This window comes from Taudactylus pleione, unplaced genomic scaffold, assembly GCF_031769625.1.
Source record: "Taudactylus pleione unplaced genomic scaffold, aTauple2 ptg000314l, whole genome shotgun sequence".
Lineage (NCBI taxonomy): Eukaryota > Metazoa > Chordata > Amphibia > Anura > Myobatrachidae > Taudactylus > Taudactylus pleione.
In genome coordinates, this window is record NW_028284715.1 from 12,556,900 (window position 1) to 13,133,615 (window position 576,716).

Genomic DNA, 576,716 nt, shown 5'->3' on the forward strand with positions numbered 1-576,716 from the left:
GTATCTGGGCCCAGAGCGCGCGCGTATGTAACTACTGCACCTTGGGTCTGTATGATTTATTTGCACTAATTGTCTTTAGATCACAGCGTGTAACCATCTGTTTTCATGTTGAATAATAACTTTTTGTGCTTTGGAAACACAATCAAAGTCTGAAGGCATTTATTTGCTTATTTACGCTAAATTGCGACAATTCTAGAAGGTATAGGCAGGATCTAGAAGGTATAGGCAGGATTTAGAAGGTATAGGCAGGATCGTATAGAGGTTTAAGCAAAACAATGTCTTGCCTAGGGCCCCGTGAGGTCTAAATCCGGCTCTGCGTCACTGACAATGTGGCAGGCAGCAGTTGATATGATGAATTCTATTGGACATTTAAAACGCGACAAGCGCCAATGTGTGAAGCATTTTTCAGGCATCCGATGCTGTCTCAAATCCAAGATGGCCCTGGAAAGGCGCTCTATACGCAGCACTGGAGGAGGGTCTACTGTGGAGGTGGATTATAATGAGTATGAGGAACAGGTCAAGGGACTTATGCCACTGGAACTGGTGTCAGGAGTTATCGTGCATGCCACAGTGCACCACATGCTTGTGTCTCCTTTTGTAGGCATCATAATTAAGTTCCTACCAATAGAATGGTGTTTAGAAGATACACATCACCTGTTTTTTAATAGTCTATTAATTTGACGATTTGTCTGTCAAATTTGTAATCGATATTAAGTTGATTTTCAATAAGACTATTAGTAAATGAGGGAAATCTGCAATAGTCTATGTAAAAGTATCGATGTTTGGTCGATAGTCAATTTTGATTTTGGTCAGGATTCGGTTTTATCATCTATTTTAATTTTATAGTCGATTTGCCTTTAGTAAATCCCCGATTTGCAAATCACACAGAAAATCACCTATAAATACACCAAAAAGCCAAAATTGACCTTTAGTGAACATACCCCATATACACAGTAGGGTTATATTTTCTGTCAGCAGCCAATTAACTTACAAGTATATTTTTAAATTGTGGAAAGAAACCAGAGCACCCAGAAGAAACACAGGTAAATGACGAGAACATGCAAACTCCACACAGATTAGCCATACCTTGGAATTGAACTCAAGACCTCAGCGTTGTGAGGTAATGAATGATAAGCATATCGCTATGGGCGGAGGAAGCATGAAAAAGATAGGTTAAAAGGTTACAAAAAAACTCAGCTGGCAGGTTTCATTCAGGGGCGTCTTAACAAAGGAGGGGGCATGTCTGCAATCTCTGTGCCCCACCTTGTAAGAAACTATGGACCTCATTCAGTCGGTCGAAGCGGCCGCACGGTCGTACGGGAAAAGGGGCCGGATATGCAAATGATTCCCTCGCAAGTTGCGTCCCTAAGTTCGGATCGGTAGCTGGCCAACCAAGGGGAGGAAGCGGCCGGATTTAAAAAAATACGCCCCCTTCTCGTACGCATTGCACGTCATCTCCGGGCATATAAAGATTAATCGAGACCATCGGGAACCATCGGAACTGGTCGTAGAGCTTAAGGTTGACCATACCCTCTCTTAAGCTCTACGATCATGTCAGTGTAAAAACCTTCCATGTCACATGTGCCATGACGCTACTTTGCTAATTATGCACTCCCATAAACCGTATACACTCCCATAAAACGCTATTCGCATCATTAGGCACGCCTGCGTTCGGATCTCCACTCCCCCGTTTTCAAGCACCTTCCCCTGTTACCACCCACAAACGCCTCTATATGTCACTCAAACTACCGACCTGGCTGTGTTCAAGGAGAGAGAAATTTCTGATCGTAGCGGCTAGTTTGCGCACGCGCATTGTGAACTTTGCTCATGCGCAGTATAGCGAACATCGGTGGCATACGACCGTGCAGCCGCTTCGACCAACTCTGAATGAGGTCCTATGTGCTTCAGTCACCTTCATTGTGCCAAAGTCAACCAAACAACTGCAATACTTCTGAAAAAGAGGCTCTGGCGACATTTTCCAGTGACTTCTGCAGAAATATTGTGCCGGTGTCATATTTATCTAGTATGTGCACAACTTACTAACCCATTACAGATGCGCTATTGGTTTAATCTGCGCCTGGAAAAAGGGTAAAATGCATGAACACAATAGGCAACGTTGACATATTTTAGGGATGCTTTTTCCATATGCTTTTCATGTGTGCACTATTACCTATGCAATATATTACATTTGTAATGTGCATTAACACATGAGAAATAAGCTTAAAAGCACGTTAGAACTCTTTAGGACTTTTGTAACGTGGCACAATTTCAGAGGGTCTGCGTGTGTGTCTGGGTTGGTTTTGCATTATAAATGATTGATGTTTAAATTTAAGGGCCAGACTTCCCGGAATTGCATCCGAACCTCCATCTCACAGGCTATTACCTAAGCCCCAGTGATGGAAACAATTCATCCTATTCAGGGCTGGCGCTACCATTAGGCAGCTGCCTAGGGCGCCGGCACCTGAGGGGATGGCACTCGGGCTGCCAGTACAGTAATAAAGATGTTTCTGAAATAGACAACCTTATTGTATTTAATACTGGCGGTGGCCACGGTTTGCATAAACCGCGGCTGCTGCCCCTGCACTTACCAGCTGTTGCCTGGCCATGACTGCAGACATGTTGCAGTCTGACATGTCAGCTGCAGCGCAGCCAGTGGCTGACGCCCGCCCCTTTCCCTCTATGAATGGTGGGCTCTCCCCCCCTCCCCCCAGGACCAGCCACCAATGTGCTACTGTCCCTTCTCCTTCTCCTGTCCCAACAATTTCTGACAAGTCTACTGTCACTGCATATGATACTGTCCTCAAAGCAGCAGCGACAAGCGTGCGTCTGTCTGTTAAAGGGTGTTGTAACCGTCAAAGTGCACTCCACAAACAATAAAAAATTCATCTTTTTTTTACTGTCTTTGTGAAATGTGTGGGCTGTAGCCGCACCTGCATCCTTAAAGCAGCAGCGACAAGCGTGCGTCTGTCTGTTAAAGGGTGGTGTAACCCTCAAAGTGCGCTCCACAAACAATAAAAATATTCTTTTTTTTTCTGTCTTTGTGAATTGTGTGGGCTGTAGCCGCACCTGCATCCTCAAAGCAGCAGCGACAAGCGTGCGTCTGTCTGTTAAAGGGTGGTGTAAACCTCAAAGTGCGCTCCACAAACAATTAAAAAATTCTTATTTTTTTTTCTGTCTTTGTGAAATGTGTGGGCTGTAGCCGCACCTGCATCCTTAAAGCAGCAGCGACAAGCATGCGTCTGTCTGTTAAAGGGTGGTGTAACCCTCAAAGTGCGCTCCACAAACAATAAAAATATTCTTCTTTTTTTTCTGTCTTTGTGAATTGTGTGGGCTGTAGCCGCACTTGCATCCTCAAAGTAGCAGCGACAAGCGTGAGTCTGTCTGTTAAAGGGTGGTGTAACCCTCAAAGTGTGCTCCACAAACAATAAAAATATTCTTTTTTTTTCTGTCTTTGTGAAATGTGTGGGCTGTAGCCGCACCTGCATCCTTAAAGCAGCAGCGACAAGCGTGCGTCTGTCTGTTAAAGGGTGGTGTAACCCTCAAAGTGCGCTCCACAAACAATAAAAATATTCTTCTTTTTTTTTCTGTCTTTGTGAATTGTGTGGGCTGTAGCCGCACTTGCAACCTCAAAGCAGCAGCGACAAGCGTGCATCTGTCTGTTAAAGGGTGGTGTAACCCTCAAAGTGCTCCAAAAAATAAAAAATATTTTTTATTTTATGTGTTTGTGACTTGTGTGCGATGTAGCTGCACGTGCAGCAACACAGTAGCAGCGCAAGCGTGTGCCTGTGTCATAAGTCAAGGGCCGGTTTGGACATCTGGTCCGGACTGAAGGACGTGCCAACAATTTCTGACAAGTCTACTGTCACTGCATATGATACTGTCCTCAAAGCAGCAGCGACAAGCGTTCGTCTGTCTGTTAAAGGGTGGTGTAACCCTCAAAGTGCGCTCCACAAACCATTAAAAAATTCTTATTTTTTTTTCTGTCTTTGTGAAATGTGTGGGCTGTAGCCGCACCTGCATCCTTAAAGCAGCAGCAACAAGCGTGCGTCTGTCTGTTAAAGGGTGGTGTAACCCTCAAAGTGCGCTCCACAAACAATAAAAATATTCTTTTTTTCTGTCTTTGTGAATTGTGTGGGCTGTAGCCACACTTGCATCCTCAAAGCAGCAGCGACAAGCATGCGTCTGTCTGTTAAAGGGTGGTGTAACCCTCAAAGTGTGCTCCACAAACAATAAAAATATTCTTTTTTTTTCTGTCTTTGTGAAATGTGTGGGCTGTAGCCGCACCCGCATCCTTAAAGCAGCAGCGACAAGCGTGCGTCTGTCTGTTAAAGGGTGGTGTAACCCTCAAAGTGCGCTCCACAAACAATTAAAAAATTCTTCTTTTTTTTTCTGTCTTTGTGAAATGTGTGGGCTGTAGCCGCACCTGCATCCTTAAAGCAGCAGCGACAAGCGTGCGTCTGTCTGTTAAAGGGTGGTGTAACCCTCAAAGTGCGCTCCACAAACAATAAAAATATTCTTTTTTTTTCTGTCTTTGTGAAATGTGTGGGCTGTAGCCGCACCTGCATCCTTAAAGCAGCAGCGACAAGCGTGCGTCTGTCTGTTAAAGGGTGGTGTAACCCTCAAAGTGCGCTCCACAAACAATAAAAAAATTCTTTTTTTTTCTGTCTTTGTGAAATGTGTGGGCTGTAGCCGCACCTGCATCCTTAAAGCAGCAGCGACAAGCGTGCATCTGTCTGTTAAAGGATTACATCGGTGACAGCATCCAAGTAGGCATGTCAGACAGTCCGTACCTGTACTGGCAGGAAAAAGAAGCAATTTGGAGGTCCCTGTACAAACTGGCTCTATTTTACCTGAGTTGTTCCCCCTCCAGTGTGTACTCCGAAAGAGTGTTTAGTGCAGCCCGGAACCTTGTCAGCAAAAGGCGTAGGAGGTTGCTTCCACAAAATGTGGAGAAGATGATGTTCATAAAATGAATTATCAACTCTTCCAGGGAGACCAGCCTCCAGAACGTACAGAGGGACCTGTGGTTGTGGATTCCAGCGGGGACGAATTAATACTCTGTGAGGATGAGGATGTACACAACACTGAAGAGGGTGAGGAATCGGAGGATCAGGACGACATCTTGCCTCTGTAGAGCCAGTTTGTGCAGGGACAGATTAATTGCCAGCTTGTTTTGTTGGGGCCCAAACGAACCAATCATTTCAGCCACAGTCGTGTGGCAGACCCTGGCGCTGAAATGTTTGGTTTGTTAAAGTGTGCATGTCCTGTTTATACAACATAAGGGTGGGTGGGAGGACAATTCCATCTTGCACCTCTTTTTTTTATTTGAATTATGTACTGTTTGGGGCCTAGTTTTTCAAACTGCCATCCTGTCTGCCACTGCAGTGTCACTCCTGGATGGACCACGTGTTTGTGCCGCCCACTCGTATCTCTTAGCATAGTCATCCAGCTACCTCGGTGCAACCTTTTGGATATAAAAACACTATTGTGAGGTGTGAGGTGTTCAGAATAGACTGGAAATGAGTGGAAATTAAGGTTATTGAGGTTAATAATAGCATAGGAGCAGAAAAACACACAAATTCTGTGATTTTAGCTGTTTTTATGCTTTTTTAAAAAAAAATACAGATCCAAAACACAAAACCCAGAACCCAAAACATGGAAGGGTGGTTTTGGCAAAACCAATCCAGATCCAAAACACGAAGAAAGATCCAGATCCAAAACCAAAACACAAAACACGAAAAGTGGCCGGTGCACACCCCTAAAGCAGAGGTGAGTTACTGTGGGTGTATTTGTTTTTAGTGTTATCAGGGGGTTGTGGTGCACAGTAATATTATTTTTGGTAGTATTAATATAATCTGGGGAGCTGGGGAAGTGGTTATTGTAGTATTATGTGTGCAAAATAAAAACAATTTTTTGTGTGTGCGTGTTAGCCACACCACCAGTGAAAAAATAAAAACAATTTTTTGTGTGTACACCACCAGTGTGAAAATAAAAAAACTATTATTATTTTTTGGTGTGTGCATGTTAGCCTGCCACACCACCAATGTGAAAATAAAATAAAAATTTGTGTATACGTGTGGCTGTTAGCCACACCACTAGTGACAAAATAAAAACAATTTTTTTGTGTGTGCGTGTGGCTGTTAGCCACACCAATGAAAAAATAAAAACAATTTATTGTGTGGGCGTGTTACGCACACCACCAGTGAAAAAATAAAAACAATTTTTTGGTGTGTGCATGTTAGCCTTCCACACCACCAGTGTGAAAATAAAAAGTATGGAGGTCAGTCACATACCAGTCTTGTAGCTGCTGGCAGCAGTCATGATGACGATGCAAGGCCGTCAATGTAATCTATGAAGGCCGATGTACCAGGGCTTAGGTCAGCCCAAAAAGTCAGGCTAAAAAAAATCAACTTTTACCCTGTTAAAGAAAAAAAAATCTAAAGCTAAGTCAGCTTTAGAGAAACAAAAAATTGGCAATATGCCATTCACTAAACACAAAGTGGCAAGGAAAGGATAAGGCCTTGGCCTTTATTATTTATGACTGGTGGTTCTAGTGATGATTTAAGCCCCTCTGCTTGTAGGAGAGGTACAGAGAGGTAAGACGAGTAAGACACCGGAACCAACTGTGTGCTCTGAAAATCGTAAATCCCAGAGGAGAGTCCAAGTGTGTCCACGGTTGCCATGTGTGAGCCTGACCTTTCTAATACTGTACTTGAAGAGGATCCTCCTTCCACCATCTGTGTGCCCTCTGCAAATGTGGGGATGAGCAGCACAAGTCAACATGCTGATGTAGAAATCGAGGCTGCTTCTGTGGAATTGCACCAGAAGTATGATGAGGATATTTATGTAGTTGGCGATAGCAACAAGGATGATGAGGATGTTGATGATGAGTATGTTGATGATGTTGCTACGGAGGATGTTTGTGTAAAAACTGTGAATCAGGCAACAGTTGTTGCCCAAGGCGGGAAAAATCCCATTGTTGCCATGCCTGGGCAAAGGACCAAAAAGTCCACTTCCATTGTGTGGAATTATTTCCACCCAAATCCAGACAACCTTTGCCAAGCTATTTGTAACCATTGCCAAGTAACAGTGAGTAGAGGTAAGGACCTTAACCATCTTGAAACCTCCTCCCTGTTACGTCACTTGCAGTGCATTCTTCAAATTGGTAAAGGGTATTTCAAATTCTAAAACTTTGGGGACAAAAAAACGAACAACAATCAGTCCCGTTACCTAGCTGCTCCCTTTTATCTGGATCCAAGCGCCTGCAATCTCCACCACCACCTGCATCATCATCAACATCCTCATTCGTGATCGAAAGTAGTCCTACTGCATCCAATTTCATAAGCATGACTGACTCCTCTCCTATCTGTGATTCCTCAGAAGGATCCCTCTGAGAGCAGCAGCTGCGGGAAGATTCTCTTCCTGCAGCCGCCCTCATGTTTATCTGTCTGGACGAAATTTTACGTCCAGTACAGATAAAGAACTGCCTGGTGTGGACAGAAATTACGTCCATGCCAGGCAAGTGGTTAATGTTAATAATACTTTAGGAACAAAAATAGGCCCAAATGATGTGGTTTTAGCTGTTTATATAATTTTTTGGAAAAAATCCAAATCCAAAACCAAAACATAAAAACAAAACACCAAGGAAAAAGATCCAAAACCAGATCCAGATTGAAAACCAGGGGAGATACAGATCCAAAACCAAAACATGAGGGTCGGCGCACATCTCTACTTTGATTGGATGATTGCATATCAATCACTCTCACTTATGATCACACTCTAGCAAAATTAGTGCTGCAATATATTTGCACGATGACATTGATATTTGCAATCTGTCCACAGCAATAAAGAGGCTTCCATTAAATTTTTTAAAAGGGGTGCAAGAGGTGTTTATTGATTTGGACACTTCAGTTTTGTCTCTGTATCCAGGGGCGCCAAGAGAGGGGGGGGGGCGGGTATGCTGTAGGGGCCCGGCGCCACCCCCTCCTTCCTCTTACTTCACAGCTGCCCAGCATACGCTGCTGTGCTGGGCTGCAGTGAGAGACTGCTAGCGGCTGCTGAGCGTGGTCACGCCTTCCACGGTTAGGCCACGCCCCTTGGGCCCGGCACAGCTCTCTACGCTCCTGTTCGCATCTTGTTCTAATTTATTTTAACATAGTAAATACAACTTATTAAATACTGTCTGAACATGTACTGTATTGTGTATGAATTGTGTCATTTTATCAATTATTATTACTAACACGATGAAGCCGCATATACTATTGTTTTCTCCAGGAGTAATTCAGGCACATATACTACTGCCCTCTTCTGGTGTAACCCAGGCGCATATACTACTGTTCTCTCCAGGAGTAACCCAGGCACATATACTACTGTTCTCTCCTGGTGTAAACCAGGCGCATATACTACTGTTCTCTCCAGGAGTAACCAAGGCACATATACTACTGTTCTCTCCTGGTGTAACCCAGGCACATATACTACTGTTCTCTCCTGGTGTAACCCAGGCACATACACTACTGTTCCCTCTTGGTGTAACCCAGGCACATATCCTACTGTTCTCTCCTGGTGTAACCCAGGCACATATACTACTCTTCTATCCTGGTGTGAAACATGCACTTTTGCTACTGTTCATTTAGTTTTCCATTTTAAATTATTGCTGCTTTAAAGCATATGGGCTAACTCGCTGGAATCAAGCTCGTGCCCACATGGAAACTACATACCCATGACATTCCCATGACTCTCCCACAAAATGCAGCTGTTCCATGCATCCGAATAGTAGTTGCCACCAAGAAAAGTCTACTGTATTTCACGTGAGACAACACACTGTAAAATTAGGCAGGCAATTTATGGGTCTCCAAATACCATGCAACTACAAATCCCAGCATGTGATGCCATGGAATACTGAGACATATCGCTACAACTTGAGAACGATAAGCATGCCATGCCAGCAGGGGCACTGATAGGGGGGGAGCTGGTCAGAGCCGGATTTAGATCTCATGGGGCCCTAGGCAAGATACCAGTTTTGGGGCCCCCCTCCCTCAAACATTCCATAGCCCTATATTTTAATTTCTGATTCATTCCCCTGTACAGCACCCTTAAGAAGAGGTCCGCTGCGGCCTTGAAACATTGGCTATGTATGTATGTATGTATGGGTTGGGTACAGGATGCCGGCACTCAGGATCCAGATGCCAGCATCCCGACAAGGTTAGGATACCGATACCTGCCGGTAAGTATCCTAACCCTACCCCTAACCCACCGTGCAGCCTAAACCCAACTCTTCCCCTGACATCACAGCCCCCTTCCTCCCCTCACAGCACAGACCCGCTCTTTCACTGACCCCCCTCCCCTCATGCAATGCCCCTGTACTAGTGCCCCTTATGCAATGCCCCCTGTAGCAGTGCCCTTTATGCAATGCCCATTATGCAATGCCCCCTGTAGTACTGCTCATTATGCAAAGCCCCCTGTAGCAGTGCCCATTAAGCAGGGCCCTTTATGCAATGCCCCCTGTAGAAGTGCCCATTATGTAATGCCCCCTGTAGCAGCGCCCCTTATGCAGGGCCCCCTGTAGTTGTGCCCATATGCAGTGCCCCCTGTAGTTGATCCCATATGTATTGCCCCCTGTAGTTGTACCCATATGCAGTGTCCCTGTAGTGGTGCCCATATGCAGTGCCCCTTAAAGTAGTGCCCCTGTAGTAGTAGTAGTGCCCCTGTAGTTGTGCCACCGTAGTAGTAGTAGTAGTGCCCCTGTAGTAGTAGTACTGCCCCTCTAGTGGTAGTAGTGCCCCTGTAGTATTATTAGTGCCCCTGTAGTAGTAGTACTGCCCCTGTAGTGGTAGTACTGCCCTTGTAGTATTAGTGCACCTGTAGTAATAGTACTGCCCCTGTAGTATTAGTGCCCCTGTAGTAATATATAGTAATAGTAGTGCCCCTGTAGTGGTAGTACTGCCCCTGTAGTAGTACTGCCCCTGTGTAGTTCCCCTGTAGTAGTACTGCCCCTGTAGTATTAGTGCCCCTGTAGTACGTCACCCACGCAGTGCACGCAGTGCATCTCTGGGAACGCTGGCTCTGAAGCGATCGGAGGCGTTCACTGGCCCTGTACCGAAATGCCACCTCCTCCTTCCCTGTCCTGGTAGGAGCAGGGCTCTGGATATGATGCTGCTGCTGGCACCAGCCAGTGAGAGGAGACACAGCAGCAGCACGTCCAGAGCCCTGCTCCTACCAGGACAGGGAAGGAGGAGGTGGAGTTAAAATTCAGGCTTAAAATTCAGGCTTTCTCCAGGGCCGGATTCCGGGGGGGCCTAGGATGCCTAGCGGTAAATCCGGCCCTGGAGCTGGTACTAATTACATGGGCCCGGGCTTGCTGGAGGGGCCTTGGTGCCGCCCCCCCCTCCCTCGTACATCACAGCATCCCAGCACACGCTGCTGTGTGCTCAGCTGCACTGGGAGGCTGCTCGTGTTTGCTAAGCAGCAGCAGCCTCCTATGCCTGTGGGGGGTAGCGATCACACTGATCACGCCCCCCACTGGCTATGTGAAGGGCTGAGGGGCTTATAGTGCCCCCCTCCCCAGCACACAGCACTGCTGCAAAAATGTTTTTTTTCCCCTAAGGGAACGTGACCACGCCTTCTGAGATTAGGCCACACCCTGTTCATCCCGGCTTGGCATGACTGTCAGTGTGCCTGCATGCCAGTTATGTTTATATGCACACACCCATAGCATACTACTATATGATTAGTGCCAGTGGCGGCACTTGGGTCGGTGACACCCAGGGGTCTAATTACTAAGCAGTGTTAGGAGACAGAGTGAAAAGTGATAAGGTACCAGCCAATCAGCTCCCAACTGTCATTTTTCAAACACAGCATATGAGATGGCAGTTAGGAGCTGATTGGCTGGCACCTTATCACTTTTCATTCTGTCTCCTAACACTGCTTAGTAAATAGACCCCTATACCATTTGGAATTTTTTTCACACAGTCCATTCCAATTATAAAAAATAAACAATTAGCTAAGATGACTTGTACACAAACTCCCAATCATAGCATACGCACTGTGAGGAAGATGTCAAAAACCTTGGAGAGCGATAATATGAAGAGCGATAAAATGGAGAGCGATAAAATGGATAGCAATAAAATGGATAGCGGCCAATCAGCTTCTAACTATCCTTTCATAGACTGTGCTACTAAAATGACAGAAGCTGATTTGTTCCATTGGACAACTCTAGATTTTATCTCTCTCCAAGTGGTATATTTACTAAAGGTTGGTTTGGGTTTTTTGGGGCGTTTTTCTGCAGATTTTATCAACCCGTCCATTTACTAACATGAAAAACTTACCAAATTACCAACTTTAGAACACATTAGAAGATCGGCTCACTATCGAATTAAGTTAAATTAATAGAAACTCTGGATCTAATATGCGTCGGGTTTAGAAGGTTTTGAAAAATAGAGGGGAAAAACAGAACAAAGAAACTCCAAAAAAAAAAAACAGCAAAAACTTGTCGTATGTGTTGGAGTTTTATTTTTTGTTTTCTAGAGTTCTAACATAAAATAGATCACAACATTGTGGTTTTTTTTGTGCGTGTAGACCTGATATATATTTGGTCTATGCTATTTTATTATTGAGTTTACCACTGTTTTGGTCTCTGTTGTTTATTGTGATCTGCTCAATAAAACTTTATTTAAAAAAAAAAAAAACACAGCAAAAACTATAACATTAGGCTGAACCAGCTGGGGCAGCTGACATTATAGTAGGGAGACGCACAGTGTGGTTCTCTCCTGCCATAATGGCAACTAGCCCCAAAGTGGTCAGGATTCCCTAGGAAAGTGGGGACCACACAAAAAAAGGGGGGAGGGGGTCCACACAAAAAAAGAAGGTTCCCCCCTCCTGAAGGACAAACAGCCCTAGACTGAAAGGCCAGGGCTCTTCTACGCATCCCCAGGGCTTTGGATGCAGAGGTAATAGTAAAAGTAAATAGTTAAATAATATTGTTTTTAACAGGTGGACTTCAGGTCCCAGCAAGTATGCCCCAGCATGATGGTCGGATGTCAAGGGCCTGCTGGCAACTGTACTCCATGTGTAAAAAAATATTAAACAAAAGACAGCAGACAAACACCGAATGTGGAAGTATTTGACTAAATACATCCCCGCACATCCCTCATTTACCAATTTAGTACACACAAGATGAAGAGGTCACGTCCTCTTTGGTCCACATAGCATCCTGAGTCTTGGCAACACAAAAAAACAATGCTACTGCTCCTCAGGGAGTCCCTTTGTAAATAATAGGTCACTTGGGAACACTCTCCATAGGAATGAATAGGAATGTGCTGATTGGTTAGTTTGCAGCAGTTCCCATGCTCTGTTCCAGATATGCATCAAACTCCTCTCCTATATGACGTATCATCACATTAATGTTAGTTTTGCACTAACAAACCACAAAAAAATGGTATACTTACATGTGAAAAAGTTAAGTATTTGCCTAAGGTGCCTTCCACTGTGCCCAGAGAGTTGACTGATGGTAACAAGAACCCTACCTCCTCACTGTCTATTGCATAATCTGGTGGTGGAAGTTGATGTAATGCCAGGTTATGGAGTAGACAGCAGCAGAGCACAATATCGGACACCTTGCTTGGATGATATAACAAAATTCCACCAGATTTATCAAGACACCTGAACCTAGATTTTAACAGTCCAAAAGTGAGTTCTATCAAAGATCAAGTGGATATATGTGCCTCAATGTACTTACTCTCAGCGGAAGTGACAATGGAGTCAGAAGTCAGGAGCAACAGCCATAACCACAATCTCCTGTGTGAATATAAAAAAAAAGAGTGTTATCAAATATTTTTTCCAGGGCTTCCATGACCTGGCAGAGATGGCAGCTGAAAGTTTGTTGTAATAAGCCCATCACTTTAGAGGTGTCTGACTGGAAGGAACCAGTGACAAATATATGCAATGCTCACAGCAGCTGGTGCAGGCCCTAAACAGCACGTTACTGTGCAGTGTTCAGTTCAAGCTGATCCTAGACAAGGTCATACAGGTTTATTAAGTTGACACTGCATTGAGGTTTAACTGCCCACGGAAGAACTTAGGCCCTGATTCAGGCCCACTCGTAAGCGGCTGTCCGCTCGCAAGTGGGTCGATGGTCTGCACTGCGCATGCGCACGACGGAGGGAGCTCCGTCGTGCGCATGCGCGAGACGTGACGAGCGAAGGACTTTCCTTTGCTGATCAAAGGGGGCGTGCTGTCGATGTTGATTGACAGCACGCCCCCTTTGGTGGGCGTGCCGGGGGCGTGCCTGCCAGACGGAGCCAAGGGAACGCCTACCGTCAGAAGCCGGCCCCACTGACATCACTAGTGATGTCAGTGGGAGTGATTTTGGCTCTGATAGAGCCAAAATCACTCCTGGCCTTGTGGTTGAGGAACTCAACCGCAGGCTTCTGCTCGCAGTGGCGATGGTCGCGATGGTCAAGACCATCGCGACCATCATCCTGCACGCTCGTATATGCTGTGGGTGGTGACCCACAGCTATACGAGCGTCCAGGAGGACGCTCCATATTTATGGAGGTGGGCCCTGATTCAGAGCGAGCGCTCTGGTCAGAGCGTCCGGCTCTGAATCAGGGCCTTAGGCCATACTTGCCTACCCTCCCAATTTGGTCGGGAGCCTCCTGAAAATCGGGTGCCGCTCCCGATCTCCCGGGAAGGCAGGCAATTCCCGCCCCGCCCTCAAGTGATGTCACCCATCCGGCCACTCCCCCTTGTCCCGGCCATGCCCCCCCCATCCTGCCGATCTGGCTGCTCCCTCTCGGAAGGAGCAGCCAGAAAGTCGGCAGGTATGACTTAGGCCTGCGTATGTTCTAAGGTATCTCATGAAGCTGCTGATGGCAATTTGTTTCTGCCTTCTGGCTCCTCTCAGTCAGGTGGTGGCAGGTTCTGGCTGGCAACTTTCAGCCTGGGGAGCAAACACTTGCAAGTGGCCTTGGCATTTCTACCAGCAAACACAATGAAAAATTGGATGTGACAAAAACTCTTCAGGCTTCTTTGAGTTTAAGTATGATGGTTATGTCAAATAACTATTAATAAATACAACACTTACTAGCTGACAAAGCAGATACTATTCTAGTGACCATATACAATACAAGGAACATTCTAGTGACTGCTATACTATACAGAGATCATTCTAATAACTGATATACAAGGGTGGTTCAATAAGTAAAATAACAAGACCTCTCACGTGTTTAATGTTCTTTATTTCATTCTAATTTCCCACCAAACAAGGGCAGGTAGACCACTGTGTCCCCTCATGGCCATTAGACTGCACCTCATATCAGCCATACTGTCCCAACATCAGAAAATGGCGGGGCTGGCGGACACATGATAAAACATTGAGGTGCATAGAGTGATCAGATTTCTGTGTCTAAAGGGCACATCAGCAGCTGAAATTCATCGCCAACTTGTTAAGGTGTACCATGTACAGTTAAAAGGTCGACAATGTCAAGATAGGCACCAGATGCAGTCAATAGGTCAACAGGGACAAAAGGTCGACACACTAAGGGCGGAATTCAATTGTTTTCGCGGCCCGCATCTCCCATCTAAAGTGACAGGAGATCGCGGGCCGCTATTCAATTGTGCCAGCGTTTCATGCTGATCACACCCAAAGTGGTCGGGTTTAGCCGCATAAAACGGCTAACTCCGACCAAAGTGCTGGGCGCGATCGCGAAAAGTGATGTTTGGGCGCCCAAACAAGTCACTTTTTGCGCATTTCAGCTCTCATCCCCCAGGGGCTGCGAGCTGAAATGTAGCGCTTGGCAGCTGATCGCGCCCAACAGGAGCAAGAATAGAATAGCTCCGTCGGGCGCGATAGGGGATGAAAAGAATTGAATTCCACCCTAAATGTGAACATGGAATAATGTTCACATGTACAAATGGTTGCCATGTAAATGGTCAACACACAAATGGTCAACGCATTGTTTTTTCTAACCCTAATGTTCACCCTAAACCTCCCCTTGGTGCATAACCCTCCCTCCCGGTGCCTGACCCTAACTGTCCCTTCTAGTGCCTAACCCTAACCCTCCGGTAAGTGCCTAACCCTCCCTCCTGGTGCCTAACCCTAACTGTCAGGGTAAATGCCTAATCCTAACCATCCAATAAGTGCCTAACCCTAACATCCAGTGAGTGTCTAACCCTAAACCAAACCCTAACCCTAAAATAAAAGAGAAGTGTCGACCATTTGACCCTGTCTACCATTTGTATTATTTGTACCTGTCGACATTCTGCCATGCCGACCTTTTGTCCCTGTCAACCTATTGTCTGTCTAACATCTGGTGTCTATCTAGACGTTGTTGACCTTTTAACTGTCTATCTGTAGTTCCTTTTTAACATGTTCTAAGGGCCTAATTCAGCAGCGAACTCAATGCAGATGTTTATGCAGTTCGAGCGATTCTTTGCCGCTGCGCATGTGTGTAAGGCGCACTGCGCAGGCGCAGCGAGTACATTGCGGTTATGCACGCACAGAGTACCCACTCGCAAAGTGAGTGACAGGTAGTCAGCGTTTGGTGGAGGTATCGGGGGGTGGTTAGAAAAACGCAGGCGTATCTGGTCATTCCAACGCCGTTTCATGGGCGTGCATAAATTAGTCATTGCAATCTCTTTAGCAGCACAAGAGCTCACTGCGTGTCAGGAAAGCTGCCGAATCTGCAGCTAGTCAGACCTGCTGCATGGCTGCCAACTGTGCGACGATGCCCGTCGTCGTGCAGATATGAGAAGGCAGCAGTGGGCGTCCCTATGCTCGGATGTGTTTAGGAAAGCATTAGTAAGTTACAAACAAGCACGATAATCACTTTTCCACACATTTTGGCTTTGCTGACTGTCACCGTATGGTTTTTTTTATCAGCATGAACAGTCTCCACACCGGCGCTGCCCTTCTCTCCTCTGATCTTTGTCAGCAGCTGTCATTTTGCGATCGTTCCTGCACATGAAATAAAGCCGCCTCCATCGCAGAATACTCAGAGTTTGTAATGAATGCAGTTCTGAGCAAGTGAGGGTTGTGTTAGTATAGCTGTGCCTAGTGCAGAGTATTGAGCACCTCTACTGCGCAGACAGCAACCCGGGGAGTATTGAACGTGTGGGGCATGATGATAATAGAAATGAGTGATTTCTTGCTGCTGCTATGGCTAATGCATTACACTGTGGACCTCATTCAGAGTCGGTCGAAGCGGCCGCACGGTCGTACGGAAAAAGGGGCCGGATATGCAAATGATTCCCTCGCAAGTTGCGTCCCTAAGTTCGGATCGGTAGTTGACCGACCAAGGGGAGGAAGCGGTCGGAAGACAAAAAAATACGCCCCCTTCTCGCACGCATTGCACATCATCTCTGGGCATATAAGGATTAATCGAGACCATCGGAACTGGTCGTAGAGTTTAAGGTTGACCATACCCTCTCTTAAGCTCTACGATCATGTCAGTGTAAAAACCTCCCAGGTCACATGTGCCATGACGCTACTTTGTTAATTATGCACTCCCATAAACCGTATGCACTCCCATAAAACGCCGTTCGCATAATTAGGCACGCCTGCGTTCGGATCTCCACTCCCCCGTTTTCAAGCACCTTCCCCTGTTACCACCCACAAATGCCTCATTCTGTCACTCAAACTACCGACCTGGCTGTGTTCAGGGAGAGAGAAATTTCTGATCGTAGCGGCTAGTTTGCGCACGCGCACTGCGAACTTTACGTATGCGCAGTATAGCGAACATTGGTGGCGTACGACCGTGCGGCTGCAACGACCGAATCTGAATGAGGTCCCGTGTGTGTACGGACAAAGACGGTGTTGCAAATAAAACGTACAGTATCAGTGATATTTTAGAAAAGTGCTGGGCGTTCCTGTGAGGTGGCTAAGCAGACACATGGAGGTGGTCTGTATTATGGGCGTTTTATGTCGCTGAAGTCATTGCATACACAGATGGTTAATTGTTCACTTTGGAGGCCACACTCAGACAGACGGGTCTATTTACTAAGCTGTGTTAGGAGATAAAGTGAACGAAGGTAAGGTACCAGCCAATCAGCTCCTAACTGCCATCTCACAAGCTGTGTTTGAAAAATAGCAGTTAGGAGCTGGGTGGCTGGTACCTTATTACCGTTCACTTTATCTCCTAACACAGCTTAGTAAATAGACCACAGAGAGTCTATAAGATGGCATGCTTGCCATCTTATAAGTTCTCCTCCCTGGGAGAAGCCTGGTGAGGAGAAGAAGGTGGGCGTAGTTTGTGGTAGGCAGGGTTGGGTCGCATCTTTGCTCCAGCCCCTCACAGGAATTCATCACGAATGGCGAATATGTAAAATAGAGGCGGGGCTAAATTATGTGATTCTCATAGAATTGCATCATTAGGCCCCTCCCCCAATGCATGGACCCGTCGATCCCTGGTAATATTCTCCCCACTTCACTAGGAAGTGGGCAGAATGTGGGAGAAGTGCCTATCCTTCCGGGGGTGCGGGGGGTTAATTGAAAAATCGTGAGCTTCCCGCGACTTCCGGGAGTGCAGGTAAGTATGCCATAGGCTGGTGCAATTAGGGACGGTTCTAGATATTGTGGAGCTCAGGGCGAAAGTTCCCAGTTGCGCCCACCCTCCCTTCCCCCCCCAAAAAAACTCTTTTTTTTAATGGTTTTCCTCTGCGCGTGCTGAAAGCGCGAGTGTTTCTGGAAAGGGGGCGTGTCCTTGCGGAACACCCCCAATTCATCACACTGTGGGGCGTGCCCAGCACTTACGGAGGTGCTGGGCTTCCCCCAAGCTCTCCCCACGTGGCGAATAATTGCCATGTGCAGTAATGCACCTTACACAGTATGTCTTGCACAGTAATGCCCTTTATAACACATTATGCCATACGCAGTAATGCCCTGTATAACACATTATGCCACATGCAGTAATGCCCTTTATAACACATTATGCCACATGCAGTAATGCCCTGTATAACACATTATGCCACACGTAGTAATGCCCTGTATAACACATTATGCCACATGTAGTAATGCCCTGTATAACACATTATGCCACACGCAGTAATGCCCTGTATAACACATTATGCCACATGCAGTAATGCCCTTTATAACACATTATGCCACACGCAGTAATGCCCTTTATAACACATTATGCCACATGTAGTAATGCCCTGTATAACACATTATGCCACATGCAGTAATGCCCTGTATAACACATTATGCCACACGCAGTAATGCCCTGTATAACACATTATGCCACATGCAGTAATGCCCTGTATAACACATTATGCCACACGCAGTAATGCCCTGTATAATACATTATGCCACACGCAGTAATGTCCTGTATAATACTTTTTGTGCCACACACAGTAATTCCTTTTATAATACATTATCCCCAATTAGAATTACGCCACACAAAAGTCCCTTATTCATGTTATGACACACAGTGGTGCCCCTTTTACACAATGCCCAAATTAGTGCCTCTTATACACAGTAGTAGTGCCCCTAATACAATGCCCACAGTAGTAGTGCCCCTTACACAATGACCTCAGGGGTGGGGCCCCCATGCAGTGCCCTCAGTGGTAATGCCCACAGTGTTAATGCCCCCATTGGTAATGTCCCCTATAGTAGTGCCCCCCCTATAGATGTGCCTCCAGTAGTAATGCCCCCTGTTTTAATGCCCCCAAAAGTAATGTCCCCCAGTAGTAATGCCCCCCTATATCCATGCCCCCAGTAGTAATGCCCTCTATAGCCATGCCCCCAGTAGTAATGACCCCCCTATAGCAATGCCCCCAGTAGTAGTGCCCCCTATAGCCATTTCCCTCAGTAGTAATGCCCCCTATAGCCATGCCCCCAGTAGTAATGGCCCCTATAGCTATGCCCCCAGTAGTAATGCCCCTTATAGCCAGGCCCCCTTATAGCCATGACCCCAGTAGTAATGCCCCTTATAGCCATGACCCCAGTAGTAATGCCCCTTATAGCCATGCCCCCCTATAGCCATGCCCCCAGTAGTAATGCCCCTTATATCCATGCCCCAGTAGTAATACCCCCCTATAGCCATGCCCCCAGTAGTAGTGCCCCCCTATAGCCATGCCCCCTGTAACCATGCCCCTTATAGCCATGCCCCCAGTAGTAATGCCCCTTATAGCCATTCCCCCAGTAGTAATGCCCCCCTATAGCCATGCCCCCAGTAGTAATGCCCCTTATAGCCATGCCCCCAGTAGTAATACCCCCCTATAGCCATGCCCCCAGTAGCCATGCCCCCAGTAGTGATGCCCATAGTAGTAAAGCCCCCCTATAGCCATGCCCCCTATAGCCATGGCCCCTATAGCCATGCCCACAGTAGTAAAGCCCCCCTATAGCCATGCCCCCTATAGCCATGCCCCCAGTGCTGGTGCTTCTGAAAAAAAAACAAACAATTAAAATACAAACACAATACATACCTTAAGCCCCGATCCTGCGTCCGCTGCTGTCCGGTCCTACTGCGGCTCCACCACGTATCTATGGGATAGACATCATTACATCATGACGTCCCCCCCATAGTGCTCTCTACAGGAGCAGGAGCTCAGGAGTGAGCTCCGGCTCCTCGCATCTATGGGAGAGACGTCATGATCTCATGACGTCCCTCCCATAGTGCTCTCTGCCGGAAGCCGGAGCTCAGGAGTGAGCTCTGGCTTTCGGCTGCCGCTGCAGGGAGTGAGCCGGGTGCCTGCCGATAACAAATATCAGCGGGCGCCCGGCAAATGCAGCCTCCCTGCGGCGGCTAGAGGGGCGGAAAGCAGCAATGTTTTTTTTTCTTTTGCCTCTCTCCTGGGGACTCAGTGGCGCCCTCTAGGGGCCGGAGCTCCGGGCGACGGCCCTGTTAGCCCGCCCCTAGGTGCAATTTCAATGCTGTAACCGATGTTGGCGTCTAAAGACGCACCAGGCGGTAATACAGCGTCTACAGATGATGACAGTGGGTATCTCCATCATTCAGATGCTGGGATGTACACTAGGGAAGGACAAGTAAGAATTTTTCTATACTGGGCATGAAGCCACACAGCCAGCCAGTAAATGTGTATGTCTATTGTACAATGCGCAGTTTCCTCTCTGATGGCCATTAATCGCTCATCTGCGTAAATATCTGCATTGCCTCCATCTCTGAATAAGGCACTGAGACCCAGTTAATCTTGTAACACGTACTGTGATTGGATAATGTGTTCTGACCAGGACAGAATGAAGCTGATTGGAGAAACCAATGTTCCTGTCCAATCGGTTTCAATGAATAAACTGACTGTCTGGTCAGATTAAAAAATCCCATGCCATTCTGGCCAGAGAATACATTGATTGCTGCTTCCGGGAGGGAAGCTTGTGTTTATGTCATGGACAGTGGTCAAAAATAAGGGGTATATTTACTAAAGTTAGAGTTTTTAGAAATGGAGATGTTACCCATAGCAACCAATCAGATTCTAGCTATTATCTTCTAGAAGGTGCTAGTTAAATGTTAAGTAAAATCTGATTGGTCGCTATGGGCAACATCTTCACTTCTAAAAACTCTCACTTTAGTAAATATACCCCTAAAGCTACATACACACACAACGATTTTGTTACCAACAATTTTATGAACGATTTTCTGTCAGATTAACTGTCAGATTATCTGTCAGATTTTTTAAAGTGTAATGAACGATTTTTTTGAACTACAAACGATTTTTGCATATTCCCCTCATGAAAATCGTTGAAAATAACAGCATTGTGAAGAGGGGGCGGAGTCACGATGACGCGATCGTGTGTCCCCACCCCGCCCCCGCCCCCAGTGTGCTACCAAATGGCCGCCCCCACCCCCAGCTCCGCCCCCAAAGGCCAGCCCCGCCCCCTGCTATTAGCCGACAATCAGCTCCCTCCCGGAAGGCTGGAGCTGATTGTCGGCAAGTATGGCGTCAACAGACCGCAAAGAGCGAGCGCTCAATTTAAATAGCCGGCCCCTTTTTCTGAACGACCGTTTGCAAATAGCGTCCGGCTATGAATCAGGCCCAGACTTCCCTGTAGACTCCCTTGGAGGGAGCTGTTCCCACAGAGATGTGGGCAATTCAGGTGAGATACCAGCCCTCTTGCCACAATAAATATAAATGTATATATATATATATATATATATACAGTATATATATTATATATACTGTATATACTAATATACATTTGGATGTAAGTCACTTTTAAGACACGCCTCTTAGGTGGAGCAGTACACTTTGGTGCTCATAGGTATTGTTTTCACAATCTCCCGGAAATGCATTTTCAAAAGTAGGCAAGTGTGGGCTGATGCAAGCCCAAACAAGGCTGCACTATGCATTCAGTACCCCTCCCCCCACTGTGCTTGCCAATAAAATTAGAGTGGGGAAGGGGGCTCTGTAGCTTATGGTCTTGGATGACTGAGCCTCTCTTGCCTCCGCCTTTCTATAGTCCCTCCACCCTCTGAAACGGCAATAGTTCTGCTACTGCAAATGTTGCATAATAATATAATGAAAAAACAAACTTAAGTGTGATTTATTTATTTACTAGTTATTTATATAGCGCACACATATTCCGCAGCGCTTTACAGAGAATATTTGGCCATTCACATCAGTCCCTGTCCCAGTGGAGTTTATAACACACACACACACACACACACACACACACACTTTTTGTTGGGAACCAAATTGCCTACCAGTATATTTTTGGAGTGCGGGAGGAAACTAGAGCACCTGGGGAAAAACAACGCAAGCACAGGGAGAATATACAAACTCCTCACAGGGCCGTAGTGGGAATCGAACCCACAACCTCGGTGCTGTGTGGCAGTAACGCTAACCATTATACCGTCTGTGTGATGAGAGCCTTGCTCACAACAGCTTACAGTCAGAGTGAACTAGATGTTTTCCTGAAATTATATATTAATATATAAGTTTTCTGTTATCTGACAATGATTATTATTATAATGGATTTAGAAAAAAATGTGTCCTCCGCTTTGTGAATTTTAATAAATGCTTTCCCCTTTATGTTGTTCATATAATGTGATTTATGGTGTGTTTCATATCATTTCATATATTTCCAGAGAAAAATCTACAAAACATGGCTGCCCCTATTAGTCAAGGATATTGTAGAGATAGAGACATTATATGGCAAATGTTTGCTTGCAGACAGCGGGCCTGATTCATTGCCGATCGCAACTGCGATTATGTACGCAATCGGCCGAATTTTGTGTTCTGCGCATGCATATGCATCGCAATGCGCATGCATGAAGGTCTCACTGCGAATGGACTGCGATTTCAATGTCTACGCAGACCCATGGCAGAGTCATTGACAGGAAGTGACCATTTGGGGCTGTGACGGGGGGGTGGTCGGCAAAACGCAAGCGTGCCAGTGCGTTTGAACGCCGTTACAGGGGTGTGCAGAAATTAGCCACTGAGATGCCATACGCAGCTCGGGCTTTCACTGCGTGCGATGAGGTTAGCAATTTCTGAGTAAAGGGCCCCATACATCTGCGATGGATTGCCGCGATCCCGCGATACTGCAACCCGGCATTGCAGGATCGCAGAAATCCAACATGTTGAATTTTCCTGATTTGACGATCGCGATAAAAAAATTATCATGATTGTCTAATCAGGGACAATTAACATGTCAAAATTCAGCACTCTTCTGACGGATCGCTGAACATCGATGGAGGGCGGTCGTCGCTTCCACCCGGAAACGCCGGCATTTCCCACTGCATCACCGGATCGCGACAATCAGTCGCTGATGTATGGGCAGCTTAAGGTCAGACCTTGTGTTGCAATGGTAATCGATGTTAACGATGGTTTCGCAGACTTGCAAAGTATTACGGATGTGTGCAAGGTAAAGTGGACGTTCTTATTTTTGGCTGCGACGGAATAGCGATTGCAATCGTTAGCATATTTTGGCAGTGAGACTGCTTGCGTAATCACTGTTGTAATCGCAATAGCGATCCGTACTGAATCAGCCGCAGTGACTGATACAGCTTACAGAACAACAATAGAACAGTATATACAGTATAATAGAGATATAATACAGATATTTATTGGTTGTTCAAAAACAAATATTTTAAAAATCCGAGTGTCTTCGAATGAGAGGAACAAAACTCTGTTATGTTTTACATTCCCGTTAGCCTCTTGGTAGATATTCTCTTTTGAGGTTTTGCATAGCAGGTTAAGCCCAGTCTTGACATCTTATCAGCATTCTGCCAGCTTCCTCCACCTCACGCTTACACCACCAAGACACAAACCTTTAAAGAAGTTATTTCAGTATTATAGACAAACAGCAAACATATTTCCGCCTGTTCAATGGAATAATATCTGCTTCCACAGAGACATCCATTAGATCTGGCCTGACCAACCTGTGGCTGTTGTGAAACTATAAGTCAAAGCATGCTTTACCTGCTAATCGGTAGGGTGGTATGCTGGGCCTTGTAGCTTCACAATAGCTGTAAAGCCACAGGTTGGCCAGGTCTGATTTAGATGAAGGAGTAAGGGGGAGATGTATCAAACATTCTAAAGAGTGGAATAGTTGTCCATAGCAACCAATCAGATTCTACCTATAATTTTATATATTGTACTAGATAAATGATAGCTAGAAGCCGATTGGTTGCTATGGGCAACTTCTTCACTCTTTAGAAGGCTTGATACATCTCCCCCTAAAATAAACCTTTTTACACAGCCTTCCTGATGCTCGGTTGGATGTACCGTTGTTTGCGGAACATATCTTGCATCAGAGCCTGATTCAGAGATGGACGCTATTGCACAGCTGCTACGAATTTGTACGGAGCAGCTACGTGCTAGCATGATAATGTTGCAGGTGGCGTCTTGTGTACCAGCTTCTGTGATTTGCTGATGCATCTGAGGACGCAGCATCTGACCATCAGCATCTGAGGACGCAGCATCTGACCATCAGTCATCTGATTAAACTTCAGGTTACTCAGGATGGCCGATATTTTCACGCAGCTAAGGCTAATGAAGCCATGTACAAGGACGCAGCCACTGGCTTCAGCATGCCCCCCATTTGCTGGGACACTGTCTGACACCGCCCCCAAACTGCCGCAGCCTGTCGATCAGACTGTGGCATCTGGGCACTGCGAGCGAGCAGAAGGAGATCTGGATCTGCATGTGCACATTACAGATCCTGTGCATGCGCAAATCTCCAAACATTGGAGTTGTATGCAAACCATCGGGTATTATGAGGGGAGGGGGCCGTGTTCACTCCCCGTCCGCAGCCCCCTCCTCTCTCTCTGGCGGCTAACACGCACTGACAGCCTCAGTAGACTCCGGGCACTAGTCTGTGTCCGGAGTCTACTGCACACTCGCAGGTCAGCGAGAAAATGGCATGGCAGCCATCATCCCTACTGCACATATGCAGAACACCGGGAAAGTGGACGTTGCGGCCATTTTCCAGGTATTTTGTGTAGCATCTCTCCAGCCGACGTGGGACTTCGGAGAGGTAAGTATTAAAAAGTATGGGTGCAGGGTGTATGGTGTGGGCCCCCCTTACACTCATTATGTGTTTTTGCATCTATTGTAATAGGATAGTGTGAAAAAAAGGGCGCATTCATTACAATAGCCACGAAAATATTGCACAAAAAGTACTCTATCTCTCTGCATTAGGGCCCTCATTCAGAGCCGTATGCTCTGAGCAGAGCGCACGCTCTGAATGAGGGCCGGCCTCCATGAAAATGGAGCGTCCTTCTGGACGCTCGTATAGCTGTGGGTCACCACCCACAGGCTATACGAGCGTGCATTTTGATGGCCGCGATGGTCGAGACCATCGCGACCATCGAAATTGCGAGCCGGAGCCTGCGGTTGAGGTTTTCAACCGCAAGCTCCGGAGTGATTTTGGCTCTATCAGAGCCAAAATCACTCCCACTGACATCACTAGTGATGTCAGTGGGCCGGCTTTTGACGGGAGGCGTTCCCGTGGGAACGCCCCCGTCAGGGAGGCACGCCCCCGGCACGCCTACCAAAGGGGGCGTGCTGTCAATCAACATTGACAGCACGCCCCCTTTGATCGGACACAACGAGCGAAGGACTTTCCTTCGCTCGTCGCGTCTGGCGCATGCGCACGACGGAGCTCCCTCCGTCGTGCGCATGCTCAGTCCAGAACATCGACCCACTTGCGAGCGGACAGCCGCTCGCGAGTGGGTCTGAATCAGGCCCTAGATCCATAGCATTTGCATCAATCTCTGAATCAGGCCCTCTGTGTGAACTAGGGGGCTGATTCAGCATTGCACGATTATCGGGAATCTGTTTGTGTGCAGTACCCGTTCTGAGCATGTGCAGAACAGATCCTGTGTGATTGCACGCAGCCCCTGCTATGCCTCTGATTGACAGGCAGAGGCATTTGCAGAGGCATTTACGGGGCAGGGGCGGCCGGTGTGGGCGCATCGTTCTCGTTTTCTGGGAGTGTCAAGGCCAGGATCTGCGTCCACAGATGCAGTTTCCTGGCCTCGCATGCCGGCCAGCCTGCTCATAAACTGATGCTTACTCAGCTGGCCACCGCCATCCACCTTTGTGACCTCGGTCGCAGTGCTGGGATCGCAGATGCAGCAGGAGGAGTCAGACACCTCCTGCTGCATTTGCATATTAGCAAAGACGGAATTGCAAAGATGCTTGTGTGCGGCTTTGCAATTTCCGTCCTTTGCTGAATCACCCCCATAGCAGAATTCATATGTGATGCGATGATGCGTCTGACTCCGAATCAGGTCCACAACGTTTGAGAATCACTGATTTTCCAGCAGCAGCAGCAGCAGCAGCAGACGGCTATTCCCATCAGCAATGTGATCCTGGAAATTGAAGTTAAATTCTTGGCAAATATGAATTTTATAAATAATGGGTGGCAATGGGCAGGAAAATATTCGTAAATTAGGTAGGGTTTAATTTAAATTAGTAGCTTAAAAAGAAACAAAAAAAGCTTTGGTTGCCAGCAGGATTTGGTGTATTTTTATTAATAATTCATTACACGTTCCCTTTAATTTCCCTTTTTCATTAGATAGCATCACCTTCATTGAAACAAATACTTATAAAAGTTTCATAAAAATATCCAGAACCTCATAAGGACCCTACTTTCTAAATTTGAATTTCTTAAACAATTATACCACACACCACTTGAAAAGGAATATTACAGGCAATTAACTCACACTTGTTTTATGAGAATTTCACATTTTAAATGTTCTTGCCTCATGTAGCTCATTTCTCCATAAATATTCCAGGACAGGTGTTAGATTTCATTTGGGTTAGAACAAGAACTCCAGACCATGAGCAAAATGGACAGATCTTTGAAACACGTACCTTGAATACGTCTATCCAGAGCCGGCCCTAGGCATAGGCAAACTAGGCAAATGCCTAGGGGCATGCATTCCAAGCCTAGGGACAGCTCAGCTTGACAGCGGGCAATGGCGGGACTGGGACGGGGGATGGCGCCTCTGCTCATGCTGTCCTACCGCGAAAGTAGCTCAGCTCTGATCGGTCAGCAGCTCATACAGCTGACAGCAGCGGCAGCATGGAACAGAGCCAGTGGGGAGCAGAAATTGCTGCTGAAGGAGGGCTGCTGGGCATGCCCAGCCGCAGCAGCTCCTCCTCCCAGGGACCTTTGCGGGGTCCAGCAGGCTGGTCTTGTCTGCAGGGAGACATACAGGGGCGTGGGGGCGCCAATGCATCTGGCACAGAGCACCAAAATGTCTAGTTACAGCTCTGTGGATGAGTATTGCAATGGTTGAGGGGTGATGGATGTTGCTGGCTGATGCTGTGATTTGTACTGCTGGTTGATGGGTGCTGTGCTGGGAGAGGGGTGCTGGTTCAGGGGCGAAACTAGCAATGGTGCTAGGGTGCACCACACAAAATCTTGCCTAGGGCAACAAACTGGTTAGGGCCGACTCTGAGTCTATCTATGTTACCCAGATCCTATGCTGATTGGGAAAAGCCTGTAAATGTCACGCTGTTATTTAACTATTGATTTATAGTGCTGGCCCCACCCCAATCCCGTGACACTGGGGTCCCCGTGGATCACTTGTGCAGACCCACTTGCTCAGAACTGCAGGAAGAGACTGTAGATATATGTCCATAACGATCCTTTTCCACAACCTGTGTCCTTGTTAAGGTGCGTACACACAGAGCGATAAAACTGAACAATATCGTTCATATCATTCATTTTTATGTACTTACCAACCTGTCAACGACCAAGGATGCGCGTTCCTGTATGGACGATAAAGATATCTTTCATCGTCCATGCATGCAGGCCAACTTGGATGATATCGTCAACTTTGCCTGTTCAGAGATGTGGCAGGATAACTTCACTGAAAGATATCTTTAAAGTTGTTGGTGGTACAGATCGTACCATGTGTATGCACAATTAGAGTCTCTGGTTGTAGCCACTTCTTGGTGAGATGAATGAGGTCATGCATTTGAGAGCAGGGAGGCTTATCCACTAGGTATCCACAGTGATGACCTTATGCTCAAACAGACATAGTGACACCCAAAATGGTTAAAATCTGTTTTGCATTTGTCATAGTCCATGGCATCAGTAGGTCAAAATATGCCTTTTGCGGTTTTCCTGACAGAAAGGTCCTGTCCACTGATTTTTAGGGCAACTTTCTCTCTCCGCTGTTCTTTGGAAGTTTTTGAAAAGGCTTTAATATCACCACTCGTTATCATCTTTTGCACAAAAATAGAGACAGACAGTGCTGCAAGGAGTATGACCTAAAAATGGAACCCGGAGGGGTGCGCTGCAGGATATAACAAAGATGAACAATAGGACAATAAAATAGGACAATAATTATATATGGGACAATAATTGCAAGGAGCACCAACTTTTTCAAGGCTTTGCGGTCTTGGAGCTGCTGCCTTAGGGTTTCCTCAGTATCCATTTGTTGTTGCTCTGGAATTCCTTGATATCCAATTGTTGTCGCCTCCTGGCCTCCTCAATGGCTAATTGCTGCAACCTGGTAACTTGCTGCTGAGCTGCCTTAGCCTGTAGCAGCACCTTGCCTATATCTTCCATGGTATTTCGTGGTGTAGGTGTGAAGCAGAATCTGGCTGCCCTAAGCATCTGATGATAACACCACAAGGAATTTCACAACATAACAGCCTTTCCCCAACTGATAAAAATTTGAGTGACTGTCACTTTAAATTTTTCACATAAATATTTGTTGGCTGTAATTTAGGTGCAAAGCTTGCATACTCCGCCATGTGTAGCAAAATCAGGGTAAGGGTGCCGTCTCCTTGGGTAAATGGTTGCACCTATCATGCAGTAGCCATGTAGTAGTATACCAGACTAGGGCCTTGGAACAAGTATCTACAGCTAGTTTTATTAGTAGTCCAAAAATCAACAAACCATACAAAAAAAAATCCTGGGCTGTTTAGCTCTAACTGAACAAAACGATTCTCTAATCTGCCTCTCACAAAACAGAACTATTTAGAACAGCACTTACAGTACATTCAGTAATCACAGTGTCTCTCAACGGGCCTCTGACCTGTTCTCCAGACAGTGAGAGGTTGACTACTTAGACTAACACACCCTTTATCAGCCTCTCATAGGTGGTCTGCCAATCAAGGCTGATAATCAGTTTCTGTCTACCACTCACAAGCTGAAAACCTGGGGCATATATATCTTCTCCCCTAGACAAACTTTCAAGTGTTTTTATCACAGTATATATACGAGGGCTGATTGAAAAGTAATGAGACTGATTTGTTTATTCAGAATCAAATGACTCCACAGGATCTGAACAATTTTAAAAGTAAAAGTAATGAAACTGATTTGTGATATCACTTTTAGTGTTGCAGCTGTGGCATTTTTTGACTTCATCATCTGATGAGAACGTCTTTCCACGCACTTGTTTTTTTCAGGATTGGGAATGCCCAGAAATCACAGGGTGCTAAGTGCGGGCTATATGGAAGGTGTTTCAGTGCTGTCCCATTATTTTCAGTCAGTGCTGCCAATGCAACAGCAGCGACATGTGATCGGGCATTGTCTTGGAGCAAAAATTTGTGTTTCTTCAGCAAATGTGGTCTTTTCTTCCTCATGGCTCCATGCAAATGGGTTTTATAACTTTTGAATAGTAGTCACCATTAATTGTCTGTCTATGGGGAACCCAGTAGGACCTCTAGTGTCTGTCTCCTCCTTGGTGGCGGCCATTTTCCGCAGAGTCCATGTGGACGGCTAGTCTGCATGGAATCTGCTGAAAATGACCATCCAAAATGGCCGCCACCAAGAAGGAGACAGACACTAGAGGTCCAGTAAGGACCTCTAGCACCTGTCTCCTCCTTGGCGGCGGCCATTTTTGGATGGCCGTTTTCTGACTCTGCAGCCCCCAAGCCACCGTGAGTCATCCCTTTTTCACCCTCTGCATTCCGGCACCCGGTGCACGTACACCTCTAGCCCCCCCCTAGTTGTGGCCCTGGCATGGCTATTTGTTTCTCCACTGTATGCTTGCCGTAATATTTCAGGAGTTTAATTTCCGCTTTTTACAAGTTTAACACAATATTCAATCAAAGATCTCTGACATAATCTCACAGACACATCTTCCTCACTCGCCATGACGAAACGTACGAAGATCCTCCACTAGCTGTGACCAAACAAAGAATACTACGGCAGTCCAACCGCAGGTTCAGATACATCAATGTATGAGCTTCACAATAGCCAGCATAGCGTTGCCACGTCTACCTATGGGACAGAAAAACAGGCAGTCTCATTACTTTTCAATCAGCCCTTGTGGGGATGGTTTGGTAAAATTCTACAATTGGTGTCATAACCCCCTAGGACTACAGGAGCCTGGTGGTGTCGGCACAGTAGTGTGATTGCATAATGGGTTTTTCTGACATTTTCACCTCCTCTATTTTATTAAATTCCTTGGCCATATAAACTCCATACTGGTGTACGGTTTGCTTACTAGATGAAGGAATAGGATGGCATATTAGAGGTGAGAGGGGCACACATGTCATATATGTCATATATGCAGGTCTTACTGATCTCCCTGCTACATTGTTCACTCTATGTCAGTGAGTTTAAAGTGTGAACAATGCCTCAGCACAAAGATCAGGGCTCTGTGGATGGCATCGACTCTGCCCCATGATATCTGCATCTGGCTAGCAGGGTGCCTGCAGCCAGTATCAATGCTGCAGCGTCACCAGGGCGTCCTTAACGTCACGCGTTCAGGGGGTGTGGCCAGCACACAGCGCTGTAAAGCCCTGTCACGGCGCAGGAGAGCAGTAAGTAGACTGGGAGCCTCAGGGCTTGATTCGGAGATGACTGCAATACCTGTTATCTCAAAGGTGCAGAATATAAGTCCAAAAATATAAATGTTACAGTGATGTGCCACTTATTTCACGTCATATTTCACCTCTCTCTCCCTTTTCTTCTGCTGAAATAAGTCTCCTTGCTGGAGCTGTGTGCGTAATGACAGTGCCACTGGAGTGGTGGCCTTGGTGCAAGCAGCACTGTCATTATGCACACAGTTGTATTTATTTTGGGGATTAGTGGCCTTTGTGGTCTTAGCTGCGCCATCTATGATAGCACAAAAGCAGGGCCGGCTGGAGCACCCTGTGCCGGCCCCCTCCAGAGCGACTGAAAATGGGGACGTGACCTAATTACCATAGGCCACACCCCCTACAGGCGTGTCCACCTCCAAATAGAGTCAGGCTGGGGGGGAGCCTCACTAGCTGGCTTCCCCCAGCCCTGTTCCGTCACTGAATGGATGTTGCACGAATGCGCGCAGCATCCATTCAGGGTCTCCGGCGGTCCCCAACCTCCCGGTTTAAAGACCCGCGGGCCACTTCGGCCCATGGGTGGAACAGCGGGACAGTAATGTCCCACTGAAATCGGGATGTTGGGGAGGGGTGCGCCCTCTATGGGCGGCGCCCCTGTGCAACCGCTCAGGTCGAACACCCCTAGAGGCGGCCCTGCGTAGGAAGGCTACATATTGTTCTAGCGAGTGAAAGCGCAGTAGGTTCAGAATGACAGGGATTGTACTTTGCATTTACACATCATCAGGGACAGATCTGCAAAACTATGACTCTCCATGGGAGTAGTTTTATCCAATCCTGACACTTGGGGGTGATGTATCAAATCTTCTAAGGAGGACAGGTGGAGGTGTTGTCCAGAGCAACCAATCAGCTCCCTAGCTAACATTGATATAGTACACTCTATAGAATGACAGCTACAAGGTGATTAGTTACTATGGGCAACTTAGAAGGTAGCCAGCCGGCACCGGTAACAGGCGAGAGGATCCCGGAGTGGGCGGAGCTCTGAACACTGGCCCCTCCTCTTTCCCCATCATGCTCCGGTGCGTCACTGCAGCTTCCTGCTCCCTGGCTGTGCGGCGATAACACAGAAGAATCTTGCTAGCTGGACCGTCACGCAGCGTGACATGGGAATCATCCAATCGGAAGACGAGATGACGGCCAGAGCGGCCAATCGGAGGGTGAGGAGAGCCTAGGGGCGGTGCTTGCCGCGGCTGCAGGCTGGGTTGACGTGCGGAGGAGGAGATTTGTGTCTGTGAGGGACAGGTCCAGGATGGAAGTTGCCCGGAGTTAGTGGATTCTCCGTTACGGGCTGTTTGTTTTTACTGCGGCGGGTGTCAGAGAGGAGGTACCCAACATGGAGCACCCGGCGCCGAAGAGGTGAGGGTCATGGGCGTACATCCCCCCAGGTGGAAGGGAGATCAGAGTTAGAACCAGAGCCAGGTCCAGGCCTTAGTCGTGCTGTCAGAGTTCCCTGTCAACACTCTCACACAGGGGGACCAATTATTATTATCATCATCATCATTTCCCATTCATGTTCTGTTACTGCACTGTTGACATCTTGTAATGTGACCTAATAGCTTCTGTACTACACATCACTAACCGGCTTAATCCATTATGATATACTTAACCCCCCCTGTGTCCCGGCGTACCTAACCCCCCCCCCCTGCGCCCCGGCGTACCTAACCCCCCCCCTGCGCCCCGGCGTACCTAACCCCCCCCCTGCGTCCCGGCATACCTAACCCCCCCCCCCCCTCCCTGCGTCCCGGCGTACCTAACCCCCCCCTGCGTCCCGGCGTACCTAACCCCCCCCCTGCGTCCCGGCGTACCTAACCCCCCCCCTGCGTCCCGGCGTACCTAACCCCCCCCTGCGTCCCGGCGTACCTAACCCCCCCCCTGCGTCCCGGCGTACCTAACCCCCCCCTGCGTCCCGGCGTACCTAACCCCCCCCCTGCGTCCCGGCGTACCTAACCCCCCCCCCCCTGCGTCCCGGCGTACCTAACCCCCCCCCGCGTCCCGGCGTACCTAACCCCCCCCCCTGCGTCCCGGCGTACCTAACCCCCCCCCCTGCGTCCCGGCGTACCTAACCCCCCCCCCCTGCGTCCCGGCGTACCTAACCCCCCCCCCTGCGTCCCGGCGTACCTAACCCCCCCCCTGCGTCCCGGCGTACCTAACCCCCCCCTGCGTCCCGGCGTACCTAACCCCCCCCCAGCGTCCCGGCGTACCTAACCCCCCCCCAGCGTCCCGGCATACCTAACCCCCCCCTGCGTCCCGGCGTACCTAACCCCCCCCCTGCGTCCCGATGTACCTAACCCCCCCCTGCGTCCCGGCGTACCTAACCCCCCCCGGCATACCTAACCACCCCCCCTGCGTCCCGGCGTACCTAACCCCCCCCTGCGTCCCTATGTGTACCTAAAACCCCCCCCTGCGTCCCGGCCCACCCCTTTCCCCCCCTTGCGTCCCTATGTGTACCTAACCCCCCCCCTCTCCTGTGTCCTGGCGTACCTAACCCCCCACTGGCATCCCTAACCTCCCCCCCTGCGTCCCGGCGTCCCTAACCCCCCCCTGCGTCCCTATGTGTACCTAACCCCCCCTTTCCAGCGTCCTGGCGTACCTAACCCCCCCCCTCACCAGCGTCCTGGCGTACCTAACCCCCCCCCTCACCAGCGTCCTGGCGCACCTAACCCCCCCCCTCACCAGCGTCCTGGCGTACCTAACCCCCCCCCCTCACCAGCGTCCTGGCGTACCTAACCCCCCCCCCTCACCAGCGTCCTGGCGTACCTAACCCCCCCTCACCAGCGTCCTGGCGTACCTAACCCCCCCTCACCAGCGTCCTGGCGTACCTAACCCCTCCTGCGTCCCGGCGTACCTAACCCCTCCTGCGTCCCGGCGTACCTAACCCCTCCTGCGTCCCGGCGTACCTAACCCCTCCTGCGTCCCGGCGTACCTAACCCCTCCTGCGTCCCGGCGTACCTAACCCCTTCTGCGTCCCGGCGTACCTTTCCTCCCGGTGTGCCAACCCCCCCCCTAGCGTACCAAACCCCCTCCCGGCGTACCAAACCCTCCCCCCGCGTCCCGGCGTAGCAAACCCCCCCTGGCGTCCCAGCGTACCTAACCCTGGCGTACCTTACACCCTACATCACACACCTTACGCTGTCACATCATCCCTCATTACATACCTTACTCTGTACCCACACAACTTCATTGTGAATACACCCCTTACGCTGTATCACAGACCTTACACTGGTTCAGTACCTCTTCATTATCATTACGTACTATATCAGCTGTTTGAAAAAATGACAGTTGGCAACTGATTGGCTGGAGCACCGTTATCATATGCAATGAGTTTTACAACTCGTTGCGTATGATTAATGGGTCCCAAGGGGTATGGGTACCAGTATCAGTTTAGTGATCACTGTTGACAATTGCGAACACAAAAAGAGGTCATGCATCATGAAAAATAATATATTTTGCACTTCTCATTGGTGTTGAACTGTGTTAAGTAGTGATTCCTGTCCTTTTAAATTTTCTGCTAATTGAAAGGAAGATTGCTATACCCCTATTGTTAAAATGTCATGTTTGTAAGTGTTTGCATCCCTCTGGTGAACAATCATGTCACTTGGTCAGTGATGTGCTGTCCTTGCATATTGTAATCTGTGTTTCACTTCAGTTATTCCTTATTTTGACATTTTATAGCCATTAGAGGTATGCATAAGGACACTAGGTGACCATACATTTCCCAATATGTGTAATTAATGTATAAAATTGAAAGAATCCCATTCAACCTATCAGCTTTGATTCATCCAGTGCATGTTACACAATTAAAGAAAATGTTTGGTTGGTATGGTTTACGTGGCAGCACAGTCATTTGCACTAGTGCCACACAATCCTGGGGTTATGGGTATGATTCCAAGTAGGGGCCTTCATGTGTGCGGAGTTTGTATGTTTTTCCTGAGGTTGTTGGATTTCATCCAGGTGTAAGGTTTCCTGCCACACTTTCGGCCCTCCAGCTGCAGTGAAACTACACTTCCCACCATGGACTGCCACAGTTTTGCTATTAGGACATGCTAAAACTGTGGCAGGGCATGCTGGGATATGTAGTCCAATAGCAGCTGGATGGCCACGAGTTTGACACCCCTGGTCTAAAACCATACCAGTAGGCTAATGGACAGTAGAGAGTGTGTGGTTTAGGAAAAATAAACTGTAAGCTACAATGACTGCAAATACTGAGGTCAATAATTAAATATTCTACAGCGCTATATAAATCATAATTTGCACTTTGGAAGTAAAATATGGCAAATATTTAATGTATCCCATGTCTGTGTTTCTTTAACATTTGGTAGACTGCTGCCATTCTTTGAGGCGTGATTTAGAGAAAAGGGGTGTATAGATTATAGTGCCTAAACGGGGTATCCAAGTCTTCAGCACAAAGAAGGGTTTTACCCAACAAAAACCTAACATAAGATTAAACATAAAATGGTACTTTGCCGCTGACTAGTGAATCCTAGGATACAGTAATGCGGATTCACAGATAATAATTAAATTTAGCCTGATTATCACAGGCGTCACAGAATGTCCACCCCAGAGTTCAGTTAAAATTGAATTTGTTGATAGAACCAATATGGGCACGAACCCCCAAGTAGCGTACAGTCAGCAGAGACTCCAGTGTGAGATAACAAAATGTATTTTGTTTTAATGCTTTATTTTTATTTTCAAAGAATGTTTTTGTATGTTTAGCCAAAAATGTTTTCTCTTGTTTCAAAAGCCTGCTTTATTAGATACTGTGATACTTTTTTATTGTCTATTATTGTGACAAAGAATATTACTGTATACTATTTGGGGAAGCATACCCTCATAGCTATATTTAGCTCAGTGTGTAGTTTTTTTTTTCCAGTGGGATTGGGAGGTCAAGTATCTCAATTTTTAAGCAGCTCATAACATGCGACCTCCCGATCCGACCGTTGCAGGAGCGTTTGAAGCCATTTATCGGTTAACGCTCCTGCATACACACTTATGAAATTATTATGGGGTCGATCAGCGATCCAACACGAATCAAGCCCTTAGTTTCTACAGTAATGCTAGTCTGCTTTCAGATCTAATCACTCAGAAGGGACATTTATGTGTACTCTTTGGGGGGAATTGCTGTTGTTTGCATCGGCGGCTGTTAGTGATGGGTGCTCGACTGAGCAATTCGGGTGTAATAGGTATTACCGCCGGACGCACGTTCGGAGGTTCAAATCCCGATAGCGGCTGCCCGGGTGAAAATCCCGATCATCCCTAAGGTAAGTATGCCTAAACCTAACCCCCCTTCCCGCCGCCTAAACCTAAGTCCCCCGGGGGGGGGTGCCTAACCCTAACCTCCCCCCGGGGGTGCCTAACCCTAACCTCCCCACGGGGGTGCCTAACCCTAACCCCCCTTCCCCTAGCCTAACCCTAACCTCCCTGGAGGGTGCCTATCCCTAAGTCCCCCAGGGAGCCCTAAACCTAACCCCCCACCCCCGCGGCTGTCCACGCCCGGCATCACTTCGATCGGTTTTCCGGCGTCTGGTTAATGACAGGCGTCTAGATTTAGATGCCTGTCATTGGTACCACGCCGGGATTAGAACGTCTGGAAGACGGCGGTCGGGATTTAGACTGTCTGCTTCCAAACTACATCCCAAGCAATTCAATTGTTGCTCTGTTTAGGCACAAATGTCACGGCAGCACACATTTCTGTGCGCAGTCTCCTTAGGTGTCGAGCAGAAATGTGCAAAAAGTCCCTGGTTTGGGGGCCCTAATGGATGGGTTTAGCTGCTATATGTGGCTAAACCCTGTCTATTTGTTTGAGCGCTATAGTTAATTGGCGCCCAGGGCAATTGGTTTCCCTCCCTTTTTGTCTATATAATCACATTACCTCCTATCAGTCTGATGCTGGGCATGCAGCCCATATAATGGCCAATCTTGCGTTCCGCGATAGATCGCAATGAGCATCGTATAGCGTATACCCTCAGTTCACCATTTGATGAATTGTCTGGTCGCGTCTTACCATGTGATGTCAGATGAGACGATGCGACATACGATGCATTGCGGCAACATCTCCCCTAACGCGATATACCATTTCATTGCATGGCGGATCGTGCAGTGTGTACGTGGGCATGATATTTTGTTACATCGTACTGGACTGTCGCTAGATTGACGCATCGTTCAGGGGATGGGTATGGAATGCTGGCGCTCGGGCTCCTGGCGGTCACAATCCCGACAGCTGCATCCCAACAGTGTTAGGATACTGACACCTGTCGGTATGCTAACCCTCCCCCTCTCCCTAACCCTCCCTCCCCGGTGCTTGGACCTAACCTACAACACTTGTGCCTAAACCTAACCTCCACTTCCCCGCACCTTAAACCTAACCACCTAGTGCCTAACCCTCCCCCTAGTGCCTAACCCTCTTTCTAACCCCGCTACTTACCTTCGTAGTTCTGGCGGTCGGGATGCAGGTACTGGGATTCCGGCACCAGCATTTTGACCGCCGGAATCCCCGCAGTTGGGATATTGACAGCATCCCATCGTTCAGACGTGTACCCAGCTTTATGCTGGCCATACACTAGACCAACTTTCATCCAAAAGTAGGGGTAAAAATTACATGGGGACCCCCCTTATTTTGCGGTAACCAGCACTGGTCATTGTCAGTCGGGGTTGCTTGAACCATAGAGGTGGTCCCCGCACTGTGTGGGTTCCACTACCACGATTCCAGGCGGCAGCAGGGCTGGCTTTACTAGGGGTGTCGGGCCCGGAAAAATGGAGGTTGGTACAGGGATAATAATGTATTCAGATAGTGTAAAAATGCAGTTTGTCTTTGGCAAACTAAAGGTTCCAGCATGGCCTGTCACAGCCGACGGGCACTTGTAGAACCACAAGTACAAGCTTGGTCTGGCACCAGCACCAGCTGGCATCAGTAGTTCACCAAAGAAAAGAGCAAATTAGACACACACAGTTTAATGTAAAAACATTTTAATAATTTGATTCATGCTCACCGCTTTGGGGTAATTTAGCTTATCCAGAACTTCGGAGGCTGAAGGGTAGCTTGGCTTGACGGTCATATGAGGTGGTTGCTATTGGCCAATTGTATCAAGATTGGGTTCTTCATTCATTTAAGTATTTGATCTCTATTCATGGTCTTCCAGACCATTTTTTCCATAGATATCTTTAACTCAGATATGATCTCTGTGCATCGGAGGGGGCGGGTATTAATCCTAGTTTCTCTGAAGCATCGGGCCTCTACTGGTGCTTACTTTACCTTCTAGGAGATCTATTTCCATAGCTTACTCCACACGCCTGTCGTCCAATAGAGCGGAGGGCTTGAATAAGCTTAGATCTCAATGGGTTCACAATCTGGGTACTTTATCTGATGATGACTGGAAGGTTCTTATATGTTCTCTTCTGGATGCCATGGCTTATGCCAGGTTTCAGCAGATTCAATTATATATTTTGCATAGGGTCTATTGGACACCACTTAAGCTTTTTGAGTTTGGTGGATCAACTAAGGACTCTTGTCCCAAATGTACTGCCCCTTCTGATGATTTCTGGCATCTCGTTTGGTCCTGTCCTCAGGTAGCTCCTTTTTTTTTGGACTAGAGTGGTTGATTGTGTACCGAATACGGGTCTCCGTGTTCCTTTTTTGACCCCACTTATTTGCTTATTTGGTTTGGATTTAGAAGAGGTCCTTTCTGTTCCCCTTCGAATATATGTTAATAATCTCTTAGGGTGTGCATTGCTCGCACATGGATGGCCTCTGATTCTCCTACCTTTTTGTTTTTTCCTGGGTGACTCTACTCGATTTAACAATTTCTCATGAATGTTATATGTATCAGAAGAGAAAATGTCCAAATAAATTCGATAAGGTCTGGGCCCTATGGCAGGACAGCCATTATGCCCTTCTCGACCCTTAACATCTCTGGTCCTTTTATTGTTTTTGTAACTCCGCCAGCCAGTATGTATTGTATTTCATTCTCAAAATCAGCATTGTTAATTGTGTGCATTATTTCTCCGAATTGTCTTAATTTATGTTTTGAATATCCAATAATAGTACTACTAATTACCATTTGGTTCATTTTGACGCTTATTTTGATATTTTATTATGGCACATTGCTCATATTTATATATGCATGTATTTGAAAAGTTATTTCTAAAAAAACTTGATAAAAAAAAAAAGACAAAACACAGTTTAATTTTAGCCTTTTATATTTTATACTTACCGGGTCTCATTGGGGGTGATTCAATTCAGCTGGAGTTGAATAGCATCGGGAATTTGGCACCAGAGCTATTCAATTCTGCGCACTGTTAGCTTGACTTAATGATCTCTTCTTGTACGCTCCTGAGAAATCCGTCCAAAGTTCCGGCCGCGAGGCTGTTTTCCGGCTTATCGTGGCGCTAACAGCTTCGCCGCCCGCACTTTAGTCGGAAGATGCATTCTCTGACTTAACTTGTAAGTGTCGGACTAAACAGCGCGCTTAATTGAATAGCTCCGTGACCAACTCTCAGGGCTATTCCACTCCCACTGAATTGAAGCACCCCCAGTGTCCATTTCACCTTTTACTAGGGTACCTGTTTGAAAAAAAAATAAAACTCCTCCCAAAAACATGGCTGCTGCAGTGACTAAAATAGGAGAAATAGTTCCTGCCGGGAGCAGGTTCTACAAGTGCCAGGCCATTCTGGGACCTGTAGCTCACCAAAGGCAAATTGCATTTTTGCATTGTTTAACGATTTGATTACCCTGTACCTACTGCCCTGGGTTACGGGGAAGAGCCCTGGTTCAATTTGCACTAGGGCTGGTTACAAATAGGTGGAGGGACGGGGTGCACACACTTTTGCAGGCCTGACTCCCTTGGGGAGAGTGAGCCCCGGTGCCAACCTGCCTGAGGCTGTCTGAAATCATGGTGGGGGAACCCCCAATCTCCAGTGACCTCTCCTATGGTCCCTGCAAACCAGACTGGCAATGGCCAGTGCAGGTTACCCAAAATCAGGGGGGACCACACTTAATTTGTCTCTGTGATTTGGTGGTAACCAGTACTGGGGTAGAACCACCAGAGCTGGTTTCAAATTGAAAATAAACAATTTTTTTTTTAAGTTATTTATTTTAGTTGCAGAAGAAGGCGGGCAGTGTCTGCAATCTTCCGACAGGCTGGTTGTTCAGTTGGGGTGGAAAGCTTCCAAATTTCCACCTACACTGAACGATAGTTGTCCAACTAGTTGTGAGAAAACAAATGTGTAAGTTGGACAGAACGCTTTCTGCAGTTTTTCAGCGTCTGAGAGCAAACAAACCATTATCCTTTGCTCCCACCCATTGCCTGATTCTCACGTTCCAAGTAACCAACTAGTTGGCTCATTGGAACAATATCGTTCTGGAGTATGGTCAGCTTTTAGTGAATTGTGATCATACTCTCACAGTTGCCTGTACATTCTCATAATAACATGCAATGCTGTATATTGCTTCTAGAAGACATGTACAGTATAATAATTCAATGGCCTGAACTGTCTCCAGACAGGATCCGTGCTGTGCAGTCCATACAGGACAATACTGCAATAATAAGTGCTAATGATAGAAGAGGTTTTTCTCAACACATTTGAAGGTTATGTATTTGTATTGTTAAAATTATATGAAATTAGCTATTTTTACCGTGTTTCCCCGATAATAAGACCTACCCTGAAAATAAGCCCTACCCTTACTTTTGTAGCCCGGTCTAAAATAAGCCCTACCCCGAAAATAAGACCTACCTTTTTTCTTTTTGAGCTGGATACGCTGCAAAGATCAGCGTTCCCAGTCATGCAGTGCGCGGGTGACGTCATGACGTCACCCGCGCGCTGAGGATCCTGTACGGCCGCGCCTGCTGGATCATATTAGTTCCAGTCAGCGCGCAAGTGAGAGGGACATCCCGGACGGCGGTGACTCAAGTAAGTACCGTACTTGCATTGCAATGAGGGGGCCTGCATAAAGGACACTGCTACGGGGGGGGGGGGGGGGGGGCCTGCATAAAGGACACTGCTACAGGGGGGGGGGGGGCCTGCATAAGGGGCACTGTTACACAAGGGAGACTGCATAAGGGGCACTGCTACAGGGGGGGCCTGCATAAGGGGCACTGCTACAGGGGGGGGCCTGCATAAGGGGCACTGCATAAGGGGGGCCTGCATAAGGGGCACTGCATAAGGGGGGCCTGCATAAGGGGCACTGCTTTCAATGTTATTTAAAATAAGACCTACCCCGAAAATAAGCCCTATGGTGTTTTTTGGAACCAAAAAAAAATAAGACAGTGTCTTATTATTGGGGAAACACTGTATATAATTCAATTTGCTATTGCTTTGCATGTATTGGGGTGTGCACTGTCCATTACAAACAGTTCTCGTAGTTTTTCTTTTTGCTTCTCTGCCTAATATAATATATCTCCATACTTCTGCCATGCCTCAATTCAAACTCTGTTTTATCCCAAATTAGTGAATGCTTTTTACTTGTTTTGTGCCCGTTTTCCCCATGTGTGCCTGTTATTTATTTTATCATTGTCCTATTTTTTGTGTTGCCGTTTCATGTTTGTTTCCTTCCGGCCTTTCCTCTTTGGGGGCAGTTAAATTGAACGCAATGTGAATAAGGCCGGGAAGGAGTTCCTGGAGCTATTCAATTGTTTCCCCCGCACCCAGCACTTAGTTGGGAGATGCTGGTTGGCAAGCCTTAAGCCAGATGTTTAGACGCGCTAACCAGCATTTTTCCGACTGCGATGTGGTCAGCGCCGTGCTAAGCTGAAACACAGATTTGCGGCCATCACTTTAGTCTGATTTCAGTGCTGTGAATTCCTTCCGGGGGCTGTAAAGCATTGCGCTGAATTGAATCACCCCCTTTTGTGCCTTCCATCTGGCCCTGGTTAGCTTGTTTTATCAACTTCTTGTCTGTACACTTTGCACTTTCCGTTATGCCTTTTTGTTTTACACTCATTTTGTGGGGGAATTCTGTTGTTTACGCCGCCCGCAGCAGTATTGCGCGCCTGATGGCAGGTATTCAATTGTTCCTACCGACTGGCACGATGGCATGATTTCAGCCTGCACCATCCTGAGGTGGCGAGCAGAAATCGTCAAAAAGTCATAGTTTTGGGTTCCCAAACTGCTCTTTAGGTTCGATAACCAGGACTTTAGACTGGTTTATCTGCTTTATGCGACTAAACCCGGATAAATGGGCACGACATGCACAATAAAATACTCCAATCACCCCGTCAGTTTAGATGGCGGATAAGGCGCGATTAGGCATACAAAAGCAATTGAATTACCCCCTGTGTGTCTACTTTGTAGCTTGTGTTTATTGTTTTCCCTTTGCCAACTGGACTAAAGATGCCCATTCTGTGATTAGATGTGCATCTGGACCTACCTCACACAGTACATATGAGGGTCATTCCATGGCAAATCATCACAGCTTCCAACCTGACCGTCTCAGATTTTCATGAAATTTGGTAGGATGATAGATGGCATAAAGTAACTTTTATATGTAAAATTTTAACCCTCAGTAAGACACTGTGTTCATGCTACAGGGTTGCAAACATGACAAAAAAATGTAAAATTTATGCTTGTTAGGTCAACTAAAACGAATCATAACTTTGCTTCTAATTGTGGTAGAACTTTCATGTTAGTCTTGTATTGAAGCTAATGGTCCATAGTTTTCATAAAAAAATTGTTTTATATTTAAATATTGACTCTTACGTTTCAAGGTCACATGATGTGACCTTTGACCTTGAATATTTAAAGTATGTTTAATTTTTTGGTACCTAAAGTATGTTTATATATTTAAATACAATCTCTCTTTGGCCTGATTCAGAGCCGGACCCTCTTTAAGAGCGCTCGTTCTGAATCAGGGCTCTTCTTTTTTTTTTTTTTTCTCTGGCCGCTCGCTAAGCTGTGGGTGACCACCCACAGCTTTTGCGAGCGGCCAGGTGATGGTCGCGATGAGACCCTTGTGGTAGGTTCTTGTCCGTCGCAAGCCCCAGAGAGCTTCCTGCTCTAACACAGCAGGAAGCTTTCCACTGACATCACTGGTGATTTCAGTGGTGCCTACCACAAACGGCAGGCGTTCCTTCCGGAACGCCTCCGTTTGTGTAGCCACCCCCCGTCCCCGCCTACAAAACGGGGCGAGCTGTCGATCGACATCGACAGCCTCCCCGTTTGTAGTGAGTCCCGGGGCTTGCACATGCGTGCGTGCAGTACCCCACCATCGACCCACTTGCGAGCGGGTCTGATCAGGCCCTGTGTTCTAGGGACGGTCATCGGTGGTTTTCCATTGATGGTCAGCATCGATGGCACCATCAGTAATAACAATCTGTGGTGAATCATCGATGGTTTGCACCACTCTGGTCACCACTGCCGGGTGTCTGGCAAGCCGTGAGCTAATTAAGAAAAAAAAAAAAAAAGGGAGGCATGGCTTAGCAGATGGCGAGGGGGCGGGACTAAGCTCTGTGTCATGAGCAGAAAAAAAGCCCCAACGGGTTCCACTTTGCCATCGATGGCAGATAAGATTTGGCTCTTTGCCATTGGTAGTAAACTATCGACATTTGTACACTATTGATGGTCGATGGCCATCTCTACTGTATTCTTCTCAGTCTGGCTGCAGGTTCTGCATTGAGAACTAGTGATACAATGGACTAAGGGCCTGATTAATTACGGATCGCAAGTGTGATCGCGGCTGCGATAACGAACGCAGATCTGTTGTGAAAGTATGCTGTTGACAATCACAATGCTGTCGAAGCTTAATATACAATCGCCCACTTCCCATGTCTCACATCTATAATACCTTGCAATCCTGCAAAAACATCAGTAACATCGAGTACCATTACAGCAGGTCAGACCTTACTCAGAAATTGCTAACTTTCCTGCACGCAGTGAGACCTCAAGCTGCATATGCTGTTGCAGGCACTCCCCCCGTCACCATCCCCGAAACGGTCACTTCCTGTCAATCACACTGCGATGACTCTGCATGGTGTGTGCGATCGCAGTGTTGCATTCGCACACGCGCTTTGCGATTCATTCACATGCGCAGAAAGCAACAACTGGCCGGCTGCGTGAGTAATTGCAATTGCGATCCCTGATGAATCAGACCCTACGGTAGTTTAACTAATACAGTTAATCAGTGAATATTGGTAGTTTGATCAAGAGCGTGACAAATCGATAAAAAGTCCATTAAGACTCAGTGCAGCAAAACCATTTAATATTAAAGGATACAGCAGCAGTATAAAATTATCAGACACAGGTTCCTCAGCTGGAATATAGTATGTATCCTTTTTTATAACTTTTGCAATTTTTGCAGCTTTCCTTTTGCAATAGTTTTGTTCTTTCATTATTTTCCTGTTGATAACTTTCATTTAGCGACTGCAAAGCTGATTCAGTCCTGCATGTTGCTACTTCTGCGTCACTTTTCTCCTCAATTGATATGTTTGGTCCTTCCTCAGCAGTTAAAGAATCCCTTTTAATATGTTTCCTACAGATATCACAAATCATTTGATCACTATTGACATGTGGCTGTATATTAATCATCCATGGTAGCATCTTCCTTAATTGTTTTCTGTTGCTGCTATGTCCTTTTATATCAAATGGTTTGCAGCACTAAGTCCTAATGTACTTCTTATCCATTTGTCACACTCTTGATCAAATTACCACTATTCACTGATAAACTGTATAGGTTTCCAAACGGGGTCCTCCAGACACCCCAACAGTTTAAGTTTTAGAAATATTCATGGTTGAGCACCCAAAAAGCACATCCACTGTCCTACACCATAGACACCCTAACCTGCAGAAATCCTTGACACAATAAAAGCCTAGTAAGCAGTCATTACTACACGTTTCCTTGTGTTTGCCAGATACAGTATAAGGGTCATTCCATGCCAAATCATCAGAGCTTCCAACCCGACAGTCGATGACGTGATTCACGCTGAATCACATCATCATGGGCTCACACCCTGCTTCACAATGCTGTAATCTCGGCATTGTGTAAAGGTGGCTGGGCCATAATGACGCGAACGCCTAGTCATGCCCCCCCTGATCCGCTTCTAATGCCTGGTAATTTCCCCAGCCATGCTCCCTATGCTGCATCACTACGCCCCAGCTATGCCGACCTGGCTGCCCCCTCCCTGAGGCAATCATGTATCACTAATTCCCAAAGCAGAAGCTGCAGCCAGACTGAGTGGTGCAAACCATCAATGGTTCACCATAGATTGTTATTGTACCATTAATGGTTATCACTGATTGTGCCATCGATGGAAAACCACCAATGGCCATGCCTATAACACAGAGAGAAACGCTACAAGACAAGTATGAACTTGCCAGTTGCATGTTAGTGCAAGAAGGGTTCAACTGCCATACTTAATATTTTTTTTTTACTCCTGTTCCCAAAGGCTTCCCAAAGTGAAACTTATACCAAAGAGAGATTGTATTTAGGCGTATGACACATACTTTATGAAAAAATAATAATTAAACGTTTACTTTTTTAGATATTCAAGGTCAAAGGTCACCTCATGGGACCTCGAAATGTAAAAGTCAATACTTAAATATAAAGCTATTTTTTATGAAAACTGTGGTTCCTTAGCTTTAAAACAAGACCAACATGAAAGTTCTACCACAATAAGAAGCAAAGTTATGATTCGTTTTATTTGACCTGGCAAGCATAAATTTAAATTTTTTTGTCATGTTTGCAACACTGTTGCCTGAACTCCGTGTATTACTGAGGGCTAAAATTTTACATATGAAAGTTACTTTATGCCGTCTACCATACTACCAATTTTCACGAAAATCTGAGATGGTCGGGTTGAAAAGTTACTTTATCTTGTGATGATTTGGCATGGAATGACCCATTAGTGAAATCACTATGACATGGTGCATGGTCAGTGACAAGCTTTGCTTTGCCATTTGACCTTTTTGTCCTATATTCGTGTTGAAGAGCTTTGGGAATGGCTGTTTGCTGTACCTATATGAAGGACCGTATATGCTTTGAACTTTACTATTTAATACCATGACAGTGTTTAGTCAATGTACATTTTGCATTTATATTAAAGAAATATGGTTGGAGTTACTTTGTGTATTAAATATTTCTGCTGTTTATGTAGGCAGTTTAGTTTTATTTAACATCAGTGTAAGAACAAATGATAGTGTATTTCTTCTGTTGTATCATTGCCTAGGGAAGTTATATTCCATTACTGTGTCTCCTCTATTTATATACATTTATTTTACTCAACATTTCAGTATTTATTGTTTTGTAAAGTTTGTATAAAAGGCATTTTCTTTCATTTTGATTACTTTTGCAGTGTTTTTAATTGCGATACGTAGCAATGGCGTATAATATTAAAAAGCCGAACGTGGATGAGTCCCTGGCGGCCTCGGATATAATTGCATTATTGTTCTGGGGGTTTATTTACTAAAGTTCAATTTTGTTTCTGTTCGATTTTTCCGTTCGATTTTGGTTTGATTTTCCTAGAGGGGATTACTAAAGCCCAAATCGAACAAAAAAATAAATTTTGTTCAAAATCGATTTTCTGAAAAACATATATTTTTTTTCCCATAGAAGAATATAGGATACCTTCATTTATTAACATTCAGTTTCTTTATTTAAACATTTCTTTACAGGTGAACTATAGGTACCAGCGGGTACTTAATGCCCCGCATGCTGCTAGTTGTGGTTCTCCAAGTACCAGCATACGGGGGAGGCTTGCTGGGACCTGTAGTTCTACTGTTAAAGACAATTTTTACACTTATATTTTTACACTCAATTTTACACAATCAACCTGGCACCCACCGCCCAGGGGTCCCTGGGATAGCCTCGGGCTATCAGCCTAGGCCTGGGGTGCCCTGGAGAGGGGGATCCCTAACTCCCCAAGTATCCCCGGCCTGGGCTGACTAGCGTTCAGGGATAATGCTTTGGCCAGGGAGCCCGGTGATGGTTTCCCTGGCTGTGGCATTACCTGCTCGCTAGAAATAGCCAGGTGAAATTACAGGGGAACCATACGCATTTTTCCACTGTATTTACACAACCAGAACTGGCTATGAAAAGTCCCGGGCTGCTTGTGCTTTTAGGGGGGGGGGGATTTTTTTTTTTTTTTAAATGAACATTTAACAAGCTTTTTACACTAAGTTACATGCATGCATCTCACTGCTGTATGCATGCATCTGTGTCAAATAGAACTGCTCATGCTAAAAAGGAAAGCATGAGGCACTTCTATACATTTGGGGATTTGAAGTTCGATTTGGAGTGGGGTTTTGGTGTTTGATTTGTACATGAACATGCAAAATCGTACATCAAATCCCTTCCTAAACTGAAACAAAATTGAATTTGATTTGAAAATCGAATGCTTAATAGAATCTTGGTAAATTAGAGATTTGCTAAGGGATTTTGCAGTTCGATTTCAGTTGATTTAAGAGATTCATAAAAATGAATCCCAAATCGAACTTTAGTAAATTTACCCCCTGGAGTCCATTTCCAGTTCATCTGCATGTGATAATGGGTCAGATGCGCTGTTACTCCAATTGCAGACGGATGACAGACAAACGCTTGTGAGAGGGTAATTCCCTGCGGGGCTGTCACATTATTCAGGGCAATCGCACGATCTCATTGGTAATTTTGCATCATTAGCTCTCTTACTTGGCTAATATATTTCAGTAGGTGGAAACTGTGCATTATTTATAAGTATGACTAATTTATGTGGGCAATTCCCAATTAAGGACTACATAATATGCCTCCGAAGACAAGTTTAATTAAATATTAATAAAGTAGCAACACAGATATCATGAGGTAGTTGGAAGCCAACTTAACTTGCACCTGCCAAGCATGCTTACACTGCATATACTGTATTTTCACTGTTCTATGTCCCTGTCCTGCATTCTAGACTTGTCTGCTCCTGTGCTTCCTGCATCGCAGATGTTATGAATAGAATTTAGAGGTTAAGATGTCAGTTTCATAGAAATAATTTTTGTGCATAGATGTGCATTACTTATTTTATGTTTCTTTTGTGGGTTATGGAAGTGCTTAAAATGTTACTGCATTTCATACAGCAATTTCATTGTATGTCCCATTGCTGAATGCTCTATGTAATTCCCACTTGCAATCTTATCCTCAGCTCAGTTTACCAAATACCAAAAGAACAATAGGAAAGTTTGAGCCCAGAGTTCCTGTCGGTAGCTGAAAGACAGGTGCAGTTTTAGAGGATTTATGGGGGTGGATTATTTAGACTTCTATGTAGAGCTACCGCACACAGCAGCTGTGTACAACCAGCAACCCCTAATATAAAGCATATCGCCTAATAGTGTATATTCCTTGTCATCAACCTCTACTGTATCTGTGTAATGGCTCTTTACAAAATGATGCAAAAATGTTTACAATATGTGATTCAATATTAACTCGTATGATGCACTCTGTTGTAGATACTGTATTTGCTAAATCTGTCGTACCGAGCTGCCAAGATCACAATGTAATGGTTCCCGCGTGGTGGAAGTAATGTTTCAGGTTAATGTTGGGTACACATTTAGAGGTTGGATCAGTCAGTAGACCGATCTGCCATCAGAGTGGCCAATTGGTAAGCTGTACACACTCACCAATCGGCCGCTCGGTATGTCTGAGCTGACGTCACAAGTGGGAGGGCATTTAAATTTGCACGCACAGTTGAGATGTCAGTGTCGGCGGTCCCTGCAGCAAGTGTGTACAGGAGGACGGCCGTACGCCTGTACACACATGGAGATGCACCGCTGTTTCTTTCAGATATATCCGCATTGGCTGTGCTGCAGGGCCAACCTGATATGTCTGTGAATGACGTTGCTCACCGACATATCTGGTGCACCCACCCGCCAATGCACACTCGATATCACACGCCGATAGAACGAATGAGATTTCTCTAAGTGTGTACCCAGCATTACTATATATTATATATGTGTATATATATATATATATATATATATATTCACAGTACATTTACTTTATATGCACGTCTGCATAATTGCGCAAAAGTAGTAATACTATAGCAGCCAGACGTACGCAGTGAACGTTTGGGTTACATACCTGCTGCACCATGTCATACTTTATCAAATACAATTGGAACACCATGGGGGCAATTCAATTGAGCGCAATGTAAATAGCACTGGGAAGGTGTTCCCGGAGCTATTCAGTATATACTAGTGGATTTCTTTTCGCACACACTTCGGGGCAAGCAGAAATCCGACTAAGGTGCCGGCCGCGATGCTGTTTTTCAGCTTAGCGCTAACATTTTTGCGGCTGGCACTTAAGTTGGCAAATGCCGGTTGGCACGCCTAAACACACCTTCTAAATGCGTGCTAACCGGCATCTCCAGACTAAGTGACCGAACGCGGGGGAAACTATTTCATAGCTCCGGGAACTCCTTCCTGGCGCTGTTCACATTGCGTTAAATTGGATTGCTCCCCATTGGCGGTTAAACGCATTGTGCGATTTATGCGAACTGCATGAATGAGTAGGGAAATCATCCTGAACCCCAAAAAAGTGTTACATAACATTGTATGTGGCTGTAAGTACAGTATAGGAGGCTTTCGTAGGGCTGATTTTATAACTTTTATTAATGAATTAAAAATGATATCCAACATGATATATTAAGAAAAAAATACTATCTGCAAGATAAAAAAAAAAAAAAAACTTTTTTCATCAGCACATTACGTCCATATTAATGTCCCACTACATTTTCAGAGAAAGTGAATATTTTCTTTTCCATATTTTACTGCTTAACCACTTAAATGACAAATGTTTTGTACCAAAAACACTACTGAAATAGTCATTTAAAAAAAAATAAAGATATGTAATGTTTTATAATATAACCACCCGCCCCCTCACCTTATAGCAGAGGGGAAGAGGAACTGATTGTCAGTCCCTTCTGCTACAGCTGATCACTGCACACGCAGAGATCAGCATATTTGTGCTCTGAGCACTTTTCGTTTAGGTGCATGCGCCCCAGAGTTCCGTTTGCACTTCATCATGGCGTGAGATTTTGTTTGTGATGTCAGTGGTCACGGACCACGACATCACTCCTAGGAGGCCTAAACAGGAGGAGGAAATCTGTTCTGCACATGTGCAGAATGAATTTCCTCCATTACAGACTGGGGATTCGGAGAGACAGCGCTAATGCGTGAGATGCAACCTTGTCAGATAACGCACTCCTGGCCGTGGTCGCGTTTCATGCGTTAGTACCAGACAAGTGGTTAAACACCTTTTTTAATACATTATTATTCCTTAAGGGTCTACCATTTTGACTTTAGGTTAAGAAATTTCTAAAAAGTAATTAACTTTGGAGCTGTGGACTAGTAGCTGCGTTGTCCTTGTGAATTTCTAATTGAACAGCCACGGAATAAAATACCTAATTTACGGCTAATTAAGTCATACCATTGCATCGGTGTGTTCTGGGATTTAGCAATATTTGAACGACTGACACATTGTTTGTTATATCGTATAATGTGTACTCGGCTTCACTCGCGGGCCTTGCCCACAATTGAATAGACCCCCTTCATGTTCTAACCGACTTGCTCTCCAGTTTTTCATTGCATTTACTTTTCAAAGTTGGCTTCTAACAATATTAATTATAGTGTATGTTTATGTGGTAGGCAATATAGATTTATAAGCTTCACTGGGTGGGGAGGGACTGATGTCAATGATTGAATATGCTATTTAAGCCCTATGCTATACATAGCCGCTATAGAATATGTAGGTGCTGTTTAGGTGTAGGTTAATAAATCACAGAGGAAACCTAGATTTACGATATAATCCATGGGTATGTGGAAGCTATTGCTTCATGACAAGTTCTGCATGCTTCATTGCTTGAGCACGTACTTGACAACAGGAGAGTATCTCTGGCTCCGAGAACTTTATAGATGAAATTTTCATTGTGACACTTTTTCTATGTAATATGTGCACGATTCTATTCAACGCAAAGTGAATAGCGCCGGGAATCGGCTCCCGGAGCTATTCAATTCATTTGCGCTGTTAAGCTTGACTAAGGATTTCTTCTCGCATCCCTCCGGGGATGCGAGCAGAAATCTGACAAAAGTCCAGACACGATGCTGTTTTCTGCCCTTAGCGCCAGGAACACAGCATCGTGCCGGGAAGTTTAGTCAGAGAATCGCCGTTCTCGCGCCTAAACACCCTGTTTAAGGCGCGAGAACGAGCCTTCCCCGACCTAACTTCACGCAGCATTGAATGGCTCCGGGAGCTTATTCTCGGCGCTATTCACTTCACGTTTAATTGAATCGTGCCCTTAGAGTCCCTTACTCTCCATAAATGGGAGCCAAGCATTCCTTAGGCAGAGTCATTCAACACTGCCCGAGGAAGCAGCCAGGTGCTGTGAAACGCATTGCCGTTTTAAGTGAGCATTTAATTAAATTTTTTTATGCCAGATTTTTAACTTGCGATACTGTGTTTTTAAATTATCTTTTATGTTATTTGTATTTTTAATTGCTCTTCTAATCATTGTTGCTTACAACGGTGAAAACTTTTTTATTTTTTTTTATTTTAAAATTTTGTTTTTCGATGACAACGGTGAATTGTATTAAGATGTTATTAATTTTATTTAATAACATCATTTGCTTATTTGTTATCATTTTTTAGTTGTGCAGTCCAGATGTCTTGTTTGGATAAGAGGGTGTTTGATCACTTATATTAAGTACTGACACTACCTTTAACAGTCCAATATTGCTTTGCTCCCATTTATGGAGAGTAAGGGGCTCGTGTTACATAGCTGGAGTGTCACAACACAGTTTTGATCTAGAACGTACCCTTTATTGCTGGAGACACTCTCCTGTTGTCAATTCTATTTCCTTTGTGATACCCACTAGCTCTCCTAAGGTCGCAGAGATTGGGCACCCGTTGGTGCTGCCCTTACATTCATGTTTACATTAAACACATTTTTGGTAAGGTTCATGAGTGCCTCTTGCATGTCTTATGACCCATTAAAGCCTATGTACAGGAACACGTTGTGTTAGTTGTGACCCGTTTACAAGCAACAATTGCACAGCATTGCACAAAGGAAGTAATACAACAATGACCACATTTTAACTATTACACAAGTATTCCAAAATAGGGAGGGAACCCTGGTTACACAGTGAAGGATACACATTTGCCCATCCACACTCACGGGGGAATTCAGTTCTGCACGATGCCGTACGGTGCACATATCGTCCAGTTACGGCAGTCCCGACATCGCAGGATTAACTTGCACTATGGACGGTATGAGAGGGAACCTGCGATGTGCCATTCCATAACGCCACATTGCACCGATGACGAGGAATTGAATTCCCCAATAGTCTCATTGCTAAATTTGGTTTGCCTTCCTTATAAGCTTAGCCGGTATCAATGCATTAAATCCTAAGGGCTATGACCGTCCTCGCTTCTCTCTCATGCTTCTTCCTATGTGCATTTATCCCGCGGTTTACGGTTCATGTGATGTGTTGACCTCATGTCTGTTGTTTTTTTTTTTTTTTTTCATCAGCAAACTTAAAAAGCTGAGTGAAGACAGCTTGACGAAACAGCCAGAAGAAGTCTTTGATGTTTTAGAAAAGCTTGGCGAAGGGTAAGTGTAAAATGTAATATTCTTTTTATCACTTGTGCTGGGAATCCGGGATAAAATGCGGTCTGTTAGCTTTGCTTTTTAAAGCGCGGTTGTATAATGTTTTATTAGACCTTTTTATAATGCATACATTGAAATGTTCTGGGAGATCTCACTTCTATTTACGTACAGGAACACTCTAATATTGAAAAATATTAAAAATGATCAATGCCAAAATCTTTACATAAAAACACTCAGGGTTTTCATTCCACTTTTGTTGTCTGGTACTTCAATACCTACGAGCAGAGTTTTCTGTAAAAGTTAATATGTTGATTTGGATTTTATTATACACAATAGAGGGGGTTTCCGTTAGGACAATTCATTTCCCCTAGCTCTGTTTTTGTTTTTTAATCTTTTTATTCGTAACGTTTCTTGAGTGTCCCTGTCCAATATATGGTATTAGTGAGATGTTTTATAGACTTTATTGAAAACCATATAAAAAGTTTGTTATATCACAATTTAGTTATAATTCTTTATATCATGAAGACATTTTGGCACATGTTTTAATTCTGTATATAAAGAAAATAAATGTTTGGTCTGTACAGTAACGCTATAGTACGTTCTCAGTCTCCTGTTTTGTCTTTGTTTGGGCAGAATTAATATTTTGTAGCTGTTTTTCGATTCTTGCATTCACGTGACGACTATTAAGTGCAAAAGGTAATTGTAAAGCAAACAGTAGTAAAGTCAGTAGCAGATTCAAGCTCTGAGCAGTTACCTGCTTTAAGGTTTTGTTAGCAGAGAGGGTAGTTGTGCAATATTAAGGCTCAGTAACCATAGAGGGGAATAAGCACTCTATATTAAATTATTATTTATAGGCCGCCACAAGGATTTCACAGCGCTGAACAGCGATGAACTTTAATAGATACATAAATATTGCAAAAATACACTGGATAACCATAAATGCAAAAAGCAAAGACGGTAAGGGGGGTTAGGGGAGGAGATGGTAAGATAGAGAGACTGACTTGTAAAAGAAAGCAATGGTGGGTTATACAGGGGAAGGGGGGGCAGTGTGGTGTAAACAATTATCAATGAGCCTGGCCAGACAGTCGGGGTCAGAGTCTCAGTTGGTAGAAGTACAGACAGGGGAACGATAATAATGTTATTAATATAGCACTTTTTGACTTAGAGGACTCATAGTGCTTTACATTTGCCTTTACAGCACAAAATACAAAACAAGTGTAACAAGGCACATTAGTGAAATGCTTGGGTGAACAGGTGAGTCTTAGTTTATATTTGAAGGATTCTAGAGTGGAGGCTTCTCGAACTGTGCGGGGAAGTGAGTTTCATATAGTGGGAGTCACAAAGCTGAAAGCTCGACAACCAAATGAACTCCGGGAGATTCTAGGTACTGTTAATAGTCCTTCGTCAACGGATCGCAATAATCGAGTGGGACAGTAAGGAATCAGAAGCTGCTTCAGGTTCCTCTGGCCCTAGTCATGTAGGAATTTACAGGGAGCCAGTGAAGGGAGTAGAGAATGGGTGTTATGTGGCTCGAACGGGGCTTGATGGTTAATAGCCTGGCAGCTGCATTTTGTACCATCTTCAAGCGGTGCAATTCTTTTGCTGGGAGACCCAGGTAGAGGGCATTACAGTATTGAAGGCATGATGATATAAATGCTTGTTGTGACTTTAGGCAGATCTTCTGGGGGAATTTAGTGTTTGATTCTGGCTATGTTCCTCAGATGAAAGAATGAGGATTTGATTGTGGCTGATACCTGATGTTTAATTTTCAAGCCACTATCCAGGCAACACCAAGATTCCGCACATGTTCAGTGTTTTGTAATTCTGAACCCCCAAGCGTAAGTCCTGTTGGTTGGCTATGCTGCAGCCTTGTCCTCTGACCTATCATAAGGACCTCTGTTTTATCAGGGTTCAGTCACAGCCAACTGGCACTCATCCACTTGTGGAGCTCAGCTAGGCAGCTATTTAGGGCTGGTATTGGGTTCTCAGTACCTGGAGCAAAGGACAAATACAGTTGAGTATCATCTGCATAGCAGTTGTAGACCAGGCCATGATGTCTGATTTTCACCCAGTGGCAGCATGTATACTGCAAAAAGTGGAGATAGTATAGAAACCTGTGGGATACCACATGCCAGTGGCACTGGTGATGAGTATACTCCAGTGGAAGGTCTCTGTGACCTGGCGGTGAGAAAATTATTTGAGCCAGCTAAAGACTCTGCCATCCAGTCCACAGAAATATTTCAGGCGCTCAATTAGAATCTCATGGTCCACGGTATAAAATGCTGCAGAGAGATCTAGAAGGTTTAAGATTGAACAGTCACCTCTGTCTCTTGCACACTAGTGACAGGGATAGTGCTAGGACGGGAGAACGAGGGAGGAGGGCCCTGCCTGTGATGGCTTACAGTCTATAAGGGTGGGGTGAACTGGGAGAAAGGATAGGTATGTGGTAAGAGGTGCTTAGTGGAGAATTATGATGGCTGATGGTTTGTATGCAGTAGTGTGATTTGAGGGCTCCTATGAGGGTGAGTAGAATGGGCGAAAATTAAAATTCCACACAGGCTGTCAGTTTTTATTATTTGTTAGATCATTTCTTAGCAGAATATATTGTTACCTGCATCCTCACAGTGAAGGCATTACATGCAACCCTCATATCCTCCACACCAACATCATATCTAGAGGATAATAATGCAGAATGCACAGATTGCTGTTTTTGCTACTGATTTCAAACCTAAACACATCAAATTAGGTAACTGCATGTGATTCCTATCACTAAAGGGAGGTCCTTTAGATATAGGTAGTGTTAGATATAGGTGTATCTATCCAGAATTGACAGGAAATCACTGATATTCACAAAAGTTACTGTGTGTGCGCCTATTTATCTATTAAAAAAGAAGTATTGCCATCAGAATACAACATGAAGTCTTTTTTCCTGGCCTAGCTGTAAAACTGGTGGTGTGTAAGTGGGTGAACTAATCTGAAACTGCAATCCATCACCCCCTCCATTCAGAAACCGCAATCTATCGCCCCCTTCCCCTTCACTGCCATTTTGGAATGGCAAAAAGAAATGGCTTGCAGTTAGGTAGTAAATGCAGCTTTACAATTAATAATATATATTTAAAAAAGAAAAAAGTAAACTTTTCAGGAAGATCAACATAACTTTTGATCTGTAGATTTCAGTTTAAACGATCGTCAAACCAATAAAAATCTCGTTGTGTGGAAATTGTGATCCATTTCTTACAGCAGGGCTTGACAAATTTTTCTAAAATCTAGGAGCCAGGATGAAATTGTAGGAGCCAGACCACCGTCCCCCCCCCCCCCCCCCAAAAAAAAAAAATTACAGGAGTGAGTGAGGAGCACAGCTCTGTGTTATACACACTATACTAGTCCACAAAATGGTCGTAGTTGAATGGATACAGTAAAATGGAGGCTCCCTCACTGCTCTGCACAGCTCCCCTGCTCCACCCCCCACCCTCCAGTAATAACGGACCACATTTCACATAAAACAATGGTGCCAGAAAGTACAACAAAACCCCCCTCCCCTCGTGGTCACGCCACTATCCCTCTGAAGCTGCTCCGCAATCCCTGGCCATGCATAGACCCTTCTACCGGGGAGCTCTATGCAGCTGGAGATAGGAGACAGTAGACAGCCGGGACGTACAGGAGGATCAGCGTAGACTGGGACAGACAGCAGGGATCAGAGCAGACCAGGATGGAGAGGAGTCGTCAGCGCAGGCCAGGACGGACAGAGGCACAGCAGTCACCGCAGGTGACGCTCAGCACATGCACTCCTGTGCATGATATGAACACCGCAATACTGTAGACAGGAGTCTCCGCCAGAGCTGATGAGGATCTGCTTCCTCCCTCACTGCAAAATCTAGTAGCCAGGCAGCAAAATCTGGTAGCCATGGCGACCTGGCCTCTGCGATTTGTCGAGCCCTGTCCTAAAGGGACTTTATTGCTTATACATTATTTGCATTACTGTAACCAGCAGCTCCAGACAGACATGATGTCGCTTTACTGCCTTATCACTTAGGGCCTATTATTATTTTTACGGCACCACAAGGGGTCCGCAGCACCTAACATGGAACATAGACAGAAACAGTATGAACAAAACAAGAGCAAAGTCACTTAATGTACAGAACGTTGCAGGATATGGACAATGGTTTTTTTTTTAACATTGTTGCATCAGCAGTCATAATACCCAAAGGATTGGTGACGTTGTAGGCAGTGGGGATGAGATGATGGTATAAGTGAGTTAAGGCAAAGCACGTGAGGGAAAAGGGCCCTGCTTGTGAGGGCTTATATTCTATGTTCTCACTATGTGCTATGTAGTCAGCAACCCTCTCATACAAAAAAAATGGAATTTCCCACTTACTTGAACTAAAAGTACTGTAACCCTACAGGTCAAATGTTATAGCTTTGTGAGATTTCGGCAAGCGAGCAGTAAAATTTAAAGCTGCAATTTTTAGTAAGGCTAAACCAACCTCAGTACTTACAGAATCCCACACCCTATTACATTTGGGCCTATATGTTTTACGTTCCGTTAATGAAAACTATTGAAATACTCTTGCTATAGAACTTTATGTAGTCTCTGTGATGGTGCGAGGCTGGTGCCCATTTGTTGTGTTTTTTTTTTTTTTTCCCATAACCCCTCGAGTATTTCCCCAGATCTCTGCTGGCATCATCTGGTAGTGTGATATTCCTCTGAGTACAGTAGTTTTGCGGCACGCCCATTGTGGTCCTGACCCGGCCCGGAAAGTACTTGCAATTCACTGTGCTAGTTACAATGAAATATAATGTTTTGCGTTAATTGTCCCAGCCCGTCTGTATGTGCTATGCAGGGGAGAAGAGGCCATGTGTGGTGGATTTAATGCTTGCTTCAAGGTGAACAGGACCCAGGGGGTCTCTGTATTTTGTTATTGCTGCTAACTAGTGCACAAGTCACTATATTGTAAATCAATAAAGTGATACAGGAGGACCCAGTGACAGGTCCCCTTTAATGATAGCTGAGTTGCACATCTGTGCCTGGCCAAGTACGCCCCTGCCAAATATCTAATGAAGCTGAGCGTAATGCTGCAGAACAGTTCACTATCTTTATGAATGTTTTACAAAACTGGAATGCTTTGCCCACAATGACCATTAGTTCTGTGAGATCCTGGTAGCAGTAACCAGTAACATAGTAATAAAGAATGTAATAATCCACTATACATGTATAAAGAATATAATCCACTATAAATATATAAAAAATGTAATAACCCACTATAAATATATAAGGAATGTAATAACCCACTATACTTATATAAATAATATATTAACCCACTATACTTGTATAAAGAATGTAATAACCCACTATACGTATATAAAGAATGTAATAATAACCCACTATACGTATATAAAGAATGTAATAATAACCCATTATACATATATAAAGAATGTAATAATAACCCACTATACATAAAGAATGTAGTAACCCATTATACATATATAAAGAATGCAATAATAACCCACTATACATATATAAAGAATGTAATAAAATTCTGATAACTGAATACATGGATAGTTAAGTATTCCTTAAAACGGATATACTGCAAAAGGCGCTTTAAAACCTGAAAACCAAAAAGTTAATAAAAAATATATATATTTAATATAATACACATAAACAAAACTGAATGCTCCCGGGAGTGAATAAATGATAACAAATGACAATCAATAATCTCAATAATATGAGAGCTTGATGCCTGGTAATAACTGGTAGCAAAAAAGCCTAAATTGAAACCTCAGTAATGCTGATTGCAAAACCGGATAGTAAATAGCAGTCTCAAATAGAAATGAAGTATCCAGTTCTAGTTGTAGCAAAAAGGTATAGTGTAAATGTATCTTCCACATGTATTTGAATAGAGCGCAGATGTACACATTACCCTTGAAGAAGTTTGTGGAACGGACGAAACGCATTGGGAAACTCCATACCTGCCTTTCATGAACTTGCCTGAAAGATCAATAAGGGTGGAATTCAATTGTTTTTTCGCGGCCCGCATCTCTCGTCTAAAGTGACAGGAGATCGTGGGCCGCTATACAATTGTCCAAGATTTTTGTGCTGATCGCGCCCATAGAGGTCAGGTTTAGCTGCATAAAGCAGCTAAACCCGACCAAAGTGCTGGGCGCGATCGCGAAAAGTGATGTTTGGGCGCCCAAACTAGTCACTTTTCGCACATCTCAGCTTTCATCCACCAGGGGCTGCGAGCTGAAATGTAGCGCTGGCAGCTCATCGTGCCCGACAAGAGCAAGAATTGAATAGCTCCGTCGGGCGCGATAGGGGCTGGAAAGAATTGAATCCCGCCCTAAATGAGATAAGCACTTGGAACTTTTTGCCACATACTCACTTTTATTTATACTTTACATCAGAAATGGTCTTTGTTTACTATGAGATTGTTCTTTTAAACATAGACTTCCTGCTATATGTATACTTTTACTCTCTCATATTTTCTCTCATTTTTTAAATATTGCTTTTTGTGTATTTTTAGATTATCAATTGTTATAATAATTATTGGAAATATTTTTATGAAATATTTGTCTTTTTAAACGAGGTATATTCTTTTTTCTAAGAGCGATTTTAGAGATTCACAATTTTGTCATTTTTATATAGAAGTTTTATTCATAAGGGTTTTTTTTTTTTTTTTTTAATTAATTTTCACACACACATTTGTATTTTATATAGGTATTCAGTGATCTTCCCATAGGGATACACCTATTTCACTGACACTTTATATATTTATATATCTATTCTTAAACCTATATATTAGGACTACGCATATTTATTGTTTTACCTATTAGTGATCTATTATATTACTCATACTTGAGCACCGTTGTCGCTATAGATCAAATTTATTCCAATAATATTTTTTCTTTATAATAGCAGAGTACCACTGCTATCTATACCTCTTGTGTTATTTTACACCTACAACCTGGTGGGATAGTATGATTAGGTACACTATTATTATTATTTTATATCTCAACGATTGCATAAATATAATCCAGGTGGCGCTGATCTATTCTATACTTTTTCGTATATCATCTCTTAGTTAACAAAAATATGCACCACAGGCTGCCTCATAACTTTGCTGCCTTACAGTACCTTCGGTTATAGGTTTGATTTTCACATTACTTTCTGTGTGAAGTTTGTATGTTCTCCTTTTGAGTGAGTTTCCTTCCACAATCAAAAACAACCCTCCAGTAGGCTAATTAACAAAAGAACATGAACCCTAAAATGTATCTTTGTGTAGGGAAAATAGACTGTAAGCTCCACTGTAAAGCCCTGTGTAATATATGAGCGCTATATATATATATATATATATATATATATATATATATATATATATAAAAAACTTTATTTACTATTGTGGCACCAGACTGGCCAAGGCCTTGGTACATGGGATATCCTAGTTGGTGTGATGGTCGTGGCGTATTGCTTCAGATCGGTAACTTTAGGCACTGTTATTGCCCGTGGTTAGTGCATGTGGCTTTAATGGTTTGGCTTTGGAAACCATGCCCCTTAAGTAAAAGGGCTTCTCCTACAGAGTGGGTGAGCTCATTCTCTGAGCTAGAAAGACCATTGTAGCAAAGAATCATCATATAGTGTGTTAGACTTTAATGTTGCAAGAAGAGGAAGTATCTTCTACTTAGCCTGCTTATTTCTGTTTTTAGGGGATGGTTTGGTTAATGGGTTAAAACTGATTTGCTTTAAGGTCCAGATATCTGCACTATGTTCTCTTCAAGAAGAGGATGGAACCTTTTCCTGAAGGGGATGTAGTTAGCACTCCAGCGGTTGGGATGCTGGAGCTCAGAATGCCAGCATCACAACGGTAAGTATTCGGGTTAGGGGGGAGAGTTAGGCACTAGCAGGAGTGAATAAGGTTAAGCTGCGGGGGAGGGTTAGGCTGTGGGAGGGGGGGGTTGGGTTGGGTCAGGTTGCAGGGGTGGAATGTTAGGGTTAGGCTTGTGGGTTTTAGGGGTATGGTTAGGGTACTTACCCAGCTGGGTCAGGAATCTGACTGTCGAGATGCTGGCATCCCGTGCCCTGAAGTGCAGGTCTTTGTGTAGGGTGTGACACCTGAGGCGCCCACATTAGTTCCTCTGGATGTGAATTGACTGCAACACAACAAACTTGTTTTGAATCACAGTCGATGTGAAGTGTGAAAACGTTTTTCTCCTGGCTAGTTCCACGGCCAGCAAGTGTCTGAGTTAGGCGCTCTGACTGGTGCTTAAACAAATGATGGTTCACTTCTTTGATCTGCCATGGTTTACATTAGGGCAGGTATATCTGTTCTGTACAAATGTGAGGGCACATTCTACAGCACTAATGAGCGGCACTTTGATGGCTAGGCACGGGTTGGGTATAAAATTCCGTCTGTCGGGATGCCGCTGGTCAGAATACCGGCAGCTGCATCCCGATGGCCAGAATCCCGATACCCATAGGAAGCGAAGGTGAGTATTTTTCTATCTCCTACCCTAATCTCCCCCCTTACTGCCTAAACCTAACCTCCTCCTCCCTGCACCCTAAACCTAGCACTCCCTACCAAGTGGCTAACCCTAACCCTCCCCCTAATGCCTATCCCTAACCCCGCTACCTAACCTCCCCCCTAACACCCTGATACTTACCTTCGGGATGCCGGTGGTTGGGATACTGGTGCCGGGATCCCAACCTGTTGGGATTTCGGCGCCGGTATTCTGACCATTGCTATCCCGCACGCCGGGATGCCGGCTACATCCCATTTTGCTGCCATGATCTAGGTAAGGCACAGGTTCTCAAACTTGGTCCTCAGGACCCCAAACAGTGCATGTTTTCCAGGTCTCCTTACAGAATCGCAATTGAAATAACTCCACCTGTAGATCTTTAGAATGTGTCAGTGACTAATGACTACACCTGTGCATCTGCTGGGTGACCTGCAAAATGTGAACTGTGTGGGATCCTGAGGACAGAGTTTGAGAACCACTGAGGTAAGGTAATACAACCTTTACCCATTTGCACTAGTTTTCTTAAGTGTGGCTGTTTTCCTGAATATATAATGACTTATAAAAAAAATGAGCACTGGTAATAGTGCTTTGAAGAATCATAATTTACAAGAACACATCCATGAATGCTATAATACTGCCATTTGTATTGTTCCTCTATTCCATACATCTGCCTTGGTGTCTCTATCAAAAGGTTTCTATTTAATACAAGAAACATCTGTTCATGTTGTCTAGTTTTTGATTATATTAGCTTTCTATTTCTGCTGTATTGTGATGCAGGATCTCATCTAAGGGAACATCTGTTATTATGACAGTGACTGGTTTACTCAGCAAAGCCTTACAGTACAACAATTCCAATTTTTAGACTTCCGTTAAAACATGGAGGGAGGGGGGCGGGGAAAGGTTGGTCATTGTAGGGTATGTAAGCACCTATAGGACTTTGGCACTTTAAAATAATCTATATACAATACCTCCTCCACCATAATTCTCTTCACACAGAACTAAAACAGCTAAAAAACCGTGAAGGCAATGGGAGATTATATTGTAGTGCCAAGGAGTCATAAGGACACGTTTATTAGGATCTACTAGGATACAAGAAGCGTCCAGCAGCTGGGCCCATCTCTCTTCCTCCATTGGTGATCTTCGCTGTCTCCTTTGTGACAACAGCTGCACCAAACATGGGAAACAACTATCCAGGCTCTGTTTTCAGTACAGAAAAGAAAAACACCAGGCAGATAGCTACTTCTAGCTGGATAACCACTGCAACTTGCTTTTCCCTCCTCTGTAGCCATTCCTGCAGGGAGCTCTGTGTTTTTTCCAGCTGGGCCCCAAAGGACAGAACCATACACAAAACCAAGAGAGAAATAACACCCTTAATAACATTTAGCTTTATAAATGTTCCCTCAATATATTCAGATATATATTTTTTTTTTTCACAGAATGTATACAAATCCCATTTTCTTTTGTCATCCTCTTGGCTGGAAAATGTACCATGAGAACGTGCCAAAGCTGCCTCCCCCCTGCCAGAACCTTTCAGCCGACCTGGTGTCCTTAGCTGATACAGCATTAATTCTGCAAACTTTTGCAAGACTGAGCACGAAGTGGCTGCCCGAAAGAGCTGTTCAGAAGAGGCACTGTACCTAGGGGAAGCAGTCGGGAAGCCGACGGACGTAATCCCGTCCACCGGCTTCCCGACTGCTTAATCCTGGCAAGGCACTAATGACAGGCGTCGAAATCCTGACGCCTGTCATTAGACCTACGCCGGGAGCCCGACACCCGGCTTACTGATCGAAGGTTAGCCGAGCGCGGACAGCTGTGGGGGGGGTTAGGTTAGGGGCTCCCGAGGGGGATTTAGGGTCAGGCACCCCCATGGGAGGTTAGGTTCAGGATAGGGAAAGGGGGGGGGAGGTTAGGGTTAGGCACCCCCCCGGGGGGAGGTTAGGGTTAGGCACCCCCCCGGGGGGAGGTTAGGGTTAGGCACCCCCCCGGGGGGAGGTTAGGGTTAGGCACCCCCCCGGGGGGAGGTTAGGGTTAGGCACCCCCCCGGGGGGAGGTTAGGGTTAGGCACCCCCCCGGGGGGAGGTTAGGGTTAGGCACCCCCCCGGGGGGAGGTTAGGGTTAGGCACCCCCCCGTGGGGAGGTTAGGGTTAGGCACCCCCCCGGGGGAGGTTAGGGTTGGGTACCCACCTGGGGGGAGGCTAGGGTTAGGCAACCCCCCGGGGGACTTGGGTGTAGGCAGCGGGGAAGGGGGGATTAGGGTTAGGCACTTAGAGGGGGGGATTAGGGTTAGGCACTTAGAGGGGGGGATTAGGGTTAGGCACTAAGAAGGGGGATTAGGGTTAGGCACTTAGAGGGGGGGATTAGGGTTATGCACTTAGAGGGGGGGGATTAGGGTTATGCACTTGGGGGTTAGGCACCCCTAAGGGAGGGTTGGGGGGGGGGAAATTAGGTTAGTTAGTACTTACCTTAGGACGATCGGGATTTCCTCCTCTGTCGGGATGCCTCTTTCGGGATTTGAACTGCCGGCTGCATGGTAAATCATACTGATTCCAGGTGCAAGGTGTCCGGCTTCTATGGTGCCCGAGCTGCCTCTGTGGTCTGCCACTCCCCTGCTCCCAGTCACGCACACAATGTGGGCTGGTCCTGCCAGGACCGCTGAGGGGGGCCCGGGTGTCGGCAATTGATTTGGGGCTGGTCTGCCAGCTGATTACTGCTGCTGCAGCGGCAGGCAGACATGGAGAGACAGAAGCGCCAGTCACGAAGAAATCAGAGCTGGCAGACCGGCAGCTAGTCAGCAGTGGCAACTCCTGATTGGCTGCCTGTCAGCGAGCTCCGATTGCCTCACGACCGTCAGATTCAAGTTGCGCCGCCACTGTTTATCCATATCTGCCGCTGCCTGCCAGTGCGAAAGCTGTAATTAGTTGGTGGCCCAGCCCTAAATCCACACCTGCTGGCTGCTGATGGCACACAGGGGGAGGCGAGAGACTGCTGGAGGGACACGAGGAGGTGAGTTGTTGGGGGGGAGGCATAATAAGCACAGCGTGAACGCTATAGTGACTTTTTACCACAAAACCACCACACCACGAACTTAGAGTCTGCAGTATAGTGGTAGTACTTATTTAATTGTTTCAGCTTTTGTAATTACATTACTTATTGGGATTACAATATATATATATATATTTATATTAGGGATGTGCAGGCTCGGTTCTACTCGGTTCCGTTCGGTTCTTTTTACCGGATCTTATTGGGTTTCAGCTGTCACGAGTTTTGGATAGCCAATAAGATTCAGTAAAAAGAACCGAACGGAACCGAGTAGAACCGAGCCTGCACATCCCTAATTTATATATATATTTATATATATATATATATATATGATGATCATTGTATGTTTATGCTTACTTATGCATTTTTTTTTTTTATTATGCATAAAAATATCTTTTAACTGATTAATAGTCCTACACATATTACTGATAAGTGCGCTGAATATTACATTAATTGATTTTCATATTAAGTGTAGGAAGGACTTTTTTATTTTTTATATCCAAAGGCAGCACTAAACAATTAGCAACACAAGGGAGTAGCGCAAACGGAACCTATGTAAAAAACTTAATGCTGGTCAAACTACACCACCCTGCCATATTTGGTGGAGCCAGGTCCAAAACTCTGGCTGTGCATAAAAGACAGACAGACAGACACACACGCTTTCTCGCTTATTATATAGATTAAAGAAAACTTCAATCCGCTAAGGGCAACATCACCGTTTTAACCGAGCTGGAATAAAGGCACCTCACAATATCAACCGCAGTGGCTTGCCCCCTTCAGTACTTTATTACAATAAAGTAAGAACTGGTCATAGCCCTTTGAAGTCACATCATTTCCAAAAGACACATTTATGTCCTGCCAAGATACACCATCCTCATACAGTTTGTGCCGATTAGTCTTATTAACAGCTCTTCTATAGTGCCACCATATTATACAGGGCTTTAGGGTGACTGCCCTTACACTTTGGACCTCTAGATCCTCTATTGCGATTAATGGATTTATAAAATCAATAGATCAGATCGTGATCATTACAATGTGCTAAGTTTATGCATAAGAGTGGATAGATAGTGATGGTGCTCATAGTTAATGATGAAATTTTCGATACATGAAGCTGATCTTCCAGAGATAAAAGCATGGTATATGTGTATAGGTATATGTGGTTCTAATTACCATCCCTGCATTATTAGCAGCAGCAAACCTGAAGATGCAGGCTGAGGCTAGAGTGTAGCTGAATGCCAGTTACTGCGATCTGGTCAGGCTCCTTATGCAGATGCATCTGGTCTGTACACGCCTCCTCCTTCCTAGGAAACGGTGCACGACTGAGCCTGTGTGTTGTGGGATAGCTGAGGATTAGGGGAGTTAGTGTATCAGGACGGCGAAGCTGTGATCGCAATGGTGTTAACCTGCTGGTACACAACAAAAATGTCATGATTGATCTTGTCTTCATCTGTCCTATGAGACCATATCGGTATCAAATTAAATAAATGAATATTCCTAATCTCTGGGTGTAATGATAATATAGAACAGTAAATTCAATTTACAGTGTACCAAAATGGTGTGTTGTATATACAATACAGCACTGCCTTGCTCCATCCAGCAATGCTTGATGGGGTTATTAGATCCATACTGGTAATCAAGGACTTGATATACAGATGTGTCCTTGCTCATCAGTGCGATATACCTGGCGTGAGTAAGCTGCCAGGTCCCAACGTTGCTAGCATCGGGCATTTTTTTGGGGGGTGAAAATGCATCTGCTTTGTGACTAGGATGCTCCAAGAGCGCTTTACAGACTCACACAGATACACAAGTGTCGCATCAAATTAATCCGCACAGTCTCCTGGTGCATCCTAGTCATATCGCATTGCGACTCATTTTTCGGCAAATGAAAAACCAAACGCCCTGCTAGCAGAGTCTCACGGGACCAGGAGCGCCAAGAGGGGCTGGTTGGCGCGACTGCAGCAAAGACAAGTGAGGACACATCTGTATTGATGACACCCCACCCCTGCCCAGCTCCTAGTGTGGTACTCGGCAGTTTGGTTAGCTATGTGAAGTGGCCCACCAGCTGAAATAATTCTGACCCTCTTGTGGCTATGGACACGTCCCCTGTCCATGCCCCCTGTGGTAACCCTAATAAGAACAGGTTGGTGCGAAGTGAAACAGACCAGCTCTTGCTGAATAATAACCATTAGAATTCTTTGTACAGAAGCTGGTTGAGGGATCTGCTTCAGATTACATACTGCTCGAATGCTAAAACTGCAAAACCTTATCTTACTGATCTGCCTCGGAGCCTGCTGGTTTCCTCCTGTAAGCCATGGCACTCGTACATTAACATTGTGGCCAATCACAGGTGTGTTCTGCTACTTTAAAGTTTTTTGAAATGACTCCCGATCTTACATGAGACACATGGCTTAAGCTGGGTAAACGCGACGCTGCGATGTGATGACACATCGCGTATGGAGTACACTGCACGATCCGGCATACGATGGCACAGTGTGTCGTTGCATGTAATTGCACAGTGTCATTCAATGCATTATCCCATCTGCTGTGCGGAACAGCACAGGGGACAATGTGACGAATGACCGACGGAATGATGGATCGGGCGTACACACTATATGATGTGTCCGATCAATCGCTCTGATTCGTGCCGTATCAATATATTGTAAGATATAGTATAGTGTGTATCCAGCTTTAGTTTTTAGCTAGCCAGTAGCTGTTTGGCACTTAAAGGGGAAGTGTAAAACTGGCTTTTCAAAAACTAGTTTTTATACATGCACAGGGATCAAATCGCTTGCTCTGACACATTCACGTGAATGGAAAATATGTAGCATCTTGCGAACTTTATTGCTTCAGTGTGACAGCAGAAGAGCATTGTCCACACAATTAAATGCATCACTACAAAATCATACAAGTGGTAGGAAAATTTTATAAAAGTGTAACTTAGGAGAGGATGAACCCTTGCTGACCCTCTTGTTTCCTCATTATTATTATTTATACACAAGGGGTCCGCAGCGCCTTACAGAGTACATAAGCCGAAATGGGTCAATCCAATTAGGTGCGAGTTGACATTTTCTCAGCAAAATCGTATTGCGAATTCACTTTGACTGGTTCAATGAGAGTTTCTAATTGGATTACAGAGTAAAGGCGCATTTTTCCTGTCGCACCTGCCTGTGGGTGAGAGACGGTAGGGAAAATCACGAATACGCAGATTGCTTCGCAACAGGCAAATATCCGTTCTAGTAGCCATGCAGGTCCTGGGGTCGATGGTGGCCACCTTCAGGATGGTGGAATATGCTCAATTCCACTCCAGACCACTGCAGCAATTCATTCTGTCTCGCTGGAACAAGGATCATCGCACTATCAGGTCCCAGCTGCTGCATCTCTCTCCAGAGGTACGGTTGTCCCTGACCTGGTGGTTGCAGACAAAGCATCTCAGGCAGGGTCGCCCCTATTGGGTGTCGGATTGGACATTAGTCAAAACCGACGCCAGTCTTCAAGGTTGGGGGGCGATGACGGGGTCACACACTTTCCAAGGAAAGTGGTCAGTGACGGAAAGCCGGCTACCGATAAATATCCTGGAACTAAGAGCTATATTCAAAGCTTTAGTGCAGGCTCAGGAAATCTTAAAGGGCAGGTCGGTGCAGATAAAGTCGGACAAACGCACCGCTGTCGCCTACCTAAATCATCAAGGGGGCACGAGGAGTCGGGCTGCCTTGGCAGAGGTATCAAAGATCCTGGTATGGGCAGAGACTCATATGCCCACGATATTTGCCGTGTTCATTCCAGGAATCCTGAATTGGGAGGCCGATTTTCTCAGTCGGCAAGAGATAAATGCAGGGGAATGGGCCCTACATCCACAGGTTTTTCGGAACCTTGTGGACAGGTGGGGTCTACCAGAATAGATCTGATGGCATCAAGAAGGAACAACAAGGTTCCCAGGTACGGATCCTGGACAAGAGATCCGAGAGCCGAGTTTGTAGACGCACTGACAGTAAAGTGGCGTTACAAGCTGGTATATCTGTTTCCCCTGTTTGCTCTTCTGCCCAGAGTGGTCAGAAAGATCAAACAAGAGGGCAGCACCGTCATATTAATAGCTCCAGCGTGGCCGAGACGGCACTGGTTCACAGATCCACGGTCTCTCTCCATAGACACTCCATGGCCTCTGCCATTGAGACCGGATCTGTTGCTACAGGGTCCCTGCTGGTACCCGGATCTTCATCGGCTATCTTTGATGGCATGGCTCTTGAGGCCTCCGTCTTGAGGGAAAAGGGGTTTTCCGAGTCTGTTATACGGACGATGCTGAAGGCACGGAAACCATCCTCAGCCCATATATTTTATAGGGTTTGGCATACTTTCAGTGGTGTGAACTGAAAGGGTATGATCCACATAAATTCCTGATATCCAGAGTGCTGGATTTTCTTCAAGCGGTCTGGAAAAAGGGCTCCGCCTGGCCTCTTTAAGGGTACAGGTGTCAGCTCTTTCAGTCTGGTTCCAACATAAAATTGCTCTGAGACCGGATATAAAGACCTTTTTTCAGGGGGTGTTGAGGATTCAGCCTCCCTTCGTTTCCCCGGTTGTTCCGTGGGACTTGACTCTAGTTCTGAAAGTTTTCAGGCTCCTCCGTTCGAGCCTTTAAATTCAATAGACATCAAGTGGCTAACAGCAAAGACGGTATTCCTCCTTGCTATGGCATCTGCACGTAGAGTGTCGGATTTAGCTGCGCTTTCCTTCCGGGAGCCATTCTTGATATTTCATCAAGATAGAGCAGTACTATGTACTAGGGAGGGTTACCTTCCGAAAGTGGAGTCTAAATTTCATATTAATGAAGAAATAGTAGTTCCAGCATTTCAGGGCACAAGTCTCTCACAAGGTGAGGCTTCCCTGGATGTGGTCCGTGCGTTGAGAATTTATGTTAAACGCACGAGCAAATGGAGGAAGTCCGATTCACTTTTTGTGCTTTATGGTTGTCATAAGCGTGGCTGTCCAGCCAATAAACAGACACTGGCCAGGTGGATTCGCATGGCAATTTCATTCTGGTATGCGTGTGCCGGATTCAGTGACGGCACATTCTACTAGGGCGGTGGGTCCATCATGGGCGGCCTGCCGGGGTGCTTCTCCTGAGCAATTATGTAAAGCAGCCACATGGTCTTCCATCCATACTTTTGTCAAATTTTATGCCTTTGACACTTTTGCCTCTCAGGATGCGTAGGATTCTCCTCTCTTTCGAGAGTCAGGAGCGTCCCCGCCCGTAGGGTTAGTGCTTTGGGATATCCCCAACGTAATGGCTGTGGACCCCATGGACCCCGAAGAAGAAAATAAGAGTTATGGTATAACATACCTTTTAACTCTTTTTTTTTTTTTTTTTTTTCTTCGAGGTCCATGGGGTCCACAGGACACCCACCCAGACGCACCTGTAGTTCTGGGGGAGGTTTTCCGTAGTTTCTTCTCTTGAGAGTCTGGACTCGTAAGTATGGGTCTTTTCTTTCTTACCCTTTGTTTGTCTCTGCCTGCTTGAACTTGGTAACGAACTGGCTACCTGAGGCAGGAGGTGGGGTATATGAGGAGGAAACCTGGTGCATCCTGGGAGCAGAGAGCTCATTTGTATTAACTGTTTGGTGACCGGGATTCATACCCCAACGTAATGGCTGTGGACCCCATGGACCTCGAAGAAAAAGAGTTAACAAAGGTATGTTATACCATAACTCTTATTTTTTTTCTGCTGGGTGCATACTTTGAAATCGGCCAGGGCGCGATGCCCCACTAAAACAGCTTAGCGGGAGCGCTATAGCACATGGACCAGAGGTTCCCAAAGTCTGCCATTACAGTCCAGATTTTAAGGATATCCATATCTGGTTAAATCAAATTGACTGAGGTGCTACTTAAGTCACCTGTGCTCAAGCATGGATTTGCTTTAAAACCTGGATTGTAATGGTGGCGTTTGGGGAAAATCTGCTACAGACAATTCCCCCCCCCCCCCCCCCCCCCCCCTACTTCCATGGGTTCATAGAAAAACATTTAACTGTGTGTGAGTGTTAGTAAGTAACACATACTAATAATATTGGTACAGTACAGGCCAGGGATAGTTGAGAAGTACTGTACTAATTTTTGAACAGCAGGGTTAATTTAGCTTTCTGCATTAGTTACAGGAGAAAACATGACTGTGAAATCGTGTATTGCATTTATCTAATTACCCTACTGTCATATACTCTACAGTAACTAATAAAGTAAATCAATTACTTATTGGCAAATGTGGTCACTCTATTTTTGGGAAATTCATTTATTCCTCTCGACATTTTAAGAACGATTTCTGTCCAAGGAAGAGTATGGCAAAATAATACCCCATTGCCCACGACTAGACTGCGATAAATACTTCATGCTGCTAACATCCACTACATTACAATAGGTACCACATGCAGCCACATTGTACTGCGATATAATTAACCCATCCTGCCGTCATAGTTTACATGTATTCTTCTACTATCTCATGATCTAAACTACTATTTGACCCTTACTGAAATCACGTATTGTACATATTTAAGTACACCAAGGTTCACACTGTAGTCTAGATAGAATGCTTGTAAAATATGCATTTGCCAGTTATGAAGTCTGACAGTAGAAAAATAGAGGAGTCGAAGGTTTGGCGTTCCGACATCAACTCTGGTTCTATGTAATTTTATCAATTCTTCTGATGTCCATAATCTATGCCGACATGTATAGTGATGTTAGCAGTATTCAGATGAATTTCAGCCCTGTGTGTATCCAAAGAAAACGTATTTGTTCCCACTTCCGCTTCATGACACATATGTTTTGTTGGACTGCGGCCTGTTTGACGGATGAGTAAAATAATATGAAAGCTTACATCTCTGCTTTTATGAACTCGTGTTTCTGTTTAACGAATCTAAGGGGATATTGCTTTGGTACGGTCTCCTGTCAATAAACATCAGCAAAAAGCTTTCATTCACCAGCATAGCTGTTACTCCCGCTGCCCAGGACTTCAAATACTTTATGTACTGGGCTGTTTTTGTTGAAACACACTTTAGAAATAAAAAGCATCATGGTGGATTTCTTTAATATCTTCCTGGATGTTTCATAAAACATGATACCTGGCTTTGAACAATATAATAGATCATTTTCTCGTTCATAAAAAATGAGTGTTATCGGAGTTTTCTTTGAAATGTCAGAGATCTAAACAGAAGTTTTTTTTTATATCCCCCCTCTCCAACACCCCTCCCCCATTCCTCACCGTACACAGTTTACCAGGTGTGCTGTAGTGCGTTTGATATCCGTATGTAACATCCAAACTTTGATCTGGTGGTCTGGCATAATGTAGGCCAGAGATCAAGTCAAGAAGAGGGGTCCTTCTCTGCCAATGCTTGTATGTTGATGTGTTATCTAGTATAATGCCTAGATTAGTTACTTTTTTATTACTGTGTTTTTAGATTTTATTATTTTTTTTAATGAAGTTCTTTTGTTTGTTTCAGCCGTACTTTTTACTTTCTCTTTTTTCCCCCTCCTCTATAGCTCATATGGCAGCGTCTTTAAAGCCATTCACAAGGAGTCCGGGCAGGTTGTTGCAATCAAACAAGTTCCTGTGGAATCAGATCTTCAAGAAATCATTAAGGAGATCTCTATAATGCAGCAATGTGACAGGTAAGCAGATCACATATTGGTGCATTCCCAGATATTATTGCAACTGGTTGTGTTCACGTTATCTGCTGTGTTGGCTTCCTCAATGCAGACGTCACAGCTATTGCCCTGCGAGGTGCTTCGCTTTGCAGTTTTAAAACCACTGCAGCTTGTCAAGCTCTGTGCACTGTGGTCAGCTCCCATATGAATGATGCTGAACTTTGCAGTTTTCCTCGTACTAAAGCAAATCATCTCATGTTTTAGCTATTGTGAAAAGTAAATGGAAGAGTTGAATAACTGTTTGCTGATGATGTCAGTCAGCACATGTATAATACAGGCTAGGTCAGCAGTTCTTACAGTAAGAGGCATGCCATCATTTTAGGGAATGCACACCTAGACATATGCAGGCTATAGGGGAAATTAAATATATAGGAGATGCAATAAATATTCTGAGGACAATAAAGGAAAAAGGAGAGTAATCATTTTATTTATATAGCACTGAAAACAGACTCAAGTCGCTTTACAGAAATTGTGAACATAAAGTCCGTTATTGCAGCTGCTCAGCGTTGATGTCATACAGACTTTTTTTGTGAGGAGATTTACAAAAGAAATTAATGAGGGGAGGGGGTAATTTCTTGTGCGCACATAAATAAACTTGATAACTGACTGCCACCGCCTCATCAAACCTCTACTGCACAAAGAAATCGGGAAGGGAATTCCATACTCTCATAAGATGATCGCTAAGTACTTCACCCTAAAGTCCCAGTAAGAAGCTCTGCTAGGAGGGGAATGTCATACCCAATATGATCACTGAGCCCTTCCTCTTACAGTCCCTGTGAGGAGCTCTGCTACACAAAGTAATGAGGGGAATGTCATACCCAATATGATCACTGAGTGCTTCCTCTTACAGTTTCTGTGAGGAGCTCTGCTATACAAAGTAATGAGGAGGGGAATGTCATACCCAATATGATCACTGAGTGCTTCCTCTTACAGTCCCTGTGAGGAGCTCTGCTACACAAAGTAATGAGGAGGGGAATGTCATACCCAATATGATCACTGAGTGCTTCCTCTTACAGTCCCTGTTAGGAGCTCTGCTATACAAAGTAATGAGGAGGGGAATGTCGTACTCTCATAAGATGATCGCTAAGTACTTCACCCTAAAGTCCCAGTAAGAAGCTCTGCTAGGAGGGGAATGTCATACCCAATATGATCACTGAGCGCTTCCTCTTACAGTCCCTGTGAGGAGCTCTGCTATACAAAGTAATGAGGAGGGGAATGTCGTACCCAATATGATCACTGAGTGCTTCCTCTTACAGTCCCTGTGAGGAGCTCTGCTACACAAAGTAATGAGGAGGGGAATGTCATACCCAATATGATCACTGAGTGCTTCCTCTTACAGTCCCTGTTAGGAGCTCTGCTATACAAAGTAATGAGGAGGGGAATGTCATACCAAATATGATCACTGAGTGCTTCCTCTTACAGTCCCTGTGAGGAGCTCTGCTATACAAAGTATTGAGGAGGGGAATGTCATACCCAATATGATCACTGAGCCCTTCCTCTTAGTCCCTGTGAGGAGCTCTGCTATACAAAGTAATGAGGAGGGGAATGTCATACCCAATATGATCACTGAGCGCTTCCTCTTACAGTCCCTGTGAGGAGCTCTGCTATACAAAGTATTGAGGAGGGGAATGTCATACCCAATATGATCACTGAGCCCTTCCTCTTACAGTCCCTGTGAGGAGCTCTGCTATACAAAGTAATGAGGAGGGGAATGTCATACCCAATATGATCACTGAGCGCTTCCTCTTACAGTCCCTGTGAGGAGCACTGCTATACAAAGTAATGAGGAGGGGAATGTCATACCCAATATGATCACTGTCCCTGTGAGGATTACTGTCACATAGTAGTAGTGTGGAGCCCTCAGTGCTGTAGAATTCTTTAGGTTACGCAACACATGCACTCTTCCATTTATCGAGCACAGGGCTCTGTAGTTTATTACCTGTGCTCACTACAACAATGAACTCTCAGACGTGATTTGCTAGATGCAATGATCAGTTTTTGCACTACATCCCAACTATGATATGATATCCTGAGAAGTTGTCGTTGGATTATCTATATTAAAAGTGACTGCTGGCGCACAGGAAAACATTACAGTCCATTGACTTGCAGTTCTGTTGCTTTTTTTGGGCCTTGTACTTCATATTAGAGTACAAATCCCTAATTATACCTTCTGTTGTCCAGGGCAGGCTGTCATTTCTATACATGGCTCTAATTATGCTGGAATGTTTATGCGTAATAAACTCATTAGTCACCTGTGTGGATATCATTGCATTTCAATAGGAGTCTCTCAGCGAGCCAGATGTTTACATTTTTTGTGCACTACCAGTAGAAGACGATGTTGCGAAAAAATGCAGCCCTTCTGGCCTGCTGCATATATAGGCCTCAGGCTTTATCATTACCATCTATTATATTATCATCTGCTCATTCTAGTTGTGTATAGAAGCCAGACTCTGTACTAAAGATAGGTGTCTAAATACCGACGGTTATCTTTAGCCAGATGCCGAAATCCTGAATTAAGGTAAGCAGGGACTGTTAGCTGTTAGCCATGGGGGGGGGTTAGTTTTAGGCACCCCCAGGGGGACTTAGGGTTAGGCACCCCCAGGGGAGGGTTAGGATTAGGCTAGGGGATGGGGGGGGTTAGGGTTAGGCGCCACTGGGGGGCTGTTTAGGGGTAGGCATCCACCCGGGAGGGTTAGGTTTTAGGGTGCGAGAAGGGGGGCGGTTAGGGTTAGGCATCACCGGGGTAGGTTGGGGTTAGGCACCAACAGGGAGAGGTTAGGGTCTGGCACCACTAAGGGAGGGTTAGGGGGGTGAGAGGCGAGGGTTAGGGTACTTACCAGCCCTAGTCGGGATCCTGACTGTTTGGGATTCCAGCATCTGCATTTAGCCTGCCGGCAAAACATACATTACATACTGATTCCCGTGTTACAATACTGCTACTACACTTCTCAGAATTAGTTTTTTTTTTTTTTTTTTTTTTTACTTGCACATAAACACTTTTTCCAAAACTTAGATGTGACACCAACTTAGCTATGTATAAAATTGGCAAAACGCCAATAGATATTAGGGGAAATAGAGGTATAGTCTAACCTAGCCAAACCAACTAGGTTAGAATATACCTCTTTTCCTTAATATCTAAACTGACGTGTAATGTTGTTTGATGGTGAATTATTGTGAGATCAATACAGATGTGTCCTCATACAGCTAGCATCAATACATCGTGCGTTGCAAGACAGCTGGCGCCAGTCAGGTCTCGAGGGCCTCTGCTTGCTCCGAGAGTCACTTTTTTTTGCACCTCTTTCGCTTCACAAGTCTGCAATAATTAATTTGATATGCGACACTTTTGTATATCTGTGTGCGGCTTGTTCTTTATACGAAGCACAATGGAGCTTGGCGTGGGAAAAACACTTCATATACAGACTCAGACTCTGTATCGTATATCAAATTAATCAGGGCAGTCTCGTGAAGCGGTTTGTCGCATCCGATTGCACCTAAGATGCATTTCTGGGTGAAAAAGAGCAAAAGTCGCAAGGCACGATCCGAGTTGCATGGGACCTGGCCCGCCGAGGAGGGCTGATTGGCACGACGGCAGCAATAGTGTGTGAGGAGCCATCTGTACATGGTATGAAGAGCAGTACAGTGCTCATGGTTACTGTTTTATGAATAGTTTTATCAAAAGTTAGCAAAATGATTTATTCTGTGCATGGAAATATTAAATCTTTATTTTTCCACTTTGTTTAGCCACTATGTAGTGAAGTATTATGGCAGCTACTTCAAAAACACTGACCTATGGATTGTCATGGAGTACTGTGGTGCTGGGTCTGTCTCTGACATCATCCGATTACGGAATAAAACAGTGAGTATATTAATGCGACCATTTAATAAAATGTCACTGACGTGTACAATTTATGCTTTTGACCTGTCTCTGTACTTGCTGGTCCCCTTCTCAGTCGACAAAGCCAGACATCTCCTTTTACCCCAGTTACTTTCTATGTTTGATGCAATTATAAATATCTGATTTTATATACTGTATATGGTAAAAGGTATTAAATGAGATGTGTTTAAAAAGCAAAGTAATTGTAAAGAAGATGCAATACAAAACGTCATGTTTCATGTGGGGAGTGTACATTGTGTTAATTGCACCATGCTTTGTTACGACTAGGTTAGAATATACCGCTTTCCCTTAATATTAAACTGACCCTGGATCTGTTTTACTGTCCCTGGAAACGAATGAAATGCCAGTCACGATGCAAAGGTTAAGCTGGGTATATACACTATACAATATATCGTGCAACCTTGGTACTTTTGACCAACCTGCATGACCTTCGTACAGTGTGTGCATCCAGTCTGTCGTTTACATGCGCCGCACAACGCATGTTCGCCGTACATCGCATGGTCCCATCCGATGTGCCGCACGTCAGGACGATGCGATTAAATGATGTGGTGCACACCACGCATAGTGTACAGAAGAAACAACTGATTGGATACAATCCCCCTGCACTATATATTGTGCTGTCGTTCAGGAGATTGCATAGGGTGTACGCTCTATATAGTGTGTTCTGGGGTTAGTGAAATTAGAAGGACTGTTGCATCCTTAGTTACATTGTTCAAATGTGTACCTAGCTGTCAGCTTACGACGGTGCGACCCGACGATGCGTATGTCGCCATACACACTACGCTATCCGCTGTACAAATGCATGATAACGTTACACATGTGACCGCACCGCGTCGGCCGTGGAAGTGTCCCATTTGATAGGCAGCACAGCAGATGGGTAGATTCAATGAACGATTGCCTAACACGACGGGCATACACACACACACTATACAATGTATATGATATATCCTTGCGATCCGAGTAGAGTAAAATTAAGGCCACAGTTATTTCCAGTTCAGGCTCATGAGCGCCTTAATTTACAAACATATGTCAGCTAAAATCATCTTCATGCCAGGCAGTAAAGTTACATTGGATAATCTCTAATTACTTTACTTTGTAAATTGCCTTCTGCTCTGTCCCTACTAAACGTGGAGGAACATTTAAGAAATTTATTCGACTACTCTTTATTGGACATATCACTGAGTAGTAGTAATGTGTATGCCACAGTTGGAATCAGTGTCTTATTAGGATATGTGTGCACTTGCATCATTCGAGAAAGGGGCAGGTTACCAATGAGGCGGATAGTACTTCAGTCCCAGGCCCCCACATAAAGGTGTTCCTATTGTCCTGACATCATGAATATGACCAGCTGGCCACACTGTTGCTCATAAATCATAATGATTAAAATTGTATTTCTATTTTCCTCATAAAATGCAATTGACATATTTAGAGATACATTGTGGCTTGTGGTGTAGGGGTGTACACGCCCATAAGGCACTGGCCACACCCACTCTGCACTGGCCACACCTCCTCCGCTTCTCACAATAGGCCCTTTGATAGTTTTCAGCCCCAGGCCTATATGTACCTTAATCTGACCCTGCATTCGTAGGAGGCACCTGTTTTTTTTATAAATGGGGCTGTTGTAACCTCTTTTTAATGGAGATGTCATAACACCAATGTTCAAATAATTTATCCTTATATGTGTAACATATATTGTTGCTAAATTTATTTTTGCCATAGTTTCTATTTGTTAATAGATTGCCTGGGTTGGGGTGCGCCTGCATCGATTCCATGTTTGCCATAGAAATAGTTTTCCCTGACGGTGGTTACTAATCTGTTCTGCTGTAATGTGCATTAGCAAATGTTTTCAGGAATATTGCAAAGGATTCATGCTCAGGTATGACATATGTGTTACAAGCATTTTAAAGACTAATAAAATGCATGAAACGTTGTGTGTAGCATCACAATACCCACTATCACTGTTACTAGAGTTACTAGCATTACAGTACTGTTCCGTTTTTTGTTTTCTAACTTGCATGTTATTGTAGTTAATTCTAAGGGGGCAAATCAATTGTTTATCGCTCCCATAGACCCTCTCTATACTGACAGGGAGCTGTTCAATGGCTGACCGCATTATCGCACCCTAATGCACAGGATTAGTCGCATTAAGCGGCTTCTCCCGTGCTAAGTGCCAGGCACGCTGCAGTTACGGCACAAACGGCACTTGTTACTATCCCCAAAGCCCTATTTTATGTGGATTTCTGCTCACACATCAGGATGGTGCGAGCAGAAATCTGCTATGAGTGCAGTCTCTGGGCTTGTCGCCCAAAACAATTTAATCCACTCCCGGCCACTTTAGATGGGAGCGAAAAACAATTTAATCACCCCTCCTCCCTCGCAAATGTATATTATTATTATTATTATTATTCCCCATGCGTTCACCAACCTTAGGCTCCGAATGAATTTGACTTGTGTTCTAATTAGGTTGTAAAAATATTAAAATTGACACTAGTGGTTTCCCTGGCCCAAGAAAGGCCGGGGGGTCCTGTGACCATTAGCTAATACGCCGTGCCTATCAGTACCATGGACAGTGGCAAGACGTAGGAGTGTTTACTCTAGAGCGATAAATTACTGCAAGTTTCTCCTCATGTATGTATTAAATGTCATAACATAGAAGGAAATAAGCTTTAAAAATCATACATGAACTTTTTGTTTGGAATATATAGGAAAATAGTTTCCCTGCCTTCCACATAACAAACTCTTTGGCGGCGTCTATAGGCGATGTGCAGTCAGAGTGCAAATGTGGCTGGTTTTTATTTTATTTGTTGACCCGATCCAGTGAAAGGAGAGAGCGCTGAGAAAGTTTTGCAGTGGAAACTTTTCTAATAAGTTCCATAATTGTTTAACATCTAAATTGCTCAAAAATAGAAACTACTGGAAAATTACAAATTATGTGTGGTGACCATAAACAAGGGAAAGTAAATGCAGCCTGAGAAAGGAATGTTAATGGATTCAGGCTAAATACATTTCTCTATCCATACTCCTTCAATCTCGTGAGCATTAAACCAACCACCTCAACTTCCCAAATCTGTTTTCAGAACTGCACGAAGCTTCCCCTCTGACCATACAGCCTGTAGCGCTAGCAGCCTCGCTGACGTGAGCGCTTTTGGTTTTGTTTGCCTGTGTGCTTCTGTCTCCTTTAATCTGTAGGTGAAGTGGCCTTTATTTTAACATGGCCGGATCTGCAATCATGTAAAACCTCAGAAACGTCCCTGTTTGCTGATCACAGTAGATAAGACGGATTGTACATTTTCCAGCTGCTTGGGGGGGAAAAACATCTGCAGTTACCACAGAGCATGATATTGCATTCTGCAATTGCTGGCCAACCCCAAATGGGGCTTTGAAGTGGGAAGAGAGCATTTAACCTTATGCATATAGGCAAAATAGGTTTTCCTTTTTCAGGAGCTCACTGCTCCCTCTAGAGGAGAGTCCTTGCATCGCTCTGCAAGGCTCATATAAAATCCTGGAGTTTTGTGGTCACTGTACAGTGATTAGTATATTAATACTCCTGATAATACTCCGTGAATCAATGACGTCTTATGCTACTGATCAATCTGGACTATTTCTCTTAAGGTGTGTTCAAAGACTTGGATTTGTTTAACAGGTTTACTATGCAGACAGAAATGTATAGTGTCGAACCATTTTTATTTAAATTGTGGTAAATAATGTACATATTTCTAATTTTATTCATGTAGGCCTATGATGCTTTTTACATTTTCTTTATTGAAGAGCCAAACATACATAGAACATACAAACAAGTACAAAGGTCACTGTCCTAAACAATTGCTCCAGGCAATGCAACTGAACATGCATAAAACAAAAATAAAAGGCCGTGGTGTAATGAGCCACAGATCCTTAGGGGTGAATTTAATAAGATGGGAGTTCTATTAAGAAGTGATGTTGCCCATAGCAACCAATCAGATTCCAGGTATCTTCAAGAAGACCCACTACTTCATCAATGCTTTCCAGCTCTCATCCCAACTTGCTACTACATGCTCCCTCCTCCCTGTCTTCCCCATCTGTATCATGCCCGTCTGTCTGCCCCTCTCCTTGAGAATGTAAGCTCTTGCGAGCATGGCCCTCTACCCTCTTGTGCTTCGCCTTACTTTATGTTCATCTACTTTTTACTCACCACTAGGACACCTAACACTTGGTGCCTATGCTTTGTTGCTTAATTGGGTGTTATGGCCACCTATGTATCAATGTATATTATCCATGTCCTTGTCCTTCATTGTATTGTATTTTACTGTAAGTCACTTTTTGGTTATGTACCTTGTAAGGTGCTGCGGAAGACTTTTGGCGCCATATAAATAAACGATGATGATGGTAATAATAATAATAGAAGGTGCTAGATAAATGAGTAGAATCTGATTGGTTGCTATGGGCAACATCACTTCATAAATAGAACTCCCATCTTAGTAAATTTACCCCTTAGCGTCGGATCAGGTTTTCACATTTGCTTATTTTTAAGCAAGAAAATGTGAGAAATAAAAGAATGAAGGGGAATGGGGTGTCGGCCCCAAAGGTATATTATGTGTGGCTTTTATTATATATAAATTCAATGATCATGCGGTGTCCATATGAATTAAGAAAATATATATATTAATTTAGAGCAACTTTTTCTATGATTTGTTAGATGTCTCCTTTTACCAATTAAATCTCAAGGTGCGTACACACCAGACTATTTTTTTTGCACAATTTGGGCGATTTTAATGCATCAGAACGACAAATCGTGCAGTGTGTACAAACGATGCCGATGCGCGTTCCCGTTGCTCACATCCTCGGATCTTCCCTGCATGCAGGAAGTTCTGGTAATCTCGTTAACGACCCTATATCCGTAACGACCTAGGTCGTTGGTCAGATTGCACAGCGTGTATGCACGATATCGTTTGCCCGGGAACTACAGGGAGTTCAAGGGAAATCTTTGACGACATGGCATCTGTGTAGGTCGTCTAATGTGTAAGGGGCCTTTAAAAGCCTGTTTCAAAAGTTAATTGTATATGCAAATAAGCCCCACCCATTTCTCAGAAGGTATAAAGTATTGCGCAGGAATATTGCATACATATTGCTCATGCAACCGTTACTGGCCACTTGACTTTTGCTGAACTTCTTTGTCTTAATTAAATACAGCAGTTAATTGAGATGAGAAAAGCCATCTCTTATTTTCACTGTTTCAATAAAAAAATTAAGCACGTGTTTATTTTTCTTTCAGTTAACCGAGGATGAGATTGCTACAATACTTAAATCCACGTTAAAAGGGCTTGAATACTTACACTTTATGAGGAAAATACATAGAGACATCAAAGCTGGGAATATCCTTCTTAACACAGAAGGTCATGCCAAGCTGGCAGATTTTGGGGTGGCTGGCCAGCTCACGGTAAGTGCCCTCTCAAGTGTTATCATCCAGTGAGAAAAAAGAGAAAGTAGTGTCCACTAATTGCGACAAATGGCGGCTTAGATGGAATACCCTAAGGGGAAGGTATCCAACTTCCCCAACGGTAAATCAAGAGCACAGAAATTTAAGGTATAACACCCTAGCGCCAATAATAGTGTCAAAGTGATACTACTAATATATTTAAGATAAGTATTTTCTTTTAATCCTTTAGTCTTGAAGGATTGGTATGATGTGATAGATCAGAACATGTAAAAAAGAGAATACAATCTAGTGCAGATGGTCAACAAAATTTACATAGCTATGATAAAACGAGTAGGTAGTCATCCAGGTTTACACAATAATGATAGAACGAGTAAGTGAATATTATTCACTTAACAGGGCAGATATTAAAGAGCATGCCTTCCAGAATAAAATAGGCTATTATATACTAAACATCCGCATATAACACATTTATTATACAAAACAAACAATAATTAAAAAAAAACAGACTGTTAATCCACTCCAAGGGGACAGAAAATACCCAAGTGTGCAATTTGGGCTTCTTTAAGCAAACAGGTACTACATCACAGGTGAAGTTGGACTCCTACCAGAATCCGGTCAAATAGATGCATACAATGGCTGAGGAGATATTTATAACCCAGGGGGAAATCTCAACTACTGATACTCATCAGTCTCACACCGGCTCTGGAGAAAGTTCTTGTGATCTCCCTCTACCGCCAACGCGTTTCAACCAGTTCAAGGTCTTTATCAAAGCTACCTGTGATGTTGTACCTGTTTGCATAAAGAAGCCCAAATTGCACACTTGGGTATTTTCTGTCCCCTTGGAGTGGATTAACAGTCTGTTTTTTTTTAATTATTGTTTGTTTTGTATAATAAATGTGTTATATGCGGATGTTTGGTATATAACAGCCTATTTTATTCTTGAAGGCATGCTCTTCAATATCTGCCCTGTTAAGTGAATAATATTCACTTACTCGTTCTATCATTATTGCGTAAACCTGGATGACTACCTACTCGTTTTATCATAGCTATGTAAATTTTGTTGACCATCTGCACTAGATTGTATTCTCTTTTTTACATGTTCTGATCTATCACATCATACCAATCCTTCAAGACTAAAGGATTAAAAGAAATACTACTATCCTCCAGTGAGTCTGTTAAGCGTCACTCTATAGATTCCTCTCTTTGTTGTTTCCTAGGATACTATGGCGAAACGCAACACCGTAATAGGAACCCCTTTCTGGATGGCTCCGGAAGTGATACAAGAAATCGGGTATAACTGTGTTGCGGATATTTGGTCTCTGGGGATTACTTCTATAGAAATGGCAGAAGGCAAACCTCCATATGCAGACATACACCCAATGAGGGTGAGTTTTTTTTTTTTTCCAGTTCCTATTTTGGTCTTGGAAATGTCTTGTTGCCATTAGGATTGAACACTAGGAATTTATATCAAAACTATGATTCATTTAATTTTGAAAATTATGTTTTGTGGCACTTATCTTGCGGAATAGAATAAGTGTATTGCCAGGTCTTAAGGAATGCTACATAGTATATTCAAGTAAAGACTTTGATATTGTTCAGATGCATTTCATCAGTCAGTCGTTTTTGGTTATCTATTGGGCTGGAATAGATCAGTACTGTATGTAGCTGAGCAGACCATCAACATGTTTACAGCAGCACAGAATATTACAGAAGTATCCTATAGCAGAGGTTCCCAAACTTTGTCCTCAAGGCACCCTAACGGTCCAGGTTTTTAAGGATAACCATGCTTGGGCGCAGGTGACTTAATTAGCACTTCAGTTTTATGATTTAACCATCTGTGCTAAACCATGGATATCCTTAAAAACTGTACCGTTAGGGTACCTCTAGGACCGGGTTTGTGAATCTTTGGCATGCAAATTGGGTAAAATTTTTATCAGTGATAATAGGAGAGGAATATGTGCATGCAGACAGTCACTATTGCTTAATATTTTATTGCACTCGCAAATACAAAACATTTGTAAAAACTATTCTGATGACAAAATTTTTCACCCTATAAAAATCAGGAATCTTTTAAATATCCATAATTCTGTTAATGTGTAGTCCAGGACTGGTGTTGGCACCCTAGTAGTCTCTTACTTGGTAACAGTAGAGGGGTGCGGAGCTGCAACATCATTGCCTAATGCTGAACTCCAGCCCGTCACTAACGTGTAGCATCCGGTAGCGTCGCAGGTTAGAAGCTCTTGCATAGTAGCGTCGGCCGACATTCTGTAATTGCCAGTAATTACAGAGCAATTAAAATAGCTCATAGTGTCATAAAAGGGAACAAAAAACTAATCAATTCACATTAATGATTATTTTGACGTTAATGTGCATAGATGAAATGTCACACGTTTATTAATGTGTAACATTAATATTAGAGTTAGATTTGGCAATAGATGGATGATCACCCATACAAGTTTGTGTCACATACAGTGATCTGTTTATTTTAAGAATTCGGCAAAAATACAGACAACCGTATAATCAACATACATAAGTAAGGTACCTGGTTGATGTGTTGCTTATCTCACTGTGCTCAAGTCCTGATGAGTTCAGTCCTTTGTTGTGTGATTTACAGGCTGTCTGGTTTAGCAAAGCAAAGCCACTGGATAATTACTGCACAACCACCTCTATTAAACGTGACCCGACGCAATTCGCCATCATGTTTTTAAAAAAAAAAAAAAAAAAAAATGTACAAACCGCCTGTAGTTGCACAAACTGCAGAAAGACCTGGCAAAGAAAATGATTGGGGGGGGGTTACAGTCGACAGGGCTATAAATGAGAAATAATAAGAATAATTATCTCACAAACCACAGCGTTCTTGCCTATTTATTAAAACTTACCCCTTATTCCCTATCCAGAGCAGCCCATGCTATTTTGCACCAGTTCCGTTCCTCTAATATGTCTGGGTCCTGAGGTTATAGCTATGGTAGGTGCAGAGAGTGCGGCTGCTATGTGGCCCAGGCTTCCTCAGGGGCCCAGCCTTCTCTCCTGCACCGAGTTACTTTGCCATCTCCTGAGCCCCGGCTTTCCTATTCTCACCAGAGTGCTGTTGCAGGGCAGCTGGGTGCAGAGCCTCCTTGCGCGTTAAACAGCCCTTCCAGTCGCGGCATGACACGGCAGTGCTGAGCGTCTTTTCGTGCCACATTTTCCCTTAAAATGTGTCTTATTCTCAAAGCGATGTGAATGACGCACAAGCAGCTTATGCTGATTATAATGATATGTGGCATGTGGGTACAGTATACCGGGACGGGATGTCAGCGCTTAGAATAACGGTGCTGGAAACCCGACACCTGTCAGAATCCTGGTGCCGGCATCTTGGGCGTAAGTAGCGGGGGTAAGGTTAGGTAATAAGGGGTGAGGTTTAGGGTGCAAGGAGTGGAAGGTTAGGTTTAGGCACTAGGGGGAGGTTAGGTTTAGGCATCGGGGAGGGTTAGAGGTAGGGAGAGGGGGAGGGTTGGGATACCTACCGACAGGTATCTGTATCCTAAACCTGTCTGGATGCCAGTGTCTGGATTTTGACCGCCGGGATCCCAAGCATCGGCATCCCGTACCCAACCCATGCCTATATTTGGTGTGAGACTGCGGCTGTATCTGCATGTGAAATGTTGCGTCCGTGTCACAGCCGCTGACATTGCAACATTGCATTTCGCACACAGATGTAACTGTACAAAAAAAACTCTTGGCGCTACAGAGTCGCACAGTGCTCACGCGTTGTGTATTGTGACTTGTAGTGCTTGGCGGATAGATGTTTGTAGAAACCTCTGTAAGCCACAGCCGTCTCTAGCTGCTGCCTGCATGCATTGTGATGTCAGTTTTTGTTTATTTCGAAACCATGGATAAATCTAATTATTAATCTGATTTGATACTACATGATTTAAGATGGGCACACACTTGTCCATTCTTCCTGGAATCCAACTCCAGATCCAACTGTTGACACAATCCTACTGGAGACCTGGACGCAGATTCAACAACCAATCTATGCCTCCACAGCTGTCCAATTTGGCAGCAGATCTCAGATTGGGATCAGCTGAAACAATCTACTGAAAGGATTGTGTCACTGTACAAACTATTACAATTTTTTTGTAGACCTGCTGCCAATCACAGGCCTGGACATAGCTACAGTAGGTGCAGAGAATGGGGCTGCTACGGGGCCCAGGCCGCCTCTGGGGCATGGTCCTTTCCCTGCCATCTCCTGAGCCCAGGAACTGGCCCAGTTGTTATACTACGTTATAACATAAACATTTAGGATTAGGGAGACCATATAAATATTTTAGAAAAGATATTTTTTTCCTTTGTAATAATTACTATATGCTAATCATCATTCATTTCATCCTGCACATCAGCTAAGCAGGCAATGGCAGAGTGCAAATAGTAGACGATTTATAATCAAAATGGATAAACATAATTTGCACAGGGGGGGGCCTGTGGAAATGTTGCTATTGGTCCCCTATAGGTACTGCTGGGCCCCCACATCTTTTGAGTTCTGGGCCAGTGGTAAGTAGCATTGGCTCCTCCTAATAACCCTGGCCAGTGGGTAACCGGGATAAAGAATTGGAATGCCCTCCACCCCCCCACTTGGCATGGCGGTGGTTTTCCATGAACTGCAAGTCATTTCGGTGTTTCAAATCGCCATATGCATTACTGAGTTTTAACCCTACAAACTGCTGGATAATCTGGCGATTTGTAGGGCAAAGTTGCTGCTGTTGTGCTGTGATATGCAACGATTTCAAGCCCACTGTGAAAACATGCATTTAATAAATGCCCCCCCACTAGTGTCTAATATAAACATTTTAAATATAACAAGCAGATAATCTGCTAACACAGCAGAGACCTCCTGGTGTAGACAGTGCTAATGTACTGAGCACAGTGTGTTAATCTCTATGGCCTGATATTGCATTATTGTTGTTCGTAGGCAACATTGATTCAACCTAATATATCGTGACTTTTTTTCCTGTTGGTGTAATATTAGCAAATATATATCCTAAAAAGCCTGATTTAAATTGTTGAACTTCTTAAAACAACAAAAAAAAATGCAAACACTGATGTGAACTGCAGTGCTAATGTTGATATGATTTAAACATGCTTTGCTATGGTGGTAATTGTTTTTCTGCTTATATGAGCAAAGCAGGAGCAAGCTTAACACAGACACGGATGCTTAAGTTAGCATGCAGGCATCTTTGCAATTGCGATCCTTGCAATATTTCAAATACAGCAGGAGGTGTATGACACCCCCTTTGCTGCTTGTTCCCATTAAAGAACATTATTACAGGGTTTTCCAAGCTGCTGCCTTTTGTCTAAGGGACATTTTGGTAACCCATTGCCAATCCTAACTAAAGAGTGTCCTCTATTGTTTTTTCCACCCAGTGGGTCATTTTTTGACATAAACTCGTGACAATGGAACGCCTTTCGGTTTCGGGGGTAGATTTACTAAAGCTTCTATAAATGAAAATTGGTGGTGTTGACCATAGCAACCAATTTAGCTTCTAGCTATCCTTTCTCTATTGCATCCAAGAAAATGGACAGAACCTGGTTGCTGTGGCAACACCTCAACTTCGTTTTGTCTTATGTGACCCATTCAACTGTACAGGGAAAACTCAAATTCGCTTGCATCGTATCATAGTGGTATTGCATCCCCCCTTTCTCTATGTCTCCTTCTCTTTTTCTTGTAATAGTTATTTAAAAAAATTAAATAAAAAATACTTTGTGTGCTTGTATTGGTGCAGTAGCTTTCAGGAAAGCAGTGGTCAAATGTTTGTATGATTTATAAAGCTTTCCAATTTGCGTAGTTTTATGTTTCCCCATAAATCAGCGACAGATTGTTCATTTCCTCGATTCCCGGATGCCTGGGTCTGAGCACGTTGGATTTTCCTGATTTGCGGATCCCAACCACGAAATAATCGCATTCGGCAAATTGGGGATTTTTAGCATGTCGAATTTCCCAGATTTTCCCGACAGGTCATTGATGCCTGCTGATCGGCTGTTTTGATCAGTGGATCGTGTAATTTCCGCGATCCGTCGATGATATGTGGGGGCCTTTTAAATGCGTCTTCCCTTTCAGAATACCGGTAGCTATAATGTAATGTCCAACATCCTGATGCTTAATTCCGCCAAATGAAAGCAGACAGGCACTTCACTTCCAAGGTTGTATTATCAATATAATGGTACTTTAGGTATGTTTATGTCAATATGGAACCATTTTATTTTGCTTAAATTGTTACATTTTCTTCCTTGTAAATGTTTGGGATGTGTTTTACCTTTCACTCTGCTGTATTTAAAGTTACGTTGTAGTTTTGCATTGTGATAATTCCTTGAAGAAAGCTTAAATACAGCACCACAGCCCACATGCAGGAAAGTGTACTACAGTACAGTGATATGATAGGCTTCCCAGTGAGCTCCTGCCCACTGATAGCACCATGTAATATGGTTTCTAACACCCATTTAGAATTCTTTGTGCTACTATATTGCAATGTGGAACAGGGTACAGTTCCAAACTTTGCTTTAGGGTTCTGAAAGCAAGAGACTATTATTTCACATTGCTGAAATGTGCGCTAAATTCTTCGTCATAGTCTAATGTACACTAGATGATTAGAAGTCAGTAAGCGAATGACTTATGGGTTACTGCTTATTTACATCTCTGGTATATGGTTGTGGATGAAATGCGTCCGGTTGGTGGATGGTCCTCGCCTACTGATGAAGTACAGGTTCTTAGGGTTATCCGGTATATCCACATATTGCACTGTCTCAGTCTCCTGCCTTGTTCCCACTGCTTTGATGCTGAGTTCAGAAGGTTAAGCACTTTAGAAGAGAGCGGTTTTAGCATGTTCACATCTGAGCAGCAGGAAATAATATGCTCGGGATAAAAATATATCAGTGCTGAATAAAAATAGACATTTGGGTGGGGGGGCGCCTTCATTCCCCATAATCAGTAAAAAATGTAACTATGAAACGGAAAATCTGTTCAGAGAGGGCTGTATTGATTACAGATTAATTATTTGATTGCCCTAGCTTGATTTCAGCATAATATTTTGGAGCTTAATGTAATCATCTACTGCACAGCTGGAATCACTCAAACGTCTTAATTTCATTTAACTGCACCAGTTACCAAAAGGTAAGGGGTAATTTTCTAACATGAGTTTTAGGAGGTAATGACAAAAACGCAGGAGATTAGAGACCTTGTAATGCTGATAATCAGATAAGCCAGGGTTAGGCCTGAGCCTCTCCAATTAAACTGCTCCCCAGTAATACGCTGTGCTCCGGAGTGTGGGGAAGAGAGGTACGACATACTTTTACAAAGGATCTGTACATGAGGAACATTTTACTATTGAGACAACAATAAAGTATATTCATTTGCAAGGAAAAATATTGTTGTTGTGTTTTAAATTACATTTTCTTTTTATTTATTTTTTTGCACGCAAGACCTTTTTATATCTATCCCACACCTATAGATGGTGAGAGCAGCCCTAAGGGAGTCCTAGGTGGTGTGCCTCCGTCTTTGGGAATGGACCCCCACTCTCCACTATTTCTTACCTTAGCAGATGGGAAGTGGGAACTGTATTGCGTGCTCTACAATCTGGGATTGTGGCACAGTTCTGTGACATAACCAAGCATTACCAGGGCCGAAACTAGGATATCTGTCACCCGGTGCAAGGCAGCAATTTTGCGCCCCCTCCCTTCCTGTACCTGGAGTTTGTCCTTGCTTCTCCATAAAGCAGGGCACTACTCAGACGTCCCTGGTATAGTGACTTACATTATTCCATACACCATAATGCCCATTACACATTATGCCACACACTGTAATGCCTATTATCAAAGTGCCACTTACATATTTGCCCGACACCATTTTATGCCCCACAGTAATGCTTCTAATTACTTTAAAATTACCTGCTCATTGCCACGGGGTTTATGCTCGTTGCCATGGGGTTTCATGCTCGTTGCCAGGGAATTTGAAGGGAGTAGATGCAGCTCTCAGCATCTTCTCCCTTCAGCGCCAGCGTTCCCGGCACTTCCGGGAACGCTGTGTGCATTGCGCTCTGCTAACAGATACTTGAGGTCCAGTAGGACCTCTAGCATCTGTCTCTTCCTTGGCGGCGGCCTTTTTTGGATGGCCGTTTTCAGCAGAGTCCATGCCTACGGCTAGTCCGCACGGAATCTGCTGAAAACGGCCATCCAAAAATGGCCGCCGCCAAGGAAGAGACAGACACTAGAGGTCCAGTAAGCACCTCTAGCATTAGTCTCCTCTTTGGCGGCGGGCATTTTCAGATGGCCGAGTCAGCTTTTTCACCCCCCTGCAATCCCCACCCGGTGCACGTGCATCTCTAGCCCCCCCCTAGTTGCGGCCCTGGCATTACGCTCCCAGTCACAGACATGGCGAAGAAGTAGCTTCTTCTCCATGTTAGCGGCCAGCGCTCCGTGTGGAGGCGCCACAGGTGTATTGACAACACTGGATAAAGGACATTATGTTACTAATTGACTGTTTTCACTGTCCTGTAACCATTGGTGTCAGTGTTCTCCCCAGCATCTCTTCCTGGGTTGCATTGTCCAACGTTATCTACATACCGCCCAGCACTTTGATGCAGACAATAGGTCATGTTGTGCTGACGTTTTTTGCGCCGGTCTGACATTTTAACTAATTAGCAAAGAAATATCGGCATCGCGTCATAGTGCCCGACAGTGTCAGACCTGGCACAGCAGCAGTAGAAAGCCCTCCGGTAAAAGATCCCTTCCTCTGTACGGCCGGAGCAATCAGTGTAGGTATGAGAGGAGATTCAATTGTCTCAAAGGGGATGGGTACGGGATGCCGGTGCTCGGGTGCTGGTGGTCAGAATCCCAATGCTGGCATCCCGATACGGATACTTGTCTGTTGGCATTTTAACTCTATCCCTACCCTGACCCTCCCTCCTCGGTGCCAAACTCCCCCCCCCCCCCCCCCCCTAGTGCCTAAACCTAACCTCACCCACGGTCGGGATATTAACCACATGAGGGTCTCAATGTTACTGTTACTGCATCATCTCAGCATTCAGAAGTCAAACCTGCTACTGTCCTTCCAGCAAGTCACTTACTATGTCCAGGAAACCTTGTACAAATAATCTCTGCCCAGCCAGCAAGTGCCACTGGGCAGTATCTGTTCTATTAAAAATAATATCTGTCCAGCCAGCAAGTGGGCAGCATCTGCGCTATAAAAAATTATATTTCCAACCGACAAGTGGGCAGTATCCGGCAAGGTATAAAACATCTTATCTGTGTCCAGTCAGCTCTCACCTCCCCTACCCAGATTATACTTAATGCCACCCAACTCGCAATTTTTTTGGGGGAAGAACACTGGGTGCCCTGTGCAATGGCCTAAACTCGCCTAGTGGTGTCCCCGGAACAGTACTCCCTTGTGTTAAGATCCTTATGGGAAATGATGGCTGGCAGAACTCTTTAAACAAAACATCTCTGACATGACTATAAAGCTGGGTACACATTAGACGACTTGCAAACGATGCGATGTCGTCAACGGTTTTGCCGGAACTCCTGGACTAACGATATAGTGCATACACACTCTGCAATTTTAGGAACGACGAAACGATTTCCAAATTGTTAGATCATTAACGATATATGGATTGCTGTACCAAACACCTGACGACCATCTTAAAGATTTCTGCCCAGTAATGGGCTGTACTATGACCAAAAAACGTGAGTTCCCCAGCCCCCCCCCTCCCCTAAAAGCACAACCAGCCCCAGACTTTTCAGAGCCAGTCCGGGAGACAAAAGATGTAGGGGTCCCCTGTATTTAGCATAACCAGCACTGAGCTCTGCAAGCCGGTCATGGTTTTGGAAATACAGGGGACAAAATGAGTAGGGGTCCTCAGCAATCTGGTGCTGGTTATGGAAAATACAGGGGACCCCTACTCCATTTTATTTTTTATTTTACACTTTAAAAAGTTTTTACATAGATGCATGCACGGATCTCGCTGTGTCAGCAGGTATGGGAGGGGAGTTGGACTGGCTGTCAAGTGATGGCCACATCATGCAGGTCTGAACGACATATCGTTCGTCGTTTGGTAGTGCGTACACTCTGAACGATCTGCGGCAAATCGTTTAACGAGATTGACAGATCTTCCTGCATGTACAAAAGAACTGAAGAGAAGACCAACTACGGTCGGGATTGCACATCGTGATCGTGATAGAGCGTACAAACTGGCCGATATGAGTGATTTATCATCTCGATGCTAAATGGAATCGTCCAAATCGCTCGTTTTATCATCTAGTGTGTAGGGGCCTTTAAGGTACTGTAACTAATTGGGTTCTGTAATTTTTCTTTTTTTTAGATTAGTATAGAAAATGAGAGCAATTCATTGTTTGCAGCGGATTTCAGAACCTTTAATTCACTGCAGTTATTGCTTACGTTATCATGGATGTAAATTAGCTATCATTTTTGTGCGTCACAATACAGTCGTATACAATTCCATAGTTACTGTTAGTAAACATTTTCAGTCACAATAAGCGTATAGCTTATTTGGCTACTTTAGTGGCAGTGCATTCAAGATAACATACTGTAGCGCTCTCCTGCCCTCGGAGATAAGCATTTATTATGTAATCGGTAAGAGCAATATAAATATATTTGTCACCATTAGCCAAGTATATGGAAGAATGTTTATGATGTAACAATCTCTTGGCCTTGATTGAAAAATGTACTAGTTGCCATTTATTTTCCATTTATCCTAATAATATATATCATTAAGCTGCTTCTCTGAACCCAGCAGAATAAACCAGCGATAAAGGAAATGATTTTGTTCCCAAATAATGGGAATTTTATTGATCTGACCGAAGTGCAGCATGCATATTTGCAAACAGGTGTACGTTAGTTTATAGAATGAGGCGCACAATTCTGCCCTGCTAAGATTTTCCTTTTTGTGTGTTTTAGCCCTGGGCTTACGGCTGCTTCTAGGAAGAAAAAAAAACGCTAAAGGGATCTTTAGAAACTCTTTTTTATTTTCTTTCTATTATAGCATTATTGGTAACACTTAAAGTTTATTTTTGCTGGCACACGGTGCCGCTAAGGTAGACGGCCTGATTGGTAGTCGCATGCACGGCCGATGTTTACATAGTTCAGCGATTTATTTGTTACTCTGCATGCACGAAAATTTCTGAAAACCCCAATGGCACATGCATTACACCAAGGTGGCGATTCAGTTGTTTTGTGGGCGGCGATAATTAATGGGCGCCCAGTGTTGCAATTAAATTGTTCTTGGCGCCCAATAATTATCCCGGTCATCATGTAAAATGGCTAAACCCTTTCTAAAGTCCTGGTTAGGGCACCCAAACTACTGATTGGGTGATCTAACCACGGGTTTTCTCGCACATTTTTGCTCGCACCTTCCTGTTGCGCCTGAACGGAGCAACAATTGAATTCCTCCGTTGGGCACCCAAACTAAATAGCCTCCTTTTAAATACAATTAAGTCACCCCCAGAGTGTACAAAGGTGCTGTGGCGATCGAATCAGATGGAATTAGGTGGCGTAAAAATGATGGGCGTTCCTGGGCTGTGGTTGGGAGGTGGCTAGTAGTGCATGCAAAAATGGTCCATTCAGTGGGTGTATTACGGGACTGTGGCGGGTGTGTGAATGTATTACGGGACTGTGGCGGGTGTGTGAATGTATTACGGGACTGTGGCGGGTGTGTGAATGTATTACGGGACTGTGGCCGGCCTGCTAGCGGCAGCGTTCCCAGATGTACGGCCGGACGCATAGAAGTGTGTGGTCAGGCGGATATACTGCGTCTGCCATAAGGCTGGAGCAAGCTTCATTTGGTGCGGTTGATGGCGTCTCAGTCCTTGCACATTCGGCCGTAGCGATGTACACAAGGGAAGGAGTTTTGTTGCGGCATTTGCATAAACTTGCAGACGAGTGCAACTCAGAATGGGGCTCAGAATGTCTGAGCGCAGTACTGCCGTGGCGGGCTTTGGGTTACTGCAGTTCCCATCATATCATGTTTAGCGAATTTTATTATGTTTGCATTATAAAGATTAACTTTTAAAAGCAAAGGAATAAGACCAGATCAATAGCAGCTGATCAATACTTACAAATACGGACATCTCGTAAGAAGCTGGGACTGTTATTGATAAGGGACCGTTGGTAACAGTGATAATAGCACCTTTCACCTTATCACATGATAATGTAATGTTGATATTTATAAGCCAGAGAGCACGTCATGCTAACACCGACTGAAAAAGCAATCTGATTTATTTTTGTTCTAGTCATTCAGAATAACTGATTCAGTCAGGATTCAGGGCCTGATTCAGAGGCACTCGCTATTTGCGACCGCACGCTCTGAATCAGGGCGGGGAGGAATTTTTTTTTTTTTTTCCTGTCCGCTCGCAAAGCTGTGGGTGCCCACCCACAGCTAGTGCGAGCGGGCGGGAAATGGTCGCGATTATCATGACCATCGGGTTTGCGAGGAGACCCTGTAGTAGGGTCGCGGGTTTCGCAAGCCAGAGTTTACCTCCTGGTCCAATAGAGCAGGAAGTCCACTACTGACATCACGAGTGGTCAGTAGGGCCGCCCACAAACGGCAGGCGTTCCTTCGGGAACGCCTCTATTTGTTCAGCCACCCCCCCTCCCCGCCTACAAAAAGGGGCGAGGGGTTGATCAACATCGACAGCCGCCCCGTTTTGTTGCGAGCCCTGGAGCGAGTGATTTCTCACTTGCTACGGGGCTTGCGCACTGGGCCACCATCGACCCACTTGTGAGCGGGTCTGAATCAGGTCCTCAGTCTGTGTATTTTACCAGGAAAAAGTGGTGATGAATACGCTCACAGCTGACTTTGCTGTATATGTGATGAACAGACATGGGGGACAATGGGTTAGCAATGGGGATAGTAGCTGGTTCTAAAGCTGGGGTACACACTATACAGTATATTGACCAACCTTGCGATCTGTGATGGATTAAAACGACCATCGTATTGTGTGTACCCCTAGTTCATCATTTGATGAATTGTCTGGTCGCATCTTCCCATCTGATTTTCGGCACATCAGATGAGACGATGCAGCGTGCAATACAGTACCCTTGTGACTATATATCGTGCCATTTACGGCGGATCTGGTAGCGTGTTCGCAGACGCGATATATGTTACATCATATTTTACAGTCGCTAGATCGGCACGTCATTCAGGTGTGTACCCAGCTTAAGTCCCTAGTATGCCATGCCGGTTTCCGGGCTGTTTGGTTGTTTCCTTCTTTTTGCAGAAGCACCAGTTCTACCTCCTTTATTAGGAGTCTCTGGCCCTAATTCAGAGCCGGACGCGCTCTGTGAGCGCTCGCTCTGATTCTGGGCGGCCTGGGTTTTTTTTAATTTTTGGACGGCCTCCAGGCCGCTCGCTTTTGCGAGCGGCCAGGTGATGGTCGCAACAATCGGTCTTGCGACGAGACCCTTGTGGTAGGGTCTCGTTCCCGCAAGCTCCAGTGAGCTTCCTGCTCTAATAGAGCAGGAAGCTCACTACTGACATCACGGATGATGTCCGTAGGGCCGCCCCCAAACGGCAGGCGTTCCTTCAGGAATGCCTCCGTTTGACCAGCCACCCGCCCTCCCCGCCTACAAAACGGGGTGAGCTGTCGATAAACATTGACAGCCACCCCGTTTGTAGTGAGCCCTGGAGCAAGTGAATTTCTAACTTGCTCCGGGGCTTGTGCACGCGCATTGCGCATGCCGCGTGTGCGCAGTGCCAAACCATCGACCCGCTTGCGAGCGGGTCTGAATGAAGCCCTCTGTTATTAGAGAACCATGTAATGCCATCGCTGTACAGTGCTCCTACCAGCATTTACAGCTAAAATCTCTCCATTATCTCCTAAACCGCTTTCACAGGTGCCCTGCCTTCTGTGTGCCCGGTTCAGATTTTCCACCAGGCAACAAGTTCCTTTATCCATGTCAATACATGGGGAGCATCAAGCAATATGTCAACCTGCTCTCGCCATCGTCATGTCCTATTCTCATTTCTCGAACACTCTGAATAAAACACAAGGTTTTACATTCATCATCTGTTTGATAATTAATGACACCTCACACACACACTTTCTGAGACCAACTAGCCCACACACTTGACAGGCAGCAGAGTGGGTACAAAGTAACCTTCACCATGTTGCCATGTGAAAGCCGAAGATATCATGGTTACGGTTTATGTAGTAGTTCCTGTGCACAGTTGGTGAAGCTTCATGCTATCTACTGCACTTCTTGATGATCTGAAACTGAATAGACCAGTGGTTCCCAAACTGGATGCTGTGGCACCTTGGGGTGCTGCAGGGCAGTTGCATAAGGCCAGGGCACATTCTGCACTTTTGAAATAGGGCAGGGCTTGGTGCCCCGCTAAAACAGTCTAGCAGGAACGCTAATCCCCATAGCCACATAATCGAACCTAAAGATGGCAGGTAAGCACAATTTACTTTTGCTGAGTATCACTTTTCGCCTTGCCATGAAAAATATGCTGATACTTTATGGTGCTGCAATTCAAGAAAGTTTGGGAAACAATGGAATAGACATTTGCTTTATCTTATGAATCTTAGAGCAGCAGAGAGACTCACCCAGAGAAGAAACTATATCATAAAGCAGATGTTTTCTGGGACACATTCTGAAGCTTTTCTAATCCAGTGGTTCCCAAACTGGGTGCTGTGCCACTGGGCACTTGCACGGGTGCCACGGGTTGGTGGGCCAGTACCAAATCACATTTTTTTTTTATGGTTAGTGTGATAGGCAAAACCAGAGGTGGTGGCTGCCAATCATAATTTAGGTGGACCAGCAGAATTGCTACCCTGCCCACCACCACATAACTAAACCTAAGGATGACCTATAAGCCCAATTTACTTTTAATAATTTTTGCAAAATTTCTCAATTAGAAACTTTTGCTGATGCTCTAGGGTGCCGTGATTAAAAAAAAAAAAAAAAAAAATTAGGAACCACTAGAGTAATCCATGGTCCACTCATTCCTGCTCCCTATTCTGCCAGCAACTTCCAGGGGTATATTTACTAAAGCAAGAGGTTTTAGAAGATGGGTGGAGATATTGCCCATAGCAACCAATCAAAATCTAGCTATTCTCTTCTAGAAGGTACTAGTTAAATGTTAAGTAGATTCTGATTGGTTGCTATGGTCAACATCTCTATTTTGTAAACCTTTAGTAAATATACCCCACAGCCTCTTAAACCCCATGTGTAGTCCCTTCCTATGCAACTAGGACTTTTTCCTGGATGATCACAACTGTGTATTATTTTGTAATAAAGAAACGCCTAAATAAACGTTTGTCTTATTTTAATAGTACTTGCTTTTCAATTATTTAATATTAAAATAATTTAGTCTAGAAAAAGGAGTGGGATTGTTCTACTACTATTAATTTGTTACAAATTAAAGTTATGAATGTTTGGTACAGGTTGTCGATAATCCAATAATGCTCAGGTTATTTGTAAAATCTAGGGGCAGCTCCACAAGTGGAAAACCCAAGGCTGAGTAACGCACATATAGGTACCTTTAGGGATCCAGTTAAGATGCTGGTGGATGGGATGCCGGACGTTGGGATACCGACGCAGGAATCGCATCGCTGGAATGTAGACGCCGGCACCCTGAAGGGATCAAGATACAGACGTCTGCATCCCGACTGCTGCCACCCCGAAGGAAAGTATGCGGGTTAGTGTTAGGCCGGGGATGGGAGTGTTGGGTTTAGGGACCTGCCGGGGTGGGTTAGGGTTAGGCACCGACTGGGGAGGGTTAGGTTTACGGTGTGGAAAGGGGGGATTAGGGTTAGGCACCTCCGGGGGGAGGTTAGGGTTGGGGTGGGGGGGAGAGGGAAGAGGGTGTGAGAGCAGGAATTTCTGTAGCTGGATGGGAAGTGGGATCTCCGCAGTCTCTCCTGCTCATGCCTGCACGAGCACTTTCTCTTCACCGTGGCAGTGTCGTAGCTGTAGGTAGCTTCTCCCCCTGCCACTGCTTCTCCCTCCCCTGCTGCTGCTTCTCACTGTCCTCTGGCTCCTTTCTTCCCAGACCAAGGGAAGGGAAAAGGGGAAGTGTAGTTCGAGCACAGGATCTAATTTATGATTAATCAGACATTCATAATTTCATCCACAATTATTATGGTAATCTCTCAGTATGGGTCATAAAAAATAACATTGGTGGAGGTGCTCCCCTTGAGAGTATAATTATAGATGTAGACAAAAAGAAGAAAGAAACCTCTCTTTTTAGGGGCACTCTTGCAGATTATAACTATTACAGTTCCATAAAAAGTAACTTTTATTAATTATACATTAAAATAACATGTGCAGGTATAGGCCTACTCAGACCCAAAAATTATTAAACTGCCAAGGGGCAGAAACAGTACTGATATATACGTAGAAGACAGGGAGTGAACAAACACTAATACATATAGACGATACAAAAAAACACACAAAACATGAAGCTAATTATAATATCTTAAATATTATGAAGTCAGGTGAAATATTGCAGAAAGTATATAGTTTATCAGTGGTGATAAAATTATCACCCTTGGGTCAAATGACCTGGACTACCTTATAATGGCACAGTGGCTGTTCTAAAAATTATACAGCAGACATCACTAGTATTGTGAAGGCTCTTGATCAGCAAGTGTATATGTATATGTAGACCATAGAAATAAGAAATAATATAAAATATAAATGTGGATCGCAATGAAGGTCCTATATACAGTGATCAGTTAGGGATATTGGCCCCATCCAAGAATATATTCATATGTTTAATAGATGGCTAAGGTCTGTATAGAGATCCTGCCACAGCTTTCCTCAAGATTAGCCCCAGGTACTGGCAGACAGTGCAGTAAAGACAAAGTATAAAATATTAGACTACTCCCTGATATGGATACTGTCTAATCAGCAGCTGCAGCATGTCATTATTAATAATGGTATATCAGTGAATGACATGTGAGCGTGCTGTATAGCTATCCCAGGGATGTGAATAAGTGTAATGAGTATCTGCTTTTGGATCTGACTCAAAAGACGGTCCTGATGTGCATACGTATATACATAGTGCAGGAGCCTCCTAGGGCCAGACTCCAATGAGAGTGCCCATAGAAAATAGATAGATAGTTATATTTGATGCCTGAAATAGCAGAGCACAAAATCGGGTTAGATGCTGCTGCCAGTCACATATCATGCGATAGTGGTGACTGGTGAGAAACATAAACCACATATGCAATGATAAGAAATCACAAGATAAGATAAAGCGAAGGTGGGATTAATACAGGGTGAGCGGCGCTCTGTTACCCAACGTTGCTATACAGCACGCTCACATGTCATTCACTGATATACCATTATTAATAATGACATGCTGCAGCTGCTGATTAGACAGTATCCATATCAGGGAGTAGTCTAATATTTTATACTTTGTCTTTACTGCACTGTCTGCCAGTACCTGGGGCTAATCTTGAGGAAAGCTGTGGCAGGATCTCTATACAGACCTTAGCCATCTATTAAACATATGAATATATTCTTGGATGGGGCCAATATCCCTAACTGATCACTGTATATAGGACCTTCATTGCGATCCACATTTATATTTTATATTATTTCTTATTTCTATGGTCTACATATACATATACACTTGCTGATCAAGAGCCTTCACAATACTAGTGATGTCTGCTGTATAATTTTTAGAACAGCCACTGTGCCATTATAAGGTAGTCCAGGTCATTTGACCCAAGGGTGATAATTTTATCACCACTGATAAACTATATACTTTCTGCAATATTTCACCTGACTTCATAATATTTAAGATATTATAATTAGCTTCATGTTTTGTGTGTTTTTTTGTATCGTCTATATGTATTAGTGTTTGTTCACTCCCTGTCTTCTACGTATATATCAGTACTGTTTCTGCCCCTTGGCAGTTTAATAATTTTTGGGTCTGAGTAGGCCTATACCTGCACATGTTATTTTAATGTATAATTAATAAAAGTTACTTTTTATGGAACTGTAATAGTTATAATCTGCAAGAGTGCCCCTAAAAAGAGAGTTTTCTTTCTTCTTTTTGTCTACATCCTTTCTTCCCAGCCCAGCCTCTCCCCACTGGCTGGCGGTTGCAGGGCTCATAGTACTCTCCCAAGGACAGAGACAGGGCCCGGGGCTGGGGGGCACCGGCATATTGAATTTGGTGTCGGCCGCAAGTTCATTGGAGCTCGCAGACCGGGAGCCAATCAAGAGCTGCCGGTCCGCAAGCTACGATTGGTTCGCATCCGGCGCCGCTTTCCAAATGCGTCCTGCGCTTTATTCACTCCAGCTTCTGAATGGGCCCCCTTTCTGTCCGGGCCTGGGACTCTAGTACTGGCAGTCCCGGCCCTGCCCCGAACTATATTTAAATCCTCTGATTTCTGACTTCCCCTATCCCCTGGAAACAGTGCTGCGTTCATAGGTGACGCCATATGCAGAAATGATGCGCTCCGTGCAGGTGCAAGTGGTGTTCTGTCACTAATGTGCAAGTTCTGCTCCAGTTCCTTCAAGGCAATTGGGCTTTAAAACTTATGTTGTGATTTTTCAATAAAAAATCTCTAATTTAGACTCCACTTTAGAAAACACACATACTTTTTATATTGAGTCTCTAGGTTGCATCGTAGCACTTCGTGTATAGTTTCAGACTCATTTGCACAAGTGCAAGTGTTGCATATCAGAGTAATCAGTGCAGTCTTGGTTAAGCTGTTTTGACGCACTGCGACGACACATTTTCGGCCTGTAAAAGGCATGCACAAGACATAAGCAGTGTCGCATAGGACCTCTGGCACGCCGGGATGGGCCTACGGCAATAGTATATGAGTACACTTCTTTATATGTAAATGAATCTCATTGTAGGGGAGATGTATACAGTAAAGCGTTGGAGAGAGAGAGAAAGTGAAGTAGTTGCCCAAAAACAAGCAATCAGCTTTTGTCATTTCAAGACTGTGCTAGATAAATGACAGAAGCTGATTTGGTGGCTTTTGGCAACTTATCCACTTTAACTCTCTCCAAGGCTTTGCTACATCTCCTCGCGTAGCACAACTGTACTTTTCAAAGAAGACATTCTGTCCCATTTGGGGCAACGCAGCTATGCGCAATTTATGCCTGCTTGTATAAAATGTTTTTGAAAAAAATTTAATCTTGTGAAAAAAAAATGGATTAAGCAATAACCTCAAGTCTTGGGTACCACAGCGTTTTAAATACGATTGTGTTACCGGCATTTTGCAAATGCTAATTGTTAAAAAGATTAACAGTGCAGAACTTCATATTTTATGTATGTTGAAAGACCTTTCTTATGTCCTTTTTCCTTGAAATTAATGTTAATTGTTGATAAGTCTAGGTAAGTAGCAGCAGTATTCACGATATTACCTTTGCGTGATTGCTAAATGCTCCAAAAAGTAAAAAAAAAAATTAAATGGTAATAATAAAATAAAAAATAAATAAATAAATAATAATAAAAAAAAAATAAAAAAAAAAAATATATATATATATATATATATATATATATATATATATATAAAAAATAGATGGGATCAGCGCCAGTAATTAATATATCCCCAATATCCGTATGAATTTTGAATAAATCAACTGCACATCAGCCTACTCAGTATAGGCGTCAGCTCTATGTCAATAAATAATAAGTAATGGTAATTTTACTAACAGTGTAAATAGTTGTACATGGATATTGACTGAGGAGCGACTAGCTAGTTGATTATAAATATAAATAAATCAGGCGACTAAAACACGTGTGTGTATAAAATTACAATATGTTACAAAGTGCACGTGCTATATGTGCAAAGACTCTGCAAAAACTTATATATATATATATATATATATATATATACACACCAATATTTCAATAGAGTGCAAGTGCTATATGTGCAAAAACTCTGCAAATACTTAACGCATGTATATATGCCAATATTTCAATGAGGTGCAAACAAATGGTTAAGGGTATGTGAGCTAGTTAAAATGTAGATATTTCATGAATAATCAACCCAATGTATCGCATCTAAAATAATTAAAGTGCAATCAGTGAAAAATTAAAACACAGATTTTAATAACAATTTGAAATAAACACAAGGTAATTGATAAACATACAGATAAAAAAATAAGATAAAAAGGCAATTTATGTATATAGGCAAGGTAGTTTATCTGAGGTGGCGATATAAGAGTTCATGTAGCAGGTAAGGATACTGAATTAAAACTTCTATGCGCTCCTGTCTATACCTTCTGATATTGACGCTATTTGCGTACGCAGTCATACAGTAAAATAAAGACTTTAGACCTTCAACATGTGTTTCCAAAGCACAGAGTATTATTCAAGTGAAGTACAGTCAGTTACACTCTGTGATCTAAGTAAAATTTAGCGCAAAGACATTATACCGACTCAAGATACAGTTATACATACGCACGCGCTCTGGACCAGATACCGGCATCAGCAAGAAACCTCTGTCACTCAGCAATCAGCAAGAAGACTCCAGACTGGGGTCACAACACACACATTTATACCCTTACAGAAACAGACAACACAATAGAGAGGTTCGTTGCGATCCCATTGGTTCTCCATCACGGTGCATTTGTTACAAGACATTTAACAGGTTGATTCAAATGGACACAGAACAGCCTCTAACAGCTTGTTGCCTCCTTTTTCCCGCCTCATGCAAATCTAGGCTGTTGGTTTTACAAAGTACATTTTGGTGCTTTAAGTCTCTATGGTCCATAAGTTGAGAATGCATGTTGCGATCTTCACACCAATGATACCAGAAAGCTGTTGAGAAAGTGCAGATCAGTATAACACCAAACACGGCTTACTTATCACGTATTAAACCTTAGATGCAGTAAACGGTCATTTCTTTACACGCTGGCATTGTGAATGAATCATGTAATAATAACCCTTTTGCGCTACGGAACTATTGCTTTAAGTGTATGTATGCAAGGGAGAACGACACTAAATAGCGTTGTGCATCTGGGGGGTCTGTGGGGTACTTAACGAGCAGCACTAAGCTGGAAAGGTATATCTGAGTGTATGGGTATTGGTTGTGTAGGGATTGTTAAAAAGCTGAACGTCCTAATAATTAGCTATTTTGTGTTGTGCACTGTTTAACATTGCGTGTATGTGTTAATGTGAATGCAGGGAAAACACCACTAATTTGCTACTATTTTGGACTGTTCATTATTTAAGTTCATGGTGATTTTAATGTGTTGGAGAGTCATTTTTATGTATGTTAAACACCGTCGGTATGTGTTTGGGGAAGATTGTTAAAAAGCTGGCTGTGCTACTTATTAGCAATTTAGCGTTGTGTTTTGTGCACTATGGTTTTGACAAATTGCTATTTATTAGCAATTTAGCGTTGTGTTTTGTGTACTATGTAGTTTGGACAAAATGGCGCTGTGTGACCTATTTCTAAGATGGAGTCTTGTTGCCATTCGCAAGATGGCGTCGTGCAGATACTTATTCTTAAGATGAAGTCTGGTTGCCATTCGCAAGATGGCGTCGCTCCAAGCTAATTTTACACTGATTCTGTCTAAGCCACTAAACCAGCTTCGACACAGGCATAGAAACGACAGGCTCCAATGCGTTTCGTCAGTTTCAGACTTCTTCAACGGAAGTCTGGAACTGACTGAATGCGTTGGGCCTGCAGTTTCTATGCCTTCTACATGAACTCTTGTATCGCTACCTCAGATAAGCTACTTTGCCTATATACATAAATTGCCTTTTTATCTTATTTTTTTATCTGTATGTTTATCAATTATCTTGTTTTTATTTCAAATGGTTATTAAAATCTGTGTTTTAATTTTTCACTGATTGCACTTTAATTATTTTAGATGAAATACATTGGGTTGATTATGAATGAAATATCTACATTGTAACTAGCTCACATACCCTTAACCCGGACAGAGCGCTTTTTGCCTTCCAGAAAGAGGGCAGGGCGCCGCGCCCCGCTAAAACAGCCTAGCGGGAACGCTATATATGTGTGTATATATACATAAACACACACACACATGTGGCAAAAATTGCGGACACTTTTTGAAATTTTAATGTTTTTCAACTTCGAATGCTTATAAAAACTGTTACACTTCATGCAGTGCAATGATTTAATGCTGAATTCAACACAATAAACAGAGGTCAAATATTTGCATTACAAGAGAAGTTATGCAGTGAAAACAACACTTAGGCTGAAAATCCCTGTGTACTTATGATGTTACTGTCCTATCAGTATTTCGTTGGGTATCCTTTTATTTTTCAAAACAGCAGCACAGCGACGTGGCATTGAGCCAACTGGTGTTTGGAGCTCATCCTTATTATGTGGTGCCATAAGACAATTATAGCCTCAATTAATTGTCTTTTATTGGATGGACGTCTCAGATGTACCAGTTTTTTCAAACAGTACCACAAATGTTCTATGGGGTTCAGGTCTGGGCTGTTTCCTGGCCATCCCAGCACCTGTATGTCATTCTCCGTGAACCACTGTTTGCATATCCATGCAGTGTGGCAGGGAGCTGAATCCTGATGGGAAAAAAATGGGGCATTATCTGGAAAAAGATCCCTGATAGAAGGTAGAAGTTTTGGTTGTAGGATGTGTCAATGTACTTTCTGCTGTTCAGTGTGCCATCTATGACATAAAGGCGGCATACAGCATCTGCTGTCATACATGCCCAGATCATAACACTTGTAGAATTCTTTGTTGTCGCTTGAATGCAATCTGGATGTACCTCTTCGCTGATGCGACGTCTCCGATATTTTCTCCTATCACTGCTTAATATGGAGTGACGAAACTAAGATATCGATATCACTTGTTTCCACTGACTTTCTGTCCATGCAAGGTGTTCTTTTGCCCACTGTATTCATTTCTGCCACTGCTTTTCATTCAGCAATGGCTTTTTTCGGGGAATCCGTTAGTCTTCTCCGTACCGTTCTTGCACCGACAAAAGCACTAGTTGCACTCAGGTCACTGCTAATGGCTACAGATGACATCCATCTGTCCCTGACGCAAATTTGTTTTATTCTCCTATCATCAACAGCTGTTGTGCACTTTTTCCAACTTTTTCCAACCTTTTCCTTCTTTGTTTTGTTTAGATTGTGTTTCCTGATAGCGTAAACAAAACTTTCGTACTCCTGATGTTGTCACATTCCCACCAACTTCTCTCGCAATTGCTGCATACGAAAGACCATTTTCACGTAACACCACAATCCTGGATCTCTTCCTGGGTGACCAGTCACCACTTTGCCTGGATGACATTGTTGTATTTATTTTTTACACCGTTGTTAGCACTAAACAATACACACAAATATCCAACCGTAATTGCACTTCAGTAACCAACTTTATTCTGCAAAATGAAACAGCCAAACTGACCTTTCCCACCTTTGAACATGACCTTGCACCTGCTCATAAACAACAGTTGATTGGTCCTCAGAACGACTCTTCTATTTGGCTGGTACGGTAGTAGCTGTTACTACAATCCGCTTCTTGAATCTAACGCATCTGTGCTTCTTTGTCTGACTGAAAGTAACATAACTTCCCTTGTTATGCAAATATTTGACCTCTGTTTATTGTGTTGAATTCAGCATCAAATTTCCTTTCATTTGATATATGAATCATTGCACTGCATGAAGTGAAACAGGTTTTTATAAGCATTCAAAGTTGAAGAACATTCAAATTTCAAAATGTGTCCACAATTTTGGCCGTGTGTGTATATATATGTGTATGTATATATATATATATATATATATATATCATTTTTTTTTAATTATATGTATTTACTTATTATCCTCCCAACTTTAACTGATGTGACCTCACACACTTCCTGGACATGTGTGGACTTCTGTAGATTGTGTCTTTGTTTTTTCTTATGCCTCTCGTCCGATAAAGGCAAGCACACACCAAGGGCTTATTGTCTTTACTTTTCCTGGACCTCGGCCATAGTCTTCAGCATTTATGTAAAGTACAATTTTTGTTACTTGGAAATGCATGTTGAAATTATCCTGCACACTGTTTAGCTGGAGGCCAGTTGGCACTGCCACAAAGTTGATCTCTTGCCAGCTGGCCATTTCCTAGTTGGCCAAGTTGTAGCTTTAAATAGAAGTCTAACGTGGCTTTTCTAAACACGTGTTCTGGCAGAGAGGAAACGTTGGATTCCTTGCAAACAAGCTTTGTTTCCTGCCGATAACTACACTACACACATTCACCATGTTCATACACAGGGGAGTATGGCCGGCACAGGCCGCAGCAGCATATTTGTGGGTTTAGAGTAATGATGGAAAAATTGGTTAATCAGAATCCTTTGTGCATGATATAATGATCACTTAACCTTCATTGATCAACTCTGTCATAGTTGTTTCATTTCCATTTGTCTATGTACACATGTCATATAAATGATGCTTTAACCACAGCTAAATAAATCTTATACAATTTAAGAGATTTTTCAGTATGCGAAGTTGTGTGACTATTGATTTGTGAATTTATTATCAATTTAAAAGCAATTTATATTCATAAAACCATGTGTGAATGCCCTCTATTCAATACATTACTAGATGAGATTATTTTACAGGTCCTTTTCCGTATCACTATACTATAGATGTCTGGGCTCCTATACTTTTCATGTTGCCAATGTCAGCCGTTTAAAAAAAAAAAAAAGTAAAATAAATAGCAATATTTATATATTATGAATACCTAATGATCTATGCACCCTAAATGTAGCTATTTAGTGTTATAAGTTGCACAAGAAATAATTGCTTTCCAGACATTGATTGTGGTTCCAAAGCACAAAAAGATATAATTCTCCAAAAAGCAGATAGTTACACGCTGTGATCTAAATACAAGTAGCGCAAACAAATCAAACAGTCACAAGGTACAGTCGAATATATACGCATGCGCTCTAGATCCAGATTTCCCGGCATCAAAGGTGAAGCCTCCGTCAAAAAAAAAGAATATGATGACTGACTAACAGATTCAGAGTGCTTGTTTATGTACCCTTACAGAGATAGGTAATATAATAGAACCAGTTGGCATAATCCCATTGGTTCTTCTGTTACGATACAGTTCATAGGTCAGTTTGTATTGTAATAGTTCAGCCTCCAACAGTTCTTTGTGTCCGTTTTCCTGCCGAAGAACAAGTCTAAAAAGGCTAATAAACATCACATTACAGAGTACATTTCAATGCCTCTATGATCCATAATTCGCAGATGCATGTTGCGATTTCCCTGCCGATGGAACCGGAGATCTGCAAGTAAACAGTGGTTTAGAATAGCACCAAACAAGGTCTGCTTATCATGTACTAAACCTGAGATCTTAAATACAGTCACTTTGTTACATAATTAATAGTGAATATAACCTTGAATATTAACCTTAATGCTAGGGAACCTTTCTATGTAAGTGTACAATGTGTAAGTGTAAGGATTTTAAGCAAAGACGCTAGTTAGCGTTGTGCGTCTACGTGTTTGTGAAGTACACCGTGGTACGTGTTTTGCAGGGTTGTTCATATTACATGTTTTAGTAAATGTATGTGTTTCTATAATGAGGACTTTTAACATCATTCTATTGTGTGGGAATCGTGCGACGCTAAATAATATCGCCATATGTACTGATATTGTGTGAGATTCGCTAAAATGGCGTTGGGCGGTCATTCGCACAATAGCGTCTTGTTGCCATTCGCAAAATGGCGTTGTGCAGATTTACATTTTTAACAGATTCTGTCTCAGCCAATTATCCGGCTTTAACTATATATATATACCTATTGAATCTTGCTTGCTGGATTAATTTTGTATAAATCCTTATTGGTACTGTATATTATGATGGTTGCCATGTTTATGCATTAAGTAATAACGTGGTTATTAAATTGTATCCTTAGCGCCTTGTATACAGGGTTGCTAAGCGACTGGATCACATGTTCGGCTGACCTGTGACGCGCTGGTTGATGACGTCACGGACCTAGCGTCGGAGTTCCCGTTCGCGGGTCCGGGAGGTCGGAGGCTGGGGTCCCACAGGTGAGTTGATTATGGATTGATTTTATGGCTTTATATGTTTGTCATGTTTGTATGTTTTACTTGTACTGCTGTCCCTGACGAAGGGGGGAACCCCGAAACGTCGGCTTATTAAAGGACCTTTTTATTCATTTACACCAGTCTATGGAGTGCCGTCCGTTTGTTCTATGCTATATATATAATTTCTCCAAGGATGGGCAGCACTCCCTCACTCCTGTGTTTCAACGCAAGGTGCCTTCCTAAGTAGTCCGATAACACAGGTACAATGTATACAATGGAATAGGCGGCACTCCGGTCAAGAAAACGCTCCACACACGGCTCTAATATTCAACGTTTCGAGGGTACTTTATTCTCTCGTCATCAGGATAAACAGATATGTATAAATAACGCACCACAGTGACGTCATCACCCGTCGCCATGGCAACCGCTCTGTGTGTACATAATACAAACTGTGTGTACAAAACATGAATGACAGCACAATGCAGTACAATAGGGAAATGATCAAACAAAGCGGTCATCACCATCAGACAATACATGATCAGTGACACGAGCCCTAAATGGAATTACACACAAACACTGACCGGCATGCCACAATGTTGTAGCAGCCTGAACTCTTCTTCAAGCTCACCATATAATATAAGCAGTATCACCAGAGGTGGTGCTGGTGAGCAGCAGATTCTGTGGGGGGCAGGACAGATCTGCCCACACATAGTAGAAAAACATTACGGGAAGATGCCTAATGGCTGACTTGTGGAGAGAGCTCAGGTGTGGGCTGATGGGGAGGCAGACCAGTCTGGCTGCTGTTGGAGACAGTCTATGTGGGACTGTGGCAGCCAGAGAGCCCAGTGAAGTTAAGCAAGCCATTGAGGGCCAGGAGGCCTGGGTCTGTACCTGTGTATATATAATTTTACCATGTAGATGGGCATTCACAATTTTAGAATAATGCCACGGTGCCTTCCTTTAAGGTAATCCACAATCCCTCCATAGATATGTGTAAGGCGGCACTCAGCGGTCTTCACAACAAAGTCAAATGTGATTTTTTTCCATAATATTGACATTTCTAGACAAATATCTTTTCAGGATATACAATATAAAACAAAAGTGAATAAAGTGCTTACCTAAATACATCAGTGTATCCAATGAAGTTCTAATACTCGCTGTGCTTTGACGCCATCACCGTCCTGTGGAGCACAGGATCTGTAACGTCATCGCCCCTGCACTGAATAGCGCCGTGGTTTCCGGGAGTGTAGTCTAGGAAACCATATCAAGAAGGGAAAAACAAACAGGCTGTTGGGCTGTCACAAACACCCACTGCACGGAGGGATTATATATATATATATATATTAGGGGTGTGCACCGGCCACTTTTCGTGTTTTGTGTTTTGGTTTTGGATCTGGATCTTTCTTCGTGTTTTGGATCTGGATTGGTTTTGCCAAAACCACCCTTCCGTGTTTTGGGTTCTGGGTTTTGTGTTTTGGATCTGTATTTTTTTTTAAAAAAGCATAAAAACAGCTAAAATCACAGAATTTGTAGGTTTTTCTGCTCCTATGCTATTATTAACCTCAATAACCTTAATTTCCACTCATTTCCAGTCTATTCTGAACACCTCACACCTCACAATAGTGTTTTTATGTCCAAAACGTTGCACCGAGGTAGCTGGATGACTATGCTAAGCGACACGAGTGGGCGGCACAAACACGTGACCCATCTAGGCGTGAAACTGCAGTGGCAGACAGGATGGCAGTTTGAAAAACTAGGCCCCAAACTGTACATAATGCAAAGAAAAAAAAGAGGTGCAAGATGGAATTGTCCTTGGGCCCTCCCACCCACCCTTATGTTGTATAAACAGGACATGCACACTTTAACAAACCAATCATTTCAGCGCCAGGGTCTGCCACACAACTGTGGCTGAAATGATTGGTTCGTTTGGGCCCCCACAAAACAAGCTGGCAATTAATGTGTCCCTGCACAAACTGGCTCTATGGAGGCAAGATGTCATCCTCATCCTCCTCATCCACCGATTCCTCACCCTCTTCAGTGTGTACATCCTCATCCTCACAAAGTATTAACTCGTCCCCACTTGAATCCACCACCACAGGTCCCTCTGTACCTTCTGGAGGCTGGTCTCCCTGGAAGAGCTGATAATTCATTTTGATGAACATCATCTTCTCCACATTCTGTGGAAGCAACCTCCTACGCCTTTCGCTGACAAGGTTCCCGGCTGCACTAAACACTCTTTCGGAGTACACACTGGAGGGGGGGCAACTCAGGTAAAATAGAGCCAGTTTGTACAGGGGCCTCCAAATTGCCTCTTTTTCCTGCCAGTACAGGTATGGACTGTCTGCCATGCCTACTTGGATGCTGTCACCGATGTAATCCTCCACCATTCTGTCAATGGTGACAGTATCATATGCAGTGACAGTAGACATGTCAGAAATTGTTGCCAGGTCCTTCAGTCCGGACCAGATGTCCAAACTTGGTCCTGCCTGTCCTGCATCACCGCCAGCGGGTTGCTTAGGATACCTAAGTTTTTTCCTGGCAGCCCCAGTTGCAGGAGAAAATGAAGAAGGAGCTGTTGACGTGTCACGTTCCGCTTCAGCTGACAGTGTGTTCACCAGCAGGTCTTTGCACCTCTGCAGGCTTGTGTCGGCCGGAAAGAGAGACACCACATAGGCTTTAAACCTAGGATCGAGCACGGTGGCCAAAATGTAGTGGTCTGATTTCAACAGATTGACCACCCTGGAATCCTGGCAAAGCGAATGAAGGGCTTCATCCACAAGTCCCACATGCCGAGCGGAATCGCTCCGTCTTAGCTCCTCCTTCACTTTCTCCAGCTGCTTCTGCAAAAGCCTGATGAGGGGAATGACCTGACTCAAGCTGGCAGTGTCTGAACTGACTTCACGTGTGGCAAGTTCGAAGGGCTGGAGAACCTTGCACAACACGGAAATCATTCTCCACTGCGCTTGAGTCAGGTGCATACCCCCTCCTTTGCCTATGTCATAGGTGGATGTATAGGCTTGTATGGCCTTTTGCTGCTCCTCCATCCTCTGAAGCATATAGAGGGTTGAGTTCCACCGTGTCACAACCTCTTGCTTCAGGTGATGGCGGGGCAGGTTCAAGAGTGTTTGCTGGCGCTCCAGTCTTCGGCACGCAGTCGCTGAATGGCGAAAGTGGCCAGAAATTTTTCGGGCCACCCAAAGCGTCTCCTGCACGCCCCTGTCGCTTTTCAGAAAATTCTGCACCACCAAGTTTATTGTGTGAGCAAAACATGGGACGTGCTGGAATTTGCCCAGATGTAATGCCCGCACAATATTGGTGGCGTTGTCAGATATCACAAATCCCCAGGAGAGTCTAAGTGGGGTAAGCCACTGGGCGATGATTTCCCTCAGTTTCTCTAAGAGGTTGTCGGCGGTGTGCCTCTTACTGAAACCGGTGATACACAGCGTAGCCTGCCTTGTAACGAGCTGGCGTTTCTGAGATGCTTCTACTGGTGACGCTGCTGCTGTTGCTGCGTAAGGTGATACATCTACCCAGTGGGCTGTCACAGTCATATAGTCCTTAGTCTGCCCTGTTCCACTTGTCCACATGTCCGTGGTTAAGTGGACATTGTGTACAACGGCATTTTTCAGGACACTGAGGACACTTTTTCTGACGTTTCTGTACAGTCTCGGTATCGCCTGCCTAGTGAAGTGGAATCTAGACGGTATTTGGAACCGGGGACACACTACCTCCATCAATTGTCTAAATCCCACTGCACTAATGGCGGATACCGGACGCACGTCTAACACCAACATAGCAGTCAAGGCCTCAGTTATACGTTTTGCTTCAGGATGACTGCTGTCGTACTTCATCCTCCTCGCTAAGGACTGTTGGAGGGTCAATTGTTTAGTAAAAGTAGTGGTGTTCCTACTTCCTCTCTGGGATGATGAACGACTCCCAGCAGCAGCAACAGCAGCAGCGGCAGCAGTAGGCGTAGCAATGCAGGATCCTCCAGAGGAATCCCGGATAGGAGAGTCAGTCATGCCAGTGACATGGCCTGCAGGACTACTTCCGATCCTGACTAAGGAGGAAATTGACGAGGAGGGAGTTGACGGTGTGGTTTGCAGGCGCTTGGATACAACAGGACAACGGGATTTAGGTGTCCCTGGACTGCTTACGGTCTTAGCCAAAGTTTCTGAACTTGACAGTAACTTTTTATGAACGCGCTGCAGGTGCCGTATAAGGGAGGATGTTCCTAGGTGGTTGACGTCCCTACCCCTACTTATTTCACCTTTACATATGGTACATATGGCAAGACAGTTGTTGTCCGGATTTGGATAGAAATATTGCCAGACCAAAGAGGTGGAATGTTTGGTCTTCTGCCCAGGCATGACCGTGATGGGCTTTTTCATCCCACGGACAACAACTGTCTCCCCCGGAGCCTGATTTAAACAAACCACATCACCATCAGAATCCTCCTCGCCAACTTCCTCCTCAGCGCCAGCTACACCAGTATCCTCATCCTGTTGTACTTCAACAGTGACATCTTCAATTTGCATATCAGCAAGTGGACTGTGGGTGCTCCTTTCAGCACTTGCAGGGGGCATGCAAATGGTGGAAAGAGCCACCTCTTCCCGTCCAGTGCTGGGAAGGTCAGGCATCGCAACCACCACCACACTTGGACTCTCCTTGGGGATTTGTGATATCTTCTTAGAAAGCACAGTTCTTCGCTGTGCTTTTGCCAGCTTAACTCTTTTGATTTTTTTAGTGGGAGGAGGGCTTCCATCGTCATGTGAAGCTGAACCACTAGTCATGAACATACTAGGGATCGACCTTAGCCGTTCCTTGCCACTCCGTGTCGTAAATGGCATATTGGCAAGTTTACGTTTCTCTTCAGCTGATTTAAATGTCTTTTTCAAGGTCATTTTCCTGAACTTTGCCATTTGGGATTGTATGTGCCCTCTACTATGACATTGGGCATCGGCCTTGGCAGACGACGTTGATGGCATGTTATCGTCTATGTCATGACTAGTGGCAGCAGCTTCAGCACTAGGAGGAAGTGGTTCTTGATCTTTCTCTATTTTATTTTTATCGGAGAAAGTTTGGTCCTCCATTTATGTTATATCGATTTGATATATACGTGCGGCTAAACACAGAAAATAATTTTTTTTTTGGTTTGGACTGGAGTGTACTTTGTGGGTTACAGCACCCTTTAACGGTCAAGCCAGCCGGCCCTTTACTTATGACACAGGCGCACTCTTGGCACTACTTTGTTGATGCACGTGCGGCTACTGCGCACACAATTCACAAACACAGAAAATAATTTTTTTTTGGTTTGGACTGGAGTGTACTTTCGGGGGTTACAGCACCCTTTAACGGTCAAGCCAGCCGGCCCTTTACTTATGACACAGGCGCACGCTTGGCACTACTTTGTTGATGCACGTGCGGCTACTGCGCACACAATTCACAAACACAGAAAATAATTTTTTTTTGGTTTGGACTGGAGTGTACTTTCGGGGGTTACAGCACCCTTAACGGTCAAGCCAGCCGGCCCTTTACTTATGACACAGGCGCACGCTTGGCACTACTTTGTTGATGCACGTGCGGCTACTGCGCACACAATTCACAAACACAGAAAATAATTTTTTTTTTGGTTTGGACTGGAGTGTACTTTCGGGGGTTACAGCACCCTTAACGGTCAAGCCAGCCGGCCCTTTACTTATGACACAGGCGCACTCTTGGCACTACTTTGTTGATGCACGTGCGGCTACTGCGCACACAATTCACAAACACAGAAAATAATTTTTTTTTGGTTAGGACTGGAGTGTACTTTCGGGGGTTACAGCACCCTTTAACGGTCAAGCCAGCCGGCCCTTTACTTATGACACAGGCGCACGCTTGGCACTACTTTGTTGATGCACGTGCGGCTACTGCGCACACAATTCACAAACACAGAAAATAATTTTTTTTTTGGTTTGGACTGGAGTGTACTTGGGGGTTACAGCACCCTTTAACGGTCAAGCCAGCCGGCCCTTTACTTATGACACAGGCGCACGCTTGGCACTACTTTGTTGATGCACGTGCGACTACTGCGCACACAATTCACAAACACAGAAAATAATATTTTTTTTGGTTTGGACTGGAGTGTACTTTCGGGGGTTACAGCACCCTTAACGGTCAAGCCAGCCGGCCCTTTACTTATGACACAGGCGCACGCTTGGCACTACTTTGTTGATGCACGTGCGGCTACTGCGCACACAATTCACAAACACAGAAAATAATTTTTTTTTTGGTTTGGACTGGAGTGTACTTTCGGGGGTTACAGCACCCTTAACGGTCAAGCCAGCCGGCCCTTTACTTATGACACAGGCGCACGCTTGGCACTACTTTGTTGATGCACGTGCGACTACTGCGCACACAATTCACAAACACAGAAAATAATATTTTTTTTGGTTTGGACTGGAGTGTACTTTCGGGGGTTACAGCACCCTTAACGGTCAAGCCAGCCGGCCCTTTACTTATGACACAGGCGCACGCTTGGCACTACTTTGTTGATGCACGTGCGGCTACTGCGCACACAATTCACAAACACAGAAAATAATTTTTTTTTTGGTTTGGACTGGAGTGTACTTTCGGGGGTTACAGCACCCTTAACGGTCAAGCCAGCCGGCCCTTTACTTATGACACAGGCGCACGCTTGGCACTACTTTGTTGATGCACGTGCGGCTACTGCGCACACAATTCACAAACACAGAAAATAATTTTTTTTTTGGTTTGGACTGGAGTGTACTTTCGGGGGTTACAGCACCCTTAACGGTCAAGCCAGCCGGCCCTTTACTTATGACACAGGCGCACGCTTGGCACTACTTTGTTGATGCACGTGCGGCTACTGCGCACACAATTCACAAACACAGAAAATATATTATTTTTTTAGCACTTGGGGGGAGCACCCCTGATGGACAGAGCACCCCCTGGACAACACTACAGCACTCCTTTAGGACTGGGACACTGCACAGGACTTTGGAGTGGACACAGCCCCTATGGAGAACTGACTGCACAACACAGTCCAGCCAGCCCCTATGGACTTTGAAGTAGTGGACACAGCCCCTATTAACAACAGCAGCACAGCACAACACAGCCAGCCCCTATGGACTTTGAAGTAGTGGACAACAGCAGCACTACACTACACTACACTACACAGCCCTAACTCCCACCCTCCCTCTTCACTGTCCACAGCCGAGTGAGAAAATGGCGCCGACGTGTGTACCTTATATAGGATCCAAAACCTGCGAGACTCGGAAGGCGGGAAGATGACGTTTTGCCTCGATTTCAGATCCGAGTCAGGCGGGAAAAGTCGAGCCTGACTCGGATCGGACTCGGATCGGGGGGGCTCGGGGGGGTTCGGATTTCAGAAATCCGAACCCGCTCACCCCTAATATATATATATATATATATATATATATATATATATATATATATATATATATATATATATATACATATATATATATATATACATATAGCAAACCCTCAATGCGCTATTAGTTACCCAAGTGATTATACACAATTAAAAAATACAAATATAGGGCTCTTGTACGATTCTTGCCAGTAGATTGATCTAGAATTGAAATACTAACAACAAGACAAGAAGCTGCTGATAGTGTAGTATGTTGCAACCAATTTGTTTTAAGCTAAGTAATATGCGTACATTTAATAGAAAATGGTCATGCTTATCTCAGTGTGACTCCACTAGGTGGTATGATGAATCGGGTCTCAAACTTCAGAATAGAGCCCAGCACCAAAATAAACCAGAGAAAACCAGAAATTCATAGAGTAGTGTGTCACAATTTTATAACAAAAATAAGGATTAAAAACGCGTACATAAAAATATCTTTGCATATCAATCAAGTATAACTCGCCCAGCCCGGCATCAGGACAGTCCAACCAGAGTGGGACCAATTTCTGGGAACTTCCGGCAACCGTAGTGTTTCCTTGGTGAGTGTGGTCTTGAGAGACAGCGAGCAGGAACCTCCAACGCGTTTCATTTGAACCAATCTTCATCCCTGATGAGGACACCTCCTGCTACATTTGCGTTTTAGATGGACGGAGTTGCACAACCAATTGTGTGCGGCTCTGCAACTCTGGCCATCTCTGAACCAGGCCCTTAGGCTGGGTACACATTAGACGCTTGGCAATCTTGCTGATGGTAGGAGCGATTTATCTTCATTACATTAATTTGTTCCGTCCTTTACACTACGCAGCCCCTGCAGAACGGCCAATAACATATTATCATGGGAGCGTGCAATCGCTGTTGGGAGCGTGACGTGCTTGATATATCGTTGTGAGTTGGATCGGAACGATATATGTGTCTAATGTGTACCCAGCCTTAGTCACTAAAGTGGATCATGAGGCAACCTGTGGATTTACAATCAGAAAGCTGGAATAATCTTAAGCAAAAACAGTTTGTGTTTTTTTTATTCCTCTTACCTGTTTTAAGTAAACCACTGGATTAAAGTCAGGATTGTTTATAACACTGTGAAAAGGCATTAAAAGTAATGAAGGCTTGCAGGGAATTAAGTCAGAAAATATATCTCTTGTCGGCTCTAATTATCCTTCTAAATGCAAATATTTTGGCTTAAACTACATTTATGAAGTGTGAAACCCCTCACGTGGCCATTTCATGCTATAGCATTAATTTACATATTTGTACAAGTTTGTTTGCCAAGTATTTTGCCATTCCAATAGTAATCATTAGCCAGCCCTGGGAAATGCACAATCTGTGTAATATGAACAGATTGTAAATACATCTTTCAAGCTGTGCTAGCCACTGGTAAAAGCAAACATTCCAGATGTTTTCCTCCTTCTTTTTAAAATCAATTTCACCTGCCAAGATACACAGCGATCTGTAATATACCTTGGAGGTTTTACATTTTCGTTTCATACATTATACACACCCTGGATAAAATGTTAGCACTGGTCATCGATGGTCCCATTGCGCAGTTTAGATTAGATAAGAGTTGATCTCCTTTTATCAAACTGAGTGGTTTATTGCCGTGCATTTAAAGGATCAATCTATATTTAAATATCTGTCATAAAAGCTAATATTTGTCCAAGAAATGTGTCTGTGTGTGTTACTACTGTGACCCCAGAAATGCCTTTTGTATTATCGTCGACAAGTTTCAGTAGCAGTCTCAGGGCAAAATTTGCTAAGCGGTGGTTTCTAAACCCCGGCGGTTTGATGGCAGTTTTGCTATCCGCAGATTTACCAAGGCCAAAACCACAGTCAAAATACATTTCAGAATAGAACAGTTCTAGGGCTAAAATTACTAACTGGCGGTTTTGGTGTCATTTAGGACCAACCGCCACCAAACTGCGCAGGTTTAGAACCCACTGCCCAAACGCCACCAAACCGCTGGGGTTTAGAACATGCTGCTTAGTAAATTTTGACCTCAGTGTTTGCAAAATGAAGTTTTCGGGGCTTAGGTTCTAGCCTGCAAGATGCAGGCACGGTCGCGATTCTGGCGAATTAGCCCATATTTTTAAAGCAGCAACCTGGGTTTGCTTGTTAAATTATTGCAGCTTTAAGAATACGGGCTAACTTGCATGAATCGCGGCCGTGCCTGCATCTCGCAGGCTTTTACATAAGGCCTCTAGTCGGGAAGGTCAATTACATCATTAGATTAACATTTCATACAATCCAGTTCAAAAATATCACTAATAAATACAGCCATGGCCAAAAGTTTTGAGAATGACACAAGTATTAGTTTTCACAAAGTTTTCTGCTGCAGTGTTTTTAGACCTATTTGTCAGATGTTACTATGGTATACTGAAGTAACATTACAAGCATTTCATAAGTGTCAAAGGCTTTTATTGCCCATTACATTAAGTTTTTGCAAAGAGGCAATATTTTCAGTGTTGACCCTTCTTTTTCAAGACCTCTGCAATTCGCCCTGGCATGCTGTCAATCAACTACTGGGCCACATACTGACTGATGGCCGCCTATTCTTGCCTAATCAATGCTTGGAGTTTGTCAGAATTTGTGGATTTTTGTTTGTTCACCCGCCTCTTGAGGATTGACCACAAGTTCTCAATGGAGTTAAGGTCTGGGGAGTTTCCTGCCCATGGACCCAAAATTACGATGTTTTGTTCCCCCGAGCCACTTAGTTACAACTTTTGCCGTTCAGGTTTTAAGTATATCCATACTTGTGCATAGATGGTATAATCAAACTGAGGTACTAATTAAGTCACCTGTGCTTATGTATGGATATCCTGAAACCCTGGGCTGTTAGGGTGCCTTGAGGACCGACTTTAACCACTGAAGTAATATTTAGATTATGTAATATATTTAATGGAAGCAACTTGTTAAGTTAATCTTTAAATGTGACCTAAATCTATTATATCCAGAGATCCATAACCCCCTTCTCCTCGAGCTCTAGATGTCTGAACACTCCTGAATGTTTTTCTCATCACTACGCTGACATTTTTAAATGGTCCATTTAAAATCTTTCATGTGTATCCCCAGCAGTAGCAGTGTAATAACCTTATATACGACAGGCTGATGTTAAAGGAGGTTTCTGGGTTTTGCATTATATACATCCTTTCTTTTGCAAGCTTGCTTCCAGTTTGTTTGGGCTGAAAAAATGGTTCCAGCTATGCTTATCCATCACAAAAGACTCAAAGAATATTTACCTGTTTTATTGCTTAAAAAAAATATTGAATGTAATGTAACTGCATAGCTCCACGTATTGACGGCCTGTCTGCCACAATAAAAAAGTTCATTTTAAGCATTTCCCCAGTGACAGATAAGCAATAATCTACCTTGGAAATATCATTTTTATATAAAGGCCTTTTAAATCATGGCTTTGTATACAGTCGCAGCATGCTACAGATGGATGTTGGGACAGCCCATCTATAGAGAGACTGTTTAGTTGGTCAAAAAGCTGATCCGTGCATTTTAATGGTTTCACCTCAGCATGTGAGAAGCTATAGAGTCTTTCCCAAAATACATTGGGGAAAAATAGGTGGACTAGTTCTCATGGGACAAATATACAGATAAGCCACTTTATTCTGCACCACAGACAAAGACCTGTTGCTTTTGAGTACGTGCTTTCCCCAAAAGACACCTAGATCTGGAAACGTGCAAGTCTAACATTGTTTGCTCAAGTTGGAACTCCTCAAACTGCTTGTAGGTAGGATCCCATCACAGCACCGGAAGTGGCCTGCGTCGTGCTCGCAATGCACAGTGTAGATGTTTTTTTTGTTTTTTTTTACCAGAGGTCAATAATTGTCTCATTGGATTGGGTATATCATGCTGGCTGTCGGGATGCCTCTGTAGCAAAGTACAAAGGAAAAAGGAACGAACAAGTTTGCTATAGTTTGAAATTTAGCAAACTTTATATCATGTACCGACATAAAATAACAAATGTTTGTATGTGCCCCATTATGTCTGTCAAATTATCCCAAGTTTTCCCCCCCCTACAACCCAATATGCATCAAGCAACCATTTTAAATTTTAAATGTTATTATTGTGTATGATTTGTTCTATTCTGATGTGTTAAACTATTGTGTTGAACTGATTCCAACAGACTTGACCACTTAACTGGCTAATAGTTTTCCCAAAAATACCCCCAAAATTTTAAAAAATATATATTTTTTTTAACAAATATGTAGATTTGTCAAAATTGATATGGCAAGTCAAAAACTCTTTTATGTGTGTCTTTTTATATTTAAAATTTATTGATTTAAAGTCATATAAAAATTAGAGTGTCTGGACACACGTCTTAATCAAAGCAACTCCTGGGGTGCTCAACCTAAGGATCCACATGGGTCTCAAATATAATCTCTAGGGTGGCTTAGTAAGTGCCCTCTGTGCTTTTTGTAACTCTAAAGCGATTTTCTCATCTACTCACATCAAAGGCATAGTAAAGAAGTTGACATTTCAGTCCATGCAAGGGATCTTTGTCAAGACAGCTGCAACCAGTACAACAATGTCCAGTAGTGGATAAAACAAGGCTTGAAGTGAGTAAAAAGCTGTAGAATTTTGAGTGCCCTCTGTGCTTTTTGTAAGCCACTCTAGGCTATATCTATACATGTCTATCGATCTAATATATATTATATAGCTCACCCTAGCTCCGGCGGCAGGCAGGGCGCTGGAGCAAGAGAGGGTGGCGTGTCCATTGAAAAAGGGGTTTGTCTATAAGACGCGTCACCCTTTTCGTCACTCTTGGGGGCGTGCCCGGCACTTACAGACACGACGGGCAGCCCCCAAGCGCTGCTGATGGAAAATAGATGCCGGGCGCATGCACCCAGCATCTATTCACCGGCGGTGACCGGGTTACCGCACATTTCCCCACCCGCGGGTCACTGCGACCCGCGGGTGAAGACGGCACCCACAGACTGTGAGGGCAGGGCGCTTTTTAATCAATTAACAAAATGCAAAGTGAATGAATAGAAAAAATCAAATCAATATTTGGTGTGACCACCTTTTGTCTTCAAAACCGCATCAATTCTTCTAGGTACATTTGCACACAGTTTTTGAAGGAACTTGGCACGGAGTTTCTTCCAAACATCTTGGAGAACTAACCACAAATCTTCTGTGGATGTACTCTTGCTCAAATCCTTCGGTCTCTTCATGTAATTCCAGGCAGACTCAATGATGTTAAGATCAGGGCTCTGTGGGGGCCATATCATGACTTCCAGGATTCCTTGTTCTTCTTTACGCTGAAGATAATTCTTAATGACATTGTCTGTATGTTTGTGGTCGTTGTCCTGCTGCAGAATAAATTTGGAGCCAATCAGATGCCTCCCTGATGGTATTGGATGATGGATAAGTACCTGCTTGTATTTCTCATCTTTGAGAATACCATTAATCCTGACTAAATCCCCAACTCAATTTGCTGAATTGCAGCCCCAAACTTGCAAGCAACCTCCACCATGCTTCACTGTTGCCTGCAGACACTCATTATTGTGCCGCTCTCCAGCCCTTTGGCGAACAAACTGATAAGAGTGTTGCATATCTAATTAATAAGCACAGTGAGCTGGTGTGTACTAGTCTCATCGCATTGCGACTTAAACACATTTTTGGTAAAAAAAACACTCAAAGATGTCCGGAGCTAGCAGTGTCTCACGGGACCTGGTGCGCCAAGGGGCTTTTAGGTGCAACTGCAGCAAAGATGTGTAAGGACAAATATGTATAAGAAATTACCCAAACTTTGTAATCAATACTTTTATCTAATATGCTATTGGCATCACAAAACATCATATTATTGTCATGGATAAATGAAACTAAAAAGCAAAATAAATTGTTTTCACTATTATAGACAGTAATTCATAATGAATAAATATTTAAAAAACACTATAGCACAATAAAAAAGAAACTGAGAAATCCAAATTGTCACTTAAAGCTGTGACGCGTTTCATTGCATCTGGCCGCTTCCTCAGGCATTGAAGAATAAAAAGGTAAATTCTACCCAAACCTCTTTTCATTGTCACAAGCATGGATTCTGCTAATAGTATTGACACTGCAATTGTTTCACAGCAGATGGACATTATCCTGTCTTATGGATAGGAAGCAGTGATTTATGAATCAGGATTTCAGTCATTGGGTGCTCTACGGAAAAGATTAAGCTCGGGATATGTAATCATGTAGCAGGACCAGAGCAGGTAGAAATGAACAAGTCAGACAGCAATTGAAGACTTAATTGGTATTAAATGGGATACACGTATTTTGTGATTTGCAAATGCTGTTTTGATTACATGGTATAAATTATTTTTTTCCCCCTTTTCTTACATATATACACGTAAAAAAAAAGGAAATTTGAAACATGTCCCCATTTGATGGTTGGCTCTCTCTTTTGACTTTGATTAATCACTTTTAAAGTAAGCAGTGAAATCAGTTCTGTAATTTTAAAATTACACACACTCTGGTTAGGCTTGAAACCCAAGCCACGATAAGTGAAGGATAACTGGATGCCGGTTATGTTTACGAGGCTCTGTATATTTTTGTAGCAGAACTCGCATTCTTAGAAGTGCTAATCTTCTGCAAAACTCTACCAGGGTCCCACTGAAATATTTACATGAAGGCTTAATACACAAATGTTTAACGTTGCGGTATTACTTTCAAAGTAGACTATTGCATAATACATACATTGTAGTGTGCTGTTGAATGGGAGTTGATAGTTTTTAATATGAATTCCATAGAAATGAGCTTGTGCGTTTCATCTTTGCTGTAACTTTTTAGTTTATTCTAAAGAAATAGTAATGAACATTTTTTGTTCTATTGTCACTATAAATTGTATAAACAGGTCTTTAATACCGTATAATGTTGAGTTTTGCTGTTGGAGGTAAATTCATATTGATGTTGCTTTATTTGATAGTGGTTGGTTGTCTTAAGCCGCATAGACACTGGACGACGTGTCCAGTGAGAGGCAGCGGCAGGGACGTCATCGGTAAGTGCATACACACTTGTGGATGCCGGCAATGACTAACGATGGCGGGGAGGGGGGAGCTGGGCAATGCTGCATTTGGCAGCATGGCATCGCTAATGATATCCACAGATTGAGCTGCATGTTCAGACGACTGGGGATATCTTTACCGGCCTGCGGGAGTGCGCCTCGTCTGTCTTTTACTGTATACACACAATGATATATCGTTCAACGATATCGTTATCGTTCATATGGTTCATTATCATCGTCCAGTGTGTATGTGGCTTTAGCTGAAACCCCATGAAATTCTCTTTGAAGTTCCTCAGGTGTCACATATACAGCGTTCTGACTTTTGGTCCTCTCATTACTTTTTATTGTTTCTTGGGTGCATCAAAGGGGCGCCACTAAAACCTAGTGCTTGTCACATTGTATGGAAGCACTGTTAAAGGCATTTACACATAAAATATACCTGTAATTAGTAAGACGTCTCTCTTAATTTACCAATCGCCATGCTGGCAACCTGTATTTAATATACTTTTTTTTTTTGGCTCAAGTCTGGAGATCTCAATTGTGGAACTGCATGAGACAAGATACGATTGAACATTCTATCTAAATAGCAAAGATAGACATATCTGTTCAATTTGTATGGTGGGAAGGAAAATCTGGTCCATTTTCCAGTGTTTGGTAACAAATTTCTATTGTTATTTGCTCCCATACCTTACCAGATTTTCCATCCCACCAGACGGATTGGACACCTATATCTATAGGTGTGTACGCAGCTTAAGGAATTTTTAAACATTTGTTCTATGCTTACTACAAGCATCAGAGACTGTATTACTTTGCTGAATACAACATTACAATATGTCAATATTGGCAGTTTCATTCTTATTTGGAAAGTATCACTCATACTACCCTAATACATTTAGCAACATTTCTTTATATCAGCAGAAGGAAAATAGAGAACTGTCTTTTTTTTTTTTTCCCCCATTATATCTCGCTGCACCTATTAAGGAATATTCTGGTAGTAATTTTTAAGGTTATATAAGCAAATGTTTGTTTTTTTTTCTATTTTTTTTTTTTTTTTATAAAATTCTTTTAATTTGACATTTCTGGCATAACATTTTTTTCTGGAGCTCTCAAGCGCTACTTAATCTTTTCTTTTGTTGTCCGTTGTATTTAAACTACACAGGTTTAATTTAAGAAGCTACTGAGGCTCTGTAATTTTGACCATTATTAGCGTCACTAGTTTATCTAATTTTGTTCTGTATTTCCTCTATGCCAGTGTGGGTGGCAGAACCACTTTTTTATCGCTTATGGTTTTGAGTGACCAGCAACGCATTTTACCACCTTCCTTTGCTTTCTTAATTATTCGGTCATCTTCTCATCATGTTAGTATGAAATGGCATTTCCTTCATTAATGTAATATCTTCTAGCGATGGGCTCAATGTACATATATTCTACTTGTAACTGGACCCATAATTTGTACTAATGTTATTTTCAGAAAATAAAACCTGATACTACCTTGTACATTAAATTACTGTTAATTGCTGCCTACGGTTGCTGTCACAGGGTGTATTTCTTGCCCCGGAGTGCCTTTTCTAAACACTTAATAAAAAAATGTCCAGTGTTTTTAATGTGAACAAAATGATATTCAAAAGAACCATTTTCAATCACTCTGAATTTCTTGAATTAAAATGTGATGGTCCACAGGCAATTTATAATTCTTTTCCTGTTAAAACATTTGAGCAAATTTTGATGCAGTTGCAACGCGAGAGTTTATGGAAACATAACTTCAGGTGGTTTCAAGTATGGCAAAATCTTTCATTTTTAATTTTGATCGCACCTGTTTCCATTTAGTTCCCCTGGCAACTACATTGCTATCAAAACGGTTACAAGACCACCCTGAATTTTGAAAGCGAGATGGAGTGAAATAATTGTTTCCGCTCTGTCATATTTTTTTTTTTTTTTGACAGATGTTGTTCTGATGCTCTGTGTTTTAAGATCTTTTTAAAGTTAAACAATTTTAGATGGAACCATCAGTGTTGCTAAGGCACTCGATAGAAAAACATTTTTTTTTCTCTTTCGCTACCCATTTGAAGCTTCTACATATTTTCTATGAAATGTCACTTGTTTGCATTTAGGCAATGCAGCATTCCTTTATGAACATTTTTTGAATGAGAACTAAACAAAAAAAAAACATTATTTCCTTAAACTACAAATTTATGAGATTTATATCTAAATAAAATATTTTTTATTAGTAATCAAAAAAAAAAAAATGGTAACTGACGCAGATGAATAATTAAGATAAGTGTAAAAAAGTTTCTCCAATGGTGGGGGGTTCTGTTAGACACCACTTAAGGCATGAGAATTAATATACAGCATCATCAGACTGAAAATAAACCCCACTTTTAAATATAAAACTTTTCAGTCAAGTAATGCACTATTAAACTTTGGTTTAACCAATCATACAAACATAAATAAAAAAAAATATAAGTCTTACAAAAACGAATCAGATTAAAATAACCACCGGTTATAATGGAATGGAATGCCCCATATGCAAATATAATTGTCCTTGATAGGGATATTCGTAGTAGCAATCAAAATAAGCGGCAAGTCTTTCTACATTATTATCACAGTCTACGTTTGGTAGGTATGCAAACTTTGGTAAATACAAGCTTTGGCAATCACGGGCTTCTGTGTTATTAGTGTCAAATATATTTAGGGGGATATCATCTTAGCTGCGATAAAGCGATAACTTATTGTACGTTAAGTTATTGCACGCATCACGCAATAATTTCACTTATCGTGCCTATGCGCACCTTCATTTTTCATGCAATCCAATTGCAAAAGTCGCGATGCGGCATTCACGCGATAATTCTTGCTGATCTTACCCGCGATAAGTATACGTTAAAATGGGGAAATTTGCCTATACCCCTCCAAAAAAGGCAAAATGATATAGGATAACAGTATAGAAGTGGATTAGTGGCCATAATAAGTATTTTTTACATTGTCACTTAATGAATTACAGTATGCAGATAAACCATGAAATAAAAACATTAAGGACTACGAAATAGACAGAAAATTTATAAGGCAGTGATCTTTACTGTTAATTACTGTTAAACAACTGAATAAATAAAGGACAGAAAAAAATATTACTAAATTTCCTAACGAGATGAGGACATGACTAAATGTTGAATGACAATAAATGTGACAGACCTCATCAATTTCAATAATACTTTTGATTGGTATCATTTAATAGGATAGCAAGAAAGCATAAATGTTACATAAATTATGAGGTATGTAATCACAAATATGAATACTAAGCCATAAGTATTAAAGAGAACAGTATTAAAAGCAATACCACTCGCTCATAACTATTTTGATCAGGTGTTTTTCATTGTTATATCATGCATCTATATTGCTTTTATTTTAATTTGCTGATTCCTCTATCCCCAATAGAGATCTACAAAACTTCTCTTAAAGTGCCAAAATAAAAGTTCTATTTTTTTTTTTTTTAAATGGCGAAATAATAGTTTCATGCTTTAATTACGGAACCCCAACATGATTATACTCTAATCCATGTAGTAAACGGAAGCTAGGTTGATTGCTTTGAGTTCTTTCTGTCGTAGCAAAGGAGTAATACGTATTTGTGCTGTGCCTGGGGTATTGAAGCCACTCAACATCATTATACATTACATGATCGTTTTCACTTATAGAATTGGAGTTCAGGAAACCGCCTGTGATAAAGAATTCATGCGACCGTACGAACTAGTAGCAAAAAAATGTGGAGTAAAAGGTCCCTGGGGAGCTTTACATATTTATCCCTGCTCGCTAACAAAACATAATTATTCCCATATTGTGATATAGCAAGTTCCATTTTACAGTTCATGAAGCTCTGATGGAAGTCTGCCTGAAATTAGTGACAAATATCATTACAAGATGTTTGGTGGGGAGCTCTACCGTGTCTCAGGGTGACAGATTTATGTTCTACATTATTTACTCCACAGCAGCGATTTTAGTGGATTTGACTGTATGAGACTTCTGAATGGGAAATGTATGCGCAGGGTATGGAAATAAGATAGCTTAGCTAAAAATGGATCCTTTCTTTGTAGTTTTGTATGATCGCCTAGCATAGAATTAAAAATGTTCTTTGTGGGGAATTGTGATTTGTAATCACTTTATGGATCTAACCCTGTTTTTTAACCACTTAACTGGTTAATATTTTTTCCAAAAACAGCTCAAATTGTATTTTTTTTTTTATAATTAAATTAGGTCAAAAACATCTATTTAAAACTTATGCAACACAGTTTTATAAAATATATATATTTATTTTTTAAATGATTTATCGAGACATTGATAAGTGGACCTTTGCGGCTTCCGGTGGGGAATGCTGATGGGCTGTCTGATCAGCAGTGAATGGCTGTATGGCAGACACTGGGGGGGGATACAAGGATGCAGAGTGGCTGGGAGGTCCGTCTGAGATTGGCAGCTGCTGGAAGATTATCTTCCAACAGCCTTCCAATGGGGGTTTCAGACATGTCGGGGAATGCCCAGCCTGGCATGGTCACATCTGATGCGACCATACCAGGCAAGTGGTTAACAGAGCTTCTGAAGCCGGCATGGTAAAAAGTAAATAATTGTATCTACAGTCCCCTTCCTCTGACCATCATGATTCTACTTGACATATAGCATACCTCCCAACTCTCACGATTAGATGGGGCAGTCCCTATTTGATGGAATTTGTCTACAGTTCCATGTAAAAGCACCTTTGTCCCAATTTGGATACAGTTGGTAGGTCTGGGTGAAGGGGGCAGAAGTGCTGAATTGTGATGTGACCATGCCCTTACTTGTGCCCTCTGTCTTAAATCATGAATCAAAAATGTTGGGAGGTATGCATTAAAGAAAATCCACTGTTTAATATATGTCTGAATAGAAAATCCCAAGCTGTGTGTTTCTTAGCTGAACATTATACCTGAAATGACTAGTGTTTATTCTGAAGATATCCATCATGGTTTCCTGTCATGTGCAGCTTCTCTTTGTCAACGGAGTGCAAGTGACAGCTGCATCAGTTCATTTTGTGACTAAAGCTGGCCATACACGCTACAATTATCGGGGCGATCCGTCCGATATCCAAGGATCGCCCCGATAAATTGTAGTGGGTGTGCGGGTGACCGAGGGTTAAATATTGCTTGGTCGGGCATGCCGGATTGTCCAGCATGCCAGTCCGATGCGATATTTAGGAGTTAAACTGTCGGCGGCATCGGGCAGTGTATGCCCAGCCGCGGCCGACAGACAGATATTTCCTGTGTTCCTTTCCCATGGAAGGAACAGGGAAATGTCTCCTCCCCCGGGGGGTGCAGCGCAGATGTTGGGCTGATACACTGTGAGAAATCTCACAGTGTATGCTGCGGACATCTGCGGCTGGCAGGCTGCCAGATAAAATGTCTGACAGGCATTTTATCTGGCCGTGTATGCCCAGCTTTAGTGGCTTCATTCCTGAGCCAATGCAATGGTGGAGCTTGGCTTAGTAATAAGGATTATAGTTTTAAAAGTTGCGTGTTTCAACCAAGAACTGATTTAAATGGTTCCTAGCAGTAACATGACAATGTCAATTGATGGCGGCATACTTGGCCACAATCCATAATGACCGTTTATAAGCAGCCCTACTGGAGATCCCATATCTTTTGTTTATGAGTGGTCTTAAAAAGAGGTTAAGGGCCATATTCAATTAGCGGCGAAAAGCCGTTTTCAGGGAAAAAGTTTCGTCCATGATGTCCTTTCGCCAGCGGAAACTTATCCCCGTATTCATTTGTGGCGACTTTTCGCCAGTGCGGAAACGCAATGCAATGTACTTGGCGGAAAAGTTTTGCCTATGAATAGCTGTCGAAAAAAAGTGCAGCATTGCCCCAAAGGTAAACCGCGCAGTGGCGTCACAAGGGGGGTGCGGCCTCACCGGGTGTCACCCTCCAAGGGGGTGACACCAAATGTTGCACACTCATGCACGCACTCCTCCCCCCGCACGCGCTGCTGACAATAATAGTGGGACAGCTGCAAGTTCCACCAAAGTGCCCGTGCGCTGGGCTGGGGGAATACTCCCTCCCGACAGGCTGTCAGTGCTCAGACAACTGCCGGCTCTCTGCTACAGTGCTCACCTGCTGTCTCTCGTGAATGAGCGACATGGAAGCAGGGATGAGAGTGCGCGAGTGGTGGGGGGAGTGAACGATTTACAATAACTACCCTCGCACTTTGACAGCAGGCAGCTGTGTTCTATGTGGGAAGGCAGGGGCGGGCTGGGCATACTGCTGCACTGAGGGCTACCAGCGTGCACTACCCACACATTTCTGACAGCAGGGCTGTAAACATGAGAGTGCTCCCGGTCCCAGAGCGTTCGGGCAGCATTCTCTGCTTACTGCCTGCCTGTCAGTTTGTTCAGGGACACATTTAGGGAGGGGGACTCTGTGGCCTGTGGGTGCTCGGAGGTGTTGGGGAGGACAGTCATGGCCATGGAGGGACGGATTTCCTCAAGCCAAAACTGCCTGCCAGCCACTGCACTGCTTGGATTTTAATATTATTACATACTAACTCTGTCCATCAGGTGTTGACAGCTGGCCCCTCCTCTAGGACCACCCACCAAAAAGCTGCATTTTCCAGTCTTCCAGATCCGCCCTTTCCTTCTCTTCCTTTTCCCTTCCCCTGCATTTACGTAGTATGCTGAGAGGGTCTGCAGCCATTGTCAGGGAGTACTCTGCCCCCCATCTCCCCTTAGGACTGGTAATTGTGGTCATCATGATGCCTTTGCCTTGAAGAGGCAGCGCAGAGTCAAACTATGCACGTCCTCGCCACTTATCCTCTCTCCTCGCCGGAGGGATCTGCTACTGTTACTGCGCAGTTCCAGAGGGAAAAACAACAATGTGAGTATAGTACATCCCTGTGTCTGCAACCCCCCCACCTCTATACTGCCCCTCTCCTCTCTCCTCCCTCTCCCTCCCATCCTCTACCTCCAGTTAACCCGCTCCCCTCTCACGCCTCCCCTGGAAACTGACACTGATGATTATTGCCCAAAAGCACTGTGGAAAGTAAAATTACAGCAGGGTATGAAGAATAATGTTACTTTCACCTTTTTACACATTTGTGTTTTGTATACTTTTTTTTTTTTTTCTAACTAAAATGTTCCCTCAGATCCCAACATGACTAATTATATTCATATTTGTTTCTAGCTGGTATAGTATCGGAGTTTTGCTATGATAATTAGATTAGTAGGTTACTTTTTGTCTCTCTGGCTACAGTTTTGTATATTTACATATCTCTCTTTCCACCCCTTCCCACCTGTGCCATTGCCCGCCCACCTCATGTGAGCCTCTGCCTACCTTACATGTGTGTATGATATTGGTGTGACCTGTGTGTATCAGCTGTGTGATTTTCATTCCGTGGGAAAGTCAATAGAGTTGTATGGAGTGATAATATGAGAATCTTGCTTAGGGCCCCATGGGGTCTTAATCCACGTCTGCAGCCACCATACTCATGCTTGCACCCGCCATTTGGCTCCCAGCTACCACCCCCGGTGCGGTGAGGGCCCCCTGGCATGCTGCGCCAGTATTTTGGTCCAGTCCGTCCCCCTTTCTTTACCCAGAATGCAGGGCATTTTGTCATCACGCCCACCGTGTGCGTATGGAATACTGGGTGGAGCACTGCAGTACCGACTCTGAGTGAGTACTGGTATGGTAGGGGGGGAGAGAGAGAGTGCGGAGCTGGTTGGCCCTGACTTTTTTTTTTTTTTGGTGGACGGGTGTCACCATGAGTTACAGCACCGGGTGACACCAACCCTAGTGACGCCTCTGAAACTGCGTCAAAAAAATCCTTAAAAAAAAACAAAAGACAACAACCCAAAAATTGACTTTGAAAAAGGGGGCGCAAAAGTACAAAGTTGGGATTCAAACTTAAAAACTAGCAAAATAGACTTTGGGGGGTCAGCCAGTATGGGGGTGGTTTTTTTGTTATTGCAGGTGCTTGCTGAAGGTGCGTTTTTTCACGTTTTTTAAAACCTCACTTTTGCGATTTTTAACCATGCTTGCACCCATTTTCATGTACCCCAAATTTGCTGGAACTACTTATTTTCTCAAAAAACCCCCTGCTAAATGCTATTCGACACCACTTGTGCAAATACGCAAATTAGCAGCTAATGAGAGCATTTATGTACCCCAAATAGTTTCAGCAGGGCTATTCCGGGGTATCTACAATGATCCCCAATGTTATTGCATGTTTTGGGGGCTGTCAGGCTGATTTCCCCAAATCTGACAGCACTTAATGCGTGTTTGATTTTCGCAGGGACGCGTTTTCGCGTCCTTTCGAATTGAATACGGTGATAAGCAGGGACACGTCCAATACTTTTCCGCATGCAAAACCAGTGATGACGGCGGAAACTCCGGTATGCGAAAAGCCCGGGACTTTTCGCACCTAATTGAATACGGGCCTAAGGGACATATTCAATTAGCCGCGATAAGTAGTTTCCGGTGAAAAGTTTTTTCGTCGGTGACGTCATTTCGCCAGACCGAAACTTATGCCCATATTCAATTCCAAAGATTTTCTGCCGGTGCGGACAGTCAATGCATTGGAATAGGCGAAAAAGATTTGTCTATGACACTAGGCGGAAAAAAAGTGCAGAATCAGGGTTTTTGGGGTGGAAACTTGCGGGAACCAACCTGCACCCTTGGGACACCCAAAGGTGAACTGTGTCAAAAAAAGTAAAAAAAAAATTAAACACCCCAAAAAAGTACTTTAATTTTGGGGGCAAAAAACCCCCCAAAGTTGGGACACAAATTAAAAAACTAGCAAAATAGACTCCAGGGGGGTGCCCCAAGTATGCCCCTTGTGTTTGCAGGTGGTTGCGGCAGGTGAATTTTTTTATGTTTTTTAAAACTTCACTTAAGCAACTTTAAAATATGCTGGCACCCGTTTTCATGTACCCCAAATTTGCTAGGATTAATTATTTTCTGGAAAAAAACTGCTAAATGCTATTCTTCTCCACTTCTAATTAGCACCTATTGAGAGCAATTAATTACCCCAAATACCTTCAGCAGGCCTATTTGGGGCATCTAGAGTGATCCCCAATGTCAGTGCATCTTTTGGGGGGTGAGGCTGATTTCCCCAAATCTGACAGGGCTTTTCGCTGGTTTCAAATTCGCCGGGTTCCGTTTCACTGATTTGGAATTGAATACTGGGATAAGCGGGGACGAGCGCGATACTTTTCTGCATGGAAAACCAGCGATGTTGGCGAAAAGTCCGGCATGCGAAAAGTATGGGCTTTTTTGCGGCTAATTGAATATGCCTCTAAGCCTTCAACCAAATAATCCACTTTTATTTCTGATGACTATTTTTGTATAGTTAAACCATACTTGCCTTCTTTTTAAAAAAAAGTGTTTTAGGTAGTTTGCGAAATTAACACCTACAGATGTGCCCTCATACACCTAACCTCAATTTGCCATGCGGCACGAGAGACGCCTGGCGCGAGTGAGCTTTCAGGTCCTGTTCGAGTTGGCTTACCCTAGCGTATAAACCAGAAAGTGCCTCTTTGTCGCAATCTGATGCGACAAACTGCTTCACGAGACTGCTCTGATTAAGTTGGCATTTGACACTTGTATATCTGGGCGCGTCTGAGTCTGTATACGGAACTTGGCGTGAAAAAATGCGGGCGGGGGGTTGTAGTCACCACTAATGCAACGAGTCTCCATGACATTCAGGGAGAGTAGGGAAGTATGATTTTAGCTCATATTTAATGCCACCAAGCTTGTGTGTTTTACAGATACTGGTATTTTATTTAAATCTTTAGTTACATACAGCGACTTGTAGTGCACTGGCTTTCTTGTCAAGGTGGCTCTTATGGTTACACTAGTCTGTCACTTGTGTGAATTTGGGCATAAAAAGCCTGTGTGCTCTTGTCTTTGTTATAGAGTGAGCCAGCTTGGAATGTATTAGAAATAGAGTGCAGAAATGAGTGACAAGTCAGTCTCCCTTAGAAAGGAGACTGTATATATTTTTTTATTTCTCTTCCTAATACCATACCTGTTTAATTTGTTTTCTTAAGTTGGTTAACAAAATCGCCTGTGCCAAGATGTGAACTTAACCTGCAGTCATGTTGTTGTAACCCCTGACATTTGCAGAAGAGTTTAGACTTAAGAGACATGCGTATTGTTCCATGTGGACGAATCTCCGTTTATAATAACAAATTCCATGTGTTGTCATTCAGTTTATGTTCTGAAAAAACCCCATAAAGAGCTGTTTTTCTATTCTAGAAAATGGACTGTAAATTCATTCTGGTTCCACATTTGTAATAAGTGTTTGTGGAGTGTGATTGGCTAACTTGGATCTTATTGTAGATCCCCAATGTTACAAGGCTATAGCTTTGTTTGTGTGCACTTGATCTCCTGTGTATACATGTTTGAATTTACTCTCCCAGATTTGGATGCTGCAGGACCAGCTCTTTTTACCATCAACTCCTTTGTTGTAACCAGGCAGTGGCTGGAATTTCTAGGTTATTGTGGGGTGATGGTTAGTGGGGTTAAGGGTGTAGTGCTGACGGAAAGGACCTTTACATTTAAGAGTAGCTAACTAGTCGTACACTTCTGCATATATATAATTATTTTTTTTTACTTGAGGCTGTAGCAGCTATGAGAAATCATCTACCACCGTGAAGTGGTATAGAGAGAGAATAGTAAATATATATGTATGTGTATATATTGATTCTAACATTGGACCCTGATCTAAATGAGGTCCTCACACAAACAAGAGTGATGACCTAATATGTATTGCATGTCAAAGACACTGCTTCAGAAGGTGAGTAATTAAGGACTAGTTAAGCTAATTGGAAACTTCCAATTGCTTAATTAGTCCTCAGGAGGGGTGCCGTCTGGGTCCCAGAGCAAGTCCCACTGATTTTTTCTTAAAATGAACGATTTTAGGAAAAATCAGACTTGCTCTGGAGGTGCGAGAAAAAAAAGACGTGATTTCTATAGAAATCACCTCGTCGCATTTTCAGTCATCTAATTGAATAACAAAACCCAGCGCCCGCAAATGTATTCCCTCTATAATCTTTCCAGAAATTAGGGATAGTCTGTTCCTTTACACTGCAAGCGCACTTTATTTCTCAGCACCTGCCGTGCGCTTACTGCATTTAGCTGCTACACAAATTTAAATCGCTGCACGAGTGCGATAATACTTAATTGCCTCTGGAATTAATGGTGGCTGCAAGACTATCACCTCCATTATAGATTTTTCAAAACTGTACTATTACCACTTTCAGACAGAAGTTTTGCAAAAATACGGCCTTTACTCGGCATATGCGTGCCAGGTCGTTTTACTGGTCCCAGCCTGAACCAGTGTTCAGACAGAAGAGCAAATTACCTGGTTAAACATTTCTACCGGTAATTTGCTTATCAAAACGGGTATTTTTTTCTGTCTTAATGGTTTAAACCAAGGTCGAAATTCCCAGTCTCCGACCCTGGTAAAAACCTGGGTCGAAGTCTCGGGAATATCGACCCAGGTTGACCCTTTCAGAAAGAAATATTTGACCTGGTAATTTGTTTTTCTGTCTGAAAGGGTATAAGAAATACAATATTATTCTCATAAAACCCAATAAATCCATAAAATGTAATACAAATTATGATGTGAAGGAGGTATCAATAGCCTAGTCCACAGGTTCTCAAACTCTGTCCTCAGGACCCCAAATAGTGCATGGTTTCCAGGTCTCCTCACAGAATCACAAGTGAAATAATTATCTCCACCTGTGGATCTTTTATAATGTGTCAGTGAGTAATGACTCCACCTGTGCACCTGCTGGGTAACCTGGAAAACGTGACCTGTGTGGTGTCCTGAGGACCGAGTTTGAGAACCACTTTAGTGACTCAGTCTGCCACCTTGTGGTAATCTACAAGAATCCATCAAACGAAGGTTAAGGCGATGGCTAGACCAGTGTTCTCAACTCCAGTCCTCAGGGACCACAAACAGTTCATGTTTTCCAGATCTTTTAATGGATGCATAAGTTTATCCATTACTGCCTGTTACATATATAAGATCCACAGGTGGTGCCAAATAAATTCACTGCCGAGTTCTGTAAAACATGCACTGGGGCCCTGAGGCAGTGGTGTCACAAGGGGGGTGCGGGCCGATCCCGGGTGTCACCCGCCAAGGGGTGACATCAAAGTGCTGACTCTTCCTCAGTGACAGGAGCCAGATGCTGTATTTTAGCATTACGTGCAGCACTTGGCTCCTGACACAGTGAGGGAGCCGGCACTGCACACAGACTGGTCCTCGGGGGCATTCCGCATCTCCAGTACTCCCGGGCTGACTAAAAAGGGGGTTTGGGCCGCGAGGCCACGCCACCTACCCACGAGGCCACGCCCCTGCCACTAGACCATGCCCCCTTTTGCCGGCAACCCTCCCCGCACTGGGTGTCACCACGAGGAGGGATGCCACTGCCACGAGGACTGGAGTTGACCCCTAAACACTGGACTAGATTGTAATAGAAATGGTCTTTTACATGGCAGAAATAAAAAGATCCACCTATTATCCTTACTAAGTTCAGTTTAGCCTGGTCAGGGTCCATAAATGACAGCTCAATCAAGGGGAAAACAGATTGTCCTTGAGATACGATTCTGAAAGTGCTCCTTGGTTGGATTTATAACAGTCACAGAAGCCGTAGAACCTAGAAGCGTAATCTCTTGAAATGCAAACGTTTGTCTTGGGCATAGCAGAATTACTAAACTGGGTCACCTAAGTACCCTATTTAATCTGTCTGCAATTAGGCAATATACATACTACGTTTACATGGTTGGCAATTAGGCATATAGCCCCTACTGTATAAGCTACTACCACTGTTACTTTAAATAGACACTGGCACCAGACACCTCTAATTTTGTCCACCTCTGCCTTCTATACATATGAATGATTTATGATGCTTGAATTGTTTAAACTGGTTTCTAACACACAGGCTGCTGTGCAATAAAGACAGGGAGCGGAACTTTGAACCACAGCCTCTCCACAGCGTATAAAACCCTAGAGTTATTTCATAGTCATTATCTGAGCATTCTTTATAGCGATAACACTGTTAATCAGACCTCAAGACCAATCTCCTGTTTCTTTTATGATGTAGCAAGATCAAATCACTCAAGTTTTTTTTTTTTTTTTTTTATGTCGGTGTGTGTATATATAGTTCATGTGATCTGCTGTGTGCGATTACCCCTTTAAGGAGAGATGGTTCTTATAAACTTATCTCTGATCATTTAACAACCATTAGAAATCGTAATAAATGTTTTAGATTGCCAGTTTCTTATTATGTATCCTAGTATAGTTCAGTTCAGCAGATTGCAATAGACTTACTATGATTTTTGGAGCCCTAATCTAACAGACTAATTGCATGACTGTGTAAGGGATGGTGATTTACATGATTTGCGAAACGTTGAAAACTCGTGCTAAAGGAATTGGCCAAATACATCTTTAACAAATTAAAAGCAGCGTTTTATTATTTATGAGCCAATGATTGTGGCAGCATTTTAATGATCCCATGGTAGTAGTGTGGAAGGTAAAATATGACTTGCTGTTAGAAATTCTGTGTATTATGATATATATATATATATTTTTTTTGCTTAAACTCAACGTATCATAATTAGGGCTTAATAAGCTTTACATGCCAGAGGCAGTTTTCCCTCTGAACGTGAATGACAGCTGCGGAGATTTAGGTTTCGCCACTGAACGCTTTGCCTTGAGGCCTGCATTCCCATAACTTTTTTTTTTTTCAGGTGCAGAAGAAACCATTGACTAATTTGTTATGAAAGTGAAAGAAAATGTGTTCAATAATTCTAAGGGAAATGTTGCCACGGACATCTGTTTGCAATGAGCGTGCGTCCTTTCATATCCATACTATGTTACCGTTGTGATTGCTGCAATGAACTTGCCATCCCAGGGAGAGAATCTGCGGATGACTCCTACTTCCTCCTGGCGGGTCATTTTCTACATGGAGATGATGTTATTAACTCCAAATGGCATGCCATCCCCAGCACGGCTGATCATACCTCAGGACTGATCTTTTCCCTTGACACTAATCTGGTTGGATTAATTAGAGACCAAGCACCACTTTCTTGATCTTTACTTTAATAGAGCCAGTTAAAGCTGGAGTAACTTTCTCACAGACGGGTCTAGTGCACCTCAGTGGTTTTATTTTGTTGTCGATCTACTGCCCATGAGTCACCCTCTGCCCTACTATATCAAGGTTATGGGTAGCACAGCATTGAGGTCCTGGGTTTGACTCTTACAGAGGCCTTATCTGTGCGGAGTTTGTATTTTCTCCCTGTGCTTACATGGGTGTTTTCCGGGTACTCTGGTTTCCTCCTACAATCTGAAAATATGCTGGCAGGTTAATTTGTCTCCTGACAAAACTTAACCTTAGAGCAGAGGTTCCCAAACTTTGTCCTCAAGGCACCCTAACGCTCCAGGTTTTAAGGATTCCCATGCTTGGGCACAGGTGACTTAATTAGTACCTCAATCTTTTGATTTAACCCATCTGTGTTCGACCATTGATGGCCTTAAAACCTGGACCGCTAGGGTGCCTCGAGGACCGTGTTTAGGAACCTCTGCCGATTTAAAAGTATTTTATTGTAGCGCAGCCTCTAATTTTTTTTTTCTTAATTCCTAACTAACCCAACCAGACCAGATGGGCGTGTGTCACCCCAAAATCAGCTTGATCTTGATATTTTCAAAGTCATTCACATTATTATTGGACTTGTTCGTAATCACTGTTAGAAAATACACTAGTACAGGGCTCGATAAATCCCGGTTGCCATGGTGATCAGATTTTGCTACCTGACAGCAGAGCAATGGTGTGGTTGTGCGGGTGGTTTGCTCAATGGGATAGCCTAGGACTGGTGCGGCTGCGGGAGGGGTTGTTTGCCCCGTGAGTAGTCGAGCAGTGGTGTGGCCATGGGATGGGGGTGGTTTGTCCGGGAGTAAGCTGAGCAGTGGTGTGGCGGCTGGAGGGGGGTGGTTTGTCTCGGGGGTAGCCGAGCAGTGGTGTGGCCATGGGATGGGGGTGGTTTGTCCGGGAGTAAGCTGAGAAGTGGTGTGGCGGCTGGAGGGGGGTGGTTTGTCCCGGGGGTAGCCGAGCAGTTGTGTGGCCACGGGCGGATGATCCGTGGCTCAGGTGTGCACCCAACATAAGATAGTCAAAGAATTGTTACAATTTCCAGGTTAGTGGACATCTCCGTAAAACTGAAGATTATTTTTTTTTAAATAAAGTGCTTGTGCATGTTAAAAAGAAAATTAGTATGTGACCCTCTAGGAATTGGTGACTACAGTGATGCCTTTAAATAGCAATAACTTCAGTCAAATGTTTACATCGTTATTGATCATCGATCCCACGCATCAGCTTGGAGGGCTTTTGGCCCACACTTCGTTAAAGAACTACTTCATCTCATGGATGTCTGCTGGCTTTCTTGCATGTACACCCAGTTTCAGGTCCTAACACATTTCTCTAATGTGGAATTTATTCTGCTTCAAACATGTTGTTTTATAGTCTGACTTCTGTGTTTTAAGTCTGTTGTCCTTCTGCAGCACCCACCTTCTGTTGAGTTTCTGTTCAGATAGAGAGACCCTGACATTCTGCTGTGCTCATTTGTCCACAGAATATTCTTCCAGTAGTCTTCTGGCTCATCCAGGCGAACATTAATGGGGGCAGCAATATTGTTCTTGGTTAAGTGTGTGCCTTACGGTGGGCTCATGAAGACTGACATTAGCGAGTGCAAGAGTGGCCTACAGATCCTTTGACTTTATCCCGTAGTCCTTTGTGATCTCCCGGAATAATATATTTTTGTTGGATGACCATTCCTTGGTTTGTACACTATCTGCCTGGAAGTGGATTGGTGAAGGTCAAAGTCTTTAGACATTTGTTTTTTTTAACCTTGACCAAACTGATTAGCGATCTACTTTGAGCAGGGCATGGCGTCATTTTGATCGAATACATAAAAGGAAAAACTTTTCATTCGATTATTGATTTATTGGTTTCTCTTCATCTATTGTTTTGATTTATATGAAGATTTGAATGTGTTTTAAATTCACATTCATGAAGATATTGTAAAAAGTTCATACAATTTCTAGCACTGCTGTGTTTGCCCAGATTATCGTACTTCCTCTGCCGGCTTTCCTTCTTCCCATGGTGCATCCTGGTGCCATTTCTGACACACAAGCACCCAGCTTTCCATATAATGTAAAAGCAAACGTGATTCATCAGACCATGTCACCTTCTTCCATTGCTCCATGGTCAAGTTCTGACGCTAATGCGCCCATTGTAGGTACTTTTGGTGGTGGAAAGCGATCAGCATGGGCCTTCTGACTGACTGGTCTGTGGGTACTCGGCCCCATATGCAGCAAGCTGCAATGCACTGTGTGTTCTCACACCTTTCTGTCATAGCCAGCATTAACTTTTTCAGCAATTTGTGCTACAGTGGCTCTTCTGGGAGATCTGACCAGATGGGCATGGCTAGTGAAGGCTAGCCCGTCAGTGAGCCTTCGGTGCCTATGACCATGTTGCCGGTTCACCATTTGTCCTTCATTGGAATACTTTTTGTGGCACTAACCACTGCAGGCCGGGAAAATGCCACAAGTCCTACCCAGTTGTCTAGCCTTCACAATTAGGCCCTTGTCAAAGTTGCCCATTCTTCCTGCTTTAAACACATCAACTTCAAAAACTGAGTGTTCACTTGCTGCCTAATATATCCCACCCCTTGACAGGTGTCATTGTATCTAGATAATCAATGCTATTCACCTCACCTCTCATCAGGGGCGTAGAGAGCCCAGCCGGGCCCGGTTGATGAGGGGGGTGGGCACGCCCCCTTGAGCCAAAAAAAAGGTGGCATGGTGTGGAGGGGGGCGCTGTGAGCCCCTCAGGCCGGCGCAAAGCCAGGGGGGGGGGCGCGATCAGTGGGATTGCTCTCCCCCACGGGCATAGGAGACTGCTGTGGCACGAGCAGTCTCCCACTGCGTGCTGCTAAGAGGGAGGGAGAAAGGGAGGGGGGCGGCATGGACCCGGGCCCCTGCCGAGCCCCTCAGGGAGCCCGGGTAAATGGTACCTGCTTTCCCCCCATCTCGGCGCCTCTGCCTGTCAGTGGTTTTAATGTTATGGCTAATCTGTCTGTTTATCTATCTTGAATATAATAGTTTTCTTTAATATGATAAAATCTCTGTGATGTCTTTTATCTTTGAAGTATTAAGTTCTGCACAGTTTTTATGTATTTTTTTAAGCTTTGTTGGGCTGTTCATATTTAGTAACTGTGATTTATATAGCAAGGAATTATACATTCATGCCGCAATAGTTGAAATGGGAGCTGGTCCAGAAGTGTTTCAGGTCAAGTATACAGGTGACCATTACATGTATGATTGTTTTAATGTGAGACCAAAAATAAGATTGTATAGTACATATTTATGTTCAGTTCCCAGTATATATTCTTGCTGGTAGTGTAATATATAGAACATTCTCCTTTTTAGCTGTACAGTACCTGCAAAAGTTGTAAGCCGTCAGTTTCTTCTACCCTACTTTCATCACACGATTAAGATAGTTTTCTAGACCTTGCTGTGTTCTAGATTAATATCATGAAGTTAGACCCATTGACCCCTGCGGTTTGAACATACCGCTTTATCTAATGAGAACATTACTGAAATTAGTTCTGCAATTTTGTCCAATTAGCCTAAGCATTAACAATTTGTATTCTGTTAATACAACATGTCCAATCAATTGCCCTTTCATCTCTCTAGCAGAGGGTCTTCCGAATCTCTCGGTTACACTTCAGTGCTGCATTTGGTCATATTCTGTAATATTGTTTATGAATAGAATTTTTGAAATTTTCTGAGCTAATCCGTTTACGTTATGCGTTCTTATTTGTAATCTACATTCAATTTCCGATTACCAGTAATTGGGTTTTTTTGGCCAGGGGCAACCTTTAAAGTTTATTAATTCCTTTCTTTCACATTTTTTATATGTTTAACCAAGATTATAGCATCAATATGTTCCCGTCCCCCGGAGTAAGTAGCTTGAGTAAATGTTTAGAAGAAATGGATAAATGAAAGTATAAATTGATTATACTCTTGATTATGTAGGATTGTCTAGCCCGAGATGTTCAATGGCCACTGTGTGACCTAGCCAAAGGCAAGCTTCCTTTTGCTTTTATTTTTATACTTCTATATAACTAATTGGCCAATGTTTACTTTGCTAAATGTCATATGGACACCGTGAAAACCGAGTGACCTGCATTGAATTAGTATAATTGTTACACAAACAGAACATGACATAGTTTTGGTCTTATACAGGAAAGGAGAAAGTTGGAAAGATTTTTGATTTTGATAAATAGAAACTAGAGATATGAACACACAGCATGCGTCATACTTCTGTTTTCTTCCTTTTATTTGACTATTTTACTTTTTTGTTCATTTTATTTTCATTTTTTGAATCGGACCTGCTTCTTTTTTTTTTTTGCAATGTTATTTCCTCTACATTAAACCATTTTTTTTTTTTTTAGTTTGTTTCAACCTATTGTTGGTGGCTGTAATTGTAAGGGTTTTATATACTTCAACAGCGCAATTCATGTAGGGATTAAAAATCCACCAGATCTATAGGCAGTTTGCATTTACATAGACTATTGGGGTTGTGGTCACAAGAGGTGTCAGGGGGAGTGTGAAAGGGACTACTAGGCCACACATGGGTAGATGTACTAAGCCTTGCAGAGAGATAAAGTAGTAACCAATCAGCTCCTAACTGTCATTTTACAGGCTGTGTTTAAAAAATGACAGGAGCTGATTGGTTGGTACCTTATCTCTCTCCAAGGCTTAGTACATCTTTCCCACAGCGAGTTCTTAACCAGGATGCTGGGTTTATTGGTAACAGTGGTATAAGTGGTAAGCAGAATAGAGGCATTGCAGGGATGAATAGCGGTATGTAGCTTCTGAGGTGAGACATCTAAGGGCCGTATTCAATTGCCGGTGGAAAGTCCCGGACTTTTCGCCTGGTGTACTTTCCGCATATATTGCTGGTTTGGGCTCCGGAAAAGTATCGCGTAGCATCCACACTATTCGCCCTATTCAATTGCAAAAGACGTTAAAACTCGTCCCGGCGAAAGTTGGAGAGGCGGAAAGTCAGGTTAAAAATGGGGAAACCAGCCAGACACCCCCCCAAATGATGCAGTGACATGGGAGATCACTATGGATACCCCCGAATAGCCCTGCTGAAGGTATTTGGGGTCTTTGAATAGTCTCAATAGGTGCTATTTAGCGTCTTTGCACAAGTGGTGAAGAATAGCATTTAGCAGTGTTTTTTGGTAAAAATAACTAGCCCCACCAAATTTGGGGTACATGAAAATGGGTGCAAGCATGGTTAAAAATCTCTAAAGTGAGCTTTTAAATAATGTAAAAAACGCACCTTCAGCAATGACCTGCAATAAAAAAAAAAACACCTGGGGCATACTTGGGGGATCCCCTGGAGTCTCTTACGCTAGTTTTTAGGTTTGTCCCCCAACTTTGGTATTTTTTGCCCCCAAAATGAAAGTACTTTTTAAGGGTGTTCTAAAGTATTTTTTTTTTATTTTTTTTATGCAGTTTACCTTTGGCGGACTGTCCCAAGGCTGTAGGGGTGTTCCCGCACCTTTGCACCCCAAAAGCCCAATTCTGCACTTTTTCGCCTGCTTTCTTTGGCGAATCTTTTCAGCTGGTTTCAAGGCACACACTTTTCCGCCGATCGCGGCATTTTGCCGGCAATTGAATACGGCCCTAAGTATCAGCACAGTACTGTGACACGCAACACAGTAAAGATAGTGCCAGCTGCACATGAGCAGTAGCCCAGCAGTGACGTCATCCGGTCAGAGGACGTTCCTCCCTCTGACTCTAGGTCCTAGTGCCAGAGCCGGATTAAGGCGTAGGACACGGGGTAAGTGCCCCGGGCCTCCTTCTATCGGGGCGCCCCCGGCATGCCAGCTTTTGATTATATAGCTTCAGTGCAAAAGTGTACCGCGAGCTGTAGAAACTAGAAAGTGAAGGGGGGAGGAGTCTGAGCATGGGGGCGGGGCTACAAGGCACTATGTAGCAGTCAGTGCCATGCTGCAAGCAGCATGAGGGGGAGGAGCACTGCTGACAGTATACAGTGTAAGGCAATAACGGAGAGGAAACACTGTGTACAGTATAAGTGGGTGACTGTATGTATGCGTAAATGTGTGTAACAGTATGTATATATTTGTGTGACTGTATAGTACATATGTATGTGCATTCTATGTTACAGCTTGTGTGAAGTATGTGACTGTATGTATGTGGTGTGTGTGACTATATATGTATGTGCTCCATCACAGTGTTTCAGGCACAATTTCCCTGTCCCACTGCGCTTACAGTCTAGTTTGTTATTCCCGGGACACAATGGCAAAGTGACTTTTCCAAGTCTTAAGCGGGGTACGCACTATAGAATCCATCGTATGATTCATCGTTCCATCGTTGATCGGAACAATATATCATACGGATTGTGCAGTATATACCCGATCTGTTGTTCACGATGGTCTTGTATCGCATTGTCCCATCTGCTGTGCTGCACAGCAGTTGCAATGAATGACCACCCTGCTGCTAAATGCAGCATGTCACTATATATTGCGCTGTCGTGCAGTGAATACGGCATTTGCAAAGTATTGTTTCTTTGCGTTGTTCCGTCACTGGGTACACACATCTTATAGTGTGTGCCCAGCTTTACCCTAGTTAGCTCTATGAATGATAGATGATGACATTATGGGCCGTATTCAATTAGGCTGCGAAAAGCCGTTCTCTGCAAAACTTTTTCCCCGATGACGTCATTTTCACCGATTCCACTTTTCCCGGTTTTCAATTTGTCCGACATTTCGCCCGTGCGAAAAGTTTGCGCCTTGTAACCAGCGGAAAAGATTCACCAATGGATACCTGGCAAAAAAAAGTGCAGAACTTGGGTTTTGGGGTACAAATTTGCAGCAACCACCTTTAAACCCTTTTTACACTCCCCTTGATGCTAACTGTGTGAAAAAACACAAAACCCCCCCACAAAGGACACCCCAAAAAAGCACTTTGAAAAAGTGGGTGAAAAAGTTCAAAGTGGGGGTACAAATTCAAAAACTAGCGAAATAGCCTTTGGGGGGTCTGCAATTATGAGGGAGGTGTTTTTTGGATTGCAGGTGTTTACTGAAGGTGCGTTTTTGGAGCTTTTTAATGCTTGACTTTAGCAACTTTAAAATATGCTTGCACCCATTTTCATGTACCCTAAATTTGATGGAACTCCTTATTTTACAAAAAAAAATTTGCTAAATACTGTTCTTCACCACTGTCCCAAAGACGCTAAATAGCACCTATTGAGACCATTCAAAGACCCCAAATACCTTCAGCAGGGCTAATCGGGGATACCCATTGTGAACCCCCATGTCAGAGCATCTTTTGGGGGGTGACAGGCTGATTTCTCCAAAAATGACAGCACTTTTCGCAGATTTCGTTCTCGCAGGGTCCTGTTTTCAAAGATTTGGAATTGAATACAGGGATAGGTGGGGGTGTGCGCGATACTTTTTCGCACCCAAAACCTCCAATGACGGCGAAAAGTCCAGCTTCCGACTTTTCGCTCCTAATTGAACACGGGCCTAGTATCAGTGATTTGTGGAGATGTCATACAATTCTAGTAGCCAGCTTTCATTCTATCCCACCATGGCACTGCAATCCATTGCGTCATGGTCAAATATTTAACTTGTCTGTCTGGCTTCAAAAGTCTTGTTCGGTTTAATTGTGATACAAGGATCCGTATTAATCAGCTGCATATGTAGAACATATATTTTTATTATTAACTTTATATTTATGTACTTTGCAGCTCTTTACAGTCGGGAACAAACACCATAATAAAACATAAAACAAAACCGAGTACTGGGTGAAACTAGGTACTACCAAACAGAGGCTATAGGGCTGATGTTTATCAGTTTACAATCGATAGGAAAATTGTTTTTTAATGTCACATATTACATATCTTTTCAGCGTGATTGCAATGGAAAACATAATGACCTGACCACACAGTGTTACCGCAGCATTGAGCAATGCATGTATAGATGGGGAACTTCAGATTACGTGGAAACGTCAGCACTGCATTTATGTACCTCCTGCTAATCAATAGTTAATGTGAAATCCATTATATCATGCCATAAGGTTTAAATAGTAATCTAGCTGCCCAGCGACATGTGACTATGTTTCCATAACAAGAGAGTGTTGTCTTTATTATGCGTCTATGAGAAGATGACTTTACTGCCTTAATTGCATCTATTGTCACATAAAACTTTTGTACTTTATTTTTAATAAAAAGGGACACATTTACAGTGTGCAGTTAATGGTTGTTAAACTACTGGTTGCGGTTGTAAAGGTTAGCTACTAGTGTAAGGTTAAAGGTGTTGTCGTGTGAAGGTTTCCTCCCAATGGTCTGTTGAAGAACTGTCATTGTTATATCTTGTGAGATTTGTTTTTCTTGTGTAGTGTCTGTATCTGGCTCTGACCGTTGGCCACGTTAATACCATCAGCTCTCCCTGTCACCACAATTATAACTCCTACGATAGATTACACAGAAAGAAGCAGAACAAATAAAATGTCAGGTTTGAATGTTCGCTATAGTGCTGGTTATATTTTTCCCGCATGATACTTGCATCCTTCTCAGTCTACGGAAAAAAGAAGATGGCTCCTTGACACCTATCTTATTTTAATGCACTCATAAAAGCTCCTTAAAATACAACAAATGACTATGAATATTCTATTTAACACTATTGCTGTGAAATCTAAACACTGTGTTTACCGGCCTGCCCTCTGTTTTACTTATGTTCCAAATAGAGGGCATAAAAAAAAAAAAATCAATATATTCCTAGCTGGTTGTACATTACTCATGGTTTTCTCCCAGCTCAGCTTTGACTGCTGCCATCTCTAGCCGGTTACATTACACTACAGCTTATAAGTCTCCTGGCATCTGGGGATTGCGTTCGCTAGCAGCGATGATTCCATCCACAAACCAAGGTTCTACAGCATGGGACGCTAGTTGGCCAAATGGTTAGAGCTCTGTTACTGCACTGTAGAAGTTGGCGTGGAGCAATTCTTTTTATCACACAGCGCCGCTGAGAAGTGCGGTAAAGTTTAGCAAACTTGAGAATTACCGACGAGCTTTGCAGTTGGGTAAAATCCTGATCGTGGAAGTTGATAAGACTTTTGTAACTTTTCCATCATCTGCTTGGTACAAACTGCAAAATCCAAAGGTGGGATTGGTCCGTAGTACCAGTAGGTGCCGTCTTTCCCTCTGATAACGTTTATGACTCACTAAGATTGATTGCAGTGATTATCAATTTTAGTGAGAAGCTTGAAAGAAGTTTATGTAATAAAGAAACCATTCAGTAGTAAATCTGAAAATCTTTCAAATTAAGTTAACATGTTCCTGAATTTTTTTTTATTTTTTTTTTACATAGACAGATGACAATGATTACACTGCTTGCCTGCTGTTTCATATGCACCTCCTGGAACTAAACCTTAAAATTACTCAATAGCGGATTTTATGTAACACTAATAATTGTCCGCGGCTTCGCCCACGATGAAATCGCTTTTGCCAACATTTTGTTTATTTTAGGTGTTTTAGTTCTGTTGCTTTGCATAGGGGCTCTGCCCTGGGAGTGGCCCACGTGACCAGCAGCATCTTCACCCACTACTCACACCAATGTCACTGTGTGCCCTGTGCACAGACTGCTATGTAACCTATCCTATTCACCCACCACTCACACCAATGTCACTGTGTGCCCTGTGCACAGACTGCTATGTAACCTATCCTATTCACCCACCACTCACACCAATGCCACTGTGTGCCCTGTGCACAGACTGCTATGTAACCTATCCTTTTCACCCACCACTCACACCAATGTCACTGTGCCCTGTGCACAGACTGCTATGTAGCCTATCCTATTCACCCACCACTCACACCAATGTCACTGTGTGCTCTGTGCACAGACTGCTATGTAATCTCTCCTATTCACCCACCACTCACACCAATGTCACTGTGTGCCCTGTGCACAGACTGCTTTGTAGATATTTATAGATTTCCTCCATTGTTGTCATTTATTTGGAACAGGATTCAAACCTTTTTCTTTCATCATGGATAATAGAAGGTCCCCAGTTTAGGCTAATGCTGGCCATACACTGAAGGATGGTGGTGACAATCCGACCAATAGGTACGAGGGGTAGAGCGATTTGAACCATCGCTCCATGCCTCCATACGGTGAATGATGTTTTAATTAGAGATGAGCGGTTCGGTTTTGGTGGTGATCTTCCCGCCAAGTTCGGATCTCAGAACGAGGCAAAACGTCATCTTTCACGAACATCTCTGCACTGAAACAGCAAGCATAAGGGGATAATGGCGCTCCACTAAATATAATTGCAGCCTATTACCAACACCTAGGATCTATCCCAAAAGAGTAGTAGTAGTAGCAGTAGCAGTAGTAGTAGTAGTAGTAGCAGCAGCAGTAGTAGTAGCAGTAGTAGTAGTAGTTAGCGCCATTATCACAATTACCTGAACCATGCGAATACAGGTGTATATAGACAGAAAAAAAATATATATACTTAACTCAAACCAGCAGATGTGGTTCAAATTTCTTTAATTTGTGTTGTCGATGTCCTCAATGATAGTATGTATAACCATTAGACCTAAAAATAGAGGGAATAATACAGTGCGTGAGCCAGATGGTGACAAGGCATATTGTTACAATAAATTCGATTTAAAACCAGTGAATAGATGGAGCGTACCCCCACTCACTATTCAAAGCAGGGAAGAACTCCTATAAAGGTATCTTTGGCATTGTTTTGTTACTAGGAAGCAACCGCCTCATGCTTGGGAAGTTTTCTTCTAAAAATAATAATTTTTTCGAGGTAGAGGTGGCATACCTCACATGCACAGATAAGCAAGAAGATGAGCCTGTAAAGGTTTCTTTATAGATATTCGACAGTGTTGTGTACTGGTACTCACGTTAAACGTCATTGTAAAGGTTTCTTTTATCCTCAATGACGGAGTTACTCCTTTTCATTTAGTCTAAAGGTTCATTTATTTATCCAAATATACATAGAAAGTAATATAATCTTAAAAAATAAATGAAATTAAAATATTTTTTTTGATATTGATCTCTGGGGGGAACTAATATGAACCTGAGTGGGGAATGACTAGCTAAAAAGATAACACTGGGACTGTTATCAGGGTATTAAAAAAAAAAAAAAAAAAAAATCTTTAAGGTTTATACCCTAAGTCAGCTCCTTAAATAATGTCCAAATCAATCAAGATGGAAGCACTTCCAGTTCCGGCCCACGGACCGGAAGTGCGCGCCCGGTATATCACTCACTTTCAAACCGGACCAGGAGATCAGATCGCAAGAGGCCCAAGACAGGGTTTTCACGAGTCGCTCCTCCAGTGTTGTGCCGTTCGAATTGGTGTAGTTTAAAACGTATTAATGCTGGAACCGGATGCCAACTGTAGTTTCAACATGGGCCGGAAGCTTGTTGTCATCACCAGAAGTAGACACTGCGGTGTGGGGATTGCTGGGGAATTTAGTTCTTTTCTTTTAAAAGATGTGGTCTTAAAGTTTTCATAATCGCCTTTACTGGGAACATAGGTAGTTTTCCTAAAAGTTATAAAAACGTGTAGTTAAAAACTTTTCATACTGTATATCATGACACATTAAATGTATATAGATTGAAATCAGGAGACAGAGTATATATAGGAACAGTATTTTAATTGTATAAAAATGGACAGCAGGGTATAAGTTTAAAATCATCCCCAAAATTCTATACTGAGCTATATCTTTTTCATAAATGATGTGATCTAAAACAAAGCTTATAATCACCATCTTTAATTTTAAAATTGACATTATTGATCTTTACTTCTATGTGTTTGGTTAATAGATCTTTAATATTTGTACATCCTATGCAATTCCCACACCGGTGGAAGCCTTTGGTGCGCACCATATTTTTTGAAGCCATAGGTAATGCACTCTTCACTAGGTGGTTGTTTAAATTCTTTGCCTTACAGTAAATAAAGACGGTTTTTCTGGAATTATTTTGCACAAAACTAGATCTTTTGTGAGCAAGTGCCAGTGTGTAATTAGTGCCCATTTCTGTTTATTTTCTTGATTGGGCCTGATGTTTTCTTTAACGTTGGGGAGGATACAGTGCATCCGGAAAGTATTCACAGCGCTTCACTTTTTCCACATTTTGTTATGTTATAGCCTTTTTCCAAAATGGAATAAATACATTTTTTGTCCTCAAAATTCAACACACAATGCCCCATGATGACAACGTGTAAAAAGTTTTTTTTGAGATTTTTGATAATTTAATAAAAAAAACAAAAAACTAAGAAATCACATGTACATAAGTATCCACAGCCTTTGCTCAATACTTTGTTGATGCACCTTTGGCAGCAATTACAGCCTCAAGTCTTTCTGAATATGATGCCACAAGCTTGACACACCTATCTTTGGGCAGTTTCGCCCATTCCTCTTTGCAGCACCTCTCAAGCTCCATCAGGTTGGATGGGAAGCGTTGGTGCACAGCCATTTTCAGATCTCTCCAGAGATGTTAAATCGCATTCAAGTCTGAGCTCTGGCTGGGCCACTCAAGGACATTCACAGAGTTGTCCTGAAGCCACTCCTTTGATATCTTGGTTGTGTGCTTAGGGTCGTTGCCCTGCTGAAAGATGAACCGTCGCCCCAGTTTGAGGTCAAGAGCGCTCTAGAGCAGGTTTTCATCCTGGATGTCTCTGTACATTGCTGCATTCATCTTTCCCTCAATCCTGACTAGTCTCCCAGTTCCTGCTGCAGAAAATCATCCCCACAGCGTGATGCTGCCACCACCATGCTTCACTGTAGGGATGGTATTGGCCTGGTGATAAGAGGTGCCTAGTTTCCTCCAAACATAACGCCTGGCATTCATGCCAAAGAGTTCATTCTTTGTCTCATCAGACCAGAGAATTTTGTTTCTCACGGTCTAAGAGTCCTTCAGGTGCATTTTGGCAAACTCCAGGCTGTCTGCCATGTGCTTTTTACTAAGGAGTGGCTTCCATCTGGCCACTCTACCATACAGGCTTGATTGGTGGATTGCTGCAGAGATGGTTGTCCTTCTGGAAGGTTCACCTCTCTCCACAGAGGAATGCTGTAGCTCTGACAGAGTGACAATCAGGTTCTTGCTCACCTCCCTGACTAGGGCCCTTCTCCCCAATCGCTCAGTTTAGACGACCGGCCAACTCTAGGAAGAGACCTGGTGGTTCCGAACTTCTTCCATTTACGGATGATGGAGGCCACTGTGCTCATTGGGACCATCAAAGCAACAGATATTTTTCTGTATCCTTCCCCAGATTTGTGCCTCCAGACAATCCTGTCTCGGAGGTCTACAGACAATTCCTTGGACTTCATGCTTGGTTTGTGCTCTGGCATGCACTGTCAAGTGTGGGACCTTTTTATATTGACAGGTGTATGCATTTCAAAATTATGTCCAATCAACTGAATTTACCACAGGTGGACTCCAATTAAGCTGTAGGAACATCTCAATGATGATCAGTGGAAACAGGATGCACCTGAGTTCAATTTTGAGCTTCATGGCAAAGACTGTGAATACTTATGTACATGTGGTTTGTTAGTTGTTTTTGTTAATTAAATTGCAAAAATCTCAAACTTTTTACACGTTGTCATCATGGGGTATTGTGTGTAGAATTTTGAGGACAAAAATGAATTTATTCCATTTTGGAATAAGTCTGTAACATACCAAAATGTGGAAAAAGTGAATCGCTGTGAATACTTTCCTGATGCACTGTAAGTATGGATGTGTCTTTCTTTTATGTATCTATATAATTTTCATGAGTTCTCCATCTTCATAGCCTAAATTATCTTTCATTTGGTTAATTTGTTGTTTACATACATCAACATCACTACAATTCCTTTTGATCGTTAAAAACTGGCTTTTGGGAATTTCCTTAAGCCATATAGTATGGTGCTGACTGTCCGTTGGGATATAGGTATTGACATCTGTTGGTTTTTGATATGACTTTGTATTCATCCCTTTTTCGTTAATGTAAATTGTAAGGTCCAAAAAATGAATTTGTTCTTGACTATAAGTCAAAGTGAATTTGATATTCATGTTGTTGCTATTCAGAGTAATGAATAACTTTTTCAGATTTTCTAATGTCCCAGAACAGTAGGAAGTCATCTATATAGCGATGCCATCTGATGAGATTTGTGCCCCAAGTTATGCTGTTTTAAAAATGTGCAACTCTTCCCAGAAGCTCGGAAGAGATTAGCTTGGGGCAAATTTATTTCCCATGGCAGTCAGAGTTAGCTGTAGGAAAAAGTCCCCATTATAAAAGTAGTTATTTTCAAAGCTGAATTTGATAGATTCCTAAATTAAGTTTCTTCTTTGAGGGGAGTGTTCTGATCTATCAAGGGACCATGCTGTTGCTTCTAAGCCTTTATCATGTCGGATGCAGGTGTATAGGGATGTGACTTCTGCAGAGGCCAGGAAAAGTCCACTCTTCCATTCCAACTCATTTAATTTTCTTACGGACATCACCAGTGTCTTAGATATGATTCATTCTTAGTAACCAACAGCTGTAGGGTGGAATCTATTAAAGAGGATAAATTAGATGCAAGGCTATTTATTCCAGAAATTATTGGTGATTTTATGAAGCTTCGGAAGGATATATATGGTAGGGGTAATAGGGTCTTCTATATTGATGTAATCGTATTCATCTTTACTGATCCCTCCTTCTATTAGATGTTTTCCTATTAGTTTAAAAAAAATGTTCCTTTTATAATGTTAGAGGGGTAATTTTTCATTTCTTTATAACTGGTTCTGTCAGAGAGTTGTCTCTATCTCCTTGGTATAAACATCTTTATTTAAAATTGCAATACCCCCCCCCCCCCCCCGCCTCCATCCTTGTCTCAGGGTTTTATAACAATCGTTTCATCTTTGCTGAGGATTTGGATGATCTTTTTACCTTTTTGTGAGATTTGAACAGATTTTTTATTTCTTTAGCTGTTCGATTTCTTCTGCTACTACCTTAGTGAAGGTCTAAATATAGTTCCCCTTAATATGAGTTGGATAAAAAATTGATTTCTTTTTTTTCTTTACTTTTATATTGTCTTTTTCTCCTTCGGTGGCAGCAGTTGGTAGTGTGTGGTTCTGTTCACTTTCTCTCATGGCAAAAACTTTTTCAAAGTGACTTTTCTAACAAATCTTTGCACATCTAAAATTGTTTAGAAACTGTCCATATGTGAGGTAGAGGCATACTTAAGGCCCTTATTTAGAACACGTTCTTCTTATTTTGTTAATGGTCTACTGCACAGGTTCTCAAACTCAGTCCTCAGGACCCCAAACAGTGCATATTTTCCAGGTCTCCTCACAGAATCACAAGTGAAATAATTAGCTCCACCTTTGGATCTTTTAAAATGTGTCCGTGAGTAATGATTACACCTGTGCACCTGCTGGATGACCTGGAAAACGTGACCATTGTGGGGTCCTGAGGACCGAGTTTGAGAACCACTGGTCTACTGCTTCGGTTGAAGATATGACTGTTCACTGAAGTTTCTTTTGGTGGACGTGTAGTTCCTTTTTTATTTTTTTTATCTTTTTATTCAAGCCCGCTCTACACCCCCTTTTTTTTTTTTTCGTGCTTTCTCATTTTTACTTTTATTAAAGATTGTTTTTTTTTCTTCTTGTTTGTGTTCACTATATGTTGCTTTTCCCCTTTTCCTCCTCCTTTCTCCTAAAACCCCCCCCCCAAAAAAAAACATGATGGTGGGTATTGTGGGGTTTTAGGTGTCCATTCTCGTTTGGTTTCCATTTTTTAATTGGTCTCTACCAGAGATTTGTTGTCTGGTGCATTGAACCATTATCTTCTAGGTGGAGGTGAATATGACTCCTCGTATCTCCGCTTAATAATTTTTTCGTGTGATGTTTTTCTTTTATAGTTTCTCTCATATTGAGACGTTGAGGGTTCGTCTTCTTCCTTTTTACTGATCTTCTATAGATGTTTCTATGATTGAGATCATGATGATACTCCTGTGTGTTGTAGGGTTTAAAAGTTAAATTTCCTTGAATTCTTGAATTTTATAATTTTCTTTTTGGGTCTTTTTTGAATGATAATCATGTTTCCTGTCAAAATTGTCTCTTTTGGTGTCAGTTATGTTTAGTCTAGACCTTTGTTTTTTGTTCTTTCCTTTCTTTAATTACTCAAAATCGGTAAAAGTCCTACTAGAGTTTACCCTTTTTTTCCTTGATGAGAAACTCAATTTCTAGCGATTTTTTTTTTTTTTTTCCTCAGATTTCTTCTTCGAGGGTTGCAAAGATGGGTATCTCTTTGAAGGGTTCAATGAGAGTCTTCAAAATCTCAATTCTCTCATTTATTTCTTTTCAATTTTTCTCTCCTTTCTTTAAGGATCCGTTTCATTAGTGAAAAAGAACAGATATCTAAAAAACCATTCCATTTTGTCCAGAAAGTTTCTGAACTGTCTTGGAATGTGGGGGGGTTTATTCATACTTAAACCTTTTGGAATGTTGTTCTACGCTGTATACTTCTCTAGGGTGGCCAGTCCCCTCATCTTAACATCGCGATTTCGAAGTTATCAACTGTCATTTCAATATCCTCTTCGTTAAAAGTAATCCTGAAGGCTTCTTCTGTTTTATTTCTTCTTGGTGGCTGAACATGGTGCTGCCTAAGTCTCTCTTTAGTGGGATTAAGTAAATAGTCTCAAACACCCAAGATAAGGAGATAATGGCGCTCCACTGAAGATAATTGCAGCCTATTACCAACTCCTAGGATCTATCCCAAAAGATCCCACATAGAACAAGTAGCATTTGGGTGTGATGTGGAAGATGGTGCTATTATCACAATTACTTGAAACGGATTGTCTGAACCATGCTAATGCAGGTGTATATAGACAAAAATATTTATATTCTTACCGTATATACTCGAGTATAAGTCGACCCGAATATAAGCTGAGGCACCTAATTTTACCACAAAAAACTGGGAAAACTTATTGACTAGAGTATAAGCCTAGGTTGGGAAATGCAGCAGCTACTGGTAAATTTCAAAAATAAAAATAGATACCAATAAAATTACATTAATTGAGGCATCTGTTTTTTTACTTTACTTTTATACATTCAGCTGAGAACCCAGGCTTCCACTACAGTGGAAGCACATTCATTAGAAGCAGCGGCACCCAGCAGTTACGCTACGCTGCTCTGGATAACAGTGACCCCACTGTCAGGATGTGCGTATTGCAACTAGTGAGGGCATCTCGGCTTCTCATCAGCACCCCTCGCCGCTAACTGCTCTGGCGCACGGTCCACCGGGAGGGGGGGGTGGGGGTGTTTGCGGGCGCCGCTCACCTAGCTCACCCGGAAGCAGACAGAGCAAATGGCTCCACAGGGGAGGGCGGGGGTTTGCGGGCGCCGCTCACCCGGAGGCATACAGAGCAGAGCAGGTCACCAGCGCGGTGGAATCAGACAGGGCAGTGTACCTCTGGGATATCTCACACTGCTACCGCCGGCCACCTCAGGCAGGTACTTTTCATTGTAGTCCTGTAGCATCACTCGAGTATAAGCTGAGGGGGGGCTTTTTCAGCACAAAAAATATGCTGAAAAACTCGGCTCATACTCGCGTATATACGGTAACTTAAATAAGCAGATGTAGTTAAAAAAAAGTTGGATTGTTGATGTCCTCAATGATGGCATGTATAACCATTAGACCTAAAAATAGAGGTAATAATACAGTGTGTGAGCCAGATGGTTAACAAGTCATATTGTTACACTAGATCCGATAAAACCAGTGAATGGATGGAGTGTACCCCCACGCACTATTCAAAGCAGGGAAGAACTCCTATAAAGGTATCTTTTGGCAGGGTCTTGTTACTAGGAAGCAACCGCCTCATGCCTGGGATGTTTTCTTGATACACACAAGGCATTTGATACAGTACTCTGGCCTCATTTGTTTGAGGTCTTGAGTCACAGAGAATTTGCTCCAAATTTTACTAAACTTCTCCACTTTTTTTTATCATTCCACCTCTACATCATTATTGATTAATGGATTGCGTGGCACTCCTATGGAACTGGGACGGGGCACTCGACAGGGATTTCCCCTTTCCCCTCTACTTTTTAATCTTGCCATCGATCCCCTTCTCCGTATTCTACAACAATGGTCTAGCTTTCAGGGAGTTCGTGTAGGCACGCGTAGTATCAAACTCACGGTGTACGCAGATGACATTCTTTCATACATTAACGACCCTCAACGTACACTACCACTGATCATGCAAAAGTTTGGGCAGTTTGGCAACATCTCTGGTCTTCAAATCAATGCAGACAAATCAAGGGCAATATTTATTCACCCCACCATTGTCACTCCCTCCTGGGGTTCGTCCTTTTCCTTTTCCTGGGCCTCCTCACACTTACAATATTTAGGTATTATTTTTCCCAAAAATCCTGCTCAATTATATAATATGAATGTATCTTGGATGACTCGACTTATTGCTGAGGAACTCAAGAGTTGGAGACATTTGACGCTCTCATATCTTGGTAGAGCCGCCCTTATTAAGATGATGACCGTCTTCTTTATATGTTGCAGGCATTACCCATTCTCCTTACTAAAAAGGATATTCAGTTAATTAACAAATTGTTTCGTTCATTCCTATGGCAGGGCTCATATTAGTCTTAGGAAATTATACCAACCTAAATGTAATGGAGGGATCAACTTTCCTAATATTTTGGTTTATAACCATATCTCCTTGATGAGATGATTTCGGCTGATGATTGGTGTAATCCATTGAACCAATGCCTCTCAGGACCAATACCCTCACATAAAGCCATCTCCATATACTAAACATTTTTAAGTGAGGACTTGGACCATGATTTAGTCAGCCAGGGGATGCGCCAATGGTTGACACAATTCCCAACTCTTTCTACTGAGGATTTGGTAAAAGGGCTACTGAGGTCACGTACACTGCTAACAGCTAGTTCATATAATGAACTTTTCTTAAACATATATCATAGGACCTATTTGTCCCCCTCATAGATTATTTAGAATGGGTCTATCCAACTCACACAGTTGCCCTAGATGTGCTAAGGAAGAGGCCGATCTTTATCATTGTCTATGGGAGTGTCCAGTAGTCCAGGGATTCTGGAAGCGTGTACGACGGGAGGCTGAAAATTACCTCGTCAGTTTTGTGCCATTTACTCAGAAATGGGCCATCTTGGGTATCTTTCCGAGGGGTCAGAGGCTCACCCCGGGTAGCAGGAAATTACTACTTGCTATAAGTGCCGCAGCAAAAAAGACCATTTTGCAGGATTGGATACACCCAACCCCTATTAACTTTCAATTGTAAAGGGAGAAATTAAATTTTATCTTCCGAATGGACTGGGTTGAAACGGTGTTTGAAAAAGAGAGGAGGGTCGCTTTTTTCTTTGACACCTGGGAAAGCTTTATTGCGACTCAAAACAAACCCAGATATATCATAGTATGCGTCTGATCCAGTGGTCTGAAACTAGAATCCTCTTGGGTGATCCTCCTATCACGCTGCCTGGCGGGTGAGTGCCGGACATTCTTTCTTTTCATTTACTTATTTAGTTATTATTTATGTACTTTCGATTGTTTGTGTCTATATTTCAATTTGTATTGGATTAAACTATGGGCAAATTGTACGCAGATATGTATACAGACATACATATGCTCTGGAATAAATTTATAGGCTGATAGACACCATATTTATTGTTATCCAATACTTGTACTGGATTTATTACATTTATATATCGCTATTTTGATGTATAGTGTTTTTTTTTTTTTTGCTTCAATAAAAAAAAAAAATGAAAAAAAAATATATAATTTTTTTTTAAGAGGTGGCATACCTCACTTACACAGATAACCAAGAAGAGGGGCCTGTAAAGGTTTCTTTAGAGATATTCGACAGTGATACGTACCTAGTGTTCACTCTAGCTCCGGCGGCAGGTAGGGCGCAGGAGCTAGAGAGGGCACTTCCGCGCGCGCCAAAGGCACGCACACCCGAAAAGGGGGGATGGCCATTGAAATGGGGGCGTGTCTATAAGACGTGTCACCTTTTCATCACTCTTCGGGGCGTGCCCGGCACTTACGGACACGCCGGGCACCCCCAAGCGCTGCCGATGGGTAGAATAGATGCGGGGCGCATGCGCCCAGCGTCTGTTCACCGGTGGTGGCCGGGTAACCGCACATTTTCACACTCGCGGGACACTGCGACCTGCAGGTGAAGACTGCACCCGCAGGCTGTCTTAGCAGTGCCCTGCGCGGTGAAAGCAGGGCGCTTTTTCCATCCAGAAGGAGGGCAGGGCGCAGCGCCCCGCTAAAACATCCTAGCGGGAACACTACGTACCAATACGCACGTTAAACGTCATGTTGTCAGTCTTGTAAATGTTTCTTTTATCCTCAATGACAGAATTACTGCTTTTGAATTTGGCAGGAAGATCTGAGCCAAAACAGAACGGCTCATCTCTAGTTTTGATACAATGTTAAGTTCAGTCAGTGAAATTGGTCTGAAACGGATTTCTGAGAGTTCAAACATCAAAACCAACAATCATGCCCATATTTCCCCAGCGTTGTACAATTATGTTCCATATGGCTGGCCAGCTTTAGATGGGAATTCAATTCCTAGGGTTTGTTACAGTATGTTGCCACTGTGAAGATTAAGATTCGCCTGGATACAGTCAGCCTGCCACTAAAGCAACACAGCTTGGTTTATTGAGGCATTCATAAAGTTTGTCCATATAAATTCTAATTTTATGCCAATATAAACTTTTAAAAGTGCAAAAATTGTCATTTCGGCTTTCCATGCAGTGGAATATGTGAGATTGCTGCTGCATTCTAAACCGATTTCATAAAAATTTTTAATATTGCAAACATTACAACGTTTATCTTTTCCTGCTTTATAAACCCAAGCATGATTGAATAACAAACTTGACAAGGATACGTGTCCGTTTGCCACCTTGTGGCGGCAATAGGATCCGCGGTCCTAGCGTAGTACTGTTCCTTTAAGCAATGTGTAACGAAAATGGAAAAAAAAAAAAAAAAAAAATGTCATCTGTCAACATTACTTTGCTTCTATCCCAGCTCTTCCCCAGATAAGATAACACTTACTGCTGTTAGTGGGGACTTTATCCTGTAATTCTTTCTTTCTTGTGTCTTAAGCTTCTGTTTCTTCTCTTTATCCAAACCAACTGCTGACTAGAGAAATATTTGCAGTAGTTATTTTTTATGAAGGGAGATGAGATAAGCCGATAAACTCTATAGTGCTTTTCGAGTTCATCCAGCAAATTGTTTATGGTTTAAAATGTTTATGCTGCGAGTTGTCAGCTTGTTTGCTAACACCAGTTAGTGATTTATTCTGCTGCTCCTAAATATTACTGCTGGTTTCAAACATTTGGAAGCCATTTCCTGCACCCAGGCTCCCGTGCCATCCTTGGCCTGCGGGCTGCTGGGCAGACCTGCTGAACATTTCCTCCCCACCTGAAGCATGGCCCTTTAACACTCACGATAGGTCCTTCTCGCCACAACACTCGCAGCGCCCCAACATTGCAGATCTGCTGGGCCCTGCTTTACCTGTCCACCAACTGCTTGGGCCACAGTAAAGACCCTCTCATCACCGTCCATTATGCGGACCCGTGTTCAGTGCTCACATAGGAAACGTAGTGATATTCAGGAATTAGAGGGGCCGATAACTACTTGCATGCCTCCTAGTATCTGAGATTTGGTGACATTGTTCAGGCTGCAACGATCTGTCTGGAGGCCCCTGTAATAATCTCGGGTCAGGTGGTGGGGATGACACCTTTGCACCGAGGTTGTTACACATCTACAGTTTACTACAATGCAAATATACACTGCAAACCTTTGGACACTATATCACAACCACTCACCCACTACTATGGCTCTAATAGACTGTTCTCCACTGATGCTCTGGCCTGCCACTGCATCTGCCACAATGTCTGTCACCCCCATTCTGTGCTCCGGCCATACGGATCCCCTGCCTGTTCCTTTGCAACCAAAGCATCTTGTAGCCTGTAATATTCAACCTTTCACATGCTTTGCAACCAAGATGCCTACCTCATCACCTCTATAGGGCAGATTCAGTTGCCTACAGTGTTTACCACGCAGGTGAAGCTTTGGCCTGGAGCTGCGGTAACACATAGGTTCTGCGTTATGTGAGACTGCGAGGAAAATCCACGATAATAATACCCACTGGGGCTTAACGTGTGGGGTAGTGATCCTTCCTTGAATAGATCAGGGCTGACAATTATCCTGTGACTTACTGAATCTGCTCCTCAATCTTTTATCCCACCTCCTCCTATTGTCTCTTATTACCCACTACCCTTACAGCGTAAGCTCTCATGGGCAGAGTCATCCACCTCTTATCTCACATCTGTCTACTCTGCATCTTCCTCACCCGTCCCTGTTATGCTAAATTTATGTTTTTTGATCAATATGCACCCTTTATCTTATTCTGCACAGTTGTTTTTGTTTTATTCATGTGTCTTGCCCATCTTTTATGTCTGTCCGCTATGCCGAAATCACCTCCATTCATTCTTTTATTGGAATGCTTGTAATGGTCATTTATATCAGTTTGTCATAGACTTCACCCCAGTCTCTCACCAAACGTGTGATATTACGGTTTTGTTTTTACCTTTTGTACTTACGCTACGGTTACCCGTATACTGTACTTGTGCTCTGTAATTCTGATGTTTTTTGTTTATCCCCTTGTACGGCACTGCAGACACTTTGTGACGCCTTTTAATAATAATAATAAAAAAAAAATCATAATAATGGCTCCTTCACACACTCTTCTGATTTTTATTGTTAAGCTATGAAGTTGGTGTGGTCTTAATAAAATTAAGCTATTATAAATGGGTTGGGTACGTGATCCTCGCGCACAGAATTCCAGCGGTCGGAATCCCAGAGCCTATATCCCGATGGTTGAAATACTGATGCCTGCAGTTAAGCAACCTAAACCTTCCCCTAGTCCACCTTTCCTGCAGCCTAACCCTCCCCTCCCCCTGCCTAACCCTCCCTCTAGTGCCTAACACTAACCTCTAAACCTAACACTAAGGGGCATATTCAATTAGGTGCGAAAAGTCCCATACTTTTCGCATGCCAGACTTTTCGCCGACATCACAGGTTTTCCAAGGGAAAAAGTATTGCGCTCGTCCCCGCTTATCCCCATATTCAATTAAAAATTGGCGAAAACGGGACTCGGCAAATTGGGACCTAGCGAAAAAATGCTGTCAGATTTGGGGAAATCCACCTGACACCCCCCAAAAGATGCCCTGACATTGGGGATCACTATGGATACCCCGAATATCCCTGCTGAAGGTATTTGGGGAACTTAAACGTTCTCAATAGCTGCTACTTAGCGTCTTTGCACAAGTAGTGAAAGATAGCATTTTGGAGGATTTTTTGTGAGAAAATAAGTAGTTCCAGCAAATTTTGGGTACATGAAAATGGGTGCTAGCATATTTTTAAAGTTGAAGTGAAGTTTTAAAAACGTAAAACTCCACCTGCCACAACCACCTGCAAACTTAAAAACACCTGGGGCATACTTGGTGACCGCCCTGGAGTCTATTTTGCTAGTTTTTAAGTTTGTCCCTCAAATTTGTACTTTTTCACCCCCTTTTTCAGAGTAATTTTTTGGGGTAAGTTTTTATGAAACTTTTTTTGACGCAGTTTAGCTTTGGGAGACTGTCCCAAGGGAGCAGGGGGGTTCCTGCAAGTTTACACCCCAAAACCCCAATTCTGCACTTTTTTCCGCCAGATTTCATAGGTGAATCTTTTTCGCCTATTCCAGTGCATAGACTTTCTGCACCGGCGAAAAGTCTTTGGAATTGAATACGGGGATACGTTTTCGCCCGCCAAAATGACGTCACCGGCGATACTTTTCCGCAGAAACTGGCTTTTCGCACCCAATTGAATACGGCCCTAAAACTTACCTTCAGGATCGCAGCCGTCGGGATTGTCAAGCCGGGATTCTGTCCTTTCTGGATTCTGCACCATTTGTCTGGCTCCTAGGTTTAACTGAATAGCACCTGAGTGCTACATTATTTTGCACAACTCTGCTGATATGAATGAGCTTAGCCGTCTTGCCCATGAAATGATCTGTTCCATGGTGGAAGTGATAGGGAGATGTCTGCTTGTCGCCTCTTCACTGTATAGCAACAGGTGGACAGGTGTTGCAAACACCACTTACAGTGCATGCATCAATGCAGAGATGTTTGGAGGAGAGGGAAAGATGACTAGGGGATGCCTAGAGGTATATTTGTGCAATACATAACACTGCAATCCTGAACAGTGAAACGCCAACAGCTGGCACCCTACCTGTTCTCTGGGATCACACTTTACTAGTAGAAGTAGTTTCGGTGTTAGATGACTTGCATTTTAATAATTATCATCAGTAAAGTGTCAGTGTCTGTCAGTCTCTAATCGCTTTGCAGTTATTGATTTTGATAAGCTGCAGAGCTGCTGTATATTGATTGGAGCAAATCCCCAGCACATGAGTACTTATGCTATATAAAATACCAGAATAATTTACAACCTCTGATAACACTGCACATAAAGTGTGTGATGTTAGGGGCCATAGATAACAGCTGTCAATGGAGGTTAAAGTTTTGGGTTTTGATAGCTACTGAATAGCTGTTAAATTGACTTTAAGATCACTCAGAGATTAAAGGTACTAAAGTTCAATGTTAGCTTGCTGGCCTCAAGGACAGTAGTGCAGGAGTTTGTGTTGCCAGTGTGTCCGGTTGTGTTGTTTCCATATCACAGTTCTATGCTCATGTTTGTGCAGGAATGTCTGGACCTGTACCTATAATTTCCTTTTACCGTAGAAAATATATTTCTTTACATGTGTACAGTACTTGGGTGGAAATTTGCCTGAAACTAGGATTTTACACTCTGGAGAAGGGACTGTCTGAGCACTGATTTGATTACATTGTGTGCACAGTGACACCTGCAGGCAATGAATAGTTACTGCATGTACTGTAAGCTGTCCAGTTTTTAGTTTTAATCAAAAATGTTTCCACTTTTTAGTTAAATGAAGGAGCAACACCTTTAGGTGGGTACACACATAGCAGATATATCTGCAGATCGAGTGATCTACAGATATATCTGTATAGATGGTGGTCATTCATATACACTGAATGACCACCATCTTTCAGGCAGCCTGGGGTCACGCTGCTGCGTGTGTACGTGCGATCGGCTGATCGCCCGTACACACTTGCTTATGGACAGGTATATCTGCAGATATACTGGATCTGATCACCGGCTGTACAGCTTAAAATGCCCATAAGCATGTAGGAGAGGAACATAGTAGCAATGGAACTGAAAGATTATAGTGTCTATTTTAAGACTTGGGGAGGTGTATCAAAAAAGTGGACAAGTTGCCCATATCAACCATTTATCTAGCACAGTTTTTAAAATTACAGAGGCTGTTTGGTTGCTATGGGCACCATCTTCACTTTTTCTCTCCAAGGTTTGATACATTTCCCCCTTGTACAGAATATTTTAGGGGTTGTTCACACATGATGGGGAAAATGTAAAACCACATGAAAACTAACGCAGGCTCGACGTATGCATTTATAATACTTAGCGAGTGGGCAATCTATGCCCTGTGTTTTTTCCAATACAGAGTGTTCACTGCCTATATATATAATATATATATCATAGAGAGATAGAGATATATATATATATATATATATATCTCTATCTATGTATATATATATATATATATATATATATGTATATATAAGGCAGTTCAAAGGTGCGGCACTCTCTTCAAAAAAGACAAGACAACTATGTCGATTGTATCAACGTTTCAGTCCCATATGTACTATCTTCAGGATATTGTATTTATTTGTATTGTTATCCTGAAGATTGTATCAATGTTTCAGTACCATATGTACTATCGACATAGTTGTCTTGTCTTTTTTGAAGAGAGTGCCGCACCTTTGAACTGCCTTATATATACATATATATATATACATAGATAGATATATATATATATATATATATATATATATATATCTATGTATATATAAGGCAGTTCAAAGGTGCAGCACTCTCTTCAAAAAAGACAAGACAACTATGTCGATTGTATCAATGTTTCAGTACCATATGTACTATCTTCAGGATAGCAATACAGATAAATACAATATCCTGAAGATAGTACATATGGGACTGAAACGTTGATACAATCGACATAGTTGTCTTGTCTTTTTTGAAGAGAGTGCCGCACCTTTGAACTGCCTTATACTATTTCTGAGAGGGCACCTCTGAAGTTACTTTGTTGTTGTTTGGAGTGCCGGACCTACCCTGGATAATATATATATATATATAGATATAGATATATTGATATATTGTTTGGAATACATGCCCTTTCAACAATATTTCTCTTTTTGTTTTCTTATATTTCAGGCTATATTCATGATTCCCACAAACCCTCCACCTACGTTTAGGAAACCTGAGCTGTGGTCAGATGAATTCACGGATTTTGTGAAGAAATGTTTAGTCAAGAACCCAGAGCAAAGAGCGACTGCCACGCAACTCCTACAGGTAGAACTTGCTCAGTCCTATTGCACACCATGCTACACAATTCTGTCACACAGAGATGTGTCCTCATACATCTAGCCTCCTCATACATATAGCCTCAATATGCCTTGTAGGGCGAGACGCTTGGCATGAGTGAGCCGCCTGGTCCCGTGCGACTCTGGTAGCGCCGGGCGTCTTTCCATACCTTTCACCCAAAAATGTGTCTTAGTTGCAATCTGATGCGACTAGGACGCACCAGGAGTCTCTGCTGATTAATTTGATACGCAGCACTTGTCTATCTGCGACGGAGTCAGATTGAGAAAGGTCATTCCGACCCAATCTGGTTTGTCCACCAGAAACAGTAAAAACCCTGACCCCTTTCTGATTTTGGTACTGGAACAATTACTCCGGAACCTGACAAAATCTGAACTGCCTGATTGAGAGCCTTTTTCCTGTTCACCTCTCTTGGAAGAGGGGTAACCAAAAAGTTTTCTGGAACATGACTCTCTAGGTCCAGAATGTATCCTCTTGTGAGCAGACCCTTCACCCAAAGATCTGGATAGGAACGACTCCAAGTATCCTTGAACCTGAATAACCGGGCCTCCACTCGAGGACAAGACTTTTTACCCCCGTCACCTGGGAAATTATTTTTATCAATTCCGAGCCAAATAGGTAACCACCTTCAAATGACAGAGCCTCTAAATCGTGTTTAGACTTCATATCTGCCTTCCACGATATCAGCCATAACGAGCGTACGACCGAATGGCTAAGCAGAAATTTGAGTCTGTAATTGGACCGTATCTAATAAAGCTTAACTCACAAACGGCAAAGTTTCCGTGAACTTATGGGCTATGGTACTGGCTTCAGACATATTTCCTGACTGAAACCCAGTGACCATTTCCGGCATAAGTGCCAGATTAAGGTCCACATGGGCCTGGAGCTAAAATTTATGAAGGGCCTATTGTGTGCTGCTTTAGGAGGTTTGACTAGCACAGCGAGGGTGTGACTACTGAAGTGGGGTGTTGTCTGCGCAGGAGGTCTGGGTAGTGGATAGATCCCCTTCCATAGATGTACCCTGACGTCATCAGTTACTGTCCAATGTCATTACATACTACCCATGTGGACATAGAGGAGGAATATAAACCTGTGGCAAGCAAACAAGTTTCTCCTTTTGGTGACCTTTATGGGCATGGGATCGCACTTCCGCCCTCACTCATGTCACGTCCATGTACAAGTGCTGAAGGGGATCTACACACTACCGTGAGGTCTGTGTCATTGCTGTGGCCATGGAGGGCATAGCTACCGCCTACTTACCTAAAAAAAAATTATATATATATAACACACATATGCTTACACGCACACACAAAATACATACAGATCCCAGCGGAACTCCTTTGTAGCAAAACTTCAACGGTTCCCACAGTGTCCAATGGGTGAGACTACACAAATATATAAAGAAAGCAAGATATATAAAGAAAGCAAGGTGGCACTCAGGATTAATAACGACACAGGGCAAAATATATATACAAAGGAAAGGAAAACAAAGGAAAATGTTTTGTATGTATACATTACATTAAAATATTGGTCACTAAGCCACTGAGTGCCTCCTTGCTTGAGAGAATTATTTATATATATATATATATATATATATATATATAATCTCTCTATCACCGTAACCACATATGTATGAAACTGATTATATTGGTTCACGAGATATGAATGTTAAAATGCTCTATTATTGCCTTGTGCCTGCACACCATTTACAAAGGCACTCACCGAGACTCAGGCTGAAGCAGGACACACTGATCAGTGACTGCAGCCAGCAGGACGCACATGACACCCTCGCATCAGCAGCAGCCAGCATTGCAGCACTCACTGATACATCATACCGTGATGCCTTCACGGAGCAGAGCTTGGGCTTGGCTTCTCCATGATTTTTTGGTGCGGAGCGGTGGTGATGACATCATGTGACACAAAGACAGTTGCAGCACAGGATCAAAGGCTACCACTCGTGTTTGTGCGGCCACTGTTTCGACCACGGGTTGCAGTGCCGGCTGCCAGGGAGAGGGGAAGTTTGATGGCCCGCCAGGGCTGCGTGGGAGGGATCTCAATTGGGCGCTGGCCGGGCTGACAGACTGTAGCAGGAATTTTTTTTCCTGTCTACAGCAGCACAGAATATGCTGTGTGACTGTGATGCTGTGGGCCTATTTTAGTGGGAGGGCCTGGAGCTGAAGCGCCACCCGCCCCATTGTTAATCCGGCCCTGTCCGGCATCCAGGCATTAATGGCTTTGACTACCCAGGCTCTAGCCAGGATAGGCCACATTACCTGTCACAGAAAAATTATTTTAGTTATGATTCAATCCGTTTATCCCCAGCCTCCTTCAGCATTACAGACTGTGCTGTGGGAAGTACCGTATTCCTTACTAACTATGCAATGGGAGCATCCACCATTGGTGGAATTTCCCAGGCCTTGTGTCCTCTTCTGGGAAATGGATAAAGGACTTTAAACCTCTTAGGGATACGAATTTTGTGATCAGGTTTCAACAAGGCCTCCTTTATGATTTCATCAAAATGAGAAAACCCAGGAAAACAGACACCTGATTCTTCTTGCGTGTAAAGAAAGAACTGGAACTGAGTAGAGAAACTACTCTTTCTTGAAGATGTAAGGTCTCTCGGACTGCATCAATAAGCACAGATACCCATGATAATGAATGGGAGGTGTCGTCCCATTCATCATCCAGTTCCCCTTCTTCCTGAGAAGAGGCTGCTGAGACCTTATCTCCCTGAAATTCCATGAAGGAGGGACCTGAACGTCTCTTGGGGCACGTCCCCTCTGATGACATGAAATTCTCTAGGGATAATGTCATGCGGGTCAGACATCGTCCCATCTCTTGGGCCCAACAACGCTCGTTAGAAAACTCAGACACCCTAAGTGGCTGAGAACAGGGTAACTCTTGGGAGCGACGTAACTCACTTATGGCCTCTGTAATGGACTAAAAAGCTAGGACCTAGCTAGTGCCTTCTCCAAGGCACTAAAAACAAGACTGACGATCCGGGTTATGGGGAGGGGCTATATAGGGAGTGGGAGTCGGTTTGATCTAGTTAGTGCACGTCTCCAACCCACCTAAGGTATAACCCTCAGGTAATGGCATCCCCCAGAGGGACGATAAAGAAAAACCAGGAATCTATACAGAGGATTTCATAATAACATTTGCACTTAATAAAAATATGCCAGGCCGTTTTCAAAGCTAGCCAACCTCCTGCGTCAAATGAGGGCACTTCTCCCTGTAATCCTCCGCCATCTGTGGACTTCATAATGATTTCTGTAGCTGCAGCAGCAACCAGCTATGGGGGACTCTAGATTATCCAATTCCTCCAACGTAGCACTATATGGCTACAAGCTTCTACGGGTCACTGTTTTCTAGGGTTACTTGGTGGAGGACACTGTGTTTATAGCACAACCATTTCTCCCATTAGTGTACCTGTTACTGTACTTCCCACAATTATGCCCGTTAATGCTGCTTGATACCCTAACTAGCCCCTACGCCAGGGATGGGGAACCTCAGGCCCGGTGGCCATATAAGGCCCACGGAATAATTTGGTCTGGCCCTTCGAGCTTTTTTCTGCTAGCCTCATCTGGCTAGCAGGGTCCCTAGAATGGCACCCTGCAGCCAGAATCTATGCAGCAGTGCCGCCTGGAGCGTCCTTAGGATGCTTCAGACAGTCACACCTCTGCCCTTACAGCTCCCAGAGCATCCTGATGCTCTGAGAGCTGTAAGGGCAGCAGTGTGAATGTCTGAAGCATCCTAAGGACGCATTGCTGTAATCACCGGCAATTGTGACCCCACCCCTGTATGACGTCACAGGGAGTGGCCTGCACCTGGCCCGCAGATGTATATATATCGAAATGACCCTCAGCAGAAAAAAGGTTCCTTACCCCTGCCCTACGCCAAGGATTTCCGATTGCAGAAAACATAATTATGTCTATGGTTACATCACTCAGAACACTTTAAGCAATATTATATCTATCAATGACAACCACTACATCAATTACCTGGATTAAATATGTTACGGCAATGGAGCATTTTCTGTAAATGAGTATTTACCTGCACAGTACTATGAACTTAGGGCCTGATTCAGCTTTGGGAATAGAGTAAGATATAGCAAGTAACTGTGAACCTGGACAAACCATGTTGCAATGCAAGGGGTGTAAATAATGTTTTTTTTTTTGCATGTGGGGTAAATACTGGCTGCTTTTGCATGTAGCCCACAAATACTGCACAGCATTATTTTTACACTGCAATTTAGATATCAGTTTGGACACACTCCTTCCAAATCTAAATTTCTCTGCACATTTTATATCTGCCCCATCTGCAGTGTAACATGGTTTTACAAAGATGCCCAGTTACTTGCTATATCTTACACTATTCCCAAAGCTGTATTAGGCCCTTAGACCATTATTGCTCTGTTGTTAACAGAAAAGATTTACAGACATAAAATTTGTACAGAGGCACCATGCAGTTTGGCAGCTGCCTAATAAGGTTCTTGACTTAATAGGGGATGTAGGTGAAGTCTCAATTAATAAGGGTAGCTTGGTTTTCATTCTAACACCCTACACGCAATCAGTGAGGAGGGCATATTTAAATTTTGAAGGGCAGCATTTTATACGTTACTTATCGCTACTGTAGCTATAGTGATACATCACGTCTAAAATATTGCTCTTAAAAATTTAATATGCCCTCCTCACTGATTACGTGCAGGGTGCTAGAATGAACACTATACAGTAGTTCAAGTAGGTAAATAAACTGTTCAATATGGTTTTCCTATTTTCAGTTTACATTTCTTTATCTATTTTCTGTGTGGTTGTTTTGAGTGGTTACAAGTTTTTTCTTTATTTACCATAAGGTTTTATTTTTGAATACTTCCTGTATTGATTGACTTTAACTGTGTAGTTTGTATTAAAATAATCATATATCCTGTTTTTTTTTTTTTTAAATCTGATAAATATGATCTATATTATGATTCTGCAATCGTTGTGGTTGATGATGTTGTTATTAATATATTTGAGTGTATGTTGTACGATTGCTGCCAATTAATAACGTAGGTCATATTTTGTATGAAATCCGTGATGGCATATTTTATGTAGCTTTACATTTTTTGTGCTATATGAAATAATCCTGGGTAGGGATAGTTAGGGATGTGTGCAAGCTTATGGCAATTTTTTTTGTATTTTTCACTATATTATTTATTGATAGTGGGCCCCAGTTCCAGTCTGGGCTAACTAAGAGCTGCAGTGTATTATTATTATTATTATTATTATTATTATTATTATTATTTTCAGTTTCTTATATAGCGCAGCATATTCCGTTGTGCTTTACAATTGTAAACATTAATAGAACAAAACTGGGTAATAACAGACAGATATATAGGTAGGAAGGCCCTGCTCGCAAGCTTACAATCTATGATAATCCCGACCATTGCATAAAGGGTATATTTGTGCCTTAACTTGGGGCTAATTGAATATCCTTCCCTTCAAAATGCAACCAGAAACCGTTAGGGTCCAGTATTCACTTAATAATCTGGTCCTTCCCTCGCCCCTTACTATTTAATTAAGCACTTCCTCAGGTGATGTTGGGAAGTTATGCCGCCCCGTATATTCAGCTATTGGAGCTTTATTATTCAACTATTATAAACGGTTGTAGGAGAGCAAGTGAGAGGCTTTCATTTTGGTATGTCCTGACTGTAGCAGAGTATTCTTCAGGCATCAAATAGGCAGGGATAGATTATGGGATGAACTTTACTTTGACCAGCTCATATAGGCACTGATTCAGACCCACTTGCAAGCGGCTGTCCGCTCGCAAGTGGGTCGATGGTCTGCACTGAGCATGCACACGACGGAGGGAGCTCCGTCGTGCGCATGCGCCAGACGCAACGAGCGAAGGAAAGTCCTTCGCTCGTTGCTTCTGATCAAAGGGGGCGTGCTGTCGATGTTGATTGACAGCACGCCCCCTTTGGTGGGCGTGCCGGGGGCGTGCTTCCCTGACGGGGGCGTTCCCAAGGGAACGCCTCCCGTCAGAAGCCGGCCCACTGACATCACTAGTGATGTCAGTGGGAGTGATTTTGGCTCTGATAGAGCCAAAATCACTCCGGGCCTTGCGGTTGAAAACCTCAACCGCAGGCTCCGGCTCGCAGTTTCGATGGTCGCGATGGTCGCGGCCATCAAACTGCAAGCTCGTATAGGCTGTGGGTGGTGACCCACAGCTATACGAGCGTCCAGGAGGACGCTCCATTTTTATGGAGGGCGGCCCTCATTCAGAGCGTGCCGCTCTGAATGAGGGCCTTAGTCTTCATAATATGGAAACAGCACCATCTACTGTCCCTCCAATATAATCACTGAAGTAATACTTAGCCTTTAGCTAATGCTATACTCCCACTTGTCCACTAATACTCCCACCTGTCCTTAATTTTTTTACATTTTTTCTTAAAGTATGCTGGATGGCGATTTTGGTGACCTGAAGACCAGTATACGAAGCATTGGGGGTGAGGTAGTGTGACCAGAGCACTTAGTACTTATTGTCACTTAGGGCTTTAACACTTAAGCTGCCCTCTAAGCTCCACACAGATGTAAACCTTCATTTTACAGTTATTATGTATGCCTTTCCCTTAACTAGCACACTGGTCAGTGGAGGTTGAAATTGCTCCTAATTGGCTCATTGTCACCCTATTTGCTATATATGGATATGGGATGGATTTGTAAAGGGTAATGCAAATTTAATTATTCATATCAAGCTGTGCAGTCCCAGGTAATCTATACCATAATACTTCTACAAGGGTTATCGTGACGCTCCTATTACTTTCGCACAACGTCACTGCTACTTTTTTGTTTGTGCTAGTTAACAACCTGTTTTTCACACTAACTTGTGATTCTAGTGTTGATTTCACAGTGGTGTGGACTTTAATAGTGTTTTTCTATGTTTTATTGTGTAATAAAGGTAAATTACTTCTATCTAGTATATGGTTATGGCTTGCTGGGAATATAAATTCCTGCTTACTGAATTGTGTAGCTCTGCATTTTGCTGGGATAATTATTATAATCCCTTTAGTTTCTTTTATGAGTGTACCGTACCGTACATGAATAAAAACTTTGGTTATAGTGCAAAAAAGGTAGCTTGTTAGCTTTTTCTCTCACTATGACTTAGGAAATCACTGGATCACACGGTTTAAGTAAATAGCGTACTTGGTTTGAGAGATGGAAGTCTCGCTTAAATCGAGTCTTCCATGGGCCACTGAGACAGGTAGAAGTTCTTTTAAAAGGAGTTCTATCTGGAGATGGACCCCTAATTCAGAGTGTACCCAAAGGCGGGGTTGTTGGCACATTCATGGCAGCGCGTGTTGCAAGGAGAGACATTTGACCCCCTTAGTAGCTGGCTGGGCCACTCCACTCCAACAGGCCCAAGTAATTAGTACCAACTGCCACCCCTTCAGCTCCTCTGCCCAGAGGCATATTCCTCCCTTACCAATGTATTAATTATACAGCTCAGTGATATCCTAGATATACGATTGCCTATTATACTGTTGCCTTACGAACACCTATGTGCTAGTTGGTGTGTGATAGCTTTATTACTGCTACTGCATTTGCACTACACAGGTGAAAGGAAAAATGTGCAGCATTATACATTAATATGACCACAATAAGTACTTAGATGATCTTATGTTCAGGGTTTCATTATTCCATCACTATGTATTAATTAGGAATGCCTGCTGCCCTGGCCTTTATTTGGTCACATAACTGCTTCTAGTATAGTTAAGCTATTACATTATGGGCTACTTTATGCTGTGTATAATGTATATAGAATAAAGATCGTAATACCCCTTTTCCACTGCCCAAATAACCTGGGTTATTGCCGGGTCTACCCGGGACGCAGCTTAAGGTAAAGGGGTCCTTAAAAAAATAACCTGGATTGAGTGACTGGGAATCCGACCTTGGAAGGTACCAGGGTCGAACTCTGGAAGGACCCGGGTAATGGTGCGTTGTAAACGGCGTGACCCAGGTCATGTCTTAAACAAGCAGATTGGCCGGTTTCAGTAGTGCTTGGAGATGACCTAATCGCCAAGCATCCACTGTAACGTCAGAAGACCCGGGTCCGGCCACCGGTGTGAAAGGGGGGCAAAACCCTGTTCCGACTCGTGCTCAGTGCTTATAATAATGTACTTTGTAGACCGTGAAGTAATTGAAATTGAGGACATTACTAATAGAAAATGGAGCCATGGGTCCCAAGGTGTGTTCACTGACACAATTTGGGTCCCAGATGAACCCTTGTATTCCCTAAATTACATGCTTATTTTATTTTCTATTGACTGCTACATTTAATGGAGCGGGAACTCCACTGACCACAAATTTTACAGAGAGTGCTCTCAAAGTGTCGTACATTCGCCCGTCTCCATGGCTCCTCAGTTACCAGTAGCAAGTTTTCCGCTATCAAATAAAACTCAGCCAGACCAGGCTGAAAAATTTCAATGGTAACTGGAAAACTTTTGTTACTCCCTGATCACACTGAAGCACTAAAAAATTAGCTCTTTCATGACGACGTAAATTACAGCATATCGCGAGCCTCATCTTTCTGCAGATAATGCTTCTTATTTTGGTATTGAATAACTTTTATGAGCCAGTTGCTCAGATGTCTGATTTAACATGGAAGCAATCCAAATGAAATAAATATCAGCTCTCTTAAGTGCTGGTATTCACTGATTGCCCAAATGATTAACAGATCCTGGAGCTCGGCCCTTTGAGTGACTTATTCTAGGTCAGTGACATAGAGTGCGTGGAATGCAGCGCACTAACATGCTAAGGGCAAGCATTTCCTTTCCTATGTGGAAATTCTGGATGGATAAGAGGTAGCTGTGGACTCTCAGGTTAGAGGCAGGACTGAGGTGTGGAACGTTTAACCCTTTCTTGTTCACTAAATAACTAGCAGTTGTTGGGAAAATTATTACATAGCCTGCGAGATTGTCTTGGCGTAAACCACTCCTCTTTAAAGGATTGAAAGCGTAATATGTGTGAAAGCTCTGATTTATTACACATTATATTTCCTCAAAAAAGCAGGAATTGGATGTGTGCAGGTGCTGTCCTTTATACAGATAAATAAAACTCCAGTCTAGTTAAATACAGCAACTAGAAAATTATCATTTGCATAACTAACCTCTACCCGTAATACAAATGTTGTTGGCATTCAACTTCTCTTTTTAAAAATTCTATATTATGCTTGTTGAATTGGAATCGAAATACATTTTTATTTCTGAAATAACAAATTTTTAAATGTAGTATTTTTAAGGGGTGCGGAACGGAATGCCGACATTCTGAATGTCTGATTGTTAGTCAACCTGGACATTGTCGATATGGCCGCAATGTCCATATGTGACATGTTGACTAACCGTGTTTAAATCTTAACTGCAGCATAAAGGTGCATACACACACAATGATTTTTTGAGCGATAATCGATAACGATATCTTTTATCGTTCAATTGTTGAAAAAAGTCGTTCACTTTCTGAGTTAAAACGATGAACGATTATCGTTCATGCGCGTTCACGTTTGAAGTTCAGTCAGACTGACCAACTGAACGATTTTCATTAAGTGAATATGCAAAAATCATTTTTAGTTCGAAAGAATCGTTCATTACACTTTAAAAAATCTGACAGAATCGTTCAGAAAATCGTTGGTAACAAAATCGTTTGTGTGTATGCAGCTTAACTGTAACACCGTCGTCTATTGTCGACATTGACTGTCGACTTTTACAATGACCATCTACTGACGACATTGTCATAATGACAATGTCGGCACTATGTCCATGACAACATGTTCACTGGTGACGTTCAGACTTTGGCCCATATTCAATTAGAAGCGAAAAGTCAGTTGCCGGACTTTTTGCCGTCGTCGCTGGTTTCAGGTAGTGAAAAAGTATCGCGCTTATCCCCGTATTCAATTCTAAATCAGCGAAAACTGGACCCGGCGAAACTGAAATCAGAGAAAAGTTCTGTCAGTTTTGGGGAAATCAGCCTGACACCCCCAAAAGATGCACTGACATGGGGGATCACTATGGGTACCCCTGAATAGCCCTGCTAAAGGTATGTGGGGTTTTTAAACGGTCTCAATAAGTGCTGTATAGCGGAATTGGGAAAGTGGTGAAGACTAGTATTTAGCAACTTTTTTTTGGAACAGTAAGGTGTCCCATCAAATTTGGAGTACATAAAAATGGGTACTAGCATATTTTAAAGTGGCTAATGTGAAGTTTTAAAAATCATGAAAAATCCACCTGCCGCAACCACCAGCTATCAAAAAAACACCTGCCGCATACTTGGGGACCCCCTGCTGCCTAAACTATTTCGCTAGTTTAGAAGTTTGTCCCCCATTTTTTTTTTCACCCCCAAAATTAAACTACCTTTTTAAGTATTTTTTAATATTTTTTTTATATTTGGGGGTGGGGGGGGGTGGCTGTCCAAAGGGGTTGGGTGGTTTTAACACGTTTGCACTCCAAAACCCCAATTCTGCACTTTTTTCCGCCTGCTATCCATAGGCAAAACTTTTTCGCCGGGTCCATTGCATTGACTTTGCGCCTAAGCGAAAAGTACTTGGAATTGAATACGGAGATAAGTTGAAACCAGCCAAAATGACGTCATCCGCGTGAAAAAGTATAGCCGAAACTGACTTTTCACTTCTAACTGAATATGGCCCTTTGTATTGTCAACATTCTGATTGTTGAAATAACTGCATACGTTATTAAGTATACCGTTTAAAACTCATCATCAGGAATGCTTATATTTTAGCATGCATACAGGCCTAGATAGGTGGGCAGTTGTTGTTTGCCAATTGAATGACATGCATATCAATAAAGCAGCACTTTCATAAAGAGAGGATCTCAAAAATTGTGGAGCTTACATAAAAATGGGTGAAGTTTCACCATATAGTAGGCATTTGGGTGGATTAGTCAGAGATTATTGTGTCCCGATTTCTCATGTGTGAACATTGGGAGGATTACAGACATACACCCCTTCTCTACATACTTACAGATGGTCTGTGGTGGGGAACCTTTTTTCTGCCGAGGGCCATTTTGATGTTTTTTATATATATATATATATATATATATATATATATATATAACATTATTCGTGGGCCTGGTGCAGGCCACGCCCCTCCTTGTGACATCACACGAGGGCAGGGCAAAAATCGCCGGTGAGCACAGCAATCCTGAGGGTGCCCCGGGGAGCTGTAAGGTCAGTGGTGTGACCGTCTGAAGCGTCCGAAGTACTCTTCAGGCAGCACTGCTGCATAGGCTGCATGGTGCCATTCTAGGGACCCTGCTAGCCAGATGAGGCTAGCAGGAAAAAGCTCCGAGGCCCAGACCAAATGATTCCGGGGGACCTGAGGTTCCCCATCCCTGCTGTAACAGATTTCGCCATATTCACAGTTGGATTAAAAGATGCATCTGGTTAGTGGTGGAATGTCTAGGTGATTGTTTCCCAAATCCATGCCTCATGGACCCCTTAACAGTGCATGTTTACCAGGTCTTAAGTGAAACTATTAGTCCAGCTCAGAAAATACAGCCCCAAATGTTTAGTCTGCAGGTGATTTCAGGTCCACAGATGCATCATTGATAGCTTTTAATTTAACACAAAAGAAGGCTGAAATATGCTCTTCTATAATGATCAAAGGGTAGTGCAGTGAGAAGTAAGTGATCATGGATATTATTCACGGGCCGCACACATTTTTTATTAAGTGTGTAATCATCCTGATGAAATGCATACATATATTTTTATTACTAGATGAATAGTGAAGTCGGCTAACCTTCCCGAGCCCTACACAGACATTTAGTTTATGAATGCATGCAGTGCATCGGCCCTTTGGCAAAGTGCGGGCGTCCTTTGAAGTGGTCAACATTAATACAACTGGGAGCTGTAGGTTTACAGTTAATGTACATTTCTTCTTGCTGTAAGTATACGGTGTTGGATTACACATGGTAAATGACTACATGGTAAATGGCTACATGGCATTTAAAACTATCTAATTGTATTCTAATTGGGTTTAAAATATTTTGCAAGTGACTCAAATTAAGCTCTTTCCTTGTTTACAGAAGATATTATCATTCTATTTTTTCCCCGTGGCACGGTTCAGATTACAGTCATGGAAGGCAGATTCGGTGTCATAAACAGTAGAAATGGCTACTTGCATGTAGCTCCTAAATTTGCAATGTCAGTATGTTAAATCTATGAGTATATATGTACATAAAATGCATAATTGTAATGTGCTCTTGGGGATCAACAGCAGGCAGTGCTGCCTTCCCATTAGGGAAAGCAGTTTATAACCAGACTGTTTACACAGGGTTCAGTATTGTGCAGAGAATTCAGTAAATATGGAGCTGCTTTTCAAGAGTTTATTTTAAAAGTCTGAAAAAGCTTAATAATAGTTGACATCAGTTTTAAGTGGATTAGAAACAAATGTCCCTTGTTTCTAAATGTTTAATTGAACAATATTGTTCACTGTGGTTTCCATGTGCAGAGTAATGCTGCATACACACAGTAAGATTTTGTTAAGGATCTGAACGATAACGATTGTAAAAATCGTTCATATCTTTGACATGTTCGGAATGGATCGACCAACGATGCGCGTTCCCAAATGTCGGATAACGATATCTGACATCGACTGTGTTTGCAGACAGATTTGGACGATTTCATTAATTTTAATACTGAAACAGACAGATCTCAGGTGCACAACTCCAGATTACTGATAATATATAAATGCAATTATATTTTCCAATCCATAGAGGTTTTTAGCATAATCATGGCCAAGGTTATGGGCCTACCCACCATATCCAGGTAAGCTCTTTAACGTAGGTCCCTAACATACTAGGGTTCAAATCCAGAACGCAGCTACATACAACTCAGAATAAGCCCCAGCGGAAGTAGTATAATGACACCTGGTTCAGATTTTGCAATGCGACGCACATAATCTCTCTCTCTTTATTTTTCCATAGCACACATTTATCAAAAATGCTAAACCTGTGTCGATTCTCCGAGACCTCATCACAGAAGCGATGGACATTAAGGCAAAAAGGCACGAGGAGCAGCAGAGGGAACTTGAAGAGGAAGATGAAAATTCAGTATGTCTTTTTTATATATATTATAATAATATATGTTTTAGTGTTCGCTCTAGCTCCGACGGGAGGCAGGGCGCCGGAGCTAGAGAGGGCATGCCCGTGCGCGCGCCTTCGGCGCGCGCGACCAAGAACGGGCATGGTCATTGGAAAAGGGGGCGTGTCTATAAGACGCGTCCCCTTTTCGTCACTCTTGGGGGCGTGCCCGGCACTTACGGACACGCCGGGCAGCCCCCAAGCCCCGCAGACAGTGAGAATAGATGCCGGGCGCATGCGCCCGGCGTCTATTGTCCGGCGGTGACTGGGTCACCGCATGTTTCTCCACCCGCGGGACACTGCGTCCCGCGGGTGAGAACGGCTCCCACAGGCTGTTAGGGCAGGGCGCTTTTTGCTCTCCTCCTGGTGGGCAGGGTGCTTTTTGCCCTCCAGAAGGAGGGCAGGGCGCCGCGCCCCGCTAAAACAGCCTAGCGGGAACGCTATGTTTTCTAAAATCTTGGTAAAAATAAAACTCCACAGTTGGGCAATCAGTGGTTCTTCAGCTGTTATGGAGCTAAAGTGCTTTCACACTACAAGGACCTCTAGTTGCCAAAAGTCTGTTTCTGTCCAGAGCAGTTAATCAAGCCTCAAGGTGCCCACACACATACCGATCTGCACACGATCCCACGATGTGTGCGATTTCCCCTGAACTCTCCCCCGGCAGCTCCTACACACGATTTGGAGTAAAAAGCATAAGATCTATCGTACTTCTTAACTTTTTTTTTCCCCAGTGCATTTTGTCCCAGATTGTCAGATCTGCCCTACTGCACGGCAGATCTGACGATGCGATGTGCGACCAGCTGGGACGCGCATCGTGATCGTGAGTTAGGACTCACGATTTCCTCACGAATTGGCCATATTTTACACGATCTGTTGTCACGATTCGTCGGAATCGGCCAGATCGTGTAAAATATCGCTATGTGTGTGGGCACCTTCAGGTGTCTATTTACTAAGTCACTTTTGTTCGTGTTCATGTCCCGTATTTAAAAGGACAGTGCGTACATACCCATAATTTTGCGGCAGCGTGGTGGTACAATGGCTAACTTGCTGCCTCACATCTCTGAGGTCTTGGATTCAATTCCACACCAAGGCACTATCTGTGTGGAGCTGGTATGTTCTCCTGTGTTTGCGTGGGTTTCCTCCCACAATCCAAAAACATATTGGTAGCTTAATTGGCTTCTGACAAAAAATCTTTTTTACTTCTGTGTGTATGCGTGTCCATGTGACAGGGGATATAGAGTGTAAGCTCCTCTGTGGGCAGGGACTGATGTGAATGACTGAACTGTTCTCTGTAAAGCACTGCGCAATATGTGTGCGCTCTATAAATATCTGTTAATGAACAGATTTTACCTCTATGTATAGCACGTGTTCTCCTTAATAAAGGGTAAAAGCCATAGAGACGTGTGAGGCTAAAATAAGCCTAAATATGCAGCAACATTTCTGAAACACAAAGCAGAATGACCCTGTTCTTTAAGGTAATAAATATCTGGCCGTATTCCCTGCAAGCTGTCATGAACTGAGGTTTGATTGTGATACATTCCACCGCACAGCTGCTTGACCTCCTGAATCAAAATCCTATCCAAAAAAATTAAAATTCTCTAGAAGGGGGCCAGTCTTAGTCAGTATGCTTAAACTAACATTTAAACTTTCAGATCTCCATTACCCCCCCAGTAGAATACTTTGCTTGCCGTTTTCAGCTAATTAAAAAAATCTGTTTACTTACCTGAGCACCTATCATAACATGTCAGCCTGTCACAAGAGGTTTCCATCACACCGTTCAGACCGATAATATATTTTAAATCCGTTAAGAATAAATAACCTGCTCTCTTGAACGCGTGCACCCTGCGCAGGAACACTGTCTGTTCTATGGCTTTGCCGTCAATGTTCTTTGTTATTATTATTTTAAATTTATTTTTGTGTAGGTGTGCTAAATAGCCACGCGGCTACTGGAAAAATAGAAAGAATGCCCATTGAAAAGTTGACCCCCCCTCACACATGTGCATTCCCAATTATGACATTTAAAGGAAAGGTTGAACTCCCTGCAGGTTTTATAAACATGACCAACCAAAATGAGGGTAAAAATTAAAAAGCTCCTTAAAATGGAAGCCATATTCTCTACAAGTATATTCCATTATAAATTCATGTTTAATGTACGTATGCAGAAGTGCTTGCAAATAGATGCAATTTATTTAAATCCCAAGAAGTATTTTTTATATTTTTTTTAATTGCCATACAATATGAGGTTAAATAAAGAAATGTTTAAAAAAAAACAAAACCCTACATACTCTGCCCTTAAGGCGGCATTTTCAGATATAAGTATTAAAAAAATAGTATAAAAAGGCAAATAAATTGTGCATACTATTAAATGTTTTTCAATTCATTCTGCCTCTGTTTCTATCCTGATTTTCTAACCAAACTTTTTAAAGAAAATTTTTTTGGAGATTTTTCTCTAATATTAAAATGAAGAATTGCAACATATAATCTAAATAATTCTTACCTTTTTTTTTTTTTTTTAAATTTTTTACTAATACTATGATTTATATTATGTGATTTACTGTATTAAGTTTATATGTCCAGGCCTTGCTAGAACTTGTACAGATGTGTCCTCATACACCTAGCGCCTATACGCCACACGGTGCGAGACGCCTGAACAACTGAACTGCTCCGAGAGGTGTAGCGCGCATGGTCTTGTACTGCACATTTTGGGCAAAATTACTAAGAGGCGGGTTCTAAAGCCCGGCATTTTTGTGGCGGTTTGGCAGTGGTTTTGCTATCCACAGATTTACTAAGGCCAAAACTGCTTCAAAACCGCTGCAAAACCACCGTCAAAACACATTTTAGAGTAGAATAGAGCATGGCTAGGGCTAAAATTAATAGTCAGCGGTTTTGGTGTCACTTAGAAACTGCCACTAAACCGCCCTTTGTGTCTTATTTGCATCGCACTCGCAGCAAAACACCACTCAAAGTGCACTAGAGACGCTGGGCTGCAACTTTATTTGTTCAAGAACAAGTTTTAAACACGTACAAAGTTGCAGCTGAAGCACAAACGAATTTGGTGTGAGACAAAGCCGAAATCACTGCGTCAGAGCACTTCTTTCACAGATTTAGTGATATATACAGTGCCTTGCCAAAGTATTCACCCCCCTTGGCTTTTTACCTTTTTTGTTACATTACAACCCGTAATTTTTTATTTTTTTTTTATCTGAATTCTATGTGATGGATCTGCACAAAATAGTCTAATTTGGTGAAGTGAAAAGAGAAAAATGTATATAAAAAAGAATCTTTTTTAAATAAATTTCTGAAAATTGGCATGTGCATATGTAATCACCCTCTTTGCTATGAAGCCCCTCAAAAGTTCTGTTGCAACCAATTACCTTCAGGTCATATAATTAGTGAAATGAAGTCCACCTGTGTGAAATCTAAGTGTCACATGATCTGTTAGTATAAACACACTGTTTCTGAAAGGCCCCAGAGGCTGCAACACCACTAAGCAAGAGGCATCACACCATGAAGACCAAGGAGCTCTCCAAACAAGTCAGGGACAAAGTTGCTGAGAAGTACAATTCTGGGTTGGGTTATAAAAAAATATTAAAATCTTTGATGATCCCCCGGAGCAGCACCAAATCCATCATCAAATGGAAAAGCATGGTACCACAACAAACCTGCCAAGAGAGGGCCGGCCACCAAATCTCACAGACCGGGCAAGGAGGGCATTCATCAGAGAGGCAGCACAGAGACCAAAGGTAACCCTGAAGGAGCTGCAGAGTTCCTCAACAGAGACTGGTGTATCTGTGCATGTGACCACAATAAGCCGTACACTCCATAGAGCTGGGCTTTATGGAAGAGTGGCCAGAAAAAAGCCATTACTTAGTGATAAAAATAAGACGACAAGATTTGAGTCATGTGGGCGACTCTACAAATGTATGGAGGAAGGTGCTCTGGTCAGATGAGACTAAAATTTAACTTTTCAGCCACCAAGGAAAATGCTATGTCTGGCGCAAACCCAACATATCCCATCACCCCAAGAACACCATCCCCACAATGAAACATGGTGGTGGCAGCATCATGCTGTGGGGATTTTTTTCAGCAGCAGGGACTGGGAAACTGATTTGAGTCGAGGGAAAGATGGATGGTGCTAAATACAGGGATATTCTTGAGCAAAACCTGTTTGTCTGCCTGTGATTTGAGACTGGGACGGAGGTTCACCTTCCAGCAGGACAATGACCCGAAGCATACTGCTAAAGCAACACTCGAGTGGTTTAAGGGGAAACATTTAAATGTGTTGGAATGGCCTAGTCAAAACCCAGATCTCAATCCAATTGAGAATCTATGGTCAAATCTGTGGTCAGACTTGAAGATTGCTGTTCACAAGCGGAAACCATCCAACATGAAGGAGCTGAAGCAGTTTTGCCTTGAGGAATGGGCAAAAATCCCAGGGGCAAGATGTGGCAAGCTCATAGAGACTTATCCAAAGCGACTTACAGCAATAATTGACGCACAAGGTGGCTCGACAAAGTACTGACTTTAGGGGGGGTGAATAGTTATGCACGCTGAAGTTTTCGGTTATGTTGTCCTAAATGTTGTTTGATTCACAATATAAAAAAAAAACACAACTTCACAGTTGTAGGCATGTTCTGTGAATGAAATGATGCACACCTTCAAACAGTCCATTTTAATTCCAGGTTGTGAGGCAACAAAACAAAACATGAAAAATGCAAAGGGTGTGAATACTTTTGCAAGGCACTGTATATTTCAATATCTTGAATCAGAGTATGGCGTAGGGCAGTATTTGCCTTCATGGAACCCTAAAGGTGCGTGCTTTCAAGGTACCCTCAGTATTAATTAGTACAACCTGTAGATCTATTGTGTTAGTCCGTTAACACACCTGTGCTCCAGCTAGATGATCTGGAAAACATGCACTGTTAGGGTTCCATGAGGACCGGGTTTGAGAAACACTGGTGTAGGGACTCCACTGATAAGATATGCCAGTAAGTAGTGGAATACCATGGAAATCATGGTCAGCCCAAGCCCATTAGGAAACCACTAGGCTGACCCTCATATACTTATTACAGTAGATTTTGAAATTAAAGCGCAGATAGATTTCTGACAAGTAAATACAGGTTCACTCTACACTGATATTTATCAGCCTTTTCCTCTCTTCTCCTCCTTTGAATATCAATCGCAATATTTGTTATTATTACTTACTGTCTAGATCAGTGTTGGCTAACCTTGACACTCCAGCTGTTGTGGAACTATATATCCCAGCATGGCCTGCCACAGTTTTAGCATGCTCTAATAGCAAAACTGTAGCAGTGCATGCTGGGTTATGTAGTTCCATAACAGCTGGAGTGTCAAGGTTAGCCAACACTGGTCTAGATGCTGACGAAACTAGATGACTTTTCAGCTTAAGAAGTTCCCTCCACAGTAAAATCACTGTCCTCAGCTGTGAAATTGACCTCTTCTAGCAGAGTTCTAATTTCCATTACTTTGTTGTCTGTGGCACCCTCATGTGTTACTTAAATGAACTGCATACATTTAGTGTACATGTAGCACTTATGTTTTTAAAAAGCAAATACATTTTCTTATTTCTTAACTGTTATTTATTTAACTCAGACTATTTAGTCATTCTCATCAGCCCCTGCCACAGCGGAGCTTGCAATCTATATTCCCTATTACTTGGATACACAAACTGGGGTTATTTATTTGTTTGTTATGGTCAGAGGCCATTTAACGTACCAGTATGTTTCTGCCTTGTGGGAGGAGACCGGAGCACCCGATGGAAACCCACGTGATAAAGGGGAACATGCAAACTCCACATAGATGGGGCCCTGGCTGGGATCAAACCCGTGAGCTCAGTGCTGTGATGCAGTAATGCTGTCCACATTGCCACTGTGCTGACCATATATACACAACCATTTATTCCTCATTAGTACTTTAAACAATGTGCATTACATCTGTTCAATAAATGGCCAAATGTACCTATTTTTGACTATAATGAAGGTAAACCTACTTAAGTGAAATGCCGGCATGATTACAAAACCTGCTATTTGTTTTGCAGCTGCCGTCTGCAGAAATAGTTATTTTTAATTATTATTCCACATGCATTTTTCATAGTTGCATATATTTAAAATTATTTGCTTACATTTTTAATTCCTTTGCAAAATTACAGTTCCTGTGTCACCGTGCTGATCTTTTGTAGTATTACAGGTGTGTCCTAATATTTCTAACCTCAATACGCCACATAGCGCGACTTGCCTGGAGTGAGCCACCAGGTCCCATGAGACTGCTGGCGTCTGGCGTCTTTCTTGCCGAAAATGCTTCTAAGCTCCAATGTGACGCGACTAGGATGCACCAGCAGACTGTGCTGATTAATTTTATAATAAAATGTGAACCCACTTTGAAGTTGATTCCTTTTTTTCTCTATATACATATAAACTCATCACTTTCTGAATCAATGGGTAGCACCTACCTATAGCTAGTATGCATAGTCTAATAAAGTAGTGAAGACTAATTGTACAGGCATAGGATTACTCTTTATTCACTTCTATACTAAATTTAACCTGGTTCGGGTTTTCCTTTACATTTTGTAACAATCTGATTAATTTTATATCAGACACTTGAATATCGGTGTGCACCGGAGTCTGTATATGAAGCACAACGGAACTTGGAATGAAAAAAGCTGTGTCCGCTACATTGTAGCACTTTGTATACAGATCCAGAGACTCAGTCGCACTCAAGAGTCACATATGAAATTAATCGGCGCAGTCTGCTGGTACGTTCCCATCACAATTTTCTGCAAAAATAGATGCCAAAAGGATGCCCGGTGTTAGCAGAGTCTCACGGGACCAGGCGTGCCAAGTGGGGCTTTTTGGAGCGACTGCAGCATAGATGTGTAAGGACACATCTGTATACAGTCTGTCTATATGCGTATCTGTGTGTACTCTGCCACTTCTCCTTTCTGTGTGTAGCGAATGGAAGTAGCATTGTCTTGTTTGGATTATAAATATTGTATGTGTTACACATCCATATGGTTTGCGTGAGGATGACAAGGTCACTTGAATACGTCAATCAAATGTATTTGATTGAAGTGTACATAGAACACTGGTAAAAACAGAAGCTATTGTCATTCCTGTTTCAGTCCATTCCCTACATTAGAGCAGGGGCCGTCTTTTCTTATAGCAGCGGGATGCCTGCTGGGTGTGGCCTCCTGACTTATTTGCATAACATGCCAATGGCACACGATGGAGAGGAAGAGTATCTCTATGTGCCACATCCACATGTGTTTTACCTTCATGTTTTATTGCTTATGTCTGTTTTTTTTTGTCTTAACGTAGGCTTTTTTTTTTTCCTATTAACTGGTAGAAGTCCTGCATAATACCGCAAAAATATCATATTATAATAATATAAAAAAATTAAATAATTGGGTTTGTTCATTCTGCAGATATTTTAATTTAAAAAAAAGTTGTGAAACCGTTCCCTTGATGCCAATTGAAAATCGTGGTCATATTTAACGCCACGCCATGGTCGTCCTTTCTCGCAACGCTTGGGATCCTGCGCCAATTAGTTTATCGGCATCACGAGTTCTCCCCTCTTCCTTTCTGTTTCCAATGATTAAAAAAAATTTTGCAAGAGAATGAGAACCCAAGGACAGGCAGGAACACACTGTAAAAGTAATTAGGATATCGCACACGGTCATCTAACTCAGACCATCTGACAAAGAACAGCACACTGCCAGTTTGGCAGCGTCGTGGTTTGGGAAACAATGCAGATGAGGGGAGCTCGGACATACTTGACTGTTCAATCCATTCTTAATTGCTGGCTGTCTTTTCATATAACCATTATTGGAATATATACTGCTGAGAAATTTGTTTGTCCTGTACAGCAAACAAAATCTGACACATTGTTCTCATCATTGCTGCCTAATCCCTCCCTTGGGGGTGGTCGTGTCACAGGAGGCATATCAGGCACTGCTACCACTAGTGTTACAGCACCGACTGCGGAGTCAGGGATGCGCTCTGTCTCAGTAACTACTGGTTTTGGAAACTAGCGGCTCACCTGCACAGATAATGGCAATAGTACAGTCGTCTTCATTTGTCAGACCGTTACGGTAAATGAGGCACAGTCTTATGAATGCATTGTGCACTACAGGCAAAATTAATTCTCTCCATCTACTCTTAATCAACCCTCATTTGTAAAGCGCATAAATGTTCCGCAGAGCTTTACAGAGATTATTTGAACTGCCCTAGAGTACAGCCATGGCCAAAAGTTTTGAGAATGACACAAGTATTGGTTTTAACAAAGTTTGCTGCTTCAGTGTTTTTAGACCTTTTTGTCAGATGTTACTATGATATACTGAAGTAACATTACAAGCATTTCATAGGTGTCAAAGGCTTTTATTGACAATTACATTAAGTTTATGCAAAGAGGCAATATTTGCAGTGTTGACCCTTCGTTTTCAAGACCTCTGCAATTCGCCCTGGCATGCTATCAATCAACTTCTGGGCCACATACTGACTGATGGCCGCCCATTCTTGCCTAATCAATGCTTGGAGTTTGTCAGAATTCGTGGGGTTTTTTTTTGTCCATCCGCCTCTTGAGGATTGACCACAAGTTCTCAATGGGATTAAGGACTAGGGAGTTTCCTGGCCATGGACCCAAAATGTCGATGTTTTGTTCCCAGAGCCACTTGGAGCACCTTGCCATAAGGCAAAAGTGATAACTGTCATGCTGGAAAAGGCATTGTTCCTCACCAAACTGTTCTTGGATGGTTGGGAGAAGTTGCTCTTGGAGGATGTTTTCGGTACCATTCTTTATCCATGGCTGTGTTCTTAGGCAAAATTGTGAATGAGCCCACTCCCTTGGTTGAGAAGCAACCCCACACATGAATGGTCTCAGAATGCTTTACTGTTGGCATGACACAGGACTGATGGTAGCGCTCACCTTTTGTTCTCCGGACAGGTGTTTTTACAGATAACCCCAAACAATGTGAAAGGGGATTCATCATAGAAAATAACTTAACCCCAGTCCTCAGCAGTCCAATCCCTGTACCTTTTTTCAGAATATCAGTCTGTCCCTGATGTTTTTCCTGGAGAGAAGTGGCTTCTTTGCTGCCCTTCTTGACACCAGGCCATCCTGCAAAAGTCTTCGTCCTGTGTCATGCCAACAGTAAAGCATCCTGAGACCATTCATGTGTGGGGTTGCTTCTCAGCCAAGGGAGTGGGCTCACTCACAATTTTGTGTAAGAACACAGCCATGAATAAAGAAAGGTACCAAAACATCCTCCAAGAGCAACTTCTCCTAACCATCCAAGAACAGCCTTTTCCAGCATGATGGAAGCACCTTGCCATAAGGCAAAAGTGATAACTAAGTGGCTCGGGGAACAAATCATCTAAATTTTGGATCCATGGCCAGGAAACTCCCCAGACCTTAATCCCATTGAGGTGGGTGGACAAACAAAAACCCACAAATTCTGACAATCTCCAAGCATTGATTAGGCAAGAATGGGCGGCCATCAGTCAGTAGGTGGCCCAGAAGTTGATTGACAGCATGCCAGGGCGAATTGCAGAGGTCTTGAAAACGAAGAGTCAATACTGCAAATATTGACTCTTTCATGAACTTAATGTAATTGTCAATAAAAGCCTTTGACACTTATGAAATGCTTGTAATGTTACTTCAATATACCATAGTAACATCTTACAAAAAGGTCTAAAAACACTGAAGCAGCAAACTTTGTGATAACCAATACTTGTGTCATTCTCAAAACTTTTGGCCTTGGCTGTACAATTAACCTAACAGTATGATTTTGGGTTGTGGGAGGAAACCCACACAAAAACAGAGTGCATACAAACTCCACACAGGCAGTGACTTGGTGGGAATCCAACACAAGACCTCAGTGATGTGACGCAGCAATGCTAACCACTACGTCAGCCGCACTGCCAACGGTGGATTTGTTTATCTCATTGCACTGGTTGAGCGCTAATCCAGTCCAAATCTGGGAACGGGTGGTTTGTGCTATGGCTTTTGCAGCTTGGGTGCACAACTCGCAAATGACTGATGTATATAAATTGTTACGTAATACACAAACCAAATAAACCCAATGAATTCCAATTTGAGAGAGACATCTGCATTGCTCAGCCAGGTGGATTTGTGTCTATGCAGGTTCAGTGGAACATAGATTACCAGTTTTCCGTACCATCTTTAACAGATTCAGAGCTGGCTCCTTAGTCCGGACTCGTAATTCAGCAATCGTCTAAATTGCCTGTCTGTTCCTAGACATAATGCCCTCCGCTTCGTGTTTTGTAGATACCGTTATTTACACACTTTCTGCAAATGCCCAAGATCTCTCCACCGTAAATCAGTTTCTTAATTCTATTCACTGGTTAATTGCTGTCCTCTCAAATAGTGCCTCATTAAAAGTCTATCTGAAATGTGTGGGAGATGCAATGACTTTCTTTTGTTTTCAAATATTTGTGCTCCATATGGGGCTTATGAATCATACACTGGATTATCATCAATTCGGCTTTGCATTCCAGGAACATTACTGCCACTGATTGGAAATGCTGTTCTGTCCAATGCTGGAATATGTTCTTTTCAACAATCCCCCAGCATCTGCTGCGCAGACCTTTCTGTTACTAAAAATGACTTGCTTGTTTTTTGGGATGAGAGAGCAGTAAAATATGGCAGCGTCCATAAATTGACATCACACTTAATGTTTGCAGAGTAAAGGTGCCTCCCGGTGTTCTCGCCAATCCTACTGTCTTTGCTGGGCTCTAATTGTAAATTATGACCCAGAGAAGTAGTCAAACTAATAAAACATGTGGTTAAAGTTCAATGTTTTCCAGCATGGGACCTTTAGTATTTATATGACGGTTTGAGGTTTTCTTGATGTGGTTACGGGGTAAAAAAAATCTTATATAAACTGATCTTTATTCTCGGGAATATATTTCAAAGTGTTTCCATAAAAGCTAATCAGGCAATTGTTCTGCTCAGTAACCCTTCGTGTCATGTCGTTTTCTTTGTCTAGGAGGAGGACGAGCTTGACTCTCACACCATGGTCAAGACTAGCTCTGAGAGCGCTGGCACCATGAGAGCGGCCAGCACGATGAGCGAAGGTGCCCAGACCATGATCGAACATAACAGCACCATGCTGGAGTCCGACTTGGGCACCATGGTGATAAACAGCGATGAGGAAGAGGAGGAGGAAGATGGCACTATGAAAAGTAGGTTATATTGTCAATGGTCGGTGACATCATAGAGGATACGTTTAAGGGCTATATTGATGTTTTGCAGGTTTTTTTTTTTCCCCGACGTGTCCTCTACCACCTCCTTTGGATGGGTTGAGTACGGGATGCCGACGCTCGTGATGCCGACGCTCGGGATCCCGACCCTGCCATCCCAACATGGTTAGGATACAGACACTTGTCGATAAGAATCCTAACACTCTCCCCGCACCCTAACCTCCCCCTAGTTCCTAAATCTAATCCTCCACCCCCCCCCAGTGCCAAACCCTAACCCCTATCCCCACTACTTACCGCCGGCACAGGGATTCTGACTGGTGTCGGGATTCCGAGCGCCGACATTCCATCAGCCAGGATTTCCACTACCTCCCCCTTTGGACAAACCTTTGACGTTATATATACAAAGTGCTACAGCAATAGTTTTAGCATACTTATTGCTCTAAAGCAGGGGTCTTCAACCTTGGCCCTCCAGCTGCTGTGGAACTACACATCCCAGCATGCACTGCCACCTTTTTGATATTACAGCATGCTAAAACTATGGTAGTGCATGCTGGGATGTGTAGTTCCACTGCAGCTGGAGGGCCAAGGTTGAAGACCCCTGCTCTAAAGTGTCCCATAGAACAGTTCTCCCAACTTCTTTCCTGGTAAATGTGAAAAACAGGCAATAAATAAATTACTGTCAGATTTATGAGCGGTTCCTATTTGTGAGTGCTCACCAGATCCGCTGAGGTCACACCAATCGATCATACGAATCCTATCCACGCATTTAGCAGCTAGCTGTAAAGCTATAAAAACATGTTTGTAACCTAAACATAACTTCACACGTAACCAATACCTGAACAGACAACATATAAATAAATGTATGTCACATTTACTGTGTGTTTCAGCCGTATAATTTCTTCTGCATTCGCCACTTCACATATCTGCATGACGTTGTCTCTCCCCTGGACGCACATAAATATTCCTGTTAGGGAGAGGGGGGAATGTCCCAGGTACTGCTAGGAGTGGTTCCCGGGAACATTTTGAAATATCATCAAGCAGTAAGGCGTTGCTGTGTCTGACTTTGAATGGTCACCTGAGATCCCTGGATCTTCAGCCCATTCCAGCCACTAATTGAAATAATGCATAAAATATTAGGAGCAGAGTTTCATGGATTATTTTCTCAAGAATCAAATGCAAATTAATGAGTGTACGTTGTATTTGCACAGCCTGTACTTTTAAAGCTAGGTACACATTAAGCCTCCTAGCCGAGGAATACCCTGTATTTATGTGGTGCACCACAACCCAGTTATGTGACATGCAGAGCTTTCTCACTGTTTTGTGCACATTACATGCCGCCTTCACTTTCCTGCACACAAACTGCACAACATGGCCAGAACAGTGCATCACCGGGTTATATAACAAAACTTAGGTAGGGTCCCAGAAATCCTGCTGTAGATTCTGGGGGACTGTTCTAAATATGCGCCACTCAGGACTGCAGTCAGCTCTCTTCAGAGCTGAGTGAGGGATTAGTGCTCTGGTCACCTTTTAAAATCCCCAATTAGATGTGACACCAAGGGGTATATTTAAAAGAGTCCGAGTTTTTGTGCGATTACGCATCACTTTGCAGTGAGGGTCTGAATCAGCAAGGATCACAATTATAAAGCTGCACGCAGGCAGCTTTTAAGTTGCGACCCTTGCAGGTATGGTAATGCACAGGAGGCAACATGCCTCCTGTCCATTACTTATCCGAACTGCGTTAGCCAACGCAGCATTGGATAATCTGCGTAACATCGGCCGCTAAGGTGACCCATGGGGTCACGCAGCCGGCCGCCGCAGTTGAGAGGAAGAGGCCAGGAAATCTCGGTCAACTGACGGAGAATCTGGCTTCTTCCCTCCCCTCCAATGGCGGCGACACACCTCCGTTTCAGGAAACTGAGGCCATCGCCGCCCCCTCCCCACCCACAAACTGCAGCAGCCGGTCAATCACTGCCAGTCTGCGAGCGGTATCGCATACCCGTTCTGCATATACTCAGAACGGGTCATGCACCGGTGAAGATTCCTGAACATCGGGAATCTGCGTTCAGCAGTGCAGCGCGTACACTGCTGAATAAGGCCCCGAGTATGATGTGAGTTTGTTCATAATAGCTTGCGAATTGTAGTGTGCGTGTGTCTAAGAAATGCAAGTGTGATTGTGGGTGAAAACTCGCAACTTATGATGCGACTTTCATTACAAGGTGCGAGTTTAGCAGAAGCCTGCACAGATCAGTAAGATCTGTGCAGGCTTCTGTAAGTTAAAAGTGTATGAAACTGTAAAAAAAATATATATTAAAAAAACAACTTGGTGTCCCCCCAAAAGCACAACCATCACAGGGCTGTGTGAGCCGGTCCTGGTTGTGAATATATGGGGGAAAATAGACATAGGGTTCCCCCATATTTTCATTAGCCAGCACTAGGCTCTGTGAGATTGTCCTGGTTGTGGAAATACGGGAACAAAATGAGTAGGGGACCCCCCAGTATTATCCACAACCAGCAGCGAGCTATTACTAGAGGGGGTGTAATTCTGCAGCTGGGGGAACACACTTCATGGGGTCCCCCGGCAAAAACATTCATCACCCAACGCAAATCAGGCCAGGCCACGGATCCCTGGGGAGATGGAATCCGCGGCCAGGGTACCCCAGGACGGGGCTGAAGCCCGGGGCTGTCCCCCTCATCCCTGGCCACTGGATGCTGGGTTTATGGTGTTAAATAATAGATTTAAACTAATATTGTCTTTTACAGGGTGACTAGAGGTCCCAGCCAGCCTTCCCCCGCACGCTGGTACTTGGAGAACCACAAGTACTAGCATGTGGGGCATTAAGGGCCGGCTGGTACCTCTAGTCCCCTTGCAAAAGAAATATTACAATAATGACACGACACATACCGTAGGTTGTATTATTTTATTACACATACAGTACACTCACTTATTCCCTCATTCACTCACACATACCTGCACTCACACTACATACTTACCTTGTCCCTTGCGCCAGTCTGTCCCCTTTTAAAGTAAAATCCCCAATCGCTGTTAAAAAAACAAAACAAAACAAAAACAAAAAAACAACATTCCCACCCTCCCACTTGGTTCAGGTCCTCTTCGATCCATGTAGGCATCCATGGTCTTGGTAAAATAAGAAAAACAAGTTTGCTAAGTCCATGGACACAGTACTGTTTTCTAAGGACAGTGCCTACCAAATGACGGGTCAGCCGTGACGTTTCCAATAGAAATCTATGGGCTGACTGTTCATTAGCTAAGAGCGGAGAGCCCCCAGCTCTCTTAGCCAATAATCCGTTCCTCTATATACTTCAATGGTGGGAACAGCAGGGTTATTCAGGTTCATTCCCAATATTGAAGTCTATGAGGTAAGCGTTTATTGGCTTGCATAGTTATATACATAGATATACAGTAGATAGATATGTGCTTACACTCGAGTAATAGTGATCAGCATAAGGGGTGCTTATCCTCTTAAGATTTTCAAGAAATCTTTTCCAGAAATTTTCCAGAAGTATATAGAGAAGCGGGCACTCGACAAATTTTACAGTATCCAAAAAGGTGCAGTTTTGTTATCATAAGCAAATGTCCATCAAAGCCATAAGGCAGCGTTTCCCATCCTCGGTCCTCAAGGCACATTAATGGAGCAGTCGTTCAGTGTAGGCACATCAATCATCCCCCTAACATGCTCAACCTGACGTTATCGTCAGATTGTCCAGCATGTTCGGCTGTTGATTGATGTTTGGAAACGTCCAGCGGGAGCGCACATCGCTGGTCGTTTCCTACATAAAAGTTCCCGATTTGTGCCCGATTACTGAGCCATTGCACGATTACGATGTTGTAATCGTGCAATCGTTCAGTGTTATCGGCATGTGGATGTGCGCCTCAACAGTCCAGGCTTTGAAGGGTATCCATACTTGAGCACAGATGGTTAAATCCAAAGAACTGAGGTACTAATTAAGTCACCAGTGCTCAAACATAGCTAGCCTTAACACCTGGGCCGTTAGTGTGCCTTGAGGTCCGATGTTGGATAACTCTGTAACAATCTAATAGCAGGCCGACCTTTCGATTCTTTTCAGAAACATTTTCAAGACACATCAACATACATCCACAAAGTGAAAACAGGACCAGCTTTTATTTATTATAGCCTCCTCAGCTTCTGCATTTGAAGAACAAATTACCTGCCATAATTTTATTTGAATTATGTATTATATGGTTACTAATAAACATTCCTGGGAAGAATGCATGCTGTGGCTTTATAATGGCACTCTTTTCTATCAGCTTCCTATATGAGATATCTTGTAAAGCTGCCCATACATCTGCGACGGATTGTCGCGATGAAGCAATGTGATGGGAAATGCCGGCGTTTCTGGGTGTAAACACCGACCACCCACCACCGATGTTCAGCGATCCGTCGCAGGATCGCTGAATTTTTACATGTTAAATGTCCCCAATTAGACAATCACGATAATTTTTTGATCGCGATCGTCAAATCAGGAAAATCCAACATGTTGGATTTCTGCGATGCTGGGTTGCAGCATCGCGGGATCGCGGTAATCCATCACAGATGTATGGGGCCCTTAACTTTTTGGTCATTTATGCTAAATTGTTTTCCCTTGTTCCCTTTCTATCATCTTAATGTATGAGATATTATGTCATTTGTTGGTCATTTATGCTAAATTGTTTTCCCCTGTTAATGGTTTCTTAAAACACAACACCCTTAAGGGGGTTGTATTTTACCATTTGATATACTTCCACTTGGGTAGTCATTTGGTGAAGATGCATCCTCTGAAAAACCCACCATTCCCAATTTTGGGACCACGGGAAAATGGCTTATGTTAGTACTCCATTTATCTCTTGTTGGAAAAGATGAGTCAATGATTTTTTACCACTTATAGGAGACAGAGAAAGGAACACTTGGAAAGATGCCTCCAGGGTTTGTCGTTCTGGCAGAAAATGCCAGTGAAGAATCACTTTCATTTTTGCTTGTCCTTTGTCCTTTGAAATACTAGTCTGCAGGATTCTAGAAATGGAAATCCAGCAAAAGAGCAGTCCTTACATTTTGTTTTGCTGTGTGTAACATTTTTAAGGCTGATATTATAAAGGTCTCTGGGTCCTAGTGGAATGAAGCTGTAACTCCTTTAGCCACTAGATGGAAATGAAGAGCAAATTATTACACACATGCACTAGCCAAGAAGTCATATATAGCTTATGTCACTTGTAATAAATAATAAATACACATTTTGTTTCACATTTACCCCTCTAAAGCTAAAACGGTTTGAATGAAAATATATTATAGTATTTGGTAAGACTGATCATTTTAAATTTTGCAGAAATTGAGCCTTTAATTAAGTAAAAATGTTGCATAGCTATTTCATTATTGTTTCTTATCCCATAATGAACATAAGGAGGCTGGTGCAGAGGTGAATGTAAGTCCACTTTGCCAGTGTACGAGGTCTGCAATAATCTTCTGGATGCACAAATAGTATTAATATTTACAAACAAAGTGAACATTACATATTTTCAAAGTATTCACCAGAGCAGTATTTGCAAAGTTGCACGCGCTCAAACCACTTGGTGAAGCAGCTGGACCAGTCAGAAGTAGGTATGTCTTCTACATGCTGGATGAAGGTCTCCACTGCAGCTTCTGGCGACTCAAAATGAATCAAGCGCATCTTGCGCTTGATTTGTGGGAGCACAAGTCGAAGAAGTCGCTAGGGGCCAGGTTTGGTCAACAAAGCTCCTGGATGCGTCCATAAGCCAGAAAATCCACCATTGTCCTGGACTTGTCGTCGGGTGCATTGTTGTGATGGAGAACGGCACCACGCGAGTTCTTGGACGTGAGCGTGAGTTCTTGGACAGCGCCTGGAAATGGCTTCCAGCACGTGCGACAGACATTCGTTGGCGTACCAGTTCCCAGTGATGGTGCACTGCTGCACGAGTGGTACGGTAGCTACTTGACCCGTCTTGGCCACAAAAACAGCCACCATTTGCTCTCACATCATAGCTTCTGTGGTGGCGCATCTTCAACTGCGGTCCACTGTGACGACTGTTGTTTGGTCTTGCGGTCGAAACTGTAGATCCAGGGTTCATCGCCACTGTTGATCCCCCAGAGTTTGACCAACCGCTATCAAACCTGGCCAGCATGTTGCGTCACCAAGGCGCCCAAGCCTCTTTTGCTCGCATGTCACCCAAATGGGGCACCCAGCATGCAGAAACCTTGCTCAGGCTAAGCTATTCGTGAAGTATCGTGTGGATGGATCCCAATGTGATGCCTATCTCCCTCTCAAACTGGGCCACAGTCGCCCTGGCACTCACCTCAGCTATGGCCCGCACTGCAGCAATGTTATCCTCGCTGATGCCGGACACAGGTCGGCCGCAGCGCTCCTCGTGTTCCAGGGACCGTCTCCCGTGCCAAAATCCTGCAAACCACTCAAACCCAGTGGTCGGGATGGTGCTTCCTCTCTAAAGGCAGCTCGCAGTCGGTCAACTCTCTCCTGCTGTCGCAAGTCACTCTTGTAATTGTAGAAGATCATGGCTCTCCAGTGGCCTCTGTTGAGCTTCATGATGAGTTCGTAAAGGAAGTGAACAAGCGACTTCTTCTGTGCGCAGCGCTGCTTATATACAGTTCTGTTCCCTGAAATTTCACAAGAACTTTAGTCAGAGGTTACATTCACAACCAGACAGATTGTGTCGATACTACCTAAGCCCTGCACATCCTGAAACTTATTGCACCCCCCTCATATTTTGTGTATCTTTGCATTGTGATCATGCTCTGGAGCTTAATGAATGGAAGTATGTGCGATGCCGAGTCATATGCTACTCTCCCGCATCTCCAATTGCAGCGGAAGGGGTGTGACTGTGTAGTTACGGGGCAAAGACCAAATTCAGCCAGGGAGTGTCAAATGGAACTGGAGACCATGCAGAGTTGTGTCTACGCTTAGCACCAGAGATGGGGCCTACAGCTAATAATGATATCTGTGTACAGATGGGGGCCATTTTGTCGCAGAGATATGTATACGAGCCAATATCTGCATTGTTAAAGTGCACGCAATGCAAGAGCTATTACAGACAGTGGGCCTGATGCAGAGTTGTACGCTATTTTCATTGTTGCCTCTGAGGACAAAAGACACCATCTGACAGCATTGCAGATCTCAGCGCTGCGTCTGAATCAGTTGTGATGGCCACAGTCATTGAACATCTGAGTAAGCCTGAGTTTTTGAGATGTAGTTAGGATACAGACGGGCACTATCCCGCCCACCGATATCCCGACAGCCACATCCCAACATGGGACCAAGGATAGCCCCACTACTAAATCCCTACACCCGGCTTACTGAACGAAGGTAAGCCGGGTGCCTGTGCGTGTAGCTGCGGGGGGAGCTTAGCGTTAGGGACCCCCCCCCTCCCGGGAGGGTTAAGTTTAGGGTGCAGTGAGGGGGGGTTAGGTTTAGGCACTAAGGGTGGAAGTTACGGTTAGGCACCCCTAAGGGAGGCTTAGACTACTGTGATAGGATCACTGGTAAAGTGGTCTGTGACAGGGACATTTATCCCAGATTCCTGTCTCATGTGTTTTAAATCCCCAGGAGAAAGTCTGCAGTGAAGCAGGCTTGAGTCTCGGCTTTTTGAAAAGCCGGTTTGGGACCTGGGGGTTGTGGGTGAGAGGCTCCACCCACGGCCACTCCAGGTTTTGGTTCTCGCAGCCTGGTACAGGCTTGTTAGGGTTTCCACCTGAGAGTGGCCAATATAAGCCTAGTGTGTTTAGGGCTGAGTGTCTCACCTGGGAGAGCAGACAGGGAGTTTGCTCAGAGACACTTGAAAACCTAACTGTAAGTGTTGTGCTGTGCCTTGGTTGCTGGTGAGGGCATTAGACCCTGCCAGGTTCTGGTAGTGAGGGAACTACCTGTGAAGTTAGTGCCCCGACAGGGCTAGGATTTATGTTTGTTTTCTTTATGTTGTTTCTGACATTATACAATAAAGACTGGCACCGACCAGCTTGTACTTGCATCCAGACTGGTGTGCTGCTTCCCTGCTGCTGTGAGTGTGTGTAAGAAAGGAGTCCTTCTACCCAGGAGAGGGAACCCCTAATCTGACTGTGTCACACTACTTACCTGATGCTGTCGGGATTCTGACCCGGCGGGCTGCCGCCGTCATTACATACCGATTCCTGAGTTTTTTCATGTGCAACTGAACTGCTCAGCCGGGGCCAGTAAAAATCTGTCGTAAGGTCCTGGCCTTGGCACTCCCAGAAAAGAGTCTTTGGTAACACAGGACGCCCGACCCCCCCCCCCCCAATCCCCTAAACGTCTGCAGGGGCACTGCCAGCGTACTCGTACATTGAGACCTGCATGCGCGCTGATCTATAGCAATCAGATATGTGCGCAACCCATTGGGTTTGCGTACAAGTCTGAATTAGGCCCAGTGTACACAGTGTGGGAGCAAATATGGCCGACTTGCGTTCAACTCCACATTGACCTCACCATCTCCAACTTACCCTTGACCTCTGGACTTTGTAGTACACTAGATAGTCTTTACCGTCTCTCATTTACCGATTGACATTTAGTTTTTGGGTGTAGTTTACTGAGCGTTCTGAATTGCTTTTCTTAATATTGTTTTATGGTCAATGGACTGTTTTAATCTAGTAAGTAATGCTGGGGGGGTGTCGCTGCCATTTTCATTCATTAATATAAATCATTCCTCATCTGTACCTTGGATTTTGCTTTTAACCTGGCATTCTCCCATTGAGATCGGTCACAATAGCAGGGGACATAAGGGCTCTTGACAAAGATATTACCAAACTGTTTCTTTTTTTTTTTTGCTGGCCATCTGTTTAAAATAAACACCACACAGCAGTTATGCTGCAGCACGTCAACATTCATTCATTGTATAGAACCCAGCACTCGCTCCCTGTACAGTGAATCCTGCTGTTTGAGTCTTTCCCATTAGCACATTCTCCAGGCAAAGCCATGATGCCATCCTCATGCACTAACATCGATGGCTGATCCCTAATTGAGTGTTTTCGCACCTTTCATTGTACCATGCCTGCAGGAATATAAATCTGTAGTCAGCGACTACTTACACATGATTCTTGGTCCTCACTTGTGCTGCTGAAAGATCAGAGTATTGGATTTACATGCCATATTAGCATTATAAGTTACCTTCGCCTTATTGTCATTGATTTGTAATGTCTTACATGTTCATTCTGTGCCTTGATTTGTATAACATTACATTTAAAAGGGTGGTATTTAATTCATCGTCCTTTAGGTATGCTTTTCCACAAGCTCCTGGGTTGATGTAAATAATTAAAGTGATATATTAATTGTTTTCAGATACATTACACTTGGGGTCTCTGCTCTTAAAGCCTTAAGCTCATCGTTTGCTCCAGGAATAATAAATTATTCTGTGCCCGTTTCATTTTAATACACAGTGTTAATCCCTCTCGAATTTACGTGCTAAAATGATTTTGGAAAGGAGAAGCGGGCGCATTCCAATAACATCACTCAGAAGTATTGATGGAAAACAACACTAAACAGTTTTCTCACATGATGCGTAGGAAAATGGGATTAGCACTTCTGCTCAAGTGTAGAATAAATCAGTCCCAATAATCAGCTATCACTTAGATGTTTAACGATGTTGACAATTTGGCCACAGTGCAAAATCTGGATACATAGATACCTTATATTTGAATAAAACAGGATTTGTTTTGTTAAATATACATTTTTAAAAAGTCTGTCCTTATTACTGCTAAACTGTAAACATAGACAGTGCTGAAGAGGAGAGCATTTAACATTAATATCACAAATAATAAAAAACTATGCCCATATATATAATAAAATGACATAATATTTATTGAAAAATGAACATCATTCTGACATCTAGAGTACTCAAATGCATATAAATACAATGTCCTTAGTACTGAACTATGGTATATTATGATAGTGTTTGAGAACTTTTCTTGACTTGTTGGTGAGTTATTGTTGTACTTTTAATCAGAGCAGTAACTAGACTTTTTGGTGCCCTGTGCCAGAAATAGCATTGGCTCCCCCCCTCATTTTTCAAAGGGACATCATGCACCCAAAAAAGGGCCATGGCTTCATGGGGAAGGGCCAGGGAAGAGATAGGGGAAGCCAGGAGATGCTGGGGATGAAATAAGAGGAAGCTACAAGCAAGAATGATAAACAGAAATTTTACAGGCCCAAACAGCACCCCTTGACCTGTGGTGCCCTGTGCGATGGCACCGGCCACACTACTCTAGCTACGGCCCTGCTTTTAATATATTTATAATTGTTCTTAATACATTGTATATATTGTACTCAATTGTTTGTACAACCTATTTAGTAAATAAACCCCCAAGATAGAAACTGCTACATTACAGGTTAATGTAGCACGTTTCAATCTTGGGTGTTTACTAAAGATCGTGTTTCCTAAACCGCTGTCGGCTAAAAGGGCAATAGTAATAGACACAAATCGGGGTGGGGGGGTTTGCTTGTTTTGCCCTTTTGAATCCAGCCCTTCAATCCACAGGGAATCTGCAGGATTGAAAAACCGATCTCTAGTAAATATACCAGTGAATCTATAATATCCTGGTGTATGTAGCTTTAGAAAGGGCTTTTGAACTCTGCACATTAGGGGGTCAACTCTGATTTGGGAGCAAAGCAAGCAAACAAACAAAACACGTAACTTTGCACTTGGACAAACCATGTTGCAATGTAAGGTGTACACGAATACCCCTTTCACACTGCCAGCAATAACCAGGGTTATTTTACGTGAACGAGCAGCAACCCAGGATATTGCTCAGTGTCAAAGGGAGCTTTTGAAATAACCCGGGTCGAGCAACCCGGCATTTCAACCCTGGTCACAGCATAGGCTGAGGCGGCGCTTGGAGATTACCTCTTCTCCAAGCATCGATTCGGCACTTGACTGCATCAACCTGCTAGCCTGAAAGGGGTCACACCCAGGATAGACCCATGTACGAAATCCCGGGTGTGACCCGGTAGTGCAGTGTGAAAGGGGTAGTATTGTTTTTGCATGCAGGGTAAATACTGGTTGCTTTTGCATGTAGCCACTAAATATTGGACCGCTTTAATAATATAGATTAGATTTTAACTAGGACGCTCCCCTCTCTGCGCATTTAAAATTTGCCCTACTTGCAGAGCCGTATGGTTTTGCCAAGGTATAAAGTCACTTTTTAACATTTTTTTTTTTGCTTTGCTCCTAATTCTGAATCCGCCCCTAGGGCCCCAGCTCTGTGCCAACCACTGCTTGGATTTAGGGAGCAGCGTGCCCTTCTTCCCTCAGTATAGACCACTGTTTTCTGAAAGTGCCTGGAGAACAGGCAGTTCTACCGTGCAGACGCGTCACTACCTCTGCGGAGCCAGTAAGGCAGTACTGTAACCAGCTAGACCCCCTGTTAGTTACTCTGATTATAGTCACATTGTTTTTGTATTGTAAGGTATAACCATGATCATTCATGTATATTCTGTTCCTTAAAAACTTTGTTCACGCCAGTTATTATAACCATCTCATGAGCAATTAATATTTTTTGGAATTGCCAGGCTTTCTCAGGAGAAGGCTTTCTCCACATGAGAAACAGTCCTTGCAGTTTCTGTTCCTTGCCTGTGTTAATGTGCTATGCACTCGGTTTTCCTTGGGGGCTCTAAATTTAACTTGGAATGAAGTGATGAAATTAATCCTAAAAGGTTTTCTGGGGACATCTATTACTTTTAGCTAAGCTGCAGCTAATCGCTAATGCCCATATTGTGTGATTAGGCACAGATATAGTCTCAAACTTGTATGAAATTTGTGGATTAACTTTAAAGGCTGATTCTACCCAAAGCAAAAACCTTAATTTTGGGTGGAACTAACTAAAATAAAGTTAAGAAGAAAATATGTCAGTGTCCTGGGTATGGTCTATCTTTTTATATTGTGTTATGTCAAAAGCTGGATAATGTTGATGTTTTTCTGGCAGTCTTGGTCTTTCTGCAATACAACAAACAAATGAAAAACTATTTATGACAAATGGGGGGGTGAAAATTTTAGCCCCAACATTTTGCTTCTGCTCAAGATCTCCCGTGGTGGTTTTATCTGATATAACCTATTGATGCCTGCTATGATTATTTGATAACTTTGTAATTATAATGTAGTAGCTGGGATACCCGGCATTGCCCGAGTTGAAGACTGGACCCTAAAGCACACCTGCAGCTTTTATTTGTTTTACATTGTGCTCACCTATAAACCCATTCCATTGATCCTGAAAAGGACCCCACTGTTTGCTAATATGCATGCAGACAGTGGCGTAACTACCGTGGAGGCAGAGAGTGCGGCTGCTATGGTGCCCGAGCTACCTCTGTTGCCTGCCGCACCCAGTCACGCACACAAGGTGGGCCGGTCCAGTCAAGGCCACCGAAAAGGGCCCGATATAGATTTGGTGCCGACCCGCCAGCTGATTACAGCGCCGCTGGTTGTGAGGCAATCAGAGCTCGTGGACCGGCAGCCAATCAGCAGTTGCTGCTCCTGATTGGCCGCTGGTCCGCGAGCTCTGATTGGCTGGCGACCGGCGCCAAATTCAAATTGCGTTGGCTCTCTGTCCATATCTGCCACTGACTGCCGGTGCGTCAGCTGCAATTAGCTGGCGGCCCGGCCCCAAATCCAGATTTGATGGCTGCTAATGGAGGACGGGGGAGGACACGGGGAGGTGAGTTGCTGGGGGGGGCGGGACATAATGTTATACGGGGAATTACTGTGCGCCATAATGTGTAAGAGGCACTATTGTGTGGAATAATGTGTTATATGGGGCACTAGTACTATGTGGCATAATCTGTAAAGGGCATTACTGTGTGGCATAATGTATAAGGGGCACTACTTTGTGGCATAACATGAATGGGCAAATGTATGTGGTGTTTTACCTCTGTGATTGGCTCTTTTAAGATCTTGCTTTGTGGCCCCCAAAGATCTAGTTACACCCTTGCATGAAAGCACAGACGGCTGACTAATATATATGGTCACTTTGAAAAAAACAGACTGTGAGGTTAAAATTAATTTTTGTAGCATTCCCAAAGGTTTTTGGCACACTGCCAATTTCCCCTGGAGCCAGCCCTGGAATCTGTGTAATTTAAGAGTGTCCCTGACGAAGTTCAAAACTAGACAAAAACCTGATCCTGGTCAAAATACACCATCATGCCATGTTTGGTGGAGTTAGGTACAAAACTCTAGCTGTACATAAAGGACAGACAGACACGCTTTCTCACTTATTATATAGATGTATGTATGTATGTATGTATGTATGTATGTAGTACTTTACATACTGACAGTTATTGTATTCCAAATGTAATCTCTCACGAGCAGGGCCCTCTTCCCTCGTGGGCTGTGGTATAAGAGATAGACAGTTAGTTAGACAATGTCTAGATAGATACCAGATGTTAGACCGTCAATAGTTAGACACAAACAAAAGTTAGACACATTAAAGTTCGACAGGTACAAAAGCTTGACAGGGTCAAAAGTTCGACATGAAAATGGTCGACACAAAATTTTATTTATTTATTTTTTTAAGTCCTAATCTGCACCCTAACCCTCCCTCCTGGTGCCTAACCCTAACCGTGGGGGTAAGTGCCTAACCCTAATCTTAAAAATAAAACAATGTCGACCATTTTTGTGTCAATCTTTTTCATGTCAAACTTTTGACCCTGTCGTCCTTTTGTACCTGTCGAACTTTTTACATGTCCAACTTTAGTGTGTCTGACTTTTGTCTATGTCAAACTTGTCTAACTATTAACTGTCTAACATATGGTGTCCATCTAGACATTGTCTAACTAATTACTTTCTGTTTATAGTCCGGAACCCACCTCATGTGCTTCTCCGTATACTTTCTTCTACTCCTTCTGGTGCATATACACTGTCAGATATGTCAGATGAACGATTTTTCCAACGATTTTACAAATATTGAATGATTTCAGCCTGTATTAAAATGAATGAAATCGACCAAATCTGACTGCAAACACGTCCGATATCGTTATCTGACAAACGGGAACGCGCATCGTTCATCGTTGCAGGGACACGTCAGATTTTCTTTCAGATATGAACATTTGAACGATTTTTTTAAACTTTATCGTTCAAATCTATAAGAAAATCTGACCTTGTGTATGCACCATTACTCCCCACAAGGGCATCTAACACTTGATTGCTGACTCCCTGCTGCTTATTTTGAGTGTTATGCAGCAATGTGTACAAAGTACAAACCATGTCCTTGTCCTGTATTGTACGTTATGAGCGATTTGAATGATATCGTTCATATTGTTATCGTTTATATCGTTCACTTTTATGCAGTCACCAACCTGACAACGACCAAAGATGCGCGTTCCCGAATGAACGATAACGATATCTATGGTCTTTCATGCATGCAGGCCAACTTGGACGGTTTTGTAAAGATTTGATTGTAAAAAGATAGCTTCACTGATACATCTATCATAGATATCTATCAGTGTGTACAACCAAAATCTATCATAGATATCTATCAGTGTGTACAACCAAAATCTATCATAGATATCTATCAGTGTGTACAACCAAAATCTATCATAGATATCTATCAGTGTGTACAACCAAATTCTATCATAGGTATCTATCAGTGTGTACAACCAAAATCTATCATAGATATCTATCAGTGTGTACAACCAAATTCTATCATAGGTATCTATCAGTGTGTACAACCAAAATCTATCATAGGTATCTATCAGTGTGTACAACCAAAATCTATCATAGGTATCTATCAGTACAACCAAAATCTATCATAGATATCTATCAGTGTGTACAACCAAAATCTATCATAGATATCTATCAGTGTGTACAACCAAAATCTATCATCGATATCTATCAGTGTGTACAACCAAAATCTATCATCGATATCTATCAGTGTGTACAACCAAAATCTATCATAGATATCTATCAGTGTGTACAACCAAAATCTATCATCGATATCTATCAGTGTGTACAACCAAAATCGTATGACCTGCACTACAGAAAGTTGGAGGGTAATCTATCAGCGATCTCTATGGATGTTCAAGTTGTTCCGTGTGTATGCAGCATTAGTTACTAGTTTCTTGTTCACTTATTTGTTTATATACATTGTTAGGCGCTGTGGAACACTTGTGGTGCCATATAAATAAAGGAGGATGATCATAATAATAATAATAAATGTGTAAGTAGTCACACCAATGGTGCCCAAACTGTGGTCTGTGTTTCATACGTGACACGTGGCCATGAGAGTGCCCAGGGAATGTCAGGACTATTTTCTGGCCGTGCTCTAGTAAGCCTCTGCGATTCACATGAAGCTGAAGATGCCCCGGCGTCATAGGCGAGACATACATTCTGCGACATCATAGGGTTACTCAGATGTCCGATGTTTCCACTTTTGTACGTAAGCGGCGGATGTGCGCCGCCAGAGGTGGGCGTCTCTGTGCACAAGACATCAGCTAAATCATTAGCATATTTTCGCAGAACCGCTGCATACGGAATCGCAGTTGCAACGAAATTTGCGTCCATCTCTGCACCAGGCCCTGAGCTAAAAAATATACACTCTATACAGATTGTATAGCGGCATTGTTGCTAGCAGATTAACAGTAGCGGTGGTTCATTAGTGGAGTCGTAATATGAGTGATGTCTTTAATATTTTTGTATGAATTGTCTTTTTACTTTGTTTATTGTGAAGCATGTGTATCCTGGAGTTTTAATACTACGCTTCTCTTCATGTAACCAGGAAATGCGACTTCTCCACAAGTACCGCGGCCGTCCTTTATGGATTACTTTGATAAACAAGACTCTAAAAATAAGCCCCATGAGAACCACAATCAGAATGTCCACGAGCAATACCACATATCCAAAAACGTCTTCCCCGACAACTGGAAGGTTCCTCCTGATGGCGATTTCGACTTTGTAAGTATTAACGAGCAATGTCATTTGTTCTAAGTGTCAGTTATGGACAAGTCCCATCACTGGGGATGTTAGGACCTCATTGATGAAGGCTCGCCTGAATAGTGAGGAATGAGCCCTGTCATTGGCAGAATATTGTGGTTCTAATGCCCAGATAAGGGTCTTCATATTTAGATGAATTGCTTTTCGGTTTCAGTTGCAGATTAATTTATTACTAAGGCTGTAATTTTGCTTATTAACATTTTATATTTGTACATAATTATATGTACAATATATTGTAGATGTGATTGTTGCTGTGATTTAACTCATGTTGTTAGAATGTGGGTGTATCTGAACATCATGGAAAGGAAACGTTAAACATATCATAAAATATTATAAACAATTGACTTCCACGTTTTAAGACCGGGGAATCTTTAGTGGCATTAATGCAGACAGCTTGCAGTAGCAACCATGGCGTCATCCCAGTCTCTACGCTGGAATTCAGTACGCCAGGGACCATTTCAGAAGAACAACTTTGTTATAGGAATGCAACTTCATCATCACTGATGTGGTCAGGGCATCGGATAGCAGCGGGACATACGTGGCCAAGGGGTTGTTACAAAATTGGATAGAGTGACATCTTACGCCAGTGTGCCTTCCTCCGCCCGCTACGCTTCCTCCTACAGTCCAGTTCTCTTGCGGCATCTTGATAAATGTTATAAACAGTCAGAGGCTTCAGTTCACTTTCAAACAAGATGTTACACTACAATATAATATAGATTAACAAAACGTTTATCCTGCATCAGTCTTCATATTGTATAAGTTATTGTACATGGTTTTACCCCCTGAACGGTTGTAGTACTTTGTGCATCTGAGAAGTAGTTGATACTTGGGTGTATATTCGCTAAAGTGAGGGTTTTTAGAAGTGGCGATGTTGCCCATAGCAACCAATCAGATTCTAGCTATTATTTTCTAGAAGATGCTAGATAAATGTTAAGTAGAATCTGATTGGTTGCTATGGGCAACTTCTCAAGTTCTAAAAACCTGCACTTTAGTAAATATACCCCTTGGTGGAATTTTAAGAACCGTCGAATGAGGATGAACTTCTGGAATCAGGAGTCGGAACATCTGTCAGTGAAGATCGTGATGAGACAGACCGTCTGCATATTAAAGTGTTTTTTGAAAAACTATAAATATTTCAAGCTGCTGCCATACTGTCTGTGAAACATTGATGAGAATTATACATGAGAAGTAGTAATACAAACTTACATGGACATTTGCTGCATAAAATGCGCACTATATGCTGAAGAGCTTAAAAAAACCAAACAACTAAGTTTTTAGGTAATACAAGCAAAGTGCATCACAATTCATTCTTCAGCCTCTGTCCTGCCACTTTCCGCCTGTATTTGGCATTATGTTACTTTCTCCTACCAAGTAACACTTGTGGTACAGTATGTAGACCATAGGGAGTGATGGGGACAGCAGATGTGTCCCTATCGAGTGCGTTGGCAGTAATATTCATGTCTGGTGGCTTGTACAGTATGACATGGCCAAAAAGCACATAGGATAACTCCACCCAAAACTAATCCTACTGGGAACTTCTGTGAGATAAAATAATTTGCTGTCTTGGTGGGTGCTGCTGTGCCTGCATCAGTCTAAGGATGCGCACCCCTCTCCTTCTGGAGTGTGGGCTTTTTCCCCCATTTTTTTTTTTTTTTTCCTTTTTTGGATGAATAAAAGGATTTTTACTGAGACGCCTACAATCTGCGTCTCGTTTCGCCGCTTGTGCACGAAGACGCAACCATTGGACGCACATTGGGCTCGATTCAGACCCGTTTGCTAGATGCTTACGCACACATCCAGCAAGGCAGGCGATCGCACGGCAAGGCATAAGCACGCCCACTATGTCTTGGCATGCGATCACTTTGTGTATAAGACACCCAGGAAGTGTATGCAACCATCTGGTACCATCGGAAGCGACCGCATCGCTTGTGGTTGACTATACCCTACCGCAAGTACTACGAGCACTTCAGTGTAAAATTCAACCAGGTGATGTGTACAATTTACGCTGCCTCTTAATTATGCACGCATCTGAAACGGCGTTAAGACGCTCAGGCACGCCTGCGTTCGCACCTCCACTCCCCCTTTCTAAGTTCCCAGCCCCTGTCACCACCCGCAAACTGCTTCTCCTGTCACTCTTTCAGCCGGGCTGTCTATGCTGTGCGAGCGTACGCTTCCCGATCGTTCGGCCTAGTTCGCACACGCACACACTGCGATGCATACGCACGCGCACATTGCAAAACATCGCCAGCTACGAGCGAGCGCTTGCTAGCGAACGGGTCTGAATCGGGCCCATTGGTCGATCATCATACTTCTTAGTAAACCTATAGTCCTGCAGAATGGCCATCAAAAGTAAGACGCCTGAGCCATTTTACTGCGTATTGTAGTCGCAAGCCACGACACGCCCCTGAAATGGTCATGGCACACCTGCGCTTGAGTCGCCCCCTCCTGTTGCCACAAACAAACTGTCCCTGTCTATCAGTCACTTTGCGAATAAATCCTCACCGCCGCCGCAGGACCATCGCAGCACATGCGCACTGTGACTTTATACACGTGCAGCACGAATAGAATTGCCCATTTGCAAAGAGAGCGGCACTGCGACTATCTCTAAATCATGCCCATAGAGCAGTGAGATGGCTAAAGCACCCATGCTGGCTTTGCGGTCATCAGTGGGCTCCGATTTCCGCCACATGATTGGCTCAGCAGTCACTTACTGTCTGTGCGCTGCACTTTGCAGCCATTTCATTCTAAACCGTCTCTTTGTAGTGTTATAGGCACCTAAAGTGATGGACTGAATTTAGTTGGCAACACAGTTCCTATAAGATTTATGACAGAATAATAGAACGTCTTTGGGTTCATTGATATATTATTCTATTTATACACTATATGCAACATAGACAGAGATGAGTTGAGATAGATGGATGTTTATTTAGGTTTTGTCATATTGCATATCTCGACGTTGTACAAATCTTTCCTACAGTATCTGGGAAACTTGCCTGTTTAATTCCATATTCTAGAAGCAATAACCTCAAAATATCGTGCTATTAAATGTCAAGTTACTCGTGAGCCTGAGGGATTCCAATTCCTGTAACAATTGAATCAATTTGTTTTAGCTGCAGCAAATAATAAAATATAATAATAATAAAAGTATACTCTGCATTATATCTGCCTCTTCGGCACAAGCAAAGTGCCATGTGGTATGTGAATCTGTTTATTGCCGCAACACCAGTGTAATGATTTCTGTCACTTTGATGGAACCGTTTCCAAGCGGCCATGGATTCCAGATTGTTTGGCATTAGACAGAAATGTGCACATCTTTGTGTTTTTTTTCTCAGTAAGCTTCCTGTTGTAAGTACACAAATTCGAAATCCTCTAAAGATTCTGGAATAGTAACAAAACTTGAAAGAGCCATCTGTTACGCGAGACAGAACGTTTCAGTGGTTTAATAAGCGCAGGAAATAAATCAGAAACATGGCTGACTGCAAAAGACGGGCGTTGTGACCTTAAGCTTAAGGTTGCCACACAGGGATGCAGTCTACCCATGGATCGTGGAGCGGCAGGGTTACTGGTAACTTAGCATGTGGAGATGTACCCGCTGTATGTGATTAATAAAGCATGGCCAGCTCTATGCCTGGGTACAATAAAATCTTCCCGTGCATTAAGTGTATTCAAGTTTAATTGCTCAACAACATTTTTTCCAATTCATTGAATTTTGTGCAGCTTTCTCCTCTATTAATATACTTATACAGACAGATAGATACAGATATATATATATATATATATATATATATAAATAAAAAATAATTTAATGGTGGAAGAAATCTTAGGGACTGGTTAGTCAGGACTGATGTGACAGCTATTACACAATCGCATAATTTTTTGTCTAGACCAAAAGGTTGTTACAGGTGCACAGGTTGCGTTTCTTGCCGTCACTTAGAAGTAGGCACTTACATTACGCATCCCCATTCTGGTTCTAAAATTCATATCAGGCATGTTTTAACGTGTACCAGTAAGTTTGTCATATATGCGATTAAATGCCCATGCGGGCTCGCACATGTGGGCAAAACCGTCTGTTCTTTCAGAGAGAGGGCTGCACAACATAGGTCTGCCATTAGACTTGCCCTTGAAGGCAAGACCAGTGACCAGCCGGTTGGTATAATTTGTGTCTATCCCTCACATGCACTTGAGTACCTTATCTGTTAAAGATAGGAATGCTCTCGCTTGTACAAGGGATAAGATTAAGGTTGGGGATGTGTGTGTGATGAGTAATAGAGGGGTTCATCTAAATTTGGAATGTTTTCTAATTTTTTTTTTTTTCAAGCCATAACTCCCTTTTTCTCAGTCTATATTAATCTCCTTTCTCCGCGCGCTCCCGTTTTGAAGTGGGCGGAGATGGAACAAACTAGCCAGTCATATCATCTAAATTTTCACAACCTCACAGAGTATTTTAGAGTGGGTTTATGCTGATACTCATGAGAGGAGATAACCTGTCCACTTGTTATGGTTGGGAGGACAGTGCTGCTTGTGGTAGTAATATGAGCGTTTGGTAGCGGAAGGGTCTCTGGTGGTCTAGTAGTGATTTACCTGGTATGGCAGGTCCAGTGTCTGACTGATCCTGCGGCGCTCTGGCAGTGAGCATTGCTGACCCTATCCCACCTCCTAGTGCCTAACCCTGACATCACCTCCTGTAGCCTAACCATCCCCCTTGTGCCTAACCCTCCCCTCTCGTAGGCTAACCCTAATTATCCCTCTAGTGCCTAACCCTAATCTCCCTCCTGCAGCCTAGCCGTAACTCTCCCCTAGTGCCTAACCCTAACTTCAACCCTAGTGCCTAACCCAAAGGTACCGTAGCCTAACCCTAATCCTCCCCCCTAGGACATAACCCAAACCTCCCCTCTCTCTCGCTAGTGCTTAGCCCTCCCCTCTCTTAGTCTAACCCTGACTCTCCCCCTAGTGCCTAACCCCCTCCTGCAGCCTAGCCATAACTCTCCCCTAGTGCCTAACCTTAAGTCTACCCTCCAATAGTCTGACCCTAACTCCAACCCTAGTGCCTAACCCTAATGTCGCATAGCCTAACCCTCCCCATAGGATATAACCCAAACCTCCCCTTTCTCTCCCTAGTGCCTAACCCTTCTCTCCTGATGCCTAATCCTAACCCTCCCCCTAGTGCCTAACCCTCCCCTCCCATAGCCTAATCCTCCACATCTGAAGTCTAACCTTAATCCTTTGGTCCCTGAAGAATGACACCTCACATGTTCACATTCTGCAGATGCTGACATTAGGGTGTCGACTTTATGTATGTTGGCATTGTAAATGTCAACGTTATGAATACATCCCTACCCCAACAGCACTCAGTAGTTATGCATACATTCCAACATTTTGACACTCAAAATCTAGGAAAAAAAATTAGTCCTGCGCCGATCCAGTCGCACCCTGCCCTTATCCACCCAGAACTGCCCATATAACCAGGGCAATTGGGATGTATGGTTATATGATACAGGAAGATTGCGATGTCAATTGTGTATTTAGAAGTATGCAACTCTTCATTCTTCCAATATGTTATGACATTGACAGCATGCATGAGAGTTTCTTAGGCTGAATACACTGGCAAATTTGACGGTGTGTCAGTGCTATTATATACCGGGATGTTTAGGACAAATGTGGCCAGCTGCCATTTTTATGGCCCAATAGGTATGTCAGATAAGATTTACGCGCGTTAAGCATGGATTATAAACTCGCAAATAAATCTTTCTCAGAGTTTGCTGAATTATTATAATTTTCCAACGTGACCAAGTATAAAATAAACTGTAACAAAGTCTCTGCAGTATTTTGCCAGCATAAATATGGATTGCGCTAAACCCCTGTGAGTCATATTAAAAAGCAATTAGTGGCCGTAGTGAACCATTAGAATAGAAATCTGTTTGAACATTTTAATTCTGGTCTCACCTGTCGTTATTCTTAAAATATTACCACCCGCTGGGGAATAATTTGCAAATTGGGCTTAACTTTTGTACTATAGAGTCTGCACAGTCATTTATGTTGGTGGAGGTTTGTTTATTTGAGAGGTGTATGGTGGCCCATGCAGCGAGGTTGGGCAGTTATGTTTAAAATATCTGTACTAGTGCTACCAATCATTGAAACATTTTAATTAAGTTTTTTTTCTTCCAAATAATTTACTGACATGTAAAAATGCATCAAAATCGTTGGGAACCCAAAAAAGCAATGTTTACTAAAGAACAGAGGGCCTGATTCAGAGTTGGACGCTATTTGCGGACGGTCGTTCTGAAAAAGGGGCCGGATATTTAAATTAAGCGCTCGCTCTTTGCTGTCTGTTGACGCCTCTATGTCTAAACGAGCGAACGAAACATGCGCTCGCTATTTTGAAAAAACGCCCCCTGGCCGCTCGCATCATACGTCATCTCCGCTATTTATTAGATTAATCGAGCACATGAAACGGCGTCTGAACTGCTCGCTATTCTTGTGGTAGCATTTTCCTATCGCAATCATGCGAGCAGTTCAGGCTAAAAGACAACCAAGTGACGTGATCGATGACGCTGCTTTGTTAATTATGCACACCCTTAAAACGCCCGTTTTGACCGTTTGGCACGCCTGCGTTCGGATCTCCACTCCCCGTTTTCAAGCACCTTCCCCTGTTACCACCCACAAACGCCTCATCCTGTCACTCAAATTAGCAGGCATTCACTATTTTGCGAGCACACGATTTCGGACCGCACTGACTGGTTGGCGCATGCGCATTACAAACCCATGCGCAGATGTGCGAACATCGCTCGGAACGAACGAGCGGCCGCTTACGAGTGGCTCTGAATCAGGCCCAGAGTTCACAATTTCAAAATCAACTTTTCTGTACAATTGTATCGTCAGGTAGGCTTCTGATTTTTTTTTTTGATTTTTTTTTTTTTGTTACTGACATCTCCACTTATTAGTGGATGTACATTTGTCTTATTACTTACTGACAGCTAGCAAATTTATGTTTTTACTGTATTAAGCGAGTGAGTGAGCCAAGTCAACCTGAAATTTAGAAGGAGCTGAAACAAACAGAGGCTGTAAGGAACATTTTCTTTTCTTCTCTGAAAACGGCCTTAATTTAGGCATTATGACTCTACTTGTACCGAATGTATGTTTCAGTAATTATGTCATTTGAAGGAAATGTGGAAAATATTCAACAGCTGCTAGAAACCAGCAACAGATCAAACCTCTAAGTAATAAAGGGTCCGGAAGCTTGTTGATTTAGCAGAGTATTCCATTGTCTGATTTGCTCGGAACTGACTGACAGGGCTATGTAGTCAGCTGACCAGCACTGGCATCCACAGAGGCACATAATTTATATCCACTGCAAGAGTTTAATCCATGTCAGTAGGGGCTTCTGGCTCTGAAAGTTGAACTGCTGGTTTGTGTAGATTCTGTAGACTCATTGGAGCGCAGTGCTAATTAAGAAAAACACACTATTCTATGTTTTTTGCTTTTCTTTTTCTTCTTTTGTAAATTGGACTCCTTTTAATCCTTGCTATTTTTAAGGCTAGCTTATATATTTTGCCTAGGCACTGTTCACAAAAGCCTACTGAAAAAAGTCTCAAACTTTGACAATTAATTACATTTCGTTTACTTTGCGGACATGTTCTAGTTCTGCAGTCTGTCTGTTTTAAACTTATGTTTAAAGACCTAGGAGACACACTGGGTGAATTTGCTGTAGAACTGCCAATTAAAACATCTTTCTTAAAAAATAAAAGCATTCGTTGAACAATAAACATTAGGGACATATTTGCACGTTATCTAGCAAATTTGGACATTTAATGGATACTACGTTTTAGTACGGTGAACTCACTGCTGCCACTTTTTAAATATCATTTACAAGTTGTTGCAACTGACTACGCTAATCTTGGATTACTAATGGACTCTCTGGGATACAGCACATTTGTGATTCCTAATAATATACTTATTTATCCATTTATTATTTTCATGTTCCAATATTATTATTGTTCTTATCCCTGATTTGTTATTTTTCTTATCAATGTTTATGCATATTTATTGATCTAGATTACTGTATTTATATTTATTTGTATACTTATTTTTGGTATCCATGTGTATATATTTTCATATTTATATTTTTATTGGTGTATATATATTAGGGGTGTGCACCGGCCACTTTTCGTTTTGGATCTGGATCTTTCTTGGTGTTTTGGATCTGGATTGGTTTTGCCAAAACCACCCTTCGGTGTTTTGGGTTCTGGGTTTTGTGTTTTGGATCTGTATTTCTTTTTTTAAAAAAAGCATAAAAACGGCTAAAATCACAGAATGTGTTGATTTTTCTGCTCCTATGCTATTATTAACCTCAAAAACTTTAATTTCCACTCATTTCCAGTCTATTCTGAAAACCTCACACCTCACAATAGTGTTTTTATGTCCAAAAGGTTGCACCGAGGTAGATGGATGACTATGCTAAGCGACACGAGTGGCGGCACAAACATGTGGCCCATCTAGGAGTGACACTGCAGTGGCAGACAGGATAGCAGTTTGAAAAACTAGGCCCCAAACAGTACATAATTCAAAAAAAAAAAAAGAGGTGCAAGATGGAATTGTCCTTGGGCCCTCCCACCCACCCTTATGTTGTATAAACAGGACATGCACACTTTAACAAACCAATCATTTCAGCGCCAGGGTCTGCCACACGACTGTGGCTGAAATGATTGGTTCATTTGGGCCCCCACAAAACAAGCTGGCAATTAATGTGTCCCTGCACAAACTGGCTCTACGGAGGCAAGATGTCGTCCTCATCCTCATCCACCGATTCCTCACCCTCTTCAGTGTTGTGTACATCCTCATCCTCACAGAGTATTAACTCGTCCCCGCTGGAATCCACCACCACAGGTCCCTCTGTACGTTCTGGAGGCTGGTCTCCCTGGAAGAGTTGATAATTCATTTTTAGGAACATCATCTTCTCCACATTTTGTGGAAGCAACCTTCTACGCCTTTCGCTGACAAGGTTCCCGGCTGCACTAAACACTCTTTCGGAGTACACACTGGAGGGGGGGGCAACTCAGGTAAAATAGAGCCAGTTTGTACAGGGGCTCCAAATTGCCTCTTTTTCCTGCCAGTACAGGTACGGACTGTCTGACATGCCTACTTGGATGCTGTCACCGATGTAATCCTCCACCATTCTGTCAATGGTGACCGTATCATATGCAGTGACAGTAGACATGTCAGAAATTGTTGCCAGGTCCTTCAGTCCGGACCAGATGTCCAAACTTGGTCCTGCCTGCCCTGCATCACCGCCAGCGGGTTGCTTAGGATACCTACGTTTTTTCCTGGCAGCCCCAGTTGCTGGAGAAAATGAAGAAGGAGCTGTTGACATGTCACGTTCCGCTTCAGCTGACAGTGTTTTCACCAGCAGGTCTTTGCACCTCTGCAGGCTTGTGTCGGCCGGAAAGAGAGACACCACATAGGCCTTAAACCTAGGATCGAGCACGGTGGCCAAAATGTAGTGGTCTGATTTCAACAGATTGACCACCCTGGAATCCTGGCAAAGCGAAAGAAGGGCTTCATCCACAAGTCCCACATGCCGAGCGGAATCGCTCCGTCTTAGCTCCTCCTTCACTTTCTCCAGCTGCTTCTGCAAAAGCCTGATGAGGGGAATTACCTGACTCAAGCTGGCAGTGTCTGAACTAACTTCACGTGTGGCAAGTTCGAAGGGCTGGAGAACCTTGCACAATACGGAAATCATTCTCCACTGTGCTTGAGTCAGGTGCATACCCCCTCCTTTGCCTATGTCATAGGTGGATGTATAGGCTTGAATTGCCTTTTGCTTTGCTGCTCCTCCATCCTCTGAAGCATATAGAGGGTTGAGTTCCACCACGTCACAACCTCTTGCTTCAGATGATGGCGGGGCAGGTTCAAGAGTGTTTGCTGGCGCTCCAGTCTTCGGCACGCAGTCGCTGAATGGCGAAAGTGGGCAGAAATTTTTCGGGCCACCCAAAGCGTCTCCTGCACGTCCCTGTCGCTTTTCAGAAAATTCTGCACCACCAAGTTTATTGTGTGAGCAAAACATGGGACGTGCTGGAATTTGCCCAGATGTAATGCCCGCACAATATTGGTGGCGTTGTCAGATATCACAAATCCCCAGGGGAGTCTAAGTGGGGTAAGCCACTGGGCGATGATTTCCCTCAGTTTCTCTAAGAGGTTGTCGGCGGTGTGCCTCTTACTGAAACCGGTGATACACAGCGTAGCCTGCCTTGGAACGAGCTGGCATTTCTGAGATGCTGCTACTGGTGACGCTGCTGCTGTTGCTGCGTAAGGTGATACATCTACCCAGTGGGCTGTCACAGTCATATAATCCTTAGTCTGCCCTGTTCCACTTGTCCACATGTCCATGGTTAAGTGGACATTGGGTACAACGGCATTTTTCAAGACACTGAGGACACTTTTGTTGACGTTTCTGTACAGTCTCGGTATCGCCTGCCTAGTGAAGTGGAATCTATACGGGATTTGGAACCGGGGACACACTACCTCCATCAATTGTCTAAATCCCACTGCACTAATGGCGGATACCGGACGCACCTCTAACACCAACATAGCAGTCAAGGCCTCAGTTATACGTTTTGCTTCAGGATGACTGCTGTCGTACTTAAAGGACTGTTGGAGGGTTAATTGTTTAGTAAAAGTAGTGGTGTTCTTACTTCCTCTCTGGGATGATGAACGACTCCCAGCAGCAGCAACAGCGGCAGCGGCAGCAGGAGGCGTAGCAATGCAGGATCCTCCGGAGGAATCCCGGATAGGAGAGTCAGTCATGCCAGTGACATGGCCTGCAGGACTACTTCTGATCCTGACTAAGGAGGAAATTGACGAGGAGGGAGTTGACGGTGTGGTTTGCAGGCGCTTGGATACAACAGGACAACGGGATTTAGGTGTCCCTGGACTGCTTATGGTCTTAGCCAAAGTTTCTGAACTTGACAGTAACTTATTATGAACGTGCTGCAGGTGCCGTATAAGGGAAGATGTTCCTAGGTGGTTAACGTCCCTACCCCTACTTATTCCACGTTTACATATGGTACATATGGCAAGGCAGTTGTTGTCCGGATTTGGATAGAAATATTGCCAGACCAAAGAGGTGGAATGTTTGGTCTTCTGCCCAGGCATGACCGTGATGGGCTTTTTCATCCCACGGACAACAACTGTCTCCCCCGGAGCCTGATTTAAACAAACCACATCACCATCAGAATCCTCCTCGCCAACTTCCTCCTCAGCGCCAGCTACACCAGTATCCTCATCCTGTTGTACTTCAACAGTGACATCTTCAATTTGCATATCAGCAAGTGGACTGTGGGTGCTCCTTTCAGCACTTGCAGGGGGCGTGCAAATGGTGGAAAGAGCCACCTCTTCCCTTCCAGTGCTGGGAAGGTCAGGCATCGCAACCGCCACCACACTTGGACTCTCCTTGGGGATTTGTGATATCTTCTCAGAACGCACAGTTCTTTGCTGTGCTTTTGCCAGCTTAACTCGTTTGATTTTTTTAGCGGGAGGAGGGCTTCCATCGTCATGTGAAGCTGAACCACTAGTCATGAACATACTAGTCATACTAGTATGACACACACTAGTCATAGGGAAAGACCTTAGCCGTTCCTTGCCACTCCGTGTCATAAATGGCATATTGGCAAGTTTACGTTTCTCTTCAGATGATTTAAATGTTTTTTTTAAGGTCATTTTCCTGAACTTTGTCATTTGGGATTGTATGTGGCTTCTACTATGACATTGGGCATCGGCCTTGGCAGACGACGTTGATGGCATGTTATCGTCTATGTCATGACTAGTGGGAGCAGCTTCAGCACTAGGAGGAAGTGGTTCTTGATCTTTCTCTATTTTATTTTTATCGGAGAAAGTTTGGTCCTCCATCGATTTGATATATACGTGCGGCTAAGGCGCACACAAACACAGAAAATATTTTTTTATTTTTGCTGGAGAGTAGTGCACTTTGTGGGTTACACCACTCTTTAAGAAATGAGCCAGCCGGCCCTTTACTTATGGGACACAGGCGCACGCTTGGCGCTGCTCCTTTGTTGATGCACGTGCGGCTACTGCGCACACAATTCACAAACACAGAAAATATATATTTTTTTGGTTTGGAGTGTACTTTGGGGGTTACAGCACCCTTTAACGGTCAAGCCAGCCGGCCCTTTACTTATGACACAGGCGCACGCTTGGCACTACTTTGTTGATGCACGTGCGGCTACTGCGCACACAATTCACAAACACAGAAAAAATATTTTTTTTTTTGGTTTGGACTGGAGTGTACTTTGGGGGTTACAGCACCCTTTAACGGTCAAACCAGCCGGCCCTTTACTTATGACACAGGCGCACACTTGGCACTACTTTGTTGATGCACGTGCGGCTACTGCGCACACAATTCACAAACACAGAAAAAATATAATTTTTTTAGCACTTGGGGGGAGCACCCCTGATGGACAGAGCACCTCTTGGACAACACTACAGCACACCTTTAGGACTGGGACACTGCACAGGACTTTGGAGTGGACACAGCCCCTATGGAGAACTGACTGCACAACACAGTCCAGCCAGCCCCTATGGACTTTGATGTAGTGGACACAGCCCCTGTGGACAACAGCAGCACAGCGCAGCACAACACTACTCTGCACTACACTACACTACACAGCCCTAACTCCCACCCTCCCTCTTCACTGTCCACAGCCGAGTGAGAAAATGGCGCCGACGCGGGTACCTTATATAGGATCCAAAACCCGCGAGACCCGGAAGGCGGGATGATGAAGTTTTGCCTCGATTTCAGATCCGAGTCAGGCGGGAAAAGTCGAGCCTGACTCTGATCTGCCTCGGATCGGGGGGGTTCGGATTTCAGAAATCCGAGCCCGCTCACCCCTAATATATATATATATATATATATATATATATATATATATATATATATATATATATATATATATTTACTCAATTACAATATCTGCCAGCACAGCATCTTTCTGTTTTTCTTCTCAAATAGTGGAGGATAGGTGTGAGGAAGCTCGTCCATTAGAAAATACATTTTGTCAGTATTAAAACATAACATTTGTGCTATTTCTAAAATGTCTTTGGGAGCAAATAATACTGGTACCATCAGTCTTTGCATGGTACATGTATCATCATATAAAGCAAGACAAGCAAAGAACGTGTGCTCTGCTCAGTTACCTCCATTGACATAATTATGCTAATTACATTATTAAAGTGCACCAAAGCAGAACTGTGAACTTTAGTTGAGATGACCTGTAATCTAATTAACATTAATTTTAATAATTATCACTTATTAAGTCAGAGAAAGTATGATGTATGAACTTTGATTTATTTAGTGTTGTGTTCCCTAGGGTTTCTATTTGAAGTCATTCTGTTAACTATTGTATAAAAACTGTTCCATTTTGGTATCTAGTGTATAAAAATGTTCCAGTCTGGTAACTAGTGTGTAAAACAGTCCCATTCTGGTAACTAGTATGTAAAACTGTCCCATTCCGGTAACTAGTGTGTAAAACTGTCCCATTCTGGTAACTAGTGTGTAAAACTGTCCCAGTCTGGTAACTAGTGTGTAAAACTGTCCCAGTCTGGTAACTAGTGTGTAAAACTGTCCCAGTCTGGTAACTAGTGTGTAAAACTGTCCCAGTCTGGTAACTAGTGTGTAAAACTGTCCCAGTCTGGTAACTAGTGTGTAAAACTGTCCCAGTCTGGTAACTAGTGTGTAAAACTGTCCCAGTCTGGTAAATAGTGTGTAAAACTGTCCCATTTTAGTAACTAGTGTATAAAACTATCCCATTCTAGTAACTAGTGTATAAAATTGTCCTAGTCTGGTAACTAGTGTATAAAACTGTCCCATTTTAGTAACTAGTGTATAAAACTGTCCCATTTTAGTAACTAGTGTATAAAACTGTCCCATTCTAGTAACTAGTGTATAAAATTGTCCTAGTCTGGTAACTAGTGTATAAAACTGTCCCACTCTAGTAACTAGTGTATAAAACTGTCCCATTCTGGTTAATTGCACTAAAATCAATCTTGTGCTCAATACTCACATTTGTGAACTTCTGAAGCAAAGGTGAGACATGGGGCGTGCTTCAGAGGTGGAGGCAGTTGAAGCTGCAACTGCGACATTAGGCTGATGCCATGGCCGATGCTCTTCCTACTGAGTCGCCCACAGGCTCCAGCGCTATTCCTTTCCTGTGCGTGTAAAATGCACTATTGTTCGTAACATCAAAGATTGCACCAGCCCTATGGAAGCATAGATTCTCCATCTGAACATTGACGTCTGTATCGGTGCAACTGTGCTTTTAGAGCGGTAGCCATCGGGATGCATGCGTAGTGCGACCCGGACCCATGCGCAGACTGAAAACATTGCCCGCCTGCGTCCAACATCACCGCTGCTTCCTCATCAGAATCAGGCCCATTGTGAGCTTGCTGGGCGCAAGAAAAATGCATGACCATGTGTGCATCTCCTAGGTTTGTACACATGGGGGCAGCTTCAATTAGGGGTGAGAATAGCAAAAATCCCGCACCTGTGGGGTTTGCTTGCAGGTATGGGTTTTTGCTATTCAATTAGGAGCAGGGTTTTTGATTTTTTTTTTTGAGTGCCGGGAGGTTTCTTTTTGCGCACATCCAGAGCACGACCAATTTTTCCTAAAATCCACAATTTGATGAAAAATGGTCGGGAAATGCTCTGGGACCCCGACGGCACCCCTCCTAATGACTAAGCAATTGGAAGTGTCCAATTAGCTTAATTACTCAGTAATACTCACCTTCCATAGTTTTGTCTTCATCCAGCGTTGTAAGTATTCCCCCCGTAATGAGCGCTGGGAGAACTACATCTCCCAGCAGCCCTTTTGCCTCCCTGGAGCATCCTAGCAGCCCCCTCTCCAGTGAAAAGATGGAGGTGAGGCCACCAGGAGCCGCAGAGATCCCCGGCCAGGTAAGTGTATTTTTGTTTTAGTTATTTTTTTACGCGCCGCTGAGTTTCCAGCTCCAAAAACCCTGCGACCACTTTTTTTTATTTGGATACCGCAGTTATCGAGAGCGCGCATACCTGTGCTAATCCAAAATTGGGCGCGAGGGGTGTAAGGTTTTTTTCCTCTCTAAACCTTGCGCCAATATGAATATGCCCCATGGACTTCAGCTAGCTGAAAAATCATTACAATACACCCTGGTACTTTAGTGTAACCCACTATGCAGTTTAATCTATGAAGCAGGTATTTCCTGGATGACTAAACTAATCATTATAGCGATATTAGCAAAGAAACATGTAGCGGCAGAAAACAATTGATGGGTTCATCTAGTCAGCCCATTCATGCACCGTGCTGTAATTACACATTTGGAAATAAAGGCTCTACTGAGATTTGTGGCAGTTAAAAACTGCACTGCCACCTGAAAATGGTGTGTTGTAACCTAAAACAGAAAGCTATGGTCACCTGTGAAAAAACAGAATTGTTCACATTTTTCTTAGTGTTTTTGCTAGTATAACGGACCGGCACATGCTGGGTCACCCCCCGCCACCAGCTCAGAAAATGATCTTCATCTTACAAAGGTACAAAACTGTCTGCTTACAAATCACTATGACTAATGACTATGTGGGAGTTCATACTTAACATACTATATTTAATTATTTAATGGGGTCTTTCATTTGTGTGCAGTGTTTTTGTTTTTTTGTGTCATTTTGAATGATTACTAATGAAGCTTTTTTTTTTTTTTTTTTTAAATTTAAATAGTTATTTTGTTCATTTTCTAACCCACTGCCTGTATTAAGGTTGGAATATTTGCAAGCAGGGCCCTCTTACCTCTGTCTGTCTGTTATTACCGTTTTGTTCTATAAATGTTTCCAATTGTAAAGTGCAACAGAATATGCTGCGCTATATAAGAAACTGTTAATAAATAATAAATAAATAAATATTCTGTTTGCCATCACGCATGGGTGGGATAAATCATTGTTTCTGTGATTTAAAGCCACTTTTGGATTGGTTTTTGTTTCTTTTTGTTTTGATACAATTCTATTTTATTTTACACACCATGATTTCTAATGTACTATGTACGGGATGTAGACAAAAGGTCGGCAATGACTAGGTCTACATTCATAATGTTGACACCATAATGGCGACAGTTATGATGTCAACATTGTTAAAATGTCGGCAGGCAATGTGTCGACATTTTCAAAATGTCCGCAGGAGAAATGTTGACATTGACAGAATAAGGCTGCCGGTGGGAGGGTTAGGCTGCAGGGCGGGGGACGGAGGCTAGAGTTACGCACTAGAGGGAGGGTTAGTGATGGGGGAGAAATACTCAACCGGAGGATCGGAGGTCTGACCCGGAAGTTAGTCACATGACTGCCCAGTTTCGGAAGATGGCGCAGGAACCGCTGCATCCATTGGGGCAGGTAAGTCACCGCTGGGCCACCAAGTATGATATATCGATATATTGAACCGCTGCATCCATTGGGGGCAGGTAAGTCACCGCTGGGCCACCAAGTACGTCATGTCTACATGACGAATGTCAACATTGACTGTCATATTATACCCAAACCACTATGTACAACTGTTTATGATCTTACACGGAAATCCTATTTGGCAAGGGTAACTAAAGGACTACGTTAAGATGAACAATGGATAAAGGCCACAGTAAGCCCGGCGATCACCAGTTCCCTAAATAAACAAAATTGTGACACTGTGGAAAGCCTAGGACACACTTGAGTCCTGATCAGTTTAAGGAGCAAGTTCTGGACATTTTTTGGACTCTATATACAATTATTACCAATATGGCTACTAAAGTAGCCAGCTGCAGGCTACCCAGACCAAGGGAACTATCCAGACTGGCTGTTTGGCGTGCCATTAGGACCATGGCATTTTATTTGTAGCTAGTAATAACACATGCTTATTGTAGTTTATTTTTTCTCTAAAAATGTTTGTATACTATTTACCGCATAAAGACAGCGTGGACTGACTGTCCTGCATTATTTATGGGACTGTGCCTCTTTAGTAATGTTACAATGGGATAAAACATGCCTTTCTCCCTGTTTTCCCTCTTGAACAAGGCATCTGTTTTACTTTACTGCTTAACGTGGTTTGGAAAACGGTCTCTCTCTTCTTATAAAGATGCATTCAGTTCTCCGTGCTCCTCCATGTCTCCAGAGAGGTTGTCTGTCAAAGGGGCAGTGATTTTATTTTTGGATGGCCTTGTGCTTTAGAAAATCAGATGTTCAAGGGAACCTAATTTTTTATTTCTTTTCTCATGTGTGTCTGTGCCGCCAACACGATGAGCTGCTAAGATATGCATTCCACTGGCTGGCTGTCATCCCTTCCCTGCGTGAAACCGAGGACAATGACAGAGCCGACACTAAACTTAAATTACAATTTGCCCTACGAATCGCTGCAGATAACATTCCAGAAATGTGGAAACACGTCAAAAATTGTTCAGGACTGCAGCTATTTGAGAGGAGGTTGTGATCATTAGGGGAGATTTATTTTTGTTTTTCTCTTTCTCCCGATCTACAGTTTAGGCAAACAATGGCTGATAGATGGTCCTCGTCTGCTCAGCCCGTGCAGTGTCACGCATCGTATTCTGTCCTTTATAACATGTTCTTTCTTATTATTATTCTTTAAGCTTTTGTTAAATTACCAGTCTTGGAAAATATCGTTGTAAATTCCAGAGGGAAGTGTAGGACTTGCATTATTGTGAGACGCCTGTAACCTTGGACAAGATTAATAATGGACAGGCTTTCATTGTGTGTGTGGCCCTGCTGCCATTTACCACTGTATGTGACAAACACATAATAGATTGTGCAGCGTTGGGTCTGATGGGAGTATAAATAACAGATCTCCAGCAAATGGTTATAAATCTCTATAGTGGATCACATCTGGTACCATTAGGAAAAGTGTTTGAAACATGCATTTCTTGGGATTCTATAAGACACTTATAACTGTTTGATGACCTACCAACTTAAGTAAAGACTGGGTAATATTTACAATTTAAAGCAAACTTACCTACTCTTTCGGAACATCCGGGAGTACCCCGAGCTCATATGAGTGGGTGGGGATCTCCCCCATTCTGCCCACTTCCTAGTAAAGTGGGCAGGAGGAGGGAGAATAATACTGGGGATCACACTCTGTGGGGAGGGGGCGGGACCAGTATGAGATGATTCTATGATAATTGCACTCTCCCTAGAAGTGTGATTCACAGTATTTTGCTGCTAGGGGGTGGGGCTTAATTATGCAAATAGCCCAGCCACACCTCTAATAGTTGCCACCTCCTCTCTAGGCTTCAACTTAAAAGGAGATTATTAAAGTAGGTAAATATGATTTAAAGTCCAGCATGTTTTGCACTTAATATTTGTGCCGCCTTAATTTTTGAGATCATACCTGCCGAGAACCGATGGTTTGCAATTATTATTATTATTACCAGGTATTTATCTAGTGCACATATTCTGCGGCGCTTTTACAGAGCGTATTTGGCCTTTCACATCAGTCCCTACCCCAGTGGAGCTTACAATCTATATTCCCTAACACACGCTCACACACATAGACACTAGGGTTAATTTTTGTTGCGAGACAATTAACCTACCAGTATATTTTTTGGAGTGTGGGAGGAAACCGGAGTACCCGGAGGAAACCCACACTGGCACAGGGAGAATGTACAAACTCCACACAATTGACACTGCTTTGTAAATAGACTCTTGTATCTCATAATTCAACGTTATATTACAGTGCTTGCGGTTAGTTCCATGAATGTGTGGAGTGTTAAGCAATGTTGTCACATTCACATTGCACTTACTGGAAGAACCCCCCCCCCCCCCCCCCCAATTTGCTTCTACATGGAGGGCAGATTGATCAAACAAGGATCAAATAAGGCGGATTCAGTGTAGTAGCCACAGAGGTAACTGTGGTACCAACTTCCGTGGTGCCTAGGAGTTTCCACTACAACCCAAATAAATCACACTATCTCTCATGTGAGTGTAGAAATGGCAGCACAGTCTGATTATAGAGGGAGCTTTGCTATACGCAAGTGCTATATGGTGATACAGGTGGAGTCTCCCATATCCAAATATTCCGAAATACAGAATAATTTTGGCATGACTGAGATAATAAAACCTTTGATTTTTGATGGTTCAATGTCTAAGGTACAAATTATTAAAAATATGGTATAAAATTACCTTCAGGCTGTGTCTATAGGGTGTAAATGAAACATAAATTTATTTCATGTATGTACGTAAACTTTGCTTGAGCCACAAAATTATTGAAAATATTGTATAAAATGACCTGCATGCTGTGTGTATAAGGTGTATATAACACATATATGCATTCTGTGTATATATTGGGGTCCCATTCCCAAGATATTTCATTATGATAAGCAAATATTACAAAATACGGAATATTCCGTTATCCAAAATACCCCTGGTCCCAAGCATTTTGGATATGGGAGACTCAACCTGTACCTCTACACTGAGGCACATGTTCCTAATGTTGTAGTCCATAGGCTTTTAGCTTAGTTATGCTAAATCACAAATAGTATATTTGACTCCTGTAATCTTTATACATGCTGTAGAAATGTGAACTATAATTAATACAATAATATTGTAGTCTTAGGCTGTATAGCAAGCAGTCACTGAGCACATAAGGCATATTATAATGTCTTTTCTGATAGCAGACTCAATTGACATTGAGAATTATTTGCTGACATTATTTAGTGATGTAAATCTATAGTTAGACAGAAAACACCCAATCAGGCGTTGTTTAGTGTGTACTATACAGACACAAGCTGATTGGTTAGGTGGATTTGGTACAAATCTGGGTAATGTTTGTACATAACGCTTAATGCTTCTTTAGTTCTGTGAAATGCACTATCCTAACAATCTGATTGTGGATTACTTTAGCTTTAGGCTGTAATACTATTTAGTAAGCTAACGTATGAGTTTATGCGCTGTGCATATTATCTCCTCCTGTAGACTCCACACGGGCTCACAAATCCGCTCTTCAGAATGTAGCCTGTCATCTTCCTCCTTAGGGATGTTTCTGTGCTGCACTCAAATGTTTATAGACAGTGGAGGATACTGATGAATATTAATGCACTGATCTTTAAGTGACATGATGTCTTATACTGTAAGCCCTGCTTCCCTCGCTGTGGCTGTGAGACGTTTCCTTACGTGCCTACCATGTGCATCATATGTCTAATATTTGTATTATAATACATCCCATTTACTTATGTTGTCATGAAGGAGTAAGAAATGTTTCAGGGCACACTAAGATTTTGGAGTTCTCTAATAAATAACCAACCTCTACTTATAATGTACATTGTTACCAGTAGTTCATTTACATATAACAATCACAAGTTTAAAATTTGTGATTTAGGAGCTTGTTAGGTCCATAGATACGTGAGGCAAAGGTGGCACATTGTGTGGCGTTGTACACGACTTCCATAGTTGCCAACCCATTGTTGGTTCTCCGTTTTCAAAACATGTCTCAATTCTTTGGCCATCAATAAAAATAAAATCAAGATAAGTACAAAAATATGACACCACTATTAAATTACAGCTTGCATTGTCCACACCAATAGTTGGGAGTCTGAATAAGCTTGAATATTGCCCTTATTTTCAGCCTCTCAAGCCCTTTGTTTCCTCTAGATTTACTGTCACTTATTTGATCAATTTTCGAATTGTGTAAATGTTGTCAGTATAAAGTGGGTAAAGCATTGTGCTGTTTGTGCTGTACCGTAAGTGTTTCATGAGCGTAGAGAGTCTAAATAACAGCTCCAGCTCAGGAGGGACACACACACATTGTGTAAACCAGTGCTTCCTTAACCTCAACCCTAAAGTTTTTCCAAAAGGTCATGTTTTGAGGATTTCTGTCTGTGGAAGCCGGTGGGATAATTACTGACCGAGCCAAATAGATGAACTCACCCGTGCATGATTAATGAAATCTAAAAACAAATCATGGCTTATTGGTGATACTTGAGGACGGAGTTGAAAAGTGCTGGTGTAACAAGTGCACTGTGGGTCTTATTCAGAGTTGGAATAAACAGAAGTTGCAGATTTTTTCCACGCGTCTTATCGCAGTGCCCTTTTTCCACACACAACATGGACTTGCGACTGTGTACAACTAAGGGGGCAGGGCATGTTTGAGTTGGCATGTAGATGTGGCTTTAGAACATTTAAGGGCCTAGTGTGAGCATGTTGACGCCAATTTGTAGCCCAAATTGTATTATAATGTTAAACATGCTCTTCAATGGCCATGTTTAAAATAGAGATGAGCGGTTCAATTTTGCCTCAGATATTCCCGCCAAGTTTGTCCGTGAAAGATGACGTTTTACCTCGTTCTGAGATCCAAAGATGACGTTTTACCTCGTTCTGAGATCCAAAGATGACGTTTTGTCCGTGTGAGATGACGATTTGCCTACTCTGAGATCAGAAGATGATGTTATGTCCTTGAAAGATGATGTTTTGCCTCGTTTTAAGGTCCAAAGATTACATTTTGTCCGTGAGATGATGTTTTGCCTTGTTCTGAGATCCAAAATTATCTGGCAGATCCAAGCCAAAACCAAACCACTCATCTCTAGTTTAAAGTTATAATGCCCACACTCTTACAATGCATTTAAGTAGCATTACAACAGTGCCGGGTATCCTGCCACTGACTTTCCTGTGTTTACACAGTCATAGTCGACCCTGGACATCCTATAGTGACTGTAGATATCCTGATTGCACCCCTGTAAATGTATAACTCCTCTGATGTATAGTGTGCCTGTCTGAGCTCTGCGCTCATTCTACTTCAGTTGGTTGTAATTACCCTGTAGATAGAAAGCTGACATTCTACCTCAAATACAATATATTGTTTTAATATTTCCGAATATATTCAAATTCCAAGGGTGTTTTTTTTTTTCTTTAATTTGAAGGAAAAAAAAAAAAGTCTACATATCTTCAAGAGCTGTAATTCCATATTTTCCAAAAACAATGGGATGTATAAGAATCGCTTTTCCTATGCAGCCACATCCAACGCCCTGTCTATGCATCTGCCAGATATTTTCTTTGCATGCTTAAGATCCAAGGCCTGGATCTCTTCAACGGTTTCTGTTCCACAATGCAATTTGCATTTAAAATTTGTGATGATAATCCGGGCACCCCACTGAGTTTCTCTTTCTGCTAACATGCAGAAAATAAGGTCTGTTCGGTATTAGTAACAGTCAGGCCGGTGTGGTCACAAGTTTCAGGCAAGCTCCGCTGCAGCACTGTCGTAATGTTGTAAAGAAGAAACTGTACAAGAAGAGTGTTTGATTGTAAGGATGACAGATGACTAGCTTCATATAGGTAGTCAGTGACCCTCACATTTTAATTAGTTTCGGTCTTTGCTGATGAAGTGCCTACAGACTGTATGAGCATGCGCAATTCAGAGACGAATGGTAAGACAAAATATTGACGTGCGTCATGGCAATTGTGGCGAATGTCTGTTTCTGTGTGAGTCTGAGCTGGGTGCCGAATAAGACATTATTGCGGATGCAGTCAATATCCTAGGAGGGTTAGGGTATTGACTGACAAGTGTCGGTATCCTAACCCTGTTGGGATGCCGGAGTTGGGATTCTGACCACCACGATCCCCGAGCTCCTGTATCCAACCCCTTTATTCAACACCCAGCTGACCTGACTTGCATATAAACGCCAGGTACACACCGGAACATTTTCACCGGCGATGCGATTCAGCATTCTACAGAACAATGAAATCACCCTGAATGTCTGTTTTCAAGGGCACACACTAGTGAATTATTATTTCCGTTTGGAACGATTATCATAAAGCTCGTCACAAAGACGACTTTTAAATGAACTATGGGCAGAAATGTCGGAAATGTGTACAATGTCGGCTTATATTTTTCTCCAAACGTCGTGCAGCAGGTCAGATTCAATTATCCGATCCTACTGCCTTTGGGAAAATAACGTGCCCTGGTTGCTGTGTTCACATGATTATCGGAGATAGCAGCCAAAGTTCTTCTGATCGGCCTGATTATTGCTTAGTGTAGTGTTTCTCAAACTCTGAACCTTAACAGAGCGTGTGTTTTTCAATGTATAGCGTTCCCGCTAGGCTGTTTTAGCGGGGCGCGGTGCCCTGCCCTCCTCCTGGAGGGCAAAAAGCCAAAAGCGCCCTGCCCTCACAGCCTGCGGGTGCCGTCTTCACCCACAGGTCGCAGTGTCCCGAGGCTGGGGAAATGCGCCCTGCGTCTATTCTCCCTGTCAGCAGCGCTTGGGGGCTGCCTGGCGTGTCCGTAAGTGCCGGGCACGCCCCCAAGAGTGACGAAATGGGTGACTTGTCTTATGGACACGCCCCCTTTTCGGTAGCCTTCTCTAGCTCCGGTGCCCTGCCTCCCGCCGGAGCTAGAGTGAACACTAAATGTATAAGAAATAATTAGCTCCACGTGTACATCTATTGTGTTAATCAATCAACACACCTGAGCTCCTGATCTGGAAAACATGCACTGTTAAGCTGGATACACTCTGTGCCGACGAATCTGCCGACGCAGCGGCCGATCAGGTAAGCTCTACATATTTACCAATCAGCCGCCCGATGTGTGTTCCCAGACATCACAGCTGGGCGGGCATTTGAATTTGCCCACCAAGTTGAGCGGTCAGTCACCGGCGGTTCCTGCAGAACGTGTATGGGCAGTCGGCGGTTTGCCCGTACACACAGCCAGATACGCTGATATGTCTGCAGATATATATTGGCCATCCTGTTGTGCTGCAGAGCAGATGTGATATGTCTGTGAACAACGTCGTTCACAGACATATTAGGGGGGCATCCGTTCATGCGCTTGCGATATATTGCCCAGTGTATACCCAGCTTTAGGGTTCCATGGGGACCAGGTTTGAGGAACGCTGGCTTAGTTTGAACTACAGCTCCATTAAGTAACCGCTGAGTGCAACAGTTGTGTTAAAAAAGCCATATCGGGATGCATAACTCACAGTGCCTAGCCGTAAACACCGTATGGCAGCGTACTCACAGTTCTACTTCAGTCCCTAAAAAAACTCCAGTACTAGTTCTCTGTCACTGAAAGTACAATTTGCATCAGATCGTGGAATCGGTCTTTTCTGTTACGGAGACCACAGTGTGGGTTTTGGCTGGATTTTCCTTGAGGAGAGGCGGAATTGACAGTTAGAAACAAGTCACAAAGTATTTATTGCACGCTGTAGTTTGTACATTGCACATACACTGTTTATGTTTTAAATGACCTTTTATGCTAAAACATTAGTTTAAAAAACATTTTGCTGCTGCAGAGTTGTATATACGGCTGTTTGTGTAGCGTATCTTGCGGTAATTCACTTTGCGCAAGGTCAGAAAATGAATGCACGAATATGCAGCCATGCGGACCTGCATTTATCAAACCATAGGAGCAGTGAGGCAGAATGAGGTAGGGAAGGGGTGTTCTCACGTAGTCGGTGAGTAGCGTTCACAGAGTTGCAGCCCATGAACACTAGCATGTAAGCATATATATGCCTGTTAGGAGCAGTATCTTTTGCACCCACTATATGTCAGGTGCTTGTACACACTAATGATGATTATGATGACTTGTAGTAAACCAGGCAAATTCTCTGTGAATGCCGAGGTGCACGCATCTCGAAATGGGTACAGCTCCGCACAACCTGTGTGTGGAATACGCCACCGTTTTCCATTAACTTTTCTTTTGCATAAGTTACGCCCCCATTTTACTTCCAGCTCTTCATCCCTCTATGTTTGTCGAGTTCTTATTGCTTAGTAATACTAAGATACTGCCTTATGAGGGGATATAGTCTGCATCCCGGGGGAACACAATATTTCAGGACAGGCTGCGGAGAGGGAGTGGTTATGGTTAAGCTGTTGGAGGGGAGGGTTAAGCTACGGGAAAGGTGGGATGGGGGAGGGATAGAATACTTACCTGCATGCGTCTGCAATATCCATTATCGGAATTACGCTACTGGGATTCTGATCGCTGGCATTATGAGCACCGAGATCGCGTACCAATCCCCCCCCTTATGAGATCCATAAAATACCTTTTTTTTTCATTATTATTTTAAAATGCCTTTGAAACTTACACGTTTTGATTTTCTTTTCATGTCCTAGTTTGGCCATTAGGGGCTCTGTTGTATTTGAGATAGGGATGGATATCGGAAGCCCAGCATCGAATGGATGCCGGGCTTCTGACATCAAATCATGTGACGCGATGGCAACTAGCCATTGCAACAATTTGATAGTATAACCATCGTGGGAAAAGAGACAGACCCTTGAGAAAGGGGGGCGGAGCCTCACCACTACCCCCTATCACATCACTCTCTGAAATGCTGGGCTTCCCCTACATTGTGAATAGATTCCGTGCGTATGCGCATAGCATCTATTCTCTCACTGCATCTGTGCTCCCCCCTCCCACAACCAGCCATCAGATGGCCATCGGATTCCCAGTCTTTGATGGAAAAAGTATTTCAAGCGAATTGGAAACATCGATGGTTGCTAACCATCGGCTTCCGATATCCATCCCTAATTGGAGATGAGGGATAGCTTTTACATTTATTAAAAAGTAATGGGGTTTCCACTGACCATACAAATATTTTACGAAAATGTAATTTTTGCCGTGCGGTATAACTTTTGTCCACTGAACATTTATGGAATATAATGTACAGTGTGTGAGGGCCCTAACACAGAAAGAAGCCAATTGAATTTCTTGGCAGAACATTCCAAACTTAAACTTTTTAAAGTTACATTTTGTTTCAATATAAAATATTCAGTGTCTCCTTTTGTTTAATTCATGGCTGGATATACTTCATTAGAACATTCCAGGTAATTTAGCAGTGTAATTAAGAACAGAAGGTTGCTTCATTGTAAATTGCTGTTCCATATTAGTGCCGTGTAATACTAGATTGAGTTGCTCATCAGATGTGTAGGAGTGCATAACACAATGCTCCCATCCTCTCTATTTTATTTAGCTATTATGTGTGTGCAGGGGTGTAACTTGGTATTTGAAGATCCCATAGCAAAAGTTTGTAATGGTCCCTGTGTGCCACTCAATGATGAAAAATATATATATATAACACATGTAACTTTGACAAGGAAGATGGGCCCCATAGCAGCTGTACCCCTTGCACCTGAGGTAGTTATACCCATGTATGTCTGCCTTAACAAAAGAAATTCAATACTACCTTAAATTGGTGAAATTGCCACACTTTGCCCACAGTGATCCAGTTGTCTGCAGAGATCATTATCGGGGATTCAGTCAGCATACCCGCCCGCCGATATCCTGACACTGACAGCCCGACAGGGGACTAAAGATAGGCGTCGAAATCCCGACACCTATCATTAGCCCCACTACAAAATACTGGCATACCGAACGAAGGTAAGCCGGGTGTCTTATCTTAGCATCTAGCCGCGGGGGGTGGAGGGTTAGGTATAGGGACCCCCGGGGGGACTTAGGGTTATGCACCCCCTGGGAGGGTTAGGGATAGGGTAGGGAAAGGGGGGGGTTAGGGTTAGGCGCCACTAAGGAAGGGTTAGGGGGGGGGGAGAGGGGAGGGTTAGTTTACTTACCAGCCCCAGTCAGGAATTAGGTCCGTCGGGGTTCCGCTGTCGGTATTTGATCCGGCGGCTGTTCAGCCGTCGGTATTAAATACCGATTCCCATTATCATGTATTGGTAACTCATAGAAAACTCATCAGACTTGGGAAGTCGGCTATAACAAATCCTAGATAGCGGGAGATGTATCAAGGTTTCTAAAGCATGGAGATTGCTCATAGCACTCAATCTACCTATCATTTTATAGCATATACTTTATAAGTGCTAGCTAGTAGCTGATTGGTTGCGATGGGCATCTCCTCCACTCTTTAGAACATCTCCCCCCATGATAACAGTACAAATACTTATGATATTGACAAAGGAAGTGTAGACATGGGACACGGAGGGTAAAGCGAGTCCTGGTCATATGTCTACTAGCTGAGATTCCTGGCATTGCCCAGGTTGAAGGATGGACCTTGAAGTACATCTGCAGCCTTAATTTTTGGCGTGTTTGTCTTGCAGCTGAGGTCTCCATGGCCCTGGATGCTACATGTCTAGCAACATCAGCAGGGCTATGGAGTCTTGCACTGAGTGTCTCTCTCTCTGTCTCTCTCTGTGTCTCTCTCTCTCTGTCTCTCTTGCTTGTCTCTCTTGTTGAGCTGACAAGTGTGCTTGTACTTCCTCTGCGGTCTCCTCACCTGTTGCCTCTCTTTTACTTCTAGCAGCTGAGGAGCTGCGATCCAGACTTAATATTTTTTCTGGTGGCATGGCTATTCTGAATCCAATGCAGGGTACACACTAGACGATATGTTGTCCGATCCGGCAGATCAGAGCGACATATCGGGCACATTTTCTAGTGTGTACCCACTATGTTGCTGACTATGTGCACTTCGTCAGGGACATTCTCCGTCGGCCCTACATGCAGGTTCCACGGGGGATGTTGTTAGCGAGGGTATTGCAGCCGAATGCAGCATGGCTGCGTCGCTACCCGCATCAGCAAGTGTGTATGCACTTGCCGATGCCGGCTCCCCCCAACGGGTCCTGTCGCCGCTGAGGTCAGGCTGGGGGTACACATTGTCAAGTGTGTACCCACTCTTAGGGGGGAGATATACTAAACCTTGGAGAGAGAGAAAGTAGAGAGCGATAAAGTACTAACCAATCAGCTCCTGTCAGTTTACAGGCTGTTTGAAAAATGACAGGAGCTGATTGGTTGGTACTTTATCGCTCTCCACAGCTTAGTACATCTACACCAAAGTCTTTGTTTGTATGTTAACAGTGAATGGTCTTGAAAAGAACTAAACTTAAGCTGCCCATCCACTAGGCGATTAAACCTAGCGATTGAGTGATAACGACTGTCGTTCTTGGCTCAATCGCATAGTAATCGGCCACAAATCGGGCAGTAAACTGTTAAAAATGACCAGCGATGCACGCGTCCGCTGGTCATTTTTAACATCCATCATCGCCCGAACATGACGATCAACCTGACGACCGCCGTCAGGTTGCCATGTTCGGGGATGATTGATCTGCATATACTGAACGTCTGAACGTTCAGTGTATGCACTTCACCCCTAGGGAAACGACGGCGCGATTACTATGTCGTAATCGTGCCGTCGTCCCCACATCTAGTAGTGGATGGGCAGCATTCATTTGAATGGGATATACTGAATGGGGAAAGCTTTGATAAGGAACACAGAAGTCATACACACCTGTCTAACAATGCAATTTAATAGTGACAGTGCAGGCAGGATATTCTCTTGACTGTTTGGAATGGGGAACAGCAGGAGCAGAGTACCTTACAGAACAGAAATCAGTATAGCTTCCCAAATCACTGCGGTTTCTGAAATCACTGCAGATCAAAAATCATTGACGAGCAGAAATCTCTGCAGACCAACATTTGAGACCCTGGCATATAAAAATGTGCTTGGAGGAAATGAGTAACTGTCAGTGCAGGTGCAGTGTGACAGTTGAACCTTCGACTCACTGCTCTTCCGTTGGAGCTCTGCCTGCCCCCCACTGGTACATATCAGCCTGTGCCTTCAGATCAGAACAGCTTTAGGCACTGGAAGCCATCCTGAACGAACTTGCTTAAACAAATTTTCAAATCAGAGACTCCATGGCTTACTTGGTGGGCACCATGTAAACCTTCATGGCCCTGATAGACTTCAAACATATCCAAAAACCACACCTCCATGTCAAATTTGGTGGAGCTAGGTACAAAACTCTGTCTGTGCATAAAGGACAGACAGACAGTCACACTTCATTAGTTAGATATGTACTGATATTAATATTTTCAGAAGTGTGAACATTATACCAACGCCAGCGTTCTCCACAGAAATGTTTTCCAGCCGGGTGACATCAAGAAGTAGACGGGTGGGGGCCTTCGCAATTATGCTCGCGCCGGGAAAAGGGGTATCTCCCTTACCATTCCCGGCAGGTCTCAGGCTGCTCCCCCACTGGCGCTCAGTCAAAAGTGCCCATTATGCAGTGCCCCCTGTAGTTATCCCCATATGCAGTGCCCGTTATACAGTGCCCCCTGTAGTTTTCCCCTTTATGCATTGCCCCCTGTAGATTTGCTTTGCCCATATGCAGTGCCCACAGCCTGAAGTAGCGCCCCTATGTAGTGCCCCCAGGCTTAAATAGTGCCCCCACACTGGCCCCTTATGCAGTGCCCCCACGCTTAATTAGTGTCCCTTAGGCAGTGCCCCCAGACTGGTCCCGGTCCCAGCCCAGAACTTACCTTAACTTGCTCCCGCTCCCTTGCTCTAACTGGATCTATCTAGATCCAGCAGGCAGCGGCAGGCTACTTACGTCAGGGGTTGACGTCATGACGTCACCCGCGCAGTGCATCACTGGGAACGCTTGCCTCTGAAGTGATCGGAGGCTTCGTTAGCCTCCATACACTTCAGCGGCCAGCGTTCCACAGCGGGTGAAAGTGCTGGGCGGTAGGCTGTTTCTCCCGGGCAATGTGCCTGCAGAAAACAGCCTGGGGAGAACACTGCAACACATTTCTCACTTGCACTGTACTAGAAAGTAACCATCTTAGGGGAGTGTTAGGAGACAGAGTGAAAAGTGATAAGGTGCCAGCCAATCAGCTCCCAACTGTCATTTCACAGGCTGGGTTTGCAAAATGACAGTTGGGAGCTGATTGGCTGGCACCTTATCACTTCTTATCACTTTTCACTGTCTCCTAACACTGCTTAGTAAATATAGTTTGTCTGTGTGTATATATATATATATATATATATATATATATATATAGTTTAGTTTATGTCTGTATATATTTTATTAGTATAGGTTCCATCAAGCGAACATATCTATTGCCGTTATCCATGTGTTTAATGCTAATAATACATATCGGATGCATGTGTTCTGACTGTACAGTATATGTAGGGTCTCTTACGGATTTAAATGGGGAAGCGCACAGAAATTGACTAAGCAACGTTAAAAACACACTTGCAAAATGATGGGTTTGGCAATGGTTTAACCAGCCTTTTTATGTACATCTTACTAATGTTAAAAGCGCCAGTGGGAAGAACAGCATGTTTATTAAATAACTCATTTCAGTAGATGTTCTGTTGTATGCGCTTAGCCCACTAAACAACGCCCGTACCTTAGAAAATGAATGTTTTTACAGTCATGGAGATGCTGCCATAACACATACAGTGTAGAAATGTAATACGCAGTTTCACGATTTTGCCATTTGCTGGCGCAGTTATTGCTGGTTGACAGCTTGAATCTATTAAACTTGTGCATGCCCTCGTGCGTCGGTGGTAAACACATGGCTGAATCTGACTGGAAGCCTCCTGTGACTTTCCCCATGGCTGTTATACCCACCAGGCACAGCTCATTGTCTGTCTTGCCGCTGGGTATAGCACAACTCCTCTGTCTGTTCTCTGCATTGGATTCAGTTGTAGCCACAGAATACCTTTTTTAAGTGGTGACAAAGGGAAACAAAAAGAAACATCTGCCTGCGAAATCTATAAAGAGAGGGTTAAAAAAAAACAACCACACACGCACGAAAGAAAGTAATTCATGTAGTAAATGTTGCCTGGAGGCTTAAAGCCCGTCTCTAACCGCGCTCATGCATTAATACAAATATGAGAAGAATAAGGTGTTCTCCGTGGCCATATAACCTGTGTAGTTTGCTAGACAATTATTAAGAGAACATACAAAGCTAAAGCTGTCTCTAGGTTAGTCTACCCCTACTATTGCTTATATAATTGTTCTGCTGCCCTCATTAATTATCTTTGTTATTTATTAACAGTTATTTATTTAGGGCGCACACATTCTGCAGCGTTTTACAGAGAATCTATCAGTCGCTCACATAAGTCCCCTGTCCCAGTGGAGCTTACAATCTGTATTCCTTAACACAGGAACATGCACACAGTAGGGTTTATTTTTATTTGTCAGAAGCCAATTAACCTTCTAGAATGAAACACATCACCTTTGGGCTGCAAGGGCAAGAATACTAACTGCTACACCCACCTTGCTACCCTACTACACTCATGATAATGAGGGCTATATTAGTTTTAACTCGAGTACAAAATACAGAATACACCCAGGGAAGAGACTAAAGGGTAAATTTACTAAGATGGGAGTTCTATTAAGAAGTGATATTACCCATAGCAACCAATCAGATTCTACTTCTCATTTATCTAGCACCTTCTAGAAGATAATACCTGGAATCTGGTTGCTATGGGCAACATCACTTCTTAATAAAACTCTCATCTTAGTAAATTTACCCCCAAAACTCTGTGCAGAACGAATCATGTCCGTTTTAATATAATTGTGTGTGTGTGTGTAATATATATATATATATATATATATATATATATATATATATATATATATATGTATATATGTATGTGTGTGTATGTGTATATACATATATATGTGTATATATATATATATATATATATAGCAAGCTGAGGGCCTAATTCAGAGCCGCTCGTAAGCGGCCGCTCGTTCGCTCCGAGCGATGTTTGCCCAACCGCATGCGTACGGATCGTTATACGCATGCGCGAACCAGTCAGTGCCGTCGAGATTCATGTGCTCGCAAAATAGCGAATGCCTGATAATTTGAGTGACAGGAGTAGGCGTATATGTGGGTGGTAACGGGGGAAGGTGCTTGAAAACGGGGAGTGGAGATCCCAACGCAGGCGTGCTTAAAGGTCAAAACGGGCGTTTTATGGGTGTGCTTAATTAAAACAGCAGCGTCATTGACCACGTCACTGGGTTATTTTATAGCCAGAACTGCTTGCAAAATTGTGGTAGCAAAAACCAACCCCAAGAATAGCGAGCAGTTCATACCCTGGTCGATGTACTCGATTAATCTAATAAATAGCGGACATGACGTAGGATGCGAGCGGCCAGGGGGCGTATTTTTTTAAAAAACGACCGCAAGTTTTATTCGCTCATTCAGACCTAGAGGCATGAACAGACCGCAAAGAGCGGACGGTTGATTTGAATAGCCACCCCTATTTTCTGGACGAGTGATCGCTAATTTCGTCCGGCTCTGAATCAGGCCCTGAGTTCGGATTTTTCCCTCCAAAAAACGGGACTCAGAGACAAAACGTCATCTTGCGTGGACAAACATCATGGACTTTTGTCCAGGAATGATGATGTTTGTCCATGCAAGATGACGTTTTGCCTCTTTCTGAGTCCCGTTTTTTGGAGGGAAAAATCCGAACTCTGCGTGCAAACTCGAACCTATCCGAGCCTGCACATCCCTAATATAAAGCTTTAGTGCAAAATTGGAGCAAAGTATAATTCTAAACCTAGTTACACTTGAAAAATGACGCAGCAAACATGTTAGAGATAATTGTGAAGTTTAGAGATGGTATCACATCCCACGCTCAGTTCACACTACTAAGCGAAGGATGACAAAAATATTATGGGGGAGGAGAGTGACTTTGTCAGGGTTCTGAGGAACCCTGAGGAACTAGCTTATTATATTCTAACTTAATATATTATTGCATTAATACATGATGCACATACTGGTGTCCCTGACACTCGGGGCAGTCACAAGCGGCATTCTATGACACGTAGAGACGTAAATGAGCCTACCTGCCACCTCCCCCTTATCTCCTTTGAAGCCCAGGGCCATGACTGTTTTTTCTTTTACTTCTTATGTTGCTATGAATGTCTGTTTGCTATTATGGTGACTTACAGATATAATGCCACCATCCTAGATGCAAATAACCCTTCACATATTGTCATTTTACTTGACATAAAAAATATGTAATATTCCTTGTATACTATTGTTTGACACTTCAACTTATATGACCTCTGCCAGCTTTCATGTTTTGCGTTGCATTACAGTATGTTACTGCTGAAATGATATACTACTTGAAAAATAATTTCAATATTTACCTATGATTTCTGGATCTTTAATTTTGTTTAATTTATAGTCTGGTTGCTATCACTGGGCCGGATTCAGCAGGGTACGCTAATGCACTGCTGAACGCAGATTCCCGATGGTCGGGAATCTGTGCAGGCGCCGTACTTGTACTGCGCTTGAGCAGTACGGGTCCTACGTGTTCGCGTGCAGTCCGGCAGCAGACTCTCAGTGATGGACAGCCTGCTGCAGTTTGTGTGCGGTGATGGCCTCAGTTTCCTGAAATCTTCGCCATTGGGGGGAGGCTAGAGGCCATGAGATTTCCTGGCCTCTTTTTTGTATCTGCGGCGGCCGGCTTGCATGACCCCATGTGATCGCAGATTATCCGGTGCTGCGTCTTTTGACGCAGCTCGGTTTAGTAATTCATGCAGGAGGCAGGACGTCTCGTTACATTGCCACAATTGCAAGGACGGAATTGCAAAGCTGCTTGCGTGCACCGTCCGGTGCTGAATCATGCCCGCTCTGTTTAGATAACCTAATACATCTACTTTTCTCCATTTAAAAAACGCAGCAGACACCGTTATTGCATGCCACAGCTCAGAATATGGAAGATGAGACACTCCGCATTTTCCTTGCATGTACCCAGGAGCATATTTATAACGGGTGCTGGGTGTACGGGGCACACGAGCCCCTGGGTCCAGGGGGGGCCCGCACCGCACACCCTGCACCAATATTATACTTAACTCTCCGGAGTCCCACGTCGGCACCGGTGTCTGTGCTGTAAAAAAACGGCTGGAAAATGGCTGCAGCGGCCATTTTTCCGGTCACCTGCGCATGCGCTATAGACTCTGGGCACATTCTAGTGCCCAGAGTCTATAAGTGCGGCCTCCGGACGGAGAGGAGGGGCTGCGTGACGGAGACTGCACACGGGCCCCCTCCTCTCTAGAAACGCCCCTGCATGTACCTGTTGGAAAAGCATTTTAGAACCATTTTTGTTTTGCGTGTCTGAAGCTTTATAGCTCTCCATATCTCCATTTACACCACAAGAATGTTTGTCTTTAGCAGTGTTATTCTGATTGTTTTATTATAATTTATTAAGAATTGTATTGGCAATATAAAATATTTTTTTATCATAGTGCATACTTCCATTTCACCTGTGATAATTGTTTGGTGAACTGTGGCCCTGATTCAGAGCCGGACGCTCTGACACAGCGCTCGCTCTGAATCAGGGCCGTCCCTGCTCCTTTTTGGAGCAGCCTCCTGGCTGCTCGCATAGCTGTCGGTGAACACCCACAGCTATAGCGAGCGGCCAAAATGGCTTGCGGCGAGACCCTGCGGTAGGGTCTCGCTGCCGCAAGCCCAGGAGTGCTTTTGGCTCTATCAGAGCCAAAAGCACTCCCACTGACATCACTAGAGATGTCATTGGGGCCGGACCCAGACGGTAGGCGTTCCCATGGGAACGCCTCCGTCTGGGCAGGCACCCGCACCAAAGGGGGAGTGCTGTCAATCACCATCGACAGCACGCCCCCTTTGGTGCAAGACTCTTAACGACGGCTTGGCCGTCGTTATTCAGGTCTCGCGCATGCGCACGATGGAGGCGCCTCCGTTGTGCGCATACGCACTTGGGCACCATCGACCCGCTTGCGAGCAGGTCTGAATCAGGCCCAGTATACAATATAGAAGAAGAAAGAGAAGGAGAGATAGTAAATAATCCCTTTATGATGATTTCTGCTTTTGTTGTACTAACATTGTGGTTTGGGGCATTGGCTGAGCCATTGAATCTTCCAGAAATCTACGGTCTCCAGTTTAATTTCTATGGAAAACGTCTTAATGGAATGAGCTACCTCTCTACAAGATAATACAAAGCCCGAAGCCATTATGATCAGGTTCCGTCTCTTGGCAATGGAGAGATCTAGCTGATTTGATTGTTTTGTTTTTCTTAGGACCCAGCCTATGTTTTCCCCCTGAACATTCATCCTGAACATTTTGTTACAACCGCTGAAGATTACGATTCTGTCCATGTGAACCACAGAAATAGCTGTTTTTCATAAAACAGATTCTTCATAAATAACAGACAGGGAAGATACACGCAGGCATTTTTTTTTTTTTTTTTTTATTAAACAATCAATAAAACTCTGCTACAAAGCAACATTTTGGATTATTGAGGCGTAAAAAAAATATATATATATAATTTATGAAGAAACTTTCCCATTCTAGATTTGTCTAAAATAGCTTTTTGCGTGCTTTTTTTTTTTAAAGAGAAAATTAAAAAAATCATTAAAATGTTTATGCATCTGTTCCTGTCCAGGAGCCTCAGTAAGTACACTTATGGCATCTTCTGAATACTAGGAGATAAATACTAAATGCTGCGGAGCCCTGAGGGTGTCCTAAACTTCAGCATGGGCGCAGAGCAGCACAATAGCAAATGTCTTCCCCAGAGGCGGAACAAGAACGAGATTCAGTTAAGATACATGGTGGAAGGCCGTCATGGTTGCCCGGCAGCTGACTGTCTTGACATTTCAAAAGTTACTGGTTCAACGTTCATGTTTTCACTTTCCACCAGTACTGCACACTGGTACCTGTAGAGAAATTCTAGACGTCAATGGCTGATTTAATAGTGATGGTTGATAAAGCTGTGTACACTTAATGCCGATCTCTCGGTAGATCTGATAAATGCTCCGATCCAAGGAGCCTTTATCCGATCAGTGTGACCCCCCCATACACACTGAGCTAGTGTGCGCGCTTTTCAATGGATCGGGAGGTCGATGCATTTTAAATATTAAACTGCATATAAGATGCGACCTCCTGATCCGACCGTTTTCAGGGACCGGTTTTAAGCAGTGTATAGGCTAATGTTTCTGTATGTACACTTAAGGTGGCCATACACCTACGCAATTTCCGTCCGATTGTATGATTCTCAATGCGCCGTACGTTCAATCTTGTAGAAACCGTGCATTTTTTTCCCGTATATTATCCGGTGCGCGCTCCCGCAGCTCCTAAATGTGATCGTATGATCAGATGCGCAGCACATCTTCCCCGTCGTATTCGTATGCCGTTCGTGCCGTGTTTTTGAGCATGCGATGTATCGTGCGTCCGACCGGCCTTGCCCCGTCAGTTGAGTGACAAGTTCCTGTTTATGCCCACTGCAGACAGCGCCCGAGCGGAGAGGATCAGCAACGTGAGCAGCAGACACAATTGTGCAGGTTTTGTATAGTATTTGCAGGCCACTTATTTCCCATATACAAAGCCCACTGGCCACCAGTGTTTAGCATATGCATAGTGGGCATTGGTTTGAGCCCTGCACACACTGACCACCTCTGTTTACCCAGCAATGCCCACACCTGTTTGCCCAGCAATGACCATTTATTCCCCAGCCATGCCCACTCTCTAGCTATTGTTTACCCAGCAATGACCATCTATTCCCCAGCAATGCCCACTGTCTAGCTATGGTTTACCCAGCAATGCCCATCTATTCCCCAGCAATGGCCACCATTTACCTATTGTTTACCCAGCAATGCCCACCCATTTTTGCCCGGCAATGGCCACCCATTTTTGCCCAGCAATGCCCACCCCTGTTTGCCCATCTATTCCCCAGCAATGCCCACTGTCTAGCTATGGTTTATCCAGCAATGCCCACCCCTGTTTGCCCAGCAATGACATTTATTCCCCAGCAATGGCCACTGTCTACCTATTGTTTACCCAGCAATGCCCACCCGATCAGCCGATGTCAAGCCGATGATTGCATAGGTGTGTACCCAACTTTACGCTAGCTGCAAAAGCTTTTCCCAACAGCTACAATTGTCATTTCACTAGTTATTTATTATTAAATATGTAATTATCTATTTCTATCCTGGTCTCCTCAATGTATACAACTATGTCATAATTTAGCTCTTTATAAATGTAGGATAATAATAAACAGAGTATCCACTTTCAGTTCCTTCACTGCTACATAATGTATGAGATGAGGAAAGACAAATCATTTTAATAGATTTTGTTTTTAATGGTACGCCTAAGCTTCAGAAGAGCCCATCATTCAGGATATCAATTTCCTTAGCATTCTGAATAAACAGTCACATACCTGTCAACATTATGTGGTATGTTTTTACCTCTGTCATTCCAAAGGCTTATAATAATAATAATAATAACAATGATATTTTTTATGTCACCAACAAATGTTCGTACTGGCAAATTTGCAATGCTATAAACACACATGCGGCACCTGCTTGTTCTCCTCTGTGCTGTTTTTGCATTTTATATAAATGTTCTTCTGCCACATGTCACCTCATTCAGTTTTTTTTATTAAACTGTCCTACTGTTCATGTTGTAGCCTCCGCGTGTTACACTTTCTTATAAGGAGGTTACAATTTTTGCAAGAAGCGATTTTGTTTAGCCCTAAGGAAAATTTACAGTGTTGGATTTTCCTGGCAGGCGAAGACTTTGCAGCTTATGATGGAAAAAATATGTTTTCATGTTATTAACCATCTGCATCAGCTTTAAAGAGCTACTTAGATTGGAAACCCAGTAAAGCGTAGTTCTATCTGCCTTGCAGATAGGGTGATACAGGCAGTCTGTCATTCTTATGATGATCTGTGACTTAACCCATTCTTCCCCACTCTGTGTACTAAAGGGCAGCTAGCACTGCCTGCTTTTTCCTTTTACAGTTGTTTCCGAGTCTGAAAGGGTTTGTTATAGAATATAATTAGTAGCCAGGACACCCATTTCAGTCATTCACTCTAAACCTTTTTCTTATCCATTGATTAATTATTTCTATTAATTTGAAATACATATGTCACGTGTCCTTACTTTGCTGTAGTCGCGCCAAAGAGCCCCTTTCTGTGCAGGTCCCGTGAGGCGCTGCTAGCTCCGGGCTTCTTTTTTGTGCAGTTCTTAGCTGAAAATGCATCCGAGTCACAATGTGATGCGACTAGAACACATCAGCAGACTGTGCTGATTAATGTGATATGTGACACTTTTATATCTGTGTGCAACTGAGACTCTGAATCTGTATACGAAGTGCTACAATGTAGCAGCCGTAGCTTTTCTCATTCCATATTCCGCAGTGCTGACTCAATTGCACACCGATAAACAAGTGTCACGTATCAATTTAATCAGCACAGTCTGCTGGTTCGTCATAGTCGCATTGCAACTTAGAAGCATCTTCTGCAAAAAAAAAAAAGTCTCCCGGTGCTAGCAGATTCTTAAGGGACCTGGAGGCTCACTCACACCAGGCAAGTCTCGCTGCGTGCCGTATTGAGGCTAGATATATTCAACACATCTCTACTTCCCATCCTATGCTCTAAAGCAGTGGTTCCCAAACTCTGTCCTCAAGGCACCCTACTGGTCCTGGTTTTAAGGATATCCATGTTTAAGCAGAAATTTATTTGTACCACAGTCATTTTTCATTTACCCATCTGTGCTCAGCCATGGATATCCTTAAAACCTGGACTGTTAGGGTACTTTGAGGACTGTGTTTGGGAACCACTGCTGTTAAGGAAAAGTTGAATTTCAAGCAGCTCACTGGGCTCAATTCAATGCGAATTGTATAGCATCGGAAATGAGTTCCCGGAGCTATTCAACTCAGCGCGCTGTTAAGCCCGACTGAAGGTTTTCTTCTTGCACCCCTCCTGGGGTGCGAGCAGAAATCCGACAAAACTGCTGGCGCAATGCCGTTTTCTGCCCTTAGCGCAGCGGAAACAGCCTCGCGCCAGGCAATTAAGTCGGGGAATGACGATTCTCATAACTAAACAAAATGTTTAAGGCATGAGAACGGGCATTCTCCGACATAACGCGCTAGGATTGAATAGCTCCGGGAGCTCCTTCCCCGAGCTATTCGATTTGCGTTGATTTGAATTGAGCCTACTGTGTATATGTACAGTAGGGAATGTTCGGATTATGGCCATCTAACAGTTGAATTATATAAAATGGTAATTGTGATTTGAATGTAAGGGTTTTTTATGTTCCTTTTTTTGTTTCTTTTTATCATTTTTTTTTATTATTGTGTGAATACAATAACTTTTCATTGTTTAATCATCAACTTTTGCTTCCCATAACCGTGGAGATTGACTAAAGACCATTTCAGAGTGGGCAAATTACATTGTGATTCTTTCCTATTCAAGTTGAGAACTACAGTGTTGTGTTCTGATCAGATTTCGTAAACCTAACCCTTGCAAGGATTTCAAAAAGTACATGTCCTCCCTGTGTCTTATGCAGTGTAAATCTTTGTAACAGGCAGCACCCCTCTAGAATACTCTCATGATCAGTGGCGGGCTGGGCCAGGGGGCATGGTGCCATGTGCCCCCCGGGCCGCAGCGTCATGCGGGCCGCGGGCAGTCTGTGATACAGACTGCACCGCGTGTGTAGCACTGACCGGACGGAGTTCGGTCAGCGCTACACAGCACAAACACACAGCCGCCGGAGCTGGCAGCTGTGTATTTGCTTTAGCAGCTGATGAGAGTCAGACAGACTCTCATCGGCTGCTGCTCCCACTGCCAGAGCCGGACATCTTCCGGCTCCCGCAGTGGGTATTGGGAGTGACGCGTCACTCCCACAATGCAAAGCGGCGGACGGAGGAGCTGATCTCGGCGGCGGGACCAGGAGCGGGTGTCAGGTAAGTGTTTTTTTTTTTTTAATATTATGCGTGTCTACTGCGGGGGGTCTGGCACTATAAGGAGGAGACCCACCAAAGGGGGGGGACTACTACTGGGGGCACTACAAGGGGGGGACTACTACTACTGGGGGCACTACAAGGGGGGGACTACTACTACTGGGGGCACTACAAGGGGGGGACTACTACTACTGGGGGCACTACAAGAGGGGGGACTACTACTACTGGGGGCACTACAAGGGGGGGGACTACTACTACTGGGGGCACTACTACGGGGGGGGACTACTACTACTGGGGGCACTACTACGGGGGGGACTACTACGGGGGGGACTACTACTAGGGGCATTGCATAGGGGGGAGGGGACTACTACTAGGGGCACTACATTAGGGGGGAGGGGACTACCACTGGGGGCTCTATATAAAGGGCAATAGTGGGGGTACTGTATAGGGGAAGACTACAACTGGGGCCACTATTTAAGGGGCACTGCATAAGGGTTACCACTACTGGGGGCACTATATAAGGGGCTTACTACTGGGGGCACAAGGGGCACTGCATAGGGGGGATCACTACTGGAGGCACTACTCAAGGCCTGCATAAGGGTGTCCTCTCCTGAGGGGGGGGGCGCCGTAGCACGCACGTCCTTTTGGGCACCCTGGCTACACGCTACTCCTCTGCCAGGGCCGCCCACATGCATTTGCCCCCCAGGCTAAAAGTTGCAGCCAGCCCCTGCTCATGATGAATCCTTACCGATAAAGTGGAATAAATTTGGGCTGATTGATAAGTAAGAATGCCGGAGCTAACTAGTGCTGCCGGCTGGAATCACTGTGCTTATAGCAGATTGTTCTGACAGAAGCAGCAGTCTCCTCAGGTCAGAGCGCATATCTTACCATCCGCTTCTTTCTCCTGTAACATATTGCATTGTATTTACTTCTAATTACAGTTTAGGAATTAAATGAGCTACATGCAATACAAATGCATGATATTGAATGCCAGATATTGGATATGTTGCAAACCGTAAACTTCAGTTTCTAACATTTCTTCTGTCCCACTGTGTACATATTAATTGCCTAGTTATATAAATTGGCAATAAATAGCAGTCTCTGCTTTATTTCTATACTGACAAGTATCACCCTTCTGAAGTCTCATCCCCTCCCCACCTCTCCTGCACAGTTGACAGTACCACCATCTCTTCAGTTCCTCTAAGTCCGCAGCCTGGGTGCAGGGATGGACTGGGGGGCTGGGACTGTACAATAGCCCTGACATCCCATTGTCTGCGAATGGAAAAGGGGTGTAGCCGCACCTCAAGGGGCAAGTCACAGGAGCGTGACCCGCGGCCGGGAGGAGCTGCACGGGCAGACTTTCGGCCCAGATTGGCCCATCAGGCCCTGTCTGTGCGCCACCCACGATTCCTCCCTATTATTCCATCTCCAGAACATCACCAGGATTAGACCTTTCCTTTTCCTTGCCACTACCGAAACACTGGTCCACCCCTTGTCCCTCACCTTGACTTCTGAAATTACCTTCTCTCTGTCCTCCCACCCACATCTGTCGTCTTTCATCTCTCCTTAGCACTACTGCTACACTTATTTTTCATTCACCCTGCTCTGCTTCTGCCGTCCCTCCACTGACTCTGTTCCCCTTCAGAATTAATTTTAAGCTCCTAACCCTCACATACAGTATAATGCTCTTGTCCTATCTTCTCCTTCATGCATCTCAAACGACTTCTCCCTTTACACTCCATCCTGTCTTCTTCTGTCAGCTGGGAAAGTTGCCTCTTCTCCCTCACTCCCACCTACAAGACTTTTCCCGTGGTGTCCCTAAACTATGGAATGATCTCTCACTTGTCTTCAGCTTTCCTTCCTGTTGATTACCACCTCTCACTCCTCCGGTACTGCAACTAAACTATGGAATGCTCTCCTCCTCTCTCGCTTATTCCCTGCAGTGTACCGGGAGACTGACTGACCACTTCCTGCCACCCCCCACCTACCACCACTGCTGTGTTTTAAACAAAAAATGTTGGGGAATTCTGCACTCACCATATATCTGTATACTATATGTTACAAATATTGCAATATCTATTAAGCGGACCCATTGCTCCAATCTTCCCCATATGGCTAGTGCTACTCAGAAGGATACATATGGCAATTGTTATCACTTACATTTGAAACACAAAATGTTTCTGGTTTGAGGCTCATCTGCACACAGTCCTTTATAAAGCCTTCCACCATATATATCAGCTATTATACACCTGGTCAATCACCCGAAGCTAGATGGAATAAATTAGCTATATTCGGGTGCATAACAACAAAAAATTATTTCATTTAAACAAATAAACAAAGGCATTAATCCAATCCACTACTTTGGGACAGTTGGTTCGTTTAACAGATTTTGCAACAGTTGCAATGAATATTCCCTGATATTGTATAGAAAAATAGTATATGGTAACATTGTGACTGCAGAATTCCCATTTTATTTATATATATATATATATATATATATATATATATATATATAGACAGGAAAACAGGACAGCACTCCATTGACTAGTAGGCTTATTTTTAAAACGTTCCTTTAATACGCTGATGTGTCGGGGTTCCCCCCCTTCGTCAGGGACAGCAGCTACTTTGGCTGAGCTGCATGTAACTGTGCATCGGGCACTAAATGCTTGGCGTTATATGTATTGTTTCTTATTGTCAAGTGTCACCAATATTTTATAGAGTCCTCTTTCTGGACGCACGCACGCACGCACGCACGCACGCACACACACACACACACACACACACACACACACACACACACACACACACACACACTCTCTCTTTGTTACCACTCTGCTTTTATCATCTATCGGGTTGGCTACTTCCTATGGAGTTGCAGCTTACTCCGTTTACCATTTTTAAAAGCCCTTTTTTTTATTCTTTTTATAGTTTCTATGGCAACAATACAAATCTTTTTGTGCTAGCATCTGGGTTAGATTGTTCACGATACACTATAATGTACATGCAATATCTAGAATGCACTCCACCTCTAAGTTTAGCTCTACAATAGTCGCATACAGCCTGCTTGTGTTAGTATACATCGCAAGCTGTCTAATCCATTTTTTTTATGTCCCATTAAATGACAAACCGCATAACATGCTCGCTTAATTCAATAGTAAGTCTTATAAAATAGCGCCTCTATTTAGCACTGGTCTCCTACACATACAGGAGAGTAGATATAAGTCACCACACATGGGTCCTACAGAGCTCATGCCTAAAATGACTTGATTGGAGGATACAGTGGGCACTTGGAGATTACATCATCTCCAAGCGCCCACTGAGAGATGGAAGACCCGGGAATAATCCCAGTCCTCAGCCAGGTGTGAACAGGGCCAAGTACAAAAACCCCAGCTTCAACCCATGTTCTGTGACCTGGGTCAGAGCCAGGTTAAAGCTCTGGGGGTTTAGATCTGAAAGGGGGATAAGAGAGAAATCATTCAGCTCCGTGCCTGGCATAGGAGACCTTCTGCCTTATGATTGGGTTCAGTATATATTGTCGACTTGATGAGTATATATCAGCAGACAACCTGTCAACATTCAAAAAAATCTTTTTGGGGTTCTCAAATATTAATGAAGGGCTGGTTCCTAACGAATTTATATTCTTATCAATGAGTATTGCTTCAGCTGACAAAATGGCTCCTTCCCTGCTGGAGGCATCAGTTTCTTATAAAGCCATTTTATTATTGACAAGGGGATTATTGCTCCTTGTTGAATTGGCCACCACTGGAAGCCAAATTTAGACATGTACAATCTGAAACATTCATCATATGAGACTACAGGTGAAGGAACAGATGTTATTGGCTTATTCTGTGTTCTGTGAAAAGTTTATAAAACGTAATCTCCCTCCGCATGGGCTGTTATGTTACAGCAGTCGAGACAGAACCCAACGGGGTGAACAGTGAATCCTAGGTCACCCAGAATGCAAGCACCAGCCAACCTTGGGACCCTTTATACCTGGTGGTTGGAGATTCCCCAATGAAACTGATCTGCATAAAGACCGGATATAAAAAGTAGGGCTCAGTGCAGCATTAATTTCCACCAGCCTCGTCATTATTCTGCTTTAACCCCCTGACTTAATTAAGTCTCAAACTTCCAGTGCCAATGGTTTCCTCATTGTGACTTTGAAATGTAATAGCATAGACAGAACTCCCACAATTTGAGTAAAGAGGAGGGGATTAATTTTTACAAATTTTCCTTCTAACATTGGTTTAGCCTTTAATCTTCCTTCACTTTCTTATTAAATTGCACCATAAAATATACCTACAATTATAGAGTAATGGATACTTTGCTAATCAGTAGGAAGCCCTAGTTATGTCCGTTCCAGATCCACTTCTCTCCCACAATTTTGGAATTCTCATGAGAGTGCTCTTTTCCTGAACAGCCAGTGGTGCGGAAAATCTGCATTATATAAATTATTCAGTTAAGAGTTGATGGTTGAAACAACATTTTCCCCGGGTATGTCTTATAATGGGAGAGCTCGTCTAAAGGTATAATCCGCTTGTTTTTCCATTCTGATCGGAGAAATGTACAATGTGCAATTAAACGTTACAGGCAAACCAGATTAGAGGAATCATAGGAAATCTTAAGACCATAAGACTCCTGCCCATTATACCTAAAACCATAGTACTTGGAATGCAGAACTGTTTACGGGCAGTTACCTAATCGGTTCACAACGCTTTGGAATCCCTGGTTGGATCTCTGTCTGAATTTTAATAGATAAGAACTTTAAGTTAGTAATAAACAACAATTCACAAAAAAATTTCAGGCACCAATAAAATGAATTAGTTATGTATGTATTAAAATATATCTCCTCTAATAAAATAAAATTACTTGCTCCTAAATATTACCTCTTATTAGTACTTAATACAGATATGTCCTTTTGCATCTTTGCTGCGTGCACCCGCTAGCGGATATGCGCACTGTATTCGCACCCAAAACTCCATAGAATTGCATCGTGCGACCGCAATCCGCGCTGTAGCACACGCTACTGTGGTTAATCGCATGGTGTGATGCGTGCGCTCTTTTGTAGCACAACTGGCAGGGCTGTAAGAGGACACATCTGTAGCTATAAAATGACAATAAGGGATACATTTCCTAAAAGAGTGCGATATACTATGTGTGTATGTATGTATGTATATATATATATATATATATAAAACCCCTCATCTGTGTGGCACTCCGCGCAAAAGAAACACTCTGCAGTCGTGGCTTAAAAGTTAACTTTCAATGCCTATGTAATTGGCATTTTCAACAGGATGAAAATGCCAATTACATAGGCATTGAAGCCTATGAGGGGTTTGTGAATTTGCACATGAGTGTGGGCAACCAGCCAAGTAACGTATACATTCAAGGAGTGCCGGATCACATGGTGTGTGTGTGTGTGTATATATATATATATATATATATATATATATGATTACAGTACTTTATTAAATATATATAAAATATTAATTATGGCTAGTAATGTTTCAAAGCATGCTGAGAGCCTTAAAAATATTTTGTGGCAGTCTCTTGTACTTTAGCAATTGGACTCCATACGCAATTGCAAGCAATTAACCTGGCACATAAAAGGAGTGCCCAAAGTTGCCAGTAAGGATTATTCGGTGAAGTTCTTTGATAATGCAATCTATATTAATCAGAAGGATTGCCTCTGTAATATCAATTTAAGTTGGTGGAAAGATGTTACCTCGACCTCCCCCCATAGTACTGCAGCCACATGTAATGTACTCCTTACAGCTGATCGGCTTCCGGCACCCAGCTCAATGTCAAAAGGGGAGAGAGAGTCCTTCTGGGAGATGGCTTGTCTAAGTCTTTGTGGTTAAACAGTGGTGGAGCAAGGTTGATTGACATAAATGCCGGGAGGGAGATTCCAAAGATGATTATCACTACAGCAAATACGGGTCCCCCCTTATGCGTTTCTCCATCTCGTATAGTAGCTGTTTCTTCAAAGGGATCAGACAGTATCTATGGTTGGATTTCTGTCTGATTTTAATAGACAAGGATCTTAAGTTAGTAATAATCAAAATAATGTATAATGCTAAATTAAAAATATGTCTATTCTACAGTGTTTTCATTGACTATGATATTCCTTCACCCTCTCCTATCCCGCCAGTAGTTTTTGTGTCCTGCTGATTCTTTGTCATTTCCCATAACTTAAATGCGATAATAAAAAAAAACAGCATAGGCTGAAACCCAGAAAGTGTGCAGATCTGTACCCGTAGCGTGGGGGTGGGACTTGGCCCTGCCCCCCATCGCCGCCCACCTGCAGAAAATTAGATAAGTATGAGATTACATAAGGCATGCGTCTGAAACACTGGCACCTCATTTTTAAAACTTTTATTCAAATAATAAAATATGCATTCACTATTAGATTTACAATGGCAAAAGCAATTTGCTAAATAAAATATGCCCACAAAATCCTATGATATAAGGACCTTTGTGTTTCTGAGGTGAATCTGCAGTCTCCCAATCTAAAGCTAGTGGTGATATCATTGGCATGTGTTTGCTCTTACCCTCAGACACCCACAAATAATATGGCTGCTCTCAAGGAGGTGTGAATGGCCGATCTGAGCAAGCCTGCATAATAGAGCGCTTTACCCTAAACAAACTTGTGTGTCCAACTCCACATCAGCCCCATAAATGTCTTAACAAATACTTGTATATGTTAGATTGTATGCTTTCATGATCAAATAATCTCTCTCCTAATATCCTCTGGGCCACTGTCATGTATTTGTCCTTGTATCATATCTCTTGTGTGTTCTACACTTGGCTATTACATCTTATATACAGCTTTTATGTTAAATTCCTTGCTATTCTTGCCAATATGTTTCTTGAATGCATTATATTTTGCCTTTGCTTGCTATATATTTTGCGTGCTGTTCCTCTGTCTTTGTACGGGAGGTAGTTGAAATCCCGACAGCAGTGAGGCTCGCGCTCACATTGCCGGCTCCGGGACCCCGACACCAGTCAGAATCTCAGCGCTGGCATCCCTACGGTAGTAGGAATGCGCCACTGGCGCCGATTGTTGCCTTCTTCGTTTATCAATCTCATATATTATGCTTTTGTGTGTGTTTTAGGATGTTTGTTTCTCAACACAAAGGTGCTTATATCTGACTGAGATTCTGACTGGTGTCGGGGTCCTGGAGTCGGCAATGTGAGCGCGAGCCTCCCTGCTGTCGGGATTTCAACTACCTCCCGTACAAAGACAGAGGAGTTAGTAGTAGGGTTAGGGGTTAGGCACTATGTGGGGGGGGTGAGGGTCAGGCACTGGGGGGGTGGGTTAGGTTTAGGCACTCGAGTGGGGGGGTAGGTTTAGGATGCAGGTAGGGTTAGGATACTTACCGACAGGTGTTTGTATCCTAATCCCGAGTGCCGGCTTCTTGTACCCAACCCCTTAGTACTATGCCAGGACCAGGAGGTAAAATGCCGGGAATGTCCTAGGGATGCTCTCCATCGTGTCTTGGATGCTATCCGGGTGCAGTGCCAGGCACCCTACAAGCAAAATACAGGTGCTACCAAGGCAGCGATGGTGCAGCACCCTGTGCCTTGTGCGGCGGCAATGCTCGCTCGCTTGTAGATACAGAACCTAGTTACATACATCAGTATGAAAATGTATTTAAATAAAAGTGTAGAAGAAAATACTGGTGTTTTTATTCTTACCCCTGTACCACTTGTCTAAAGCATGTGTGTAGCCAAAACTCTGACACTATCCTGATCAATCTTTATTTTGAAAGGATCTTCTCGTAATGTGAACGTTTCAAATGTTAGAATTACAGTATAAATCAATAGCCAGATTTTTCTAGCCCTTCCAGCAAAGTGACCCGTCATTTATCAAACGTTTTAATGCATCTTTTAATGACTTCTTTGAAGACACCACAAGAATCTCTCGCTGCAGTTGTGTAGAATTTCATTTAATGATATAAAACAATATCTCGCTAATGTATATTAACCAGAAATTCACCCCACTCTGTTATAAAAGCCTAATTTTTCCTGCAGATAAACACCTTATGTAGTTATGAAGAGACGGATAAATAGAATTGTTTATTCTCCTCCCTTTTTTCTTAGTCTGAGAACAAAAACCATTTGCAGTGCAGGCATATCACTGGACGCCTCTTCTGTAGCTATAGTGATGAGCATAAATAAATAAAAATAAATAATACACATATTTATGGCTGGTAAGTTATGGATATATCCGCTGCTGCCATTCCTGATCATGAAATGTTACTGGACATATCTGCTGGCGGTATATTAGTGCCCACTGACTTCTGCCCACTTCCCTGGCTGAGACCTTAGTGCCTCCCCGCTTACCATTTAGTGTGGGCATCATCTTTTACACTTGGGAATGTGGCACTCGGTTGCGACATCTTGCCACAGACATGGAGCAGCAGCAGCAGCTTTACTGGTAACAAGCTGCCACCTGCTTTTCTTTCATGTCATGAGTGGCATTTAGTGTTTGAGGTACCCCCTACACCCAGGTGCCTATGGTAACCGCCTAGGTTTGGTTAGTGATAGTGCCTGCCTAATGCTATTGTATGCTATCTGGTATATCATGGTCATATCTATTAATATAAGTCAAGTGATTGTATATTATTTACATATCTAATACTGCAAACAAGAGGTATTCACATTAATTAGTACAGTTGTCTATCGCCTAGGTAACTTAAATTTAGATACATGAAGGACTAGAGCAAGAAATATAACCAAGTGGGAAGTAGCTGTTATGCAGTGTTCTATTAGAATGAGACTGGCCGTCACACACAGGGCAGATGCCTAGCTTGCCAAAACGGCGTCACAAATAAAGCCGCAATTACCTGTATGTGCAGGTCCGCACCACTAGCATCAGGCATACATTAGTCCTGCGTCACACACGCTTATGTTGGTAACTGTTTGTCTTGTTTGCAAAATATGCAATTCATTATTAGGCACCAATAAGACTTCATTCTCTAATAGAAACAGCTCTGCACCTCGCATATGAGAAACAAACATACACAAAAGCATAATATATGAGATTGATAAACGAAGAAGGCAACAATCGGCGCCAGTGGCTCATTCGCAGGCAGCCATGCGCAAGCAAATTCGCTAGTGATGGTAACAGTATCCATCATCAATAAATACCACTTTATCGGGCATATGTGCACCTCTGTGCTGGTCTGCACATATTCGGATTGTGGTGTTATGTACTTGTTAATGTGATCAGTAGTCTGGCTGAAGATTCCTGTGACTAACTGAACCAGGGATTGCATTGTTGCACAAGCTGTAATAACTCTTTACATGTCATCACTTGTCATTAGCAAGGAATTTAAGCAATCTGTTTTAGATCAGACCCTCTAATAGGATTGTCTTGCAGTGCAATATCTACAAATAAGGAAACCTTTACCTTATTCTGGCTATTGGTATCTTCAATATAATTGTTATTTTCCCCCTGAAGCTGAAGCTCAACAGATCACTTGTAGTTTTGTGACAGCTCATTGCATCTGAGATCCATTATATTTTGCTTTCTCTGAAAGCGTCAAACAGCCACTATAACAACTTCAGCACCTTCACCACTATATTACCCCTCCCCCTCATTTGCATAGTTATGCCACTGGCACTAAGCAGCAACGGGAAGTGAAAGGTTGCAAAAACAAACAAGTAACAAGCATAATCTTTAAATAACTTTTTATATATATATATATACACACACACACACACATTAATATAATTTTTAAGGGATGAATTTCTGGCGAGTCTATGCCGTATTTTTAAAGCGGCCATCATATAAAATGCAAAACCAAGTTGCTTATGACTATTAAATGATTGCCGATTAAAAAATACGGGCTAGACTCTCCTGCGTCTGGCAGGCTATTCCATAAACACCCAAGAATGTTAATTTCAGTTGCAGGAACACAATAGAAAAGAAAAATAATGTCCACTAAGAAGTGACTGAAGTAGGTAGGCTGCAACTAATCGATCAGAATGTGTTTGAAGAAGCTGGGATACAAGCAATTGGCGGACAGGAAAAGTATTATTAGGGCGACGTGGGGGTAAATAGGGGGATGCCTTAGAAGCTGTCTGTTTGCTGCCATCGTATTTGAAAAATATAAGTAATTTTCTATCTAACTATTTTCAGACATTGAAGTCTTCTTGCTGCATATATTACAGTACTACATGGTACACTGGGAATATTTTGAATATAACAGAGAAAAAATATTGGTATTTAAAAATTTAATAAAGCTTTATATTAATGTAGGTTCCTATTACATATGCTGCATCTCATATTGTAGAATTTAATATGCACAATGCATTGAACGTTTTGGAGAATTGTGGGAGCTCAGCAGTTTTCCAATATCCTGGTTTGTACTGGTTTTCATTTTCATCTTCTGCAGAGTGAGACAGTGCGGCTTCTCTAAAAGATAACTTGAAGACCAGATAACATCTCTAGATCTGTCAGATGTGAAAGGTGAATGTATGATGTATGGCGCTCTTGAGCTTGCAGATTTAGTGCGCCCAGCAAACATTACAGCTTTTCCCAAGTCTACTCTTCATGACAATTTCTTTACGCTCTGTCACTCGAATTTTAAACTCATAATAACCTGACATTCATGATAATGTTTAATACGTGAAGCCATTCCTACACGCCCATAAGAGCTCCCCACATGGCCCTTTATATGCCATCAGAGCTCCCCACATGCCCCTTTATATGCCATAAGAGCTCCCCACATGCCCCTTTATATGCCATAAGAGCTCCCCACATGCCCCTTTATATGCCATCAGAGCTCCCCACATGCCCCTTTATATGCCATCAGATCTCCCCACATGATCCTGATATGTCATATAAGCTCCCCACATGATCCTGATATGTCATATAAGCTCCCCACATGCCCCTCACATGCTCATAAGAGCTCCCATCATACCTTTTACATGGCTTCAGACCTCGCCCACATGCCCATCAGTCCTCCCCCCTCCCCATATAACTTGTCATCTCCCCTACACATGGCGCAGAATACACTGAATCCCCCTGTGGATGTGCAGGGTGTTGTGCAGAGGAAGTTACATGATGTGAAAGTCAGCTGCTACCGGTCAGTAGTATTCTCTGCTTTATAACAAAGCAAATGATAAATCAGATTGGAAGCACCAGTGGGGGCTCATTCTGTCCCTGATGCTCCTTATGTCCTGAGTACAAAGAATCACATGTGGTGCCAGGGTCGCGTGCTGGCCACCGCTGGTATAGATGTGCCTGCTTGCATTGGGGCATCGTCTCTGATTATGGGGCCTGATTCAGCAGCAATCGCAACTGCCATTACGCACGCAATCGGCCAATTGGTGCGTTCTGCGCATGCCTATCCATCGCAGTGCGCGAAGACTTCACTGCGATGGCAGTCTCCATCGCAGTGACTACACAGACCCATCGCAGGGTGTACCATTTGGGGGTGGTGGTCCACATAAAGCAGGCGTGCCAGTTCTCGATGTTACCGATGGTTTTGCAGTCTTGCTAAGTATTACGGATGTGTGTAAGGTAAGGTGGGCGTCCTTATGTTAGGCTGCGTATGGCATAGCGATCACAGACCTTAGCATATCTTTGCAGTGAGACTGCGATCGGTACTGAATCAGGCCCACAATGCACTGTTGAGAGGTGATCAGGATTGCACTGTGATTGCTGTTTGGCTTATTTCACCCTAAAACTGTCCCGATATGTTCAAATTAACAAATCCGCCATTCCTGTGTTACTTACACTTAACAACTGCAATAAGAGAGCACAGCCATACACCTTAGGGTGGGCAATAAGCAGCGGCCCCAGCTGCTGTAGGACTATACATCCCAGCATGTCCTGCCACAGTTTTGCCATTTCACCATGCTAAAACAGTTGCAAGGCATGCTGGGATGTGTAGTTCAACAACATCTGCAGGACCGCTTATTGCCCACCCCTACGGGAGTCTATTGCCCCGGTGTAGGCATGGCTTTGCGGGTTGAGGGCACCCAGCTGGCAGTTTTTCTTATTTTTTTTTTTTTTTATTATTTCTGCTTTTTAGCCAAAACGTAAACACACACATATAATATGCAGATTATTCCCCATCTCTCCACGGCTTGTAGCTGCTGTCTCCTCCACTGTCCCCAACCAGCACAAAGCCGAGGAGGAGCTATTTAGCTATTATAATTTATTATGTAGAAGGCCAGAGCGGTCTGCAGTCTTGTTGTTTGTAGCCTAGTTTGTTCCGAGTATAATATGCACTCCGAGCAAAGCAGTGGTTTCTATCTGTTTTATTATTCCTGTCATTTTAATTCCAGTTCTCCGTATATAACGAGGTGCTGGGGAGATGGCTGATTGGGTACATGCAGTTCCTAGTGCAGCGAAAGCCGAAGAAATTAAATACAAGAGAAATTTTGTTTTCTTAGCGTCTCATTATTACTACATGATGCCTCTGTGTGTGTGTGTGTGTGAATGTATGTGTATATATATATATATATATATAATATATATATTAGGGGTGAGCGGGTTCGGATTTCTGAAATCCGAACGCCCCCCCCGATCCGAGGCCGATCCGAGTCAGGCTCGACTTTTCCCACCTGACTCGAATCTGAAATCGAGGCAAAACGTCATCATCCCGCCTTTCGGGTCTCGTGGGTTTTGGATTCTATATAAGGTACCCGCGTCGGCGCCATTTTCTCACTCGGCTGTGGACAGTGAAGAGGGAGGGTGGGAGTTAGGGCTGGCTGGGCTGTGGAGTGTAGTGTAGTGCAGAGTAGTGTTGTGCTGTGCTGCTGTTGTCCATAGGGGCTGTGTCCACTCCTCCAAAGTCCATAGGGGCTGGCTGTGTTGTGCTGTGCTGCTGTTGTCCATAAGGGCTGTGTCCACTCCTCCAAAGTCCATAGGGGCTGGCTGGACTGTGTTGTGCAGTCAGTTGTCCATAGGGGCTGTGTCCACTCCAAAGTCCTGTGCAGTGTCCCAGTCCTAAAGGGGTGCTGTAGTGTTGTCCAGGGGGTGCTCTGTCCATCAGGGGTGCTCGCCCCAAGTGCAAAAAAAAATTATTTTCTGTGTTTGTGAATTGTGTGCGCAGTAGCCGCACGTGCATCAACAAAGTAGCGCCAAGCGTGCGCCTGTGTCATAGGTAAAGGGCCGGCTGGCTTGACCGTTAAAGGGTGCTGTAACCCCCAAAGTGCACTCCAACAAAAATAAAAATATATATTTTTTGTGAATTGTGTGCGCAGTAGCCGCACGTGCATCAACAAAGGAGCAGCGCCAAGTGTGCGGCTGTGTCCCATAAGTAAAGGGCCGGCTGGCTTGTCCATTAAAGGGTGCTGTAACCCCCAAAGGGCACTCCAAAGAAAATAAAAAAATATTTTCTGTGTTTGTGAATTGTGTGCACTGTGGCTGCACGTGCATCAACAAAGGAGCAGCACCAAGCGTGCGCCTGTGTCCCATAAGTAAAGGGTCGGCTGGCTTGTCCGTTAAAGGGTGCTGTAACCCCCAAAGGGCACTCCAAAGAAAATAAAAAAATATTTTCTGTGTTTGTGAATTGTGTGCACTGTGGCTGCACGTGCATCAACAAAGGAGCAGCACCAAGCGTGCGCCTGTGTCCCATAAGTAAAGGGCCGGCTGCCTAGTCCATTAAAGGGTGCTGTAACCCCCAAAGGGCACTCCAAACAAAATAAAAAAATATTTTCTGTGTTTGTGAATTGTGTGCACTGTGGCTGCACATGCATCAACAAAGGAGCAGCGCCAAGCGTGCGCCTGTGTCCCATAAGTAAAGGGCCGGCTGGCTCATTTCTTGAAGGGTGGTGTAACCCACAAAGTGCACTAGTCTCCAACAAAAATAAAAAATTATTTTCTGTGTTTGTGTGCGCCTTAGCCGCTCATATATATCAATATAACATAAATGGAGGACCAAACTTTCTCCGATAAAAATAAAATAGGGAAAGATCAAGAACCATTTCCTCCTAGTGCTGTTGCTGCTGCTGGAAGTTGTTAATCATCCCAGAGAGGAAGTAGGAACACCACTACTTTTACTAAACAATTGACCCTCCAACAATCCTTAGCGAGGAGGATGAAGTACGACAGCAGTCATTCTGAAGCAAAACGTATAACTGAGGCCTTGACTGCTATGTTGGTGTTAGACGTGCGTCCGGTATCCGCCATTAGTGCAGTGGGATTTAGACAATTGATGGCGGTAGTGTGTCCCCGGTTCCAAATCCCGTCTAGATTCCGCCTGCATCCTCAAAGCAGCAGCGACAAGCGTGCGTCTGTCTGTTAAAGGGTGGTGTAACCCTCAAAGTGCGCTCCACAAAAAATAAAAAATTCTTTTTTTTCTGTCTGTGAATTGTGTGCACTGTAGCTGCACGTGCATCAACAAAGGAGCAGCGCCAAGCATGCGCCTGTGTCCCATAAGTCTATTAAAGGGTGGTGTAACCCCCAAAGTGCTCCAAGAAATAAATAACAATTTTTTTTCTGTGTTTGTGACTTGTGTGCGATGTAGCCACATGTGCATCAACACAGTAGCAGCGCCAAGCGTGCGCCTGTGTCATAAGTCAAGGGCCGGTTTTAACATCTGGTCCGGACTGAAGGACGTGCCAACAATGTCTGACAAGTCTACTGTCACTGCATATGATACTGTCCTCAAAGCAGCTGCGACAAGCATGCGTCTGTCTGTTAAAGGGTGGTGTAACCCTCAAAGTGCGCTCCACAAACAATAAAAAATGTTTTCTTTTTTTTTCTGTCTTTGTGAATTGTGTGGGCTGTAGCCGCACCTGCATCCTCAAAGCAGCAGCGACAAGCGTGTGTCTGTCTGTTAAAGGATTACATCGGTGACAGCATCCAAGTAGGCATGTCAGACAGTCCGTACATGTACTGGCAGGAAAAAGAGGCAATTTGGAGGCCCCTGTACAAACTGGCTCTATTTTACCTGAGTTGCCCCCCCTCCAGTGTGTACTCCGAAAGAATGTTTAGTGCAGCCGGGAACCTTGTCAGCGAAAGGCGTAGGAGGTTGCTTCCACAAAATGTGGAGAAGATGATAATTCATTTTTATGAACATCAACTCTTTAAGGGAGACCAGCCTCCATAACGTACAGAGGGACCTGTGGTGGTGGATTCCAGCGGGGACGCATTAATAGATGTACACAACACTGAAGAGGGTGAGGAATCGGTGAATGAGGAGGATGAGGACGACATCTTGCCTCCGTAGAGCCAGTTTGTGCAGGGACAGATTAATTGCCAGCTTGTTTTGTGGGGGCCCAAACGAACCAATCATTTCAACCACAGTCGTGTGGCAGACCCTGGCGCTGAAATGATTGGTTTGTTAAAGTGTGCATGTCCTGTTTATACAACATAAGGGTGGGTGGGAGGGCCCAAGGACAATTCCATCTTGCACCTCTTTTTTTTCTTTGCATTATGTAGTGTTTGGGGCCTAGTTTTTCAAACTACCATCCTGTCTGCCACTGCAGTGTCACTCCTAGATGGACCATGTGTTTGTGCTGCCCACTTGTGTCGATTAGCATAGTCATCCAGCTACCTCGGTGCAACCTTTTGGACATAAAAACACTATTGTGAGGTGTTCAGAATAGACTGGAAATGAGTGGACATTAAGGTTTTTGAGGTTAATAATAGCATAGGAGCAGAAAAATCAACACATTCTGTGATTTTAGCTGTTTCTATGCTTTTTTTCCAAAAAATACAGATCCAAAACACGAAGAAAGATCCAGATCTAAAACCAAAACACAAAACACGAAAAGTGCCCGATGCACACCCCTAATAAATATATATCGTCAGGTGACTGCCTTACCTTTAAAAGCCATTAGCTGGCAGGTGAGCTTTAAACCAGGTAACATTTTTTCAGTCTAAACTATGTGATAGCAGCTAACAGGTTTCCATCAGTGTGACGGATAGTGTAGGACCTGCAGAAAGTGGGGTCCCGTGATGTGGGCTGCGGGCTTAAATGCATTGATCAATCCATGAACTAAATCCCCATTATTTATTTACTTATTTATACATCATTGTGAGTGTTTAAACATGGTGAGTGCTGGGTTTTCTGTTTTTATTTATTTAAGCAATGTGGTCACAGGCCACTTGCACCCCAGTCCTGGGAATGGCGAGTGCAGGTCTGCACCCCAGATCTAGGAGTGGCGAGTGCAGTGGATTTCTGACTTTATATATATATATATATATATATATATATATATATATATATATATATAATGTGTGTGTGTGTATACTGTGTTGTAAGAATGCGGTCAGACCAGACATTTAAATACATGGTCTACTTACAGTCATGGCAAATGACAGCTTCGGTGTTATTTATTGTTTATTTGCACTCATGTATATGTAACAGCAGCGGTGTTTAACTCCCTGATGGTAAAAGTGAACATGATTAGTTGGAGAGGAAGAGGGTTAATGCTAGATTTGCATTCCTGTAAGGGCAATAAATTGTGATCCGACATAGATACCATGACACATTTACCATTGAGACTAATATGTGATAGAAATCAGGTTTAGCCTCGGATTATGTCAGATATAAGGGGGAGATGTTTCAAACATTCTGAAGATAGCAGGTGTAGAAGTTGTCCATAGCAACCACAATCGACTTCTAGCTATCCTTCTATAAAATGATAAGTAGAAGCTGATTGGTTGCTATGGGAAGCTTTCTTACATATTCACCACAGTCAGATTGGTTTTGTGTAAAGCAGAATGTAATGGTTTAGTAGCACAGAATGCTATCACCCTCTCTCTCATTACTGTCAACCATTCCATAACTCATCAGTAACAAATTTTAAATGCATAGCAAACACCTGGCAGTATATGATTTCTAAGTGTGAATGCCTATGAAGCCACCTGCATGCTTTGACAGGGTGTAATGTATTTTTGTTGACATTCTCATTCAGACAATGTGATTTAAACTTTCATCTCACTGTCACCCTATGTCGACATTCAGACCATGTCAACATTATGCTGTCGACATTATGGGCTCGATCCAATTAGGTGCGATGTACTCACGTGTGCGATTCATCGCGACAGTGGCCGTGCTTGACGGCCGCCCGGATTCTCCTGAATTTAGTGGCGAGTCAGGGTGCGATGTGCCGGGCCGTTGCCGGCGTTTTAACGCCGTTGCCACGGCACATCGCACTCATCGCACCTAATTGGATCGAGCCCTAAGAGTGCATTTGGAGGTCACTGACGAACTCACTTGTGTTAAATGCATTGAATGGAGTAGATAGCATTGGGAAACCCACAATGTTGTTCCAATGCGACTGGTCACAAATCACGTCATTGGATGGGGTCACTGGAACCAGTTTGTTTATTTTAGGCCTTGCACTGCGCATGTGTTCAGTGATTTACCATTGGAAATTGACGCAATTTGGTTTCGTGGTCTAATGAAGCCATTGTAGCCCTGTAGTGCACCCAAAGTAGGCACAATTTCAGCTGAAGTAACATACACATCCATTACTATATACAGCTCCTGCACTATTTGTCACATTGGGTGCTGTATGAGCTGGATCCTGCTCCCTTCCCTATGGAAGTCAGAAATTGTTAGAACTGAGGACGAGAGGTATAAAACATTGCTCCATTATCCAGGGTTTTTGTGCAATCTATACTAATATAAAAAGAACATGTTTGTTCCAAGTTGGCGCAAAAACTACTAAACGGATACTCATAATTTTGTAGTGGAAACTCCTAGAAATATCCTGCACTTTGCTTCATATCAATCCGTCAAGTTAAAGTTGAGCAGTAACAAAAAAAATTGTCATCATCATTACAAGAGATAGGTGTGGCACCATGCGCGTGGCTGGTAAGGGGAGGGTAGAGAAGCGCTTTGGGCCTGCGTGCCCTTGATTAGGATAAGCTACATAGCAGTTTGTGTACAGGGCACACAGTGACATTGGTGTGAGTGGTGGGTGAATAGGAGAGGTTACATAGCAGTCTGTGCACAGGGCACACAGTGACATTGGTGTGAGAGGTGGGTGAATAGGAGAGGCTACATAGCAGTCTGTGTACAGGGCACACAGTGACATTGGTGTGAATGGTGGGTGAATAGGAGAGGTTACATAGCAGTCTGTGCACAGGGCACACAGTGACATTGGTGTGAGTGGTGGGTGAATAGGAGAGGTTACATAGCAGTCTGTGCACAGGGCACACAGTGACATTGGTGTGAGTGGTGGGTGAACAGGATAGGCTACATAGCAGTCTGTACACAGGGCACACAGTGACATTGGTCTGAGTGGTGGGTGAATAGGATAGGTTACATATTACATAGCAGTCTGTGCACAGGGCACACAGTGACATTGGTCTGAGTGGTGGGTGAATAGGATAGGTTATATAGCAGTCTGTGCACAGGGCACACAGTGACATTGGTCTGAGTGGTGGGTGAATAGGATAGGTTACATATTACATAGCAGTCTGTGCACAGGGGACACAGTGACATTGGTCTGAGTGGTGGGTGAAGGTGCTGCTGCCCCCAGTCTGTATAGCGCTGCTGGTCACATGGGCCACTCCCGCGACAGGACCCCTATGCAAAGCAATACAACTAGAACACCTCATATAAAAAAGATAATGGCAGAAGCGATTTGATCGTGGGTGAAGCAGCATATATGAATCAGGCCATGTGAGCTTTGGACGGCCATTATTGTTTGCCCTCCAGAGAGGTATTGAAAAGGAGTTGATCGTCTGTAGGAGGATAGCAAAGGACAATAATTACCTGATGCATCCTTAAAAGCTGCTTAATTTGCTATACAAAAAAATAAATTTTTATGTAGGACTACTGCTCCAATAGTTGAGCGCATTTGGACTATTTTCACATTTCAGTATTTGGAAGGTAGAAAACAGATTTCCATATACCCAGATGAGTGTAGATACAGAGATGTAAATACTAGGATAATTATTCATTCCTACAGTGAATGAGAAGTGATCTCTGAATGGCAGCTGCTTATGGATCGGAGCTGCGCTAATGTCAGTTTGTCTTAAAAAAACGGAAGAATAGGAAGATTTACTAGAGAGGAACCTGAAAATTTAGTTACGTGCTATAAGATGTCAGTTACATTATCTTTTATGATCACTTCGCTGACAAATTGCTGTGCAATTGTAATAGGAAAAACTGCATGTAATTGTGGAAGTGCAGACTAACCCAGATAACGATCTGTGATCCTGTATAATTTTAAGGGATGCACACCATAAATACATCATGTTACAGCTCTGATGCAAGCCCGGGATTCTGCAATAAAACAATTCTGAAAGCAGCTGCTAACACAGGGATACTGGTATCACTCTGTACGTCACAGTATGTGAACCTGACCCCTCGGAGTGATGAAATGCATCAGTAGTTATACAACAATCTACTGGCGTTTTTTCCTAATGAGACTGCAAAATGCTCTGGACTGTGACGAAACTGAGAGGAGATTGTAAACCCTGCCCAATTGTTCTTGATGAATTCCTCATGTCAGGTCTGCCACAATTGTGTGCCTATAGAATATAAATGCTTAAAGAGTATCTTTGAAAAATCAGAAACAATGCGACACTTTGATGAATGAATGTACAATTTTCTCAATAGCCGGAGGCATCCTGTGCTTGTGCTTGATGTTTTCGGTCACATTTCTGAAAAATTTACAGTATTCTATATTACCCCCTAATGGGGTCAGTAATTTTGATCCAGAAGTGAGAGGACCAATCAGAAGCTGCTATGTGTGCGATGGCTAAATATCATTTGTTTGTGCGCTCACACAGACATGGTTTCCGGAAGGCTAACCCCGGTGTCCTGGGGGCTCCGTGCAGTGTTTTATAAACGCAAAAGTACAACTAGGTGAAAGGACAACTTTAATTTGATTTCACTTTATTGCACTTCGTATACAAGCTCTTTTAGGAATCAGAATGCCAAAATCTGTTTCAGACAGATAAAAATCTAGTCTTCAGTGTAAAGACCCACTACTTCATCAAAGCCTTCCAGCTATCATTCTAACTCCCTGCTCCATGTTCCTTCCTCCCCATCTACCCCATCTGTGTCACCCCTGTTTGTCTTCCCCTCCCTTTTAGAATGTAAGCTCTTACTCCCCACTAGGGCACCTAACACTTGGTTGCTTATGTTCTGTTGCTTATCTGGGTGTTATAATGTAGCAATATATTATCCATGTCCTGGTCCTGTATTGTATTGTTCTGTAAGTCGCTTGTCTACAACTTGTTTATGTACTTTGTAAGGCGCTGCGGAACATTTGTGGCGCCATATAAATAAATGATGACAATAATAAAGCAGGTCCAACTCAAATTTGAAAATGTCCTATGTGATTAACTAGCATCTAAATTGGATGTCCACCTTTCAGATTTTTGTTTAGATGACTTTGCTTATTGAAAATAAGTTTAGCAAGGTTAAGGTTAGGTAGAAAAATTGTAATCCTTTTGGAAGGAGGTTTGCACCTGTATTTGTTTGAAAATCCTCCTGACGTTTAGCAGCTAACGTTCCAGGCCGCATCCAACACTATGTATGAGCTACATTTTATATAGGGATTCATTTTAAGCATTATATTTTTGCATCAGTTTTACAGAGTATCGCATAACTGCTTTTGTGCTGAGGTTAAACCATTAGCTGTCCGCATTATGCACGGTTAGTGTAGAGGTCAGCCTTACTGCCTCTCAGCAATGAGGTCTTGGGTTCAATTCCCACCATGACCCTAACTGTGTGGACTCTGTATATTCTCCTGGTTCTTGCATGGGTTTCCTCCGGGTCTCCTCCTACAATCCAAAAACATACTGGTAGGTTAACTGGCTCCTGACAAAAAAAAATTGACCCTTATGTGCGTGAGCATGCTGTTGGGAACAACATGCTCACACACATGAGGGTTAATTTGTGAGCAGCTGCTGGCCGCTCACGAGGTCTGTGGGCGTGGTTTTTTTTTTCTCCTGCCGCTTGCAAGGCTGTGGGTGACCACCCACAGCTTGTGCGAGTGGCCTGGAGCCTGTCGCGATAATCGCGACCATCGGCCTTGTGACGAGACCCTGTGGTAGCGCAGGAAGTCCACTACTGACATCAGTTGTGATGTCAGTAGGTCCTCCCTCAAACGCCAGACGCCAACCACCCCCCCCTACACGCCTACAAAACGGGGCGAGCTGTCACTCACCATCGACAGCCGCCCCGTCTTGTAGCGAACCCCGTAGCGACTGGACTTCAGTTGCTCGGCGGGGCTTCCGGACGCGGCGCATGCGCAGATCAAAAACCGCGAGCAGGGACTGATGTGATTGGCCAAATATTCTCTGTAAAAGCGCTGCAGAATGTGTGCGCTATATAAATAACTGTTAATAAATACCAACAAGTCAACTAAGATGAACTATTAATACTGTGACTACAAGTTCTTATCTTACGTCCTGTCCAATTGATTTCATTAACATTAATATGCCCCCATGTTTTCTGTTGGATGAATCTGTGCTCTGACATAAGTCCGTCACACCTAAAAAAAAAAAATAATTAAAACCTTCTATAATTTAAGCAGTACATTGTTGGAGCTGTAAATCTAGAGAATAAAAAGATTGGCACTGTCAGGTAAAGCAGCTTTATAGATGGAGGGTGTTAATCCCCAATGTAAAGAATAAATACTAAGAAACAATAGTATAGCACTTTTGTGGTTGTAATATTTGTAAGATGATTACCAGTAAGAGTGCTGATATGTACAGCTTGAATGAGTATGCAAGTATAATTGTTAATATGAAAATAAAATTTGCATAACCGTATAACACATTGAATATCACAGTAAAAACGATTATTTAAAATATATGTCCTGAAAGTCACAAATGCATTCCAAATATCATATTGGGCAGCACAGACAGTGTAATGGATGGCATTGCTGCCTCACAGCGCTGAGGTGGTGGGTTTGAGTCCCACCTCTGTGGAGTTTATATTCTCCCAGTGCCTGCACGGGTTTCCTACGGGTGCTCCGGTTTCCTCCCACACTCCAAAAATATACCGGTAGGTTAACTGGCTCCCAACAAAAAATAACCCTAGTGTGTATGTGTGTGAGCATGTGATAGGGAATATAGATTGTAAGCTTCACTGGGGCAGGGACTGATGTGAATGGCCAAATATTCTCTGTAAGGCGCTGCGGAATGTGTGTACGCTATATAAATAACTGGTAATAAATATAAAAAAAAATACATCAAAGGGACCCCTATCATTGTAAGTAACACAGGCAGTCTATTATGTCCACATACATGTTGGCTATCCAGGTATTGCCTACTGATTAAAATAAATGTTAAAATAGATGTATGAGTGCCTACAGTCAGTGATTAGTCTTGCAGACTTGTACATGGTCGGTGAACACAGGCTAGTGGGAGGTACCCACAGGACCGACAGGTGAAACTGGTGCGGATAGGCAGTAGAGGTAGTGCGGTGAACACAGGCTGAAGGGAAGTACCCACTGCACCCACAGGTGAAACTGGTGCGTATAGGCAGTAGAGGTAGTACCAGGATGTCCAATATTAGTACTTGTGCTTAACGCTTTTCTTTGTGGAAAGATCCCACAACTTCAGAAGCATGTTTGTCATATACATTTGTTTGCTTGTATAGTTCTTGATGGTCCCCACATGTATAAACGATGTTAATTGATTACAAGCACCTCTTTACTTTAAGTCCAGGGTAATTTATTACAGAACAGCTTTGCTTCACCTGTGACTTTCTCAGCCCTCTGGTCACCAGGTAATTATAGAGAGAGAAGACTAACCTCCTGGGAGCTTTGTGACGTGTTTCTCACTTATTGGCGTCATCATGGTAACGCCCCCCACTGCACAAAGCCATAAATTGCCGCATCCCCTTACTAGAATACGCCTTTGGTATTTCTCCCGGAGAGGACATGTGGAAAGTAGGCAAATATGCAATGAACTGTGTTTTGTAAATTCCTTGTCACCTTCCAATTTATCTGTGCCTCCCACTTTTGTTTATTATGAAATCATATGTGTAATATAGTATATATTATGATTTTTAGTATTGTGTGTATATTTTTCTTATTATTACTGTATGCTTTGTTACAAATGGTCTTGTATATCTATAAAATCAGGCTGATTCTAATTGGCTTGCTGCCTGGAAGCCGCAGCTGTCCCTGTCGGCTGTCACATGTGACAGCACTAGCCAATAAGAATCAGGCTGATCCTTAATGAAGCTGCAGCTACCAGTATATTGTGCATTACAGTGACTAGGCTGGAGAGACGGAGACTCCAACGCACCAACTCCCAGAGAGTGAGTGCATGTATGTGTAGAAGTGTCCCCGGCTCCCTGCCATCTCCCTGCCCCACAGCTCAGTGCTGCTGCCGGTGGTGTCAGCCCGCTACCACACCTTCTTTTGATGCCTCTTAATGTAGCTTTCAATGTCTGACTGATCCTTAATGGTACTTAATGTTCTGTTGTTACATGATTACTCCGGGTAACTGCTATTAATACATGGCACCGCACAATAAGAAATTGCCTCTGAGATTGCACCGTTTTTGTTTTTTGTGGATATTTTTACTTTTATCATGGCTATCAGCTCTACAAGACACTTTCTAAAACACCACTGGCTGTAATATCGGTGGAGCTAAGCTCCTAGGTGTGTCTTTATAAAGCTTTTGTTAAGAGCTTTACATTTTATATTAAGTATTAGGACAGGGCTCGACAAATCCCGGGGGCCAGGTCGCCATGGCTACCAGACTGCTGCCTGGCTACTAGATTTTGCAGTGAGGGAGGAAGCAGATCCTCATCAGCTCCGGCGGAGATTCGTGCCTATAGTATTGCAGTGTTCATATCATGCACAGGAGTGCATGTGCTGAGTGTCGCCTGCGGTGACTGCTGTGCCTGTGTCCGTCCCGGCCTGCGCTGACTCCTCTCCATCCTGGCCTGCTCTCCCTGCTGTCTGTCCCAGTCTACGCTGATCCGCCTGTACGTCCCGGCTGTCTACTGTCTCCTATCTCTGGCTGCATAGAGCTCTCCGGTAGTAGGGTCTATAGTGTTCACTCTAGCTCCGGCGGCAGGCAGAGCGCCGGAGCTAGAGAGGGCAACCTTGTGCGCGTGCCCAATAAGGGGGCGTGTCTATAAGACGTGTCCCCTTTTCGTCATACTTGGGGGCGTGCCCGGCACTTACGGACGCGCCGGGCAGCCCCCAAGCGCTGCAGACAGTGATACTAGATGTCTATTCTCCGGCGGTGACCCGGTCACTGCACATTTCTCCACCTGCGGGACACTGCGACCCGCGGGTGAAGACGGCACCCGCAGGCTGTGAGGGCAGGGCGCTCTTTGCCCTCCTCGTGGAGGGCAGGGTGCTTTTTGCCCCGCTAAAACAGCCTAGCGGGAACGCTCTGTCTATACGTGGCCAGGGATTGCGGAGCATCTTGAGAGGGATAGGGGCGTGACCACAAGGGGAGGGGGGTTTTGTTTTACTTTCTGGCACCATTGTTTTTTGTGAAATGTGGTCCGTTATTACTGGAGGGTGGAGCAGGGGAGCTGTGCAGGGCAGTGAGGGAGCCTCCATTTTACTGTATCTATTCAATTGTGACCATTTTGTGGACTAGTATAGTGTGTATAACACAGAGCTGTGCTCCTCACTCACTCCTGTAATTTTTTTTTGGGGGGGTGGTGGTCTGGCTCCTACACTTTCATCCTGGCTCCTAGATTTTAGAAAAATTTGTCAAGCCCTGTATTAGCAGATGTTGAGTTTAATATTGTCCTCTCATAATGCAGTGCTGGAGGGAATTTCCTCTGGTTGGGAAGTGTACGTCCGTTCCCTTTCTTCCCTGGCTGGGTGTTAGCACCCATTACCCACCTGGGTGTGTGGCACCCATTCCCCGCATACCTTCCAACCATCCTTATTTGGGACAGTCCCCACGGCCCTTCTGGGGCCCACTTCTATGGCCCGTGCAAATGCCTCTACTTGGTAGATCTCAAAATATTTTCAGCCTTCAGGGTAGATCGCCAAGTCCAGAGGTCTGGCCTTGCTTTTGATCATCATGAACACTTTCATGTTAATTATTAAAATTAATAATAATAATAATAGATAATAAAAAATAATAAAATAGCAAAGATTATTTGGATGTAAAGCAACCAAATTTATGAAGCAAACTTTGCATTCATAGCACATATAGCAAATACTGTACAATGTTCTCAGTAGTAACTTTTAAATGCACTTCAGGATGTTCACAAGGATTCATTAATCACCAATGGATGTGTTTTGATTGCCCAGACACAGGTTTTCTGAAGCAATTATTTATGTCTGTAAGCTCTGTGGAAAAATACAGTATGTGTAAGATCAGATCAATATAATAAACCATCTTCCAGCAGCTTGTTATAATAAATGGCACCTGCTGGATACCTGACATCCTCTATCCTCCATGACAGCGATGACCCACTGTGTCTTTCAATAAGTGGAAAACTGCCTAGAGATTTTATTACTGCATTGTAACCAACAATGAAGAACGTGATGAGTTGTATTGTCTGGAAACTGCGTTGAAATAAGATGCTTTAGATCAGCCCGTTGTTGGGTTACAATCGGGAATTTTGGGGTGGCAATCCTGCCAGACAGGGTGTGAGGGGGCTGGTGCTGTCCACGTTTAAACTCAGTGTTTCATGAATCACCTTGGCAGAAGATAGCTTCCTTTGGGTTAAGGTGTGTTCTATGTATACCCTGAATTTGGAGTGATACACTTATTGTATGTTGTAATGAAAACTGAAATGGCTCCATTGGAAATAAAGAAATATCACAGTGTCAGTGGCGCGAAGAATGGAGGAGGGAAATGCGTTTTGGGCCTCATTAGAGTAAATCCAGCTAGAAAATAAAATTTTGCACCTTAGCAAAACTGTATTGCACAGGAAAGACTCCCCAAGTTGAATAAAGCTGCCTTGATGTGTCTGCTTTTCCCTGCATGCATAATAGGAAGTTACATTTGCTCTTCTTAATTCACAGCGCGCTTTGTCTAGATGTTGATTTTCACTCTTTAGATGGATTTGCTTCTAATCCTAAAATGTAATGCTGCATATACACGGTCAGATTTAAAAGACTATTTAAACGATAACGAGATCGTTTAAATCGTCCTTTTTTTGCCCCCTCAAACGACCAAACAATGCGCGGGCACGAATGGTTGATATCGACTAGGTTAGCCAGATTGCTCTAGGGACCCTCGATCGTTGATCGCGGGTCGTTATAGTTGTTTGGGGGTTGGTGCATGTGCTGGATGTTCGATAACGATCATCCAGCACATGTAGGACGATCAGACAACGATATCTGATCGTTGTCTGATCTGACCATGTGTACGGTCCATTAATGAGGCCTCACTTTAATAACGTCACTATGAAGCAGACAAGGTTAGAACACTGCAATCTGGCATGTCCTCCATCTGTATGTGAAGTTTGGGTCCATTGCTCAGTCACTGCTCTGTGTCTGTGCATTCAGCGCATACAGGAGTTGTAGGTTTACTTCTAACTTTCCATCTGTGACTTATAGTGGTGCTATTATTTCTGCATCTATTAGTGTAGTGGCATGGCTGGTATATTTGGTTTTAATATAGCTGTATGTTTATATTTGTGTGTAACTGGGTTTCTTGCTAACCGTTGGCCAACTTTTTGAACTGATTTAAAAAGTAATTTGCACCAAAAGCAGAACAATAGAGAAATACTCTATATAACCATGTGCAGCCATTTCAGGTACATATTATCTTATATCTAAGTATAATCCTACATTCCCAATAGATGACTACACATGAGCACTCCTCTCTGTGACAGCTCAGAAATGGAATGACCACTGGTCAGTGCATCCTCAGGTAACTCAATGAAACCTAATGTGTATCGTAAACATCAGGTGATTATTATGTAGGGATGACATTGGTGCAGCTACAGATGATTTATCATTAATGTGCTGAGATATGGAGTTGGACCGGTTCTATTCATCTTCATGTATCTTTATGAACCCATTTTCAGGTATTTTTTAAGTATCTACAATGTGCTCTTTCTTTTCCATGCTAATGTTTTGTTGTTTTTTTTTTTTTTTTATTCTTTTCATCTTTACCACCAGCTGAAGAATTTGAGTTTCGAGGAGCTGCAGATGAGACTTAAAGCCTTGGACCCCATGATGGAGCGCGAGATAGAAGAACTTCGACAGCGGTATACAGCAAAGAGACAGCCCATCCTGGATGCCATGGATGCCAAGAAGCGGAGGCAACAGAACTTCTGACAAGTGCCGAGTCTCTGCGCAGGAACCTCACTCACATCCTGGACATGACCAATTTATAGGAACTCCAGAAAGAAAACCTGTCGCCATCACACAGAGGTTTCCCCCAATGGAGCAGTGGTTGATTGGGGAAACTTGTGTGTGCGTGTGTTTCTCTATACATCAGTTGTATTCTCTCCTCTTCACCCTGTCAGTCGAGCTGTCAATTGCAATTTGGATCCTACAAATCATTTTTCCCCCACCTTACCATTGCTTTCTCTCCGTCTAGGCAACATTGAACTATTGTTACCCTGATTCATTTACTAGCAACCCTATGCCCTATCCCATGCATGCAGTTATATTTTTACGGGCGAATCATTTTCTCGTATTCAGAGGAGGAAGACATTGATGGCCTACGTATGGAGAACACAACCAGCATACCCTTTTAGTATTCCTTCATATCAAAATTTCAGGGACAATATGTTCAACACCTTGGGAAATATTAATTTGCCTTAAAGTTACAGCTTATCTATTTATTTCTTCGTGTTACATCTGAGTGTGACGTTCATTCGTGACCAAACTTGTTCTGTGTTTTTGCTTGTTGGGTTTCTGAGGTCTAGATGCAACATATGTTACTTGTTCTACATGTTAGAGCTGAAGAGCCATAGGGCAGTCTCATGGTTGCCTTTTTGCCCGTGAATCCATCTATCGTGGGAAATCTCATCTGTGCATTACCTCCTACAATGATTGTATCAAGGTTGTGGGAACCATATCAAACCTCCTACCTTGGACCACTCGACAAGAGAAATCCAACGTAATTTATGTTTTAATGAAAGTTCTCCCAGCTAGTAAGGCCATTTGTTAGGTCCAACACTCTACCTTCTAGATCAGTTGATTCACACAGGCCAGTTTTGTGGCCTGGAGAATACCAGAGCTGAGGATCAAGAGTGTAGGAGAAGAATGTTTATCCATTCCTTCAATGTCGGGGGGGACTTTGTATTACATTTTCAAATTAGCTTCTTGTAACTGACCCATCCATTCTGCCACAAAACCTCCCTGGTAGCAGTCAAGATTGAATATTTTATGGTGTTTTGGAGTACTTCATGTTGCGTAACTACTGCGTATATCCTCTATGTTCAGATCTGACTAGCTTTCGGTTTTGGCCTTTGCGAGATATGTAAGAATGGAGAAACTATTCAATGTTTGCAAAGCAATTAAGACACACACACACAATCGCCTAAGACTTAAGTGCAACTTTTCTAGTCCTAAAGTTTTTTTTTTTCCTTTACTACTTGTAGAAATGTGAGAACTCGTCAGTTCATAAAGTCCAGGCCCCACGTGTTGAATTGCGCAGCTGGTAGAAGCAGCTAGAAATATTCACCCTATATTATATTACATTACATAACATGTGGACCAGAGCAGCCATTCTATCGGACTATTTCTATTTACTGATCGTTGTCTCGCACCCAATCCATGGAGTCTGGAAATCGGGCTTTGTGGGCGATCCAAGGGGCACGTTTCCAGCATTCTCCTAATAAATAAGAAAATCATTTGGCTATATGTGTCCTTCGCAGATCAGAGAATATGACATTTAGCTCTTTCATTGTCAGGGAGGTAAAGCATTGGATCCAGTGCTTCTCGTGTAATTGCCAGCTGACTTTCGGATCTGTATAAGCGCAGTTGTTGTAAAGCAGGTAATGATTTTCCTGGATATTTGATAGCATTAAATGTTAGTTACGTGAGTTGCAGCTCTAAGCAATGCCCTTTCATTGACTGTGGGCCATAAAATGGATGTTAACTGTCCACAGCAGAGGTTCCTGCAATGACATGTTGCACTGATCGTATCGGCTCCTCCAGATATACAGCCTATGGTCTCACCAGGCGTTAAGCCCATGTACATTATTATTATTCGTACCGCTGTTGACAGTTTTAGCATAAAATAATTGGTGTGTGAAGGCCCTGTTATTTGTGGCAGCTGCTGTGTGTTTATTAGGTCTATGCCGCTCTTATTTATTCTCACAGTGTAGAAATGTCCACCCTCAGTTAAGGAATCGGCACTTTGTTTTATAGGCCGTGACTACTCAGTGCTGTACCGGGCCATCTCAGGCTCTGTGCAGAATTAAATAACCACTAGGACGTTTTCAGTGTTAAATTAGGGAAACCTTACTATTACTGTTACATGATGCGTAACGAGCCCTCTAAACTGCCAATATGATGGACTTTCATCTGACCGTGCACATCTGCAATTGCGTATCGTTGCAATATTAAAAGGGCCTCTTCGTCCATCCGTGCATAAGGAATGAATGTGTATGATATCAGTGAGGCAGCTGGAGCTTTGAGAAGGGAGTGTTATGATTTGGGAGTCCTCATATGATCGGGAAAGAGCCAGTAGCCAATCACTTGCCGCCTCCATTGACAAGTTTGAATTTCTGCGCTGTCCTTTCACTGTTCAATACAGAGAAGTTTACATTATGCAGGCAGGGTGGGAGTACCCTTTAAAGCATTTTGCCCCCCTCGTGTTATGCTCCAGCCTCCCTCCAACGTTGTCCTGATTTTTGCCTCACCAATTTGTATTTCTTGATGGATTTACAAAGCCTAAAGCATGAGATACGGTATAGAACGGTACTTGTTTTTTAGCTCTTCAAATTGGTGCTTTCATTGGATGATCAAAGCTATTGCAAAAGATTACATTAAGGGACCATTAACTTTTAAGCAACCAAAGAAATAATACCACCGTAGTCTGAAAACCGTATCGCAGCAAAATGCTATCTGGGCTCTCTTGTTTTTGCTCTACGATTTATATAGGAAGCATTCACAATGTCACATTGCTGCTAGCAGGCCTGTTTTGTTAGAAGGGAAAGCTCTTTGTTTAAAGCACCTTTGCTCTGTGTTGCATTCATATTCCGTGAGTCAGCCTACTTAGCTGCCCGGCTTTGTTCGAATCGCTGGATTTAGCAGCGTGACTTTGTAAAGGCAGAGTCGGCACAGGGTTTTTATAGAGATGTTTACAGTGCAGCCAGCATGGCAAGAAAATCGATCACCTGACCTCTCTTACCTTTTTTTTTTTTTTTTTTTTTTCCCTTCCGCGGCCTTATAGACACCAAAGGTCAAGTGATACCCAGCTGGGTAATCCCTGCTGCTCTGGGCATCTATACTGTTCTGTCTCTGTGACATGTCTTAGAACCAACTGCTCTGAAGGTCAATCCCGTTTGACAACAAGCACATCCAGTTGAACGTATTTTACAAAACGACATTTGAGTATGACCGTATCGGAAATGGATGACTGGGCAGAGTAGGGTTAAAACAAAACTGCCATTGTAACATGCTGGGACCAATTATTCTAGAAAGAGGCAAAATAAGGCATCGCCAGCCTTGGGAGCAGCTTACTCTTCAGCAGTGAAGGAGTTAATTGTTGGAGCACTCCAATGTGCGTTCTTGCACCATAATAAAAAAATTCGCAGAGTTTATTGTAATAACTTCATCAACAATATAATACACTGTAAGTTTCATTTTGTCGTGTAGCGCAAACCTAAAAAAAAACGTTTTATAGCTCACTTTGTGTTTTATTCTCCTGTCAGATGTTTTATATTTGGTGAAGCGCAGATTTGTGTGCATTGTTCTGTTTGCAGATTTGCCTGCGAGTTTGTATAACGTCACTATCTGTTGTTTTTATCTTCCATTATGTTTAAGGATAACCACTTCAGAACTGTTTCTTCAATTTGCTTTCTATGAGAATTCATTTTAATATATAACGTACATGCGGAGCATATTGAGTACAGAATAAAAAAAAAAAAAAAACCTTTTCACAATGTGTTTGTCTTGTTTTAGGGTGAGCGTAGAGCGTACGGGGAAAATATCCTAGTTTAAAAAGTGTAGTTTTTTACATTTGCCTGTATAGTCTATTACATCAGGAACTGTGTATGTGCTGAGGTACAGTATGATAGTTCGCAGCTGAGAGACTGTTTAGACAACTATAATATCTGTTTCTTGCCTTTGGGAAATATATCTAATTTTATGCCAATTGGAGTTGGGACTCGTGTGGGGTTTTATTGCTACAGTATACTAATGTTGTTATAGGATGGGCATGGGTGACCCCAACGTAACAAGGGCATGCTTCCTACTGTTTCCAGAGACAGTGCCAGGTTTGCAAGTTTTCTCCCAGGAAATGCCCCTATTGACCAACTGCACAATTTAATCTTTTTCTACATGTAAAGGTGCCCATACATCTGCGACAAATCGTCGCGATGCAGGGATTGGCCACCATCGATGTTCAGCGAGCCGTTGCCGGATCGCTGACATTTGACATGTTAAATGTCCCCAATGTGACGATCGTGATAATTTTTTGATCTCCAAAATCCAACATGTTGGATTTCTGCGATCCTGCGTTGCCGGGTTGCAGCATCACAGGATCGCGGCAATCCGTCGCAGATGTATGGGGCCCATAAGATACAATTCCTACCATCTGTTTCTGTCCCCTCTGCCTTATAAATTAAGGTTTATTGAAAAGGAGTATGTACATAACAAAAGGTGCTTTACAATCGTATTCTGTACACCTCAAAAGTTGGGCTCCCAAGTCTACGTGCTTATGTGCGTCAGCTCAGCAACGAAGTATGTCTGGAAATGATATTGCACGTGGCGCTGTACTTTGAGGGGATTGTGCCGCAAACCGATTACATGAAACGGGAGGTCAGTGACCCTGCCCAAATGAGCTTACAATCTAAGAAGTTGGGGGATCGATAAATTTGTATCACGCCCAGCATTTATTCGCTGCAGATTTCTCCACAGGTATAATATCTGCAGAAACGTCTTAAAATTGCATCAGTCTGCAAATTCTGCGGGAGCACATACTGCATCTTCATGGGAAGCACATTTATAGTTGATGGGTTTTATGCCATTTTTACATACAGTACGTGTTGTGCATCATTGTACGTGCTTTGCTTAATTAGTAAATGGATAAATTAAACTTATGGAACTAAAGATATAATTTTGAACCCATCCCAGTGGTAATAACAAGATAACTGTATTTTTTACAATGGCATGTATTTGGCATTTACTAGACCTAATGCTGTTCTCACTGAGTACACACTGGCTGGTGCTAGGGGATTCCCCTATCAGAAGTAGAGCACATTAGTGTGGTGTATATATATATATATAGACGGGATCACCATCATGTGCTTTATTATTATACATATGTTACATTATACTGCATTCACGGGACTAGCCAAACGCCGACCTCAAGGCTCCCCAACAGTTCTGGTTTTAATAATATACATGGTTGAGCACAGGTGGTTAAATCAAATTGACTGAAGTACTAATTAGACACCTGTGGTCAAGCATGGATATCTCCAAAACCTGAACTGTTGGGGAGCCTTGAGGACTGAGGGCCTGATTCAGAGCCGGACGCTATTTGCACTCGCTCGTTCAGAAAAAGGGACCGGATATTTAAATTGAGCGCTCGCTCTTTGCGGTCTGTTGACGCCTTTTGTCTGAGCGAGCGAACGAAACATGCGCTCGCTATTTTGTAAAGACGCCCCCTGGCCGCTCGCATCATACGTCATCTCCGCTATTTATTAGATTAATCGAGTACATCGAAAGGCGTCTGAACTGCTCGCAGTGCTTGTGGTTGGATTTTCCTACCGCAATCATGCGAACTGTTCAGGCTAAGAAACAACCAAGTGACGTGGTCGATGACGCTGCTTTGTTAATTATGCACACCCTTAAAACGCCCGTTTTGACCGTTTGGCACGCCTGCGTTCGGATCACCACTCCCCGTTTTCAAGTACCTTCCCCTGTTACCACCCACAAACTCCTCATCCTGTCACTCAAATTAGCAGCCCCTTGCTGTTTTGCGAGCGCTCGATTTCCGACTGCAATGACTGGTTTGCGCATGCGCATTGTGACCCATACGCATGCGCAGTTGTGCGAACATCGCTCGGAGCGAACGAGCGGCCGCTTACGAGCGGCTCTGAATCAGGTCCTGAGTTTGAGAACCGCTAGTGTATTCACTACAGTGCATACTGTGGTAGATTAAACTGCATGAACTATATCTGTATGTACTTTATATATTTATAAAGGGGCCCAGATCATGCACTATAGTATCCATGTCCTCTCTAATGGCTGGCCAAGCCTCTGTGGTGGCTGGAAACACCCCTTAAGCATGGGCATGTACCACTGCACTCCCCCGGCGGGCCCTTCATTCCCCAATCCGATACTGGTCACTAATACTAACCACCACGCCAACCGTGCTGCCCATGTTGCATGGACGGAAAATGTGGAATGCCTGGGGATCATTGATTTCCAGGGGGTGATGCATGTTCTGTTCACATGGACTACAATACAAAGTGGATTAAAAAGGAAATTAATACTCTCTTATGTGAATGATCCTTAACATGAATGTAAGCTTTACACATAGACCCTGCTGCATTTGCCAGGATGGTATAACCCTATTTCATACTGATGAAGTTTTAGCAGAAATGTGGAAAACAGTAGTTCAGTCAAAATGAACATGGGAACAAGGGGAGCGATATCTGAGCATGATGTAGTTGAAATTCCGGCTGTCGGTATGCCAGCACTCAGAAGGCTGGCGCTGAAATCCGACACCAGTTTCCCGACGGTAAGTAGTGGGGTTAGGCGGAGGGTTAGGCACTAGCGGGGAGTTTAGGTTTAGAGTGCGGGGAGGGACGGTTAGGCACTAGGGCGGAGGGTTAGGGTTAGGCACTAGCGGGGAGTTTAGGTTTAGAGTGCGGGGAGGGACGGTTAGGCACTAGGGGGGAGGCTAGGTTTAGGGTGCGCAGAGGGTCAGTTAGGCACTAGGGGGGAGGGATAGGGTTAGGCACTAGGGGAGAGGCTAGGTTTAGGGTGCGGGGAGGGACGGTTAGGCACTAGGGGGGAGGCTAGGTTTAGGGTGCGGGAAGGGTTAGGCACTAGGGGGAAGGCTAGGTTTAGGGTGCGGGAAGGGTTAGGAACTTGGGAGGGTTAGGCACTAGGGGGGAGGCTAGTTTTAGGGTGCGGGGAGGGAGGATAAAGCTGGGTACACCCTGACAGATATATTAGCCGATCAATTGATCGGCCAATATATCCACAGCCCATCGGCCAGTGTGTACCACCATCTGTGTTCACTGTGTAGGGGACGGGTCCCGCTGGCTGCCGCTGCATGTGTACGGGCGGTCTGCAGACATAGCCGTCCAGCGGCTGTGCAGCACAGCCATTGAGATATGTCGGTGAACGCCTACATCCCGTACACAACCCATCTGAGCAATGGGCATAGACTGGGAGAATCGGACATTAGCCATTTTGACCTGATATTTAGATTGGGAATGTTGTAATGTCAAATTTAAGTTAATTTATTATATTTATACTGCATTTTCCACAATTCTGGTGTCTCTATGGTAATATACAAACGTGATTTAGAATTCCCAAAGTCTTGGTTATGTGCACAGAAATCTCTCTGAGTGACCTACAGTACTGCACAAGCGCGTTCCACCATAAGACTTTAACAGCGATAACTTATATTTTGGAAGCGCACAGACCCCTCAGATTACCGGCGCTGATTATCCTTGCGGTTCCAATATCTTTTAAAATTTACAGCAATGACAGTAAGGAACATTTATAAGCATTCTCTAAGGTGAAAAACTAGAACACAAATGTCAGGCTAAATTCTCATACAGTGAGCTGTAATAACTAAAAATTCAATTAGGTGGAGACCTATAACAATGATGCAAATCTGACTTTTTATCTTAAGGGACCTAATGCACTGCTTCTAGAGTAGCTCAAACCGCCTGCCGGGATCAGGCGATCGTCTTAAGGTGCTCATACTGCCTGCCGGGATCAGGGGATCGTCTTAAAGTGGAAATGACATTTTTTGTGCTCAATTTATTGGCTTTAACCCATGTAATGCACTAAAATTAAATAGTAAAAAAAAAACTACCAAACCGCTAGCTAAGTGGAGGAACGAGGGGCCTGATTCAAATTTGTACGCTAATAGCATCACACAGCAGCGATGTTCAAATATGCCAATGCCGCAGAAGGTGTCCTCCGAAAAGAAAACACCTTCTGTTGGCATTGCAGATCCGAGTACTGCGTCCACAGGCGCATCATCTGATCACCATCGAGACCGGCCGCAGTCCTCGCACATCTGAGTAAGTCTAGACGACCCGGGGTCAGGAAATCTGCATCGGAAGACACAGTCCCTGGCATCTGACCATTCCCCAAAATAGAGGCTTGTCACCTCTATTTTGTGGGATTGCACTTGTCGCCGCCCATTCCCCGCCCTTAAATGTCTGCTGCCTGTCAAACATGCTGCGGCGTCCAGGGCACTGCGACCTGAGTCTCGATGGCCTCGCAGCACATGCACTGCATGGAGCATGAGGAGTTCACCCACCATCGGACTTGTACGCAAACCACCAGGCCCAAGGTGCCTAGAATACATTTTTCAAACTTTTGGAGATCTACAACAAACAGGGGCAGGAGTTTCCCAGACATTTGTTTACAGTATATTAATATGCTTCCCACTGAATTCAGGCTGTGTCCTGGTTGCACCCACTTCTACACTGCAGTTGCTTGCTTTAGCAATGGCCCTGATCCACACCACTTTATTGGCTTCTTTGCTATTAAATTCTCCAATAAGTAGACCTCACCGGCTTAACTCACAACCCTAGTTTTCATCCAGGCCAATCCTCTGCACACTCCCTACCTTGGATTCGCAGAAGTACTCACCTAGCACACTAGGTTAAAGGGGAGTTTTCAGATGCATTCATTATTGTGCCGAGCACAAAAACACAAGTCATCTTTCAGAGGCCACACATCTTTCCATAAATCTCAGTTCTCGTGTGTTTTGGATCGCATATACGACTTTATACGCAAACCAAAACAGGCGGGAGATGAGATTTTTTTTTGGAAAGGTCATGTATGTCCTCGTTCTCAGATCCCAACTTTACGGGATGTTGCGATCCAAGACAGAGCTGCTCATTTTTAGTTTCTATCGCTGTTACAGTCTTTACTTGCTTGTCCTCTTCTTTGATTTTTGCTCTTCCCCTTGGTGTATAGCCTTAAGCTTTTAGATCTTCCCCTTGCTATGTACAGTCTTTAATATTGGATCTTCCTCTTGCTGTGTAGTCTTTAGTTGTGGATCTTCCTCTTGCTGTGTACAGTCTGTAGTTTTGAATCTCCCCCTTGCTGTGTACCACCTGTAGTTTTGGAACTTCCTCCTGATGTGTACAGTCTATTGTATTGGATCTCCCTCTTGTTGTGTACAGACTGTACTTTTGGATCTCCCCCTAGTTTTGGACCTTTCTCTTGCTATGTACGGTATTTAGTTTTGGATCTTCCTCTTGATGCTTACTACCAGTAGTTTAGGATCTTCCTCTTGATGCTTACTACCAGTAGTTTAGGATCTTCCTCTTGCTGTGTGCTCCCTGTAATTTTGGATCTTCCTCTTGTGGTGTACAGTCTGTAGCTTGGCTTTTATGCTCTGTAGTTTCTAGCTCTTGCTGTGTAGTCTGTAATTTTGGATCTTCCTCTTGTGGTGTACAGTCTGTAGCTTGGCTCTTATGCTCTGTAGTTTCTAGCTCTTGCTGTGTAGTCTGTAGTTTTGGATATTGCTGTAAAATCTACAATTTGCGCCTTTCTTCTTAATGTGTATACAGCCTGTACTTTTTGGCTCTTCCTCTGTAGTTTGGATATTGTTTCTACCTCTTGCTGTACAGTAGATAGGCTTATTGCATGCATAGCAAGTTGTTTGCTTTGCTGAATATACCTGTATGATGTGCCTAATTTGCTGATCATTTAGTTGTATATCCAATTTATTTTTTTCTATGGTGTGTTGTTTTGGAACATTCATTATGATGGCATGAAAGAGAAGCATAAATAATCTGGAATTATGTTTAGCAGATCATTTCTATTCTCTGTCCCTCTCTTGAGGGTTTCTCTACCATCTGTGCTGTTTATGCTGTGCTTTAGTTTGATAACATGACTGCACTGGCAACGTACGATAAGGAGCCTTTTAGGTGTTTTTAGAAGCCAAGTCATCGATTTGTTTTATAATGGTTCTCTTCTCTGGTTACAATCTCCTATCCTATTCCAGGTACTTTATGCACCATGTGGAAGGACTTGCATTTTGTGAAGGGAGCAGTATTTTCACCAGACAGTGCTAGCTGTTTATCTTTACCTTATATATACATGCATTTCTTTGTTTTTAATATAAAAATTTGAGCGCATATAATGCAATGTACGCAAACCAAACGCAGATTTCCTGGCCCCTGGGCAGAGTGAGAAAAAAATAAAATAAATAAATAACTCTTTGTCCAGGAATGCAATGACATGATGTGATTGTTTGAAGCGTATACAGTGCCAGAACAGGGCCCTGTGCCAGCCCCACCCTCGAACATGTCACATCTTAATGTCACACCGAGGGGCGTGACCTCCAGCACCATGAACTAGAGCACTTTGGCTCTTCTGCAGGTTAGACGACAGCACCGTTCTCTCACCATTAAGGCTCATACACACTAGACGATGTGCTGAAAGATATTGGGTGTACACACTGAACGATATAGTTCAGTGACATCATCCTGCCACATCCCTGCACAGGCACTTTATGACGTTATCGTCAGATTGGCCTGCACGTTTGCACGACAGCAAACATCGTTAACGACTCGGAAGAGCGAGCATCGTCTGTCATTTAGGGCATACACACTGGACGATATGAACGATATAGAGTAGTTATCGTTCACTTTTATCATCTGTATTCCCCATCAGTTATTGTCCAGAATGTATAACCTTCTGGAGAATATCCACTCAAGCTTTGTTGGTGCAATTAATATATTTAGTTGCCAGTAAGTAGGTTGTGTGAATGGCAATGAGCAAAACGATTTGTGATCTTGAGAAACAAGGAGGGGTATTTAAGAGATCTCCAGGAGAGACTGAATTATACAAGCCCTTTGATAAAACCGCATGCTGATGGAGAAACTAGTTAGGGATCATCTATTTGGATATTCTTGAGATTGAGTCTCCTACCATGATGAGACTTTAATGCTGATGGCTGGATGCTTAACGGCTATTACTCACGGTGATAGCGGCATTACATCCTCCCCCTGCTGGGCTCCTGACGTTTACTAAGGATAAGCACAAAGTGATTGCTACCTTTACGTATTTGAATACTTATAAGCCTTCTGAGGCTACGTCAAACGTATTGCCTGATACGGGAGTGGTTAACAAACTATTGTTCCGGACCAGCATATTTCCAGGGAATACATTGGAACCCAAGGCTGGGTAATTATACTGGAGCAAATTTATATAGGAACATTGTGCCTCACATGAGAAATATTGGTGTCTATATACACAAGTGTAAACTGGAGACTGATACTTAATAACACCTGTGTGGTGTAATGGAACTTTGGTCTCCAATATAAGAACTAGGAGACATACACCACATACCAGAAGGATCAATTTAATAGATAAAGTGTGGAATTGTTTTATATTATATATGTTATTTGGTATGCAATTGTATCTTTTATCTGTATGTATACTCTTGGAAGGTTCTCCTCTTTCCACAGAGGAATGCTGTAGCTCTGACAGAGTGACCATCTGGTTTTTGGTCACCTCCCTGACTAGGGGCTTTCTCCCCTGATTGCTCAGTTTAGATGGCCGGCCAACTCTAGGAAGAGTCCTGGTGGCTCCGAACTTCTTCCATTAACAGATGATGGAGGCCATTGAGCTCATTGGGACCTTCAAAGCAGCAGATATTTTTCTGTACCCATCCCCAGATTTGTGATTCGAGGCAATCCTGTCGCGGAGGTCTACAGACAATTCCTTGGACTTCATGCTTGGTTTGTGCTCTGACATGCACTGTCATGTGTGGGACCTTATATAGACAGGTGTATGCCTTTTCAAAATCATGTCCAATCAACTGAATTTAGCACAGATGGACTCCAATTAAGCTGTAGGAACATCTCAAGGATGATCAGTGGAAACAGAATGCACCTGAGCCCAATTTTGAGCTTCATGGCAAACGCTGTGAATACTTATGTACATATGATTTCTTAGTGTTTTTTTTTTTTTTTTTTTACTATATTTGCAAAAATCTCAAAAAAACTTTTTACACGTTGTCATTATGGGGTACTGTGTATAGAATTCTGAGGACAAAAATTAACTAATTCCATTTTGGAATAAGGCTGTAACATAACAAAATGTGGAAAAAGTGAAGCGTTTTGAATACTTCCCGGATGCACTGTAGAAGCATCACTGGAATAGAATCTTTAGTGATATGGTAAATAGATCAATGTTTTGTGGTATTATCTCTTGCCTTCCTACACGGGACAAAGCCCACTTGATCAGAATAACCAAAATCCGGGAGGAGAGGCTAATAATGATTAGCTATCAATTTAGCAAAAAAAAAATAAAAAATTTTTTGCAATCTTTATTTAACATGAGAGCATATACAATAATAGACACCATGGCAGTGAAGTCTTAAAACAAAAACAATTGTTTGTTGCACAAAACCCATTGGCCATAAATATAGGAGGGATGCTCTCAATATTAAGGACGTAAAGATGCATCAAAAAGGAAAACAAATAAGGAAGAAATGGAAGGGAGTGGAAAGAGAGGGAGGTTCCCCCTGAAAATAAATTTTAACATCTATGTTAAACATTGAAATAGGGCAATAACTAGAACACATGGTGGGGTCCTTGCCCTTTTTCGGAATTACCATTGTGTGGGCTGCTAGGGAGTTGAAAAGGAGCCAGTGTCTGAAATGTCGTTAAAAGCATTAAGTAAGTGGGGGAGTAGTAAGTCTTTAAAAGTATTCTATTAAACATCAGGGGCAGGGCTTTTAGGCACAGGGGACAATTGGATGACGTTAGACAGCTCCAGCTCTGACGAGTGTTTCTAGAGACAGAGCGATGTCATTGTCATCTGGAAGGATGGGGAAAGCTATAGCCTCCAGGTTTGTGCAGATGTCACATATTGAAGGCTCTGCATCCCCAGGTTGTGGTGTTGAAAGTAAATTATATAATTTGAAGTAAAGGTCTCTAAATGACTCTGCAGTGTAGTGATCAGAATACTAAAGATTACCATGGGCATCTTTGATACTAGGGATAAATGTATGAGCTCTCTGAGTTCTAAGTGTCCTAGCTCAGAGGCTCCCAAACTCTGTCCTGAAGGCATCCTAAAACCTAACAGTCTTGGTTTTAAGGATATCCATGCTTGACTATAGGTGAATTAATTAGTACCTCGGTCAATTTGATTTAACCACTTGCGCTCAACCATGGATATCTCTAAAACTGGAACCGTTGGGGAGCCCTGAGGACCGCGTTTGGGAACCTCTGCCCTATCCAATAGTGTACCTGGCTTATGGTCCCATTAGCTTGTTCAATGCAGACCTGGCATTTTGCAACTTGTGAAATATGTCAGGGGAGAGAGACTATTTATGAGCAACTTCCAAAGCACTTGTCTTCGAAAGAAGAGCGTCCCTAAATTAAGTCTTCTGCTTTGTAAGGAAAGACCCCAGTTGGATTCACTTTCCCCATATGATACATTTATGTGTAATAACAGGGAAAGTATCACCATTAATATTAAGGGAAAAGTATTATTTGACTCCTCAAGTTGGGATTTGCAATACACTGTATGTCTTGTAGAAGTTGCTTATTAAGCCATCAAGTCCAATGTCTGGGTAATCGATCAGGAACATGAAGAGAAAGAGAGGAAGATTGGTGCGTGATTGGAGTCTGTGATTTTGACCAAAGGCAGCCTCTGCCAGGATGTCTACATGAGCTTGGCCTAAAAAGAAATAGTCTAAGCCAAAGTATGTGTCTTGGGGTGAGGAATATAAAGTATAGTCCCTCTCTGCTGGATGGAGAAGGTGACCGGTATCTATGAGTTGGTAATTATGAAGGGTACTTCTAACTTTGCGAGCATTCTTAAGGGAGAATCTGGGGACTTTGGCAGAGGTGTCAAGGCAGGGTTGCAATGACCAATTAAAAGCAACTCCCACAACTAAGATTGCCTCTAAATTTTCCTCAATACGAGGAACTTAACAAAGCGGTCTGTCCTTGATTAGGGGCATATAGATTGACAAAAGAGAACTGTTGCTTACGTGGTGAAGAGAATAGTCACCCCTCTTTTGTTTAGCAGCAGAGAGATCACTAAAGAAGCCTACAGTTAAATGTCAGTTTTTCAAACCCAGGGAGGCACCACTTTTTGAAATGTCTCTTGTATGTAATGCAAAATCTACTCCATCAGTCTGTAATGTGTGTAATAAATGGGAGGGTTTTTCTGGAATATTGAGACCTTTAATGTTGTTTGAATAAATAGTTATCTTATCCACTCCTGGCAACAGGGGGACAAAGAATCAGCTAGACAATTGCCTTGGGCTTCCACGGGCAATCCACCTGGAAGATGACTGGCACATCTGGGTCTGTAGAGGATGGGTGGGAGAGACAACAAGGCAGAGAAGAGAAAGAAAGCAGTGTAGGAGAAAGAGAAACGACAGAAAAAAAATGCAGAACAGAAGTCAGTTAACAGAACTTCCAAGCCTAGATCAGAAGCAAATTCTGCATAAGTAGCCATGGAAACATTGAAGGGGGTCCATGATCAACAAAGAAACAGCAGAGTCAGTAGTAATTGGGGTACTAGTGAACAATTGTCTCGATAACACATGTGGATCAGCAAATATAACTAAAATTACCTAATTTGAACTAAACTAACTAGAGCAATTATTTTGCGAAAACGGGGTTGGAAAGTAGATATTAAGTATAGGGGTCAGGCAAGACATGGCCATTGAAATATAATTAAATTCAACCAAATAGAAAGAACCAACTTTGGCTAGATGATGGGAGGGTATCCTGTTGGTGAGCACTAGCCTAGAACCAGGGTTACTTGAAATAAATGATAGGGAAGTCAATACTAATTGTACGTAACCGGTATCAGAACAATGGGGAAGCAAAACAAAGAGATCCCTAAAAAGAAAAAAGCCAGTAATATAATTCATAAAGTTAATCAGGTAACATCAGAAGCCGCAGCGGTAGCCTCTGAGCATTAGCGCCACCTTCAATTCCTAGCTTGCTACCAAGAGGGAAGTGGTGCAGTAGAATTCAACCAGTTCGGTATAGGGAGCTGTCCCAGATCAATTTCAGACCAGAAGGTATGAAACACTTCATGGTCCTGAAGGATAAGTCACTTTTTATTGTGAGAAACTTGTAGGCTCAACGGAAAGTCCCAGCAATTAATATTTCTCTTTTTAAGTTAATCAGTAAGGCTATTGCAATGTATTCCAGGAGATCTGGATTTAGTCCCCGTTAAATTTTATTTTTTTCTAGGCCTCTCAATCTCCTGGGAATCTCCTTTTTAACTGTATAATAGTGCAGTTGAGATATGAGGTCTCTTAGAAGTTTCGACTATAGCCCTCTAAGGGAGCAAGGCCCTTGAGCCCTGTCAAAAACTCTTTGGGTTTTTCTCTATAATCTCATTACATATCTTGGTAAGGGCATCAATAATACCTTGAGGAGGGACAGATTTTCCTAATTCTGAGAGTATTACTGCTCCCCCTATTGTCAATATCATTAAGAGGTCGATGAGTTCCCACCAGATGCTTCATGTGAACATGGAGTGAGGCCTGCAAGAGGAATGGGATTGAAATACCTGCGGGGTCAAATCTCGTCTGCACAAGCCCGACAGGAGGATATCCCGACTGGGGCTGGCAAGTATTCTAACCCTGTTACATTTATTTTTATTTAGTAATAGTCACATATATGGTAGGTTAAAAAAAATAAATAAATAACAGTACAATGCTACATGGGAGATATAGCAGTCCCAAAATATCCCAGAGTGTCAGCAGGGCATCACAGACTTGTGCTGGTAAATGACCAAATGGATGTGGAAGACATAGAGATCACCACGCGGTGGGGGAGATGAGAGACCATTTAGACTGGTCCCACCATAGCGGAGAGAGCCGCCTTATGGGGACCATTGCTGTGTGTGGAATTGTGAGAGTTTTTTGTTTTGTTTTACTGCATAAAGTAATGAAGAAAACATTGCACTTTAACTTGTGTGCTACAATTAAAATTATTTTGCCAGGTTAGTAATCTCCCCCTTCAGCGGAAAATCGATCTCTGTTTTGGGGGAACATAACACTGATGTGCACTCCATGTCTGTGCAATAAACCAAATATTAGTATTAGCTCTGATGCAAACCCTTAGGAGGGTCTAAATCTCACAGTGATAGAGAAAAAAAGTACATTTAAAGAAAGAAAAAAGGTGTGCAATGTACATTATGTAGACAAAAGTGATTGGACACCCCTGTGCAAGCAAAATGCATACCAGTTCACACTTGGTAGGGAGGCCCACGCACTTGCAGTTCTACGGAAACAACAAATGTTTTTATCAGGACAACAATGCCACCTGTCATGTTTCCAGGGAGACATTGGACTGGTATACAGAAAATTTGGCAACCCAGATTGACTGGCCAGATCAGAGTCCAGATCTTAACCCCACCGAGAACCTCTGGGACAAATTGGAGCCATGGGTGCGTTCTAGGCCGACTCAACCTTCAGTGTCACAGGTGGTCTCTATACTTATAATGGCAAAACATACCGCCTGCTGTTGTCCAGGAACTTGTGGACAGTTTGCCAAGAAGGGTGTCTGCAGTAATCACTGCACGTGGTGGACCTACAAAGTACTGACGTCAATAAAATCTTGTTGATCTATTTGCTGTTAGTGTTGAATCACTTTTGTCTACATAATGTATTTATGTAATGTATTTAAAATAATAATGTGAGAAAAACAACAAAGCAAGAACACAATACACTGGTTAGTAGCACAGGACACTTTTTTCCCTTTATTTGTATTTCAAATTGCCTTTTGTGTTCCCACTGCATGCTGTCTTCTGTATTACTTTTCTCACATTATTGCTTATTTTTCAGTAAATTCATTGCATTAATTTAGCTTAAGCACACCTTAGCGGAAATAATGAGCCTGGGCGTTGAAGAGGCTCTCTGCAAAATTAGATTGTGATAACAGGATTTGTGAGGCTAGAATAGATGAGTTTGTTGGGGTAAATTTACTAAGCATCGGTTTTGGGATGTTTCAGTGATTTTCCCTCGGATTTGCACATCGGAGATTTACTAATGGTAATTTGCAGAATAAAAACCCGGTTTAGACGGCGATAGACCATGGAACTGACTATCGACTATTTTACATAGATCAGTATAGGAGCCACAGACTTGCTAATGGTCAGGGATTTCACCTGTACAACTCAGCACGCCGACTATACCTGTCGATAACCGTTGGGCCTTAATATTAAATGCAAAACCAGGCCTGCAACTTTAGCCTTTGGGCTAGGGATGAGCGTGTTCGGTCCCTGAGAACCAAACCCACACAAACTACGGGGATCCGAGGCAGGTCCGAGTCTGCTCGGGGTTTACCGCCTGAGTCGGATCTGAAACTGAGGCAAAACGTCATCGTCCCGCTGTCGGATTCTCGCGGGTTTTGGATTCTATAAAGGTCCCTTGATCATCGCCATTTTTCATTCCGGCTGTGGAGCGTGCTCAGGGAGGGAGCTGGGATCTGTTGCTGATTCTGACCATAGGGAAGTGGTTCCCAAACTGTGCGCCGTGGCACCCTGGGGTGCCTTGGGACACTTGCAGGGGTGCCTCAGCTTGGTTGTCCAGCACCAAATCTAATTATTTATGGACAATGCAATGTAAATATGTGGACAAACAGAAGCACAAACATGTCCACCACCACATAAAAGAGCCTAAGGATGAAAGGTCAGCACAATTTACTTCACTTTACTACTAAACTACATTTTTTTCTGAATTTCTCAAAAACAAACTTTTGGCCTAGGGGTGCCATGAAAACCATGCTGATACTCTAGGGCGCCATGATTCAAAAAAGTTTGGGAAACCACTGCCATAGGGGCTGACTACTGTTGTCCATAAAGAGGCTGGCTGGCTACTCTTGTCCATATAGAGGCTGGCTGGCTACTGTTGTCCATATAGGGGCTGGCTGGCATGTTGTAGTGCTGTGTTGTCCAGGGGGTGCTCTGTCCTTCAGGGGTGCTCTTCACCCATCCCCAGTGTGATTTAAAAAAAAAAAAATTCCTGTGTGCGTGTTAGCCACACTTGTCATCAGCGCAGGGGTGCTGTGCTGCTGTCTGTCAAGGGGCTGCTGCCTCTTTCAGGGGTTCAACCCTAGTGTTCAAAAAATAAATTGTTGTATGTTAGCGACACCTGTCATCGGCGTAGCTGTGCAGGGGTGCTGTGTTTTGCTCCTGTCTGTCAAGGGGCTGCTGGCCAAAAAAGAAACAATTTTTTTTGTGTGCGTGTTAGCCACACTTGTCATCGGCGTAACTGTGCAGGGTGCTGTGCTCCTGTCTGTCAAAGGGCTGCTGCCTCTTTCAGGGGTGATCTTCACCCCCAGTGTGAAAAATAACAAAACATTTTTTTGTGTGTGCGTGTTAGCCACATTTATCTGCAACGCAGCTGCGCAGGGGTGCTGTGCGGCCTGTGTCATTTATCAAGAGGCTGCTGCCTCTTTCAGGTGCTCTCCCTCCCAAGTGCCCCCTAAAAAATTAGTAATCAATCAATGTGGTTTTTTTCTGTGTGCACGTTAGCCATGGCATCACAAACGCCTCTGCTGAGATTTGCATAAACATTTTCAAAGGTGAAAATAGAGGATATGGTTTAAAAAATGGAATAAATCCCCAATCTAACATGGAGCGCAGCTGTCATTTATACACAACACAGGATGGGATGACGATGCAGGCTTGGGTGATGGTATAATCTGGGGTTATATATACATCATCTTCACACAATATTAATTTGTCCCCGCTGGAGTCCACCATTACAGGTGCCTCTGTAATTTTTGCACGTTAAAGGTCTTTCTCGTAGAATTTGTAGTTCATTTTGATGGACATCATCTTTTCCACATTTTGGGGAAGTAGTCTCAGGCCGATCACTGAAAAGGTTCCCGGCTGTGCTGAAAACTTTCTGAGCAAGTACACACTGGTGGGCAGCTCAGGTAAAGCAAAGACAGTTAATGTTCATGTTGCCCATAGCAAGTGGCAACATGAACACTTTTAATTTTTAGAAACTTAAATATATCCCCAAATTGCCTCTTTTTCCTATCAGTAGTTATTTACATGTATCTTTTTCTCTTCAGATCTGTGTCTGTCGGGAAGAAAAAGAATGTCTTCATCCCTTCTGGGATGAAAATCCACTCCCAGCAAGCAGACATGGCGCTCAAGAATTCCCAAGAAAGACACAACGTAAGACGTAAACCTTACATTTGAAATGTTGCATTTAATGCTCTGTTCTGCTTGTTCACATATCTGATCTGGTTAAGTGGACAGTGGGAACAACGGCAGTTTGAAAGCCACTAACTAAAGGTGCATACACACGGTACTATCTGTACCACCAACGACTTGAGAGATATCTTTCAAAGATATTTCAGTGAGTCATCCTGCCACGTCTCTGAACAGGGAAAATTTACGATATCGTCCAAGTTGGCCTGCATGCATGGACGATGAAAGATATCTTTATCGTCCATGCGGGAACGCGCATCGTTGGTCGATCGTTCACTGCCTAAAAATTAACTATATGAACGATATATAGTTCAACGATCTCATTATTGTTCATATCGTTCACTAAAATCGTCCCGTGTGTATGCAGCATTACTCTGTTTTTTTTTTATAATGTCCCTGTACAGGTTGGGAAATGCCTTTACTTCCGCTAATCCAAAGGATTATTTAAGTCATTTGTTTTTGGAAGCACTCTTCCTGGTCCCCTTCCGGAATGAAACCCTCTCCTAGCCACAGAAGCAAGCGCAGGATTCTCAAGAAAGACACAACGTAAGGCCTAAATCAGGGGTAGCCAACCTCGGTCCTCAAGAGCTACTAACAGTTCATGTTTTCTAGACCATCTAGCTGGAGCACAGGTGTATTCATTACTCACCAATACATTTGGAAAGATCCACAGGTGGAGTTAATTATTACAGTTATTCTGTGAGGAAACCTGGAATACATGCACTGTTGGTAGCTCTCAGAGTTGGCTACCCCTGCCTTAAAACATAGATCTTATGCTTGAGGCCACTAACTAACTCTGTTTTTTTATGTCCCTGTACAGGTTGGGAAATGCTTTTTCATGTGGAAAGCACTACTAGAAGTCTTCCTGGTCCCCTTCTGGGATGAGAAAATCCACTTCCAGCAGCAGCAGCAGCAGCCATGCTCAAGGATTATTCTGTGGCAAGGACTGATGTGAATGTATAATTTTTTTTGTAAATGTCTCCTCCCCTTCTCCCTCATAAATTTTCTTTGGAATCAAAAACTTAAATAAAATTTACTACCAATCAACCCTTCCTGTCCCTGCCCTGCCAACTACATACACACTCCAACTCCCTCAGGCCTCTCTTGAATAATAAAAGTGTTTCCTGATGTGCCATGTTGGAAGTTGAACTGCCACGTGTTTGTGCCGCCCACTGCTGCCGATTAGCTTAGTCAGCCAGCTAGCTTGGTGCAAATTTTGGGCCTAAACTGGATGAAAACAATATAGTGAGCTTTGTGGTGGTCAAAATTGACTGTAAACGAGTGGAAATAAATGTTATTGAGGTTAATAATACTGTAGGAACAAAAAAAAGCCAATTTTATGTGATTTTAGATGTTTTAAGAAAGAGTCCAGATCCAAAATCAAAACCAAAAAACAAAACACGGAGGTGAGGTTTTGGCAAAACCAATCAAGATCCAAACCCAGGGGAGATCCAAAACCAAAACACGGGGGCCAGTGCACATCTCTACTTTGGACTCATTTGTCAATTGATTTAGAGTAAGGTCACTGTAATCGGGCCCTGTATTATGTAATTCAGTGATCACCCACCCAGTGATTATAGTTAGGATTACACTTAACTAAATTAATATATTTCCGGCTTTATAGCCTCTGCCTGCTGTCTTTTCCCAGAAGTGAGGAATTTAATTACTGTAGAAGACGAAGCATATTATACTTATGCACTCTTAAACGGATTATATGATACTATTTAAGATGTGGTTTGCAATTACCTCCAGTAATCCTAATTAGATAAACTGATGGACTTTCATTGATGAAAATGTTGAATGGTCCTCTCCAAATTAAGTAAATGGATTTTCTTTCTTATTAGGATCACATACGTGACACGTTACTAACCTAGGTGCTGATACAGGATTGGCTGCAAATTATGCAGAATGCAAAAAGTTGCACGCAATAGTAACAGCGAATTTTCACCAATATGCAGAGCTCGAAATGCGTACAGCTTCGTATCCACAGCATATGCGCCTAGCATATTGTAAGTATACACAGATGGTGGGCAGCACAGATGGTGTAATGGTTAGCATTACTGCCTCACAGCACTGAGGTCATGTGTTCGATTCCCACCACAGCCCTACCTGTGCAGAGTTTGTATATTCTTCCTGTGCTTGCGTGGGTTTCCTCCGGGTACTCTGGTTTCCTCCCACACTCCAAAAATATACTGGTAGGTTAATTGGCTCCCAACACAAATTACCCAGTGTGTATGTGTGTGCGCATGTGATAGGGAATATAGATTGTAAGCTCCACTGGGGCAGGGACTGATGTGAATGGCCAAATATTCTCTGTAAAGCGCTGCGTAATATGTGTGCGCTATATAAATAACTGGTAATAAATACATTACAGTCACTTTCATCCCACATGTTCTCATATTTCTTTAATCGAAGACCATTACACTGAGTTTATTAACTTCTATAATATTTTAGTTGCTTAATAATGTTCCCTTACTGGGTGAGAACAAATTATTTGATAACAGGATAGAACAGTTTGCATTACTGGAGACACCCCCCATCCTGTCTATAGAAGCTCATTAAAACTCAGAGAAGATAAGTAGACTGAGAGCATGATGTGAGTATGGGGTATTGCCAGTAACATTCCATCCTTTCACAGTGTAATATGGCATATATTGTATACCTTCAGCAGTGGTTGTCAAATCAGTTGATGAGGTTTCTCTCGGTGAAGGAACTACAGGACCACTGGGTGGCTTCCACAAAACTGTTTTGCTGTCCATTTAGCACACTGATCTGACTATGGACCTCATTCAGAGCGCTCGCTCTGAATGAGGGCGGCCGCATGTAAAAAATTATCTGGCCGCTCGCTAGGTGTGGGTACCACCCACAGCCTTAACGAGCAGCCAGGATGGGTACCACCCACAGCCTTAACGAGCGGCCAGGATGATGGCCGCGATCAAGATGGTCAAGACCATCGCGACCATCGGGGCTTGCGACGAGACCCTTGAGGTAGGGTCTCGGCTGCTGCAAGCCCCAGAGAGCTTTCGGCTCTAATAGAGCTTTAAGCTCTCCCACTGACATCACTGGTGATGTCAGTGGGTCCGCCCCCAATGGGTGACAGCTCACCCAATGGGAATGCCTCAGTTTGTGAAACCACCCCCCCGCCACGCCTACAAAATGGGGTGAGCTGTCAATCATCATCGACAGCCGCCCCTTTTGTAGTGAGCCACGGAGCGAGAGAATTTCTCTCTCGCTCCGGAGCTTGCGCACGCGCACAGCCAAACAGCGACACGCTTGTGAGCGGGTCTGAATGAGGTCCTATGTCTGCACAAGCAGAGATTAATCAGCATTCACCTTTTAACTATTTTTTTAGGTTTCAGAGACACTCATATACGTATATAAAAGCCAACAGCATAATAAAGTAGAACATTGCCCTGAAGAAGTCTTGGCAGATGAAACGCAAAAGGAAGTTTTCTACTATATAGTCCTACTGCTTCCCTCCCGTTATCTCCTGTGGATCTCCAGTGACAGAAAAGGCTTCATCTTATCAGCTAAGAAGATGGACAACAATCACTATTCAATTTCTCTACAGATAAGCTGCACTTGTTCTTACTTTGTGTACGTGTTTTTAACCTTGTTGGGAATAAAATTTCCCTTGTAATAGTTCTACATTATTGTTGTTCCCTATTTATCTTGCTATTCCGGTGAGATAGTCACGAGGTTTAAAGTGGCAATTAGTTTAAAAGCACAGCCAGCCTGGTTTTACCTTTTTAAATGAATTGCTACTTTAATTCTGATGACTACCTCTCAGGAATCAAGCTGGTTCCCGCAAACCTCGGTCTGTTACATTTGGCCCACAGTGAAGTTTATGAATTTAAAATCAGAGTTAGTAATGGATCAACATTCTATCAGTATACATTGTGCTAACAAAGACTCAGCTAAATATTAGAGACATACGGTATACACTGTGCATAGCCTTCAAAAATATTGCCGCTTTACATTTTGGGCACAGCCAACAAATAAATTAAATAAATCAAATAGTCTATTGATAAATAAACCCCATGGCCACTTGGAAAAGGATACTTTCTTTCTGGGTCACCAATAACTGCAATATAAATGCACACCCACCAGTGTCCTTAGGTCCGCACTGTGAGCCTGATTCAGACCCGCTCGCAAGCAGGGTAATGTTTTCCCCCTGCGCATGCGCGAGCCCAAGCGAGCGACAAGTTCAGTCGCGCCGGTTTTCCCTACAAGACGGGACGGCTGTCGATGGTGAGTGACAGCTCACCCCGTTTGAAGGCGGGGAGGGGGGGTGGTTAGGCAAATGCAGGTACGCCTGGCGTTTGTGGGCAACCCTACTGACATCACCAGTGATGTCAGTAGTGGACTTTCTGCTCTATTAGAGCAGGAAGTCCACTCAGGCTTGCAGGGGCCGAGACCCTACCACAGGGTCTCGTCGCAAGCCCGATGGTCGCGATAATCGTGACAATCTCCAGGCCGCTCGCACAAGCTGTGGGTGGAGGAAGAAAAACAAAAAATACACGCCCATCAGACCTGCGAGCTGCCTCCGGCAGCGAGCGGGTATGAATCAGGCCCAGTGTTAGTACCCCCCTTCCCCATGTGTTACTATATATGTATTATATAGTAATACCCCCCTTAACTCCCCAGGGCCAATAAACTTTCTTTTTTCTGAGACAATACCCCCTCCCACAGTACCAAAAGATTGACATCACCCCCCCCCCCCCCCCTATTAGCCCCCTGGGCATTGCCCCCTCCCCCTAATACAGAGTGCAGCAAACTGATTATCTCTGCACTCGCAGAGGGGCCACCGTAAAACAAAGTTTCTGAGCTCCCACATAGGGGGAGATGTATCAAACCTTAGAGAGAGATACAGTGGAGGAGTTGCCCATTGCAACCAATCAGCTTCTAACTTTCATATTATAGACTGTGCTAGATAAATGATAGCTAGAAACCCATTGGTTGCTATGGGAAACTTCTTCCACTAATGGTGCGTACACACGGTACGATCAGTCAGCGATAACGATATCGCTGACTGATCGTCCTGCACCTTCCCAGTGTGCTATCGTTATCGTTCATCCAGCACACAACCAACCAACCAACGACGGGCCATCATGTAACCTGGTCAATATCGACCAGGTTGGCCTGCATGCACGGGGGCTGGTCGATATCGTTATCGTCCATACATGCCCGTGCATCGCTGGTCGTTGGGCACCAAAAAATGAAAGATCTGAATGATAACGATATGGTCGATATAGTTATCGTTCATATTGTGCATATTTATTGTACCACGTGTACGCACCATTAAACTTATATGGTCTCAGCCTGAAATTGCTCAGTCCTCATCTCTTTTATTGTATCATCTGCTATTTCCCCAATAATGTTCTGGGAGCTGTACCATGTTGGCAATACAGTTATAAATAATATAATGCACCCCACGCCATCTATCATGTCTTACCTATCTTGATTTTCAATACAGTTCCAGGCAGAGGTGGGCTGGGCAGGGTGACAGATGCCCCCCGGGCCGGTCCCATTTTCTGCACTTAGGGCCGGCCGCTAGTCCCTGCAGAATGTGCTGCGCTTGGCAGTGCTTAGCGGGAATAGACCAGAGTCAGACACATGGCCCCTCCCTCTTATGTGCCGGCTCCCTCCCCTTCTGCCTGCTTTCTGACACAAGCGGCCTTGCTCATTCAGCATCAGCCCCAGAGAGGATATGCTGCGCAGTACCGCAGCACACCTGGCCCCAGCAGTCCCCTCACTGCCTCTAATGCACGGCTCATACTTTCTCCTGTCCCCGGTGGCAGATCCCCTCTACCTATAATACCCAGCACCTTGCCCTCTTCTCCAATTCCCACCCACTCTTTACTTGGCAGTTGGCACCCAACTCCTCCTGGCTCCTCTCAACCCCTATTACGCGCTGGGGCACTGAAGGGGGGGCTGGAGGGGCCGGGTCTGACTCCGCTCCTCTGTCTGCGCTGGCTGTGGGGGTGGGGAGCGGTCACACCTCCCTCTTCTAGATTTCTACTGTGCAAAAATTGTTGTTTTTTTTCTGAGGGGGTGTGGCCACAGCTCCCGCGAATAGGCCACGCCCCTTCTATTTTCTACGGCCCTGATTACACGAGAGTGGTACCTGGCTTCCGTGTCCTGTTCCAGCCTACTACTCCTGATCCTGGCTCTCCTCTAATACCAGGCAAGCACCCCTCCTCCTATGCCAGCCTATTTCTCCTCTCCCTATCTATCCTCTAATCCACAGCACCCCTCCTCTTCCTCCTATGCCAGCCAATTTATCCTATCCCTGGTTCTCCTCTAATACCTATTACCAGCACCCCTCCTCCTCCTTCATTACCAGCCTACTCCTCCTGTGTTCTGTCCCCATTTCTCCTCTAATACCAATTACCTCTCCTCCTCCTCCTATGACATTTCTCCTGTACCTGGCTATCCTTTTATGCCTATTACCCAACATCCCTCCTCTTCCTCCAATACCAGCCTACTCCTCCTTTGTCCCCGGCTCCGCTTCCTACACATCAAGAAGAAAAGGGGCCATAAGGAACTGCAGCCAGAGTCAGAGCACCCATCCAGTTCCCATAGAATAACATAAAGGTAAGAGAAAAGCCAGTCTACACACACACACAGACAATATAGGTATATGATACACATTACACGCACACACTTGCTATGCAGGAGCTGCAGGTAATAGAAGAGGGCAAGACTGGGTGCCATTAGGCCCATTCTCTCGCAGCAAAATGCGAAGACCCCTCCAATATGCTGGGGATGTAACTCTGGCACAGCGGTTATCACTAACGCTGTCTTTTTGAGTTACGTTTAGTAAATAGCAGGGATAATTTTGTTGGGAGGTATAGTGTTGCATTAAACAAATGCTTTATTTCAAGAACCAAGCATTTGTTTTTTTAATGCTGATGACATCTCTGTAGAACAGGGAGTACCATCTTGACAGTTAAAAATTAGGACTGACACTCATGGGCCAGTGCTTTGTGCATGCCCCCCAGGCTAAACTTTGCCAGCCAGCCCCTGGTTCCAGTTGAAAGTCATAAAGTGATGTATGAAATATATGTTGAGCCATCAGAGAGATTTGCAGTAAGAATGTCACAAATGTTAATTTTGTCCTTGAAGAGCCACTGACTGTAAAACTTATGTATTTGGGCACCATGCCCACCTATTAAGGAGAAGGTCACATTTTTTTCATGAGACATGTTTAAGGGGCTCTGCCAAGACATGACATTAATGTTATTCGTGTAACAGAAAAACCTGATTGAAATTCCGTTTCCCACACAAGGTAAGTCACAGTATGTAGATTGATCCCATACAAATCCATAAAATGTGTAATTAGCAGAAGTATAAATTACAGTAACCCTATGTCCTCTACGCTGTTAATGACATACTTTACTTTTCCTGCAATTATATGCGTTTGTAATACGGAGTGGGGGGGATGTGCTGAGATACATAATCGAGTTGCTGTGATAATAGTTAGAAATCGGCACATCCAATAATTATGTATACTAGCATTTACGTCATGGTATATAACACTGATTTATAACAGTTACATATGACATGCATTTATATGTAAACTGTTCGTGTCTCGGAACGAGGCAAAACGTCATCTTTCACGGAAATCTCGGCACAGATGTGGGTGAAAGATGACGTTTTGCCTTGATCTAAGATACGGAATTGGCGGAAATATCCGAGCCAAAGCTAAACGGCTCATCTCCAACAAGTCAGTGTGTTCATATTCTGTCATTCTTCCGTATCTCTCTCAGAGGTGGCTGCAGGGCTATTCTGCACTGGAGACCGTAGCGTACTGGATACACTGACGCATTATACTGCTGCATGTACAGTATAAACAAAACATATACCTATACCCAGGTTACATAACTTTAACTGTAGCTATATAATGTTGTGCATTTCCATATATTACATTGTTATACCGGAATGGGTATGAAATCCCGGCAGTCAGGATACCTCCTGTCAAAATACAGACAATGGCATCCTGATGGTCGATATCCCGACAGGGGTCGGGTAAGTATACTAATCCTCCCCCTAAACCTCCCTTCTTGTAGCCTAACCCTAACCCTCCCCACCCCACATCCTAACCTTAACCCTCCACCCTTAGTGCCTAACCCTAACCCTCCACCCTTAGCTCCTAACTCTAACCTCCCCCAGTGGTACCTAACCCTAACCCCCCCTAGGGGTGCTTAACCCTAACCCCCCCAGTGGTACCTAACCCTAACCCCCCCAGGGGGGCCTAGCCCTAACCCCGCTATGCTGCCTAAACCTAACACCCCCCGTGTCTAACAGATAAGATCCCCCGGCTTACTTCGTTCGGGATGGCGTCTGCCTAGATTCCGGCGTCTGTATTTCGATACCTATCTTTAGTCCCGTATCAGGCTTGCGACATCAGGATTTCTACCCATCTGCCGGTCTCCTAACTACATTCCGTTATACCCTATAATGTCATCTGTACTCAATAAGAATGACATATGTTTATTATCTCCAAACCTTATCAACCTTGCTTAGCTTACTTAACTACAAATAAAGACACAGACACCATAGCTTGGCTAAAAAAGGTCACAGCTTTTATTTATAATTGAATCAATCAACCTAACCAGGGTGGCAAAGAGACGCTGCAGACTCAGTTCTAGCTTTTAACTTACTCCAAAATACTCAGGGGACGACTAACACGTTCTCCCTTCTAGACGCACTCAAGCCGTGAGGGTCTCACTTCCCTCCTTGGCCAATCCGAGGCGCTTCGTGCAAAAACACCCGGGTCCCCCCGTGCGGAGCAGGACAAATTCGCCATGTACATCGAGAGCAAGTGCCCCCACAGTTATCTTGCACCCCATAAAGCCACTGAGCTGCAGCGTACTCCTGCCAAAGCCAGGCCCTAATAGAGACTGACCCGCCACCCAAACAAAACTAACCAAGAAAAGAAAACAAATCCTGCACAAAAAGATTCATACCCAGACCATTCAAATGCACACCATAATGACGAAAGAAACGTACTAGATCACCCTCCAAAAAGCCATGACTCACAACCAAGCCACCTGTAGACACAACATGCTTAGACACTGCCACGTTCACCTTCCTCCGCATTCTATTCAAAGCACCAAACTTTCTCACTCCTCTCCACGTCAAACGGGGCGTCATTTCTGACCACACAATCTGAACGAATGGCCATCGCATGCGAATCGTATCCACAATCTCACGTAAACTCACAATTAAACCCACACCTGTCAACTGACCGACATCATTCCCACCAATGTGAAGAACCAACCAGTCAGGCATTCCCCATTTTGCCACAGAGGATACAATCAGTGCCAAAACAGCTTCCACACGCAAACCTCTCACCCCTATCCAACGCACCGTCCGACCACCAAATGACAAACCACTACTCCGATCCGAGACATGCCTTTCCGCCCAAGAAATGTAGGAGTGGCCTACTAGCCACACCTGCCCGTCTTTCTTCGCCAACACTGTAAAAGAAGAAACCCTGGCCATGAGAAACCACACTAAACCTGACTCAAAACAACACAACTTAAGAACAACACATAGCAACTAAATAGCAGGGATGCAAAAAAGGGGGGAAAACAGGAGCCCCCAAGTGAAGAAGAAAAAAACTAAAAAACCTACCCGTGAACCAAATTGGGCCAGATCATGGCTAACGGGGGAAAAAATGTAAAAATCCCTTCACACCCCCAATTGTTGACCACTAGCCATTCAACGATTGGCAGGTAAGCAACATTTTCAGGTTATCGCAAGGTGCGCACCTACAACTTATCGCAGCACACATATCTCTTATAACTCCCTGACTTCCAACACCCCACCTTTTGAATGACCGAAGGAGATGCCCCAGCAAGCGCTGCACAAGTGGCTGCCCCTATTAGAAACGAATGGGTGCCGTAAGCTGAATGGTCTAAACCCAACTCTGTTAAACCTCGCTTAAAAACTGCAGCAAACTGAAACTTCGTAAGAGGCCTGGAATCCGCATGCACCAACCACTGAAACACCCCAACTGGGCATACAATCATATACTGAGAACCTAAATGAACCGGGCAAATATTACTATCTTGCTGCTGCGCAAGCGTAAATCATTTTCCCCTACGTGTCTGGTCTGTTTTAGAGAAGCGAAGTTTGCAAAGCACCGCTGAATCTCTAAACACAATGTCCTTGAACAACAGCCCAGAGGACACTAATTCGCTAACCCTGAAAGCTCCAAAAAATACAGAAGAAAAAGCCAAACGGAAAAGAGCAGCCTCAAACATATTAAAAGCTACCTTCTCCATAATCCTAAGCAACGCTGCCAAAAGCTGGGTGTCAACTGACTGACCGGAATCGGCGCGAGCCGGAGCCTCCCTCGCCCAACCCTTAAGAGCCTTAACTAGAAGAAAAGATTTGGTTGGGTCATGTAAACCTTTTAGGTCGCAAAAGAAGGAGACTCCCGCCAGCACCGACCCCACGTAAGCCCTGGACCTCCCTTGCTGATACCTCTCCCAAACAAAGGAGGAAAGCAACGCCTTTGGAGACTTACCCTCCGAGTCTGGGCGCGCGCAGTGACCGCTCCATTCCCGCCATGCAGCCGAGTACTTGCGGAGAGTTGATGGAGCGAGCGATTGCATCGCCAAAGCCTCTAAGCCGGCCTGATGATCTGCCACACAAACGGGGGGCATATCAAAGCAACAGCAGAAGCAGACGGTGCAAGCGCCCTAAAACGCACAAATTGAAAACGAGACAACGCATCTGCGATCTCGTTAACAACACCTGGCATATGACGAGCTCTAAATCGTATATTGAACTCTAAACAGCGCTAAATTAAATGACGAAGCAAACGCAAAACTAACGAAGAGGACGATCGCTGGTATACCACTCCCAGATTGTCGCACCAAAATATCACATGCCGGTTACTGAGTCGTGCTGACCAGAGTTCCACCGCCACAACACTTGGGAAAAGTTCTAAGAGCAACAAATTACACGTTAAGCATTCCTCGCGCCAAACTAAAGGCCAAGCAGCAGCACACTATTCCCCATTGAAAAAGGCCCCAAAACCAGATGATCCAGCCGCATCAGTAAAAAGCTGTAATGACCCATTCGCTACCGGAGGAGCTGGCCAAATACGTTCACCATTGAATTGAACCAGAAACTTGGCCCAAACACAAAGATCATCCTTTATCTCCGCCGACAAACGAACATGACGATACGGCTGTCTCGACCCAGCAGTGGCCCTCTCCAATTTCCTACAGAACACCCTGCCCATGGGAATTATACGACAAGCAAAATTAAGGGAACCCAGCAGTGACTGAACTCCGCGCAATCTAACCGTGTCTACTGCTAAGCAACCCGCAATTTGCTCCAGCAATCTGCCCACTTTGTCACTCGGCAACCTACAACAACCCGCAACCGTGTCTATCTCAATTCCCAAGTATGACAGACAAGAAATGGGACCCTCCGTCTTATCATGCGCAATGGGAACCCCTAAAACGCGAAAAAGAGCCTGCATGGAAAAGAGGAGGTCTGAACAGACATCGTTCTCTCCTGGACCTATGAAGAGACAGTCATCCAAATAGTGCGCCACACCCGCTTGTCCCATGCCAGCATGAACACACCAGTGTAGAAAATAGCTGAATTTCTCAAAATAGGCACAGGATACCGCACAACCCATCGGCAAACATTTGTCGACAAAGTAACCGGAATCCAGCTTGAATCCCATAAACTGCATAGCGTCTGGGTGTAACGGCAATAAACGGAAAGCTGACTCAATGTCTAATTTTGCAAGCAGAGCGCCGTGCCCAAAACTGCGCACTAAACCCAACACCTCGTCGAAGCTTTGATACTCCACTCTACAAAAACTATCCAGAATGGCATCGTTCACCGAACAACCAGACGGATATGACAGGTGCTGGATCAAGCAAAACTTACCAGGTGCCTTCTTGGACACTACACCCATCGGAGAGATACAAAGGACCTGCAACGGAGGAACAGGGAAAGGACCCTCCATCCTCCCAAGCAGCACCTCCGCCTCTACCTTAACCTGCAAAACTTCTGGGTAATCCCTAGCCGAGCTCAAGTTACAGGGGGCCCTGACCCATAAAGGCCCCATTACTGGCAGAGGAAAACCAGACAAAAAACCTTCTAACAAAAACGAAGCGTCCTCCTTGTGAGGATATAAATCCAACCAGCGAGCTAGTGCAGCTAAACAAATAGGCGAATTAGCCTTAAGCAGCTCCTTTTGATCCCTCACCATGATCCTGGGTGGCACTAGCAGACCCTCGACGGCAATCCTTGGCCGGATGCTCCCCTCCACAGAGACGACAGGAGTGTCGAAAACGACATGTCGACCCCTGTTTACACCGGGAGTCGTTGAAAGCAAAACATTTGCCCCTCATAACTCCTGTCGCCCCCGGTTTACCGGTAGGATATCCCCTGCGAGGGGGCATCACATCCAAGGGGGGGGCCGACGCTGCTGCGACACCTCTAGCCACACCTTCACATCTTTTGCTCCGAAAGGAATAATCATGCTACCGTCATGCTTTCTTCTAAATTGCACGTCATATTCATGCCATGCCAAGGCCCGCGAACGAACAAACATGTCCAGGACTAAAAAAATATATTTTACTATGTTAACATGCTCATCCACGCCGCCAATATCAGCATGACCTTCAACCAACTGGTGAAACTGCAGAAAGCCTCTTCGCCAATACCCCCTGCCTTCTTAGCTTGACTAAAAGCCGTCTTCATATGATCGGTGAGTGTAAAGAAGTCGACAAATTTACCTTTGTGAATTCTCCCCCTCACACTTTTGCGCAAACCGCGAAGAACAGCGTTGTTTGCACAATGCACTGAATCAGCCCCTGTCGCTACTGTTACTTGCTCAGCACTAAAGCCCTGAGTAGCTGTACCACCTGATTTCTTGGCTAAACGCCTAGCAACCATTCTGGCTATTTTACGCAGGCGCGCAGGGGAACCAGAAGAGTGAGAAGAAGAGGAAGAGTCAGAAATTGTCGAACAAGACGAATCATGCTCACCAGCACCAGAAGGACCCGGAACAGCTTCCTCGACCTGATCATTCGTCACGGCTGAAGTTTCGCCTGCCGGTCCCGTCTCAATGCGCACAGGGTCAGCAGATGCACCATTTAACGGGTCAGTTGAAGGAGCCTCAGTCGTAATTCTGTTATCTGCACCTGGAGTAGACTGATGAGCTACACAGCCAGAAGGCTCTACAGAGCCAGAAGGGACTACCGCCTGCGCGGGGGGTTGGCCATGATGGGCGTAGGAGGAAGGGGTGCAGGCGCGGTTAACAGACGAGCCAGTGGAACCAGCCCAAGGCCGGAAGCCGAGGGCACAATGGTGGAGGTTTGACTATACATGACAGGCGGAGCGAAAGGGAGCAGGGCATGGAGGCCATTGCTGAATTCTGCTGTGAAGTTGGCAAATAAGGGTAATAAAGTTGCGGATAAAACCCTGGGTAAGGGTAAGATCCAAAAGTGGGCGCAGTATAGGTGGGATAAAAAGGGGAAGAAGAAAAAACTGAGGTGGAGGAGGGGCCGCCCATTGACAAGGGGGGTGCATTATAAATGGAAGGGGGGGGGCACTGACAGCGGGGAACCAATGGGACTGATAGGTGTTAGGATGTAGACCACCCATGGCCCCAGAGACTGTTTGTCCTGGCAACCACTGCGAAGGGGAATTCTGCCTTACTGTGGGGCTGTGTGACTGCCTAATTCCTGCAGGGGAATTTCCTAAAATGGCCGCTGGGTTAAAGATGGTTGCCGAGCCCGTTGTGCCGACCAGGCCACCGGGACCACCCGCTCCCTGGGGACTGCAGCCTATTGCCCCCACGTGACCTGCGGCGCTAAACGCCGGCGGGTCCGATGCAGAATACCCAGCGGGAGCAGCGAGCACTCGCGCTCCCGCTGGTGCAGCATAAGCGGCAGCCGCCGTATGCCTGAGCAGCGCCAGCAAGGAGCGTCCGTCGGAGGACAAGCCGTCAAGCCGCGTGTGAGGGATTCCGGACAGGGGAGGCTGCCAATAGTGCTGGTAAGGCCGCAGCAGCATGCCCGGACGGAGGAGAAGCCGCCAGGGCCGACGGCTGAACAGCAGGAGGTAACGGGGGGAAGGAGGACGCGGGGAGAGGACGGGGGGGAAGAGGGGTGCGCGGCCACGCAGGGGGAGCTGTGTGGCCTGGCATAATCAGCCAGCTGCCGGGGTGGGTGAGCAGAGCGACGGGGACGAGGCATACTGAGAGTGAGGGGAATGAAAGCAAACAAATGCTTTGTTTTTAAACTAACAGGGGCACAGATACTTAGCCTTATCCAAGTTCCAAGAATCCTGCAAAGAGGCTGATCCCAAGGACCACAGTCTCCTATATAGGCTGCTATAACCACTCCCCCAAACTATATTACTGGCCCTGGGAAGCAGCTGACCACATTCACATTGAAAGCAACTTACCCAGCAACAAGGCTGCCATATAAACACACTCAGGGCCTGATTCAGACCCGGTCGCAAGCGCTGTGGGCCAGTGCGCATGCGCACGACAGAGCCGGCTCCATCGTGCGCATGTGCAAGACCCGGATAGCGACGGGCACTCCGTCTCTCCGAGTCTCGCAACAAAGGGGACGAGCTGTCGATGTTGAGTGACAGCTCGCCCCCTTTGGTGGGCGGGCCGGGGGAGTGGCTGCCCAAACGGAGGCGTTCCCATGTGATGTCAGTGGGAGAGATTTTGGCTCTGTTAGAGCCGAAATCTCTCTGGGGCTTGCGGTCACGAGACCCTACCGCAAGGGTCTCGTCGCAAGCCCGATGGTCGCGATGGTCAGACCATCGCGACCATCTTCCTGGCCGCTCGCTATAGCTGTGGGTGGTGACCCACAGCTATGCGAGCGGCCAGGAGGCCGCTCTAAAAAAAAAAAAAAAGCCCGGCCCTGATTCAGAGCGAGTGCTCTGTCAGAGCGTCCGGCTCTGAATCAGGGCCTCAGGCAGTAAAAATCCAGTAATCTTAACTCTCCTCAATCCTATTCATATTTCATCAACCATTCTGGCTGTTATACTAGTTTCTTTAATAATTTAAAATACCCCAGTAACTGCCATTCTGTGGTGCCTCCAAGCATGTCTGGGTGTAAAAGCATGTTTATTACTTGCTAGGGCACAACAATTATTATTCTGTTTATTATCATTCTTGCTTGTAGCGTCCTCTTATTTCATCCCCAGCATCTCCTGGCCTCTCCTATCTCTTCCCTGGCCCTTCCCCATGAAGCGATGGCCCTTTTTTGGGTGCATTATGTCCCTTTGAAAAATGAGGGGGCGCCAATGCTCTTTCTGGCACAGGGCACCAAAAAGTCTAGTTACGGCTCTGACAATACATTTGCAAGAGAACTAAGATGAGTGACAGAAGAGTGTATTGAGCGGTTATAGTCCTGGAAACCTGTCTTATCAGCGCTAGTGTGACGTGAGCCCAGTGTTGGCACTGCCAGCTATGATTGGGAAGAGAGAGGGTTAGTGTAAAATGCAGGCCCCCAAGGCAGTATGCGCCTGTAGATGTGTTATTGTGTAACGGTGCTCATGGCTTATTTTCATTTTACACGCTCAGTAACCATGGGCTCTATTTTGTACACATAAAGACGTCTTTTCTCCAGCATTACAGCTGGAGAAAAGAAATGTTTTCGCTTCTCCCTATTTATAGAAAAGAAAACTGCAGTGAAAGTTTTCTTATCTCCGCTCTTAGTGATACAGCCCCATAGGTCTCACTGATTAGTTGTGCTATTTATGGAGAACAGAGAATGGTCTCTTCTCCAAACTTTTCTGCAAAATATAACTGCATTTCTATATGGTGACATGGTTTGAGAGAGCAGAGGAACACGGAGATCTCGGGAATTTAGGGCCTGATTCAGCATGTATCTCTATTCTGATTATCCGCACGCACAGCAGATGCTAATATTAGAGGTGATATGTAAATGTGTGCATTCGCATTGCGATCACAGTCTGACATAAGTACGCCCACTTCCCCTTACACACATCCGTATACTTTTGCAACATAGTGAAACAATTGGTAACAGCGAGTAACATCGGACCCATACGCGCAGTTAAGGCAGGTCACACCTCACTCAGGAAATGCTTCTGCGCACGCTATGAGACCTCAGGCTGGTATCACAGTGGCTAATTTATGCACGGCCATGCAACGGCGTTTAAACGCACTGGCACGCCTGCATTCGCCCGACCACCCCCCTGTCGCCACCCACAAACGGCACTTCCTCTCAATCACTCTGCCATGGATCTGCGTATCTTCTGCAATCGCAGTCCCGATCACAGCGTCTGGCATGCGCACTGCGATGCATGCGCAGTGCAATTTAATCGGCCGATTGCGTGTGTATAAGCAATCCTTGGTGAATCAGGCCCTTACAGGCTAAATCAACTCCTTGAACTCTTTATCATGTTCCTCCAAACCATTCCTGAACAATGTTTGCAGTATGACAGATCGCCTTATCCTGCTGAGAGAAGCCACTGCCATCAGGGAATATCGTTGCCATGAAGGGGTGAACTTTGTCTCCAACAATGCTTAGGTAGGTGGTATGTGTCAAAGTAACATCTACATAAATGCCAGGACCCAAGGTTTCCCAGCAGAACATTGCCCAGAGCATCACACTGCCTCCACCGCCTGCCTCCTTCCCATAGTGCATCCTGGTGCCATCTCTTTGCTACATAAATGACACACATGCACCTGGCCGTCCACATGATGTAGAAGATAACGTGATTCATCAGACCAGTCCACCTTCTTCCATTGCTCCATGGTCCAGTAGTGACGCTTTTATAGGCACCTCCTCTGGCAGTTTTGGACTGCGCTGCAGCCCTCACCCTGCAACCGCCACTAATGCCCTGTGTAGCAATACACTCATTCACACCTATGTGTTAGTAAGAAGCGTGTCTACAAAATATAACGTGACTGAGAGGTGTCATATACACTCTGGTATTTGTATAGCAGAGCATGACAATGACCTGTCAGATATGTGCTGAACTGCGCTGTGACATTAAAGGAAAATAGTTTTTGGTTTGGCTTTGATATGACACATTCAGCTAATGGTCCTCATTAACAGTTTAAATTACAATACGCCTCCAAGCTATAACAGGGAATGATTATTTTAATTGAGTCCTTGGGGAATGCTGTGAGAAGCTTCCTCAATTCCCAGGGACAGGAAACTCTGATTCAGATCCCAGGGTGATTTTACCGGGTAAACCTAGAGCATGTTCTCCAACCTGTAAATCCCAAATCCCCTGCAGCATTTCCAAATCCTACAACTGTACAATTCCAACCCCACACAACAACTGTTAATAATCTGAAATGTATATTACTTTACTTACTGGGTATTGTTGTGTCCACTTTAGCTGCACCCCAAAATAATTAAAGTGGAAAAAATATTTTTTATTCTTCTGTCAAAAAAACAAACAAAAATATGCAGTCTTTAACAAACAAACTGTGTGTTTACAAACTTCCCAGATCCCAGAGGAACATCTAAGGGTGTCCACGAGTGTTCTATGTGAGTCTAACATTTTTGACACTGTACTCACACATAAGCCTCCTTCCACCATTGCTGCACCCTCTGCAATTTGTGGATGAGTGCAGAAGTAAAGATGGTGACATAGAAATTGAGGATGCTACTGTGGAAGTGCAACAAGATGAATGGGATATTTGAGTATTTGACACTAATGAGGATGTTGATGTTGAATATGTTGGACAAAAAGAAGTTGATAAAATTCAGGAGGAGGATGTTTTATGTCAAAGTAAGTCCGCTACCAGTGGCAGCAGTTTTTGACAGTGATAAGAAGGAGGCCATTGTGATGCTTGGGCACAAGTGTAGAAAACCACCTCTTTCATGTGGAATTCCTTTTCCCCAAATGCTGATAACTTTTCTCAAGCCATCTGTACCATTTGTGAGTCCAAAGTAATTAGAGGTAGGGATGTTAACCATTTAGTAACCTCCTCCCTGTTACGTCATTTGCAGTGAGTATCTTCCAGTGGTTTATCAAAATCTTGAATATCATATATAACAATCACAAGCAATCCAGCGTCAGTTACCAGCAGCATGGTTATATCCCAGCACATGCAATCTCCACCGCCAACACCTTTATCATCAACCTCCTCATTGTTGATCAAAGGTAGTCCGGCATCCAATTTGCAAAGGCTAACTGACTTCTCTCCTATCCGGGTTTCCCAAGAAGAATCCTAGCTAGGGCTGCTGCTTCTGCTGCTGGAGGTTAATCTTCATCACAGCGGAATATGAAGAGTAGTGGTTTCAAACAGCAATTGATTGTGAAACAATTTTTTGTAAGAGGAACCAAGTATGACAGCTGCTATCCTGTTGCACAGCGGATCACTGAAGCCATAACTGTTATGTTAGCATTAGAACTGCGTCCAATATCCGCCATCAGTGTATCTGGTTTTAGACAGTTTGTTGAGGTCATGTGTCCACGCTCCGAAATTCCATCTTAATTCGATTTAACAGAACATCAAGTACTCACCTGTAGTAGGAATTTTAAAAAAGTTGATGTACTAACTATCCAGTTAACTACAGAAATGTGGACAAGTGGTACTGAACAAACTAAAGATTACATGACTGTGACAGTCCACTGGGTGAGTGTATCGCCCTCAGCAGTAGTATCTAACACACAACGCCAGCTCATTCACAGGCAGGCTACTCTCTGTATCACTGGCTTCACTAAGAGGCATACCAGTGTCAAATGGTTAGAAAAACTCAGGGATGTGATGGTAAAAAGGCTTACCCTGATATGATTTGTCTCAGGATTTGTCATTTCTGGTAATGCAAGTAACATTGTGTGAGCATTACAACTGGGTCAATTTGAACACGTAGCATGTTTTGCGCACACAATAAGCTTGGTAGTTCAGAATTTCTTTAAAAAAATGACAGATGCGTGCAGGACATGCTGACTGTGGGCCTGATTCAGACCCATTTGCTAGATGCGATCACTCGCTCTCAGCGTATGCAAATCCAGTGAACGCCCAGCAAGGCAGGCGATCGCACGGCAAGGCATTAGCACGCCCACTATGTCTTGGCGAGCGATCACTTTGTGTATGCAGACGCCCACCAGCCATTCATAAGACGCCCACTTGCGCACATCATCTCCAGGAAGAGCATGAAAACATTGGTACATCGAGCACCATTGGATACGATCGCAGAGCTTGAGGTTGACTATACCTGGCCGCAAGCACTGCGATCCCTTCAGCGTGAAAAACAACCAGGTGACATGTACTATGACGCTGCCTGTTTATTATGCACGCCTATGAAACGGCATTGAAACACTCAGGCACGTCTGCATTCATACCTCCACTCCCCCATTTCTAGTGGCCTGCCCCTGTTACCACCCACAAACGATCGCATCCTAGCGAGCAGGTCTGAATTATGTCCTGTGGCCCATAAAATTTCTAGGGATTTTCGGCAATCGCATTCAGCAAACACATGTAGAAGACTCCAGCAGCTGCATTTGCTGTGCCACCAAATGAAGCAAGAGGTAGTAAGCAGGTGGAATTCCATCCTTTACATGCTTCAGCTACTGGAGGAACAGCGACAAGCCATTCCAAACGTACATATCAAGCCATTACATAGGGAGAGGGGGGTCATGTTACTTTAGTGCAGTACACTGGCATATTCTCTCTGGTTTTATGCAAGCTACTGAAACCATTTGACACATTAAGCATCAATAAAATAGTGGAGGATTACTTTAATGACCATGTACAAATTAGCATCTCACACAGGGCCTGATTCAGAGCCGGACGCTCTGTCCAGAGCGCTCACTCTGAATCAGGGCCCTCCTACCTAAAATTGGAGCGGCCTCCTGGCCGCTCGCATAGCTGTGGATGACCACCCACAGCTTATGCGAGCGGCCAAAAAGATGGTCGCGATGGTCAAGAACATCGCGACCATCGGGCTTGCGACGAGACCCAGCGGTAGGGTCTCGCTGCCGCAAGCCCTGGAGTGCTTTTGGCTCTATCAGAGCCAAAAGCACTCCCACTGACATCACTAGTGATGTCAGTGGGAGTGCTTTGTCTAGTGATGTCAGTGGGGCCGGCCCCCATGGGAACGCCTCCATCTGGGCAGTAACGCCCCCGGCACGCCCACCAAAGGGGGCATGCTGTCACTCACCATCGACAGCACGCCTCCTTTGGTGCGAGACCCATAGCGACAGCTTGGCTGCCGCTATGCGGGTCTCGCGCATGCGCATGACGGAGCTCCCTCCGTCGTGCGCATGCGCACTAGGGCTCCATCGACCCGCTTGCAAGCGCTCAGCGCTCGCGAGTGGGTCTGAATCAGGCCCACAGTCCCTTTGAATACTGAGAGGGAAAAAAAGGCAATTTGGAGTCCCTTGTACAAACTAGATATGGTGCGTACTCGGAAAGAGTGTTTAGCACAGCCGGGAACTTTGTGAGCGATCCGCCTAGGAGTCTACTTCCAACAATTGTGGAAAAACTGATATTCATCAAAATGAATTAGAAATTCTATGATGAAGACCAGTGCTGTCAATTACAACAAACAGAAACTGTAACGGTGGATTTCATTGGGGATGCACTAATGTGTGATGCTGATATTAATAACAGTGAAGAGGGTGAGGATGATAATGACATCTTCCAACTGTGGAGATGATTAACCACTCTGTTAGCTGCCTTAAGCCCATTGGTAGCTTGTTTTGTGGGGGGCACAAACAAACCAAGCACTTGAGCCACAAACGTGGCAGTTTCTGTTGCTAAAGTGCTTGGTTTATTAAACTGTGCATGTCCTTTTTAATATATAACATAAGGGTTGGTGGGAGGGTCCAAGGACAATTCCATCATGCACCACTTTTCATTATGGACTTTGCCAAGATTATGTGTTTGATAGGCAGTGTATATTATTATTACTACTATACTTTACTGGGGGTTTTGTTTTTGTCTGAGTTGCTTATTCAGCTTTTCCTCCTTCAGTAGAAGTTGAAGTATCATCTCCAGCTTCTTAACTATTTTCTATCAGTCAGGGCAGTAGCATACATCTCATTCTGAACAGCCACTTGTCACAGACATCGATGTTCTGTATCTTGTATCTGTATGATTTTATTTTAGTTGATATTATCGGGCCTGTGATTTGCTGGCTTAAGAAGTTTGCCCTGAGGCCTGTGATTTCTTAAAATATTTTATTTTTTATTGTAATAGGCTTTTACTTGCAGGCTATTAGTTCTTGATTAATGAAAACATTCTACAGGTCTCTTTGCTGACGATGTCCTGCTATTTGTTACCAAACATTTAACTTCTCTACCTGTTTTTCATAACATTTTGGATAATTTTAATACGGCCTCTTTTTATAAACTAAATACATCTAAATCCGATGCCCTCCCAATCAATATTTCTCTGTCTACACTATCCCTCCTCAAACTGAATTTTCCCTATAATTGTAAGACTACGTCTCTCACTTACCTTAGTGTGCAGATTCCAACCCATGTTAAAGATGTGTTTGAAGTTAATCTATCTCCATTGTTTACACTCATGTCTGCGCTAGCTCGCACCTGGGGTTCCTATGAGATTTCATGGTTAGGCCAAATCACTGCCTTCAAAATGACATTACTTCCTAAATTAATGTATCTGTTTAGAACTATCCCTTATATTTTCCCTTACCGCTATTTAACAATGTTTAAAAAATTAATGGTATCATATGTTTGGAAAAACAAGCCCCCACGGTTAGCGGCCCATAAGATGACTCATTGGTGGACTGAAACTCCCTGACCTTTCCTTGTATCAATCAGCCTGCATACTGGCACATCTTCACAACTGGTTCCTACCCCCTGGGGTCAAGCCCTGGCTTGATCTAAAACGAACTGTACCATCACGGATGCTCTGAACGCATGGGATGCTACTGTTATCTGTAGTGCAGATTGGGGTCTGCTCTCTAGATGTTTATCTGTTAAAGTGTTGAGCTTTTTAATCCCACATCTGTCTCTTACCTTATGGATCTCCCAAGGGGTATCTACTCTAAATGATCTTCTAGGTGATTCACTATTGCCTTTCTCCCAACTCCAAGCAACTTTTTGGAGTTCCCACTATAGCCCATTAATCCTACCTCCAAATAGCCCATTGGCTTCATGACATGCATAAATTACCCAGAGCATTGTCCCTACTTCCTCCATTGCTCTTGAGTAAACTATCTTCACAAACTTCTAGAGGGGGTATTTTTTTTGGTATGTGTTTATACAGTCTACAACTATCAACAAGTTTACAGCGCAACTCCGGTGGGAATCTGATTTGCAGCGTACTGTTGATGTTGATGATAAGATTCTTGGATACAAAGATGTTAATCAAGCCACACAACAAATATCAGCTAAAAAGACATTTATTACAACGTAAAAGAAAGAGAGTAAAATATACTAAACACTTTGCTTGCTTGTCAGATCATCTATTCAGAACATAAATGGTTTAATTCCCAGGAGCCTCTCCAATACATCGAGCATAGGCATAGGCTGCTTCTATACTGACAAATGACACTTTATATAGGAGGAAAACTCCTACATCAGCATTTAAACAAGTATAAAGGTCATGTTTGGAAATATACATAAATATTAATAGACAGTAGGGGGCACTGTTGCCTCAATTATGAATGTTGGAACAACTATTTATGAGGGGTGTTTATCGTGTATGTACTCAGATAAACTGAAGGTAACACCATGTTGACTCTGGATTAGTTTGTCTGGTCACATAACTAAACAGTGACCTTTGGGCCTGATTCAGAGCCGCTCGTAAGCGGCCGCTCGTTCGCTCCGAGCGATGTTCGCACATCTGCGCATGCGTATGGGTTGTAATGTGCATGCGCCAACCAGTCAGTGCAGTCGGAAAACGTGTGTTCGCAAAATTGCGAGTGCCTGCTAATTTGAGTGACAGGATGAGGCGTTTGTGGGTGGTAACAGGGGAAGGTGCTTGAAAACGGGGAGTGGAGATCCGAACGCAGGCGTGCCAAATGGTCAAAATGGGCGTTTTAAGGGTGTGCATAATTAACAAAGCAGCGTCATCGACCACATCACTTGGTTGTTTCTTAGCCTGAACTGTTCGCATGATTGCGGTAGGAAAATCCAACCACAAGCACTGCGAGCGGTTCAGACACCTTTCGATGTACTCGATTAATCTAATAAATAGCGGAAATGACGTATGATGTGAGCGACCAGGGGGCGTCTTTACAAAATAGTGAGCGCATGTTTCGTTCGCTCGCTCAGACATAGAGGCGTCAACAGACCGCAAAGAGCGAGCGCTCAATTTAAATAGCCGGACCCTTTTTCTGAACGAGCGAGCGCAAATAGCATCCGGCTCTGAATCAGGCCCTTTGCGCCTTTCTGTCAGAAACACCTTATGCAATGTCTGACCATTATCTATTGCCTGATACATATATAAAATCATTGCACACAACATGGCTTTCAGCAACCATTTTCTGAACTCCCATTACATTTACTTTTGCCCCCCCTACAATGGGAAAGTATTTATACTAACTAATTTCACATATATAGGTGCACTAATCATATAGAGATGCATTTTAAACTACTCCATAGACTCTGTCTCACTACAATTAAGTTGCACAAAATGTGGTCTTCCTGCTCGAAATTCTGCTGGAGACCATGTTCACAGGAGGATACTCTTTTTCATGTTTTCTGGGATTGCTCAATCCTTGGTGGTTTTTGGATTGAGGGATTTGATTTATTGTCTACAGTTCTTAAGATGATTGTTAATTCGAATCCGATTTTAGCATTGCTTAACAGGTGTCCCCGTTCTATTCCTAAAGTGAATGTTATCTGACAGGCCAAATTTTGCTGGCGGCTAGAGCCATATTGGCCCAATTGTGGAAATCTCTGAAGCCTCCTACTATATCTCGAGTATTTTCAAAAATTCAGTATAATTTTGAAATGGAGACTTATGCTGTTCCCTACTCTACTTTACCTAATTCTCCTCTGATTAAATAGATGTCTTGGCATCTTTACATTACTGAGAGAGTTGGATCTAACGCTCTTCAACAGATCCCTGTATCTAGTTCCCCTTCTCCAGATTTACCAGTTTTGACACAGCAAGATACCTGGTTCAGATCTTATGGGGCAATTCAGACCCAGACGCTAAGCCGTGATCGCTCGCATCCAAAATGGGCCGGGTATGCAAATTCCGCGTTCGCACTATCTGGTGTAAGGATGCCCTCTATGTCTTAGAGAGCGACGGCAGAGTGGAGCGCACACCGGTCTACAGACACCCACTTTTCTTTCTCCAGGAAGTGTATGATCAGAACCATTGGAGCTGCACGCAGCGCTTGAGATAGACCCTACCCCACCACAAGCACTGCAATCACTGCAGGATGAAATACAACCAAGTGACGTGTACAATGACGCCATCATGCTAATTATGAACACCAATAAAACTCAGTTTTGATGCCCAGACACGCCTGCATTTGCAGCACCATTCCCCCGTTCACAAGCAGCTTCCTCTGTTACCACCCACAAACGGCGCTGTCTGTCACTCAAAGTGGTGCTCAGTCTTTGTGCTACGAGCGCACAATTCCTGATCGCAGTTACTGGTTCGTGCACGCTCACTGTGATGCATACGCATGCGCAGACGGGCGACAATCGCCCATAGCGAGCGATCACGGCTTAGCGTCTGGGTCTGAATCGGGTCCTTAGTTTGCTTTTTTTCTCACTTTCTTTCTCTCTTCTGTGGTGCTAGACTTTTCTTTATGTACTATTATAACCCTCTGTTTGTATTTGTTGGTAAGATATTACCCACATGCTGTATATGTGTTTCACTGTGTCTTCGGATGTTTATTTGTGATATTGTTAAGTGATTTTTTTATTCTTTATTTTTTCCCCCTCCTTTTTTTTTATACAAAAAGTTGTATTTGAATATTTCAGATTTTTGTATTTGAAAATACTTAATAAATATTATTGATGTAAAAAAAAAATTTCTACAGGGTTGTATAGTTTATTAAAATGCCATCCAGTCTGCCAGTGCTGTGCCACTATGCTTTATAGATGTGCTATTTTTTTTTAAACTGCTATGTGTTTGTGCTGCTGCTCTGTCGCTTAGATTAGCCAGACAGTTCACTGTAGCTTTTGACCATAATTGGTGAAAACAATATTGTGAGCTGTAAGATTGATGTTAATACTGTAGGAACAAAAACAGGTCAAAATGACACGATTTTAGCTTTTATTTTTTTATCAATTTTTAAAGAAATCCAGATCCAAAAACAAAACACTTGAGGGTGGTTTTGCCAAAATCAAAACATGACAATGATTTAGAACCAAAACACAGAGGTCTGCACACTTTTTTAATAGTAAGAGTCAACCTGCATTCAGCAACATAGAAGACTCCAATTTTTCTTTATGAATCCCTCCACATTTTCAGGACTTCTGCCGTTTCCAAGAAATTTCCCAAGTCCTATAGAATATTCTGTGCCAATATTTTTTCTTATAGTGATTTTAATCCATTGAGAGACTAATTAAAATATTTAAAAGTTAGAGTTTTGTTTATTAGTGTAGCCAAAGTTATAAGGGGAACCATAGGGTAGAGAGAAAAAAATATTATAAAATATTATACAGACAATATTTTGAGAAATGTAAAGAGTTTAAGAACATAGAAATATTCAGCATTTTATTTGTAAAGCATTACAAATTGCAATTTTAAAATGTCAAATGACAATGTGCCTATTATTAGATTTAATCTATATTCAGGGATGCAGTTGGTATAAGTCTTGATGCTGTAATCAAGCTGTGTTGTGTTCAAAGTCACCTTGAGAAAGATCTCAGATAGGGACTGAAACGCGTTGGGCAGTGTACATGCTGTATAATGCTATGGCCCGGGAGCCAGCTGATACTGAAATCAGAATACTACACAGGTACCACGCTGCGAAAAGGACAGTTGTATTGAAAAGGAATAATTCTCTGTCATAACAAATGTTTTTATATTTATGTGTTCTTTGCATTGATCTTTTAAACGTTTTTGTTATGAGTGAGGGGGTACCACTCAAGAGCCGAGTCCAGCAACAGTCTTGGAGGCTGGTGATGCAGCTGTGTAACAGCCTTGAGGGAGTGCTGGTAATGCTTGGCAAGGTGCGGCCTTAGGGCCGTGTAGCAGCCTTGAGGACTGATGATGCTTGGCAAGATGCAGCCGTGTAACAGCCTTGAGGGCTGGTAATGCTTGAGCAAGATGCGGCCTTTGAGCCGTGTAGCAGACTCGAGAGCTGAAACTGCTTGGTAAGATGATGCTGGAGTGCGACTTGTGCCGCCGGGGTGACACAAGCAGCAGTACGCAGGATAGTGTGTACAGGAGATGTTGGTGTGCGACTTGTGCCGCCGAGTTGACACAAGCGGCAGTACTGGAGATGCTGATGTGCGACGTGCCGCCGAGTTGACACAAGTGGCAGTACTGGAGATGCTGATGTGCGACTTGTGCCGCCGAATTGACACAAGCGGCAGTACTGGAGATGGTGATGTGCGACTTGTGCCGCCGAGTTGACACAAGTGGCAGTACACTGGATAGCGTGTAGAGGAGACACTGGACTGCGACTTGTGCCGCCGAGTTGACACAAGCGGCAGTTTGCTGGATTGCGTGTACAGGAGACATTGGAGTGTGCGGCAGGAGGTTGAGGTGCGGCCCGTACCGCCTAGATGACACAAACAGCAGGAGATATTCTAGCTAGGCAGAGGTACTGGACACTCGACTGAACAGGAAACTAACCACCAGAAACGGAAACACGTGAAACGCTATCACCGGCATCCGACCAACCTACGGACAAGATAGAAAAAGCCACAAGAGCCAATCCGGTTAGTTCAGGAATGACAGGCAGGTGGTAAGAGTAGTTCAGCGATTGTCAAGGTGCCCACACACATACCGGCTCCCAATCAGCCGATGTACACGATTTCCCCTGAACTCTCCTCAGGCATCGTGGTCACGATTTGGAGTTAAAAATGTCCAATCTGATTTAAGATCTATCGTGCAGCCAGTGCATTGTACCCCAGATTGGCTAATCTGCACTACAGCACGGCAGATCTGAAGATGCGAGGTACGACGAGCGGGGACGCGCATCGGCATCGTGATCAAGAGTAGAAACTCACGATTTGGCCATTTTTTACATGATCTGTCGTCACGATTCATCAAAATCGGTCAAATTGGATGAAAAGTCGGTATGTGTGTGGGCACCTTCAGTGTTCGCATGACCTAGCAACACAGCTGCTTGTGACAGTTTTAAAGATAATGCACCAGGTTGGAGCTTTTTCCTGCTTTTCATATGAGGAAATACTAAGAGGAGCAAAACATAAAAGAATGGCCATTACCGTGCTTTTTAAAAGAATCCTATAAGATAATCTAAAGGAGAAAAAGGAAAAAGACCTTCTAAAGCACCTCACACATATTTCTATGGGCGTGATGTGATTTATCGACAATCAGAATGTCTACATTCAGAATGTCAACTTGGTTAGAATGTTGTCATTCACAATGTCGACACTGACATGTCGTCAGTCTGTTTTTTATGTTGACATTGTGAATGTTGACAGTAATTATGTCAACATTCCTATTGTAGCCTAAACCTAACCATAATATCATGTGTTGATATGTTCAGTGTTGACATTTTGAACCTGTCAACATTTTTGTCACTGTTGACATTCTGAATTTGTCATTTTAGTGTTCATTCTAGCACCCCGCACCAGTCACACCCCGTGCAGTTCCACTTTCCTGCCTGAGGTGTCGCTCTCTGATCTGGTGATGTTGGAAGATGAAGTTTGTTTCCCGTCTGTTCTTAAACTAATGAAAAAGGAGAAGTCATTTTTTTTTCTTCATTGTAAATTGCTAATAACCTTTGGTAATTATTTATTAAATGGTAAAATGCTATCATTATTATATTGAGATCTGGTTTTCTACATTTGAGACTATCTATAACCATCAGATTCAATGGAGGTCCCATGTGTTTCTTTACATTTTAATGAGGATATTTTAACAGTACACATATATCCAATTGGCTTATTGTTTTTTTTAACCATAGTTTTGTCTGTCTTTTTTTAATTTGTAATAAATATTTTCTCATGCAGTAGTTTACTCATTTATTTCACAGTATATTGTGCTGTCCTTCCTTTTTTGGTGCCTTCTTTGTAAATAAAAACAGATATACAGTACAGTAGGGCCAAGTGTAATAGCATGAGGATTGCAGAATGTGTCGGTGATTTATTGGTCTATTTACTAAGCAGTGTTAGGAGACATCGTGAAAAGTGATAAGAAAGTGATAAGGTGTGTTTGAAAAATGACAGTTGGGAGCTGATTGGCTGGCACCTTATCACTTTCTTATCACTTTCACTCTGTCTCCTAACACTGCTTAGTAAATAGACCCCTTAGTGATTTAACCTCTGGATTTTAAGCGCCTTAAACCTGGTTTAACCTTTCAAAAAAAGCATAAATTGCCTATTTTCCTGTAAGTCTTGGAGCTAAATAGCATAGTGGGACCTAGCTACAGTGATTACACTAGCTAAAAACACTGTGGGCATGTGGGAGGGGTGCTGGGCCAAATTGAAAGTAGTCACAGCCCTCAACGGAAGAATAATAATGGGCATTTGGTCCGCACTAAGGGGTATTTTCACTAAAGTGCGGGGGTTTATTAAAGTGGAGATGTTGCCCATAGCAACCAATCAGATTCTACTTATCATTTAACTAGTGCCTTCTAGAAAATGACAGCTAGAATTTGATAGATTGCTATGGGCAACATCTCCACTTTTATAAACCCCAAACTTTAGTGAATAGACCCCTTAGAGTTGTAAGCAAGCAGAATCGCATCTTTGTGACTTGTTTGTAGTCAGGCACATACGGCAGTCTGTAGCTGCTGGCTGCGGCTCCAATCCCTTGACTTACCCGGCTCTCATGTGGCTGGAGTACGAGTGGAGGCGTGCTTTCTCTGAGTACACAATGCAAATGCATCACAGATAATGGGCGGATGGTGCGTATAACCAGTGCCCAAGTGACTAGAGTCATGTAAAATACAAAGCGAACTGGGCATAAATAGGATTTTTTTTTTAATGACACAACTTAAAAATCTATATGTAGACATCCCCTACCCCCAACTGAGTATGAGGCATTCTTTCTTTGTGTAAAATGAGTGTAAAGTCACTGTTGCCTTCAGTTTTATAGTGTTTGCATTAATGGATGTTTTCACTGTGTGATTAATGGCACACAGCCATCATCATCATCATCATTATCAATGTTACACTTACACCATGGTGAGAGCACCCATAACTCAGATATGGCAATGTTTGTGACTGACTTTTCGCATTTTAGTCGCACTTTGCAACTACACACCCATACCATGGCTTCATCTGCCCACTCACTCAGCCAATACGGGTAGGGTTGGGTATGGGAGACCAGTAGTCAGGATGCCAGCCATCAAAACACAGACAACAGTATCCCGATGCTCAAAATCCCGACAGGGGCTCTGTAAGTATGCTAACCCTCCCCCCTTCACCCCCTAACCATCCCTTCCTGCATCCTAACCCTTCCCCCTTACTGCCTAAATATAACCCGCCCCGGTGCCTAACCCTAACCCTGTCTACAGACTAACCCTAACCTTCTCCCTCCCGCAGCTAAAAGCTAACCGGGCCCAATATACTCACGCTCAGGATGCTGGCTGTCAGGATTCCGGCGTCGGCATCTCAACTGTTGTCAGGATTCTGGCACCAGTGTTCTGGCCGCGGGATGGGATTCCGGCATCGGGATTTTCACAGCTGGCATTCCATCCGCTGGCCAATTCACTACATCCGCCTTTAACCGTTAGAGGATTAATGTGATCCCTGTTACCTTTTTATTAGGGATGAGCGGGTTCGGAGTTCTGAAATCCGAACCCCCCCCCCGAGCCCCTCCCGATCTGAGCCGGATCCGAGTCAGGTTTGATTTTTCCCACCTGAGTTGGATCTGAAATCGAGGCAAAACGTAATCATCCCGCTGTCGGATTCTTGCGGGTTTAGGATCCAATAAAAGGTCCCCGCGTCGGTGCCATTTTTCACTCCGGCTGTGAACAGTGAAACAGGAGGGTGGGAGTTGTGCTGCTGTTGTTGTTCATAGGGGCTGTGTCCACTCCAAAGTCCATAGGGGCTGGCTGGGCTGTGTTGTGCGGTGTCCCATAAAGGCTGTAGTCCTAAAGGGGTGCAGTAGTGCTGTCCAGGGGGTGCTCTGTCCATCAGGGGTGCTCCCCCCAAGTGCAAAAAATATATATTTTTCTGTTTGTGTGCTGTAGCCGCATCAACAAAGTTGCGCCAAGCGTTCTACTGTGTCATAAGTAAAGGGCCGACTGGCTCGTCTGTTGAAGGGTGGTGTAACCCCCAAAGTGCACTTAAAAAAAATAAAAAAATCTTTTTCTGTGTTTGTGTGTGCCTTAGCCGCACGTGCATCAATATCAGATAAATGGAGGACAAAAATTTGTCTGCTAGAAATAAAATAGAGAACGGTCAAGAACCACTTCCTCCTAGTGCTGAAGCGGCTGCCACTAGTCAGGACATAGACGATGAAATGCCATCAATGCTGTCTGCCAAGGCCCATGCCCAATGTCATAGTAGAGAAACGTAAACTTGCCAATATGCCATTTACAACACGGGGTGGCAAGAAACGGCTAAGGTCCACCCCTATGTTCATGACTAGTGGTTCAGCTTCACATGACGATGGAAGCCCTCCTCCCGCTACAAAAATGAAACGAGTTAAGCTGGCAAAAGCACAGCAAAGAACTGTGCTTTCTAATTCTAAGAAGATATCACAAATCCCCATGGAAGAGTCCAAGTGTGGCGGCGATTGCGATGTCTGACCTTCCCAACACTGGATGGGAAGAGGTGGCTCCTTCCACCATTTGCCTGCCCTCTGCAAGTGCTGGAAGGAGCACCCACAGTCCACTTGCTTATATTCAAATTGAAGATGTCACTGTTGAAGTACAACAGGATGAGGATATTGGTGTAACTGGCCCTGAATTCTGATGGTGAGGTGGTTTGTTTAAATCAGGCATCGGGGGAGACAGTTGTTGTCCGTGGGATGAAAAAGCACATCACGGTCATGCCTAGGCAGAAGACCAAACATTCCACCTCTTTTGGTCTGGAAATATTTCTATCCAAATCCAGACAACAATTGTCTTGCCATTTGTACCATATGTAAAGGTGGAATAAGTAGAGGTAGGGATGTTAACCACCTAGGAACATCCTTCCTTATACGTCACCTGCAACACGTTCATAAAAAGTTACTGTCAAGTTCTGAAACTGTGGCTAAGACCATAAACAGTCCAGGGACACCTAAATCCCTTTGTCCTGTTGTATCCAAGCCCCTGCAAACCACACTGTCAACTCTCTCCTCGTCAATTATCCTCCTCATTCAGGATCAGAAGTAGTCCTGCAGGCCATGTCACTGGCATGACTGACTCTCCTATCCGGGATTCCTCCGGAGGATCCTGCATTGCTACACCTACTACTGCTGTTGCTGCTGGGAGTTGTTCATCATCCCCAGAGAGGAAGTAGGAACACCACTACTTCTTTTACTAAGCAATTGACCCTCCAACAATCCTTAGCGAGGAGGATGAAGTACGACAGCAGTCATCCTGAAGCAAAGCGGATAACTGAGGCCTTGACAGATATGTTGGTGTTAGACGTGCATCCAGTATCCGCCATTAGTGCAGTGGGATTTAGACAACTGATGGAGGTAGTGTGTCCCCGGTACCAAATCCCATCTAGATTCCACTTCACTAGGCAGGCGATACCGAGAATGTACAGAGACATCAGAAAAAGTGTCCTCACTGTCCTAAAAAATGCTGTTGTACCCAATGTCCATTTAACCACGGACATGTGGACAAGTGGAACAGGGCAGTCTAAGGACTATATGACTGTGACAGCCCACTGTATCGCCTTATGCAGCAACAACAGCAGCGTCACCAGTAGCAGCATCTCAGAAATGCCAGCTCGTTCCAAGGCAGGCTACATTGTGTATCACCGGTTTCAGTAAGAGGCACACCGCCAACAACCTCTTAGAGAAACTGAGGGAAATCATCATCCATTGGCTTACCCCACTTAGACTCTCCTGGGGATTTGTGATATCTGACAACGCCACCGATATTGTGTGAACATTACATCTGGGCAAATTCCAGCACATCCCATATTTTGCTCACACAATAATTTTGGTGGTGCAGAATTTTCTGAAAAACCGACAGGGATGTGCAGGAGACACTTTGGGTGGGCTAAAAAATTTCTGACCACTTTTCGCCATTCAGCGACTGCATGCCGAAGACTGGAGCACCAACAAACACTCTTGAACCTGCCCTATCATCACTTGACACAAGTGATGCGGTGGAACTCAACCCTCTATATGCTTCAGAGGATGGAGGAGCAGCAATAGGCTATTCAAGCCTATACATCCACCTATTACATAGGCAAAGGAGGGGGTATGCACCTGACTCAAGCTCAGTGGAGAATGATTTCCGTGTTGTGCAAGGTTCTCTAGCCCTTCGAACTTGCCACACGTGAAGTCAGTTCAGACACTGCCAGCTTGAGTCAGGTCATTCCCCTCATCAGGCTTTTGCAGAAGCAGCTGGAGAAAGTGAAGGACGAGCTAAGATGGAGCGATTCCGCTCGGCATGTGGTACTTGTGGATGAAGCCCTTCATTCGCTTTGCCAGGATTCGAGGGTGTTCAATCTGTTGAAATCAGACCACTACATTTTGGCCACCGTGCTCGATCCTAGGTTTAAAGCCTATGTGGGGTCTCTCTTTCAGGCTGACACAAGCCTGCAGAGGTGCAAAGACCTGCTAGTGAAAACACTGTCAGCTGAAGCAGAACGTGACACGTCAACAGCTCCTTCTTCATTTTTTCCCGCAACTGGGGCTACCAGGAAACAACTTAGGTATCCAAAGCAACCCGCTGGCGGTGATGCAGGGCAGACAGGACCAAATTTGGACATCTGGTCCGGACTGAAGTACCTGGCAACAATTTCTGACATGTCTACTGTCACTGCATATGATACTGTCACCATTGACAGAATTGTGGAGGATTACATCGGTGACAGCATCCAAGTAGGCATGTCAGACAGTCCGTACCTGTACTGGCAGGAAAAAGAAGCAATTTGGAGGCCCCTGTACAAACTGGCTCTATTTTACCTAAGTTGCCCCCCCTCGAGTGTGTACTCCGAAAGAGTGTTTAGTGCAGCCGGGAACCTTGTCAGCGAAAGGCATAGGAGATTGCTTCCACAAAATGTGGAGATGATGTTCATCAAAATGAATTATCAGTTTTTTCAGGGAGACCAGCCTCCAGAAAGTACAGAGGGACCTGTGGTGGTGGATTCCAGCGTGGACGAATTAATACTCTGTGAGGATGAGGATGTACACAACACTGAAGAGGGTGAGGAATCGGTGAATGAGGAGGATGCCTACATAGAGTCAGATTGTGCAGGGACAAATTAATTGCCAGCTTGTTTTGTGCGGGCCCAGACGAACCAATCATTTCAGCCACAGTCGTGTGGCAGACCCTGGTGCTGAAATGATTGGTTTGTTAAAGTGTGCATGTTCTGTTTATACAACATAAGGGTGGGTGGGAGGGCCCAAGGACAATTCTAACTTGCATCTCTTTTTTTTCTTTGCATCATGTACTGTTTGGGGCCTAGTTTTTCAAACTACCATCCTGTCTGCCACTGCAGTGTCACTCCTAGATGGGACACATGTTTGTGCCGCCCACTTGTGTCGCTTAGCATAGTCATCCAGCTACCTCGGTGCAACCTTTTGGCCTAAAAACAATATTGTGATATGTGAGGTGTTCAGAATAGACTGGAAATGAGTGGAAATTAAGGTTATTGAGGTGATAAATAGCATAGGAACAGAAAACCCCCAAAATTCTGCGATTTTAACTGCTTTTATGCTTTTTTCCAAAAAAATACAGATCCAAAACACAAAACCCAGAACCCAAAACACGGAAGGGTGGTTTTGGCAAAACCAATCCAGATCCCAAACACGAAAAGTGGCCGGTGCACACCCCTACTTTTTATTAGAGATGAGCGGATTCGGATTTCAGAGATCCAAGCCCACCCGAATTTAGCAGATCCGAGTCGGATCCAAGCCGACTCGGATGTTCCCGCCTTACTCGGATCTCTCAAATCGAGGCAAAACCATAGAGATGAAATCTTGCGGTTCGCCAGCTTTCGTCTCTATGATCAATGTAGTATATAAAGGACCATGCGACGGATGCCATTTCACTCCGGCTGTGGAGACTGAACAGGGAGGCTGGGTAGTGTAGGGCTGAGAGAGGTTCTGGTGCTGTCTACTGTGTCCTGGGCTGGGGACTGCTGATCCATTCTGGGCTGTTGCTGTCACTGTGCTGTCTGCTGTGTCCATCTGGGCTGTTGCTGATCCATCTGGGCTGTCTGTGCTGTTTGCTGTGTCCTGGGCTGGTGCTGCTGATCCATTCTGGCTGGTGCTTTGCTGTCTGCTGTATCCATCTGGGCTGGTGCAGAACTGCAGGTTCATCTGGGCTGGTGCTGTGTCCATCTGGGCCCAAGTTCTGGACTAAAAAAACAAAACAAATATATATAGTCAAAATAAAAATCAAAGTGTCTTTCATATTTTTCTGTGTGTGCGTGCGTGTTAGGCTTAACCACAGTACCACACAAGATCCAGCCAGCAACGCAAGTTGCAACCTAGTGCTGCCCGACTCCAGTCCTAAAAAAAAAAAAAAAATCAAAGTTTCTCTTATATTTTTCTGTGTGTGTGCATGGGTGTCAGGCTTAACCGCAGTACCGCACAAGATCCAGCCAGCAACGCAAGTTGCAACCTAGTGCTGCCCGACTCCAGTCGTGATCAATCTGTGCTCTGGGCCCAAGTTCTGGAGCTGAAAAAAAATTAAAAGAATTTTTTTTTTTTGTAATTGTCTGTGTGTCTGTGCGTGTTAGGCTTAGCCGCACAAGATCTAGTAAGTCGGCAACGCCACCTAGTGCTGCCCGACTCCAGTCGTCATCAATCTGTGCTCTGGGCCCAAGTTCTGGACCCGAACCCCCCCCCCCCCCAAAAAAAAATAGTGTCTTTTGTCTATTTACTTTCTGTGTGTGCGTGTTAGGCTTAGCCACACAAGATACAGCAATGCAACCTAGTGCTGCCCGACTCCAATCTGTGCTCTGGGCCCAAGTTCTGGACCCGAAAAAAAAAAATTGCTTCTTTTGTATATTTTTTTTCTGTGTGTGCACGACTGCACGTGTGTGAATTTTGTAACCGCAACTTGGCTACACTTTTGGTGCTTGTGACACTGCTTCAAGACCGCAGAAAATATGGAGGGCTGTCACATGACAGGAGAGGAAGGCCAAGAACCACATGTTGTAGCTGCCGCCGAGCAGTCATCATGATAATGCAAGGCCATCAACTTCCTTGTCCTCTATGAAGGCCCATGCCTTCAATCCCCAAGGGTATCCCAACCATCATCTTTGCACAGTCCTCAACTCTATTAATAATTATATCAATCAGTTTTGAGCCAGCAAGCTGGATGTAACCTTTTGGCCCTTTAACTAGATGAAAAAAAATCAATATTGTGAGCTGTGAGGTAACCAACATTGACTGGAAACGAGTGGAAATCAATGTTATTGAGGTTATTAATACTGTAGGAACAAAAAAAGGCAAATTTTATGTGATTTTAGCTGTTTTTTTTATTTTTTAAGAAAAAAATCCAGATCCAAAACTAAAACACGAAAACAAAACACCAAGGAAAAAAATCCAAAACCAGATTCAGATCCAGAACCAGGGGAGATCCAGATCCAAAACCAAAACACTAGGGTCAGCGCACATCTCTACTTTTTATATAGTCTTGCATGGACAAAGTCTGTTATGCATAGATAAGCATGCTGCCCGCAGTTCACATCCTTATCTTAGATGTACAGTATTTCTGTACAGCTCCCTTAATCATCTACATATGAAAGGTATTGATGTCTGGTTTATACATAGAACCTTCCATGATGATGATTTAAGATGTTAGCAAAAAGCATTTCATAGATGGTTAGCCGGGGTATGAACTAGAATGTTAGCACCAGACAATTGTTAGCTCTTACAGGCACATATCGCTCCCTAAACACCTGATTTGGCCAAACAGGTACCATTTAAGTAAATGCTAAAAAAATAGATTATTTTGTTTCATGATTAACTCTCTGCTAATAGCTTAGCTGCAGCTGTGTTTGTATATCAATAAAATACATGTCAGTTACATCTGCTTGTCTTATGGAGAGTTAATTGAATGTTTTACCTTAAAGGAATATCTGTCTGCATTTGTTAAAATATACAACCAATATGGTAACACATACGATTTAAACCACTAAGCCAGGCACAGAAGGCAAATTGTGGTCTGTACATACTAGATACTAATTTATAGCTATTTATGTTCTAGTTATTCTGCAACATTTTTAAAGGAATTCTAACACTATATTTTTAATTACATTTGTATTTGAGTAAACTAAATATGGAGGATGAATGTATAATACATTATCATTAATTTAGGACTTTACCTAGTTTTTATAATGTTAGGAATGTTTTTTTTTCTGCTCACCTTGTTTTTATTTCGGAGCTCTCCTATCTATATAAGGCAATAGGGCACATTTATTATTAATGTTGTGAAATGAATGTTATGATGTCGACATTGTCAATCTGTCGACATGGAATATGTCAACCTCTGCAGAATGCCGACATTAGGGTTAGGCTGTGGGAGGGGAGGGTTAAGGTTAGCCACCAGGGAGAGGGTTATGGATTAGGCTGCGGGAGGGGAAGGTTGTGGTTAGCCATCAGGGAGAGGGTTAAGGTGCGTACACACTGGGCGATAAAGTGGACGACTGAACGTTAACGATATCGTTATCGTTCAGTCGTCCACTTTATCGTCCATTTTTAAGCCCAAAAAGATGAACGATGACGACGACGCGCGTTCCCGCGGGTCGTTCGTCATCATCGTTCATCGGGCTGACATGCAGGCCAACCTGACGACCTCGTCAGGTTGCTGCATGTCAGGGAATGGGGGAGAGAGCCCGGCGCTGAACGATATCGTTAATGATATCGTTCAGCGGCTGTGCTCAATGTCATGAACGACATTGAGCACAGCCTGCCGGGGACACACTAGACGATATCGCTCAGGGAGCATATCGTCTAGTGTGTATGCACCTTTAGAGTTAGGCTGCAGGTGGGGGGTTTACGGTTTGCCACCAGGGAGGGGTTAGGCTGTGGGAGGGTGAGTTTATGGTTAGGCTATAGGAGGGGAGGGTCATGACTAGTCACTAGTAAGAGGGATAGAGTTAGGCTGCGGGGGGGGGGGAAGGGTTAGGGATAGCTGCGGAGGGGTTTATGGTTAGCCACCAGGGAGAGGGTTAGGGTTAGGCTGCGGGAGACTAGGTTAGCGTTAGCCACTAGGGAGAGAGTTATGGTTAGGCTACAGGAGGGAAGGGTCATGACTAGCCACTAGTAAGAGGGACAGAGTTAGGCTGCGGGAGGGGAGGGTTAGGGTTAGCCATTAGGGAGAGGGAGAGGATTGCTGCGGAGGGGAGGTTTATGGTTAGCCTCTAGGGAGAGGGTTAGGCTGTGGGAGGGGAGGGTTACAGTTAGCCACTAGGGAGAGGGATAGAATTAGGCTGTAGGATGGGAGGGTTAGGAATTAGGTTAATGTAATTATTCACTGCTGAATGACAGACGGAAGTCATCATCATATGACTGCCGGAACCACGGTAGACCAGTTAGCAGGTAAGTGAGCGCTGTGCCATTGGGACTCTCTTGTTGACATTCTAATCATGTTGAGATTTCATCAGTGTCGACATGATAAATGTCAAGAAAATATACCCAACCCCAATCAGCCACAGAGATATGTTTTAGTGAACAATTACTTGAGGATTGCTTGAACATAAACCCAACACATGGTTTATAATATGATATATTATTACACTTTAACATAGTGGCAAGAAAAGAAAACATTTGACTAAAATGTTCTAGGCTCAGTGTAGTAATTAGATTCCTCTGAAATGCAATCTAATTCTTGTCTGCCACTAGCTTGGAGTGAGTCACAATTCCAGGGGACCTAGGCGACTTCTATTACAAATGACAATTTGGCAGTAAAATTAGATTTGCTGTTTAGTGACACTTTGCAAAGTGTTTTCAGATGAAATGCAGAAATGTTTCCTGTGTAAGGTGGATATTCATAAATTTCCTTTACTCACACAGACCTATCTAGACCTAGAAATCTGTTCTATTATTGGTAGAATATTGTGATAACATTATTGACTTCCCATATAATATAATATAATGGCACCACAATACAAATTAAAACCTACAAGAGCCCAGTGTGTACTGTACACTGGCTCCTGTGTGCGACGAGGGGTTGCCTGTTTCTCAGCATGTGCGGGGCTGGTATATGCACCGTGAAGTCTCATTGGCCATTGTTTAGGAGAGCAGAGCAGGCACTTCCACAGGAGATGGACAGGCATCACCGAGGCCCCTTCTAAAATTGATTATGCCATTGCCTGTTACAGTATGTCCCTAGCTTAAATATTTTAGTGGAACAATATCCATAAAGAAGCTTAATGTTTCCAGTTCCAGAACTTTGATAGAGTTTATGAATGGTGAAATGTTCATCTCCTTAGTTGGCATGAATGAGAAACAAGATGGCACACAGGGTCCATGACTAGATAACATCTATGGTTCCTATTCATCCTCAAGTTCCTTTAAGCCAATTTTGCACTTAATGGGTTTCCATCCTTAGAGTAATTAGGACTGATAATTTGATTGACTTCAACCAAATTATCTGAAAACAAGCTAAATTATGGCTAAAAACTGGCAATTAACTTTATATAATCCTAGGACATTTAAAACCAGGTTAAATAAAACCTAATCCAGACTTCATCTCATTATAAATCTTATTCAGACAAAAGGAGAAGATAACTTGTACCAGGGTAGGAAGTATGCACCATGATACATTGGTCCTTTCAAGATTAATTATCTGGCCTTTAAATTGGGATTGCCATTTTCCAAATGTGTTTCATATTTCTTTATTAAAACTATTGGTAATCAACAGTTCTCCTCCATTGGTTCCCCTCCCACGTCCACCATTGTTTAGTACAAGAAGAATATGAGGTTGATATTTTATTTGATTCTTGTATTTTCAAGAGTGGTTTGCAATCTCTGATAGACTGGAATGGCCTTGCTGGGTCAAATCAGCTTTGCCCACACTCTAACCTCTTAAGAAATCTGCAGACCTCATCCATATACTGTAAACCGCTTTTGGGATGTCCAAAGTCCCCCCACAAGAGGGGTGGGAGGATTACCGTCAGCTGCCAACGATCCTGGTGTACGGTGGTTACTTATTGGATTTAGTGGTCAACAGTGGCAGCTCCAGAGGTGGGGCTGCAGAGCAGTCCAAGATTGAAATAGGGGAGCCACACCAACTGCCACCCCAAACACAGCCAAACATCACTGGCAGTTGGCGTGGCTCCCCTATAAGTATTTTGGACTGCACTGCAGTCCCACCTCTGGAACTTCCCAGCTTCTCCTCTCTTCCATCATGGGTCTGGACTGATGGGTCAGGGGTTCCCTTTCGGAGCAGATGCGCATCGCTGCAAGGAAGATAAAGGGGCAGTCACATGACTGCCCGTGTCATCCAGCTAATTTAATGCAGCTCAGAGAGTAGTCCTGTATTTCACCCTGCTTGTTCCTGATGTTTCTCTGTCTTCTTATTTGGTTCTGTTCTGTCTTCGTTTGGTTATAACTTGGCTTGACATGACTACTCCTTTTGGTGATCTATTTGGCTTGTCTGCAGTTTGTCTATGTAGCAGGCCTGGCTTGTTGACCAATCTTTTGTTTCTATCACCAGCACATCTTATTCTAGAAGAATTCCGGAGAGCAGTGACTTGTGGGCCATCCAGCAGCAACGCCCATACCCCCTTGTAGGGGTCACTGGTGAAAACTTGGGGCTCATTAGACTTTGCACATTTGCTATTGCCAGCACAAATCCAGCTTGGGGCAAATGAAATCAACTTGTGCCATGACATCAAGTTAAGAAAGTCTTTATTACATGTAACTATTATACATTTTAATGGTTTTAACCTGTGTGGGATTGCTTTTCCCTATAAATTGTGCTAGTTGCAACAAGTGTATGATTGGTAGAGTACATGTATAAGCCCAGTCCTTTTTTGAGAAGATAAAGGCTCTGTGGTCCTACACTAACCAGGGAAGGCTCCTATAAATCCTTACTCTCCTGCACATGGGCCCGTGGGTCCAGGTTTAAGAAATGGGTCTTTAGTTTTCAGTAATTTTCCAAAATGGTTAACACCTGTGACTTATTTATTCTTTTCAATATGTGCTACCAAGTTAGCACAGACCATCTCTGTCCCATTCAGAGAGAGTGGTGGATGCTCATTACAAGTTATACAATTTATACACTGTAGAGGTACCTATCTTAAGAAGACATATAAGGGAACAATCTATATGCTAACTAGACAGTTCTTAAAAAAGGAGAAGGGGAGGATTCTTCACAATGGCAAACTCAGTCTTCTGACTTTTGCGAAGTACAATATACTTGACAAGACAAATGCTGTGTCTTCTTTTAGTTCCACACTCCGTAACAGCTAGTTGTAGCATTCAGCTGTTCTAAATGTATCTCTAGGTCTTTAAGATAGGATTGTCATCTTCTGCGTATGTGCCATCTTCCAGAATATCACCAAAAAGATGGTGGTCACATCCACAGAAGGTAGGGGTCCTCTGCATAGAGGGGGTCCTCGGCACAGAGAGGGGAGTGCACATGGGCCACGCTGGGCGTTTGTCCTCCTTGTGTAGAGGTGTATTATCAACTTCCATGACCTTTTGTTCACTTTTATGGCATAAAGACAAGGGACACTCTACTAATAAAGTCCATGGATAATACGGCGGAGCAAATAGCTGAAAAATACATGCAAAGAATGACTTATCCCATTGCTTTATATAGAACACATACAGTATTATAAAAAAAAAAAAAAAAAGAGTAGAAATTACTGGGGTGTATTGTTGATTTAAAAGACAATTAAAGATAGAAAAACATTGTGCAATCCCTATCCTGGCTTAAGAATTGTTGGGCATTTTGTTAAGCACATGCAATTGCTCACTGCCCATACTCCTCCGGACAGGAATACATACATTTACGTGCTGCTCTGCTTTGGCCGCATTTGCGTGAACATGCCCTTACTGTACTGTCTATATGAGAATGTTCCTTCCTTGTTCTCATTCCACTTCTCTGGTCGTAAGTGCAGATGCATTCAGAATACAGTCGCTTGCATGTAATCATTTACTGATCGTGCCCCGTGCAAATTCACACAAGATACGCTGCGCAAATGGACATCTCTTCAACTCTGCATCGCCCCCATGTAGACAAAAGGTAATGCATAAAATGTATTTTAGCTAAATAAATGACAGGCTATTCTTATATTTACCATCTTTATATTTTCGATTCCTGAGTAGGGTGTGTGGCCAAAACCATCCTCATATCCCTTTGGATGTCTCAGAGCACCTCTTGCCCCTTTGAATGCCTCAGAGCCCCTCATGCCCTTTGAATGCCTTAGAGCCCCATCATGCAAGAAACAATGTAAATAGATTGGACAAAGGTGTTTGTCCCACATTGCCCCATTGTCTGAGTTCCATTCATCTGCTGAATACAGTTTAAGCAGAACAATAAAAAGACTATTAGTTGCTGTGAGGTCCGCAAGATCCATTCACATAGCCAGTCTGGGCAATGTAGGGTGAAAGACAGAGCATAGATGGAACAAAATACGGCAAGCTGCCTCACTCTAGATACATTGTTGAACAGTCACCCTGCATTGCCCCAAGTGGTGCTGTGAATATTCCTTGACATTCTCATATAGATCAATGATCCCCTGTTAAAGTTCAAATTATTATCTGTTTAGCACCAAGTAAATGAGGAAAGCGGGCTGAATGCCTAAGTGCACGTTCTCTTACTCTTACAATGGTACAATTTCCCCTTTATACTCAGGGCCTGATTCAGATATGTACGTAAAACCGATGGTTTATGTACATATATGATGGTGGGCAGGGCCAGCTCGAGGCACGTTTGACCAGTGCAGTCGTACAGAGGCGCCACCCCATAGAGGGCTCACCCCTCCCATCCATTCCCGATTTCAGTGGGACTGTCCCGTTTTTTGGGCACTGTCCCGCTGTTCCACCTGTGGGACACTTTGCCCGACAGCTGTGACGGCCCCGAAGAAGAGGAATGGATGCCGCGTGCATGTGCACGCCATCCATTCAGTGCAGAAAGAGGGCTGGGGGCACTACTGACATAATGCTGGGCTTGCCCCCAGCCTGACGTTAACTGGAGGCGTGCTCCTAAATAACGTCATCTAGGGGTATGGCCTATGGTAATTAGGCCGTGCCCCATATTCGGATGCACACGGCTTCGCCATGCACAGGTAACGGGCACCTAAGTCCTGTTCTGCACAGGGTGCAGCTCCCCCTGGAGCTGGCCCTGATGATGGGGCATCTGCACATGCGCAGGACCCATTCTGCGTATGTACAGAACAAGTCCTGTGATCATGGCCGCAGTGTCCCCTGAACCACAGCCTGATTGAAAGACTGAGACCTTTTGGGGGTGGAGAGAGGGGTGGCGCTGGGCTGCGCTCCTGGAAATGGAAAGGTGTCTCCCCCGTTTCCTGAGAGTGCCGAGGCCAGGGTCTGCGTCGATGGACGCAGATTTCCTGTACTTACAAGCGGCCAGGAGCCGGCCAGGCTGAGTAAGCTTCAGCCAAAGCAGGAACCATGGTCGCGATGGTGATCTGAGGCACTGTCTACGGACGCTGCACTCGGATCGCAGATGCATTCAGGTGGTGCCTATTTCCTACAGACACCTGCTGCTGCATTAGCATATTAGTTGGACAGTATTGCACAACTGCAGCACCATCCACATCTAAATCAGGCCCTTGGTTCCATTCACACAATGTAGAGTAATCAGAAATGTGCTTCATCTACTGTATGATAGGTACCCCTAACCACTCATTACACCAAACCAAAGATATCCATAATTAGATTTTACGCTCTGAAGCAGCGGGCCGTGGAAGCGGCTGTACTTTGCTTTAGCACACCTGACAGGGTAAATTGTATGATGCTATTTTGCAAATGATCAACACATGCAAAGTACATTTACATCTGTCACAATCTATAATTTAATATATCACTCTAACACCCCTTCCAGAGAGCTGGGGCATGCCGACTGCGAGCTGTTGACTCGAGATCCAAGGAGCTGCCATGTGTGTGGAGGCAGGTGGCATTGCAGGACAAGACATCACAGATAGACAGGAGGACGCAGGATGGATGGAGTAGAGGGGGCGGGCCGATCGGTGACATGATTTCCGGACACTGACCGTCCAGGATTGTGAACACTCCTAACTCTGGACAGATGTCCTCTGTCAGGAGAAATCCCTAGACCAGGGATATTGAAAATGCGGCCCTCCAGCTGCTGTGTGCAGTTTTGCTATTACGGGATGCTAAAACTGGGTGAAGGCATGCTGGTATGTGTAGTTTCATAGCAGCTGGAGGACTGAATGATGAATATCCCTGCCCTAGACTCTTCCCTTGCAGTAATTGAAGCATTCCTCAGTTGTGTTGCCTTGTTTGTATGGTATTGACGTTATTGTATCAACTGTGTATAAATCTTCAAAAGAAATCCTGCCAGAGACGCTGAGACCTATTTCAGTATTTGGTTGCCAAAATACTTAAAAAGGAAAGAGGTCCCAGAGCATTTTAGTTCATGTTGGTAGTATCTGAGATGGGGTACATGCTGGTAATATCTGAGATGGGGTACATGCTGTAGTAACTGAAATGGGGTACATGCTGGTAATATCTGAGATGGGGTACATGCTGGTAGTATCTGAGATGGGGTGCATGCTGGTAGTATCTGAGATGGGGTACATGCTGGTAGTATCTGAGATGGGGTACATGCTGGTAGTATATGAGATGGGGTACATGCTAGCAGTATCTGAGAAGGGGTCATGCTGTAGTATATGAGATGGAGTACATTCTGGTAGTATCTGAGATGGGGTACATGCTGGTAGTATCTGAGATGGGGTACATGCTGTAGTATATGAGATGGGGTACATGCTGTAGTATATGAGATGGGGTACATGCTGTAGTATCTGAGATGGGGTACATGCTGTAGTATCTGAGATGGGGTACATGCTCATAGTATCTGAAATGGGGTACATGCTGTAGTATATGGGATGGGGTGCATGCTGTAGTATATGAGATGGGGTACATGCTCATAGTATCTGAGATGGGGTACATGCTGATAGTATCTGAGATGGGGTACATGCTGGTAGAATCTGAGATGGGGTACACGCTGTAGTATATGAGATGGGGTACATGCTGTAGTATCTGAGATGGCGTACATGCGGGTAGTATCTGAGAATAGGGTACAACTACATGCTGATAGTATCTAAGATGGGGTACATGCTGGTAGTAATTGAGATGAGGTACATGCTGTAGTATTTGAGATGGGGTACATACTAGTAGTATATGAGATGGAGTACATACTGGTAGTATATGAGATGGAGTATGTGCTATTAGTATCTGAGATGGGGTACATGCTGTATTATCTGAGATGGGGTAGATGCTGTAGTATATGAGATGGAGTACTTGTTGGTAGTATATGAGATGGGGTACATGCTGGTAGTATCTGAGATGGGGTGCATACTCATAGTATATGAGATGGGGTGCATACTCAAAGTATATGAGATGGGGTATGTGCTATTAGTATCTGAGGTGGGGTACATGCTGTAGTATATGAGATGGGGTACATGCTGTAGTATATGAGATGGGGTAGATGCTGTAGTATATGAGATGGGGTACTTGTTGGTAGTATATGAGATGGGGTACATGCTGGTAGTATCTGAGATGGGGTGCATACTCATAGTATATGAAATGGGGTGCATACTCATAGTATATGAGATGGGGTATGTGCTATTAGTATCTGAGGTGGGGTACATGCTGTAGTATATGAGATGGGGTACATGCTGTAGTATATGAGATGGGGTACATGCTGTAGTATATGAGTTGGGGTACATGTTCGTAGTATCTGAGATGGGGTACATGCTGGTAGTATCTGAGATGGGGTACATGCTAGTAGTATCTGAGATGGGGTACACGCTGTAGTATATGAGATGGAGTACATGCTGTAGTATCTGAGATGGGGTACATGCTGTAGTATATGAGATGGGAGTACATGCTGGTAGTATATGAGATGGGGTACATGCTGTAGTATATGAGATGGAGTACATGCTGGTAGTATCTGAGATGGGGTACATGCTGGTAGTACTTGAGAATAAAGTACATGCTGCTAGTCTCTAAGATGGGATACATGCTGGTAGTATCTGAGATGGCATAAATGCGGGTAGTATCTGAAAATAGGGTACATGCTGGTAGTATCTAAGATGGGGTACATGCTGGTAGTATATGAGATGGAGTATGTGCTATTAGTATCTGAGATGGGGTACATGCTGTAGTATCTGAGATGGGGTACATGCTGTAGTATATGAGTTGGGGTACATGTTCGTAGTATCTGAGATAGGGTACATGCTCGTAGTATCTGAGATGGGGTACATGCTCATAGTGTATGAGATGGTGTACATGTAGTATCTGAGATGGGGTACATGCTGTAGTATATGAGATGGGGTACATGCTGTAGTATCTGAGATGGCGTACATGCGGGTAGTTTCTGAGATGGGGTACATGCTGTTGTATATGAGATGGGGTACATGCTGGTAGTATATGAGATGAGGTACATGCTGTAGTATTTGAGATGGGGTACATACTAGTAGTATATGAGATGGGGTACATACTAGTAGTATATGAGATGGGGTACATACTGGTAGTATATGAGATGGGGTACATGCTGGTAGTATCTGAGATGGGGTACATGCTGTAGTGTTTGAGATGGGGTACATACTAGTAGTATATGAGATGGGGTACATGCTGGTAGTATATGAGATGGGGTACATGCTGGGAGTATCTGAGATGGGGAACATGCTGTTGTATCTGAGATGGGGTACATGCTGGTAGTATATGAGATGGAGTATATGCTATTACTATCTGAGATGGGGTACATGCTGTAGTATATGAGATGGGGTACATGCTGGTAGTATATATGTGGTGCATACTGGTAGTATATGAGATGGGGTACATGCTGGTAGTATCTGAGATATAGGGTACACGCTGTAGTATATGAGATGGAGTACATGCTCATAGTATCTGAGATGGGGGTACATGCTGGTAGTATATGACATAGGGTACATGCTGGTAGTATCTGAGATGGGGTACATGCTTTAGTATATGAGATGGAGTACATGCTGGTAGTATATGCGATGGGGTACATGCTGGTAGTATCTGAGAATAGGGTACAACTACATGCTGGTAGTATCTAAGATGGGGTACATGCTGTAGTATTTGAGATGGGGTACATACTGGTACTATATGAGATGGGGTACATGCTCGTAGTATCTGAGATGGGGTACATGCTGGTAATACCTGAGATGGGGTACCTGCTGTTGTATCTGAGATGGGGTACATGCTGGTAGTATATGAGATGGGGTACATGCTGGTAGTATCTGAGATGGGGTTCATGCTCATAGTATATGAGATGGGGTAAATGCTGGTAGTATCTGAGATGGGGTACATGCTAGTAGTATCTGAGATGGGGTACACGCTGTAGTATATGAGATGGGGTACATGCTGTAGTATCTGAGATGGGGTACATGCTGTAGTATATGAGATGGGGTACATGCTGGTAGTATATATGTGGTGCATACTGGTAGTATATGAGATGGGGTACATGCTGGTAATATCTGAGATAGGGGTACATGCTGGTAGTATATGACATGGGGTACATGCTGGTTGTATCTGAGATGGGGTACATGCTTTAGTATATGAGATGGAGTACATGCTGGTAGTATATGCGATGGGGTACATGCTGGTAGTATCTGAGAATAGGGTACATGCTGGTAATACCTGAGATGGGGTACCTGCTGTTGTATCTGAGATGGGGTACATGCTGGTAGTATATGAGATGGAGTATGTGCTATTAGATTCTTTGATTGGGTACATGCTGTAGTATCTGAGATGGGGTAGATGCTGTAGTATATGAGATGGAGTGCTTGTTGGTTGTATATGAGATGGGGTACATGCTGGTAGTATCTGAGATGGGGTGCATACTCATAGTATATGAGATGGGGTATGTGCTATTAGTATCTCAGGTGGGGTACATGCTGTAGTATATGAGATGGGGTACATGCTGTAGTATATGAGATGGGGTACATGCTGTAGTATATGAGTTGGGGTACATGTTCATAGTATCTGAGATGGGGTACATGCTGGTAGTATCTGAGATGGGGTTCATGCTCATGGTATATGAGATGGGGTAAATGCTGGTAGTATCTGAGATGGGTTACATGCTAGTAGTATCTGAGATGGGGTACACGCTGTAGTATATGAGATGGGGTACATGCTGTAGTATCTGAGATGGGGTACATGCTGTAGTATATGAGATGGGAGTACATGCTTGTAGTATATGAGATGGGGTACATGCTGTAGTATATGAGATGGAGTACATGCTGGTTGTATCTGAGATGGGGTACATGCTGGTAGTATATATGTGGTGCATACTGGTAGTATATGAGATGGGGTACATGCTGGTAGTATCTGAGATGGCATAAATGCGGGTAGTATCTGAAAATAGGGTATGTGAAATTAGTATCTGAGATGGGGTACATGCTGTAGTATCTGAGATGGGGTAGATGCTGTAGTATATGAGATGGAGTACTTGTTGGTAGTATATGAGATGGGGTGCATACTCATAGTATATGAGATGGGGTATGTGCTATTAGTATCTGAGGTGGGGTACATGCTGTAGTATATGAGATGGGGTAAATGTTCGTAGTATCTGAGATGGGGTACATGCTGGTAGTATCTGAGATGGGGTACATGCTCATAGTATATGAGATGGGGTACATGCTGGTAGTATCTGAGATGGGGTACATGCTAGTAGTATCTGAGATGGGGTACACGCTGTAGTATATGAGATGGGGTACATGCTGTAGTATATGAGATGGGAGTACATGCTGGTAGTATATGAGATTGGGTACATGCTGTAGTATATGAGATGGGATACATGCTGGTAGTATCTGAGATGGCATAAATGCGGGTAGTATCTGAAAATAGGGTACATGCTGATAGTATGTAAGATGGGGTACATGCTGGTAGTATTTGAGATGGGGTACATACTGGTAGTATATGAGATGGGGTACATGCTGGTATTATCTGAGATGGGGTACATGAAGTAATACCTGAGATAGGGTACCTGCTGTAATATCTGAGATGGGGTACATGCTAGCATCTGAGATGGGGTACATGCTGTAATATTTCAGATGGGGTACATGCTAGTAATACCTGAGATGGGGTACATGCTAGTAATACCTGAGATGGGGTAAATAAATGCTAGCAGTATCTGAGATGGGGTACATGGTAGCAGTATCTGAGCTGGGGTTTTTGCGGGTAGTATCTGAGATGGCGAAAATGCCAATATCTGAGATGGGGTACATGCTGTAGTATTTGAGATGGGGTACATGCTGGTAGTATCTGAGATGGAGTACATGCTGGTAGTATCTGAGAAGGAGTACATACTGGTTATATATGAAATGGGGTACATGCTGGTATTATCTGAGATGGGGTACATGCTGGTTGTATATGAGATGGGGTACATGCTGGTATTATCTGAGATGGGGCACATGCTGGTATTATCTGAGATGGGGTACACGCTGTAGTATATGAGATGGCGTACATGCTGTAGTATCTGAGATGGGGTACTTGCTGGTAGTATATGAGATGGGGTACGTGCCAGTAGTATCTGAGATGGGGTACATGCTGGTAGTATATGAGATGGGGTACATGCTGGTAGTATCTGAGATGGAGTACATGCTGGTTGTATATGAGATGGGGTACATGCTGGTTGTATATGAGATGGGGTACATGCTGGTAGTATCTGAGATGGAGTACATGCTGGTTGTGTATGAGATGGGGTACATGCTGTAGTATATGAGATAGGGTACATGCTGGTAGTATCTGAGATGGAGTACATGCTGGTTGTATCTGAGATGGAGTACATGCTGTTTGTATATGAAATGGGGTACATGCTGGTATTATTTGAGATGGAGTACATGCTGTAGTATATGAGATGGGGTACATGCTGGTTGTATATGAGATGGGGTACATGCTGGTAGTATATGAGACGGGGTACATGCTGTAGTATATGAGACGGAGTACATGCTGGTTGTATATGAGATGGTGTACATGCTGGTTGTATATGAGATGGGGTACATGCTGGTATTATCTGAGATGGGGTACATGCTGTAGTATGTGAGATGGGGTACATGCTGGTGTATATGAGATGGGGTACATGCCGGTAGTATCTGAGATGGGGTACATGCCGGTAGCATATGAGATGGGGTACATGCCGGTAGTATCTGAGATGGAGTACATGCTGGTTGTATATGAGATGGGGTACATGCTGGTAGTATCTGAGATGGAGTACATGCTGTTTGTTTATGAGATGGTGTACATGCTGGTTGTATATGAGATGGGGTACATGCTGTAGTATATGAGAGGGTACATGCTGGTAGTATCTGATATGGAGTACATGCTGGTTGTATATGAGATGGGGTACATGCTGGTAGTATCTGAGATGGGGTACATGCTGGTAGTATCTGAGATGGAGTACATGCTGGTAGTATATGAGATGGGGTACATGCTGGTAGTATATGAGATGGGGTACATGCTGTAGTATATGAGACAGAGTACATGCTGGTTGTATATGAGATGGGGTACATGCTGGTATTATCTGAGATGGGGTACATGCTGTAGTATATGAGATGGGGTACATGCTGGTATTCTCTGAGATGGGGTCAGTGGTGTATCTATAATGGTTTCATTGTGTGCGGGGCACACGTGCCCCTGGGTACAGGGGGGCCCCGCACCGCATACCCTGCACCCATATTAGTTTAAACTAGGGGTGAGCGGGTTCGGATTTCTGAAATCCGAACCCCCCCGAGCCCCCCCGATCCGAGTCCGATCCGAGTCAGGCTCGACTTTTCCCGCCTGACTCGGATCTGAAATCGAGGCAAAACGTCATCATCCCGCCTTCCGAGTCTCGCGGGTTTTGGATCCTATATAAGGTACCCGCGTCGGCGCCATTTTCTCACTCGGCTGTGGACAGTGAAGAGGGAGGGTGGGAGTTAGGGCTGTGTAGTGTAGTGTAGTGTAGTGCTGCTGTTGTCCACTACTTCAAAGTCCATAGGGGCTGGCTGTGTTGTGCTGTGCTGCTGTTGTTAATAGGGGCTGTGTCCACTACTTCAAAGTCCATAGGGGCTGGCTGGACTGTGTTGTGCAGTCAGTTCTCCATAGGGGCTGTGTCCACTCCAAAGTCCTGTGCAGTGTCCCAGTCCTAAAGGAGTGCTGTAGTGTTGTCCAGGGGGTGCTCTGTCCATCAGGGGTGCTCCCCCCAAGTGCTAAAAAAATAATATATTTTCTACTTCAGGGTCCATAGGGTATCCACAGGATACCTTGGGTATAGGTGTGACGTCAGTCGCAGGGCACCAAAGAGTTAAGCTTTCAGCCTCCCAGGATGCACTAGGTCCCCCTCCTATACCCCGCCCCCGGGCCAAGGCACCTCAGTTTAGTTTGGTGCCCGGCCGGAGTCGGGTGCACCTGTTGGAGTGGGGGCTAGAAGAGCCCCTGAAGCTTTTTCTTCATGCAGCTGTGGCTGCACATCTGGATGAACAGCATGGACAGTCAGTCCTGACGTCCATGCTGTCTTCCCTACACCCCGCCGGTACCAGAACGCCGGTACTGATCCGGGGATGCTGGTGGGCGTCTGGGGTCACAGCTAGCGGTGACCCCAGATGTTCCGGACCATGGCCGGATTCAAGGGGGACAGAGGTAAGCAGCGGGGTTCCGCGGTGGGTCCCCGCTGATCACATGGTCCTAAGTTCCCAGGCAGGGGGCTCCCTGGGGACTGGCTGCAGCGTGGAGCCAGGCGACCAACCTGCGCTTCCACTACCCCCTGGGACAGCGGACCGCAGCAGAGCGGTAGCGCTGCGGCGTCCCAGGGGTTAAATGCATGCCAGGGGAGCGCGCCTTCCCTGTCTCACAGCCGGCGCCTCCCCCGCTGCACACAGCCCTCTCTGCACTGTGCTGACTGGTCCTGTGTCAGCGCTCCTCCCCCAGGCCAGCTTCTCTCTGCTCCTCGGCGGCCATCTTCTCTGCAACGCATGGTGAACGCTGCTGGAAGTCTGGAAGGAAGCATCGTGGTCTGGGTCCCCCCGCATACCTCTCCTCCGCTGTGGCTCAGGTCTGTGTATGCAGCGCTGTGTCCTACCAGGCCCTGTGTCTGTGTAGTTGAGTGATCAGCGCTGTTAGTGCAGGAATTGTTATTTCTCTGCATTGTATGTGACTGTGCTAGCGCTGCCTGTAACTTTTCTTCTCTAAACTGTCAGCTTTATTACTGTCCCTGTTCTTTCTGCTAAAGCCCTTGCGGTGCGGTGCTGCAGGGTGGTCTCTCGCCTATTTAATACTTAATTGGTGAGAGAGGTCACATACGTGGTGCCATCATGTCTGAAAGTGATTTTCCCCTCCGGCTACAGTGTACCACGTGCAAAGTACCGTTAGCGGAGGGGGAGGGTAGCGCGGAGGGCCTTTGCCGGCAGTGTTTGTCCATGGCGCGGCCTATTACGGTTACAGCACCGGTACAGGAGCCGCCCTGGGCTTGTTTCGCTCAGGCGTTAACAGCTTTAGTGGGCCAGTTAGCTCCGCAGCCCGCGTTTACTCCGATGGGTTTGTCCCAGCAGTCTGTGGTGTCGTCACCCATGCAGGGGTTCCCACGACAATTGGTGGTACCCCACAGTCTCCCTATTTCCCCGCTCCCGGGTTCTCAGGAGCCAGCGTGGGTTAACTCCCTGACGAGTTCTGTACAGCACTTGTCGGATGTGTTGCAAGGGGAGTCTGTGATGCGGCCTCATAAAAGGCCGGTGGCGTCTCTGTCCGCTCCTTATGAGGATGACGAAGGGACGTCTGATGATGGGGAGATTCTGGATCCTTACGATCAGGAACCTTTCCATACTAAGGACGCTGATGCTAAGTCCAAAGTATATATTCCTGGACTTATTCGGGCGGTCCGCACAGCCTTGGTGATTGAGGACGAAGTTCCCCCAGCGGCTAAATCTAAGTATGCCTTTTTCAAAGATGTGAAGGGCGATGCCACAGTCTTTCCTCTTTCGGGTCAGTTGGTGGACCATTTAGAGGAGGCGTGGAAACAACCTGGCAAAAGATACCAGCCGCAGAGACGCCTGGCGGTGGCTTATCCGTTCGCGGATAATTATTTTGCTAAGTGTGAATCCCCTCCACAGGTGGATTCTCACGTGACCCGTCTTGTCCGTAGTGCCACATTGCCGATGCCATCCATGTCCTCCCTTAAGGATGCTACGGACCGCAAGGTAGAAATCTGCCTGAAGTCTGCTTATTCCCTTGCAGGGGGGGCAGCACGGCCGGCTATGGCCATTTGCTGGGTTGCCAGAGCGATGGAGCGCTGGGCGGATTCATTAGAGGCTTCTTTTGAATCCGACTGTCCGGCCGAACAGGCGGAGTTGATTGGCAATCTCCGTGATTCGGCCACCTACATCAACGAGGCGGCTCTAGACATTAGTACTCTGGTGTCTAGAATTTCTTCAGCAGCGGTAGCTGCTCGTCGCACCTTGTGGCTGCGATCCTGGAAGGCGGACGCAGATCCAAGAAAGGTCTGGAAGCGTTGCCGTTTACCGGAGAAGTTCTCTTCGGTCCGGATCTGGATAAGATTGTGGCCACGCTGGCGGCAGCCAAATCTGCTTGTCTCCCGTCGGCCGCTGCTCCTTCTGGTTCTGGACCATCGTCCTTTCGGTCATCTAGGGCCCAGGGCAGGCCCAAACCACAGTCGTTTCCTCGACAGGCTGGCCCTAAGAAATCGGTCAAGCCCCGGAAACAGGCATGGAGTACCAGACGTCCGGCCCCCAAGCCAGATGACAAGCCTGCGGCCTGACGGTCCGGGTCTCCCCTTGGGGGATCCCAGGGTGGGAGGCCGCCTGCTGCAGTTCTCCCGGTGTTGGTCGTTCACTACGACAGACACTTGGGTTCTGGAGGTGGTCTCTCACGGGTACGCCCTCTCCTTCCGGCACAGACCCCCGGCTCGATTCTTCACCATGGGTCTACCATCAGACCGGAACAAGGCTACGGAGCTGCGGAAGGTATTGCACACTATGCTCCAGGCTGGAGTTATAGTGCCTGTTCCATTCTCCCAGAGGGTCCAGGGTTTCTATTCAAATCTTTTTTTGGTACAGAAACCCAATGGGTCATATCGTCCGATTCTCAACCTCAAAGCACTCAACAAGTCTTTGCGGGTCCCGAAGTTTCGGATGGAGACCCTACGGTCCATCATTCTGGCGCTGGAACCTGGGGACTACATGGTGTCATTGAACTTACAGGACGCTATGGCGGTCATGGCGGCTTCTCTGCGGCTGCAAGGAGTCCGCATGTTGCCGTACTTGGACGACCTGTTATTGGTGGCAGGATCTCCAGAGCTCCTGTTACACCACTTGGACCTGACCATTGCACTGCTGCAATGGCACGGCTGGCTAATCAACTGGCAGAAGTCCACTCTAATCCCGTCTCGGAGGATTCTGCATCTTGGAGCCTTATTGGACTCGGGACAGCAAAGGATCTTCGTGACGGAGGACAAGATCTCTGCTTTACAGTCAAGGGTGCGCAGTTGTCTGCACAGCCGCCGGGTGTCCTTACACTCGGCGATGAGGTTACTGGGCTCCATGGTGTCGGTGTTCGACATGGTGGAATACGCCCAGTTTCACTCCAGACCTCTGCAGCACCTGATCCTGTCCAAGTGGAACGGGCTGCCTCAGTCTCTGAAGTTCCAGACGATTGTGCTCACCCCGGAGGTTCGCCTGTCCCTTGCGTGGTGGTTAAAGACGACCCACCTCAACAAGGGACGTCCGTTCTGGGTTCCAAATTGGGTCCTGTTGACAACGGACGCCAGTCTTCGGGGCTGGGGAGCAGTTTCGGGTCCACACTTGTTCCAGGGCAGGTGGACACCGACAGAAGCGGAGCTTCCAATAAATATCTTGGAACTCCGTGCGGTCTTCAATGCTCTCCTGCAGGCACAGCGGTTTCTCCAGGGTCACCCGGTGCAGGTCCAGTCGGACAATGCTACCACCGTGGCCTACATAAACAGGCAAGGAGGAACTCGCAGTAGGGCGGCTCTCGTAGAGGTCTCTCGGATCCTGGTTTGGGCGGAGCGCAATCTTCCGGCCATATCAGCGGTCTTCATCCCGGGAGTGCTAAATTGGGAGGCAGACTTTCTAAGTCGCCAGGACGTTCATCCAGGGGAATGGTCCCTGCACCCGGACGTTTTTCAACTACTGGTGGACAGGTGGGGTCTTCCAGAAATCGACCTCATGGCGTCCCGGCACAACAACAAGTTGCCGGTGTACGGGTCTCGCACAAGAGACGAAGGGGCGTCTCTGGTGGATGCTCTGTCCGTCCGGTGGACGTTCAGGTTCGCATACCTGTTCCCTCCGGTCTCCCTTCTTCCACGGGTAATCCGGAAATTCAAACAGGAAGGAGGGACGCTCCTGTTGATAGCTCCCGCGTGGCCCAGACGGCACTGGTTCTCAGACCTTCAGGGTCTGTCCGTGGACAGTCCTCTGCGGTTGCCGCTACGACCGGACCTTCTGTCTCAGGGTCCTTGTCTTCACCCGGACCTGACTCGGCTGTCTTTGGCGGCGTGGCTGTTGAGACGGCCATGCTGAGGTCCTGGGGGTTTTCCAGCTCTGTGGTGCGTACCATGTTACGAGCTCGGAAACCGTCTTCCGCGAGGATATACCATCGCGTGTGGCATATGTTCTTCCAGTGGTGTCGACCGAGAGGTTATGCACCGCGGGAGTTTCGTCTGTCTCGGATTCTCGCCTTCCTGCAAGCGGGACTAGATCATGGGCTTCGCCTTGCTTCTTTGAAGGTACAGGTTTCGGCCCTATCTGTCTGGTTTCACCGTAGGATTGCTACAATCCCGGATGTGCGCACCTTTATGCAAGGTGTTCTCCGTATTCAGCCGCCCTTTGTTCCACCTGTGGCGCCTTGGGATTTGGCTGTGGTCCTGAGGGCTCTCCAAGGACCGCCGTTTGAACCACTGGGCTCAGTGGATATTAAATGGCTAACAGCTAAGACTGTTTTCCTTCTGGCCGTTGCTTCAGCCAGACGTGTTTCTGAGTTAGGGGCTCTTTCTTGTAGACCCCCTTTCTTGGTTTTTCATGGGAACAGGGCAGTGCTCCGCACTCGGCCCAAGTTTCTTCCCAAAGTTGTTTCCCAGTTTCATGTTAACGAGGAAATAGTTGTTCCGGCCTTTAACTCACCGGGTCTTTCCGTGGGTGAGGCCTCTTTGGATGTTGTGCGGGCCTTAAGGACTTATGTTGACCGCACTTCTTTGTTTAGGAAGTCGGACGCTTTGTTGTCCTCTATGGCTTCTGTAAAAAGGGTTGGCCTGCTTCAAAGCAAACTTTGGCAGCCTGGATCCGTATGGCTATTTCTGAAGCTTATCTTCATGAAGGCCTACCGGTCCCTCCTTCTCTGAAGGCTCATTCCACTAGGTCTGTGGGTCCTTCGTGGGCAGCTCGACGTGGTGCCTCGGCAGTTCAGATCTGCAAGGCTGCTACGTGGTCTTCTGTCCATACCTTCGTGAGGTATTACTGGTTTGACACCTTCGCCTCTCAGGATGCTTCCTTCGGGCGGCGGATTCTCCTTTCTGCACAGGAGCGTCCCCACCCTTAAAGGATACTGCTTTGGGACATCCCCAAGGTATCCTGTGGATACCCTATGGACCCTGAAGTAGAAAATATGAGATATGGTAAGAACTTACCCTTGTTATCTCTATTTCTACGAAGTCCATAGGGTTCCACAGGACTCCCGCCCTGTCGCACCTGTGCTGCAGATGGGCTTTGCTCTGGTCACCGGTTTTCCGTCTCCCTCTGGTGAGAATGTGATTCTTGTATGTGTCCAGATCTTTGTTCTCTCTCTTCCTTCTCCTCCTCCGGCCTATGGCTTGGTAACTAACTGAGGTGCCTTGGCCCGGGGGCGGGGTATAGGAGGGGGACCTAGTGCATCCTGGGAGGCTGAAAGCTTAACTCTTTGGTGCCCTGCGACTGACGTCACACCTATACCCAAGGTATCCTGTGGAACCCTATGGACTTCGTAGAAATAGAGATAACAAGGGTAAGTTCTTACCATATCTCATATTTTCTGTGTTTGTGAATTGTGTGCGCAGTAGCCGCACGTGCATCAACAAAGTGTCATAAGTAAAGGGCCGGCTGGCTTGACCGTTAAAGGGTGCTGTAACCCCCAAAGTACACTCCAGTCCAAACCAAAAAAAAAAATATTTTCTGTGTTTGTGAATTGTGTGCGCAGTAGCCGCACGTGCATCAACAAAGTAGTGCCAAGCGTGCGCCTGTGTCATAAGTAAAGGGCCGGCTGGCTTGACCGTTAAAGGGTGCTGTAACCCCCAAAGTACACTCCAGTCCAAACCAAAAAAAAAATTATTTTCTGTGTTTGTGAATTGTGTGCGCAGTAGCCGCACGTGCATCAACAAAGTAGTGCCAAGCGTGCACCTGTGTCATAAGTAAAGGGCCGGCTGGCTTGACCGTTAAAGGGTGCTGTAACCCCCGAAAGTACACTCCAGTCCAAACCAAAAAAAAATTATTTTCTGTGTTTGTGAATTGTGTGCGCAGTAGCCGCACGTGCATCAACAAAGTAGTGCCAAGCGTGCGCCTGTGTCATAAGTAAAGGGCCGGCTGGCTTGACCGTTAAAGGGTGCTGTAACCCCCGAAAGTACACTCCAGTCCAAACCAAAAAAAAATTATTTTCTGTGTTTGTGAATTGTGTGCGCAGTAGCCGCACGTGCATCAACAAAGTAGTGCCAAGCGTGCGCCTGTGTCATAAGTAAAGGGCCGGCTGGCTTGACCGTTAAGGGTGCTGTAACCCCCGAAAGTACACTCCAGTCCAAACCAAAAAAAAAATTATTTTCTGTGTTTGTGAATTGTGTGCGCAGTAGCCGCAAGTGCATCAACAAAGTAGTGCCAAGCGTGCGCCTGTGTCATAAGTAAAGGGCCGGCTGGCTTGACCGTTAAAGGGTGCTGTAACCCCCGAAAGTACACTCCAGTCCAAACCAAAAAAAAATTATTTTCTGTGTTTGTGAATTGTGTGCGCAGTAGCCGCACGTGCATCAACAAAGTAGTGCCAAGCGTGCGCCTGTGTCATAAGTAAAGGGCCGGCTGGCTTGACCGTTAAAGGGTGCTGTAACCCCCAAAGTACACTCCAGTCCAAACCAAAAAAAATATTATTTTCTGTGTTTGTGAATTGTGTGCGCAGTAGCCGCACGTGCATCAACAAAGTAGTGCCAAGCGTGCACCTGTGTCATAAGTAAAGGGCCGGCTGGCTTGACCGTTAAGGGTGCTGTAACCCCCGAAAGTACACTCCAGTCCAAACCAAAAAAAAAATTATTTTCTGTGTTTGTGAATTGTGTGCGCAGTAGCCGCACGTGCATCAACAAAGTAGTGCCAAGCGTGCGCCTGTGTCATAAGTAAAGGGCCGGCTGGCTTGACCGTTAAAGGGTGCTGTAACCCCCAAAGTACACTCCAGTCCAAACCAAAAAAAAATTATTTTCTGTGTTTGTGAATTGTGTGCGCAGTAGCCGCACGTGCATCAACAAAGTAGTGCCAAGCGTGCGCCTGTGTCATAAGTAAAGGGCCGGCTGGCTTAACCGTTAAAGGGTGCTGTAACCCCCGAAAGTACACTCCAGTCCAAACCAAAAAAAAATTATTTTCTGTGTTTGTGAATTGTGTGCGCAGTAGCCGCACGTGCATCAACAAAGTAGTGCCAAGCGTGCGCCTGTGTCATAAGTAAAGGGCCGGCTGGCTTGACCGTTAAAGGGTGCTGTAACCCCCAAAGTACACTCCAGTCCAAACCAAAAAAAAAATTATTTTCTGTGTTTGTGAATTGTGTGCGCAGTAGCCGCACGTGCATCAACAAAGTAGTGCCAAGCGTGCGCCTGTGTCATAAGTAAAGGGCCGGCTGGCTTGACCGTTAAAGGGTGCTGTAACCCCCAAAGTACACTCCAGTCCAAACCAAAAAAAAAATTATTTTCTGTGTTTGTGAATTGTGTGCGCAGTAGCCGCACGTGCATCAACAAAGTAGTGCCAAGCGTGCGCCTGTGTCATAAGTAAAGGGCCGGCTGGCTTGACCGTTAAAGGGTGCTGTAACCCCCAAAGTACACTCCAGTCCAAACCAAAAAAAAAAATATTTTCTGTGTTTGTGAATTGTGTGCGCAGTAGCCGCACGTGCATCAACAAAGTAGTGCCAAGCGTGCACCTGTGTCATAAGTAAAGGGCCGGCTGGCTTGACCGTTAAAGGGTGCTGTAACCCCCGAAAGTACACTCCAGTCCAAACCAAAAAAAAATTATTTTCTGTGTTTGTGAATTGTGTGCGCAGTAGCCGCACGTGCATCAACAAAGTAGTGCCAAGTGTGCGCCTGTGTCATAAGTAAAGGGCCGGCTGGCTTGACCGTTAAGGGTGCTGTAACCCCCGAAAGTACACTCCAGTCCAAACCAAAAAAAAATTATTTTCTGTGTTTGTGAATTGTGTGCGCAGTAGCCGCACGTGCATCAACAAAGTAGTGCCAAGAGTGCGCCTGTGTCATAAGTAAAGGGCCGGCTGGCTTGACCGTTAAAGGGTGCTGTAACCCACAAAGTACACTCCAGTCCAAACCAACAAAAAAATTATTTTCTGTGTTTAGCCGCACGTATATATCAAATCGATATAACATAAATGGAGGACCAAACTTTCTCCGATAAAAATAAAATAGAGAAAGATCAAGAACCACTTCCTCCTAGTGCTGAAGCTGCTGCCACTAGTCATGACATAGACGATAACATGCCTTCAACGTCGTCTGCCAAGGCCGATGCCCAATGTCATAGTAGAGGGCACATACAATCCCAAATGGCAAAGTTCAGGAAAATGACCTTGAAAAAGACATTTAAATCAGCTGAAGAGAAACGTAAACTTGCCAATATGCCATTTACGACACGGAGTGGCAAGGAACGGCTAAGGTCGATCCCTAGTATGTTCATGACTAGTGGTTCAGCTTCACATGACGATGGAAGCCCTCCTCCCACTAAAAAAATCAAAAGAGTTAAGCTGGCAAAAGCACAGTGAAGAACTGTGCTTTCTAAGAAGATATCACAAATCCCCAAGGAGAGTCCAAGTGTGGTGGTGGTTGCGATGCCTGACCTTCCCAGCACTGGACGGGAAGAGGTGGCTCTTTCCACCATTTGCACGCCCCCTGCAAGTGCTGAAAGGAGCACCCACAGTCCACTTGCTGATATGCAAATTGAAGATGTCACTGTTGAAGTACAACAGGATGAGGATACTGGTGTAGCTGGCGCTGAGGAGGAAGTTGGCGAGGAGGATTCTGATGGTGATGTGGTTTGTTTAAATCAGGCTCCGGGGGAGACAGTTGTTGTCCGTGGGATGAAAAAGCCCATCACGGTCATGCCTGGGCAGAAGACCAAACATTCCACCTCTTTGGTCTGGCAATATTTCTATCCAAATCCGGACAACAACTGTCTTGCCATATGTACCATATGTAAAGGTGAAATAAGTAGGGGTAGGGACGTCAACCACCTAGGAACATCCTCCCTTATACGGCACCTGCAGCGCGTTCATAAAAAGTTACTGTCAAGTTCAGAAACTTTGGCTAAGACCGTAAGCAGTCCAGGGACACCTAAATCCCGTTGTCCTGTTGTATCCAAGCGCCTGCAAACCACACCGTCAACTCCCTCCTCGTCAATTTCCTCCTTAGTCAGGATCGGAAGTAGTCCTGCAGGCCATGTCACTGGCATGACTGACTCTCCTATCCGGGATTCCTCTGGAGGATCCTGCATTGCTACGCCTACTGCTGCCGCTGCTGCTGTTGCTGCTGCTGGGAGTCGTTCATCATCCCAGAGAGGAAGTAGGAACACCACTACTTTTACTAAACAATTGACCCTCCAACAGTCCTTAGCGAGGAGGATGAAGTACGACAGCAGTCATCCTGAAGCAAAACGTATAACTGAGGCCTTGACTGCTATGTTGGTGTTAGACGTGCATCCGGTATCCGCCATTAGTGCAGTGGGATTTAGACAATTGATGGAGGTAGTGTGTCCCCGGTTCCAAATCCCGTCTAGATTCCACTTCACTAGGCAGGCGATACCGAGACTGTACAGAAACGTCAGAAAAAGTGTCCTCAGTGTCCTGAAAAATGCCGTTGTACACAATGTCCACTTAACCACGGACATGTGGACAAGTGGAACAGGGCAGACTAAGGACTATATGACTGTGACAGCCCACTGGGTAGATGTATCACCTTACGCAGCAACAGCAGCAGCGTCACCAGTAGCAGCATCTCAGAAACGCCAGCTCGTTACAAGGCAGGCTACGCTGTGTATCACCGGTTTCAGTAAGAGGCACACCGCCGACAACCTCTTAGAGAAACTGAGGGAAATCATCGCCCAGTGGCTTACCCCACTTAGACTCTCCTGGGGATTTGTGATATCTGACAACGCCACCAATATTGTGCGGGCATTACATCTGGGCAAATTCCAGCACGTCCCATGTTTTGCTCACACAATAAACTTGGTGGTGCAGAATTTTCTGAAAAGCGACAGGGGCGTGCAGGAGACGCTTTGGGTGGCCCGAAAAATTTCTGGCCACTTTCGCCATTCAGCGACTGCGTGCCGAAGACTGGAGCGCCAGCAAACACTCTTGAACCTGCCCCGCCATCACCTGAAGCAAGAGGTTGTGACGCGGTGGAACTCAACCCTCTATATGCTTCAGAGGATGGAGGAGCAGCAAAAGGCCATACAAGCCTATACATCCACCTATGACATAGGCAAAGGAGGGGGTATGCACCTGACTCAAGCGCAGTGGAGAATGATTTCCGTGTTGTGCAAGGTTCTCCAGCCCTTCGAACTTGCCACACGTGAAGTCAGTTCAGACACAGCCAGCTTGAGTCAGGTCATTCCCCTCATCAGGCTTTTGCAGAAGCAGCTGGAGAAAGTGAAGGAGGAGCTAAGACGGAGCGATTCCGCTCGGCATGTGGGACTTGTGGATGAAGCCCTTCATTCGCTTTGCCAGGATTCCAGGGTGGTCAATCTGTTGAAATCAGACCACTACATTTTGGCCACCGTGCTTGATCCTAGGTTTAAAGCCTATGTGGTGTCTCTCTTTCCGGCCGACACAAGCCTGCAGAGGTGCAAAGACCTGCTGGTGAACACACTGTCAGCTGAAGCGGAACGTGACACGTCAACGGCTCCTTCTTCATTTTCTCCCGCAACTGGGGCTGCCAGGAAAAAACTTAGGTATCCTAAGCAACCCGCTGGCGGTGATGCAGGGCAGGCAGGACCAAGTTTGGACATCTGGTCCGGACTGAAGGACCTGGCAACAATTTCTGACATGTCTACTGTCACTGCATATGATACTGTCACCATTGACAGAATGGTGGAGGATTACATCGGTGACAGCATCCAAGTAGGCATGTCAGACAGTCCATACCTGTACTGGCAGGAAAAAGAGGCAATTTGGAGGCCCCTGTACAAGCTGGCTCTATTTTACCTGAGTTGCCCCCCCTCCAGTGTGTACTCCGAAAGAGTGTTTAGTGCAGCCGGGAACCTTGTCAGCGAAAGGCGTAGGAGGTTGCTTCCACAGAATGTGGAGAAGATGATGTTCATCAAAATGAATTATCAGCTCTTCCAGGGAGACCAGCCTCCAGAAGGTACAGAGGGACCTGTGGTGGTGGATTCAAGTGGGGACGAGTTAATACTTTGTGAGGATGAGGATGTACACACTGAAGAGGGTGAGGAATCGGTGGATGAGGAGGATGAGGATGACATCTTGCCTCCGTCGAGCCAGTTTGTGCAGGGACACATTAATTGCCAGCTTGTTTTGTGGGGGCCCAAACGAACCAATCATTTCAGCCACAGTTGTGTGGCAGACCCTGGCGCTGAAATGATTGATTTGTTAAAGTGTGCATGTCCTGTTTATACAACATAAGGGTGGGTGGGAGGGCCCAAGGACAATTCCATCTTGCACTTCTTTTTTTTCTTTGCATTATGTACAGTTTGGGGCCTAGTTTTTCTAACTGCCATCCTGTCTGCCACTGCAGTGTCACTCCTAGATGGGTCACGTGTTTGTGCCGCCCACTCGTGTCGCTTAGCATAGTCATCCAGCTACCTCGGTGCAACCTTTTGGACATGAAAACACTATTGTGAGGTGTGAGGTGTTCAGAATAGACTGGAAATGAGTGGAAATTAAGGTTATTGAGGTTAATAATAGCATAGGAGCAGAGAAACCAACAAATTCTGTGATTTTAGCTGTTTTTATGCTTTTTAAAAAAAAAATACAGATCCAAAACACAAAACCCAGAACCCAAAACACGGAAGGGTGGTTTTGGCAAAACCAATCCAGATCCAAAACACGAAGAAAGATCCAGATCCAAAACCAAAACACGAAAAGTGGCCGGTGCACACCCCTAGTTTAAACTCACCTGTCCGATGTCCCGCGTCGGGTGTCTGCGCTGCTCAGAACACCGGAAAATGGCAGCCGCAGCCATTTTTTTCGGCGTTCTGCGCATGTGCAGTAGACTCCTGGCACACTCTCATGCCCGGAGTCTACTAATGCTCCGGTGGCTGGCCACCCGCGTCAGTCGGCTGCCGGCCACCGGGGAGAGAGGAGGGGGCCCCGCACAGGGAGTGCACACGTGCCCCCTCCTCTCTTAAGACGCCCCTGGATGGGGTACATGCTGGTATTATCTGAGATGGAGTACATGCTGGTAGTATATGAGATGGGGTACATACTGTAGTATATGAGATGGGGTACATGCTGGTATTATATTATCTGAGATGGGGTACATGCTGGTATTATCTGAGATTGGGTACATGCTGGTATTATATTATCTAATGGGGTACATCCTGGTATTATCTGAGATGGGGTACATGCTGGTATTATATTATCTGAGATGGGGTACATGCTGGTATCATCTGAGATGGGGTGCATGCTGGTATTATATTATCTAATGGGGTACATGCTGGTATTATCTGAGATGGGGTACATGCTGGTATTATCTGAGATGGGGTACATGTTGGTATTATATTATCTGATGGGGTACATGCTGGTATTATCTGAGATGGGGTACATGCTGGTATTATATTATCTGATGGGGTACATGCTGGTTTTGCAGCTGCCCTTCCTTTCCTATAAAGTCTCCATCTTTGTCTCCCTCCTAATTAGATATCAGCCCTGTGGTGGGGCTGGTTGGTGATTATGGAGGGAGGGGGCATTATGGCTGACCGTTAAATGATTAATTTATTTTTTCAAGAGGTTTACCTATCTGGATGGTGTCTGCCCTGACTGCTATGTCAGGCAGTTGCCATCTTGCCAGACACCGCAATTCGCATACGGCAACTGGGATGTTGAAGCCGCACACGGCATAGGTATTGCGGTTTAAAAAAACAGCATATTGGGTTTATTGAAGCAGGATATATGCGTGCTAACTGTGGTGCCATATACTGTACATGGGCCCTGATTCAGAGCCGGATGCTCTGACAGAGCGCTCGCTCTGAATCAGGGCCGGGCTATTTTTTTTTCAGAATGGCCTCCTGGCCGCTCGCATAGCTGTGGGTGACCACCCACAGCTATAGCGAGCTGCCAGGAAGATGGTCGCGATGGTCAAGACCATCGTGACCATCGGGCTTGCGACGAGACACTTGTGGTAGGGTCTCGTTGCCGCAAGCCCCAGAGAGATTTCGGCTCTAACAGAGCCGAAATCTCTCCCACTGACATCACTCGTGATGTCAGTGGGGCCGCCCCCAAACGGAGGCGTTCACATGGGAACGCCTCCGTCTGGACAGCCACGCCCCCGGCCCGCCCACCAAAGGGGGCGTGCTGTCACTCAACATCGACAGCACGCCCCCTTTGGTACGAGACCCGGAGCGACGGATTGCCTGTCGCTATCCGCGTCTCGCGCATGCGCACAATGGAGCCGGCTCCGTCGTGCGCATGCGCTCTGGGCCACCATCGACCTGATTGCGAGCGCTCAGTGCTTGCGACCGGGTCTGAATCAGGCCCATGGTTCCCAGCTGCGGCTGATGTACTGTATGGCCATTTGAGAATCTCGTATTAAACTGCTGCTTGATTTTCTTAGCTAAATATAGTACTTATCAATTATATTTATTTATGACAAAGAATCATTATTTTTTTTCTAATGGGTCTAAGAGACTTAAATTAATTCACATAGCACAAAAGGTTGCAAGACATTTATGGGATCATCAAACTAATTTGGGAGCTATTATAAGAAGTGTTAAGAATCTGGCCTGTGAGATGTTCTCTGTAGTTGTGCAAACATAGTTATTTAGTATAAATGTAATAATCTTGTAATCAGCGGTCCATCTACCAAGAGAAAGCCGACCGTGGGCTTACAGATGGGAAATCCGATACTAACATCATTTGTGTTAATAATGTTTTTGCTATATGTAGGTTGTTATCAATAATTCACTTATGGTCAGTGGAAATGTTAACTGTATACATAGAATGGATGAATTAAACACTTTACAATTCTGTCCAACTCCGCCTTTGCGTCGAACTCCGCTGACTGCACATTGCTTATAGGAGAATGCCCCATTACAGCCTAGTTATGCACGCGCAGTGTAATCAAAAGTATATATTAATAATTCACTTTATTGTCCACAGACAAGTTTTTTCCAGATTTGTTTTTTTCATAAATTACACAAATGTTTTTTTCATTCATGTTTAAAGTCGGATGTAGTTTGGAAGCCGACGGTGTAAATCCCGACCGCCGGCTTCCAGACGTTCTAATCCCGGCGTGGTGCTAATGTACTAAATCTAGATGCCTGTCATTAACCAGACCCCGGAAGACCGATGCCCGGCATCCCTATCGAAGGGATGCCGGGCGCGGACAGCCGCTGGGGAGGAGGGTTAGGTTTAGGGCTCCCGGGGGGACTTAGGGTTAGACACCCCCCCGGGAGGGTTAGGGTTAGGCTAGGGGAAGGGAGGGTTAGGGTTAGGCACCCCCCCGGGGGACTTAGGTGTAGGCGGCGGGGAAGGGGGGTTAGGTTTAGGCACTTTGGGGGAGGTTAGGGTTAGGCACCCCTAAGGGAGGGTTAGGGTTGGGGGGGGAATTAGGTTAGTGATACTTACCTTAGGGACGATCAGGATTTTCACCATTGCCGGGCTGCCGCTGTCGGGATTTGAACCGCCAGACATGTGTCCGGCGGTAATACCTACTACACCCTTTAAAGTATATTTATTTATTGGATAATCTTTTATACTACAGCTTTGCCAGCCAGATAGTCCTGAACTATAGTATTCTATATAGCATTTGTGGATTCTGTGTTCTTCTATCTCAATCCTTTGAAACGGCAAAAGTCTTTTTATGTAAAAAGAGGGTTGACAAAACTGTGCTATTTACAGTACATCTTGGCGTTACTCCCGCTCAGGCCACGAGCAACACTGAGAATAAGAATAGCGCACTGTAGCGACAATAGAAATCTTTCCACGGCTGCCAATTTCCTCTGGCCCCTTCTGTATGAAGCGAGTTACAAAATTGTGTTTTCCTCTTCTACATAAATAATATAGAGTTAATTATCACCCAATCCGGGTCCAATTTATTTCTTTTGTGGTTGTGATCTTTTATTTTTGGATTTGAGGGAGAGCTCCAGAAACGAGAAATAGAGAACGTAGTTCTGTTACTCAAGAATCCGCGGTATGGTGACGTAAGATGACCAGTCATGTGAGCATCATCGGAACAGTCAATAGGTTACCTACTGTACGTACAGTTAACAATTGTATTAACCCATATTATAGTTCTTTTTTTTTTAAAGTTGCTCTAATTTGTGGTTTAGCAAATGGTTCTTCCACCATTTTGTTTTTTGAAATCCTCCTTCTTCACTTTCCACATACTAACGCTTCTATTGCAAATAATAGAATCCTGCCAAATGAGCAAACAGTATAAAATAAACCCTTAACAGACCAGTATGGAGATAGAAATGGGATTTAAAAAGTTTGTAAGGTCAAAAAACCCATTTAATTTACTTTTCTTTGACTAAATTTGCTCTACTTTTTGGAAATTGGTGATATTTTTAGAGTCTGTCAAGCAGGGGACCCATAGGAAATGCTGGGAGGAGGCGTGGCCGTGGTCTGTGGATGGCCCAGCATGGTCAGCACAGCCACGCCTCCTCCCAGCACCAGTGATGAGGGATGGATCCAGCCTGGGACAGCAGATGTACTGCCCTGTGGCAGCACACTGCTAAGAAATGAAAAGCCACCTACGGCGCTCAGGAGATAAGCGCCAGCTGGCAGCATCACTGGGTGCAGGGGGAGGCCCGGTCCCAGAAGCAGCTGAGTATCTGAGATGGAGTACATGCTGGTTGTATCTGAGATGGGGTACATGCTGGTAGTATCTGAGATGGGGTACATGCTGGTAGTATCTGAGATGGAGTACATGCTGGTTGTATATGAGATGGGGTACATGCTGGTTGTATATGAGATGGGGTACATGCTGTAGTATATGAGATAGGGTACATGCTGGTAGTATCTGAGATGGAGTACATGCTGGTTGTATATGAGATGGGGTACATGCTGGTAGTATCTGAGATGGGGTACATGCTGGTAGTATCTGAGATGGAGTACATGCTGGTTGTATATGAGATGGGGTACATGCTGGTTGTATATGAGATGGGGTACATGCTATAGTATATGAGATGGGGTACATGCTGGTTGTATATGAGATGGGGTACATGCTGATAGTATATGAGATGGGGTACATGCTGTAGTATATGAGACGGGGTACATGCTGGTTGTATATGAGATGGAGTACATGCTGGTAGTATATGAGATGGGGTACATGCTGTAGTATATGAGACGGAGTACATGCTGGTTGTATATGAGATGGAGTACATGCTGGTAGTATATGAGATGGGGTTCATGCTGTAGTATATGAGATGGGCTACATGCTGGTATTATCTGAGATGGGGGTACATGCTGGTATTATCTGAGATGGGGGTACATGCTGGTTGTATATGAGATGTGGTACATGCTGGTATTATCTGAGATGGGGTACACGCTGTAGTTTCTGAGATGGGGTACATGCTGTAGTATATGAGATGGGAGTACATGCTGGTAGTATATGAGATGGGGTACGTGCCAGTAGCATCTGAGATGGGGTACATGCTGGTAGTATATGAGATGGGGTACATACTGGTAGTATCTGAGATGGGGTACATGCTGGTTGTATATGAGATGGGGTACATGCTGGTTGTATATGAGATGGGGTACATGCTGGTAGTATCTGAGATGGAGTACATGCTGGTTGTATATGAGATGGGGTACATGCTGTAGTATATGAGATAGGGTACATGCTGGTAGTATCTGAGATGGAGTACATGCTGGTTGTATATGAGATGGAGTACATGCTGTTTGTATATGAAATGGGGTACATGCTGGTATTATTTGAGATGGGGTACATGCTGTAGTATATGAAATGGGGTACATGCTGGTAGTATATGAGATGGGGTACATGCTGGTAGTATATGAGATGGGGTACATGCTGTAGTATATGAGATGGAGTACATGTTGGTTGTATATGAGATGGAGTACATGCTGGTTGTATATGAGATGGGGTACATGCTGGTATTATCTGAGATGGGGTACATGCTGTAGTATGTGAGATGGGGTACATGCTGGTGTATATTAGATGGGGTACATGCCGGTAGTATCTGAGATGGGGTACATCCTGGTAGTATATGAGATGGGGTACATGCTGGTAGTATCTGAGATGGAGTACATGCTAGTTGTATATGAGATGGGGTACATGCTGGTAGTATCTGAGATGGAGTACATGCTGGTTGTATATGAGATGGGGTACATGCTGGTATTATATTATCTAATGGGGTACATGCTGGTATCATCTGAGATGGGGTACATGCTGGTATTATATTATCTAATGGGGTACATGCTGGTAGTATCTGAGATGGAGTACATGCTGGTTGTATATGAGATGGGGTACATGCTGGTAGTATCTGAGATGGGGTACATGCTGGTAGTATCTGAGATGGAGTACATGCTGGTTGTATATGAGATGGGGTACATGCTGGTTGTATATGAGATGGGGTACATGCTATAGTATATGAGATGGGGTACATGCTGGTTGTATATGAGATGGGGTACATGCTGGTAGTATATGAGATGGGGTACCTGCTGTAGTATATGAGACGGAGTACATGCTGGTTGTATATGAGATGGAGTACATGCTGGTAGTATATGAGATGGGGTACATGCTGTAGTATATGAGACGGAGTACATGCTGGTTGTATATGAGATGGGGTACAGGCTGGTATTATCTGAGATGGGGTACATGCTGTAGTATATGAGATGGGGTCAGTGGTGTATCTATAATGGTTGCATTGTGTGCGGGGCACACGTACCCCTGGGTACAGGGGGGCCCCGCACCGCATACCCTGCACCCATATTAGTTTAAACTCACCTGTCCGATGTCCCGCGTCGGGTGTCTGCGCTGCTCAGAACACCGGAAAATGGCAGCCGCAGCCATTTTTTTCGGCGTTCTGCGCATGTGCAGTAGACTCCTGGCACACTCTCGTGCCCGGAGTCTACTAATGCTCCGGTGGCTGGCCACCCACGTCAGTCGGCTGCCGGCCTCCGGGGAGAGAGGAGGGGGCCCCGCACAGGGAGTGCACACGTGCCCCCTCCTCTCTTAAGACGCCCCTGGATGGGGTACATGCTGGTATTATCTGAGATGGAGTACATGCTGGTAGTATATGAGATGGGGTACATACTGTAGTATATGAGATGGGGTACATGCTGGTATTATATTATCTGAGATGGGGTACATGCTGGTATTATCTGAGATTGGGTACATGCTGGTATTATATTATCTAATGGGGTACATGCTGGTATTATCTGAGATGGGGTACATGCTGGTATTATATTATCTAATGGGGTACATGCTGGTATCATCTGAGATGGGGTACATGCTGGTATTATATTATCTAATGGGGTACATGCTGGTATTATCTGAGATGGGGTACATGCTGGTATCATCTGAGATGGGGTACATGCTGGTATTATATTATCTAATGGGGTACATGCTGGTATTATCTGAGATGGGGTACATGCTGGTATTATATTATCTGATGGGGTACATGCTGGTATTATCTGAGATGGGGTACATGCTGGTATTATCTGAGATGGGGTACATGCTGGTATTATATTATCTGATGGGGTACATGCTGGTATTATCTGAGATGGGGTACATGCTGGTATTATATTATCTAATGGGGTACATGCTGGTATTATCTGAGATGGGGTACATGCTGGTATTATATTATCTGATGGGGTACATGCTGGTATTATCTGAGATGGGGTACATGCTGGTATTATATTATCTGATGGGGTACATGCTGGTTTTGCAGCTGCCCTTCCTTTCCTATAGAGTCTCCATCTTTGTCTCCCTCCTAATTAGATATCAGCCCTGTGGTGGGGCTGGTTGGTGATTATGGAGGGAGGGGGCATTATGGCTTACCGTTAAATGATTAATTTATTTTTTCAAGAGGTTTACCTATCTGGATGGTGTCTGCCCTGACTGCTATGTCAGGCAGTTGCCATCTTGCCAGACACCGCAATTCGCATACGGCAACTGGGATGTTGAAGCCGCACACGGCATAGGTATTGCGGTTTAAAAAAACAGCATATTGGGTTTATTGAAGCAGGATATATGCGTGCTAACTGTGGTGCCATATACTGTACATGGGCCCTGATTCAGAGCCGGACGCTCTGACAGAGCGCTCGCTCTGAATCAGGGCCGGGCTATTTTTTTTTCAGAATGGCCTCCTGGCCGCTCGCATAGCTGTGGGTGACCACCCACAGCTATAGCGAGCTGCCAGGAAGATGGTCGCGATGGTCAAGACCATCGTGACCATCGAGCTTGCGACGAGACCCTTGTGGTAGGGTCTCGTTGCCGCAAGCCCCAGAGAGATTTCGGCTCTAACAGAGCCGAAATCTCTCCCACTGACATCACTCGTGATGTCAGTGGGGCCGCCCCCAAACGGAGGCGTTCACATGGGAACGCCTTCGTCTGGACAGCCACGCCCTCGGCCCGCCCACCAAAGGGGGCGTGCTGTCACTCAACATCGACAGCACGCCCCCTTTGGTACGAGACCCGGAGCGACGGATTGCCTGTCGCTATCCGCGTCTCGCGCATGCGCACAATGGAGCCGGCTCCGTCGTGCGCATGCGCTCTGGGCCACCATCGACCCGATAGCGAGCGCTCAGTGCTTGCGACCGGGTCTGAATCAGGCCCATGGTTCCCAGCTGCGGCTGATGTACTGTATGGCCATTTGAGAATCTCGTATTAAACTGCTGCTTGATTTTCTTAGCTAAATATAGTACTTATCAATTATATTTATTTATGACAAAGAATCATTATTTTTTTTCTAATGGGTCTAAGAGACTTAAATTAATTCACATAGCACAAAAGGTTGCAAGACATTTATGGGATCATCAAACTAATTTGGGAGCTATTATAAGAAGTGTTAAGAATCTGGCCTGTGAGATGTTCTCTGTAGTTGTGCAAACATAGTTATTTAGTATAAATGTAATAATCTTGTAATCAGCGGTCCATCTACCAAGAGAAAGCCGACCGTGGGCTTACAGACGGGAAATCCGATACTAACATCATTTGTGTTAATAATGTTTTTGCTATATGTAGGTTGTTATCAATAATTCACTTATGGTCAGTGTAAATGTTAACTGTATACATAGAATGGATGAATTAAACACTTTACAATTCTGTCCAACTCCGCCTTTGCGTCGAACTCCGCTGACTGCACATTGCTTATAGGAGAATGCCCCATTACAGCCTAGTTATGCACGCGCAGTGTAATCAAAAGTATATATTAATAATTCACTTTATTGTCCACAGACAAGTTTTTTCCAGATTAGTTTTTTTCATAAATTACACAAATGTTTTTTTCATTCATGTTTAAAGTCGGATGTAGTTTGGAAGCCGACGGTGTAAATCCCGACCGCCGGCTTCCAGACGTTCTAATCCCGGCGTGGCACTAATGTACTAAATCTAGATGCCTGTCATTAACCAGACCCCGGAAGACCGATGCCCGGCATCCCGATCGAAGGGATGCCGGGCGCGGACAGCCGCTGGGGAGGAGGGTTAGGTTTAGGGCTCCCGGGGGGACTTAGGGTTAGACACCCCCCCGGGAGGGTTAGGCTAGGGGAAGGGAGGATTAGGGTTAGGCACCCCCCCCGGGGGACTTAGGTGTAGGCGGCGGGGAAGGGGGGTTAGGTTTAGGCACTTTAGGGGAGGTTAGGGTTAGGCACCCCTAAGGGAGGGTTAGGGTTGGGGGGGAATTAGGTTAGCGATACTTACCTTAGGGACGATCAGGATTTTCACCATTGCCGGGCTGCCGCTGTCGGGATTTGAACCGCCAGACATGTGTCCGGCGGTAATACCTACTACACCCTTTAAAGTATATTTATTTATTGGATAATCTTTTATACTACAGCTTTGCCAGCCAGATAGTCCTGAAGTATAGTATTCTATATAGCATTTGTGGATTCTGTGTTCTTCTATCTCAATCCTTTGAAACGGCAAAAGTCTTTTTATGTAAAAAGAGGGTTGACAAAACTGTGCTATTTACAGTACATCTTGGCGTTACTCCCGCTCAGGCCACGAGCAACACTGAGAATAAGAATAGCGCACTGTAGCGACAATAGAAATCTTTCCACGGCTGCCAATTTCCTCTGGCCCCTTCTGTATGAAGCGAGTTACAAAATTGTGTTTTCCTCTTCTACATAAATAATATCGAGTTAATTATCACCCAATCCGGGTCCAATTTATTTCTTTTGTGGTTGTGATCTTTTATTTTGTGAATTTGAGGGAGAGCTCCAGAAACGAGAAATAGAGAACGTAGTTCTGTTACTCAAGAATCCGCGGTATGGTGACTTAAGACGCCCAGTCTTGTGAGCATCATCAGAACAGTCAATAGGTTACCTACTGTACGTACAGTTAACAATTGTATTAACCCATATTATAGTTCTTTTTTTTTTAAAGTTGCTCTAATTTGTGGTTTAGCAAATGGTTCTTCCACCATTTTGTTTTTTGAAATCCTCCTTCTTCACTTTCCACATACTAACGCTTCTATTGCAAATAATAGAATCCTGCCAAATGAGCAAACAGTATAAAATAAACCCTTAACAGACCAGTATGGAGATAGAAATGGGATTTAAAAAGTTTGTAAGGTCAAAAAACCCATTTAATTTACTTTTCTTTGACTAAATTTGCTCTACTTTTTGGAAATTGGTGATATTTTTAGAGTCTGTCAAGCAGGGGACCCATAGGAAATGCTGGGAGGAGGCGTGGCCGTGGTCTGTGGATGGCCCAGCATGGTCAGCACAGCCACGCCTCCTCCCAGCACCAGTGATGAGGGATGGATCCAGCCTGGGACAGCAGATGTACTGCCCTGTGGCAGCACACTGCTAAGAAATTAAAAGCCACCCACGGCGCTCAGGAGATAAGCGCCAGCTGGCAGCATCACTGGGTGCAGGGGGAGGCCCGGTCCCAGTAACAGCTGCACCACCAGCTATTATAGTTATGCCTCTGGTGTCAAGGAAAAGCAGATAGCGCACTTGCCAGCCCACTAATCCTGATCCCCAACAGTCGCTTATTATCACCCCCATCATAGCCTGAGCCAGCTGGATTATGTAGGCCTCTATGTAGGCCCATTTTGGAGTGAGTAGAAAATAGAATATAAAAGATGGTATACGAGTGGTAACAGTTTAATTGAAATGGGAATGGGAAAGATGTGCCCAGAACGAGTAGACTAGGTGCCAAAAAAGGAACAATAGGAGATGCTGACAACCGACTCCTTTCAATGCAGTTTAGTACGTGACCATTGCTGTATGTTAATTAGCAGAAGTAAATTTAGAAAATACAGGCTGGTGTTTGGAATCTGCTTCTGCTTACTGAACTAGGATTACATTTAGACAGGAAGTGTGTTGCCATAATGAGAAACACATCCATACAGCCCTACCATATAGATTTGATTTCACAAGGCCGAACCCTTCTACAGCGTACAGATGCCTGTTTCCTGTTGGGAGCAGAACAGAAGCCACAACACATGGCTAATTATTATTTCAATCCTTGTGTGTGGATATTTATTTATGTATGTCTATTTCTGAACTACACAGGGCTGATGGATGCCTAGAAAATCCTCTGTACAAGGTACATTTTTTTGGCAATGTAAATAAAACAATTCCGGTTTCTTCTCTAGGAGAACATCTGTGCGCAAGGAGGTTTGTTTATCATCAATCTCGGCTTTTGGCATTTGACGTATAGTAGGCATTACAAAAGACAGGGGTTTTGGCGCTGGTTCATGGGATCTTTTGATATTTTATCCTACTAGCACTGGTAGGAACATCATCAACCTTTAGCTGTTTTTCCATCATAAAAGAGGGGAATATACAGAACAAGAGAGAGAGAGAGCGACAGAAAGCATGGTTATGAATCTTAAAAGATTGATTTAATTTCAGAGCACGATTTCTAAAAAAAAACAAAAAACAAAAAAAACAGCAGATCCCCAAGGAAATCTATACATGAATGAACAAATACTTCCTTAATGAAAATTCATATATAAAAGTTAGCTAAATATAATAAATGTTCCTCTTTTAAAAGATGTCAGACACCTGGGACCTCTGTAGTTATGAAGAATGGTCGCCACACTTCATGAATACTCCTAAACCTTTCTGCCAGGAAGATATATTCTTGAATGTAAGTTGTCTACCGGAAGGAGATCTACAATGAATATTCAGTTTGGGTGGCATTCAGGACTTTATGTTAAGCTAAAGAATATTAACTGTGTGTCTGGTGGGCAGGATGCCCCTTATAAACTAGCACAGATCTCCTAGTGCTTGTTTGTTTCACACAGGTAGGAGCGTTCTTGATACCCATCTTCTGGGAATTCCACAGCATCAACGTCAACAACAACACGGTTACCAGTTCGGAACACACAAGACGCAATATTGCTGGACATATGAGACCATTATCTTGATAACTCAACAGGTGTGGTCCCAAATATGCCTGATAATAATCTGATCCAAATCAATTGAATCAATACTGGGCATGTTGTAAAATGTGCTCTCAAATGACAGCTACGAAGCCTTCTGTGCGGTTATAACGGTCTCATTTGCTCCAAGCGCTGAAAGGCTGTATGTAATCCAATTCAACCACCATTTTTAGTGTAGAATATGAAGGACACTGTAAGATTTCAGGTGCCCGTCCTTCTCAACAAGTGAAGTTCTACTGGATTTGAAAGAACCGATTCCAGATTTATTCATTACAGCTCTTAAAATTTTAAGAGCTTAAACATCAAGCACCGTTATCTTAGTAATACCAAGCAGTGGCGTAACTAGGGTATTTGGAGCCCAGGGCAAATTTGAAAAGGGAGCCCCCCCACGATGCAAATACAAAAAAATGGGCGTGGTCACTTAAAAATGGGGCGTGTCAACATGACACACCCCTTTATTTTCACACTGAACATTCCTATCCATATGCACCTTATCCCCAGTAGTACCCCTTATACAGTACCCCCAGTATGCAGTTGTGGTCCCTCTTATGCAGGCCCATAGTAGTGCCCCTTATACAGTATCCCCAGTAGTGGTCCCCCTTATACAGCCCCCAATTAGTTCCCCTTACTCAGTACCCCCAGTAGTGGCCCCCCCAAATGCAGTGCCCCATGTAGTGTTCCCCCTTATGCAGTGCCCCCAGTAGCAGTCCCCACAATGCAGTGCGCCTAGTAGCGTTATCCCCCTATGCAGTGCCCTTTATATAGTGCCCCCAGTAGTAGTCCCCCCCCATGCAGTTTTCTCAGTAGTGATCCCCCCCTATCCAGTGCCCCCTGTAGTGGCCCTTCCTATTATTGCCCCCAGTAGTGGTCCCCGCAGTGCATCTAGTAGTAGGCCCCTTTTATAATGCCCCCAGTGGTAGTTCCCCCACCCCAAGTAGTAGTCCCCAGTAGAGGTTCCCCCTCCCGATTAAGTGCCCCCTGTAGTAGCCCCCCCAGTAGAGGTCCTCCCAATAATGGTGCCCCCAGTAGTAGCCACCCCTCCCCCGTTGTGCCCCCACCCCCAGTAGAGGTCCCCCAAGTAGTAGCCACCCCCCTCCCCCATTGTGCCCCCAGTAGTGTAGACAGGTTTAAAAAATACATATCTAAAAATATACGTACCTGAATCCACGCTGCTGCTGCTCCGGTCCGCGACACCGCTCCCACCGCCCGCCAGTCCTCCCGGGCTGGCGCACTCAGCATTTAGGGAGAGACGTCTGTCCCATTACCCACTGCAGGAGCCGGACGGAAGCCCGGCTCTTGCAGTGGGTGCTGCAGCAGTCAATGAGAGTCTATCTGACTCTCTTTGGCTGCTGTTTAACACACGCATCGCCGCCAGCGCTGGCGGCGATGCGTGTGTTATGCACAGCCTGAGCCCGCCTCCTAGCACTATTGGGTAAGTGCTCAGGGGGAGGGAACGGGCTCAGCTGTGCAGCACAGGACCGGCGCTGGAAGCCTAGCGCCGTTCCTGTGTAAATGTGTAGCGCTGACTGCACTCACTGCGGTCGGCGCTACACTGGCTAACTAGGGAGGGCGGGCCGGTACCGTGGCCGGCAGCGCCCCCCCGCGCCGCCGGTCCCACGGCACCCAGGGCACGCACCCTGCTCGCCTTGCCCTAGTTACGCCACTGATACGAAGCACAACCTACAGCCTAGTAGAGGCATGAGTACATCATCTAGCTACAGAAACATGTATCCAATGAAGTTTATGACATTTACGGGTAATGAAATAATGAAAAGTGAACTTGGCACTGTCAGTTGCCAAGGAGCATTCCACACTAAGGGCCTGATTCAGAGCTGGATGCTCTGACCAGAGCGCTCGCTCTGAATCAGTGCCCTCCTCCATGAAAATGGAGCGGCCTCCTGGCTGCTCGTATAGCTGTGGGTGACCACCCACAGCATATGCGAGCGGCCATGATGATGGTCGCGATGGTCTTGACCATCGCGACCATCGGACTTGCGACAGAGACCCTGCGGTAGCCCTGCCACAAGCCCTGGAGTGATTTTGGCTCTATCAGAGCCAAAATCACTCCCACTGACATCACTAGTGATGTCAGTGGGGCCGGCTTCAGATGGTAGGCGTTCCCATGGGAACGCCTCCGTCTGGCAGGCACGCCCACCAAAGGGAGCATGCTGTCAATCAACATCGACAGCACGCCCCCTTTGGTGCGGGACCCGGAGCGATGGAAAGCCCGTCGCTCCCCGGGTATCGCGCACGACGGAGCTCCCTCCGTCGTGCGCATGCGCAGTGGGGAACATCGACCCGCTTGCGAGCGTACTGCTCGCGAGCGGATCTGAATGACCCCCTAAGGGCTCTATTTATTAACATTATTTTTACTAAAATAAAGTGATAAAGGGTGTTTTCACACCCTTTTCACATTATTTTAGCATCGCCTATAGTTATTACAGGGCAATTGAAGTAGAATTAGTAAAATTCTACTCCAACCCCTAAGTATCACTTATTTTTAGTAATCAGATCGCATTTCCCATAATTGTAATGGGAAATGTGATCTGGCCAAAGTTACTAAAAAAAATTTGTAAAAAAATATTGGGGAAAGGTGGCGTTATCCAGGGTCTCCCCCGGTTACTGGGCTCCTACTCTGCTCTAAAAGGCAGAGCAGAGCCCGGAGCCAGTCCCAGTGATCAGCTGTGTGGTCTAAACAGAGCGCAAGCTGATTACTGTAAAAAAAAAGAAAAAAAATTGGCAAAATTTTTTTTTACTTACCTGACTCCAGGGACCGGTGATCGGGCCTCCAGTGATGTCTCCCCTCCGGTCAGCTGGTCTCCTATAGTGCACTGCGGCCCGGTCATCAGGTGATCGGGTCCCTGTGCACTATGGGAGATCACCTGATCGGAGGCATGGAGGACATCACCGGAGGCCCGGATCATGCAGGTAAGTGTAAATAAGGGAAAGGGGTGGTCGCGGGGGGGTCCACGATCGCGGGGGCGGGGCTTAGCACCAGGGGGTAGCAGCGGCGGCCGGTTGGCGCGTGCGCGGGCACTTTGTCACGGTATTTTTTGCAAAAATACCATGACTAGTGTGTGGAGGGGATTCGCAGGGACAGAGCTTTATCGCAAGCTCTGTCCCTGCAAGGGATTTGTAGTAAATCCCTGTGATATTACCTGAATTCGCAATGTGAATTCAGTCGATAATATCAAACTACAATCTGCATTCAATATGGGTATTGTAGTAAATAGAGCCCTAAATGACCTGATAAGAAGTAATGAGGTTGTACTGTATCCACAGTATTTCTAATATTGTTTCATATAGTCTTGCCAGTGATTTTATGTGACAAGCTTATGTTTTGTACTCTTGCTATTTAAGTCTACTCTGTTCTGTGTAGATCTGCATTAGTTTGCCTATTCCTATCTACCTTTTACCATGTGACAGGTCAAAGGGTTGAATCCTCCATTTTATCTTACTGCAGAAGTCTGTGTATGAGAAGCTGACACAAGCTGCGTTTGTCTCCTGTACCCCAAAAGGCTAATATCTTCTTACCGCTCACACCTTTATTCTCTTATTTTATTTTGCTACCACATGTCAAGGATCTACTCTGCAGAACCACAGTTGTATTATATGGACAATCATTCCAGTCTGTATTAATAAAAGTACAAAGTTCCAGAAAACACATTGTCTGTGGATTGGGAGATGAACTTGGTTTAGCTATCTGAATAGTTACACACTGCTCACATGTAATGAGGGTCAAAATAGAGGTTTAGATGACTTGTAGCTCAGGCAATGAATCACGAATGACAAAGGGTAATACTTGTGTAAATGTAGAGGATGCAATGCTCCGCAGACTCTACAGCCATGACCCAAAGTTTTGAGAATGACATAAGTATTGGTTTTCACAAAGTTTTCTGCTGGAGTTTTTTTTAGACCTTTTTGTCAGATGTTACTATGGTATACTGAAGTAACATTACAAGCATTTCATAAGTGTCAAAGGCTTTTATTGACAATTACATTAAGTTTATGCAAAGAGTCAATATTTGCAGTGTTGACCCTTCTTTTTCAAGACCTCTGCAATTCACCCTGGCATGCTGTCAATCAAATCCTGGGCCGCATAATTACTGATGTACGTCCATTCTTGCTAATCAATGCTTGGAGTTTGTCAGAATTTGTGGGTTTTTGTTTGTCCACCCGCCTCTTGAGGATTGACCACAAGTTCTCAATGGGATTAAGGTCTGGGGAGTTTCCTGGCCATGGACCCAAAATTTCGATGTTTTGTTCCCCGAACCTCTTAGTTATCACTTTTGCCTTATGGCAAGGTGCTCCATCATGCTGGAAAAGGCATTGATCATCACCAAACTGTTCTTGGATGCTTGGGAGAAGTTGCTCTTGGAGGATTTTTTGGTACCATTCCTTATTCATGGCTGTGTTCTTAGGCAAAATTGTGAGTGAGCCCACTCCCTTGGCTGAGAAGCAACTCCACACATGAATGGTCTCAGGATGCTTTACTGTTGGCATGACTGATGGAAGAGCTCACCTTTCCTTCTCTGGACAAGCGTTTTTCCAGATGCCCCAAACAATCTGAAAGGGAATAACTTTACACCAGTCCTCAGCAGTCCAATCCCTGTACCTTTTGCAGAATATCAGTCTGTCCCTGATGTTTTTCCTAGAGAGAAGTGGCTTCTTTGCTGCCCTTCTTGACACCAGGCCATCCTCCAAAAGTCTTCATCCTGTGTCATGCCAACAGTAAAACATCCTGAGACCATTCATGTGTCATGTGTGGGGTTAATACTGCAAGGTAGAACAGGGTGGCAGTGTGCCATCGGTCAAGAATATCGCCGGCATACATGACAATTGATATTAGATAGTGAGAAACCCTATTTCTGGTGTGTATAAAGAATCATTAAGCCAATAGCTCAATGGATAGGAGTTGAGGTTTTGTATAACAGCTGACACTGCTGGAAATTGTTGCTGGGTACTGTAAAAGCACAAATACTATTTACACTGGAGGACAACAGCCTGAGGAACCATAGAAAATATAAGAACAATCCCGATTACATTAAATGCTTGTTGTGCAGTTGTTGTTTCATATGACTTATATTAGTTTACCAGAATAACATTTCTTTCATACAGGAATGTGAAAGTCACCTTCAGGAGAGAACATAAGAACAGTTTTACTATTGTAAGGTAATAAAAATGTATGTATGTTAAGGGGAGTTAAACATAAGAATAAACAGCAAATATATCAGGGGTGTATAAAAGCAGTGGTGACTTTGTGCGTTTTACGCTGAAGCCAGGATTTCAAACTAATAATTTTATATTGAAGGGACAACCTGGAGCGCTACCTCCTGTCTCTCTGGATTGAAGTTCTGTGCGATTGCTGGGAAAAAAATAATGATCTATCTCTCCGCTTGTGAAATGCTTCAATCACTGGTGATTAACAGGCACCTGCATTTTCCTCACTGGTAATATGACCGACATCAGACTTTTAATATTTAGCAGAATATCGTTTTAAGGATTTTTCGTTTAATCCAAGTATTCCTGTAGGGGTGGCGGAGGCTGAGAGTAGGCTGAGCCCTGCCTAGTGTATGTCTAATGCGTTTTGTCCTGAATAAAGAAAAATGAGCTTACATAATAAGAAAAACAAAAAAAACTAAATAAAATAACATAATAAGAAAAACAAAAACAAAAAACCCCAAAAAATAAAAAACAAAATAAGATAACATAATAAGAAAAAGAAACAGTTGTGATGAGTTTATCCTTGGAGGGGGATTCTGCTGCTAAGAGAATGCTGTGTGAGGTGTGCATACCCCAAATCAGCACACTTTTGGAGACATCTCCCCAATTTGCACACCCTGCAAGGGGCGGGCCATGACACATTGAATTGGAGGCGGGGTTTGAGCAGATCAGGGGCTGGGCATTTTCCCCGATCTCTCCTGTGAGGAGGTTTGAGTGCAGCTAATGTATGAGCTAAGGGCTAAAGACACCAAGGGTTTTGTGTCAATATGTATCAATTATATAAACCCCTTCCATAACAAATTGCTTACTGTGTTGGGGTGTCTGATTTATTCAAAGCAGCATCTCTATTTATGTGCTATATACAGAAGAGAGAAAGCACAATGTCCAAGGTAATGGAAAGCTTCATGAGGCAGTCACAGCTGGTAATAAGCACGGGGGAATGACAACAATGTTATTATCTATATACATCATAGGCTGTGTCCAGTGGGAACGTGTATATAGCTGCCATTAAATAAATGCAGGCTTATTTACATCTTTGCTAAAATTAACATATCAACAGCTGTATTAAAGATTGTCTACTACCCAATGTTATAGGTCTATAATACGAATCTTATAATAAAAAATATATATAGAAAAGATTATTCCTTCCTGTAAATAAAAAGATTTTCTGGCATTGTAACTGGGGCCTATATTAACCTGGGGCCCCCCTCCCACTAACGCCCACCACCACGGCCCCTACTCTTCCAACAGTACCAAGAAAGTGTCGAATGGTCATACAGATATTTTTACAGAAAATCACAATATTCACACATTGTATATTATCATTTGATGTACGATCCAGACATTTTCCAGGTGTACATAACAAACACAAAAGGGACAATTCAGGAGAGAATGTGGAGAGGGACTGACGCCCATCCTCGCCCTACATATATCCGGGAGTGTGTAAGGAGATTCAGGTGCCAGAGAATTGTTCCTGTGCCCCCTCCTTCTAAGATATTCTCCAATCTCTGAGATCCCCTATGTCGGGAGAGAGGGGGCTCGGAGTTCAGCATTTGTCGTTCCTCTTGCCTTGCAGGTAGCGGCTCTGTATTAGGTCAGTTCAGAAGGGTTAGATGTTAGAACAGAGGTAGGCAACCTTTTGCCATTAGTTTTGCATCTAAAATTCTAGTACACTGTCATGTGAAATAGATGCGTAGTGCTATATACTGTGTATACCACGGGTTCTCAAACTCGGTCCTCAGGACCCCAAACAGTGCATGTTTTCGAGGTCTCCTCACAGAATAACAAGTGAAATAATTATCTTCACCTGTGGATCTTTTAAATGTGTCAGTGAGTAATGAGTACACCTGTGCACCTGCTGGGTGACCTGGAAAACAAGACCTGTCTGGTGTCTTGAGGACCGAGTTTGAGAACCACTGCTGTATACAAATAGTTCATTCTGCTTCTGGAGACAAAACAATATAGAGAAGATAACCAGCACAAATTAGATCACACAGAGTAGCTAATGCTGGCAATATTATAATTGAAGAAAGTAAATGATTAATATAGATAACAATGTATTAAAAATAAATAGCAGGATAATGCAACTCAGCTGCTAGGTGACCAAGTGTACCTGCCCTGGATATGCAAATGGGAAAAATGTAAAAAATATATCAGCACATGTCCTCTAGTAATTATAAAAATAAAATCTAAAAATATATACTACTTCGCTTCAACAAAGATATATAATAATAAAAAGCAAGTTGCTATGTACAGTAAAAAAGTCACATTTAATAAATGTATGGACAATTAAACATGAACAAATAAACAGCACAATATAAAAAGATGGGATACACACAAATTATTGCAAATTGTGTAAGTGTATATTCAATAAAATATTCTCAATAGCATTATTCAGTATAGTCAGCCAAATAATGGATGCACTACTGTATGGGATGTCAGTAAAGGTGCATACACACACAATGATTTTTTGAACGATTATCGTTAAACAATATCGTTTAACGATAATCGTTCACTTTCTGAGTTAACGATGAATGATTTTCGTTCATGCGCGTTCACGTTTGTAGTTCAGTCAGACTTGTCAACTCAACGATTTTCAGTAAGGGAATATGCAAAAATCGTTTGTAGTTTTAAAAAATCGTTCATTACATTTAAATGAATATAGTAAATGAACAACTTTAGTAAACGATTTTAGTTCATTTTTTCACGGTAGAAAATTGTTTACTAAAATCGTTCATTAACTAAATCATTGTGTGTGTATGCACCTTAAGTCTGGAGTGGACCACAGTGATATGAACAATAAGTAGTCCTTTGGCAATACAGCCCTTTAAATCAGATTGATCATATGCACAGTGCACACAGTAGGGTCTATTCACTAAGCCTTGGAGAAAGATAAAGTGGAGAGAGATAAAGTACCAACCAATCAGCTCCTGTCATTTTTCAAACACAGCCTGTAAAGTGACAGGAGCTGATTGGTTAGTACTTTATCTCTCTGTAAGGCTTAGTGAATAGACCCCAGTGTTATATAAGATGATGAGAAGCCACTTGATGACTCGGTTTCCAAAGATTGCCGGTGGCGGATATCAAGCCCTTAGGATCTGTGTATCTGAACACTTGTTGTTGCAGAGTGGTATCAGTGAGGCACACAGAACATCCATTAGGCAAAGAACATCCAGGTGAAAATGTCTGGTGCATTTCATTACCAACAGTAACTTCATCAGTTCATTGCCCCCTCCATTTCTCTCACTGCCCCCTCCCTCCACATCTCTCTCCTTGCCCCCTCATGTCTTTTTAATAACGTACCTTTTGATGTTGGGCTTCTACTGTGTTCTCATCCTGCTCAGACAGGAAGTGACACTGATGACTCCTCAGATAGCTCAGATTGAGGTCAGGGGACTCATACTAGCTAATGACCATCTTCTCTACCCTCTCGGCACCCCTGCTGACAACCCCCATCAACCTGGGGCACAAGCCCCACCAATCCCCCTCAACTCTAATTTTGACACTGCATATTAGCCAGGCTATTTTCCAGCCATTAGAGAATAGGACAACAGGTCAGACTGAAGATATTCAGACCCAGGAACAGGTAAGTTGTAAAGGAGGGCAATGGGTGGGGGGTGCGACAAAATGAAATAAAAACATTCTGATGCCCCTGACTACCACAATAGCAGATTGTTTATCACAGAGAGTAAGTTTTCCTGCATTTGATGACAACGCATTGTATATAGGTGATTAGTAATTGCCGCTAACTTACTAAATTCCTTTATGTAATATATATTTTTTTAAGGCAATGTTCTCTGGATCTGCTTGGGAGGGTTTATATGCCATGATTGCACTGTAACAGTTTCCTAGATGTAACCGTACTTCCCATTGAAGAGAGGGAACAATAGTGGTGGCCACCATTTAGAGCTGGTGAGTAAAGATGCTCAAACTATAGAAAATGGTGCAAAATGTTGTCAGATTTGAGGGCTTCCTGCTGGTTTAATGTGAGTTTGACTGAGCTTGTCTCCAAACAGTAACTCTGAAATTAAAGTTTGAATTCCGAATTCAAGGTGTGAACTGTTCCGCTCTGTCAGTGCTGTGCTTTGCTGCCCTATGCTTGCTGTTCTGCCATGCTGATTACATGAAGTCCAGTGGACATAGAACAGGCTCCAACATGGCTGAATCGTTGAGTTTGACAAATATCCACAAGTTTCTTTTAATGGTGCATACACACGGTCAGATTTTTCCTTCAGATATGAACAATAACGATTTAAAAATCATTCAGTCGTTCATATCTGAAGGAAAATCTGACATATCTGACAGATCTGTCAGATGAATGATTTGAACGATGCGCGTTTCCGATGGTCAGATAACGATATCTGACTCTGACATCTGATGTGTTTGCAGTCAGACTTGGACGATTTCCATTCATTTTAATGCAGTCAAAAATCGTTCAAATCGTTCAAATCTTTGGTAAAAATCGTTCAAATCGTTCATCTGACAGATCTGACAAATCTGACCGTGTGTATGCTCCATAAGCTGCATACACACACAACGATTTTGTTACCAACGATTTTATGAACGATTTTCTGTCAGATTAATGGTGGGTACACACTGGGCGATATTACTGAGCGACTGCACGATTACGACATCGTAATCGTGCAATCGCTCAGTAATCGTGCACAAATCGTGCACTTTCATGTCGGAAACGACCAGCGATGCGCACTCCCGCTGGTCATTTTCGACATTGTCCATCGCCTGAACATGCAGCACAATCTGACGATGTCGTCAGGTTGCTGCATGTTCGGGAATAGGGGAAGAGAGCCCGGCGCTGAACGATATTGTTAATGATATCGCTCAGCGGCTGTGCTCAATGTCATGAACGACATTGAGCACAGCCTGCCGGGGACACACTACACGATATCGCTCAGGGAGCATATCGTGTAGTGTGTACGCACCTTTACTGTCAGATTTTTGAAAGTGTAATGAACGATTTTTTTGAACTACAAACGATTTTTGCATATTCCCTTAATGAAAATCGTTAAGATTGACAAGTCTGACTAAACTACAAACGTGAACGTGAATGAACGATAATCGTTCATCGTTTGACTCAGAAAGTGAACAATTTTTTCAAACGATTATCGTTAAACGATATCATTTAATGATAATCATTAAAAAAATCATTGTGTGTGTATGCAGCTTCAGTTTTTAATCCCCATCTGCAAGACTTTGCCTGCACTGCTCCCCACCTGTGGAAGTTCCTGCCCTGCCCTTGCTTTCTCCTGTACTGTACTCACTTCCTTATTAAGGTTTCTTACATTCTGCCTTTTGATGTAATTGCTATTTTCTCATGTTTCCTCTTGTATAAAGGTCTTCACTGATGCAATTGTTTGTTTTCTCGCTCCTATACGTATTTGTATGATGTAACTGATACGCTCCCATGCTAATTTGTTCTGTTTTGTGTATTGCGCTGCAGAATCTGTGGTGCCTCATTAATAAACAAAGAGGATGATTTTACATGTTGGATAGAGAAAACTTTGGGCCTGATTCAGACCCACTCGCGAGTGGCTGTCCGCTCGCAAGTGGGTCGATGTTCTGGACTGAGCATGCGCACGACGGAGGGAGCTCCGTCGTGCGCATGCGCCAGACGCGACGAGCGAAGGAAAGTCCTTCGCTCGTTGTGTCTGATCAAAGGGGGCGTGCTGTCGATGTTGATTGACAGCACGCCCCCTGTGGTAGGTGTGCCGGGGGCGTGCCACCCTGCCGGGGGCGTTCCCACGGGAACGCCTCCCGTCAGAAGCCGGCCCACTGACATCACTAGTGATGTCAGTGGGAGTGATTTTGGCTCTGATAGAGCCAAATTCACTCCGGAGCTTGCGGTTGAAAACCTCAACCGCAGGCTCCGGCTCGCAGTTTCGATGGTCGCGATGGTCGCGACTATCGCGGCCATCAAAATGCACGCTCGTATAGCCTGTGGGTGGTGACCCACAGCTATACGAGCGTCCAGGAGGACGCTCCATTTTCATGGAGGCCGGCCCTCATTCAGAGCGTGCGCTCTGCTCAGAGAGTACGGCTCTGAATGAGGGCCTATGTTTTTTTTTTCTTTAAAGCAAAAAGTTAATGGCCAATAAAAACAAAACAATCTTCAAAGTATCTTTTATTTTACTTTGATTTTTTTTATATACCTCCAAAACAAACTCAGCTCCAGTCAAATAACTTTTAAAAACACAGACAGTTATTGAACGGAGTGGACATGTTTGTCTTAGAATTGCTTTCCATTGCAGAGACAGCTCTCACACATAATCTCATCGCTGTATTGAAAAGCTTTTAATCTTGATAAATAACGTGTGCAGTGGCTAGGGTAGAGACGCTGGGGCTCCAGAACAAAATCTAAATCAGTGGCCATATCCCCAAATTAATGACAGCAACTTAACACATTAATATTACAGCATAACCAACTTTAATACACAAGATAACATTATATAGCCAGATAATATCAATAGAAAATAAAGCCCTGGAAAACCGGAATATCAACTAAAATAAAATAGTTACAGTGAAAGCAAATAGCGATCAAATTTCTTGGTATCCACTCATCTCTCTAATGTATAAACCAGAGGTTCCCAAACGCGGTCCTCAAGGCACCCCAACTGTCCAGGTTTTAGAGATATCCATGGTTGAGCACAGGTGACTTAATTAGTACCTCAGTCAGTTTGATTTAACCACCTGTGCTCAACCATGGATCTCTCTAAAACCTGAACTGTTGGGGAGTCTTGAGGACCACGTTTGGGAACTTCTGGTATAAACTATCAAACTGAACATGAATTTTCAAATTCAATAGCATTTTAAAACATTTAGGGCATATTGAATGCAGATTGTAGTGTGACATTACCGAGTGAATTCGCATTGCGAATTCAGACAATATCACAGGGATTTACTACAAATCCCGTGCAGGGACAGAGCTTGCAATAAAGCTCTGTCCCTGCGAATCCCCTTCGGAGCCTTATCACGGTATTTTCGCAAAAAATACCGTGACAAAGTGCCCACGCATGCACCGACCGGCCACCGCTGCTACCCCCCCGGCGCTAAGCCCCGTCCCCCGCGATCGCGGACCCAACGCGACCCCCCCTCCCTTAATTACACTTACCTGCATGAGTAGCGTTAGGGAAGGGGAAGTAGGGGAAGTGATGACGCACAGGCGAAGATAAAGTAATGGAATTACAATAAGTAATATTAACCACTGTTCCTAAGAATAATAAGGAAAAATTATAAATGTATATTGGCAGTGGTGGTGCTCACTAGAGTTAGATATAGGCTGTCAAGAAACAAAAATAGAAAGAACTCTGTTTGGTGAGATGAATAATTAAATAATTAAATCTTAACTTTTAATAAATATATTAAAATAGAGAGAAAAAAAGATCATACATAAACAGACAACATCAAGTAAAGATCCACAAGTATTATAATATACATATAAGACAAAATAAATAAATTGATGCAATATAACAAAAAACAGGAATATATCACTGTGAAAGCATTATTATTTGTAAATCCATCCAAATAGGGGCGAAATATTCAGAACATTAGACATACACATATATATATCGGACTTCACGACTGTTAGGACATGCAATATTAGTACATAGAATGTCCTTAATATCATATATTGTAATTGGATATAACTAGTGTTGAATCAGAACCCTCATTGTCTGTAATACTCTAGATAGCTGTATCTGACCGATACAACACATAGATAATTCATGTATAAAATCAAGTTTTACCCTCTACCGTTTCATGTCATTGGGATATAGTAAACATAGAATATCAGAAAAGTCAGGGTATAGCACTGCTATTCCTCATTCTGCTGCTCCCCACCTATGCAAATTGCTATTTGTGAGGGGTGAGAGATTACCGGAGAGCAGTTTACCCTTAGAAACAACAAAATAACAGGGACGTTACTCAGATTTCATTTCTGCTTTTGGGTGTCATACTGTACGCATTGGACACTCAATGAGAGAATTACTGACTAGAGATTGTCCTCAGTTAATAGAGATAAAGAGGACAACACATTAAAGATAAATAACATCAAAATAATATAATCAGACTGTATTTAGATTCAATAGGTGTGTTTCTAACTTCTATTGTCACGTTCAGAAATTGAATTATTAAACCATATTACATGATGTTTAGCAAATCATAAAAAGTCACGTGATGCAGGAAAAAATATGAAAATTCAGCCATATATAGCATGTTCAATATTCATCATTAAACATACATGGGTATAATGCTGGTGTGGTCTGCATATCTTCAAACCAACACACATGCAGGTATTGAAAAATCAACCAAAAAGTAATGTGGAATAAACGAACCACATGCTGTGTTATTGGAGAGTATTAATTAGACACTTATGCACATAAGGGAGCACCCCTGATGTGGATTAGAAGTATATTCACAATGATTTAAATGCATATATAACATAATACCAGAGAAAACCATGGAAATTCAATTATATATAGAATATTCAATATTCATCATTAGAAATACATAGATTTTATACTGGTATGGTCTACATATCCCACGACCAATACCACAAAAGTAAGGTTTGGATATTTAGCCAAAAATATGGGATAAACGGTCCACCTGCTGTGGTGTTTGAGAATGTTAATTCGATACTTATGTCATACTTGCCAACTCTCCCTCATTGTCAGGGAGACTCCCTGAAATAGTAGCAATCTCCCTGTCTCCCTGAAGAGTCCAGCAATCTCCCTCATTTCATCCTTACCCCCATTATGAAGCTATTATATTAAAAAAAACTAAGATATATACATTCAAATGGGATCATTAGTGTCTTTCCTTTCATTGGTTATTATAAGGCACAATGATCCCTATGAATTTCTGCAAAGTATCAGTGTGTTTTCATCAAACAGATCTTACTAACTGCTTTTGGGCTGGTTTACATTTGGATGTAAGTCAGGTTTATGACACGCCTCTCAGGTTTATCAGTACACGCCCATCACATGTAGGACACGCCTCTCAGGTTTATCAGTACACGCCCATCAGATGTAGGACACGCCTCTCAGATTTATCAGTACACGTCCACTGTAACACGCGCTCATATGTGCTGCTCTTACATTCTCCCTGAAATGTTTTTTTAAAAGTAGGCAAGTATGACTTATGCACATATGGGAACACCCCTAATGCAGATTGGAAGTAAATTCACAATGATTAAAATACATATGCTGCATATCAAAGTGTGTCCAAAATTAACAAGTCACTATGTAGCAACACAAGGGGGGCTAACAATCATATGAATCCCCACAGTGCATAGGATAAGTGCTTGGTTAGAAAATAAATGAAGGACAGAGCTAGGCTATAATGGCATGACTATCATAATGTGCAATGTAAGTACTAAAGCTTACGTGACTACCACAGTATGCAACAAATATAGACGTGACTCCTAACACAATATAGACGTGACTCCTAACACAATATAGACGTGACTCCTAACACAATATAGACGTGACTCCTAACACAATATAGACGTGACTCCTAACACAATATAGACGTGACTCCTAACACAATATAGACGTGACTCCTAACACAATATAGACGTGACTCCTAACACAATATAGACGTGACTCCTAACACAATATAGACGTGACTCCTAACACAATATAGACGTGACTCCTAACACAATATAGACGTGACTCCTAACACAATATAGACGTGACTCCTAACACAATATAGACGTGACTCCTAACACAATATAGACGTGACTCCTAACACAATATAGACGTGACTCCTAACACAATATAGACGTGACTCCTAACACAATATAGACGTGACTCCTAACACAATATAGACGTGACTCCTAACACAATATAGACGTGACTCCTAACACAATATAGACGTGACTCCTAACACAATATAGACGTGACTCCTAACACAATATAGACGTGACTCCTAACACAATATAGACGTGACTCCTAACACAATATAGACGTGACTCCTAACACAATATAGACGTGACTCCTAACACAATATAGACGTGACTCCTAACACAATATAGACGTGACTCCTAACACAATATAGACGTGACTCCTAACACAATATAGACGTGACTCCTAACACAATATAGACGTGACTCCTAACACAATATAGACGTGACTCCTAACACAATATAGACGTGACTCCTAACACAATATAGACGTGACTCCTAACATAATATAGACGTGACTCCTAGTATATACAGAGAAAATACACCAGCCATGTAAAAGTATCCCCTGCTGCTGTTCTAATGGTATAGCCTCTGTGAGGGTAATAGTTCGGCTATGGTCACCAGGGTATGGAGAGATATGAAACGCGTGCGTCTGTCATAACATATTCCAGATACCCCCCATGAATAAACCACGATCAATATAATCCCAATCTGGGTACAAACTTGGTGGTAAGGATGCTGCGCCGTGCAGCCACAGACATCCCACGTCCCGTCCGTCCCCGATGCGCGTTTCGCCGCTAGAGCTTGGTCATGAAGAATAGCAGTGCTATACCCTGACTTTTCTGATATTCTATGTTTACTATATCCCAATGACATGAAACGGTAGAGGGTAAAACTTGGTTTTATACATGAATTATCTATGTGTTGTATCGGTCAGATACAGCTATCTAGAGTATTACAGACAATGAAGGTTCTGATTCAACACTAGTTATATCCAATTACAATATATGATATTAAGGACATTCTATGTACTAATATTGCATGTCCTAACAGTCGTGAAGTCCGATATATATATATATGTGTTTGTCTAATGTTCTGAATATTTCGCCCCTATTTGGATGGATTTACAAATAATAATGCTTTCACAGTGATATATTCCTGTTTTTTGTTATATTGCATCAATTTATTTATTTTGTTTTATATGTATATTATAATACTTGTGGATCTTTACTTGATGTTGTCTGTTTATGTATGATCTTTTTTTCTCTCTATTTTAATATATTTATTAAAAGTTAAGATTTAATTATTTAATTATTCATCTATATAAGGAGTGCTCACCAAACAGAGTTCTTTCTATTTTTGTTTCTTGACAGACTTACCTGCATGATCCAGGCCTCCGGTGATGTTCTCCATGCCTCCGGTCAGGTGATCTCCCATACTGCACTGGGACCCGATCACCTGATGACCGGGCAGCAGCGTGCTATGGGAGACCAGCATCACCGGAGGCAAGATCACCGGTCCCTGGAGTCAGGTAGGTAAAAAAAATTTTTCTTTTTTTTACAGTAATCAGCTTGCAGTCTGTTTAGACCACACAGCTGATTACTGGGACTGACTCCCGGCTCTGCTCTCCCCGTTAGAGCAGGGTAAGCTGTAATTCCCCTTCGCGCTAGGGACCAGGAAGTGAAGTGAGTGAGGGCGGAAGTGCAGTTCCTGCCCATGACAGCCAGCTACAGAAGTACTTTGTCCCCACTTACACAAGTTTGTTGTCCCCTCGTGGGCTCGCTGCGCTCGCCACATGGTTATATTCCCCTTCTATGCCCACATGGTTGGCAGGGAATGACGCTGGACACTGGCTGATGGCGTCAGGGTCCTCTCGGTGAAGGGGATTTAGACATTACCGTTAGAGCAGGGCAGAGTCCGTTAACCGGGGGAGACCCTGGGTAATGCCACCTGCAGGTGGCGTTATTAACAAAGGGCTTTCCCCGATATTTTTTCACAATTTATTTTTAGTAACTTTGGTCGGATCACATTTCCCATTACAATTATGGGAAATGCGATCTGATTACTAAAAATAAGTGATACTTAGGGGTTGGAGTAGAATGTTATGAATTCTACTCCAATTGCCCAGTAATAACTATAGGTGATACTAAAATAATGTGAAAAGGGTGTGAAAACACCCTTTTTCACTTTATTTTAGTAAAAATAATGTTAATAAATAGAGCCCTTAGGGTTCAATTCATTAGCACTTTCATTTCTACAAAATCAGGTGAAAATGCTTACCTTTCTCTCCCAATCTGTCCCGTAGTCCCCATACACTAGTATCACAGATATCTCCTGCTTACCTTTCTCTCCCAATCTGTCCCGTAGTCCCCATACACTAGTATCACAGATATCTCCTACTTACCTCTCTCTCCCAATCTGTCCCGTAGCGCCCTACACTAGTATCACAGGTATCTCCTACTTACCTTTCTCTCCCAATCTGTCCCATAGTCCCCATACACTAGTATCACAGATATCTCCTACTTACCTCTCTCTCCCAATCTGTCCCGTAGTCCCCATACACTAGTATCACAGATATCTCCTGCTTACCTTTCTCTCCCGATCTGTCCCGTAGTCCCCATACACTAGTATCACAGATATCTCCGCTTACCTTTCTCTCCCAATCTGTCCCGTAGTCCCCATACACTAGTATCACAGATATCTCCTGCTTACCTTTCTCTCCCGATCTGTCCCGTAGTCCCCATACACTAGTATCACAGATATCTCCTGCTTACCTTTCTCTCCCAATCTGTCCCGTAGTCCCCATACACTAGTATCACAGATATCTCCTGCTTACCTTTCTCTCCCGATCTGTCCCGTAGTCCCCATACATTAGTATCACAGATATCTCCTGCTTACCTTTCTCTCCCGATCTGTCCCGTAGTCCCCATACACTAGTATCACAGATATCTCCTGCGTACCTTTCTCTCCCAATCTGTCCCGTAGTCCCCATACACTAGTATCACAGATATCTCCTGCTTACCTTTCTCTCCCAATCTGTCCCGTAGTCCCCATACACTAGTATCACAGGTATCTCCTACTTACCTTTCTCTCCCAATCTGTCCCATAGTCCCCTACACTAGTATCACAGATATTTCCTGCTTACCTTTCTCTCCTTATCTGTCCCGTAGTCCCCATACACTAGTATCACAGATATCTCCTGCTTACCTTTCTCTCCCAATCTGTCCCATAGTCCCCATACACTAGTATCACAGATATCTCCTGCTTACCTTTCTCTCCCAATCTGTCCCGTAGTCCCCATACACTAGTATCACAGATATCTCCTGCATACCTTTCTCTCCCAATCTGTCCCGTAGTCCCCATACACTAGTATTACAGTTATCTCCTGCTTACCTTTCTCTCCCGATCTGTCCCGTAGTCCCCATACACTAGTATCACAGATATCTCCTGCTTACCTTTCTCTCCCAATCTGTCCCGTAGTCCCCATACACTAGTATCACAGGTATCTCCTACTTACCTTTCTCTCCCAATCTGTCCCATAGTCCCCTACACTAGTATCACAGATATCTCCTGCTTACCTTTCTCTCCTTATCTGTCCCGTAGTCCCCATACACTAGTATCACAGATATCTCCTGCTTACCTTTCTCTCCCAATCTGTCCCATAGTCCCCATACACTAGTATCACAGATATCTCCTGCTTACCTTTCTCTCCCAATCTGTCCCGTAGTCCCCATACACTAGTATCACAGATATCTCCTGCTTACCTTTCTCTCCCAATCTGTCCCGTAGTCCCCATACACTAGTATTACAGATATCTCCTGCTTACCTTTCTCTCCCAATCTGTCCCGTAGTCCCCATACACTAGTATTACAGATATCTCCTGCTTACCTTTCTCTCCCGATCTGTCCCGTAGTCCCCATACACTAGTATCACAGATATCTCCTGCTTACCTTTCTCTCCCGATCTGTCCCGTAGTCCCCATACACTAGTATCACAGATATCTCCTGCTTACCTTTCTCTCCCAATCTGTCCCGTAGTCCCCATACACTAGTATCACAGATATCTCCTGCTTACCTTTCTCTCCCAATCTGTCCCGTAGTCCCCATACACTAGTACAGGGACCTAAATTCGTCAAGCTCCGAAAATACAATATTTTTGGAGTTTGACTGCAGGAGCATTCGCCAGCTCCCGATGGTGTTTGCTCCCACAACCCGCTCCTTCCATATGGGAAGGAGTCCCCTGGTTGCGAAGAGAGATTCACTCTGATCCCTCTGCCCCTGTCCGGTTCCTTCCGCCGGATGCCTGGGCTTTTTCGCCAGGCGCACTAGCACTAAAATATAACAAATATACCCCATAGAAAGTTACACCTTCGGGGCCTCAATTTATACAGTATATGGAGAAGAAAGCATGCAGTAGTGCTGTAACTGGGGGCGTGTAAGCTGTGCCACCACCACTGCAACCTTGAGAGCCACCCAAGAGCTGCCTTAAGTTGCATTGATGCTCAGTTTCCTGGTCCCTGCCCCCATAAGTTCAGGGGGTGGGGGGGGGGGGGAGAAACTAGACCTGGATGCAATAGTGCTCTGCTATGGAACTGGTGTAGAGCATGACTAGTAGACTGAAAATAGGTAACTAGCAAAGCATCATACATTGTGGTTCCCACAGTGCAAATGCTGATCTTTCCTTCTGTTTTTTTGGTCACACTCCTATTTTTCTGCCATTCTTACTGATAGGCACCTGGCAAATGGCTTAGTACAGCAAGATTGCCAGCAAAACAACATTTTGCCTGGAATCCCAGCTTTACAAAACTGGGGACAGGGCCACGATTAGGACTTTGGGGTAAATTTCCTAAAGTGAGAGTTTTTAGAAGTGAGTTTTAAAAGTGATGTTGCCCATAGCAACCAATCAAATTCTACTTAACATTTAAATAGCACCTTCTAGAAGATAATAGCTAGAATCTGATTGGTTGCTATGGGCAACATCACTTTTAAAACTCACTTATATAAAGTCTCACTTTAGTAAATGTACCCCTTAATGTGAATTGTGTCATCACTGCCCTTGTGCTGCTCCACTTCACAGGACGGTGGGGATGAGCTGAGGGTATGGGAGACTGGCCCACCTTTCTAGGAGCCCCCCTCCCAAAACAAATTGAGAGTCCCCTGGCAGTTCTGAGAGAGTAAAGCATGAGTGAGCAAGGTGGCATCACTCGTCAGGTGTGTAACAACATTTTGCTCCTTCTGATGTGAGAAGCCCATTCAGTGTTTCACTTAATCGCTCGGTTTCACCTTTCTTTATGTCACATGTAGTTCTTAGTTAATATTTTTGTACAATAAGCTAACCACTGGGAGAGTCCTCATCTGGGGCCTGATTTAGTGCAAGATCTGCTGCCCCATGGCGTGCTCAGAAAACAAATGCAGAGCTCCACGAGTATTCGAAGTCTGTTGCATCATCCTAATACATCCGCTTGTGAAAGTATCCGGCATCACTATCGGCGTGCAGTTGCTCCAGCCTTATCCTTAGTGCAGTTATATATCAGATAGATCATTCACCTCTGAATAGCTCGCAATTATGTTTACCCTCCCTCGGTAATGGCACACTTATCCTAGCTACACCCATTTAGCTGCAAGTGGAGATGCAGTTATGAAGTGTAGGACTGAACAGCCTGTAGCTCGGCAGAGATGCGTTTGCTCATCTTGGACGCATGCGCAGTGCTAGAAAAACACTGAATCAGGCCCCTGGTGTGCAAGGTAAACATTGATTGTCCTGTACAATTTAGGACAAGGTCTATTTTGGTGACGCAAATCATGGACCAGTTCTTCTCAAGTATTGGTGGGTAGTTCATGACAATGACCTATGCACATAGAGGCAGGGGCGTATTTATAATGGGTGCAGGGTGTGCGGTGCACACGGGTCCTTGGATGTTGGGGGGCCCACACTGCACACCCTGCACCCATAGTATACCTACTACTCCGGAGACCCACATCGGCGCCGGTGGCAGCGCTTTAAAAAATGCCTGGAAAATGGCTGACGTGCCCATTTTACTGGTGTTTTGCGCATGTGCAGTATTGAAAACACTGGGAAAATGGCTGCCGCACCATTTTCCCGGTGACCTGCGCATGCGTTGTAGACTCTGGGCACAGACTAGTGTCCAGAGTCTACCGCTGCCGTGCTGCCCTCAGTGCGCTCGCGGCCACTGGAGAGAGAGGAGGGGGCCCCGAACGGAGACTGCACATGGGCCCCCTCAACTCTTGAAATGCCCCTGCATAGAGGCCATGAGTCTGAGTCACATACAAGTCCAATAGCGAGCACATCAAATGCTGCTTAGCAAACTGCTGATGTGCTGCCCCCTGACGGAGGGTCGGTGCGCGGCTGGGTCTTTTTGTCTGCCAAATGTGTGTTTCTGGCAAATGGCAGGGTGGCTACCTTGTGAATGCATGCAAGAGATCCACTTCATGAGAGTGTCCTGGGTGTGTCCTATGAGTATCTTGGACGTGGAGTTCCGCGCTATTATGGGGCGTGAGTATGACGAAGGGAGGCCTGGTTCTGATGGATCTTTTGCACCCAGCATTCAGGGCCGGCTCCAGGAGGAGCCGCACCCTGTGCAGACAAAGATTCCGACGCCCCCTAGCCCTCCGCGCTTGTCCGAAAATGGGGCATGGTCTAATTTCCATAGTTCATGCCCCCTAAATGATGCTACTTGTGGGTGTGCCCATATGGCACGCCTTCCATTTAATGTCAGGCTGGGGGCAAGCCCAGCACTCCTTCATGCACGCAGCATCCATTCCTCTTTTCCAGGGCTGGTGGTGGGAGTGCCCGACCTCCCGACCACTGGCGTCCCACTTCAGCCCGTGGGTGGAACAGTGGGCAGTGCCTGAAAAATGGGACTGTCCCGCTGAAATCGGGATGGTTTGGAGGGGTCTGCCCTCTATGGGGTGGCACCCCTGTTCAACCACACTAGTCGAACGTGCCTCGAGCCGGCCCTGCTAGTATGGAACACATGTAAGTGCTGACACTGATTATGACGACTGTGGAAGCAGATGGAAAAACATTGGGCGATCCATCTATGCACATGTGGATACAATGCTTTGCGTGCAACTCAGAATCAGGCCAAGAATAGTATCCTTGGGAATAGTCACTATGCTATATATATAACTGTACAGAACTAATACAGGGTTTGTTATAGCTAGGTATTTAAAGGCCCCATAGCAGAGGCGTATTTATAATAGGTGCAGGGTGTGCAGTGCACACGTACCCTTGGGTCCAGGGGGGCCCACACCGCACACCCTGCACCCATACATTTTAATACTTAACTCTCATAAGTCCCTTGTTGGCTGGAGAGGCGCTACACAAAACGCCTGGAAATTGGCCGCTGTGGCCATTTTACCGGAGTTCTGCACATGCACAGTAGACTCCGGCCACAGACTAGTGCCCATAGTCTACCAAGGCTGTCAGTGCGCGGCGGCTACCAGAGAGAGAGGCGGGGGCCCCTGATGGGGAGTGAACGTGGGCCCCCTCCTCTTTTAATACACCCCTGGCCCATAGCAAAAGTTTGTAAGGACCCCTTGCACCTATGGTAGTTACGCCCATGAATACAGGCTATAATAAACATAACCTACTGTTTGTTTAAAAGTTAAACTCATATCTCGCAGGCTATTTAGCATTTTATGCATTTCCTGGTTTTTTTCCATTTAAATGTCTACTACAATTTTGTACTTACGGTGCAGTACATGAAAAGCATATACACATATATATATATATATATATATATATATAATATATATATATATATATATTGCAGCCCTGTACATGAACCTTACAGGCTTTTGTATTTGCATGATAGAGCTAAGCAAGATGGGATGGAGCTTATGATTCCCTAGATCTCACATCAATACTCCCTACTTACCTCTATGGGGCAACCTATCCTTCCCTCCGTCTCTATCCAACTCTAATTACCTACTTTGGCGTGACAAAGGATAACAAGTCACCTCCAAAGTGCTGTTGTAAGTTACCCGAAGGTAACTTACAACAGCAGTACCAACTCCCTCATCATTTCTATATGTACTTACAGAATCACCACTTTATTAACTCTCTCCCCTCAACAGCTGACACATCACTGCCCCTGACCCCATACACACATTATTACCCTGACCCCTTACACACATATTAAGATTCGTTAAGACCAACCCTTATAAGACTATGGGGCTGTCACAAACTGTGGTAGAGACCTCCAGCTGAGACCCCTGCATCTTCCCATACGCTTATGTCATCGCGCCTTGCTGAGTCGCCGGTCACTCCTGTCAGTGGAATCCAGAGTGGGGCCAATGCCTGAAGGTGGTTTCCTGCATCCCCGCTGTTGCCTAGGTGTCCCAGCCACACTTCCATGCACTTCCTGCATTTCTGTGTGTCAGACCTCCGGATCATGGGCGCAGCCATCTTGGATCAAGTCAGGTGGTCCAGATCCATCCAGTCAGCAGTACTCTCCAGTTGCTCCAGCCAATCATCATCCGACCAGGGGTATAAAAGCCCTTCCCTGACTCTGTCTCATAGCCAGTACAATAGTGCTCTTTGCTACAGCAAGACCTATGTTCCTGAGCTCCGCTGGTTGCCTTTCCAGTTTGCCTGCCTCAAGTTCCTGTATACTCCAGTCAGGAGTACTCCTGCTCACAGTCCAGCACACTCCATCCCGGAGTCCTATTCAAAGTGCGTCAACCAATCCAGCACACTCCATCCCGGAGTCCTATTCAAAGTGCCTCAACCAATCCAGCACACTCCATCCCGGAGTCCTATTCAAAGTGCTTCACCCAATCCAGCACACTCCATCCCGGAGTCCTATTCAAAGTGCCAATAAATTTGATGGGAATCCAAAGCTCTGTTGTGGATTTTTAAATGAATGCGAGATTCATTTCGAGTTACAGGCAGCAAGCTTCCCTACTTCCAGAACTCAAGTAGCATATGTCATATAACTACTGACCGGTCAAGCGTTGGACTGGGTCTCTCCTCTCTGGGAGAAAGCTGACCCAATTATTTCCAACTATACTGAGTTCATAACCACCTTCCGAAGAATCTTTGATGAACCAGGTAGAACGACCTCAGCCTCAAATAATGTGTTACACCTCCGTCAAGGAAGCAGGACTGTCAGCCAATATGTGATTCAGTTTCGCACCATAGCCTCAGAGCTGACCTGGAATGAGGAAGCCTTACTTGCAGCCTTTTGGAATGGGTTGTCAGAGAGAATTAAGGATGACCTAGCTTCCCGTGAGCTACCTTCATCATTGGACGCCTTGATTTCTTTATGTAATAAAGTCGACCTGCATCACAGAGTGAGCCATGGAAAGAAGTCGGTTCGACCGCCCTAAAAATTGTTCTGTTCCTCGAGTCGCTTCGTCCTCTACTCCTCCTGATGAGCCTATGCAAGTGAATCGTTCTCGACTCCCTGCTGAAGAACGTCAAAGGAGACATCTAGAAAATCTTTGCCTGTACTGTGCTTCTTCGCACCACTACCTTAAGTCTTGTCCTTCCAATCCGGGAAATGCACCCCTCCTAACCTATGACAGAGGGGTTAGGTTAGGAGTATCTATGGAATCTCACAAGGAAACTGACCCCACTCTCATTGCCTTGTTGGAAGTGAACCAAGTCTTCCTAAGTGTTCTCGCCTTGCTTGACTCAGGGGCTGCCGGGAATTTCCTCACTTTGGACTTCGTTCACAACCAGTCTCTTTAACTGCTATAGATGGTAGTCGAATCATCGGTGGGAGAATTACTCATCGCACCCAACCTTTGAAGCTCAAAGTTGGGGCGCTTCACGTGGAAACCATGTCCTTCCTTGTCATTCCTAAAGCCTCTCATGAAATGATTTTGGCTTCAAAGACATAACCCTTGTATCGATTGGACGTCCTTGCAAATTTTCTCCTGGAGTCCATTCTGTTTTCAGAACTGTCTTCCTCAAATTGTTCCTATCCGAAATTCCTGTGTGAAATCTCTAGAAGGTCTTCCTGAGGCCTATCAGGACTTCTCCGACGTCTTCAGTAAACAAGGAGCTGACACTCCCCCTTCACATCGTGAATGGGACTGTCCTATTGACTTGGTGCCTGGGAAAACTCCGCCGCATAGAGGAGTCTATTCCCTCTCGTTACCAGAGACCCAATCCATGTCCGAGTATATTACAGAGAACTTGGAGAAAGGGTTTATCTGTCCCTCCAGTTTGCCCGAGGGAGCAGGTTTCCTTTTCGTGAAGAAAAAAGACGGTGGCCTTTGTCCCTGCATCAACTATTGTGGACTCAATGACATTACCATCAAGAATCGTTATCCACTCCCACTCATTACAGAACTGTTCGATAGAGTGAGGGGTGCTTCTGTGTTTACCAAACTTGACCTAAGGGGTGCGTATAATCTGATCCGTATACGCAAAGGAGATGAATGGAAGACGGCGTTCAACACCAGGGACGGTCACTATGAATATCTAGTGATGCCCTTCGGCCTCAGCAATGCCCCGGCAGTCTTCCAACATTTTGTTAATGAGATCTTCCGAGACCTTTTGTACAAGTCAGTTGTAGTTTACTTGGATGATATTTTAATCTTCTCCCAAAACCTTCAGATGCATCGATCCCAAGTCAAGGAAGTTTCGCCAACTACTACAGCAAGTTCATCAAGCGCTTCTCTTCGATGGTGGTTCCCATTACAGTTCCCACCCGGAAAGGTGCTAACCCCGGTGTATGGTCTCCTGAGGCTATTTTGGCTTTCAACCAGCTGAAGCAAGCTTTCATCTCAGCGCCAGTTTTGAAACAGCCTGACGTGACCCGTCCCTTCATCCTTGAAGTAGATGCCTCTATGGAGGGGGTGGGAGCTGTTCTGTCACAACGATCCCATGATGGCAAGTTACACCCCTGCTGCTTCTTCTCTCGAAGAGTCCTACCTGCAGAGAGGATTACCCCATTGGAAACCAAGAACTCCTGGGAATTAAGCTGGAGCTAGAGGAATGGCGTTATCTGCTAGAAGGAGCCTCATACCCCATTTCAGTCTTCACAGACCATAAGAACCTGCTCTACCTACAGAAAGCCCGGTGTCTAAACTCCAGACAGGCCAGATGGGCGCTGTTTTTCTCCCGTTTTGATTTCAAACTCTCCTACCGTCCAGGTCCTCAGAATACTAAGGCTGATGCCTTATCTCGCTCCCTGGATTCTGAACAAGAGAACATGTTAGAACCTCCTCCTCCAATTCTGGAACCCACATCCTTTGCCTCTACAAGGCTTATTTCTGATCCTCCACAGGGAAAAACCTTTGTGGCTCTGGATCTTCGTAAGAAGCTACTTCACTGGGCTCACGCTTCCCTTTTTCTGGACATACGAGGGTAGAGAAGACTGTCAAGTTCATTCAACGCTCTTATTGGTGGCCTACGCTAAAAACCGATGTCAATGATTGTGTTGCTTCCTGCATCAAGTTTGCTCAACACAAAATTTCTAGAAGAACATCGCCTGGTCTTTTGCATCCATTGACTGTCCCTCAACAGCCCTGGTCCCATTTATCCATGGACTTTATTACGGACTTGCCTCCATCACAGGGCCACAATACCATATGGGTAGTCGTCGACAGGTTCTCTAAAATGTCTCATTTTGTGTCATTAACATGTCTGCCTTCAGCATCCCAGCTTGCACAGCTCTTCATTAAGGAGATTTTCCGTTTGTACAGCCTACCTCAAGATATTATCTCCGACAGAGGAGTCCAGTTCGTGGCCAAGTTTTGGAGATCCCTGTGTTCAGCCCTGCAAGTGAAACTTAAATACTCCACAGCCTATCACCCTCAGACCAACGGACAGACAGAGAGGGTGAACCAAGACTTTGAACAGTTCTGCGTCTCTTCATTTCATCTTCACAAGACAACTGGTTGGAACTACTTCCTTGGGCTGAGTTTGCTCATAATGATCGCTATCACTCCTCCACTGAGAACACACCCTTTTATACTGTGTATGGCCAACATTCTCGCCTCCCTGAGTTTCCACTGGTTCCGACTTTTGATGTACCAGCTGTTAAAGACACCCTCCAGCATATGACGGCTATCTGGGACAAGGTCCATTCTTCATTATTGAGGGCCTCCATATGCTACAAAAAGTTTGCAGACTGTAAGAGACGAGCCACCCCGAAATTCCAACCTGAGGACAGAGTATGGTTGTCTACCCAAAATCTTAGACTTTGCATTGAGTCTATGAAATTTGCCCCACGATTCATCGGTCCATTCTCAGTGGAAAAAGTTATCAACCCAGTGGCGGTTCAGTTGAAGTTACCTCCTGTCTTACAAATCCCTAATTCGTTTCATGTATCTCTCATGAAACCTCTGGTTTTGAATAAATTTCAAAGAGCTCCCCCTAAGACACCTAGTATCCACCCTCAGCGTGGACAGTATTTCGAGATCCAAAATATTCTGGATTCCTGCTGTCGCTATGGACGACTCCAATACCTCATTGTCTGGAAGGGCTATGGCCCAGAAGAATGAACTTGGATTTTCGCTATTGACGTCCAAGCCCCTGCTCTTCTGAAAGCCTTCCACGTCAAGTTTCCTCACTAGCTTAGGAAGTGACCAGAGTCCACTTTTAAAAGGGAGGATATTGTCACAAACCGTGCTAGAGACCTCCGGCTGAGACCCCTGCATCTCCCCAAGCGCTTATGTCATCGCGCCTTGCTGAGTCGCCGGTCGCTCCTGTTAGTGGAATCCAGAGCACACGCGCACGCAGGGGGGGGTTCTGAGTACCCAGAAACCCCCCCTTGTGGACCAAATTTAATTTTTTTTTAGATACGGAGACAGCACTGTCTCCGTCTCTGCACTGATTGCGGCTGCGACGTAACTGCCGCGGATCTACAGCTACAGACAGAGAGCTCTCCCAAGTATACAGCAACAGCGGGCGTCGGGCAGTTAGCGTGTCTCCGTCAGTCCCTGCTGTGCTGTGATTGGCTGGCTGTGAGGGGGCATGTTGGTGCAGTGGCAGTAGGAGGAGGTTCAGCCGCTTGTCTCCCGGTGTATATCGTCATGCTGTGTGGGTGGTCAGGTTCCGTGAAGGCCACAGCTCTCAACGCTGTGGTCATCGTTCTGGCGCAGCTACTCTGGGCCTAGCTCAAGTCCTATGTCTTCAGGAGGAGATCGCCGGGAAGGAGCTGCTACGCATGTCGAGCAGCAGCAACTCCGCTCACATGGGCTCCAGCGGTGACCCACCTCCTCTCTCCTCAGCCCTCGGTAACTATACTGATGTTTATATGTGTGTGTGTGTATGTATGCTATACATAAGTATGCGTGTGTGTATATATGCTGTGTGCATGTATGAATGTATGCTGTGTGTTAAGTATGTATATATGTAGGTATCTTGTGTGTAAGTATACTTGTGCGTGTATGTATGCATGTATGCTGTGTGTAAGTATGCTTATGTGTGCGTGTCTGTGTGTACGCTGTTCATGAGTATGCTAAGTTGCGTGTGTATGAATGCTGTATATATATTTGTCTCTTTAAGCCAGCACTCCACAACAAACGCATTGTAATGGCCCTGGTGCCATCTGTAGTATAAAATACTCAATATATATGCAGCAAAACAGAGCGGCACTTACGGGTCTTGTAATAAAGAATGACGCCAACCAAGGGCACGTTCGCTCAACGTTTCAGTCGCTTACACTTTTATCAAGAACTGTTCTTGATAAAAGTGTAAGCGACTGAAATGTTGAGCGAACGTGCTCTTGGTTGGCGTCATTCTTTATTACAAGACCCGTGAGTGCCGTTGTGTTTTGCTGCATATATATATTATATATACATACACACACACACACAGTCAGGTGCATAAATATTGGGACATTTACAGAATTTTCACATTTTGGCCTCTATTCACCACCACAATGGCTTTGAAATGAAACAAACAAGATGTGCTTTAACTGCAGACTTTCAGATTTAATTTGAGGGTAATTACATCCAAATCAGGTGAACGGTGTAGGAATGACAACGGTTTCTATATGTGCCTCCCCCCTTTCTATATGGAAACCCCCCCCTTAAAAATCCTGCGTTTGCCACTGCAGAGTGGGGCCTATGCCTGAAGGTGGTTTCCTGCATCCCCGCTGTTGCCTAGGTGTCCCAGCCACACTTCCATGCACTTCCTGCACTTCTGTGTGTCAGACCTCCGGATCATGGGCGCGGCCATCTTGGATCAAGTCAGGTGGTCCAAATCCATCCACTCAGCAGCACTCTCCAGTTGCTCCAGCCAATCATCATCCGACCAGGGGTATAAAAGCCATTCCCTGTCTCATTGCCAGTACAATAGTGCTCTTTGCTACAGCAAGACCTGTGTTCCTGAGCTCCGCTGGTTGCCTTTCCAGTTTGCCTGCCTCAAGTTCCTGTATACTCCAGTCAGGAGTACTCCTGCTCACAGTCCAGCACACTCCATCCCGGAGTCCTATTCAAAGTGCCTCACCCAATCCAGCACACTTCATCCCGGAGTCCTATTCAAAGTGCCTCACCCAATCCAACACACTCCATCCCGGAGTCCTATTCAAAGTGCGTTACCCAATCCAGCACACTCCATCCCGGAGTCCTATTCAAAGTGCTTCACCCAATCCAGCAAACTCCATCCAGGAGCCCTATTCAAGTGCTCATCCCATCCAGCGAACTCCGTCCCGGAGTCTGACTCAAGTGCATATACCAATTCTGCATACTCCATCCAGGAGTTATATTCAACTACTCTCCAGTATTGGTATCCTTCTTCAAGTTCTACATTATTCAATTCTACAGTTCCTCTCCACAGTACCCCCTGAACCTCAGAGACTTGTATCTTAGTTTACAGTGTCTTCAGTTGAGCATCTCTGCACCAAGGACTATAATTACCATCTCACGTTTAGTCCTCATTTTACTGTATGCTCGGGAATTACATTAAACCATGTAAATTCCAACTCTCTCCTGGTCCTGGTGTCTCTGTATCTCAACCCAGTTCGGGTCAACCCCTTCCAATATCTTGAACCATGACAGGGGCCTATTCATAATACGATAAATGGCCCGGTAACCATGCGGAAATGCATATTTAGGTTGCCGGTCCATTCATCATCAGGGGTCCAAATAGGACCACCTAATATTCAACAAACTCCAAAGACTAAAAATTTTTAGAGTTTGCCTGCGAGAACAAGTGCCATCTGCAGATGCACAGATCCATGAAATCCGTGTCTGCTTCTGCGTTGAAAAAAAAATAAAATAAAAGAAAACAGAAAAAAAATTATATGGGGTTCCCCCTAAAAGCACAACCAGCACCGGGCTTTTCTGAGATGGTTCTGCTTGTGAAAATCTAGGGGGGAAAAAACGTAGGGTTCCCCTGTATTTTCGTCTACCAGCAATGGGCTCAGTGAGCCAGTCCTAGTTCTGGATATACAAGGGACAAAATGTATTTTCTATAACTAGCACCAGATTCTTTCTAGCAGAGGTGTAATGCCACAGCTGGGATACCCTTTCACCGGGTCCCCTGGCCAAAGCATTGACACCTGACCACTAGTCAGCCCAAACTGGGGATCCCTGGGGAGGTGAGGACCATCTAATAAAAGATTTCCCCCTCTCCAGGGCACCCCAGACCTAGGCTGATAGCTCGGGGCTATCCCCGGCATCCCTGGGCGGTGGGTGCCGGGTTGATTGTGTAAAAGAAATAGAATTATAAATATGGTCTTTTACTGGAGAACTAGAGGTCCCAGGAAGCCTCCCCCACATGCTGGTACTTGGGAATTCACAAGTACCAGCATGTGGGGCATTAAGGGCCTGCTGGTATCTCTAGTTCACCTGCAAATTAAATATTAAAATAAAAACAAAACTCACACACCGAGAAAGTATAATTTTAATTAAAACATACATGCACACTCACATTCACACTCAAACATACTCACCTATAATCCCTGTAGCCATTCATGTCCATATGTCCAGTAGCATCCACAACACCTGTAAAAAATAACATTCATACTTACCTGTTCCTAGTGTAGATTACGCCCTCTTCATTCCAAGTAGGCATCCAAGGGGTTAATAACAAAAAAAAGTATACCCAAACCAAGGCGGACAGGAGGAAGGGTATGCTGGTTGATGAAAATATAGGGGCACCTACATCATTTTCCCCCTGTATTTTCTTCAACCAGGATGGTTCAACAGAGCCTGGTTCTTAAAATACAGGGGAACACAACGCATTTTTTCCCCTGTCTTTAAGAACCAGGACAGGCTCAACAAAGCCCAGAGCTGGTTATGCTTTTAGGGAAGAACCACACATTTTTATTTATTTTTTAATTTTACTATTTTTTTTACACACAGAAGCCTTCAAGGATCTCACTACTCTGTGACTGCTTCTGTATAACTCAGACCTTTTAATACAAGTCACACTACAAGGTCTGAGTTTCCATATGAGTAAATTCACACACACTCGCATAATGTAATAGCCTGCTAACTTGTGAGTTCGAGGCTATTACATTTGCCTAGTTGTGGGACAAGCTCTGACTTTTAAATGTGCATGAAGGTCCGGGTTTGTCTTGCAACCATAATACATTTTGCCCCTGATGTCAATAAAGGTGTTGAAAAGTTTAACAAAAATTGAGTTTTTAGGAGTATTGATAAAATAGATGCACAATCCCAAGAACAAATATTTAAGATATTTCAGTCTACAGATTGGTGCTTTCATCATCGCTTACTGCTAGAACCATGACACAATCAGTACTACGGTTTCATCTTTCTGACAAGGTATTCTATGGTATGATTTACGTTGAATGCCTCAGGGGCCTATTCATCAACACTAAATGGCCTAGTAACCATGCCTGAATATTTTAGTTACCGGGTCATTCATCATCAGGGGTCCGGTAGGACCCCCTGATATTCAGCAAACTCCTAACACTGAAAGTTTTCGGAGTTTGCTTGCGAGGACAAGTGCTTTCTTCAGACGGTGCATGTTCCCGGAGCCCCGCTCCTTCCTATGGGAATGAGTTCCGGGGATGCTAAGAGAGATCCGAGCAGATCCCTTCGCCGCCTTCTCACTACTTCCCTGTCGGCTTTGCTCATGCGTGACCTCATGTCACGCATGCGTAGCTGAGCCAAAGGGGAGAAGGTAAGTGACGCAGCTACAGATGATGATACTAACCAAGGCGACAGCTGTTTTTCGGAGCAGCTGTCCCCGCACCGGAGCAATGATGAATTGCTCCGGTGTCACGTTTCCCCCGCCATGCGGCCTCCAATGATGAATAGGTCACTCAGAACCATACTGAGTTACTTTTCAAACTTGAATCTCCTGTACACCCATCCCCGATTCCCACCACCCTATTTCATCTTTCCTATGCCCCCCCCCTCCCCTTTAACTCACTAATTTTATCTTTCTTGGTATATTCTCTGTGTGTAGTAATTGTAGTAGATATCACACATTATTGGGTGCAATATACCTGATGCATCTTTAATATGTGGAAAGATTTATATTGTGGCCTTGGAACAAGCCTCCTATTATCCATCACATGTCTTTGTGCACTCCCATATTCCTTTGTATTGTACTCCACTATGATTATTGTTTGTTATTGTACAAATTCAATACAATGGATCTATATTACAATGATAATGAGTTGTATGTGGGAACTTAGGGCTCGATTCAGACCCGCTCACTAGATGAGTTCGCACGCAGCCAAAGTATGCAAATCAGCGATCGCACGGCAAGGCATTAGCATGCCCACTATGTTTTGGCGTGCAATCGCAGTGTGTTTGCAGATGCCCACCAGCCTGTCTTAAGACACCCACTTACACACGTCATCTCCAGGAAGTGTATGCAACCATCGTTACCATCGGAAGCGAACGCAGTACTTGTGGTTGACCATACCCTTCTGCAAGCACTGCGAGTGCTTCAGTGTGTAAAACAACCATGTGACGTGTACTATGACGCTGCGTCTTAATTATGCGTGCCTCTGAAATGGCGTTAAGATGCTCAGACACGCCTGCGTTCACACCACCACTCTCCCGTTTCCATCGACCATCCCCTGTCACCACCCACAAACAGCTTCTCCTGTCACTCATTCTAGCAAGGTGGTTATGCGCAGCGAGCAAAAGCTTCCCGATCGCATGGACTAGTTCGCGCACTGTGATGTATTTGCATGCGCAGATTGCAAACATCGGCAGGCTTGCGAGCGGGTCTGAATCTGGCCCTCTATTTGCAGGTGGTTGCTTGATTATTATTATTATTATTATTATTATTATTATTTTACATAAACAGATAATTCAGTTTTAAACAAATAATTGCCTCTGAATTTTCTAACACAAATATCCATGTGACAGGACCCACACATGCCTGGCATAGCATATTTACTAAGCATGCTAACTTACCAATGACGATTGCACGGTACAATGGCTTAGTGTGTTAGATGTGTTTAGTATGCTGTGCATACCACAGAACACGGTACTGTCAGGCTGTAAAACATAATATGTTGGCAATGGCAAATAAGGATACACTTAGTATGCTGTCCATGGCATGGGACAGCGTACATACTGTACTAAGCGTGCACGGTATGGAAAAATAAGGCAGCTCTATGCTTTTATTATTAATCTATTATTAACTATGATTTATGAAGCTTTATAACATTACAAACAATAAGCACAACTATAGAAAAAATGTGTGTGCGTAGGTGTGTACACACTAAGGATTCCCAAAAGCTGCTAAACCATTTATTTCTCACTGTATCAATTCATCTGCAAATTCAATAAAAAGATACATTTAGAACACACTTAATAACATTCAGTAAAAATGTAGTAGAAATATTCAGCCTATAATAGCAGCCTCATCTGCACATATAAATATAGTAATAGAAAAATGGGCAATAGTCAGAATTGTATCAGAGATGAAGCCCTTATTGAAAAATACAATCACCAGTCCACTGTGAGGGATATAAAGCATATAACGTTTGTTACCATGTAATCGCGTGCTGTTTTAGAGAGCGACGGCAGAGTGAGCGCACGCCGGTATAAAGACGCCCACTTTTCTTTCTTAGCACACGTCATCTCCATGAAGTGTGTGATTAATCAGAACCGTCGAGAGCCATCGGGGCTGCACGCAGCCCTTGCGGTAGACCCTACTCCACCGCAAGCACTGCGATCACTGCAGGCTGAAATGCAACCAAGTGACGTGTACAATGATGCCCCCGTGCTAATTATGGACGCCCATTAAACTCCATTTTGATGCCCAGAAACGCCTGTGATTGCACCACCACTCCCCCGTTCACAAGCACCTTCCCCTGATACCACCCACAAACGGTACTGTCACTCAAAGTAGCGCTCAGTCTGTGTACAATGAGCGCACGATTCCCGATCGCAATGACTGGCTTGCGCACGTGCACTGTGACGCATACAAATGAACCTGGCAATATGTTTTTGGGATAAAACCTATGCAAACACGGGAAGAAGCTCCATACAGATAGTGCCATGTTGGGAATGGAACTCATCACCACAGTACTGTGAGGCAGCAATGCTAACCACTAATCCACCATGTTGTCCTTCTTTATTTTTATGGAGGTTGCATACTGTATGTCAGTTTACAGGTACAATACCCGCTACTCCTCAGGGCATATAGGGGTAGATTTATTATAAACTGTTGCCAGTCCCGCAACATTAAGAATCCTTATCGTCGCATATTGCAGCCATTAGGATTTTTACTTTAAGGTTTCAGACCTGGCCACGTTACTGTGCATGCATAGCTAAACAACTGCGCAAGCACGATCCGAAGACAGGGATAGCAAGATCGCTCTCGGGCATGGCTGTTCTGTTGAGATTAAAAAGACTAACGCCACCTTGGATCTTGTTAAATACTGTCCCCGTAGTAAACTATGGGTATAGCAGGGCCGGTGGCCGGAAAGGGATATCTCGAATATCTCCTGCTTTCTATTGTATTACATGCTAGCGACACTTAATTCTGCCCTTAAACATGCAGAAACAACAGTTTCCATATATTTTAAGGGCAAAATTGCTAGATAAATAAGCCTCATAGTCAGGGCCGGTGCAAGGTTTCACAGCGTCCTAGGCAAAATTTTACCCTACCCACCCCTCTGTCCTCAGGTACCCTCACAAGTGACTTTTGGAAAACATAATAATTCTTACCTGCCCCAGGCTGGCGAGGGTGAAGTCCAGTACATGGATGTCTGGTGCAAAATGCTATCCATACCCCACTGCTGCACGATTTCAAGATGGGGGTGGGTGGGGGGGGGACTGAAGGCGCACATCCACTTGCCGACTTTCATGAGCGATTGAATGATAACGATATCGTTATCGTTCAATCACTCATGAATCGTGCATGAAATGGGCACATTAATGTGATGCGTTCTCCCACTGGTAGTTTCCGACATCAATCATCGCCCGAACATGCTGGTCAACCTGACAATAACGTCTGGTTGAGCATGTTAGAGGATGATTGATGAGCCTACACTGAACGACTGAACGTTCCGTGTAGGCACAGCACAGACTGTGAAACGACTGTGCGATTACAATGTCGTAATCGTGCAGTCGTTTCAAAGTCTGCTAGTGGATGTGCCCCCCTAACTGACAAAGCCGCCGGAAGCAGTAAGAAGAGACTTACCACATCCCTGAGGGTCACTCAGGCATATTGTACTGTACTGTGCAGATTCAATGAAAACTAAAATTGCTTTCTTTTAAAAAGAAGGAAAAAAATGCTTTATTTTACTAATAAAGCATTGTTCCTCTACCTCATTCATCTTGGGGTGTTACCTCTACCTAAAGGATATCTATCTAAATATATATTTCAAAATGGCTGCCAGCACATACTGTGTATTTCAATTTAAGATTCGCCTGGGGTGACAACACATTGGTACTCCACAAGCACCAAATCCATATCCATAATAGTTGCAATAAAGCAGAGTTCACTCACCGAGGTTGGGAATCACTGTACTACAGAATAAGCCGGGTTCTGCTGGTAATAGTGGGCTTCATTCAGAGGTGGACGCAGTGGCGATGTTGTACGCATGAGGCTGATGTTGTAAGCAAGAAGCCGATGTTTTCAGTCTGCACATGCGTCCCAATGGTTACCGCCAAAAGATGCAGAATGAATTTGGATGCAGAGAGAGGCGTTTCTGGCTACTAACGGGGGACGCTAGCCAAACACCAGGTGCCCCGGCAGCCATATTCATTTGGACATTCTGCACCTCCACGGGGCTGGTGCAGTGTCTATTGGTGTGACTGATGGCGCATCTTAATATGCACAGCGGTGGATTAGCGCCACTGCCTGTGGGCGTCTCTGTATGAATACCATTGGCTGTGGCATTAGCATAAAGATGCAACCGCGTCTGCAATATCCTGCACCTAGAACAGTTATATCCAACCTGTTTGTATTGGGGGAAACAATAAATGTACAGTACTTATCTGCCCAAGGAGTCATTAGCAATATTTGTATATCACTTAGGTACAATACTATACCATACATTCTGCTGTATAATTAATCTAGTTATTTAAGCATGAACGATAAGCAGTACATATTATTTAGTGAATTTTTAGCTGCCCAGTATACCATTTGTAGTATGTCCTGTCCAGCCATGTCCAACACTGTACATTACACTTCCTAACCAGCAGCTACAATTGTTACTAAGCCACTTTATTATCAAATGCAGCCCAAACTTCATAGGGGGCGATTCAATTCAGTGCGATGCTGAATAACCCCGGAAAACAGCTACTGGAGTTACGCGATTAACCGCGCTAAGTCTGACTAGAGGATTTCTGCTCAGAAGAAACAGCAAAAAGTATCCTCCCATCACTCAGAATAAAATCAGCTATAAGCTTTAACTACATGGAGGCAGATAATTCAGAGATCTCAATTGCACAAATGTGGATAAGCCTCCAGGTCCCTAATACTTAGTCAAAGTCTGGGCTGCGGAACCCCAAAAAGCCGGCGAAGGCCAGCCACCCCAGGGAAGCACACCAGTGAGAGACTAAAGTGTTAGTAAGTGTTAATAAGAATAATGCAAAAACTATGTGTTAAAAGGTGATACACAGGTGAAAGGTGTAATTAAAATGCAAAAAAAAAAAACGCTAAGAAAAAAAATTGTAGTATTAGTAGAAACATAATTTAAAAGTGCTAAAAAAACTGTTACAGTGTGCCACCCCAGAGCAGCCCAGCCACACCAACCCCGGGGGGCACTGCACCCCAGACTCATCCCCAAAACTAATAACAGTATCTAATTTGGGTAATATAATTGCCCAATATAAGGCCACATGATAATGGCACATACACAATTAAATCTGAATTGAGAGTCAGCTTACCTTGAAGTCACCCCTAAGTCCTCCTAATGGCACTGCAAGAACTAGCATGCCCTCCAAACGTTGGTCCCATCTATGCCTCTAACAACAACAAGTGACTGGAACCAATGACTCTATTTTTATTATAGGCTGTTGTTCTTTAAAACTTACTACTCTACATGTTACAGCATTTTGCCCCAGACTTTTCTTGCAAACTGCTGCTTTGATGAATGGGAAATGTCATCAACATGCTTTGTGCTAAATGTCATCTGGCATGCAATGAAACAGCATTAACACTCTCTGTCTTCTGACAAGAGATGCAAAGCCTCCAACTGCAGCTGTCTAACTAGCAGCTGGTTACATAAAAGCTGAACCACTGCTCTGTATTTCCCTGTAAAGCTTTGCGTTTACAGTATGCCTCGCCATAAAGAGAGATACACTGATCATAGCTTTTTCCATATAGAGGAGCATTTCTCGTTGTTACTTGAGGGCTTCCTCACGGCGAAGCACATGTGCAAGGTGCTTTAAAAAAGCTGCACACAGGGGCTGATGCAGAGGTGAATGCAAGCCGACCGCAGATGCTCCTTTATTGCGTGCACAGAGCTAAATATGCATATTTGACAGGGGCTGGCTGGCAACTTTCAGCCTGGGGGCAAACACAAGCAAGTGGCCCCGGATTTTCTACCAGCATATTGTGAAGCATTTAGGAGCTTGGCCCGGTAGGGTAATGCCATCTCCAGACTGCACACACTATGAGACCTCAGGCAGCATTAGGTATCGCAGTGGGTAATTTATGCACGCCCATGTAACGGCGTTGAAATGCACTGGCACTCCTGCGTTCGCCCGACCACCCCGCGTCACCACCCACAAATGACACTTCCTGTCAATCACTCTGCTCTGGGTCTGCATAGCCTCTGCAAATGCAGTTTCCATAGCATGTGCTAGTTCATGCATAGGCATGCGCAGAACGCAACAATCGACCGATTGCGTACGTCTTTGCAACTGTGTTCCTCGCTGAATCAGGCCCATTATCCTTTAGGAACCTATGGGCTACTATTTAGCAAATTCTTCCAGAAAGGGATACTCTGGATCCCTCTCCATCAGCCCCCAGTGACATATGCACCAACCAACAGCTGTGCATGCGCAACGTGCACCGAGGACCCAAACCAGAAAGCAGTGTAATAGCGTTATGCCTTTCTGCTCATGGCTTACACTGGGGGCAGCCATACCCACCTGCTAAGGTGGTTCCCTCTGTAAAAAAGCACTGCAGATCTCCTGATTATGTCCGTGTGCTAAACAAGGTATGGGCATCGGCAATGACTTATGGCGTTGTTGAATTAGCGGCACTGATTAAATGGATCATCAGCACCAGGACAGCCAAAGTAAGGGGAGAGGCACATTCCCTTGACCCCCTCTCTCATTTGTTCTTATTAGGCCAGTATGCAGTCACACTGCCTGTGCATTAAAGCACTCCTGAATTTAGATTTTTTTCTTTAAATGGCTCCTTTAGCAGCGGGACCGTATGTGGTTAAGGGATTCAGTTTAGTTAAGGGCGCACAGTGCACATGTATATCCCTACACTACATTTATTTCAACCCTGCTTCCTCTGTTTGGCTGCACCCAATTGGCAAGCAAAGACCACAACTCCAAATAGGAAAATAGGATATGGGGAGCACATAGAGCACAGGTTATTATTATCATTTATTTAAAAGGTTCTCAAACTCGGTCATCAGTGCATGTTGTCCAGGTCTCCTCACAGAATCCCAATTGAAATAATTCGCTCAACTTGTGGATTTTTTAAAATGTGTCAGCGAGTAATGAAAACACCTGTGCACCTGCTTGGTGACCTGGAAAACGTGACCTGTGTGGGGTCCCGAGGGCCAAGTTTGAGAACCACTGACATATATATGTATACACATACACACACAGGAAAGACCCCACACATATTCCTATCAACACAGTTCATTGGGAATGTTGTAGTCACTTAAAAAAAAAATCACAATATGTTCAATGTGCGCGCTGGCCGGAGGCAAGCACTAACCTCTATGCGGCATCATTTCCGGGCCATCATGTGTAATGTATCCCCTATCAGCCAGAGTGCACTGTATCAGTGCAAATGGCCACGGTGCACCTTCCGATCCGGCTGTATGATATTATAAAAGATTTATTTGCACTTTAAAACTTGGTGTGCAGGTCTCTATCTAACTCCTGCATGGGTTGGTGTAAAATAAAAAAAAATAAAAAAGAAATGGTGACACTCAGCGGCTTCAGAAGTACTCTAATTTATTCCGACGTTTTGGATGTAACGCCATTCTTTCTTGCTGTATGTTGGAGTTGCTATCTTCCAGCACAATTAATGAACTTGTATAAAGTAAGTGCCATCAATCTGGCATATATAAATCGCTTTTTATAGCCATTTACAGTATTGTGTTTGTGATCTCAGCCTTCTGCTGGATCTGGTCACACATTGCAGGCACATGGGAAATAAATGATATATATAACAAAAGTAATGTTGTATTTTGTACTCCTTTAGGTGCATTTTGGAAGAGCATTTGGTGCTATGATGTTCTTGTAAGAACATTTCTTTCTGGAAACCATTGGATTTGGGACTCTTTTTGTTTAGGTAGCGGATTACATTGGGACCAGATATTTGTCATTATTACTTGACAATATGGACCGGATGTTTTGTAGTGGTAATGCTGTATCTTCTTACAATTTATTTTTGTCTAAACAATGCTAATGTGTGTGTGGTGTGTGCTTGTGCGTATGTATGTATGTATTACTATATATATATATAATATATATATAGTATGTTGTGGGGGGAGAGATCTGGGGTGCCACAAGGAGGGGGGTCGTGGGTGCCGCGGGGAGAGGGGTATCTGGGGTGCCGCGAGAGAGAGGGGGGGGCAGACTGTCAGACATACTAGGGGCAACAAGCTGAAGGGAGTGGAGAGGAACTTAAAGCAGGAGGGGTGAGAACGGATTATACATGAATATGCACAAGAAAAATATACTTACCCTAAAACTGTCTCTGATGCATGCTGCCAGTCAGTGTTTAAAACCGTTCGGCATCTCTTGAAGCTCTTGGTGATTGTGCTGTGGCTGCCTCTGGGCTGGTGAGGGCGTCTGCAGTCATCGGAGCAGGGCGGGCGTCTTAGTCATCGGAGCGGAGAGTGCTTCTTCTTCTAGTGCCGCTTGCATCCTCCTGCTCTTCCTAGGAAGTCACGGCTGTAGCGAGGGAAGCAGAGATAGAAGGGCCGGCACGAGCGGAGCATCATACGTAATGACGCTGCGTACGCCAGTCAGGGAAAGGGGTCAGGACAGCTTAGTCTTTATGTGCTTTAAGTAAAATTTAGCTGCTGCGGCCCCTCCCCAGCTGTCACTGGTATATGCATAGAGCACAGCGGTGGCCCTAGTGCTGTGCAATTGTAACGGCCCGGGGCGGCAGCTGGCACCCTTCCCCCCGGCCCAGCCCGCCACTGATATTTGACGTATTAAAATAAGTGCATGGACCGCCCCTAACCATACGCTTGGTTTGATACTCATCATCATAATCTGTGTTCTCTTGCACCAGCCCTATGCTTGGTGTAAATAGTGCGTCGGAAATCAAGCATATTTCTGCTTCTGGACAAATCTGCCTAGCCGCAGTCCCAGTGATGCGCTCTCACCAAACTTAGAAGTAGATGTATCGAGCTTGGGAGAGAGATACTGTAACATGGATATAGATAAAGTACCAACCAATCAACTCCTAACTGTCAGCTTACAGGTCATGTTAAAAAATGACAGCTAGGAGCCTATTTGGTTGGTACTTTATCTCTCTCCAAGGCTTATTACATCTCCCCCTTAGCCTATTGGAGCAGCCCGTTATAGCCGAGTTATGCCCCTTTTGGTGGAGATGGGAATTAATTATTATTATTGTTATTATTATACTCTATTTATATGGCGCCACAAGGGTTCTGCAGCGCCTTACAATGTACATAAACAAATGAGAACACAAGAAAACAGTTATTAACAGTGCAAACAATGCAGGACAGATACATGATTACTGCTGCTTAACACTTAAATAAGCAGCATGGTGTCAGCAACCAGGGGTTGGGTATTGTTGTAAATTAAAGTATAATTAAGTGAAGGAGAAGCACATGAGGGAAGAGGGCCCTGCTCGTGAGAGCTTACATTCTAAAGGGGAGGGGGCAGATGGACAGGGGTGACACAGATAGGCTGGATACAAGGGTCACAGTAATATAACATCTAAGGAAAGGTTATCACCCATATCTTGGTGCATACAGTTGCGGAGCATGTGTACAGCGAAAACACACAACATGAGCTCCGCAAACGAGCTTACGGTCAACTCTACACCATGGCCATATGCATTCACAATCAGCCATTTATGTATTCTATTAATGAATACATACACTATCCTTTATGTGACTGATCACTACTCACCATCCAAAACAAAGGGCAAGAAATAATTTGGTTTAGAGATACATTAATGGTTGAAATGTTAGTATGTCCTGTATAGCACATAGTAAAGAAAATAAAACTGGATACTTGCTAATATTTTTATGGAAACATAAAAAACTAGATGCTGGATGCAGGATTCTGCTAAATAACCAACTGGATCTGTAATCCTGGTTTGAATAGTAAAGATCAGGAGGGGCCTAAATAATACATTGTACAGTAATTATGTTTAGGAAGTGACAAGTGAGCATTACAGTCACAGGGAAGTAGGTCTTGAATTCAAATGACAAAATCACAAGTGTGCAGACAGTCCTAATACAGCCAGTAGGATTTAGAGTATCCTGAGTGAAATGATAATTCATATATAGTAGGTTATTGATATTCTATTAACATTACAAGCTATACTCACCCTTTTCAATCAGTTTTACTTTTGGTGACCAGCTCTTCATCCTCTAACTTCAGATCATGACCCCCAGTTTCATACCTCTGTCTATCACATACTGTAGTACCTATTGTTCAGCTCTTTAATATGTTTACATGTAATCATATAAAGTAAATTATGCTAATTCCTCCAATCTATGAACATTAGAAATGTTCAGGTGCTTTGCTTACAAATGTATCAAGCTTTCTAAAGGCGCTGACAATTGAATATAGTAAATATATAACTCATATGACGTACATGATTAATTATTTGCAGTATACACCTGAATTTGCTGGTCTCTTTGAGAGCCTAGATAGGCGATATCATTAGATCACCTCTGCATACAAACATCATTTCCATCCCTATTCACTGGGCAGCCTGGCAAATCCTTTCAAATTCCGGTCAAGCTTTCAAATATTATCATCTACACTGCTAGATATAGCCACAACATGCATTCATTATTTTGATAACCTGAGGCTATCCAACTGATGTAGAACTACAAATCTCAGCAGTGCCTTGTTATTCTGCATCAGCCAGAGAGCCACAGGTTGCGTGCCGAAGCCTGATCTATGTATAGCATTTTACACACACACATCACACATACTTCTATCATATTATCTTTAACTGATGCATATTACCCCGGCAGATTAAGGTTTAATTATTTTAGACGTGTTCACCAAATCTGATTGCCACCTACACTCCGACTGTATAAATCAGCTGCAGTGCCCTCTGCCAATCATGGCTCTTCAGCGCTCAGCTCCTGATTCTAAACAATGCAGTGAGGAGAGAAGTACATGTGTGCAACAGTAGAGACATGTCAGGCTCTGCTTATCGCCGTGTGCTACAGCAGAGCACACACACTGCGCATCCTATATAATACATGCTCTGTTTGTATCATCAGCTGTTCCTATGTTACACAGTGCTGCCGCTAATCTCATTTTATACCCATGGCTGCACCCAGCTATCTCTGCTCCTCGCCATATCTCCCATGTAGGATGAACTTTGCTTTCCAGACAGACAGCTCATCTGTTTTTTTTTTCAACCTCCTCCCTCATTGCATGATGCAGAGGAAATCCAGTCTGTAGCCAGCATCACTCACTTGGGAGCACCTGGGCAACCAGGAGGAGTTTCAGCAGCAGTCAGAAAAACAAAACCTGCTCGTCTGGGGGATTGGGAACAATCACAAGCAGAGGGGAGACAATGACTGAAGGCTGAGATCAGCCACTAGACACCGGCTCAGCGCAGGGAGCTGTCCTTTCAGCACTACCATTCAGCACACAGCCAGCAACCTGCTAACAGGTCATCTGACTACTAGCAATTTGCAACCCGGCATTTAGGACGTCAGCTATAGCTCTTGTCCATCAGGAGACAAATGTACCTGGCCAGGGTCGTACGGGGATATAAAAGAAAGACACCCTAATGGGGGCAACCACAGCTTCCAAGAGACTTAATGGAGTGGGAGTCATGGAGAGCACTTCTGGAAGTTGCTGTTTTTCGGATTCCAAACAATTAGTTGTAAAGTTCATCTGATAACAGGTATGCATTCATATTATACTATTTCAACACGTTGTCCTAAAACACCGTTTAATGACTGTTACCAGGAGCAATGTATGAGACGAGACAATGCAATATACTAAAGCAGCAAAGTAGATTGAAAATTGTAAAATGTAATTACATAGTTGTATTTTCTTATTGGAAAATAAAGCCCAATTTAGTATTAACCATTCATATGATATATCACAATTATTTATTGGCTCCTGCTATAATCGATGTTCCTGCATTGGATAATAAGTAACATGTAAATACTACATATATTTTTGCTATGTTAGTTGTATATTGTGAGGATGCATTCTATACAAAGCAACGGAGCCAGCTCTGTGGGTGCTCGAGCACCCCAATATTTATGCTGCTCGCAGTTATGTCTGTGCAAAATATTTTTGAGTCAAATGGAGGATGTCATGTGAGCACCCCCAATCATTTTAAAAAGTTAGCTCCCATAGTTCAAAGTATATATTGGGGTTTATGAAAAAGGGGTTTGAATTAGATTAGAATATTGACATCATGTACTATTTCTCACCATGAATTAATATTTCTCATCATGAATTTACTTAAATTCTAGGTCTGTTCCTGTAGAGGCTCGAAAGCTCAATATGACAGGGGCACATTTGAGAGATTTGTCTGAAAATGATTTTGAAGATACAGAGATTAGTATAAATGTTGGAGGGTACAAAAAAAGGCTAAGGTACGACATGCTTCTGAGATTCCCAGAGACTAGACTGTGCAAGTTGCTGGCATGCCAATCGAAGGAATCAATCTTGGAACTGTGTGATGATTATGACGACACAAAAAATGAATTCTACTTTGATAGGAACCCAGAGTTGTTTCCTTATGTGCTGCATTTTTACAACACTGGGAAACTCCATGTCATGGGGGAGCTCTGTGTGTTTTCCTTTTGCCAAGAAATTGAATACTGGGGAATAAATGAGTTCTTCATAGACTCTTGCTGTAGTTACAGCTACCATGGGAGAAAAGTGGAACCAGAGCAGGATCAGTGGGAAGAAAAGAGTGAGCAGGAGAGCACCACGTCTTCGTTTGATGAGATTCTGGCATTTTATCACGATGCGTCCAAGTTTGACAGACAGCCTTTTGGGAACTTCAGGAGAAGACTCTGGCTTGCTCTAGATAATCCAGGCTACTCCATCTTGAGCAGGATATTCAGCATCCTCTCAATTGTTATAGTCATTGGATCTATTGTAACCATGTGCCTGAACAGTCTGCCAGACTTCCAGATTGCCAATGCCAATGGCAGCACAGAGGAAGACCCTCGCTTTGAGATAGTGGAACACTTTGGAATAGCTTGGTTCACTTTGGAGCTATTGGTGCGCTTTGGTGTATCTCCAGACATCACTGTGTTCTTCAAGCATCCACTGAACATCATAGATTTTATATCCATAGCTCCCTTTTATATCACCTTAATTGTCAATTTGGTGGTAGAGAGCAGTCCAGCCCTTGCAAACTTGGGCAGGGTGGCTCAAGTGCTCCGCCTCATGAGGATTTTTCGTATTCTGAAACTTGCCAGACATTCAACTGGTCTGAGGTCTCTGGGGGCCACCCTGAAATACAGCTACAAGGAAGTGGGGCTGTTGTTGCTCTATCTGTCTGTGGGGATTTCCATATTCTCTGTTGTGGCTTACACCATTGAAAAAGAGGAGAATGATGCCTTGGCCACGATCCCTGCATGTTGGTGGTGGGCCACTGTTAGTATGACCACAGTTGGATATGGGGATGTGGTCCCAGGCACCATAGCTGGGAAACTGACTGCTTCTGCTTGCATATTGGCGGGGATACTGGTTGTCGTGCTTCCCATTACTCTCATATTTAATAAATTTTCTCATTTTTATCGACGGCAAAGGCAGTTGGAAAATGCTATGAGGAGCTGTGATTTTGGGGATGGAGTGAAAGACATTGTGTCAGTTAATCTAAGGGACTACTATGCCCAGAAAGTCAAATCTCTAATGGCCAGCATCACAAATATAAGTAAAAGTACTCCCAGTGAGCAGAGTCTCAACGATTCAGTGAACTAGACCAGATTAAACTAAAACTGTCTGCTAGTTCATTTACACTGTCCACCTGCTGCCATTGCGATATCACTAAAAATAATTCAATACTCCATTTACATGCGTGGGAGCTGTTCTGACAGTATCCCATTACTTTACATCATAATTATCTGCCAACATTGTGTAACAATAACTGTTAATGATTGGCACAGCCCTGCTGCCTGGCTTCCACGTGTTGTTGGTCTCCCTTGTAATGATGCGACAGATTGTTCTCTGCACTGATGCAACTGTTCAGTCTTTTAAAATCACTGTTAAATCTGAGTGTGAGCAATATGTAACCAAGTGTCTCTTTCTGTGGCAGTGTTGACAAGTGAACTAAACTTGTATGCATAAGGTGAAATGTGTACTGTAAGTTACTGTGTATCGGAATGCTCAATTCCTCTGTACCTAGTGTTGTTAGTCAGAAGCATTAGTTTTACTAACATCCAGTACTTGTAAGGATCTGTTGCTATCTCACTGTGACTTGTCCATTGTTCTAACCAGTGGTTCCCAAAATTTCTTGAATCATGGTGCTCTAGAGTATCATCATTTTCTTCCACAGCACCCCTAGGCCAAAAGTTTCTGATTTGGTAAACATATTAAATTAAGTAAATTGTGGTAACCTGTCATCTTTATGTTCAGTTATGTGGTGGTGGACAGGGCTGCACTTCTGTTTGTACACATATTGTATGACTGGTTTTGCCTATCACATTGACCATAATTTTTTTATTTTATGCTGGACCACCATCCTGTGGCACCCCTTCAATTGCCCTGCAGCACCCCAGGGTGCCACCACACCCAGTTTGGGAACCACTGGCTCAAACATGTCTCTCCTAAACCAAATGTATCATGTAAATACACATTTCTCAACCAAATGTATCATTCAGATACACATTTCTAAACCAAATGTTTCATTCAAATATGCATTCCTCAACAAAATGTAAACTTTAAATAAAATGTATTATTTTGCAATGGTCTTTGTTAAGGTGATGTTTAATATATATATATATATATATATATATATATATATATATGCAAATACAGCAACATCTAAGTAAACATTTGAAATGTTATATTAAAAAAAACAATAACAAGACAACATTAAAGAGGCAAATCAATAATAATAATGCTCTGTATAAACAGTTAGAGAAAAGTCATTAATACAGGAACTATGAACTGTGCAACAAATTCGGGGATGTTCTCAGCCAAACTGCTGCCTGATATGGCAACTTAAATGCCAACATGTAATTCTGTATGAAGTCTCAACTACTATTGTGGGTTAAATATAATGGTTTGTTTTATAGAGAATTTTATTAGATTAGATTTTTAGTTACAATATATAGGAAGGAGGATATATAAGACTTGTAGGGGTAAATTTACTAAGAATAGTGTCTGGCTGTGATTAATCACACCAGGCATCGCAGGGACTCACATGAGTTTTTTACACCAAAGATTACGGATTTAACAAGAATCCTGTTTGCTTGTCTATTTTGATTCAAGGGTCACATGTACCCCTTCTAAATATATTTTGGTGAGCACTGTGATCTGTGCTGTGCTTCTGTGTGTACACTGTAAAGAAAGTGATAAAAATCAGAAAATCAAAAGCATAACCAGCCCGGATCTCTGAGCCCATTCTGGTGCTGGAAATTCTGGGGGAAAAAAAGGGCATGGAGTTCCCCCATATTTCCAGTAACCAGCACCGGGCTGAACCAGCCGGGGAATTTACACTATACATATATATTTTACAATGCTTATATGGCAAATTACTGTAATGTTAGGTAATTGTGTATTCTGCTTCCTTTATAGCAGTGGTTCTCAAACTCAGGGCCCGATTCAGACCCGCTCGCGAGCGCTTGCAAGCGGGTCGATGGTGCCCTAGTGTGCATGCGCATGACAGAGGGAGCTCTGTCGTGTGCATGCGCGAGACCCGCATAGCCGTCGCTATGGGTCTCACACCAAAGGGGGCGTGCTGTCGATGGTGAGTGACTGCACGCCCCCTTTGGTGGGCGTGCCAGGGGCGTTGCTGCCCAGACGGAGGCGTTCTCATGGGAACGCCTACCATCTGGGGCCGGCCCCACTGACATCACTAGTGATGTCAGTGGGAGTGCTTTTGGCTCTGATAGAGCCAAAAGCACTCCTGGGCTTGCGGCAGCGAGACCCTACCACAGGGTCTCGTCGCAAGCCCGATGGTCGCGATGGTCTTGACCATCGCGACCATCTTTTTGGCCACTCGCATAAGCTGTGGGTGGTCACCCACAGCTATGCGAGCGGCCTGGAGGCCGCTCCAATTTTAGGTAGGAGGGCCCTGATTCAGAGTAAGCGCTCTTGTCAGAGCGTCCGGCTCTGAATCAGGCCTTCAGTCCTCAGGACCCCACACAGTTCATGTTTTGCAGGTCACCCAGCAGGTGCACAGGTGTATTCATTACTCACTGACACATTTTAAAAGATCCACATGTGGAACTAATTATTTCACTTGCGATTCTGCGAGGAGACCTGGAAAATGCACTGTTTGGGGTCCCGAGGACCGAGTTTGAGAACCTGTGCTTTATAGGATGGAAAACCTCATGTTCTATCCTGGGTGCAACAGAATTTTTCATATATTTCCCTGACCCTACTAACAACAGTTATATATATTTCTTACATGTACTCATAAATGATGGCAATTGTTGGCCAAATAAATATTTAAAGTACCCCTTTATTTGAGTTACTTATACCAATCTATCATACTCCTTAAGCTAGAGGTTCCCAAACGCGGTCCTCAAAGCACCCCAACAGTTCAGGTTTTACAGATATCCATGGTTGAGCACAGGTGGTTAAATCATATTGACTGAGATACTAATTAAGTCACCTGTGGTCAAGCATGGATATCCTTAAATCCTGGACTGGTAGGGTGCCTTGAGGACCGAGTTTGGGAACCGCTGCCTTAAGCATTTAAATGTTTTAAAAATACGTCTTGTGATTAGTTTTTTTTATAGGCTTTACTAATGAGCCCCCAGCACAAGTGACAGGGAACGTGCACACAGACACTACCTAGACAGCGGTAAGACAAGTGATGTTACTTGACTTTAAATAACTGATGGGTTACATGGTGCAAAAACCAGTATCTTGCCTAGAGCAGCATGAGATCTTAGGGCCTGATTCATCAAGGATCGCTATGGCGATAGCAGCTCCATAATCGCACGCAGGTCTGCTGCGAAAATATGCTAATTATAGCAATCGCAATACCGTCACACTGCCAGCATAGAGACGCCCACTGCCTCCCGCTACCGCTATCTCACATCCGTAATATCTTGCAAACCTTCACAAACATCGGTAACATCGAGTACCATCGTTCCATCACGCAGAATTACAGCAGCCCTGACCTTACATAGAAATTGCTAACTTCGTTGCACGCAGTAAGTACTCAGGCTGTGTATGCCATCGCAATGGCTAATTTATGCACGCCCATTCAACGGCGTTCAAACGGTCAGGCACGCCTGCGTTTCTCCAACCAACCCCCGCTCACTATCCCAAACGCTCACTGCCTGTCACTCACTCTGCGATGGCTCTGCATGGTCTCCGTGATTGCAGTGTGATCACAGTGGTGCCTCCGTGCACTGCGATGCACTCGCATGGGCAGTACGCAACAGTCGGCCATCTGCGTACCCTTTAGCAATGGCGATCCTTGATGAATCAGGCTCTTAATCCGGCTTTGGGCAGTTATTCTTCTTTCCTTCTGCCCCTATTGTGAATGGCCACACCCCTTTGAGCAGCTGACCACACCCCTTCATCTTTGTGCCACTACCCTTCTGTAAGTACCTACTATTGCATTCCCACTCTGTGCCCTTTATATCCCAGTCTGACACTGACCCCCATTGATTCCTGAGTTAGGCCCTCATTCAGACCCGGACGCAAGTGGCCGTTCATACGTTCGGCGTACGTAAAAAAATATTTAAATTCAAGCACTCGCTCGTATTTTCGAACGCAGCCAAACATCCTCCCCAAACTCAAGCGACCCCTCCTCTAACTAACGAGCGTGCCAAATAGCGAGCGTACAGCCCCGAAGTGGCTTGAAGGGAACGCACGCACAAGTACTACCCGGAAGTGGGACTGTCAGATTTCGATTAACTGCTCGTTTATTCTGCCTACCTCCATCAATCGTATCATGCCAATCAATATATCAATTATCTTAATTGTTTTTTTTTTTTTAACACAATGCAATAAACTTTATTCTTGTCCGTGTTTGTGTTTACCCGCAGAATACGTACGGCTTAAACATTCGCTTTTATTTGTCAAAATACATGTTAGCCCCAATTAAACAATTGTTCTATTTGTTTTTCTACCCGCATATTTCCCGGAGTTCATTTCTTTATTTAAATTTGCTTACGCATGTCACTGCATCAAGCCTATCATAACTCTCAAGAGATTTCTGGCCCTGTCGAACACATGACTCATACACTAACCAATAGAATTGGTCCTGTTAATTACCCAAATACATTAGCCAATCATAAATTTTTTGGCCACTTTATTAAAAATGTTTTTTAACAAATACACCATTGCCATCATGAGAGCCTCCGCATTCACCAGGCGCGAGCTGCTGGTGCTAACGGAGGTGATGGATAAGCGGATCACCAGCCAGCCTCCACCCATCACCAACCGCGAAAAGCGTTCCGCATATGCGGAGGTACGGGCCCGCCTGCGCTCCTTCGGCTCACGCCGCCAGATCGGGCAGCTGGAGCGCAGGTGGTCGGACCTGCAACGGCGGACGCCCCGCTTGCTGGCATGCTTTCGCATGCAGATCGCAGAAAGTACGTTTTAGGGACTGTGGTTTTCATGTTTGTCTTTGTGGCCCTAACTGCGTGTGCATGTTTTCATGTATGTCATATTTATTCATTGTACTCATATCTGCATGGCCATGTTTGCCATGTACGTCATATTTATTCATTGTACTCATATCTGCATGGCCATGTTTTCCATGTAGGTCATATTTATTCATTGTACTCATATCTGCATGGCCATTTTTTTGTTTTTTGGGATCAGAAAATGGTGTTTTTCTCAGATTTGTGTGGAAACTAACCACAATTTGTTTAACATCTTTTAGGGGCACAGCGAAGACTACGCCGTCATCGTCAGGCCAGACGGCGCTCACGGCCACTCTCCCCAACCCCCAGCCAACCCTCCACAACTACAAATTCCCCTATTCCCCACTCCTCCCCAGCCTTCCAAGACCCTCTGGGTGAAATTTCGGGGCTCCTTCCCCTCCGTCCCAATTCCCCCTCTCCTCCACCCACCCCTCTTCGAATGACCCCCTCCCCGGATTCGGAAATTACCCCGCCCAGATCGTTGGGGAATGGAGGCACCTCCGAGGAGGACAAGGGAGGGCCTTCTGGAGCTGCCGTTTTTTCTTCCGGTATGTTTTTGTTTTGGTTTCTTTTTCGCCACAAACTGTTTGTATGTAATCATGTGTCGTTCCCTTTTTTGGCTTTTTTTGCTAGACTTTTGGTGATTTTGCAGATTGCCTTTACCTGTTACTGTTGATTTCAACATACTCACATCACACCTGTCGGAATTTGTTGATTGGCCTTGTATTTTTGGCCTACACCATTTTGGGGGGATGGCTTTTAATATATAATTTTAATTATGGTTAGTTTCTAGATTTGTGGTTTTTTTGGGGGGGGTTTTGGCTTGTTTTTTAATGTGGTTTCATTATGGTTGTATTAATCCCCACACTTTTGTCACCCACAGAGGAACAGAGGCGTCGGGCTGAATTAGCCGCCTGTGTGGCCCGTATGCGGCACAATATAATCGGTCTGCTGGTGGTCCTTGACCATATGTCGGTCCTCCTTAGGGACTAGTTTTTTTTGTTTTTTTGCCAAATGTAAATAAATTAATATTTTCAAAGTAACGTTCTGTATCATTCGTTATTTCTAATTCAGAGATTGTTTACCCTGACCTAAGTAGACTCTTCCTGCAAGGATTTGCAATTTTTGTCACTAAGATTGTGTGTTGTATTTTTATGTTAAACCGGCACAAGAAACACCTAACAGTAACAATCTCATTTCCATTTGTTGGTGTAGTCACAATTAGATATTACAACATTTTACAGGTTCCTAGTTGGGGTGCAAGCTGCTTAGGCCAATATTACGAAGCCAACTGATTGTACAGGATTCCTTTGGGTGTTGGTTTGGACCCTGAAAACATATTACATTTTAGCTCAACTGGCGTCATTACTGGATTACCCCTTAGGCAAATGTAACGTGTGTGAACCTGGTTACACTTGCTTGTAACGTTCAAAAAAAGTTACAAAATTTCACTATCAAAACATTTATTCACAACATAACTCAAAAATCAAAGTGGTCACTCACAAACGAAACACACAGTGATAATCACTAATGCAACACATACCAACAAAACAAAAAAAAAACACAACAAATCAAGAACTGGTTGACGAAGGACCATGCCAACATGATTCCACAAATATGGCGTTGCAATATGGGTTCCATAATATATCCCCAAAATGTCCACATACAGGTTTTTTAAGGGTAGCAGGAAGTAGTCATCGTTGGAGTGCCAAAGATTATGTGAAAAAACAGAAGATGGAGAAAATTAAAAAAAAAAATTAGTTCTCAAATAAACCATACCACATTGGGTATAAACACTGTTGTTTTGACAATGCTTACCTAAAAAATCTGGCCACCACATCATCGCGTATGGCCCCCCCACATACTGACCTCTGACCAACCTCGGGGGGGCCATCCTCAGGTAAGGCATCCTCTGGCTGCATTGGGATACCACTCCTTATGGCGATGTTGTGAAATATCCCACTCAGGACCACAATTTTCGAAACCATATCCGGCAAATACATGAGCTCACCACCAGAGCGGTGGAGGCATCTGAATCGGCCTTTTAAAAGGCCGATACAGCGCTCCACCACTTGCCTGGTGGCTGTAAGTGCAGAATTATACTCACTTTGTGGCCCTGGTGTGGGAGCCAAATAAGGAGTGAGCAGCCAGGGCGTGCAAGGGTAGCCACTGTCTCCTGTGAAAAAGAATAGACAACATCAGGATCACTCTGTATGAAGCTTAACATTGTTATGTACTAAAGGTCTCCACTTACCCAGAAGCCACGCATCACCAGCTTGTAGGTTAATTTGTGCCATATCCCTGATTGCCGGATGACGAAGTCATGTGCACTTCCTGGTAATTTTGCATTCAGGGACAGGATCTGGAGGGAGGCATCACATACCACCATTACATTGAGGGAGTGATAGTGTTTCCGGTTTCTAAATATTGCCTCCAGCCGTGCTGGAGGCTGAAATGGTATTTGAGTACCATCCACAACCCCTATGATGTGTGGGAAGCCAGCTATTTGGTAAAAATTGGCCTTGGACACACTAAGGGCACCCATATTCAAAGGCATTTGAATAAAATGATGGAGGTGCTTGAAAAGTGCCTCCATCACTGCCCTCAGGATCCGGGAAAAGGAGGATTGTGAGATGCCCGCCACTATTCCCACCGTTGTTTGGAACGATCCTGAGGCACAGAAATGTAACACCGCCATAATTGCGTAAGTGGTGGAATTGCTGTAGGACTGTCAATTTGCCGCTCAAGATCACTCTCTATTAATGAGAGAGTGTCTATGATGATTTTGGGAGGAAGACGGTAGCGTCTTAAAACCTCATCATCGGGCATTCCAAAAAGGGTGACACGTGTTCGAAATATCTGGGGCCTTGCACGCCTACGATGCCTACGCCTGGGACGAGATTGAGGTTGGTCGGCTTCCGGGAGCATGGCCAGAACAATCCGACCCAGATCAACCTGAAATGGCAAAATTTGAATGTCAGGCTTTTTAACCCCCCCCCCCCCAATTTTTTTTTTAACTTAGCTTGAAGATACCATCCATTGTTGCTTACATGCCGGGGTATTGTCATGATACGTGCAAACTGGAACTAATCACAACATAAATATACATCATTTTATGCTGCCCATTTCTGATTCCAAATTTTGAGCAAGACAAAACATAAAAGGGGAGAAACACACATTTGGGCAGAGACCAAAACGACATTGCGCACACTACGTCAAATGGAGGCCAAATGTAAGCAACAAATGCTAAAGAGAAAACCCAAACAATTTTACAGGATGAATAAGCATTTCAAAAAGTGCTAATTAGTTCGCAAATACAAGTCACAATAGAAAGTAATAAAAATGCGCTAATTAGTTCGCAAATACAAGTCACAATAGAAAGTAATAAAAATGCGCTAATTAGTTCGCAAATACAAGTCAAAAAAACGCAACTAAACAAAATAAAAAAAAGATTTCGGATTTAGAAAATCAAAGGTTACAAGTGTAAGGACAACCAAAGTTGCGTAAAGACAAACAAGAACATTTACAAAATAATTTAAAAAATGAACTTACCAATAGATAATATATAAGATTCCGGTTCAAAAGGTCTTTGGGGCAGAGCCAAAAAAAAACCTAAGAGAGATGAAATGACGCCAAAAAAACGATAGAAAATTCAGAAACAGAAGGAGACACAAATTGAACCAAAGTTAGACTTCCCAAAACTTACCAAAACAGGAAACGCCCAAAAAAATTACACACGAAAAAAAGCGAACGGAATTAAAAAAGCGAATATAACCAAAAAAAACTACTTCAACCAACGCAAACTCCTAAACCAGCCAACAATCAACTCCAACCAACGTAACCTCCAACATTCAAAAAGCGCCACCTCGACTCGAGACGCCCCAAGCCATAAATAGTGTTTAGTTTCCCGCACAAGTTAAGGAGGGATCATAGGAACGCACAATCAATGATGCAGTCGAAAAATAAGGACGCATGTATAAATACGTCACGAGCCAAAACAAACATTCTGGTGTATTTCTTGTTTGGAGCTCAGACATGGCTACAGACCAGGGAAACAATGGACAACAGTCTGGCGGAAAGTATTTCAGGCATTTTGACTAAATGATTAATTAGAAACATAATATTGTGCAAGTTGTGAAGTTGAGAATTCTCCAAATTTACACAAATAGGTGAGGAGGATGACATGGAAGAGGCTGCTGGGCCCAGTATTCCGGGCAAAGCTGCCAAAAAGAAAAGGCAGCCACAATTCACAAGAAAGGAGATGGAGGTTTTGATTCAGAAGTGTGTGGACATCCTGCCACAGGCAGACAGGAATATGAGTGCAAGCCAGAAGTGGAGAATGTGGGAAGAGGTAGCCGTTGATGTCAATAGGGTGGGTGATTATGTCCTTCTAGCCCGGGATGTCAAACGGCGGTAAGTAAACACTTGCCCCCCTAAAACCAAAACCCATTTTAAACAAAAGGATAATGGTACCAATTTCACCCACAGATGGGCCGACTTCAAATATCGCCTGAAGCAAAAACTGGCGGACAGGGCTAGGCATGCAAGGGGGACAGGTGGGGGTCCCACCCCTGTGTCATTGGAATTGAATGATTTAGAAGAGCTGGCACAGGGGTGTGTGCAGCCTGTGGAGGTGTTTGGCGTGTCCAACATGGATACGGACATGCCAGACTTTGCGGCTCCTCATGTTGTCCCAGGTAAATATTGTGATGTCACCAACTCTGAAATGTTATTGTGCCAATATGTAGATTCTAATGTGAGTCTTTTCTCATTTTTCCAACAGAGACACAGGCGGATGAGTCTGCTCCAGAAGGGAGCCTTGGCCGCAGAATTTCTGCTGGCTCTGCAGGGGAGGAACCAGTACATCCGGCTGAGGACCCTGCAGAAGCCAGTCCTGGGCAATCCCCCTCGCAGGCAGTGTCCCTCCTCACAACTCAATTTTAAATCGGATTTCCATACGGAGATTCTGCAGAGGATGGACTCCAGTCTGGTACGGGTGGCTGAGGCCCTGGAGCAAAATGCTGCGGCCAACGTGACCATTGGTCAGGCCCTGGCGGAAAATACCAGGGCCAACATCCGCATCGCCAATGCCCTGGAGCAGCTCGTTCGCCAGCACATGGTGGAGCCGACCTCCCTTCCTGCCGGAACATCAGGATCCTCCACCTCTGGCACAACATCAGCCAATCCTCCAAATGTGCATAGCCCTGGGCCTAGTCCAGAGGCCACAACATCTGCCTCTGGACAGGCCAGCCCGATGACATCCCGGACCCACTCTGGCGCCCTCCCTCCCCCAGCCAAACGGCCAAAAAAATGGTGACAGCATTGGCTACTTTTCCCACACTCCTTCTGTGCTTGCCTCATATTCCTTTCTGGCCAAAACTTCCCTCTCCTTTCTTGTGAATTGTTTTTAATTTTTGCAGTTACGTTTACCAACAATTTATTGTTTGCACAATTAATAAATATTGTGGAATGAACACTGCCAAAAATGTTTGTGTTAAATATGTGCATTAATTGTTTTTGGGATACCAATAAATTTACATCAAATGTACGACTTTGTATTCTGACATTATTGTCAAAATGGGTTACATTTAATCCGGGCCCACAAGCCAACAACGTTCAAACAAAAAATTTTACATTTGAAAAAAAGGGCTCTTTAAGGAACGTTTAAAACATTACCTAAGGATGCAAATTCACCTTGCAAAAACAAAATGAGGCACAAAACCTAAACATGATGACATTATTGTTACAATAGTCCAAAAACAACACATTGCGGCCAAAATAAAGCCCCACAAATGTACGCTAATTGATTGTGTAATCCAGACATTAGCAGCTATGATTTCCACCTGCGTTCGGTTTTGTGCTATCCAAAAAAACTACTTTCCAAACACATACCAAGCCGGTTTTCAATCCAACACTAATTGATTTTCTGACAAGCCGTGATTAATCGATGCAACATCGTGGAGTGCCGGGACGGAGGAGAAGGCCATCGCCAATGTGGTCGAGTTATCCAGACCCTAAGCTGTGCGAGCATTTTGAAGGGAAAGAGGATCATCCAGTGACGTATGAGTTGGTACGAACACATTTGACATTCGCATTTGTTAATGTATGTACGCCCCAAAAACGCCTCGCCACGCCTGCGTTTTTCCATCTCCTCCCCCGTCAACACCCAAAAACGCCCTGTTCTGTCAATCACATTTGACATGTCACTTCCTGTACGCTATTTGACGAACAAGACAAAAAAAGCTCGCAATCTGCCGTACGCACATGCGCAGTGTAACACCGATGCATGCGCGGTTAGTCAACATCGGAACGCAACGAGCGTACTGCTGTTAACGAACGGCTCTGAATCAGGGCCTTAGTTAGGATTGAAGATGCTCGTTAAAAATTACATTTTAGTTGAGTTACACTTTGAGGTTTGCACAAATGAGAGTTGGATACAACATAAAGGCATAAAAAGCAAAAAATAAATACAATATACCCAGTTTGGTTCATGTCTATGTATGGGTTTTGTGATCACACGTGTTAATTTTTCTACAGATTACATTTTATGCATCATTTGGGCCTGATTCAGAGATGGCTGATAATCCTGTCAGGGCTGTGATCCCGTATGCAGCGATTGTGTGAAAATGTGTAGATGATGCAGCCACTAGCATTTGTATTGAGACACCCACTAGCGGCATCTCAAGTCCGACACTTGCGTACACAAACTTACCATCGGCCGCAGCATCGATGTTCTGAGCAGCCCCATGGTCGCTCAGACTGTCCATCGGATGTAAGCCACCGGAGCCATGGGCATAACTATAACTACCATAGGTGCCAGGGGTGCAGCTGCTATGGGGCCCAGAGCTGAGGGGGGGGGGCCATCTTCCTTATCAAAGTTACAAGTGTTATATACATTTGTAACCATTGGGTGGCCTTAACCACTGCATACAAATTCACAGTTGCTGCAACAGATGCCATCGAAATGGTTGCGACATGCCTGTGTTTCAGTTGCCTCCCTCGGTTACTTCCCACAAATGCTCCTTGACTGTGAATCACTCTGCATCCAAGTGCTCGCTGCAACCGCCGCTGGTAATGTAACCTGGCATGTGCAGAGCGACTCAGACACAGCACAAAAATATTCGCTCAACACAGCAAACATCTGAATTAGACTCATTGCCTCCAAGGTAGAACAGAGACCTGTTAAACCGGAGATAGAATTACATTGGTTGTAGTTCTTCTGTCCTTTCAGTGCCTATCTACAATCTATCCAAAGAGGATCTCAGGTGGAGCACATCTCAGATGAATGTCCATATACCCTAATACACAAGTGCAAATTAAGTTTATACTTAGATTAAATACAATGTATACAGTATATGAACATCTGTCACTTAATACATATGTTGGACACCCTGACCATTATTATACTGTACTAGCAAAAGTAAAATCATAAAACTTCTATCGGCCCATGGCCTGCAATCACCCATGCAACCACCTGCAAAATAAATGACACGGACAATTGGCAATTACAATTCAGTCAGCTTTATCCGATAAAGTACAAGGAAGTATAGTGGCCAAGGAAATGGATGGCCTATTTCAGTGTGGAATGTGTGTATGTAATGTAATAGGAGCGGGGTAGGAGGTCCCTCTCCTGGGGTAGTTAGATACCTCCTAACAAACAGCAGCCAGGAAAACAGCTCACTAGTCCAGGTTTTCGTGCAAGCTATGTGGAGCTAGTTTTTATTGTGCAGTGATAAAAATGAAAATCTTAAATATAAATCCTAGCCTGTCTGGGCACAAATTAGACAATAACTTTCCTTTCTCAAAAAGTGGTAGGGCCTTCTGCTCTCATCACAAACATAGGCATATGGAGATTACTGACAAGAAGTATAACAAAGTGTCTCTGAACAAGCCTGCCTGCTTGCTCTCCCCAGGTGTGAGACCCTGAACCATACTGTAGCCCTAAACAACTGATATGAGACTCTCCCAGCTGCAGGCACTGATTAACCTGCTCTCAGGTAGAAGGCCAGAAAAGCCAAACCGGCCCTGTGGACAAGCCTGCCAAGAGCCACAGCGGGCCCGGGTAAAAGGGGGCGTGGCCTAATCGTGGGGGAATGTGGCCATGCCCCTTTCACAAAAAAAGGATTTTCAGTGCCGCGCGCTGGCGAGGGGGGGCGCTCTGAGCCCCTTCAGCCTGGCGCAAAGCCAGGGGGGGCGCGATCAGTGTGATTGCTCCCTCCTACAGGCATAAGAGACTGCTGTGGCTGCTGCACAGCTGTGTGCTGGGCTGCTGTGAGGGGGGGGGGCAGCGTCTGACCCGGGCCCCCGCCAGGCCCATCAGGAAGCCCGGGCCCGTGTAATTTGTACCTGCTCCCCCCCCTCTCAGCGCCCCTGCCTGTGGATGGAACCCTCCCTTCACTCTCATACCCCCAGGACCCATTATCCCGATTTTACTCAAAGCCCAACTCTCATCAATCACAGACATTTCCTGGGGGGTTTAAAACACATATGTCAAAAATCTGGGACACACACATTTGCCATCCAGCACTTTTCCAGTGCTTCTATCACATATCCCCCCCCCTTTGTTTTGACCTGTGGGGCGGAACAACTGCAGTCCCCAAACAAAAACACGAGACTAAGCATCTGCATTGGCCAGCTTGCTTCCTGGCCTGTGTTCTAGCGCAGATTTAAAGTTTTGCAATGCCAAGAACCACCTCGTTATTCTCCTATAGCACTCTTCATCCATTTCAAAGGGGCATGATCAGTGATCAACCTGAATTTCCTACCCATCAAGTAGCACCTAAGAGTTTCTAATGCCCACTTTATGGTCAACGCTTCTTTCTCAACAGTAGCATAGCATAGTTTCTCTCATGTACATTTAACTTTCTGCTTAAGTAAATAATAGGGTGTTCTTCACCTTCTTTGTTCTGGGACAGGACTGCTCCTATGCCTACATCTGATGCATCAAATTCCCTGTTAAAATCAGGTATCATCACAACTGGTTGGGTAAACAATGCTACCTTTAACTCCTGAAAAGGCTTCTCTGCTTCAGGACACCATTTAACCATGACTTTCTGTTTGCCTTTGGTAAGATCTGTCAGGACTGCAATGGTTGCAAAAGTGGGTATAATTCTCATATAATACCTTTCTATTCCTAAGAATACTCTCACCTGCTTCTTATTTAGGGGTTCGTGGCCAATTTTGTATTGCCTCAATTTTATTAAGTTGGGGCTTTATCAAACCTCTGAAAATGGTGTATTCAAGATACCTTACTTTTCCATCCCTAGGCAACATTTACTTTGGTTGGCTGTCAATCCTGCCTTATAGATGGAGTCCAACACTGCTTGTACTCTGGGTAAGTGAGACTGACAATCAGGACTATAAATGATTACATCATCTAGATAAGCAGCAGCATACTGTCTATGGGGTCTTAGAAATATATCCATCATCCTTTGAAAGGTGGTAGGTGCCCCATGTAACCCAAATGGCAATATCTTGTATTGGAACAACCCTTCCGATGCAGAAAAAGCTGTGTTTTCTTTTGCACTGTAATACCCCTTTTCCACCTAAATTCCGGGTCTGACCCGGAGTTGGAACAAAGTTCCTATCTGGATCAGACCCGGAATTTTGCCAGCGCCGACTTGGGATATTCCGAGTCAGCGCCGCTCACACCGCAGTCGGGTCTGCATAGACCCGGCTTTTGCGGAGTGAAAATGGTCGCTTGGAGATGATGTCATCTCCAAGCGCCACTGAAGCCGGACCAATCGACCGGCTAGCAGCGCACTCCAGGTCATCGTGACCCGGAGTGCGCTGTTCTCATTGCATGGTTTCACAGGCTACGCCCGTGTTAAACCCTGCTAGTTACCTGGGTTGGATTGCCGGGTCACTCGACCCGGCGATCCAACTCTCTCCCCTTTTACACCAGGGAGCTGCCCGGGTTGACCCTTCAAAAACCCGGGTTTTAGCTCCGGTGTAAAAGGGGTATTAGTTAACGGCACTTGCCAAAACCCTTTGATTAAGTCTAGAGAGTTTAAATACCAGGCTGTTCCTAATCTTTCAATTAGCTCATCCACCCTAGGCATTGGATAGGCATCAAAGTTTGACTCACTGTTCAATTTACGGAAATCATTGCAGAAGCGCAAATCCCGTCAGGCTTTGGAATTAGCACAATGGGACTTGACCACTCACTCTGCGATTCAATTACACCTATTCCAAATTTTTTTTAATTTCTTTGGACACTGATTCCCTTTGGGCTTCTGGTAATCTATAGGGCTTTAGGTTAATCTTAACCCCTTGGTCAGTGATTATGTCATGTTTATTGACTGTGGTTTTACCCGGTATGTCTGAAAACAAAACCCTATTTTTGATAAGAAATTCCTTAACTTCCTGCTGTTGAATTGCCGACAGGGTTTTAGCTACTGTTACTTCGACAATGGCCCTGGGCTTGCTGGAATGGCTGGGATGGCTGATAGAGCTGCTCTATCTTTCCAAGGTTTTATAAGATTTACATGGTATATATATTCTGGCTTTCTTTTCCCAGGCTGGTAAACTTTGCAATTAACATTCCCCACTTTTTCTAGAATTTCAAAGGGTCCTTGCCACTTCACTAAAAGTTTATTTTCTACTGTGGGAACCAACACCAGCACTCTGTCCCCTGGAGCAAAGATGTATAACTGGGCATTGTGGTTGTATACCCTCTGCTGTGCCTGTTCCAAGTGCTCTCTCACTATCAGCACCACAGCAGCAATTCTTTCCTGCATTTGGGAAACATGCTCAATAACAGTTTTATATGGACTGGACTGCCCCTCCCATGTTTCTTTGGCAATGTCAAGTAATCCTCTTGGGTGTCTCCCATACAACAGAAGGTGAAAATCCAGTGGAGGATTTGGGAACCTCTCTTATGTCCAACAATAAATAAGGTGTCACATTTGGGCTATGGAGATCCTCTACTGAAGCATTGGAAGTCAGGGTCCCAGGTTTGGAAAGGAGCCAGAGGTGAGGGGCCTGGATACATGCCTTCGTCATCCACAAGTACCGGATATTGGTTAGACCTGACCAAAGGCATGGAGGAGGTGTTCACCAGTGACCCCTCCAATTGGGATTTGGGTTTAAGCTGCACCCAGTAAGCAGGTCGCGGTTCTTTGGTCAGGTATCTGGCAGAAGTGGGAAATGGAAGAACACAATTGCAGGGAAAGCACAGGAGAATGATACTGGGAGTTTGCACTTGGGTGACGTACTGAGTACATACACTGTGGATCCAAACACAGAACTGGCACAGGAGAATGACACTTAGAAGATGGTACTCGGATGGCATACTGAGTACACACACTGTGGATCCAGACACAGAACTGGCACAGGAGAATGACACGTAGGAGATAATACGCGGATGACGTACTGAGGGCCTGATTCTGCAAGGATCGTAATTGCAAAACTGCATGCAGACAGCTTTGCAATTGCGATCCTTGCAGATATGGTAATGCAGCAGGAGGCATCACGCCTCCTGTGCATTACATATCCGAGCTGCGTTTTCCAACGCAGCATCGGATAATCTGCGTGTCATCAGCCGGCTGCGGTGACCCATGGTGTCCTGCAGCTGGCCGCTGCAGTTTAGAGGAAGAGACCAGGAAACGGAGGGCATTGCCGCCCCCTCCCCACCCCCAAACAGCAGCAGACTGTCAATCACTGACACTGCTGCCAGTTTACGTGCGGGCTCGCAGACCTGTTCTACACATGCACAGAATGGTTCTGGCGCCTGCACAGATTCCCGTACATTGGGTATCTGAGTTCAGCAGTGCACTAGTGTGCACTGCTGAATTAGACCCTGAGTACACACATGTTCGATATACACTAGGAATATATCACTAGAAAGGAGCTTGGAACCTGGAATGCTGCATCAGCAAGTATTCACTGGAAGTAACGATGTTGTACAGGCAACTTCCTGTTGTCCCGAGTCCAGCAAAATACCCTAAGGTAGCAGTCTGTTGGAGGACACTGTCAGCAGACAGCAACCAATGCTACCATTGGGTAAAGGGCTAATCAGGTGATGTAGACTGTCATGGCTGCATCCATGATGGCAACCACAGGAACCAAATCACGGAGCTGCACATGGATATCCTAGCAGACCCCAGGCATAATCCTCAGCGCGTCACTCGCCGCCACACCTGGCATCTGACAGCTCGAGAATTCAGGGGAAGCTGGCGCTGAGGTGAGTAACGGCCGATCCTAGGCTGCAACCTGACATGAGGTAACAAGTAATCCCAATCTCTTCTATCTTTGTCCACCACTTTCCTTAATATGTGTTTTAAAGTTTTGTTAAACCTCTCCACTAACCCATCGCTCTGGGGGTGATATACAGAGGTTCTTAACTGAGCAATTTTAAACAGGCTGCATAATTATGATTTTTAAATTGGGTACCTTGGACAGTCAGGATTTCCTTAAGTATTCCCAAACTGCTAAAGACATCCGCTTCCAGGCCGCTTGCATAGCTGTGGGTGACCACCCACAGCTTGTGTGGGGGCGGCTGGGCGATGGTCACGATTATCGTGACCATTGGGCTTGCAACGCGACCCTTGTGGTAGGGTCTCGTCCACCGCAAGCCCCAGTTAACTGTTGATCTCGCTTACTCTGGGGATCGCGCATGCCATGTGTGCGCACTGCCCGTCCATTGAACCGCTTGCGAGCACTATGTGCTCGCGAGCGGGTCTGAATCAGGCCCTAATTCTCTAGCAATGGTTTTTGTTGACTTATTGTGCAATAGTATCGCTTTCAGGTACCTGGTACTGTTTACCATTATCACCAGAATATATTAATGGCCCTGGGCAGATTTAATGAATGGTCCAACCAAATCCATAGCTATTCTTTCAAACGGAACCTCGATATAGGGTAATAGGACAAGTGGTCTTTTAAAGTGTGGCCTTGGAGCATGATACTCACATTCAGGGCAGGATACACAATATTCAGATACCTCTTTATAGACCCCGGGCCAGAAAACCCTCTGTAAAATTAGCTCAGTGGTTTTCTCTACCCCTAGGTACCCATCGCCCACATAGAGGTTGCGTCACATCGACAAAAACCTCCACATCATCAACTCAATAATAGCCTTACCGTGTTGTTCCTATGAATTTCCTCATCCTAAATGCAGCACACGGACCTCCTAGCTGAACCGACCAACTCATAAATAAGGTGTAATTAATTATTAAGATTCATATACTCCTCTGGGCGTGTCTCTAAATAACATGCTGAAAAAACATACATGCCCTTCTGCCAATTAAAATAGGACATGTAAGCTTCTTCCTCTATGATATTCTTCTTTTTAGCTGCTGCAAGCACCTTCTTATTTTTACTGGGGAGGGCAAACACGTTAATGTATCTACCCTCATGAATGTGTTCTGGAAACCCTGGGATGTAATCCCTGCAACTCTGCAGTATTTGCACAATGGACTGAATCTAAAGGACCAGCTGCTACCACTAAAACAGCGCTTGCACTTCCGCCTTTTCTTCCTCCCCTCCTCACTATCCACCCAATCAGTAGATTAGGTGGAAGACTTGGAAGAACTATGAGATGACGATCTAGATGCAGAAGTGAAAGCCATAGAAACACCCCAATCCGGATCAAAACCCAACCAGAGGCAGCCACCAATGGAACCTCAGCAGACGGTGCCGAACCAGCTGCTTCCTCCTGCAAATGACCATCATCCACCGATCCTGCAGGGGAAACCAAAGGGAACACATCCTCCAGTACATATTCGATAACCCTGTCATCCCTGTGCGCATCATTTTCAGAATGAGTGTCTGCAAAGTCAAGGATATAGCTGAACTAATGGATTGCGATATCTGCGCAGCCAACTGATTCCTCGCAGCACCGAAACGGATCCCATATGAACAAGCCTTGATGCCAAAACCAACGCTGAGACAGTATAGGCGCACAGTGAGGACACTGACACTGCATCAAAGCCCTGTGAAGTGCTTGGCACCGGACTAACACAGGCTGCCATCCCTACCAAGCTCCTCATCCCTGTCTAAGATGGCAGCGGAGCCACGGGGCCGGACTGACACACACTGACTGCGTGTTGAAGCGCCACCACCTCTATGTGACACTATAAACCCGGCATCCCCAGCACCTGCCCGTCACGATGTTAACTTACCCTGAGAAGCATAATGCCATTGACTTCCACAACCCGTGCGAGTCCCGGATGAGACACGCCCAGGCACACTGGGACCAGCGATCGGAGTGCATCTCCGCACCACTGAGATATCAACTCCCGTCTTGGGTACACGACCCCTGCACCACGAAGCCCACATGTCCACACCACTACTGACTTGTGATATAACAACTGGGTCCAGCCGTGTGCGGCCTCTGGCTGATACTGACAACGCAAAGCCAGAAATCTTGCCCCTGGGAAAGGGTGATGCAGATACTCCACGTATAAAGGCACAAACCTATGGGCGACCCCGACCCCTAACGGCGGCACAAAGCCCTGCTGAGCCAGTCTCAGCGGCACTTCCTCTGACAACATCCAAATAACCTACCACCGGGCCTGGGCAAGACAAGATAAAAGAAAAGAAAGGTAACGGAGAATTAAAAGTGAAAAATTGAAGAATAGAAATACCAGAAAGAAATAAAGAAAGCAAGGACCGATAAGAAAAATTATAGAGTTGAAGAATAAAGAGAAAAAGAGAGAAAATTTACACCACACAATTTAGCCAAACAACAACAAGCAGAGCACTTCTCTGTTCAGCGTCTTCCAGCAACAGATACTGCCCACACTCTATACCGCTATACCCGGGCCAGCCTCTGTTCCTCTCCGCAGCTGATAGTCACCACCACCGGGTGGGCTCGCCCCCGCAAAAGCCCGCCCAATGCTAAAACAGCCATCGCCTCAATCGCCGGGCACTGCTGCAGGGACTGGAGCAGCAGCTGAGGATGGTCCGGAGCTGTGCTTTTAGCAATAGCCTGCACAGCCCCTGCACTGCACAGAGGAGGAAGTGTATTGTGCGATCTTCTAACTTAAAAACCACAGCCTATTGCTATAAAGCACAGCCCATGCTTGTTCACGGTCGTCGCGCCATTTCAAATGTTTTTGAAGTTGAGCGGACATTCAACATTCCTCGATCTACGGTGTCATATTTGTACCAGGAATATCTCATGGAAGGCATTACCACCCACCATGGACAGCACAGTGTACGACCACAGGTACTACATGATCTAGACCAGTGGCGTCTGGCTAGAGTTGTTTGCGGTAACAGTCAAGCGATTCTGGCTCAAATCACAACCACATTCAATGCAGAAGGCACCAGATGCATATCCTGCAGGTCAGTGCAGCATTCTATAGCTTCCATAGGGTAGCTAAAGAATGCTGCATGTTCCATATTGGTGTGGGGTGTGGTCACGTGGCATGGGTTGGGTTTGCTGGTCCACCTGAACTCGTCATTGACTGGGAACCGCTATGTCCCCCCAAAATGATGGAATATTCCTGTAGCATAATAAACTGAATTGGTTTAAGGAACATTATGGAGAGTTCTGACAAATGGTGTGGCCACCACATTCACCTGACATGAACCCAATTGAGCATTTATGGGATGTGGCGGAGAGGTTGATTCACACCCAAGATCCTGCACCTACAAATATCAGGGAACTGTGGGAAGCTGTCCAGACGACATAGGTCAACATCTCTCCAGAGGTCTTCCATCCACTTGTGAAATCAATGCCACACTGAGTTGATGCACTTCGCAGGGCTAGAGGGGGTCCTACACAATACAAGGCATCTATCCCATGACTTGTGGCACTTCAGTGTATACTGGTGATACAGGGCCTGATGTTGATGTGGACATATTTAGTATTGCTGCTGCATCTTTGGATGCAGCAGTGATGCTAACTTATGCAAAAGCAGCAGGAGACCCCTGTATTAGAAAGTACCGAGTGTTATGGTGACAGCTCCTTGGAGCGGAAAATGAGAAGCAGAGGAGCTGTAACCAGTGCAGGAGCTGTTAACTGGGGTTAACTGGTGGGTCTGGTCAGTGCCATGTGGGTGTGGTCAGTGATGTGTGGGTGTGGTCAGTGCTGTGTGGGTGTGGTCACTGACATGTGAGTGTGTATAGCCCCAATGTCTCCCTAAATTTGTAAAAATGTAGAAAAATGTTTACATTTTGTGAGGAAAACAGAAAGACAATTGTAATACTTATGATTTATGACCAGCTGGGCAACTGTTCATTAGCATGCCATCATGATGATGGGTCTAATTGTTAATCAGTCCCTTGCTTTTTAGAACCACAGCCAGCAATGTTCTCTTTCTCTCATATGGTACTGCATGGTTTTGCAATTTCAGCTTGCTGACATTTTATTGTGTATATTGTCACATATATGCAGGACATTATTGAACAGCGGCTCACTCAGACTTCCGTGCAGCCTCAGAATGGAATATCTATGGCTGCAAAATCACCGACGGCCCCTCTGGACCCTTCCAAAGTTCCCTACGGGTGATGTAGTATTCTGATCCAAACATATAAAATATGTAATTTCTGTCTTTAATGATTAGTTGTCCGTTATCTATTAAATGCGTACCCAGCTATTTAAAATTCCTCTCATTTTGAACCTCTTGATTGTATCCTGAAAGATATCAATATTCTATATATTCTATGTAGCCTTTAGCTATTCCTTTCCTGTATTTCTATTTATTTTCAGACCATTAGATCCAGGATCAGTTAAGCCTTCTGACTACTGTACTTGGAGCTTGTGACCTGGATGTACAGTCATACGTGAACACATTGTAATTCTCCCCTCTTGTGCCAGAACAAAGGAAAGCTTTTACATCCTCAACGTGACTTTAACCGTTTACTGTGATCCTGTAACTTATTTATTTTTTAAAGAGGTCTCTACAATCGCTGTAAGTGTCAGTGCATGCCCTCTTACAATTTTTACTTAAAGATAGTCATTTATTGTCTGCCTGTCTTCTGTGCTTTCAAGCTGCTTATTTATTATCTTCTAGCTGAATTGTTTATTTTTGTCGGCCTGGGATAGGAAAAAACTCCTCTCTGGGTATGATTTAATAAGATAAAGAGAGCAGAGCAGAACTGTGTCGTGTCCCAAGGCAATTCCAATAAACAACTCTAAATAAAGATAAATTGTAAATTTGTTGCAGAAAAGAACACAAGGAAAATAGTCTATATAGTCAATGAATAGGTAGATGGGTGTTTTAAGAGAGGAGGGGGCCCGTATGCAGCCTCCATTTGGGCCCCTCTCAGTAGCAAACGCAGAACTTCTAGATGGGGATTTATAAATGCTTGATTTTAGAGCGAGTGTGGCCAGCCCATGAAGAGGGCAGAATTAGTACCTACTCAGCTTTAATAAGCGTCATACAAAGTGTATTGTGTATCATATTATAGGACCATGCGACAGTAGGGCCATCCTGCCTGAGTTGAATGTATTTATTTTAGATATGGGCACCATTCCAGACTATTGGAGCAAGTCTGGGAGCCTGGAGGAGCAGCAGAATAACCTAGCACTGCCCTAGACATATATCTACATATTGGGCGCTATAGCAGTGCATCCCTAACAGTGCATGTTTTCCAGATCTCCTAGTTGGTGCACAGGTTATTTATTACTGGCTGATACATGTTAAAAGATCCATGGGTGGTGCTAATTATTTCATTTGTGATATTGAGAAGAACATGTAGCACTTGTAAAATTATATTATATTACTATTTCTATTGTGGTCCTGGTCCAGGCAGCCAGAAACCACCCTGCATTTGCCTATGCCCCTCCTTTCTGTCAGAGCAGTAGATTCTGGCTTCATCCCAGAATCTACTGCGCATGCGCGAGTCTCGGGGAAAAATGACACCCTATGATTTTTTGCTGCTCAGGACTCCGGAATCTGCGGAAAGGTAAGTACAACTAAATATGGGTGCAGGGTGTATGGTGTTGGCCACCCTGGACCCAGGGGCCCATTTGCACCGCACAACCTGCACCAGGGGCATATCTATAATGGGTGCAGGGTGTGCGGTGTACACGGGCCCCGGGTCCAGGGGGGGCCCGCACCACACACCCTGCCACCCATATTACTTAAAACTTACCTCTCCGAGGTCCCGCGCCGGGTGTCAACGCTGGCGGCCATTTTTCCGGCGTTTTGCGCATGCGCAGTAGACTCCGGGCATACTCTAGTGCCCAGAGTCTGCTAATGCTTCGGTGGCTGGCCAGCAGTGTTAGTCGGCTGTCGGCCGCCGGGAAGAGAGGAGGGGGCCCTGGACGGGAAATGCACACGGGCCCCCTCCTCTCTAAAGACGCCCCTGCCTTGCACCCATTATAAATAGGTGTTTACTCAGAGGAGGGGGGCAAAATGCAGTCTCCATGTGCCCCCAGCCCACTACCTCACCCTTGTGCCGCCACATGCTTTGTGAAAACTCTAGCACTGTGCCAGTGTCCACTGCACTTACACTTAACTCTTGGGAAATGGTGCCAGGGGCATTTTCCCGGTGATTTCTGTAGTGGAAAGGTGAGTAAAGTCAATGGGTGCAGGGTACTTGGTATAAGCCCCCTTGACTCAGATTCAATGTTGCCCAAGTCAATGAATGAATGTTAGTGGATGGTTAAAAACTGACTAAAAGGACTAATAAAACTGAAATGTGAGTGTATAAAAGACCCATTGTTACAATGGAATGATTGTAACTCACATAATAATATTCTAAGGAAAGACTCTAGCAATCTATTTTATAGACATTACAGTAAACCACCCATATGTATTATCCACCTACTATTTTTTAAATATTTAACAATATATATATATACTGTATACTGCATATATATATTGAATTAACTCATATTTATAAAAATGCAGCTTTATATCTAAGGAATCACGATACACTTTAATAAATACTTGCCTACCTTCCTGATTCGGCTGGGGGCCTCCCCGGAAAGGCAGGTAAGCCTCCCAGTCCCCGCCCCCGTGGGTCCACGATAAACCCTGGCAGCAGGGGGGCCCATGATGCGATTTGCGCTGAATCGCGTCATCGTGGTCCCGCCCCCTGCTTCACATTGCCGTTAATCGCACAATGCCCCCTTTTGCCACGGCACACTCCCTGCTGTGAAAGACCGACAGCTCCCTCCCAGAAGGAGGGAGCTAAAAGTCAGTAAGTATGCTTTAATACCCATTTTCCAAGTGACAGTAGTAATGGGATTGTAAATAAATAAACTCACTGTATTTGATCAGTTTTCCTATAGCTATTATGAGGTATATTGACTATGGGTTTATATGGGATCGGTATGAAATACTGTCGGCGTATGGTTAAAATCCCGACGCCGGAAGACCAGCAGCAGTGAAGATCCTGACAGCTCCAAAGATAAGTATTTACTAGCCCTACCCCCCCCTAAACCTCCTTTAGGGGTGCCTAACCCTAACCTCCCTCCTTAGTGCCTAACCATAACCTCCCTCCCTAGTGCATAAACCTAACCCCCCCTTCCCCGCAACCTAAGTCTTCCCCTAGCCTAAACCTAACCCGGGGGGGGCGGTGTCTAACCCTAAGTCCTCGCGGGAGCCCTAAAACCTAATCCTCCCCCCCGCGGCTGTCCGCGCCAGGCTTACCTTCGTTCGGTATGGCAGGCGTCGGGATTAGTACCTTGCCGGGATTTGACAGTCGGGAAGCCGACGGTCGGCATTTCGACCATCGGCTTCCTGACTGCATCTCATTTATATAAATGGAGGTGTTGCCCATTGCAACCAATCTGATTCTACTTATCATTTATCTAGCATAGGGGTGGGCAATGAGCTAGCACCTTCTAGAAGATAATAGCTACAATCTTATTGGTTGCTATGGGCAACATCTCCACTTCTATAAACTTGCTCTTTAATAAATATATTCTTCTATACCAATATGTCTATAGGCATTACTGATGCAGGGATTCCATGTTGCCTGAAAGCCAAAGGGTTTACAATGAGCTATGTTGTATTACATCATGAACAAAAACAGTAATATAATTTGAACAAAATAAAATCACCAACATGTTCACGAACTTAGATGCAATATATAGTTTGTCTAAGTAGCAGTTCATGTATACTTACCTGTCCTGCAATGTGATTCGGTATTCAGGGCTCCAGCGATGCAGTCTTCTCATGCGGTCCTCTTCATTCAGTAAGGCTCTCCCCTTCTGCACATGCGTCGGCTGCTGGATCACCTGACATCACTGCTGCAGCATGTGGGATAGTGTGAGGGTGGAGGGTGGGGCAGCAGGCAGTGTAAGAGAGCAGCAAGGAACAGCGGGTAGAGCGAGGGGGGAGCAAGGGGCAGCGGGTAGTGTGAGGGTGAGCACGGAGCAGCGGGCAGTGCGAGGGGGAGCGGGGGGCAGTGGGCAGTAGAGATGGTTCAAGTTTGCCGCTCATCTCTAGTTAACAGGTGGTGACCCGGCATATGCATATGTCGGGTCATCCCCTACTACATAGCGGCTGCTGGGAGCACCGGCAGTCAACAGGTGGTGACCCAACATATGCATATTTGGGGTCACCTTACTAATGGCGGCGGGGATAGGACAGAGCAAGGGGGCCCTGGCTGGGTAGTGGGCAGTCAGGAGGAGGTGACTCGGCATATGCATATTCTGGGATATGATATGCCCTGGACTCCTCTGATTGGCGGCTGTCACAGGAGGGGGCGGTGCCATCACAGAGGAGTGCCAGAAAGACAGAGAAGTATTCTGCCTCCCTGTCATTAACGTAAGAACATGCAGATTACGCCGTCCACAGACAGCAAATCTGTTACAGCACGATAAGGGAAACACAGCTTTCAGTTTCTTAGTGAATCGCACTCACCATACTAAAATATAGTGATGTGATGCTTAAAGAAACCAGAGGCACCGCAGGAGAATGAATGACTTTCTCCACGGTAAGCCTCTCTATGAAAAGACGATGTCAGCGAAAAGCCCTGTTTTCAGCTAAACAGGGATTTTTCACTGCTACATGAATAGATCCCCTTGTGAGCTATAGTAGAGGTTTATATTAAAAATGTATGCATAGAAACAGGATAGAATAGACTAGATCCCTGAGCACAGACAAAGAAAAAATATGTATAAAATTAGAGGAGCAAGTAAAGACCCTCATACATTAGCGATGGATTGGGCCAATTCACTGACCCCCCCCGACACCGGGGTCGAGGCAACACTGATATCTAACATGTTGGATTTCTCTGATCTACCGATCCAGACCCAAATATGATAGGGATCAGCAAATCTGGTAAATCGAACATGTTAGATTTCACTGTTGCCCCCTATCAGCACCACCTTGATCATTGATAAAGATTAGCACCTTCAAATGCCAAGATACCCCAGTCATTATATAAACCTTAATCTATATAGTTATATAGATTTATGTGTCTATAATTGTAACGTCAGCAACTTCCACTTGGTTTTTTCATAGACTTTGTCATGGCCGAACTCGTTCAGCAACCTGCCTGCAGTGCCGTTTGTCAGCAGAGATCAATGAGAAAGTCAATTGACCAACAAGATGTCTACTTATAGTAGCAATAAATGTACTATCTAATAGCATGCATAGCTTCAGTAACCCCAGGGTGCACCTGTGGTCTGAGAGAGCAGACTAGAAGGAATCCCATCGTGGCAGAGCATTTGCAAGTATGTCCAAAAAGAGCATTCAATGGATGTTCTGAGATATTATATACAGCTCCTCCCATTCTGTATTTGTTCTCAATTAACCAGTCATAGCAATGAAAAGCAAAAGAAAATTCCATGTGTGACTCCAGTCATAAGATAGTTTGATAAACAAATTTTAAAAACATTGCACATATCCAGAATTTAAATTCCCGGTCATAAATGGCCACTTATCTGGAGAGAGCTTGAAATATTGTATTTACATTTGCTAGGCAGCTGAGAGCAAACCATTGTTCTGTCATCAGCCATGTCCCTCTCCACTCGTGCTGTCTATTATGGTAAACAATCTTTGCTAATGTTCCTGTGCATGTGTATGGAATACGAGGTAAAATTAGCAAAGATATTGGGCTTTATTTACGAGGGTTGGAGGTGGAAATTTAAAACGACACTTGCACCAGGCTTTACACTGACAGCGATCGCTGTTTTACATTTTCACCGCCAACCCATCGAGACGCAACGGCTTTTGTAAATAAAGTCCACTGATTACAAAGTGCTTTTGCTCGACCATTCCGGACACATTGTGCTGAATTTAATTTCTGCCCTTGGAACAAGAGAGACCTACTCTATCGAAAATATGTTACCATCTTATATCCTCCTGTAAGCTATTTGTTAATGTATTTTTTCTATACCACAAAAAAGAGCGATTATCCCACAATACTGAAAGTCCCTTCCCAATCTATTCTTATGTACAAAGGTGCTTCAATAAGTAAGGTAACAAGACCTCTCTCATGTGTAATGGTCCCTATTTCATTCTACAGGTAATTTCCTGCCAGGCCAGAGCAGGTAGAACAATGCTTCCCCTCATGTGCCTCATACCAGTCATACCGTCCCAACATCAGGTGTAAGATGGCGGGGCTGGCGGAAACATGGTCAAACATTGAGGTGCGCAGTCTGATCAGATTTCTGCATCTAAAGGGCTCATCAGCAGCTGAAATTAATCGCCAACTTTGGGTATACAGTGATAACGTCATGTCACAGAAACCAGTTTGGGTTTGGTGCCCAGCCCTTGGTAAAGGCAGGACAGACATTCAAGATGAGCAGCGATGCGGCCGGCTAAGCACGTGCACCACAGATAACAGTTTGTGCTGCATTGAAGGTCTGATTCAGAAGGACAGACATATTCGAGTTAGTGATACCGAGCATCTCAGTGGGTACTGTGCACAACATCGTTCATGAGCAACTGGGGTCCAGGAAAAAGTGTTCACGCTGGGTACCGAAGCAACTCACAGAATAAACGAAGCTCTGGAAAGTGATAAATTGGTGATAAACTACCAACCAATCAGCTCCTAACTGCAATTTTTCAACCACAACTTGTCACATGACAGTTAGGAGCTGAGTGGCTGGTAGTTTATCTCTCCAATTTATCACTTTCCAGAGCTTAGTACATCTCCACCAGAAGTTCACAAAACCAAAAGGATGGCATTGTCTCTTTTTTTTTAAAACATATTTTTATTGTAAAACCGCAATAAACAATATAACATATTGATCAGAAAATGACAAGACATCAACAGGACCACAACAGTGATGTGCAATACAATGTATCCATGAGGAACGTAACAATACAGGAATTAAAATGGTGGTTCACCTGAAGACAAGGTTTCTTCATTATACCAGGCTGTAAGTTGAACTGCAGTTCGAAGCGTGTCTTTAACCTGAGGTGTTAATGTGTGAACATATGGGAGCCAAATATTAAAGAACTTCTCTGCTTCCTTGTCTTTATTAAGGGATAGTTCTAACCAATCCATATTAAATAGGTGCGTAATTCTAGGTTGTAAAAGACTGAGCGTTAAAGTGTCAGTGGATATCCATTGAGATAATATTGTTTTTTTCGCAGCTGCTGCAATCTTTGCTAGTAATAGACGGGCACCTCCAGGGGCACAGGATGATCCAGATGATGGTACAATATCCCACATAGCCCACTCGGGTGTTAGTTCAAAGGCAATTCCCAACTTGGTGGAAATATAGGTGTGTACCAAGGACCAGAACCTCTGTACCTCCGCACAGTGCCACATACAATGCATTAGATCCGCATCAGGTTGACCACATTTAAAACAATTTGAGTCTGTGGAAGTACCTGTGATGAGTCTTAATTTGGGGGTGAAATAGGCACGATGCAATAATTTATACTGCATTTCCGCGTATGAAGCCGAAATTAATTGCTTATTGAGTCTAACAAAAGATTTCAAAATGGTGGATAGGGGTATGTTAGGGAATGTGGAATGCCACTTGGCAAATCCCACCGTCTCCACTTCCAAATTTATTTCCCGGCGTATATAGGTGTATAGCATAGAAGTGGAAAATGACATAGAGAGGCAGCGAGACAGCACATCATCCAAACCATTTTTCCCAGGTATAATGGGAATTTTAGGGAGTAAAGTATTGACATAACTACGTATTTGGAAATATATAAATAAAGGGATTTGGATACGGGGAAATTTTTCCTGTATTTGGTTATGAGAGTAAATAGTCATTGTGGAGAGATCCAATAATTGATATATGTAACGCAATCCCTGTGTGTTCCAGGTTTTGAAAGTCTGTGTTAGAAAACCAGCATCAAACCCTGGGTTATGGCCGATAGGAAGGAACAAGGAGACATTGGGAGGGACTCTCATTTGAGTTCTGGCTCGGCGCCAAGCCAAGCATGTAGTATGTAGTAGTAGATTTTGTGCTACGTGAGGTGGAAAGGACAAGGGTCGTGTGTGTAGCAAACTAGCTAATGGCATTTCAACACTAAAAGATTGCTCTATTAGCGTGTCAGCAAATCCATTTGTTCCTCTAATCCAGTCAATTGCGTATCGGTAATTTGACGCAATAGCATAAGATTTTAAGCAAGGGAGATTAATTCTGCCTAAAGCAGGTGGTTGTCTGAGTTTGAATAATGAAATCCTGGGTTTTTTGTTCGCCCAAATGAACTTGCTGATCGCTTTGTTAATCAATTTTAAATCAGATTCTAAAGGAAGCAAGGGGAGCATCTGAAAAAAATATAAAATCCTAGGAAAAGATATCATTTTAATTAATTGACATCTACCGAGATATGAGAGTGGGAGATGTTTCCATTTTTTAAAATCTAAAAGTGTACGTTGTATTAAAGCAGGGAAATTGGCTGAGTATAGGGCGGAGGGATGTGCCGGGATATTAAGGCCTAGGTATTTTAGAGTTGTTTTGGCCCATTTAAATGGGAAAGAATTTTTCCAGTTTTTTGTGACGTCCGAGTGTAGGGCCAAGGCCTCTGTTTTGTTATAATTTATCAAAAAAACAGAGATAATATGGAAGTCTTTCAGGATATGAAGGAGTTTAGGTATGGCAGAATGTGGGTTCTCAAAATACAGTAATAAGTCATCCGCATACGCGGAGACTTTCAAAGTATTATTTCCGATATTTATTCCCTGCCATTGTTGACATAGCAAAAAGGTGCGGATAAGAGGATCTATAGCCAGGTTAAATAATAAAGGAGATAGGGGACAACCCTGTCGGGTTCCCCTATGTAGTCTAAGGGATGGAGTATTCAGGCCGTTAACTGTTAGGAATGCTATAGGGGTGTGGTATATTGTTTTGAATAATGTAATAAATTCGGGACCAAAATTTTGTAGCTGGAAGATGCGCAGTAGGTGGTTCCACGACACCCTATCAAAGGCCTTGTCAGCGTCGCAGCTGACAAGGAGCGTTTGGTTATTTCTCATTTGGTGAGATTTAGTTAATCCTGCAATCAAATGTCGGACGTTGATCACTGAGTGTCGTCCTTTCATAAACCCAGTTTGTGCGGTGTGTATGAGATGTGGCAATACTAATTGTAAACGTTGAGCGATAATACCAGTGAGGATTTTAAAATCCTGGTTGAGCAGAGATATTGGCCTATATGATTGGGTCAGCGTAGGGTCTTTCTCAGGTTTCAAGAGAAGGATAATTCGGGCCTGGTTAAAGTCTGGTGGTGTTGAGGTTCCCTTCAATATTGAATTAAATAAGGAAACTAAATGAGGGGTTACAAGTGGATTTAATATTTTGTAGTACTCGGCACTAAGGCCATCTGGGCCGGGTGTCTTTCCGTTGGCCAGGGACTTGATAGTTAGAGCAACCTCCAACTCCGAAACAGGAGTTGTTAGGGAGTCGCGGGCCTCTTCAGAGAGGGAAGGTAGATTAGCCTCTTTCAAAAAGTTCATCCCCAGAACAGGGTTATCATCCTGTGCGGAGTATAAGTCTGTGTAATATTGTAAGAAAGAGGCCGCAATGTCCTCGTTGGTATGTAATGATCCTAGGGGACCTTTAAGAGAAAGAATGGGAGAGGATGTTTTCTGACTTCTCACTATATTAGCTAGCAGTTTGCCCGCTTTATTTCCCCAACGGAAATAGCGATGTTTCTGGAAATCTAGATAATATTGGGCTCTTTCAGTGCACAATGTGTCATATAAATTTTTGTTATTCAAATAATTCCGCCGTGTCTCTGTGTTGTTATTTTGCAGCATAATGGCATACGATTGTGATAGGGCGTTACTCAATTCCGTGAAACGTGTGTTAAGTTTACGGCGTTTATGGGAAACATATCCCATAATATGCCCTCTCACTACTGGTTTAGATGCGGCCCAGAACAATGATATGTCGCCAATATGAGAAGCATTATCATTATTATAATTAAGAAATTGTTGTTCTAAGTATTTTTTGAAGTCTGGAGAAGTGAATAAGTATGAGGGGAATCTCCAATTGAAGGAAGATGTTTTGGGGGTAGATAGTTGTAACGTGAACCATGTAGGCGCATGATCGGAGATGACTATGTTTTCTATATGAGATGTTTGAATCCTATTAATGAGCTTGAGACCAGCCAGAAGTGCAATCTAGCTGAGGAGTGATGGGGGTGGGAGTAAAACGTGTAATCACGTGCTAAGGGGTGGAGGTGTCTCCATGGGTCTACTAGGGCGAGGGATTCAATTAGTAGTTGTAGCGTTGGAGATGTGCTGCCCCGCCACTCACCGGATGCTCCCGTTCTGTCCAGACTAGGAGAAAGAGTAGTGTTGAAGTCTCCTCCTATGACGAGGGCGCCTTCTGCCCAATTCTGGAGTCGAGCGTAGAGATCGGAGAAGAATGCATTGTTGTGACCTGTGGGAGCGTACAAAGTGACAAGCGTGATTAATTCACCTTCTAAATTCAGTTTAAGAAAGAGAAATCTGCCCTCGGTGTCCAGGATCGAGTCTACAACTGTGTATTTTAAAGATTTATGGAAAATCACCAGCACCCCTCTTTTTTTAGATGTGAAAGATGCAGCTGTATAATCTTTTATCCATGAGTCTCTAAGAGTATTAGGGTCACCCTGTCTCCAATGGGTCTCCTGTAGCATTGCTATGTCAGGTTTAAATTTTTTAAGTTGTTGTAGTATTTTACGCCGTTTAATCGGGGTGTTTAAACCCTCTACGTTCCAAGTTAAAAATCTTATGTTTTTTTGTGTTTTAGTGAGATCAGCAATAGAGTGAGACATTGTGTTATCCTATGCCTGTTCTGTAGATCAAAAAAATGAACCATCGTAAAGAGACCATCACGCTCTCAGTCCCAGCATGCAGAGAGCGCCTGCAGTAAAACCTTGAAAGTGCCATTACAAAAATACACATAACACAAAAACAAAAACATGACCTGCCATAATATATGGAATATAACAAACATAATGCAGTCTTACAATTTTTGAAAATTTTAAGAACCAAAAAATAAGGCTCTACGGGCCTATTTAAACCCAGTGAGGTATAAAAGTATCGATAATTGAAAAAAAGAAATAAAAGAAAATAAAAAAGGGGATATGAAAGAGGAGGAATGGTAAATGTGTAAAAGGAAGGGGAGAAAACAACAAACCAGAGATTATCTTGACAATTCTGCCGTTGACATTTAGCAGTTGTTAAAATAACCAGAAATCTTGAAAACAAGCATAAGATATATATTTCCAATAACAAACTCTCCATGTTTGCGATAGGAGACGGATTTGTACAATTAAATGTATCTTCTTAAGTCACGATATCATTTTGAGGAGTGATTTGGTCAGTTAGAGAGTCCAGGAAAGTCTTTGCAGACGATGGAGAATCGAAAAAGTGTTGTTTGCCGTTATGTAGGACTTTCAGCTTCGCAGGGTACATTAATGCAAATCTCAGTCCCAGATCAAATAATGCTTTACAAATAGTAGAGTATTCCCTTCTTTTCATTGCTACTTGATACGAGAAGTCCTGAAACAACAACAATTTGTGCCCCTGATAGGTGAGGCCTTCTGATTTGCGGTAGGCGTCCAGTATGCGAGTTTTGTCTAGGTAGTTCAACATTTTCATTATGACAGGCCTAGGTCTTCTCTGGTCAGAAGCACGGTCAGGGCCTATGCGGTGAACTCGTTCTATGATGAGGGTATTGGAAGAAGCCGAGCAATTGAGCTCAGAGGGTAACCATTTAGAGACGAAATCCATGAGATCTCTTTGCTTAACAGATTCCGGTAGGCCTATTAACCTTAAATTGTTGCGGCGATTCCTATTCTCTAAGTCTTCCAATTTTTCCTGCATAGCAGAGATCGCTGATTCCTGTGTACGTATTACGCTTTGTGCCTCTGTTAGCTCATCTTCAACATTGGAGATACGTTGTTCTGCTTCCGTAAAGCGTCGACCATGTTCCTTAAGTTGCGAAACTGCTGATTCTATAGCTTCTTTGAGGCCGGACAGTTTTTTGTCAAGCAAGGGAGAAAGAAGCTCGGATATTTCTTGGGCTTTAGCTATTGAGGCGGTACTAAATTGAGTCGATTTAGAGGTTCCGTCCAGAATATTGTCAGCTGGAGGTGAAGTAGGAGAGTCAGGAGATGATGATGGAGCTACATTTTTGTCTTTCCCTTTAGTAGTTTGACCTTTAGGTGCACGCTGTGGTCTGGCCACAAACTTCTCCATGGTATAGGGATGTGATGTGCGATTTAATCAGGAGCCACTAGGGGGAGCCCCAGGTGTTCAGGATATATATGACACTGGGTCTGTAAATTAAAACTTATAGTATGGCTTGTGAGCACTATCTTTGGACCAGACAAGACAAGATCACAGTATGAGGACCCAGCAACACCACCCTGCTCCCTGGTGTGAGCAGCAAATAGAGAGGATTGTGAAAGGAGGTAAGCGCTTGCTGCAGCAGCTTAATCAGGTCTCAAAAAATGGCGGCCGCGGGTGATGTGTGGCCAGCGGGGAGCTTGTAACTGAGGGACGTCCCTGAAATGGTGTCCAGGCGTCCCGCTTGTTCCTATGGGTCTAATGATAGCTCCGGTGGCTGTTGCTGAAGGTGGGGAGGGGAGAAATTATGCTCGGCCGCGATCCAAGATGGCGGCCGCGGGCAGTGCCGCTTTTCCAATGCGGCTGTACTCCGGTGTTGTGGGGCAGTGCGGGGGGCCGGGGCATGCGCCGCTCTTACCCGCGTTATCCTAGAGACCTCAGGGTGGCTTTAGGTGAGGCAGTGAGTCTCTCCGGCGGCGCTATGTCTCGGCTATATGGAGCCGGCTTGGGAGCCCATTAAAAGTGCGGCCAGGTCGTTTGGTCCGCCCACCGGAAGTCTGGCATTGTCTCTTGTACACTTGACGTGGTACCAGGAGAGAGTGCAGTTCCTGCAGTGTATTATTACAAGTGACAAAACGTGGGTGTATCATGTGACATCGTAGATAAAGTAAGCATCTATGACATGGAAACACGCATCATCCCCACATTCAAAGATATTCAAAACAACTCCATCAGCAAAGAAGGTCATGTCGGCTGTGTTTTGAGACCACAAGGGAGTGCTTCTTGTTGATTTCCTCACCAAGGGAGTACTGTGAATGCTCTCCGCTATTGTGACACATTGAGCCGGTTGGGGAGAGCAATTCGTTGAAAATAACCTGTGTACTGTAGCTTTGAACAGACGTCATATTGCTGCATGATAGGGCCAGCCAACTGTATGCGTCAGTGGTTACAGTGCTACAATTGGGAGGAACTGGACCATCCTCCCTACATCCCTGACCTGGCACCGAGTACCATTTAAGAAGCACCTGGGTGAAAGGAGATTCGCATCTGACAGTGAATTTCAGCATGCAGTCATGTCCAGGCTTCAGGTGCTTGACACTGATTTCGTCTATCCCAGGATAGATGCCTTGATGTAGCGTTGGAAAAAATGCTAAGACAAGTATGGGGGAGGACTACTGTATATGGAAAAATAATCTGTACCAAGGCCATACTATTGATTATACATATATGTACGAGTTGAATAAATTTACGCAATGAGAGGTCTTGTTACTTTATTTATTGAACCATCCTCATTATTTGTTTTCCATTTTCAATACCTTTATAATATATGGGGAGCTACCACTGAATTGTCTGGATATATAAACACAACAAATAAAGAAGAAAAGTGAGTTGATGTACTGTATGTAGTGCACTTTCCAAGCGCACAACTGTACACACAAACTCACTTTTTCTCTCTATTTGTTGTGTGTACTTTTATAGCTATAAAATAGTTTTTTAATACCTATGGTCCATTACTGTATTGAAACATATCTACTTAAAATGCATCTTAAATGCATTTTCTCTATTTAAGAAAAAAATATTGAAATGTAATACACAAAAAAAGCACTTTTATGTATTTTAACTTGGTTTTATGTCCTGAAGTCCTGCTAACCAGCCAGCCAGCATCTGTGCTGCAGAGAATCATAGTAAATTAAACAAAGAGATTACTTATTTTTTCTTAAAAGAAATAGCTTTTGTGTAATTTGTGGCCTCTATAGAAAAACCAAAAAAGAAAAAAAAAAGCGTAGTGGAGCTATAGATAGACTGTTTTTTAAGTCAGCCGAAGTGTTTCCATTGTTCATTTTTGGAAAACAGCATGAGTGCTCTAAATAGATTCATTTCAGGATTCTGAAAACCACAGCACAAAACAGCAGTGAGATTTTCTTTCAAATAAAAGCACACTAGTTATGTAGCCTTACAAATCTGTTATAAGAATGTAGGTGACTTCCACTGAGTAGAATACACTAGAGAAGATATATTAAAGGAGAAAAAAATAATTTGAAATAAGTTATGTAAAATAAAACAAAATTTAATTTTGAAGTAACTCGATTGGACTGTTTAATTACATTTACATTTTGTTACATTTGTTTTGCTACACTGTTTTCCTATGTTGTTTTGTGTTGACTTCTAAGGCTTCTTTGCTTTACATTGCATTTAAGTGCAAACTTGCATGAAATAATAATGGCCAATGAAACGTTTGCTTTCAGTTTCCGCCTTGCTCTAAGCTGGTAAAAGCTAATTGATGATTACTATGTTTTTCACTTATTTTAAATCAAAATCCAGTTTTAAAATCCACAAATAATTTGTGAATACATTTTTTTCGAACTCTGGGCCAGATTCAGCGCAGGATGGAATTGGAAAGCCGCATACGAGCAGCTTTTCAATTCCTTCCTTGCTAAAATGCAAATGCAGCAAGAGGTGTATGACGCCATCTACTGCATCTGCGATCCCAGCGCTGCAACTGGTCGCGATGTTGGATGGCGCTGGCCAGCTGGGCAAGCTTCAGCTTACTCAGGCTGGTTGGCATGCGAGGCCAGGAATCTGCATCCATGACACTACCTTGACACTACCGGACAACAGAGACGCCCCCGTTTCCAGGAACGTAGGCTGTCCATGCCCTGTAAGCGTCTCTGCCTGTCAATCAGGCAGAGGCATACGCAAGACCCGGTTCTGCATATGCAGAGAACGGGTCCTGTGCACGCGCGGATTCCCTATAATCAGCAATCTGAGATCAGCAGTGCACGCAAAGGCTCTCTGTTATCTGCAAAACCGCAGTATTCTTCCACAATAAAGAGAAGTGTGATATTTTGATCAATCCTGAGGGTTCTTTTTTTAAAAAAGAAGGGACTTTAGCGTTTTCCCGATTGCGCTGGGATTGTAAGACAAGAATTGCCAGCAATTTGAGCCAACAACCTCCAGGAAATGGCTCTGAAATTGCAGTTTGAGTTATCTGTCCAGACAGAACATAATGATAATAAAGAGACATGTTCTAAAAAGTGTATTTTGTTGTCATCAATGGACATTGAAATAGAGGCCCAAACAATTTATAATATACTACCTGTTGCCTGCGGCTTCGCCCACGATGAAATAGCTTCTGCCAACATGTTTTTTATTTGCTTTGCATAGGGGTCCTGTCCAGGGGCGTATCTATCTATAATGGGTGCAGGGGGGACCCGCACCGCACATCCTGCACCCATAGTATTACTTACCTCTCCAGAGTCCCACGTCAGTGCAGGGGTCCGGCGCTGTAAAAACGACTGGAAAATAGGCTCCACAGCCATTTTCCCATCGTTTGCGCATGCGCAGTACAGGGAAAATGGCCGCTGCGGCCAATTTCCCGGTGACCAGCGCATACTCTATACACTCTGGCCCTGATTCAGAGCTGGACGCTCTGACAGAGCGCTCGCTCTGAATCAGGCTGTCTTTTTTTTTTTTAATGAAGCGGCCTACTGGCCGCTCACATAGCTGTGGGTGACCACCCACAGCTAAAGCGAGCAGCCAGGATGATGGTCGCGATGGTCAAGACCATCGCGACCATCGGGCTTGTGATGAAACCCTTGTGGTAGGGTCTTGTGGCCGCAAGCCCCAGAGAACTTTCGGCTCATACAGAGCCGAAAACTCTCCCACTGACATCACTTGTGATGTCAGTGGGGCCGCCCCCAGACGGTAGGCATTCTCATGGGAACGCCTCGGTCTGGGCAGCCACCCGCCTGGCCTGTCCACCAAAGGGGGCGTGCTGTACATCGACAGCACGCCCCCTTTGGTGCGAGACCCGGAGCGACTGATTGCCCGTCGCTTTCCGGGTCTCACGCATGTGCACGACGGAGCCGGCTCCGTCGTGCGCATGCGCTCTGGGCCACCATTGACCCAGTTGTGAGCACTCAGCACTCGCGACCGGGTCTGAATCAGGCCCTCTGGGCGCACTCCAGTGCCCAGAGTCTATAACTCCAGCATAGTGCCCAGAGTCTATAACTCCGGCGCTGGCCCCACACAGTTCAGTGTGGCCAAATCAACTGTTTGGAACATTCTTAAAAAGAAAGAACACACCGGAGAGCTCAGCAACACCAAAAGATCTGGAAGACCACGGAAAACAACTGTGGTGGATGACAGAAGAATTATTTCCCTGGTGAAAAAAAACCCCTTCACAACAGTTGGCCAAATCAAGAACACTCTCCAGGAGGTAGGTGTATATGTGTCAAAGTCAACAATCAAGAGAAGACTTCACAAGAGTGAATATAGAGGGTTCACCACAAGATGTAATCCATTGGTGAGCCACAAAAACAGGAAGACCGGATTAGAGTTTGCCAAACAATATCTAAAAAAGCCATTACAGTTCTGGAACAACATTCTATGGACAGATGAGACAAAGATCAACTTGTACCAGAGTGATGGGAAGAGAAGAGTATGGAGAAGGAAAGGAACTGCTCATGATCCAAAACATACCACCTCGTCAGTGAAGCATGGTGGTGGTAGTGTCATGGCGTGGGCATGTATGGCTGCCAATGGAACTGGTTCCCTTGTATTTATTGATGATGTGACTGCTGACAAAAGCAGCAGAATGAATTCTGAAGTGTTTCGGGCAATATTATATGCTCATATTTAGTCAAATGCTTCAGAACTCATTGGATGGCGCTTCACAGTGCAGATGGACAATGACCCGAAGCATACTGCAAAAGCAGCTAAAGAGTTTTTTAAGGCTAAAAAGTGGAATGTTATGCAATGGCCAAGTCAATCCCCTAACCTGAATCCGATTGAACATGCATTTCACTTGATGAAGACAAAACTGAAGGGAAAATGCCCCAAGAACAAGCAGGAACTGAAGACATTTGCAGTAGAGGCCTAGCAGAGCATCATCAGGGATGAAACCCAGCGTCTGGTGATGTCTATGCGTTCCAGACTTCAGGCTGTAATTGCCTGCAAAGGATTTGCAACAAAGTATTAAAAAGTGAAAGTTAGATTTAGGATTGTTTAGTTTGTCCCATTACTTCTGGCTCCTTAAAAAGTGGGAGGCACATATAGAAACCGCTGTAATTCCTACACCGTTCACCTGATTTGGATGTAATTACCCTCAAATTAAATCTGAAAGTCTGCACATCTTGTTTGTTTAATTTCAAAGCCATTGTGGTGGTGAATAGAGGCCAAAATATGAAAATTCTGTCAATGTCCCAATATTTATGCACCTGACTGTAGTCATGATACCTTTTTGTATATGTGGTTTATGGGTTCAGCCACCAGAGATAAAGTTGCAAGTGGCCTAACTGCCCATTTGGTAGAGGGTAGTCGAAAAGTGAGGTACTGTAGTGCTCTGGGTAGGAATTAGATGGCTTTTATTTTCTTGGAAACAGATAATTTTACCATAGAGCCAACTGTCATTTTTCAAACAGATGGCAGTTGGGAGCTGATTGGCTGGAGCACCATTTAATCACTCGTTGTGAGTGATAAAACTTAAGAAAATTTATAAGGGAGAAGAAGAGGGGAGGAGGCATTTACAAAAAAAAAGTGATACAGTACATTTACATCAGTCCTTGCCGCAAAAGAATCCTTGAGCATGGCTGCTGCTGCTGGGTGTTGATTTTCTCATCCCAGAAGGGGATCAGGAAGAGTGCTTTAAAAAAAAAAATAAACAATTGACTTAAATAATCCTTTGCAAACATTCTGTTCTGTAAAGGCATTTCCCAACCTTTAAAAAAAACAGAGTTAGTTAGTGGCCTTCAAATTGCCATCGTTCCCACTGTCCACTTCTTAGATATGTGAATATGTTAGAAATTAATGTAGAAGGCCAAAAATTGGGTGGACCACACATGGCTGATTGATCAACGATGGCGACTGGATTAGTGTCATAAGGAAGAGGAGGCTGCTAACTGGGTGTCATGTTATGAGTTGGCCATATGGGGTATGTTGCTGTTAAGGGATCAGGCTGGTTATTGGTGGACACATTATTAATATAGTTTTTGTTATTTTGGGTTGCCATCTCCTGAAGGGTGTTTACCAACAGACATAGACTACCTACCTATCAGCTCAGACGTAGACACTTTCTGAGGAACAGAGCTCTGTTCTCTGGAGCGAAGCCAAATAGGTGGGAGCCCCTGTTCCAACATCTGAAGCTCTTATCTCTCCACATCATCTATTATAGATGAAAAAAAAATGTAATCAGGGACATCTGGCTCCTCTTTCTGTACCCTGCTCACCCTTTTTGGACAGGAAGTCCAGGATGGATGGTTTGGAAGAAGAAGGCATAGCAACAGATGGGGATGGTCATTATCAAGACCTGGTCCCCCCAGTGGGTGTAGTCTGGGAGGTATTGGTTGGCATGCAGGCAGCGGAATAACAAAGGCCTCCATGTTGTCTGTGCTTACTATTCCGTATTTCAGTTTGTGATTCAGGTAGGAATAAAGTGGGCTACAGAACACAGTGACAGAATCACTGGATGTCTTAGTGCATTCAGGCCAAATACGATCCATGAATTTCCAGACAGATTCCGGACAGATGAATCCTTTGCTTGTAATAATCTTTGGTAATTCCTGGCAAAGGTGGGTGTTATAGCGAGACACTCTGAAGGCTGTAACTTTGAACTGCTTTATAGAAAACATGTGAATGAAACCTTTCCACACTGCAGAACATGATGGAGAAATCCCTTGAAGTTCAGCACTTACAGCATCTTTTTTCATGTTCCTTGAGGCCTCTCCTGACTTTTGTTTACGTTCTTGAATAGAACAATTTTAGAATTTAGGATGTCTACTCTATATAGGTTTGTAAATAAATATAGGTTTTAGTTTTTAGAGCATATAACTTTATAAGCTGTTAGGATAACATTTCTGCTATGTTTAAGATTAAAAAAACAACAACTTTTTGTAACCCAATAATTAAAAAAAAAAGGTTTTCATTGCAATATTCATGCAGCCCCTTGACAGACAGTAGCACAGTACCCCTGCGCACCTATGCCGATGACAGTGACAGCAAAGGTGTGGCTGACACGCACACAATAAAAATTGTTTGTTTATTATTTTGGGCAGCAGCCCCTCGACAGACAGGAGCACAGCATCCCTGCACACCTACGCTGATGACAGTGACAGCCAGGTGTAGCTGACACTCACACAAAAAAAATTTGACAAAAAAAAGACAATATATATATATTTTTTTTTTAGCTCTAGAACTTGGGCCCAGAGCACAGATTATTCATGACTGGAGTCAGGCAGCACTAGCTTGCAACTTGCGTTGCTGGCTGGATCTTGTGCGGTACTGCGGTTAAGCCTAGCACGCATGCACACACACACAGAAAAGTATAAAAGACACTTTGAATTTTTTTTTTTTTTAGCACGACTGGAGTCGGGCAGCACTAGGTTGCAACTTGCGTTGCTGGCTGGATCATGTGCGGTACTGCGGTCAAGCCTAACACGCACGCACACACACAGAAAAATATAAAAGACACTTTTGTTTTTGACTATATATATATATATATATTATTTTTTTTTGAGTCCAGAACTTGGGCCCAGATGGACACAACACCATCCCAGATGTATCTGCAGTTCTGCACCAGCCCAGATGGACACAACAGACAGCAAAGCACCAGCCCAGAATGGATCAGCACCACCAGCCCAGGACACAGCAGACAGCACAGACAGCCCAGATGGATTAACAACAGCCCAGATGGACACAGACGACAGCACAGTGACAGCACCTGCCCAGAATGGATCAGCACCAGCCCAGGACACAGCAGACAGACAGCACCAGCACCTCTCCCAGCCCTACACTACCCACCCTCCCTGTTCAGTCTCCACAGTCGGAGTGAAATGGCGTCCGTCGTGTGGTCCCTTATATACTACATTGATCATAGAGACAAAAGCTCGCGTACCACGAGATTTCAGACTCTATAGCTTTGCCTCGGTTTGAGATCCGAGTCAGGCGGGAAAAATCGAGCCTGCTTGGATCCGACTCGGATCTGCTAAATTCGGGTGGGTTCGGATCTCTGAAATCCGAACCCGCTCATCTCTAATTAACATATGAGAGCTTACCTGGTGAAGATGCTGTTACCACAGATAACCACTAGTCACTGACCAGAAGGATGCTTCCTTGGAACTCGACCTAATGTATTGATATAAATGCATGGCTGAAAAGCACAGACAGAAGACAGACATGAAAAGCAATTCATTTGCTACAAGCTGCATGCTAAGGCATGTGAGGTTCAGAAACACCTAAATGCCCAAAAAAAAAAGAAAAAGAATGAAAGAAAATCCCAGACATGCTGAATAGTAAACATTTGCTACCACTGGAAATAATCTTAAATATTAAGCCGTACAAATGACAACATCACCAATATTACAACGAGTACATGAGTACTATATAAATGCAGAAACAGTCTGTTATCATATTAGATTACTATGCATTCGTTGTGCTGCATAATTAATAGGATAATCCTTAAAACTATTCATAGAAATATCACGAGATGGATAATTAACACTCTAAATCAAAAGCTAACATATTCCCGTGTACTTGTCACACACCGACATACAATGTGCAGAATGGCTTCATAACACTCTATCTGCTGAGCGCTGACAGTAGAGATTAATGAGTAATTGGTGAGCCAATGTGACATTGTGACGTCTATTTAAAGATTTACTGGGTTCTGTATCAATATTAGTTTATATTCTGGCTGGCCTTGCTGTGCTGATCTGAGGATAAATCTATCACCCTGAATGTCTAGGTACATTTATTAAATGTCCATCAAGTTTAAAAGAACAAATAATAAAATGCTCAAACCTCAAATATATTTACAAGTTCCAGGATCTTTAAAAAATAAATAAATAAAAGAAAGATATTTGAGATGAAGGAAGGGGTAAATAAGGGGGAAGCTTTGTTTCCTATGCAGAGCAGACATCTGGGATGGAGTTTCCTTGTAGACTTGGCTGCATGTCTGTTTTATTTGCATAAGGTGCACGTTGCCATACTGCGCATGCTCACCAAAACAAGCACCTATACATTTGTATCCAGTCACGTTCATATAGATCACACAGCCTCATCTCCAGTTTTCATCTCACTTATTACCTCGTCCACAGCATGATCACTCACTTCAACCACCCCCCTTATTCAGTGCCCACATAATCCTCTACTTTATCCTTCCCTATCCTCCCCCTCTTGTCTCCTCCACTTGCTGTTCCCCCTTTTTTCTCTCATCAGTCTGCTTTTAAGCCCTCTGCTTCTTTCTCTCACCTTTCCTGTTCCTCCACTCTCAGCCACCTCCCTCCCTCCATGGCCTTGCTATCCCACCACTATGCCAACCTGATTCTGCCTGTCACCTCCAGGGCTGCCAAGAGAAATTCTGGGCCCGGGTACTGCAACATCCTGTGGGACCACAGCATGTTGGGGATGGCTGCACCGATTTGTGGGTGGGTCTAGCATGTGAGACGCACCCACTCACAGGAGCATGGCATGGCACCCAGCAGCTGGGACTAAAGTAGTCACTACTGTATTAGGATGGTAGGACAGTCCCATAATATATCCATTTTTTATCAGGATGTATTTAGATGCTAAAATGTCACACAATAATTAAAGTGATACAACTTTATTTTGTACATCTCTCATGTAAATAACACATAAAATCTATTTTCTGTCATAGGGATAGATGTATGAAGGACTTAATTTTGACATGACATCAGGTCATCTTACACACACACATTCCGCAGCACTTATCCTAACTCACTGCTCCATGTTCCTTCCTCACTATCTACCCGATCTGTGTAGCCACTGTCTGTCTCCCCCTCCCCTTTAGAATGTAAGCTCTCACGAGCAGGGTCCGCATTCCTCACGTACTTCTCCTCCCCCTACTTATAGTATAATTTACTCCTAACTCCCCACAACGGCACCTAACACATGGTTGCTGACGCCCTGCTGCTTGTGTTATGCAGCTATGTTTATAAACCATGTCCTTGTCCTGTATTGTTTTGTATTACTATTAACTGTTTTTCTTGTGTGCTCATTTATGTACTGTGTAAGGCGCTGCGGAACCTTTGTGGCGCCATATAAATAAAGGATAATAATAATAATCGTGAATGAAGCTAGATGACCTTGTTGCAGACACGGAAAATCTTTTCCGGTGGTGGATCTCTCACACAGGTGCTGAGGATCAGTTGCAGTGATGATGCTGATGACTAACAGCAATATTAAATATCTAGCCACTTGTGATTGGTCGGCTGCAAATTGACATCTTCTAGCTGATACTGGTAGTTTTAATTATCCTTATGGCTATAATATACCAAGATGCATCCGTATGATGGCATTAATGATTTCTCATTTGCATTTGTAATGCTACAGGAAAGGAGATTTTTGCTTTTTACATTAAGGATGCATCCCTTGCATTTACAAATAACAACATAAACAAGATTTTTTTTCTGTGCCTATGACATTCATAATAAATTGCTAGTGTTTGACTAGACTAATGTGACTGTGTATAGGTTGTGTACTGTCATTGTCTCCTTTACAAGTGACACTGTAACACACACTATACAAAATCCTCAAGCAGACTGCTGTCATCAATTAAAAAAGCCTCCCTTCTATTTGTAAATAAAATGCAGAAGTCTCAGTTACCCACATAAGTCACTCGCCACTTACCCAACCCCTGTCGGGATACCAACCATCGGGATGCCGCTGTCAGTATTTTGACAGAAGACATCCCGACAGCCAGCATTATATACCGGTTCCATTACCACAGGTCATGTAGGCTAATGACAAGGAGCAGGGATTGCTCACCTCTGAAGTTGGTCAGGAACTTACTGGCTGAGGTTCTCAGCCAATAAGATGTCGAAGCTGAATAATTGGCTGAGACAAGTTCAGTTTAAAATTTAATCGCGGTGACACCATCTTGCGAATGGCCGCAAGACTCCATTTTGGAAATGAGATCGCAAGACACCATTTTTGTGGTCAGCGTCAATTCAAGTTATAACTCAGGAGCTAAGAACAGATGGCAATGTTTTTGTTAACCTACCAAGGGCAACTGGAAAAACAAGCTTTCTGAGTAAAAGTAAATAAGAAGAGACAATGGGTATTTTTACATACAAATTGGGAATCCCTGGATGCAGATAAAGTATAGTTGTGGCAATTGTAATATAATATCTACACAATTGCATTTGTCTGAATCCTAGACAGGATGGCCCCAAAATTCCACAGCTTAAGGTGGTAATACATTTGCATTTCACACAAGAGTCTGTGAGAACAAAAGAGGTTTTGTTTTCCTTTGAACACACAACAGGTGGGGGCCTGCTGACAGAGGGCATGTAGAACTACAACCCTCAGCCATCCACACTGCTGGATGTTCACTTCGTGTATGAGAAATTATGCACTTAAATCTCACCCATTAATAACTAGCGTCCTTATATCAAACCCCGAATACTCACACACTACATATTCGCACACAAGGTTCCATTAGCATCAAATTGTATGATTCAAGTTGGTTAAGTTAGTTTAAATGCTAAGAAATAGAGGTTTTTGATATCTAAGGTATTATACATGATAAGCAAGGTGTGTTTGGTTCCGTTCTGATGCGTACGCTTTTTACAGAATCCCGGTGTTATCGGTGGAGAGATCGCATCATGCAAACTCAAGTTACGGATCGCAGAACTTACAAGCAACAAAATGTTTAGTTGATGGAATGTTACAGGAGGCGTTACCAGAAAGACTCCGGCTGTTAGAGGCAGGGAAAGTCTATTTGAAACAACCTGTTAAATGTGTCGTTACATATGCTTCTCCTCTGGGAACCAATGAGATCAGCAGGAAGTTCCCCCTTTGTCCTGTTTCAGTCTGGGGGGGAATAAATACATGTGTCCAAACACTGGTTTGCCAGTTCATGCTGAATTTTGGGTGAACTGAGGGTATCTAGTCAGAAGTCTATCTCTGGGTCCAGAGGCGCAGCGTATGTATAACCGTACTTGGGTCTGTATTATTTCCTTTTACGCCTAACTTGTGTATGTATAGATTGCGTGTAACTGACTGTACTTTTACCTGAATAATACTTGTGCATTGGAAACACAGATTCCACTCCTGTCTTTATTTGCGGTTAAACTGCGTACGCAATTAGCGTTCTGTTTAGAGGTTTTAGGCAGGGTTTTGTCTTAGAGGTTCTAGGCAGGTGAATCTTAGAGGTTTATAGGAAGGAATATATTAAAAGGTTTATTGACGAATTCAACAGTGGGGGCTCATCGGTTTATCACACTGTCTGATACACGATAACACTCGGTCAGTCATCTCTCAGCAAAAGGGTGGAGGCGCCTTTTGGGAGACACATTAGTCTTTCATTACCACAGTGTTGCTGAGAGCGTACTGCCGGTTATTGTATAGAGGAAGCGCTGATCAGAATCCAGGGACAAGAGAGGAAAAAAAAGGTTTTTTTCTCTGTTGATAGAACCTTACCTTTAGAGGGGTGCCACAGTATTGAGTATGCGGCTGAGACGCAGTTTTGCGTACGCAGTTAAAATTAATTATACACTTGTGTGGTAGTCGCATAATTGTGTATGCGGCCGGTCGCACAATAAGCGTATACGCATTTCCGGTTCTGCTGCCACGTGTTTGAACAAAGCCATTGAGGTTTAAATTTTTTTCTATCTACCAATATCTGGGTTAAACATTTATTTTCTGCGCAGAGAAAAAGTGTGTAACAGTGTGTGTATTGTTGGTAGGGGTAATTTATTCCCTAAAGTTAAGGGTACCGTATGATCCTTAAGGGCTAGGTGCAAGGGTTAGCCTAGTCGCTCGGTAAGCAGCTTTACCGTTTTAAACACAGTAGCAGGTGTACATGTTGTCTTTGTTGTATAGAGGTGCGTGAGAGTGGCCGACATACAAACTCTCATAGGTTTGGAAGTTACCTTACTAAAGCTTATCCGGGTCTGGAAGTTGCCTGTTTCAAAATTTATCTAGGTGTGGAAGTGGCCTTACGAAATCTTATCCAGGTGTGTGGGCGCCGCCGACTTAAATCGTTCACAGGTAAGTGAAAGTATCTTGATTGTCTTTCACCAGTTTAAATTTTTATTGAAAAGCGTAGGAGTTGTCTCAAAATGGGAGCCACGCAAACGGTAGAAATGTTAAGCAATGATGTGCTGCTAATGGAGGCTCCAATTGGATCAGCCCGTCGTATTATGCATACTAAGTACGGTACTTATGCAATAAGCTATTGTGATATATGGTTTAATATGACGAGAAAGAGTGTTAGACCGTTTCCCAGAATTGGTAGTTTTGACAAAAATGTGTTAGATAATGTCCAGGATCACATCAGTATGGTGCGATCCCGAGAGAAAAATATTAAGTATTTTGAATGTTTAAAAATATGGCAGCATGAAGGGGATGCTTGGCTTAAAAATGTGCAAACGACGCAAACTAGCGTTGCGAACGCATTGCCAGAAAATACATCTGCGACGCTGAGTTGCAATACTGGCGCGCACGGGCGGCAAAGTAGCGTCGTGGAGAGTATTGCCAGCAGTTCACGCTCACCTCCCCCACCTTATGTGGATGGAGGTGCAAGTACGGTTACCAAAAATACCAATAAAAATGTAACAAGTAATTTGTACCCCCTCTTAAGTAACCATAAAGAAAATGTTTATGATGTAGAAGATGAGCCTATTGTAATGTCTGCTATTTCCCATGCTGTACAAATGATAGATGCTGCATCACCACAATCACGGGTGGTGCCGCCATCTCCATCGGTAACAGCAAGGGAAGTGTTAATACACTCGGCACCCATTGAGGAAGTTGTTAATACCATACGTAGCAGCAGCAGATTAAACCCCTAGCCAGGTAACCAGGTCAGAGGTAGCAACGCTGACGGTCTGCATCCCATTCAGACAATAACTGTTCCAAATGGAAATGCAGATGCAAACGGTGTAGTGCCCACGAGGGAAGTAGTAATGCATTGTCCATGGACAAGAGCACAACTAAATTCCATCATAAATGATTTCCCTAATCCCAAAAAGGAACTAGCCAAATGTCAAAGATTTTTGAGAAATTTGGGTAGTTCTCATGAGCCCACTAATAAAGATTGGCGTGTGGTGTTAAGGGCCTGCCTGCCACACAATACCGACGTGACAAAATTTATCACGGACTGTGTATTGGATGGCGACGTTCCCTTAACAGACCAAGTAAACCAAGGTAACATTTCCCGCATTGTGACTCAATTGGGTGTATATTTTCCAGTAGTAGTTAACTGGAACAAAATCTTCACAATCAAACAAAAAGAGAGTGAAACTGCAGAAGAATATTGCGACCGGGCTCTGCAGGCTATCACCCAGTACACTGGGATAGAAGATATTAAAGATAGCACTCACCACAGGGGAATGATAGTCACGGTACTCATGGACGGTCTCAAAGACGATTTAAAGACTCGGGTTCAGACCTCACAGCCTGGCTGGCGGGGACTTACAATAGATAACCTCATAGAGTCTGCCATAGAACATGACAAAAACATCTCAAAAAAGAGGGAGACCCAGAGCGAAAAATTAATGGCTGTCAGTATACAAGCTCTGGAGAGAATGACGTTAACATCACAGCCAACCGACACACCTGCACCCACACACACACCTGCACCTGAACAATTACACGTCCTCACCAATCCCACACCACAGCAAACACATCCTTACCCCACATATCATACACAACCACAGGTCCCATACTCATATCCCCCACAATATCCTTACCCTCCCTATCCTTACCCATACCCACCACCTTTCCCTCTTGCTCAAATCCCACAACAATCTTTTCATCCACCCCGTTCAAAATTATGTTTTAACTGTCACCAAGTGGGACACATAAGTAAGTACTGCAAAGTGAAGAACACCACACAGGAACACGAGTTTCCCATGGGTTCATAGGTAACCCCAGTATCTTCTCCCAGGCCTTATATGACTGTTTACAATCTTTTCAACCTATCAATGGATCTGTTCTAATGAAAAATGTGGACGATTTATTGTTGCATGTTTAAATGATATTAAACTGTTTTGCTTTATCTCCCACTCATAGGACACAAGGTTGCTAAGGATAAACGGCAGCCATGCCAGGCTGAGGTCGACTACTCGGAATACTATTCAACCCAGTGGCACAGGCATTATTTAGAGCAGTAGCTATTGATAACAAGATTTAATTGCAGGAACCTGTATGCAGATACTATATCCCTAGAATTATTAAAAATGATAGGGGGACTTATTTTATAGGTGACGTTTCCAAGAACATGTGTAAGATGATGGGTAACAACACTGAGATTATCCCAAATTGTCTTTTCCTTTATTTGCCCCCCCTTTGAGATACTGTCCAAACAGGCAGCCTCATGTGAAAATATGATAATGAGGTTACTGTGCAGGGTCTCACGAAGATGAATGACAATAACCGAAATTGAAAGTGTTATTAACTAACATGTCTAATGCAAACTGTCATGATGTCAAAATCTGGAAGAATTTGTTATGATCCAAATTTTTTTTTAGCTCAGGTTGTTTGACTGATCGGTGGAAAGGTCCATATCTGATGATATAGCATCCTCAAAGGTGGCCGGGGAAGATACGTGGGTCCATTCCACTCACTATAGGGAGGTTAACCAACCGGTGGAGATACAAGGCAGAGACAAGGCCGATAACGTGGACCTGTCGATTGCGAGCTTGTGCCGGAAGGATTAAAAAGGTGACGGTGAGATATCTGAGCTAAAGAAATGTGTAGATCAGTGCTTCCAGCAATGGAGTGGTCTGCTGTGGTCATCCTAGTTCTTTTTCTTTCCAGAGTTTTTGCCATGATGATCTGTTTGGGGATACTCAGTGTCTGTGATGGGGGACCGATAAAGGAGATGTGAGCTGATGGCGGAGCTGATGGAGTGGGGTCAGGAGGAGTGCAATGCCAATCAGGGGAGTGTCTGACCAATCTTAGTACTGTTATTGTTAAGAGAGCTGTCATTCAGGATACTCGGGGAAGGTGTGAAGGGTTATCGTCTGAAGATTCCTGTATTTGTGAGTTTTGTGGGTCCCTAGTTGATGAGAACTGTATTCAACGGTGCCAACCTAAATATAACCCGTACTGGGGAGGGTATCCTTTAGAGGATTATCACAGCATGGTAGGCAAAGTGTTAAATCAAACCAATTGCTGGGTGTGTTCACATGTGCCACAGGGACAGCATGAAACATTGGATGGAAAATTCCTCTCATCCAAACCGCCTCAATTCAAACTCTATCAATTTCAAGTAGATAAATCACTTTTGTGTTTAAACATAACCAACCCCAATAAACCCGGAGGTTGGGAAGTGACGGGGAATAATCAGACGATGACCTTCTCACAAAGAGCTGATAATGAGTCCATAAACTATGATCTGCTACGCTCAATTAAATCAAGTGGGAAATATTTTAGGTACCGGTATACATTGAGTTCCACCAAAGAAATGATTGGTAAAGTACCAGATGGTTATTGTGCTAAAATAATACAACCAGAAACTTGCATATACCAGATGGAAGAGCCTGAGATAGGATTGTTTGCAAGAGAAATGTGTTTAATGATAATGATGCATACCATTCCTTATATTCTCCCTGATAATGTATATTTTATATGTGGAAGAAAAGCGTATAAATGGCTCTCCCCGAGTTCCGAAGGTTTGTGTTATCTGGGAAGAGTTGTCCCAGAAGTTATGACCCTCACACATGTTGAAATGTTGGGAATACATAAAAACACACCGTCACCATATCTTCACACACAATATGAACACAGAGGCAAGAGAAATATGATACCTGGTGATATGCATAAAGCCGCTCAGTTAATCAGTGAGACAACTGGCTTCCAAGTTTTAGTCGCCCTGGATCCCACCAGAATTGCTAGGGGTACATTAAATTTTAGATATATCCAGGAACTTGCTAAATTAATAGATAATATCACCGAGATGTACGATGACACATTCAGGTACACAGGGAGAGAATTGCAAGCGTACAAGAAAGAACTAGTGCAACACAGGCTAGTGTTGAATTATTTAACTGCTGTTACTGGAGGGTATTGCGTAACATTAGCCACCCAATTTGGAGTAAAGTGCTGCACTTATGTCACCAATGATACCAGCGACCCTAAGGAGGTGATAGACCAGAAGATGGATGAGATTCTGCAGGTAAAGTGGGAATTTCGTAAGAACAATAACACATCAGTGGCTGAAGCAGGGGAAAAGATAGAAGGATGGGTGTCATGGCTGAACCCAGTGAAATGGTTCTCAGGTCTAGGAGAGTGGGTCCAGGAAGTGGTCGCCAGCGTAGGCAAATTCTTGATCCTTATACTGATTGCCATCATAGTAATTGGCATATGTGTCCGGTGTGTTCCTATTGTGTTGAAGTGTGGAAAATGTGAAAACAGAGTGAAACGAAGGGATGAAACTATGATGGTGGTCAGAAATGATAATATGTATACCGAGGTAGATACAGAACTGCACTACAACCCTGTGCTAGGAAGTACCATCATTTAAATGTATAATATTTAGACATGCATAGAAGATATTATTGAAATGTTATCTATAGAACACCCAGACAATGTAAAGTCTCAAATTCCCCTTCAAAACTACTGTTGCATCCCCACATCTGTCACATGATCTCCCAAGATCCGCGGTGTGCGTATAATAGTTGTTTTATGCCCCCGCCTAGATATACATTGTTGATGGATTAAGAACCACCTTGTGCCATCCCATGATAACACTAAATAATATGTGAATGTAAGCCCAAAATAAATTTTTATAGCAGATTGTGATAGCATGTTGTTTGCTATCAAAGGGTGGACTGTCGAAGCTGAATAATTGGCTGAGACAAGTTCAGTTTAAAATTTAATCGCGACGACGCCATCTTGCGAATGGCCGCAAGACTCCATTTTGGAAATGAGATCGCAAGACAACATTTTTGTGGTCAGCGTCAATTCAAGTTATAACTCAGGAGCTAAGAACAGATGGCAATGTTTTTGTTAACCTACCAAGGGCAACTGGAAAAACAAGCTTTCTGAGTAAAAGTAAATAAGAAGAGACAATGGGTATTTTTACATACAAATTGGGAATCCCTGGAGGCAGATAAAGTATAGTTGTGGCAATTGTAATATAATATCTACACAATTGCATTTGTCTGAATCCTAGACAGGATGGCCCCAAAATTCCACAGCTTAAGGTGGTAATACATTTGCATTTCACACAAGAGTCTGTGAGAACAAAAGAGGTTTTGTTTTCCTTTGAACACACAACAGGTGGGGGCCTGCTGACAGAGGGCATGTAGAACTACAACCCTCAGCCATCCACACTGCTGGATGTTCACTTCGTGTATGAGAAATTATGCACTTAAATCTCACCCATTAATAACTAGCGTCCTTATATCAAACCCCGAATACTCACACACTACATATTCGCACACAAGGTTCCATTAGCATCAAATTGTATGATTCAAGTTGGTTAAGTTAGTTTAAATGCTAAGAAATAGAGGTTTTTGATATCTAAGGTATTATACATGATAAGCAAGGTGTGTTTGGTTTCGTTCTGATGCGTACGCTTTTTACAGAATCCCGGTGTTATCGGTGGAGAGATCGCATCATGCAAACTCAAGTTACGGATCGCAGAACTTACAAGCAACAAAATGTTTAGTTGATGGAATGTTACAGGAGGCATTACCAGAAAGACTCCGGCTGTTAGAGGCAGGGAAAGTCTATTTGAAACAACCTGTTAAATGTGTCGTTACATATGCTTCTCCTCTGGGAACCAATGAGATCAGCAGGAAGTTCCCCCTTTGTCCTGTTTCAGTCTGGGGGGGAATAAATACATTTGTCCGAACACTGGTTTGCCAGTTCATGCTGAATTTTGGGTGAACTGAGGATATCTAGTCAGAAGTCTATCTCTGGGTCCAGAGGCGCAGCGTATGTATAACCGTACTTGGGTCTGTATTATTTCCTTTTACACCTAACTTGTGTATGTATAGATTGCTTGTAACTGACTGTACTTTTACCTGAATAATACTTGTGCGTTGGAAACACAGATTCCACTCCTGTCTTTATTTGCGGTTAAACTGCGTACGCAATTAGCGTTCTGTTTAGAGGTTTTAGGCAGGGTTTTGTCTTAGAGGTTCTAGGCAGGTGAATCTTAGAGGTTTATAGGAAGGAATATATTAAAAGGTTTATTGACGAATTCAACAAAGAATTAGCCTAATTCTTATTGGCTGCTGTTGTCACACGTGACAGCCGACGGAGACATGACATCCGCGGCTTCCTCTTTGATGCAATATAGCAGTATTATTATTAGGTTTAGCATGGTTAGAGTTTGCACTTGCATTTTTTTCTCTCTATTGGGTCATATACTCTATTCATGTGTTTAAAGTAACGAAGAACTAGCTCACAGGAGATATCCCAAAAGCCTTCAATATGACACTACAGGGACCAACACTCCTTGTCAGTAACTCATCCCCGCATGATGGTGGTTCCCAAACTCGGCCTTCAAGTCACCTGAACAGTCCAGGGTTTAATGATATCCATGTTTAAGCACAGGTGATATAATTAGTACCTCAGTCAATTTGATTATGCCATCTATGCACAAGCAAGGATATCCTTAAAACCTGGACTGTTTCGGTGCCTTGAGGACCGAGTTTGGGAGACCCAGCCCTACGATCTTTAGGACAGTAAGATGGTAGTTAGCTTACCATATATTTTGTAACTAATAAAATGGTGGGGGTTTTTTTTATGTTTTTGTTTGTTTACTGAATGACGGTAAAGTGCTGGGGGATTTTTATGCATGATGTTTGTAATTCTTTTCTAGATAACTCCTCCCTCGGTAGCACCTACTGTTACTTATAGAGTGCCTAAGCAACTTCCATTTTGTGTATCACTGTAAACGGTCTGGTTTTATTTTTTTTTCTTACAGAATTTCTTGTTGATAATTGCTATAATTTTACAACAAGTTGTGCCATCAGCAAGGATAGCAGCGAAAAGTGCAGGGAGTTTGTCTAGAGGTCATTAGTGAGTCTCTTTAGGATGCCTGACACAGAGATGAGAAGCTGGATCAATCACCTACCTCAGGTCCTCTTGGAAATTTTAAAGTTTGTACAGAGTGACCTTGATTCCCTGGAAGACGTTGCACATCATTGCTGACTTCATTGTTGGCTGTGCTACATTTTAGACCATAGCATCTGTGGCGCTAGAAATATGACAGTTGGTATTGGTATAGAACATATGGCCATCTCTGACTCGTATATGGCAGTTTATTCATTTGCCAGCGGGTGAGAACTTCCTTATGCCGATAAAATATTAATTTTCTGCATTGCTGTTTACGCATGTCATCGTGGCAGTCGATACAACACATGTAGTCCATGTTCCACTGGTATAAAATAAATCATTATTGGGTTACTGGAAACGTTACCATTGCATAAATGTATATGCTGTACTGTATGTGACGTGTCTCTCCTCATCCATAGCCATGAGTACTTTATAATGAGGTAATATGTGGCATCAGAAAGGTAAGGTGAACAGTGAAGCCTTGGTGAGTAATAAAGCGGAGGGTGATGAACTACCAACCAATCAGCTCTAAACTGTCATTTTTCAAACACAGCCTGTAACATGGCAGTTAGGAGCTGATTGGCTGGTACTTTATCACTCCCCAAGGCTTAGTACAGTACATCTACCCCAGAAGGTCTGTATCTAGGGGCAGGGAGGGAAGAAGGCAGCTCTTTAACTGCACGGCCCAGAATTCTGTTTATTTATCTGATGAAGTAACTGAGTTATGGTAGGGTACTGCTTATGGGAGAGCTTACATTCTAGTGGCAAAGAGTCGAGACGGGAGTAACGAGTTTGGCTTAGAGTGGGGATTCAGACACAGGGTTACCACCCTTTCAGATTCCCAGAGAGAGGGCGTGACCAGGAGGTGTGGCCAGGGAAGTGACCAAACCACTGAAGGGTTACAGCCTTTTGTAATTTCAAGCCAAGGCTACCTAGAGTGGGTACGAGCCCGGGTACTAGGGGGCATGACCAAATCAAGGGAGGCATGGCCATGCCCCTAAAAATGTAAAAACAGCTTTCCACGCAGGGGGTGCTGGTAGCCGCACAGGGGGACAGTTGTCCATCTCAGCAGCGTTGCAAAGGGGGACAATGTCACCCTTAGCAACTGACCCGTGCCCTTCCAGCCAGCCTGGGCCCGGGTAATCAGCACCCGCTCCCCCCCCTTGGTGTTCAAAAATGACCAGACACAGCCCATCTGGGATGAGGAGGCATCCGGACAATCAGGATGGGTGGCCACCCTATTCAGCCTGTGTGGCTGGTATGGGTGGTAATTGTTTAGGCATTAATAAAGTTTTGGGTTTTAAAAGAGTGTTTAAAGATGGGAAAGCTGGCGGAGAGTTTGATAGATATTACTCAGGAATTCCATTTGTATGTATACTAGTAATTGCTTTTCCATATGTATTAATTCTCACAACTCCTTGTGTATGCCCATAGAAACCAAAAAGATTTGACATATCATTTATCTAGCACCTTCTGGAAGATAATAGCTAGTATCTGGTTGGTTGCTATGGGCAACAAATTAACTTTTATAACCCTGCACTTTAGTAAATATACCCCTAAGATTGAAGGAGCTATGGCCCAAAAGACTGTTCTTGGGTAAAATAATCAAGTTTCTTCCTGTAATCTGGATGTTTAGTTTATTCTCCTGAGCCTAACAAAGAGCTATCAGGAACACAAAGATATGATGGTTTGGCCCTACCCACTATGGAGGTGTAGAGTCTCAGATATTCACTAGAGTTTCCTGCAGTAGGTATAAAAACACAATATAGGTGTCAAGAGAGACAGTGACAATCATCTTAAGGTGGCCACACATCTAAAGATTATCTGTCCAACCAGCCCCTGGTTGATTGGTTGGAATGAAAATCTGGTAAGGTATGAAAGCAAATGACAATCAGCAATTTGCTCCCAAATGCCGGAAAATGGACAAAAACTGTTGTTTGAATAAATTGTTTAGATCAAACATTTAACAAACTTGTCTGAACGACCATTTTCATCTGTTTTCTGGCATTTAGGAGCAAATTGCTGATCATCAGTTACTCCCATACGTGACCGACACTGGGAAGGTGGTCTTGACATTGCACAAGACATTCTGCCCAGTGACACTGTTGGTTAGGCCTCACACAGAGTGCAGGGCTCAGATAAGTACAGTGGAATGTCCAGCATGTGACAGTACCTCTTCTCTTAAGGGACACACCCAATAAAAAGGCTTGTTTGGGAATTTCAGATTACATCTCTTCAATAAGCTGGGAGCATAAACATCTGCTGCATCAACCCAGGCACATTCTTCTGGTCCCAAATAATTCCAATCAACAAAAAAACTTAATATTTGCTCTGGTGATTATAGAATGAATAATTTTCTGGACCTCAAACTCCAATGTTGGGTCTAGAAAGAGAGAAGAAAAAATTGGTAATTAATGGCGTCAGCAGAGATACAGTATATTGAAGACCAGACGCAAAGGTGACAGGAGCTGAGGGTGTAAAATTGACAAGCATCTGACACTAAGCACTGTTCCACGTGAGACCATATTTTATCTTATCCTTTCTTGGGATTTTCTGATTCTCAAATTCCCACTTCAAACTGTATTTTGTGTTACCTTCTCTGCAGATGGTCATGCTCTGTATGATTCAATCACTAGCTGATGCAACCAGGACTATAAAAAAATACCTTTATTGCCACAATTATTGCGTAAAGTGCTGTAATATCACTGCTCCCCCGCAAGAACAGCATTTTGCAATGACACACAGCTAAAAATCTACTACTGGAATTTACATAAACTCATAGAAAGTGTATTTCTGAGGTCGACAAGAATAAAACAAAAATGCACTTTTGTTGGGAAAATATTAGTTTCATTAAATATATTACTAATATAATAATAATGTAAGTATTTGTGGTTTAGACAGGCAGAAAAAGTGAATATTCCACCAGAAAAATATCCTGTCGTACTTAAAATCTGCTTTCCAATACTTTTGTGACTATGGGGCCTATTCATTAACACATAAACTTCGATGGAGGTAATTAGGTATAGAACTCGCACTTTACTGTGCTCTTCCAGGAGAACACAGTGTCAGCACAGCAGACGGAGCCTGAGAAGCGACCAGAGTGACGAAGGGAGCCTGCGGAGGATCTGACAGCAGGTAAGTGTAACCTGCTATATGCCACCTGACAGTGGTGTATAGTAACTCCATCAAATTCCGAAAATACATAATTTTTGGAATTTGATGAATAGCATATTTTCCATATCCCCATACTAATGTACTAAAGTATTGGGAGTGTGGAAATTAACACAGGCAGTCTTAACCAGGGGATATCAGTGATATCTCCTGTGTTAAGTGACTTCATGAATACTAAAATAACGGTAATTAAGGAAAATGTCCTTAAAATTTTTATTTTAGTGTTGATGAATAGGCCCCTACAACAGGACATATTACAGTACATAGGAGTCTATTTAATAAATGTTTTCATAGTTTACAACAAAATGACCACCAGTTTTGGCTATTTTTTAGCATTCTCTCTTTTTTATCAATTTAATCTTGCTGGGACAGCTCTTGCAAAAAAAAAATGCTGTCCCGGCAAAGACTTTTAAGGCCAGTGATTCGCTATTTAACAAGTCTCCTGCAAAAGACTTCTCCATAGCAGTTTAGTAAAGTGCACATGTGCCGGGCTGGGCCTTCGCACACAAGCTGTCACAAGCTTCCAAAGACTGTTATACTCCAACTTCCACAGTCTAATAGCAGTACCTGGAACTCTCACTACAGAGTGCACGTCAGGTCTCAGGGCCCTGCACAACTCTTTACATTGCAGTTATTACTAGCATTAGGGGTGTTAACCCTTCTCTCCCCACTAACCTGTCAAACTTGCTGCCCAGCTACTGTCCAAAGCACTGCCGAGTAATTATAGAGAACAGAGAGGAAGCCATTACTCACTTCACTGCTTTTCTACTCGTTGGGCGCTTGTAAGTGGACAGAGCGTCATCCACAGGCGGCTTTTCACATCTTAATAAATTGACAAATCTTCAGCCCTTATTCTGGTGGCAGCGCTAGTATGCAAAGAGAAACATATCAGCATTGAAATCAGTGATTTATCTGCTGTTTACAGTTTTTAAATGTGGAGATTTCTCTAGAAAAAAACCTGGAGAAAAGCCTTTTGCACATTTTATACATGAACACCATAGTCTTAAGCTGGCCACACACTAGATCAACTTACATCGAACCAGCCAACTAGTTGATTGGTTGGAATGAAAATCTGGTAACGTATGAAAGCAAATGACAATCAGCAATTTGCTCCCAAACGCCGGAAAATGGACAAAAACTGTTGTTTGAAAAAATTGTTTAGAGCAAACACTTAACAAACTTGTCTGACGACCATTTTCATGTTTTCTGGCATTTAGGGGCAAATTGCTGATCATCAGTTACTCCCATACCTTACCAGATTTTCATTCCAACCAATCAACTAGTTGGATGGTTGGATGAAAGTTGGTCTAGTGTGTGGCCAGCTTTAGGCTGCAGCAAGGACTGTGAACATTCAAGGATACAAGGAACTCACCTCCGGACCTGGAATCACAAGTTTCATTCAGTATTTTCATTGCTCTAGTCTATAGTGACAGCCTTAATGACTGAGCAATGATATCCTGTGTCAGTCATGTTCCTTATATTGCCTTAAATGTTAATATTGGGCCTTTTTCAGAGGTGGAAGCAGTGGTGACAGTTGCACACAATTAGGCAATAATGTAAGTCTGCCAATACATACGAGTCACACTAGTCTGTGCCCAGAGTCTACTGCTCATGCGCACACACCGAACCAATTTCCTGGCGACTTCCACACTGCGCATGCACCAAACGCCAGGAAAATGGCCACAGCGGCCGTTTTCCAGGTGTTTAGTGCAGCGCTGCTACAGCCGACGCGGGACTTTGGAGAGGTAAGTATTAAAAATATGGGTGCAGTGTGGGCCCCCTTGGCCCAAGGGGCCAGTGTGCATCGCACACACTGCACCCGTTATAGACACGCCCCTGGACGCAAGAGCTATGGATTTCAGTGGGCATTCCTGGCAGACAATTGGGGGAGTGGCTAGCCGAGCGCAGGCATGTCGCTGACTGCAGCTGCGTCTAAAGCCGCAGCAGAGCTGACACAGGCCACCACATACGGACGGATAAACTGCGCCTGCCATAGGGCTGGTGATTCTTCGATGATGCACCGAGACAGATTAGGACCACTGCAAGTGGGCGCCTCAGTATGTTTGGAATCAGTATAAAGACACAGATGTGGCCACAGTAAAAGACACATAATCATGGCCAATTTGAACTTTATGCAGCTTCATTGCTCATGGTGTTATGTATTTTATCCAATGACAAGCTGCTACTACAGGGTGCCAGGGTCAACGTTTGGCCTATTTCTCTGGAGAGATTCAAGATGCTTCCAGATTACAGGGTCCCGTCATAATTAGGTTGGAAAACAGTTGACCTTTGTGAAATGATGAAGGCAGGGAATATTATAATTGTTGAAGTCTGGTGTTACATGGATTAGCCCAGAGGTTCCCAAACGCAGCCCTCAAGGCATCCCAACAGTTCAGGTTTTAGAGATATCCAAGGTTGAGCACAGGTGACTTAATTAGTACCTAAGTCACGTTGATTTAACCACTTGTGCTCAACCATGGATATCTCGAAAACCTGAACTGTTGGGGTGCCTTGAGGGCCGCGTTTGGGAACCTCTAGCTTAGGTTAAAGGCAGCACTTGCATCAGTACCCTAATTACATTTTTGTTCTAATCCACTCATGTATCCCTAGCAGGTCATGTTTTCAGTATTTATGACTGTTAAAACAGGTGGGAGAATTAGTGACCAAGCAAAATAGGTTAATTCACCTGTGCATGGTTAAAGAAATCCTGAAAACATGATGTTAGGGGTAGTTGAGGACAGAGCCATAACTAGACTATTTGGTGCCCTGTGCCAGAAAGAGCATTGGCGCACCCCCTATTTTTTAAATAGGGAGTTAACACACCCGAAAAAGGGCCATGGCCTCATGGGGAAGGGCCAGGGAAGAGATAGGGGAGGCCAGGAGATGCTGGGGATGAAATAAGAAAAAGCTACAAGTGAGAATGATAATAAACAGGAAAATTGACAGGCCCAAACAGCGCCCCCTGCCCTGCAGTGTCCTGTGCCATGGCACAGGCCGCACTACCCTAGTTACAGCCCTGGTTGAGGACTAGAGTTTAGAACCACTGCTGTAGTTCTTCCTAGAGATATCTGTGCTGGTCTTTGTTATCAGTATAGTGGCACTGATTTAATAAGGGGGCAACACCATGGTTTACATGATTGAGTTAACTCACTCCTCTCCTTTCTCCCATACTACATGTCCATTTACCATATGTGTGACCCATATTATGGTTGTTCGTAAATAAAGAGGTGTGTCCTTGCCTCCTTGAATCACCTTGATAATTGCTGATTTATCCTTAAACAGCAAAAGACAGTTGGACAAAATAATATAGAATTCCAGAGCTCAATTAAATCTAGGATCCAGGATTTTCTCTAGAAGATCCAGTGACATCACATGAATGACCCCCCTAAATATCGACACAAGCAGAATTTTCCTGCATATGATACACCTGGCTTGTGGTATTTGTTCAGGTCTGCAATAAACATTTACTTTCAAGTTAATATTTAGTTCTCTTTGCGGGAACCCATTCATTCAATACATGGTATTCAAAAAATGTCTGTTGTACTTAGAGATGTGCGGGTCCGGATTTCTGAAATCCAAACACATCCGAATTTAGGGGTCCCGAGCAGTGGCGGCTCCAGAGATGAGGCTGCAGCAGAGTCCAAAATTTAAATAGGGGAGGCACACCAACTGCCAGTGAGTCTCAGCCGGAAATGTTTGGCAGCATTTGGGGTGGCAGTTGGTGTGACTCCCCTATTTGAATTTTGGACATTGCTGCAGCCCCATCTCTAGAGCCACCACTGGTACCAAATATCACCAGGTCAATGTTCGGATTCACTTTCGTGACCCGGTTCAAACAGAGTTCAGGTTCGGAACTCTGATTTAAAAAATTAACTCTGGTTTTGGCTTCAGACATATTAGATATTTTTATTGATTTTTATCCATATCTGAATCCAAAACCAAAACACTTGAGGGTGATTTTGCAAAACCAAAAACCAAGACACAAAGTTAAATCCAAAACCAAAACACAGGGGTCTGCATACATCTCTATGAAGAGATTAAATTGAAGAGCTCAGTAATGACCGTTAAACAATTCTACAGTATTCCTCCATGTTTAGACAGAAAGTCATTTACAGGAGACATGGGTGAGAAGAACTAATACCCCTTTTCCACCTAAATTCCGGGTTTGACCCTGAGTTGGAACAAAGTTCCTATCCGGATGAGACCCGGAATTTTGCCGGCGCAGACTCGGGATATTCCCGAGTCAGCGCCGCTCACACCGCAGTCGGGTCTGCATAAACCCGGCTTTTGCGGAGTGAAAGTGGTCGCTTGGAGATGACGTCATCTCCATGCGCCACTGAAGCCGGACCAATTGGCCGGCTAGCAGCGCACTCCAGGTCATCGTGTCCCGGAGTGCGCTGTTCTCACAGCAGGGTTTCACGGGCTACGTCCGTGTTAAACCCTGCTAGTTACCTGGGTTGGATTGCTGGGTCACTCGACCCGGCGATCCAACTCTCTCCCCTTTTACACCAGGGAGCTGCCCGGGTTAACCCTTCAAAAACCCGGGTTTTAGCTCCGGTGTAAAAGGGGTATAAGTTTTATAATCGAGAGAGATAAAGTCAGCGAAACTCCTGTATTACAGGGATATGGGACAGTGGTACTGATTCTGAGTCGGATGCAGCGTCGATGCCGCACACAGTTAGCCGATGTTGTAAGTCTGCGCATGCATCCCGGTCACACAGCGCATGCGTCTCAATTGTCACTGAACAGAGACGCAGCACAGAATCGGATGCAATTTGGTGCACTTTCTCAAGGCGCCGCAAGTGGTCATATCAGTTTTGTGAAAATCAGCCGTTGCATAAGTACTGTACTGTATAAAGCGCAGACACAATTGCAGCAAAAGACACAGCCACAATTGCGTCTGATTAAGAATCAGCCCCAGTGTTTTAATTGATTTTGGAAACGACCCAGAAGTGAGGAAAGTGTTTCATGTATATAGTATATTCTCTATGGCAGGGGTTCCCAACCACGGTCATCAAGGCACACTAACAGTCCAGGTTTTCGGGATAGCCATACTTGAGCACAAGTGACTTAATTAGTGCCTCAGTTATTTTGATTTAATCATCTGTGCACAATCATGGATATCACTAAAACCAGGACTGTTAGTGTGCCTTGAGGACCGAGGTTGGGAATCACTGCTCTAGGGAGTTACTGCATCCCGTCTTTTTGGTGTGATTTTGGATAGGTAAACTAATTACGAACGCATAATCAGAGATAAGGTTTTTGCTCATGTGAAAAGAATGATTGCAGGATGATCTTAACGTGAACTTGGAACCTTATTATTATGAGCAGGACTTCCAGGAAATAAATGAACCATGGAGTCCATCCTCTGTTTGGACGTAGACTGCCAAGCGTGTGGCTGTTTACTATCTCTAATCAAATCACTGCGATAAACGCAACATCTATGGCTCTTGTTTTGCATAATCCAGACCTAATTTGATAATCAAAGTAAATAAATTGTGGTTGTTTAGGGGAAGGAGATTGCCAGTCAATCAACAAACTAACTGCAGTGGACATCTGCAACATGAGTCATCATCATCACCAGGACTAAACAACTCCAGGTCCAAGGAAAACCAAATCAGATTATTTGTACTCTGTGTTTTAGAATGTCGTGAACTCGGAACACGTAATCCCATAAATCATGCTGCCTGATCCTGTCTTCTCTTGTAAAGAAAATTGAGCCTCAACTGATGAGATGGAATAATCTGTTACTCACTGTGTGCAAAGTCAGGCTGCGGAGGAGCCACGTGTCATCACTTACAGAAACAGACAGACTGTGTTACTGGTTATAAGGGAGATGTAGCACTTACATGACTGATATGTTGTTTTTTTAAACTAAAATGTGGTTTCAAGTGACTACAGTGCACAAGATGTAAAGGTGTTATTTTATTAACAAGCAGCAAAGAATTACAATATGAAGGTATCTATCTAAATAACTTCTCAAGTAATATTGATCTTGCAATGGGACTGACAACCAACCTATCTCTTGCTTCCATTCCTCTCTCTATCTAAGGGCCAGATTCGGCGCATGACCCATTCTGCACATGTGCAGAACGGGTATGCGATCCCTCTCGCAGACTGGCAGCACACTGTCAGTGATTGGCAGTCTGCTGCCATTTGTGGGGGAGAGGGGGCGACAATAGTATACGAAGGCGGAATAAGCGTGAGTATAACTAAGAATACTATGTTTTTTGCTGTATGGCTGTTGATGACAGCCTTGTTGCTGGGCAGATTATAAGGCTGTCTGGTCAGCTGGTTGGGTGAGCCAATGATATGGCTTGAAGGAGTGGTCAGATGATCAGTATATATTGGGCTGTGTGAGCATGGATAGCCTCTTGGTTCCTGGATCTTTGAAACAGGATCAGGCTGAGTATCTTTGCCCTTTTTATACGTTCTTTCTTTCTTTGTATTAACAGTTTTATATGCCTTTCTTTGGTCTCCGTGTCCCTGCTTTCTCACTTGTGCTATCTTTCAGCCAGCTATACAGTGTCCACGCCGGCTGTCCCATCCCACCCATCTACATCTCCTTGTCTTAGTTCCCCACCTGCTTCTTTTCTTTCACGTCCCCCCCCCCCTCTCCTGCCCAGGTTTTCCCTGGCGCCTGCCTGCGCAAGCCCCAGCAGCTCACTCGCTGACACCCTGCATTTGTGCCAGTGGGAGCGCCCGCTTCCGCATCTCCCCCTGACTCTGCATTTGTTACCCCCCCCGGAGGTTAGCGCCATTGCGCATCTCTCAGATCCCTCACTTGCCCTCTGTCTGCCGCCGGCCCGGGCCCTGCCCGCGCGGCGGGCTCGGCGGACATTTTCTCTCCCGGCGGCCATTTTGTCGGCGCTCCTCCAGCATTATCCCGGCGGCCAGTACAGCGGTCCCCTCCCCCTCCTCCATCGCCCAGTGTGCTCCTCCGCCCTGCCCTCCAGACTCCCTGTCACATACCTCTCCGGCGGGCGTGAGCTCCCCCCGCTGCGTCCCCCTCAGGCCTCCGCCGCTATTCTTTCTCCTCTACACCCCGCCCACTCGGTGGCTCCCTCGCTGTCCGGGTCCCCTGCACTTGGCGGGCCTTTCTTTCTCCCCCAGTTCACCAGCGGCCCTGCTTTAACTACATGCCCAGCGGCCATTTTACATGGCGGCCGTTTTGGGTCCCACATTTGTAGGGGAACCCAGCCCCAGCGTGTAATCCCAGGCTGTTTCCCCAGCTGCGCTGTCAGCTCATCTACACACCTGCCGCCCACCCTAGCCACCGGCCCAGCTTTTCTCCCCCCATCTCCTGCTCCCTGTCTTTTTTATGTCATCCTCACTGCCTCTCACCCCTTTTTCTCTTCCACCAGCCCCCCCCGTTCCCCCCGTCCTAGGTTTATGTGTTTTTGTTTCTGCCCCCCCCATATTTTTCTTCTGTTGTATCGCACCCCCCCATTCTTTTGGCTAACCTTCCTTCCACCTTTATCCCTGCCTTATTTGTTTACCCCATTGGCACACTGCCCCTTATTTCGGGTCTGCCGCCCGGCATTTTCGCACCCCATCTTCCTATTTCGTTTCAGCATACTTCCACCCCGGTTGGTCCCCTGTACCCCCTCTGCTTGCAACCCCTGCTCCTGCACCTAATGTTTCCCCGCCCCTGTGCCTGCACCCTTTTCTTCTGCTCACCTTTCTCCTTTAGTTACAGGTCTACCGGACTCAGATGTGGTCACTCAAGTCAATGCAGTAGTTTGTACGGCTGCTGTTACAGTGCGCGTCGAGATGGCCCGGGATTACGGAAGAGTGTTGGGAGAAGACTCTAGTGATCCGGTGCGTTTGGAGACGGTTATGGTGGTCGAGCTGGTGGCTCCGCCGCGTTAAAACATCAAAGATGGCGCCTCGCAGAAGCATGGTAGAGGAGGTTCTGGGTCCACCTGGTGCTGGCGAGTATGATTGTGTCACAAATTTTGTTATGACTCCAGTTTTTGTTTTACATCTAACGTTTGCCTGGCGCGCTCGCGTTAGATTGACAGGAGTGTTGCGCAGAGGTTAGAAAGGGGGTTAGGCGGTAATTACAGGGAGGCTTATGACGCAGTTATGGGGGTTAGGAAACAAGGGTACTGTTCATTGTGTGAATTCAGCTTTTGCTGTGCTTTTTGCGTTTCAGCGAATAAGGATCTGCAGAAGTAAATTTGCTGATTTTTCTTGTGCAATTTTGGGATGTCATAGTGTGGAATCAGGCGACTTAGGCGAGTGTCGCAATTTTTGTGAATATAATAAATTGGGTTGGGGGTGGAGTTACATTCTCATCTGTGCCATGGGCTATTTGTCGAACAGAGTGCGGATCACAGGTGGATTTATTATACATTTGTGTTGTAGTAACATGTTTGTCTAGTCCAGGAATTTGGCATGGGGCGATTTCGATGCCCAATGTGGGCGGAACCATGGCGGTAGGGTGGTTATGCCTTTTGGGTACAAAGGGTGTTTCAATTTGTTTATAGGTCACGGAGCAGCGTCGACCCTCCTTGGTCACGGGGCTGCCTCCGCATTACCTCTTCGAAACAGGGGTAATCCTGGTTTATTAAGGTATATGTTTCGCCAGTTATGGTCCCTGATGCGTTGTAGGTTGGGCTGTCGTTTGCCCTCATGCCGCACTTGCGGGGGTAGCTCCTGTCCAAGGATAGCCTACGTGTATAGGTGGTTTTATCTCCCATCTCAGGGGTTAGCTCTAAGGGAGCTAGTCGGGCTCAGGCGCCTTTTTGTTTGGCTGTTTTTCTCTGTGCAGCGCAGGTGGTGTGGTGGTTAGCGTTCCTCCCTCCCAGCGAAGAGGTTATGGGTTCGGTTTCCACCTTGGCCTGATATCTCCCTCTGTTTGTGTTCCTACATGTATTCTGTTTCAATGCGTGGGGTTTTAGTGGTGTTCAGGTGAATTAGCAAAATAATGTTTGCCTTCAGGCGGTGCGGTTTCCGGCACCTATATCGAGAAAGCCATTTTTCTTACTTTCGCATGTTCAGGCCGGCACTGACCAGGTCGGTGTAGCACATCGTCCGTACGAATTTCTCTTCATGGGGGCGGGAAGGAGTGACGTCTGTTTGGACCTCCTCTTTTGGCACAGTCACCTTTTTTCCGTGTTTTGGGTGTTCCAGTTGCGCGTGATATGTTGATAGGTTTTTGTGTCCAGTTGGTAGGTTGGAGAAGGAGATAGTCACGATAGCAGGTTATGGTTGTTTGGTAGATTTTGTAGCGTAGTGGGAAATGAACCACATATCACACTAGGCATTTAAGGTTTTGAGCCTCAGTGGAAACATATAAAAAAAAAAAAAAAGAATGATGTACGGGGTTGGTAAGTTGTTTGTTAAAATGCGGCTGATTTATAGGTTTACACAGTTTGAGCAAGCATTTCGTTGTTAGGCATGGTTTCTTGTTCAATTTAACGGTGAACTAATTTGTACTTCAGCGGCAGTTGTTGCTGCAATTTGTTTACCAATGCGGCTGGCTGGCCAGGTGTTTTGGGCTTTCAATTGGAGGGAAATTTTTCAGCGTGGTTTATTACGATACAGGTTTTTTCGAGTAATTGTTGCTGTTGGAGCTGTTCCCAATTTTCATGGCCATATAAGGCTGGTCAGTGCGCTGAGGATTAATTATTTTCTAATCTACGGAATTGGGTGCAGCTCATGCCATCTACAACCGAAACTCGTTCCTTTTGCATTTGTTTTGTCATTTAATTTTGTGCGTTTAGGTTCAGAATATTATATTTCTACATACAAATTGCGCTTCGGTCTCTCGTCCCAATGATACCTAGGAAGTATTCGTCTAACTGGCAAATTTGGTGAGTTTATGGGCTCAGCCATCTACGTTTTTTCAATATTTGCTTTACTTCTTTGTTTGGAGCCATTCATAGTGGAGCGGCTTCAAAGTCTCTGCGGTGGCGGCGCCAGCGGGGATCTCATCTATTGTAAGCTTAAATGTATTCATGTACATACCCAGTCAGTTATTACATGTTGGGTGAATGGTTTCCCCATTCGCGTCGTCTCCCGGCAACTTTTTGATGTGCATTTTTGATGCGTTGCTTGTGGTTAGGGGCAGGTGGCTTCTGACGGGTGGTAGGCCTCGTTTTTACATTTGAACTTTCCAGCTGCAATTTTGGAGTGTTTAGTTTCTTCAGGGATTTTGTGTAAAGATATTGTTTTTCAGGAGATTAGTGGTGCTTTGCAAGTTTTTATTGGGCAGTTCAGACCATAAAGGTGGGGGTGGATAGTTTCCGTTTCTCAACATCCAGAGGTTTATTTGCCCGGTACGCCTTGCGGTGCATTACAGATGTGGCGCCCTGCTAGTGAACACAAGGAGAGTTTACAAGGAGGGCGTGAGGCCTCGCTTTTACATTTGAACTTTCCAGCTGCAATTTTGGAGTGTTTAGTTTCATTAGGGATTTGGTTTAAAATATTGTTTTTCAGGAGATTAGTGGTGCTTTGCAAGTTTTTATTGGGCAGTTCAGACCATAAAGGTGGGGGTGGATAGTTTCCGTTTCTCAACATCCAGAGGTTTATTTGCCCGGTACACCTTGCGGTGCATTACAGATGCGGTGCCCTGCTAGTGAACACAAGGAAAGTTTACATGCCAATCTTACCCTGCATTCTACAGTTCACCTAGAGCACGAGGGTGGTTTACAAGCCACTCTTATCCTACATACTACATGTTAGTTTTCTGCGGTTTTTGGCCTAAGTTTTTATTGGGGCAGTTTCTATGCTTCAGTTTCTAGTACTCATTTTCTTCGAATCGGCGCAGCGATTGCGGGGGCATTTTCCTGCAGAGTTTAGGGCGTACAAATGGCTTCCTATGAGACAAGTATTCAGTTGCGAATAGAACTAGTTGCGCACCTGGCGACAACCTGAAACGTTGTTTACCAACCAATAGCATTCAACAATTGGGGGGTGGTGAAGGGATTTTTAAATTTTTCCTCCCGGAAGCCTTGATCTGGCCCAATTTGGTTCACAGGTAGGTTTTTTAGTTTTTCCCCTTCACTCGGGTTACTTGTTTCCCCTCTTATGCATCCCTGCTATTTAGTTGCTATGTGTTTTTTAAAGTTGTGTCGGGATGGTTTGGGTTTGGTGCGATACTCTTGGTACGGGTCTTTGTGGCCCATTGGGATTGCAGCAGTTGACAATTTGGGTTGTGAATGATGTGCGCGGTTTTGGTGTTGAGTTTCCTGCTTGGGTTTTTTGTGTCCTCAGTGACTAAATAGGATGTGTCTGACTAGGAGGTGTTGCCTGTCAGAGAGATTTTGTGGGCTTCAAGCCAAATGGGAGGATGTATGATCTGGCTGGTGCATAGTTTGACTTGGAGAGTGGTGTATAAGCACGGTGCGTTTAGACAGGACGAAGAAGAAGGTGAATGTGTCAGAAGACTGTCATTAGGAGTCACGGGGTGGCTTGGTTGTGAGTCATAGCTTTTAGTTGGAGATTTAACTCGGTATTTTTCAATCCTGATTGAGGGCATCTTGATGACTTGGATTCAGTTTCCTTATTTAGGAATTCTTGTTTTGGGCTAGGTCGTGTTGGGTGGCGGGCCAGTTTCCTTTGGAGTCTGGCTTTGGCGGGAGTACGCTGCAGCTCAGTGGCTTTATGTGGCGTAAGATACGTTGTGGGGGCACTTGCCCTCGATGAACCTGGCGAATTTGTCCTGCTCCGCACGGGGGGACCCGGGCGCTTTTTGGTACGGAAGCGCCTCGGATTGGCCCAGGAGGGAAGTGGGACCCTCGCAGCGTTAGTGCGTCTAGAGGGGGGACGTGTCAGTCGTTCCCCGAGTATTTGAGCAAAGAAAAAGCTAGAACTGAGTCTGCAGCGTCTCTTTGCCACCCTGGTTAGGTTAATTCATTATAAATAAAAGCTGTGACCTTTTTTAGCCAAGCTCTTGTTGTCTGTGTCGTTATTTATTAGTTTAAGTTAAGTAAGCTATACAAGGTTGTTAAGGGTTAGAAGCAATAAACCAATGTATTTCTTATGGCCTCCATTTCCTGAAATGGAGGTGAATCGCTGACGTTGGGGGGGAGGAAAGAGGCCAGGATCTCCGTCGGCTGATTGGGGATTTCCTGGCCTCTTCCTCTCAACTACGGCGGGCGGCTCTGTGACTCCATGGGTCACCTTAGCCGGCCGATGTTCCGCAGATTATCCGATGCTGCGTTGGACAACGCAGGTCGGATAAGTAATGCACAGGAGGCGTGATGCCACCTGCTGCATTACCATATCTGCAAGGATCACAATTGCAAAGCATCCATCATATATCTATAGCCTGCGTGCATACATCATATATCTATAGCCTGTGTGCATAGGTCATATATCTATAGCCTGCGTGCACCTTTGCAATTGCGATCTTTGCAGAATCAGGCCCTAAGTCCGCTGCCTGGGCATAATTCTGGACTGTGCCATCTCCTTCATTCCCCACAGTGGCCCTGATCCTTAATAATGAGTATACCTCATTATTGTGTTGCTTCCACCATTATAATATCTCTAGAATCAGACCCTTTCTCACCATGGATGCCACCTAAACCCTCATCCATGCGCTTGTCATTTGCAGACTGCAACCTTCTACATTTTGGTCTTCCTCTCACTCGCCTCTCACCAATTCCATCCATACTTAATTCTGTTACCTATACGATTTACCTCTCTTGACAAATGTGTTGGGCTTATCCCTCTGCCAACCACTTCACTAGCTCCTCAAAATCCCTCAATCATGTCCTCCCCCCCTACATTTCCAACCTCATTGCTATTCACATTTCCTCCCCCTCTCTCCGTCCACCCACTGAGTGACATTTCACCATAACTCTGGTCACATCTTTTCACTCCAGCATACAAGACTTCTCACGTGCTGCCCAACTCCTCTGGAACTCACTACCTCTCATTCAGGGCCGAAGCTGCCTGCAAGTGGCCAATGCTCTCAGTCTGCGCATATGTGTCCGAGTCACCCCACGCATGCAACCTGATGGTTACAGCAGAAATACACAGATCGTAAACACACGCAGATCCATGCCATTCTGGTGGTAACAGAGGAGAGGCTATCCACTGCTTCTCAAGATCCAGTTGCACTGTTCAGATGGAGAAATAGCACCTCCATAGGGCTGGTGCAATCTCCGATGGTGCGACTTAAAATGCACAGCGGCAGATTTAGCGCTGCAGCTGGTGGGCGCTTCAGTACAAAACTTATCAGCTGTGGCATTAGCATTAAGATGTAGTCGCAGCTGCAATAGCATTCACCTCTGAATCAGGCCTGCAGATTCTCTTTAAGGGGCCTATTTACTAAGCTGTGTTAGGAGATAAAGTCAACGGTGATAAGGTACCAGCCAATCAGCTCCTAACTGCCATTTTTCAAACACAGCTTGTGACATGGCAGTTAGGAGCTGATTGGCTGGTACCTTATCACCGTTCACTTTATCTCCTAACACAGCTTAGTAAATAGACCCCTAAGTATCCATACCTTCAAAAGAGGCTTTAAGACTCACCTCCTTATAAAATCCTCTTGGCCCTTCTCATAGCTCATTAGTCATGTTAGACACAGGATCACTGAATTCTGATTTACTTAGTACTCCCCCCTTCCCCCCTAAGCAAACTTCCATTACTTGCTTTCACTAACTATAATGAATAGCTCTGCCTTTCCCTTTATTTATAACTGCACCCTGCATTTGGGTGTATTGTTTTGTCATAGTTGTCCTATGCTTTGATGTAAATTGTATTGCAAATCGCTGCATGGCGCTAAAGACATCTTGTGGCGCCATATTAATAAAATATAATACAAGATAACGGTTAATGAGTCTGGTGAAATTTGCCCTGAGTATCATTCACCTTTCAGTGGATCCCATCCTGATTTATGCACAGGGTCCTATGTTGCCTGGAACAGTCTTTGCTTCAAGTTCAATAGATCAGACTATAACTGAGGATAAAACCACAACATAGAGCCGTATTCAATTAGAGCGAACCCACGATACTTTTCCACCTCCCAGACTTTTCGCCTACATCGCGTGTTTTGTAGGCGGAAAAGTATCGCGCGTGTGCCCGCTTTACCCCGTATTCAATTTGAAAGGACGCGAAAACAGGACCCAACGAAACTTGAACAGGCGGAAAGTACTGTCAGATTTGAAGAAATCAGCCTGATACCCCCCAAACGATGCTCTGATATGGGGGTTAGCTATAGTTACCCCCGATTTGGCTTGCTGAAGGCATTTGGTGTTTTTAAACGGGCTGAATAGTTGCTAAATAGCGTTTTTGTATACATGGTGCAGAATAGTATTCAGGAGGTTTTTTTGCATAAAACAACTCATCCCAGCAAATTTGGGGTACTTGAAAATGGGGGCCAGCATGCTTAAAAGTTGCTAAAGTTAAGTTGAAAAAAATCGTGAAAAATCCACCTGCCAAAAGCACCTGCAATCAAAAAAACACTTGCGGCATACTTGGGGACACCCCCAGAGTCAAGTCGCTAGTTTTTAACTTTGTACCCCAACATTTTTTTTTTTTTTACGCCCACAAATTCAAAATAATTTTTTGGGGTGTTCCTAAGTGTTTTTTTTATTTTTTGACACAGTTTACCTATGGGGGACTGTCTGAAGGCTGCACGGGGGTTCCCGCAACGTTGCACCCCAAACCCCCAATTCTGCACTTTTTTCCGCCTCCTATTCATAGGCAAAACTTTTCCGCCTATTACACTGCATTGACTTTCCACCTAGGCAGAAAGTCTTTCAAATTGAATATGGGGTAAAATCAAAACAGGCGAAAATGATGTCATCGGCGAAAAGTTTCCGCCAAAAACACGCGGAAACGGCTTTTCTCCTCAAATTTAATACGGGCCATAATTTCAAAATGAGGGGGCAGGACATACAAAGTAAGTGTTATCCAGAAGCAGAAGAACCATTTAAGGCAAGTTGTCATTTAGGTGTAGATAAATGGTTAAGTGAATATAATGATTTTACAAGTTATTATAATAAATATTTTTTTACTTATATATATCCACCAATTACGCAGCGCTGTACAGAGACTATGGTGTAGATTTACTGAAACTTCTAAAAAATGGAAGCTGGAGCAACCAATCAGATACTAGCTGTCATTTCTTGCATTCTAGAAAATGATAGACAGAACCTCAAAGTAGCTGTATTAGAAGCTTTAGTAAATCTACCACTATTTGTCATTTAACATAAATCTCTGCTGATTGGAGCTTACACTCTATATTTCAAGTTGCATTACTGAGGTCACTCACAGGTGAGTCAAATAGACCACCTGTGCGCGCCGGCAGTGTGGGTCCTAAAATGGCGCCTCAGTGAAGAGGAGTGGCCTCATGGCACACCTCCAGTGTCATCACTCTGGGGGCGTGCCCAGCTGGGGGCCGTAGGGAGGGTGGTGCGGCTGGTGCCTCCGCACAGGGCGGAATCCTCCAAGGTCACTGGCCACAAACTGTCTGGCTCTGGGGGTCTGCATGAAGAGACCTCCTGCAGTGCTTTCAAGCGCTCGCAGAGCAACGCCGATGAAGATTCCCCCCCTCCACCCATCCCCTGGCGGAAAAAGGTATGTGCTCAGGGGGAGGTGGGGGTGGGGGGGAGCAAGAGGGGCGGCAATGCAGCACAGCTCAGGGGGAGGTGGGGGTGGGGGGGAGCAAGAGGGCGGCAATGCAGCACAGGGCGCACTGCCGTTCTGATACGGCGCTGTGCCCAGCACTCCCAGAGATGCCACGCTGCCCCCAGAGACTCTCCCTACACTGCCGGCTCCTCCTCAATAACATCACAATGCAGTGCCTGGCTCTCAGATGATTAGGGAGGAGCAGGCATTTTGGTGTCACCCCCTTAGAGGGTGACACTCGGTACAGTCTGCACCCCGTTAGTGATGCCACTGTATATTTCCTACCTCAACCACACACACATACACAAACACCCACATCCACACACGGGTACATTTTAGACAGCAGTCAATGAACCTATCATAATGTTTCTGAGGTGTGGGAAGAAATCAGAGCACCTGGAAGAAACCAACGTAAAACACAAGAACATACAAACTCCACACAGATAGAACCCTGGTTGGGAATCAAACTCATGGCTACTATGCTGCCCCACTTTAATTTGGAACCAGTGACTATTTCGATTATAAAAACATCTATTGATGTCTATCAATATTCTAAAGAGCTTTACATGCACAATTCGGAAAACCTTTGCTGTGCTCAACAAATTATAGCAAAGATGGTATTCTCCTTAAATAGACTTTTATGTCTTCTTGTTCCGATAACACTTATTTATCCGATACTAGTGGTTTTAACAGCAATCAGGGTAACTCCTTTGGTTAGCAGAGAATTTCCATATTAGCTGGTGTGATTGATTTTGACGGTTCAGTGTGGAATTGTAACTCTTGATCACAGAATTCCTGTTTTGTTTCTGGAGCCCTGAAAAGCAGAGGTGCAACGTGAACACGCAGATGTGGCTGTCACATCTCATCTGTGTTTCCACTGAATCACTGTAAGGGAAAGCTTCTCTCTGATGAGAAGATACAACATTTTCTATTGAAAGTGATGGAAAACACAAACCTGCTGTTCTATTTAATCAGCTCGGGGAAAAGACACCATCTGTACTTGCCCACAGATATAATTGAAGAATAAAACTGAGATGTAGAGGAGAGGTAACAACCGTGCTTTTATATACAGGTCTCAGGTTAAAAAGTAAAATTAAAGGGGAGACTTAGGCCCTGATTCAGAGCCGGACGCTATTAGCGCTCGCTCGTTCAGAAAAAGGGGGTGGCTATTCAAATGAACCGTTCGCTCTTTGCGGTCTGTTCACGCCTCTATGTCTGAACGAGCGAACAAAACTTGCGGTCGTTTTTTGAAAAAATACGCCCCCTGGCTGCTCGCATCCTACGTCATGTCCGCTATTTATTAGATTAATCGAGTACATCGACCAGCGTATGAACTGCTCACTATTCTTGGGGTTGGTTTTTGCTACCACAATCTTGCGAGCAGTTCTGACTATAAAATAACCCAGTGACGTGCTGAATGATGCTGCTTTGTTAATTATGCACACTCTTAAAACGCCCGTTTTGACCTTTAAGCACGCCTGCGTTCGGATCTCCACTCCCCGTTTTCAAGCACCTTCCCCTGTTACCACCTACATACGCCTCATTCTGTCACTCAAAATAGCAGGCATTCGCTATTTAGCGAACAAACGAATTTCGGCCGCACTGACTGGTTCGCGCATGCGCATTACGATCCGTACGCATGTGCAGTTGGGCAAACATCGCTCGGAGCGAACGAGGCCCTTAGTTCTCAATTTTGAAGGGCAAATCTAGATATAGAAAGTTATAGGCATCTAACATGCAAGTAACCTGAGGAGCATTTTCTCCTATAGGAAGATACTGTTATACCCCTTTTCCACTGACCTGAAAATCACGGGTTATTGATTGCACATGAACGCGCAACAACCCAGGATTTTTGTCAGTGGAAATGGCTCCACCCAGGACCAGTCACCCAGGAATCCTTCCCGGATACCTAGTAGGGTTTTTCCCAGGAAGGAATTGGGTGAGCTGCAGTGGAAATGGCAGGAGCGTATCTATAATGGGTGCAGGGTGTGCTGGGCACACGAGTCCCTGGGTCCAGGGAGGCCCACAACACACACCCTGCACCCATTAGTCTTATACTTACCTGTCCATAGTGCTGCTCTGCAAACTGGCCTTGATTAAAAAACTATCTTCATTCAGGAATGACTTTGAATGGCCTCATAATTGTCTTGATTCCACACAAACTGGCAGAGAAACTTAATTTAAAGCCCTAAAGCAAGATTTTGCATCCAGCCAGGGTTGGGTACCTTCAAGGCAGAACAGGCGGCCACCTAGCCCCTAGGTGGTGCTATCAACAGCTGGCACATGATTTAGGAGAGGTAATGTCTGTGTGTGTTGGCAGAACGGGACCTGTCAATGACATTAGGGTTTGGGAGTGAACGTGATTGCCAGGTGCTGGCAGTGGCGGATCATGGAGGCATTCCCACAGTGCTGGCGACTGAGAGTGACCTGTGTGGATGCGGTCATAATCCCAACAGCGGAGATTCCGGCGCTTAGAATGCCGACGCCGGAATCACGACACCTGTCAGATTCCCAGCGTCGGCATCCTGGTTAGCGTTAGGGTTAGGCACTAGGGGGAGGGTTAGGGTTAGGCACTAAGGGGGCGGGTTAGGGTTAGGCACTAGGGGGAGGGTTGTTTAGGCTGCGGGCGGAGGTTAGGTTTAGGCACTAGGGGGGAGGTTAGGTTCAGGCACAGGGGAGGGAGGGTTAGGGTATGGACAGGGGGAGGGTTAGGATACCGAACGACAGGTGTTGGTATCCTAACCCTGTCAGGATGCCGGCATCGGGATTCTGACCTCTGGGATCCCGAGCACCGGCATCCCATACCCAAACCGACCTGTGGAGGGAAGGGCAAAACATCTGTAACTGTGCTGCTAACTGACCTGTGGGAGACCGGTGGTGAGAGATATTGCCTGTGGATGCCCCTGCTGACACACCACAGACCGGTGTAGGGGACAGTGAAGAACAGGCCATGGCTGCTGCTAGACTACTGGAGAAGATAAGCAGAACAAAGTAAAGGGAAAACCGAATTCAATTTACGGCAGGGAATCCGGTGGGGGGCATGATGACCAGAGAGATGTCAGAAGGGGTGAAATAAAGAGAAAAGAGTGCAGTAAGGGGGCACATATAGAGGCAGAAGGTTCACAGAGAGGCAGAATGGGTGCACAGATAGAGGAACAGATAGGCACAAGAGGAACAGCGGCAGAATGGGGCACAGATAGAAGGAAACGTGTAATTGGTTGGTTTAGGTAACACAATAAATTAACTTCAAAGTTGTAGACAGGTCACTTGACTGATATATATAGGGACCCCAAATGTATAAATCTCCTAGGGCCCTTAAAGTGGTAAACCAGCTCTACATGGAGCAAAGAGAGAAGATGGTCAACTGATTTATATATATGTATTTTAATAATGCTTCCATCATGGGAATTTCTTCCTTTTCTTTATAAAGAAGTGTGTATGGGGAAGGTGGTTAAAGGGGCATATTGGTAAAGAGACGGAGTACAAGGGGGGAGGATTTAATGCTTTACAACATGGGCGGAAGTGTGACATAAGTGTGTGTTATCAGTGCCCGGTGTAAAACTGCTACTGTTGCCCTCTGAAACACTAACACATGAGCTCTGCATATGGCTGGAAATATGCTATTTTAACATGCAAACCTGTTTTTTTAGTTATTTATGGCAATTTTGCCACCATCTCTGCATACAGGTTGGGTACACAATGCCGGCGCACGTGATCCCGGCAGTCAGAATCCCGATGCTGGCATCCCGACAGGGTTAGAATACTGACACCTGACGGTAAGTATCCTAGCCCTGCCCCTCCCCCTCCCTCCCCACAGCCTAAACCTAACCCACCCCCCTAGTGCCTAATCCTAACCTCTCCGTGCAGCCTAAACCTAACCCACCCCCCTAGTGCCTAATCCTAACCTCCCCGTGCAGCCTAAACCTAACCCACCCCCCTAGTGCCTAATCCTAACCTCCCCGTGCAGCCTAAACCTAACCCACCCCCCTAGTGCCTAATCCTAACCTCCCCGTGCAGCCTAAACCTAACCCACCCCCCTAGTGCCTAATCCTAACCTCCCCGTGCAGCCTAAACCTAACCCACCCCCCTAGTGCCTAATCCTAACCTCCCCGTGCAGCCTAAACCTAACCCACCCCCCTAGTGCCTAATCCTAACCTCCCCGTGCAGCCTAAACCTAACCCACCCCCCTAGTGCCTAATCCTAACCTCCCCGTGCAGCCTAAACCTAACCCACCCCCCTAGTGCCTAATCCTAACCTCCCCGTGCAGCCTAAACCTAACCCACCCCCCTAGTGCCTAATCCTAACCTCCCCGTGCAGCCTAAACCTAGCCTCCCACCTAGTGCCTATCCCTAACCCTCCCCCTAGTTCCTATCTCTAACCCTCCCTCTAACCCCACTACTTACCATCAGGATACGTCGGGATTCTGACTGTCAGGATTCCGGCACCGGCATTCTGAGCACTGACATCCCGACAGCCGGTATTTAAACTACATCCCTTACATCCAACCATTATTTTTAAGTTTGTCTGACCTGATTTTGACCCGACTTATTCCTGACTGCAATCATTTGTTTGTGACTATTAACCCAGCCTGTTCTGCCCGGGCTGTTTTACTCTTATTTCTGCCTTTATATAAGCAGCTGCTGAGCAGTGAGACTAGTTCTGGGCGAGGAGGGGAGGAGGAAGTGACTTTGGACCTGATTCAGACCCGCTCGCACCCAGCGTATGCAAATTCGGCTAAGTAACGGCACGGCAGGCGCTCGCTCAGAAGGGCATAAGCACGCCCACTTTGTTTTGGCAAGCAATCACTTTGTCTCTATAGACGCCCTTTAGCTTATGAGGAGACGCCCACTAGCGCACGTCATCTCCAGAAAGTGTATTAAAACATTGGTACATCGAGGACTATCAGAAGCGATCGCAGCACTTGTGGTTGCCTTACTTTACCGCAAGCACTGTGAAGACTTCAGTGTAAAAAACAGGCATGTGACGTGTACTATGACGCTGGCTGATAATTATGCATGCCACTGAAACGGCGTTGAAACACTCAGGCACGCCTGCGTTCGCACTTCTACTCCCCCGTTATTAGAGTCCTGCCCCTGTTACCACCCACAACGGCCTCTCCAGTCACTCATTACACTGGGCTGTCTTTGCTGGGCGAGCGAGCGGATTCTGATTGCTCCGAGTAGTTCGCGCATGTGCAGAACGATGCATACGCATGCGCGGTCGCTTACCATCGGCCGCGAACGAGATGCCGCTTGCGATCGGCTGTGAATGAGCTCCTTTGTCCCATCTCAGCAAAACCAATCACTGCCTTATGGGGGTCACTGGTGAAATCTCAGTTCCCATTACACTCCGGGCCGTAGCCACTAGCACCACAGGTTACCTTATAGCATTATAAATTAAGCATGATAATAGAGTTTATTTATTAATTAATTTATTAACAGAGATAATAGAGCTTATTTTGTAACCTTTTCTGTTTTATATAACGGAGGTTAGGAATAGAGCCGGCGGCACATAAACTTCTAGTCAGGGATAGAGGGGTTAATAAAGTTAAAAATGTTTGTTGACAGTAGTAGGCAGATGTGATAGGACGTTAGGTTAGGGGCGGGGTGAGTGAGAGGGTGTAGTGAATCTACTGTGGAAAATCTGCCTCTTTGAATTGATCTGCGACCAGGGAAGTACAGTTCCTTCTTAGCAGATCTGTTTGTTGGGATAATCGTTTGTACTCATCCCTACTTTCTCTTTCCCTACTTTATATCTTTCCCTACTCTCTTCTCACTTTCCCTATATCTACACTCTTTTTTCTTAGCTAACTTTTCTTTCTCTTTCTTTGCTCTACCTATCTTGCTAACCTGCATTAGCACTATGAGCCGCCCCCAGCGCGCGCGCTCGGTACCCGCCCGTCTGTCAGACGGTGTCGGGCCCGGTGCTCTTTATTCCCCGCAGGTCCTGCCCTCCCGGCGTTCGGGAGGGTCAGGTACAGCGGGCCCCTTATCAGGCAACGCTGCGGTCCCATGCACGCGGCCGCGGCGGTCCCGTGAGGCGCCACAGTTGCTGCCTCCGCCTGCCCCTGGTTCCCCGCTGGTCGCCAGTACTAGTGCGACTGGGGACCAGAGCAGGCGGGGATCGGGGGTGGCTGGGCATAATACAGCACCCGCGCGAGTAGCGGGCGCGCACTCCGGCCGTTCCCGCGGCCAGCAGCGCTCAGTTACACCGCCCGTCCCTTCTCCCCCAATTGCCGCTCAGAGTGAGCCGGCTGAAGTCCGGGGGGAAGGGCGGCGGAAGCGGCCACATAAGCGTGCAGGCCGGATGCCTGTCATGGCGCCGGCTTGTACGCAGGCCAATATTTCTTCAGGCGGGGGGCGGAGACGAAGGGGGCGGAGCCAACGCCTGCATAGTGACAGGCAGGTTAATCCGCCCCCTCTTCTGCTGCCCTCTGTTTATAATGATGCAGACATGGGGTCCCCCATGTCTGCAGTAGCCAGCTCCTCCAGGCCTGCGGGGTTGGCAGCTGCTCCGGCGTCTGCTGCACCAGGGAGCGCTCCGTTGCTGGATGCTGGTGCCATAGCCGGACTGCTGGTGTCTGTGGTGGGTGCACTGACACCGCTTTTGACCCAGCAGCCCGAAAACGCTGACACTGGAGGCCCTTCTGCGTCGGCGGTGTCCGCCGTGCAGACGCAGCTTGGCCCTCTGGTGCAGCAATTAGGCAGGATTTGCGGTCTTTCCCTCGCTCCCATGCCCGCAGCTCCTTCCGTTTCTTTCTCTCCCTCTGCCATCTCCCTTCCACAGCCCAATCAGGCTACGGACACAGACAATGCGCACGATGCCGCCTCAGTCTCTTCTTTTACAGACGACAGTCTGGAGGAGTTAACAGTGGTCGCAGCCCCGACCAGAAGCGCGACGGCGGAAGTCGGAGCTAACGCAGGCGCTGGAGTTACCAATGCCCTTGCCAGTGCTTCTGGTGAGTGTGACAGTACATCTGACTGCGGGTCTACTTCCATTTCCTCCTCCTCTTCAAGCGATAGTTCGCGGAAGGCTAGGCGTAAAAGGGCAAGGAGGTCTCGCAGACGTCGCTCACGTCGTCACAGGCATTCTAGCGAACGGTCCTCTGGCAGTAGTACCAGTGTAGATCGCGGAGCGGGTCCGGAGGATGTTGTACACTGCGCTAATACAGCTGTCACTCGAGGTATGCGTACCAGGGTTAAGCAGCGGATCAAAAAAGGGCGCTACGTAGATATGTTCACCCTTACAGCTACGGCGAAGAAAGCTGCTGCGACCGCAAAGGCAAAAGGGGGTATTGGTCTGGAGGCCTTTAAGTCTTACACGAATTGGTTATCTGGGTTCTGCGTGTTCTCAACTTGCTATCTCAAAACCAGGCCTTCCGAGTACCTTAATGTGATAAGATATTTACACCTGATACATGGCCTATTCAAGGCCTCACGCAGTACGGCGTGGCGCCAATACGACGAAGAGTTTCGTCGAAAGCAAGATCGGGTTAAGGTCATGGAATTGGGTTGTAAAGATGTTGAAGTGTGGATGGAGGTGACACAGCCTACACACGTCCTTGTTGATCAGTCCCCTGGGCGGCCAGTTCAACCCTCGTCCCCCTCGGCACCAAGGACAGCCAATGCATGGCAAAACAAGCGGAAGTGTTACGCATACAACAATGGGAATTGTACCCTTGGTAACAGGTGTCGCTTTCGACACCAGTGCCTCCGCTGCGGCGCGGCACACCCCAGTAAGGACTGCTCCCGCGGTCCAGGAGGAGCTCAGGCCTCCTCTGCAGCACCCTCTGCCAAACGGTCGGGGGCTGGGACTTCGAAGTAAAGCGTCGACTCCCATTCGTCTGGATGCCATGGCAAAATGGTTAGACTGGTATCCTGTGCGGGACAACGCCGCCTTTTTGCGTAAGGGTTTTGCAGAGGGATTTTCGCTTCCAATAATACGGCCTGTCGGTTCCGGGTCCCCTAGGAATTTACGCTCGGCCTGCGATTTACCTCACGTGCTAAAGGATAAGGTTATGAAGGAGGTCGGGCTGGGTCGCATGATTGGACCTTTCCCGCAGCCTCCGATACCCGATCTGGTCCTTTCCCCTGTGGGTGTTGTCCCCAAGAAGGCCCCCGGGAGTTACCGTTTAATTCAGCACCTGTCACATCCGTCAGGCACGTCGGTTAACGACGCCATAGATGTTGAGGTCTACAGTACCAGTCATTCGAATCTGCGTTAGCATTGGTTCGCGCAGCGGGTCCGGGTTCTTTCATGGCGAAAGTGGACATTGAGTCCGCCTTCAGATTGTTGCCCCTGCATCCTGAATCATTTCGCTTCATGGGGTTTCGGTTGACGGATGGCTATTACCTGGACAAATGTCTTCCGATGGGCTGTTCTATTTCCTGCGCGTTCTTCGAGCGTTTCAGTTCCTTTCTCCATTGGTGTGTCGCGGTGGGGTCTGGGGAGACGAGCATAGCCCATTACTTGGATGACTTCTTGTGCGTAGGTCCAGCTGGTTCGCGTCGCTGCAATCGTCTCCTTTTTTCATTGCAAGCACTCTTCTCGGAATTTGGAGTACCTATCGCGCACGATAAAACTGAGGGCCCAGTCACTAAGCTGGTTTTCTTGGGTATTGAAATTGATACCTTGGAGGGTCTTTGCCGGCTGCCGCCGGACAAGATTCGTCATTTGCAGGATACTATACTCCTAGCGTTGGCAGGAGGAAAGGTAACTCTTCGTCAAGGTCAATCCCTGCTCGGGCTGTTTAACTTCGCGTGTCGAGTTATCCCGATGGGGAAGATTTTCTGTCGGAAGCTACAGAGGGCTTTGGTAGGGCTGCGTCACCCGCACCATTTTCTGCGACTGTCGTCTGAACTAAAGCTGGACCTGGCGGTTTGGGACGCATTTTTGGTCGATTTTAATGGAGTGCGCGTCTGGCCTGCGGATCCTCAGCCTAATGCTTGCCTGCAGCTCTTCACGGATGCTGCTGGATCATCAGGTTTCGGATCCTTTTTGGGAGGAGATTGGTGTTTTTCAGTTTGGCCGGCTGAATGGGTACAGGCAGGATTGACCAAGAACTTGCTCCTACTGGAGCTGTTTCCCATAGTGGTGGCATTAGAGCTATGGTGTCAGCGGTTGCGCGACCGTTCCATAGTTTTTTGGTGCGATAACCTGGGGGTAGTACATGCGATCAATAACCAAAGATCGTCGTCGCTGCCAGTGTTGCGGCTGCTTGCTTGGCTGGTTCTGCGCGCTTTGCAGTTTAACATATTGTTCACAGCTCGTCATGTGCCGGGTACTGATAATTCCATTGCTGATGCGCTCTCCAGACAGGATTGGCGAAGGTTCCGCGAATTGGCCCCGTACGCGGCATTAAAAGGTGAGCTTTGTCCATTTCATTGTTGGCAGATCATCAAACCAGAATGGAAGATCTCGCACGTCGGTCCGTGGCCCCACGGACGTTGACGGCCTACCAGACATCTTGGCAACAGTGGGAGAAGTTTTTGCAAGGACGGAGTTCGTCAGGTAACTCTCGTGATACTAATATGGTTGCTTTTGTTTGTTTCTTGTTCGATTCCGGCAGGTCGCGGGCTTATGTTGCCCAGAGGCTTGCTGGGATTTCGTTCTTTTTGCGCCTAGCGGGGCGGAGGGACATAACTAAGGGTTTTTTAATACAAAGGGCCCTTAGGGGTTGGTCTCGCGCCAGGCCTGCCACGGATGACCAGCGTCGTCCTATTGGTCCTGATTTGTTAGCGCGTCTAGGTGAAAGTTTGACGGGCATTTGTTCTTCGCAATTCGAGGTTCTGTTATTCCGCCTCGCTTTTGCGATGGCCTTTCATGGCTTTTCGCATCAGCGAGCTGGTAGCGTCTTCACGCCGCGCTCAGCCCCCTCTGCTTCGTTGTCACATTTTGCTGCGCGATACGCTGTTGTGCCGTGTTCGGCGTTCCAAGACCGATCAGTTGGGTAGAGGTCGCTGGGTGTTCCTGAAGTCCTGTCCTGATGACGGGATTTGTCCGGTTCACTTGGCCTCCCAATATACTCTTTGCAGGCCAATGCGGCCGGGGGCTTGGCTTATGCACGAGGACGGAAGTCCTTTGACTAAATTCCAATTTAGATCGGTCTTCCATCGCTGCATACGGCACCTTGGGCTTTCCCCTTCGGATTACGGCACCCATTCTTTTAGAATAGGTGCCGCCACTTTTGCGGCCTCCTCGGGTCTTTCTTCACAGGAGATCCAGGCTCTCGGAAGATGGAAGTCCAATGCCTACAGAAATTATGTTCGTCTGGAATCATAAATTGTTATACTTTATTCGTTTGGACTTGAGTGCCTTGGCCAACTCGCTGCCTTTCCGGTGGGGGTCCCGAGAGATTTTGCCCTGTTTTTTGCCCTGCTCTGGACATTGATCGTTTAGCTTAATATAATATTAATGTGAACGAATGAAATATAGAAAAGATCCAGCAGGTTTTTTGTAGGTTTTCACCTCGGGTCAAGTCTTCCTCCCCCCCTCCCATCCTCCCACTCCTCCTTTGTGATTTACATGCTGCATATATGCTTATCTATTTTATTTCTGTATATTTGCAGGTGTCCAGGACGCTAGGCCCATTTGGCTCATTGGTCACTCTTTTATTTTTTTGGGCTGAGCAGTCACGCTTTGCTGTAGATGCCTCCGTGTTCCCATGTTGGGAGAGTGTTAGGTGGTTGGGGCAGAGGGGCATGCTTTGGGAAGCTTTGTTGCGCAACTTGCACAGGTCAGTGGCTGAATTTGGTTCCCCTTTAGTGTTAATTATACATCTCGGGGGCAATGATTTGGGCCAGCAAACTTCCTTAGAGTTGCGCCATGCGATTGTTCGTGACTTGAGAAAGGTGGTTCGGTTATTGCCTAACTGCCTTTTGGTGTGGTCCCCTATCATCGCCAGGCTTTCATGGCGATATTGCTATAATAGTGTGGCTTTGGACAGGTCCAGGAGGAAGGTTAACAAATGGGTGGCTAGGCACGTGCTGGAATTGGGAGGGTTGGTGGTGCACCATCCTTTAATTCGGATTCAGGATGCCCACCTTTTCCGCAGGGATGGAGTTCATCTTACTGAGGAGGGTAATTTTTTGTTTCTAGAAGATATTTTTGCAGTTTTTAAGGGTTTGGTTTGTTAGCATGGTGGCGGGCAAGACCGGCAATATTGAAGTGTCCATCTTGCAGCAGTAATAGCGGTGCGCACCCCTTCAATGCACTGATAGGCTGATTTCACCCTATTGGGGTCAGCGGCACCTCTCGACCGAGCAGGATGTATGGTGCATTGGCATGGGTGTTGGGGCCGCATCACTTGCTTTGAAAGGGATAGTTGGCCCTTGCAAGTTTTAAGATCACCCTACCCTTGTCTGGGATAGTTGGCCCTCACAAGTTGTGATCTACTTCCGGCCTAAGACAAGTGGACGCTGGTTAGTTGCCGTTCTTTCTCCTGCCACCATGTCTACCTTGTAACCAAATAAAGCTGACCAATTAATTTAAACGGCATAACTTGGTCTCCTGTGTTTATTTTAGTTAAGTTTAGTTTAAGTTTATGGGTCACATCTATCATCTGACGATAGAAAGTTTAATATAACGAAGGTTAGGAATAGAGCCGACGGCACATAAACTTCTAGTCAGGGATAGAGGGGTTAATAAAGTTAAAAATGTTTGTTGACAGTAGTAGACAGATGTGATAGGACGTTAGGTTAGGGGCGGGGTGAGTGAGAGGGTGTAGTGAATCTACTGTGGAAAATCTGCCTCTTTGAATTGATCTCCCACCCTCCCTACCCTCTTGTGTCTTGTGTCGGCTTTATTTCATTAGCAGGGAAAGACCGGCAATATTGAAGTGTCCATCTTGCAGCAGTAATAGCAGTGCGCACCCCTTCAATGCACTGATAGGCTGATTTCACCCTATTGGGGTCAGCGGCACCTCTCGACCGAGCAGGATGTATGGTGCATTGGCATGGGTGTTGGGGCCGCATCACTTGCTCTGAAAGGGATAGTTGGCCCTTGCAAGTTTTAAGATCACCCTACCCTTGTCTGGGATAGTTGGCCCTCACAAGTTGTGATCTACTTCCGGCCTAAGACAAGTGGACGCTGGTTAGTTGCCGTTCTTTCTCCTGCCACCATGTCTACCTTGTAACCAAATAAAGCTGACCAATTAATTTAAACGGCATAACTTGGTCTCCTGTGTTTATTTTAGTTAAGTTTAGTTTAAGTTTATGGGTCACATCTATCATCTGACGATAGAAAGTTTAATATATATATATATTTTACCCTGATTTAAAATGTGAATTTCTGCTGGTAAATAGAAAGTATAGATTTAGTAACAGGGATGCCATGAGATAGTTTGGGCCACGGTACATAAGGGGGGTGTGGTCAAAAGTGTGGCTCCCCTGTTTAACTCTAGTGTTTGCGGTGTCTGGTGTTGAACCCTATAATGGCCGAAAATAATCTCTTTCACCAGCAATAGCTCCTATTTTCTCCAACAACTGAATAGTCAAAGATATCACCAAATAGGTCTGTTGGCGCTGAGATTACTCTTCAGTAATCAAAATCTTCCCGTTGATTCGATGTGGGGACCTCATGTTCTGTTGTGTATCTCAAAAAACAAAAGATATCTCATAGGATAGTAGTTCTGTACATATGACACACAGGGGTAAATTTACTAAAGTGAGAGTTTTTAGAAGTGAGTTTTAAAAGTGATGTTGCCTATAGCAACCAATCAGGTCCTAGCTATTATCTTCTAGAAGGTGCTAGTTAAATTGTTAAGTAAAATCTGATTGGTTACTATGGGCAACATCACTTTTAAAACTCCCTTCTAAAAACTCTCACTTTAGTAAATTTACCCCACAGAGTGATAAACGACTTATAGTCTCCTACCAGAGAGAGTGGTCTACATTTTACAGTAGACACATGCGCATTAGGGGGAGAGGGCCATGCCTAATATGGAATCTGATGATCCTGACCACGGTTCCACCTCCACACTGCCACTCCAGATTAAATGGTCTACTAAAGAACAAGTAGACATAAAATAAGTGGTAAAGTAGCCAACCAGGTGTCCAACAACACGGTCCACCAGCTAAAATGAGTTCCAAATCCCCAATTAGTCCCAAACAGTCACTCCTGGCCAATGCGTTTCGATTCTGAGAGTATCTTCTTCTTCCGTGGTCAGGATCATCTGTTTCCATATTGGGGCGTGGAATCAGTTAGGAAACTATAAATGTGTAGGAGACTATAAGTCGTTTATCACTATGTGTGTCATTTGTTTAGTTTTGTCATTTGTACAGCACAACTATTTATATGAGATGTCTTTTGTTTTTTGAGATACGTAGCTGAACGTGAGGTCCATAGAGACAATGATTCAATGGGAAGATTCTACTATCTATATCACCCTCCTTTCCTCTCTGCTATACATCTCCCCCCTCCTGTCCTCTCTGCTATACATCTCCCCTCCTGTCCTCCCTGCTATCCTTATCCCCTCCTGTCCTCTCTGCTATCCTTATCCCCTCCTGTGTTCTCTGCTATCCATCTCCCCCCTCCTGTCCTCCCTGCTATCCTTATCCCCTCCTGTCCTCTCTGCTATACATCTCCCCCTCCTGTGCTCTCTGCTATCTGTCTCTCCCCTCCTTTCCTCTTTGCTATACATCTCCCCCCTCCTGTGCTCTCTGCTATCCTTATCCCCTCCTGTCCTCTCTGCTATACATCTCCCCTCCTGTCCTCCCTGCTATCCTTATCCCCTCCTGTGCTCTCTGCTATCCATCTCCCCTATCCTGTCCTCTCTGCTATCTATCTCTCCCCTCCTGTCCTCTCTGCTATCCTTATCCCCTCCTGTGTTCTCTGCTATCCATCTCCCCCCTCCTGTGCTCTCTGCTATCCATCTCCCCCTTCTGTCCTCCCTGCCATCCATCCCCCCCAGTCCTTTCTGCAATCCTTCTTCACCATGCCCTCTCTGCTATCTTTCTCCCCCTTCCTGTCCTCTATGCTAACCTTTACACACCTGATATCGATCTCCCCACTTCTATCTGTCTATCTGTTCTCTTCCAGGCCAGCTGCAGTAGAAAAGCTGGAGTTCTGTGATGCAGCTGCTCTCTCTCAGTCACTGACTGACTGGGAACATGCCTCACAGAGTTTAGGTCACCGCACTGCACACCCCCATCCTATCAGCAGGGGCACCGAGAGGGTGTGAGTATGTACTAATTACCTGGGCTCGGGCTTGTTGGATGGGCCCTGTGGGGGCTCGGGTCTGCCGCCATCCCCCCTTTCCCCTCTTAGCAGCTTCTCTCCCCACCCCAGCAGTAGCAGTCTCCTCTGCCTGTGCCGGGTGGGGGGGAGTGATTACACAAATCACATGCCCCCCCCTCGGAAATGCCCTTGTCTGAGGGATTCACAGTGCCCCCCTGTTCAGTATGCAGTGGCACTGCAAATACTTTTTTTATCCGAAAAGGAGTATGTGGCCACACCTCCCACTATTAGGCCATGCCCCCCAAAAGTACCAGGGCCCAGCTCTTTATGGGCCTGCTATCAGTGATTGAGAGCAGCCGTATCATGTGACTCCATCTATTTTACTGAAGGCAGATGAGAAAGCCTGAGAGAATCGGACAATGGGACCACCACTGAGACCATAGGTAGCAACCCAATGCCTCCAGAAACAGTCCAAAGTGTTTTTGAAATCCCATAATATCCAAGATTTAATTAATATAATGCCTGGTATTTTGGGACCTAAAAATCCCTATCACAGACAAACCTGGCAGCACAGGGTCTGTATAGATTTATTTATTATTTATGAACAGTTTCTTATATAGCGCAACATATTCTGTGTAAGTAAAAGTATTTTGTATTGAATACGGTAGAAAGCTGGTAACCAATGGAGGGACTGACAGAGCAGAGCAGCAGACAATAAACGTTTGGCAAGGAAGATCAGCCTCGCAGCTGCATTCATAATAGATTGCAATGGCGAGAGCCTGTTATTGGGAAGACCAGTAAGGAGACTATTGCAATAGTCAATGCGGGAAATAATGAGTGCATGGATTCGAGTTTTTGCAATGTCTTGTGTGAGATATGGTTGAATTTTGGAAATGTTTTTTAGATGTATGTAACATGATTTTGAGACAGATTGAATGTGGGGAACAAAGGACAGTTCAGAGTCAAGGATGACACCTAAGCAGCGAGCTTGTGGGGCAGGATGGATTGTCGAGTTATCAACAGTGATGAAAAGATCAGGTTGGTAACTGCTGTTGGCCGGTGGAAATATAATTCATTCTGTTTTAGAAATATTAAGTTTGAGGTGGCGAGATAACATCCAAGATTAAATTTTAGAAAGACATTTAATGACAGGGACCAAAACAGATGGTGACAAATCTGGGGAGGATAGGTAGATTTAAGCATCGTCCGTGTACAGATGGTACTGAAATACAAAAGAGCTGATTAGTTTGCCAAAAGAGGTGGTACTCCAACTGATAGAGGTAGCGAAGAGGAGGCAGAATCAGAAAAACGAACATTGAAAGAGCGATTAGATAGGTAGGACGAGAACCAAGAAAGAGTTGTGTCCTTAAGACCTAGTGGTTCTAAGAGAAGAGAGTGGTCAACAGGGTCAAAAGCAGCAGAGAGAGATCTAGAAGAATTAGAAGTGATTAATGGCCTTTAGCCTTAGCAGTGACCAGATCATTCACTACCTTAGTCAGGGCTGTCTCTGTGGAGTGTTGGGAACGAAAGCCAGACTGGAGTAGGTCCAATAAGTTGTGTAAGTTAAGAAAGTGTGTGAGGCGGGTGTAGACAAGTCTCTCAAGTAGCTTGGAGGGGCATGGGAGCTGTGAGATGGGATGGTAATTAGAGAGTGTGTTAGGGTCAGAATTTTGTTTCTTCAGAATGGGAGTAATCACTGCATGCTTGGACAGAGATGGAAAGATGCCAGTAGAGAGAGATTACAGATTTTAGTTATGGTTGGGATGAGCACAGGAGACAGAGCTTTACTGATTTGTGATGGTATAGGATCAAGAGGAGAGGTAGTAGAGTAGGAGGATGAGAATAGTGTAGATACTTCATCTTCATTTGAGGGGTCAAATGAAGAGAATGTGCCAGAGGGTTCAGGTAGGGAATTGAGCAGGTCACTGGCTGAGGAGGAGCATACCATTTAATTTTGGATCTTATCAATCCTGTCCTTGAAATAGGAAGCACGAGCTTGTGCACAGATAGTAGCAGGTGGGTTGGGTGAGGGAGGGGTAAGAAAAAATGTAAATGTATTAAAAAGTCGCTTGGGGTTAGAGGCTTGAGCAGAGATTAGGGATTAGAAATAAGTTTGTTTGGCAGCGTCCAGAGCATTACAGTAAGAGATGCAGCTAGTCTTATATGTAAGGAAGTCGCATGGAGTATGATACTTACGCCACTGACATTCTACTTTACGTGAGAGGTTTTGTAGATGCCTTTTTAATTTAATATGCCAGTCTATGTGGAGTGTGATGGGTAGCTGGAGCTACTTTGTTGAGGGCTTTTTCTAGAATCTGGTTCAGGTGTGATACAGCAGTCTCAGAAGAAGTGAATGTAGAAAATGGTGAGAGTAGTTGTTGTAGAGAGGTGGATAGTTGTTGGAAATTAATAGCATTAATATTTCTGTGGGTTTGAAGAGGTTTGGTTAATTTTAATGACATTGAGGTTGATGTAATGGAGGAGAGTGTGGAGGTGATAAGGTTGTGATCTGAGAGAGGGAAAGGAGCATTAGTGAAATCAGAAACTGAGCATAGTCTGGTGAATACAAGATCAAGGCAGTGGCCATCCTGATGAGTAGAGGAGTCAGTCCATTTGGAGAGGCCAAGAGAGGAGGTTAAAGAGAGTAGTTTGGAGGCAAAAAAAAAATCTGTCTGAATATTCGTAGCTGGAATACCCGCTGTTGCCCAGATTGAAGAATGAACCTTGAAGTACATCTGCAGCCTTCATTTTTTACATTATCCTCACCTATAACCCCATTCCATTGATCCTGAAAAGGACCCCACTGTTTGCTAACATGGCTTTATCCCTGAAAAGGACCTATCTATCCATTTATATAGAGTATTTAGACATGGTTACCTCAACATTGAGGTATAAACAATGATGCTTGTTTTACTTTTAGGAGCCAGAATGAAAAGGTTGCTGGAAGCCCCTGACTGTTTGGAATGGGATTATCAGGGGTAGAGTGATTTACCTGACAGAAATCAGTATAACTTCCCAAATCATACGTAGAGGTTTATAGGTAGGATATTAGAAGGTATAGGCAGGGGTATATAGAGGTTAATTTCAATATCGTCAGATGGGGGCTCATCGAGTGAAGTCACTTACCTACTCACACGGCACATATGGCTATCGATATCTCAGCAAAGGGTGGAGTGGCCACATGCAGGGTTTTCCTGCAACCGCTTTGTGCTGAAAAATCGCTATGCATTTTCGTGTGAGCAAAGGAAGCTGACTAGAATCCAGGGACAAGAGAGGAAAAAGTTTGTTTTCCTTTGTTGATAGAACCTAACGTTTAAAAGGGTGCCGCAGTATTGAGTACGCGGCTGAGTCGCAGTTTTGCGCACAGTAAAGACGCACTTTTGTGTACGCAGCTAAAAAGTTGTCATACGGTTGTGTGGTAGTCGCATTATTTTGTATGTGACTCTTCGCACAATAGCGTCTACGTACTTCCGGTTGTGCTGCCATGGTGTTTAAACAAAGCCATTGAGGTTTACATTTTTCAATTGTTAGCAATTGTTGGGTTAACGTTTATTTTTCTGCACAGGAAAAACTGTGTAACAGTGAGTATGTGTTGGACAGTTAAGGGTATCATATGATCCTTAAGGACTAGGTGCAAGGGTTAGTCTAGCCGCTCGGTAAGCAGCTTACCATTCAGTACACAGAGCAGGTGTATGGTTTGTTATTTTTGTTAGGGACCGGCTCTCAGTGTGACTGCAGTGTTCAATAATAAGGTTGGGTTATTTGAGCATTGTAGTTGAGCCGCACTAGGTGTGATTGTGAGCTGAGAGATAATAGGTGAGCGGGGGCATCTAGAAATTTCTTCCGTAGGTGAGCGGGGGCATCTAGAAATTTCTTCCGTAGGTAAGTGAAGGTGCCCACACACATAGCGACATTTTACACGATTTGGCCGATTTCGACGAATCGTGACGACGAATCGGGTAAAAAAAGTACAAATCGTGAGTTTATACTCACGAGCACGATGCCGATGTGCGTCCCCGCTCGTCGTATATCGCATCTTCTGATCTGCCGTGCTGCAGGGCAGATTAGCCAATCTGGGATACAATGCATTGGCTGCAAGATAGATCTTTAGTCAGATTGGACATTTTTAACTCCAAATCGTGATCACGACGGCAAGGGAGCTCCCGTGAAAGTTCATGAGGAAATTGGCCATACAATCGTATCGTGAGGACATCGTTATGTGTGTGGGCACCTTTAGAGTATCTAGATTGTCTTTCACCAGTTTAAATCTTTATTGAAAAGCGTAGGATTTTGTCTCAGAATGGGAGCCACGCAAACAGTAGAGATGTTAGACAATGGTGTGCTGCTAATGAAAGTACGGTACTTATGCAATAAGGTATTGTGATGTATGGTTTAAAATGACGATGAAGAATGTTAGACCGTTTCCCAGAATTGGTAGTTTTGATAAGGATGTATTAGATAATGTCCGGGATCACATCAGTTTGATGCGCTCCCGAGAGAAAAAGGTCAAATATTGTGAATGTTTAAAATTGTGGCAGCATGAAGGGGATGCATGGCTTAAAAATGTGCAAGCGATGCAAACTAGCGTCGTGAGCGCATTGCCAGAAAATACATCCGCGACGCTAAATTGCAATACGGGCGAGCCGCAAATTGGCACGCACGTGCGACAAGGTAGCATTGTGGAAAGTATTGCCAGCAGTTCACGCTCACCTCCCCCACCTTATGTGGATGGAGGTGCAAGTACAGTTACCAAAAATACCCATAAAAATGTAACAAGCAATTTGTACCCTCTCTTAAGCAACCATAAAGAAAATGTTTATGATGTGGGTGATGAGCCTATTGTAATGTCTGCCATTTCCCATGCTGTGCAAATGATAGATGCTGCATCACCACAATCTCGGGTGGTGCCGCCATCTCCATCGGTAACAGCAAGGGAAGTGTTAACACCCTCTGCACCCGTAGAGGAAGTTGTTCATACCATACGTAGCAGCAGCAGATTAAACCCCCAGCCAGGTAACCAGGTCAGAGGTAGCAACGACTCGGGTTCAGACCTCACAGCCTGGCTGGAGGGGACTCACAATAGATAACCTCATAGAGTCTGCCATAGAACATGATAAAAATATCACAAAGAAGAGAGAGGCCCACAGCGAAAAACTAATGGCTGTCAGTATCCAAGCTCTGGAAGGAATGACAATAACATCACAGCCAACCGACACACCTGCACCCACACACACACCTGCACCTGAACAATTATACGTCCTCACCAATCCCACACCACAGCAAACACATCCTTACCCCACATATCATACACAACCACAGGCCTCATACTACCCACAAACTTCATACCTCCCACTATACCCTTATCCTTCACATCCTTACCCATACCCATTCCTCTTTCTCAACTCCCACAACAATCCTTTCATCCAACCCGTTCAAAAATATGTTTTAACTGTCACCAAGTGGGACACGTAAGTAAGAACTGCAAAGTGAAGAACATCACACAGGAACACGAGTTTCCCATGGGTTCATAGGTAACCCCAGTATCTTCTCCCAGGCCTTATATGACTGTTTACAATCTTTTCAACCTATCAATGGATCTGTTCTAATGTAAAATGTGGATGATTTATTGTTGTATTTTAGGTCATGTTTAAATGATATTAAACTGTTGTGCTTTATCTCCCACTCACAGGACACAAGGTTGATAAGGATAAATGGCAGCCATGCCAGGCTAAGGTCGACTACTCGGAATACTATCCAACCCAGTGGCCCAGGCATTATTTAGAGCAGTAGCTATTAATTACAAGATTTAATTGCAGGAACCTGTATGCAGATACTATATCCCTAGAATTATTAAAAATGATAGGGGGACTTATTTTACAGGTGACGTTTCCAAGAACATGTGTAAGGTGATGGGTAACAACACTAAGATTATCCCAGACTGTCTTTTCCTTTATTTGCCCCCCTTTGAGATACTGTTCAAACAGGCAGCCTCATGTGAAAATATGATAATGAGGTTACTGTGCAGGGTCTCACGAAGATGAATGAGAATAACCGAAATTGAAAGTATTATTAACTAACATGTCTAATACAAACTGTCATAATGTCAAACCTGGAGAATTTGTTATGATCTAAATTTTTTTTAGCTCAGGTTGTTTTACTGATCAGTGGAAAGGTCCGTATCTGATGATACCACATCCTCAAAGGGTGGCCGAGGAAGGTACTTGGGTCCATCCCACTCACTATAGGGAGGTTAACCAACCGGTGGAGACACAAGGCGGAGACAAGGCCGATAACGTGGACCTGTCGATTGCGAGCTTGTGCCGGAAGGATTAAAAAGGTGACGGTGAGATATCTGAGCTAAAGAAATGTGCAGATCAGTGCTTCCAGCGATGGAGTGGTCTGCTGTGGTCATCCTAGTTCTTTTTATTTCCAGAGTTTTTGTCGTGATGATCTGTTTGGGGATACTCAGTGTCTGTGATGGAGGACCGATTGAGGAAATGGGAGTGGAGTCAGGAGGAGTGCAATGCCAATCAGGGGAGTGTCTGACCAATCTTAGTATTGTAATTGTTATGTTATTTGGGAAGAATACTTCCAGAAGTTATGACCCTCACACATGTTGAAATGCTTAGTATACATAAAAACACACCATCACCATATCTTCACACGCAATATGAACACAGAGGCAAAAGAAACATGATACCTGGTGATGTGCATAAAGCCACTCAGTTAATAAGTGAGACAACTGGCTTTCAAGTTTTAGTCGCACTGGATCCCACCAGAATTGCTCGGGGTACATTAAAATTTTAGATATATTCAGGAACTTGCTAAATTGATATATAATATCACCGAGATGTACGATGACACATTCAGGTGTACAGGGAGAGAATTGCAAGCGTACAAGAAAGAACTGGTGCAACACAGGCTAGTGTTGAATTATTTAACTGCTGTTATTGGAGGGTATTGCGTAACGTTAGCCACCCAATTTGGAGTAAAATGTAGCACCTATGTCACCAATGATACCAGCAACCCTAAGCAGGTGATAGACTGGAGGATGGATGAAATTTTGCAGCTAAAATGGGAGTTTCGTAAGAACCATAATGCTTCAGTGGCTGAAGTAGGGGAGAAGATAGAAGGATGGGTTTCATGGCTGAACCCAGTGAAATGGTTCTCAGGTCTAGGGGAATGGGTCCAGGAAGTGATCGCCAGCATAGGCAAATTCTTAATCCTTATACTGATTGTCATCATAATAATTGGTATATGTGTCCCGTGTGTTCCTAAGTGTGGAAAATGTAAAAATAGAGTAAAACGAAAGAACGAAACTATGATGGTGGTCAGTAATGACAATATGAATACCAAGGTAAATATATGTTAATATTAAAATGAACCTCTATATACCCCTGCCTGTACCTTCTAAAATCCTACCTATAAACCTCTAAGGATGACGCTTAATTTGCGTACGCAGTCATACAGTAAATAGAGACTCCAGACTTAGAACATGTGGTTCCAAAGCACAAAGTATTATTCAAGTAAAAAGTACAGTCAGTTACACGCTATTGATCCAGACACAATTAGAGGCAAAGAAATTATACAGACCCCCAAGTACAGTATACATACGCCGCGCTTCCGGACCCGGTGATAGGCATCAGCAAGAGACCCCGTCGTCATTCAGCATTCAGCAAGAAGACTAAAGACCCAGTGTTTGAGCACACATGTTTATACCCCCCCAGAATAGACAGGACAATAGAGAAGTTTCTTGCTTATGCCATTGGTTCCCATGGGAAAAGCATATGTTACAGTGCATTTAACAGGCTGGTTCAAATAGACTCGCCCAGCCTCTAACAACTGAGGGTCTTTTCCCTCCTGCCTCCCCATGCTGCATCCTAACAGTTGTTCCTAAAATATACATTTTGTTGCTTGTAGCTTCTGCGATCCATAACTCGAGAATGCATGATGCGATCTCCACACCGATAGTACCGGAATTCTGTTGAAAGAGTATGCATCAGTACGAACCCAAACACTGCTGTCTTAACATGTATAGAATCTTAGTTATCAAATATCTTTATTTCACAGAATTTAAACTAACTGAACCAACTTAAATCATATACTTTAAAGCTTATTAAACCTTATGTGTGAATATGTAATGTGTGAGTATTCAGGGTTTGATATAAGGATGCTAGTTATTAATGAGTGACATTTAAGTGCATCATTTCTCATACACAAAGTGAAAATCGAGCAATGTGGATTGCTGAGCATGGTAGTTCCACATGCCCTCTGTCAGCAGGCCCCCACCTTTCCTGTGTTCAAAGGAAAAAGCTCTTTTGTTCTCCCAGACTCTTGTGTGAATGCAACTGTGTTACCACCGCAAGCTGTGAAGTTGGGGCCATCCTGTCTGTGTGTGGGGCTCAGACCTGTTTAGGATTCAGACAAATCCAATTGTGTAGATCAATGGATTATATTACAATTGCCACAACTATACTTTGTCTGCATCCAGGGATTCCCAATTTGTATGTAAAAATACCCATTGTCTATTCTATTTACTTTTACTCAGGAAGCTTGTTCTTCCAGTTGCCCTTGGTAGATTATCAAAAACATTGCCATCTGTTCTTAGCTCCTGAGTTGTAACTTAAAGTGACGCTGGTCGCAAAATGGCGTCTTGCAGATTCTTGTTTCTAAAATGGAGTCTAGCTGCCATTTGCAAGATGGCGTCGCGCACACTTCAATTTTAAACTGATCTTGTCTCAGCCAATAATCCAGTTTTGACATATAGAACTGCATTACAACCCTGAACTAGGAAATACCATCATTTAATGTATTATATTTAGACATGCATAGAATTTATTATTAAAATGTTATTTTTAAAACACTTCAGATAATGTAAAGTCTAAATTCCCCTTCAAGACTGCTTTTATAAGACTGGTGCATCCCCACACCTTTCACATGATCGTCCAAGATCCGCGGTGTGCGTATAATAGTAGGTTTATGTCCCCACCCAGAGACACATTATTGATGGATTAAGAACCACCTTGTGCCATCCCATAACAACACAAAATAATATGTAAATGTAAGCCTAAATTAAATTCTAATAGCAGATTGTGATAGCATGTTGTTCGCTATCAAAGGGTGGACTGTCGAAACTGGATTATTGGCTGAGACAAGATCAATTTAAAATTGAATCGCAGCAACACCATCTTGTGACTGGCCGCAAGACGTCATTTTGCAAAATGGCCGCCTAAGCGCCATTTTAGATAAACTCACACTTTAGTACATGTGGCGATAATACTATTAGCATCATGCGAATGCATCTGTGACCATCGCCATAAGTTACGGTGATTCACCAAAAGCCCATTTCATGACTTTACGTATTATAAAGGATAGATATATTTCAGAAATGGCTTTACAGTATGTCAAAATTGGATTGCATTAGCTGAACAGAGCAAATGGCCAAGTGACAACTAGCTTGTGTAGATAAGCTTCCTGGATAACATCTGCTCTCACTCCAGGTGGCCCGGCTAGAATACACACCTTACATTAGCAGGCTTCCTGCAATGAAATAACTTCAAAGACTAGAGTGTTATCTTAGGTTTGTGTCTTGTAGCTGGCTTAATTTGCATCCACACAAGAGTCTGGGAGAACAAAAGAGCTTTTCCTTTGAACACGGGAAAGTGGGGGCTGCTGAGACAGGGGGCAGCAATCCACACTGCTAGGTGTTCACTTAGTAAGTGTTAAGTGCACCATTTCTCATACACACATTAATATGCACGCATCTGCCCCAAGTTAACTAGCGTCTTTATATCAAACCCCGCATACTCACACATTACATATCCACATAAAAGGTTTAATAAGCTTTAAGGTATAAGATTTAAGTTGGTTCAGTTAGTATAAATGCTGTGAAATAAAGATATTTGATAACTACGGTTTTATACATGCTAAGAAAGCCGTGTTTAGTTTCGTATTGATGCGTACTCTTTCAACAGAATTCCGGTATTATCGGTGTGGAGATTGCATCATGTATTCTCAACTTATGGACCGCAGAGACTTCAATCAACAAAATGTATATTATATGAACAACTGTTAGGATGATTGCATGGGGTGGGAGGGCAGAGACCCCCAGTTGTTAGAGGCTGGGATGAGTCTATTTGAACCAGCCTGTTAAATGCTCTGTAACAGATGCTTCCCCCCTGGGAACCAATGGCATAAGCAAGAAACTTCTCTATTGTTCTGTCTATTCTGGGGGGGTATAAATATGTGTGCTCAAGCACTGGGTTTTTAGTCTTCTTGCTGAATGCTGAATGACGACAGGGTTTTTTGCTGATGCCTAACAGCTGGACTAGAAAGCACTGCATATGTATACTGTACTTGGGGTCTGTATAATTCCTTTGCGTCTAATTGTGTCTGGATCAATAGCGTGTAACTGACTGTACTTTTTACTTTGTGCTTTGGAACCACACGTTCCAAGTCTGGAGTCTTTTATTTACTGTATGACTGCATACGCAAATTAGCGTCATCCTTAGAGGTTTATAGGTAGGATATTAGAAAGTATAGGCAGGGGTATATAGAGGTTCATTTCAATATCGTCAGTTGGCTCATAAGAACTACCCAAATTCCTCAAAAATCTTTGACATTTGGCTAGTTCCTTTTTGCGATCAGGAAAATCATTTATGATGGAATTCAGTTCTGCTCTTGTCCAAGGACAATGCATTACCACTTCCCTCGAGGGCACTATACCGTAACGCTGACCGGTAACGCTGCTACCTTTGACCTTTTTACCTGGCTGGGGGTTTAATCTGCAGCTGCTACGTATGGTATTAACGACTTACTCTACGGGTGCAGAGGGGGCTAGCACTTCCCTTACTGTTACCGATGGAGATGGCGGCACCACTCGTGATTGTTGTGGTGCAGCATCTATCATCTGCACAGCATGGGAAATGGCAGACATTACAATAGGCTCATCATCCACATCATGAACATTTTTTTTATGGTTGCTTAAGAGAGGGTACAAATTGCTTGTTACATTTTTATGGGTATTTTTGGTAACTGTACTTGCACCTCCATCCACATAAGGTGGAGGTGGTGCGCGTGAACTGCTGGTAATACTTCCCACAACGCTACCTTGCTGCACGTGTGCGCCATTTTGCGGCTCGCCCGTATTGCAATTTAGCGTCGTGTATGTATTCTCTGGCAATGCGCTCGCAACGCTATTTTGCGTCGCTTGCGCATTTTTAAGTTACGCATCCCCTTCATGCTGCCACAACTTTAAACATTCATAATATTTTACCTTTTTCTCTCGGGAGCGCGTCAGACTGATGTGATCTCGGACATTATCTAATACATCTTTATCAAAACTACCAATTCTGGGAAACGGTCTAACACTCTTCATCATCATTTTAAACCATACATCACAATACCTTATTGCGCTTGTCCAAATAATTAGTATGCATAATATGACGGGCCGATCCAAACGGCGCTTCCATTAGCAGCAAATCATTGTCTAACATCTCTATTGTTTGCATGGCTCCCATTCTGAGACAACTCCTATGTTTTTCAATAAAGTTTTAAACTGGTGAAAGACAGTCAAGATACTTTCACTTACCTGTGGATGATTTAAACGGCAGCGCCCACACACCTGTGAAGATTTGAAGAAGGCTACTCCACAAACCCGGATAAGATTTAAGAAGGCAACTTCCACACCTATGGAAGTTTAAGTCGGCTACTTCCACGCACCTCTCTACAACAAAGACAACATGTACACCTGCTACTGTGTATAGAACGGTAAGCTGCTTACTGAGCAGCTAGCACTTAGCCCTTAAAGGTCATACGGTACCTCTAACTTTAGGGAACAAGTTACCCCTACCAACAAATACTCACTGTTACACACATTTTTCCTGCGCAGAAAAATACACGTTAACCCAGATATTGCCAACAATTGAAAAGAATGTAAACCTCAACGGCTTTGTTTAAACACGTGGCAGCACAACCGGAAGGACGTATACACTATTGTGCGACCAGTCGCATACACAATAATGCGACTACCACACAACCGTATGACAACATTTAGCTGGGTACACAAAAGTGCGTCTTGACTGTGTGCAAAACTGTGACTCAGCCGCGTGCTCAATACTGCGGCACCCCTCTAAACATAAGGTTCTATCAACAAAGGAAAACAAACTTTTTCCTCTCTTGTCCGTGGATTCTAGTCAGCGTCCCAGGCTCACACGAAAACTGGTAGTGATTTCTCAGCACCGAGCGGTTGCAGGTAAACCCTGCATGTGGCCACTCCACCCGTTGGTGAGATATCGATAATCGTATGTATCGTGTGAGTAGGTAAGTGACCACACTTGGAGCTCCCAACTAAGGATATTGAATTAGAACCTCTATACACTTCTGCCTATACCTTTTAATATCCTGCCTATAAACCTCTAATATCCTGCCTGTAAACCTCTAAGGATGATGCTATTTTGTGTACGCAGTCATATAGTAAATAAAGACTCCAGACCTTTTACCTGTGGTTCCAGAGCACAAAGTGATATTTCAAGTAAAAGTACAGTCAGTTACACGCTATGATCTAAGTATAATTTAGCGCAAAGAATTATACAGACACAAGTACAGTTATACATACGCAGCGCTCTGGGCCAGATGTAGGCTTCAGCAAGAAACCCCCGTGTATCAGCATTCAGCAAGAAGACTCAGACTGGGGTCACAACACACAAGTTTATACTCTCACAGAAACAGACAACACAATAGAGAGGCTTGTCGCTGATGCCATTGGTTCCCAGGAGGATGCATCTGTTGCAGAGCATTTAACAGGTTGATTCAAATAGACACAGTCCAGCCTCTAACAACTGGTTGTCTCTGGTTTCCTGTTCATGCACATCCTAACAGTTGGTCATATAATGTAAATTTCGGTGCTTTAAGTCTCTGCGGTCCATAAGTTGAGAATGCATGTTGCGATCTTCACACTGACGATATCAAAATGCTTGTGAAAGAGTGCAGATCAGTATAATATCAAACATGACTTACTTATGTATTAAACCTTAGCTACCAAATAAACTTTATTTCTCAGCAATTATAATAAATGAACAAACTTGAATCTTATACTTTAAAGCTTATGAGACCTTTTATGTGAATATGTACTGTGTAAGTATTTGGGGTTTGATATAAAGATGCTAGTTAACTTGGGGCAGATGCGTGCGCATGAAGCTAATAAACAGCGTTTTCATACAGGATCTTATGCATTCACTAATATGCGTCTAGTTAACAGCGCAATTGTGCGTATTAATGTGTGTATGAGAAATGGTGAAAGATGCAATCGCATGATGCTAATAGTAATATCGCCATATGTGCTTAAGTGTGAGTTTACCTAAAATGGCGCTTGGGCGGCCATTCGCAAAATGGCGTCTTATGATCAGTCGCAAGATGGCATCTTTACGATCTAATTTTAAGCTGATCTTGTCTCAGCCAATTATCCAGCTTCGACAAGAGTGACAGTAAAGGGGGAAGGGGGGGGGTCGCATGGGTTCCGCAAGGGTGGGGTGCGGGGGGGAAGGGTTGTAGTGAGGGGGGGTCGCGGGGATGGGGGGGACATATATTTATATTGTAAAATCAATGTCGCCAACAAAAAAAACATGTGAAGGGGAGGAGCTGTAACCAAAAAGGGGAGGTGCCAATACAGGAAAGAGGAGGAGTCGGAAATAATCATTAACTCGCCCCCTAATAGAACAGTCTAGATCCGCCCCTGCCCTCAGCTCTGGGCCCCATAGCAGCTGTACCTATTGCACGTATGGTAGTTACGCCCATGCATTCATTACATAAATTGTTTCATAGTTACGTACCTTGGGAGTTTGTCAGTGCCACCATTAGTACACAGCGGAAAAGGACCTATGTCAGTTGGCATGTTATCCACATCGCACTATTGCCATCTCATGGTGGCTAGCCCCTCACCCTGTCAGTTTATCAGTGATAGTAAAGTCTTAATCAATAAAGTTAGATAGAGGCATTCACACAGATCACAGCATACATATCTGCTCTCCCGAAAAGTCCTGGAGACTCTTGAATCTCAGATAGCTCTCCCAGATTTAGGGAAGAGCAGGCAAGTCTCCTAGAATCTGCTACCCTCTTCACAAGTGAAATTTGGATGTCTAGATGGCTTGATGACACGATTTTATGCTGAATTGCATCATAGTGGCTCTGCACTTGTATATCAGGGGCAGGGCCAGGATGTCTTGATCGTATCACAAAGCTTTCATATGGGCTGCCTCTCTTTCTGTCTCTCGAGTCTCACTCTCCGCTGGGCTGCATCTCTGTCTCTCTTATTGGGCTGCCTCTCTCTATCTCCCAAGCCCAATATGATTTGTGGCATTGCGTCACAGGGTGGTGCCAAGTAATGCATTTTGCCTGCTTCCACTCTTACAGTGCCCACCTTTACCTCTGCTTCCTCCCATGGAAGTTTCCCATAATGGTTTGGGAACTGTAATACAAATATATTACTGATATACTGTTCCACCTGGATGGCACTAGATATACCCCATGAATGGAGCTTGACATATCCCTCGCATGTAATAGGACACATCAAGCATGGTGCCTAGGTGTTTCTTGCACAATCTCCATCATCATCATCATAAATAGCAAACATGGATGCAATTAAAAGAACAAAACACATTTTCATACAGGATAAATTCAGTGTCAGACATTGTTAGGGATATACGAAGTAGACAAATAGCAGACAGACATGACACAGAAGACAGAGGACTTGCCCCTGGGAGCTTACATTCTAGGGGATGAAGAGACAGCAGACTCAAGTAGGATAGTTTAGTTTAGGATTTTGCAGGTAATGAAGCAGGGTTGAGAGACATGGAAAGTAACCAGCAAAGTAGAGGTACAGAGTTGTGGAGCACTAAAGTACAAAGCGTCCAAGAGGGTGTGATGGCATGTGGCAAGGAGGGAATTGCTGAATTGATCAAAGTAGCTGGATCAGTTGGAGAATGATGGATGAATTTAGGTATTGGGAATCAAGGATGTGTCCATTTGAAAAAGCCCAATGCTGCTGGAGTGGATTGACATAGCTGGAGGTTGTTGGGTTTGGAGAAGGGATAAAGGATGAGGTTAGGAAAAGTCAGAGGCAGTAGATGTCCTTGAGGTTGATATTAGCCACACAGAAGCTTCTTCTCATACCAACTATGGTGTAGTGGGTGCAGCAAGGATGTGGAAGGACTGGAGCAGAGTAGGTCCCTATTCTTCTTGGGTAGCTGGAGGACCTCACTAGAGTTGGTTGAGAGTCTACTCCTGCATAGGTCCCATGGAGGCATGATCCAGTTAGGTGGATGTGCTTAATTAGGAATGCCTTTCAACATTGTGTGAGTCTTGATGGGGACAGGGTTCATGGTCATTAGAGATGTGCGCGGACCCCCGTGTTTTAGTTTTGGATCTGGATCTCCCCTGGTTTTGGATCTGGATTGGTTTTGACAAAACCTCACCTCCATTTTGGATCTGGATTTTTTCTTAAAAAATCACAAAAAGAGCTAAAATCACATAAAATGGGCCTTTTTTTGTTCTTACAGTATTAATAACCTCAATAACATTTATTTCCACTTGTTTCCAGTCAATTTTGACCACCTCATAGCTCGCAATATTGATTTTTTTATTAGTTAAAGGGCCAAAAGGTTGCATCCAGCTTGCTGGCTCAAAACTGATTGATATAATTATTAATAGAGTTGAGGACTGTGCAAAGGTGATGGTTGGGATACCCTTGAGGATTGAAGAATTGATAGCTGATACTAGTTGGTGCAGTTCCTGGCTGTAAAATTGATAATAAATAAATTAAAAAACAATTCATTAGTGCAGCCCCAGACTGAATAATTAATATTAAAAAGAAATTCATTGGTGCAGCCCCTGGCTGTAAAATTGATAATAAATGAATAAAACAAATCATTGGTTCCTAAACCAACCATAACATTAATTTAAAATGTCAGGCAGCAATGCCCCAACCAGCACATAATGGAAAGGAAAAAGGTGCAAGATGGAATAGTCCTTGGGCCCTCCCACCCACCCTTATGTTGTATATGAAACAGGACATTCACAGTTTAACAAACCAATCATTTCAGCGACAAGGACTGCCAATTGTGACTGAAATGATTGGTTTGTTTGGACCCCCATAAAACAAGCTGCCAATGTGAAATGGACATGGAAATTAAAATGATCCCATACACAAACTGGCTTTACATTACTAGTTGTCGTCGTCCTCATCCTCGTCATCCCCATCAGTGTGTACATCCTCTTCTTCACACAATATTAATTCATCCCCGCTAGAATCCACCATAGGCGCCTCTGTAATTTTTTACTGTAATTATTGGTAGAGGTCCTCCTCATGGAATTTGTAATTCATTTTAATGAACATCATCTTTTCCACATTTTGAGGAAGTAAACACTGGAGGGTGGGCAACTTAAGTAATGCAAAGCCAGTTTGTGTATGAGTCTCCAAATTGCCTCTTTTTCCTGCCAGTACTGAAAGGGACTGTCTGACATGCCTATTAGGATGTTATCTCTGAAATAGTCCTCCACCGTTGTGTGAATGGAGACCGTATCACACATAGTCATGGTAGAAGACATGTCACTAGGAGGCAGTTCTCTCAGGCCCGACCAGATGTCATTTTTTGGTGACTGATCTGCATGACTAGCAGGCATTCTGTAAGGAAAATTGAGTCTTTTCCTGGCAGCTGCAGAAACTGAAGGAGGAGATAATGGCGTTTCACGTGTGGCTGCAGCTGACAATTTTACCAACATCTCTTTGCACAGTTTTAGATTTCGGTCTGTTGGAAAATAACTCACAAGGTAGGACTTCAACCTCGGATCCAAAATGGTTGCCAAAATATATTTTTCAGATTTCAATAGATTGATGACTCTTGGATCCTGGTGAAGTGAATCAAGGGCTTGATCCACCAGTCCGACATACTTTGTGCAATTGATCCACTTCACCTCCTCCTTCAGTTCTCCAGCTGTTTTTGCAAAAGTCTGATGAGGGGAATGACCTGACTCAAGCTGGCAGTGTCTGAACTAACTTCACGTGTGGCAAGTTCAAAGGGTTTGACAACCTTGCACAACACAGAAATTATTTTCCACTGCGCTTGAGTAAGGTGCATTCCCCCTCCACGGCCTATGTCATAGTCCGTTGTATAGCCCTGGATGGCCTTTTGCTGTTCCTCCATCCGCTGAAGCATATAGAGGGTAGAATTCCACCGAGTTACTACCTCTTGCTTCAGCTGATGGCAGGGCAAATGTAACAGTACCTGCTGGTCATGCAATCTTCGACAAGCGGTTGCCGAATGTCTAAAATGTCTGGATATTTTGCGGGCCACGGAGAGCATCTCCTGCACGCCCCTGTCATTTTAAAAAAAATGTTGCACCACCAAATTAATTGTGTGAGCAAATCATGGGACGTGTTGGAATTCGCCCAGATGTAATGCTCTCACGATATTTGTGGAATTGTCCAAAATCACAAATACTGAGGAGAGTCCAAGTGGGGTAAGCCATTTAGCAATGATTTCACTGAGTTTTACTAAGAGGTTCTCAATGGTATGCCTCTTAGTGAAACTAGTTATACAAAGAGTAGCCTGCCTCTGTATCAGCTGTGTTTTGGTAGATGTTGCTGCTGCTGTTGCAGGCAATACACCTACCCAGTGGGCTGTCACAGTCATGTAATCCTTAGTTTGCCCTGTCCCACTTGTCCACAAATCAGTGATCAAGTAGACAGTGGGTACAACGGCATTTCTGAGGACATTAATAAGGTTTTTTTTTAATGTTCTTGTACAGATTTGGAATTGCTTTTCTAGCGAAGTGGACTCTAGAAGGGATCTGGTAGCGAGGACACAGGACCTGAATTAACTGTTGAAAACCCACTGCAGTAATGGCGGATACTGGACGCACATCTAATACCAGCATAGCTGTTATGGCGTCAGTAATCTGCTGTGCACCTGTGTGATTGCTGTCATACTTGTTTGCCCTTGCAAACAATTGTTTGACAGTTAATTGTTTTTTTGGAGGCTACACTACAAGTAGACTTCCTCCTGGTCCCCTTCTGGGATGAAGATCCACTGACAGCAGCAGTAACAGGCGTAGTCATCAAGGATCCTTCTGAGGAATCACGGATAGGAGAGGAGTCAATCATGCTTCGAATAACAACATTGGATGCAGCAGGACTACTCCCGATGATGAATAAGGATGTTGATAATAAAGGTGTTGGTGTTGTAGATTGAAGGCGCTTGGATACCACAGAGAGGGAGCAGGTAGGGGACACTGGACTTGTTACGTTTTGAGTTTTGGAACTTGGCGACCTACACTTTGATATTTGATGAATGCGTTCCAAGTGATGTAACAAGGAGGATGTTCCTAGGTGGTTTAGGTCCCTCCCTCTACTCACTCTTGCTTGGCAATGGGTACATATGGCTTGACAACTGTTGTCCGGATTGGGGCTGAAATAATTCCACATGTGAGAAGTGGATTTTTTTGTCTTTTGCCCCGGCATGACAACAATGGGTGTTGTCTTTTTCAATCCATGGACAACAGCTGTTGCTGTACCTACACAAAGGACATCCTCGGCATCAACATCCTCATCACCAACATCTTCATCCTCATCATCCTTAGCACCTTCAACTACCAAAATATCCTGGTCCTCAATGTGCAATTCCACAGAAACATCCTTGATGACTACGTCTGTAAGATGTTGACTGCCCCACATTTACAGAGGGCACACAAATGTTGGAACTTGGAGGATCCTCCAGTACACTAGTATTTAGGTCTAGCTCACACATGGCAACCGCGGACACACTTGCACTCTCCTCGGGGATTTGTGATTTTGATTTCTCAGGGAACACAGTTGGTTTTTCCGGAGCTGACTTACTCATTTTAACAACGTTAAATGTTTTAATGGTACCACTACCACTACTACTACAAGCAGAAGGGCTATCAGAATCAGCAGTCTTCATAAAGAAAGGCCAAGGGCTTATCCTTTCCTTTCCACTTTGTGTAGTGAATGGCATATTGCCAATTTTGTTTATCTAAAGGCAAATTTCCTTTCAATTGTTTTTTCTTAAGTTCGGTAAAAGTAGCTTTACCATTTCGATGGTGTGACTTAAGCCCTGGGGCATGGGCCTTCATAGAGGACGAGGAAGTTGACGGCCTTGCACTGCTGGCAGCAGCTACAACATGTGGTTCTTGGCCTTGCTCTCCTGTCATGTGACAGCCCTCCATATTTTCTGTGGTCTTGAAGCAGTGTCACAAGCACCAATAGTGTAGCCAAGGTGCGGTTACAAAATTCACACACGTGCAGTCGTGTGCACACACTAAAATATTAGACCAAAAAAAGACAATTTATTTTTGAAAAATTTCATCTACAGAACTTGGGCCCAGAGCAGTGATTGATCATGACTGGAGTGGAGCAGCACTAGGTTGCAACTTAACTTGCATTGCTGGCTGGATACATGCACACACACAGACAGTAAAAGATCCAAAAAACCCCCAATTGATTTAAAAAATTTTTATAATCAAGAACTTGGGCCCACAGCAGCGATTGATCACGACTGGAGTGGGGCAGCACTAGGTTGCAACTTAACTTGCGTTGCAGGCTGGATACACGCACACACACAGACAGTAAAAGATACAAAAAAAACAATTGATTTTAATTTTTTTTAGAATCAAGAACTTGGGCCCAGAGCAGCGATTGATCACGACTGGAGTCAGGCATCACTAGGTTGCAACTTGCGTTGCTGGCTGGATCTTGTGCGGTACTGCGGTTAAGCCTTACACGCACGCACACACACACACACAGAAAATATAAAAGACACTTTGATTGATTTTTTTTTTCTAGCACGACTGGAGTCGGGCAGCACTAGGTTGCAACTTATGTTGCTGGCTGGATCTTGTGCAGTACTGCGGTTAAGCCTAACATGCATGCATGCACACACACAGAAAAATATAAAATACACTTTTATTGATTTTTTTTTTTAGCACGACTGGATTCGGGCAGCACTAGGTTGCAACTTGCGTTGCTGGCTGGATCTTGTGCGGTACTGCGGTTAAGCCTAACACGCACGCACGCACACACACAGAAAAATATATGATTGATTTTTTTTTTTACTATATACTTTTTTATTTTATTTTTTTTAGTCCAGAAATTGGGCCCAGATGGACACAGCACCAGCCCAGATGTATCTGCACCAGCCTAGATGGACACAGCAGATGTGATACCCTGCAGGTGTATGGTATCACTTAAAGACCTGTCCCAGCCACAGATAATACCCAGCCATTGTAGACTATTATTTTACAGGTGTTTCTGACAACGGCCATCTCATAAGAGATGACATTTCATTGGCCATTTTGGAAAAGGGAGTGGAAGCCTGTGACATTTTTAATAAAGTTGATTTAAAAAAGAAAAACAACAGTTGGAGAGAGCAGAGTGATGGGCAGCAGGCTGTTCAATGGCTTTCAACTAGAGAGGAGCACCATATGGTCAGGAGAGACCCCCATGACAGTAGATCTGTTGGCTTGATGGGGGAGACCAGCAGAGCCACATCCAGTCAGGTCACCGTCTTGCATGGTCTCCCTGCAATGATTATTAAAAATGATGTAAGCACTGTATTTTCTGCAGGCATCACTTGCAGGATTGTATCAGTTTATGAACTTGCTAATATACCGAGCTTTTGTGGTAAAGAAATGTTAGAATTCAAAGGTCTGTTCTCACATTTCCAAATGCATAATATGACTTTATCATGCAAATTACAATCATATCATTTGTGAAATGCACTTTGCAAAACTATGTAATACCCCTTTTACACCTAAATTCCGGGTCTGATCCGGAGTTGGAACAAAGTTCCTATCCGGATCAGACCCGGAATTTTGCCGGCGCTGACTCGGGATATTCCTGAGTCAGCGCCGCTCACACCGCAGTCGGGTCTGCATAGACCCGGCTTTTGCGGAGTGAAAGTGGACGCTTGGAGATGACGTTATCTCCAAGCGCCACTGAAGCCGGACCAATCGGCCGGCTAGCAGCGCACTCCAGGTCATCGTGACCTGGAGTGCGCTGTTCTCATAGCAGGGTTTCACGGGCTACGCCCGTGTTAAACCCTGCTAGTTACCTGGGTTGGATTGCCGGGTCACTCGACCCGGCGATCCAACCCTCTCCCCTTTTACACCAGGGAGCTGCCCGGGTTAACCCTTCAAAAACCCGGGTTTTAGCTCCGGTGTAAAAGGGGTATAAGAAGGAAAAAGCCAAAAATCCCTTTTAACTTTACATTACATGCTTGAATTCAGTTTTATAACATTTACAAAGTTTGCAAACCAAATAAGAATTCCCCTTCAGTCTACGGCAGGTGTTCTTGGTGCGCAGTAGCCAAGGTTGTGATTCCAACATATGCATCAATCTCTGTTTTAACAGCTGCTCCAGTTTTGAAACTATTAGAGATAGTTAATTACCATTTCCTTATGGGACTTATAATGCAATTTCCTACAACTTTTAATTATCTAGTGAAACTTTTAAACAAAGGACGTATTTACTGCTGTGCCAAACATACTGTTTACTTTAAGATGCACATTTTCCCCATTCAGAAAACTAGGGAGAACCATATGATATCCAATATATTTATCAAATGTGTTTCAGCTGAGTATTTTACTGTGTACCAAATGAGTCAATAAAAAATATTTCAAAGTACATGTGTTGATAAAATGATCAGATCTGTCCTGTCTCCAACATATATGTGCCCCAACATCTCTCTTTGCTAGGGAAAGGGGACAGACCTTAGTCCAGCAGTAGATGGGGGGGCCTGAGAATGGGGGGGGGGCAGATTACAGAGAGTAGCAGGTGATGGGACTGAGCATGGGGAGGACACATTACAGAGCGTAAGTGGCGATGGGACTGAGCATGGGGAGGGCACATTACAGAGTATAGGTGGCGATGGGACTAAGCATGGGGAGGACACATTACAGAGCACAGGTAGCGATGGAACTGAGCATGGGGAGGACACATTACAGAGCGTAAGTGGCGATGGGACTGAGCATGGGGAGGACACATTACAATGTATAGGTAGCGATGGGACTGAGCATGGGGAGGACACATTACAATGTATAGGTGGTGATGGGACTGAGCATGGGGAGGGCACATTACAATGTATAGGTGGCGATGGAACTGAGCATGGGGAGGGCACATTACAATGTATAGGTGGCAGGGCTGCCATCAGAAATCGTGGGGCCCGGTACTGACAAAGATGGCAGGGCCCCCCCCGGGGGATGGTGCAGAGGTGGGAGGAGCTGTGTATAATGTGGGTGGAGATACACAGGGGGGGTGTCAATTAGTGCATCACCCAGTTTAAAAATTCTCAAAGTTTGGGGTGGGGAAGACAGGATGGGAGTGGGTGGCACAGGGCTGGGAAGGCTGGACCTTAATTGGGGGGCACAGGGCAGAGAAAGCTGGCTGGACTAGGGGGGGTAGGAAAGGCTAGGTACACTAGTGGGGAGGCACAGGGCAGAGAAGCTTGAACTGGGGTGGGGGACTGGGCAGGGAAGACTGGCTGGATTAGGGGGGGCACAGGGCAGGGAAGGCTGGCTAGACTAGGGGAGCATGGGGCAGGGAAGGCTGGCTGGACTAGGGGAGCATGGGGCAGGGAAGGCTGGCTGGACTAGGGGAGCATGGGGCAGGGAAGGCTGGCTGGACTAGGGGAGCATGGGGCAGGGAAGGCTGGCTGGACTAGTGGAGCATGGGGCAGGGAAGGCTGGCTGGACTAGGGGAGCATGGGGCAGGGAAGGCTGGCTGGACTAGGGGAGCATGGGGCAGGGAAGGCTGGCTGGACTAGGGGAGCATGGGGCAGGGAAGGCTGGCTGGACTAGTGGAACATGGGGCAGGGAAGGCTGGCTGGACTAGGGGAGCATGGGGCAGGGAAGGCTGGCTGGACTAGGGGAGCATGGGGCAGGGAAGGCTGGCTGGACTAGGGGAGCATGGGGCAGGGAAGGCTGGCTGGACTAGGGGAGCATGGGGCAGGGAAGGCTGGCTGGAGTAGAGCATTAGGGGAGGGAAGGCTTTCTGGTTTCTTGCAGTAGGTGGAGCAGAGGGGCACAGGGCAGGGACTCTTCCTACCTTGTTTTTTCAGAGAGCCCGGGCCGGGAGACAGCAGTGCAGAATATATGAATCGGCAGCCGGGTAGACACATGGCAGCCAGCGGTAATTGAAATACGACGCTGCCCGCGAGCCAATCACAGCTCACGGACCGGCAGCCAATCAGGAGCGGCCGCAATGGCTGCTCCTGATTGGCTGCCGGTCCGCGAGTTGTAAGTCTTGCGGCCGGCCCCATATATCAAATACCGCCGGCGGCGCTGTGTTTCCCCGGCTGCTGATTCTTATACTCTGCACTGCTGTCTCCCGGGCCGCCGCTCTCTCCGGGCCCGGGACTCCGGGCCCGGGACTCCGGGCCCGGCAGTCCCCCCTGACGGCGGCCCTGATAGGTGGCGATGGAACTGAGCATGGGGAGGGCACATTACAATGTATAGGTGGCGATGGAACTGAGCATGGGGAGGACACATTACAGAGCAGAGGTGGCAATGGGACTGAGCCTGCGGAGGACACATTACAATGTATAGGTGGCGATGGGACTGAGCATGGGGAGGACACATTACAATGTATAGGTGGCGATGGGACTGAGCATGGGGATGGCACATTACAATGTATAGGTGACGATAGAACTGAGCATGGGGAGGACACATTACAACGTGTAGGTGGCGATGGGACTGAGCATGGGGAGGACACATTACAGAGCATAGGTGGCGATGGGACTGAGCATGGGGAGGACACATTACAATGTATAGGTGGCGATGGGACTGAGCATAGGGAGGGCACATTAAAGAGCATAGGTGGCGATGGGACTGAGCATGGGGAGGACAAACTACAGAGCGTAAGTGGCGATGGGACTAAGTATGGGGAGGGCATATTACAGAGCACAGGTAGCGATGGGACTGAGCATGGGGAGGACACATTACAGAGCGTAGGTGGCGATGGGACTGAGCATGGGAAGGGCACATTACAGAGTATAGGTGGCGATGGGACTGAGGATGGAGAGGGCACATTACAGAGCAGAGGTGGCGATGGGACTGAGCATGGGGAGGTTACATTACAGAGCAGAGGTGGCGATGGGACTGAGCATGGGGAGGTTACATTACAATGTGTAAGTGGTGATGGGACTGAGCATGGAGAGGGCACATTACAGAGTATAGGTTGTGATGGGACTGAGCATGGGGAGGACACATTACAATGTATAGGTGGTGATGGGACTGTGCATGGGGAGGGCACATTACAGAGTATAGGCTATCTATCTATAAGGTATCTTTGCTAGGGAAAGGGGACAGACCTTAGCCTAGCAGTAGATGGGGGGGCCTGAGAATGGGGGGGCACATTACAGCGCGTAGGTGGAGATGGGACTGAGCAAGGGAAGGACACATTACAGAGCCTAGCAGGTGATGGGACTGAGAATGGGGAGGACACATTCCAGAGCATAGGTGGCGATGGGACTGAGCATGGGGAGGACAAATTACAGAGTATAGGTGGCGATGGGACTGAGCATGGGGAGGACAAATTACAGAGCGTAAGTGGCGATGGGACTGAGCATGGGGAGGGCACATTACAGAGCACAGGTGGCGATGGGACTGAGCATGGGGAGGGCACATTACAGAGCAGAGGTGGCGATGGGACTAAGCAAGTGGAGGACACATTACAGAGCAAAGGTGGCGATGGGACTGAGCATGGGGAGGTTACATTACAATGTGTAAGTGGTGATGGGACTGAGCATGGGGAGGGCACATTACAATGTATAGGTGGCGATGGGACTGTGCATGGGGAGGGCACATTACAGAGTATAGGTGGCGATGGCACTGAGCATGGGGAGGACACATTACAGAGTATAGGTGGCGATGGGACTGAGCATGGGGAGGACACATTACAATGTATAGGTGGCGATGGAACTGAGCATGGGGAGGGCACATTACAATGTATAGGTGGCGATGGAACTGAGCATGGGGAGGACACATTACAGAGTATAGGTGGCGATGGGACTGAGCATGGGGAGGACACATTACAATGTATAGGTGGCGATAGAACTGAGCATGGGGAGGGCACATTACAGAGCATAGGTGGTGATGGGACTGAGCATGGGGAGGACACATTACAATGTATAGGTGGCGATGGAACTGAGCATGGGGAGGGCACATTACAATGTATAGGTGGCGATGGAACTGAGCATGGGGAGGGCACATTACAATGTATAGGTGGCGATGGAACTGAGCATGGGGAGGAAACATTACAGAGCAGAGGTGGCGATGGGAATGAGCATGGGGAAGATACATTACAATGTTTAGGTGGCGATGGGACTGAGCATGGGGAGGACACATTACAGAGCGTAGGTGGCGATGGGACTGAGCATGGGAAGGGCACATTACAGAGTATAGGTGGCGATGGGACTGAGGATGGAGAGGGCACATTACAGAGCAGAGGTGGCGATGGGACTGAGCATGGGGAGGTTACATTACAGAGCAGAGGTGGCGATGGGACTGAGCATGGGGAGGTTACATTACAATGTGTAAGTGGTGATGGGACTGAGCATGGAGAGGGCACATTACAGAGTATAGGTTGTGATGGGACTGAGCATGGGGAGGACACATTACAATGTATAGGTGGCGATGGGACTGTGCATGGGGAGGGCACATTACAGAGTATAGGCTATCTATCTATAAGGTATCTTTGCTAGGGAAAGGGGACAGACCTTAGCCTAGCAGTAGATGGGGGGGCCTGAGAATGGGGGGGGCACATTACAGCGCGTAGGTGGAGATGGGACTGAGCAAGGGAAGGACACATTACAGAGCCTAGCAGGTGATGGGACTGAGCATGGGGAGGACACATTCCAGAGCATAGGTGGCGATGGGACTGAGCATGGGGAGGACAAATTACAGAGTATAGGTGGCGATGGGACTGAGCATGGGGAGGACAAATTACAGAGCGTAAGTGGCGATGGGACTGAGCATGGGGAGGGCACATTACAGAGCACAGGTGGCGATGGGACTGAGCATGGGGAGGGCACATTACAGAGCAGAGGTGGCGATGGGACTAAGCAAGTGGAGGACACATTACAGAGCAAAGGTGGCGATGGGACTGAGCATGGGGAGGTTACATTACAATGTGTAAGTGGTGATGGGACTGAGCATGGGGAGGGCACATTACAATGTATAGGTGGCGATGGGACTGTGCATGGGGAGGGCACATTACAGAGTATAGGTGGCGATGGCACTGAGCATGGGGAGGACACATTACAGAGTATAGGTGGCGATGGGACTGAGCATGGGGAGGACACATTACAATGTATAGGTGGCGATGGAACTGAGCATGGGGAGGGCACATTACAATGTATAGGTGGCGATGGAACTGAGCATGGGGAGGACACATTACAGAGTATAGGTGGCGATGGGACTGAGCATGGGGAGGACACATTACAATGTATAGGTGGCGATAGAACTGAGCATGGGGAGGGCACATTACAGAGCATAGGTGGTGATGGGACTGAGCATGGGGAGGACACATTACAATGTATAGGTGGCGATGGAACTGAGCATAGGGAGGGCACATTACAATGTATAGGTGGCGATGGAACTGAGCATGGGGAGGGCACATTACAATGTATAGGTGGCGATGGAACTGAGCATGGGGAGGAAACATTACAGAGCAGAGGTGGCGATGGGAATGAGCATGGGGAGGATACATTACAATGTTTAGGTGGCGATGGGACTGAGCATGGGGAGGACACATTACAGAGCGTAGGTGGCGATGGGACTGAGCATGGGAAGGGCACATTACAGAGTATAGGTGGCGATGGGACTGAGGATGGAGAGGGCACATTACAGAGCAGAGGTGGCGATGGGACTAAGCAAGTGGAGGACACATTACAGAGGAAAGGTGGCGATGGGACTGAGCATGGGGAGGGCACATTACAGAGCATAGGTGGCGATGGGACTGAGCATGGGGAGGACACATTACAATGTATAGGTGGCGATGGAACTGTGCATGGGGAGGGCACATTACAATGTGTAGGTGGCGATGGGACTGTGCATGGGGAGGGCACATTACAGAGTATAGGTGGCGATGGGACTGTGCATGGGGAGGGCACATTACAGAGCATAGGTGGCGATGGGACTGAGCATGGGGAGGACACATTACAATGTATAGGTGGCGATGGAACTGTGCATGGGGAGGGCACATTACAATGTGTAGGTGGCGATGGGACTGTGCATGGGGAGGGCACATTACAGAGTATAGGTGGCGATGGGACTGTGCATGGGGAGGGCACATTACAAAGTATAGGTGGCGATGGGACTGAGCATGGGGAGGACACATTACAATGTATAGGTGGGAATGGGACTGAGCATGTGGAGGACACATTACAATGTATAGGTGGCGATGGAACTGAGCATGGGGAGGGCACATTACAATGTATAGGTGGCAATGGGACTGAGCATAGGGAGGGCACATTACAGATTGTAGGTAGTGATGGGACTGAACAGGGGTGGCAGACATTACTGAGTGCAGGGTGGTGATGGGACCGCGCAGGACAGAGGGATCGGAGGGGTGGAGCAGCAGAGGCTGGGCAGGCGCTGAAGGTGACCGGGGTCCATTTACTAATATAATAATAATGTAATGCAGACTTAACTTGGGTCTAAGTGGCAAGTGCAGGAGGTGTGGTGATGAGATTTGCTTAATCATGGTCCCTCCACATGGCATAATGCTTAGAATAGTGGCATCATGCATCAGCGGGATGTGCTATGATGATGCAATTTGCAGAAAAGTGGGCGGAATCCAGAAGGGTTCTAAGAAATTTGAGCCTATCGGATATTGCAGTTGAGTAGGTAAGTTCGATTTAATGACAATTGTTTAAAACTTGCCTGCAAGCCACAAACCAAAATTAAATATGCATTTCTTGTATACCATACAACTACCAATGTATAATATATACATATGTATGCATGTAAAAAGATAAATATATTTTACACAATCTGCAAGATGCAGCTAGTACTGAAGTAGTATAGTCTGACTAGTGAAAAATAACATATAAAATACTGAAAAATAACATATAAAACACAGCACAAGTCCAGCAAATTTTTTATTTGATCACACGTTGTATTTCTGTATAGTCTTGATTTCTCCAATCTACAAAAACATGCTTCAAACTGTTCAGCCTTCAATGAATTCTTTCCAATATGCTCAAAAGAATCCATGTGTATAGCTAGTTAGGGAAGGCAGAATTACACCCTGCACCGCTGATTCTATTTACATCAATGACTCTTTATGTCACAGTGTATCATATTATACTTGATAGTTTATAGGGAGAACTTTCTTCCCCCAGATGTACAGTATCACCGTTCCTCAAAATATTTCAGAGCTTCCAATAGTCTATTACACTTTTATTTTTACAGAACAAACTTCCAAATAAAAAATAAATAAATAAACTCAATAAAATCCCTTCCGAGGTGAGGGAGGCTGCCAACCAGAATCATAATGTACATCACAAAGATAAACCGCAATATGGAGGTCCAGGGCAGAGTTGTTTCCTGTTACAAAGGCGCATAAGACTTCAAACTGGATCACCTTTTCCTCAGTGTCATATATTCACACATTTCGACCAGAGTCAATACCAAACCTACCAACCACAGTTTGTGGTTAGGGTTAAACTGCGGTTAGGATTAGGCTGCAATTAGGATTAAACTGCGGTAAGGGTTAGGCTGCAGTTAGGGTTATCCTGTAGATAGGGTAGTGTTAGGATCAGGCCGTGGATAGGGTTAGGCTGCAGTTAGGGTAGGGTCAGGATTAGGCTGCAGTTAGGGTTAGGTTGAAGTGAGGGTAGGGTTAGAATTAGGCTGCGGTTAGAGTTATGTTGTAGTGCGAGTAGGGTTAGGATTAGGCTGCGGTTAGAGTAAGGCTATAGTGAGGGTAGGATTAGGATTTGGCTGCAGTTATGGTTAGGTTGTAGTGAGGATTGGGTTAAGATTAGGCTGTGGTTAGGGTTAGGCTGTAGTTAGGGTAGGGTTAGGATTAGATTGAGGTTAGGGTTAATCTGTTAGAGTTAGCTGCAGTTAGTGTTAGGCTTCAGTTAGTGTTACGGTGCAATTACGGTGAGTGTTAGATTGCATTTTAGGTTAAGGTTAGGGTTAGTGTTAGGATAAAATTGCATTGTTGACATTTTGACTGTCAACAACTGAAAGCATTAGGAGATGGAGCACTGCTGATAGAGGTGTATCTCTAGATGCATTGGGGGCTGGTGCCTATGTCACTAAATGACACAAAAATGCTTCATTGAGCCCCGCCCCCTCCATACAGAGCCGCTATTCACAATGTCCTGCCCACTTCATTAGGAAGTGGGCAGGATGCAGGAGATGCGGATACTCTTCCAGGGGTGCGGGGCACTCCCCAAAAATTCAGGAGCCTCTCGACACTTCCGGGAGAGTAGGCAAGTATGACCTACATCAGGCATCTCAAACATGCGGCCCAAATAAACATTTTATGCGGCCCGACTGTGTGGGCCCAAATACAAATATCATGTGGCCTAAACCCCTGCCGCAATCCGAGCTCAGTGTTTACTGTATTAAAAACTGGGAATGCTGGTCTCTGAAGCTATCAGAGACTAAAGAAGCCTCTGATTGCCTCAGAGGCCAGCGTTCCCAGTGATGCAGTTTGTGAGTGATGTCATGACGTCACCCACGATGAGAGGAGCCTGCGCCTGCTGGATCTAGTTAGAACCAGTCAGCGGCAGCGTCTACATGGGAGCGGTGCCCAGCGGCCAGTGTGAAGAGAGGTAAGTAAGAGAGAGGTAAGTACTAGAGTGGGGCTTGTTCTACACTGGGAGGAGGCACAGCATAAGGGTCACTACTAGGGGCATTACTGGGGGCACAATATAACGGGCACTAATGGGAGCACTACATAATTGGCACTACTGTGGGCACTGCATAATGGGCACTACTGGTAGCACTGCATAATGATCACTAGTGGGGGCACTGCATAATGGGCACAAGTACAGTGGCGTTGCATAAGGGACTCTGATTCAGGGGGCACTGCATAATGGGCACAACTACAGTGGCATTGCATAAGAAGCTCTTATAAAGGGGTATTTTGCATAATGGTCACAACTAGAGTGGCATTGCTTAAGGAGCTCTTATACAGGGGGAATTGCATAATGAGCACAACTACAGTGGCATTGCATAAGGGGCTCTAATACAGGGGGCATTCCATAATGGGCTCTAATACAGGGAGCATTGCATAAGGGGCACAACTTCAGGGGGCATTGCATAGGGGGCTCTAATACAGTGGTGTTGCATAATAGGCACAACTACAGTGGCATTGCATAAGGAGCTCTTATACAGGGGCATTGCATAATGGGCACAACTATAATGACATTGCATAAGGAGCTCTAATACAGGGGGCATTGCATAATGAGCACAAATACAGTGGCATTGCATAAGGAGCTCTTATACAGGGGGCATTGCATAATGGGCCCAACTACAGTGGCATTGCATAAGGGGCTCTAATACAGGGGAATTGTATAGTGGGTACAACTACAGTGGCATTGCATAAGGAGCTCTTATACAGGGGCATTGCATAATGGGCACAACTACAGTGGCATTGCATAAGGAGCTCTTATACAGGGGCATTGCATAATGGGCACAACTACAGTGGCATTGCATAAGGAGCTCTTATACAGGGGCATTGCATAATGGGCACAACTACAGTGGCATTGCTAAGGGGCTCTAATACAGGGGGAATTGCATAGTGGGTACAACTACAGTGGCATTGCTAAGGGGCTCTAATACAGGGGGAATTGCATAGTGGGTACAACTACAGTGGCATTGCATAAGGAGCTCTTATACAGGGGCATTGCATAATGGGCACAACTACAGTGGCATTGCTAAGGGGCTCTAATACAGGGGGAATTGCATAGTGGGTACAACTACAGAGGCATTGCATAAGGGGCTCTAATACAGGGGAATTGCATAGTGGGTACAACTACAGTGGCATTGCATAAGGAGCTCTTATACAGGGGGCATTGCATAATGGGCACAACTACAGTGGCATTGCATAAGGAGCTCTTATACAGGGGACATTGCATAATGGGCACAACTACAGTGGCATTGCATAGGGGGCAATACTACAGGGGCCACTTCATTTGTTTTTATTAATAATAAACCTTACAAAATTGCATATAAGACTTTTTTTTTCTTGCGGCCCACAAACTCTTAGAGGCATATTCAATTGGGTGCAAGAATATCAATAATCCTGCACATGCGAGATTTTTCCTGTAGGTGCTGGATTCTTGAAAATTCAATTAGGCGCAGGTTTTTTTTATTTCCCATGTCGGGAGATTTTTTTCCTCGCTCCTCCATAACAAGTGTGATATTTCCTAAAATCGTTAATTTTACGAAAAATCAGTGGGACTTTCAGAGCTGAAAACCCTGCGACCACTATTGTATTAGTTAAATACCGTGAGTATCAGGAGCGTGCATACCCGCTGTATTCCAAAATTGGGCACAAGGTTTTTTCCTCGCTAAACCTTGCGCCAAATTTAATCTGCCCCTAAGACCTTGAATAGTCGGCCCGGTTGGTATATTGAGTTTGACATGCTTGCCCTACATCAATCCATGGGGGAGAAGTGGTATCAGTGCACAATACATGCGCTGATACCACTAAACTCCCATATCACCCCTTTATACAACTTCCCCCACTGTCCGTTTAGGACTAATGGGCCATGTTCTCGTTTGTTCGTTATCCTAAAATCTGCTCTAATTTCTTTAGTTTTTTTTCACATTCAAAATTAAATGACTGTTGTAGCGCCAGTTTTCCATACCTGCCTACTCTCCCGGAAGTTGTAGGAGTCTCCCAAAATTGTGGGCATTCCCCCGCACCCCCGGAAGAGTAGGCAGCACTCTTGCATCTTGCCCACTTTCTAGTGAAGTGGGTATGATGGGGAGGATAATCCCATCATATCACAGGTAAACATTGAAGGGGAGGGGCCAATATGACATGTTTCTAAGAAAAAAGCATCATGTAGGCCCAACCCTCTCTTGATTAACCAACGAATTGCGACATTTCCCGTGAGGGGACGGGTCTTAGTGACGTGTAGCGCCAGGCTCCGCTACAACCTCCAGCCAGCTGCTTCTCTCCTCTGAGATGCTCCCGGAGGAGAGACTCAAAAAGTAGGCAAGTATGCACTTTTCTATTCTTAAAACCTCTGATCTACAGCCATGGCCAAAAGTTTTGAGAATGACACAAGTGTTGGTTTTCACAGAGTTTGCTGCTTCAGTGTTTTTAGATCTTTTTGTCAGATGTTACTATTGTATACTGAAGTAAAATTACAAGCATTTCATAAGTGTAATTACATTAAGTTTTTGCAAAGAGTCAATATTTGCAGTGTTGACCCTTCTTTTTCAAGACCTCTGCAATTCGCCCTGGCATGATGTCAATCAACTTCTGGGCCACATACTGACTGATGGCCGCCCATTCTTGCCTAATCAGTGCTTGGAGTTTGTCAAAATTTGTGGGTCTTTGTTTGTCCACCCACCTCTTGAGGATTGACCACAAGTTCTCAATGGGATTAAGGTCTGGGGAGTTTCCTGGCCATGAACCCAAAATTTCAATATTTTGTTCCCCGAGCCACTTAGTTATCACTTTTGTCTTATGGCAAGGTGCTCCATCATGCTAGAAAGGCATTGTTCATCACCAAACTATTCTTGGATGGATGGGAGAAGTTGCTCTTGGAGGATGTTTTGGTACCATTCTTTATTCATGGCTGTGCTCAAAATTGTGAGTGATTACACTCTCTTGGCTGAGAAGCAACCCCACACATGAATGGTCTCAGGATGCTTTAGTGTTGGCATGACACAGGACTGATGGTAGCGCTCACCTTTCCTTCTCCGGACAAGCGTTTTTCAAGATGCCCCAAACAATCTGAAAGGGGATTCATCAGAGAAAATAACTTTACCCCAGTCCTCAGCAGTCCAATCCCTGTACCTTTTGCAAAATATCAGTCTGTCCCTGATGTTTTTCCTGGAGAGAAGTGGCTTCTTTGCTGCCATCCTCCAAAAGTCTTTGCCTCAATGTGTGTGAAGATGCACTCACACCTGCCTGCTGCCATTCCTGAGCAATCTCTGCACTGGTGGTGCCCCGATCCCGCAGCTGAATCAACTTTAGTAGACTGTCCTGGCGCTTGCTGGAAGTTCTTGTGTGCCCTTAAGCCTTCTTCACAACTATTGGAAAAAATTCCAGCTACCTGCTAAGAGCATTCTTTGAGAACCTTCCCCTGGATCCTGTCCAGCCCACGGGCCTTACCCATACTTACCGACATTTCTGCAGCACCCTCCAGGAGGGGACTGCCAGGTCGATCCAGCAGGAGGGTTAGGGCGGTCCAGGTAGGCGGAGTCGGGGTTATACCAACGTGATCACATCATCGAGGCCCCGTCCCCTGCTTTATAATGCAGATATTACCGGCATTATAAGGCAGGGGTACGATGATGCGATTCAGAGCGAATCACGTCATCACACCCCTGGACCGCCCACTTTTGCAGCAGGCCTGGGGGGGTCAAGGGGTACCGGCAGCCATTCCGGGGGACTTGCCTATTCTTGCGGGGTGCCGGAAGCGGTACCCGATTTTCGGGAGGGTCTTGGCAGTCCCGGGAGAGTAGGCAAGTATGGCCTTACCTGACTTTGTTCTGGCCAGGCATCATCTAACAGACAATTCATCCAACACCAAAGGCCCTTTCTCCTTAAAGTTTCCCACCCATATTGATGAGAAATCATTATTACTAGCAAAACAGGAATAAAATATGTTTAGTGTCTCACAAAAGGAGCTATCTGCTCGGCTTAAGGAACTCTTATTCATTTTATTATCAGTAATATACTGAATACTTTTCCACATACACCTTGCATCTTTGTCACTCCTAAACTTACTTTCCAGCCTAACAGAGTATGCTCTTTTTGCCTCTCTTATCCCCTTTTTTAGATTCAATCTAGCAACTTTAAAATTATATTTTTATATGTGTACGATGCACCACTACTTGGGGCTCTGTATAAGGGGCACTGCATAAGGGGCACTACAGGGGGTATTGTATAAGGTGCACTACTGGGGGCACTGTATAAGGGGCCCTGCATAAGGGAAACTACTGGTGGTACTGTTTAAGAGGCACTACTGGGGGCATTGTATAAGGGGCACTGCATAACGGGCACTACTGGAGGAACTACATAAGGGGCACTGCATAATGCACTACAATGGGGCATTACATAATGGGTACTACTACTGGGGGCACTACTATTGGGGGCACTGCATAATGTGCACTATAACGGGGCATTGCATAATGGGTACTACTACTGGGGGCACTGCATAAGGGGCACTACTACAGGGGGCATTGCATAAGGGGCACTACTACTGGGGGCATTGCATAAGGGGCACTACTACTGGGGGCATTAAGGAGCATATGAAATGGAAAGGAATGTTTCCAGAGTGACGAGAAATGGTGGTGTCATGTTGACACACTTCCATTTTCAATGAACACGCCCCTTGTGCCATGTGGCCACGCCCACTTTTCAGCGCACCCATAAATGGAGGGGGGGGGGCCTCCGTTTTTCATCTTGCCCTGGGCTCCAAATAACCTAGTTACGCCACTGTCCAACACCAAAACATGGGGTTCCATGCACATCTCTAGATTTAAATGCCCTGTCCCTTTCAGCTAATAGGGTACGTACTGCTCCATTAACACATGGCTTATCCTTAGCTAATACAATGTACACTACCTAACACCATAGAGGCAAGTGTATCAGCATTCACATTATTATCATTCTCCTCTACACATGATTCATCAATAAACACGCTCCAGTCATTAAAGTAGACGTGAAAATATCTTGTACTTCCAGCATTGCACCGTCGGGCTAGGTAGTAATAAAGGACCTGATTCAGAGCCGGACGCAATTAGCGCTCGCTCGTCCTGAAAATAGGGGTGGCTATTCAAATGAACCGTTCGCTGTTCGCGGTCTGTTCACGCCTCTAGGTCTGAACGAGCGAACAGAACTTGCGGTCGTTTTTTGGGAAACTACGCCCCCTGGCCGCTCGCATCCTACGTCATGTCCGCTATTTATTAGATTAATCGAGTACATCGAACAGGGTATGAGCTGCTCGCTATTCTTGTGGTTGGTTTTTGCTACCACAATTTTGCGAGCAGTTCTGGCTTAAAAAAACCCAGTGACGTGGTCAATGACGCTGCTGTTTTAAATATGCACACCCATAAAACGCCCGTTTTGACCTTTAAGCACGCCTGCGATCGGATCTCCACTCCCCGTTTTCAAGCACCTTCCCCTGTTACCACCCACATATACGCCTCATCCTGTCACTGAAATTAGCAGGCATTCGCTATTTTGCGAGCACATGAATTTCGGCCGCACTGACTGGTTCGCGCATGCGTATAACGATCCGTACGCATGCGCAGTTGGGCAAACATCGCTCGGAGCGAACGAGCGGCCGCTTACAAGTGGCTCTGAATCAGGCCCAAAGCTACTTGTACAGATGTGTCCACATACATCTAGCTTCCTTGCAAGTTAAACAGCCCTTCTATTGGCGCGACTCGGAAAGTCTGATCATCTTTACATACGTCTTTTTCCCTTCAAATGCGTCTTATTTGCGAAGTGATGCAAATAGGACGCACAAGCAGCTTCTGATAATTAAAATGATGTGCGGAATGCCTATATTCTTTGTGCCACTGCGGGTGTATCTGCATGCAAAATGCTATGTTACAGTGTCACAGCCACTGACACTGTAACGTAGCATTTCGCAATGGCGATACAGCCGCAGTCGCACACAGAATGTAGGCATTCCGCATATCATTTTAATTATCAGAAGCTGCTTGTGCGTCCTATATGCATCACTTCGCAAATAAGACGCATTTGAAGGGAAAGAGACGTATGTAAAGACGTTCGGCGGTACAGTGAGGAGACAGTGCAGGGGAGCAATGCTTTCTAACAAATGGATGTTACTGGATAGCAAATGAGCTCACATAGGAATGCTTTGTGGGCATGTTAGTCATAGTTACTAACTTACTACCTATTCTGATTGAATTTGGCATATGCACAGTGCACGCCAAATTCAATCACAGCTAGCATGGAGTAGGTGTTAGTGTCGTTATCGTTGATAGTGATGGTCGCTGCTCTCTTGGCTGGAGTTCCGGGGATGGTGCAATCGTATAGTTGGATACAACTCTGAATATGAGTGCATAGTCTCATTAGAATTCCATTCATTGTAGACATCCAGAATTGCAACCGCTTTACATGTGACTCATACTCAGGCCACAAAGTGTGTCCCTTATATATAGTGCTATTATCCCTTGAAGTACTTTCTTCATATTTTTAATCGCTAATCACAAAACTGGTAAGGATGTGCTGGGAAGGGCAGGAGGATTATCAATGAGAGATTTGTATTGCAGCATTATCAGCAGCATGTCCCTGGGGCTGGGGCATCTCTGCATATTTCCGCAGCCTCCATGCGCGCCCCTTCCCAGCTACCACAATAAGCAGTGTTCTCTTTGCATAATATACCCTGTATTTCCTGGGCTACCTGTTCAGCTTCCTCGCTGTGATGCCTCTGTTCGAGAACAGCGCTGACTTCCATGGGAGGTGCCTCATGTTCACCGAGAGTATGTGGCTGAGCGGGAACATCACACTGGAGAGGGAGCTCTTCACAATGGAGGAGTGGTGGCCAGAGTCCACCTGCAGGTTTAGCGTAGGGATGGAGATCAGAATCCAATGGTGACTGACCATTGATGTTTTTGTTCCAATGGTCCGATGTTGGCTACCATCAAATGGAAATCATTAGATGGTGTTCCGATAGTTGTTGTTTGTTTTAAATTCCTGATAGCCTGAGTTTCTGAATGGTCTGCATCAGGGTATCTTCATGGGTTAGTTGGAGGCTGTCTCACACTCTCTGTCTGCCTTAGACCCTGACTCCCTCAACTCTCTATGCTGCTGCTAAGCAACTGATTGGCTCTCATTGTCTCTCGCTGTTTCAGCACCCTGGCCAGCTCCTATACAGTAGCTTGATGCAAGATTTTTTTTCTGTTACTTTGTTTCACTAAAATCATCACTGGTCAGCTCCCTTTTGTCACAGATAAATGGGTCATACAATGAAACCTTCCTCGGCCAATGCTGTATAGAATAGTGAAAACCCCATCAAAATCTGTCCAGTGGTTCAAGAGATTAGCCTGAACGAACAGGCAGACCCCTAAACCGGAGACATTATTATAGAGAGAGAGATAAAGCATCTGTCCTCCTCGATATACTCCTTACCATGGAAGAACAGTCCATCAGCCCCCACCATTATAACACCCAGGATGCCGCTGCCATCTGCAAGAAAGGTTAAGTAACATTCATGCTGATCAGATTTTTCTTAAATTAAATCTGCAGTTGATCAGCAGGAGCTTTATTTAACAATGTGCAAACACTGGAATACAGCAAGAAAGACATAAACAGGAAGACTGGGAAATTGGAGAATACAAGCATAATTTTGCCTTGCTTCAGTGTAACTACACATCCTGGATTGCCAGTCCAAAACTTTTATTTGTTTATTGTTTAATATGTGGAATTGTTTATGAAATACTGTAGTTACCAGTCCTAATGGTGTTCTCAACCAGCTCGTACAAATTTACATAAAGTAATAAAATTCTCATTTGTAAACTCTGTTATATGCCAGAAAAACCAAGGAATGCATTCTTGCCTGACCTAGGAAATCCAGATAGCACAAGCATGCCCACTTACATATGTGTTGCCAAAGGCAATAGAAAAACCCTTTGTGTTCACCTAATGATGTAAATCTGTACTTAGGAACTGGCACCTCCCTCTCGTGTCACATGACTTGTTAGAATGTGTGTCATGATTAGAGATGAGTGAACCAATTCTGGGAATGTCCAGGTTCTCCGAATTTCAGCGAGCTGGAGCTGGTGAACCAGTTTGCAAATGCCAAGATTGAACTGGAGATGCACTAAGCCTTGGAGAGTGATAAAGTACCAACCAATCAGTTCCTAATTGTCAGTTTACAGGCTGTGTTTGCAAAATGACAGTTGGGAGCTGATTGGTTGGTACTTTTTTCGCTCTCCACTTTATCACTCACCAAGGCTTAGTGCATTTCCCCCTAGCTAGGTCACTAAAGTCTGTGTAATCTCAAAATTAGCAGAATGGCTTCACTGAAGAGTTCAGAGTAGTTTCATAAGTCAAAAATACAATTATAATGCAGAGTGACAATTTCAGATTGTAGTGTGCACTGTGGACCTATCTCCTGCTGCTGCTTTGTTATAACAGTTAACAATAAAATTGGCCACATGGCCTAATGCGGGCCATACATCTATGGGCCGAGTGGTGTACACCGATGATCGGCAATTTGTCAGGGGATTGCCAAAATAACATGTTAACAATCCTCGGCTCATCGATTGTGATCATTTTTGGGTAGGAGTCAGTGAATTGAGATTGTCCAACATGTTGGATTTTCCTAATCCCCCGACCCAGGCATTGGCAGAAGGGCAAATCCCACCGGTGGCTGCCTGATGTATGGGCCCCGTAATGTCTATCTTCCCATTTAAGTGTTAGTTGAGAGTATTTTCATTGCAAAACAATGGGTGGCAGATATTAATCCTTTTGATTTACATAAATGCAGATTTAGGGGTACATTTACTAAAGTGAGAGTTTTTAGAAGTGAGTTTTAGAAGTGATGTTGCCCATAGCAACCAATCAGATTCTTCTTAACAGTTGACTAGCACCTTCTAGAAGATAGTAGCCAGAATCTGATTGCTATGGGCAACATCACTTCTAAAACTCACTTCTGAAAACTCTCACTTTAGTAAATTTACCCCTTAGAGTCTACCACAAAGGTCTGAGATGAGATCCAAGCACTGGTAGAAACTTTTTTTTGGCGATGAGGATGCAGACCTGTAGCCAACCCAGGCATTGGCAAAAGGGCGAATCGCACTGGTGGCTGCCTGATGTATGGGCCCCGTAATGTTTATCTCCCCATTTAAATTTGTTAGTTGAGAGTATTTTTATTGCAAAACAATGGGTGGCAGATATTAATCCTTTTGATTTACATAACTGCAGGTTTAGAGTCTACCACAAAGGTCTGAGATGAGATCCAAGCACTGGTAGAAACAGGTGTTAGGGATGAGGAAGCCGACCTGTATTTTGTTAAATATGAGAAAGAACGATAGGTGGGTTACAGTGTATCTGGAAGGCCTTTCAAGTGATTTATGTGCAATTAGTGCAGCTTTGGTTTAAGGCCAGGAACGAAGACAGGATTATTCCAAAGAGAGGTCATGCTTGTGGGGTTGGGAATTAAGTAAAGAGTATACATACAGCTGCCCCTTATTGACGGGCAGAGGGATAGCCTGGGCATAAGATTTGCTGGTGAGGGCTTATCTTTGGGCTTGCTCAAGAGAGAAATGTATGTAGAGAGTACTCCAGATAGGACCACTTCTATGTCAACCAATAGAGGGAGCTGAGTGCTGATGAATACATTGTAATAGATATTTAGCGACGTAATATTTCAGAAGGATCAGGGACACCAAGATAACCCTCACTGCGGATTCACACTCTAGGGGGTAAATTTACTAAAGTGAGAGTTTTTAGAAGTGGAGATGTTGCCCACAGCAACCAATCAGATTATAGCTATTATCTTCTAGAAGGTGCTAGATAAATATTATGTAGAATATGATTGGTTGCTATGGGCAACATCTCCACTTCTAAAACCTCTCACTTTAGTAAATATACCCCCTAAGTCTTCTATCAGTTGTTGCAGGTTTTGAGAACTTGTGCAGAGATTTAAATTGAGAGATTTTATGAGGTGGCAGCGAAATGCAGTGAGTTATCCTGATGACATTTCTGAGTCCTGACGGGGAAGTTGAGACGTAGGGGCCCATTTATTAATGATCGCATTTGAAATGTGATCTGTGCTCGATATTAGTGTCCTTGATCACATTGCATTTGCGCCAATTTGTAGCAAAGAGCACCTGCGGGGACAGGGGCTCCAAAAGAAGCCCGTCCCTGTGATGTACTCGGAGTGAAGTGACCACATCTCTTCACTTCTGTGCTGGGGAATCTGCGCATGCGCGGCCTGCAGACCACGCATGTGCAGCGACCATTGCTGGTGAGGGCACCTCAGGAATCCTCTCCCCATAATTTCTGTGAAGAGTAGCCCATAGAGTACAGCGGCTAACATCATCTTAAGATGGTGTTAGCTTTGGGGCCAATATCTGGAAAGCTTTGCATTTCTGAGCTTGGTAAATCTGTTAGGCAGAAATGGAGGGACCACAGCAGATATAGGGGATACTTAATATTTGTGGGTATCCTCTGAAAATGGGTGTTTTCGTGGAATATTCCACAAATCTCTCTGTCTGTCTGTCTGTTTGTCCTTTATGTACGTCCAGAGTTTTGGACCTAGCTCCACAAAATTTGGCATGGTGGTGTAGATTGACCAGGATTTTTTTGCCTAGGTTTGAACTTCATCAGGGCCACACACTGTCACACAATCCCTAAAAATGGGGACACAAATTACACAGGTTTCAGGGCTGACTTAAGTAGAAATTGGTAGGGAAAGCTACAACAGTAACCTTTTAACCTCACAGTCTGAGCAACTGTCAAACTTTATGACTCATGCAAGTTCATATTAAATCCAGAGTTAGTCCTTTTTAAAGTGACCATATATTAGTCAGCCCTCTGTGGCCCTGATTCAGAGCCGCTCGTTACCAGCAGTACGCTCGTTGCGTTCCGATGTTGACTAACCGCGCATGCGTCGGTGTAACACTGCGCATGTGCGTACGGCAGATTGCGAGCTTATTTTGTCTCGTTCGTCAAATAGCGTACAGGAAGTGACATGTCAAATGTGATTGACAGAACAGGGCATTTTTGGGTGTTGACGGGGGAGGAGATGGAAAAACGCAGGCGTGGCGAGGCGTTTTTTGGGCGTACATACATTAACAAATGCGAACGTCAAATATGTTCGTACCTCTTTCCCTTCAAAATGCTCGCACAGCTTAGGGGCTGGATAACTCAACCAGTGGCGATGGCCTTCTCCTCCGTCCCGGCACTCCACGATGTTGCATCGATTAATCACGGCTTGTCAGAAAATCAATTAGTGTTTGATTGAAACCCGGCTTGGTATGTGTTTGGAAAGCAGTTTTTTTGGATAGCACAAAACCGAACGCAGGTGGAAATCATAGCTGCTAATGTCTGGATTACACAATCAATTAGCGTACATTTGTGGGGGTGTATTTTGGCCGCAATGTGTTGTTTTTGGACTATTGTAACAATAATGTCATCATGTTTAGGTTTGGTGCCTAATTTTTGTTTGCAAGGTGATTTTTCCTCCTTAGGTAATGTTTTAAACGTTCCTTAACGAGCCCTTTTTTTCCAATGTGTAATTTTTTAGGTTGAACGTTGTTGGCTTGTGGGCCCAGATTAAATGTAACCCATTTTTACAATAATGTCAGAATACAAAGTCGTACATTTGTTGTAAATTTATTGGTATCCCACAAAAAATAAATGCACATATTTAACCAAAACATTTTTGGCAGTGTTCATTCCACAATATTTATTAATTGTGCAAACAATAATTTTTTGGTAAACGTAAATGCAAAAATTAAAAACAATTCACAAGAAAGGAGAGGGAAGTTTTGGCCAGAAAGGAATATGAGGCAAGCACAGAATGAGTGTGGGAAAAGTAGCCAATGCTGTCACCGTTTTTTCGCCCGTTTGGCTGGGGGAGGGAGGGCGCCAGACCGGGTCCGGGATGTCATCGGGCTGGCCTGTCCAGAGGCAGATGTTGTGGCCTCTGGACTAGGCACAGGGCTAGGCACATTTGGAGGATTGGCTGATGTTGTGCCACAGGTGGAGGATCCTGATGTTCCGGCAGGAAGGGAGGTCGGCTCCACCATGTGCTGGCAAACGAGCTGCTCCAGGGCAGTGGCGATGCGGATGTTGGCCCTGGTATTTTCCGCCAGGGCCTGACCAATGGTCACGTTGGCCGCAGCATTTTGCTCCAGGGCCTCAGCCACCCGTACCAGACTGGCGTCCATCCTCTGCAGAATCTCCGTATGGAAATCCGATTTAAAATTGAGTTCTGTGAGGAGGGACACTGCCTGCGAGGGGGATTGCCCTGGACTGGCTTCTGCAGGGTCCTCAGCCGGATGTACTGGTTCATCCCCTGCAGAGCCTGCCAAAATTCTGCGGCCAAGGCTCCCCTCTGGAGCAGACTCATCCGCCTGTGTCTCTGTTGGAAAAATGAGAAAAGACTCACATTAGAATCTACATATTGGCACAATAACATTTCAGAGTTGGTGACATCACAATATTTACCTGGGACAACATGAGGAGCCGCAAAGTCTGGCATGTCCGTATCCATGTTGGACACGCCAAACACCTCCACAGCCTGCACACACCTCTGTGCCAGCTCTTCTAAATCAGTCAACTCCAATGACACAGGGGTGGGACCTCCACCTGTCCCCCTTGCATGCCTAGCCCTGTCCGCCATTTTTTGTTTCAGGCGATATTTGAAGTCTTGCCATCTGTGGGTGAAAAAGCAACCATTATTTCTTATTTGATTTGGTTTTTGGTTTTAGGGTGGTCAAGTGTTTTCTTACCGCCGTTTAACATCAGTGATAATTGTGGCTGCCTTTTCTTTTTGGCAGCTTTGCCCGGAATACTGGGCCCAGCAGCCTCTTCCATGTCATCCTCCTCACCTATTTGTGTAAATTTGGAGAATTCTCAACTTCACAACTTGCACAATATTATGTTTCTAATTAATCATTGAGTCAAAATGCATGAAATACTTATCGCCAGACTGTTGTCCATTGTTTCCCTGGTCTGTAGCCATGTCTGAGCTCCAAACAAGAAATACACCAGAATTTTGTTTTTGTCTCGTGACGTATTTATACATGCGTCCTTATTTTGCGGCCGCATCATTGATTGTGCGTTCCTATGAACCCTCCTTAATTTGTGCGGGAAACGAAACACTATTTATGGCTTGGGGCGTCTCGATTCGAGGTGGCGTTTTTTGAATGTTGGAGGTTACGTTGGTTGGAGTTGATTGTTGGCTGGTGTAGGAGTTTTCGTTTTTGGAAGTAGTTTTTTTGGATATATTCGTTTTTTGATTTCCATTCGTTTGTTTTCGTTTTGTAATTTTTTGCTCGTTTCCAGTTTTGGTAAGTTTGGGGAAGTCTAACTTTGGTGCAATTTGTCTCTCATTCTGGTTAAGAATTTGCTAATATTTTTTTCACGTCATTTCATCTCTCTTAGGTTTTATTTTGGCTCTGCCCCAAAGACCTTTTGATCCGGATTCTTATATATTATCTCTTGGTAAGTTCATTTGTTAAACTGTTTGGGGAAATGTTCTTGCTTGTCTTTACGCAACTTTTGTTGACCTTACACATGTAACCTTTGTTTTTCCAAATCCGTTTTTTTTTTTTTTTTTTTTTTAGTTACGCTCCGTTTTTGGAACTTGTATTTGCGAACTAATTAGCGCATTTTTACTACTTACTATTGTGACTTGTATTTGCGAACTAATTAGCGCATTTTTACTACTTACTATTGTGACTTGTATTTGCGAACTAATTAGCGCATTTTTACTACTTACTATTGTGACTTGTATTTGCGAACTAATTAGCGCATTTTTACTACTTACTATTGTGACTTGTATTTGCGAACTAATTAGCGCTTTGTGAAATGCTTATTCATCCCTTAAAATTGTTTGTGTTTTCTCGGTAGCATTTGTTGCTTACATTTGGCCTCAATTTGACGTAGTGTGCGCAACGTCGTTTTGCTCTTTGCCCAAATGTGTGTGTGTCCCCTTTTATGTTTTGTCTTGCTTAAATTTTTGAAACAGAAATGGCCAGCATAAAATGATGTATATTTATGTTGTGATTATTTCCAGTTTCAACATATCATGACAATACCCCGGAATGTAAGCATCAATGGATGGTATCTTCAATCTAAGTAAAAAATTTTATTTTTTGGGGGGGTAAAAAGCCTGACATTCAAATCTTGCCATTTCAGGTTGATATGGGTCGGATTGTTCTGGCCCTGCTCCCGGAAGCCGACCAACCTCAATCTCGTCCCAGGCGTAGGCATCGTAGGCGTGCAAGGCCCCAGATATTTCGAACACGTGTCACCCTTTTTGGAATGCCCAATGATGAGGTTTTAAGATGCTACCGTCTTCCTCCAAAAATCATCATAGACACTCTCTCATTAATAGAGAGTGATCTTGAGCGGCAAATTGACAGTCCTACAGCAATACCACCACTTACGCAATTTATGGCGGTGTTACATTTCTGTGCCTCAGGATCGTTCCAAACAACGGTGGGAATAGTGGCGGGCATCTCACAATCCTCCTTTTCCCGGATCCTGAGGGCAGTGATGGAGGCACTTTTCAAGCACCTCCATCATTTTATTCAAATGCCTTTGGATATGGGTGCCCTTAGTGTGGCCAAGGCCAATTTTTACCAAATAGCTGGCTTCCCACACATCATAGGGGTTGTGGATGGTATTCACATACCACTTCAGCCTCCAGCACGGCTGGAGGCAATATTTAGAAACCGGAAACACTATCACTCCCTCAATGTAATGGTGGTATGTGATGCCTCCCTCCAGATCCTGTCCCTGAATGCAAAATTACCAGGAAGTGCACATGACTCCTTCGTCATCCGGCAATCAGGGATATGGCACAAATTAACCAACCTACAAGCTAGTGATGCATGGCTTCTGGGTAAGTGGAGACCTTTAGTACATAACAATGTTAAGCTTTCATACAGAGTGAGCCTGATGTTGACTATTCTTTTTCACAGGAGACAGTGGCTACCCTTGCACGCCCTGGCTGCTCACTCCTTATTTGGCTCCCACACCAGGGCCACAAAGTGAGTATAATTCCGCACGTACAGCCACCAGGCAAGTGGTGGAGCGCTGTATCGGCCTTTTAAAAGGCCGATTCAGATGCCTCCACCGCTCTGGTGGCGAGCTCATGTATTTGCCGGATATGGTTTCGAAATTGTGGTCCTGTGTGGGATATTTCACAACATCGCCATAAGGAGTGGTGTCCCAATGCAGCCAGAGGATGCCTTACCTGAGGATGGCCCCCCCGAGGTTGGTCGGAGGTCAGTATGTGGGGGGGCCATACGCGATGATGTGGTTGCCAGATTTTTTAGGTAATTATTGACAAAACAACAGTGTTTATACCTAATGTGGTAGGGTTTGTTTGAGAACATCTAATTATTTATTTTTATTTTCTCCATCTTCTGTTTTTTCACATAATCTTTGGCATTCCAACGATGACTACTTCCTGCTACCCTTAAAAAACCTGTATGTGGACATTTTGGGGATATATTCTGGAACCCATATTGCAACGCCATATTTGTGGCATCATGTTGGCATTGTCCTTCGTCAACCAGTTCTTGATTTTTTTTTTTTATTTGGTTTTGCTGGTATGTGTTGTATTTGTGATTATCACTGTGTGTTTTGTTTGTGAGTGACCACTTTGATTTTTCAGTTATGTTGTGAATAAATGTTTGGAGAGTGAAATGTTGTTCCTTTTTTGGAACGTTACAAGCAAGTGTAACCAGGTTCACACACGTTACATTTGACTAAGGGGTAATCCAGTACTGACGCCAGTTGAGCTAAAATGTAATATGTTTTCAGGGTCCAAACCAACACCCAAAGGAAGCCTGTACAATCATGTGGCTTCGTAAGATTGGCCTAAGCAGCTTGCACCCCAACTAGGAACCTGTAAAATGTAGTAATATCTAATTGTGGCTACACCAAAAAAGGGAAATGAGATTGTTACTGTAAGGTGCTTCTTGTGGCTGTTTTACATAAAAATACAACACACAATCTTAGTGTCAAAAAATGGAAATCCTTGCAGTAACAGTCTACTTATGTCAGGGTAAACAATCTGTGATTTTGAAAAAACGAATGAGCCAGAACGTTACTTCGAAAATAACACTTTATTTTTAAAATGGGCCCAAAAAAAAAACAACTAATCCCTAAGGAGGACCGACATACGGTCAAGGACCACCAGCACCCCGATTATATTGTGGCGCATCCGGGCCACACAGGCGGATAATTCTGCCCAACGCCTCTGTTCCTCTGTGGGTGAGAAAAGTGTGGGGATTAATACAACAATACTGAAACCACATTAAAAAACAAGCCAAAACCAAAACCCAAAAAAACAAAAACAAAAACACAAAATTACTCCATTAAAACACATCAAACTAAAATGGTGTAGGCCAAAAATACAAGGCCAATGTAGAAATTCCGACAGGTGTGATATGTGTATGTTGAAATCAGCAGTAACAGGTAAAGGCAATCGCCAAAAACCCCAAAAGTGTAGCCAAAAACCCAAAAAAAAGGAACCACACATGATTACATACAAACAGTTTGTGTCGATAGAAAAACGCAAAGAAAAACATACCGGAAGATCCAACGCCAGCTCCGGAAGGCCCTCCATCGTCCTCCTCGGAGGTGCCTCCATTCCCCAAAGATCGAGGCGGGGTAATGACCGACTCCGGGGAGGGGGTAATTCTAAGAGGGGTGGTTGGAGGAGAGGGGGAATTGGGACAGAGGGGAAGCAGGCCCAAAATTTCAGCCTGAGGGTCTTGGAAGGCTGGGGAGGAGTGGGGAATAGGGGAATTACTGTTAGTGGAGTGTTGGCTGGGGGTTGGGGAGAGTGGCCGTGAGCGCCGTCTGGCCGGACGAAGACGGCGTAGTCTTCGCTGGGCCCCTAAAGGATGTGAAACAAATTGTGGTTAGTTTCAACACAAATCCGCGAAAAAAACCATTTTCGAATCACCACCAAAAAAAAAGAACCATGCAGATATGAGTACAATGAGTAAATATGAAATACAGGGAAAACATGGCCATGCAGATATGAGTACAATGAATAAATATGAAATACAGGGAAAACATGGCCATGCAGATATGAGTACAATGAATAAATATGAAATACAGGGAAAACATGGCCATGCAGATATGAGTACAATGAATAAATATGAAATACAGGGAAAACATGGCCATGCAGATATGAGTACAATGAATAAATATGAAATACAGGGAAAACATGGCCATGCAGATATGAGTACAATGAATAAATATGAAATACAGGGAAAACATGGCCATGCAGATATGAGTACAATGAATAAATATGAAATACAGGGAAAACATGGCCATGCAGATATGAGTACAATGAATAAATATGAAATACAGGGAAAACATGGCCATGCAGATATGAGTACAATGAATAAATATGAAATACAGGGAAAACATGGCCATGCAGATATGAGTACAATGAATAAATATGAAATACAGGGAAAACATGGCCATGCTGATATGAGTACAATGAATAAATATGAAATACAGGGAAAACATGGCCATGCAGATATGAGTACAATGAATAAATATGAAATACAGGGAAAACATGGCCATGCAGATATGAGTACAATGAATAAATATGAAATATAGGGAAAACATGCACACGCAGTTAGGGCCACAAAGACAAACATGAAAACCACAATCTATAAAACTTACTTTCGGCGATCTGCATGCGAAAGCATGCCAGCAAGCGGGGCGTCCGCCGTTGCAGGTCCGACCACCTGCGCTCCAGCTGCCCGATCTGGCGGCGTGAGCCGAAGGAGCGCAGGCGGGCCCGTAGCTCCGCATATGCGGAACGCTTTTCGCGGTTGGTGATGGGTGGAGGCTGGCTGGTGATCCACCTATCCATGACCTCCGTTAGCACCAGCAGCTCGCGCCTGGTGAATGCGGAGGCTCTCATGATGGCAATGGTGTTTTTCATAAAAATCATTTTTGATAAAGTGCCCCAAAATTTTATGATTGGCTAATGTATTTGGGTAATTAACAGGACCAATTCTATTGGTTAGTGTATGAGTCATGTGTTCGACAGGGCCAGAAATCTCTTGAGACTTATGATAGGCTTGATGCAGTGACATGCGTAAGCAAATTTAAATAAAGAAATGAACTCCGGCAAATATGCGGGGAGAAAAACAAATAGAACAATTATTTAATTGAGGCTAACATGTATTTTGACAATTAAAAGCGAATGTTTAAGCCGTACGTATTCTGCGGGTAAACACAAACACGGACAAGAATAAAGTTTATTGCATTGTGTTAAAAAAAAAACAACAACCAATTTAGCGAATTGATATATTGATTGGCATGATACGATTGAGGGAGGTAGGCAGAATAAACGAGCAGTTAATCGAATTCTGACAAGCCAACTTCCGGGTAGTACTAGTGCGTGCGTTCCCTTCAAGCCACTTCGGGGATGTACGCTCGCTATTTGGCATGCTCGTTAGTTAGAGGAGGGGTCGCTTGAGTTTGGGGAGGATGTTTGTCTGCGTGCGAAAATACGAGCGAGTGCTTGAATTTAAATATTTTTTTACGTACGCCGAACGTACGAATGGTCACTTGCGTCCGGGTCTGAATGAGGGCCTGTGTTTGCATGCAAAGACATAACTAGAACTTTGTGGGCCACATAGCAAAATCTTAAAAGGCCCCCTAGTGGTAAAAAAAATATACATTTGCCCCCACACAGAGCTCATTCATATTATGCCACACAGAGCTCATTCAGGTTATGCCACACAGTAGTACCCCTTATACACAATATGCCATGCAGTAGTAGTGCCCCTTATACATTATGCCACACAGTAATGCTCCATACACAACACAGTAATGCCTCTCTCAAAATTCTCTCGCTCCGGGGCTTGCTGCAAACGGGGTGGCTGTCGATGTTGATCGACAGCTCATCCTGTTTTGTAGGCGGGGAGGGGGGGTGGCTGGACAAATGGAGGCGTTCCTGAAGGAACGCCTGCCGTTTGTGGGCGGCCCTACTGACATCACTAGTTTTGTCAGTAGTGAGCTACCGGTTCTATTAGAGCCGGAAGCTCATGGGGGCTTGCGGCAGATGAGACCCTACCAGAAAGGTCTCGTCAGAAGCCAGATGGTCGCGACCTCCGCAACCATCCCCGGGCCGCTTGCTAATGCTGTGGGTGGTCACCCACAGCTTAGCGAGTGGCCAGGAGGCCGGGTTTTTTAAAACAAAGCGGCCGCCCTAATTCAGAGCGAGCGCTCACTTTTTGCGAGCGGCTCTGAATCAGGCCCTCTCTGCGGTCCGTGCTACACTGACTTTACCGGCTGACCTGGACCGTGGCTGGCTGTGCCTCCCGCCGCGCGCCGCCAGTCCCACAGCGTCCAAGGGCATGTACCTCGGTCGACCTGCCCTAGTTACGCCACTGTATAAAGTTATGACCTTTTTTCATGAGAGTAACCTGAAGAATTCACTGTACAATGGCTCTTTTACATAGAATTAATGCACTTCTGATTTTAGGGTTTGCCTATGTGTTTGTAAACTTTGTTAAACTTTGTTAAATTCCTATTGTGAATTTTGCTGCCATTGTAACTGACACTGTGCCTGCGACAGTGACCTGCAGGAAATCGGCTCTGCTTCAGCTGATTGCTAAATTTGCTTTAAATTACCCCAAATCAACATATCATTGTAATGCCCTGAAATAAATGGATTGATTACAGAAATGTATACATACAATTGCTGAGTTACACAAATCCTGAGTAATCTATTGAGGCCATACAATGAGGGCTATTTTACTAGGCACAAGTCAAAGGGAACGGTTCTCCAACTTCCATTTACGGAAACGCTAAGTGAAAGAGATACTACTTTGCTTATATTGCACCATTTGTTTAGAATTACATAGAATTTCCTATGACATTATACAATTACTGTACATTCTGCAAAACCATTTGTAGGCAAACTACCGAAGTTTTTTTTTTTTTTTATCCCAATTTCCTTGTAAATATTTTTTATTTATGTTTTTGGTGACCAGCATTTATATCTCACGGCCTGATTCACTACGGATCGCTATTGTGATAACAGCTGCGATTACGCATGCAGTTCTACTGAGATAATATGCTAATGACTGCAATCGCAAAGCCGCTCTCGTACATCCGTAATACCTTGCAATCCTCGGGCACATCGAGTAATATCGGCCCCTCATGCACAATTACAACAGGTGTGACCTTACTCAGAAATTGCTAACCTCGTCATACGCAGTGAGCACACAAGCTGCGTATGCCATCGCAGTGGCTAATATATGCATGCCCAAGTAACAGCGTTCAAACGGACAGGCATGCCTGCGTTACTCGACCACTCCCCTGTCCCCACCCGCAAATGCTGATGTCCTGTCCCACCATCTGCGATGGCTTTGTATCTGCGTGAGCACTCGCAGAACAATCGCAATGTTAACTCACGCATGCACACATCGGTGCATACGCATGGCAGTACGCAGCAAGCACCGTCTGCGTACGCTATCGCAATAGCGATCCATGCTAAATCAACGCCTGTTATGTTTATTTTATACATGTATTTACTTTTGTACTGCATGTATGGAATTTTAAGTGGGTTATACTTCTAAAAGGGACTAGTTTCAATTATCTCATTAAGTGAATAAACAAACAAATATAAATAAGTCAGATACAGTATAAAATACTGGCAAGCAGAGCCCTCTCCCCTTTGTCTTCTATACATAATAATGTATTTTAATTTTCAGATATTAAATTAAAATACATTGGGCCTGATTGAGCAAGGAACGCACTCTAATAGACGCACGCACCCGTCCGCTGCGAGAATATGGTAATCATACGCACAGAGGGCCTGATTCAGAGCCGGACGCTCTGACAGAGCGCTCGCTCTGAATCAGGGCCGGCCTTCTGTTTTTTTAGAGCGGCCTCCTGGCCTCTCGCATAGCTGAGGGTTACCACCCACAGCTATAGTGAGCGGCCAGGAAGATGGTCGCGCCCATCGGGCTTGCGACGAGACCTTTGTGGTAGGGTCTCGTTGCCGCAATCCCTAGAGTGCTTTTGGCTCTAACAGATGTCATGTCAGTGGGACCGGTCCCAGATGGTAGGCATTCCGTTTGGGCAGCCACTCCCCCGGCCCACCCACCAAAGGGGGCGTGTTATCACTCAACATCGACAGCATGTCCCCTTTGGTACGAGTCCCGGAGTGACGGTTTGCCGAGCGGGTCTGAATCAGGCCCAGAGACCGCAGCACAAGATGCAGACGCCCAGCCCCATACTAAGCTGCCCATCTCCCTTTACTCACAGCCTGATCAGCACGCAAGATAGCGTAAACATCGGTAACATCGAGAACCATCGGACCCATACGCACAATAGTGGTTGACCTAACCTGCCGCAGGATTATGGCCGCTTCCTGTGTACAGTTTACGGTATGGCTGCGTATGCCGCCAAACTGCCTTAATTATGCATGCCCCTATACTGGCGTTATAACGCCTGCGTTTGCCTGACCACTTCCCATCACCACTCCCAAATGATACTTGCTGCCAATCCATTTCGGAAGGGTCTGCGTACACACTGCATGTAGTCTGCATACCATAACCCGATTGCACTGGCTAGTTTGCGCTCGTTCAGTGCGATGCATACGCAGTGCAAAAACATTGTGTGTGCGTTCTCTTATTTGCATACCTTGCTGAAACAGGCCCATTGTCCTGTACTAAGCTAATGTTCCCCTGAAGAGCTGTCAATGTACACGGTGTGATAAGGTCGGGGTAGCGGGTCCCTCTCCTGGGGTAGATGGACACCACCTTACACACAGAAGCCAGGAAACAGCACTCCAGTCGTGGATTTTCGTGCAAGCTGGACGGTGACAGTTTTTATTGTGCAATTTCAACAATCAAATAAACAAAACATAAAATAATCCCTAGCCAGGCTGGGCACTAACTAGACAGTAAGTTCCCTATCTAACAGAACACTAAACAAAATCCCCATCCACAGTACCTTCTGTTTTACAGCCAATAGTGTCTTAGAGCAAGCTAACCTGCGGCCTGCTCTCCCAGGTATGAGACACTCAGCTTCAACTGAACACAGCTTAAATTAGCCATTTCCAGGTGCAAGCCCTTAGGAGCCTGCTGTCAGGCTGAAAGACCAAACACCTGGAGTGGCCTGTGGATGGAGCCCTTCCTTTCCTCACATCCACACCGCCAGGACCCATTCCGACTTTTCTCTAAAGCCGACATTTCTAGTCTGTTTTTCCCAAACAGACTTCTCCTGGGGGTTTCAGAACACATATGACAGGAATCTGGGACATATATAGCAGCCATTCCACACTTCTCCAGTGCTTCAGTCATAACAGCTATGGGTATAAATACTTCCACTGTCCTACTATCGCTATTGCATTCTCAGAATGTAGCTAGCAGGGGATTTTTTAATTTGAAAAAATAGTTTTTCTTTATCTATACAAGAGCAGATGCAGGCAGAAAGGGCTGGCGAAGCAGTTGGACTCCTCTTGTCTGTTCCAGCCTGTCTCATCGGGGAGCTGACAATCATAAGTAAATTGGGTAAAAAAAAAAAAAAGATTCTCATTTGCTGCGATAAGGGGTGATAATAGGCCCAAAAGTGCATTTCTGCAAAGAAAGTTTGGTTGTCTACTTTGTTAACCTGGCAACATGCTATAGAGGAGTGAAGAAGAGAAGGGTGGACAAATACGCAGCCAATGATACTCGTATATGTCACAGAGGTGTTTTCCTGCTCCATAAATGTGAAATAGATTACATGCGGGTACATTCAATCAGATATTCTGACACACTGATCTTCATGGACAGTTTAACACAAGTCCTTTTAGGGGGGCATGGCCAAAGCCTGGAGACGTGGCTGTACCCCCTTTAGAAAAAAAACCTGAAAAAATTCTATACAGCGCTCCACGATGCAGAGGGATGGGAGCATTTGTCTGCCTTAGCAGCTGACCCAGGCCACGTCAACCCTGGGCCTAGGTAATCAGTAGCCATCCCCTTCCCCTGTCAGTGTCCCTGTGCATATGATATGTCTGTATGCAGATCTTCCTGCATCTTATGCTGGGTACACACTGTCGGTGCGATATGACGTTTCCGGCCGAATCAGAATGACATATTGGCCGAATCGCCCATTGTGTATTCACTATCTGCACGCTCCTGCGGTCACATACGATATCGTCCGGTCGATCGTACTGCACGGCCAACCAGGTGATATCACATGCAGCACCGTTGCAGGTGATGAAGGACGGAATGAGAGATCATTCTGTCGTTCATTACATCGCTCAGTGTGTACCTGGGGTACAATACGACGGGCTGACATATCATCCGGATACACATCGCTAAGTGTGTACCCAGCTATACTCTTACGATTCTTTACACTTAGAGTGATTAATGGGAAGGGCTTAGGCCAAATATATTAAGAGCATGTTAATGCAATTGTGGCATGCATACCTCCCAACATCGCAATAGGCATCTTGTGACAAAGCTCTTGGCCATGTCCTTTAGGCAGTGTTTCTGTGCTACTGAACAGCACTAGGCTGTCCCTTGTCTGGTGCTGCTCCTTCTCCTGTAAGCCTGTAATGGTCTTGCACACCAGTAAAATGTTTTATGCAGAGCAGTAGTGGAAACACAAACCTCCCCAACTCTCTGCTGATTGGGACAATGCAGACCAAATCATGACAGTGGAACTTAGCCCTCAGATAGGGACTATCCTGCTGAAATTAAGATGTTGGGCGGTATGGATAACTAATCAGTGGAGAACACTTTTGCAGATACACCAGCCAGTAGGTTTACATCTCGCTCATGCGGTGTGGGGTCCTCCTATCACAGGGAGACACAGGCCCAGTATGTTCGAGACAATGTATTGGGTACGGGATCCCGGCGGTCAGGATGCCAGCAGTTAGAATACAGACAGCTGCAGCCCGACAGTCAAAATCCTGACAGAATTAGGTAAGTACCCTAAACCCTAACCCACCTTCCCCTCAGCAGCCTAACCCTCTCCCTAGTGCCTAACCCTCTCCCTAGTGCCTAACCCCTTCCCTCTCCCAAGTGCCTAACCCTAACCCTCTCCCTAGTGCCTAACCCCTTCCCTCTCCCAAGTGCCTAACCCTAACCCTCTCCCTAGTGCCTAACCCCTTCCCTCTCCCAAGTGCCTAACCCTAACCCCTCCCCTCTCCCAAGTGCCTAACCCTAACCTTCTCCCTAATGCCTAACCCCTTCCCTCTCCCAAGTGCCCAACCCTATCCCTCTCCCTAGTGCCTAACCATAACCCTCTCCCTAGTGCCTAACCCTCTCCCTAGTGCCTAACCCCTTCCCTCTCCCAAGTGCCTAACCCTAACCCTCTCCCTAGTGCCTAACCCTAACCCTCTCCCAAGTGCCTAACCCTAACCCTCTCCCAAGTGCCTAACCCTTCCTTTTTGTGCCTAACCCTTAACCCTAAACTTAACCTTAACCCTAATACTTACTGTCAGGATGTCAGCAGTAGGGATTTCTAAAGCTGGGATTCCGTCTGCTGTCGGGAATCCTGCACCGGTATAGTGACCGCCAGTATCCCCACCACCGGGGATGCCGACTACATCCCGGTACAGCTCTGAGTTTGGGCCTATAAAAAATATAAGCTGGCCCCTACCTTAGAAAAAACACAATTTGGGCTTCTCCCAACACCCCTAACTGGTGGATGTTTGGGTGATAATGTGTAATCGTTGAAAAAATCATATTCATACTGTATGTGGAAAAACTGGTCCCAGCAATCTATGGCAGCCATAAACTCCTTCAGTATACTGGCTCTTATAGCATTGCGGGCTTCCCTGTTATATAGTGTTGCCAGCCCAGCGTGACATAGCCTGGTGCTTGCTGCAGCTTCTGCACTATTTGTTCTCCTGAAATTAGCTGTAAGAAGCCCAGGCTATGATGGGTGGTGCTCATGTCACCTTTGGGGGACTGCAAGTAATAATGTACTTATTAATTATACATCACTTGATGCTGTTGACTGGCATCTCTATTTTGTGGCTGAATCGATATACACTGACTGCTGCTCAGGACAGGTTTCGGTTGTCAGCAGAACAGTATATAATACTATATAATCAATCATGAAAGCATTTTTTTGTTCAATAAAAGCTCATATCGGTTAACAATATATATGATGTTGGAATAATGGACCAGGCTTCTTCCTGTAAGTTTATTCTTGGTCACGAAAGACAAAATGTGCTGAGCAGCTCTAAGCAGTATTTAAATATTTGCCCACAGTTGCTGTCACAGTAAATTAATTTACTGTACTGAGATCTATTCCCAAATGAGTAATAAGATCAAACACTCACTGCTCATATAAAGCACATTCTACGTCTAGATAGCAACTGGCCAAGTGAAACTAGTTCATATTCAACATGCTATGCTAATGTTCTATTGTGGGCTCAGGGCCTGCTTCAGGGATGAACGCAATGGCGATTCCGTACGCAGATTGAGCGAATGTTTGTCATCGTGCATGCGTATAAGCCACATTGCGCATGCGCTGCAATCGCATTGCAATTACGGACGCACATAGGAACACATTGCACAGTGATTGACAGGTTGGCAGCGTTTGGGGGTGGTATAAGGGAGGTGGTCAGAACAATGCAGGCGTGTCTGACCGTTTAGATGCCGTTACATGGGCATGCATAAATTAGCCCTTTGCGATATTCTATGCAGCATGAGAGCCCTCTGCATCATAGGAGTGCTGCAGAGCCTGCAGCTGGCCAGACCTTCCGCAAGGGCAAGATGGCGTCTATGTTACCGATATTTAAACAGGTATGCGTTGTCGCACACAGGTAAGAAGGCAGCAGTGGGCGTCTTTATGCTCAGGTGATCTTTGCAGACATTAGCATATTTTTGCAGTTGGATTGCGTACGAAAACGCAGCTGCGATCGCATTAGCGTAGGTCACTGAATCAGGCCCTTAGTTACATTTGGCCCATTTTCTTAAAGTGTGCCCATCACTTACATGCAGCGCAGTCAGCCTACAAAATTGACACCACCGGCATTCTGGGAGACTGGGAGGGATTGAGAACAGCAGCACAGTTTGTGAATATGGCGCCGCCAAAGTTTGTATGTCATGCCACACCAGAGCCCATTCATGTTATGCCACACAGTAGTACTCCATATACACATTATGCCACACTGTGGTAGTGCCCCTTATATCACATTATAATGCCCCTTACACAGTAATGCCCCTTACACAGTATACCACACAAAGTAATGGCCCTTACACAGTATCCTGCACACAGTAATGCCCCTTACACAGTATGCCACACATGGTAAAGCCCCTTACACAGTATGCCACACACAGTAATGCCCCTTACACATTATGCCGCACATGGTAATGCCCCTTACACATTATGCTGCATGCGGTAATGCCCATTACACATTATGCTGCACACGGTAATGCACCTTAAATATTATGCTGCACACAGTAATGCCTCTTCACATTATGCTGCATATGATAATGCCCATACACATTACACCACACACAGTAATGCCTTTTATAATACATTCTGCCACAGACAATAATACCCTTTATAATACATTATGCCACAAACAGTAATGCCCCTTACATATATTGCCGCACACAGTATTGACCATACACATTGTGCCACACACAATAATGCCCTTTATAATACATTATGCCACACACAGTAATGCCCTTTATAATACATTATACCACACACAGTAATGATCCTTACACAATATGCCACACAGAGTAATGTCTCTTACACAATATGCTACAATGTAACGCCCTTTAAACATTATGCCACACTCTATTACAATGTGATATGAATTATCAGGTATACATACCACTTTCACACAGTCTCTCAGCAGGGGCCAGAGATCAAAGTAGGTCACAGGCAGGGCCAGGGGCTGCAGCAGTAATCACAATTTAGACTGTGGTAGGGAAGTGGCGGCACCGTGGTGGGCTCAGGTAGCGGGCAAGCTGATTAGATGGGCGGGGTCACCTCGGCTGTGCCCTTAGGTTGCAGCACCCCGGGGCAATAGCCCTGCGTGCCCGCCCCTAGAACCACCACTGTAGACAGGTTAAAGGGCTCTATTTACTACAATCCGCATATTGAATGCGGATTGTAGTGTGATATTACCGAGTGAATTCGCATTGCGAATTCAGGCAATATCACAGGGATTTACTATAAATCCCTTGCAGGGACAGAGCTTGCAATAAAGCTCTGTCCCTGCGGGTTCCCATCCGCACTCTAGTCGCGATATTTTTGGAAAAAATACTGCGACTAAGAGCCCGCGCATGCGCCGACCGACCACCGCTACTACCCCCCCACCGATGCTAAGCCCCGCCCCCCGGCGCTAAGCCTCGCCCCCCACGATCGCGGACCACCCGCGACCCCCCCTCCCTTCATTACACTTACCTGCATCCTCCTGGCCTCCGGTGATCTTCTCCGGGCTTCCCGATCAGGTGATCTCCCATACTGCACTGGGGCCGGATCACCTGATGACCGGGCCCCAGTGTACTATGGGAGACCAGCTGACTGGAGAGAAGCCATCACCGGAGGCCCGATCACCGGTCCCTGGATTCAGGTAAGTAAAAAAAAAATGTTTAATTTTTTTTTTTCTTTTTTTTACAGCAATCAGCTTGCGGTCTGCTTAGACCACACAGCTGATTACTGGTACCGGCTCCCGCCTCTGCTCTCCCCGTTAGAGCAGAGTGGGAGCCCGGTAACTGGGGGAGACCCTGGATAATGCCACCTCCAGGTGGCGTTATTATCACAGGGCTTCCCCCGGTATTTTTTTACAATTTATTTTTAGTAACTATGGTCGGATCACATTTCCCATTACAATTATGGGAAATGCGATCTGCTTTACTAAAAATAAGTGATACTGGGGGTTGGAGTAGAATTTTACTAATTCTACTCCAATTGCCCTGTAATAACTACAGGTGATACTAAAATAATGTGAAAAGGGTGTGAAAACACCCTTTTTCACTTTATTTTAGTAAAAATAATGTTAATAAATAGAGCCCGAGAGACAAAGGTGCACATACAAAATTAGAGACACACTGCTGGGGAAAAAGAGGGACAGATGTACTGAAAGAGAAGGTGGATGCACAGACATACATAGAGGTGGGGTTGCCACACACGTAGGGAATGGACATAGTGGCACAATTAAGTAAGCAGAGGAAGAAGATGTTCTCAGCAGCACCCAGTGGATTAGGAGTAGATGTACAGTAGGGGCAGGGGCGGATTGGGCCGCCGGGAAGCCGGGCTTGTTCCCGCTGGGCCGGTCCCTTACCTGCCTTTAGGGGCCGACGGCCGCACCTCCCTCATCCCGGAAGCCCGGCTGCCGCGAACGGGACTCAGCTCCAATCGTGCAGCGTTACAGGCTGCTTACTGTATCTAAAGTAAAATGGCCGCCGGGGGCAGTGGCGGATTGGCCTCCCTAGCACAGACAGTCCGCATCATTCACTGAGCTGAGCAGTCTGTGTTCAGCCTGTGCTGTGATCAGAGCCTGTGTAATGCCGGAGGCTGGAGTTCTCCTCTGAACTCCAGCTTCTGGCTCTCCCCACAGGCACTATGGGAGAGACATCATGACCGTCTCTCCCATGGTTCCGAAGAGCAGCCTGGTGGACCAGAGGGCGGAGGTCGGAGGACACAGGAGCGGGTTTAAGGTAAGTTTTTTATTTTTTTTTTATTTTGTGTGCGTGTGTCAGTGGCTATAAGGGCACTCCAGGGGGTATTACTATAAGGGCACTCCAAGGGGCATTACTATAAGGGCACCCCAGGGGGCATTACTATAAGGGGACTACAGGGGGAAATACTATAAGGTCACTCCAGGGGGCATTACTATATTTGTACTCCAGGGGGCATCACTATAAGGGCCCTCCAGGGGGCATTACTATAAGGGAACTCCAGGGGGCATCACTATAAGGGCACTCCAGGGGGCATTACTATAAGGGCACTCCAGGGGCATTACTATAAGGGCACTACAGGGGACACTACTATAAGGGCACTACAGGGGCATTATTAATAGGGTATTGTCATATGGGCGCTACAGGGGCATTACTAATGGGGTATTAATGGGGTATTACCATATTGGCACTGCAGGGGCATTACTATGGGGTCATTTCCATATGGGGACTACTACAGGGGCATTACTATGGGGACATTACTATGTTTAGAGTGCCACTCATCCACTTGCTAGATATATATATATATATATATATATATACATTTTTGTTTACTTGTGTGTATATATATATATATATATATATATATATATATGGAATGCCACCACTCGGGATCCCGGCAGTCAAAATCCCGACTCCTGGTTCCTAAAGCTAACCTCCCCCTCCCTGTGCCCTAAACCTAACCCTTTTCCCTCAGTATCTAACCCTAACCCTCCCCCTGGTGCCTAGCCCCTAAACCTCCCCCTAGTGCCTAGCCCCTAACCCTCCCCCTAGTGCCTAGGCCCTAACCCTCCCCCTAGTGCCTAGCCCCTAACCCTACCCCTAGTGCCTAGCCCCTAACCCTCCCCTTAGTGCCTAGCCCTTAACCCTCCCCTTAGTGCCTAGCCCCTAACCCCCCCCTAGTGCCTAGCCCCTAACCCTCCCCCTAGTGCCTAGCCCCTAACCCTCCCCTTAAACCTAAAAATGGTGTGGCACTCTTGACTGTATCTGTATTGGTGTTTTGCTGTATTTACCGCTGTGCATCATGCAAGGGGTTAGTAGTAGCCGTGACTGCATCCAATTTAGAATCAGGTACTATAATGAGGGAGTACCCTGTCCTCTCACCATACCCCATCCTCTCAACTGAGCCTGTCCCATTAGGGCTGCTTCCAAAAATTTCCCGGGCTGGATTTCCATCCCAATCTGCCCCTGAGTAGGGGTCAGGGGACACAGCTTATGCAGAGAAGGAAGCTGTGCTCTTTATCAAAAACAGAGTGGCCGCATGCTGCCACTATATAGCATTAGGCTGCAAGCTGCTGATTGTGGTGGTACCATTGGAAGGAGCTCTGCAGAGAGAGGGGGGGAGATACTGAAGCTGCGCAGAGAGTGAGTAGCTAGTCAGATGCTGAGAAGAGAGAGGAGGAGACAGCCAGATGTCAAGCAGAGAATATGGAGCAACATAAAGAAACATGTAGAAGTGGGAGAGAGAAAGGAGAGAGATACAAGCTGTGCAGACAGAGTGGAAGTCAGGGAAAGCTATGGAGAGGGCAAAGAGACTTGCTGGAGATGTGGGGGTACAGGCAGGAGCTGGGCTGAGGGAAGAGACATGCAAGAAATGTACTAAGGGGGGAGAGACAGATAATAGCTGTGTAAATGGAAAAGAGACATGTATGAGATGTAATAGGAGGAGCTGTGTAGAGAGGCAAGGAGATACATACACTAGGTGCCCAGAGAAGGTAGAAAGACAGGAGAAAGGTGCTGGAGCTATACTGAAAGGTGGGGGGAGATAGTCCAGCTGTTACACTGTTCCAGGGGTCAGGGGAGAATCAGCTGTGGAGCTCCTCCAATTAGTGCTCAACGCATGCTCCTCTGACCCCTGAGCTGAGACTGATGGGGTGACTCATCAATGTGAGAGCTACAGTAGGGCAGCAACTGGGGGGGGGACGCTAGGGGGGCACGTGCCCTGGGTGCAGAATTTAAGTGGGTGCATATGCCACCAAGGTGGGCCAGATGGCACAGGGTGTGGATTAGAAGCCGGCAGCCCTTAAGAGACACAGCGCCCTCTGCCATCATTCTAATGTGGCACCGGTTGCGAGCTAATCAGCCCAGCCCAGCTACTGGAGGACCAGGGGAACGAGGTGAGAGGCTGTGGGATGGGTGCCATAATGGTGTAAGAGGCTTTACTGTGTGTGCTATAATGGTGTGAGGGGTACTTCTATGTATGGCATAATGTATAAGGGGCATTAATGTGTGTGGCATAATGGTGTACGGAGTTTTACTGTACGTGGCATAATGGGAGGGGGGTGCCAAATTACTACCTTTCTCTGGGTGACAAAACTGCTAGTTTTGGCCTGGCTACAGTGACCTCACAAGCCACTCTCTCTAAATAAAGGGCACTCCACATCAAAATGCCAGGAACGTAATTTATAGCAGGCACACAACCCCAGTATTTGGAACTGATTTCCCAAATAGCATTTAAAGGCCAAAGATCTAAAGGGCAGTAGGGGGATGGTATGGGTAGCTGGCCTGATCATTACCTTGATCTAAAGGACTGTCACAAGAAAGAAGGCCAGCACCTGCCCCAAAGCCCTCTCGGTGCCCCTTGATGGAGCCAGATGTGCAGAGATGTCTCTAATTCTGGTAAAGCCATAAAAGGCAAGGGAAATCCAAATCTATTTTTGTATTTCCTAAATACTTTGTTTCTAAAGATTATTTTGTACAGCATAGACAATCAGGAATTCTATGCAGCAGGCATTATATATCCTTTAATCAGAATGTTTACATAATTGTTTCCCCTTATAACATAGTTTTAGATGGTGCATAAAGAAGTGTATTTTTTAGATATTATTTAGACCCGATCTATTCCCCAATGTCAATATTTGTGAATTTTCATTACCAAAATGGGGAGGTGCACCCAAGTCTAAAGTAGAGTCTCTAAACAAAAAGAATGAGCCAAGTATTCTTCAGCTGGGTACACACAGTATAATATATTGTTCATACAGCTGAAGATCAATATATCGTTCAGTGTATCTGCGGGTGTGTACAACATTGTTCACAGATATATCACATTGGTCGCGCAGCATGGCAGATGTGATATTTCTGACCTGCCTCCAGGGACCGGTGATCGGTGCTCCGGTGAGGTCCTCCCTCTGGGGCTCCGGTCAGCTGGTCTCCACGGGCTCCTGCACTGCGACCCTGGTAAGCTGCATGCTTAGAGCTGACCAGGGTCACAGTGCAGGAGCAGCGAGGGCGGGGGATCTCGGTCGCGGGGTGAGGGGGGGTTGGTGAGCTGGCAGCGCATGCGCGGACACCTTCTCACTGTATTTTTTTGCAAAATCTACAGTGAGAAGTGTGTGAAGTGGACTCGCAGGGACAGGGACAGAGCTTTATCGTAAGCTCTGTCCCTGCATGCGATTTTTGATACATCCCTGTTTCTGTGACTAAAGCTAAACCAGACCCTGTTTATGCTCATATGTTTTACTAAGCATGTATAGAAAAAATATTGGAATCTAATTACATTATATTTGCCCTGACATTAGGATCCGGCCTTAATTTGTCATTCTAGGTACAAGAGGCAGTTAGACATAAGAGTTGTTACAAGTTGTTGGAGCAGATTCGCCCCCCCCCCCCCCCCCCTTCACATTTCATAAACAATTTCATAAACCAGTTCCCCTGTGTCTCTGAGAGATAAACACAGTGTGGTGCTCGCAGCTACAAGACACTCAGCTCGCTCCACCATCTCATAAACCAACAAGTGAGAAAATGAACAATTGTAATCCTCCTAGAGATAATGGATGAAAACATAAAGTTTATATTGCCTGGGCCTAGTCTAATGCATCCAGTGTAGCTGAACCTGCAAATCCTCATCTAATCTGGTGTATTTTTATTTGTTACAGTAAAAATTACGTCAATATGCAGAACCCATGGCTAATATCACTTCCACTTACCGTATTCTATCACTTCCACTTACCGTATTCTATCACTTCCACTTACCGTATTCTATCACTTCCACTTACCGTATTCTATCACAAATGCATCTGATTTTAAGGAACGTGCATAGAATTTGTAGGGCCAGTGGAACAATATGCAGGGGTGTAACACAGTGTAAACAACAAAATGCAAGTACACAGTTTTCCACTATTGGTCAAAACATTTTCTATATGGATATGAGATACAGTAAGCCGTGAATACATACTATACATAACAATATGTACATAAATAAACATCTGCCTTTATTAAATTGGTTTAAACTAGGGGTGAGCGGGTTCGGATTTCTGAAATCCGAACCCCCCCGAGCCCCCCCGATCCGAGTCCGATCCGAGTCAGGCTCGACTTTTCCCGCCTGACTCGGATCTGACATCGAGGCAAAACGTCATCATCCCGCCTTCCGAGTCTCGCGGGTTTTGGATCCTATATAAGGTACCCGCGTCGGCGCCATTTTCTCACTCGGCTGTGGACAGTGAAGAGGGAGGGTGTAGTGCTGCTGTTGTCCACTACTTCAAAGTCCATAGGGGCTGGCTGTGTTGTGCTGTGCTGCTGTTGTTAATAGGGGCTGTGTCCACTACTTCAAAGTCCATAGGGGCTGGCTGGACTGTGTTGTGCAGTCAGTTCTCCATAGGGGCTGTGTCCACTCCAAAGTCCTGTGCAGTGTCCCAGTCCTAAAGGGGTGCTGTAGTGTTGTCCAGGGGGTGCTCTGTCCATCAGGGGTGCTCCCCCCAAGTGCTAAAAAAATAATATATTTTCTGTGTTTGTGAATTGTGTGCGCAGTAGCCGCACGTGCATCAACAAAGTAGTGCCAAGCGTGCGCCTGTGTCATAAGTAAAGGGCCGGCTGGCTTGACCGTTAAAGGGTGCTGTAACCCCCGAAAGTACACTCCAGTCCAAACCAAAAAAAAATTATTTTCTGTGTTTGTGAATTGTGTGCGCAGTAGCCGCACGTGCATCAACAAAGTAGTGCCAAGCGTGCGCCTGTGTCATAAGTAAAGGGCCGGCTGGCTTGATCGTTAAGGGTGCTGTAACCCCCGAAAGTACACTCCAGTCCAAACCAAAAAAAAAATTATTTTCTGTGTTTGTGAATTGTGTGCGCAGTAGCCGCACGTGCATCAACAAAGTAGTGCCAAACGTGCGCCTGTGTCATAAGTAAAGGGCCGGCTGGCTTGACCGTTAAGGGTGCTGTAACCCCCGAAAGTACACTCCAGTCCAAACCAAAAAAAAAATTATTTTCTGTGTTTGTGAATTGTGTGCACAGTAGCCGCACGTGCATCAACAAAGTAGTGCCAAACGTGCGCCTGTGTCATAAGTAAAGGGCCGGCTGGCTTGACCGTTAAGGGTGCTGTAACCCCCGAAAGTACACTCCAGTCCAAACCCAAAAAAAAATTATTTTCTGTGTTTGTGAATTGTGTGCGCAGTAGCCGCACGTGCATCAACAAAGTAGTGCCAAGCGTGCGCCTGTGTCATAAGTAAAGGGCCGGCTGGCTTGACCGTTAAAGGGTGCTGTAACCCCCGAAAGTACACTCCAGTCCAAACCAAAAAAAAAATTATTTTCTGTGTTTGTGAATTGTGTGCGCAGTAGCCGCACGTGCATCAACAAAGTAGTGCCAAGCGTGCGCCTGTGTCATAAGTAAAGGGCCGGCTGGCTTGACCGTTAAGGGTGCTGTAACCCCCGAAAGTACACTCCAGTCCAAACCTAAAAAAAAATTATTTTCTGTGTTTGTGAATTGTGTGCGCAGTAGCCGCACGTGCATCAACAAAGTAGTGCCAAGCGTGCGCCTGTGTCATAAGTAAAGGGCCGGCTGGCTTGACCGTTAAAGGGTGCTGTAACCCCCGAAAGTACACTCCAGTCCAAACCAAAAAAAAATTATTTTCTGTGTTTGTGAATTGTGTGCGCAGTAGCCGCACGTGCATCAACAAAGTAGTGCCAAGCGTGCGCCTGTGTCATAAGTAAAGGGCCGGCTGGCTTGACCGTTAAAGGGTGCTGTAACCCCCGAAAGTACACTCCAGTCCAAACCAAAAAAAAATTATTTTCTGTGTTTGTGAATTGTGTGCGCAGTAGCCGCACGTGCATCAACAAAGTAGTGCCAAGCGTGCGCCTGTGTCATAAGTAAAGGGCCGGCTGGCTTGACCGTTAAGGGTGCTGTAACCCCCGAAAGTACACTCCAAAACAAAAAAATATATATTTTCTGTGTTTGTGACTTGTGTGCACTGTGGCTGCACGTGCATCAACAAAGGAGCAGCGCCAAGCGTGCGCCTGTGTCCCATAAGTAAAGAGCCGGCTGGCTCATTTCTTAAAGGGTGGTGTAACCCACAAAGTGCACTACTCTCCAGCAAAAATAAAAAAATATTTTCTGTGTTTGTGTGCGCTTTAGCCGCACGTATATATCAATATAACATAAATGGAGGACCAAACTTTCTCCGATAAAAATAAAATAGGGAAAGATCAAGAACCACTTCCTCCTAGTGCTGTTGCTGCTGCTGGGAGTTGTTCATCATCCCAGAGAGGAAGTAGGAACATCACTACTTTTACTAAACAATTGACCCTCCAACAGTCCCTAGCGATGAGGATGAAGTACGACAGCAGTCATCCTGAAGCAAAACGTATAACTGAGGCCTTGACTGCTATGTTGGTGTTAGACGTGCGTCCGGTATCCGCCATTAGTGCAGTGGGATTTAGACAATTGATGGAGGTAGTGTGTCCTCGGTTCCAAATCCCGTCTAGATTCCACCTGCATCCTCAAAGCAGCAGCGACAAGCGTGCGTCTGTCTGTTAAAGGGTGGTGACACCCTCAAAGTGTGCTACACAAACAATTAAAATATTGTTCTTTTTTTTCGGTCTTTGTGAAATGTGTGGGCTGTAGCCGCACCTGCATCCTTAAAGCAGCAGCGACAAGCGTGCATCTGTCTGTTAAAGGGTGGTGACACCCTCAAAGTGTGCTACACAAACAATTAAAATATTGTTCTTTTTTTTTCGGTCTTTGTGAAATGTGTGGGCTGTAGCCGCACCTGCATCCTTAAAGCAGCAGCGACAAGCGTGCGTCTGTCTATTAAATGGTGGTGACACCCTCAAAGTGTGCTACACAAACAATAAAAATATTCTTCTTCTTTTTTCTGTCTTTGTGAATTGTGTGGGCTGTAGCCGCACTTGCATCCTCAAAGCAGCAGCGACAAGCGTGCATCTGTCTGTTAAAGGATTACATCGGTGACAGCATCCAAGTAGGCATGTCAGACAGTCCGTACCTGTACTGGCAGGAAAAAGAAGCAATTTGGAGGTCCCTGTACAAACTGGCTCTATTTTACCTGAGTTGCCCCCCCTCCAGTGTGTACTCCGAAAGAGTGTTTAGTGCAGCCGGGAACCTTGTCAGCGAAAGGCGTAGGAAGTTGCTTCCACAAAATGTGGAGAAGATGATGTTCATAAAATGAATTATCAACTCTTCCAGGGAGACCAGCCTCCAGAACGTACAGAGGGACCTGTGGTTCCAGCAGGGACGAATTAATACTCTGTGAGGATGAGGATGTACACACTGAAGAGGGTGAGGAATCGGTGGATGAGGATGACATCTTGCCTCCGTAGAGCCAGTTTGTGCAGGGACAGATTAATTGCCAGCTTGTTTTGTGGGGGCCCAAACGAACCAATCATTTCAGCCACAGTTGTGTGGCAGACTCTGGCGCTGAAATGATTGGTTTGTTAAAATGTGCATGTCCTGTTTATACAACATAAGGGTGGGTGGGAGGGCCCAAGGACAATTCCATCTTGCACCTCTTTTTTTTCTTTGCATTATGTACAGTTTGGGGCCTAGTTTTTCAAACTGCCATCCTGTCTGCCACTGCAGTTTCACGCCTAGATGGGTCACGTGTTTGTGCCGCCCACTCGTGTCGCTTAGCATAGTCATCCAGCTACCTCGGTGCAACCTTTTGGACATAAAAACACTATTGTGAGGTGTGAGGTGTTCAGAATAGACTGGAAATGAGTGGAAATTAAGGTTATTGAGGTTAATAATAGCATAGGAGCAGAAAAACCTACAAATTCTGTGATTTTAGCTGTTTTTATGCTTTTTTTCAAAAAAATACAGATCCAAAACACAAAACCCAGAACCCAAAACACGGAAGGGTGGTTTTGGCAAAACCAATCCAGATCCAAAACACGAAGAAAGATCCAGATCCAAAACCAAAACACAAAACACGAAAAGTGGCCGGTGCACACCCCTAGTTTAAACAGTCTTGTTTATTCAATACTAAGTTCATTGTAACACAGACTTATTCCGTTACTTATCTTGTGCCTAGATCTTGTGTGCGGACTTATCTCATTTCCATGGGTTGCTGATTATACTGTTTATGGTCAGACCTATATGCCACTTTATGGATTTTAATAAAACGTTAACACGTGATTTCGCTTTCAGATAAGTGATTATTTGTCATCTGTTATGCTATATTCTACTGACATTAAAAAATTACTACAGCATTTGAATTTAATGAGCTTCCCAATTCATATTTACATATACAGAAACTATGGGCCTAATTTACTAACAAGTTTTATAACCAAAACGAGTGATAAATTTCACTGTGTATGATAAATGGTGCTCCAGCCAATCAGCTCCCAACTGTCAACTGTCAGAAGCTGATTGGCTGGAGCAGTGAAATTTATCACTCGCTTTGGTTATAAAACTCGTTAGTAAATGGGGACCAATATGTCATATAGCAAATCACCTAACTGATGTTTTTTAAACTTTGAAATAGAACTTATTGCAATTTATTCAGCCTTTATATATACTCCAACATACAGATGTGCCCTCTTACACCTAGGGGTATATTTACTAAAGCAACCAATCAGATTCTACATATCATTTATCTAGCACCTTCTAGACGATAATAGCTAGAATCTGATTGGTTGCTATGGGCAATATATCCACTTTTATAAACCCACACTTCAGCCCAGCCGCTTCAAGATATGGGCCTGGAACAGCAGTCTTCTTGGCGTCCCTGCATGTCACAAAATTGTATTTGAGCTGTGGCTTTGTAGGTTAGCACAATATTATTTATTGATAGCCTTTATGAGCTTAATAAGAATCATTTGTGATCAGAGATTATTATTTAGTTAAATAGAGGGGGTGATTGATATTTTAGGATCAATTCATAAATTTTTATATGGACCAGTTATATATTAATTTCCTAATTTGCTCACATTTTGGAATAAAACCAGATGAACATTTTTTTAATTGCTTGGGGGGAATTCAATTGTTCTGCCGGCGGCTTTTTTTTTACGACGCCCGACAGAGCAATTCAATTGTTGCTCTGTCAGGGCGCGATAGCCGCCGGCGCCGGCAGATAGTGCAAACCGCAGATAGTGCGCCCTAACCAGAAATTAAGATGGGTTTAGCCATTTTAGACGGCTAAACCTCGTCTTTTAGGCGGCGAAGAGAGCGATAATTAATGAGCGCCCAGAACAATTGAAAAGCAAACTGGGCGCTCATTAATTAGCACGACTAAAAAAATTGACATAAAAATAACTTGTTATTCTTATTTTGATTTCATATTATTATTATGTTCTTTTTTTGCAGTACTTACTAGATGAGATGACACCTTTGATGTTGAGTCAATGTCTCAATGCATGTTTGCCTCTTCTTGTAAGTAGATGTATTTAGGGTCAAGTTCCAGTAACTCTTCCTTCACATTGACATCCGGGAAAACAATAATCTCATATATGTCCTTGTTAGACTATACAGATTTAGTAGATTCAAGGCTCTATTTACTAAGCAGTGTTAGGAGACAGAGGACCTCATTCAGAGTCGGTCGGTCGTACGCATCCGATGTTTCCAAACCACGCATGCGCACGGTTAGTTGTGCGCATGTGCCTACGAGGCATTGCGATCCAAAATGCTGTCGATCGTTCGGCTTACGAGCATGAAGTGGCTTCCGAGAGTTGATTGACATGAAAGGCCGTTTGTGGGTGGTGACAGGGGTGGTGGTCTGAAAACGCAGGCGTGCCTCAGCGTTCTGAGGGCATTTTAGGGGCGTACATAAATTACCTGCTACGACCGACATAGAAGGCTGGAAGTAGTAAAACGTCACTGCAAGCAGGTTCGAGGCTGATTGTGCAGCTTGAGGTTGGGTACGTGCTCTCGCAAGCCCCAGAGTACAATCGATACTATCGAATGTTATTGATGTTAGGATTAATGTTTCTTGTTTGAGCCACACAATGCAAGCAGCTAATAATCGTTTGTTGAAGCTAATAACACTGTTAATTGGCTTGTAATTGATTCAGCTGCGTTAGCATTAGCGAATAATAAGAATAAATAAATTTCATGGGGATGGCTTATTCTATGCGTTTTTTTGTTAATTTTAACATGCATTAACAAAAACACAACATTATTATTCCAAACTCCGGGTTTAAAATCTTTTTTATTTACAAACGCACTACCAGTAAAACATCAGCATGAACTAAATGACATTTGAACAATACAACACAAGCGGCCGCAACCATCAGAAGAAAATTAACATACAGCGACTGACAACGATTGACAAGATCGCTAGCTGCTATCACTCGCTAGATAGAGGAGGTGCATTGTTCACATATGGGCATCACTTTGGTTGCGACCGACCGGCTGTGCGATTGCTTCCTTTTTCAGTTTCTCGGTTGTTAGGCGTACGACCGAGCGGCCGCTTACGACCGACTCTGAATGAGGTCCAGAGTGAAAAGTGGTAAGAAAGTGATAAGGTGCCAACCAATCAGCTCCCAACTGTCATCTCACAGGCTGTGTTTGAAAAATTACACTTGGGAGCTGATTGGCTGGCACCTTATCACTATCTTATCACTTTTCACTCTGTCTCCTAACACTGCTTAGTAAATAGACCACTCAATTTAATATCTAATATGGAGGAAATACTTCAATCATACAAATGTGTACTCATACACTTATCGTCCATACGCCATGTAATACGCCACGTCTGGACGCAGCACAGCGTATTCAGTCGTAGCATAACATGATGTACTGAGACGCAGGAGAGTGTAATTCTAATTTCGGTCCACTTGGTGCCGCCTTTCCTATACTGCACAGCGCATGCATCAAATAGCCAATGTAGTGAAATGACACAGTACTAGACTATTGTATGTTTTAATACACTGCTTTATTGTTTCCAACACCACCGTTCTCCAATAAATAAACTACTGTAGTCTTGGTTCTGCTTAAGATTATTAATATTATCATTATTTATTTTTAATGACTTATCTTGTTATATACATTGTACACTGCCTAATTAAAAGTACTGTATGAGCGACAATTTCTGCGTTCATCTGCGCCATTTGTTGAAGCAGTGTGCGACAATTTCTTACTGATGGAGTACTCCCTAGAAATTAACTTGGGGTTTGCGACAATTTATATAACTGTGTATTTATTTTTTATTATTTTCTTATATACAACGTACAGCAGCTAATAAATGTACTGCGTGTGCGACAATTTCCGCAATGATTGGAGTACTGCCTATAGACACTCCACAGTAATGAATGGGACTCCTGCAACTATACAATATGTGACAATTTATTATTAAGCTTACAGGGGTGAGCCTTTTTTATTATCTGATATATTACTATTTACTAATTATTTTAAATGATGTATTTTCTTATAGACGCTGCTAAGTACATGTACTGTGTTTGCGACGATTTGAGCAACGATATGCGATGTGCGACAAAGTCTGAGTGAAGGTTGAACACACTACAATCTCCACAGAAATTAACTTGGAATCTGCGACAATTTACATAACTACGTATGTGCAACAGTTTCTGAATGGAGGACACTATCCATAGAAATGAATGGGGACACTCTGATTGGTCAGTTTGCTGGAAGCTGTCACGCTTTGACCTTAATCCCACTAAAAACCTGTAGTAAGACCTGAAATTTGCTGTCAATCACAGCTCCCCATCTAATTAGCGGGAACAATATTTCATAGTTGAACAGACATATAGGGCTTGGTGAATGTATGCCTGTTTACGGAGCGTAGCTGGCGTTTAGTTGCACTGAGCATGCCGGGGGGAGCAGGGGTACACAAGTGCAGGCGATGCAGGCTTGCACGCATTTCATTGGCGTCTCCACTTGCGACTGAGGACGGATGCGTAAATACACCTATTTTCAAGTATATCATTTGCACTAAGCATAGGCTGGTGATGATTCCGAGTATCATACCAAGCACACGGATAGTGTGTGGGTGTACCACAAAGATGCCCGTAACTCTGCATACGGTGGAGTAAACGCATTTCTTCCAGTGCACGCAATGCGACGGCATCTACGGACAATTTGCAATCAGATCAGCCTCAGCCCCATAATGCTCTGCATCTGCATTCTAAGTGTCTGATTCAGAGATGGCCGCTAATGCGATCACAGCTGCATTTTCGTATGCAACGCAGCTGCGAAAATATGCTAATGTTTGCAAAAATCGCCCACTGCTGCCTTCTTACCTGCATGCAGCAACACATACCTGCGTAAATATTTGTAACATCGATGCAGTTCGAGCGGCCATCTTGTCCTCTCACGCAGAGGGCTCTCATGCTGCATAAAAGATCACAGTGCCTAATTTATGCACGCCCATGTAACAGCGATAAATGACCAGACACGCCTGCACTGTTCTAACCACCACCGTTACCTCCCCCAAGTGCTGACAACCTGTCAATCACTGTGCGCTGTATTCGGATGTGCATCGGTAATCGCAATGCGATCACAGAGCACGTGCAGTGCTGCCTATACGCATGCGCGATGGCAAACAAAAGCTCGATCTGTGTACGGAATCGCCATTGCATATATCTCTGCATCAGGCCCTAAGTTAATAGAGGTTAATAAAAAAAAACTACTGGCAGTAATTGCAGTGGCTGAACTAAGCACTGCTCAGGGGAGATGAATGTTTTTGAATATTATGATGCTTCAGTTTTTCATTTTTATTTATAGGTCACCATTATTTTTCTTATCTGGGGACTAAATAATAGGAATAAAACTTTTTATACTAAAAATAGAAAATACCAGACTGGGAGACGGTGATGTGTGATAGAAAGAGATGCGGGATGAATCATTTCTCAATGTGCTGAATGTCAGGAGATAATTACTAAGGGTTATCTGCACAAAAGAATGTGGTAGCGCAGTATAATGGTGCTTGCCCAGACATCATATACTGTAGCTATTTGTGCATAATGACCTCCACTTTTATAGGCATGTACATGGATTAGCGAGTGATGAGATTGTGGCAGCTCCAGAGAGAGGAAAAGACTTTGATGGGAGGAGAGATTTGGTAGTTTCGGTAAAGTACCTGGTTCTGCGGTGTAAGGCAAAAATGACATTATAATGGTATCATATATATATATGTATATATATATATATATATATATATAATTATATATATATATATATAAAATATCATACAAACTCGGCACTCACATGCTTTTCAAACTGCAACTCCTTTAAACATAGGGAATGTTGGTTCCAAAATATTGCAATAATTTGTTAAGCTGACCACCGCTTCTCGGTCGTTCCCATCTGGCCAGTCCCTACACTAATTCTCAGATAAATGAACTTGATCTGCCACCTTTGGCTCAAGCTTGCGTACATTTTAAACATGAAACTGGGTCCTGCCTTAAAGAGACAGGACCACACCCAGGGCTATCTTTCAGGCAGGACCCAGATCAAGTTTATTTATCTGAGAATCAGTGTAGGGACTGGCCAGATGGGAACGACCGTGAAGCGGTGGTCAGCTTAACAAATGATTGCAATAGTTTGGAACCAACATTCCCTATGTTTAAAGGAGTTGCAGTTTGAAAAGCATGTGAGTGCCGAGTTTGTATGATATTTTTTATGTAGATGGTGTGGTCACATGCCAAGGGCACCCCAGATGTAAGTTTGTCTTACATTTGAAAAACAGGGTGCCCTAGCAAGTGTGACCACAAAATTGAAATAAAAGACAGGCTCAATCCACGGCACTCAACCATCTGGGGTGCCCTTGGTATGTGACCACAACATCTACATAAAAAATATCATACAAACTCGGCACTCACATGCTTTTCAAACTGCAACTCCTTTAAACATAGGGAATGTTGGTTCCAAAATATTGCAATCATTTGTTAAGCTGACCACCTCTTCATGGTTGTTCCCATCTGGCCAGTCCCTACACTGATTCTCAGATAAATAAACTTGATCTGCCACCTTTGGCTCAAGCTGCATACATTTTAAACATGAAACTGGGTCCTGCCTGAAAGATAGCCCTGGGTGTGGTCCTGTCTCTTTCAGGCAGGACCCAGTTTCATGTTTAAAATGTATGCAGCTTGAGCCAAAGGTGGCAGATCAAGTTTATTTATCTGAGAATCAGTGTAGGGACTGGCCAGATGGGAACAACCGTGAAGAGGTGGTCAGCTTAACAAATGATTGCAATATTTTGGAACCAACATTCCCTATGTTTAAAGGAGTTGCAGTTTGAAAAGCATGTGAGTGCCGAGTTTGTATGATATTTTTTATGTAGATGGTGTGGTCACATGCCAAGGGCACCCCAGATGGTTGAGTGCCATGGATTAAGCCTGTCGTGTATATATATATATATATATATATATATATATATATATATAATTACAAACCAGGAGGTGCAGCACTCACGGACCGATATGAAAGTATACAACTGAAGACAGTTATAAAGAAATGAAACGTTATTCTGCTTGATTCACCTTTGTATACTTTCATATCGGTCCGTGAGTGCTGCACCTCCTGGTTTGTATCTTCCCGCATTGTGGAGGCACCCGGCAAAATTAATGGACATCGTGATGAGTACCGGTCCTGTGCTGTTTATATATATATATATATATATATATATATGTTTTCAAACATTCTCTTAAAAGTCATTAAATGGTACAATGATAATGCAGAATAAGGGGTTGATTTAGATTTAAATCGATCAGCATCGACGGGCTTTCCGAACGCAAAATTAGCATATTTATCATCCGTAGGCTGTCAACTTCAACCGGCACTTGCACCAAGAGATCCACCGGTAACAGGCTCCCCGTCTCCAAACTCACAGCTCAGTACAGCACAGAACGCCAGTTACACTCCCAAGACACAGATCTCTTGCATGCGTTTCCCATGGACGCCACCCTGTTACTGCCCAGTAACGCTCATTTCACGCAAAGAAAGATCCGGGCAAGATCCATCCGACTCAGAGTCGGCTGGAGATATGCAAAGATGTGTAAATTCGCTTTGGCGCATGCATTGTTGCTAAAACCTCTATTTGCATACGTAAAAAGGAAAAGGACTGATGTTTCCAGGCACCAGCAAACAGCCAGGTGGCAGCACTCATGACATGATATACAGGTTTATTGTTTTGGGGGGTATCCCAGTGGCGTCACTCACCTTGGTGACACCTGGTGTGGACTCTGGAACGGACAGTAGCGCTGGCAAAAAGGGGCATGGCCTTGCAGGTAGGGGACGTAACCTCGCAGGTAGGGGCAGGGGCGCCGAGAGGGGGGGGCGGGGACAAATTACCCACAGCAGTCTCCTATGCCTGTGGGGGGGGCAATCACACTGATCGCGCCCCGCCTGGCTTTGCACCGGTCTGAGGGGGCTCAGAGCGCCCCCTCACCAGCGGCGCTGAAAACCTTTTTTTTTTTTTACCCGAAGGGGGCGTGGCCACATCTCCCACGATTAGGCCACGTCTCCTGTTACCCAGGCCCACCGCGGCTCTTAGCGGGCCTGGGTAGGGGGCATGGCTTCGCGGCCCAAACCCCTATTTTAGTCACTCCGGGAGTGCCGGAGATGTGGAATGCCCCCGGGGACCAGCTTGTGTGCAGTGCCAGCTCTCTCACTGTGTCAGGAGCCGAGTGCTGCATGAAATGCTACAGTGCAGTACCAGGCTCCTGTCATTGAGGAGGAGTCAGCACATTGGTGTCACCCAATTGAGTGACCTTAGGGCTCACTTCTTCCCAACTCCAAATCTGTCTTCTAGCAACACACACTCCCCACAGCCATTACTGAGCAACGTGTCTGCACTTGCGGCAAGTGATATAAGGGATTCCACCTGTGCGCAGAGACTCTTCCACTGCATGTTTTACAATTCAGCTATTTTTATATATTTATATCTCTTAATTACAATGTAAATGATAAGATGCAAGTGAAAAAATTAATTAGTGATCGCTTTTGTTTCATTTTTTCCCCTGACTCCAACCTGACAATATTTAAGTTCCATCAAACGAATTAATGCAAAGTCTGCTAATTAGCATAATCTCTCATAAATATTTTCTAACTAATTACTTAGCTGAATTAATTAGCTGAATGAATTACTTTAACAAATGCAAGTTGTTCCTAATTAGTGGTAGGCAATCTGTGGTTCTCCAGCGTCTGTGGAACTATAGATACAAGCATGCCCTACCATTGGTTTTCCATGTCCAGCAGAACTGTTACAGGGCATGCTGGGGTGTGTAGTGTAACATGCTGCCTTCCCCTGGCATAGATAACATGTATCTGTAGAACACTCATCGCAGTCAAGAAGAACAGGGAAATAATTGTCCTGTGTGTTGCGCACACGTTACACTTCTTAAAACGTTTTCTTAACACATAACTTTTATTGTTCCTTTAAAATAGAACTATATAATACCCAGCAAAATAAAATGGATAGAAAGTAGAAAATGTGAAGAAAAAACAAAATGTGATTAAAAAAACTATGCACTTCCTACAAAGGGCCGGATTCAATTATTTACGCATCCGCAAAAAAGTTCTGCCTGCCCGACATTTTTTCGTCTACATCTCGTGTTTTGGACGCAAAAACTTATCATGCGCGTCCCCGCATTCCGCCGTATTCAATTCAGGTGAAAACGGCAAGCGGCGAATGCAGAACAGGCGGAAAGTACTGCAAACAAAAAGTATGGTGGTCGCTCACATCAGCTTTATGACATTGCACAGGTGCTTGTAGAGGGCGGGGTTTACACTGAACCACAAAACAAAAAGGGATATTCCCTCCAGCACACTGCAGCAATATCAACAAAAATACTTGAATCATACATGATAATAGAAATTCAGAGGTATTGGTTACATAAATTTGCAAATATGTGAATAAGCGCCGGGCCAGCGTCAAGGCTCCTCTATAAAGGCGTCCCTAACATTAAGGGGTTCACGTCCGAGGCGCAGGGTACCCCAAAAGAATCCAGCCAAGGACCATCCCCAGGGCATCACACGAAAAAGGGAAAAAAGGTGATAGTGAAGTGTAAAGTATAGATGTGTAAAGATAATCAATAAGTGTTAATATAATGAGAATTAAAATTACATAAATCATAAACAAATAGAAAGGTGATGAAAAAGTATCTATGTGAATAATGTGGTGATGCCCTGAAAAAGGCCCAACCAGAGCAACTCCGGGGGCCCCACACCCAAACGTTCACCCCAAATAATTATTGCTACCTAAGAGTAGCACCCACTCTGGGTCATATAATTACAAATTAATGTACTGCATAATAACAGCACATGTATAAGCCGAGAGCTGACTCACCTAGGAGGTACCCCAGCAACCTCCAAATGGCACTATACAGACCAGCACATCTTCCCAATGCTGGCTCCCTTCATGCCTCTCAGAACTGCAAATAGAAAGTATGGTGGTCGCTCACATCAGCTTAATGACATTGCACAGGTGCTTGTAAAGGGCACTGTCAGACTTGGGGAAATCAGCATTACCCCCTAAAAAAGATGCACTAACTTGGGGATCAATGTAGAAGTGTTCCAATAGCCCTAATAAAACTATTTGGGGTACTGAAGTTGTTTAAAATCCTTGTTATTGGCTTCCTTGCAAAAGTGGTGAAGAATGGCACTAAGCAGTATTTTTGGGTGAAAATAATTAGTCCTGTCAAATTTAGGGTGCTTGAAAATGGGTGCTAGCATATTTTAATTTCTCTAAAGTGAAGTTTTAGAAAAGTGAAAATCCTCCATCATACAAGCACCTGCAATCCCAAAAACACTTGGCCCCTTCTTAGAGCACCCCCAGCAGCTTATTTTGCTAGTTTTTTAAGTTGTCCCCCCACTTTTGTCATTTTCACCCCAAATTTCAAAGGCATTTTTTCGGGTGTTCATGGAATTTTTTATTAATTTTTTTGGGTGAATTGTCCATTGGGGGGTGTACCGAGGGTTTTGAGTGGTTTCCTAACATCTGCACCCGAAAATATAGATTGTACACTTTTTTTCACCTGCTATTCCGTAGAGAAGAAGTATCGCCAATCTCAGAGCCTTCACTTTCCGCATAGGCAAAAACGGAATGGAATTGAATACGGAGAAAAAGAAACAGGCGACAGTAAAGTATTCTGAAGACTTTTCTATTGTTCATTCAAGTACCTGAGCGAGCATATTATACAGAGTCTTCGATTTACCAGAGAATATTACAAATTCTTATAATGTATATCATCTAATCAGGGGCGTTTTAAGAGAGGAGGGGGCCCATGTCCAGACTCGGTGCAGGACCCCTCCTCTCTCTGGCGGTGCACCAGGTGTAGTAGAATCTGGCTTGGTGCCAGAATCTACTGCGCATGCGCAAGTGCCATTTTCTCGGGGAAAGTAGTACTGCGCATGCGCAAGTCGCCGGGAAAATGTTCTCCGCCATTTTCCCAGTGATTTCTGATGCTCTGCAGCGCCTGCTCGGCACTGCAGAGCATCACTATGGACAGGTACGTATAGGACTAATGGGTGCATCGTGTGCTGTGTGTGCCCCGCACACCCTGCACCCTGCCTTGACAAAGTGGTGAACAGCGAAACGCACGTTGGTGGTTTCTGCTATGCACCAAACTGCTACTCTGCTTTTACTTTGTTATTATGTGATTAATGAAAAGAACAATAGGTGCTTCAATTCGAGAGCTATAGAACTTAACTCTAGACTAGAGCAATAATAAGCTTAGGGCTGATTCCGAGATGTACGCGCTAACCCATTGGAGTCTGTGCATGCACAGGACCTGTTCTGCTCATCTGCAGAATGGGTCCTGCGATCTCACTTGCACCCCCCCCCAAAAAAGCCGCAGCATGATTGACATGCTGTGCCATTTGGAGGGCGGAATGGGGGCATGGCTGGCCACCGTTGCCGGAAATGGGGTCATGGCCGGCCCCGTTTCTGGGAGGGACGAGGCCAAGGTCTATGTCGATGGACGCAGATATCCTGGCCTCGCAGCTGCCGGGACCCAGCCAGGCTGCAGTAAGCTTCAGCTTATTTCCAGTCATACCTCCCTGAGGGTGAGAGATGGAAGGGAGAATCTTTATTTTAAGGTTAAAATATCGGTACACCATGCAGAAGCCCTTGGACACCCCCCTAATGACTATTTAGGTAACTGGAAGTTTCCAATAAGCTAAATTAGTCCAATAATTACATGTCATTTTTGGGGTTTAAATAAAGGCCTCAAATTACCCCCAAATCAACTATTTTGTTGCTTTATGCACCCCACATTTAATTAGAGTATATTTTTGAACAATAATTGATATATTTTTTGAAATTTTTTTAAAGTGTCCTCAAAGTACCCCAAATGCACCAAATTTCCTACTTGGTTTTGCATTATTCGTTTTTTTTCGATTAAAAGTAAACGCACAAAGTTTGCTTTTTTTACTTTTTTTTACTTTTCTTTATTTTTTAAATGCACAAATCAGCCATTTAACACCATTTAAATGCTTCCAGTACTTTCCTTATGCCAACTAACAGCCTTCTGTATGATTCTGCAAACAAAATTGATAGTTTTTTGGGGTCCAGGAAGGTCACCCCACTTTTTCATGCACTTCTAAAAGCGTTATATGAGCCCTTTGTGTGTCATCATACAACATTTATATCTTGACATCATTGATAATTAGATGATAAACATTTGTAATTTTCTCTAGTGAATCGAAGAGTCTGTATATACTCTCAGGTTCTTGCCGGCGATCCGGTCAAAATACGACAATTGGGATGCCAGCGCTTAGAATGCCAGCGCCGGCATCCCAACGCCGTCATCCCGATGGTAAGTACTGGGGTTAGGGGAAGGTTTAGGCACTAGGGGGAGGGTTAGGGGTTAACGTTATGGACTAGAGGGAGGGTTAGGCACTATGGGGGAGGGTTAGGGTGCAGGGAGGGGGAGGTTAGGTTTAGGCACTAGGGGGGAGATTAGGTTTAGGCACTAGGTGGGATGTTAGGTTTAGGTACTAGGTGGGAGGTTAGGGTTAGGCACTAGGGGGGGAGGTTAGGTTTAGGCACTTGGGAGAGGTTAGGTTTAGGCACTAGGTGGGAGGTTAGGTTTAGGCACTAGGTGGGAGGTTAGGTTTAGGCACTTGGGAGAGGTTAGGTTTAGGCACTAGGTGGGAGGTTAGGTTTAGGCACTAGGTGGGAGGTTAGGTTTAGGCACTTGGGAGAGGTTAGGTTTAGGCACTAGGTGGGAGGTTAGGTTTAGGCACTAGGGGGGGAGGTTAGGTTTAGGAACTAGGTGGAAGGTTAGGTTTAGGCACTAGGGGGGAGGTTAGGTTTAGGCACTAGGGGGGAGGTTAGGTTTAGGCACTAGGGGGGAGGTTAGGTTTAGGCACTAAGTGGAGGTTAGGTTTAGGCACTAGGTGGGAGGTTAGGTTTAGGCACTAGGGGGGAGGTTAGGTTTAGGCACTAGGGGGGAGGTTAGGTTTAGGCACTAGGGGGGAGGTTAGGTTTAGGCACTAGGTGGAGGTTAGGTTTAGGCACTAGGTGGAGGTTAGGTTTAGGCACTAGGTGGGAGGTTAGGTTTAGGCACTAGGGGGGAGGTTAGGTTTAGGCACCGGGGAGGGAGGGTCAGAGTTAGGGGGATGGAGAGGGTTAGGATATTGACCGACAAGTGTCAGAATCCTAACCCTGTCGGTATGCTGGTGTTGGGATTCTAACCACTGAGATCTTGAGCGCCCTCATCCCGTACCCAACCTCTTAAATGAACAATAGGAAAATCTTCTGAATATTGAAAAATATATAAATATAAATTGATACAATCTTGCTGTGCAAGATACAAAGATACAGAACAGCACAATTGTATTTCATATGGTGATTAGCAGAGTATGTAGGAGTATGTAGAGTATGTAGGAGTATGTAGAGTATGTAGGAAGTGCATAGCTTTTTAATCACATTTTTTCTTCTTCACATTTTCTACTTTCTATCCGTTTTATTTTGCTGGGTATTATATAGTTCTATTTTAAAGGAACAATAAAAGTTATGTTTTAAGAAGAATAACGCGTGCACCACACAGGACAATTATTTCCCTGTTCTTCTTGTTTGTGATGAATATTGTATTGTCAGCGGTAGCACCCTCACATTGGAATATACAATAAAAGCATTTGCACTTATTCCATATTAGGGGTTTATGTATATAATAAATTATAATACATTAGCATTATTACTCCAGTGCAGTTGGCAAGTTTCACAGATCGCCGCATCTGTAGAATATACTGTATATTAACATGGCAACACCCACGTCTCAATATCTGAAATGCTCATCACAATTTAGGTAGATCACAATGGATATTTATTACAATTACAAATGTGTACTGGAAAACAAATGGGTTGTGATCCTACTGCAAGATCAGATTAATGTAAACCAGCTCTGTTTCTCTTCATCCTTCATGTGCTAATAGAATTCTCCTTTCATAGTGTATCGTCGCAATCATTTCCTCACTTTGTATGAACCTATCATCACACTGTGTGTGTCGCTGAATAATAACATGTTATCTGTTGCTAGTGTTTATTTACCCTCACATTGGTAACCGCCTTATCTGTCTTACTGTCATTGTTTCAGAGAGGTTTTCCATTTTTCAGCAGAACTGAATAAGTTTTGTATAATCAAGATTGTGTACTCATCACTGTGTAAGCAAGTATTCCGGCCAGTAATGAGAACTCCAAATAGCCTCTAACCACTGGTGTTCATGGAGGTTCGCATTCTGTACTATATACATTCACATCTTGGGAAAATAGCTTCCACGATTCATTGTGCTGTTAGAAGTGTTTTATGAATAGATAAGGCTCTCTCCAGTTATACAGTCATTTCAGGACCGTACCTACTGCATTATTACTATTGAGGAGTCATTAGAGAATGATTTTATTAATCCTTAACTTCTTCAGGACTTTAAAACACTCGCAGGGTCAGAGCAATCTGCAACCACTCAAAGCATTAATACAATCACAGGGTGAGAATAACCTACTACAGCCAATCAGAGCAATAGAATGCTTAAAGTGTGAGGCTACCCTACAGACAATTAGAAAATTGACAAGTCGAGATCAACCTACAACTGAACTAATCAGAGCACTGAAACATTCACAGGGAGATAAAAATCCTGCAGCCAATCAGAGCATTAGAACACTCAAAAGGCAAGGCAAATCTACAGCCAATCAGAGCATTAGAAAACTCAAAATATGAGGCCAACCTACAGCCAATCAGAGCATTAGAATACTCCCAGGGCAAGACCAATTTTCAGCCAATTAGTGCACTAAAATGCTTATTGGATCAGACCAAAGAATGCATTACTTCCCAGTATTCTAGTTGGCCTTTGTAAAGGAAAAATGTATCATTATTATTATTATTATTATTATTATTATTATTATTATTATTATTATTGTCATTACTATCATCATTATTTCTTGCATTGTAAAGTGCCAAAGCCAATCAGCAGCCCAGGAAAGTGGGAAAACATCATACAAAAAAAATTCAAAGACCAAAAAAGACATTCAAGGTATTCAAAATAAATGCAGATGTTAAAACAAAGGCTACACATGGCTGCCAAAGCAATGGAATTGGGGAATTACAGCACTGTACATCTAGAAATTCATCTTATTCTCAGCGGGTTAGAGCAGCACAAACAGAACTGAATAAGACTAAACAATAAGGAAAACATAAAGCGTTATTCATTCTTTCCACCTAAATGTACATTTTAGAGATATTACAGATTTGAGTGATTATTTACATCAGCGGTCCAATGTTACAGGAAATCTAAACTATTGTTGTCATATTGTTTCTTTTTATATTGAACAAATACATAGAATGCTGTAAATATAGTTTATACCAGTCTCATTCTTGTTTCCCTGCCATTGCAGCCTATAATGTTGGCTCTTCAGGTATTAACAGGTATAAAAAGAGTTACAATTGGATCATAATAATAATCACAGACACCTGCCTCACAGCCACTGTGATCAATTGGTCTGATTCAGAAGCAATCGCAAATGCAACGAAGTACGCAGATTGAGCGATTGTTAGCTATTGCGCATGGTATAAGCCGCACTGCGATTACGTAGGCACAGAGGAATCCGTCGCAGAGCCAGTGACAGGCTGTGAGCATTTGGGGGTGGTGACGGGGGTGTGGTTGGAAAAATACAGGCGTGAATGTAAACTTGAACGCCGTTGTATGGGCATACATAAATGAACCACTGTGATTGCATACGCAGCATGAGAGTCTGCTGCGTGTGAAGAGACTTGCAGTGTCTGCGGCTGGTCATACCTGGTGTAAAGGCTGCGTGAGTGGCCGATGTACGTCGAAGGTACCGATGTTTACACAGAAGAGCGGCAGTGGACGATATCAGAAGGCAGCAGTGGGCGTCTTAATGCGGCTGAGCTTTGGCAAGCAGTAGCATATTTTTTTGCAGATGCATTCCGTGCCTGATTCAGGCCCAACGACTGTAATCCAGAACAGACATTGTTGAATACAGTGACCGTATAAAATGCACCATCATATTACTGGAGCTGCATGGGTGAGGGGAACCAAGTTGTTGTTCTCTGCTGCATCTGCCGCACAGTACACGTGAATACCCAACATGTGGCATGATGGGAAATAAATACACACATTTGGACCTACTGCATTTGAAAAGACCTGGCATTGGCTTTCCAGCACAGAACCGAACAAAAAAAACATAAATTAAAATGTTTAAAAATATTTTAACAATTTTAAAATTGATTAACCAACGGAAAAATGCGATATTTTACTAATAATGCATTTTCCTATATAATTTCTCACTATTGCCATCCTGAGATGGTGATAGTGATCTGTCCTGAGATGGTGATAGTGATCTGTCCTGAGATGGTGATAGTGACCTATCCTGAGATGGTGATAGTGATCT

General features: G+C 44.3%; 2 protein-coding genes across 2 annotated transcripts; both read left to right on the forward strand.

Annotated features, from left to right (window-relative positions):
• The first annotated feature begins 31,454 nt into the window (after positions 1-31,454).
• Positions 31,455-272,153, forward strand: STK3 (serine/threonine kinase 3). The gene is made up of 11 exons (XM_088442695.1): positions 31,455-31,599; positions 51,705-51,785; positions 70,851-70,979; positions 74,757-74,871; positions 80,162-80,326; positions 81,544-81,711; positions 161,266-161,403; positions 174,407-174,532; positions 185,586-185,781; positions 201,552-201,727; positions 268,238-272,153. The coding sequence occupies exons 1-11, from the start codon at positions 31,577-31,579 to the stop codon at positions 268,394-268,396; spliced, it is 1,476 nt and encodes a 491-aa protein (XP_088298821.1). The 5' UTR covers positions 31,455-31,576; the 3' UTR covers positions 268,397-272,153.
• Positions 272,154-404,904: 132,751 nt separating this feature from the next.
• On the forward strand, positions 404,905-408,579 carry KCNS2 (potassium voltage-gated channel modifier subfamily S member 2). Its single transcript, XM_088442613.1, has 2 exons — positions 404,905-405,590; positions 406,174-408,579. Exon 2 carries the CDS (start codon positions 406,205-406,207, stop codon positions 407,636-407,638), a length of 1,434 nt encoding a protein of 477 aa, XP_088298739.1. The 5' UTR covers positions 404,905-405,590; positions 406,174-406,204; the 3' UTR covers positions 407,639-408,579.
• The last annotated feature ends 168,137 nt before the right edge of the window (positions 408,580-576,716 follow it).

Excerpts from the sequence above, each read along its gene's own strand:
- KCNS2 (XM_088442613.1), top strand. The coding sequence starts at position 406,205 with ATGACAGGGGCACATTTGAGAGATTTGTCTGAAAATGATTTTGAAGAT.
- STK3 (XM_088442695.1), top strand. The coding sequence starts at position 31,577 with ATGGAGCACCCGGCGCCGAAGAG. Across the intron at positions 51,786-70,850 it reads TTAGAAAAGCTTGGCGAAGG|CTCATATGGCAGCGTCTTTA; the intron begins GTAAGTGTAAAA and ends CCTCCTCTATAG. Across the intron at positions 70,980-74,756 it reads ATAATGCAGCAATGTGACAG|CCACTATGTAGTGAAGTATT; the intron begins GTAAGCAGATCA and ends CACTTTGTTTAG.